Source organism: Homo sapiens, chromosome 1 (assembly GCF_000001405.40).
Source record: "Homo sapiens chromosome 1, GRCh38.p14 Primary Assembly".
Lineage (NCBI taxonomy): Eukaryota > Metazoa > Chordata > Mammalia > Primates > Hominidae > Homo > Homo sapiens.
In genome coordinates, this window is record NC_000001.11 from 25,523,194 (window position 1) to 26,072,408 (window position 549,215).

The 549,215-nt window shown below is 49.3% G+C and overlaps 11 protein-coding genes, 3 long non-coding RNA genes, 2 other non-coding genes and 3 pseudogenes across 56 annotated transcripts, besides 97 other annotated features; 11 read left to right on the forward strand and 8 right to left on the reverse strand.

The window, feature by feature from the left end:
- Positions 20,083-20,142: an enhancer, noted in NCBI's record as "active region_459". NCBI's record gives its function as "activates an Ori minimal core promoter by ATAC-STARR-seq in GM12878 lymphoblastoid cells {active_cell/tissue: GM12878}" and the evidence as "EXISTENCE:reporter gene assay evidence [ECO:0000049][PMID:35858748]".
- Positions 20,243-20,702: a silencer, noted in NCBI's record as "silent region_456". NCBI's record gives its function as "represses an Ori minimal core promoter by ATAC-STARR-seq in GM12878 lymphoblastoid cells {active_cell/tissue: GM12878}" and the evidence as "EXISTENCE:reporter gene assay evidence [ECO:0000049][PMID:35858748]".
- LDLRAP1 (low density lipoprotein receptor adaptor protein 1) lies at positions 20,413-67,207 on the forward strand. Of its 16 annotated transcripts, none has more exons than XR_946603.4 (10): positions 20,413-20,593; positions 30,729-30,871; positions 31,667-31,779; positions 33,960-34,074; positions 39,451-39,523; positions 39,877-39,960; positions 40,468-40,598; positions 41,980-42,014; positions 42,169-42,281; positions 42,370-45,693. XR_946603.4 is itself a non-coding variant. In XM_006710560.5 (10 exons), the coding sequence occupies exons 1-9, from the start codon at positions 20,506-20,508 to the stop codon at positions 62,070-62,072; spliced, it is 813 nt and encodes a 270-aa protein (XP_006710623.1). In that variant the 5' UTR covers positions 20,413-20,505; the 3' UTR covers positions 62,073-62,099; positions 66,976-67,207. The 16 variants fall into 16 exon arrangements, 14 of the variants coding, with proteins under 14 accessions (XP_006710623.1, XP_011539513.1, XP_006710624.1 ...); XM_006710560.5 differs by lacking the exons at positions 42,169-42,281; positions 42,370-45,693 and adding exons at positions 62,042-62,099; positions 66,976-67,207; XM_011541211.4 differs by lacking the exons at positions 42,169-42,281; positions 42,370-45,693 and adding exons at positions 62,042-62,099; positions 66,976-67,207 and having other exon boundaries at positions 41,983-42,014.
- Positions 20,733-20,912: a silencer, noted in NCBI's record as "silent region_457". NCBI's record gives its function as "represses an Ori minimal core promoter by ATAC-STARR-seq in GM12878 lymphoblastoid cells {active_cell/tissue: GM12878}" and the evidence as "EXISTENCE:reporter gene assay evidence [ECO:0000049][PMID:35858748]".
- Positions 26,306-26,919: an enhancer, noted in NCBI's record as "H3K4me1 hESC enhancer chr1:25875990-25876603 (GRCh37/hg19 assembly coordinates)". NCBI's record gives its function as "activates a minimal SCP1, AML or CMV promoter by ChIP-STARR-seq in naive H9 embryonic stem cells {active_cell/tissue: H9 hESC(naive)}" and the evidence as "EXISTENCE:reporter gene assay evidence [ECO:0000049][PMID:30033119]".
- Positions 40,051-40,678: an enhancer, noted in NCBI's record as "H3K4me1 hESC enhancer chr1:25889735-25890362 (GRCh37/hg19 assembly coordinates)". NCBI's record gives its function as "activates a minimal SCP1, AML or CMV promoter by ChIP-STARR-seq in naive H9 embryonic stem cells {active_cell/tissue: H9 hESC(naive)}" and the evidence as "EXISTENCE:reporter gene assay evidence [ECO:0000049][PMID:30033119]".
- Positions 43,598-44,321: an enhancer, noted in NCBI's record as "H3K27ac-H3K4me1 hESC enhancer chr1:25893282-25894005 (GRCh37/hg19 assembly coordinates)". NCBI's record gives its function as "activates a minimal SCP1, AML or CMV promoter by ChIP-STARR-seq in primed H9 embryonic stem cells {active_cell/tissue: H9 hESC(primed)}" and the evidence as "EXISTENCE:reporter gene assay evidence [ECO:0000049][PMID:30033119]".
- Positions 44,322-45,046: an enhancer, noted in NCBI's record as "H3K27ac-H3K4me1 hESC enhancer chr1:25894006-25894730 (GRCh37/hg19 assembly coordinates)". NCBI's record gives its function as "activates a minimal SCP1, AML or CMV promoter by ChIP-STARR-seq in primed H9 embryonic stem cells {active_cell/tissue: H9 hESC(primed)}" and the evidence as "EXISTENCE:reporter gene assay evidence [ECO:0000049][PMID:30033119]".
- Positions 45,047-45,770: an enhancer, noted in NCBI's record as "H3K27ac-H3K4me1 hESC enhancer chr1:25894731-25895454 (GRCh37/hg19 assembly coordinates)". NCBI's record gives its function as "activates a minimal SCP1, AML or CMV promoter by ChIP-STARR-seq in naive H9 embryonic stem cells {active_cell/tissue: H9 hESC(naive)}" and the evidence as "EXISTENCE:reporter gene assay evidence [ECO:0000049][PMID:30033119]".
- Positions 50,784-51,651: an enhancer, noted in NCBI's record as "H3K4me1 hESC enhancer chr1:25900468-25901335 (GRCh37/hg19 assembly coordinates)". NCBI's record gives its function as "activates a minimal SCP1, AML or CMV promoter by ChIP-STARR-seq in naive H9 embryonic stem cells {active_cell/tissue: H9 hESC(naive)}" and the evidence as "EXISTENCE:reporter gene assay evidence [ECO:0000049][PMID:30033119]".
- Positions 53,345-54,266: an enhancer, noted in NCBI's record as "H3K27ac-H3K4me1 hESC enhancer chr1:25903029-25903950 (GRCh37/hg19 assembly coordinates)". NCBI's record gives its function as "activates a minimal SCP1, AML or CMV promoter by ChIP-STARR-seq in naive and primed H9 embryonic stem cells {active_cell/tissue: H9 hESC(naive and primed)}" and the evidence as "EXISTENCE:reporter gene assay evidence [ECO:0000049][PMID:30033119]".
- Positions 54,267-55,188: an enhancer, noted in NCBI's record as "H3K27ac-H3K4me1 hESC enhancer chr1:25903951-25904872 (GRCh37/hg19 assembly coordinates)". NCBI's record gives its function as "activates a minimal SCP1, AML or CMV promoter by ChIP-STARR-seq in naive H9 embryonic stem cells {active_cell/tissue: H9 hESC(naive)}" and the evidence as "EXISTENCE:reporter gene assay evidence [ECO:0000049][PMID:30033119]".
- Positions 58,357-59,205: an enhancer, noted in NCBI's record as "H3K4me1 hESC enhancer chr1:25908041-25908889 (GRCh37/hg19 assembly coordinates)". NCBI's record gives its function as "activates a minimal SCP1, AML or CMV promoter by ChIP-STARR-seq in primed H9 embryonic stem cells {active_cell/tissue: H9 hESC(primed)}" and the evidence as "EXISTENCE:reporter gene assay evidence [ECO:0000049][PMID:30033119]".
- Positions 61,097-61,660: an enhancer, noted in NCBI's record as "H3K27ac-H3K4me1 hESC enhancer chr1:25910781-25911344 (GRCh37/hg19 assembly coordinates)". NCBI's record gives its function as "activates a minimal SCP1, AML or CMV promoter by ChIP-STARR-seq in naive H9 embryonic stem cells {active_cell/tissue: H9 hESC(naive)}" and the evidence as "EXISTENCE:reporter gene assay evidence [ECO:0000049][PMID:30033119]".
- Positions 77,925-78,219: a silencer, noted in NCBI's record as "tiled region #3419; K562 Repressive non-DNase unmatched - State 21:Repr". NCBI's record gives its function as "represses a minimal TATA promoter and a strong SV40 promoter by Sharpr-MPRA in K562 cells {active_cell/tissue: K562}" and the evidence as "EXISTENCE:reporter gene assay evidence [ECO:0000049][PMID:27701403]".
- Positions 92,864-93,033: an enhancer, noted in NCBI's record as "active region_460". NCBI's record gives its function as "activates an Ori minimal core promoter by ATAC-STARR-seq in GM12878 lymphoblastoid cells {active_cell/tissue: GM12878}" and the evidence as "EXISTENCE:reporter gene assay evidence [ECO:0000049][PMID:35858748]".
- Positions 93,224-93,513: a silencer, noted in NCBI's record as "silent region_458". NCBI's record gives its function as "represses an Ori minimal core promoter by ATAC-STARR-seq in GM12878 lymphoblastoid cells {active_cell/tissue: GM12878}" and the evidence as "EXISTENCE:reporter gene assay evidence [ECO:0000049][PMID:35858748]".
- Positions 93,534-93,823: a silencer, noted in NCBI's record as "silent region_459". NCBI's record gives its function as "represses an Ori minimal core promoter by ATAC-STARR-seq in GM12878 lymphoblastoid cells {active_cell/tissue: GM12878}" and the evidence as "EXISTENCE:reporter gene assay evidence [ECO:0000049][PMID:35858748]".
- On the forward strand, positions 93,598-261,257 carry MAN1C1 (mannosidase alpha class 1C member 1). 6 transcript variants are annotated; one of them, NM_001385182.1, is made up of 13 exons: positions 93,598-95,144; positions 163,247-163,343; positions 216,877-216,978; positions 223,475-223,590; positions 226,062-226,142; positions 230,291-230,385; positions 235,399-235,516; positions 240,681-240,774; positions 248,464-248,579; positions 254,912-255,131; positions 257,747-257,919; positions 259,392-259,507; positions 260,470-261,257. In NM_001385182.1, exons 1-13 carry the CDS (start codon positions 94,605-94,607, stop codon positions 260,594-260,596), a joined length of 1,995 nt encoding a protein of 664 aa, NP_001372111.1. In that variant the 5' UTR covers positions 93,598-94,604; the 3' UTR covers positions 260,597-261,257. The 6 variants fall into 6 exon arrangements, with proteins under 6 accessions (NP_001372111.1, NP_001372112.1, NP_065112.1 ...); NM_001385183.1 differs by lacking the exon at positions 216,877-216,978 and having other exon boundaries at positions 235,399-235,588; NM_020379.4 differs by lacking the exon at positions 216,877-216,978.
- Positions 97,240-97,289: an enhancer, noted in NCBI's record as "active region_461". NCBI's record gives its function as "activates an Ori minimal core promoter by ATAC-STARR-seq in GM12878 lymphoblastoid cells {active_cell/tissue: GM12878}" and the evidence as "EXISTENCE:reporter gene assay evidence [ECO:0000049][PMID:35858748]".
- Positions 98,158-98,658: an enhancer, noted in NCBI's record as "H3K4me1 hESC enhancer chr1:25947842-25948342 (GRCh37/hg19 assembly coordinates)". NCBI's record gives its function as "activates a minimal SCP1, AML or CMV promoter by ChIP-STARR-seq in naive H9 embryonic stem cells {active_cell/tissue: H9 hESC(naive)}" and the evidence as "EXISTENCE:reporter gene assay evidence [ECO:0000049][PMID:30033119]".
- Positions 113,011-113,211: a silencer, noted in NCBI's record as "peak129 fragment used in MPRA reporter construct". NCBI's record gives its function as "represses an SCP1 promoter by STARR-seq MPRAs in K562 erythroleukemia cells {active_cell/tissue: K562}" and the evidence as "EXISTENCE:reporter gene assay evidence [ECO:0000049][PMID:32103011]".
- Positions 119,767-119,816: an enhancer, noted in NCBI's record as "active region_462". NCBI's record gives its function as "activates an Ori minimal core promoter by ATAC-STARR-seq in GM12878 lymphoblastoid cells {active_cell/tissue: GM12878}" and the evidence as "EXISTENCE:reporter gene assay evidence [ECO:0000049][PMID:35858748]".
- Positions 122,311-122,511: a silencer, noted in NCBI's record as "peak130 fragment used in MPRA reporter construct". NCBI's record gives its function as "represses an SCP1 promoter by STARR-seq MPRAs in K562 erythroleukemia cells {active_cell/tissue: K562}" and the evidence as "EXISTENCE:reporter gene assay evidence [ECO:0000049][PMID:32103011]".
- Positions 153,051-153,120: a silencer, noted in NCBI's record as "silent region_460". NCBI's record gives its function as "represses an Ori minimal core promoter by ATAC-STARR-seq in GM12878 lymphoblastoid cells {active_cell/tissue: GM12878}" and the evidence as "EXISTENCE:reporter gene assay evidence [ECO:0000049][PMID:35858748]".
- Positions 153,201-153,250: an enhancer, noted in NCBI's record as "active region_463". NCBI's record gives its function as "activates an Ori minimal core promoter by ATAC-STARR-seq in GM12878 lymphoblastoid cells {active_cell/tissue: GM12878}" and the evidence as "EXISTENCE:reporter gene assay evidence [ECO:0000049][PMID:35858748]".
- Positions 169,324-169,572: a silencer, noted in NCBI's record as "fragment chr1:26019008-26019256 (GRCh37/hg19 assembly coordinates)". NCBI's record gives its function as "represses an EF-1alpha promoter that drives an FKBP-Casp9 reporter gene in an ReSE screen in HepG2 liver carcinoma cells {active_cell/tissue: HepG2}" and the evidence as "EXISTENCE:reporter gene assay evidence [ECO:0000049][PMID:32094911]".
- Positions 172,517-173,016: an enhancer, noted in NCBI's record as "H3K4me1 hESC enhancer chr1:26022201-26022700 (GRCh37/hg19 assembly coordinates)". NCBI's record gives its function as "activates a minimal SCP1, AML or CMV promoter by ChIP-STARR-seq in primed H9 embryonic stem cells {active_cell/tissue: H9 hESC(primed)}" and the evidence as "EXISTENCE:reporter gene assay evidence [ECO:0000049][PMID:30033119]".
- Positions 172,517-173,039: a biological region, named in NCBI's record as "Sharpr-MPRA regulatory region 1026".
- Positions 172,745-173,039: a silencer, noted in NCBI's record as "tiled region #1026; HepG2 Repressive non-DNase unmatched - State 10:DNaseD". NCBI's record gives its function as "represses a minimal TATA promoter and a strong SV40 promoter by Sharpr-MPRA in HepG2 cells {active_cell/tissue: HepG2}" and the evidence as "EXISTENCE:reporter gene assay evidence [ECO:0000049][PMID:27701403]".
- Positions 180,326-180,826: an enhancer, noted in NCBI's record as "H3K27ac hESC enhancer chr1:26030010-26030510 (GRCh37/hg19 assembly coordinates)". NCBI's record gives its function as "activates a minimal SCP1, AML or CMV promoter by ChIP-STARR-seq in naive H9 embryonic stem cells {active_cell/tissue: H9 hESC(naive)}" and the evidence as "EXISTENCE:reporter gene assay evidence [ECO:0000049][PMID:30033119]".
- Positions 180,827-181,327: an enhancer, noted in NCBI's record as "H3K27ac hESC enhancer chr1:26030511-26031011 (GRCh37/hg19 assembly coordinates)". NCBI's record gives its function as "activates a minimal SCP1, AML or CMV promoter by ChIP-STARR-seq in naive H9 embryonic stem cells {active_cell/tissue: H9 hESC(naive)}" and the evidence as "EXISTENCE:reporter gene assay evidence [ECO:0000049][PMID:30033119]".
- Positions 182,453-183,428: an enhancer, noted in NCBI's record as "H3K27ac-H3K4me1 hESC enhancer chr1:26032137-26033112 (GRCh37/hg19 assembly coordinates)". NCBI's record gives its function as "activates a minimal SCP1, AML or CMV promoter by ChIP-STARR-seq in naive H9 embryonic stem cells {active_cell/tissue: H9 hESC(naive)}" and the evidence as "EXISTENCE:reporter gene assay evidence [ECO:0000049][PMID:30033119]".
- Positions 183,429-184,404: an enhancer, noted in NCBI's record as "OCT4-NANOG-H3K27ac-H3K4me1 hESC enhancer chr1:26033113-26034088 (GRCh37/hg19 assembly coordinates)". NCBI's record gives its function as "activates a minimal SCP1, AML or CMV promoter by ChIP-STARR-seq in naive H9 embryonic stem cells {active_cell/tissue: H9 hESC(naive)}" and the evidence as "EXISTENCE:reporter gene assay evidence [ECO:0000049][PMID:30033119]".
- Positions 184,405-185,380: an enhancer, noted in NCBI's record as "OCT4-NANOG-H3K27ac-H3K4me1 hESC enhancer chr1:26034089-26035064 (GRCh37/hg19 assembly coordinates)". NCBI's record gives its function as "activates a minimal SCP1, AML or CMV promoter by ChIP-STARR-seq in naive H9 embryonic stem cells {active_cell/tissue: H9 hESC(naive)}" and the evidence as "EXISTENCE:reporter gene assay evidence [ECO:0000049][PMID:30033119]".
- Positions 185,381-186,356: an enhancer, noted in NCBI's record as "NANOG-H3K27ac-H3K4me1 hESC enhancer chr1:26035065-26036040 (GRCh37/hg19 assembly coordinates)". NCBI's record gives its function as "activates a minimal SCP1, AML or CMV promoter by ChIP-STARR-seq in naive H9 embryonic stem cells {active_cell/tissue: H9 hESC(naive)}" and the evidence as "EXISTENCE:reporter gene assay evidence [ECO:0000049][PMID:30033119]".
- Positions 200,171-200,371: a silencer, noted in NCBI's record as "peak132 fragment used in MPRA reporter construct". NCBI's record gives its function as "represses an SCP1 promoter by STARR-seq MPRAs in K562 erythroleukemia cells {active_cell/tissue: K562}" and the evidence as "EXISTENCE:reporter gene assay evidence [ECO:0000049][PMID:32103011]".
- Positions 201,003-201,503: an enhancer, noted in NCBI's record as "H3K4me1 hESC enhancer chr1:26050687-26051187 (GRCh37/hg19 assembly coordinates)". NCBI's record gives its function as "activates a minimal SCP1, AML or CMV promoter by ChIP-STARR-seq in primed H9 embryonic stem cells {active_cell/tissue: H9 hESC(primed)}" and the evidence as "EXISTENCE:reporter gene assay evidence [ECO:0000049][PMID:30033119]".
- Positions 201,589-202,232: an enhancer, noted in NCBI's record as "NANOG hESC enhancer chr1:26051273-26051916 (GRCh37/hg19 assembly coordinates)". NCBI's record gives its function as "activates a minimal SCP1, AML or CMV promoter by ChIP-STARR-seq in naive H9 embryonic stem cells {active_cell/tissue: H9 hESC(naive)}" and the evidence as "EXISTENCE:reporter gene assay evidence [ECO:0000049][PMID:30033119]".
- Positions 224,955-225,512: an enhancer, noted in NCBI's record as "H3K27ac-H3K4me1 hESC enhancer chr1:26074639-26075196 (GRCh37/hg19 assembly coordinates)". NCBI's record gives its function as "activates a minimal SCP1, AML or CMV promoter by ChIP-STARR-seq in naive H9 embryonic stem cells {active_cell/tissue: H9 hESC(naive)}" and the evidence as "EXISTENCE:reporter gene assay evidence [ECO:0000049][PMID:30033119]".
- Positions 225,513-226,070: an enhancer, noted in NCBI's record as "H3K27ac-H3K4me1 hESC enhancer chr1:26075197-26075754 (GRCh37/hg19 assembly coordinates)". NCBI's record gives its function as "activates a minimal SCP1, AML or CMV promoter by ChIP-STARR-seq in naive H9 embryonic stem cells {active_cell/tissue: H9 hESC(naive)}" and the evidence as "EXISTENCE:reporter gene assay evidence [ECO:0000049][PMID:30033119]".
- Positions 226,629-227,184: an enhancer, noted in NCBI's record as "H3K27ac hESC enhancer chr1:26076313-26076868 (GRCh37/hg19 assembly coordinates)". NCBI's record gives its function as "activates a minimal SCP1, AML or CMV promoter by ChIP-STARR-seq in naive and primed H9 embryonic stem cells {active_cell/tissue: H9 hESC(naive and primed)}" and the evidence as "EXISTENCE:reporter gene assay evidence [ECO:0000049][PMID:30033119]".
- Positions 228,527-229,026: an enhancer, noted in NCBI's record as "H3K4me1 hESC enhancer chr1:26078211-26078710 (GRCh37/hg19 assembly coordinates)". NCBI's record gives its function as "activates a minimal SCP1, AML or CMV promoter by ChIP-STARR-seq in primed H9 embryonic stem cells {active_cell/tissue: H9 hESC(primed)}" and the evidence as "EXISTENCE:reporter gene assay evidence [ECO:0000049][PMID:30033119]".
- Positions 234,235-234,734: an enhancer, noted in NCBI's record as "H3K4me1 hESC enhancer chr1:26083919-26084418 (GRCh37/hg19 assembly coordinates)". NCBI's record gives its function as "activates a minimal SCP1, AML or CMV promoter by ChIP-STARR-seq in primed H9 embryonic stem cells {active_cell/tissue: H9 hESC(primed)}" and the evidence as "EXISTENCE:reporter gene assay evidence [ECO:0000049][PMID:30033119]".
- Positions 248,643-249,615: an enhancer, noted in NCBI's record as "H3K27ac-H3K4me1 hESC enhancer chr1:26098327-26099299 (GRCh37/hg19 assembly coordinates)". NCBI's record gives its function as "activates a minimal SCP1, AML or CMV promoter by ChIP-STARR-seq in primed H9 embryonic stem cells {active_cell/tissue: H9 hESC(primed)}" and the evidence as "EXISTENCE:reporter gene assay evidence [ECO:0000049][PMID:30033119]".
- Positions 251,687-251,836: an enhancer, noted in NCBI's record as "active region_464". NCBI's record gives its function as "activates an Ori minimal core promoter by ATAC-STARR-seq in GM12878 lymphoblastoid cells {active_cell/tissue: GM12878}" and the evidence as "EXISTENCE:reporter gene assay evidence [ECO:0000049][PMID:35858748]".
- Positions 252,007-252,176: an enhancer, noted in NCBI's record as "active region_465". NCBI's record gives its function as "activates an Ori minimal core promoter by ATAC-STARR-seq in GM12878 lymphoblastoid cells {active_cell/tissue: GM12878}" and the evidence as "EXISTENCE:reporter gene assay evidence [ECO:0000049][PMID:35858748]".
- Positions 256,779-257,401: an enhancer, noted in NCBI's record as "OCT4-NANOG-H3K27ac-H3K4me1 hESC enhancer chr1:26106463-26107085 (GRCh37/hg19 assembly coordinates)". NCBI's record gives its function as "activates a minimal SCP1, AML or CMV promoter by ChIP-STARR-seq in naive H9 embryonic stem cells {active_cell/tissue: H9 hESC(naive)}" and the evidence as "EXISTENCE:reporter gene assay evidence [ECO:0000049][PMID:30033119]".
- Positions 257,402-258,024: an enhancer, noted in NCBI's record as "OCT4-NANOG-H3K27ac-H3K4me1 hESC enhancer chr1:26107086-26107708 (GRCh37/hg19 assembly coordinates)". NCBI's record gives its function as "activates a minimal SCP1, AML or CMV promoter by ChIP-STARR-seq in primed H9 embryonic stem cells {active_cell/tissue: H9 hESC(primed)}" and the evidence as "EXISTENCE:reporter gene assay evidence [ECO:0000049][PMID:30033119]".
- Positions 260,529-261,151: an enhancer, noted in NCBI's record as "H3K27ac-H3K4me1 hESC enhancer chr1:26110213-26110835 (GRCh37/hg19 assembly coordinates)". NCBI's record gives its function as "activates a minimal SCP1, AML or CMV promoter by ChIP-STARR-seq in naive H9 embryonic stem cells {active_cell/tissue: H9 hESC(naive)}" and the evidence as "EXISTENCE:reporter gene assay evidence [ECO:0000049][PMID:30033119]".
- Positions 276,194-276,915: an enhancer, noted in NCBI's record as "H3K27ac-H3K4me1 hESC enhancer chr1:26125878-26126599 (GRCh37/hg19 assembly coordinates)". NCBI's record gives its function as "activates a minimal SCP1, AML or CMV promoter by ChIP-STARR-seq in naive H9 embryonic stem cells {active_cell/tissue: H9 hESC(naive)}" and the evidence as "EXISTENCE:reporter gene assay evidence [ECO:0000049][PMID:30033119]".
- Positions 276,725-276,864: a silencer, noted in NCBI's record as "silent region_461". NCBI's record gives its function as "represses an Ori minimal core promoter by ATAC-STARR-seq in GM12878 lymphoblastoid cells {active_cell/tissue: GM12878}" and the evidence as "EXISTENCE:reporter gene assay evidence [ECO:0000049][PMID:35858748]".
- Positions 277,000-295,028, forward strand: SELENON (selenoprotein N). Of its 2 annotated transcripts, NM_020451.3 has the most exons (13): positions 277,000-277,220; positions 277,850-277,967; positions 278,823-278,924; positions 281,949-282,082; positions 285,387-285,596; positions 285,833-285,957; positions 286,490-286,627; positions 288,261-288,342; positions 288,498-288,686; positions 289,494-289,599; positions 290,688-290,800; positions 290,884-290,985; positions 292,355-295,028. In NM_020451.3, the coding sequence occupies exons 1-13, from the start codon at positions 277,038-277,040 to the stop codon at positions 292,523-292,525; spliced, it is 1,773 nt and encodes a 590-aa protein (NP_065184.2). In that variant the 5' UTR covers positions 277,000-277,037; the 3' UTR covers positions 292,526-295,028. The 2 variants fall into 2 exon arrangements, with proteins under 2 accessions (NP_065184.2, NP_996809.1); NM_206926.2 differs by lacking the exon at positions 278,823-278,924.
- Positions 287,434-288,308: an enhancer, noted in NCBI's record as "H3K4me1 hESC enhancer chr1:26137118-26137992 (GRCh37/hg19 assembly coordinates)". NCBI's record gives its function as "activates a minimal SCP1, AML or CMV promoter by ChIP-STARR-seq in primed H9 embryonic stem cells {active_cell/tissue: H9 hESC(primed)}" and the evidence as "EXISTENCE:reporter gene assay evidence [ECO:0000049][PMID:30033119]".
- Positions 294,804-295,304: an enhancer, noted in NCBI's record as "H3K4me1 hESC enhancer chr1:26144488-26144988 (GRCh37/hg19 assembly coordinates)". NCBI's record gives its function as "activates a minimal SCP1, AML or CMV promoter by ChIP-STARR-seq in naive H9 embryonic stem cells {active_cell/tissue: H9 hESC(naive)}" and the evidence as "EXISTENCE:reporter gene assay evidence [ECO:0000049][PMID:30033119]".
- Positions 296,547-296,736: a silencer, noted in NCBI's record as "silent region_462". NCBI's record gives its function as "represses an Ori minimal core promoter by ATAC-STARR-seq in GM12878 lymphoblastoid cells {active_cell/tissue: GM12878}" and the evidence as "EXISTENCE:reporter gene assay evidence [ECO:0000049][PMID:35858748]".
- On the reverse strand, positions 296,761-300,413 carry LOC646471 (uncharacterized). The gene has a single exon (NR_024498.1). It is a non-coding gene; the product is annotated as an uncharacterized LOC646471 (long non-coding RNA).
- MTFR1L (mitochondrial fission regulator 1 like) lies at positions 296,761-309,745 on the forward strand. 4 transcript variants are annotated; one of them, NM_001099625.2, is made up of 7 exons: positions 296,761-296,836; positions 299,826-299,935; positions 300,451-300,555; positions 303,109-303,218; positions 303,422-303,633; positions 306,316-306,637; positions 308,728-309,745. In NM_001099625.2, the coding sequence occupies exons 2-7, from the start codon at positions 299,912-299,914 to the stop codon at positions 308,831-308,833; spliced, it is 879 nt and encodes a 292-aa protein (NP_001093095.1). In that variant the 5' UTR covers positions 296,761-296,836; positions 299,826-299,911; the 3' UTR covers positions 308,834-309,745. The 4 variants fall into 4 exon arrangements, with proteins under 4 accessions (NP_001093095.1, NP_001093097.1, NP_062457.3 ...); NM_001099627.2 differs by having other exon boundaries at positions 306,425-306,637; NM_019557.6 differs by lacking the exon at positions 296,761-296,836 and adding an exon at positions 297,015-297,221.
- Positions 296,947-297,086: an enhancer, noted in NCBI's record as "active region_466". NCBI's record gives its function as "activates an Ori minimal core promoter by ATAC-STARR-seq in GM12878 lymphoblastoid cells {active_cell/tissue: GM12878}" and the evidence as "EXISTENCE:reporter gene assay evidence [ECO:0000049][PMID:35858748]".
- Positions 297,187-297,356: a silencer, noted in NCBI's record as "silent region_463". NCBI's record gives its function as "represses an Ori minimal core promoter by ATAC-STARR-seq in GM12878 lymphoblastoid cells {active_cell/tissue: GM12878}" and the evidence as "EXISTENCE:reporter gene assay evidence [ECO:0000049][PMID:35858748]".
- Positions 297,467-297,556: an enhancer, noted in NCBI's record as "active region_467". NCBI's record gives its function as "activates an Ori minimal core promoter by ATAC-STARR-seq in GM12878 lymphoblastoid cells {active_cell/tissue: GM12878}" and the evidence as "EXISTENCE:reporter gene assay evidence [ECO:0000049][PMID:35858748]".
- AUNIP (aurora kinase A and ninein interacting protein) lies at positions 308,713-336,264 on the reverse strand. 3 transcript variants are annotated; one of them, NM_001287490.2, is made up of 4 exons: positions 336,087-336,264; positions 314,220-314,361; positions 311,829-312,653; positions 308,713-308,965 (listed from the first exon to the last, which is right to left on the reverse strand). In NM_001287490.2, the coding sequence occupies exons 1-4, from the start codon at positions 336,162-336,164 to the stop codon at positions 308,895-308,897; spliced, it is 1,116 nt and encodes a 371-aa protein (NP_001274419.1). In that variant the 5' UTR covers positions 336,165-336,264; the 3' UTR covers positions 308,713-308,894. The 3 variants fall into 3 exon arrangements, with proteins under 3 accessions (NP_001274419.1, NP_076942.1, XP_047286072.1); NM_024037.3 differs by lacking the exon at positions 308,713-308,965 and having other exon boundaries at positions 310,813-312,653; XM_047430116.1 differs by lacking the exons at positions 308,713-308,965; positions 336,087-336,264 and adding an exon at positions 330,452-330,656 and having other exon boundaries at positions 310,813-312,653.
- Positions 335,919-336,544: an enhancer, noted in NCBI's record as "H3K27ac hESC enhancer chr1:26185603-26186228 (GRCh37/hg19 assembly coordinates)". NCBI's record gives its function as "activates a minimal SCP1, AML or CMV promoter by ChIP-STARR-seq in primed H9 embryonic stem cells {active_cell/tissue: H9 hESC(primed)}" and the evidence as "EXISTENCE:reporter gene assay evidence [ECO:0000049][PMID:30033119]".
- Positions 335,919-337,170: a biological region, named in NCBI's record as "hESC enhancers GRCh37_chr1:26185603-26186228 and GRCh37_chr1:26186229-26186854".
- Positions 336,162-336,421: a silencer, noted in NCBI's record as "silent region_464". NCBI's record gives its function as "represses an Ori minimal core promoter by ATAC-STARR-seq in GM12878 lymphoblastoid cells {active_cell/tissue: GM12878}" and the evidence as "EXISTENCE:reporter gene assay evidence [ECO:0000049][PMID:35858748]".
- Positions 336,442-336,671: an enhancer, noted in NCBI's record as "active region_468". NCBI's record gives its function as "activates an Ori minimal core promoter by ATAC-STARR-seq in GM12878 lymphoblastoid cells {active_cell/tissue: GM12878}" and the evidence as "EXISTENCE:reporter gene assay evidence [ECO:0000049][PMID:35858748]".
- Positions 336,545-337,170: an enhancer, noted in NCBI's record as "H3K27ac-H3K4me1 hESC enhancer chr1:26186229-26186854 (GRCh37/hg19 assembly coordinates)". NCBI's record gives its function as "activates a minimal SCP1, AML or CMV promoter by ChIP-STARR-seq in primed H9 embryonic stem cells {active_cell/tissue: H9 hESC(primed)}" and the evidence as "EXISTENCE:reporter gene assay evidence [ECO:0000049][PMID:30033119]".
- Positions 337,022-337,081: a silencer, noted in NCBI's record as "silent region_465". NCBI's record gives its function as "represses an Ori minimal core promoter by ATAC-STARR-seq in GM12878 lymphoblastoid cells {active_cell/tissue: GM12878}" and the evidence as "EXISTENCE:reporter gene assay evidence [ECO:0000049][PMID:35858748]".
- PAQR7 (progestin and adipoQ receptor family member 7) lies at positions 338,291-352,515 on the reverse strand. Of its 4 annotated transcripts, XM_011540862.3 has the most exons (4): positions 352,295-352,515; positions 347,416-347,501; positions 343,231-343,317; positions 338,291-340,668 (listed from the first exon to the last, which is right to left on the reverse strand). In XM_011540862.3, exon 4 carries the CDS (start codon positions 340,644-340,646, stop codon positions 339,606-339,608), a length of 1,041 nt encoding a protein of 346 aa, XP_011539164.1. In that variant the 5' UTR covers positions 340,647-340,668; positions 343,231-343,317; positions 347,416-347,501; positions 352,295-352,515; the 3' UTR covers positions 338,291-339,605. The 4 variants fall into 4 exon arrangements, with proteins under 4 accessions (XP_011539164.1, NP_848509.1, XP_047303920.1 ...); NM_178422.6 differs by lacking the exon at positions 343,231-343,317; XM_047447964.1 differs by lacking the exon at positions 343,231-343,317 and having other exon boundaries at positions 347,660-352,356.
- Positions 339,455-340,224: an enhancer, noted in NCBI's record as "H3K4me1 hESC enhancer chr1:26189139-26189908 (GRCh37/hg19 assembly coordinates)". NCBI's record gives its function as "activates a minimal SCP1, AML or CMV promoter by ChIP-STARR-seq in naive H9 embryonic stem cells {active_cell/tissue: H9 hESC(naive)}" and the evidence as "EXISTENCE:reporter gene assay evidence [ECO:0000049][PMID:30033119]".
- Positions 346,523-347,024: an enhancer, noted in NCBI's record as "H3K4me1 hESC enhancer chr1:26196207-26196708 (GRCh37/hg19 assembly coordinates)". NCBI's record gives its function as "activates a minimal SCP1, AML or CMV promoter by ChIP-STARR-seq in naive H9 embryonic stem cells {active_cell/tissue: H9 hESC(naive)}" and the evidence as "EXISTENCE:reporter gene assay evidence [ECO:0000049][PMID:30033119]".
- Positions 349,555-349,644: an enhancer, noted in NCBI's record as "active region_469". NCBI's record gives its function as "activates an Ori minimal core promoter by ATAC-STARR-seq in GM12878 lymphoblastoid cells {active_cell/tissue: GM12878}" and the evidence as "EXISTENCE:reporter gene assay evidence [ECO:0000049][PMID:35858748]".
- Positions 351,495-351,544: an enhancer, noted in NCBI's record as "active region_470". NCBI's record gives its function as "activates an Ori minimal core promoter by ATAC-STARR-seq in GM12878 lymphoblastoid cells {active_cell/tissue: GM12878}" and the evidence as "EXISTENCE:reporter gene assay evidence [ECO:0000049][PMID:35858748]".
- Positions 351,695-352,194: an enhancer, noted in NCBI's record as "H3K27ac-H3K4me1 hESC enhancer chr1:26201379-26201878 (GRCh37/hg19 assembly coordinates)". NCBI's record gives its function as "activates a minimal SCP1, AML or CMV promoter by ChIP-STARR-seq in primed H9 embryonic stem cells {active_cell/tissue: H9 hESC(primed)}" and the evidence as "EXISTENCE:reporter gene assay evidence [ECO:0000049][PMID:30033119]".
- Positions 351,695-352,474: a biological region, named in NCBI's record as "H3K27ac-H3K4me1 hESC enhancer GRCh37_chr1:26201379-26201878".
- Positions 352,095-352,474: a silencer, noted in NCBI's record as "silent region_466". NCBI's record gives its function as "represses an Ori minimal core promoter by ATAC-STARR-seq in GM12878 lymphoblastoid cells {active_cell/tissue: GM12878}" and the evidence as "EXISTENCE:reporter gene assay evidence [ECO:0000049][PMID:35858748]".
- Positions 360,986-383,687, reverse strand: STMN1 (stathmin 1). Of its 4 annotated transcripts, none has more exons than NM_001145454.3 (5): positions 383,196-383,226; positions 381,471-381,545; positions 380,448-380,620; positions 378,298-378,489; positions 360,986-362,676 (listed from the first exon to the last, which is right to left on the reverse strand). In NM_001145454.3, exons 2-5 carry the CDS (start codon positions 381,481-381,483, stop codon positions 362,530-362,532), a joined length of 525 nt encoding a protein of 174 aa, NP_001138926.1. In that variant the 5' UTR covers positions 381,484-381,545; positions 383,196-383,226; the 3' UTR covers positions 360,986-362,529. The 4 variants fall into 4 exon arrangements, with proteins under 4 accessions (NP_001138926.1, NP_981944.1, NP_005554.1 ...); NM_203399.2 differs by lacking the exons at positions 360,986-362,676; positions 383,196-383,226 and adding exons at positions 376,923-377,894; positions 383,595-383,687; NM_005563.4 differs by lacking the exon at positions 360,986-362,676 and adding an exon at positions 376,923-377,894.
- On the forward strand, positions 364,137-364,509 carry SNRPFP2 (small nuclear ribonucleoprotein polypeptide F pseudogene 2; annotated as a pseudogene).
- Positions 365,724-366,111, forward strand: RPL39P7 (ribosomal protein L39 pseudogene 7; annotated as a pseudogene).
- Positions 366,718-367,917: an enhancer, noted in NCBI's record as "P300/CBP strongly-dependent group 1 enhancer chr1:26216402-26217601 (GRCh37/hg19 assembly coordinates)". NCBI's record gives its function as "activates an origin of replication core promoter dependent on BRD2, BRD4, P300/CBP, MED14 and CDK7 cofactors, with strong dependence on P300/CBP, by STARR-seq in HCT116 cells {active_cell/tissue: HCT116}" and the evidence as "EXISTENCE:reporter gene assay evidence [ECO:0000049][PMID:35650434]".
- Positions 366,718-367,928: a biological region, named in NCBI's record as "P300/CBP strongly-dependent group 1 enhancer GRCh37_chr1:26216402-26217601".
- Positions 367,105-367,399: a silencer, noted in NCBI's record as "tiled region #12616; K562 Repressive DNase matched - State 5:Enh". NCBI's record gives its function as "represses a minimal TATA promoter and a strong SV40 promoter by Sharpr-MPRA in K562 cells {active_cell/tissue: K562}" and the evidence as "EXISTENCE:reporter gene assay evidence [ECO:0000049][PMID:27701403]".
- Positions 367,425-367,928: an enhancer, noted in NCBI's record as "H3K27ac hESC enhancer chr1:26217109-26217612 (GRCh37/hg19 assembly coordinates)". NCBI's record gives its function as "activates a minimal SCP1, AML or CMV promoter by ChIP-STARR-seq in naive H9 embryonic stem cells {active_cell/tissue: H9 hESC(naive)}" and the evidence as "EXISTENCE:reporter gene assay evidence [ECO:0000049][PMID:30033119]".
- Positions 367,929-368,432: an enhancer, noted in NCBI's record as "H3K27ac-H3K4me1 hESC enhancer chr1:26217613-26218116 (GRCh37/hg19 assembly coordinates)". NCBI's record gives its function as "activates a minimal SCP1, AML or CMV promoter by ChIP-STARR-seq in naive H9 embryonic stem cells {active_cell/tissue: H9 hESC(naive)}" and the evidence as "EXISTENCE:reporter gene assay evidence [ECO:0000049][PMID:30033119]".
- Positions 372,225-372,519: an enhancer, noted in NCBI's record as "tiled region #13744; K562 Activating DNase matched - State 25:Art, and HepG2 Activating DNase unmatched - State 12:CtcfO". NCBI's record gives its function as "activates a minimal TATA promoter and a strong SV40 promoter by Sharpr-MPRA in K562 cells, with weaker activation in HepG2 cells {active_cell/tissue: HepG2 | K562}" and the evidence as "EXISTENCE:reporter gene assay evidence [ECO:0000049][PMID:27701403]".
- Positions 372,438-372,487: an enhancer, noted in NCBI's record as "active region_471". NCBI's record gives its function as "activates an Ori minimal core promoter by ATAC-STARR-seq in GM12878 lymphoblastoid cells {active_cell/tissue: GM12878}" and the evidence as "EXISTENCE:reporter gene assay evidence [ECO:0000049][PMID:35858748]".
- Positions 382,165-382,459: a silencer, noted in NCBI's record as "tiled region #5934; HepG2 Repressive DNase unmatched - State 1:Tss, and K562 Repressive non-DNase unmatched - State 1:Tss". NCBI's record gives its function as "represses a minimal TATA promoter and a strong SV40 promoter by Sharpr-MPRA in HepG2 and K562 cells {active_cell/tissue: HepG2 | K562}" and the evidence as "EXISTENCE:reporter gene assay evidence [ECO:0000049][PMID:27701403]".
- Positions 382,165-382,658: a biological region, named in NCBI's record as "Sharpr-MPRA regulatory region 5934".
- Positions 382,239-382,658: a silencer, noted in NCBI's record as "silent region_467". NCBI's record gives its function as "represses an Ori minimal core promoter by ATAC-STARR-seq in GM12878 lymphoblastoid cells {active_cell/tissue: GM12878}" and the evidence as "EXISTENCE:reporter gene assay evidence [ECO:0000049][PMID:35858748]".
- Positions 383,049-383,138: a silencer, noted in NCBI's record as "silent region_468". NCBI's record gives its function as "represses an Ori minimal core promoter by ATAC-STARR-seq in GM12878 lymphoblastoid cells {active_cell/tissue: GM12878}" and the evidence as "EXISTENCE:reporter gene assay evidence [ECO:0000049][PMID:35858748]".
- Positions 383,159-383,468: a silencer, noted in NCBI's record as "silent region_469". NCBI's record gives its function as "represses an Ori minimal core promoter by ATAC-STARR-seq in GM12878 lymphoblastoid cells {active_cell/tissue: GM12878}" and the evidence as "EXISTENCE:reporter gene assay evidence [ECO:0000049][PMID:35858748]".
- MIR3917 (microRNA 3917) lies at positions 383,169-383,261 on the reverse strand. The gene has a single exon (NR_037481.1). It is a non-coding gene; the product is annotated as a microRNA 3917 (primary transcript).
- On the forward strand, positions 383,357-385,050 carry LOC105376885 (uncharacterized). The gene is made up of 2 exons (XR_947102.1): positions 383,357-383,453; positions 383,843-385,050. It is a non-coding gene; the product is annotated as an uncharacterized LOC105376885 (long non-coding RNA).
- Positions 410,163-410,820: a transcriptional cis regulatory region, noted in NCBI's record as "candidate enhancer chr1.3691 targeted for multiplex CRISPR interference". NCBI's record gives its function as "positively regulates CD52 gene expression in K562 cells {active_cell/tissue: K562}" and the evidence as "EXISTENCE:mutant phenotype evidence [ECO:0000015][PMID:30612741]".
- PAFAH2 (platelet activating factor acetylhydrolase 2) lies at positions 436,574-474,870 on the reverse strand. 6 transcript variants are annotated; one of them, XM_047421698.1, is made up of 12 exons: positions 474,832-474,870; positions 474,255-474,425; positions 467,534-467,670; positions 466,255-466,408; positions 465,038-465,134; positions 461,267-461,335; positions 460,753-460,894; positions 459,171-459,284; positions 453,489-453,580; positions 451,287-451,457; positions 449,365-449,519; positions 436,574-438,890 (listed from the first exon to the last, which is right to left on the reverse strand). In XM_047421698.1, exons 2-12 carry the CDS (start codon positions 474,277-474,279, stop codon positions 438,796-438,798), a joined length of 1,251 nt encoding a protein of 416 aa, XP_047277654.1. In that variant the 5' UTR covers positions 474,280-474,425; positions 474,832-474,870; the 3' UTR covers positions 436,574-438,795. The 6 variants fall into 6 exon arrangements, with proteins under 6 accessions (XP_047277654.1, XP_011539830.1, NP_000428.2 ...); XM_011541528.3 differs by having other exon boundaries at positions 474,255-474,428; NM_000437.4 differs by lacking the exon at positions 474,255-474,425.
- RNU6-110P (RNA, U6 small nuclear 110, pseudogene) lies at positions 441,004-441,107 on the forward strand (annotated as a pseudogene).
- Positions 470,378-470,889: an enhancer, noted in NCBI's record as "NANOG hESC enhancer chr1:26320062-26320573 (GRCh37/hg19 assembly coordinates)". NCBI's record gives its function as "activates a minimal SCP1, AML or CMV promoter by ChIP-STARR-seq in primed H9 embryonic stem cells {active_cell/tissue: H9 hESC(primed)}" and the evidence as "EXISTENCE:reporter gene assay evidence [ECO:0000049][PMID:30033119]".
- Positions 474,616-474,695: an enhancer, noted in NCBI's record as "active region_472". NCBI's record gives its function as "activates an Ori minimal core promoter by ATAC-STARR-seq in GM12878 lymphoblastoid cells {active_cell/tissue: GM12878}" and the evidence as "EXISTENCE:reporter gene assay evidence [ECO:0000049][PMID:35858748]".
- Positions 474,866-474,955: an enhancer, noted in NCBI's record as "active region_473". NCBI's record gives its function as "activates an Ori minimal core promoter by ATAC-STARR-seq in GM12878 lymphoblastoid cells {active_cell/tissue: GM12878}" and the evidence as "EXISTENCE:reporter gene assay evidence [ECO:0000049][PMID:35858748]".
- Positions 474,966-475,015: an enhancer, noted in NCBI's record as "active region_474". NCBI's record gives its function as "activates an Ori minimal core promoter by ATAC-STARR-seq in GM12878 lymphoblastoid cells {active_cell/tissue: GM12878}" and the evidence as "EXISTENCE:reporter gene assay evidence [ECO:0000049][PMID:35858748]".
- LOC124900433 (small Cajal body-specific RNA 18) lies at positions 483,023-483,106 on the forward strand. Its single transcript, XR_007067389.1, has one exon.
- Positions 483,107-498,581: 15,475 nt separating this feature from the next.
- EXTL1 (exostosin like glycosyltransferase 1) lies at positions 498,582-513,271 on the forward strand. 3 transcript variants are annotated; one of them, NM_004455.3, is made up of 11 exons: positions 498,582-500,232; positions 506,000-506,093; positions 506,407-506,514; positions 507,283-507,402; positions 507,939-508,071; positions 508,267-508,373; positions 509,203-509,292; positions 510,036-510,122; positions 510,503-510,663; positions 511,643-511,811; positions 511,972-513,271. In NM_004455.3, the coding sequence occupies exons 1-11, from the start codon at positions 499,454-499,456 to the stop codon at positions 512,152-512,154; spliced, it is 2,031 nt and encodes a 676-aa protein (NP_004446.2). In that variant the 5' UTR covers positions 498,582-499,453; the 3' UTR covers positions 512,155-513,271. The 3 variants fall into 3 exon arrangements, with proteins under 3 accessions (NP_004446.2, XP_005245836.1, XP_016856139.1); XM_005245779.5 differs by lacking the exon at positions 506,407-506,514; XM_017000650.3 differs by lacking the exons at positions 510,036-510,122; positions 510,503-510,663; positions 511,643-511,811; positions 511,972-513,271 and adding an exon at positions 509,484-510,021.
- Positions 505,853-506,718: an enhancer, noted in NCBI's record as "H3K4me1 hESC enhancer chr1:26355537-26356402 (GRCh37/hg19 assembly coordinates)". NCBI's record gives its function as "activates a minimal SCP1, AML or CMV promoter by ChIP-STARR-seq in primed H9 embryonic stem cells {active_cell/tissue: H9 hESC(primed)}" and the evidence as "EXISTENCE:reporter gene assay evidence [ECO:0000049][PMID:30033119]".
- Positions 511,192-511,922: an enhancer, noted in NCBI's record as "H3K4me1 hESC enhancer chr1:26360876-26361606 (GRCh37/hg19 assembly coordinates)". NCBI's record gives its function as "activates a minimal SCP1, AML or CMV promoter by ChIP-STARR-seq in naive H9 embryonic stem cells {active_cell/tissue: H9 hESC(naive)}" and the evidence as "EXISTENCE:reporter gene assay evidence [ECO:0000049][PMID:30033119]".
- Positions 511,981-512,280: a silencer, noted in NCBI's record as "silent region_470". NCBI's record gives its function as "represses an Ori minimal core promoter by ATAC-STARR-seq in GM12878 lymphoblastoid cells {active_cell/tissue: GM12878}" and the evidence as "EXISTENCE:reporter gene assay evidence [ECO:0000049][PMID:35858748]".
- Positions 511,981-512,388: a biological region, named in NCBI's record as "ReSE screen-validated silencer GRCh37_chr1:26361909-26362072".
- Positions 512,225-512,388: a silencer, noted in NCBI's record as "fragment chr1:26361909-26362072 (GRCh37/hg19 assembly coordinates)". NCBI's record gives its function as "represses an EF-1alpha promoter that drives an FKBP-Casp9 reporter gene in an ReSE screen in phorbol 12-myristate 13-acetate-treated (for megakaryocytic differentiation) K562 erythroleukemia cells {active_cell/tissue: K562(+PMA)}" and the evidence as "EXISTENCE:reporter gene assay evidence [ECO:0000049][PMID:32094911]".
- Positions 512,421-512,490: an enhancer, noted in NCBI's record as "active region_475". NCBI's record gives its function as "activates an Ori minimal core promoter by ATAC-STARR-seq in GM12878 lymphoblastoid cells {active_cell/tissue: GM12878}" and the evidence as "EXISTENCE:reporter gene assay evidence [ECO:0000049][PMID:35858748]".
- Positions 512,501-512,590: an enhancer, noted in NCBI's record as "active region_476". NCBI's record gives its function as "activates an Ori minimal core promoter by ATAC-STARR-seq in GM12878 lymphoblastoid cells {active_cell/tissue: GM12878}" and the evidence as "EXISTENCE:reporter gene assay evidence [ECO:0000049][PMID:35858748]".
- Positions 512,601-512,740: an enhancer, noted in NCBI's record as "active region_477". NCBI's record gives its function as "activates an Ori minimal core promoter by ATAC-STARR-seq in GM12878 lymphoblastoid cells {active_cell/tissue: GM12878}" and the evidence as "EXISTENCE:reporter gene assay evidence [ECO:0000049][PMID:35858748]".
- Positions 513,021-513,120: an enhancer, noted in NCBI's record as "active region_478". NCBI's record gives its function as "activates an Ori minimal core promoter by ATAC-STARR-seq in GM12878 lymphoblastoid cells {active_cell/tissue: GM12878}" and the evidence as "EXISTENCE:reporter gene assay evidence [ECO:0000049][PMID:35858748]".
- SLC30A2 (solute carrier family 30 member 2) lies at positions 514,059-522,925 on the reverse strand. Of its 2 annotated transcripts, NM_001004434.3 has the most exons (8): positions 522,654-522,925; positions 521,804-522,024; positions 521,105-521,251; positions 520,205-520,358; positions 519,356-519,515; positions 518,507-518,612; positions 516,584-516,718; positions 514,059-516,112 (listed from the first exon to the last, which is right to left on the reverse strand). In NM_001004434.3, the coding sequence occupies exons 1-8, from the start codon at positions 522,701-522,703 to the stop codon at positions 515,967-515,969; spliced, it is 1,119 nt and encodes a 372-aa protein (NP_001004434.1). In that variant the 5' UTR covers positions 522,704-522,925; the 3' UTR covers positions 514,059-515,966. The 2 variants fall into 2 exon arrangements, with proteins under 2 accessions (NP_001004434.1, NP_115902.1); NM_032513.5 differs by lacking the exon at positions 521,105-521,251.
- Positions 521,956-522,524: an enhancer, noted in NCBI's record as "H3K27ac-H3K4me1 hESC enhancer chr1:26371640-26372208 (GRCh37/hg19 assembly coordinates)". NCBI's record gives its function as "activates a minimal SCP1, AML or CMV promoter by ChIP-STARR-seq in naive H9 embryonic stem cells {active_cell/tissue: H9 hESC(naive)}" and the evidence as "EXISTENCE:reporter gene assay evidence [ECO:0000049][PMID:30033119]".
- On the forward strand, positions 525,065-527,461 carry LOC105376910 (uncharacterized). Its single transcript, XR_001737948.2, has 2 exons — positions 525,065-526,852; positions 527,164-527,461. It is a non-coding gene; the product is annotated as an uncharacterized LOC105376910 (long non-coding RNA).
- TRIM63 (tripartite motif containing 63) lies at positions 528,108-544,437 on the reverse strand. Its single transcript, NM_032588.4, has 9 exons — positions 544,143-544,437; positions 543,075-543,247; positions 537,973-538,141; positions 537,073-537,168; positions 535,197-535,430; positions 534,435-534,457; positions 534,010-534,134; positions 530,700-530,771; positions 528,108-528,690 (listed from the first exon to the last, which is right to left on the reverse strand). The coding sequence occupies exons 1-9, from the start codon at positions 544,299-544,301 to the stop codon at positions 528,680-528,682; spliced, it is 1,062 nt and encodes a 353-aa protein (NP_115977.2). The 5' UTR covers positions 544,302-544,437; the 3' UTR covers positions 528,108-528,679.
- Positions 530,765-531,059: a silencer, noted in NCBI's record as "tiled region #4919; K562 Repressive DNase matched - State 8:EnhW". NCBI's record gives its function as "represses a minimal TATA promoter and a strong SV40 promoter by Sharpr-MPRA in K562 cells {active_cell/tissue: K562}" and the evidence as "EXISTENCE:reporter gene assay evidence [ECO:0000049][PMID:27701403]".

Below are 549,215 nucleotides of genomic sequence, written 5' to 3' on the forward strand. Positions count from 1 at the left end.
CCTGGACAGAGTAGGGCCCCCTGTCATCATCTCTGCTGCCAATTAATAAGTGTCCCACGTGCCAGGCTCTAAGCTGAGCATGATGAACATGATCCATCACCAAATCCTCGCCACATCCTTCCCATGAGGCGGGTGCCATTGTTACTCCACTTTACAGGTGTGGAAATGGAAAGTAAAGCTAGCAGGGCGAGGCAACTCACCAAAGCACACAGATACCCATGGTGGGGGCCTGGATCCTGACCCAGGACCTTCTTCCTCCAGAACTCAGGCCCCTAACCATTCACCTGAGTGAAATGAGATGTGTATTGAGTGCCCAACACAAATGCGTGGCACATTGTTGGTACTCACTAATAGTGGCCACTCACTGGCACATTCAGGGTTCACGTCATAGCCACCGTTTTGCCCCGATCCCCGTCTTCTGGCACTTGGGAACCTGGATCTGGTGGATTCAGCACTTGCATGGCTCAGGCAGTGATGAGGGAATTAAAGGCAGGGACCCACCCCTTCTTCCTGAGCAAGGGTCCCCTCTTCAGGCCACGGCCCAAAGGTGCATCACACTAGCCTTGTCGCCTCCTCTCACTGTCCCTGGGGCACTGGCTACCCTCACACTGCGGAGACACAGATACCCAGCAGTTGTCTCTGACCTCATCCCACCCAAGCTACTCTCTGGCCTTGCGTAGCCCCCGCCCACCCTTTCCTCCTGGGTCAGCCCCACCCCTTCCACCCCACCGTAACCCCCTGGCCAGCCCAGGCAGGACTGGCTTTCCTGGGACAGAATGAGGTCAGGCCTTCTGAGTGATAGATGGTTTTAATAACCAGCCATTCTTACTACCAGCCCATTTGCTCTTCACTGTTCCAGGCCCCACGTAGGGGCTAGAGTCAGCCCAACCAGTCAGGGAGAGCATCAGAGGGGCAGGGACCACCTGCCCAGCCAGCTCAAGGTCCTCCGGGGACCCAGAGCCACTCAAAGCTGAGCCCATGGGAAATAGCCAGCCCAGTGCTAGCCCTTCTGCTTGACAGTGGGATGACCTCAGCAAATCACTGCTCTTCTCTGAGCCTCAGTTTCTCCATCTGTAAAGTGGAGTACATGGGTCCCGCTACCTGCGGGGTCACTGCAGGGACGGAGCACGTGTGGCCTCACTGTGTAAATTTCAGTAGCATTAAGAGGCAATTCTGGTTATTGATCATCTTGGCTGCTGCTGGGTTGGGGTCCTCCAAAAGCTGACCCGGAGACAAGGATGAGAGAGCAGGTAGTTCCCTTGGGCAGTGACCCCAAGAAGCAAGGTGGGAAGTGGGGAAATGAGGCAGGACCAGTTCAGGCTGTGCTGGCGAACTGGCTATGGCCAGGGACGCTGGGGCTCAACCCTGCTGGAGTCCACTGGGAACTGGACAGGATGTGCCTCGGATTGTCCTAATCAAGGGCTGAGAAAGCTGGGGCATTTATCCACCAATTCCCACCCACCTCTGGTTGAGGACTGCTCTGAAAGACAGCAGCTCCCCTGCCCTTCCGACATCCTCTGTAAGGAGGCTGGACCTGCCTCACGGCCAGAGAAGGTCCCCAGAGAGTCCCAGGGACTTGGAGTAGGAGGTGCCACGTGCACAGGAACAATGCTGAAGTGATTAAGGCAGCAATCCCCATACGTGATCCTACTTATCCTCGCATCAACCTTATGAGGGAGGTACTATTAGATCCACTTTGCAGATGAGGAACCTGAGGCGGAAAGAAGTGACATACACTTGCCCGAGGCCACACGGCTCAGAAGGAGCAGGATTAGACACGGCTCCTGGATCTTTGCTCTTTTCACTGCCTCCCACATAGGCAGGATCTCTCCTCGTGTGGGTTGCAGTCAGCAGTGTGCTGATAAATGGTTAACGAAGGGAGGAAAAAAGCCCTGACTTGGGTGTTTGCTAATCGCCGTGGTGTAAATACTCCCACCACGGCCAATTTTAAGCTACCAAAGCAATGTCACTGAACACAGAGCTGGGCAAAGATGCTCACAGTTGGCTCTCATGAGCCAGTATGAGCTGGCTCTAGCACCCCACTAGTTGGAACATATTTGATCTCAACTCCTACCCAGCATAGCCCTCTGTGCCAATCAGGCTGAATTTCTCTCTAGGGTGCAAACACATCACACCTGTTCCTACTCCCACCCCTTTGCTCCTGCTATTTCTTCCCTCTGGAATACGCTTTTCCTTCTCTCCATGTATCCAAATCTTACTCGCCTCTTTAGAGCCTGCTACGGTCCCACTTCTTCCAGACTGTATTAGTCAGGATGAGTACCACTAGCTGCTATAATGAACAGCCCCATAATCTCAGTGACTCAACATAATCTAAGTTTATTGTTCACTCATCCTGCAGTCCACTGCAAGTAGCAGGGGTGTTCTGCTCCTTGCAGCCACAGGAACCCCAATTCCTTCCCTTTGTAAATGCTACCATCATCAACACTTCACTTCCAAGCTGACCACAGAAGAGGAAGAGAGCACGGAGGATCCCACAGGAGTTTCATGGCCATGTCTGGAACTGATGCTCATCAGTTACCTACTTTATTGGTCATCAGTTACCTACTTTATGGGCCTCTCCTAACTGCAAAGGGGCCAGGAAGTGTGGTTTAGCTGGAAATGTGATTTTCTTGCAAGGGAGAGATGAAGTCATGAAAATAAACCAAAGCCAGCTTCAGTTTCTACTTCCCCAATGTCCATGGTCCAACCTGACATCTTTATCTTCTGGATTCTTTCAGAGACAATTTTCTTTGGTGTTTGACTCAGATTGCCTGGAATGGGTTACTGGGTTGGTCTCTTCTGCCTCCATAACCTCACAGAGGCTCAGCTGTTGAAGTGCCCCTAGAGGCAAGGTTCCTAATGCTTGCTTCAGGTGTGAATCTACCTGTGGATTCAAGGTTCCCAGGCCAGATTTTCAGGTCTGGGGAAGAGTCCAGTAATCATTATTGTTGTTGTTGTTGTTGTTGTTGTTTTTAGAGACAGTGTCTTGCTCTATTGTCCAGGCTGGAGTGCAGTGGCATGAACATAACTTACGGCAACCTTGAACTCCTAGGCTCAAGTGATCCTCCTGCCTCGGTGTCCCAAATTGCTGGATTACAGGCATGAGCCACCATGCTCAGCCAGGAATCATTATTATTATTATTATTATTATTATATATTTTTTGAGACAGAGTCTCGCTCTGTCACCCAGGCTGGAGGGCAGTGGCATGATCTCAGCTCACTGCAGCCTCTGCCTCCCAGGTTCAAGCAATTCTCCTGCTTCAGCCTCCAGAGTAGTTGGGATTACAGGCACGCACCACCAGGTCCAGCTAATTTTTGTATTTTTAGTAGAGAGAGGTTTTCACCATGTTGGCCAGGCTGGTCTTGAGTTTCTGACCTCAAGTGATCCACCCGCCTCTGCCTCCCAAAGTGCTGGGATTATAGACATGAGCCACTGCGCCTGGCCCAGAAATCATTATTTTTAACCAGCTCGTTAGGGAGTTCAGATGCACAGCCAACACTGGGAACCACTGATCTCGTCCAAATGTGCCATTCCATGGATGTGGGTACTGGGACCTTGAGGGTAGGGGAAGGAATTTGCCGTAAGCCATGGAGTAAATTAAAGCTGGATCTGAAACTTAAAGCCAGGACTCCCAACTTTTAATCCTGGGTTCTGTCTACCAAAGCATGATGTGTGTCACCCTAAAGGATCTGACTGCTGACTCCAGCACAAGACACAGGTGGATGCTGAGTCAGTTGCAGGTTATCAAGATGACCTCAGAGGCCAAATATGGTGAGTTGAGTGTGAGTTCAGAGGCAGGCCCACCTGGGTTCAAACTCTGCCTCTTCCACCTACTTGCTGTGGGAGCTTGGGAAAATCTCTTAACCTCTCTTGAGCCTTTGTTTCTTCATCTGAAAAATGGGAATGATGACAGTGCCTATCCCTTAGGATGGTTAGGAAGACAAAATATACGAGAAGCGCTCAACATGGTATCTAGTAAGTTCTCCATAGGTACTCATTGTTGGCTCTGATTATCTGCCGATTGAATGGATATTCTCAAAGATGAGGCTGATCCAGGAGAAAGCCTCGCCTAGGTAAAGTTTCAGCCACTATGCAGACAGATTTTTCTCATGAAAATCAGCTCCCAAAATGTACATGCCGATCACTTGGAAACTCGAGCCGCACAGCTTGATCTCGGTTTTTATCCAATTTGGCACATAACTAATTGTTTTAAAAATACACCCAAGCTGTGTTGTGCATATGCAAGCCTGGACTCACTCCTGTGCACGATGGCTGTGTGGGACCCTGCCCGCCGAGGGCCAGGCTGGTTAGAAGGGGGACCAGGCTCTGCTGCGGTAACCAAGAGCCCCCACATCTTGGTGGCCTAGAACAACACTGAGACATGCTACAACATGGATGAACCTTGAAAACATGCCAAGTAGAAAGCCAGTCACAACAGGCCACGTAGAATAGAATTCTATTCATATGAAATGTTCAGAATAGGTAACTCCATAGAGACCAAAAGTGGATTAGTGGTTGCCAGAGGCTGGAGGGAGGAGGGAATGGGAGTGACCGCTGCAAAATACAGGGTTTCCTTTTGGGGTGATGGAACTGTCCTGGCATTAGCTAGTGGGGACGGTTGCACCACACTGTAGATGTATGAAAAGCCACTGAACGGTACACTTTAAAATAGTAACATTATGTCATGTAAATTATATCTCAATAATATTAAAACCACAGAAAAGAAATAATAAATAAATGATGGGGAATATTCCCTTCCCCGCTACAGAGTTATTCGCCCCCACCCAAGCACTGCCAGCCGCCCACTAGAGTTTTTGTGTTGTCACTTCTTGTGGACTGGTCTGTCTCCCCGGCCTTGGAACCCTTTGAGGGCAGGGCGAAGCCGGGCTACCTCTGCTCCTCTCTGCAGCCCCAGGCCCTGGCGGGCAGGCAGCATCAGGTGTCCAGCCCGTGCGCTCTTGCCGTCACTCCCAAAGCTGTGCCCGTGCCCTCCGTGTGCAGCTTGGGCTTGGAGCCTACAGGGAACTGGTCTCACATCCGTTCCATGACAGGGGTGTCCTCCCCTCTCGGGTCTCCCCAGGCCCATCTACTGCTGCCCCCAAGACCCCATGAGATGCCCGGCGGGGAAGCCCTTGGCCGCCAAGCATCCACCCCCTTCCATTCAGTGATGAGGAAAGCCAGGGCCAGAGAGAGAGATGGCCAGTGTCACACAGCAAGAGTAGACCAAGAGCCCAGCCACCCAGTGCCCTCCTTGCTGCTGGCACGCCAGAGGACAGGCCCACAGGGCTGGGCAAGCACCAGGGGACCCCTGCACCAGGCAGATGGCCCGCCTGGTGTATGAGGATGTGGAAGGACAGAGGGCTGGTTGGATCGGGAAGCTGAAATCACGAGGGGAAGGTCCCAGTGCCATCCTTATTACACGCCATGTTTTGATCATGGAGACAGCCGTTACCACAAAACCGCAGCCATGCCAAATTCATGGGCTTCCCTTTGCAAACACCCCTCCTCCCGCTCCAGGCTCACAGAACTGGGGTTCCCGTGTCAGGGATGGGGCTGGACCCTGAGATGAACCAGCCCTCTGGGAGCCATTGCGGCAGCCAGGACCGCAGCTCCCTGAGGCCCAACCTTTCCCCTCTTCCAAGGGCTCTGTGTTCGTGCATTTATTGGGCACCCATTGTGTGCCAGCTCCTATACCACAGGCTGAGGTTAAGGGGACAGCAAAACTGGCACAGGCCTTTCCTTCATGGAGCTCACAGTTGAGGGGGAGACAGGCATCCAACAATCCCACAATCAAGCTTTCCATCGCCACCGCCCAGACTGGTCATTGTGGACACACAGGGAACCATGTGTGGGAGCCCTGCCCTGGCCTGGGGGCACAGAGAAGTTTCTCTGATGAAGTGGGGCCTGAAGCGGGGGTTGGGGGGTAGCGGATGGAGGGCAGCCCCTCCCTCTGCTCTCCCAGCCTGCTGCCTCCCTCCGTGGAGTAGCTCCTGGGCATGGACCAGATGGGGAGTCTGTGGGTTTTGTCTATAGTATGTGCATGTGTGTGTTGTGTTGTGTGTTGTGTGTGGTGTATTGTATGTGTGTGTGTTGTGTTGAGAATATGCGTTTGTGTGTATGTATGTGTTGTGCCTGTATATATGTGTTGTGTGTGTTGTATGTTGTGTTTAGTGTGTGCATGTGTTGTGTGTTTGTGTGCTTTGTGTATGTTTATGTTGTGTGTATGTGTTGTGTGTGTATTGTACGTTGTGTGTATAGTGCCTGTGTGTGTGGTGTGTATGTGTCATGTGTGTGTGTTGCATGCATGTTGTGTGTATTGTGGGTCATGTGTATACTGTGTGTGCTGTGGTGCGCTGTGTGTTACGCAGTGCAAGGGGACAGCAGAGACAGCTCCCCTCCTCTCCCTTCCCAGCAGGGGAAGTGGCTTGGCGGTCAGGGAGGGGCTGTGGAGAGCCGGCCCCCCTGCTGGCACACCTCACCCACTGGAGCAGAAGAAGGAAGGGGTGCCCAGTCCTGTCTGCAGTGGGATGGGGGCGCTGCCCATGCTCCTGCCACAGGACTCCTACCCTGGCTCCACCATGGGCCTCAGCAGGGGGGTCCCTTTCTTCATTTGTAGATGGAGGCGCCTACGGCATCTGCCCCAGGGAATAACTGAGAAGAGGGGCGTGCTCACGGCACGCTGCACTGCAGGTGCGGGGCATTCTTCTGAAAACACCGCCTTGGTTAGTTTTTCCTCTTCAGAATCCCTTGGTGCCCCCTGATGGAGTCAGTCCTATTTTTTCTCACTGGTGTGGGAGACCCTGGGGGCTTGGTCCCTCTGCTCTGTCTAGGGACCCTCAACACCCCCTCTGCCCACCCCCACACACCTGGCTCATTCCACTGCCCTCCCTCCCCGCCCAGCCGCACCAAGCCCACCCTCGAGCCCCCAGCGCCCTCCCACCCGCTCAGGGTCCTCCTGTTCCTTCCCTTAGCGATGCCATCTCCAGGGGCCTGCGCCATCCTGTAGCCCCAACTAGACCCAGAGGGCAGGGCCCGGGCCTCCTCCAGCCTCCCGTTCCTGCAGTGCCTGGTGGAGGCTGCACCCGTGATCAGGTTGGATCCCGGGACTGCAGGGTTCAGACGATCTCATGTGAAGCGCCTCTGAACACCTCTGTCACGAGAGCCGCTGCTCACTTGAGACGGGGGGACAAGGCTGAGGCTGGGGGAGTGCTCAGGTCCCAGCCATTCCCAGAGCCAGCGGTCTCCCCTCCCCAGCCGCAAAAGGTAGTTCTTCCAGCCACTGTCTGCGACTCCCCTGGGAACATTTTTCACAAGGAGGAGACACATTCATGAGGCATGTGGGCACAGCCTCCACAACAAGGGACAAAGTGATTCCATCCCTGGTGAGAGGGGAGAGCCTCTGCGGGGCTGCGGGGCTGCGGGTCTTTATCTTTCTGCCTTCTTCACCTCCTCTTTGAACAGAGACTGGCTCTGGGTTCACAGTCCTGGGGGCACCAGAATCCAGCCAGAAAGAACAACACCCGCATCTGTTTATGGCAACTGAGCTGTTTTCTATTTGCATAGTTTCCTTTGAAAATAATTATTTAAGTAAAGAGGAGTGGGTTTTCCAAAACACACTATATAGCTATCAGTGCAGGCAAAGATGAAAGTGATTTTGGATGTTAGCGGTTTGGGAAACACAGCCTAAAGGGTTTCTGGGATCTGGGAGGTGAGACAGTAGTCCTGGTATTCTCCGGGTGTTGACAATGGTAACTGACTCACAGGTGGCCTTGTATCTCAAAGCATCAGGGGGTCAGCCTCCACGTCTCCAAAGCAACTGGAGGGAAGGGTGCTGGGGGCCAAGAAGGCCACTCCTGAGTGAGGGCCGGGCCTTGCTCGGGCTGTCCCCCTGGACCCTGTGTCCTCCCCAGAGTGTGAGTACAGCCTGCAGAGCCCGGGTCTGCCGTGGCCTTCTCTGTTCCCGACCCCCTTCCCCACAACTTTTCCTATAAACCTCTCAATCACAAGCAAGGGGGCCGATTACCCAGCCCTCCCTTCACTCCTCGATCACAAGCAAGGGGGCTGATTATCCGGCCCTCCCTTCGCTCCCCTCCCAAGGGCGGCAGGTCACCCTCCTTCTAGGCGAGGCTGACTTCTTGGCACAGCGCCTCCCCTGGCACCCACTCCCTGGACTGTCTCCTGCCCTGGGTTCCTCTTGCAGAGTCAGCCTCCTCCGTGGTTCCCAGCTGCTGAAAGAAGCTGCCCTCTGTGAGTCTGAGGTGGTTTTCTGGCACTTTCCTTTAAAACACTGCCACCACCTCCTATAGCTGTTGGGAATCCATAGAACAGACCAGGGTGAAGGTGAGGCCAGCGAGGTGCCTTGTGTGCAAGGTTTACGGAGGCACTCTCATCCTCAGCGAGCCCTGAATGTGAGTCTTGACTTTCGTATCCCAGGCCTCACACTAGTCCCAGCCCTACTGCAGAACCCAAGAAAAAGAAAACCTGCTGGTTAGAAGGGTTGGCCGGGCACAGTGGCTCATGCCTGTAATCCCAGCACTTTGGGAGGCCAAGGCGGCCAGATCACTTGAGGTCAGGAGTTCAAGACAAGCCTGGCTAGCAAGGTGAAACCCTGTCCCTACTAAAAATACAAAAATTAGCCAGGCGTGGTGGCAGGCGCCTGTAATCCCAGCTACTTGGGAGGCTGAGGCAGGAGAATCACTGGGACCTGGGAGGTGGAGGTTGCAGTGAGCTGAGAGTGCACCATTGCACTCCAGCCTGGGTGACAAGAGCAAGACTCCATCTCAAAAAAAAGAAGGGTTTTCTGGGGGTCATTGATGCTTAGACCCATTCTCATAGCAGTTACGGCCTTGGGAAAATACATCTGAGGGAGGCTGATTGGCAAGACTGCTGCCTAAACACAGCTGTGTGGGTTGTGCACTGCACAAGGGCATAAAGTGAATGGGTAGGGTGGCTGAAAGACAGCCTGTCTCCATGCTGTATGTCTCAGCATAGGGGAAGGGACACCTGTTTGTGTTTTGTCCATTGGTGAGGGAACCTATCAGTAGTTCTGACATGGGTATCAAATATGCTAGTGATGACCCTGTAGACACCGTGAGGAAATTAGACAGGGGCAGGGACTTGCCCTGGATGGAATACACAGAGCAGAACCCAAGTTTCTTGATTTTTTTTTTTCAGACAGGGTCTCACTCTGTTGCCCAGGCTGGAGTGCAGTGGTGCGATCTCGGCTCACTGCAGCCTCCACCTCCTGGACTCAAGCGATCCTCCCACCTCAGCCTCCTCAGTAGCTGGAACCACAGGCATGTGGTTTTGAAGCCAAAAAGGACTTGAAGCTGGAAGCAGATGGGGAAACCAGCAAGGGAAGCTTTCCAACATGGAGAGATTAACTCAAGAAGTTGCAGCCAAAGACAATCGATGGAAGTGACCTAAGGAATCCCAGGAAGGAGGGAAGCCCGGAGGTCCAGGCTGAGCGCCTTGCAGCCTGCTGGGCAGTTGTCATTCACACCCACAGTCCTGGGGCTGGCAGGAAGCAGAAAGGCTGAATCACTCAGGTCTGGAAAAGAATGCTGGAACCACCAAGTTCTGACGTGAGATATCGGAACCAAAATGGGCGAAACGGACAAGGGAAGGGACTGAAGCCCAGACTGCTGGGGAGTGGAAAGACGAGGGACCAAAGTCAGGCTGGAGAGCATTCATCATGCCACACTCCCAGGATGTTTACTGAGCACCTACTGTGTACTGGACTCCTCCGTGCCCTGGGGCTATGCACTGAACCCAGCATTCATAACCCCATCCTCTAAGGGTCCACATTCTAGTGGCAGGAGCAGACCATAAACAACAACCTTAAAAAATAAATCAATTATATAGACTGTCAGGATGCAATACACGCTATTTAAAACAAAACAACCACAGGATAAGAGGGATCAGGAGTGACCAGATGAAGCCAGCTGCATAATTTATAAAGCCCAATCCCAAATGAAAATGTGTGTGAGCCTGTTGTTCAAAAAGCAGACAAAAGGGGTCATTAAAGGTACATGTGGGCAGGTAAAGGTGCAGTGGTTCACGCCTGTAATCCTTGCACTTTGGGAGGCCGAAGCAGAAGGATCACTTGAGCCCAGGAACTTGAGACCAGCCTGGGCAACAAAGCAAGATCCTGTCTCTATTTGGAAAAAAAAAAAAAAAAAGAAAACAGGCACGGTGGCTCACGCCTGTAATCCCAGCACTTTGGGAGGCCGAGGCAGGTGGATCACTTGAGGTCAGGAGTTTAAGACAAGCCTGGCCAACATAGTGAAACCTAGTCTCTACTACAAATACAAAAATTAGCCAGGTGTAGTGGCATGTGCCTGTAGTCCCAGCTACTTGGGAGGCTGAGACTGGACAAAAATTAGCAAGGTGTGGTGGTACGCACCTGTAGTCCCAGCTACTTGGGAGGCTAAGGCTGGAGAATCACTTTAACTGGGGAGGTGGAGGTGAGCTGAGATCATACCACTGCACCCAGCCTGGGCAACAGAGCAAGACCCTGTCTCAAAAAAAAAAAAAACAAAAAAACTAAACAAAAAAACAAAAGAAAAGAAAAAAGAAGGTACACGGATAATTTTTTTTCTTTCTTCTGAGGTTTTTCTCTTGTCACTGTGTTTTTTTTATTGGCTATTTATGTGGTTCTAAGTAAGGAAAAATTAAAAATTTAAATTATTAGCATGAATTTTACCATTCATCTTTGTATTATGCAATGTCAGTTTACAATGCAAATATCAGAGCCTTTAACTTGTGTGTGGAATCACAGAAATTACTCAATTTTTCTTTCATGGCTCATCCCTGAGGGTGCCTCAAGCCGGCCAGAAGAGACAGACATAAGTCAGATGCAGGAAGATTGGAAGGAGGAAGAGGCCATCCCCTCAGCACAGGTGAGAAAGTGCTTCTGGGCACAGGAAGACTCATAAAGACCCTCATAGGTGCCCAGGGGCGCCACCCCACAGTGGAGGACACGCCCACTCTCTGGAGCCTGACAGTGGTCAAATTGTCCACGTGAACCCTACTGTGAGCACTCAACTCTCCCAGGCTCCCCTCTAGACAGACACTGGACTGATGCAAGGTACGCCGGGTGTGAGTAGGGTGTGTTGAAGCCAAGCCGGGCCTCTCCTTCCCACGGGTCCACTTCCCCAACCCTTGGCAGATGGGCCACCCCCAAGGGTCTTTAAACCTCCATGCCAGGATGTGCTGAGTCCCTGGATCAGTGTCTTTCCCCCGCTGAGATGTGGCCTCTAGCCAGCTACCCACCAGATGTGCCATGGTGCTGCCAGCCCAGGGTGGGGAGAGCTGCTGCCATGCCCTGCCCCAGATGACGAAGGGTGTGTGCACCTGATTCCAAACCATCCCCCCTCCCCCATGCCTGGGCCCAGGGTCCTGCCTGGCACAGGAGACAGCACAGCTGCAGAGTGGAGCTAGGCATAGGAGGCGAACAGGTGCTAACAGAAGGGGAGCAGCAGCGGAGCTGGCACACACTTAAGCTGAGGCTCTAAAGACTCTAGGCATGCTCCACTGTCCCATCAGACTTCATGTACAAAACACAAATTCAAAGATGAAATTATGAAGAATTGGCTGGGTGCGATGGCTCACGCCTGTAATCTCAACACTTTGGGAGGCCGAGGCAGGCAGATCACCTGAGGCCAGGAGTTCATGACCAGCCTGTCCAACATGGTGAGACCCTGTCTCTACTAAAAACACAAAAATTACCTGGGTGTGATGGTGCGTGCCTGTAGTCCCAACTACTGGAGAGGCTGAGGCAAGAGAATTGCTTGAACCCAGGAGGTGGAGGTTGCAGTGAGCTGAGATCGCGCCACTGCACTCCAGCCTGGGCGACAGAGTGAGACTCTGTCTCAAAAAAAAAAAAAAAAAAAAAAAAGAAGTTATGAAGAATTGCAGGACAGTAATGGCAGATGCCAAGTGGGGACCCTTCTGAGCCTGGGAGATAAAGGGGTCATAGGAAAGGAGGCTAGAGGAGGTTGTGCACAAGCTTTCTTTGATCCCCATTGTGACCAGGTTTAACTTGATTCGCTTGCAACAGCTGTGGGGACAGGGCTATTGCAAGTTGGGCCCTGTGGCCTGCATGGCTAGCACCCTCTTGCCCAGGCCCCCAAGAACCACTGATGGATGGATCTGCCAGGCCCCTTAACCAGCCTCTGTTCTTCCTTCTGCGGGAGGAGACAGATGAACAATTTCACAGCTTTTATCTCAGAAAACAACGGGGCTGGAGGCCTAGGGGAGCGAGATGAGCGAAGGCCTCTGTGTGGGGCATGACTGACCCTATGGCCCTTCCCTGGGTGGCCCTCAATGTGCTGGCTGGGCAGAGGGCATGGGAGGCAGCCGGTCCCTCAACCAGGACCCAAGCCTGCTCTGGTTCGTCTTATGCTCGGCATAGCCACACCCGGAGGGGTGCGGGAGCCAGGTGGCTCAAATGAGCATGTTGTTCAATATTTAGCAGTTTTGCAAGATGGTTATTAAACTTCTGGTAACTTGAAATTGGCCGTGGTGGGTGTATTTGCATCATGGAAATTGGCAAACAGTACAAATCAGAAATTGGGTTAATCAGCACGCCACCGACAAGGTAGCAAGCTGCCAGCACCATGGGGCAGGGAGCACCCAGAGACCCACACTCAACGCATGGCTCTGTGCGAGCCCTGGGCTGGGCACAGGAAACATCTAGGCAAATCAGACACTCTCAAGTACGCCTCCTCTCAAGTAGCAACCAGCCTAGTAGGGAGACAGAAAAGCAATGTGGAAAGTTATGAACCAAAGGGATACCATTGACAGCAGCTGTCGTATCTGAGGTCTCTACCGTGTGCCATGGTGCTGGAAACTTTTCACGTATCACCTCTAGACTCCACTGCACAGACGGGAAAATGAGGCTCGGCAGTATTAAGTCACCTGCCCAGGATTGTGCAGCTGGCAAAGTCAGGTCTGAAGCCCACATTGTTCTGACTGCTGAGCCTGTAGCCTTAACCATAGCGATGTCCTGTCCCCACACATGCTCCATGTGAAGTATGGAGAAGGGAGCAACCCCACCTGGGGTGAGTGCTGGAGTGGCATTGGGAAAGGCTTCCCAGGATTGGTGACATTTAGTCTGGGCTTTGAAGGATGAATAGGAGTTTGCCAGTTGGAGGGCAAACTGGAGAAAGGCATTCCAGGTAGAAGGAACAGCAAAGGCATGGAGAAGTAGGAGGACACAGGAAGTTTAGGGGAAGGGGTTACAGGGTAGTATCACAAGGCTATGTGGCTGGGGAGGACGAGGGATGGGAAGGTGGGTGGGGACTTCAGTGAGAAGGGCCTCGAAAGCCAGGCTAAGGGGTTTGGTCTTTATCTCACAGGCTTTGGAGAAGTTGAAGGTTCCTGGAAATCAAACCCTGGAACTATATAGATATTATGGCAAGATTGCCACCAATGTCTGTTTTATGAAGTCCACTAAGTAATGCTTCTCGAAGCATCAGTGGAGCAGGACCATTTTTAAAAGAATTTCTCTTCTGTCACAGACCAATGCTTTTGTAAAATACAAGGAAAACGAATTACTAGAAAAATACAATAAAATGACGAAAAACACAAGCCTAATTTTAAAAATGAGATTCAACAGACATAAAATTACTCTATCAAATTGCTCTAAAAGTTCTCAACCCTTAATATCTACACTCTCTTTGATAGCATTGGGCTTGTCCAGAGGTCTCTTTATAGGCCCAGATTCAGAACACATGCAGGTTGTCCTAGTAAGAGCTAAGTGCTCTCAGGCGAGTCCCATTTTAGAGCTGAGGAACCTGCTGCATGGAGACGGTAGGTAGGTGGGCTGCCCACGATCACACAGCTGCTGAGTGGGGCTTGGGACTCAAACCTGAGGCTGTCTGCCTTGTACTCAACCAGTCTGGAAGGTGCAGCAGACCCCTTAGCAGAGTCCTCTTTGGCCTGGCCCCTTCACTTTGTCCCTCCTCCTACCTCCTTTCAGCACAAGGTCAAGATCCCTGTAGACAGAAAAAGGGAAATAGAGCCAACTTAAGAAGGGAACTTCCTTGCCCAAAGTGCCACTGCAAGAGGGCGGCAGAGGTGGCCAGCCCCCAGGTCTCCTGACACCAGCCTGTCCTCAGTCACACCACTCTGCCTGCCTCCATGTCTATGCAGTGACCTCCAGGCCAGACAGTGCCAAGGAGGACGAGGGAAGCGGGGGCAGGAGGCAGGGGACTCATCAATTGCTGGCAATTACACGGTGCTTTGTCATTCTTAATTAGCTCAGTGGCTCCACAGCCTAGAGATCTCCCTGTGGATGCTAGGCTGGGGGAGGAGACAGCTGCTGGTCCCACCACGGAGGGCTATTTGGAGGGGTAGGTACCGAGGAGCTCCCCTCAGCAGCACCTCCCCAGCCCCATTAGGGGCTGCTGTTTCTCATCCTTCCTCACCCACTTGCCAGACACTATAAGAACCAGAGACAGAAATTAAGCCATTGGATGTGTATGGGGCATCTCCTTTGTGCCAGGCACTGGTCAGCAGCTCTAGGAGCCCCTGGAATGAATGCTGATTTCCAGCCCCCATGCTTGAGGCACGCCCAGCTGCTGGAAGAGGCAAACAGGCTCACCATAATCATGATAATGATAACCAGAGTTACCCTTTAAAAAAAAAGTTTATCTTCATTTTTATTTCTTTGAGACAGTGTCTCTGTCGCCCAGGCTGGAGTTCAGTGGCGCAGTCTCAGCTCACTGCAACCTCTGCCTCCTGGGCTCAAGCGATCCTCCCACCTCAGCCTCCTGAGAAGCTGGGACCACAGATGTGTGCCACCATACCCGGCTAATTTTTTAAATTTTGTTTTATAGAGACAAGGTTTTGCTTTGTTGCCCAGATTGGTCTTGAACTCCTGAGCTCAAGCGATGATCCACCCACCTCAGCCTCCCAAAGTGCTGGGATTACAGGCATGAGCCACCGTGCCCAACCCTGTTACCATTTACTGAGCGCTCGCCACACGCCTGGCACTAGACTAAGCATTTTCCATATATTATCCCACAGAAGGCTTACAAAGCCCTCTAAGGTAGGTATTATGCCCACTATACAGATGAGGAAACTGAGGCTCAGAGATAGCTAAGGTTACATATACATACATGGAGGATTTGTTTTAGAGCCAAGGTATGTGGAGCTCCAAGGTCTAACAGTTGTTTAGGAGTGTGTGTGTGTTGGGGAGAGAATACTGGTGTGTGGGTGGCTGTGATCATGGGTGTTAGGGAGGAGGCCAAGTAGCTGTTCAGGGCAAAGGTAGAGAGGCCAGGAGAGTTGAAGCAGTCTGGCTGGATGTTCCTGGAAGAAGCAGCTGCATGGGAAGGGTCTGAGGGAGGACGGGTTCAGAGGCAACTGGTTGGGGTGGTCAGGTCAGCGGGCACAGCAGGCAGGAAAGGCCCTGCATTTGGGGTAAAAGGTCAGAGCCCTGGGGCTTGTGACTCACCGGTAAGTAACCCAGGCTCCCTCTGACTCCCTAGGAGAGTACTGTCTCCGACCTGGGCCCCAGCTAGGATGGGGCAACCCTACCCTGTCCATTGAAGGTGTGATGTTAGCCTGCCTGCCCCTCAGACTGGGCTATGCTGGTTCCAACCCGGAGAGAGAGCTCCCTTCCCTGGGGACCAGCCAAGAATTATGATATTCATAGGTACTCCAGCCATGTCATCTTCATTGTTCACCCAGTTAGGAAAGCAATTTTAGTTTTATTAAAATATGCGGCTGGGCATGGTGGCTCATGCTTGTAATCCCAGCACTTTTGCAAGGCCGAGGCAGGCGGATCACGAGGTCAGGAGTTCGAGACCAGCCTGATCAACATGGTCAAACCCCTGTCTCTACTGAAAATACAAAAATTAGCTGGACGTGGTGGTGGGTGCCTGTAATCCTAGCTACTCAGGAGGCTGAGGCAGGAGAATCACTTGAACCTGGGAGGCGGAGGTTGCAGTGAGCCGAGATGGCACCACTGCACTCCAGCCTGGGCAACAGAGCTAGACTCCAACTCAAAAAAAAAAAAAAGATGGAGCTAGACTCCATCTCAAAAAAAAAAAAGTGTATATATATATATATATATATATGCAACATATACATCACTTACTATATGCCAGGCAGAATTCTAAACATGTCACAAACATTAACTTTTGTTAATGTCCCAGCCTGTAGGTGGGACTACAGGCGCCTGCTACCACACCCAGCTAATTTTTGTATTTCAGTAGAGAAGGTGTTTCACTATGTTGGCCAGGCTGGTTTCAAACTCCTGGCCTCAGGTGATCCACCCACCTGGGCCTCCCAAAGTGTTGGGATTACAGGCGTGAGCCTCGGCACCCAGCCTACATTAACTTTTAATCCTCATGATGACTCCATGAGGTGTAATCCCCATTATTCTAGTCTATTCAGGCTGCTCTAATAAAAATACCAAAGGCCGGCTGCCTTATAAACAACAAAAATGTATTTCTCACAGTTGCAGATGCTGGGAAGTTCAAGTTCAAGGTGTTGGCATATTCGGTCTGGCGAGGGCCGGCTTCCTGGTTCATAGATGGCTGTCTTGTCACTGTAAGAGTGAACAGGGCCAGGAATCTCTCTGGGGTCTTCTTTATGCTCATCCCATTCATGAGGGCTCTGCTTTCATGAAAGGATTACCTCCCAATGGCCCCATCTGCTGATACCTTGAAGGTTAGGATTTTGACATACGAATTTTGATAGGACAGAAACATTCAGTCCATTGCACCAATTTTACATTTTAGAGGAAACTGAGGCCTGTGGAATTTAAATAATTTGCCTAAGGCCATGCAGTAAAGAAATAGGGAAGCCTGGATCCCGGGATGCAGCATCAGTGTGCTTCACTACTGCGCTCTGGTGTCTTCCACTAATAACTCCCATTTTACAGATGAAGAAACAGAGGAAGGGATTGGCTCAGGGAAGTAGGGAGGACAGACCACCTGAGGAAACCAGGGACTCTCATCCCAGCTTAGGCTTTTGTCTTGGTCCCACTGCAAGCCCAAATGATGGCTGGAGAGAGGCTGACAGCCCTGTCAACTCCTTGGCATCCACTATCTCGCTGGGGTCCTGTGGGTCCACTGAGGAAGAAATTAGTAAGATTGTAGCTGATGCCATTTGACTAAAGACAAAAGCCATTTATTCTTATAGGTAGCTCCCCGACCCCGTTTATTGTTCTTTTTCTGATTACTAAAGGAACATGATCACTGCAGAAATGTTTACAAAGTTAGAGCAGATAAACAGAAAACCAAACAAAAGAGAAAAGAAAAATCCCCTTTCAAGCCCCTCTTGAATCTCAGGACTTATTTTTTTCTTTTCTTTTCTTTTCTTTTTTTGAGACGGAGATTCGCTCTTGTCGCCCAGGCTGGAGTGCAGTGGCGTGATCTCGGCTCACTGCAACCTCTGCCTCCTGGGTTCAAGCGATTCTCCTGCCTCAGCCTCCCGAGTAGCTGGGATCACAGGCATGCGCCACCACGCCCGGCTAATTTTGTATTTTTAGTGGAGACGGGGTTTCTCCACGTTGGTCAGGCTGGTCTCAAATTCCCGACCTCAGGTGATCCGCCTCAGTCTCCCAAAGTGCTGGGATTACAGGCACGAGCCACTGCACGCGGCCCTACTTCTTTGCCTCCTCCTCGTTGTTATAAGCATCCAAGGTGGGAGGCAGGAGACCTGGCATCTGTTCCTGGCTTGCTGTGTAACCTTGCGTAAGTCCCTGTCCCTCTCTGGGCCTTAGGCTCCTCATCTGTGAAATGAGGGTTTGGCCACAGTGACCTCAGAGGAGGCCACTCGCAGCTCTGACCTTCTGTTTCTGCTTCTGTTTCTGGGATTGGCAGAAGGGGCACTAGCAGGCTGCCCCTCTGCAGGGGACACATGGCTGACAGCTCGCAGCAAGCCATCTCCGGGAAACTGCAAAGGCTGGTAAACAGTTCTCGTTGCACACGCAGCGTTCCCAGGCCTTCCTGCTTATCAGGCCCATATGGTGCCCCCTGCCAGCCGGACACCACCAGCTGCCCTTGGCCAGTCTGCCCTGGGTGATCACTTTTCCTCCCTGCTTCAGAATGCTCTCTCTACTATTCCAGAATCTAGCTGGCTTGGGATAAGTGAGCTGGGGGCACTCAGCCCTGTGGACCCATCTACCTATTGCCACAGCCCTTTTGCAGAAGGCAGCCTGGTTTGGTGAAAAGCTGGAGAAAGGGAGAAGGGGAGGAAAGGAGGGAGGAAGGACAGGAACACTGACTGTGTTCCAACTCCATTTGGACCCCTTACTAGGCATTTGGGATTCAGAAATGAATCAGAAAAACTTCCTGCTTTTGGAGGGTACAAAGTCTAATGGAGATGAGAGGAGTATAAACAGGCAGCAGTAGTGCTTGCAATCCTGAAAGTTCAGGACTGTGGGCGCCCACAAAGAGAAACTTAATCCATGGGTGGTAGTCAGGGAAGCCTTCCTGGAGGAGGCAACTTTAAAGGTGGGTTCTCAAGAACAGGATTCAGCCATTCCAACTCCTGTTATTTAGTCCTTAAGGACAGCCCTGTGAAATAGATATAGTTGTCCCTTTTACAGATGAGGCTCAGAAGGGTGAGTTCACAACCACCAGAAGGACAGCTGGGTTCTAACCCCTGGCATTATACTCTACCCCATTGCCTATGGGCCTGAGTCTGATCCCAGTCTCTGACTCTCGGAGACTATCAGTGAATGCTTCCCTCCCTGACCTAGGGCTGTCATCTGTAAAGTGGGTCCACCTAAGCAGTGTTGCTGGGGAAGCCAAGGACAGACTGGCTAACAAAGCACTTGGTTTATAAACAGGGGAATGTCAGTGAGGCCGCCCTATCCAGCTGGGGACAGCACAGCACTATCTTTCTCCCGACACAGAGAGGACTGCTGGCTTCTGAGCCAGGAGTAATTACAGAGGTTGAAGTTGGCCTTGCCTGAGGCACCCCCTTCTAAAAGAAGCCAGGCTGTGGCTTGGATGTGTGTGTCCTCCCTCTGGCTCCTTTTGGCACAGTTTGAAAGGAAGGCATGGCATCCTAGAGAGTTAGAACAAATCCTTCCAATCCTGGAGTTAGAACATCTGTGCCTGAGCAATTCTGGGGTTCAGACTGCCCTCCGAATGCTCCTAGGAAGCAGCTTGGGGTCAGGGTCAAGGTCATGCAGATTCTTGACCCTGGCAGGTTGGAAGGATCACTAGAGATAGCATTGACTCTCATTCACAGATAAACAAGACTCAGAGAGGGGAAGTACTTGCCTGAGGTCACACAGCAAGTCAGTGTCAGGGGCACGTTCCAGATCATACCATCTGTGAGGCTACCTGGGAAGTTGCGGGGGCATGGGGTGGCCCAGCATGCTCAGGTGGTGCCAGGGAGCAGCCTGGGAGCTACGAGGATGAGTAAAGTGCCTGGCTGGACTTGCTAAAGGCAAATTTTTATATACCGACCCTGCGCCTAACAAGGGTCTATACTGCAAGCTTGTCCAACCTGTGGCCCACTGGCCATGTGAGGTCCAGGACGGCTTTGAATGGAGCCCAACACAAATTGGTAAAGGTTCTTAAAACATTATGAGATTTTTTTGGGCAGGGTGTGGTGGCTCACAGCCATCCCAGCACTTTGGGAGGCTGAGGCGGGCAGATCACTTGAGGTCAGGAGTTCGAGACCAGCCTGGCCAACATGGTAAAACTCCATCTCTATTAATAATACAAAAATTAGCCAGGCATGGTGGTGCATGCCTGTAATCCCAGCTACTCGGGAGGCTGAGGCATGAGAATAGCTTGAACCCGGGAGGTAGAGGTTGCAGTGACCCGAGATCGCACCACTGCACTCCAACCTGGGCAACAGAGTGAAACTCTGTCTCAGGGGAAAAAAAACAATACAGAAAAACAAAAAACATGAGTGTGTGTGTATATATATATATTTCAGCTCATCAGCTGTCGTTAGTGTTAGTGTATTTCATGTGTGGCCCAAGACACTTCTTCTTCCAATGTGGCCTAAGGAAGCCAAAAGTTTGGATATCCCTGGCTTACAGCCTCCACTATTTCCTAAGTCTCCCACTGCCCTGGACATCGCATTGCTTTTGTCCCTGAACAAGATCTTTCACCACTGGAGGAGCCCTCAGTCTCCCCATCTGTAAAATGGTCACTGGAAATCCTAGGCCGCTGCTCTCAGGCCCTCAGGCCCCTACGGGGTGGGGATTGGGGAAAAGGAGGAAAGCGGGGGCGTCTAGGGCTTGCGATTTGCTATCTTCTGGCGCCTTCGGGCGGCCTCGGAAACTCTTGGTGCCTGGACCTGGAGCCTGGACAGGGACCGGGCGGGGCGAGACCGGCCGTCGGGGGCGCGGCCCGTCTGGGGGCGGGGCCTGTCCTCTCTCGCCCCGCCCCGTCGGACGCCGCGGCGGAGCTGGCGCTGGGAGGGGAGGAGCGCGCAGCCCGCGCGCCGCAGGGCCGGGCGGAAAGTTTTTCCTGACGGAGTTTTGGCTGCGGCAGCGGCGGCGGCGGCCGGAGCGGGCCATGGACGCGCTCAAGTCGGCGGGGCGGGCGCTGATCCGGAGCCCCAGCTTGGCCAAGCAGAGCTGGGGGGGCGGTGGCCGGCACCGCAGTGAGTGTGCGCGCGTCAGCCGGGCCGGGCCGGGATCGGGCAGAGGCGCGCGGGGCCTCCGCGGGCGCCCGGAGTGCGGCCAAGTTGGGCAGAGGCGGGGCCTCACCGGCGCTCCGGTCCCGGCGTGGCCCTTTCCCGGCCCTGCGGGGCAGGGGGTCGGCCGGGGTCAAGTTGTGCACCTACTCGCCGGCCGCTCGATGCCGCTGCGAGGAGGGGCAGCGCTGAGGAAGGAGCCCGAGCTCGGGGTCCTCAGGTGCAGCCGGCATGGGGTGGGGTGCAGGTTGGGAGAAGAGGCCCCCGCCACCCGCGGCACCTCCCGCCCTGCTGTCCTGGCCAGCTAGGGGGAGGCAGGCGCTCGTCGTCGGTGCCTAGGGGAGGAGGAGAGGGCGCAGGGGCTTGGGAAGACGCCCCCGTCCCGCACCCCTGCGCCCCAGCCAGCAGCTGCGGCGGTCAGGAGCCCACTGGCCCGTTCTCCCGCCCCCTGCCCGACCCACCGGGCCAACTTTTGACTCCGGGTGCCCAGACACCCATCCAGGTGTGAGCCCGGGGTCGCAGGTACGTACTTGAAATTGGGAACGAGGCCCCGCCTGGGGTGCCTCGGGAGAGCCCCACATCAGGCGATCTAGACCCTTACGTCCCTTCCTCTAGCCGGGTCCAGGTGGCAAGCCTGGCGTCCCGACTATTTTTGAAACCTGTTTTCTCTCGCACCTTTCCCCTCGGGCTTCCAGAGTCCCTTGGGTGCCCAGGCAAACGACAGACTCGCCGCCACCTCTCCCTGGGGCGTCTGGGAGGCTGGGAGGGGCCTCCCCCCCTTTCTCTCCCCCAGTCTCTGATTACGCTCAGGGAACTTGTCACCTGGCACCTTCCCCTGAAGCCAGAAGACCCAGCCTAGCGCAGGTCTCGTTGTTTGGGAGGGAGAAGAGAGTGGCTTGCCTGGGGTCACACACACCTTCCTGCTGGTTTTGGAGCCAGAGCCCAGGACTGCTGCACACTCCCACCTCCCTGCCACCTACTTCGGGCCACAGCTTCTCCCCTCATCAGGAAACAACTGACAGTACAGCACCCCCTCATCCCATCCCCTCTTGGCCTTACAGGGCTCTGCCAGGGGAGCCCGAGCTCCCTGGTCCAAGGAGTGCCAGCGTGTCTGGGCCTAGAGGGCCCGCCTCCCTCCTCCTCTGGCCCCACTCTGTTGTTCAGCTGTGGCCGCCTCCCAGCTGAGACTGGCATTGGCATTGGGAATGTGGGGTGGTGCCTGCTGGTGGGGGGTGGGGTCAGAGACCCATTAGGGCTGGGCCACTAGGCCAGGGGATGTACCGTTTATCACACTGATTGCATCCCAAAATAGACCCTTTAAAAACTGGCAAGATTTGACCAGGACTTCTGAGATGGCCATCTGTTCCAGTGGGAGAATCCTGCGGGTTTTCTCCAGGAATGAGGGAGGGAGGGTGGTGGGGCAGCCCCCAGGGAAGTGGTTTTGAAGGAAGGGGGGCTGGCAAGGGAAGGGAGGCTAGAAAGAAATATCTCTGAATCTGGGGACGTGGAAGAGGTAGCCGCTTTGGATGTGGAAGAGAATTTCTCTTGCCATCTTCAATCTTGAGCAAGTCACTTGTCCTTTCTGATCCTCGGTTTCCTCATCTGCAACATGGGGATAAAAACTCTTACCTGGCAGGAGTATCAAGGAGATTATTGGTAATAATGCTCCCTCCTAACTGGTGGCTTTCTTCTCCCCTGCTCCTCTTCCCCCTGCCTATCCTTGGGACGCTGCCAGCATGATTAGTACTGTGGTGAGATGGGTTTTGGGGGCCCCGAGCCTGTCTGCACCTTTGGAGGAAAGGAGAGGAGCACCTCTCCCCCTCCTCCAGGCCCTGGTAAGCCCAAAGTGCTGTCCTGGAGCCTCTGGATCTGAAGGAGGGCAGGCCGAGCCCCACCTGTCCCTCGTGATGAAGTCTCAATTTCCTCACCTGTAAATTGCAAATAACAGTAGTACCTGCCTCCAGCTGTTTGTGGGGATCAAGTGGAATTGCGTTTGCCTGGCATAGAGGAGGAGTTTGGTAAATGGTAACTGCTGCTTTTGTAACTGTTTTACAACCTGTTTTTGCTTCCATTCTCTCATTGACTCCTGTGAGGTGACAGAGCAGACCCATTTTAGAGACAAAGGAACTGAGACTCTGAGCATTGGAGTCATTGGCTCCAGACACAGAGCATCTAAGAGGCAGAGCTCCACATTCCTAGCGCAGGGGTCTTACCAGTGTGCTTGGTGAACTCTGCCATGGGAGGAGCTGGGAGCAGGCCCCACCTACCCCACGCTGGGCTGGCAGCCTCTGACAGCAGTGGCCACAGGTTAGAGCAGGGGCCATGGGGTATGTGGGGGTGGGGGTGCTAGGGTCACCTTGCTCAGGGTTGTGACCCAGCCTGGCCTTGGACCTGGTCCCTGTGGTTGAGTTTTGAGGCCAAACTGAAGCCAGTGGAGTTAAAGTTAGACTCGAACCCTGCTCTCAGTTGTGACCTGCTCCTCCTCCTCAAGGTCCTCACTAGGATTAGCATGAGCATTGCTTATTTGTGGAGAAAGAAGCCCAGAGAAGGGCAGCACCTTGCCTGAGGTCACACAGCAAAGCCAGCACCCCAGGCTTCTTTCCACCCAGCTTCATGCCTGCAGTGGATTCCTGGTTGTCCTGACCTTGAAAGAGGGCTCTCTTCCTCTCCCACACATGGCTTTTCCTATCCCCTGGGGAGACATCAATATTTTATCTCAGTCCCTGGCCAGGCATTTTCCTTCCAGCTGCCTGGAAGAGGGGCTCACCTTGGCCCCTCAGCACTCTTTCCAGAGGTACTGGGATCATTCAGGCCCTCCGGTTATTTTGTGGGTTGTGCTTACCCAGAGAGAAGGGGTGAAGAAATAGGAGGTGCAGGTTCCAGTAAAGCTAGTTCATGGTGGAAGGCAAGGGAGGGAGGATATAATCATATTTATAATATTTATAATAAAGGATATTGCAAATGAATGTGGCCCAACACAAATTCATAAACTTTCTTATGGGTTTTTTTGTGATTTTTTTTTAAGCTCATCAGCTATCATTAGTATTAGTATATTTTATGTGTGGCCCAAGACAATTCTTCCAGTGTGGCCCAGGGAAGCCAAAAGATTGGACATCTGTGGCTTACAGTCTGGTGCACCACAACAAGGGTGTAGATCAGTGGTGTGGTTGTGGACATTGGTAGCAGGACAAATAAAAATAAAGCAGGGTGAGGAAATGATGGGACAGCTTTGTAAGATAGGATGGTGTCTTCATTTGGGTTCCTCTAGAGACAAGGATTGGAGTGCAAGTCATTTATTTGGGACAAGATGGCAGGAAATATTGTTAGGACAAGTGAGAAGGGAGGGGAGTCCACAAAGTGGGCATTATAAAGCAAATTACCAGCAGGGCGCGGTGGCTCATGCCTGTAATCCCAGCACTTTGGGAGACCAAGGTGGGCAGATCACCTGAGGTCAAGAGTTCGAGACCAGCCTGGCCAACATGATGAAACCCCATCTCTACTTAAAATATAAAAATTAGCTGGGTGGGGTGGTGCAGGCCTGTAATCCCAGCTACTTGGGAGGCTGAGGCAGGAGAATCGCTTGAACTTGGGAGGCAGAGGTTGCAGTGAGCCGGGATCACGCCACTGCACTCCAGCCTGGGGGACACAGTGAGACTTTGTCTCAAATAATAAATAAATAAATAAATAAATAAATAAATAAATAAATAAAGCAAATTACCACCAGGGACTCCTGGAGCTTAACCCCGCTGTGGGAACTGTGGGAGGCAGTGTAGAACGTGCTCTTCAGAGCCGTTCCACTGGAGGGGCAGTTCCCGGAAGCCCGGTGGAGAGGACTCCTGGGGTCGGGAGATCTTCATTCCCCAGTCTGCGCCAGCCTCAGCATCTCCAGCAGGCAGAGTGGCAGGTACTGGCAGTCAGCACAACATGGAAATGGTGTGCAGGGAGGATAAGGGCGGCCACTGACAGCACCAGGGAAGGTCCCTCTGAGAAGGTGACTCGGTACACACCGGTGAATCCCAGGAGGGAGGAGTCTGGGAACAGTGTTCCAGCTAGAGGGAACAGCAAGTGCAGGGAATGTTGAACTGGAGGCTAGGACTCTGCTTCTCCCGGGTCTGGGGGCTGTGTGAGGGGCATGTGGCTTGAAGGAGTCAGAGGTCACCCACTGCCCACTGAGGGTCAGATACTCTTTTTGAGCAGCCCTGCAGGGCTCTGCCTGACCCCAGCAAGGGGCTTGGGCTGCAGGAGGCAGGTATGGACTGAAGTCCCAGTGCTGTCAATTATGAGCCATGGTCAAACTCCTCTGAGCTTCTTTATCTGTGAAATGGGAACACTGATCTATCCTGGACTCTTCTCTCAATATGAGAATGGTCATGGACACGTTAAATCTCTTTGCATTTGACCACTGTAATGACAGTAGCTCACACTTGTGATACTTGGTATGTACCAGACAAGCTTCTAAGCTCACCTCGGGTGTGAACTCAGTTCATCCTCAAGACAACCCCATGGATGGATACTCTTTTTTTTTTTTTTTTTTTTTTTTTTTTTTAAGAGGGAGTCTCCTTCTGTTGCCCAGGCTGGAGTGCAGCAGTGGGATCTTGGCTCAGTGCAACCTCCACCTCCTTGGTTTAAGTGATTCTCCTGCCTCAGCCTCCCAAGTAGCTGGGATTACAGGCGCCTGCCACCACACACAGCTAATTTTTTTGTATTTTTAGTAGAGACAGTGTTTCACCATGTTGGCCAGGCTGTTCTGAACTCCTGACCTCAAGTGATCCACCTGCTTTGGCCACCCAGAGTGCTGGGATTACAGACATGAGCTACCACGCCTGGCTGAGGTGGATACTCCTATTGTCCCTGTTATTTATTTATTTATTTGAGACAAGGTCTCACTCTATTGCCCAGGCTGGAATGCAGTGATATGATCATAGCTTACTGCAGCCTCGACCTCCTGGGCTCAAGGGATCCTCCTGGGTAGCTAGAACTACAGGTGCACACTGCCACGCCCAGCTAATTATTTTTTGTAGAGACGAGGTCTTACCATGTTGTCCAGGCTGGTCTTGAACTCCTGGCCTCAAGCAATCCTTCCTTCTCAGCCTCCTAGCACACTGGAATTACAGGCATGAGCCACTGTGCCTGTCTTGTCCCTGTTTTAAAGTTAGGACACTGAGATCCAGGGAGGTTCAGTGACTATGAACTCCACAGCCCATAGCATATTTTTCTCTTACTGTGTAAGTAGGTACTTAGGAAATGGTAGCTGCTGCAATTTGTCATTTTAAAAATTATTTTCTTTTGATAACAATCTCAACAGCTTTGACTTCTGAAATTTTCCTAGTACTTTTCACGTCCAGAAACTTCTGGTGACGCTCCTGAGGGGATGAACCCATTTGTCAGATAGAATTACAGCCCAGAGAAGCAGCTACACTCCAGGTCAGGGCAGAGCTTGAGCCCTCTTCTGAGATGTTGTCACTCTGGCCTCTGAGGCCATCTCCCCACCAGGCTGGGGGAGGCTGGAGGCCAGAGCCCCGGTTGGAGGCTCCCCTGGCCCCTGGGTTTGGCTGCAGCTCTGATGTTGCAGACACACCAGCCAGGCAGGGTCTCTGGGAGCAGCAGAACGGGCACAAGGGCATTCAGCCCAGCTCTGACTCCCGGGTGGTTGGGGGACCTTAACAAGGAAAGAACACGTGTTCACAGCTGTAATTTAGACCTTAGACCAGGCATATGGTCTGTCCCCAGCTAACTCCAGCAGCAGGTCATCTGTAAAATTGCAACGTTAAAATAGCGCAGTCATTACCCACTACAGGGCCAAAAATAACTAGGACCGGAACAGGGCTGTGCACTCAGGCCTGTATTTGCCCAGGGGCCTCTGGGAGCACCTCCTGAAGCCGTGGGCTCCTCCCGGCAATAAGGCCTCCGGCTGTGGCTGGCGAGTAGGGCGGGTGGCGGGTGTGGCCCTGAGCCCTACCAATGGGCCTTCACTGAGAGCTCCCAGGTGCTGGTTTCTGTGGGGAGGGTGTGGGCATGAGGGGCCTTACGCTCTAGTGAAGACATGAGTCATGTGCACAGACCACAGGAGGGAAGCAGCTTCCTAGAGAGAAAGGAGCATCTCAGTGGGGCCTGGGAACATGGGGTACAAGGGAGAAACAGGACCAGACTGGACGGCCACATTGGGCAGGCGCACGCTTCCATGCCAGGTCCTGGGGAAGCAGACATGAATGGCAGGTACTTTAAAGGGAAGAGACGTGTAGGCAGTGCTTGGCAGTGGGTGGTGTGGCTGCAGGAGGAAGAAGAGATTTACAGTCAAGAAAGGCACCAACAGCCCGCCCACAGGAGGGATGAGGCCCCACTGGAAGGTGTACTGAGCAACTGCGATGGGCCTGCCTCTCTGCTAAATTCTATAAACTTATCCAAGGGTCACAACAGCCCCCAGGAGTCAGAGCTGTTGTTTCCCCCATTTTAAAGATGAAAAACTGAGGTTCAGGGAGGGTAATGAGCTCACTCAAGATGACTCAGACATGAAGCATTGGAGCTGATATCTTAGGATTAAGGCCTTGCTGTTAACCACGAGGCTATATTGCCTCAAAGGAGGCTTCCTGGAAGAGGTTGGATGTGTGGGGTTTGATCAAGTGAAGAAAGGGCATTTAGGATAGAGGGAACTACTTGAGCAAAGGCAAAGAAGTTAGACAGTAAATATTACATTATTAGGAAGAAGCTCTGCATGGTTGGAGCTTCTTGGGGTAGGGGGTATGTAGGGATATTGTGGGAGAAGAGACGGGGAAACTTAAAATTCCCTCACAGTCACTGGTCATTGTGGGGATTGTCTATAGTGGACTGGGTGGGGTGAGGAGAGTCCCTCTGACTTGCCATGTTACCTTGCACAGGTCCCATCCCTGTCTGGGCTTCAGTTGTATCATCAAGTGAGGGGCTTGAGCTGAGGGCCTAAGGCTGATGAGTGGCAACCAGTCTGTAAGGACGTGGTTAGAGGAGGGGAAGGGTCAGGCCAGGGAAGGAGGAATGCAGAAAAATGCTGAACATTTCAGGGGTCAGGGAGGACTAGGGAATGTTTTGACAGCAGAGAGATCACCAGTGACCTTGGCAGGCTTTGGTTCTTTGGAATGGAGGGAGCGGAAGTGACTTTGGAAAGGGGCCAGGAAAGGGCTGAACCAGAGGAAATGGGAGAATGGGGACATGAAAATGGGGGCTGGAGAGGGAGAGTGGAGAATGTTTGCCAGGGGTAGGGATGGATAATGAGATGTTCAAACCTTGATCAATTAGTATTGCTTGCCTGGGGCCTTGTGCTGAGAAAGGATCAGAGGGAAGTAGAGCTGCAATTGATTATCAATGTCTGCCAAGGGTGCGGGTCATAGGCACAGTAGCACTTCTTTCCATTGCTGTCCTTGCTTAGATGGGTCTCAGGTTGAAATTGGTGGCCTGGGTATCCTAGCCTGCAGAGGGGAAGCCTTAGGTATTAGGAATACCTAATTCCAGGTGAGAAGAAATGCCTCCGCCTCCAAAAACCTGATCTTTTGCTAGAATTAAGGTAGTTTGCTGCATGATAAAGTAGTATGGTCTCATGGTCAGGAGCTTGGGCTTTAGAGTCAGTCCTTTGAGTCTCAGTTTCCTCTCTGTAAAATGGGAATGAGAGAATGCCTGCTTGCAAGGTGGCTGTGAGTGTTAGAGGTGATGGTAATAGCTATGGCTTTATTATTGTTGCATCTTTGTTATATGAAAGCGCTGTTTTTCCCTGATGATGGTGCTGTTATTCTGAACTTGAGAGCAGGGTCTGTGTCTGAGTTGCTCCAGGGCCCCATCACTCAACCCAGGACTGGGGACATCTCAGGGACTTTCACATTCTTTTGGAGGATCAAATGGAATAGGCTTGTGGTTGATGGGACAGAGGATAAGGTCATGTTGGGCTTTGGGGTCATCTCAGTGGAGACCTGGCCTCATGTTGGGGTGGAGGCCCAGGGATGAGATCTAGGGCTGGAGGGTCACTGGGCCTGGGGCCAGGGCTGGGGATGGGATGGGGTTGTCCTCGTCATTTCTTCCTTGAGCGAGTATTGAGCGCTACCTGCATGCCAGGTTCTAGATGACAGTCAGTAAGTCCCTGCTCACCTGATCTCAAGACATGAGGGGAACTGGGTACATCTGTAAGTTCCTGTATAACCCTCCCCAGCCCTGACACCCGCACCCTCTTTCAGATGAAGAAATGGCCTCAGAGAGGGACAGTGGCTTGCTCAAGGCAAATCCAGAGAAATGTGGGTGTACAAGGCTCCTTCTGGCTGTGGAGAGGGGGACCAGAGCCCCTGGAGGCCCAGGGCTCTAGGATAGGAGCTGAGAGGGGCAGCAGGGATCCAGACTGGGTAGGGGACCTGGTGATGCCACCTGGACCCAGACTTCTGCTCTTGACAGAGCCGGAACTCCAGAACCAAGCTGAGCCTTGTAGTAGGGGCCCACATCCCTGCCAGAGCCTCAGCTGCCCTGGAACTAGCAATACCCAAACTTTCTTCCTGTGGCTTTTCAATCAGAGCCAGTGAGGAAGGCCTCAGGAGGAGGTAGGGAGGGCCCAGGACATCTCCCAGCCCCTCCCTGGGGGATGGTCTAGGGAAGCTGGCCCTGGCTACCTCTCGTGGCCCCTGGAAGCTGATTCCTGGCTGGATCCTGCTCTGTCCTCAACAAGATTGTGTGTGAGGCTGAAGAGCAGTTTTCTTTCTCATCTGTAAAATGGTGCAGTCATAACAAACACCTCCTACAAGCACAGCATCTGTGAGGGTTTCCTCTCTGTAAAATGGGACAGAGAGGTAGGGGACAGGAAGGGGCTCTGGCAGGTGGAAGTGTGAGGTGTTCATTCATCTTTCTTCATGTCCTCCTTCCGAGGAGCCGGGGATGGTCAGAAACTGTCAGTGCAGCCTGCTTTTGCCCTCATGCCCATTTGCCTCCACGGGGCCCTCACCTACGTGGTGGGGCGCTCTTTCCACGTGTCCCTCCTGGTCCATTTGCCCACCCAGTGAGGCAGGCTCATCCCCTTATTTCCTGACATTTGTGTGGTTGGTGCTTTTAGAGAACTCTCCTTGTGGACTCTGTTCTGCACCATTGTCACAGCCCAGAGAGGGGGGAATGTTAGTCCCAAAGAGGAGAGGGGACTTCCCTAGGACCATCCAGGGGGTGGGAAGCAGAGTGGGTCTCGAACCTTCTCCGATTTGGGAAATCGCCTTCTCCTCTCCCCACCCACCCTTACCCTTCCCTGCTCTCCCTGGGCTACTGTCTCCTGCCCAGCCTCCCACATGCCCCTGTTGGTCTCTACGGATGCGCACAGGGAGGAAAGCAGTGCAGGCTGGGGCCATGGGAACCGCTCAGGGTTGAAGTCCGACTCATTGTATGTGGCCTTCATCTCATGACTTTGCCTCCCTGAGCCTCAGTCTCCTAATCTGTAGAATCATTGTCTCACAGGATTGCACTAAGGATTCAGTAAGAAATGGTATGATTTGCCCTCAGCAAGTGGTAGCATTGAAGTAAAGAGGGCTCAGGGCTTGAAAATAGGGCTCGAAACTTGGCTCTTGCACTTCCTGGCTCTCTGGACTTGGTTATGTGATTGAGCCTCCATGGCCTCCGTGTCTTTGTCTGTCAATGGGTTTGATTAAAGCGTTGACCTCATAGGTTCTTAGGAGGATTAATGAGAACATTTTATGTAAAGCTGCTTACATGGAGCCTTGGTATGTGCCGGAAAGCTTTAGCCCTTTATTAAAAGTGACAGCAGACCCAGCACGGTGGCTCATGCCTGTAATCCCAGCACTTTGGGAGGCTGAGGCGGGCAGATCACTTGGGGTCAGGAGTTCGAGACCAGCTACTCGGGAGGCAGAGGCAGGAGAATCGCTTGAACCTGGGGTGCAGAGGTTGCAGTAAGCTGAGCTCGCACCACTGCACTCCAGCCTGAGTGACAGAGTGAAACTCAGTCTCAAAAAAAAAAAAAAAAAAAGAGTGGCAGTAGTGGTGGGGGAGACCCCCATCCCCCTTGCTGGGGTTTCCTAGGAAAGAAGGCTGGTGAGAGCTGTTGCTGGTGGTGGGCCCTGAGCCGCAGGGTCTGAGGGCCTACCCTGTGCTACCCCAGAGCTGCCTGAGAACTGGACAGACACGCGGGAGACGCTGCTGGAGGGGATGCTGTTCAGCCTCAAGTACCTGGGCATGACGCTAGTGGAGCAGCCCAAGGGTGAGGAGCTGTCGGCCGCCGCCATCAAGAGGATCGTGGCTACAGTGAGCACCCCAGTCAGGAAGGGTGGGGGAACCAGGGACCAAGGACCAGCTTCTTCCCAGGGTGCCCTCGTCCCAGCTTGTTACTCCAGTTGGGTGTGTCTGAGCCTGGCCCTGCCCTTCATTCTCCTTCCATCCAGCTTTTGGGCCTTGGCAGAGGGGAACCATTGGACTTGCAAGGTCACGGTTAGTGGCTTCCCTCCAGCCATTATGGCCTCTTCCAGCCTCCCCACCCCCAGCTCAGGCTCCCTACCAATGCATTGGTGACTTATCAGCACCAGGAAGGGTGGGGAGTTTGCTTTCCCTTGACTACCTGCCCAATGGCCTGAGAGACAGCATAGCCCATCAGAGAGCAGATTGCCCCCTCCCTAACTTTGAGCAAGGGTGGGCCTTTTAAATCCACTTCCCTTGGTGGCCTCAGACCCCTCAGCTCAATGGATGGAGCAGAGTACTCAGGAGTCATCCTGCTGGGTTGTGCTAGCTCATTCAGTGCCGAGTCTGCAGGCCCTTCTAGCTGTGTGTCCTTGGGTAAGTCCCTTAGCCTCTCTGAGTCCATCTCTGGGGAGAGGGAGGATGACTCCAGGTCCACGGTGCCTGACAGATAGCTGGTGCTCAGCAGATGCTGCTCCTGTTTCTATTGCAAGAAGGTGCTGGCTGAGTGGTCTTGCCCACACTGCTGCCAGTCACCTGAGCTGAGATGGGCCCCGTGCCTGGGGCTTAGGAACAGTGAAGTGTAAGCCATGAGGGTGGGTCTCAAGTGAGGCTGGCAGACTCCTCTGACTCCTGTCTGCTCCCAAGGCTAAGGCCAGTGGGAAGAAGCTGCAGAAGGTGACTCTGAAGGTGTCGCCACGGGGAATTATCCTGACAGACAACCTCACCAACCAGCTCATTGAGAACGTGTCCATATACAGGTACGCTCAGCATGGGGTTGGCCCATCCACTCTGCCACTTGGGGCAGTGGGTGGAGTATCCCATCTGAATCCAGGCTCTACCACTTCCTACCTGGGTGACATTGGAGCCTCAGTTTCCTCATCTGTAAAATGGGGGTGGGAACAGATCCTGCTGCACAGCGCTGTTAGGAAACGTGGAGTGCACGGCACCTGGCTCATGATGAGCATTTGGTTAAGTGGCAGCTGCTGCTGTCATCATCACCAGTTGCAGAAGACAGCTGAGCCCACCCGTGCCCTTCCCCCCTACTCCCCACCAGCATGCCGCTGAGTCGGGCTTGGAGCAGAGAACTGCAGAGTCACTGCCTTTTCCTTCTGCTGTGAATGCAGCAGCTCAGCTCTGGGTATCTGGCCAGACATTCCAGGGAGGCCTCAGCCAAGGTCTGAAGTCAGAGTATAGATGGTCTCTCTAGTGGGTCCTCTGGTCAGCCCTTAGAGCCTCAGACTATCCCCACCTCTCTCGGCTGGTCAGTTGTAGTTTTTCAGAACTGGAAGGGACAGCTCAGGTCCATTTTACAGATGGAGAAGCTGAGGCCCAGAGAGGGAATTGCCTAAGGCTGCACAGTGAGGTAGTAGCTAAACTGGAACTAGGATATCCGGGCCAGAGCCCTGTCCAGCAGGCTCCCGTCTGCCTGGCATCCCTCCACCCTCTTGCTTTGTCTCTAAGCAGATGGCTCAGCCCGTTGGTGCACAGGCCAGTAGTAGGGTCAGTAGATGTGTGTTGTGGGGGTCTGGCTGATGTCTTCCTCTCACCGGCCTGATCATACCTGCCTTCCTTTAGTCAACAGTTTCAGATACCTATTCTGCCAACGTCTGTGCCAGATGAGGACTCCAATCCTGCTCATTGCCCTCAAGGAGCTTCCACTCTAGTTGGGTATAGTCGGGAGGAAACAGGAGATAGAGCATAGTGTTCCAAAAAGGCAAGGAGGAGATCTGCCTGGGGAAATCCCGGAAGGCCTCCCAGGGGAGGCGGCACCTTGCTGGGGCTTGAAGAATAATAGGATCTAGTTTGTTGTTACCAAGGACCCAGTAACATTTAGAGCAGGAAGCTGGACCCCCTGGGATGGAGAAGAGGTAGGCAGGGACCTAACACCTTCACGCTCTGCCCACCGGGGTGTTGATGCCTGTGATTGAAGCTGGGGCCACATGGTTGAGGGGTGAGTCTATGGCGCTCCTGTCCCACCTCTGGGTTGAGGGGTGAGTCTGTGGTGCTCCTGCCCCACCTCTGGGCTACCGGCCCCTCCCCGATTGAGACTCTGAGGCTGACTGGAGGCAACGAGGAGGGACCAGACAAGTGAGGGAGGGTGGGAGGCCGAGGGCTCGGGTGGCCCCTAGGTTACAGGTGCGACTGGGGGCAGAGAGGGTGCTCCATGCAGAGGGAGTTGCTGTGTGTCTCCTCCCGGGCCCACTGGGGCTCCTTGTTGGGTCCTCGTCACACACGCACCCCACCCCTACTCCCAGCTCTTCACCCCTGGCCACAGCTCCAGAACTTGCAAGTGTCCCAGTCACCCTGAGAGAGATGGACCTGAATCTCACCAGACCTCTGGGCAGGGGCATGGATCGGAGGGCAGGTGGGGTGGGGGAGGCCAGGTGAAGGGCATTGGTGAGCAGGGGAGTGTCCTGCTTTCTGCTTCCCCTTCTGGCCAGTTGGCACACAGCCTTAAGAGGCAGCATGGCAGTCATGGCCTCTGGAGTCCTACAAGTGAGTTCAGGTCTGGGCTCAGGTCTTTAGCCTCAGTTTACTTCATCTGAAAAACATGGATAGTGATAGAACCCGTCTCAGAGGGTAGCTTTGAGAATCACATGAGGTGAGGTCTAGAAAGCTCTTGGCACATTGCCTGGTATGTGGTAAGGGTTCAGCTATTACTGTTTTGGGGTGTGGCTCAGTGTGGGATGGGAGGGAGAGGGGGAAGTGCCCTGCTTCCAGTCTTTACCCCATTCCTTCCTTCCTGCCTGGCCTGGGCCCCTCCTGCACAGATGGCCTAGGTACCCAGCCTGGAGGCCAAGGCTGGATTCCCAGAGTCTGCCCTGGTGGAGTGGGAATAGCAGGTTCTCTGCAACTCAGGGGAGCTGCCCTGCAGGGCTTCCCACATGTGCTCAGGCCCCTGTGCCAGGTCTGGTGATGCTTCCTCCTTGCCTTTCAGGATCTCCTATTGCACAGCAGACAAGATGCACGACAAGGTGTTTGCATACATCGCCCAGAGCCAGCACAACCAGAGCCTCGAGTGCCACGCCTTCCTCTGCACCAAGCGGAAGATGGTCAGCGGGGAGGGCTGGGGCGGGGACAGGGTCCAGTGGCCTTGGCAGCCTTGCTCTGGGTGGGGGGCTGTCTGGTGTGGGAGGCAGGACCCAAAGGTGACCATTACTTAAGAAGAGGGTGAAATCTCTGGGAACCCCAAGTGGGTGCCGAGAGCTAAGGGGTACAGTGGTGGGGCTGCAGGCAGGCAGGTGAACCGCCGGTCAGCTTTGTGTGGGCAGTAGCTGGCCCATGTCCCCAGTGTGTGTCTGGGCCTGTTCTCTCTGTAACGGGATTTGCTGGGTTGAGATTGTTTTGGATCTCCTGTCTTTAATATGGTCTAGGGATGCAGGGCCTTCTGGTGATTGGTCCTCGGAAATGGGAGATCAGGGGGGCCTAGGGTGGAAGGCAAAGGCGAGAGCCGTCAGAGAACCAGGCTTGCTGTGACTGGAGTGTGGAGGGCAATGGCTGTTTCTTGGTGCCTCCTGTGAGTTCATTCCAGCTGTGACCAGAGTGTGGAGGACAGTGACCGTCTCTCGGTGCCTCCTGTGTGTGCATTCTAGTGCTAGGCTTCCAGGTCTTCACTCGTTTAATTCTCACGGCTCTGCAAGGTGGCAACTGTTACTCTCTCCATTTTTTTTTCTTCTTTTTTTTAAAGTTTTAATGAGGAAACAGACTCCCAGAGGCCAGCTATCTTGCTGTCAGGGTTAGAGTGGGGGTTTAAACCCACGTTTCTTCCCCTCCCTGCGTGACTGGGGAGTTCAGAGCTCCTTGTCTCATTTCCAGGACACCCCCTGACCACATCTTAGCTGGGATGAGTGGGAACCTTGGTGGTCACGGGGGATTTGTCCTGAATTTGGGGGCAAGAAGTGGAGTGGGTCAACCTTTGGCATTGCAGCTTTTGTTTCTGAGACCCCCAGGATCTGAGCATTCTCCCTATAAGGTGCTTCCTGACATCCATTGATGTAGCATTGACACCTGTTAACCTCTGTTGACAGCTCTGAGCCCCAGTCCCCATGCCCTATAGCCCTTGGAACCTAGGAGACAAGATCCCCTTCCCTCCCCTGTCATCAAAGGACATGTCAGGTACATCACAGTCTTTGTGGTCCCCAGGCTTCCTGCTGCCCATCAGGACACACTTTAGATATTGTGTAAGTTGTAACAAATGATCGCAAATTTAGTGGCTTAAAACACAAATGTATTCTCTTATGGAGAAGAAAAATGTATTCTGTGACAGAAGTAGATCAGGAGTCTAAACTAGGTCGGCAGGATTGTGTTTTTTTCTGGAGGTTCTGGGGGGAATCCATTTCCTTACCTTTTCTACCTCCCAGAGACTGATCACCTGCATTTCCAGGTTTGTGGGCCTGTCCTCATCTTCCGAGCCAGCAATGTAGCATCTTCTGGTCTCCTGATTTCATCGTCACATTGCTGCTTTTAGCTCTGACTCTCCTACCCCGCTCAGCACTCCTTCTGATGACATTTGGACACTCTGAGTAATCTGGGATAATCTCCATCGCCACATCCTTAACTCACTTCTGTAAAGCCCGTTTGCTGTGTAAGGCAGCATTCACGGGTCTCAGGGATTAGGATGTGGACATCTTGGGGGCGGACACACGATTCAGCCCACCACAGGTGTCATGGAAGAGGCACTGTAGGAGGAGACAGTCTAGCGGTCTCCTGGCTGATTTGCTGTGTTACCTTGGAGAAGATCCTGCCTTTCTCTGGGCTGCTTGCCTATCAGCAGAATGAGAAGGTTGCCTCAGTGACCTCCAGGGTTGTTCTGAAAGGCCCCGGGTTCTTTTGAACACCTTGTTTCTTTCCTGCAGACTCAGTGTCACTGGCCACTTGCCTCGTGAGGTCCCAGGGCTCCAAGTTGCTGTGGCATCTCCTGTGAGTTCCCACAGATGTGACTCGTGGCTTTGTCTTTTAGGAGGCCACACAGACTTAAAAATACAGCTCCTTATGTCCCCATTGTTCATCTCTTCCTGCCCGCTGACCAGGGCAGGCCCTGGGCAGGGACAGCTGGCCCTGGGTGGGAGGGGCCTTCGACGGTGCAGAGGCTTCCTCTGGGATGAGGGGTCTGGGAGTAAGAGAGAGGTGCAGGCCCAGCTCTTACAAGGGAGACCTGGCCTGTGGTCAGAGAACTTCACACAGACTTGAGTGAAATCAGCCTACCCTCAGGCCATGAGGTCAGTTACGAGGAAAACAGAGCCAGGCCGCTGCTCAGCCACTGACTGCAGAGCCCTGACCAGGCAGCAGAAGGGCCCCTGCCAGACACCCAAACTCTTCATCTTTCTTAGTGTATTCTTCTCAGGTTGGGTTGATGGCTGGAGTGGTTTATCCATCTCCCTACCCTTTGCTACCTGGCCTCCCTGCTTCAGGGGCCCTGCGGAGCCCTCTCCAAGACAGCGCAGCCCAGCATGGTGTAAATACATCACCTGCTACCTCAAGGTCTTAGCCCAACCCAGGCTGACAGTGTGTTGGTGGCCTAGACATGTTGGAAATCCTAGATTCTTGGGCTAAGTGGAAGTGTTCTTGGGGGAGGCAGGAGATGGAATAGCTGCGTCAGCCTCCGCACCTGCTGGCAGCTCCGCCACAGAGGTTTGGCACCGTCTGTCCTGGCCTGAGCCATGGAGAAAACATCCAAGGCGGTAGAGAACAGCCCAGCATCAGTACCTGGAACCCAGGGGGGCTTAGTTCTGGGGTGGTAGTAAATCTCACTAACTTCCCTGAAGTTAGAGTCAGTGAGACTTCCCTGAGACAGACACCTTGAATGGGGCTTTGAAGGCTGAGGAGCCAGGAGGAGTTTGCCAGGCCGAGAGAAGGGGGTGGGGTGGTGGGTGGGGAGTGCACACCAGCATGGGATTAACACACGTGCAAACGCAGAGGGGCGAAGTGAAATGGTTCCCCTGGGGTGGGTGGTGAGGCAGCTTCCGTTTGCAGTGGGCCTTGAATCAGGATGTTGAGGGCCTTGAATCAGGATGTTGAGGGCCTTGAATCGGGATGTTGACAAAACGTCAGTCATTGTGGCTGGGGGCCTCCACATCCCTACTCTTCCTGGCTGGGCTGCCGGAATGAGTTCATGACCCATTGAGGTTGGGGGAGAAAGGCTCCTTTCTACATCACCCACCAGTCCGTTCAACTCTGGGGCAGCACAGCCACCCCAGGTCTCCCCTCCCTGGTGCTGCTGGGCACAGCCAGCATAGGGTTCCTCCAGGGAATCCCTTCCATCTGCCCAACCGGGAGGCCTCTGGGCTCCAAAGTGAAGGTGTCATGCAGGTGCTGGGCCTGGGCTGATGGTAAGCAAAGTGCTACCCCCATTTCCACCCAGGCAGCACGGGGCCAGGCTGCTCCCTCCCCCATGACCATTGGCATCTTGGAGTGATCCTTGTGCAAGGTTTTTGCTTCTGGGGCAGCAGGGCTGCTGGGGGGCATGTGGCTGTCTTGGTTTGAGTTTCTGGCCCCTTTTGAGCCATGAGCAGCCTGGTTCCTGGGAACAAGGAATGTGAAAAACTGGGCAAGGTAGCATCCACTCAGGATAATAAGGCAGACCCGAAGGCCAGAGGCAGTCAGGAGGGGTGGGCATCCCGCCTGGGCAGGCCTGAGCAGTCCCTCCACCTAATGCTGGTCCTCGGATCCCTGCAGCCACCCCAGGAAGCAGGGCCCACCCCACTCCCAGTCCCTGCCCAGCCTGGGCTTGCAGCTACCTGCACACATCCACCTCTTGGGTTGTATTCAGTTTAACTTACAGCTTGGGACTTCAGGGCAAAAAGGTAGGAATGTATGCAAGTGAACAATCAGATTTATGCAACTACAGTCTAAGCTTGTGTCTCCAGATTTCCAGCAGGCTTAAATAATGGCGTTTTCATATCCCTGCCACATTGGGTGTCCAGCCCTTGCTTGGGTGGATAGTGATCTGACTTGGGCTGGTAATTAGCCCATATTTTTAGTTCATGGGCAATTCTCAATGGTAACTGGGTCTATTAAACTTGATTCAGATATGACAGCTTAAATTGTAAACAGCTGCGAAGAGTTTCATACTTAATTACCATATTTAAGTTTTGCCATAAAGTGCCTGTACTTCCATCAAAAATGTAAATGTTGGAGACATTCAAATGAGGTTTTATACTTTCGTGAAGTGTAATTGGCACGGATCAGTCAGTTTGTTTAGGAATTTTAAATATTTTTTTAAAAGGAGTTTTAAAGGCAGTGGCCACAGGTCCATTTCTCAATTAAATTGAGTTGTCTGGGGGAGGGCAGGGAGCGGGGCTGAGGCTGGTGAGGCCTGAACTTGTAGACTTGAAAGAGGCTGGTGCTTTCTTCTCTCAGCCAGGGCTTCAGAAGGAAGCTAGATGTTTCCGGCTATAGCTACGAACTCTGGGACTTCCACTCCCAGAAGCTGAGCTGATTAACCCTGGACTGGAATGGCTGAGAGAGGAAGGTGTTGAGATGAATATGGGCTGGGGATAGGTCCTGGGTGGAATGAGGCCTGCACCTCAGGTGAATGTAATTCACCCAGCATTGTTGCCACCTCTGGGAGGCTTTGGCCTGCTCCCGAGGGCAGGGGTGTTCAGATTGATTCTTGCTTTTAGGGTGCACAAAGCTGGGGGAAACACAGGCAGGGGAGCCAGTGACACTTTCACATGCATAGTGCCAGAGGGAGGTGGGTGGGGCTCGAGGAGTCTGGGACTGGTGACAGGAGAGGTGGTGACATCTGAGTTGGGTTTGGAGGGGTGAGGGAGAGTTCCCCTGGGGTGAAGGGCCGAGGTGTGGCCCTTCCTTACAGGTGGGTTATAGCACTGACCGGTTTTGGTCCCCGGGCCTTCATTGACATCTTGCTCCTATCAGGAAATTGACAAGCCTTCTACTCTCTTTGTGGGATCCAGTTATGGTCCCAACCGGAACCTAACTTTCACCTCTCTGGCTGTGGCTCATTTGGGGCAATGGCTGGGCCCTTCCAATTCTGGCTTTTCTGTTCTCCAATTCCAAGGGCTAAGTCCACAGGTAATTAGGGAGGGTTTCTTGGAGGAAGTAAGCCTCACAGTTCATTGAATTCAGGGAAGCCCAAAGGGGAAGGAAAAGACCTGGAGAAGAACAGCCTTTGCAGGCAGGGGCCCTAGAGTGAGAGTGAGAACTTTGGTGGGGCCAGAGATAGTAAAGATGGGGACTCTACTGCCTCTGCGAGGCTATGGCCTTATGACACCCCAGGCTGCTTTGGAGACCTGGGAAGGGCCAGGACCCTGCTCTGCCCAGCAGGCATTCCAGAGCCTGGGATGGAGCTGCAGAAGCTGCAGGGAGGGAGCCAGGGGGCCTGGCCTGGAGGCCCCAGCCCTCCAGTGCAGACTTGCTCTGCCCTGGCTGACACTGCACCCCTCCCCATCCCCACTTCCTGTTTTCAGGCACAGGCTGTTACCCTCACCGTAGCCCAGGCCTTCAAAGTCGCCTTTGAGTTTTGGCAGGTGTCCAAGGAAGGTGAGACTTTGCATCTACATTGTGGGTGTGGTGGGAGGTGGGGAGACACATAAAGGCCCTGGGGTCAGACCTGGACCGACTTCCTGCCTCATCACCCACCTGGCTTGTGACTGTGAGCAGGTCCCTTCACCGCTCAGAGTCTCGGTTTTCCCATCTGAAAAATGGGAACAGCCGTCTCCCTCCCCAAAGGTGCTTGTGAGGATTAACTGACATCCGAAAGGTTTCTTTCCTCCCGGCTGGAAACCTGAAACTGCCCCTTGAGGTTGGCCACCGCTAATCACCCCTGCCCGGTGATTGCTGGGGACAGAGTGCTGGGGTCTGAGGCTCCAACATGTTGTGCCTTGGTCCTGCAGAGAAAGAGAAGAGGGACAAAGCCAGCCAAGAGGGAGGGGACGTCCTGGGGGCCCGCCAAGACTGCACCCCCTCCTTGAAGAGCTGTGAGTCCTGACGGGGAAGGGGGATTGGCCATGCGGTGTTGGGGTTGCGCTTCACCCAGGGGGGTCCCACTCCTGCCTGGGCTGGGAGAGCCTCTTGGTTTTTCACTTGTGTTTTGTTAAATAAATAATACACGTTCATTACAGATCAATTAGAAAATGTAGATAAGGGGAAGAAATAACTCATTTTAGTACATTTTCTTCTAGATATGTCCCTATGCAAATATATAAATATGCGTCTATCTTTCTATATACTTAACATAGTATTGTGTGGTTGCTTAAGAAAACTTAACTATTGTGAATACAAAAGTTTCAGTCTAAGCCATTAGTCAGGTTCTCACTCTGTGGGCAGCTGCGCATCTGCTGTGGGGAGGTGCCAGGGCCGGGCTCTGCTGGGAGGCCTGGGCAAGGCCACATCAGAGGGGAGGGTCAGGGCCAGGACAGCCCAGGGAGGGGGCCAGGAAGGAAGAGGCTGATCTCCCACTGACAACCTGACCGGATCCCTCACAGTGGTCGCCACTGGGAACCTGCTGGACTTAGAGGAGACAGCTAAGGCCCCGCTGTCCACGGTCAGCGCCAACACCACCAACATGGACGAGGTGCCGCGGCCACAAGCCTTGAGTGGCAGCAGTGTTGTCTGGGTGAGTGGTTGTGTGGCCAGCAGATCGGTGATCCTCAGCCTGACCTCTGGGTGAGCCTGGGGCTGCTCCAGGGACCAGGCCCTGGGACCCGTGACTTGTGGGCCTCTGGGAGGACCAGACCCAGCCCGGTAGTGCCCAGGCGCAGGATAGGGGATGAACAATGTCCCTTTTGAACCTGAGGCTGCATCCCCAACAGGCTTGGCTCCCAGCACAGCTGTCTCCTCACAATGCTTGGCCTCTTGGCCTGAGCGTCCACGGCTCTGCCCACCACAAGACCAGCCAAAGGCGCCCTTGTTCTTGGTGTGGCAGAGCTCGCTCCTACCACCCCTCCCCCTCAGCCGCCTGAATGAGGACCCAGAGACTTGGGCAGTCACCAGCTTGGTCCCTGACTCCCTCAGGGACTCAGGGCAAGCCCCCTGACCTCTCTGTCTCAGCTTTTTCATCTCAGTAAGGGTGATGACCTCTGCCAACGGAATCTCCCCGAGGAACCTGAAATTTAATTTTAATTTTTCATTTGGAAATAATTTCAGACTGTGTTACAAAATTAGTACAGAGAATTCCTGTTCACCCGTCATCCAGATTCCCCAATTGTTAACATCTTGCATGACCACATTACACTGGTCAGAATCAGGAAACAAACACGATACTGTGCTGTTATATAATCTATAGAACTTACACATTTCTCCAGGTGCCCCTTCAGTGTCCTGTTTCTGGCCCAGGATCCATTGCAGAATCACATGTTAACTTGTCGTCTCTTTAATTTTTAAAAATCTGGGTACTGGGGGCTCCCCTGGTGTCCCTCGAGCCTGTTCTCTGCTGTTTGGGAACCACCCTTGCCACTTGCCCATCCTCACCAGAAGGCCATGGAGGGACCTCACCTGTCGCTTTTCTGCTGAGGCTGTGGGACTCCTGGCATCAGTTATCCCTCATGAACTTGGAATTTTGGCTTGGCTTTTGGAAGTAAATGAAGGCAAGAAAACTCCCTTCCCCACCCTCTTCCTTTTGGAATTTGAAAGCCATAGAAGTCATCAGGTCCAATGCCCTCCTCTTATTGAAGGAAAAGCTGAGTTTCAACGTGGAGCAGTGACTTGCCCAAGGTCTCACGGGCAGGTAGCATGGACCAGGGCACTGAACCCACCTGGGTCTCCAGACACCCTGGGACATGGCCTTTCTCCTCTCCCACGTCTCCAGCTTTGGGTCCTTGGGCTGAGATGCTGGCGATGCACCCAGGCAGGAGGCCTGCCTGAGGCCGTGCCTCCAGGCGCCCACCCTGAGCTTGTGTCCTGAGTCCCTGTAGCTTACCCAGGGCTGGGACAAGCCCCAGCTGTGAGCATGGGCTCCCCCAAACATAGTTCTTATCTCCTGCTTTGTTTTCCCCAAGGAGCTGGATGATGGCCTGGATGAAGCGTTTTCGAGGTAATGCTAGCTTCCTGTGCTGGGTAGGGGGCCTGGTGTGCGTGGGCTGGCCCTGCTGCCCTTTCTCCTGGGGACCTTTCCCCTGATTAAGAACACAAGCCACTCAGACCCCCTCCAGAGCAACAGTCCCATCCCTCCACTCAAATGCTTCCAGGGGCAGGGAGCTCACTGGGGAGGAAACCCCTTCCAGCGTTGTCCAGAGCTGTTAGAAAGTTCTTACTGTTGAGTCAAAAACTATTCCTGGTGGCTGCTCTGCCGCAGTCTGAGGTGAGCGAAACACACTGCAGCTCAAGTTGATTTCCTCCGACTTGAGGAGGCGTGGCCTTCAAAAATGGGCTTTTTTTTTTTTTTACAGGCTTTGCTCCCTCCACAGGTCTGTGTTTATGAACAGGGGAAGGGAGAAAGTGTTTAATGAAGCTCGTGAAGCGTTCCATAGCAGGGAAGGTCAGGCACAGTGAGGAGGTGTTTTGGTATAGCCTTTGGTGGCATTTCCCCGTTTTCCCAGGGGCCATCCTTGTGGCCCCCTGCAGCTTGGGGACATGCCACTGAGAAGGCTGTGGCTGAGGAGAGGCCTGGGCAGGTCAGGGTTCCGAGCCCTGGGTCCCCGTCTGTCAGGCCTCCCTTTCTCACTTGAGACCCTCAGCAGCCTCCTACAGCCCTCCCACATCAGGGGCTTTGTTTGGGGTTGGAGTCAGCGATTTTTGGTCCAGCGGGTGGGGACAGAGTCAGGGTCTTTGCCCTCCTGCCTCCTCCTTCCTCTTCCTTGCCTCCTTCTTGCCAGGGACTAGTGGAAACCCCTTGGTCCAGCCTGGGGCGAGGGCGACAGTGACACCTTCCCTGCCTCACTGGCTGACGACACCTGCCCTCTGAAGAAAATCTTTTGTTTGCTTTCTCCACATTATTTTGAGCATCATGTGCCCTTTATTAACAATTTTGAAAATCAGCAAAGCATTAAACAGAAAGTAACACCATCCTGTAATCCCACAGCCCAGAGTTTTGGGCTTAATTCATGCTAATCCTATACATATACATTATTTTGCATTGATCAGCTCATCGTATTTGCATTTTGGGATCCTGATTTTTCACTTAACAGCGATGTGTCAGAAGCATTGCTCCAGGCTGTTAAAAGCTCCTCGTAAACACCTCTTCCATTGACTGCCTAACATTCTCTTAAGGGAAGCTGCTATAATTTACTTGACTCTCCCCTATTCTTTTGGACATGTAGGTTGTCTCCCTTTGTAAATTTATTTTTCGAACAGCACGGTGTTGACACAGTTATAGCCAAAGAATCTTCCGTGTTCCCTCCCACAGCTTGTTCCCCACCCCACCCCCACCCCCGCTGCTCCCTTTACCAGCCCCTTCTCCTCTTTCCTGGGCATGTCCTGACTGAGCTGGGGCACAGAGTGGGTGCTCTGGCCTCTCCCGGGGGTGGGTGCACCGCTGGCTGCCCCTGACTTTTCTGAGCTGTTTGACTCTCAAGGGGAGGTGCTTTGATCTGAGGTTACTCCACCTCCCCTGCACCGGGGGCTTCCTTCTTGGGCCATGTGCCCTGCTGTTCCCCACTGGTGCCCCCTCGCGTCTGACCCTGGGGCGCGCCAGCCCTCACCCAGGCTCTCGGCTCACACAGCTCTGCCTTCCAGGCTTGCCCAGTCTCGGACAAACCCTCAGGTCCTGGACACTGGCCTGACAGCCCAGGACATGCATTACGCCCAGTGCCTCTCGCCTGTCGACTGGGACAAGCCTGACAGCAGCGGCACAGAGCAGGATGACCTCTTCAGCTTCTGAGGGCCCGGGGCCAGCCGGACACAAGCGGCCCTGACACGTGATGGACCAAAGCCACCTGCTGCGGGGGAGCCAGTTCTGGGGCCCGCCTGCCACCTCTCCCAGCCCTCAGCATTGTCAGCCTGAAGATCAGAGCTGCAGCCAGTCAGGCAGGGGAGAGATTTTTCTTTTAAGCCCTGCTCTTTCTCTGAGAACCAAAAGATGCCTTGAATATTTATTCAGTGACTTCTGGCTTATGCTCAGAAGCCAGTCTGCGTCAGGCACGTCTCCTGCTGCGTGACATGTGCAGTGCTGTAATCGGCTCCCGCTTGCTCTCCTGGAGCAAGCTCTGCCCTGGCTGTGGGTATCAGGACTGTGACCAAAGCATTTCTAGTCCCTTCTCTCTTTCTAAGGACCCAAATTTCCCTGGGGGCATCCTGCTTCCTGAAAGCTGTTGGATTTCAGTGATTTTTCCCCCCACCCCCCAGCACAGGAGAGCACCCACAGCCGCAGAAGGGGAATGTGTCCTCCTGCTCTGCTTCCTCAGGGCCCAGCAGGCGGGGGTTTGAGCCCTGGACCCCAGGCTCTTAGAGACTAAGGGGCAGCTCCTGACCAAAGACGATACAGCTTGGCACTTTAAAGCATTAACAGCAGGTGTGACCCTGAGGGCTCCTCCATGGTGCTGCATTGAGTCCAGCTTTCCTTCTGCCCTTCCTCCAGGAGAAGGGGCCCAAGGTCCCCGTGGATGGTCTCCACCTGTGCTTGGAACCAGTGTAACTGGCTGCTCCCTGCTCCCAGGGACTGACACGGGGATCATCTCTGTGACCGCCCTCCGTCGGGCCCCTGCCTGCCTTCTCCCCTCCACGCAAGGCTGTGCTCTTCCTCTGGTTTCTGTGTGTCCGTTTGAGTGTCTGCGCCCCGCCTCCCCATACTTCCTGGGATGATGTGTGAAACCTGACACCTAGATTTATTTGGAAATATTCTATGACCACTTTACAGATGAGGAAACAGGCCTCAAGCGTGGAGGGGTAGAGTGAAGAGTAGAACCCAGGTCTGATGCCAAAGCTGCTTTCTTCTCTGCCTCCTCCTCACGCAACTCACACCTCCTTTTCTTCTAGCTTTGTTGTCCTCCCAGGAACCAAAAAACCCCAGCTATTTTCTGACCAAAATGTGTTTCATAACAAACCATCTGGTGCCTTTCCACACAGAACTGGCAGGAGCCTCGTGTCCTGCTAGCTGTCTCTCTTGTTGATTTCCGTGAAAATGCAAGTGTTTGAAGTCTGCTCATTCCGAGGGTGAAACAAAATCCAACCCTGTCAGAATCATGCTGTTCTCTTTGCTGACACTGTGACCCTGGGTCGGGACAGACCAGCAGCAATCTGTCTTTAGAATCGCTTTCCTTCCTCCCCTTTTGCCCCCGTGGGGCTCCCGGCATCCTGAAAGCCAGCAAAGCCTCCAGCATCTTTTCCATCCTGAGGTGCCTCCCAGTGGCCTGGCTTGTCGGAGCAAGTTTCATCAGCCCTAGGGAAAACACGGCCCTCCTGGGAACCTCCTTACCTGGAGTAACCGGACACCTTAGACGGAGGTGCCTGAGGGTGGGGTGGGATTTGCAGGGTCATTATCAGAACATGAGGATAACTTCCTTGCCCCTGCTCTGTAGCCACCTCCTTGGCACCGGCCTCTATTTGTCATAAGGCGGCGTGGGCGAGGCCTGACACAGGCCAGCCTTGGCACGAGGGGGGCCAGGGGTTCTGAGAAGCGCTGCCCTGTGAGAGCCACGCTGGCCTTCGTCTCCATCTCTGGTTGACGGGCTGTCCGTGTGCCTCCTGTGTGTCTGCAGACAAGTCTTGCTGTGCTTTATTTGTGAAACTTTAATGAGGAAAAAACAAATAATAAATGTTCTCGTTTTGAAACTCAAGCAACGCTCATCAGGTGGAGTAGACTGGCGGCAGCGTCCGGCGGCTCCTGCCCTTTGGGGATGGCAGCAGCAGTGACCACAGGCTGGGTGGGGCCGCGTGCCCAGGGGCAGCACTGAGTGGGGGTGATGGTCTTAGGTTCCTGGGGTTGAAGGCCCAGTGGGGCCCCCTTTTCACCCAGCAGCTGGGTGTGTGTGTGATGAGGTCACCTCTGGATGACTCATGGAGGCTACACCAGGGATCTGGTGCATCGGCTGAAGCGTCTGAGAGCCCCGGCGGGGGACTGTGGCCAGGCTGTGAGTCCCCTGCAGTGTGCATGAGGTTGTGTACGTGTCCACGTGGGCGTTTTCCACAGAGAGGATGTCCATTATTTCCATCACTTTTTGGATCCGCAACACTTTATCATTCCACAGACTTGCTCCGGGCTGAACGTGGACTGGGCCTGGGTCTCAGTACTGGGGACAGGGGTCCAGGCGTGGCCCAGATGAACTCAGGATGTGTGGTTTGGGTGTGTTGGGGGATGGTGGGAAGTATTTCAGTGTCTTGAGAGACTCAGGGTCTAGCCCTAGCTCTGCCACTTGGAGGCTGTGACACTTGATCAGTCACCTCTTGAGCCTTGATTTTCCCGTCTGTGAAAATGGTGCAATGACCTCCCCGCTTTTTACCACCCTGGGTTTTGTGTGACTCAGTGGTGACCATCATCACATTGTTGGTAGAACACTTGTGCATTCAGGTTATCTCAGAACCAAAGGCAACTGGAACTCAATATGTCTAAAAATGGTAAAGTAAAATAGTTAGCAACCAGTGTTAACTGAGCTCTTACTATGTGCCGGGTGTTGTGCTGAGCTCTGCACCATATTGCAACGGTTGTGCTGAGCGCAGATGGCAGATGGCATTAGCTCCCGTTACTGCTGAGGACACTGGGCTGGGAGAGGAAGGCAGCTGTGCTTCAAGTGCTGGGCGGGGCCACAGCTGAGCCGCCAACCTGTGTGGCCCTTACCCCGCCATGTCCTGGCTTCCCAGGAGCCCAGTCTGGCCATATGCTGCCCGAGACCACCTGTTGACCTGTGCGGTGACCCTCACAGAAAGGCCACTCTCTTCAGGTTCTTTCAGCCACTCTCCGGAGATTCCCCAGGCCTCTGCCCCTCAGCTGTGGCTTGTGGGGGTCCACTTGGACATGTATCTCTTTATCCCTTTGAAACTGGTATTTTAAGCGTCCAGAACCCAGAGGCAGAGCCCTCATATCAGCATCAGGCTGACTCCCTGTGAATTCTCAGTGGTTCATGGATGACTAAGAAATCCTCCCCTTTCTTCTTTCCCTCATAATCTGAAAAGACACCCAACAAGTTTATCTTTCGGTTTAAATTTGGCCAATGTCTTTAGTCTCCGGATGTCTCGGATTATGAATCCTGAGCGCCAGCCGTCTGCTCTTTCATGCATAAGGGATGAAGCCAGGGAGAACAAAGTCGCCTTTCAGATTTGACGTGACTTTCAGCTTCACTGGGTGGATGTTGGGGTCTGCTCTCCCAGGAAGAGATCCCATCCCATGTACATCTGGGGACTTTTCAACAAGCCTGGCTAGGGAATAGGGGCAGATTCACATCTGGGGGGCTGGCTTGGGGCCTGGTCTTCCTCCGGCCATTCCCAGGTGCTCATCAGAGGAGGTGCCCGTTTGTATATTAAGAAGTAACCCGGCCGGGCGCAGTGGCTCACACCTGTAATCCCAGCACTTTGGGAGGCCGAGGCAGGCGGATCACGAGGTCAGGAGATCGAGACCATCCTGGCTAACACGGTGAAACCCCGTCTCTACTAAAAATACAAAAAATTAGCCAGGCGTGGTGGCGGGCGCCTGTAGTCCCAGCTACTTGGGAGGCTGAGGCAGGAGAATGGCATGAACCCAGGAGGTGGAGCTTGCAGTGAGCCGAGATCGGGCCACTACACTCCAGCCTGGGCGACAGAATGAGACTCCTTCTCAAAATAAAAATAAAAATAAAGTAACCCTTGGGCCTGTTAGGTCTTTTGCACCTAACACTGGTGATACTAGTCCTTGCAACCTCACATGCTACCAGGTAGGTGGTCCTAGTCCCATTTTCCTGATGAGGCAGCTGAGGGTGAAGGAGGATCAACAAGTTGACCAAAGTCTCACATCCACTCGGGGATCTGGGATTTGAACCCTGCTCTCTGACCCCAGCGCTCCGGATTTCCACTGCACAGTGCCTCTCCGTGCAGATCAAGGCAAACCCCAACCGACCTGGTGTGCCCTGCTCTGCCTCGCCAGCAGCCCCAGCTACCACGGAAGACACTGGAAGCTGCTGGCCAGTGGGTGTCTCCACAGGCAGAGGCTGACTTCCTAGCTAGACACCAGAGCAGATCCCACCTCTTCCCCAGTGGCTGCCCTTTGGGGCCACTTCTCTGGACATGCCTAGTTTAGAACTCCACAGGGGTATGTCTCATTGCATTGAGACCCTGCTTTGTCCCCAGTGGCACTGCTCAGCCTGCCAGTGGGGCCCACAGTGAGCATTGGTGCCCCTCAGAGAAGGAAGCCTTCCTCTGGGAGGTGAATGCCAGCCTCGGAAGGGCAGGAAGGAGGGTGCACATCTTGAACACCAGCAGCATCCACACGTACCAGCTAGTTTAAGCTGCTGCACGGCCCCTGTGCTTGCACGTATTGTTAGCCCATTTTAGAGATGATGATACCAAGGCCTGTGGCGGTTACATGATCAGCCAGCCTCACACAGCTATTAGGAGGCAGGCCTGGGACTCAGAGCCAGTGTGTTCCCCACTGTGCTGGGTGGCCCTGCCTCTGCAGGTCACTTGGGACATTGGCAAATCAGGATGACCTTGCTTGCTTAGGAACTTCTGAACCCAGCCCAGAGTAACCTTAGCCAAGTGTCCAGCACAGAGGTACTGGATCAGATGGTGCGTTTGTGGCCAGGACAGATGTGGGCTGTGTCATGAATCCTTGTTGCCAGACAGCAATTCTGACTGCACCTGCTGAGCCCCAGCACGGCCTGTCTCAGGGTGACTGAGGCACAGCTGCTCTTGACCCCCTCGCAGTCCAGGGGTTATAGTTCATGGTGCCCTGGAAAGTCCCCGGGCATGAGCTGGGCTTGCAGTAGGCCAGCGGGACATTGGAAGTCAGAGCTGAGGTATGGCAGCTGGGGAAGCCAGGTCAGGCTCTTAGAAGAGGGGCATATTCCTGCTGGGCATCAAAGGAAGGGTAGAATGGTTGGCGACTGCATGTGCTAGCCTGGGAGCTCCCTGAGGACATGCCTGTCTGATTTGCCCCATGGCCTCAGTGCCCAGCCTAGCACCTGGCACAGAGTGGCCATCAGTGAGTCAGTTCATCAGGAGGGGAGAACAGCCTGGCTCCCATGAGAGCTGTGAGAAAGGGCAGCCCTGGCTCAGCAGGCAGCGCTGGAGTCCCTGCAGCCTGGGAGTCCACTTTGCCGGCTGTCAGACCCTTCCTGTGACAGCTCCCCAGTGTGCACTGGGTGCACTGGGCTTAGGCACTCTGGGTCTCCGTCACACACAGCCGATGGCATGGCATGCCCAGCCTGGTTTGGTAAAATGTTGTGTGGTCCACCCTCTGCCCCAACCAAGATCTTGGTTTTCATGCTGTCTTCAAAGTGAGATTCTAGAATGTTAATGCTGGGAGAGCCCCTGATGGTTCCCCAGCCCACCCACTGAGCTTATAATGGGGAGTTGAGACCTGCAGAGGGCACAGGACTTGCCCGGGACTCACAGGCAGTTAAGAGAGCTGGGATCTGAGCTGTATTTTCCACCGACTCCATGCCCAGTCCTCCATCAACCTGGAGTAAAGGAGAGAGAAGTCCCTCCCACTCTTGCTAGAAGGGGCCCATGTGCTTGCAGGGAACTGGATGTGATGTTGGTAAGAAGAGGCTGGAGAAAGGACCTTGGTGGATTCTTGAGCATGTAATGAGCACCAGCTCATCATCCGTCTCTCCACTGTCCCCCTCAAGGACGCTGAAGTCTCATCTGCAGCTCAGGCTGCTGGCCAGACACCTAGAAGAGGGGGCATGGAGCTGCAGTTCCGAGTGCAGCCTCTGGGGCCACAGCCGTCAGGACTGGCTTTCAATCCCAGACGGCCGATTTTTAGCCGCAGAAACAACTTAGTAGCCTGTATCTCAGTCTCCTCACCTGTTAAATAGGATAAAGGTGCAGTCCAAACAGGGGCTGCTTTGCGGGGCGGGGGGAGGTCAGATGGGGGTGGGGAAGACCAGTTTCTCCCCAGGGGTAAGGCCCACCCAGGGTAGCCAAGGTGGGGAGGAGACAAGTTGTGTCTTACCAGCTCCCCTGATGCACCCAGGTGCACACTCAGGCCCCGCCACGTTGAGACCACCACATTATGCCCTCAGGAAAAACTCAACAAACTCTACTGTCTAGTGAGGAAAGCGTTGCAGTCTAGCTGTTTCCAGTAGGAAGGGATTTAGTGAAGAGCACCAGATCACAAAAGCCCTGGCAGGGCGAGGGTGCAGGTGGTCCCTGCAGGGGCTCAGGGATCTGGCGGCTGCTGCTCCTGTAGGTCCCGGTGGCTGCATCCCGGGGCAGAGCTGGCCGGAAGCTGCTGGCAAGGGAAGTTGGGAAGAGGTGGTTTGCAGGCATCAGCCCTTGCGGCTCAGGAGGGCACAGGGAAGGGAAGGGAAATGGTGCTGAGATGCAGCAGACCCCCTGGCACCCCACCACCCCAACACTGTTGGGGGGCAGGGAGGGTAAAAGGAGCTGAGGGAGGTTAGCCCGGAGAAAACCTGGCTGCCACACCTATGTCGGGAGCTATGCCGAGGCTTTGCACACGTTACGTAATCCTTAGGACAGCCATGTGAGGCCATGAACTGACCTGATCGAGATGTGAAAAGCTAGGACAGCACCCCGGGGCTATTTCACACAGGCGGGGCCTGCTCCTGCCTCTCCCTGAGCCAGGCTCATTCATCCAATGCCCAGTGATTGAGTGCCCACCACATGCCAGGATGCATGCCAGGCGTCTGGAACATGGCAGCAAACAAAACAGCAGAAATCCCCATCCTCATGGAGCTGACGCTCCCCCAAATATGTATAAATATTTGTAAATACGTAAAAATAGGTGTGGTGTAAGCACTCCAAAGGAAAAAGGGCGGTGGGGGGAAGGGGAGTGGCCTGGCCGGCAGCGCTGCTGCACCTGGGGTGGTCAGAGTTGGACAGAGTGCTGGAGGAGGTAGGGAGGCCCCAGAGAAAGGGCACCTGAGAGGGCAAAGAGCAAGCGCAAAGCCCCAGGATTGCAGTTTGGAATGTGCCAAGGGCAGGAGGAAGTCTGAGGCTGGAGAGGAGGGAGGAAGGAGGTGGACTGGGAAATGGGCTCAGAGCAGGTGCAGGCCTGGACCACAGGGCGGTGGCAAGGCTCAGACCTGCTGTGCAGGGCTCAGTGTGGGGTCTCGAGGACACGAAGGCTGCACAGCCAGGGGCAATGCAGAGACTGAGGCTCTAGGATACTGAGGCTGTCATCCAGGGTCAAGCCCAAGAGAGAGCAACCTCCGGGCTTGCAAGCGGGCAGATGGAAGGTTGAAAAGGCAACCCCATGTCCTCCTGCTCTGTTGTCTGAGCGGGGGGCTTCCAGATTTGTTGAAGAAAAGGATGTGTGCATGGCCAGCTGCCTGGGTTTGGTGGTGGTCCCAAATCTGTGTGTCGGGAGCCCTGTGGGTGTCTGTGGGCCTCTGGCAGTAGCCTGAGTCAGAGATTGGTGTATCCCCGTGTGATGTGGAGGGCTGGTGTCTCTTGGTCCCTGCCAGCCGAGCAAGAGGCTGATGCAGCGAGTGTTCTGGGCATGCTATATCATTTCTCTGGGTGTGCATGAGTGAGCCTGTGTTGGCTCCGTGGGCCTGTATGTGCCAGGAGCGTGTAGACCTGAAGGTCTGTACATGAGTCAAGGGTGAGAGGCCTGTGTGTTTCCTTGTGCGTCTGTGGGTTCCTGCTTGTCCGTAGTGGGCAGCAGTGAGGGGTGTCTTTGACTTTGGCCTGTCATTGTCTGTTTCATGCTCACTTGACATTCCACAGCTCAGCTGTAGTTCTTGGAACGAATGGAAACAGACAGCACCCAGGACCCAGTAGGACTGGCCTGTGCTTCTTGGATACTTGGGTTCAGGGTCTCCTCCCCAGCGGTCTCTAACAGCTGAGGTAGGGACGACTCACCGTCCCGGTCCCCAAATGCAGTGCTTTAAACTCAGAGACCCTTTCTTCGGGCCGCAAGGCTGGACCAGGGCTCTCACTACCCGGGTGGGAAGACTGTATGATGTTTGGGCCTTGCCAGCCCCAAGGAAGAGTCAGATCTCTAAACCTGGGGGCCTCCTGGGAAAGCCAGGACTCCAGCACTGTGGAAAGAGCATGGAGGTAGAAGTCAGAAGGACCTGGGTTCAAATCCCACTTTTGCCCAGGCATAGGGGCTCATGCCTGTAATCCAAGCACTTTGGAAGGCTGAGGCAGGTGAATCACTAGAGTCCGGAAATTTGAGACCAGCATGAGCAACCTGGAGAAACCCTGTCTCTACTAAAAAAAAAAAAAAAAAAAAAACCAGCTGTGCATGGTGGCATGCATCTGTAGTCCCAGCTACTCAGGAGACTGAGGTGGGAAGATCACTTGAGCCTGGAAAGTCAAGGCTGTAGTGAGCTGTGATTGCACCACTGTACTCCAGCCTCGGCCACAGAATGAGACCCTGTCTTACAAAAACAAACAAACAAACAAACAAAAATCTCACTTTGTCATTTCCTAGTTCAAAAACCTTAGTCAAATGGCTGCTCCGTTTCCTTATCTGTAGAGGCGGGACCGGCGTCTTGGGCCTACTGTGGAGATTAAATGAGCACTGAGTATGTGCCCAGCCCTGGGCTAAGAGCTTTACACAAACGACCCCATGGGCTTCTCACAATAACTCTCTGGAATGGGTACAGGCCCCATTTTGCAGAAGAGGAAACTGAGGCCCAGAGAGATGGCATGACTTGCCCATGGTCACTCAGCTGGGAACTAGTAGAGCCAGGATTTGAACCAGGCAGTCTGACTTCAAAAGCAGCAGCATGAGGCTGGGTGTGGTGGCTCACGCCTGTAATCCCAGCACTTCGGGAGGCCAAGGTGAGCGGATCAGTTGAGGTCAGGAGTTTGAGACCAGCCTGGCCAACATGGTGAAACCCCATCTCTATTAAAAAAAAAAAAAAAATTAGCCGGGCATGGTGGCATGTGCCTGTAATCCCAGCTACTCGGGAGGCCGAAGCAGGAAGATCACTTGAATTCGGGAGGCAGAGGTTGCAGTGAGCCAAGATCGTGCCACTGCACTCCAGCCTGGGCAACAGAGTGAGACTCCTCAAAAAAAACAAAAGTAGGCCAGACGTGGTGGCTCACGCCTGTAATTCCAGCACTTTGGGAGGTGAAAGCAGGTGGATCGCTTGAGGTCGGGAGTTCAAGACCAGCCTAACCAACATGGAGAAACCCCATTTCTACTAAAAATACAAAATAAGCCGGGTGTGGTGGCACATGCCTGTAATCGCAGCTACTGGGGAGGCTGGGGCAGGAGAATCACTTGAAACCAGAAGGCAGAGGTTGCAGTGAGCCGAGACCGTGCCACTGCGCTCTAGCCTGGTCAACAAGAGTGAAACTCCATCTCAAAAAAACAAAAAACAAAATAAAACAAAATAAAAACAAAAGTAGCAGTATGAGACGGTGAAAGGAAAGCAGAGCGCCTGGCTTTGGGTGCCCGGCCAGTGGTGGCTGTTACTACTGAGGCTCAGAGAGATGAAGCAACTTGCCACAGGCCACACAGCCAGAAAGGAACGGGGCCAAGATTCAAGGCCAATCCTAACCCAACACACCATCCACTTTATCTTTCACAGAGGCTCTCTCCCACCCCATCCGGCCTGCCCTTCAGTGGAAACTGAGATGGGGCCCAGATTTGGGGTGGGACTTGGCTAAGGTCACACAGAAGGAGGCTGCCCCTCCTGATGTGGAGGTGGCAGCGTGGTGCCATCAGGCAGAGGCACTAGGAGTGGCCTGAGACACAGACCCAAGGAGGAGCCAGCGGTGGGGTTCAGGCCTGTACCTGCTGTCTCTAAGAGCAGAGGAGCTTCTGCCCGGTGCAGGGAGCCTGGGGCGGCTCTCCATGGCGATGTTCCTGCGAGCGTGGCAGTCGGTCCTAGCCCCACTTAGTCACCCCAGGCAGCAGAGACCCTGTGCCATCCCCGCATTCACCTCCTGAGAAAGATCGGGAGGAAGCATGTCCTGAACGCTGCTTTATTGCAATAAATTTGTGGAATCAGCTCATTACATTTAATTAGAATTATTTAATTAGAATCTTAATAAAAGAGTAGAGCAGGAAGGAGGCTGATGAACGGAGCTGAGGAGAGCCTTGCTGAGTGTGAGGAGCAGACCCAGCTGGGAGGTGGAGTGGGGGAGGGGCTGCCAGGATGCGAGCCTGGATGGCTAGGCAGAGGGGACGTGCCAGGACCACCAGGACCTGGGCTGGGCTTTCCCTGACCTGTTCCTTACCAGGTGGCCCTGTGGGCAGGTCCTGGGCTGGTTTCCTGCCCTCAAGGAACTCGAGGTTCATGCAGGGAACAGACGAGGAGCCAGACAGTTACCACGCCCAGTGCAGGAGGCAGAGTCACATGCCAGCCAGAGATGAGCGTCGAGCCTGGTGTGCGGTTAGGAAGGCTTTCTACAGCAGGGAGGCCTGCGGTGAGACCTCACTGTGTTGAAGTTAGACGAGGAGGGGAAGGGCTCCAAGCAGGTGTGAGGGAAGGCGGAGCATTTGAGGCACCTGGCGGGGACAAGACAGGGTGCATAGCAGAGGCCTGGCGCCGGGTGGCAGGCTCAGGTCCCGGCATCACCGTGAGTTGGCTCTGGCAAGTGACCTGGGCAGGTTATGCCACCCTCGGAGCCTCATCTTCCCCATCTGTAAATGGGGGTGATAGTGGGGCTCTTGTGTGGATGAGAGGAGCTGCAGAGAGCACTTGGAACAGTGCCTGGCCCACGTCAGTGCGTGTGCACCAGCTATTGGGACTGTTGTTAGGATTGTCGCAGTGGAGGTCTCCAGCAGGTCATCAGTTACACAGGTCGGGAGCTCAGGGGGCATCTGGGCTGGGGACGTAGCTCTGTCATCAGTGAAGCGGCAGGTGTGGGTGAGCCCCCCACCTCCATTTGCTCTTTCCTCATTCCCTGAAAAAGACAGTTTTGTTCAGAGATCTCACCCCAACAGGGCTCTGGCTCTTCAGGGAACACTGGGAGAGTTATTTCCTCTCTCTCTCTCTCTGTCTCTCTCTCCTCAGCACACAAAGAAGCGGGTGACCGTTGACTAAAGACAAAAATCAAGCTTTTAAAGCATTAAAATTAGTTTTATACAGAAGTCTTGCTGATGACTATAGACAGAGGCCTACGGCCCTCAAGCAGCCCTCCAGAGAGGGTTTGTCAGACAACTCCGGCACGGCATTTGAGCCCACTGCTGATATGCAGCTGGTGGAGGTTCGGTAGTGCAAAATCACATTGAAATTTGGGTGCAGGAGTCCATCTGGTGATAGATTACAGAGGCATCATCACTAACCCCGTTAGACATCATTACCTTATGTGTAGGAAAAGGCAAGGACTAGGATCGTTTGTCTTTTTTTTTTTCCTTAAGACAAGGTCTCACTCTGTCGCCCAGGCTGGAGTGCAGTGCAGTGGTGTGATCATGGCTCACTGCAGCCTCAACCTCCCCGGCCCAAGCGACCCTTCCACCTCAGCCTGTTGAATAGCTGGGACGACAGGCACACATGCCACTGCACCTGGCTAATTTATATATTTTTTGTAGAGATGAGGTTTCACCATGTTGCCCAGGCTGGTCTCAGACTCCTGAGACTCAATCAATCCATCCACCTTGGCCTCCCAAAGTGCTGGGATTACAGGTGTGAGCCACTGTGCCTGGTGTGGGGCCATTTATCTTTTAAAGAATATAGTGACTCAGGTGAGAGACGTGAGGGTTTTGTCTTTAAAGCATCTTTCTGGAGAGCTGTACGTTGTCACAGAATCAGGGGCTTGTGAAATTATGCTGGCATGCAGAAATGAGAAACATGGCTTCTTAAATTTGTTACTTTGTCTTACGTGACCCATGCTACCCCTTCAGAGGACCAGATCTGGGATGAAGCTAACAGTATGCAGTATGCCACCTCTCCATGTGTTGTTTAAAGCCTTGACTTGTAGCGCTTGTCGATTTCCTAGTATAAATATGGCCACCATGGCCAATGTCAGGCTACCAACATGACATCACTTAACCTGGAGTTAAGATGCACACAGTCTGTTCTTGCAAGGCAGAAAGACCCAGCTCCAGCACCCCACTCGATGAGGCCAGCCCTGAGAACAGCAGAGCTGGGAGTGAAAAGCACCTGCACACAGATCTGCACCAGGATCCACCTCCACGTGCGCAGCTTTCTGTTACTTGAGGCCAAATGCGTCCCACACCCTGCAGGGCTGCAGGGCAAGAAGAGAAGAAAACCCAGGAGCAACCCAGAGGAACTGATAGGATTTAGGCAGCAGGCAGAGGAAGAGGAGGCGGCGAGCTCAGCTGCCGCTGTCACGTGGTGATGCTAAGGGTCAGATTTTACATTTGGTTTTTCACAGACTTAATCCTGCTGCCATCAAAGATAAGAGAATTGTTTTCAGCACAGTTATAGAAAGTTCCTAGGCTCCAGTCCATGCCTTGAGCCAAGAATGTAGGGATTTAAGCTTGTTATTCTTTTTTCCTTGAATCGCCCAGTGCCACAGAAGCAGCTACCCCATCTCTGAAATCTTCGTGCCATTCATGTGTTCAATAGCAGTGTCGACTCAGACCCTCGAAGCTCTGCCTTCAATGGCACTTTTTTCCCAGATGGCCACAGGCCATAATTTAATTAATTAATATAACTTAATTAGCTGTTTCACCACTACATTACCACAGCTGCTAGATTCTCATCCCTGAACGCTAACTGGATTTTCCCTTCCTTCAGCTCTGACTAGACCAGATCATCATTTCCCCAAGGGTATGGAGCTCGAAACCCACCCCCTCCAACCAATTTCCAAACCCGCCAGGTTTCTGAGTTGAAAACAATGGAAACTGACCCTCGCTAATTTAAGCAGAAAGGAACTTATTGGAAAGACACCAAGGAGCTCAGGCAATCGGCTGGAGAAGTGGGCTCAGAGAGAGAACAGCTGTCGAGGGAGGCTGGCAGTCAGGACACAGGCAGGGTGTCCCTACAGAAGATGTCTGCTTCTGTCTGTTCTGTCTGTTCTCCGCAGATTCAGGGTAGGCTCCTGGTGGATGGAGTCGGTGTCATGCCTGCTCCTAGCTGACTAGGGTGAACATCAGCTTCTGCATGGGAAGACAGAGCTGTCTCCTGTAAGGTTCACTAGGCTCGAGGCCGGGCACAGTGGCTCCTGCCTGTAATCCCAGCACTCTGGGAGGCTAAGGAGCACCACTGCACTCCAGCCTGGGTAACAGAATGTCTCTAAAACAAAAAAATTAAATTAAAAAGGGGGTTTGAATGCTGAGTGAGAAAAAAACAAAACAAAACCAAAAGCTAGAAATTATTCACCTTGGCTAGACACTGTGCTAACATTTTGGCTTCATTATCTCAATTTAATCTTCACAATTATTATTATTTTTGAGACAGGGTCTCACATTGCCCAGGCTGAAGTGCGGTGGCACAATCACAGCTCATTGCAGCCTTGACGTTTCTGGGATCAGGTGATCCTCCCTCCTCAGCCCCCCAAGTAGCTGGGACCACAAGTGTGAGCCACCATACCTGGCTAACTTTTTAATTTTTTTTTGTAGAGATGGAGCCTCACTACATTGCCCGGGCTGGTCTCGAACTCTTGGTCTCAAGCAGTCCTCCTGCCTTGGCCTTCCAAAGTGCTGGATTACAGGTGTGAGCCACTGCACCTGGCCCACAATTATCTTTCAAGAGGTGTTGCTTTTATCAACCCCATTTTATAGATGGGGACCAGGCTCTGAGTTTCTTCATCAGTAGTAACCCCAGGCTTTGGGGTACTGTGAGAACCCGGCAGGACACCATGAATCCCGGAAGGCTCAGAACCAGGCTCTGGAGGAGTTTCCCTAAATTGAGGCCAGCCTTAGTCTGTTGGCCTTAGCAAAAGCAGGAAGGGCCTGTCTAGACTGAGTACTTCCTAATTCTAGATGTTACTGCCATTGGCCTGCTTGGGGGCCGGTCCTGGACCAAGAGGGTGCCGTGCTGGGCTGGAGAGCTTCTCACCAAAAGCAAATGGGGTGTGAGGAACATGTGTTCTCTGCCGGGCCTCAGCACATGGGCATTCTGTCGTGATGCTTGCTGTAGCCAGCAGCCTGGGGCGGGGGCACTGCTGAGTAAACTAGGAGGGCAGCTGAATTCTGAGAAGCAGAGAGGTAGGTATGGGCCCCTGGCCTCTTGAGCCAGGGAGAGGAGAGGGTTTCTGAAAAAGAGAGATACCAAACAGGGCCCAAGCACTGACACAGGAGACTCCTGTGATGGTTCAGGTCTCCCCCATCAGACCAGGAGTTGCTGAATCCGGGGTGGTCTGTTTCCCTCTTCAGGCTGGAAGCTCTGAAGGGCAGAACTCTCGCTCCTCTGACACATCGGGAGCTCCTGTGTGCAGGGCCCTGTCTCCCACCTTGGGCTGAGGCTTCTAACGGCAGGGCGTCTCTTCCCTCCAACTAGGGCACCTGAAGGGCTAAGTGTTCCAAGACAGCAGTGTCAGCAAAGGCTGCGCAGATTTGAGGAGTGGGACCGGCAGAGCTGGATGAAACCTGACTATGCTGAAGGGGAAATGGAGACCCCGGGAGGGGCAGGGACCTGCTGAGTGCCTCCCCCAGGCAGTAGCTGACCTGGACCGCATCCCGGTACTCCTGCTGAGGTAGGAGGATTTGGGGTAAAGAGACAAAGTGTGGCCTTAGGAATACAGCCCCCAGAGCCAGGCAGGAGGGGGCAGCCCCGTAGGGCTCAGGTTCAAGCATGAGGCTGCCAATACTGCCCCTTGGAAGCGCCTCTGTTGTTCTGTCCTGGATGTTTGAGTCCTTGGCCAGCTTCCTGGGCAACGGCCTCATCCCGCTGAGATGGACAGATGTGCACAGCTGGGGGAGGGGCTTGGTGAAATCCAGCCCCACCCAGCGCAGGCCTGGGCTTCCCAGGGGTGGAACTTATCTGGGTTCTGGTCCTGATCTCTGCCTTGGCCCTGTTGTGCAGCCCTGGGCAGTGCCATGGCTTCCCCTTGGGCCTCAGTTTTCTTGTCTCTCAAATAAGGGAAGCTCTTCATTCTTTCATCAGACATTGACTGAGTTGGTACGTCCTTGGCCCACTGACTCCAATATTTGGGGATGCATTATCTGGTTCTAAGATACTTCCCCCGCTCTATTTTAAAATTTATTTCAAAAAATTATGGTAGAATGGTCTGGGCGTGGTGGCTCACGCCTGTAATCCCAGCACTTTGGGAGGCCAAGGCGGGCAGATCACTAGATATGGAGATCGAGACCATCCTGGCGAACACGGTGAAACCCCGTCTCTACTAAAAATACAAAACTTAGCTGGGCATGGTGGCATGCACCTGTAGTCCCAGCTACTCAGGAGGCTGAGGCAGGAGAATCGCTTGAACCTGGGAGGTGGAGGTTGCAGTGATCCGAGATCGTGCCACTGCACTCCAGCCTGGCGACAGAGCGAGACCCCATCTCAAAAAAAAAAAAAAAATTACCATTTTGACTTTTTAAAGTATACAGTTCAATGGCATTACATACACTGACATTGTTGTACAGCCTTCCCCACTGTCTATCTCCAGAACTTTTTCATCACCTTAGACTTGAATCCCCATCCTTTTAAAAATAACAGCTTTATTGTGATATAATTCACATATCATACAACTCATTTAAAGTATACAATGAGCCGGGTACGGTGGCTCACATCTGTAATCCCAGCACTTTGGGAGGCCGAGGTGGGCGGATTACCTGAGGTTAGAAGTTCGAGACCAGCCTGGGCAACATGGTGAAACCCCGTCTCTACTAAAAATACTAAAATTAGCTAGGCGTGGTGACGCAGGCCTGTAGTCCCAGCTACTTGGGATGCTGAGGCAGGAGAATCACTTGAACCCGGGAGGCAGAGCTTACAGTGAGCCGAGATCGTGCCACTGCACTCCAGCTTGGGGGACAGAGTGAGACTATCTCAAAAAAAAAAACAAAAATTCCATTCCACTCTCTTTTTGTTTGCATGGTTTCTGAGAAGTTGGATATAATTATCTTTGCTCCTCTGTAGGTGAGGTGTTTTTTTTCCTTTGGCTTTTTTGGGGATTTTTTTTTTTTTTTTTGGTGGAGTCTCACTCTGTTGCCCAGGCTGGAGTGCAGTGGAGCCATCTCAGCTCACTGTAACCTCCATCTCCCAGGTTCAAGTGATTCTCGTGCCTCAGCCTCCCGAATAGCTGGGATTACAGGAGCCTGCCACCATGCCTGGCTAATTTTTTATACTTTTTTAGTAGAGATGGGGTTTCGCCATGTTGGCCAGGCTGGTCTCGAACTTCTGACCTCAAGTGATCTGCCCACTTCAGCCTCCCAAAGTGCTGGGATTATAGTCGTGAGCCACTGAGCCCAGGTTTTTTTGGGATTAAAAAAAATCTTTGGTATTCTGTTGTTTGCAAATAATATGCTAGGTGTAGATTTGTTATTGTTGTTGTATTTATCCTGCTTGGTATTCTCTGAGCTTCCCGGATCTGTAGTTTGGTGCTTGACATAAATTTGGAAAACTTCTGTTATCATTGTTTCAAATATTGCTTCCATTCCTTTCTCTTTGTCATCTCTTTCTGGTATGCCCATTATATGTATGTTACACCTTTTGTAGTTTCCCATCCCTATCCATTAGAAACCCCTATGCCATCCTCCACCATGTCTCTGCACTCCCAACCCCCGAGCCTTAGGCAACCACTAATCTGCTTTCTGTCTCTGTGAATTTGCCTGTTCTGGACATTTCATATAAATGGATTCCTATGACATGTGTGGTCTTTTGTCTGGCTTCTCTCGCTCTGTGGGATGTTTTCAAGTTTCGTCACGTTGTAGCACATGCCAGTGCTTCGTGTCTCCCTCTCTATTTTTAACATCTGGCTTCTCCAGCACAGGGGCTGAGAGAACAGGGGCTTGACGGGCAATATCTCCTTCTTCATCCACCCAGACCGTGCTCCTGTCTGTGGGTTGAGCCTGTCAGCTGCCAAGGTCCTCCGCGTGGCAGGTGTCTGAACGCTGGCTCTGTGGGAACATGTGTGTGCTCTTTGGAGGTCCCGTGGGGGCCTCAGCCTCCACAGTCACCTGATGTGGTTATCTGGCTCCTAGATAACCTCTTCCAATGCCCCCCAACCCCCTGCGCTTGCCTGCAGCAGTCCGCCCCATGGTTCCTGTTGCTGGGGCCCCTTGTGTGGTGGGTGTCTTCTTGGTTGGGTCCCAAAAGATGGTACAAGTTCAGTTTTTTTTTTCTGTGTTCTCTGCTGGCCTCAGCAAATGGCAGGCATGTGGACTGCTTTATTGCCAGCACCTTCCACCCTGCCATTTCTCTCCACTACTCTCTTCCCCTGCTCAGACAGGCCCAGGGACAGAGCAAGTTGGCCACACCAGCAGAGGTCCCCAGGAGGGAGATGCCAGTCTTGCCTCTCAGCAGGGACCTTCCTACCTCCATAATAACATGTGATTTTCTTGGTGCCTCTCCCACTGGGCTTGGTTGAGAGGGGTCTTGGGTGGTGGGGAAGAGGAGAGAAAATCCACAGCTTCCATATGAAGCTGAAGCTTCATATCCCTGAAGAATCCCTTCCCCCACGTAAATCTAGAAGTAGAGGGATGGGAGGGCCAGTCTTGCCTTCTCGGCAAGCCCTAGAGGGAGCATCTGGCCCTATGTGTTGGGGCCTGTCTTCAGGATTTGGGGTGTTCTGCAATTCTTTACCCTGGCTCTGAACCCCAGCTGTCAATTCTGGGGCAAATGGAAAAGTTCCTGCTGCTATCCTGTTCCACCTATAACCCCAGCCTCATGTTACAGTCCTGGCAAGTGCTACAAAGGGCAGGGCAGAGAATGTTCTGATCTCATCTGGGGGTGCTCTGAGGAAGTGACTTTTGTAGGTCAGACCAGGTCAAAAGAATGGCATGTCCCAAGGTCCCAAAGCAAGAAGCAGTGTGGCACATGGGGAGATGGGAAGACCGGTGGGTGTGGGGTGTTGAGACTGAGGGCAGAGCGGTAAGAGTTGAGGCTGGCGGTGGCGACAGTGGCAACAGCAACATTTATAGATCATTTCTGTTTATGCATTTCTTATTTAATAATCGCAAAAGAGGAAGTAGCTCTGATTATCTCTCTTTTGTAGATGGAGGTTCACATCTTGCTCAGAGAGGTGAGGCGATTCACCTGAGAGCACGCAGCAGGTGTGTGGGGAAGCCGGGTTTTTTGTTTTTTATTTTTTGTTTTTTTTTTTTGAGACGGAGTCTCACTCTGTCGCCCAGGCTGGAGTGCAGTGGCACGACCTCGGCTCACTGCAAGCTCCACCTCCTGGGTTCACGTCATTCTCCTGCCTCAGCCTCCTGAGTAGCTGGGACTACAGGTGCCTGCCACCACGCCTGGCTAACTTTTTGTATTTTTAGTAGAGACAGGGTTTCACCGTGTTAGCCAGGATGGTCTCAATCTCCTGACCTTGTGATCCGCCCGCCTCGGCCTCCCAAAGTGCTGGGATTACAGGCGTGAGCCACTGTGCCTTACGGAAGCTGGGGTTTTAACCTGGGTCCAGAGTTGGAACTGGCCTCTGGGCCTATTTGACTCTCCTGTGCTCCGACATCCCAGCAGACCCAAGGAAGGGGCAGTCTGTCCTGCCCCTACCCACCCCTTCTCCCTTTCTACTGCCTACTCCTGGGAGCCTGTATGAGGGGCTGAGGTGGGCATGAACAGGTCAGCCTCTGAGACAAAGGAGGCCTGATTGGCAAGAGAAGTAAGGCCTTTGCTGTCAGCAGGCCTGGGTTTTAGTCCCCACACTGCCCCTCACTGGGCTGTGTGACTCTCGGTCAGATTCTTCCTTTTTCTCTGATTGTCAGTTTCTTCATTTGTCAAATAACCCACCCTCCTTGAGAGTGTCGTTTTATTCCCATTTTACAGATGGCCCAGAGAAGGGAAGCAAGACAGTGGCACCCAGGAGCCCAGCACCAAGCCCAGGGCTGTTTCCCCTACACCTGGCCATCATCTTTCCAGGGGTCTGGGCAGTGCCAGTCCAAGGGGACTAATTGTAGGCAATGTGGATGGTTTTTGTAGAGGCCCAGACTTCTAAAGACAGGCGGTCCAGGGGCTCTCATGATAGGAGAATGGGAATGGCCAATCCAAAGAAGAGAAAGCGCGACCAAGAACTGGTATTCAGATTGGGTGGCCCAGGGGCTCTCATGATAGGCTGGCTGGAGAGAGTTGCAGACTGAGCCCCTCCCTGTCCCTGCACTCATCTCTGGGCCTGCCTGAGAGCTGATTGTGCTGCGGCCGCATCTGATCTGGGCAGACTGGTCCCTGCAGACACCAGCGTCCATCAGGGCCACAGCATTTCCCAGGGCCACATACCTAGATCTCTGCTTCCCACGTGCGTGTGCGTGTGTGTGTGTGCATGCACATGTGTGTGTGCCTACATGTGTGTGCGTATGTGTGCATGTGTGTGTGTGTACGTGCGTGTGTGTGCGTGTGCGCGCGTGTGTGTGTGTGTATGTGTTTTGGGTCAGGGAGGGGGCTGAGTTAGGAAGTCTGGAGCACAGCACTGCAGCAGGGGTGGGGGCTCTGTTGAGGTGTGTCTTTGCCCTCACTGGGCTTCTCCTGCCTCACTCCCACTCTGGGCACAGCTCACACTCCAGGCCTGAGCAGATGGGGGCCCTGACCAGGGATGCCTGAGCCCTGATGGTCCTCAATCCACTCTCAGATGCAGATTCACATCTCTGAGCCCCAGCCTGAGCTGAACCCTGACTCTAGTTCTAAGCTGAGACCCAAAGCTGACCCTAGAGTGAGCATGACCCCAGCTCCATGCTTAGCCATGATCATAGTCCCAGACTGAGCCCTAATCCTGGTTCCAGGATGGATCCTCAATCTGGTTCCAGGCTGAGCCCTGAACTTGCTCTAAAACTGAGCCCTCGTCTTTTAGACAATTCTTTGAACCCTGTTCCAGGCTGGGCCCTTACTATACTCTAAACTCTAATCCTGGCCCCTAACTAAACCTTGACTCCGATCAGAAATTCTGTCATGATTCACTTCTATTTTGTTTATTTTATTTTATTTTATTTTTGAGACAGAGTCTCACTCTGTCGCCCAGCCTGGAGTGTAGTGGTGTGATCTTGGCTTGCTGCAGCTCCAGCCTCCTGGGCTCAAGCTATCCTCCTGCCTCATCCTTCCAAGTAGCTGGGACCACAGGCATGTACCACCATGCCCTGCTAATTTTATTTTTTATTTTGTAGAGACAGGGTCTTACCATGTTGCCCAGGGCTGGTTCTGAACTCTTGGCCTCAAGTGATCTTTCTGCCTCAGCCTCCCAAAGTGTTGGTATTACAGGTGTGAGCCACTGCATCCGGCCATGACTCACTTTTAATTTCAGTCCTGACCTCCGTCCTTAGCTGATCTGTGCCTGTGACCACAGTCTAACCCCTAATTTCCGAACAACAAACCAACCGTTAACCTCAAACCTAGCCCAAATGGGAGCGCAAGATCCCTTCCAATGGCAGGACTTGTGCTGGAACCAGAAGGAAAGTTAGTGTTTCACCGAGCGGAGCTGTGGAAACTGTGCACATAGGCGTGGAGTGGGAATGTGGAGAATGGAAATGGCCAACCCGAGAAGAGAAAGAGTTACTGAGAACTGCTATCCACGGTGGGAGTGGGCGTGGCGGGAGGACTCTGGGTGCAGTCACAGCTGGGGTTCAAATCTAGGGTCCACCGCATATCAGTAACCTTATTTTGGATGGGTCAGGTGTGTGTGGGGAAAAGAAAGAGAGATCAGATTGTTACTGTGTCTATGTAGAAAGAAGTAGACATAAGAGACTCCATTTTGTTCTGTACTAAGAAAAATTCTTCTGCCTTGAGATGCTGTTAATCTGTAACCCTACCCCCAACCCTGTGCTCCCTGAAACAAGTGCTGTGTCAACTCAGGGTTAAATGGATTAAGGGCTGTGCAGGATGTACTTTGTTAAACAAATGCTTGAAGACAGCATGCTCCTTAAGAGTCATCACCACTCCCTAATCTCAAGTACCCAGGGACACAAACACTGCGGAAGGCCGCAGGGACCTCTGCCTAGGAAAGCCAGGTATTGTCCAAGGTTTCTCCCCATGTGATAGTCTGAAATATGGCCTCGTGGGAAGGGAAAGACCTGACCGTCCCCCGGCCCGACACCTGTAAAGGGTCTGTGCTGAGGAGGATTAGTAAAAGAGGAAGGAATGCCTCTTTGCAGTTGAGACAAGAGGAAGGCATCTGTCTCCTGCTCGTCCCTGGGCAATGGAATGTCTCATGTAAAACCTGATTGTATATTCCATCTCCTGAGATAAGGGAAAACTGCCTTAGGGCTGGAGTTGGGACATGCGGGCGGCAATACTGCTCTTGAAGGCATTGAGATGTTTATGTGTATGCATATCTAAAGCACAGCACTTAATTCTTAACCTTGTTTATGATGCAGAGACCTTTGTTCACCTGTTTACCTGCTGACCCTCTCTCCACTATTATCCTATGATCCTGCCACATCCCCTTCTCTGAGAAACACCCAATAATGATCAGTAAATACTAAGGGAACCCAGAGGCCGGCGTGGATCCTCCATATGCTGAACGCCGGTCCCCTGGGCCCCCTTTTTTCTTTCTCTATACTTTGTCTCTGTGTCTCTTTCTTTTCCAAGTCTCTCGTTCCACCTAACAAGAAACACCCACAGGTGTGGAGGGGCAACCCACCCCTTCAAAGTGGCCTCACAGAGGTTCTGTTTTTCCGTCTTAAAGTGGGTCCGCCCTGCTTTTCTCTTGGGTCATGGAGCGCCTTGAGAGTGCCATTTCCATCTTGTCTTTAGGTCCTATGTGCTCTCCCCGCTGCCTGGACCACTCCTCTTTCCATGTCCACTTCTGCATCTGCAAGATGTAGTGTTCCTTCCTCTAAGAAGTCTTCCTGGGCCGGGCATGGTGGCTTACGCCTGTAATCACAACACTTTGGGAGGCCGAGGCGGGGGGATCACCTGAGGTCGGGAGTTCGAGACCAGCCTGACCAACATGACAAAACCCCGTCTCTACTAAAAATACCAAAATTAGCCAGGCGTGGTGGCGCACATCTGTAGTTTCAGCTACTCAGGAGGCTGAGGCAGGAGAATTGCTTGAACCTGGGAGGTGGAGGTTGCAGTGGGCCGAGATCACACCACTGCACTCCAGCCCAGGCAACACAGCAACACTCCATCTCAAAAGAAAGAAAGAAAGAAAGAAAGAAATATATCAAGGGCTGGGGGTGAGCAACACTAAGGAGTATGCTTGTTGAGTGTGATGGTTGACTTTATGCATCAACTTGACTGGGGTAAGGGATGCCCAGATAGCTGGTAAACCCATTATCATTATGGGTGTGTGAGACGTTTCTAGAAGAGATTCACATTTGAATCCATAGACTAAGTAAAGAAGATCCACTCACACCAATGTGGGTAGGCACCATCCAGTCTCTCACAGAATGAAAGAATGGAGTAATAATATAGAATATAGAATAAAATGCTGGAGGAGGGGTAAATTCTCCCTCTCTCTCTTCTTGAGCTGGGACCTCCATCTTCTCCCGCCCTCCAGCACTGAAGCTCTTGGTTTTTTGGGTCTTCAGATTTGGGCTGAATTACACCAAGGCTTTCCTGGCTGTCCAGTTTGCAAATGGCAGGTCATGGAACTTCTTGGCCTCCATAATTGTGTGGGCCAACTCCCATAATAAATACCCTCTTACGGGCCGGGCGCGGTGGCTCATGCCTGTAATCCCGGCACTTTGGGAGGCCGAGGCGAGCGGATCATGAGGTCAAGAGATCGAGGCCATCCTGGCCAACATGGTGAAACCCCGTCTCTACTAAAAATACAAAAAAATTAGCTGGGCATGGTGGCACGCGCCTGTAGTCCCAGCTACTTGGGAGGCTGAGGCAGGCGAATCACTTGAACCCAGGAGGTGGAGGTTGCAGTGAGCCAAGATTGTGCCACTGCACTCCAGCCTGGTGAAAGAGGGAGACTCCGTCTCTAAATAAATAAATAAATACCCTCTTATATGTATAGCTCTCTGTATCCTATTTGTTCTGTTTCTCCAGAGATCCTGACTAATACGCCAAGGCCCAGGGCTGCATGCCCAGGACTCAGGAAGAGTCTCGAAGAATCCTCTGCACACAAGAACACTGCTATCCGCCGAAGCTGATGTCAGCTATTCCCTGCAGACTGGCCTGGTCCAGCAGAGCCAGCTCTGCTAAACTACCACAGGCAGGAAGAAAATGAGCCACCAGGGGCCTCCACACTTGTCTCTCATAAAAGATATATGCTCCACAAGGACAGGGGTTGAGTCTGTCTTGTTCCCTGCTCAATAATTGTGTGCTATGGATAAGTAAATGAATGGATCAAGAGATAAGGATGGAAGAGCAATTTACAAACCCAAAGCATTGTGCAAGGCAGGGCATAATTGGGTAGGAATGCTTCTTCTAGAAGTTATTCCTTAGGAAAGGCCAAACAAAAAGTCTATTAATAGACCCGATTAATAAACATCAGCCAAGGTAAATGTTAACAGGAAGTATTTCTGCAAATGTTGGCGGTCTCTCAGGCTGGGCTCAGAGTAGGCTGGCATGCTGGTGAAGAAGACTTCCTGCCTCCTGTTTGCTCAGAACATGTTCTCAGGCCTAGGGGAGCCTCCTTCTTGAACCCCAGAATGGGTGCCACAGTCCCAGGCTTGCCGCATCCTGGAAGTTCACCCTACTTCAGTATGCAGTCAGATCCAGGTACGCAGGGACGCAGTGTGCGGTCAGACCCAGTTATGCAGGGATGCAGTGTGCGGTCAGACCCAGTTATGCAGGGATGCGGTGTGCGGTCAGACCCAGTTATGCAGGGATGCGGTGTGCGGTCAGACCCAGTTATGCAGGGATGCGGTGTGCGGTCAGACCCAGGTATGCAGGGATGCGGTGTGCGGTCAGACCCAGTTAGATGGTCCTTAAACATGCCATGCTGATTTGCCCCTGGGGGCTTCACTTGTGTTCTTCCATTGTTCCTCTTTTCCTCACTTCCTTCAGGTTTCTGTACAAATGTCGCCTCCTCAGAGAGGCCTCATCTGACCCCATTCAAAATTAGCAGCCACACAGAGGTATAATATGCTGAGAAAAATTTAAAAATAAAAATAAAATAAAACAGCAGCTGCTGTTGCCATAATTATCCATTAAAAATATCCCCTAACCCTGTTTTAATTTTTTTTTTTTTTTTAATTTTTGAGATGGAATCTCCGAGGCTGGAGTGCAGTGATGCGGTCTCAGCTCACTGCAATCTCAGCTTCCCGGGTTCTGGGCTCAAGCAATTCTCTTGCCTCAGCTTCCTGAGTTGCTGGGATTTACAGGCATGCACCACCATGCCCGGCTAATTTTTGAATTTTTAGTAGAGACAGTTTCGCCATGTTGGCCAGGCTGGTCTCGAACTCCTGACCTCAGGTGATCTGCCCACCTTGGCCTCCCAAAATGCTGGGATTACAGGCGTGAGCCACCGCACCCTGCCTTAATTTCTTGAAAGGACTTATTGCAAGTTGAAATTGTATATAAGATACATTTGTTTTTATTAATTTTATCTGATTCCCTCTTCATTCTAGAGGGGAAGTTGGACAAAATACATTATTTTTTCTTTTTTTCTTTTATTTCTTTTTTTTGAGACGGAGTCTCACTCTGTCACCCAGGCTGGAGTGCAGTGGTGCGATCTTGGCTCACTGCAACCTCCACCTCCCCGGTTCAACCAATTCCCCTGCCTCAGCCTCCTGAGTAGCTGGGATTACAGGAGCTCGCCACCACGCATGGCTATTTTTTTTTTTTTGTATTTTTAGTACAGATGGAGTTTCACCATGTTGGACAGACTGGTCTCAAACTCCTGACCTGAGGCAATCCACCAGCCTCGGCCTCCCAAAGTGCTGGGATTACAGGCATGAGCCACTGCTCCTGGCCTTTCCTTTTCTCCTTTTCTTTTCTTTTTCTTTTTCTTTTCTTTTTGCAGAGTCTTGCTCTGTTGCCCAGGCTGGAGTGCAGTGGCACGATCTTGGCTCCCGTAACCTCCACCTCTGGGACTCAAGCTGTCCTCCTACTGAGCTCAGCCTCCCAAATAGCTGGGACTACAGGCGCATGCCATCATGCCTGGTTAATTTTTGTATTTTTTGTAGAGATGGGGGTTTCGCCATGTTGCCCAGGCTGGTCTTGAACTTCTGGACTTAAGTAATCTGTCCACCTCGGCCTCCTCAGTGCTGGGATTACAGGCGGGAACCACCGCGCCTGGCCATTTTTCTTTTTTTTCTTGAGATGGAGTCTCGCTCTGTCACTCAGGCTGGAGTGCAATGGCGCCATCTCGGCTCACTGCAACCTCCACCTCCCGGGTTCAAGCGATTCTCCTACCTCAGCCTCTCAAGTAACTGGCACTACAGGCGTCCGCCGCAACGCCCAGCTAATTTTTTTTGTATTTTTAGTAGAGACGGGGTTTCACCGTGTTAGCCAGGATGGTCTCCATCTCCTGACCTCGTGATCCATCCGCCTTGGCCTCCCAAAGTGCTGGGATTACCGGCGTGAGCCACTGCGCCCGGCCCATTTTTCGTTTTTTAAAAATAAATAAATAAGTTTGTCCTGTTTACCGCTCTATATCCAGCACCTAGAACAGCGCCTGGCACCTAAGCAGGCATTTGGTAAAACTGTGCCAAATGAGTGAGTGCGGACAGCGTCCTAGTCCTTCACCAGCCCCCTCTCAGCAGCGCAGGCAACTGGCCCAGCTGTGTCTCCCGCACGGGCCGGCGGGCGCTGTGATGGAGGCAGTGCAGGATGCCGTGTGAGCCCGAGGAAGGACTTGCAGCCCTGCTGAGGGGACGAGGCGAGGCTTCTTGGATGACGCCACATCTAAACTGAGATCCGAGGGCTGAGTAGGAATTCTCTTAAAGAGGAGGAGAGAGGGCCGGGTGCGGTGGCTCACGCCTGTAATCCCAGCACTTTGGGAGGCCGAGGGGGGTGGATCACCTGAGGTCAGGAGTTCCAGACCAGCCTGGCCAACATGGCGAAATCCTGTCTCTACTAAAAATACAAAAATTAGCCAGGCATGATGGTGGGTGCCGTCATGCTACTTGGGAGGCTGAGGCAGGAGAATTGCTTGAACCCAGGGTGGAGGTTGCAGTGAGCCGAGATCGCACCATTGCAGGCCAGGCTGGGTGACAGAGCGAGACTCTGTCTCAAAGAAAAAAAAAAGAGAGAAGTAGAGAGTTCAGGATAGAGGGACATACAGGTGCAAAGTTCTGAAGGCAAGAGAGAGTCTGGCAAGTGGGTAGAAAATAAAGGAGATTCATGGGTGTGTATGAGAATGGGGAGAACAGGGTGGGCTCATGAAGGATCTGGAGTGGCTCTTAAGTCTGGACATGACATGCCCAGAACAAATATCTGCAAATAGCTCCAGGAACTTTGCCATATCCAGCATCTCTTGTCCTGGTAATAAATACTATTTGCTTAATATTTTACTTATAGCTGAATCAGTTTACTTAAATACATTCATATAAAAAGGAAACCCTCTGTAACACTATCCTAATTTGTATGATATACACAAAGTAACAGTAAAACTAAACCAAATGAAAACAAAATTCAGATGCTCCTTGACTTAACATGAGGTTACATTCTGATAAACCCATCGTAAATTGAAAATATCCTATGTCAAAAATGCATTTAATATTCCTAACCTACTGAACATCATAGCTTAGCTTCACCTCCCTTAAATGTGCTCAGAACACTTAAAATAGTCTACAGCTGGGCAAAGTCATCTGGCAACCCAGTCCATGGTGGAGTATCTGCTGTCTACCCTCATAGTCCTGTGGCTGACTGTGAGTTGCAGCTCCAAGTCAAAGCACATATTGCCAGCCCAGAAAAAGATCGAAAATCAAAATTCCAAGTACAGTTTCTACTCAATGCTCATTGCTTTTGCATCATCATAAAGTCAAAAAAATTGTAAGTTGAACCATCATTTAAGTCAGGGACTGTTTGCAGTGTTATATTTCATTGCCTAAGACTCTGATTTTACAGTCTACTTTCTCTTTTTAAAAAGGGAGAATCACAAGTGTCAACAAAGTGTTAAAGACATGGTAGCACCAGATGGAACTTTCTGTCTCGGTTCTTTCTAAGATTACTGTATTTCAGTAATTACATAAAATAATTTTTTTTTGAGAGGGAGTCTTGCTCTGTCACCCAGGCTAGAGTGCAGTGGCACAATCTCAGCTCACTGTAACCTCTGCCTCCTGCATTCAAGCAATTCTCCTGTCTCAGCCTCCTGAGTAGCTGGGATTACAGGCACGCGCCACCACACCCAGCTAATTTTTGTATTTTTAGTAGAGATGGGATTTCGCCACGTGAGCCAGGCTGGTCTCAAACTCCTAACCTCAAGTGATCCGCCCTCCTCGGCCTCCCAAAGTGCTGGGATTACAGGCATAAGCCACCGCACCAGGCCAAATAATCTTATAAATGGTACAATTTCCACACATAGAGAAACTTGCTGTAAACTTTTCAGGTGTCTGGCTGAATAGGAGTAGGATATGGAAGAGGAAATGAGGTAATAGCTAAGAAAACGAACAAGCCAATCAATCAATCAGTCAAGTTTTGTCCTCTCACTCCCTTACATTGTAAAACCTACTCATCCACTCATCCACCCATCCAATCACCTGGGCATACACCTGCCTGCCCATACACCCACTGACCTTTCTGTTTATCTGCCTGCCCATTCACAAACCCATCTACTTACCCACTTGTATCTGCCTGCCCCTCTATCTGAGCATCTTCCCACCTGCCAAATATATGTACCCACTCTCTCCACCAAACCACTTTCCTAAACATTCCCCATCCTTTCCTCCATCTACCTGCCTGTCCATCCATTCATTGTCCATTTATCTATCCATCCACCCATTCATTCAGCCATCTGTCCACCCAACCTTCCATTCACCTGTCCATTCATCTACTTATCCACCCAACCTTCCATTCATCTGTCTATCCATTCTTCTACCCAAACTTTCATTCAGCTGTCTATCCATCTATTCATCCACCCAAGCTTTCATCCATCTGTCCATCCATCCATCCATCCATCCATCCATCCATCCAATTCATCCATATGTCCACCCAAGCTTCTATCCACTTATCCATCTATCCATCTGTTCATCTGTTAATCCATTCATCTATCCATCTACCCATCTGTCCACCCGTCTGTCTATCTATCCATCTATCCCACGAAATACAGTCCCACATAATACAATTCCCTAGTTCTCCTCCTATTCTTTCTAACACAGAAACTGTGGCCATGACCTCTTTAATTGATTTGAATGTGGAGTCTTATTGCTTCATACAACCCTCAGTCCTACCTGAGTTGCTTCTTGGATTGTTCCTGGATAGAATCTCTGAAAATCACCTTATTCTTGCTGTCCCTGACCCCTTGCCCCCATATACGCCTCCCTGGGTCTTCTTTTCCCACAACCTTACCAGGGCAGAGGCCTAGAGTTTCAAAGCTAGAAGGACTTGGACAACCAAGTCCAGTGCTTCCAGTTTCTAGATGGGAAAACTGAGGTCTAGAGTGGGCAAGGTGCTTAAGCAAGGTGACAGGGTGAGCTAGTCACAGTGCAAGGAACCTTTACTTTCCCAAACTAAATCCTCCAGTTCCCGGAAGTATGTATTGATTTCTAAAATGACAGGGCTCAAAGCATCCTTAGACATCAGCTCATTCAGTGTTTTCTCACTCAAGGAGAAGGGCCTCACAGAGAAGGAGGTTGGGAATGGTCTAGTTGCTGAGTCCTACATTCCTATTCTTTTCTTTTTCTCTCTCTCTTTTGAGACAGAGTCTCACCGTGTCACCCAGGCTAGAGCGTAGTGATGCAATCTTGGCTCACTGCAGCCTCTGCTTCCCAGGTTCAAGTCATTCTTCTACCTCAGCCTCCATAATAGCTGGGGTTACAGGCATGCACCACCACTACTGGCTAATTTTTGTATTTTTAGTAGAGACGGGGTTTCACCATGTTGGCCAGGCTGGTCTCGAACTTCTGACCGCAAGTGATCCATTGGCCTCAGCCTCCCAAAGTGGTAGGATTATAAGCGTGAGCCACCTCTCCTGGCTCCTACATCCCTATTCAACCACAGGATAGGAGTATGTAAGATTTTTTTGAACAAGAGATTTTGCTGCTAAGAAAAAGATTTAAAATCTTTGTTCTTATCCAATGCCCTCACTTTATGAACAAGGCAGCAGGCTCAGGGAGGAAGAGGTTCTTACTTAAGATCTCATAGTAGGTAAGTGGAAGAGCTGGGTCACTAAATCAGGTCTCCTGGCCCTGTCATTTTTATTTGCTAAGCATCTGCTGGCTTTAGAGGGACCTGAATTGTGGTGGCCAGGGAAGAGGGAATGCTACTCTTCTATTTCAGGAATTCCCAGATCTGGCTTAGGGAAGGCAAATGCTGCAATTTTGCTGTTCATAAACTGATGAGATACTACACTTTAAGAAAAAATCAAATGTGGGCCGGTCATGGTGGCTCATGCCTGTAATCCTAGCATCTTGGGAGGCCGAGACGGGTGGATCACCTGAGGTCAGGGGTTCAAGACCATCCTGGCCAACATGGTGAAGCCCTATCTCTACTAAAAACACAAAAATTAGCTGAGCGTGGTGGCACACACCTGTAAACCCAGCTACTCAGGAGGCTGAGGCAGGAGAATTGCTGGAACCCGGGAGGCAGAGGTTGCAGTGAGCCAAGATTGCGCAACTGCACTCCAGCCTGGGTGACAGAGGGAGACTCTGGCTGCTGAGGGAAGGCAGGCAGGGTGAAAATTGTACCCTAAGTCCCTCCTGTATGATGGCTTCTTCCCTTCTCCTTTTTTCCTCTTTTTAAAAATATATATTTTAAGGCTGGGCCCAGTGGCTCATGCCTATAATCCCAGCACTTTGGGAGGCAGGCAGATCACCTGAGGTCAGGAGTTAAAGATCAGCCTGGCCAACATGGTGAAACCCCATCTCTACTAAAAATACAAAAATTAGCTGAGCATGGTGATGGGCACCTGTAATCCCAGCTACTTGGGAGGCTGAGGCAGGAGAATCGCTTGAACCCAGGAGGCAGAGGTTGCATTGAACTGAGACTGTGCCATTGCACTCCAGCCTCGAGACAGAGCGAGATTCTGTCTCAAAAAAAAAAATTATATATATATATATATATATATATATATATATATATATATGTACACACACACACATATTTTAGAACCAGGGTCTTGCTATGTTGCCCAGGCTGGAGTACAGTAGCTACTCACAGGCATGATCATAGCATGCTACAACTCCAAACTCTTGCCTCAGTCTCCTGAGTAGCTGGGACTACAGGCATGCACCACTGTGCCCAGCCCTCCCCTTCATAGCTGTCTCTTTGCCTTACAAATTCTGTTAAAGTTGTGAGAGCTGAGCACACTTTGCTCACTGTGATTGTGGGTTTTGCCACTGAAAATGGCAGTCCCACGCAGGAGAGACACAGGATGCTTTCCTCCCCCGATACATGGGGCAAATGGCTCTCTGCTCCCTGAGTGGAGGGCAGCAGTTTTGGGGATTTTTGTACTCCTCTAGCTCAGCTCCATTTGAAACTCAGCCTGTTGATGTTCTCTGGGATCTAGGGCCAAGCTCTCTAGCATCTGACCTTGTCCTGCGACCTTCCACCTGCACTTGCTGTCACTCTGAGTTTTTTGTTCTCACCAGCATTTGCTGAAGCATCATCCTTGTTTATCTGCCCTGCCTGGGCCTTTTAACACAGGTGAACTCACCTTTGTATAACATGCGATGGTTAAGAGCAGGCTCTGGAGTCAGGCTGTGTGGGTTCAAATCTCAGCTACACTGTTTACTGGTGTGCTCTTGGGCAAATTACTTAACCAGTTTTGGCCTGTTTCCTCGTCTGTAGAATGGATATATAAAATGATAGGAAGATCAGAGAAAATACTTGTGCTGGGATCCGAAGGAAGAGGGGAAGAAGAGAGAAGGAAGGGAATCACAGACAGAAGCAAATAGCGTGTGCAAAGCCCTGTAGCAGCAAGAAGAGGCAGGGAGACTTGAGAGAAGGCCCAGGACTGCAAAGAGGCGACAGCTTGGCTCGCTCAGCCTCTTTTGTTGTGTGTCTTCCTGTACTAGAGAGACTCAGAAGCTAGATGTCTCTGAAGCCAAGGGTGCAGGTCAGATGCGACTTAGGCTCTACCAATCAGATGTACCATGGATGTTAATGTTCTAAGTCAGGGGCCATGTTTCTCTGGTCTTTGGACAAGCAGAGTCAAGGAGGTATTTGTTTTTCCACAGCAGCTGTTGCAGAGGGCTCAGCGTCTAGATCCATGTGTTGTGATTGTAGGGGAAGAGCTTGGGTCACCCATTCTGCGGCATGGGTCAGGGTAGAGTACTGTCCTTCCTGGAGCCGGCAGGGGTGGTGGCCACCTGATTTCCCAGCTTCTTGATTATGGTGGTGGCTGCAGCTCCCCTGGCAGGCCAGTTCTGCAGTGTTCTTCTGGGGATCATTTCTGGAAGCTCAGCCTAGAGTCAGCCTCTCCAACCCTCCCAACACTGGTGTAAGTACCTTTCCCTTGTATTAAATTCCTTTCTTCCTAAACAAGCTGCTGCAGTTCCTGTGATCTGAAACGGAGACTGACTGTGGTGTATTAAAGCGAAACATAAAGTTTTCCCATTGAGAAATGAAGCTTATTTTGCCTCCCTTCAATTGGCACCAGCCCTGTGACTGCTTAACCAAAAAGAAAGTGGTGGAACTGATGCTCGTCAATTCTAGGCCTAGCCTGGAAATTAAGAGCTACTGGAATGCTCACTCTTGAGACACTCTGTCTCAGAACCCAGCTGGCATGCTGTGAGAAGCCCCAGCCACATGGAGGGCTGCATGTTGGCACTCCAGGCAACAGCCCCAGTTGAACTCCCAGGCAACAGCCATCATCAACCATCAGACATGTGAGTAAGCCACTTTGGAAAGCCAGCCGAGTCAAGCCTCCAGATGACTACAGCCCCAGAAGAACCATACAGCTGAGCCCAGTCAACCCAGAGAATCACAAGAGATATAAACAGTTGTTTTAGGGCACTAAATGTTGGGATGATATGCAGTAAAAGATAACAAAACACTGACTGCTACAGGCCAGGGAAGCAAGAGGCAGCTGGAGGAGTCAGCAAAGGTGGATTATTAGCCGGGCCATGGTTAGCAGCTTTATGGATATCCGAGGAGATAGAAAGGTAGAAAGGTGGAAAGGTGGCCAGGCATGGTGGCTCATGTCTGTAATCCCAGGGCTTTGGGAGGCTGAGGTGGGCAGATTACCTGAGGTCAGGAGTTCGAGACCAGCCTGACCAACATGGCAAAAACCTGTCTCTACTAAAAATATAAAATTAGCTGGATGTGGTGGTGAGCACCTGGAATCCCAGCTACTCGGGAGGCTGAGGCAGGAGAATTGCTTGAACTCAGAAGTTGGAGGTTGCAGTGAGCCGAGATTGTGCCACTGCACTCCAGCCTGGTCAACAGGAGCAAAACTCTGAAAAGAAAGGAAGAAATAAGAAAGAAAGAAAAGAAGAAGAAAAAGAAAGATAGAAAAAAAGAAAGATAGAAAAAGGAAGGAAGGAAGGGGAAAGAAAGAAAGAAAGAAAGGAAAAGAAAGAAAGGTGGGAAAATGACATAGTGGAAAGGTGACATGGTTGCATCTACCTTTCATATGGGCCATTCTGCCTGCTGTATGGAGAACAGATTGCAGGGAGCCAGAGAGGTGGACCAGCCTGGAAATTATTGCTGTTGTTGAGGCAAGAGCTGAGTGTGGCTTGGGACAGGGGGTAGTGGTTGAAGGGGAGCCAGGTAGATGCATCAGAGATAAAAGGATAATACTGGGTGTTGGCTGAGGGGCTGCAGGCTCTCTGTGTGAGTTCTACCTGCCTAGTTCCTTCTAAGGGCCTCGTACCTCTACAGAGTCACACAATGGAAAGAGCAAGGGCTCAGGTATCGGATATATTGGGTGTTAATCTTATATCCAACACCCACCTGCTGTGTTACCTCGGGCAAGTCACCTAACTTCTCTGGACTTCAGTTTTCCTCTTCAATCAAATGGGACCATAAGAAGGATGATAATAATAATTTCATTGATTTGTTGAGCAGTGCCTGGCACACGGTAGGCACTCAATAAATATTTGTTGAATAAATGAATTGAATAGGCTGGAATTGAGGGGGGACAAGGAGGAAATGGTCTCCTTTACCTGCAAACTTGCTCTATAAAGAACCGATTTCCCTTCTTGACTCCTGCTGATAATTCAGGCAGTTCTATGGCTTTCTGTTCCCTTTTGGTCAAAGTAAACAGTTTCATTTTGATAATTAAAACTCACGGCAGTAACTAGAAAGTCCACTCTGACCCAGTGAAATGTAAAATTTTGATTTCGCCTCCAGTTAGAAGGTGAAACAAATCCCTCCTTCAATCAGTACCTACTGTGTGCCAGCCCCTGTGTGTGGTATAGTCAGCTAAGGGCTTGAATCATCAGGAAAAATACAGGAAAGCCTGTTAAATTTGAATTTCAGATAAATAATCAGTGTCCTTTTGGTATATGTATGTCCCCAAATAATGCATGGAGCGTACTTAGTAAAAATTATTTGTAGCTTATCTGAAATTCAAATTTAACTGGATTTCCTGGCCAGTATTTTTTTTTTTTTTTTTTTGTGAGACAGAGTCTCACTCTGTCACCCAGGCTGGAGTACAGTGGCACAATCTCGGCTCACTACAACCTCTGCCTCCCAGGTTCAAGCACTTCTCCTGACTCAGCCTCCCAAGTAGTTGGGATTACAGGCGTATACCACCACGCTCGGCTAATTTTCATTTTTTTGTTCATTCGTTTGTTTGTTTTAAGTAGAGACAGGGTTTCCGCATGTTGGCAAGGCTGGTCTTGGACTTCTGACCTCAAGTGATCCACCTGCCTTGGCCTCCCAAAGTGCTGGGATTACAGGCGTGAACCACCACCCCAGCCCTGCCCAGTATTTTTATTTGCTAAATCTAGCAACCCCAGGGGCAGAGGACATGGCCCTGAAATGACTTGGCCCTTGTCCTGTGGGAGTGTTTGCCTTGGCTAAAGGCGCTTGACTCCATGTGGGTAAACAGGAGCTGGAATACCTTCCCCCTACTTTCCCTTAGTATAGTGGGCATTACCTCCATGGGAGAAGGCTGGCTGCCTGCCAGTGAGATTGGAGCAGCACTCCTTTGTCTAAATGACTGGTCCCATTGCCTAGGTATCCACCATTATAACTACAACCCTTTGACCTTTGGAGGCTTCCTTCCTTCCTTCCTTCCTTCCTTCCTTCCTTCCGTCCTTCCCTCCCTCCCTCCCTCTCTCTTTCTTTCTTTTTCTCTCTCTTTCTCTCTCTCTCTTTCTCTCTTTCTCTTTCTCTCTCTCTTTCCCTCCCTTCCTTCCTTCTTTCTTTCTTTTTCTTTCTTTTCTTTTCTTTCTTTCTTTCTCTCTCTCTTTCTTTCCTTCCTTCCTTCTTTCTTTCTTTCTTTCGTTTTCTTTCTCAGAGTCTTGCTCTGTCACCCAGGCTGGAGTGCAGTGGCACAATTTTGGCTCACTGCAACCTCCACCTCCCGGGTTCAAGCAATTCTCCCGCCTCAGCCTCCTGAGTAGCTGGGATTACAGGCACCTGCCACTATGCCCGGCTAATTTTTGTATTATTAGTAGAGATGGGGTTTCATGATATTGGCCAGGCTGGTCTCAAAGTCCTGAACTCAAGTGATTTGCCTGCCTCAGCCTCCCGAAGTTTTGGGATTACAGGCGTGACCCACTGTGTCCTGCTGGAGGCTTGTTTCTTTTCAGATGGTTAGGAGAGCACATGTGCCTCGGGAGGGTTAAAGGCAAGTTAGCGAGCACTTGATGTGACAACCAATGGGGAGCAGGAGTTTCTGAGAGCAGGATTCAGGGTTGATTTCCTAGAAGGGGTTATGGTGCTAACAGAGGGCAGGAATGGTCTCGTGCGGGAGTGGGAAGGCCCCACACGGGGGACTCTGTGCCTAGCTACTGGCAGGACGTCCCCTGCACCTCTCCAAGCGAGGGCTGAAGAGAAAGAACCTGGAGCAGAGGTCTGGAGGAAGCCATTGTCTGCCTGGGCGGAGGAAAAGGAGGCAGGGAGAGAGCCAGGGCTGGAGTGATGGGCAGGGCCAGGCTAAGTATGAGTTTGGGGCAAGGCCTTTGTCCCCTCAGGCCTCCAAGTCCCTGTCTTAATGTGGGTGGTTGGAGCAAATGCTCTGGGGTGAGGCAGCCCGCCAGACCTCCCTGCCTGCATCCCCTTTGTCTTGGTCTCTAACTTGCCTCTGCAGGCTTTCTTCTAGGCCCGGCAGAGTCCATCTCCTGGGCCAGACCCACTTCGGCTGTCCTTCTGTGTCTGCCACCCTCCCCCACCCCAGACACCTGGAGCCCATCAGAGTGCCTGGCACCACAGCAGCTGCATGTGCCCATAGAGGGGACAGCCTCTCTCACCCCTGCGCCTCAGACCTCACCAGTGTTTCCATCAGACACAGTAACTGGGCGCAGGGAAGGCAAAGAAGGGAAGGGAAGCACTCTGCTGTCATCAGCTCCGCCTCACCTCGGTATCTGCAGATAATCACTGAGCCATTGGGGGTTCTGCAGCATAAACTGGGTTACTTTCATCTTTCCCCATTGGTAATTTAGGGTTCAGCGTTCTTTATTTTTATTTATTTATTTTTTTGAGACAGAGTCTCACCCTGTGGTCCAGGCTGGAGTGCAGTGGCATGATTTTGGCTCACTGCAACCTCCGCCTCTCGGGTTCAAGCGATTCTCTTGCCTCAGCCTCCTGAGTAGCTGGGATTATAGGCACATGCCACCACGCCCAGCTAATTTTTATATTTTTAGTAGAGGCAGGGTTTCACTATGTTGGCCAGGCTGGTCTCAAACTCCTGGCCTCGAGTGATCCACCTGCCTCGGCCTCCCAAAGCGTTGGGATTACAGGTGTGAGCCACTGCACCCGGTGGGTTCAGGGTTCTTGCTTCTGCTAAGTTATAGGCCATCGATCTGCTTTTCTCTCTTCCAAATTTTTCTAATGTCATCTCCTCTTTTGTGATAATTATCCTCATGATTTTATGTCTTTAAAAAATAATCCCCTCTCCCTCTCCCTCTCCCTCTCCCTCTCCCCACGGTCTCCCTCTCCCTCTCTTTCCACGGTCTCCCTCTGATGCCGAGCCGAAGCTGGACTGTACTGCTGCCATCTCGGCTCACTGCAACCTCCCTGCCTGATTCTCCTGCCTCAGCCTGCCAAGTGCCTACGACTGCAGGTGCGCGCCGCCACGCCTGACTGGTTTTCGTATTTTTTTGGTGGAGACGGGGTTTCGCTGTGTTGGCTGGGCTGGTCTGCAGCTCCTAACCACGAGTGATCCGCCAGCCTCGGCCTCCCGAGGTGCCGGGATTGCAGACGGAGTCTCGTTCACTCAGTGCTCAATGGTGCCCAGGCTGGAGTGCAGTGGCGTGATCTTGGCTGGCTACAACCTCCACCTCCCAGCTGCCTGCCTTGGCCTCCCAAAGTGCCGAGATTGCAGCCTCTGCCTGGCCGCCACCCCGTCTGGGAAGTGAGGAGCGTCTCTGCCTGGCCGCCCATCGTCTGGGATGTGAGGAGCCCCTCTGCCTGGCTGCCCAGTCTGGAAAGTGAGGAGCGTCTCTGCCCGGCCGCCATCCCATCTAGGAAGTGAGGAGCGTCTCTGCCCGGCCGCCCATCGTCTGAGATGTGGGGAGTGCCTCTGCCCTGCCGCCCCGTTTGGGATGTGAGGAGCGTCTTTGCCCGGCCGCCCCGTCTGAGAACTGAGGAGCCCCTCCGCCCGGCAACCACCCCGTCTGGGAAGTGAGGAGTCCCTCTGCCCGGCAGCCGCCCCGTCTGGGAAGTGAGGAGCGTCTCCGCCCGGCAGCCACCCCGTCCGGGAGGGAGGTGGGGGGGGTCAGCCCCCGCCAGGCCAGCCGCCCCGTCCGGGAGGGAGGTGGGGGGGGTCAGCCCCCCGCCTGGCCAGCCGCCCCATCCGGGAGGTGAGGGGCGCCTCTGCCCGGCCACCCCTACTGGGAAGTGAGGAGCCCCTCTGCCCGGCCAGCCACCCCGTCCGGGAGGGAGGTGGGGGGGTCAGCCCCCCGCCCGGCCAGCCGCCCCGTCCGGGAGGGAGGTGGGGGGGTCAGCCCCCCGCCCGGACAGCCGCCCCGTCCGGGAGGGAGGTGGGGGGTTAGCCCCCTGCCCGGCCAGCCGCCCCGTCTGGGAGGTGAGGGGCACCTCTGCCCGGCCGCCCCTACTGGGAAGTGAGGAGCCCCTCTGCCCGGCCACCACCCCGTCTGGGAGGTGTACCCAACAGCTCATTGAGAACGGGCCATGATGACAATGGCGGTTTTGTGGAATAGAAAGGGGGGAAAGGTGGGGAAAAGATTGAGAAATCGGATGGTTGCCGTGTCTGTGTAGAAAGAGGTAGACATGGGAGACTTTTCATTTTGTTCTGTACTAAGAAAAATTCTTCTGTCTTGGGATCCTGTTGATCTGTGACTTTACCCCCAACCCTGTGCTCTCTGAAACATGTGCTGTGTCCACTCAGGTTTGAATGGATTAAGGGCGGTGCAAGATGTGCTTTGTTAAACAGGTGCTTGAAGGCAGCATGCTCCTTAAGAGTCATCACCACTCCCTAATCTCAAGTACCCAGGGACACAAGGCCGCAGGGTCCTCTGCCTAGGAAAACCAGAGACCTTTGTTCACTTGTTTATCTGCTGACCTTCCCTCCACTATTGTCCTGTGACCCTGCCAAAACCCCCTCTGCGAGAAACACCCAAGAATGATCAATTAAAAAATAATAATAAATAAATAATAAATAAATAAATAAATAAATAATCCTTTTTGCCTTCGAGTTTAGTGGAGCATCGGGAGAAGGCAGAGCTCTGTCTGTGTGCTCAGCCTAACTTCCTTAACAGAATTCACAGTCAGTCTAACTTAACCTCCACAACAACATCAAGGGGCCAAGAATGCACAATGGGGAAAAGATAGCCTCTCCAAGAAATGGTGTTGGGGAAACTGGATATCCACATGTGGAAGAATGAAATTGGACCCTTCTCTTACATCAAAATCAACTCAAAATTGATGAAAGACTTCAACACTAGAAGAAAACTACTAGAAGAAAACATAGGGGGAAAGCTCCGTGACAGTCTGGGTGATGGTTTTTTGGATATGATCCCAAAAGCATAGGCAACAAAAGCAAAAATAGACAAATGGGACTACATCAAACTAGATAGCTTTTGCACAGTAAAAGAAACAATCAACACAGTAAAGACAGAACCAATGGAATTGGAGAAATTATTCGCAAACTATGCATCTGATAAGGGGTTAACATCCAAAATATATAAGTGACTCAACTTAATAGCAAGGAAACAAATGACTCAATTAAAAAATGGGCAAAGGACTTGAATAGACATTTCTCAAAAAAAGACATATGAATGGACAACAGGTATATGAAAAAATGCATCACTGATCATCAGAGAAATGCAAATTAAAACCACAAGATATCACCTAATACCTGTTAGAATGGCTGTTATAAAAAAGACAGAAGATACCAAGTGTTGGCAAGGATGTGGAAAAAAGGAAACCTATACACTGTTGGTGGGAGTGTAAATTAGAATAGCCATTATGGGCTGGTCAGGAGTTTGAGACCAGCCTGGCCAATATGGTGAAACCCCCGTCTCTACTAAAAATACACAAATTAGGCAGGCATGGTAGTGCATGCCTGTAGTCCCAGCTACTCAGGAGGCTGAGGCAGGGGAATCGCTTGAACCTGGGAGGCAAAGGTTGTAGTGAGCTGAGATTGCACCTCTGCACTCCAGCCTGGGCAAGAGTGAGACTCTGACTTAAAAAAAAATAGCCATTAGGGAAAACAGTATGGAAGTTCCTCAAAAAACTAAAAATAGAACTACTATATGATCCCACAATCTCACTACTAGGTATGTATCCAAAGGAAATGAAATCAAGTCAGTCCAAGAGATATCTGTACTCCCATTTTGTTGCAGTATTATTCAAATAGCCAAGGATGCAGAATCAACCTAAGTGTCCATCAACAAATGAACGGATAAAGAAAATGAGCCTGGAGGACATTGTTAAGTGAAATAAGCCAGACACAGAAAGACAAATACTGTGTGATTTCACTGAAAACTGAAATCTAAAAAAGTCAAACTCATAGAAGCAGAAAGCAGCATGGTGGTTATCAGGGGCGAGGAGGGGAGAGGATTGGAAGATGTTGGTCAAAGAATACAAAATTTCACTTAGACAGGAAAAATAAGTTCAAGGATCGATTGTACAACCTGGTGTCTATAGTTAATAGCTATGTATTATATACTTGAAAACTGCTGAGAGGAGACTTTAAGTGTTCTCTCCATAAATAGGTGAGATAATGCATATATAAATTAGCTTGATTTAGCCATTCCACAATGTGCATAGATGTCAAAACATCGTGCTGTACACCATAAATGTATACAAGTTGTATTTGTCAATTTAAAAAATAAAAAAATGCCAAGGGGCCAGTATCATTATCCTCATTTTCCAAATAAGAAAACAGGCTCAGAGTGGATGTCTGAGGGCTTGAATGTGGCAGGACCCAGAACTGCTCACGGCCCCGTGACTCCAACACTCTTTGCACAGCTGTGCACAGCTCTCCTTGCAATGCCCAGAGAAGGTTATGCCCTCCACAGCTACAAAGATATTGGGTCTTCTGTGGCAAAACCCTGGTGACAGTGGATGCCCTGGGGTGACCACGCCGTCTTCCATCTGAATGTATCCTCCTACTGTCTGCTGTGTTAGAGATGAGGCATTATGAGAAGGAGAAACTATTTGTCAAATGTAATTAACAATTAGAAATGACCTAAATGTCTAACGGTAGCAGATTGGGTAAATAAATAATCATAGAGCCACATAAGAAGTACTATTTGGCTGTTCAGAACAATTAAGTAGAAGAGTATTTAATTTCATGGAAATGCTCCTGACATATTGGTACATTAGAAAAAGCAGACTGCCTAAGCAGTGAGCATGGTACAATTCCATTTTAACAACAACAACACACATATCATAACGAGTCAACATTTATATACCCATACTCATATTCATAGCAGCATATTCACAATAACGAAAACATAGAAGCAAACCAAGTGTGCATCGATGGATGAATGGACAGGGAAAATGTGGCAGATACACACGATGGAATATTATTCAGCCTTAAATGGGAAGAAAGTTCTGTCACATGCTACCAAATGGATGAACTGTGAGGACACTGCGCTAAGTGAAGTGAGACAGTCACAAAAAGACAAATACTGTATGATTCCACTTATATGAGGTGCTTAAAGTAGTCAAATTCATAGAAACAGAAAGTAGAATAGTGGTTACCAGGGGCTGGGCGATGGGAAGAATGCGGAGTTAGTGTTTAATGAGTACAGAGTTTCAGTTTTAGGGGATGATAAGTTGCTGGACAGCACAGCTGTCCATAGGAACCAGCCATAAGCCACTGGGGCTTGCAGTGCACTGGAAATGTGGCTCGCCTGAATTGCGATGGGCTATAAATGTAAAACCCACTGTAGATTGTAAGACTTGGTATGTAAAAAAGAATATAACTTTTCTCATGAAGGATTTTTTTTTTTTTGAGATGGAGTCTCGCTCTGTTGCCCAGGCTGGAGTGCAGTGGCATGATCTCAGCTCACTGCAACTTCCGCCTCCTGGGTTCAAGAGATTCTCCTGCCTCAGCCACCCGCATAGCTGGGACTACAGGTTTGTGCTACCAGGCCTGGCTAATTTTTGTATTTTTAGTAGAGATGGGGTTTCTCCATGTTGGCCAGGCTGGTCTCGAGCTCCTGACCTCAAGTGATCTACCTGCCTGGGCCTCCCAAAGTGCTGGGATTACAGGCATAAGCCACTGCGCCTGGCCTCACGAAGGATTTACCAAAAAAAAAAAAAAAAAAAGATTTGGCTGGACACAGTGGCACACGCCTGTAATCCCAGCACTTTGGGAGGCCGAGGCGGGTGGATTGTCTGAGCTCAGGAGTTTGAGACCAGCTTGGGCAATATGGTGAAACCCCATCTCTACTAAAATACAAAAAATTAGCCGGGCGTGGCAGCGTGCACCTGTAGTCCCAGCTACTCAGGAGGCTGAGGCAGGAGAATCGCTTGAACCCGGGAGGCGGAGGCTGCAGTGAGCCAAGATCGCACCACTGCACTCCAGCCTGGGTGAGAGTGAGACTCTGACTCCAAAAAAAAAAAAAAAAAAAAAAAAAAAAAAATGGAAATGATAATCTTTTGGATGTATGGGATTAAATAAAATATATTATTAAAATTAGTTTTACCTTAAAAAAAAACTTTTGAAAAGTTAAAAATTCAGTGGCTCCAAAACTCAGAAGTCTACACCACACACATTAATCTCTCATTTAAGCCCCATGCCGGTGCAGCCAGTGCGGATCCTCAGAAGGCTCTGCTGGTCACCGGGGCCCTGGCGGAGGGTGCAGCTGCCATCTCATCACTGTCAGTCGCCCTGCTAGTGGGACAGTCGCAGCTCTAGAGGATATGGCACCCTCAATTAAATGCTTGGGACTCGAAGTGACAGTTGTCATTTCTGCTCACAGCTTATTGGCCACAGCTAGTCACACGGCTCCACTCAACCACAAGGGGGCGGGGCAATCTCACCAAGTGCCCCAAAGGCAGCGATCTGGAACTATTTGGCGAACAGGGCAAAATGACTAGCTCCGTGCAGCTTTTTTATTTCTTTAAAATACATAGAATAGAATAATTTTTAAAACGTAGAACGGAATAAAATAAGAAATATAGTATGTTTAGAATTTTTAATTTAAAACTTTAAATATTAGGTTATGTTTAATTTTTTTTTATATCATGTGTGAGGTACAATAAATATTTGTGGAATGTTGACAGTTCTTTCTGAAAAGGGATCACAGCTATAATGAATATGACTTTTTGGCTTTATTACTAACAAAGTGCTTGCCCGGGGGTCATCTCATTTAAGGTATTATGGGCCTCTTTGCAGATGAAGAAACTGATCTAAGACAGATGAGTGACCTCCCCAGGTCACCCAATCAAGTGGCAGAAGTGGGACTTGGGAACAAGTAAGATAACCCATGAGACTTCTTCTTCAAACCCCAATATTTCTTCTCTTTCCTATATCAACCTCAAATCTTAAGCTTGCTATTCTTTACTTCGTTTAATAACACTAACATTTAACATACTGAGTACTATCATCACTGCTAAGGAAACTAATGCTCAGAGGAGGAGACTTGCCCAAGGTTACGTGTCCCTGAAGAGGCAAGACTTGGATTCGAATGTGGATTTATGAGAATCAAAGCTACAACCACAATGCCCTTCTGCCACTCTGGCTTATTGACCTGCTTCTAGAAAAAAACTTGAATGGCATAGGGGATAAGTTTTAAGGGGACTTCCCATGATTGTATGGTCCAGGTGGTGTTCACCCAGCAACACCTGCCTGATGCCTTCAGCCCTTCTTACCATCCTAACCCTAGAAGGGCAGATATTTTGACACCCTGCATAGAACCTGGAGCCTCAACTCATGGACATTTAAAAAACAGACACACACAAACAAAAACTCCTTGATATTAGCAAAGGTAACCAGGTGACGAAATTATGTCAGGGTTGCATTTTAAAGAGACTGTTTTATTTCTGGCTTTATGGTGCTTGATGTAAGCTTTTAGAAATGTATTTTTATGATAATCAAAGATATTTATTTTACATGCCCTTTAAAAAGTGCCAGGACTGTAAATAATAATAGCTAACATTTAGTTCCTACTATATGCCAGGCACACTGCTTAAACATTAAAATGGATTATTTCATTTTAGCCTCACAATGTCAGTGAGGTAAACATAACCCGGGACCATGGAAACAAGAAGAACCTTGATGCCTTCCTGTGCTTGTGGAAGCGGCATCAGCTGGGATTCTCAAGTACTGCTAGCCAGCGTCTGCTCTGCCTCCAGCTGCAAGTTACTTACAGGCTCTGATCCTTAAATTGCAACATTCCACCATTGGGCTGAATGATCTCGAAACTCCCGGAGAGGAGGGGCTTCTCTGAGCAGTGCTCAGCACAACAGGGCTTCCTAAACAGCCACTATTATCATCCAAACAGGGAACATGTCTTCTGAAATGAAAAGCGGTGTGTACAGTCTGACAAGTGAAAGTTCTCATAGGGCCATGGACAGAGTATTTGAGATTCTAGCATCTCTGGAAGCGTTGAGTTACAATATAGCAGTTTGGGTTGCTATCTTGCCTGCCACTAGGAAATGAGGCAGTGCTGATTCTTTTTGTCTTTTGTAACATTAGTTCATATTTATTGAGTGCTGCTGTGTGCCAGACACTATGCTATTTACAAAAATTAGCTCCTAAGTCCTCATATCCACCCTACTTCGTGGGTACTATGATCATCTTCATTTCACAGATGAGGAAACTCAGGCTTCAAAAAGTGGGCAATTTCCCAAGGTGTCACTGCTAGTAGGTGACTGAGTCCAGGCTTAGATCTGGCACTGTGGCTACAGGGTCCTCATTCTTACCACTCTGTGTTCCCTTCTCCAGCATACTAAGGACTTGGCTTTGGGAGTAGATCTGCTCACTCGAAGGAAGAGTAAACATTTGCCTCAAGCTCTTTACAGTCAGTGATCTTATCTAATCCTCACATCATCTTTCTGAGGTGAGTATCACTATTAATCCCTTTTGACAGATGGAGAAATTGAGGCTCAGAGAGGTCAGACAAGTTGCCCAAGATCAACCAGCCAAATGTGTGGTAAAACCAGGATTTCAGACCCGAACCTGTCTGACCTCAGCCTTGGCTCTGAGCCAGGGTTTCTTACCCTTTGCACCATTGATATTTGGGGCCCGATAATTCTTTGTTGTAGGGGACTGTGCTGTGCATTGCAGTATGTGCAGTAGCATCTCTGACCTCCACCCACTAGATGCCAGTAGCACTCTGCCCCCAGTTACAACAATCTAAATTATCTCCAGAAATCACCAAATATTCCCTAAGGGCAAAACTGCCCCCAGTGGACAACCCCTGCTCCCCTGCTCTAACCACTAAGCACCCAGTGCTAGGACCCATGGCAAAGCCCCAGCTGACTGCTGCTTCTGCTGCAGGACCGGGGTCTCGGGTAAGAAGAGTTAAAATAAAACCTTTACGCTGTCATTTTAAAAGCCTCATGCCAGGTGTTCCTGGCTCTATGACCCTGAAATTGACCACCACTGCACAGTGAGGTATTGACTGGGTCCCACAGCCTGCTGGGGTGAGCCCAGGATGGCTGGAGGGCCTTTTGTCTCTCAAGACTAACTTGGTGTGCTCTCGGGGGTGGAGCCCCTCCCACAGTCATCAGTGTCTCTTCTGCCCAGTGCCAAATTTGTCTGGTGGCTATTAAGGAAGCTGCCTGATGATTATCCGTTGGCTCAAGCTTGGCTTTATCTCTAGTCTTCGATTCTAAATGAGACTAATGACCATTTGAGATTCAGATTCTGCACCAACTGCCCAGCTGCCTCCTCAGTGAAGGAGCTGAAGGGGAATCCCTTACAGCCTGGTTCACTGCTCCCATCTCAGCAAATACCCCCACCAGGCAATAAGAGACCCTGGAGATACCTCCCTCTCCATCACTGCCCAAGTTCAAGCCATCACCTGATCCTGTCAATTTTGGCTTCTAAATATGGTTTGAATCCTGTGGTGCTATCCATCTCCCACTCCCCAAATAGTCTAGCACAGACTATTGCAATATCCTCTGAAAGGTACCCCCTTCATTCACCCCTGTCTTCCATTTTGTCTTCCACACTGTAGCTAGAGTAACCTTTAAAAGTGTTCATCTGAACCTACCCACCCACCTCCCCCTACACTTTCCCACTCCTACCCTAATTCATCCGGTGTCACTTCTTGTCTTTCTCCATCACTTTCTCTACTCCAGACCTACTGATTTCTATTCTCAAAAGCACCATGTTCCCTCCAACCCAGGCACTTTGCCTGTGCTGCCCCCTCAGCCTGGGCATTCTCACTCTCCTTCTGCTAGGTAACTGCACTCATCCTCAGGGGGAGCCTCCCCTGGCCCACCCAGTGAAGCCTGGGTCCAGGTCCACTGTTGCCTGCTCTTAGGGCAATGTTTCACTCTCCTTCCTCTCTCTGATCTTAGCTCATACTCCTTTGGAAGTTATTTGTTTAAACTCATCTTCCCCATGAGACTGTAGGCTTCATGATAGGAGAAATGTGTCTGTTTTTCCTCACCACTGTATCCCTAAAGCTTAGTGTATTGCCTTGGGTTGGGTATATACATCAGGCACCTTGTACCTGCTTGTTGAATGACTGAATGAACTTATATAATCCTCCCAATGAGCCTGTGATGATCTTGCCTGAGGCCAGTGCTCTTTCCTTGCTCTCACTACGTATAGAACCTGCTCTCACAGCATTACAAGACGGAGACAGTAGACTCTGACAGGCATAGAGGGCTCTGGATCCTGATTGTCTGGGCTCAAATCTCTCTTCTGCCACTTCCTAGCTGTGTGACTTTGGGTAAGTTCCTTAACATCTCTGTGCTTAATGGTACCCCTCACATGGGGTGTTGTAAGGATCAAATAAGTTAGTCTTTTTTTTTTTTTTTTTTTTTTAGACACAGCCTCACTGTATCACCAAGGCTAGAGAGCAGTGGCGTGATCTTGGCTCCCTGTAGCCTCTACCTCCCAGGTTCAAGTGATTCTCGTGCCTTAGCCTCCTGAGTAGCTGGGATTACAGGCACATGCCACCACGCCGAGCTAATTTCTGTATTTTTAGTAGAGACAGGGTTTCACCATGTGGGCCAGGCTGGTCTCGAACTTCTGACCTCAGGTGATCCGTCCACCTTGGCCTCCCAAAGTGCTGAGATTACAGGCATGAGCCACTGTGCCTGGCCAGTTTAGTCTTTAACTTGTTTTTAAAAGGGCTCAATCGCATAATAAGTTCTCCATCCATCTTAGTAGTTGCTAATAGCATTAACAGAAAACACATAGATTCTGTGATTAGATGGGCCTGATTTCTTCTCATATTCGCCCTGTGTGGCTTTGGACAAGTCATGTCACATCCTGAGTCTCAGTTTCCCCATCTGCTAAACTGGGGTCTTGAAACCTACCTCAGAGAGGGCTGTTGCGAGGGTGAGATAGGATGTGAGTGAAGCACTAGCACTGGTGCCTGGGGGTTCCCTTCCTGATGGGCCGGATTGGTCTGTGTTTGTTGCCTTTTAGACAAGAAGTTCCATGAAGGTGGGCTTCATGTCTGTGTCAGGGCTGTATCCCCTGCCTCTCTGTACCTGGCACATAGTAGATGTTCAATAAGTAGTTTTTCACTGGATGAATGAATCAATAGTAACAAGGGACCATGCTTTGCTCACCTTTGTGTCCAAAACTAGTGCAATACCTTGCATCTAATTTGAATAAATATTTGTTGACAGAATAAATAGATTTTTTAGAAATAGCTGTTTGTTTCTGTTCCCAGTTCCATTTGAATTTCTGAATTAAACTGAGAAAGATACTGTGAAGGTTAATTTTGTGTGTCAATTTGACTGGGCTACGGGATGCTTACATAGCTGGTAAAACATTACTTCTGGGTGTGTCTGTAAGGGAATTTCTGGAAGAGATTAGTAATTGAATCAGTAAATTGAGTAAAGAAGATCTGCCCTTACCAGTATGGGTGGGCAGCATCCAATCCACTGATGGCTGAAACAGAACTAAAAGGAAGAGGAATGGCAAATCCATGCTCTGTGCTTGAGCTGGAACATCCATCTTCTCCTGCCCTTGGACATCAGCTCTCCTGGTTCTCGGGTCTTCAGACTCAGACTGGGATTTACACTATCGGCTCTTGTGGTTCTCAGGCCTCCTGGCTTGGACTGGAACTACACCACCAGCTTTTTAGACCTCCAGATTGCAGATGGCAGATTGTGGAACTTCTCAGCCTTCCATAATCACAGAAGTCAATCCCTCATAATAAATCTCTTTTTATATATCTATATATAGCCTATTGGTTCTGTTCTGGAGAACTCTGATTAATATAGATACTTATAACTCATCCCAAGTCTCTCTAAGCCTTGGTATTCTTATCTGTAAAATGGGGCTATTAATAATTATCTACCACAAAGATTATTCTGAAAAGTAAATAAGACAATATGTATTTGGCACATAGAAAATGTTAGTTCACTGTTCTTCCATTCCCCGAGCTTCAGTTTCTACATCTGTGAAATGGGCATCTACTCACTCATTTCTTCATTCATTTACTGAGCAAACACAGTGCCCATGTGGAAGGCATTGTGGTTAAGACCCGGGGCAGTTAGAGAAGTTAGAGAGTTAGAGAAGTGAGGAAGCCGTGGTGAAGAACTGAGCATCTGCTTTGTGACAACACACCAATAGTCTTTAAAAGTCAGTGGGAGAAGAGCCACGGGATGTATGAGGTCTCTGGGGGCTAGAGGTGTGGGGCAAGGGGACACCCAGGGTTTCAGAGAGCTTTTTAGAGAGACTGGTATCTCCCTAGCAAGTGATGGTATCAACAACTTGGTGTGATCACCAACATCACATCACTTTGCAATGGAGTTACCTGCTGGGGCCTCTGGTTTTCATAGCCTGAGTGTGAAAGGCACGTCAGTCCTGCTGCAGCCCCACTTTCCACCCTGGCTCACAGAGCACACCAGAGTTTGGTCAGAGTGTCACATCACAGTGAGCATCTAGTTCAAACAGACATTTCCTTCTGAGATTCAGCTCTGCTCTTCTCCCTTTCTGGATCCTACCTTCACAGGGGACTGAACAGTGATTCCCCTACACTCTCAATGAGGAACAACACAGATGATGACTCTAATGAATGCTGGGTCCCTGCCTGGTTCTCCAAAGACAAGGTTGCCCTTTCCTGCAGTGGGACCCAGTGAGGCGATGCTTGGGTGTTGGAGACATGGGTGAGGCCAGGCCAGGTCTCTGGGCTCCTGCACCCAAATGGGTCACATGCTTATCTCTGATTTGCACAGCTGGCTCCACATCAACCTGCCAACGAAACTCACAAGAGATTGAAATATCTGAATTAGAATTTTATATTTAAGCTGCATATATTTGTGGGATTGGGAAGGATTAGTCATCTCCAGTGACCAAAATGTTTGCACCTGTTACCCACTTTCATTTTCAGTTGAGAGAAAGTTGCATGCCAGGGATATTTAAACATCGAGGGTGGGTCTGCTGTCAGTGGTCTGGCCAGAGGTAGAAGGATGACTGAGTCCCAGCCGCCCATCCCCAGCAGGCCTCAGGGAAGAAGCAAGATTTACGAGGCGAGAGCCTGCCTGGCCCGCTTCTTCTGTCGGGAAAGGCTTCCCTGCAGTATTTTCTGTCTCGTCAACACTGCATTTCATTTTAAATTGCAGCTGAAAGTAGATATTTTCCCTCTTGCCTATTACAAACCTCTTAATTTGTCTCTCCCTCTGCTGTTATTTGTCTCTATAAAGTGTTTTGCATGAAAGACCCACACAGCACAATGTTGCTTCACCCTGGGTTAGGTTTAACAGGAAGGGAAGATGCAGAGACTAAGTCCAAGGAGGAAGATGTGAGGGCCTTGGGGTTGAGGACACGCGTGTCTGGGAGTTGATGCCTGGCTGTTTTTGGAGGTTATCTGTTGCCTGAGTGTCTGTGGGTATGCGGGTGCACATGTCCATGTTTGTACTAATTTACATATATGTCTATGCATACTGTGGTATAATCACTTGGGTGTCCATACCCAAATTAAGTGTATGTTTGAGTGCATGTACACACCCACATGCCAGTCTCTGTGTGCATATAGATCTATGCCCAGACGCACACATGTGCATATAAACACACGTAGGCATCAAGGTAGACGTCCGTCACATTATGTGTGTGGTCTTCTGTAGACACGCCCGGGGCTCTCTTCCTTTCGCTGCTTCTCAAGGCTGCGGTCAGCCTCCCTCCGTGCTCCACCCAGGAGCCCTGGCCCCGTTTAGGGTTGTGGGAAAAGGAAGGCACGCCAGTGGTCTGCGAGGGGGCCAGTGGAAACATCACCTCCGCCGACCCGGCCGCGGTCACAGCTCTCTGGCTTGGCTCCAGCCACCAGCAGCACCCCTGCAGCCCGGCGTTAGCGCTGAGAAGCCCGGGGCAGCCGCCAGGGCGCGGGCTGCCAGCTCCCTGACAACCCCGGGCTGGCACTCGGGGGCGAGAGAGGTCACCCAGCGACGGGCACACCCCTCCAGAGCAACACCGTCTCCGGCCCGCTTCCGGGGGCCACCAACCCGAGCCTCGCGGGCGGGCTGGGGGGTGGTCTCTGTCGCTTGGGGTCCAGCGAAGGCTGGGCAGTAACCAATGGACGACTGTGGCCCAACGGGGATCCCTCGGATGCAGCCAATGCCCTCGTTGCGCTCTCCGCCCCCGCCCTCGCCTGCCCCGCGCCGCTGGACCATTGGCGCCCGCTGGATGGGGGGTGCGCGCGACGCCTGCCCTTCGGGGAGGGCGGGGCTTGGAGCGGGCTGCGCTCCCGCCCGCGCTCGGCCTCTGCCCCGCCCCCGGACGCGCGGCCCTCAGCCGGCTGCGGCGCGGCGGCGGCGGGAGGGGGCGCGGGGCGCGCGCGTGGGCGTGGCCGGCGGGCGTGGCCGGCGGGCGGCAGGAGGCGGGGCGGCGGGCGCTGTCGCAGTGAAAGCCCGAGCGGCGGCGGCGGCGGGGACGGCGGTGGAGGCGGCCGGGTGGCTGTGCGCGCGTGTGGGGCGCAGGCTCGGCGGCAGCGGCCGGTCTGGAGCGGCCGCTGCGAGGAAGACAGCTGCAGCGGGGGAGGCGCGGCCAGGGCTGCGCGCTCCGCGGAGCCGGCGGGGCCGGGAACAGGTGATCCCAGTGGGAGCCCCGCGCCCTGCCGAGTTCGAGGGGCGGGAGCCCGCGCTCCCGGGCGCATCTGCAGCCGCCCAGCCGCGGCTCCGGACCCAGGCATCCCTGCGCTGTCTGGGGCCCGGGGGAAGCCCCCTGCCCCCGCAGGCTCGGAAGTGCCTGCTCCTGCTCCCTGGCCACTCCGGCTCCCAGCTCCCGGCGCCCTCTCCGCGGCGGAGAAAGTTGTGGACGTGTCCCGATAGTCGAGCCCGGGCGCTGTCGCGACCGGGCCGGGTGTGCGCGCGCTCGGGGCGGCGCTGACACGCCAGCCCCCCATCGCCTCGGTCCCCTCCGGAAACTGCTTCTGAAGCTGAAACTTTGGGCGCCTACCAGCGCGGGCGGGAGCCTAGGGGGCGGAGGGCGGCTTGGTGCGGGCCTGCGGGCGCCCCTCGGCGCGGACAGCCGGGACGCCGCGGACGGCATGTGACGGTCCCGGCGGCCGCAGCGCGGGAAGGCGCGGGCCCCGGCGCGGCGGGGAGGGCTCGGCCGGAGGGGAGGCTGCGGCGCGCGGCCGGTCGCTGCGGGCCCGGGCCCCAAGCCGTGCCGCTCCGCTCGCCCGGGCCCCGCCGAGGCCGCTGCGCCCCCGCCTCCTCGCGGGAGGACTCGCTCCAAACTCCCTGAACTTCGGGGACAGTCCCCCGAAGCGGCGAAACTCTCAGGGTTGGCAACCCTGCCCAGGGACCCCCATCCCGGGCGGCGCTCCGGACGCCCTCCCCTCACCGCGCCCCCGCAGACACGTGCCTGGACTCCGAGGGCTTCTGGAGCCACCGGCCGGGCCACGATGCTCATGAGGAAAGTGCCCGGCTTCGTCCCGGCCTCCCCGTGGGGGCTGCGGCTGCCGCAGAAGTTCCTCTTCCTCCTCTTCCTCTCGGGCCTGGTCACCCTGTGCTTCGGGGCCCTCTTCCTGCTGCCCCACTCCTCTCGCCTCAAGCGCCTCTTCCTGGCCCCCCGGACCCAGCAGCCTGGTCTGGAAGTGGTGGCTGAAATCGCCGGCCATGCCCCGGCCCGCGAGCAGGAGCCGCCTCCCAACCCGGCCCCCGCCGCGCCGGCCCCGGGCGAGGATGACCCCAGCAGCTGGGCCAGTCCCCGCCGCAGGAAAGGGGGGCTGCGGCGCACCCGCCCCACTGGACCCCGCGAGGAGGCCACGGCGGCCCGGGGCAATAGCATCCCGGCCTCCAGGCCCGGGGACGAGGGCGTCCCTTTCCGCTTTGACTTCAACGCATTCCGGAGCCGTCTCCGCCACCCGGTCCTGGGAACGAGGGCCGATGAGAGTCAGGAGCCCCAGAGCCAAGTGCGAGCCCAGCGGGAGAAAATCAAGGAGGTATGGACTCAGCCCCCAAACTCCTCCCACCAACTGCCCCCTCTAAGGAGAGAAGACCCTCTGGCGCTCCCACCCCTTTCCCTTGCCTCAGTCACTCCTGGTCCCAGGTCTACTTCTGGCCCTGCAGACTGCACTTTGCACCTTCCCCTTTCCTCCCAAATGTCCCACCTTCTTTCCTCCCTACACAGTTTCCCACCACTCGGGTCAGTTAATCGTCCCCACCGTGACAGATGGCAGCTGAACCCCTAGACCAACTGCCCCCTCACTCCCAGACTCTGGTATGTCGTATCCAACCCCCAGGCCCAGTGAGCTCCACTCCTTCCCTTTGTGGAGTTGCTAATGAGAGTGGAGTTCAGGTTCCTTAGTGCACCCTCTTTTTGCATTTGTGGACACAGAGCCACTGGTCCCATTCTTTTTCACTGTGTGACCTTAAGTCCAAAACCCCTATAGGACCTGCTTACCTAAAAACCCAGGATTTAAGGGGGTATTTGGTGTCCTGCAAATATTTTGTAATCTAGTAAGCAACCTACAAACCAGAGGATGTTGTGCATTCTGTTTCTATTGAGCTTATTGAGCTTCAGAACAATTGTACACAATTGTACATAATTGCATATGATGCAGGAAGAGATGATAAAGCAGTGGTCATATTACAGAAGCTCCGAGGTTATTGGCATAATGAAGCAGATCTTGAGCTGGTTCCCTGTAGGGATTGTACCAGGAGGGATTTAGAAGGATCACTTTAAGTCTGAGTCTTAGTTTAAGAAATCAAAAGCAAACACAGCCTCACAAGGCTTGAAGACAGTTGCCAGCTTGCCACTGCCACTAAATATTCTGCTGGACCACTGTTAGAACTGCCTGCGTGCGGATGGTGCCCAGCAATGCAGAGGGGGCTGCAGTGACACCCCCAGGCCACGAGGGGGCCGTGGGCAAGCTGTGGGCCAGGGTCTCCTCCCTAGAAACGAGAGGATGCTCTCCCCTCCCCATGGACTCAAAGGAAAGAAAGGGCTGCTTCTGCCTGGACTTCTTGATTTGCTGCGAAGAAGTCAGCAGTTCGACCCTGATTTCCAGGAAGAGCAGGCAGCAAGGATCAGGACCTGCCCTGTCAAGACCTGCTCAGAGCCGATGGAGGGCTTAGCCAGATTATCCCCTTCTCCTTGTCTGAACCATCCTCCCTTCCAGCGCCCACCTCTCTTCCACTTCTTATCTTTTCTGTTACTCTGTTTGGAGACTTAACTAGCAATCACAGGACATTTTGTGAAGTTACAGTAGGAAGCCACAGGGAAACTGAGTGCTTGGTGTGTATGTGTGTGTGCATGTTTGTGTGCTCTCAGTTTCCAGATTCCTGTTGAAATCTCAGGTTGAGTGACAGCTGGAACTTGCAGTAGCTAAGTAAGGGGCATTCATTTCTCCCTTTCTTGTTAAGGAACTACGCTGTTGAATACTCACTTGGACCACCCATAGCTCTTTCTCAAAGCTGCTTCTGAGCACAGTGGCTCTTTTTGCCCCTCTCGACCTCCCAGTAGGGCAGTGACCCCCAGTGAAATTACATATAAATTGCATGCATGCAGTTTTTCATGGGGCATCCAGAGGTGCCATCAGATTTTCAAACTGATCCCCCAAAGGATTAAGAATTAACTATCATCTTCCTCAGAAGAGATACTCTCTGTGTTTGCATTTAGATGGTGGTCCATTTCCGAATGCCAGGGGCTGGAGAGTCATGGCAGGAAGGAAGGGCTGGCTAGTAGGGAACTTGATTCTCCCTCTCTGTGTAAGACAATTTATTTTGCCAGCAGAGTCTGGGATGATGCTTGCTGGAGTGGCTGGAGGGTGGGAAGAGGGGTGAGGATTCTGTGCTTTGCAGGTGGGTATAAAATAACATGATGGGAGAAGGTCTAAGTTGGTGACCAGATGTCTGGATCTTTCTAGCTGGTATCTCCTTGCACCCCTGGTACTAGCTGGAGGCATGCTGCATATACTTGGAGTTGGTGTTCAGCTAGCCCTCTCTTACTAATCTTGAAGAAGAGAGGGCTGGTTTCTGTTGTTTTGAAACCTATTGTCTCTTCAGGCTTCCTGCCACTGACCACGCTCTCACGACAACCTGAAAGATGTAGAGTGGGTTTTGGTTTAGTTGTTAACAGTTACCATTCCTGCTGTCCCACCCCAGGAAGAACGCATATGATGGTTGCTGGAGAATGTCTTTATTTCCTTCACATTTAAATTCTATCTGCGTCATGCCCAGGGGTAGATCATTTTAGAAAGGTGCCTGTTTTCACAAAAGGGACTGTTGCTTTCCTCCCTGGTTTGTTTATTTCCAGACATGGATTGATTAAATCCAAGGAACAGAGGGGGAGCTGGCATCAGATAAAAAAAGGCCCTGTTCTTATAAGATTTTAAAGTGAAAGTAAATATCAGGAGAGAGAGAAGGTGATAAATGAGCATGAATGAAAACTGGACACTTGGACTCTAGATCAATACTGTGCATTCATGAGCATCCCGAGAGATGGACATGGTCACCAGGTCTGTGTTGTTAAGATGGTTGAGGCTGCAGGTTCTGGGCATGCATATGTCAGGAAACACTCTGTCACTAGAACCAACTGTTTTTCCTCACTTTCCAATTTTGGAACCTTGGCAAAAGCAATGTGGTGGAGAGAGGAGACCCACAGAACATGGGTTGGAGTTTCAGCACACTCTCAACTGTCTGACTTTGGGCAACCCACCTCTCCTTCCTGGACCTTCCTGTAAAATGGGGTGAGGGAGAGGAGAATAAGCTGGTTATAGACCCTCTTGCTTCTGGCCCTGGCCCCTAAGTGAACTGGCAGTCTGGTCAGGGACTCCATAGCGGTTGGGCTTTCCGAACTCTGTTTTGAGATATCTTGTACTGGAAATCAGGGACAATGGTGTGGTGGTAGTGGTGGTGTTGATGGGGTCGTGATGTTCACTGCTGTATCTCTGTCTAGCACCTATCCAAGAATAGATATTCAGGCAGTTGGTTAAGTTAATTATTCCCATTACCCTCAGCTTGGAATCACGAAGAGTAAAGGTGTTGGCTGGAATGTAAAGGGGTGAAGGCTTGGTAGTAGCCTTGCCTTTCAGATCTGAGGATAATATAGGAAATGGGGGATGTCATTCATAGGCGGGTTTCTTATGGATTCAAGTTCAAACAGACTTGTCTCACACATGGGAATGTACAGCTTTTCAGGGTTATATCTCAGTGGAAGAATTCAGACTGCTCTGGGTCCTACCCATGATGCTTGGTTGTGTTTTTGTTGTTGTTGTTTTTTTTGTTTGTGTTTGTTTTTTTTTTAAGACGGAGTCTTGCTCTGTCGTCGAGGCTGCAGTGCAGTGGCGTGGTCTTGGCTCACTGCAGCCTCCGCCTCCCAGGTTCCAGGTTCAAGCGATTCTCATGACTCAGCCTCCCAAGTAACTGGGATTCCAGGCGCCCCACCACACCTGGCTAATTTTTGTATTTTTAGTAGAGACGGGGTTTTGCTGTGTTGGCCAGGCTGGTCTCGATCTCCTGACCTCAGGTGATCCACCTGCCTCAGCCTCCCAAAGTGCTGAGATTACAGGCACGAGCCACCGCGCCTGGCCAGTGCTTGGTTGTTGTTCTGGGGAACCTCAGTTCCTTCCAGTGAAGGGGGCTTTTTATAAAAGGGAATTAGGCTGGCTGGGGCACTGAGAACGCGGTACTGGAGTTGGGACTTGCCCTTGCCCATATGGTGTTTTCAAACAAACCACAGAAAGGGCTCCTTCCTCTGGTTAGGTGCAGCACCAGCATCACTCCAGAGTGCAGGGCTGGGTGAGGAGAATGTGGATTGAATTTCCCCACCTTCCCTGTGCTGTTGGCCCAGTGTTCTTACAAACCACTGTATGCTGCAGTTCTGTTAAGAATCCAAGCTGGGTCAAGTCCTAGCTGTTCCATCAACTCTGATTGGAAATTCCTGTTTATTACTGGGCCTCAGTCTTCATGGTAAACCAAGAGGCTGGCATTTAGGGGACCCTTCTCTCTTCTCTTCCACCTCTTTACTGTTTGTTTATGGATCTGCCCAAGCACCTAGAATAGGGTCTGACATTTAGTTGGAACTCACCTACTTTAATGAATGGCTACATTAAAGATCCATAAACTAACAGTTAAGATTGCTAGTGGCTAAGGCTGGGTCTTCTCCCTTAGGGTACCTGGAATTCAAAGGACCCTCACAGTAAGAGCTGTAGTCAGGTTTAGGGGCTTAGCGGCTCAGTGACCCAAGAGGCCTTTTAGAAGTTGCAGCAATTTTCTGAGGGTAAATCTGACTTGAGGGAGTGGAGGTGACACTCGTGAGTAAAATCTCTCATGCCTAGAGAGCAGGCATCGGAGGGTGCCTGTGACTTGGCAGGGAGGGAGCACCCCAGCTCTTGCCCTCTGTGCCTGCTGTGTTCAACCACCAGGGTATTGCTGGTTATGATATGTGACAGTGTCTGAATAAGTCATCTTGGCAAATGATCTTTGCTCCCCATTAACGGGCTGGTTCGTTAGTCATGTGTGATTTTTTTCTGTTTTCTCTGTATATCTGATTTATCGTCACTAGTGCCAGGGACAGGTAGGAAAATTAAAAGGCTTTGTAGCATGTGAATCTGAGCCTGTGAGATGTTCAGGATAATTAATATTAGGAACAGCTCAGATTTAAATAGCTTTCCTTCCAAGAGCTCTGTTTGAGTTGTAAATCCATTCAAGATCCTTTCCCTTCTCCCTGGCCCTTCAGTCTCTTCCGTTTCCCTCTTGTCCTGCTCTACCATGCATTTAACATAGGTGGAGACTGGCCTGTAATAACTGGACAGGCCCCTTGGAAAACCCTTACATCCTCAGCCCAGCCATACGCCTCCTCCTTCCGTAGGACCAAGTGTGCAGTTGAGTAAAGCTTAGCACTTGTCCCTACCAGGTATACAACTTAACTCCCACACGTTGGTTGTGTCTCTGCTTTCATTTCTAGTTGTACCATTTGAGGGAATTAGGCATTCCAGGAGCAATTGCTTCTTAGGCCCCATATTCTTAACTCTGTCTTTAGTGTCAGGGCTAGAAACAAATAGAAGGATGATTTTTAAAAGTCTGCTGCCTATTTCACAGTATAGTTAGTGGTGGTGGGGGGGGGTAAGAATATAGATTCCCCTGTGGTTTTCACAGTGACTGATTTACATCCGAGTTCAAGAAATGCTTTTTCTCTAGCTTTCCCAGAAGACAGATCCATTACTCCACCAAAAATAAATATTGTGATATATATCAGGCATACTTTGCTCAAAGGGACTTACATCTTTTCTCTTATTGAAAAAAATAAATCAGTCTTGCAGATTGTAAAGCCCCTGTGTAGGGAAGCTGCTTGGTAATCCAGGTGAGCACCCAGCCTTGTGGATACTGACGCTGGCTTGGAGAAGAAACCTCTTTTTGCATCCTAAGTTGAATCTGTGTTAGAGGAAGTGTTGGGAGCTTTAGGCTCTCCCTGCGTTGCTTTCAGTGGCAAAATTGGGAAGGATTTCCCAAGGGAATGATGGACGTAGGCTAGTTGCCTCAGGCGAGCTCATGGATTTATGATTACATTTCTTGAAAATAGGGGCCATGCATGGAGCAGGGACAAGTGTCATGAGTCAAGGATTGTTGTCTTTCCGGTTCTGTGCACCTGCAGTCCAAAAAGACCAGGATCATTCAAACAATAAGCCCTGGTTCTTGATTCTCTGCTATTCCTGGGCCAAGCAAGGCCTTTATGCATAAACATTTGCATAATTTGGGGAAAAGAAACAACAAATGTTCTTAGCTCTGTATTGCCATGCAGATGATGGTAAGAAGCCAAACGGGAGACTCCTCAAAGAATTCCAAGGACTCAAGGAACTTAGGCCCCTCCGTCTTCCTCCTCACTCCCCCTTCACTCTGGGGGCTGGTCAGTAGCTCAGACAGCAGGGTTTTGGATGTCCTAAATGTAGAGTTGATGCAACTGAGATTGCTGTTAAGTCAGACCTGCTTTGGTGTCTCCACCCTCAAAGAGAATAGAAGCCACAGAGACCACAGCCTCAGTGTGGGGACTCAGTTGCGGGTGTTTCCTCCCCTAGAAGGCTGTTGCCTAAGATTTGATTGAGAGCTCCCCACACTTGGCAGGCAGGTGGTCAAAACAGTTCTTACTCACAAGGGGGTCTGAATTTCTTAACTTGGAATCTTCTTTAATTAAAGGCTACAACCAGGGCAATTGTCCATCTGTTTTAGTGGTAACTTTTACAGAAGAAACTTTGCTATATTGATTAGTGCCCGCCTTGATAGATGATCAATAATTGTGCTTTTATCTGGCATCTTCTTGGGAGTCAGCTGCTGCCAAGGTGAACCTTCTGGGCAAACAATTGTCACTAAATAGCAACCATTTTCAATGGCCAAATAAAAGGAAGTTTTTCTCTCCTCCTTCCACCTCTGCCATCTTCTTAAGCATCATGCTAAACACAAATCATTCTTGCTGGCCTCGTGGTCGCCATAAAATCCACTGTGCAATGCAGCGATGTCCTGTTGGGGCTGATGGGTTGTATCACTAAGACTGTTTGCTTCCCAATGTTTGTTCTTTGTGATCTCATCTTATTTTTTATACAACAACCTTGTGTTGTAGCTACTATTTAAGTATAATTTATTAATACATATAGCGAAATGCACAGATTTTTTTTTTTTTTTTTTTTTTTTTGAGATGGAGTCTTGCTCTGTCTTCCAGGCTGGAGTGCCGTGGCACAATCTCTGCACACAGCAACCTCTGCCTCCTGGGTTCAAGCAATTCTCCTGCCTCAGCCTCCCGAGTAGCTGGGATTACAGGCACCTGCCACCATGCCCAGCTAATTTTGTATTTTTAGTAGAGATGGGGTTTTGCCATGTTGGCCAGACTGGTCATGAACTCCTAACCTCAGGTGATCCATCCGCCTCAGCCTCCCAAAGTGCTGGGATTACAGGTGTGAGCCGCACCCAGCCAAATGCACAGATCTTAAATATACAGTTTGCTGTATTTTCAGAAATGCAGAAAACCGTGTAGACCACAGTTGTATCATATACAGAACATTTCCATCATCTCAGAAAGTTCCTTTGCTCCTTGCCAGACGATTCCCCCATCATCAACCTCTCACCTAGCCCCTATCACAGTCTTGATTTCTATTAGCTGAGATTAGTTTTGCCTGTTCTAGAACTTCAGAAAAATGGAGTAGTAAGCCAGGTACAATGGCTCATGCTTGTAATTCTAGCACTTTGGGAGGCTGAGGTGGGAGGATCACATGAAGATAGAAGTTCAAGACCAGCTTGGGCAACATAGCAAGACCCTGTCGCTCTCTCTTTCTCTATATATAAAATAATCAGGCGTGGTAGTGTACACCTGTGTTCCCAGCTACTCAGGAGGCTGAGGTGGGTGGATTCATTGAGCCCAGGAGTCTGAAGCTGTAGTGAGTTTTGATCAGGCCACTGCACTCCAGACTGGGTGACAGAGGGAGACCCTGTCTCAAAGAAAAAAAAAGTACAAAATAAGTGGAATAGTACAGTCCATGCCCTGTGGACAAGGCTTCCTTCATTGAAGACAGTTTTTGAAATTGATCCATATTGTGCGTATCAGTACTTCATTCCTTTTTATTGTTGAGATGTATTCCATTGTATGATTATACCCCAATTTGTTTATTCGTTCACCTGTTGGCCTTTTGAGTTGTTCTGGCTATTGTGAATAAAGCTGCTATAAACATTTTATGTACAAGTCTGTGTGTGGGCATATGTTTTCATTTCTTCTGTATAACTAGGGGTGGAATTACTGGCCCATAGAGCAGATGTGTGATTGACTTTATAAGAAACTGGAAGCGCTTTCCCCAAGTAGTTAGACCATTTTATACTCCACCAGCAATATGTGAGAGTTCCGCATCCTTGCCAACACTTGTTATTGTCAGCCTTTTTAGGTTTATAGTGATATTTTGTTGTGGCTTTAATTTTTGTTTCCTTGTTAACTGTTGATATTGAATGTCCTTTTCATGTGTTTATTTGCTATTTCTTTCTTTCTTTCTTTTTTTTTTTTGAGATGGAGTCTTGCTCTGTTGCCCAGGCTGGAGTGCAGTGGCACGATCTCAGCTCACTGCAAGCTCTGCCTCCTGGGTTCACGCCATTCTCCTGCCTCAGCCTTCTGAGTAGCTGGGACTACAGGTGTCCGCCACCACGCCTGGCTCATTTTTTGTATTTTTAGTAGAGATGGGGTTTCACTGTGTTAGCCAGGCTGGTTTCAATCTCCTGACCTCATGATCCGCCTGCCTCGGCCTCCCAAAGTGCTGGGATTACAGGTGTGAGCCACTGCGCCCGGCCGTTTATTTGCTGTTTCTGTATCTCTCTTATAAATGTCTGTTTAAAACTTTTGTTCTTTTTTAATGTCAAAAACTGGTCTATTTACTGTCTTATTGAATTGCAAGAATGCTTCATATATTCTAGATACAAGTTCTTTAACAGATATATGTATTATAAATGTTTGTTCCCAGTCTATGGTTTGTCTTTTCATTTTCTTAATGGTGTCACTCAAAGAGCAGAAGTTTTAATTTTTATAAAGGCCAGTGTATCAGTATTTTCCTTTTGATGAGTGCTTTCTGTATCTAGTTTAAAAAAAACTTTGCCTACCCCAGGTTATGAATATTTTTTAATTCCAGAAGCTTGATCATTTCAGTATTTACATTTAGGTCTTTCATTGACTTCAAGTTAATTTTTGTATATAATGTAAGGTAGGAGTTAAAGTTCACTATTTGCTATTTAGATGTCCAGTTGTTTATCACTATTTGTTGAAAAAAACTTTCCTTTCCCTGCTGAATTGCTTTGATGCCTTCGCTGAACTAATTGACTATATACAATATGGTTTTGTTTCTGGATTTTTCCACTCTAGTGATTTATCTTTTATGTCATTCCATTCTTTTCTCTTCTCTTCTCTTCTCTTCTCTTGTCTTCTCTTCTTCTCTTCTCTTCTCTTTTTCTCGCTTTGTCGCCCAGGCTGGAGTGCGGTGGTGTGATCTCAGCTCACTCCACCTCCCAGATTCAAGCGATCTTCCTGCCTCAGCCTCCCAAGTAGCTGAGACTACAGGCATGAGCCACCACGCCCAACTAATTTTTGTATTTTTAGTAGAGACGGGGTTTTGCCATGTTAGCTAGGCTGGTCTCAAACTCCTGACCTCCAGTGATTTGCCCGCCTCAGCCTCCCAAAGTGCTGGGATTACAGGCGTGAGCCACTGTGCCCAGCCAATCCATGCTTTCTTGATGCTATAGCCTCATAGTAAGTCAGTCTTGAAAACAGGTAGTGTGATTCCTCCATCTTTGATCTTCTTTTTCAAAATTGCTTTGGCCATTGTAGTTCCTTTGCATGTCTGTATACATTTGAGAACAAATTTGTCACTTTCCATGAAAAATCTTGCTGGGAGGCCAGGCATGGTGGCCCACACCTACAATCCCAGCATTTTGGGAGGCCAAGATGGGTGAATCGATTGAGCCCAGGAGTTCCAGACCAGCCTGGGCAACATGGCAAAACCCAATCTCTAAAAAAAAAAAAAAAAAATACAAAAATTATCCAGGCATGATGATGGTGCACACCTATGGTTCCTGCTACTGGAAAAGCTGAGAGGTGGGAGGATCACTTGAGCCAGGAGGTTGAGTCTGCAGTGAGCCATGATTGCAACACTGTACTCCAGCCTGGGTGACAGAGTGAGGCACTGTCTAAAAAACTGAGATTTTGACTGAGTTTGACTTGAATCCATAGATCAAATTGTTATCTTAACAGTATTGGGTCTTTCATTCTATGAATGTGGTATCTGTCTCTATTTATTTAGATTTTCTTTAATTTCTCTCAACAGTGTTTTGAATAGTGTTTATGTTCAAGAGAGCTTTAATGTATTTTATTAACTATCTCTATTTTACTTTTTAAATATTGTAAATGATATTCTTTATTTTTATTTTTAAATATTTTTAAAATTTCATTTATTTTTATTTTTATTTTTGAGAAGGAGTTTCGCTCTTGTTGCCCAGGCTGGAGTTCAATGGCGTGATCTCAGCTCACTGCAAACTCCGCCTCCCGGGTTCAAGCAATTCTCCTGCCTCAGTCTCCCGAGTAGCTGAGATTACAGGTGCATGTCACCATGCCTGGCTAATTTTTGTATTTTTAATAGAGACGGGATTTCACCATGTTGGTCAGGCTGCTCTCGAACTCCTGACCTCAGGTGATCCATCTGCCCCTGCCTCCCAAAGTGCTGGGATTATAGGTGTGAGCCACCACACCCAGCCATTTTAAAAATTTTAATAGCTTTTGGAGTGCAAGTGGTCTTTGGTTACATGGATGAATTATATAGTGGTGAATTCTGAGATTTTAGTGCCCCCTTAATCCAAGTAGTATAGATTGTACTCAGTATATAGGATTTTTTTAATCCCTCCCCCTTCTGAGTCTCCAAAGTCCGTTATATCACTTTATATGCCTTTGTATAGTCATAACTTAGCTCCCATTTATAAGTGAGAACATATAATATTTGGTTTTCCATTCCTGAGTTACTTCACTTAGAATAATGGCCTCCTGCTACATCCAAGTTGCTGCAAAAGATGTTATTTCATTCCTTTTCACAGCTCCGTAGTATTCCATGGCATATATATACCACATTTTCTTTATCCACTCGTTGGCCAATGGACACTTAGGTTGGTCCCATATCTTTGCAATTGTGAATTGTGCTGCAGTAAACATGCGTGTACATGTGTCTTTTTCATGTAATGGCTTCTTTTTCTTTGAGTAGATACCCAGTAGTGGGACTGCAGGATCGAATGGTAGATCTACTTATAGTTCTTAAAGGAATCTCCATACTGTTTTCCATAGAGGCTGTACTAATTTACATTCCTACCAGCAGTGTATGAGTGTTCCCTTTTCACCACATCAATGCCAATGTCTATTGTTTTTTGACTTTTTAGTAATGTCATTCTTGCAGGAGTAAGGTTGTGGTTTTAATTTGCATTGTGGTTTTAATTTGCATTTCCCTGATGATTAGTGATGTAGAGCATTTTTCATATGTTTCTTGGCCATTTGTGTATCTTTTTTGAGAAATGTCTATTCATGTCATTTGCCTACTTAATTAATTAATTTATTTTGAGACAGGGTCTCCCTCCGTCACTCAGGCTGGAGTGCAGTGGTGCGATCTTGGCTCACTGCAGCCTCCGCCTCCCAGGTTCAAGTGATTCTCCTACCTCGGGATCACAGGCATGTGTCACCATGCCTGGCTGATTTCTTGTATTTTTAGTAGAGACAGGGTTTCACCATATTGGTCAGGCTGGTCTCGAACTCCCTACCTCAGGTGATCTGCCCACCTCGGCCTCCCAAAGTGCTGGGATTACAGGTGTGAGCCACTGCACCCAGCCATTTGCCCACTTTTTAATTGATTTTTTTTTTTTCTGATTTGAGTTTCTTGTGGTTTTTAGACACTAGTTCTTTGTTGGATATATAGTATGCAAATATTTTCTCCCATTATGTGCATTGTCTTTTTACTCTGATGATTATTACTTTTGCTGTGCAGAAACTTTTTAGTTTAACGAGATCCCATTTATTGATCTATTTTTGTTTTTATTGCATTCGCTTTTGGGGTCTTAGTCATGAAGTCTTTGCCTAGGCCAATGTCCAGAAGAGTTTTTCTGATGTTATCTTTAGAATTCTTATGGTTTCAGGTCTTAGATTTAAGTCGTTGACTCATCCTGAGTTTTTTTTGTATAAGATGAGAGATAGGGATCCAGTTTCATTCCTCTATGTGTGGCTAGCCAGTTTTCCCAGCACCATTTATTAAATAGGGTGCCCTTTACCCTATTTAAAAAATAAATATTTTTATATGCTTCATCAAAGATCCGTTGGTTGTAAATATTTGGCTTTATCTATGGGTTCTCTATTCTTTTCCATGGGTCTATGTGCCTACTTTTATATCAGTACCATTCTGTTTTGGTAACTATAGCCTTGTGGTACAATTTGAAGTCTGGTAATGTGATACCTCTAGATTTGTTGTTTTTGCTTAGGTTTGCTTTGGCCATTCAGGCTCTTTTTAAAAATTTCATATTAATTTTAGGATTATTTTTTCTAATTCTGTGAACAATGATGTTGTTATTTTGTTTGGGATTGCATTGAATCTGTAGATTGCTTTGGGCAGTATGGTCATTTTCACAATACTGATTCTTCTAATCCATGAGCATGGGATGTGTTTCCATTTGTTTGTGTTATCTGTGATTTCTTCCAGCAGTGTCTTGTTGTTCTCCTTGTAGAGAAATTTCACCTCCTTAGTTAAGTATATTCCTAAGTTTTTTATTTTATTTTATTTTTGCAGCTGTTGTAAAAGGGATTGAGTTATTGACTTGATTCTTAGCTTGGTTGTTGTTGGTGTATAGCAGTGCTACTGATTTGTATATACTGATTTTGTAACCTGAGACTTTAATGAATTTATTTATCAAATCTAAGAGTCTTTTGGAGGAATCTTTAGGATTTTCTAGGTATACAGTCATATCATCTGTGAACAGTGATAGTCTGACTTCCTCTTTCCCAATTTGGATGTCCTTTATTCCTTTCTCTTGCCAGATTGCTCTGGCTAGGACTTCCAGTACTATGTTTTTGTTTGTTTGTTTGTTTGTTTGTTTTTGTTTTTGAGACAGAGTCTCGCTCTGTCGCCCAGGCTGGAGTCCAGTGGCACGATCTTGGCTCACTGAAACCCCCGCCTCCCGCATTTAAGTGATTCTTGTGCCTCAGCCTCCTGAGCAGCTGGGATTACAGGCATGTACCACCACGCCTGGTTAATTTTTTTTGTATTTTTAGAAGAGACGGGGTTTTGCCATGTTGCCCAGGCTGGTCTCAAACTCCTGAGCTTAGGCAGTCCACCCGCCTCAGCCTCCCAAAGTGCTAGGATTACAGGCATGAGCCACCGCACCCAGCCCAGTGCTATGTTTAATAGAAGTAGTGAAAGTCGGCATCCTTGTCTTGTTCCAGTTCTTAGAAGGGAATGCCTTAAACTTTTCCCCATTCGGTATGATGTTGGTTATGGGTTTGTCATATATGGCTTTTATTATTTTGAGATAAGTCCTTTCTATGCCTGGTTTGTTGAGAGTTTTTTTTATCATAAAAGGATGCTGGATCTTATTGAATGCTTTTTCTGCAACTATTGAGATGATCGTATGGTTTTTGTTTTTAATTCTGTTTATGTGATATATGACATTTATTGACTTGTATATGTTAGACCATCCCTGCATCCCTGCTATGAAACCCACTTGATCATGGTGTATTACATTTTTGATGTGCTGTTGGATTTTGTTAGCTTGTATTTTGCTGAGGATTTTTGCATCTGTATTCATCAGGGACATTGGTCTGTAGTTTTCCTTATTTTTGTTATGTCCTTTCCTGGTTTTGTTATGAAAGTGATACTGGCTTCGTAGAATGATTTAGGGAGGATTTCCTCTTTCTTAATCTTTTGGAATAGTTTCAGTAGCTGGAGTGTAGTGGCGCGATCTCAGCTCACTGCAACCTCTGCCTGCTTAGGTTCAAGTGATTCTCCTGCCTCAGCTGCCTGAGTAGCTGGGACTACAGGTGCATGCCACTACGCACGGCTAATTTTTGTATTTTTTGTAGGATGGGGTTTCACCATGTTGGCTAGGCTGGTCTTGAATCCTGAACTCCTGACCTCAAGCGATCCGCCCACTTTGGCCTCCCAAAGTGTTGGGATTACAGATGCGGGCTGCCGTGTCCAGCCCCAATTCTTCTTTGAATGTCTGATAGAATTCAGCTGTGAATCCATCATGCCCTGGGCTTTTTTGTATGTGTGTGGCAATTTTAAATTTACTGATTGAATCTTGCTGCTTGTTATTGGTCTGTTAAGGGTTTCTGTTTCTTCCTGATTTAATCTAGGAGGGTTGTATGTTTCCAGGAATTTAGCAGTTTTCTTAGATTTTTCTAGTTTATGTGCGTAGAGATGTTTGTAGTAGTCACGAATAATCTTTTGTATTTCTGTGGTGTTGGTTGTAATACTTCCAGTTTCATTTCTAATTGAGCTTAGTTGAATCTTCTTTTTTTCTTGGTTAATCTAGCTAATGGTCTATCAATTTTGTTTATCTTTTCAAAGAACCAGCTTTTTATTTCATCTTTTGTATTTTTTTATGTTTCAATTTCATTTACTTCTTCTCTGATCTTTGTTATTTCTTTTCCTCTGCTAGCTTTGGGTTTGGTTTGTTATTGTTTCTGTAGTTCCTTGAGGTGTAACATTAGGTTGTCAATTTGTGATCCTTCAGACTTTTTGATGTAGGCTTTTAGTGCTATAAACTTTCCTGTTAGCACAGTATCCCAGAGTTTTGATAACTTGTGTCACTGTTATTCATTTCAAAAAATGTTTGAATTTCCATCTTGATTTTATTGTTAACCCAAAATCACTCAGGAGCAGATTGTTTAATTTTCATGTATTTGTACCATTTTGAGGGTTCCTTTTGGAGTTGATTTCTAGCTTTATTCCACTGCGGTCTGAGAAGATACTTGATACAATTTTGATTTTTTTTTTTTTTTTTTTTTGAGACGGAGTCTTGCTCTGTCACCAGTCTGGAGTGCAGTGGCACAATCTTGGCTCACTGCAACCTCTGCTTCCCAGGTTCAAGTGATTCTCCTGCCTCAGCCTCCCGAGTACCTGGGACTACAGGTGCGTGCCACCACACCCAACTAATTTTTGTATTTTTAGTAGAGACGGGGTTTCACCATGTTGGCCAGGATGGTCTTGATCTCTGACCTCATGATCCACCATCGTTGGTCTCCCAAAGTGCTGGAATTACAGGCATGAGCCACTGTGCCTGGCCACAATTTCGATATTTTAAAAATGTATTGAGACTTGTTTTGTGTCCTATCATATGGTCTATCTTGGAGAATGTTCTATGTGCTGATGAGAAGAATGTGTATTCTGCAGTTCTTGGGTAGAATGTTCTGTAAATATCTGTTAAGTCCATTTTTTCTAGAGTGTAGTTTAAGTCCATTATTTCTTTGTTGATGTTTTGTCTCAATGATCTGTCTAGCACTGTCAGTAGAGTATTAAAGTCCCTCACTCATTTCTTAGATCTAGTAGTAATTGTTTTATGAATCTGGGAGTAGTGTTAGGTACATATAAATTTAGGATTGTAATATGTTCTTGTTGGATTGATCCTTTTATCATTATGTAATGACCTTGTTTGTCTTTTTTTTTTTTTTCACTGTTGTTGCTGTACAGTCTGTCTTATCAGATATAAGAATAGTTATTCTTGTTTGCTTTTGTTTCCATTTGTGTGGAATATCTTTTTCCACCCCTTTACTTTGAGTTTATATGAATCCTTATACGTTAGGTGAGTCTCTTAAAGACAGCAGATATTTGGTTCGTATTCTGCCATTCTGCCAATCTGTATCTTTTAAGTGGAGCATTTAGGCCATTTATGTTCAACATTAATACTGAGATGTGAGGTGCTGTTCCATTTATCATGTTAATTGTTACCTAGATGCTTGGTTTTTTTCTATTGTGTTATTGTTTTATAGGCTCTGTTTTATGCTTTCAAGAGGTTCTGTTTTGGTGCATATCAAGCTTTGGTTTCAATATTTAGAACTCCTTTTAGCATTTCTTGTAGGGCTGGTCTGGTAGTGACAAGTTCCTTCACCATGTAAATGATATTCTTTAAATATTTGTTTTCCAATTGTTTGTTGCCAGTACATAGAAATATAATAGGGTTTTTTCTGTATATTGATTTTGTATCATATGACCTTATTGAACCAATTTATTATGTATATATATTTTTTGGTAGCTTTCTTAGGATCTGTTATGTATACAATCATGTTGTCTATGTCAAGACAGTCTTACTTCTTCCTTTACAGTTTATATGCTTCTTATTTCCTTTTCTTGCTTCATTGCGCTGACTGGGACTTCCAGTTCAATGTTAAAAAGAAGTAGTGAGAACTGACATCTTTGCCTTGTTCTTGATCTCGAGGGAAAAGCAGCCAGTCTTTCATCATTAAGTATGATGTTAGATGTAGGTTTTTGGTAGATGCCTTTTATCAAGTTGAAGTTCACTTTTATTCCTAGTTTGCTGAGGTTTTTATCTGTATTGGGATTAAATTTTGTCACATGCTTTTTCTGCATCTATGGAGATTATATTGTTTTCCTCTTTAATTCAGTCAATACAGTGAATTATATTTTTAAAAGAATGCTAGGCTGGACACATGGTGGCTCACACCTGTAATCCTAGCACTTTGAGAGGCTGAGGTGGGAGGATTGCCTGAGCTCAGCAGTTCGAGACCAGCCTGGGCAACATGGTAAAACCCCATCTCTGCTAAAATACAAAAAATCAGCCGGGCTTCTTGGCACACGCCTGTAGTCCCAGCTATTCAGGAGGCTGGGGCACGAGAATTGCTTGAACTAGGGAGGCGGAGGTTGCAGTAAGTCGAGATTGTGCCACTGCACTCCAGCCTGGGCAACAGAGCGAGACTCTGTCTCAAAAAAAAATAATAATAAAATAAAATAAAAGAATGCTAAATCAAACTTGCATTTGATCTTCTAATATTTTTGTTAAGGATTTTTGCATCTATGTTTATGAGGGATATTGGTCTATAGTTTTTTTTTTTGTAAATCCTTTGTCTGGTTTTTGGTGTCAACATTATGTTGACATCATAAAATAAACTGTATGTTGACTTGTATTCAATGTCCCTTTGTTTTCTTTCTTTCCTGATACAGTGTCTCACTGTGTTGCCTAGGCTGGCCTCGAACTCCTGGGGTCAAGTGATCTCCTGTCTCAGCCTCCAGAGTAACGAGGACTACAGATGTGTGCTACCATATACCATGCTCAGCTTCTCTGTTTTCTGAAAGAGTCTGTGGGACACTAATGTTTTCTCTTTATTAAATATTTCATAGACTTCATCAGTAGAGCATTATATAAAGCCAAGAAGTTTTTTTGGGGGGGGTTAATTATTAATTATATAACAGATATAGGGTAGTCAGAATTTTTTGCGGCATTTTTCTCAATATGTATTTCAAGAAATTTGTCTATTTCATCTAAGTTGTAAAATTTATTGGTCTAAAATTGTTCCTAAGATTCTCATTCTTTTTTCTTTCTTTCTTTTTTTTTTTTTTTTTATGTGTGTGTGTGAGACAGAGTCTCACTCTGTCTTCAAGGCTGGAGTGCAATGGTGCGATCTCAGCTCACTGCAATCTCTGCCTCCCGAGTTCAAGTGATTCTCCTGCCTCAGCCTCCCAAGTAGCTGGGATTACAGGCATGTGCCACCACGCCTGGCTAATTTTGTATTTTTTGTAGAGACAGGGTTTCACCATGTTGGTCAGGCTGGTCTCAAACTCCTGACCTCATGTGATCCACCCACCTCGGCCTCCCAAAGTGCCAGGATGATAGGTATGAGCCACTATACCCCACCTCATTTTCTTTTTAATGTTTGTGAGATCTCTGGTGGTATTCCTTCTTTAATTCCTGTTATGGCAATTGCTTTTTCTGTTTCCTCTTAAAAATAATTTAGCTCGGCTACTGGGGGAACCCACCCCCAATATTTCAATGTAGGTTCTTTCCATTTTCCGTAAGTGTCAGCTGGCTGAGAAATAAAAGAGTACCAAGAGAGGAATTTTACAGCCGGGCCTCCGGGGTGACATCACATATCGGTAGGACCGTGATGCCCACCTGAGCCACAAGACCAGCAAGTTGTTATTAAGGATTCTAAAAGGGTAGGGGGTGTACGAACAGGGAGTAGGTCACAAAGATCACATGCTTCAAAGGGCAAAAGGGAGAACAAAGATCACATGCTTCTGAGGAAACAGGACAAGGGCAAAATCAGAACTACTGATAAGGGTTTATGTTCAGCTGTGCACGTATTGTCTTGATAAACATCTTAAACAACAGAAAACAGGGTTCAAAAGCAGAGAACCGGTCTGACCACAAATTTACCAGGGCAGAGTTTTTTCCCCACCCTAATAAGCCTGAAGGTACTGCAGGAGACCAGGCCGTGTTTCAGTCCTTATCTCAGCCACATAAGATAGACACTCCCAGAGCGGCCGTTTATAGACCTCCCCCCAGGAATACATTCCTTCCCCAGGGTATTAATTATTAATATTCCTTGCTAGGAAAAGAATTTAGCGATATCTTCCCTACTTGCACGTCTGTTTATAGGCTCTCTGCAAGAAGAAAAATATGGCTCTATTTTGCCCAACCCTGCAGGCAGTCAGACCTTATGGTTGTCTTCCCTTGTTCCCTGAAAATTGCTGTTACTCTGTTCTTTTTCAAGGTACACTGATTTCATATTGTTCAAACACACATGTGTTACAATCAATTTGTACAGTTAAGACAATTATCACAGTGGTCCTGAGGTGACGTACATCCTCAGCCTATGAAGATAACGGGATTAAGAGATTAAAGTAAGACAGGCATAAGAAATTATAAAAGTATTATTTGGGAACTGATAAATGTCCATGAAATCTTCACAATTTATGTTCCTCTGCTGTGGCTCCAGCTGGTCCCTCCGTTCAGGATCCCTGACTTCCCACAACACTCGGCCAGGCATGGTGGCTCATGCCTGTAATCCCAGTACTTTGGGAGGCCGAGGCAGGTGGATCACTTGGGGTCAGGACTTTGAGACCAGCCTGGCCAGCATAGTGAAACCCCATCTCTACTAAAAATACAAAAATTTGCCGGGCATGGTGGCATGTGCCTGTAATCCCAGCTACTTGGCCGGCTGAGGCAGGAGAATCACCTGAACCAGGGAGATGAAGGTTGCAGTGAGCTGAGATCGCGCCACTGCACTCCAGCCTGGGCAACAGAGCAAACTCTGTCTCAAAAAAAAAAATTAAATTAAAAAATAATTTAGGTCATACTTTATCAGTTTTGTTAATCTTTTCTAAGAATCAACTTTTAGTCTTCTTAAAAATATCCATTTAAAAATTTTATTAATTTTCAGTCTTTATTTCCTTCCTTCTGCCTATGTTGAGCTTAATTCACTTTGTTTTTTCTAACTTAAGATAGGGACTCTTTGATTTGGGATTTAATTTTCCAGATATCTTTTAATTATTGATTTCTAATTTAAGTCCCTTATGTTCAAAGAACATACTCTAATTTGAAGCCTTTGAAACATGAGACCTGTTTTATGGCCAGCTATATGGTCTATATTGGCAAATGTTCCATGTACATTGAATTAAGAAATGTGTATTGTATGGTTGTTGGGTGGAATGTTCAATAACTGTCACTTAGGTCAGATAGGTTGATAGTGTTCAAAACTATGTATTTTTTTTTTTTGGTCTACTTTTAAAATCTTTTATGGAGAAAAAAATATTGCTTTCCAACTCTAATTATGGATTTGTTCCATGATTCCCTTTCATTCTGTCAGGTTTTGCTTCGTATTTTTTATATTTATGTTATTAGATATGTACACATTTAGGATTATTCTTAAAGAATTGGCCCTTTTTAACATTATACATGTATTTCTTCATTTCTGATAATTCTCTTTGTTTGCAGTATATTTTACCTGATTGATATAGCCTCTTCAGCTTTCATATGATTAGTGTTTGTATGGTAGAACTTTTTCCATCCTTTTTTTTTTTAACCCATTTGTATCTTTGTATTTAAAATGTACCTCTTATAAAGAACACATAATTGGGTCTGGCTTTTTGAATCTAGTCTGACAGTCTGCTTTTGAATTAGTGTTTATTCCATTTATATTTAATGTATTATTTATATAACTGGATCTAAATCTGTTGTATAGCATTTTTTATTAGTCTCATATCCTTTGTTTCGTTTTTCCTTTTCATGCCTTCTTTTGAATTAATCAAGTATTTCAGATTCTATTTTTATGTCATCCGTTATACGCATACACACACAGAGAAACATACTTTAAGTTATTGTTTTGATGATTAGAATTTTCATCCTTATCACAATCTACACTGAAATAATACATCATTTCATGTATAATGTAAGCCCTTTCAACAATATACTTCCATTTATCTTCTCCCAGTCTTCATTCTGTTGCTGTCATGTGTTTTACTGCTATGTATGTTATAAACCTCACAATACATTGGTATTATTTTTGCTTTAAACAGTCAGTTGTCTTAAATAAATTAATAACTTAGATTCCTTTTATTTACCCATATACTGACCATTTCCAATATTCTTCATTTCTTCTTATATGTCTGATATCCATCTGGTATTGTTTCCCTTCAGCATGAAAAATCCTTCTTAACATTTTTTTTGTAGTGTAGATCTGCTGGTGACAAATCCTTGCAGCTTTTGTTTTATCAGAAAGCATCTCTATTTTGCCTTTATTTCAAAAGGGTATTTTTGCTGGATATACAATATTAGGTTGACTCTTTCTTTACGCCAAAGATGTCATTCCATTGTCTTGTAGCCTGAATTCTTTCTGATGAGAAGTTACAGGATATTCCCCTGCATGTGCTGGTTTCTCCTTCCCTTTGGATGCTATAAGATTTTCAGTTTATCTTTGTTTTCAGCAATTTGACTATTGTAGTTAGGTGTGATTGTCGTTGTTGATCTTTCTTGGGGTTTCTTGAGCTTATTTTGTCTGTGGATTGATATTTTTTCATCAGTTTGGAAAAAGTTTGGCCCATATTTCTTCTCAGCCCATCTCCTTTTCTTTTATAACTCCAGTTACATATAAGTTAGATTGCTTGATATCATCCTAGAGGTCACTGAGGCTCTGCTCATTTTTTTTCTTTGGTCTTCCTTTCTCTCTGTACTTCTGTGAGGATAATTTATAGTAACCTATCTTTAAGTTCACTGAACGCTTCTGTAATGTACAATATGTTGTAAGCTCACCCAATGACTTTTTTATTTCAGGCAGTTTTTACTTTTAGAATTTCCATTTGGACTTTCTAATGGTTTTTGTTTCTCTGAGATTTCCCATCTGTTCACTGATTGTTTCCATATTTTCCTTAAATCCTAAAGCATATTTATAATAGCTTTTTAAAAAAGTTTTTGTTTGCTATTTCCAACATCTTTGTCATCATTTGGCCTGTTTATATTGACTGACTTATCTGCTGAGTATGGGTCACAGCTTCCTACATCTTAACGTGTTTAGACACTTTTTATTCTATGCTACACATTGTGGATGCTACTTTTTTGAGATTCTAGGTTCATCTGCTTTGAAACAGTTTTTCTCCCCTCTTTTTGTTGGGCTGTCAGCTGTTACTTCTTGTAGCTGTCAGAATACTTGCCTCTGGCTACTATATTCTCCACCCTTCCTTTGTTATTTTCTAACCTGCGGTTGGCTAGGAAACTATTTAATCTAGCTTGTTGGCCTTATATGTAAAGTACAAATAAACAGACATTGAGTAGATCTCTAAAGACTCCTGAATCAAATGCATGAACTTCAGTGTACAGGTTTTTGCATAATTTAGATATTTAAAGATTCTTACTTATTTTTTTGTAATTGGCATTGGATGAGTGAAATATAATTTTGTGTTGAAACTATGACCTGAAGAGAGACAACAGTTCTCCAAAGGGCTCCTAATTTCTGGCTGATGTCATCTCAAGTTATTTGTGTATTTTTTGCTCATCTGCTTTTAGCTGTTAGAAGAAAATGTTTGTTGATATTTGTCGTGTTCTAGTAGCCTCTATCAGTTTGAATTTCAGTATATTATAACCTGTCAAATATTTTCTCTGGGCTTTTTACCTTAAGCCTAATGACTGCTTTTTAAAACTTAGTTTGTAAATTCTCACATTAAAACAGTTTTTAAAAAGAGAATCGTTCACATAAGCCAAATTGCTGAATTACTAATCAGAGGGATGCTAAGTAGCTGAAGGAGTTTCCAAGGCACCATCTGTGAGGTCTGATCTCTTGTCTCTCCTCATTCAGAAAATTTCAATGTGAAGTAAATATCATATTTTATTGCAAAGGCTGCCTTTAATTTCATTTGTCTGATTTGGGATGGGTGAAGGTGTTGAATAAAAGTTTTAAGTCTCTTACTTAAGATCCCTCTCCCCCATCCTCATTCTTGGAATGAACTTTTGAGAGGTTAAACCTATACTTTGCCAAGTAAATGCTGATTTCCTGGGAAGACATTTCAGCACCTTTTCTGTTTTTCTGCACTTCCTTGACCTAAATTAGCAAATCTTCCTCCTTTCCAAGTCTCCCAGAAGCCATTCTCCATGTCTGTCACATACCTTACAGAGCTCTGGAGTAGTCTTGTTTTTTAATTATAAGAATCAATAAGAAAAAGAAGACTTTAGTTTCTTCCTTTCAGAACTGGACCTTAGAGAACAGCCTATAAAATAGAATCAATTTTGCTACTTCAGATTATAAGGAAACCCTTTGTAGAGAAAGGTTCATGTTTTGGCAGAATAATAGCTCAGTCTAGAGACTTCTCTAGCAGTTTCAGATACTGGCATTTTTGTGTGTATAATTAAGTGAGGGGTAGAGACCCCACACTAATGTACACTCAGAGGCGGTATTGTGTAATAACTTCCCTATAATCATGCTAGGATATCTATGCCTGATTGTTGATCCTTGAGTAACTAAAAATGGTGCCAGAAAGGTATCAATCCAGATCGAGCCAAGGGAGACCAACATTAGACATTTCTGTGATTAGGCACTGGAGTAGATTATAGCATGATAAGGTTCTCTGTGCTCTGAGTGAAGTGCTGTTCAACTTGGCGCTAATAGGAGCGGGATTCAGGTTTGTGAGCTCTGGAACTCGAAGTCGACTTGCCTGTTAGAGAAGGGGGTTTTGGATTCTGTATAGCCTGTAGTCTTTTAAATGTAAGAATCCTCAGGGAGTCTGCTTTGAAGGGTAGTCGGGGCTAGGCTGGAACAATGCTTCCTGGACAGATCAGGTCAAAAATTCCCAGTGCGCGGGGTATTCTTAGAGCCCACACATCCTCTTAAGAGTTTAGCTGATCCAGCCAACAGCCTTGCGGCATACAGAGCATGGGCTGTCATCCTGTTTTATGGCTGAGAGGCTGAAGACCCTGAAAAGGGATGTGACCAACCCCAGGTCCCACCAGTTTAAATTGTGATGCCTAGACTTAAACCTCCCCTCCCCACTCCAAGGGTGATGTTCTTTCTGTGACATCATTTGAAGGCTAGTGGGTGATAACTTAGAGGAAGAGTTTTCACTTTGGAATGGAAGAGCGTAGAAACTGTCATAGCCTGGATAGGCATGTAAAAGAACCGGTCTTGTGAATCTTTAGACCAGGGTATCTACCCTTTATTGCAGTCCGGAATTATCTGGGGCATTTTAGTAAATACTGATGCCTGAGTTCCTCCAATTAAATCACAGATGCAAATTTAATTGGTCTTGGGTGTAGCCTGAGCACAGGGATTGAAAAATCTTTAGAATGAACCTATGGCAATTTTGTCTTAGCCTCGACTTATCTCTTTTCTGGCTGTAGTTCCCTTTGACCCACTTATGGAAGAGGTTGGAAATTTTCTGTATTTATTAAGACCTGCACCGAAATTGAGTGAGAAAAAAGCTGGAGACAAGAGTCAAAACTGAGTTTTCCAGAGTTAAGAGCAGACACTGTTTACATGATACGGATAAGCCATGAATTTATTAAAACTTTAAGAGAAATATTGAAAACACCTACCATCTATTGAGTCTCAGTTGCAAGAGCTGAAGGAAAGACAAAGACGAGTCTCTGGCTTTAAGGAATTTTATTGTGTAATCTTGGCATGTACTGGAATCACTTCTAACCACATACAGATGCATGGATGTAGGGAAATATTACTTGGCTGCATCAATATTTGCCTGTCCCACCTAAATCTTTTTTGAGGAAGTAGCCAGGACATAAACAGCTGAAATGAAAATATTTGCTTGTCCCGAAGTCGATTTCCCCACAGGCCATCGCCCTCCCTCCTGTGGCTGCCTCTGCTATTCTCATTAGCTAAGCAGCCTTGCCCTTACAGAGATCCTGAGGGCCTTACAGAGATCCTGAGGGCAACAAAGCCGGTGGTCATCTGTAAAATCCAGTAACTGATTGATGCTCAGGAAATAGGAGATACTGAAGAAGTGAAAGAGCCTAACCCAGTCCCAGGTGGTTCCGACTCTGCAGCCGTGCTCTGCTGTTTCATCTCAGCCATGCCAGGTGCTAGACGTGACTTCACCTGAGAATTGCTGACCTGGGTTGATCAGATCAAATCTATCCAGGCCACCTCTGGCAGAGCAGCAGAAAGTGAGAATATGCTGTAGATTAGTGTGAGAATCCTCCCCAGGGCTTAATGATGGTCCCTTGGAGAGCTCTGTTTCTATGCAAGAAACCTGTGAATTCTCAACCTTTGCCAACTTGCAATCGTTCTTCAATCTGCCCCAACTATTTCTAGCAAATTCTTTGGCTAATACAGCATAGAAAACACATCCTATTTGTCCCAGACTTATTTCATTCCAGCTTCAAGGGGTGGACATTTAGCCTAAGAGCATTCATAGAGAGTCAGACTTCAGAGAATATATTTCCCTCTGTTAAATCGTATATGAAACCAAGCTTGCTCCGAGGCCGCTGGCTGCAGGAAGCAGTGACGAGGATGGAGCTTGGCAGATGGTTGTAGCTGTGGTTTCCTGGAGGCCTGTGTGGGGAGATGATTGTTTGTATATTGGTTTTCATTTATGTATTGGTCTTATTTTCATCTTCCTGAGGTACCCAGATGCTATGGTGATAGATTGATTGGAAATGACTCATTTGTCAGGGTTCTGTGGGGGACGTAGGTTCCCTTCTCATGCGCAGCAGAGTCTAAGATGTTTAATTAGACGCTGAGACATTTCTGCATGGGTCCATTTCTGCCCATTCTCCCAGGTGGACGCCATTTCTTAGATTGCAGAGGGACGGGGTTGGGGAGGGACCTTCTAGTTCTCCATCCTCTCCCTCTATCCTCTTATTTTGTCTGGCTGCAGTCCTTAGTCCTACCTCCCTTTTAATTAATTAATTAATTAATTAATTTATTTACTTACCTTTGAAACAGAGTTTCATTCTTGTCACCCAGGCTGGAGTTCAATAGCACGATCTCTGCTCACTGCAACCTCTGCCTCCTGGTTTTAAGCGATTCTCCAGCCTCAGCCTCCTGAGTAGCTGGGACTACAGGCACCCGCCACCACGCCTGGCTAATTTTTTTTTTTTTTTTTTTTTGTATTTTTAGTAGAGATGGGATTTCACTGTGTTGGCCAGGCTGGTCACGAACTCCTGATCTCAGATAATCCACCTGTCTCGGCCTCCCCAAGTGTTGGGATTACAGGCCTGACCCACCACGCCTGGCCTTTTATATATATATATTTATTATTATTATTATTATTATTATTATTTGCCTCAGCTTCCCGAGTAGCTGGGATTACAGACACCCGCCACCCCACCCAGCTAATTTTTTTGTATTTTTAGTAGATACGGGGTTTCTCCATGTTGGCCAGGCTGGTCTCGAACTCCTGAGCTCAAGTGATCCACCCGCCTCTGCCTCTCAGAGTGCTGGGATTACAGGCATAAGCCACCGTGCCCAGCCCTACCTCCTTTTATCTGCTGTTTTCTACCCCCTAACATTATTGTCCTAAAAATTGCCTTCATGTGGCTGCTAGAATTTGCAGAACTGATTCATGTTGGAAATCTAGTTGTCAAACAGGTCCAAACCAGACTTCATGAAATAATGTAGTTGAACTGATACGCAGTGAGAGGAATATTAAGTGCTGCTTAACTGTTTTGTTCCACTTCAGCTTTTTCAGGGCCTTACTTTGTTCTTACTGTGTGCCAGGCAATGCCTGACATGCTGAGGATGGAAAGGTCTTACGGGTGCACCATGGTAACACCATGGAGATGCTAGATAAAGGTGTGAGCAAAGGGCTGCGGAGTCACCTGAAGATGACGTGAGCCATGGGCGTGGGGGAAAGAATGGCATTTCAGGAGAATGTGGGCAATCCTGGGGGTAGTGGGTTTGCAAACTAGCAGAAAGCTCCGTGTACTGAGTCGTGGGAGGTGTTGTGCATGTGGATATAGGTGCAGCTTGGAAAGGTCAAGGCTTCTACCTGGGACACAAGGTGACATAAAGAAGTGGGAGACTGTGAGACATCTTGGAAGGGGGAGAGGAGTTTAATGCTAGGCGTGATAAAAATGAGATGCTTGTGAAATCTAGGTGGACACATCTAATGGGTTGTTGGAAATATGGGCTTAGGACTGATTGGGGTAATGGTACCAGAGACATATATATATATATATATATATTTTTTTTTTTTTTTTTTTTTTTTTGAGACAAGGTCTCACCCTGTCACCCAGGCTGGAGTACAGTGGTGCGATCTGGGCTCACTGTAGCGTCCGTCTCCCGGGTTCAAGCAATTCTCCAGCCTCAGCCTCTCTGGTACTACAGGAGCGTGCCACCAACACCCAGCTAATTGTTTTGCGTTTTTGTGGAGATGGGGTTTTGCCATGTGACCCAGCCTGGTTTTGAACTCTTGGGCTCAAAGCGATCCTCCTGCCTCAGCCTCCCAAAGTGCTGGGATTACAGGCATGCGCCACCACGCCCGGCCGAGAGATGTAGATTTAGAGGTCCTAGTTTAGCGAGTCAGGGCTTGAAGGCTTGAGCACAGAGCCATTTGAGGAAAACCTGGATGGAAAGGGAGAGGGCTCAGAGCCTTTGGGAACACCAGTGTTTTAAAGAACAACCAGAGGTTGGGGGAGAAGGTTGAGTCAGGTAGCAGAAAGACCAAGTGCCACATCCAGCCTGCTTTTCCCTTTACTAGCTGATTCTGCCAAACCTGACTGCCTGCTGACCCTGGTGAGCATGCCTCAGCCACTGGGGGGCTTTCCTGCAGTTTCCCCTTGTCCTCTCCCCTCGCCTGGTGTGCTGAGGGCGTCTTCACTGGCTGCAGGCTCCTGGGCTTTGTTCCCTTGCTGGCATCAAGGATTGGAAAGCCTCTTTCTCCCCCATCTTCTGACGTTGGTCAAGGCTCACCATTCCACCTCTGCCAAGGAGCTCCAGGCGCTCTGAGCTGTCTGCTTTCTGGCTTCCCACTGAGAGTGCAAGAGCTCACCTGAGGACTGTCCTGTGCCTCTTCTCTTGGGCTGTGCTGCAGGAACCCAGGCTTGTAGCTCATTCCTTATCCCAGCAGAATGCCCAGAGTGGTTCCTCCATCGCCTTTCTGGAAACAGGATGCATCTCTGGCCTGGCCACACACTGAAGATTCACAGGCTAGCTCCTTCATCAGGAAAGAAGTTCATCTTCATTGCTCTCGAGGAAAGGAAGAAATTGCAGAGTGGTGAAGATGTATTTTGTCTTTACTCAGTGACCACAAGCACACAGGGGCCAAATAGATAACACCATGTTCCTCTCAGTTTCTGCCTGGAATCCTCGACTTGAACGGTAGCATTCACTTGAAACCAAGCCCCGACCATTGAAGGGAGAGTCATTTGGCAAAGTTCCTGCTGAAACTGCCATCCACTTATGTCTAAGTGGCATTCTGGCTCCAGCCATCCTTCCAGATTTCCCCGATATCTGAGCCCTCACTGCTGCCACCAGAGCCGCCCTGCTTCTTGGCCCTGCCTGGGTTTGAAGACAGCTCCTCAGCTGGGCTGCATGTCTAAGGAGGTCTTGAAGGCTCGATGCCACAGCAGTCCCTGTCTCTGGCAACAAGTAGCCTTGGCTTTTGCTGTCTTGCCCAAATCACTCTGAGCTTTCTTCAGTGGTGTGAGCATCTTGAAGAATGAATGTTGAGGTCTGCCTATCCCCCAGGGTAGCAGGTGAGATGGGGCCGGTGCATGTCTATTCCAGTTCACTGTTGCAGAACTGAGAAATGTGCGGGGACTTTCTCCTCTGTGTTCGCTGCGTTTTCAGCAGCCAGTGCTGGGCACTTAGCCTTCTTGCATAGGTGCGGAAAGCTAACCGGAGTTCCTGTTCCTTCCTCCGTGCTGGTCCCCGCAGGGCTTGTGGTGGAGGACCCTGTGGCCATCTCACCAACTACACCGAAACGCATCTGACTTCTGACGCCACGCCCGTGTGCGGTGCAGCCTCCCTGCTGGGCCCAGGCCTGGCCGCTTGGAGATGGTGCCCTCATCGTCCTGGGCCTTCCAGGCTGCAGAGGGTGCGGGGAGCACTGAGGAACTGCATAGATGGCTGTGGGAGGTGGTGGCTTTTAAAAAATTGTGGTAAAATACATATAACATAAAAATATATGTTAGCCATTTTAAAATGTACAACTCAATGGCACTAGGTATAATACATTCACAGTGTTACGTGACCATCACCACTGCCTAGTTTCACAACTCTGTCTCCCCAAATGGAAAACCATACCCATTAGGCAGTCACTCCAGACCCACTACCCCCAGCCCAGTCCCTGGCAGCCACGAATCTGCTTTCTGCCTCTGAATTTTTCTATTCTGGATTCTTTATATAAATGGAACCATAGAATATGAGGTCTTATGACAGTTTTGAAGTTCACTGTGTTGTAGTGTGTGCGAGAGTTTCTTTTGATGGCCGGATAAAATCCCATTGTATGGGTAGACCGCATTTTCTTTCTCCATTCTTCTGTTGATGGACATTTGGATTGTTTCCACCTTTGGGCTGTGATAAATAATGCTGCTGTGGACATTTGTGTACATGGTTTTGGGTGGACATGTTTTCAGTTCTTTAGGGCATATACCTGGGAGTGGGATTGCTGGGTCATATGGTGACTCTGTTCAACTTGGTGGGGAACGGTCAGACTGTTTCTCCCAGTGGCTGCACCGCTTTACACTCTCAATAGCAGTGTATGAGGGGAGGTGGTGACTTTGGAAGCTGAGAGTGCCAGCCCCTCTCTAGCATAAACCAGAATTACCTGGAGTGACCCTCAGTGGAGGGTTGCTGGGACCAGTGGCATAAGGAGTGAGCAGGGAGGGCACGTGGGGCCTGGGGAAGTCAGGTGGCATTCACAAGTGCAGCTGGGTAGGCCAGGGTCTGGTCCTCAGGGGTGGCTGAGCCCTCTCCAGTTTTTTGGGAGCATGTGGTGGGAAGCCAGGGGACTAGGGTGGTGAAAGGCTGCATGGGAGCTTGGGAGGGCTGTTCCAGGTGGTGCCTGTGGTGCAAGGTGTTTGACCCTAGGGCTGGGATAATGGCAGAGTGTGGGCTCGCCCAGGGAAGACAGGTTACGAGTCCAAAGGAAGAGGTGGGTCCAAGCCCAGCCCACAGATTAGGCTGATATGTGATGGCGCTGGGGGTGCTTCACTGGGCTCCAGTATGGAGGTACCTCGTCTTAACTCCAAGCAATGCCCCTCTCCTGAGGCCAAGGCAACTGTGATTGATTCTTACCTGGGGGTTAGGTTCTGAATCAAGCACACATGGTCAAAACTACCCTCGAAAATCTCTGGCCAGGACCCAGTCCCTTGGAAGCTCAAGAGCCAAGATTTGGCTGCTTTTATTTGCTCCCAGTGGTAGCTTCTCTCTCTTCAGGGCAGAAAAGGCCAAGGTCTGGTTTGGGTGGGGAAGAGCGATGGGGGAATAGAAATTGGGATGAGGGGTACAGACAGATGGAATGGGATATGTGTGAGTTGAATGCATGTGGGTTGTGAGTCCCCAGGCTCTCTTGGCTGCTGGCTAATGGCTTAGGACCTAGGGTAGGATAGGGGTCTGAGAGGACCAGAAAGGCTGACGTTAAAGCCTCTGGGGTGCTGGGCAGGTGCTGCAGGGCTATCCTCCCACCCCTTGCTGGAAAGACCTGGAGCCAGGCCACCATGAGCCCACAGCAGCCCCAATCAGCACAAGTAGTGTCGGCTGGGCACTTGTCGCTGTGCCCAAGCTCTGGGAGCCCCGCCTGCATCTGGCAGAGGCTTCCTTTGGGGCATGTGGGCCAAGTCAGTGCCATCTTATAAGCAGCATTAGGGTTTAGCAGTGCTACCATCTCCTGGTGACGCTTCTACAGTCACTGCCTCCTGGAAGCATCTGCTCATCAGGGAGCATATTCCCAGTTGACAGATTGAGCTTTAGAAAAGGAGTGGCTTTAAGTTCCATGATTAGGAAGAGCCAGAACTAGAACACACATCTGAGGCTTCTGGCTCTAGATTCAGCATTCTTTTTGTTGTGTTGCACTTCTTGCAGAAGCCGTCTGATATTGGTGCTAATCTTTTCCCACCCTCTCTTTGTTAGAGCAGATGATGGTCTTGGGGTCATAAGTTGCCAAGAACCTGGAGGAGGAGGAGGAGGGTGACACCTGATTCTTATGTAGGGTGCTTTCTCCTCCCCAGGCTCTGGTCACATATGAAATGGATCTATTTTACCCAGCTCTGTCAAGGCCATCTTGACCTCTGGCTCTGCCCCATCTGTCCCTGCCCTTTACTGGGCAGCAGCCTCCCCAAGAGACAAGCCCTCACCTGGAGTTGGCAGAAATCTTTGAGTGGAGCCTCAATTCTGATGAGACACAATTAGCATCCTCTGCTCTGGCCCTGGCTTTCAGCAAATGGTAAACTCTACTTGAGGGCATAATTCAATTATGAAAATCTATTTCTCTTACACATTCAAAAAATCTCCTCATGTGCCTTTGTGCACACACAAATTTAGTGAGACATCACCAAATGTGTATGTGGTTGCCATGGAAATGTCTTCTAACGTGGCATTCCAAGAGCAAAGAGAAGGGAAGTTTTCTTTGAAAAGAAAAGCAGAGCAGAACTTGGCTAATAGTCATCACACTAATCCCCAAACTGTCATTCTTCCCTGACTACCTGTCTTCTACTTCCTGTCAGCAACTGAACAGGGGAAGGCAAATCAGTGTGCAGGACTGGGTCTCTCACATTTCCTTAGGAATTTCACAAGCATTGTTCTTAACACTTATGTCAAGCACGTACCAGGAAGGACACCAGGTCTTCTTGATTTGAGTTTGCACCTAGAAGCTTAGAAGGTACCTTCCTGGACTGTCTAGCACTTGCCACGCATGAGTACTCAGAAGAACTCCTGGCACCATTTCTCTGTGGCAAGTGCAGGCTGAATAGGGCTTCTGAAGAGGCTTTGTGTTTCCCACCAGAGCTTTTGTCTTTGTGACAAGGGCATGATGTGACAGCATATAGAGCATGCCAATACGAAGTCACTTTTTGAGTGTCGGAAATCCCAAATGTTTCTTAGTGGTGGTGTGAGTCCACAGTGTGGGACCTAAGGCTGGTTGGATGCCTCTGGTCTTCCCGGCTCAGGCTCAGGTTGATCCTCACCCTCACTCTTGTTTTCACTTGTCCTCTTGACTTTCTTAACTGAGCCTTTCTGTGGGCAATGAGGTCCTCATATTTCTGGACTTTACCAGCAGTCTCTGAGGGGATCCTTTGTCCATATTAGCGGACCCTTTGACTGGGTCACTGGGCTGCCTTTCCCCAGTTTTGGGGCTGGGTAGCAGTCCTTTTTCTTTTTTGGAGATAGGGTCTCACTCTGTCGCCCAGGCTGGAGTACAGTGGCGCAATCTCAGTTCCCTGCAACCTGCCCCTCCCGGGTTCAAGCAATTCCCCTGCCTCAGCTTCTCGAGTAGCTGGGATTACAGGTGTGTGCCACCATGCCTGGCTAATTTTTGTATTTTTAATAGAGACAGGGTTTCACCATGTTGGCTAGGCTGGTCTGGAACTCCTGGCCTCAAGTGATCCGTCTGTCTCAGCCTCCCAAAAGTGCTGGGATACAGGAGTGAGCCACCGTGCCCGGCCTGGCCTTGTTGCTTTTAGTATTGAAAACTCTAGGATGCTCCATCTTGTCTGTGGTTGTACTGGCTCCCGAGAAGACCTTTAGCCACTGGCCTGGCTGAGTTGCCAAAGTTGGGGGAGGGGGCAGTGCACAGACCCAGTTTCTGACACTCAAAGCAGGGGCTATAAATTCTGTACACTCCCATGTCCACAGCTCTGCACCACTGACTGGGGCGTGTGGGTCTCCACTTACTGTGGGTCAAGCAGCAGGTCATTTCTGCCAAAAGACAATGTCCTTCTTGCTTTTATAAATCAGGTCCTTAACATTGTTTCTTACCCAGTGTTTATTTCTCTGGCTCTAAAGGGATTAATCGAGGCATCTGGCTCATGGCTGGGCTGTGACCTTAATGAATGTGTGTAAATTTGACCAAGAGCTGAGGAAATCGTACCAGCAACTCCGTAGGGGTTCAGAGCCTTTTATTACCAAATACAGTGTCCAGTGTTTGCTCTTCTGAGGCTGCTGCAGGTGGCCACTGCTCCAGTCTACTTCCACGTAACTCTTGCTTCTGAGGTTGTTCTGAGGTTATTTGGGGTCCTGTTTGGGGAGCTCACGACCCCCCGCAGAGAGAGCAGGTCCAGGTATGGCCTGCTTGACTCTGTGGCCTCTCCATGGCCTAACCAAATCTCTCCAGCAAGGGACAGGGCTTTTAACAATAGTAAATTCTCTTTGGGATAATAGAGAACTTGCTTTGACATAGTGTGTTCTCATTCTTTCTTTCTGCTGTTTTAGACACCGATAAATCTACCAAACTTGGATGTATAAATGGCTATTAGGAGAGCTGGCTGCCCACTTTCACTCTTGGCTTGTGCAAGTAAATATCAATTTAGTCCTTACAGAAGGAGAATAAAGGAGACTTGGTTGTCTCCCTAATCCACAAACCCTGTAATTCTCACCTGGAAAATCTAGCTCTCCTATTTCAAATCAGTTTTAATAGCAAAGGCTAAAGGGAGGCTTTATTGCTCTTATCCAGGCTTATTTTTAAACTTTTTTTTTTACTTATTCATTCAGTAAGTAAGAACTCCTCCAAGGAGACCTGGAGGGGGTTGGCTTAGGAGAAGGGGAGAAGGTGAGTAAGTGGAAGCTTGGTAGGAGAGATTGCCACTGGGTGAACACTCACAATAGGGGCCGCTCACCAACTGAACAGGTGTTCTGGAAATCAGCAGATCCTGAGGACCCGGGACGGCTACTGCAATTCTAGAGCACCAGTGGGGAATCCTCTGCCACACTTTCTTCTGTCCCAGAGGAGAAGCGGGCAGACTGGCCCTGGTTGGAGACTCCTGACAGTGACCAGCCTCAGCTGGCCAGAAAGACAGACTTCCCTGAGTGACAGGCAGGAAGGCCCTGGTTGGTCCCGGCCTGCACTGGCCTTGCACGGCTCTTCAGCTGGCCTGTAAGCCTCTCCTGAGCTCACTGCCTTGTTGCTGGCGCCTGGGCTGCTCATTGCCCTGCAAGTGGTATGAGTGGGATGGACTCCTGTTTCCATTCTGCCCTGGTCATGTGTGACAGGCAGGAAGGAAGGGGCAGCCCAGCACTGTGGACCAAGTCTCCTCAAAGAAGTATCCAGCCTTTCCCTTGTTGGAGGGGCCGTGACCCAAGATGAAAATCCTTTTCTTAGAGGAAAATGCTGTCTGCAGGGAGAGACCAGTGCTGCCTTCCTCTGCCCTTGCACGGAGCAGGAGCTCAGAATTAACATGCTTATTCTGTAACCACACGCGGGTCTTTCTGGCCTGTTCAAAGGTGTTATAATCCCCACCCTGGCTATGACCTGAGGTTAAATGTCAGAAAGAAAATAAGATGTTCCCCATGGGAAAAATCTATGCATTGGGGGTTATATCAGGCTGATTTCAGGTGTTTCCTCAGACTGATAGGTTGTAAGGTTTAGAAAAGCAACTAAGTCCTGTTCCATGTAGGGTGTTAGCAACATGTTCCCACGTGACTATAATGGGTGCTTGTGAATGAGGAGAGAAGACCCTGCTGCCTGCCTGCCTGCCGGGGCCAGAGACTGGCCTGAGCAGGGATGGTGGAGTAGTTTGGGAACCCAAACTCTCCTGCTGCCCAGCAATGGCCACTCAAAGCCAAGTGCTTGATCTTTCTGATTGGCCTCTTCATAGCAGCTCTTGACTCCTAAAAGTCTGACCCCAAGGCCTCCAGGCACTTCCTGAGGACATGTGTGGACACTCTTGTCCTGGGGTCTAAGCTGAGGAGCCTTCCTGCTGCCGCATGTCAGGCCCTGAAGGCCTGTGTAGCTCCTGGAAGAGGCCTCCCTGACCAGAGGTCCAGGAAGCAGGAGGGACTCCTGTGCAGGACAGCTGCTGCCTTCTTGGTTGCTGTTGGGAAACAAATGGCTTCTCCAAGTAACGCTGGAACTCTTGTAAGGATCACTCACTGCCAAGGAGTCTGCTCAGTGTGGCAGTGGCGCTCTCCCGGGAAGTGAGACTCTGCAAATGTGTTCTCAAGTTCTGTTCCAGCTGGCACCAGCCCTTCCCACCCCACAGGCTGGAGGCCCCCAGCACCCGCTCAGGCATGGGGCCGAGTTGCTGGCAGCCCTTGGTGCATGGCTGGTTAGCAAAGACCAGAGCCTGCTGCCTACCTGAAGCCGTGTCATCTTTTCCCCTGCCTTGGTGGGTCTTGGCACTGGCATGAAGTTGCTTCCTCCTGAAGCAGAGCGTGGGTGCCCTCCCACCGACATGCAGGATCAGTGGTGGGCCCGGAGCAAAATTACTCAACCTCTGCCTCAATGTCCTTTTCTGCACAATGGGTGACAGTGGGATCACCCTCGGGGTTGCAGTGCTCAGCAGGGTGCCTGGCCCGTAGGAGGTGTTTAATCAATGTCGGCTTTATTGTGATCACAGCTCACTGTAGCCTCAACCTCCCAGGCTCAAGCGATCCTCCCACCTCAGCCTTCAAAGTAGCTGGGACTGCAGGCATGCACCGCCATGCCTGGCTAATTTTTTGGTATTTTTTGTAGAAATGAGGTCTCGCCATGTTGCCCAGGCTGGTCTTGAACTCCTGGCCTCTGGAGTTCAAGAGATCTGCCCATCTTGACCTCCCAAAGTGCTGGGATTATCAGTATGAGCCACCACATCCAGCCTGTTTTTTTGTTTTGTTTTGTTTTTGTTTTTTGAAACAAGGTCTCACTGTTTCCCAGGCTGCAGTGCAGTGGCACAATCTAAGCTCGCTGCGGTCTTGACCTCCTGGGCTCAAATCCATCCTCCCACCTCAGCTTCTCAAGTATTTAGGACTACAGGCACATGCCACCATGCCAGGCTAATTTATTAATTTTTTGTAGAGGTGGGGTTTCACTAAGTTGCCCAGGCTGGTTTCAAACTTCTGGGCTCAAGTGATCCTTCTGCCTCAGCCACCCAGAGTGCTGGGATTACAGGTGTGAGCCACCATGCACAGCTGTACCTCCTCTGTTGAAACCCCCAACCATTTCCCAATACTGCTGGTCCCTTATTAGGGGCCTTTATGGTAAACCATCTTTTTGTGTTGTGTTGTGACTACTCGTGTGGCCCTAAGCCAAATTAGGTGTCTTGTCATCCCACCCTGGAGGAGGACCTCTGGCTTCTCAAGTGGGGTGCTCCACGGATTCCCTGATTTTTCTGAATGTTCTCGGACCTAGTAGGTATCAGTGTCCAGGGCCAAGGGGTCACATCACAGAGGCCGTTGGTCTTAAGAGCTGCTTTCCCCAGAACGAGGCTGCTGTGGTTTGGCCTTGGCTCCCCACAAGTCTGGCTTCTGCAGGAAGTTTGCTGAGTAGCCCAGCTCTTCCCTAGAGGGCAGGGGATCAGGCATGTTTGGGAGGGCAGAGCAGGGCCAGGTCGGGGCGGGGAGCAGCACGCTTCAAAACTTGCCATCCATCTTCTCCAGTTCTCAACTGGGCTAGTTTTGCTCCCCCAGGGGAGTCAAAGGTCAGTTTTTCGAGACGTTTTTGGCTGCCACACTGGGGATGCTATGGGCATCTCGTGGATAGGGGCCAGGGAAGCTGATAACCAAAGGATAGCATCCAGGACAGACCCCACAGCAAATAATTATCTGGCCCAACATGTCAGCAGTGCCGGGACTGGGAAACCCTGATCTATTCCTGGTTGCACATTGAGACAAGTTTTGGAACTCCCAGGGTTATAGAAGGAGTATCACCTATATGGGTCAGCCTGGGCCCTTCATCCCTTCATCCCCCAACCCGAGTCACTTATCCTTGCTGATGTGCTGTGTAATTATGGACAAATTCCTTCCCCTCACCAGAGCCTTGGCTTTCATTTCTTAGACACAGCGGTCCTGGGGTTGCCTTCCAGATGAAGATCTATCAAAGATTTGAAGTCTTGTGTATGTGGTCCTAGAGGACCCCAGGCTGTTATACCGATCCATGAGGCATCTGACCCCTTCCAAAGGGTAAGGCTTTACAAAAGGAAAGCAGTTTTGACTTTGAGCTGCTGAGTGAGATCCAGGCCCCTAGTTGAGGAAACTGTCTCACGCCAAGTGGGTGCTCACCCCCAAGCCTGCCAGGTCCCAGGACTTAGCTGTTGCCGAAGCAGCTTTTCTCTTCTCCAAATAACTGTGCTTTCTTTATGCTTTGCTTTTACTTTAATCTGTGTGTGGCTGCACTGGAAAGGGTAACTTTATGGCAGATGCTGTGGAACGTAATCTGCTCATGTTTAGGCTGTAAATTTTCCTTTTTTCCTTTTTTTTTTGAGATGGAGTCTTGCACTGTCACCAGGCTGGAGTGCAGTGGTGCGATCTTGGCTCACTGCAACCTCCGCCTCCTGGGTTCAAGCCATTCTCCTGCCTCAGCCTCCCGAGTAGCTGGGACTACAGGCACACACCACCACGCCTAGCTAATTTTTGTATTTTTAGTAGAGACGGGGTTTCACCATGTTGGCCGGGATGGTCTCGATCTCCTGACCTCACGATCTGCCCACCTCGGCCTCCCAAAGTGTGGGGATTACAGGCGTGAGCCACCGTGTCGGGCCTAGGCTGTAAATTTTCCATGGTTCCAAAGTGCTGTAGAGTTCACTGGAACACATGCTGTCCTCTGATAATTGAAGTGGCTTAAAACAAAACAAGTCTTTATTGGTTTGAAACAAACCATCATGTGTGCTTGTGCTTTTTTAAAACAAAAGCAAAGCTGACACCATATCTCCAATTGAGAGCTTCAGCCTCCTTCACCCCCAGAGATCCGGACTAAGTAAGGAATTTATTTACCGTGTGATCTTGGGAAAGTCCTTTCAACTTCTCCAGGTCTGAGTTTCAACTACAAAATGTGGGGATAAAACTCGATCTCCAAGCTCCCTTGCTGCAGCCTCTCACTCAGCTCCTGGAGTCCGTGGATCTCAGGGAGGGAACCTGCTGTCCAACACTGCTCTTCCAGGGTTAAAGTTCCCCTTCTGCAAGGTGAGGGCGAGCTGAAGAAATGAGCCCCTCTTGCCTCTGTGATTGTGATTCTCAGATGCTCTCAAAATACCAAATAACTAGTTTAGTTACAGGGAACTGGTGGACACTTGTAGTTTAAATCTCTTTCCTTGGCTTCAAGGGAGTGAGCTGAGTTTGACAAGCACAAATGGAAAACTGTTCTCAGGTTCTTTCCTCTGGCCCTTGGGGATAGTGGATGACTGATGTCTGGGGCAGAGTCTAGCTTTTTAGAAGGCAGACTCTTCCTCCGACATCCTCTCCAACTCCTGCTTTCTCTCCTTGTGTCTCTTATCGGCCTCTAATTAGGGGTACTGACTTGCAAGTCTATTGGATGAAATTCTTCATTTTTTCCTCCGGAAAAAGATGCCAGTTTTTCCTCAGGGACTTGTTCTGGGGGTTAATAGGAGAGTTAATAGGAGAGTGAATAGGAGAAATTCACTTTTGCCCCCAAACCTCCATTTCTCTTGTTGCAGTTTGATTTAAAGAAGAAAAGTCTTGTCCTTGAGGCTGACAGTGTGGAATAACTCCCCCAGGGCTGTGGGTCGGGGAGAGAGTGCAGGCCCTGGACTGGGGGTGCTCAGGAGCTGTGAGTGAGGGAGTGAGTATAGGCCCTGGATTCAGGGTGCTCAGGAGCTGCCTCCTCTTTTTGGGAGGGCCCCAAATGGACTAGCAGTCCAAAGCTGATGTATGTCTTAGGTTGGGATTATCAGTCTTTTTTTTTTTTTTTTTTTTTTGAGACAGTCTCACTCTGTCGCCTAGGCTGGAGTGCAGTGGCATGATCTCGGCTCACTGCAACCTCTGCCTCCCAGGTTCAAGCCATTCTCCTGCCTCAGCCTCCCAAGTAGCTGGGACTACAGGCATGCACCACCATGCCCCGCTAATTTTTTTATTTTTAATAGAGACGGGGTTTTACCATGTTGGGCAGCCCGGTCTCGAACTCCTGACCTCAAGTGATCTGCCCACCTTGGCCTCCCAAACTGCTGAAATTACAGGCATCAGTCACTGCGCCGGGCCTATAATGTACTTTTAAAGACGTCGTTTCATAATAAGGCTACGGAGACATTTGGCGCCTGCACTGGGCGGCTGAGTTGCCTGCTTTGATAGTGCTTTGCCCAAGTGTTCACTGAAATACTTTCTTCAATGTTACAGGGTCAGCTTCATGTTTGGATAAATAAGCCTGAGTGTTGAATTCCTTCCGGGGTCTCTACCTTCTGTGGTTAATCTTCTGTGTGTGTCTTTCTGCTGTATGTCAGGCTGTGCTTAAGCCTGCTTAATTGCAGTGGTTCACTTGAAAGTGCTGTTAGAAGTAAAATTAAAGGAGAAGACACATGTTGGGTCCTGCCCAAGCTGGCATCTTGCTAGCTGTTCAGGTTTGCTATTCAGGGAGTAGCCAAGGAGGGGAGAGAGATGGAGAGAGAGATGGAAAGATAGACCAACCTTGCGTCTTTTTTTTTTTTTTTGAGATGGAATCTTGCTCTGTCACCCAGGCTGGAGTGCAGTGGCGCGATCTTGACTCACTTCAAGCTCCGCCTCCTGGGTTCACACCGTTCTCCCGCCTCAGCCTCCCGAGTAGCTGGGACTACAGGCACCCGCCACCATGTCCGGCTAATTTTTTGTATTTTTCGTAGAGACGGGGTTTCACCGTGTTAGCCAGGATGGTCTCGATCTCCTGACCTCATGATCCACCCTCCTTGGCCTCCCAAAGTGCTGGGATTACAGGCGTGAGCCACCGCGCCCAGCCCCAACCTTGGGTCTTAACCAAGCAGGGGAAAGGTCTCCTGCCTGGGGCCCTCAGCCTTCTAAGGAGAGCCTGCCACAGCCATGCTTACCATTACCCAGGGCACAGTTCTGGGTCCTGAAAACCCTTTTCTAGGAGTAAAGGAGCTTTCAGACTGAGCAGACTGCCCTTCCCCACGCCTTTCTCAGTGCCTCTTCCCCAGAGGCTGGGGAGAAGGAAGGGCAAGGGTTATCAGGCCAGCCTGGCCAGGATGCAGCTGGGTGGTGGTGCTTGATGTAGGGGGAAAGCCATGAAGCGTGGCCCTGAGGCTTGAAGTGGTGGTGCCTTCCTCTTGCAGCCGGAGGTGCCTACCTTCTAGTGAATCATCCGCACACAGAAGCAATTTATGCTCCTCATTATTCTTTAGCAAGAAATAATTTCCTACCCATTTGTCACTTTAAGACTAAGGGCTTCACACTCCCTGTGCTGAGAATATAGTAGCTTGTTGTACTTCAGTTCTATTTATGTCCCATTTGGGGGTTTGGGGGCTGCCCTTTGACAAACACACAAAAAGGAGATTGATACAGCCGGAGCCATAGACAAACAAGATGACAGGCCCTGGGAACATGGGAACCTTTTGTCATGCCCTGTTACCCATGGGGGCTTTGGCCTCAGTAAGTTATTACTGGCTACCAGCGCCTTGTATATATCATCCTCACTAGAATGAAAACACCCATGTAACTCTTAGTGAGTTGCTTGCTCTGCATTGAGGCCCCAGGGATATGAACCCCAGGCTGAGCCTGTGTGTGGATGGAAGGAAGTGGATGGACACACACACAGCGTGACCCACCAGCCGGACCACTGCTCACTTTCAGGGCTCACCAACCTCAGCATTTCCAGCCAAGGCCCTGTGGTGCTCTACACCATCTCCTTGCCTGCTGCCCTGCCCCCTGGCCTTGACCTGTCTGAAGATGAGACCACCTTTCCTGCTCTCTGGGAGCCCCTGGTCCTGTGCAGGGTGGCCTAGTAGATATTAGAAATTCAAAATCAAAACTCAGTGACTGCTGCAGAGGGTGGGCCTTTCCCATAAACTGTTCACCTTCACAGTGGTGAGCAAGCTGAGGCTCAGAGGTGTTAAACAGCGTGCCCAGAGTTACACAGCTTGAAAGTGGCAGTGTCAGGTTGTGAACCTGGAGCCAGGCTATGAATCTAGAGTGAAGCCCTTGGTTATCCCAAACCATAGACCCTAAGGGCTAGCATGAGTGGGAGGGGACTCGAGGCTTCATGGGGAGTGAAGGCAGGTGGCCCCAGGCTTGGAATGAGCCTAGTAAGGAGACACATCCAAACTTGCTGCTGCTTCTTTTTTTTTAAACGCGGTCTGGCTCTCTCGCCTAGGCTAGAATACAGTGGCACCATCTCAGCTCACTGCAACCTCTGCCTCCCAGGCTCAAACCATCCTGCCACCTCAGCCTCCCCTGTAGCTGGGACTACAGGCGCATGCCACCATACCTGACTAATTTTTTTTGTGTTTTATGTAGAGACAAGGGTTTCACCATGTTGCCCAGGCTCGTCTTGAATTCATGAGGTCAAGTGATCTGCCCTCCTCAGCCTCCCAAAGTGTTGGGATTATAGGCGTGAACCACTGCGCCCAGCCCCAAACTCACCTCTTAATATTCTGTCTCTTCTCTGAAGTTCCTCCCAGCTGCTCAGCCGATTGCCACTTATAGATACTTCCCCAGACGCCCCCAGCCCGTGCAGTTCCATCAAACTTTACACACACACACAATCTGAGCGGGGTTGTCCTGCTTGCTTATGTTGCCTGCAGTCTGCATTTTTCAGTCCTGGCCAGCAGCAGCATCAGTGGCCCTGGCCCTGCCAGACACCCCTGCGTCGTGCCTGAGCCTGCTGCCCAGAGGGGATGCACTGGGAAGAGCAGGAGGCTGTTGCAAGGCTGAGGAAGGACTGGAGCTGCGAAGGCACCCGCCTGCCTCGGATGTTCCCTGATCTAAGCCCAGCTGTACCCAGCTGGGACTTGGATGTGACTCGGGTTGGGGATTGGTTTGTCCTGTTGCTGAGCCAGCATCCTGGGAAGCCTTCAGAGTCAAGGCTGTTTGGTTCTAGGTGGCTTGTCTCCAGGGTTATCTCCCCACACTCCCTGGGGCTTACAGTTCTATTTCTGTAGCAGCCTTGGCTCTGCCCCCGACCCTTACGTCAGACCTAGAAATACGTCTCACCTGGATGACCTCCAGGGAGCTGCTGCTTTGGTCCTCAGACTGCAGTTTCCTACATTACATACTTCCTTATGTAAAAAGCACAGTGCTGGCTACCTCTTTCTCAAGCTCTTCCCTCCAGGAACTGAGCAGGCCTGGGATGTGGCCAGAACATGACTTTTAGAATCCCTAAACCTGGGGGAGATTATGGAGCCTAAAATATAATTCAAAAGAAATCTTTCTTTTTTAGTGATAAAAGTTACATGTTGTACAAACATTGATGTAGCTTCTTTCTAGCATTTCTAATTGTGCAGTCCCAGGTGAGTCCATTGAAGCAGAATCTCCTGGACTCCAGCTTTGCCAGTGCCCAAAGCAAGGCTTGGTCTGCCTGTAGGATGCACTCAGGGATGACTCCTGAGAGCCAGTTGTTAAATTTTCAGAAATGTTGTGTGCCAATGGTTAATAATAGCCATTCTTTAAAAACAAATTATATAAAATTATAGTTAAATAAATTAAAAACAAGGGTAGCCAATACTCAAAACTCATCCCTTCCTGATTGTTTTACTGTATTATTTATCTATTTCACCTGTTGTATCTATGTATAATGATATGTCGCAGCCCACACCAAATCCATGTTCAGTGACATCATGTTGGTAGCTCTAAATCAGCCCTGGTGGGAATATTTCTGTTTGCCACAGAAATTGGCAAACACTATAAACTTGGGTTTGATTTATTGTTTTGATAATTGCCTAGACTTAGGAAAGTGATAGAGAGAATGCTAATCAGATTAAACTTAAGTGTTTATATATGGCCCAGTGTGGTGGTTCACGCCTGTAGTCCCAGCACTTTGGGAGGCCAAGGTGGGCGGATCACCTGAGGTCAGGAGTTTGAGACCAGCCTGACCAACATGGAGAAACCCCGTCTCTACTAAAAATACAAAATTAGCTGGGCGTGGTGGCACATGCCTGTAATCTCAGCTACTCGTGAGGCTGAAGCAGGAGAATCACTTGAACTTGGGAGACAGAGGTTGCGGTGAGCTGAGATCGCGCCATTGCACTCTAGCTTGGGCAACAAGAGTGAAATTCCTTTTTTTTTTTTTTTTTTTTTTTTTTTTGAGTGTCGCCTAGGCTGGAGTGCAGTGGTGCCATCTCGGCTCACTGCAAGCTCCGCCTCCCAGGTTCACACCATTCTCCTGCCTCAGCCTCCCGAATAGCTGGGACTACAGGTGTCTGCCACCATGCCTGGCTAATTTTTTGTATTTTTAGTAGAGACGGGGTTTCACCGCATTAGCCCAGGATGGTCTTGATCTCCTGACCTCGTGATCCGCCCGCCTCGGCCTCCCAAAAGTGCTGGGATTACAGGTGTGAGTCACCATGCCCGGCCTGAAACTCCATTTTTGAGACAGACTCTTACTCTATCACCCAGGCTGGAGTGCTGTGGTGCAGTCATGGCTCACTGCAGATTCGAACTCCTGGGCTCAAGGGGTCCTCCCACCTCAGCCTCCCAAGTAGCTGGGACCACAGGTGCATGCAACCATGCCCAGCTAATTTTTTTATTTTTTGTAGAGATGGGGTTTCACCATGTTGCCCAGGCTGGTCTCAAACTTCTGGGCTCAAGTGATCCTCCTGCCTCAGCCTCCCAAAGTGCTGGCATTACAGGTGTGAGCCACCATGCCTGGCCAAAAGTGTGTCATTGTAAATGACAGTATTCAAAACTTACCATCCAATTCAGCAAAGAAGTGGCTCACATCATTGATAAACACATGAAATTCTGTTTTTTTTTTTAATTTCAGTTTTATTTGTTAAGGTACATGAAAATATCAACCATCGCCCATGTTGGAGCTACATGCAGAGGGTTAGTTGTTAAACCGCACACTGCTGGATGCAGCTGTGCTGCGTGGCCCATGTATTTCATCACCTCTATGCCTTTGCTCCTGGCTATTTCCTTTTACTGTCTTGCCCGAGTCCCATTTCATTCACTGACTCATTTATTTAACAAATAAGTATCCAGTGTGGACTATGTGCCAGGCACCAGGGACACAGCAATGAACAAGACAGACCCAAAATACAAATTCTGTTCTAGTGGAGTTAGAGGAACAATAAGCAAAATAAATATGTTAACGGCATGGTATGCAGTTTCAAACTCTTCCCTCTTTTCCCCAGAGCACAAATGTCCCCCTCTGTGTCTTGCTCTCCCCCACCGAGGGTGAGTTCTGCCTCCATTGTGGCAGGATCTTTCAACCTCACACCAAAGGAGACAAGGCTTAGCTTGAGCACAGGGTCTGAGCAGAGATGTGTGCATAGCTGGGAACTCGAGACTGAGGCCTGGCTTTGTGGAAGACAGGCAGGAAGCAGGAAGCAGAGCCACAGTTTTATTAGAGTTCGTGAAAATGGGATGTCTCCTCCCAATGTAATGATTTGCTAATTGTTCTCAGTGCTGTGTGTGGGGTTGAAGGGAGATCTAAGATGAAACCTTTGCACCTGCAAGGAGTTAAAAATATGTAATGAAAGAAATATCACAGGATAGCCTGCTCATTCCCTCATCTATTTGTTTTGCAAATACAAGTCCTACCCCACATCAGGTGCTATAAGCTCTATAAACTGTAAAGCCAAATGATCTACGGTCTCTCCCCTTGAGGAATTTTTTTAACTTGGGGGCAATTTATAATCCAGATTGCTGGCCAGCGAACAGTGGTCAGAATGCTCTGGAAACCTTCCCCATCTCTCTGGAGTCATCAGGCCCTTGCAGGTAGTCAGCCTCCTCTCTCTCTGTTGTCCCCTCACTTATAATTGACCTCAGTTTATAATTCTGCATCTGTTTTTGTGTTTGATTGATGTCTATCTCTCTCACAAGAATGTCAGCTCCAGGAGGCAGGGACCCATGTCTGTCCTGTTCACTGAGCCTGGCATGAGGAAATGCTCAGGAAAACCTTGTTGAATAAGCAAATGCAGGGAGGACTGAGAGTGGAGGAGGGAGATGGTGTGAGAAGCCTCAGGGGTGTTCTGGAGAACGAGCCTTCATTCTTTGACATCAGGCAAGTGAATCCAGACTCCTCAGCATTTGTCAAGGTGCGGCTAGACAACACCTCCATTGTGTAGTCATATTCCTCTGTGGAGAGACCTCTAGAACAGAGCACAGCAGTTTGTATTACAGCTTATACATGATTCTTAACATTTTCTCGTGTCACAGACTCCTTGCTAACCTGATAAAAACTATAAACGTTCCTCCCCAGAATAATGCTCATGGCGTGCACACATGCGCACACACACACAAACACGGTTCCCTAAAGCCCATCCGTAAACTCCAAATCAAGAACTCTGCTTTAAAAAATGTGATCCCATCTGGGCATGGTGGCTCACACCTGTAATCCTAGCACTTTGGGAGGCTGAGGCAGGAGGATTGCTTGAGCCCAAGTTCAAGACCAGCCTGGCCAACACAGTAAGATCCTCTCTATTAAAAAATATATTTAGGCCGGGCACGGTGGCTCACGCCTGTAATCCCAGCACTTTGGGAGGCCAAGGCGGGAGGATCACGAGGTTAGGAGTTCGAGATAAGCCTGACCAATATGGTGAAACCCCGTCTTACTAAAAATACAAAAATTAGCTGGGTGTGATGGCAGGCACCTGTAGTCCCAGCTCCTCAGGAGGCTGAGGCAGAAGAATTGCTTGAACCTGGGAGGCTGAGGCAGAAGAATTGCTTGAACCTGGGAGGCAGAGGTTGCAGTGAGCCGAGATCATGCCACTGCACTCCAGCCTGGTCAATAGAGTGAGACTCCATCTCAAAAAAAAAATTATACATATATATATTTTATTTATTTATTTATATTATTTATTTTAAATACATGTATATATATTTTATTTATATATTATTTTAAATATATATAAAATACGTATATTTAAAATAAATAAATAAATAATATGATCTCCATAGCAGACACACCTCCTATTCCTCTATAGCCCCAATATCTAGCACAGTTCTTAGCATATGGGAGCACTTATTGTGTAATACAGTAATTCCCCCTTACCTGCAGGAGATATGTTCCAAGACCCCCAGTGGATGCCTGAAACTTCGGATAGTACTGAACCTTATATATACTATGTTCTTCCTATACATATGTTGCCATAAGGTTTAATCTACAAATTAGGCACAGTAACAGATTAACAACATATTTAGAACAATTAATCTACTGTAATAAAAATTATGTGAATGTGGTCTCTCTTGCTCCCAAAATACTTCGTTGTACTGTACGTACCTATTTTTGGGCCTCAGTTGGCTGTGGGTAACTGAAACTGCGGAAAGTGAAACTGCAGATATGGGGGGATTACTGCATCGGGGATTACTGTGTCGAGGGCACAGTGGGACGAATGGGGAGATGGGTATGTAAAAAAGTGTCTGGGTTTGCCATGGCCTACATAGAGCTGAGCTGACAATTCCATTGAAGTCGCGAGGGAGAGGGCCACTTGAGCAGAGTGGTAGCACTCTATATCACTGCTCTGTCCTGGCCCTGCGGGTTCTCCCCATACCCAGGAGGCCCACCAAGTCCATAAGATCACTTTCCAAATAAAAAGTTAGAACATGGTGTCTGACACATTGTCTGATAATGGGACAGAATATTTGAAATTGGGCCTGTCTCACAAAACCAGGGGTTATATGAATTTAAAGAAACATGACTTAGTTCTTCCTGAGGCTGGTAGGGTTCTTCTTGTGGTAGGGTTCTTCTTGGTGCTTCTTTAAGCCTCCCCAGAAGGGGGATGATCAGGGACTAGGCTGCATTCCCCATAGAGACTAGGTTATTCTGGGTAGAGGGGCCCAGTATGGCAGCCCATCTGCCCTCCACACGCTCTGTGGTCGCCTGTGTTGGGGGACCTGAGCGTTAGTGGCACCCCATGCTGCTCATTACCACCCCAAAAAGTAGTCAATCCTGGCTTTTAAAATGTTCAACCCTACTAGTTTTTTTTTTTTTAATTTTAATCCCTATTTTTCATATGAGGCATTTGGCAATGCTGATTTTTAGACACCACAATAGTTCAAAACCATGGGGGAGAAAACCTTACAGTACTAGAATTTGCTTGGAAAACAGTTGTCAAGGAAATAGATTTTGCAAAACATTTCCTCCCAGGAGAGTGCTCACTTTCCATGTATCCCCACGTTGAACATTATTCTGCCATATAATAGTGGTAGGCAAAGGTACTGTAGACAGATAATTTGTCTAGCCAACATCTAATTATGAATTAAAGCCCTGGCTGGCACTTTTACAGCTCGGCAGCCAATGGTGGACAGAGTTCAAGTTGAGTTTACAGTGCATCTGAAATGTTCTCGGACATACAGGAATGACGGAAGATTTCTTGGCCTTGGCTACAGAGTGGGAAATAGGATTCTGTAAACTCTATTAGCAGACAATGGAAGCATCTGATAGATGGAGCTGAAATTGCAAAGCATTGTTCGATTAAAAGAAAAGGGGAAGACTCGCTGGGCGGGGGCTGTGACTCAAGGCACTCATATAAGGAGGCAATTATCTCACGATTGGACATGCTGGTGGCCCAGTCTCCAGCCATTGCTACTTGGAGGATCCGTCACTGTTAGACATGCCAACAAATATATATACTGCTCAGTTGAGAGCAGACCTCACAAGCAAGGCTGGCGGCTTTAATTATCACTTGTGAGAACTTAGTCAAGAAAGTGCTAGCCTGGTTAAGAGTTATGGCCACTGACGCTAGCAGGTGGTTAATTATAGGCCCCTCCATTCCCACAAAGGTGCACGGCCTGTGTAGAAACGGTTTCTGACAAAGAGGCAGAGAGATGGTTGTGTCTCTTCATTATTTCCATTTGTGTTACGATCTATTGTATTTGCAGTAATCTTTAATTATAGAGGCTATTACTATGGAATGGACTATCAATGTTACTCGTTTCTGCAATGTTGCCTGGTAACGTCCCTTTGTGCCTGAGACACACGTACACATGTCTCTGTAGTTACGGGCTGTTGAATTGATACCTTCCTCTCAGCCATTTGCCATCACAATATTATAAAAAGCTATTTTAAGAATTGAGAGTGCCCAATCTATGGGGTGAAAAATGGACTCGGTGTGATAACAGCCTACATCTTCAAAAAGACTTAATTTTAACCAGAATAGTTCTTACACGATGCAATATTCCCCAGTAGCAAGACGGAAAAACGCTTCCAAATAGTTAGCTGCATTCTGCCATCATCTTTGGATAACGCTGTGTCCCATTACAGACCAATCTCTGCCTCGAGACCCATTTTGCACACCGCTGTGGACCACACGAGACATGAGAAGTTGGGAGTCTTTAGGTTTTTGATGATTTCCCACCTAAGAAGATCACTGATGGAGAAAACAGGGCATTAGATATTGCAGGTGGAGTCTGTTTGGCCCCTCTGTGAAGTCAGGTTATTTCCATCATCCTGCTGATTTTGAAAATGGCCCATTAGTAGAAGAAATGGTGTCAGAGTTATCACCAGAAGTACTCAAAATCATTCTCTTGAAAGGTCACACTAGTGGAATTTTCAGGTAATACTTGGCATTGGCTTTTTTTTTTTTTTTTTTTTTTGCAGGAAAGCAGCTGCTCCAGCCATGGGGAGAGGTCATCTACTGGGTTTCAGATCTCAAGTTATGGCTGTAACTCCACAAAAGTGGCTATCGCTTAAAGATAATTACATTCCACATTGTTCATGCTAAACTCTTGAGATGGACTGATTGGCATATTTAAATCTCATCTCTCAGGCATTTGCTAATTATCATAGCCTAGTTGGAAGAAAAAAAAACCCTCTAATCAAATAGCTGTTTAGAGATGCTTTGCATTTTAAAATTTTACTGGGTTCATAGGAAGGAGGAATTATGCCTCTGATTTCTTCTGGCTCTTCCCCTGACCTCAGGAGGGTTTAGACTTTTAACGGTTTAAATAGCCATAGCTATCCACCCAGGAAACATTTTTGCATTTCGGTTCTCTGTCTTTTTGCGTCGTTTTCATCCCCAACCCCATTTTTCACTTAGTGACTTCACATCCAGGAGGGGGGCTGTTGAATTCCAGCTAATGAGCCTCATCTTTTTACTCCTCTTAAGTGGTCCCAGCTAGACCTGGAGTCAAATCTGAGAGCAAACGGTAGCACACATCTTTCTCAGGTTCACAAACGGAACACCAAGTCCATAGTGAAAGGGAGAGGAATTTCTTCCTCTTGCTTAGAAAGACAAAAAGAGCAGCTTCTCAGGGCAGCAGGTTGAGTAGAAGCCATCCTCCTTAGAAAAGGCAGACTTGGTGTTTAATTAACAGCAGCTGGAAAGGACCCCACTCCCCCCACCACTGGCAGCTGAGCCGACATCGTTTTATGTAATAGATTCTTTTCAGCTGCTGTGCTCAGAATTGAGAAAACCTGATGGTTTCCTCCTTTATACAAAACATACGGCTGTCAGCGACAGAAATCTCAGCCAGGCCTTTCTTTTATGGGGATATTCTAAAAGGGCCTGTCTCTGAGATTTTGAAAGAGTCCCGGTGAGCCACCATCACCCATAGTTGTGCCTCAAAAGCAAGTGCAGGGAAGAGGAATTCTGTGAAGGTTTTGAAACACCTGTCATGGGCCGTGGGTTCATTTGTGCCCTGCCTATGGCAGGGTCTGTTTTGCCCACTGGCAGGAGGCTGCTGTTTCCTATAGCTGGTTTACAGGCCCCAGCAGGAAGTCCCAGTTCTGGAGGCAGCATAGGAAAGAGAAAATCCTGGTCTCCTGTTAGAAGTCAGAGCAGCAGACCTAGAGAAGGTGTATTCAGTTCTTGGGGAGGAGGATGTGAGGATGGGAGGGAGGTAGGAGGAGAGAGCTCAAAATCCCACCAGTTGAAGGCCTGTGTGAGCTTTAATTTTGGCCATTTAAACAATTCAAAGAGGCTGGGAGTGGTGGCTCACACCTGTAATCCCAGCCCTTTGGGAGGCTGAGGCGGGCGGATCACTTGAGGTCAGGAGTTTGAGACCAGCCTGGCCAACATGGTGAAGCCCGGTCTCTACTAAAAATACAAAAATTAGCCAGGCGTGGTGGCAGGTGCCTGTAATCCCAGCTACTTGGGAGGCTGAGGCAGGATAATCGCTTGATCCCAGAAGGCTGGAAGTTACAGTGAACCAAGATGGGGCCACTGCACTCCACCCTGGGCGATGGAGTGAGACTCCATCTCAAAAAAAAAAAAAAAAAAAAGCAATTCAAAGAAAAAGAAACAATGAAACTTGAAGATCTGAGTTTTCTCTCTGTCCCCATTAGTTCATCACGATTACAGCCTTTTGATTTTCATAGTTAATTGTTCTTCGGCATTCTATTTCAGGGTTTTGAAATCAAATTGCTCGATCTTTTCTCTCTCCTGTGTGATTAGGTTATCTTTTATAATACAGCTGCAATAATCCTTTCAAGAACACAGCGCTTTAGCTCAGCAGTGTCAAAGACAATATCCTAAGTGGCCTCTGAAATTCAGTCTTGTAGGAGTGAGAAAACACCACCAGCCCCTATTATGAACCCAGAAGTGCCACCACACATCACCCATCATCACAGACCTGGAAAAATGAAAAGAAAACCCACACTGAGCTGCCTGATTAATGCAAACTCAAGGAGTGCTTATGGGGTGGCAGCTACTTGGCTTCATGGGAAGAATGACTCCAGGACCTCAGTTATTTTATGTGGCATTTGTAAGGCTAGGCCGGTCTGTTTACTGCTTTGGAATTCTCTCTCCTGGGGTGAACTGGTAACCTTATCAGTGGGTTTTACAAGCTTTTCTAGCCAAGAAAAGAAAATATGTACTTTGGAATCTCTTCTCATGGGGGCTTGGAGGAACAAAGAAAAGCCGAATGCATTTCTCAGGCTATAAATGGGAAACGAGGTGCATTTTTTTCAGATATTTATTAAGTTCTCAGCTCAGCTGTCATCTGGGAGGCCTTCCTTGGCCACCCCACCCACTCAGTTATCCCCCACCCCCTTACCTTGCTTGACTTTCCTTCACGGTGCTTGTCACCATTCAGAATTCTCCTGCTGGCTGCTGGCTGCCTCCCCACACTAGGATGTAGAGGCCATGAAGGCAGCCGCCATTCCTATCTTGTTTACTCCCATATGTACTAGAACATGGGGTACATAGTAGATGCTCAGTAAATATTTTCTGAATGGATGTCAGGTGGGGAGAGGTAGAGAAAAGAACGGTTAACATGCAGAGATTGGAATCGGACAGACCTGGGTTTGAATCCAAGCCTTCTACTTTTCTTTCTTTCTTTTTTTTTTTTTTGAGACGGAGTCTTGCTCAGTCACCCAGGCTGGAGTGCAGTGGCACGATCTCGGCTCACTGCAACCTCCGCCTCCTGGGTTCACGTCATTCTCCTGCCTCAGCCTCCCGAGTAGCTGGGACTACAGACGCCCGCCATGATGCCCAGCTAATTTTTTTTTGTATTTTTAGTAGAGACGGGGTTTCACCATGTTAGCCAGGATGGTCTCCATCTCCTGACCTCGTGATCCACCCGCCTCGGCCTCCCAAAGTGCTGGGATTACAGGCGTGAGCCACCGCACCCTGCCCAAGCCTTCTACTTTTCAGCTGCTGTGCTCAGAATTGAGAAAACCTGATGGTTTCCTCCTTTATACAAAGCATACAGCCATCAGCGACAGAAATCTCAGCTAGGCCTTTCTTTTATGGGGAGAAACTGAAAGGGCCTGTCTCTGAAATTTTGAAAGAGTCCGGGTGAGCCACCATCACCCATAGTTGTACCTCAAAAGCAAGTGCAGGGAAGAGAGGAATTTTGTGAAGATTTTGAAACACCTGTCATGGGCCGTGGGTTCATTTGTGCCCTGCGTATGGCAAGGTCTGTTTTGCCCACTGACGGGAGCTGCCGTTTCCTGTAGCTGGTTTACAGGCCCCAGCAGGAAGTCCCAGATCTGGAGGCAGCATAGGAATGAGAAAATTCTGGTCTCTTGTTAGAAATCAGAGCAGCAGACCTAGAGAAGGTGTATTCAGTTCTTGGGCACACAGTTAGCTGTGTGTCCTTGGAATTGTTACTGAACCGCTCTGAACCTCAGTTTTCTTATCTATAAAATGGGCTCAATACTTGCTTCTGGGAGTAGCAATGGAAGATTAAATGAGATAAAATATGTGATCACATCTGGCAAAAGGGCTGGTACATGGAGGTGCTCAATAAATACTGGCACCATCGGGCACACTGGCTTGTGCTTTTAACCATAGCACTTTGGGAGGTCGAGGCAGGAGGATCACTTGAAGCCAAGAGTTCAAGACCAGCTTGGGCAACGTATCGAGACCCTATCTTTTTTAAAAAAAAATTGTAAAAATCAGCCAAGTGTGGTGGCACACACCTGCTACTTGGAAGTCCCAGCTACTAGGGAGGCTGAGGTGAGAGGATCACTTAAGCCTAGGAGTTTGAGGCTGCAGTGAGCTACTATCATACCACTGTACTGCACTCCTGTCTGGATGACAGAGCAAGACTCTGTCTCTAAAAATACACAGATACAAATAAATACTGGCTTATTCTCCAGTTCTTAACTGAAATCCTTTCACAGGACAAGAAACAAGGCCCTTTACTACCCATGAATGTTGGTAGTTCTCAGGCCCCCTTCTTGAGTCCAGGAAAGGAATCTGTCAGGAGAATGTTGCTGATCCTCTTTCGGTTCCAAGAACTACCAGAAAATGTAGAACTACCAGAAAATGTAGATGGTTTCACATGATTCTAAATGGATTTCCAAAGCAGTCTATGCCCACAGCTGGTTTCTCCAGAAATGACAACACTGCCTGGAAAACAAGACTCCTGCCCTCCTGGAGCCTTTGTTCTTGTGCTTGGCCCAGGGCCTCCCTGTAAGCCCCAAAGGCTCTGAAACCCATCACCCAAATCCCCTTGTGGATGCAGAGACGCCACTAAGCAGTCTTTAGATGGAGATTATCAAGGCTGAACTTCCAGATTTCAAATAGTATCACCTCCCTGGGAAACCAGCACTTGGAGATTCCTGCGTTCCATGTGCCTTGCAGGATCTCTCTGCCACTTGCATTGGTATTTTCTTTGTTTTCACTTAAACCTGTTTCTTTAAAAAAAAATTGTTAAAGTTTGGGTAAAAGAACTGGTTCCGCCTCTTTCATGTTTCCAAAGGCTCCAGGCTCTGCTGGGGCAGCTTTAAAGCAGGTCATCCATTCCTTCTAGCAGACTGAGCCTTCAGGGGGTGGGAATTTGGACATTTCTCATTTTCAAAGAGAAGCAGACATAAGGATGGGCCACTTGAGCCAGGCACAGGGCAGCAGCCGGCCTTCGTTTGATGCTGTGTGTGCCACATGCTGTCCAGAGGTGCTGGGTCTATGTCGTGTTGGTTCATTCATTAGACAGTAGAGCAGCCTGGTGAGATGGAAGAGACAAAGCTTTCTGAATCAGCCAGACCCCAGCTTCAAACACTGGCTCTGCCACCTGCCAGCTACAGAGCCCAAATGTTGGCAAAAGGAGAGAGACTGGTCTTACCTCTGAGGGTGGTTGGGTAAGAAGTAATTTGTTGTCATGGTTAAGACTGCAGCTCTGATTTAGCCTCTTGCATCCATTGCCTGCCTCTGCCACTACTTTTTTTGAGATGGGGTCTTACTCTGTCACCCAGGCTGGAGTGCAGTGGCGTGATCTTGGCTCGCTGCAACCACCACTTCCTGGGCTCAAGCATTCCCCTCACCTAAACCTCCCAAGTAGCTGGGACCACAGGTGCGTGCCACCATGCCCAGTTAATTTTTTTGTATTTTCAGTAGAGATGGAGTTTCACCATGTTGCCCATGCTGGTCTCAAACTCCTGGGGTCAAGCGATCCACCTGCCTCGGCCTCCAGAAGTGCTGGGATTACAGGCTTGAGCCACAACACCTGGTCGCTGCTGCTGTTTGTTCCATGTCCTTGGGCAAGTTATTTCACCCTCCAGGACTCATTGCTTCATGTTGTAAAATAAGGATACGGGCTGGCATAGGATTAAATGCTCGTGAAGGGCCTAACCCAGTGGGTGGCACACAGTAAGTGCTCAGTGGATGTCCACTACTGGATAATAGAGGTAATGCATGAGCCATTGTTGTATTGATGTGCTATGTTGACTCCCTCTTTATGGCCAAGCTCTGTGCTAGGGGTTGGGGATACAGAGGGGAATAGGTTCCAGCATTCAAGGGCAAAGGAGACAGACATGAAATAAATGATTATCCCGTAGAGGTGTTAGGTATTGTCACTGATGGACAATAGGGGGCCGTAGGAGGATAGTGAATTCAGAATGCTGTTGCCTGTGCCCCAGAACATCAGAACGCCTCATGTAGGAATGTGCTGTGGTGGAATGGAAAATGCACTGGAGATTTGGTGGGTTGGTTTGTTCATTTGGTTATTCATTGGCATGTACGAAGGCCGTGAGGTAGTGTATTAGTTTTATCTTGCTCTAGTAACAAATCACAAAAACTCAGTGACTTAGAACACAAATTCGTTCTCTTACAGTTTAGTAGGTCAGGGGTCTGAAACAGGTCTCACTGGGCTAAAATGCAGGTGTTGGCCAGGCCATGCTGCATTCCTTTCTGGAGGTTCTAGGGGAGTGCATTAATTAGGATTCTCCAGAGAAAAAGAACCAGTAGGAGATGGTAGAGGTGGGACTTATTAGGGGAATTGGCTCACATGATTATGGAGGCTGGGAAGTTCCACAACAGGCCATCTGTAAACTGGAGAAGCAGAGAAGCCAGTAGCATGGCTCAGTCCAAGCCCAACGGCCTGGGAACCAGGGAAGCCAGCAGCCTAACTCTCAGCTCAAGGCTGAAAGCCTCAGAACCTGGGGGTGGAGGGGCAGTTGGTACAAGTCCCAGAGTCCAAAGGCCAGAGAACTTGTTGTTCTGATTCCAAGGGCAGGAGAGGAAGGTGCCCTAGCTCCAGAAGAGAGAGAGAGAGAGATAATTTGCCCTTTCCTCTACCTTTTCTATGCAGGCCTTCAGCTGATGGGATGGTGCTTACCTACATTGGGCGAGGGCGGGCCTTCCTAACTCAACCCACCAACTCAAATGTTAGTCTCTTCCAGAAACACCCTTGCAGACATACCCTTTCCAGTATCCTGAAAAGAATACTTTCCCAGCTATCTGGGCATCCCTTAGTGCAGTCAAGTTGACATCTACCATGAACCATCACAGGGAGAATCCCTTCGAGAGGCCACCTGCATCTCTGCATTCCTTGGCTCATGGCCACCTTCCTCCATCTTCAAAGCCAGCAGTGGTGGAGTCTTTTTCACATCTCATCACTTGGACACTGATTCTCCTGCCTCTCTGTCCTACTTATAAGGACCCTTCTGATTGTACTGGGCCCACCCCGATAATCAGGCTAATCTCCCTCTCCCCAAGTCAGCTGATTAGCAACTGTAATTCCATCTGAAACCTTAATTCCATCTTACCTTGTAACCCAACATTCACAGGCTCTGAGGATTAGAACATTTGGGGGCCATTGATCTTCCTGCCCTAGGCAAGGGGGGCTGTGTGTGTTTGAGGTGATGGGCAAAGGCCCTGTGGCTGAAGCGTGGTGGGGAAAGTCCAAGAGGCAGGTAGGTGTTTTGAGGCTCAGTGCCATGGGGCTGGCGGTTGGAGGCTCTTACACAGAGGAATGGCATTTAATGGTTTGCCTTTTCAAAGGGTGGCCCTGGTAGCTGTTTGGAGAAAGGATGGGGGTGACATGCGGGGAGAGAGGGCAGCTGGAGACCATTACAGACAGTCAGATGACAGCCAGAGGTGAACGGGGAGGGGGAAAGGAGGTGAGTCAGAGATGTCATCGCCAGAAATCCTGTTGAATAGATTTGGGTGGGGAGGAAAGGAGACTTGAGAGGACTTGGTTTCTGATATGAGCCAGCAGCAGGATGACAGCGCTGTCTCCCGATGCAGGGAAGACGATGAATGGGAAGCCCGGGGCAGGCGGAGCACCTGCGAACACTTAGTGGAGTATGCTGTGCCCAGGTGCTGTGCCGAGGGCCTTGGCATTGTAACTGATCCTTGCAGCACCCAGAGAAGGCAGGCACGGTTTCTGCTCCATTCTGTGAGGCAGTGGAGTATTGTGGCTGTGAGCACAGACCACCTGCATTCATATCCTGGCTCTGTTGCTTACTTGCTATGATACTTGGGCAAGTACCTCAGTTTCCTTACCTGAAAATGAGAGTAATGTTATACCAGTCCTATAAAATTAGTGTGAAGATTAAATGAGTTTATATGTAAAGCACTGATGACTCATGGAAAACACTAGGTAAATATAACAGTATCATTATTTTTACACAGATGAACAGATTGAGGCACAGAGAGGTTAAGTATCTTGTCCAAAGACACACAGCTGGGTAAAGCCAGGATCCAAAGCCAGGCTCTGAACTGCTATGCCTTACCTCCTCCCCAGGAGCACGTCACAGAGATGTGGTGAAAACGGCATGTGCACATGCATACAAAAGCACTTAGCAGTGTGCATGACACAATATGTCCCATAAATGTCTGTATGTGGAAGTGCGGTTTCTTTTGCTGTAAAATGGGGGTGATTACCCCTACCCTGCCTAACTCACAGGTGACGGTAAGGCTCAAATGAAAAAGGCAAAGCATTTTGGAAATGGTAGAGACACTTGCACATGGGCAGGTTTTGTTGAACCATTTCGCATTGGAATTTCACTTGTGGGTGACCTAAGATCTTTCCCACTGTCACTCATCTTTGTCCCCCACACGCTGTCTTCCTGCCCCCACCTAACACCCAATCTGTGATAGAACAGAGCGGTTGGGGACCTGTCCCAATGCAGTGGCTCCCAGGTTTGGTGGCCTTCTCTGTGCAGCTGCTCTTGTCTGTCTGCACGCTGCACCAAGACCAAAGCCTCGCTGGGAAGGGTCTCACCTGCTCTTGCTGTTGTGGCCTCACAATTGGAGCTGTCCCTTTATTGGGCCTTTGATAAATCCTTGTTGAGTCAAGGCCACTGGGCAGTGAGTGCTTCTGTCCCAGGCATCCTCCTTAATCCTTTGACATGAGCAGCCCTAGAGGTTGCCTCGTGTTGTCACCATCCTTAGTCATTTAATCAACATATTTTTATGGAAAGTCTCTATGTGCTGGGTACTCTCCTAGGTGCTAGGGAGCAGTAATGAGCAATGGAGCCAACAGAGCCTCGTGGAGCCTGCATAATCATGCAGGGAAATAGATACTAATTAATCACACAACTAATGTAAAATTTTGACTTTAATAATCCTCCATAATAGGGTGATTCAACCTGAAGGGAAGACCTCTCTTGGAAGTGGCAACCAAGCCTGGGCACTGAAAGATGAGTGGAATTCACCAGGCAAAAAGAGGAGGGAGGAGTTGTCCAAGGAGCGGGACTATTGTGTGCAAAGGCCCTGTGGCAGGGGGAGGCATGGTTCCTTGAGGAAAAGAGAGAGAAAGCTAGTGTGGCTGTGGCAGAGATGGGGAGGATAAGCTGACTGAAGGCGTGAGTGGGTGACTTCCTGGGCCTGATGGGCCTCAAGAAGGAGTTTATTTAAGTGTGTGTTTGGGATGAAGCAGAGCGATATGAATAAATTTGCACTTCAAATAACCACCCTGGCTGCAATGTGGAGAGCAGTGTAGGAAGCCAGGGAGGACCCATCTAGGCCAGTCAGGAGGCAGTCGCAGGAGTTCCATGGAGAGATGGGAGTGGTTTGGATTAGGGTGGTGCTCATGGTGGTGGTACAAAGAGAAGTGGATGGAGAGATACTTCTCTTTTAGTGGATACGTTAATAGGATAGCAGTATCCTGTGGCTGCTTTTTATTGATTGATTGATTCATTTTATTTCAGTAGTTTTTGGGGTACAGGTAGTTTTTGGTTACATAGATAAGTTCTTTAGTGGTGATTTCTGAGATTTTCGTGCACCTGTCACCTGAGCAGTTTATACTGTACCCAATATGTAGACTTTTATCCCTCAACCCCTGCAGTCTTTCCCCCAACTCTGAGTCCCCAAAGTCCATTATATCATTCTTATGCCTTTGTGTCCTCATAGCTTAGCTTCCACTTATAAGTGAGAATATACAATATTTAGTTTTCCAATCCTGAGTTACTTCACTTAGAATAAGAGCCTTCAGCTCCTTCTAAGTTGCTGCAAAGGACATTATTTCATTCCTTTCTATGGCTGAGTAGTATTCCATGGTGTATATATGCCACATTTTCTTTATCCACTCATTGGTCGATGGGCACTTGGGTTGGTTTCGTATCTTTGCAATTGCAAATTGTGCTGCTATAAATGTGTATGCAAGTGTCTTTTTCATATAATGACTTATTTTGCGGGGGGGGGGGGAGGTGGTTACCCAGTGTGGGATTGCTGGATCAAATGATAGTTCTACTTTTAGTTCTTTAAGGAATCTCCATACTGTTTTCCATAGTGGTTGTACTAACTTATATTCCCACCAGCAGTGTAAAAGTGTTCACTTTTCACCACATCCATGCCATGGCTGCTTTTTATTGAGCACATATTATATACGAGCCATTGTGCTCAACACTTTACATCTGTTATTTACTCTTAGGGTTATTCTAAGGATTAAGTATTTCTGTCCTTTTACAGATGAGGAAACTGAGACTTACAGGGGTTAAGTCACTCACTCAAGGCCACACAGCCAGTAAGGTGGCAGAGCCCTAGAGCAGCCTCTCAAGCTTCAATGTGCGTTTGAATCACCTGGGGCTCTTGTTAAACTGCTGCTACAGATTCAGCAGGTGGGAGAGTGGAACTGAGGTACTCTGTTTCTGACGTGCCCCCTGGGTGGCCCTACTCCTGGTCCCTGGAGCACTTTGAGCAGCGAGAGTTTCTCTGCCTGTATGGCCCACACTCTCGACCCTGATGCCTTAGAAACAGCTGCAGACAGGATGCGATTCCTGAGACTGCTCAAACCTGAAACCCCATGGGCAGGATGTGGGTGAGCTGTCTGGACCTCAGGTGGGTGGGAGTTGTATCATATGCTCATTTCCCACATTGGCCTTTCAATAGCTTGAGTAAACCCGAAACTGAGAGGGTTGGAGGCAGCATCTCCCCTTCTACTCCCCCGCTTCACCTCCCCGGGCAACCAAACCCCACCCGTGCCCAGCTTCTGAGCGATAGACCTGGGCTGTGTATTTGCAGGAGCCTCACTGGGGTCACCAACCAGGTCATGTTGTGTTGCCCCAATAAATGGAACTGGATCAGAAAATCCAACGTGGATAGTTTTTAGGTGCCAAGCTGTCAGCTCTTCCCTTGGACTGTGCTGAAAGTGGAAGAGGAGAAAAAAATCAACCCAATGTTCTAAGCTCTCTGTCTACATAGTCATTAGATCCCAGGATCGTTAGAGACCAAATCCCTTCCCACTTGGCCCCTGCAAATGGGGCCAGGTGTCACTGCTGGGAGACGCCAGTAAGGCTGCACGTCATGGTGTGAGCACTTGTCTTTAATGACTGGGAAAATCCATTTCCTTCCTTGGCAGCTTTGAATGTAGCAACTGTGGTTCTGGGTCACTGCCAGAGCCAGCCTTGTGTGTATGTGTGTGATTTTTTAAAGTGGGGGAGAATGTCTCAATATTCAATGCTCACCCCCTTCCTTCCAAGTTGTACCCCCAGAGAACTGTCCAACACAAACTTTGGAGTTTTCCACTCTGGGAGTGGTCTGCTGGCACCCACGTGTCCTCCCCTCCTCTAATGCATCCTTTCTCTCTTGATCTCATTGTTCTGGGGTCCTCAGCTGAGTGGGCATCTGTGCCTGGGTGATCGATTCTAGTCTCTTTTCTGCAGGAGAGAACTCTTGAGCTCTGAGACAGGTAGAAAGAAAATCTTAAACCAAATAATAATGTTCTGCCTCACACTAGTAAATATTTTGCACTAAAAAATTCCGTGTCATTTTGATTTGTTCAGGTAGACAAGAACATCTTTTGTTTGAGGAAGAACTGAAGAGATTTCTTGGGATTCAGCTCCGATGGCTCTGCCTGTATCTCTCTATCATTGGAGCTTTGTTTTCCACCTTTGCAAGACTTGAGTGAAGGGAAGGCTTTGTGGTCTATTGTTAGGTGCTCTTTGAATCTATAAATCACAGGCTACAGGAAGGGAGGGGCTTCCAGAGACCATCTAGAGCCACCCTCTATCTCTAGCAGGGACACACACACACACACACACGTACACACACACAATGACTGCCTGTTGCGCGTTTCTAGAACCTAGTGGGGACAGGGGTACAGTTTCTTTTGGTGCATAGTTCTCATGTTGATTGGTTCCGACTGTCATGTTCTTGCACCTGTCCTGAGTATCTCTTGCTGTAGCTCTGGCCCTTTCCCCAGTCAGCTACTGCACTGCCCTGGCCCATGTTTCTTAGAGACATGGTTATCTCTGTGCTATTAGTGTCTGTGTCCTGGCCGAGGCAAGTCCCTTCCCTTTCTGAGTCTATATTCTTATAAAATGTGGCTTTGAGAATAGATGATGTTTCTGGTCTTAAAATTCTCTTTGACTCTGGAGTTCTGGATCTGTGCTTCTGTTTGATGTTGTTTCTCTTGCTGGGTGACCTTCTCTCTGACTCCCTGCTGTAAAGACCTCCTTTTTTTTTTTTTTTTTTTTTTTTTTTAATCAAAACCTAACTTGGTCCGACCTACCCCATGGCTGACCACCCAGGCACTTGCTTTTGACTTAAGGGTAGCACCATACGATGTCTTCTTTTTGTTTTTCATTTTAACAACCTGTATTTTTCACATCACAAAACCTTTCTAGATATTCACTGTAGAAAATTCAGAAAATATAGGTCAATAAGAAGAAAAAGATAGAAATCACTAAACTTCTATCAGACATAACCGCTGTTAAGAATTTGGTATATTTTCTTTCAGTCTTTTTTGTAAACACTCATACATAGGCCAGTGAATTTCATACTATGTAATTTTGTGTTCTGCCTTTCCACCTAATAATATATACTGAGCATTTTTGCCTATCATGAAACATTTGTAAACACAATTTTTAATACCTATTTACTACTTTACATCTCCTACTTTAGCCCTTGCATAATTATTTCCAAATGGAACAAATATCTGTCTTGTCCAGCCCACTGAACTGGCCAAATCAAATGAGATAAAATATGCAAAGAGCTGCACAAATATAAGTGATGATTGTTCATTTTGTTAGTTTTATCTCCCCAAGTGAACTACTTTACCGTATTGTCTCAAAATCGTTAAACAGTTTCCTGTTCACCAAGTTTTGCACAGTGGTGGGCAAAACATGCTGTCTGGCTGTAATCTCTTAAAAGGGCGTTACATATTAATAACTTTAAAAGTTTTTTCTTAGCAACTTCTTAGAAACTCTGGTCTAAGGAAATTATTCAAAATGTTATGTGCACAGAGATGTTCACTATGGCATTATTTACAATAGCCCCAAACTAGAAATCACCAAAATGTCTAATTATATGGGAAGGAGGTGAAGTAAATGATGATGAACCCACTTTCTAAGCTATTATATAGCTATTAAAAGTGATGTTTACAAAGCCTTTGTAATAAAATTGGAATATGTCATAATTATGGGAAGAAACAAAGGTACAATATGAGAGGGAAAAACAAAGGTACCTGCAGAGAAAGACGCCAAAATGGGAATGGTGGTTGTTAAATAATGGGCAGTTGTTTTCCTTCTCTTTTTCTGCTTTTCTTCAGCGAGCTTGTGTGCCTTTGATACATTAAAAGGTAGAGAGACAGAGACAAGAAGAGAGAGAGAGGAGACGAGAGAGAGAGAGAGAAACAAGACGAGAGAGAGAGATGAGACAAGAGAGAGAGAGGTGAACCTTGTTTTTAAAATTACCTGAAAGGATTTATGCAGAAGAGAGAAGGAAGGGGCACAGAGCTGAGTTCAAGAGAAGGGAGTGACCCAGAAGTGGGAGAAGCGGGCATGAGGGCTGAAGCCTGAATTGAGCTGAGACTTGTAGAAAATTCTCAGAACCACCAAAGGAGCCTTTTAATTTTTTTGGAGTAGGAAGAAAACAGGCACCTCCTTTGAGCATGCTAATATAATTATAAAAGGAGAAACCAAAATAGCTAGTTCCTAATTTGTTCACCAGACTTCTTCCTTCTCTGACCAGCGTGGGGAACAGGCTTGGTGAGACGGACATGAAGACCCATCCAGGCCATTGAGGAACTGGGGGCTAAGAAGAACTTCAGGGAGACTGACAATGGCCACATTCTGTTGTAATTTATAAAAAGTGAAGGAAAATAGAATTGTGTAATGTATAAATTTGGGTGAAAATAACAGCCTCCAGTAAAATTTCCTAAATGAGTTAAAAAAAAAAAAAAAGGCATTTCAGACTTACGGAAAAGTTACAAAAATCTAGCAAGGATCTTACGTTTACCTTCACCCAGATTCCGCAAACGTTAACATTAATTTTACCCTGTTTGCTTTCTCTCTCTGTTTTTCACTCATTTGCTTTACATATATATCATATATATGCACACTGTATGTATAATATATGTATACACATGTACATACATATTGTCTTGTGAACCAATTTGAAAGTTGCAAATATAATGTCCTCTACCCTTAAATACTTCATTGTATATTTCCAAAAAGAATGACATTTTTCTTTTTCTTTTTTTTCTTTTTTTGAGATAGAGCCTACCTCTGGGTAGAGGCCTAGGTGACACAGCAAGACCTCTGTCTCAAAAAAAAAAAAAATATATATATATATATATATATATATATACACACACACACACACATATATATATTTCACATACCATAAAATTCATATACCATAATATCTGACTTTTAAAGTATAAATTTTAGTCATTTTATTTCATTTTTGAGACGGAGTCTTGCTCTGTGGCTCAGGCTGGAGTGCAGTGGCGCAATCTCGGCTCACTACAACCTCTGCCTCCCGGGTTCAAGAAATTCTCCTGCCTCAGCCTCCTAAGTACCTGGGATTACAGGCACCTGCCACCACACCTGGCTAATTTTTGTATGTTTAGTAGAGACAAGATTTCACCATGTTGGCCAGGCTGGTTTTGAACTCCTGGCCTCAGATGATCCGCCCACCTGGGCCTCCCAAAGTGCTGGGATTACACGTGTGAGCCACCATGCCCAGCCTCAGTCATTTTAATATATTCACAAATTGTGAATAATCACCACAATCAATTGTAGAAAAATTTCATTACTCTGAAAAGACCCCATGCCCATGAACAGTCACTCCCCATTTCTCCCTTCCCCTAGTCCCTGGCGACCACTAATCTGCTTTCTGCTCGGATGGATTTGCTTATGCTGGACATTTCCTATAAATGGAATCATACTCCAGGTAGCATTTGTGCATCTGGCATCTTTCACTAATCGTAGTATCTCAAGTTTCATCCATGCTGTAGCCTGCAACAGTGCTTCATTCCTTTTTCCATCTGAATAATATTCCATTGCATGGTATACCACATTCTGTTGATCCATTCAATCAATGGACATTTGGGCTGTTTCCACTTTTTGGTTATTACAGATAGTGCCACTGTGAACATCTGTATCCAAGTTTTTGTGTGGCTGTATGTTGTTATCTTTCTGGGGTATGTGTCAGGGGTTCCCAAGACACCACCCCTAGGTTCAGTGATGCACTAGGAAGACTCATAGGACTCAGCCCATAGTTCTTGTCATGGCGATGATTTATTACAGTGAAAGGTTTCAGAGCAGATGAGCACGGTGGCTCATGCCTGTAATCCCAGCACTTTGGGAAGCGAGGCGTGCAGATCACCTGAGGTCAGGAGTTTGAGACCAGCCTGACCAACATGGAGAAACCCCTTCTCTACTAAAAATAAAAAAAAAATCTACTAAAAAAGAAAAAAAGCATACCTGTAATCCCAGCTACTCAAGAGGCTGAGGCAGGAGAATCGCTTGAACCCGGCAGGTGGAGGTTGCGGTGAACTGAGATCGCACCATTGCACTCCAGCCTGGGCAACAAGAGCAATACTCCGTCTCAAAAAAAAAAAAAAGAAAAGAAAAGAAAAAGTAAAAAAGAAAGGTTACAGAGCAAAATTAGCAAAGGAAACAGTGGATGGGGACAACCCGGAGGAAACCAGGTGCAGGCTTCCAAGAGTTCTCTCCCAGTGAAGATGTGTAAGGTGTTATCGACCAGGGAAGCTCTTTAGAGACTCGGTGCCCAAGGTAGGCACCCCCTTCCTAACAAGTACCAGCATTCCACACTCCAGAAGGAAAGTAGCTGTTTAGCATAAGCCACATTGTACAAATGGTCCAGACACAGGACACCACCTTTATCAGTTAGAGACTGATAGGAGCACTCGCAAAACCCAGGTTCCTAGACACCAGCTGAGGACCCACCTCGCAAGCAGGCCTTTCTGAGGACAGACGTCTAAGACCTGCTGCATTAACTTTTCTGCACAGGTCCGTACCTAGAATTAGAATTGTTAGGTCATATGGTAACTCCATATTTAACTTTTTTTGCCAAACTGTTCTCCAAAGTGGCCGCACCGTTTTCATTCCAACCAGCCATGTATGAGGGTTCTGATTTCAGCATATCCTGGCCAACACTTTTCATTGTCCATCTTTTTTGGTATGGCCATCCTAGTGGGACTAATAGGTTTTTAAGTTAGTGATTTGCAAGCATTTAGGATTAAAAATGATGATCCGTAGGAGCCAAAATGGGTTCTCTAAGAACAATCATGCTAGTCTAACCCCCTATTTGCCTTAAAAAAAAAAAGCAATTTATTTTTCTGTACTAGCTGTACTAGGGCAGAGTGTCTTTATATTTCAGCCTGTCTTTCACAATATCTTGGTGTACAAAAATGGAGAATCGGGGGTTGTACGGATTGCTTGGCAGATTTCTTATTTGCTGATGAATGACATCAAAACAAACAAACAAAGAACAGAGCTGGGTCCAGGAGAGAGACTCCTGAGGCTGTTTTCCCAACTTAGTCCTTAGCTGGCTGTTTATGTTTCCGTTCAAAACCTGAGGGTAGATGCAGATAGCAGTCCCATCAAGTCTGCAGATTATGCAAAGCAGGCAGACACACGTGTTGAATAAGATCTTGTTCCAGAAAGGTTGGATCTGGAACCAGAGAGATCCTTACAGCATGGAATGATAGGCAGAGTCCAAAGAGATGGAAGTTATTAGGGACAAATGACAAGTCCACACCTACACAATCTGGCACAGAGGTGACCAGAGCGACTGTGCACTTTGGTTTCTGCCCATTTCCAAAAGAACAGCCAGCCACAACAAATGAGTGACAGAGGTGTGGGGCTCCTGGAAGAACACTATGTCATGTGGGTCTGCAGTTTCAGAGGGCTTAATAGGTGAGTGCACTTCAAGAGCTGGCTCCCCGTGGCTGAAGGTCTGTGGTATGGAAGCAGGAAGAATTGTCTCCCCTGTGGCCCATAAGGGAAAACAGATTTCAATTGATTAAAGAAGAACTTTGTGAAACTCCACAATCAAATGGGCCTGGGAAGGTGGAGAGCAGCCCATCACTGAGCGTGTTCAAAAAGATACCACTGGCTGGGCACGGTGGCTCACACCTGTAATCCCAGCACTTTGGGAGGCCGAGGCGGGCAAATCACTTGAGGTCAGGAGTTTGAGACCAACCTGGCCAACATGGTGAAACCTCATCTCTACTAAAAATATAAAAATTAGCTGAGCGTGGTGGCACGTGTCTGTAATCCCGGCTACTCGGGAGGCTGACGCAGGAGAATTGCTTGAGTCTGGGAGGCAGAGGTTGTGGTAAGCTGAGATTTCGCCACCGCACTCCAGCCTGGACAGCAGAGTGAGACTCCATCTCAAAAAAAAAAAAAAAAGAGACTACTATTAAGGAACTTCCCAGGAGACCTTTGAGGTCTTAGAACTGCCTAAGCATGACAGCAGGAACTGTCCATCTCTAAAGTCCAGGTATTACCCACGGCACACATCACCAGTTCCAGAGTGAAAACATTAGCCTTTCTGTAGGTCACCCTTTCTTGTGCCCCTCATAGTCCTACCTGTCCATCAGAACTCTTGTTCATCTGTCCACGAAGCTTCCCTTGAGACACACACTTGCCCCCTTCTGAACACCTGTTGCCCAGCAGCCCCTCCTCTGGCTTGTTTGCCTGTTATATGTCTTGCCTGTGAAGCGTGTGGTCCACGTTGAGTCTTCCAGCCACGTGTTAAGCTCCAGAGCCAATTCAGCAAATACTTAACAAGCACCTTCTTTGTGCCAGTCCTTGGATGCATTGTGGGGCATGTAGCAGTGAATGGGGGTGGAGGGTCTGACCAAATAGTTGCAGATATAAAAGCTTGACTGCAGGCCACCATGGGTCTGCATCAGGAATGTGGGAAGGATGACTTCAGACTGGGAGGAAGGTCTCCCTGCAAAAGTGCCCTTTCAGCTGGGACCTGAAGGAAGATGGGCAGTTGGCAGGGGGGTGGGGGGTAGGGGCTGGAAGTGCATTACCACCATGGCTATAGCCCAGACACAGGACAGGATACCTGGTAGGGGCTTGCTTAGGGTGTGTTAGGGAGAGAGAGAAGGACCACCTGGATAGGAGGCTGTCCCCTTCATCCCCTGTCCCCTGCTCACCCAGCACCTAGGCTGAGCCACCCATGGCCGGAGTCGGGAGGCACGTGTGCATTGAGGGAATGAAAGCAAGAAGAGGCAGCTCTGATTGCCTTGTGAATTCAGTCCCCAGCGATGCTGGGATGTTTTGTGCCTTCATTTCCTCCCTTGGTTTGGATAACTATGAAAACGGGCCACGTTCCAAACCTCACATTCCTGCAGTGACAGCTTCTTTGAGACCACGTAGATACCTATGATTCTCGTAGTTACTCTGGAACACCCACTTCTCTCTCTCTAGGTAGGGGGAATTTTCAGGGTAGGGTGTGGCCCCCCGCTTAGACCTCTCCTCCTTTTCTGCTGTCATTTATGCTTTAACAGCTTGCTGCTTGCCCCCGCCAGCCCCCCAGCCACCTGCCTCTCTCCCCCGATACTGACTTAATAGAGCCCTCAGATAAGAGAGACTGAAGGAGGAGGCCATTCTCTCTCAAGCACTCATGCCTGGCAATTATTTGTTGTTATTGCCAATTCAAGATAAGTAGAAAATAACAGAGGAATGGAACCAGGACTCAAAGCCCATGCCAAGCCCTTGGCTGTGTTACCATGACGTTTGCTTGTGTGTCACATGGGAAGCCACATGTCTGGCCAAGCCTGGGGGGGTGTCAGCTGCCCTGGGAGATGAGTGAACGGGGTTCTGGCCTGGCTGCTGTGCTGCCATGACCACTTCTCATCTCTGGGCCTCAGTTACATCATCTGTGAAATGGGGCAGTGGTGCTAGATTATTCTGCCATTTCACGGAGAGTCCAGGCCATGCACCTGTCAGGTCTTCCTGCCCACCTGGTCTGTGCGTTTGGGCTGCAGCAGTGAGAGTAGCTGTTTACTATCCCTGTGTGCCTGGAAGAGACGTCTCCTAAGCGCGGGCACCAGGAGTGGCCGAGCATGGAGAATACAGGTGGTGATATCCTAGAAAGTGGGCCGCTAAGGCGGGAAACACAGGCTGGGAGAGAGGAGGGGAAAGCCAGCGGACGCAGGACTGTCTGGGCGTGAGGTGAGTGATACAAACAATATAACAGATTGGTGCTTCTCACATGTGGCCCCTGGGCCAGCAGCAGCACAGGGGAACTGGTAGAAAAGCAGATTCTTGGGCCCCACCCCAGACCTGCTGAATCAAAAACTCAGGGTGGGGCCCAACAGTCTGTTTTAACAAGCCCCCCAGTGATTCTGATGCAAGCTAACATTTGAGAACTAAGAGACTGGATGAAAGGAGGGGTGGATAGATGAGGCTTGGAGAGCCAGTATTTTAAAGGTCAAGGAGGAAATCGAGCTAGTGCTTGTCAATCACTTGCTGTGTCTGGTCGGAAACTGGGCATTCCCACTACACTCTTTCATTTAAACCTATCAGGATGGTGGCAAGGCCTGCCTTGTCCCTTGCTAAAGCAGATCTCAGCTGATGCAACTGATTTCACGCCAAAGTCACAGAGATAGCGGCAGAGGTGGGATTAGAACCTCGGCATCTCTGATCTGGGAGCCTGAGTATTTCCCAGCACACTAGGCTGCCTCCCCATCCACCTGCGCCTCAGCTCTGCTGCCACCGCGGGCCCCGGCTCCTCCTCTGCTCCACGGGTCACCCCAGAACTCTGCTGTGTTGTGCTCCCTCTGCAGCCAGCCATGCCAAGGGAAAAGGGGCACACCATAAAGGCAAGTGAGGGAGACCTTGGGGGCTGCAGCGCAGGGTTGGGGGTGGACTGTGACCTTGCATCTGCTTCAGCCTGAAGGTCCTGGGGCAGCTGGGGAGCAAGGTGCTGGCGTGACGCTCCTGAGAGCTGATGCAGCTGCCTTGCATAGTAAGAACTCATGCATACTCTGGGTGACAGTCCACATAGGAAGAACTTGTGCATACTCTGGGTGACAGTCCATAGGCATCCATTGTGCCAAGCCCTGTGCTGGTTGCTGTGGGAGAAACTGAGGCAAGGCAAGTGTTGTTTCTAGCCTCAAGGAGTTTATGATCCAGAGCCAGAGGAACAACAAGTAACTGGGGTGAGCTGGAGTGCATGGGAGGCCAGGGCAGGTCAAAGGAGTTCAAAGAGACTCGTATGGTGATTTTAGGGGACAAAACCAAGGCTTTGGGGACAGACCTAAGGCTTTGGAGCCAGAGGGGATGGCTCAATTCCCAACATTCTCACTGACTCACTGAGCGATGTTGGATGAGTTACCTCATGTCTACAACCCGTCTCCTTAGCTATAAAATGGGTTAACAATACCTAGCTCGGAGTGTTCCATTATAGCAAGCACTCATTTTCCTTCCCTTCGGAGGATGACTTTAAGCCAGAGCAAAACAGGGAAGGCTTCCTGGAAGAGGTGACTTTTCACTTTGGCACTGAAGGATATCTAGAATTTAGTGCTTTTTCTGTCTTCTCTAAGAAATCTGTGGGTAGGCCCTAGACACATGGCGTTGTCTAAGAAGAATGACCTTCCCAGCAGCTATAACTGTACAAATAAAATCATGTTGCGAGGAAGTCACTTTCTCCAATTTGGAAAATTTGGAAGGTTATCTTTTAGTTTAAAAACACGTTGCAAGGGGCAAAGCCAGGCGGCCAGTGCGCACTGCCAGGAATCGTCACACTGAGGTTCTCTCTATGCTGCTTTTTCTTGCAGATGATGCAGTTTGCTTGGCAGAGCTATAAGCGTTATGCAATGGGGAAAAACGAACTCCGTCCACTAACAAAAGATGGCTACGAGGGTAACATGTTCGGTGAGTCGATTCAAACCACTTTGATATTGGGAGGGACCCACCGCCCCGCCAGTGGCCGAGTGGAATTTTACTTTTGGCTTTTCACCTCCTGAGCTGTGGGGGCTCCACAGTTCTCCAGATCTGGGGCCTTCCAAGTCTGTGTTTCCTCTGGGCTTTTCAGGCTTCTGAGTCCTCCTAGATTTAGGGGGAATCCTATATGCTTCTCTCTAGCCTTAGAGACTGCTTTGTATGAAATTATCGTTTATTTTTTAGAGTGAAGAAACTTGGAAATGGGAGTAGGGATAGTGAAGGATGGAGATTTGTTTCCGTGGAGGTTTGGAGACCTAAAGGACACAGAGGACCAGGTTTAAATCCACTCCTCTGGAGTGTGGCTGTGAAATGGTCTTGGATGTTTTCGTAGATTGCTGAACACATATCTGATGGGGCTGGGTACATGCTATTTAGAGTCGGGGCTGGGGGCCGGGCGTGGTGGCCTTCACCTGTAGTACCAGTCACTTGGGAGGATGAGGTGGGAGGATCCCTTGAGCCTGGGAGTTCAGGTCCGGCCTGGGCAGCATATTGAGACCCCATTTCAAAACGACAACAGCAGCAAAAACAAAAGGGTATAGAGTCATGGCTCACAAGCTACTCGGAAGCCAAGTGGAGCAGCCGCACATCAGGAGCGGGGGCATGGGGCATGGGGCCTGCTACTGCCTGGCAACTCGTATTTTATCTGCAGCCGCACTTGCTGGTGTCTTTGTCCTCCTCCAGCCACAGGATTCTCCTAACCTAGAGCCTTGGGAGTCTCTCTCTGTGGCTCAGAGGGACTGCAGGGTGCCTTCTTGTGGGCATGGGCTCAGATTCCAACAGTAACACCCATGCAAGTTGCCAGCCCCCTTGTCTGCAGCCTGGCCTCCATCTCCCCTGAGGGACAGGAGTGGTGTGGGGCTGGAGAGGGGCAGTCCCATACCTGGATTCCTCACCCCTTACAGATACAGGCTCCTGAAGTCAGGAACCAAATAACTGAGTCTGAGATGGAAATTCCCAGGAAAATCTTCAAGGCAAATTTACAAGGGATATCCCCCCATCACCCCCATCGTGTGCAGCCCTATCAGAGATGTCCATGTTATGGAAAGAGTGACAGGAATCTGCCCTCCTCCCCTTCACCAGTCAGATCGTCACCTGTCTGACTGTTCAGACATTTCACTCCCCTTGTGGGAAGTGGGGTGTGGACTGGGGCAGCTTTATGTATTTATTTTTCTCATTATCCTAGGAGTGTATGGGGGAAAAGGAAAGTATCAAAAAAGTGCAAATCAGGCAAAAAAAAAATCTGTTCTGCTCTGTAGATGCAGCCTCCATTGACATCTTTGCTTATTCTCAATCTTTTCTTCTTTCTGCTTTTTCTTCCTTTTATATACCATTTTATGTCCTTTCTGCTTTTTTTTTGACTTCATGTTATATCGTGTTTCCCGAAGTCATCTAAATGTTTTCATAAAGAATGTTTTAACGGTGTCTGTGATTGTATGGATATGCCATAATTCATTTAACTATCTTGCTAATGTTGGGTAAAGATTGTTTCCATTTTTTTGCTATTAAAAATAATGCAAGACTTATCTTTGTGCATAAAATTTTGTCTTGGGATGGATTTTTAGAGATGAATTCCTGAGTCAAATGGGAGGAAGAGAGATGTTTCTTTTACTTCAAATATGAATTAAAGAGATGTATTGATTCCCATTAGGAACCTGGCTGTCTTACCTGCCTAGAACACAGAACTTCCCCACATAACCTACATCAGCCCTGGGGAAAGATTGCTGGTGCAGATCCCATCAAAGTTGTGGAGCTTTTGCTGTTAGTATAAACAGGGACATTATCAAGAAAGCTTCCTCCTTCTCTCTAAACACAGTTTGCAAATATTCAGGGAATTGGTGGTGGGGTGGGAGGGGCTGATGATTCCTGAAACTGCACACAGCATGGGCGCAGCTATTGCTTATACCATCACAGGAAACACTTCTGGGAGGGATTCCATTTTGTAAAATTCCTCAGGGCCTGGGATTTAAATCTCAACCCTCTGGCCCCTTTCCAGTCATCAAGCCTGGTGGCGCATGCTTGAGCCGTCTGGAATGGTGGAAAGAACCCGGAATTAGAATCAGATGACCTGGGCGCAAGTCCTCACTCTGTCCTGAGCTATGTGGCCAAATCCAAGGCACTTAACCTCTCTTGGTCCCTGTTAGTTCATCATTCATATGGGACTGCTATAAGGATATAAATGAGTATGTACGAACAAGCAAAGGGCCATGTCTACATGAGTGATTTATGATTTCTGTTGTAATAAATGAGGTTGGCAGTTGTCCCAGTGAGCCTGTGGCAGGCTCTGAGGTCCCTTGGGTTGTCTGTCTCAGGAGTAGCCTTGGCAGGGCCCAGGGAGCCCTGTCATCCAGTACATGTAGCGTTCCTAGCAGTGAGGCAGAGCCTTCCCTCTGCAGCCAGCAGATCAGCCGCAGTGGGTGGCTGGCACCTGGGAAAGGGAGATGCATGAGGACCAGGCACTGGGTGGGGAAAGCCGGTCTTGATTGACTCCTTCACTCCATATGTAACTTGTTAGGTGCCAGTGCCTGGTGCTGACTGCTGGGGATACAGGGATAAATGGGACAGCGAAAGTTCTACCAACTCTGCCAAGACATGCACTGGCAACCCTTCCTGGAGCCTCTTGGGGGTCTGTCTAGGTGCTCTCAGAGAGAGGGACAAGTGGGGGTGACCACAAGTGCTGACATGGGCAGTCCTTACGGGCTGGAACTTCCGGCAGACCTGATTTAAATTCAGACTTTACTACGTCCTGGTTGTGTGACCTTGGACAAGTCATTTCTCTCCAAGGCTGAGTTTTTCTGTAAATTGGAACTAATGATATACTCAAATCCTGGCCTAGGGACTGCCTGACAAATAGAACCTGTTCGTAGGTAGTAGCTCAGATTACTGTCACCACAAATGGGTCATAGGACACGAAGGCTTATGGGTACACACCCAAAGGAGGAGGGCTGAGGGGCATTCTTGGAGCCTGAGAGGGGTTCTAGTTGGGGTGAACCCATGAGGGGCATTGAAGCTAGACTATTCCTGAAGGTAGGAGATAAACTGGCCTGAATGAAGCAGCTTGTCACCCACCTTCTTTTCTGGACTCATGGGGGCTGCTGGGTTGCATCATTCCTGGACATTTAATGTCCTCCCTATAGGCTGAGCCCTGCAGACATGGGACACTGGGTGCAGTCAGGTGGCAGGTTGTGCCCATTCTGCTGTGCTGGCTGAGTAGGGTATACGAGGAGACCCTGAGCAGCGCCCCGCCTCCTGGTGCTCGGCTTGGACACTGGCTCTTACGGCCTCGTCCCTGGCCTGCAGGGCTGGCAGGGCTGTGTGCGGGGAAGGGTAATGAGTTCACACAGGTGCCTAGTTTTGCTGAGATTTACAGGAGCTGCAGCGAGGGCAGTCGGATGCCCAAGCCTGGTCTCCTGGTGTGGCACTTCACCAAGTGAATCCCCCTCCCAGTCGCCCACTTGCCCTTCCTTGAATCTATTCTTACTTTAAGGACAAGATCTCTGGGTGAGGCGTCTCTGAAGCCAGTTTCTGTGTCCTAAGCAAGTCAGTGTCAAAGTGGCTTTCTTTTTACCCACATCCGGCTCAGCAGGCCCTGTCAGAAGATGTTCCCCAAACCCCAGTGGCCACCAACAACGAGGATGCAGCCCGTTCCTCGCCTTGTGGCTCAGGCTAAGGCTGATCTCTGCCTCTTTTTTTTTTTTTTTTTTTTTTGAGATGGAGTCTTGTTCTGTCGCCCAGGCTGGAGTGCAGTAGTGCGATCTCAGCTCACTTCAGCCGCTGCCTCCCAGGTTCAAGTGATTCTCCTGCCTCAGCCTCCTGAGTAGCTGGGATTAGAGGCGTGTGCCACCACGTCCGGCTAATTTTTGTATTTTCAGTAGAGACGGGGTTTCACCATGTTGGTCAGGCTTGTCTCAAACTCCTGACCTTGTGATCTTCCCTCCTCGGCTTCCCAAAGTGCTGGGATTACAGGCATGAGCCACTGCGCCCGGCGCATATCTGCCATTTTCTCCTCTGCTGAGAGGTGGCCAGACAGGGCAGTTATTGTCTGGCTGGGTGGCAGAAAGAGCATGGGCTTTGAATCCAGACAGGCCTGGGTGGAAACTCTGGGTTACTGCTTAGGGGCTGTGGAGTGGGGCAGGGGTCCCGCCTCCAGTCTGTGGTGAGGATTAGAGAGGAGACCTGCAAAGGCTTAGCCCCGTGCCAGGCACAGAGCAGGCACTTGATCGGGGGGTGCTATTATTGCCATTATGTCACAGAGGTGAATTTGCAGCTTGAAGAATGCATGGCAGAGTCAGGGGAGGCAGGGGAGGAACCAGCCGTAAAGTGGCTCAGTACCCTGAGGCCTGGCTTCCTCGCCTGTAAAAGGGTACAGATGTTACACCTGCCGCTAGGCTTTGGGGGAATATTAAATAAGCTAGCTAAAGAACATGGACTCAGCCGGGTGCAGTGGCTTACACCCGTAGTCCCAGCACTGTGGGAGGCCGAGGCGGGTGGATCACTTGAGGTCAGGAGTTCGAGACAAGCCTGGCCAACATGGTGAAAGCCCATTTCTACTAAAAATACAAAAATTAGCTGGACGTGGTGACATGTGTCTATAATCCCAGCTGCTCGGGAGGCTGAGGCAGGAGAATCGCATGAACCCATGAGGTGGAGGTTGCAATGAGCCAAGATCGCGCCACTGCCCTCCAGCCTGGGCAACAGAGACTCTGTCTCAAAAACAACAACAACAACAATTAAAAAGAACTTGGACTCTGGGGCCAGATGGTTTGCATGTGCATGCTGCTTTGCCACTGCATGACCTTGGGCGAGTTTCTTAACTTCTCTGGGCCTCAGTTTTCCCATCTATAAAGTGGGAACAATAATGGTACCGCCTTCACAAGATTGTTTTGAGAACAAAATGAGTTCACACACATGAAGTGCTTATATTCATGCACAGCACATAGGAAGCATTCATCAAGCGTCAGCTGCGATGAGGATGCTGCAAAACCCTTAGAACAGTGTGTGCTGCTCCCATTTTGATTGGGGTGGGCGTCCAAGTCCCCTGGACCCAGGAAGCCACATGAGGACTTCAGGGCTTTCCCAGCCCTGATTCCCCCTGTTTTTTCCCCCAGCCCTCAAATGCCCATGGCAGAAATCTTGGGTGAGCCAATCATTGGTAGGCTGTGTACCTCTCACAACTTCATTTAAGCAGCTTACACTGGAACTTTTAACAGGAGGAGGTGGGGAAGGTTAGGGTTCACAATCTTGGAATAAATCAGCCTCCTGCCAATGGCCAATGGGGGTCAGCTGGCCAGCCTTGAAAGTACTTAACAGATATCCATCTTTCCAATAAATCTGTGTAGTCCGTGAGAAATTCATCCTCCCTTGGCAGCAGGGGAAATTGTCAAGGGGCACAGAGTCCTGGAATGTCACCCCAGAAGGGTTCTTTGATGGCGAGTCCAACCCCCTCATTTAGAGTTGAGGAAACCAAGGCTCAGAGAGGGGAAAGGGCTTGCCTGGTGTGATCCAGAATGTTAACTGGGGGACCGGGACTGGAACTCTGGTGTCCTGAGTCTCAGTGCAGCGCTCTTTGCGCCGCACACTCTGAGATCAGCTAGATCGTTCAAGGCCATGCTGTCAAAACAGAGCTCTGCCCATCATGGCCAAGTCACCACTAGCAACTAGAAATCCTCAGAGCATTAGCAGGGGGAAACTGTCTCTTAGGAGGTGTATGATTTCGGGCCCAAGAACCCATTCCTTGCACATACATTATGCCAGGCACCATAGCTGTATTCACTCTCTTTCTAAAATATATATATTTCTTAATTAATTCAGACGGGGTCTTGCTGTGTTGCCTGGGCTGATCTTGAACTCCCATGCTCAAGTGATCCTCTCAAAGTGCTAGGATTACAGGCGGGAGCCACTGCGTCCAGCCCATAGCTGTATTCCCTTTGTCTGCCTCACAGCCCTTATAAAATCTAAATTACCCATCTTATCCCCATTGCACAGATGAGGAGATTGGGATTTGGCAAGTTTGAGGACTTGCAAAGTCTTAATCCCAGTTCCGCTGGACTTCAAAACCCAAGCCATAAACTACCATGCTGCCATGTCTCCCAGTGACCACATACAGTGGCCGCCAAGAACACAGTGGGGTAGGGGAATGGTCTCTGGGTTGGTGTGTGCCACGTCCTGTACACCACTGCCCCCAGTGGAAGGCCAGGGAAGGCATGTGATTCGTGGTCAGGGTCTGCAGCCTCCCATCTCTAGGCATCATCATTTATTAGACATCAGCTGAGTACTCAGGGGTCGAACAGAAGACTCAGATTTCCCTCTTTTCTTCCACCATAGGAACATCTTTTATGCGTGCCTAATAACCTAAAAACATCTACAGTTCACCCTTGAACAACACAGGGGTAAGAGGCACCAACCCCCTGCACAGTTGAAAATCTGAGTATAACTTTTGACTTCCCAGAAACTTAACTGCTTATTAGCCTACTGTTGACTGGAAGCTTTACCAATAATAAAAAGTTAATACATATTTTGTATGTTCTGTGTATTATATACTGTATTATAATAACATAAGCTAGAGAAAATTAAATCTTATTAAGAAAATAAAGGAAGAGAAAATATATTCACTGTCCATTAAGTGAAAGTGGATCATTATAAAGGTCTTCATCCTCATCATTTTCCTGCTGAGCAGGCTGAGGAGGAGGAAGTGGGGGTTGGTCTTCTGTCTCAGGAATGGCAGAGGCAGAAGAAAATCTGCGTTGGCTGGGTCCAGTGGTCCATGTCTGTAATCCCAGCACTTTAGGAGGCCAAGGTGGGCAGAGCCCCTGAGGTCAGGAGTTCGAAACCAGCCTGGCCAACATGGTGAAACCCGTCTCTACTAAAAATACAAAATAATTAGCTAGACGTGGTGCCGCCCACCTGTAGACCCAGCTACTTGGGAGGCTGAGGCAGGAGAATTGCTTGAACCTGGGAGGTGGAGATTACAGTAAGCCGAGATTGCCCCACTGCACTCCAGCTTGGGCGACAGAATGAGACTCCATCTCGGAAAAAAAGAGAAAATTTGCGATTAGGTGGACCCACGCATTACAAGTTCATGTTGATCAAGGCCAAATGTACTTGCAAAACATACCATTGGCTGTCAGTGTGATGGACAGAGAGGAGAATGGATTTGAGAACTAGACCAGCCTAAGTTTGAATCCTGTCTCTGCCACTTTGTAGTCTTGTCACTTTGGGCGAGTTTCTTAACTTCTCTGCACCTAATTTCCCCATCTGTACAATGGGGATAACAACTACTTCACTCAACAGCTGTAAGGATTAAAGAAAGTTGATGGGTGTAAAACACCTGGTGTATAGTACCTGCCCATATACATTCATAAAATGTAGGCTGCTGTGATTATTATGTTTGTAAAAAGTAATAATGAGAATAAGTATAGTCCAAGGAAAGAAACAGTGCCTGGTGCAGAGTAGGCTTTCAGTACATTTTGTAGAATAAATAAATTGCCTAGTGCAGTCTCTGAGTGCCCTATTTTCCCTCATGTCCTTCGGCCTGGGTTTGGCTGGGTAAGGGCTGGGTCTTGCTGTGTTCTCTATTCCTCTCATCCCCTGCAGCTGCCTTGACCTCTCGTCACAGAGTACACTCCGAATCAGCAGACAGACCCTGTAAAAAGTAGCAGTTCTGCTTAGTCAGCAGATCTGATGTTCAGGCCTCTTCTCTGTGCTTGTGTGGCCAAAAGTAACATCTCCCTGCTCTGAGCCAGCCCCAGGATGACCATGAGGAGCCCCAAATTGGATTCCGCCTCTGCCTCGCAAATCCCCAATAGAACTGCCAGCCAAATCCCCATTTTGAGGGATGATTTATGGCCTTGGGTGAGTTAAGAGGCAAAATGAACACAGCATGATTTTCAGATCACAGGCTGGGAATGTTCAGCCTTGGCAGAGAGAAAAATCATCTTTGCCTTGTAAACGGAGCAAATATGATGTTGAAGAGGGAATAAATCCAGGCCCCAAGATGTCATTTTTACAATTGCTTTTTGGCGTGTGACTTAGTAGTGCCTTCTGCAAACTGTTCATACTCTCCCCCTCCACACACACACACCAGCCTTGGTGGGTCTTTTTGTCGGGGTGAGAGTTACTCCACCAGTGTGGCTGCCTTGGGAACTGCAGATGTTGCCAGATAGATAGTTTGTGAAAACCAGCTGCTTCCCTAGTACGTGGATCTCCACGTATGTTTCTGGGAGGTAGCAGCTTTGACTTCAGAGATATGCCTGGGTTTAAATCCCATCCCTAGCACTTACCAGCTGAGTGAAATTGGGCAAGTCACAAACTTCTCTGAACCTCAGTCTACTCACCTGTGAAATGGGGGGTTAGCACATAGTAAGCCTTCACCAAACATTACATTTTTTTTCTTCCCTGCAGGTATACACACCCTTCCCGGTGTATACATTTGACTTATCTGGCTGAAAATACCATAACTACTTGATGAGTTTTGGTTTTTGGAGGTTTTTTTCTGGAGAAAAAAAATCCATAGCTCCTGGAAACTCAGTGTTGGGCTATGTTGCTCACTGATTCTGGCAGGCCGCGGTGCACATTCCTGACCCAGGCTTTGAGTTTGTTTTGAGAAAAAGCTGTCATCAGCTTTGTAAGTGGTGATGTTGCAATTCCTTGGATAGAATGGGTCAGGCTTAAGGGCAGCAAGCAAACCTTCCTGGTAGTCACATGCTTTGAGAGCCCTGAAAGCGCCATCCGGAGGCCAGAGGATATAAAAGTCGGAGGAAATGGCTTAGGAGCACTGGTCACTGATAGCCAGGCCCTTAGCCCAAGGAAGATAAGAGAACCTGCTGTTAGACAGATGCTACGGCCCCATGGTGGTCTCCTTGTGGCCTTGAGTGACATGTGCACAATTCCTCGGCCACCTTCTGATGATCAGAACATTCCTGGGGCCCAAGGGGTGATCATCAGAGCAAAGCACGCCTCGAAATTAGCTTGCTGCAGTGTCGTGCACTCACACCGCCGACCGACCACTCACCGCTCCACACTCTGCGCTTTCCTTCTTCAAAGAGTTTTTGCCAAGCAGTTTCTAATTAAGATGCATCTTGGCCATTTTCTTGTTCTTTAAAAGGCTTTCCACTAGCACAGAGCATAATTTATTTCTCTAGAAAATATAGTAGCAAGTTGTTGTCAAAAGAAAATTGGAGGTTAGGAGCCTTGGGTTCGTGTCCCCGCTCTGGCGCCAGCAGCCGAGTGAGCCGGCCTCCTCTGGGCCTCGTCTCTTCATCAGTACAAAGGGGTTTGCTTTGTCTCTGCCCAGGGTTCTGTGACTGCTGGTTGGTTACTAGGTTGATTTCTTTCTGTCTTTCTTTCTTTTTCATTTCGAAGGGGGTATTGGGCTGGTCTTCTTGGAATCTGAGATTTCAGCAACAAGTCTTGTTCCTGTCAGGAGAGGAGTGAGTCAGGGTGTCTATTCCCAGAGCAAGTTGCTGGGGATGTAGGAGATGATTCATATTGAAATTGACATTCTCTCCTGGTGGCAGCGTGTTCCGCCCACTTTGCGAAGACCTTTCCTTCCTTAGAAACAAGGCTGAGCCTACAGCAAGAGCCTCCTTTTCTTCTCACCGCATTGATGGCAGCACTTGCCAAGTTTCCCAGCAAACCCTGTGACAAATAGGTATGTGCATTCCCAGAATCTCAGACTACCAGGCCACTTGGATCCTTTGTAGCCTGTGGTCCAGTGTCTGAGGACCGGGAGGCAGGTCCTGAGAGGGCCGGGACTACCTGAGGTCAGACAGCCAGGATCGAACCCTGGTCTTCTAACTTGAGCCTCTATTTTTTTTTTGTTTTAAAATTACTTTTTAAAAATTGGGGTATAACTTATAACATGTCTACATTAAATTGCACAAATCTTAAGTGCACAGTCTAATGGATTTTACATATAGTTACCTCTGTGTAACTGCCATGCAGGTCAAGATTAAAAGCATTTCCATCACCCTAAAAGGTTCTCTCAGGTCCCTCCTAGTCTGTAGCTCCCCAAGGGTAGCTGCTGTTCTTTTTTTACTTTTCTTTTCCTTCTTTTTTTAAATATAGACAGGGTCTAGCTCTGTTGTCCAGACTGGAGTGCAGTGGTGTGACCATAGCTCACTGCAGCCTCTAACTCCTGGGCTCAAACAATCCTCCCACCTCAGCCTCTGGGTAGCTAGGACTACAAGCACGGGACACCACGCCTGGCTAATTTTTTAAATTTTTTGTAGAGATGAGGTCTTGCTATGTTACCCAGGCTGGTCTCAAACTCCTGGCCTCAAGGGGTCCTCCTGCCTCAGCCTCCCACAGTGTTGGGATTACAGGCGTGAGCCACCATGCCTGACTGAGTGGCCACTATTCTGACTTCTATCACCATAGATTAGTTTTGTCTGCTTTAAAATTCTGTATTATACTGCATGTACTCTTTTATGGCGTGCTTTTTTCCTTGTTATTGTATCATGAACACTAGTTTGTTTTTCCTGTTTTTCTTTCCGTTCTGTTCCTGGACATTTTTATTTTCAGGATTTGGTTGTATCATATCAGAAAGAAACCTGTACTCAATGGCAGTTACTCCTCATTTCTCATCCTCTTTCCCCCCTTCCCCAGCCCTAGGCAACCACTAATCTACTTTCTGTCTCTGTATAGATTTGCCTGTTCTGAACACTTCATATAAATGCTATCATACTGTATCTGGTCTTTTGTTACTGACTTCTTTCACTAAGCATAAGGTTTCAAGGTTCATCCACATTGTAGCATGTATTATCAGTACTTCATTCCTAGTGTTATTTGGAATTGCCTAGGAATATTCCTTTGTATGGATATCCCACATTTTATTTGTCCATTCAGCAGCTGATAGACGTTTGGATTGTTTCTACGTTTGTTTGCTGTTATGAATAATGCTGATACGAACATTCATGTATAAGCTTTTGTGTAGACATAGGTTTCCATTTCTCTTGGGTACATGCCTAGGCATGGAATTGCTGGCTCTTTTGGTAGCTCTACATGTAACTTTTTGAGGAACTGCCAGACTGTTCTATAGCGGCTGCACCATTTTAAATTCCCACCAGGGGTGTTTAAGAGTTACGAACACTTCAGTGCATGTTTTTTGGTGGAAATGAGGAGTCGTTTATGTTGGAATACACCTAGGATTTGAATTGCTGGGTCATACTGTATTGGTATGTTAAGTTTTAGTTGGAGGCTGCCAGATTTCCAAAGTAGTTAACCAATTCGTAGTTCTGCCAGCTGTGTGTGAGAATTCTAGTTGCCCCATTATCCTTGCCAGTGCTTGCTATTGTCAGTATGTTTAACTTTCGCCTCCTGCTGAATGCTGCCTCTCTCATCATCAAACCCCACAATGTTCAAAGCCCCAGCTTCCTGGCCCAGAGCTCCCCTGCACTGCCTGCTAAGCGCTGGTCTAGAGATGGTCCCTGCTCTTCCTGCCTTCACTTACGGGTGATTTGGGGCTCCCACACCAGCTGCCTCAAGTGCTTCTTGCAGCAGCAGGAGCAATCAGTGAAGTCTTCCTTCATCCTCTTCTCTTCACACTCCCTGGTGCCATGGGGTGGCCTCTGTTTCCCATTCCACTGCAGCTCTGGTGTGACAGGCTTAAGGTTCTATTGAAGTAGAGCTTCTCCAGTTTGGTACCAGGATAGGGGTATTAATGGAGAAAGTGTTGACCTAGGAGTCAGGAGGCTTGGGTTCTTCAAACCCTGGCCCCACCACTAACTCACTGGGCAGGGATCACGTTTCCTTTCTTAGCCTCAGTTTTCTGTCCTGTAGAATGGGGATGATAATGCCCTCTTACAGGATTGGTGTTGGGATCTCATGAGACCGTTCCTTCATGCGGGTGGTTGTTCAGTGCCTGCCATGCGCTACAGACTGTTTAGGCATAAGACAAGTAGCAGGGAGCAAGACAGACGCTCTGTGACCCTCCCCGGCCAGTGAGGAGACAGACGCATGAATCATACTTCCAGTGAAGACCGTCCGTGCGAGTGCTGTGAGGTACAGGCTTACACCAAGGGCTCCTCAACTCATTCTTGGAGGGGTGAGCTTCAAAAAAGCTTACTGGGGCCGGGTGCAGTGGTTCATGCCTGTAATCCCAGCACTTTGGGAGGTGGAGACAGGCAGATCACAAGGTCAGGAGTTTGAGACCAGCCTGGCCAGCATGGTAAAACCCCGTCTCTACTAAAAATACAAAATTAGCTGGGCATGGTGGCATGCATCTGTAACCCCAGCTACTTGGGAGGCTAGGCAGGAGAATTGCTTGAACCCTGGAGGCGGAAGTTGCAGTGAGTGGAGATCGCGCCACTGCACTCCAGCCTGGGAGACAGAGCAAGACTCTGTCTTGGAAAAAAAAAAAAAAAGCTTCTTGGGAAGGCTGACCTCCATACTGAGACTGGAAGCATGAATGAAGAAGCATGAAAGGCTGGGCGCAGTGCCTCACGCCTATAATCCCAGCACTTTGGGAGGCCAAGGCAGGCAGATCACCTGAGGTTAGGAGTTCGAGACCAGCCTGACCAACATGGAGAAACCCCATCTCTAATACAAAGTTAGTTGAGCTTGGTGGTACATGCCTGTAATCTCAGCTACTCAGGAGGCTGAGGCAGGAGAATCGCTTGAACCGGAGAGGTCGAGATTGCGGTGAGCTGAGATTGCGCCATTGCACTCCAGCCTGGGCAACAAGAGCGAAACTCCATCTTAAATTAAAAAAAAAAAAAAAAGAAGAAGAAGAAGAAGCATGAGAGAGGGATTATGGCACAGAAACACATGGGCAAAGTCCTAGATGGGAGATGTGGCAAGACCTCGGCCCCTTGGGGTCTAAAAGATGTTCAGTGTGGCTGTACTGGGTGGGGGCCATGGTAAGAGACCATCTGTGAGTGGTGCTGGCATATAAATGGGGTCATAAATGCAGCTCCTGGTATTTCCTCCCCACTCTAGGTCCCAAGAGCCAGGATACCTGCCTTCTAATTGCTTTTCAGCCGTCAGTCGACTCTGCCACCCAGATGAGGCCTGATCCCCATCACAGAGCGTGGGCGTCTGGCATATGGTCTCTTGAGTTACTTCTAGGTCCTAAAATAGCAGGTGATTGGGCCACTACTGGGTGTGTTTCATCCTGGCTGATGACAGCCTGGTGCAGCCAGGCAGACAGCAGGGTCAGCCCTGGAGACAGAGGTGCTTCATGGGTCACAGTGGCCCCATGCCGGCCCCACAGCCAGTGGAGACTGAGCCATGGCCACCTCTCTGGAAGGTGGGAGCCAGGGCTTCACTTCCCGCTGCCACTCGGGGCCTCTGAGGCAGGCAGATCTGTTTCCAAGCTCCACAGACAGCTGTTCTCCCAAGCATAAACGGTCAGCATGAGAACTATGCAGGGATCAATAGGAATTGTTGAAAAATTCTGAAAAGAGAGCCCGGAGGAAGACAAAGAGCCCCGGAAGTATGTTGTCAGCACAATTTGGTGCTAATACTCAAGTTTGTTTTTCTTTTCATCAAAGTCTGAAAGGCAGTTGGAAATCCACTGCCCTTGTTTTTTTGTTGTTGTTTTTGTTTTTAATGACTGGATAAAGCACAATTGCATTTTCTCCCCCAATAACTTTGAATTCTGGGAATAGACCATGTAGGGATAACTGCTGCTGTCTAATCCCTCCAATGGCTGCGCAAATATTTAGGACCCGGAGGAGAGGAGTCACCCTGGCTCCCTGCCTTCCTTCTAGCACGCAGGGCATGGCTCCCAGATAATGCTCCTCTTGAAATAGCACTTGCCCAGAAATGCATCTGGAGATTGTTTTGCAACAAGAAACTGACAGTGCTTGGGGACATGGAGAATTTATTTGAATAATTTCTTCAGTTTCTGCAAGTTTGTCCTGAGGACCTTCTCTCTACCAGGCTGGGAGCTGGGAGCAGAGTTGGGCAGAGGATGTGAAAATGAGCAGAACACAGTGGGCTCCTCGGAGAGAAGACACAGGCCATCCCCCTGTGCTACCAGACATGATGCCGGCCTAAGGAACACATCTATGAGAAAGCGGGCATTTAAGAAGAGAGGCTTGTCATACTCCTCGAACTCTTTAAGTGTCTTCATAAAGTTCCCCACAGTTCAGTGCCAGGGAATCACACAGATACTAGAATTTGAATGGAGGCTGGGAGGAGGTAGGCTGGGGTGGTAGATTTTGACAGACATCAGTAAATTTCTCTGTGACAGGTCGGGGGACAGGCCAGGCCAAGCGTAGGAGGCCCTGCTGGGCAGTGTTGGTGCTGCAGATGGGGTTGGGGTGGGAGGCGGGGAATGCAGGCTTGGAAGGAAGAGGCCTCTTGGGGCATTCGGCACCAGCCAGGCACCCCCCAGATGGCTGTCTGCACAGGGCTGACTTCGCCATTAGGCTTGGCGCCTAGGGCCCACAAAAATGTTTTCATTTTAATTTCTTTTAAAATCCGAGGAGAAAAAGCGAACATGATAATGAAGCCAGCCTGGATTATATCCATCTTTATGCCAATGCAGTTGTCAAGGATCATTTTAATATTCGTTTATGGAGGAAGGGGCGGCAAAGGCACCATTGCCGGGACCAGAGGAGTCATTGTGCAGCCCTGCCCTTGGTCCTTGGCTTCCTCCCCAGCCCAGGGGCCTGAAAGCCTGCACCTGCTCAGGCACCATGGGAAGGGTCCCTTTGCATTGTTGTCACAAAAGCTGGCAAATAAACCCACTGAGAACTCGAGTTCTAGTGCTGGGCAGGAAGGGCATAGCCATGGGTGCCCACCGGCTAGTGCAGACCCCTTCCTGTGAGTTTCATGTGTTGCTTACAGTAACTCTGAAGTGGGTGTCATTCTGATGAGGAAACTGAGGCTGAAAGGGAGGTGACTTGCTCAGGCCTGCACACCTGGCAAAGAGGTGTGCAGCAGGTCACAGCCAGGCTTGTCTGCCTCCAACGCCCACATTCCCTGTTTCCTCTGCCTCAGGGACTGGGAACTGCCCAACAGGCAGGACCTCCTATTCAACTTACCTTGTGCAGCAACACATGGTATTGGCCCAGGTGGCACTTTTTGGGGTATTTGGAGATGATAAACAGCAAAACAGGGTCTGTGTGTGTGCCATTGATTCAAAGGGCGTGCGATGTGCCTCTGTTGACCCTATTCATCTTCACCCTTGTGTCCCTCCTCCCTTGTTAGGCTTTAAAAATAAAGCCATGATTTGGAGCAGTGGCTCACGCCTGCAATCCCGGCACTTTGGGAGGCCCAGGCGGGTGGATCACTTGAGGTCAGGAGTTCAAGACCAGCCTGGCCAACATGGAGAAACCTTAACTCTGCTAAAAATACAAAAATCAGCCGGGCGTGGTGGTGCACACCTGTAATCCCAGCTACTTTGGAGGCTGAGGCAGGAGAATCGCTTGAACCTGAGAGGCAGAGGTTGCAGTGAGCCTAGATCTCACCGCGGCACTCCAGCCTGGGTGACAGAGCTAGATGCTGTCTCAAAAAATAAATAAGTAAATAAAAGTAAAGCCAAATTAGTTAGTTACATCCCCCAAACCAAGAAGGATAAAATCCCAAACACCCGAGAGGAGGCTAATGCATGACGATCGCCGGCCTAAGAGGATGTCCCCGTGGGGCTGCTTAGAAAGAACTTGAGCACCCAGATGGACCAGGGCAAGCCGCTTCTCATTCTTAGCCAGAGCTGACAGCAGGGCCCACATCGCCCCTGGCAGTGTGGCTTCATCCGAAGGGCCTTGAATTCCCAGGACATGAAACTCGCCCAGATCCAGATGTAAGTACAAAAGTGGGTCCCACAGTCAGTGGAGAGGCACGCTCCCTGGGCTCTCCCAGGCTCTGAGGGTCGGGGCTGCAGCTCTTCCTTCTCCTCCAAGGAGCAAAGCCAGGCAGCTCCTCAGGGCCCATCCCCCCAAAACATACCAGAGTCTACAGCTCAACTCACTGAAATGGGGAGGAAGCAAAACCCTGGAGGGAGGATCCCAGGGATTTGAAGCAGTTAAACAGAAGCACAGGCTTTGGCACCAGGGGGCCTGGTTCACCATTTTCTGGCTGTGTGACCTGGGGCAAGTGAATTCACCTTTCTGTGCCTCAATTTCTTCTGGAAAAATAGGAATTATAGTACCTACCTCATAGGGTAGTTGTGAAAATCCAATTAGTTAATACACTGTGAAGGGCTTAAAGTAGTACCAATAAATAGCAGTGGCTGTCATCATGATTACCATTATCTTTACCATTAGTATTGTCAAAGCTGCCCAGGGAAGCAGGAGAGTTGGGTGGCATCTTTGCGTGCCAGTGACTGCCTATGTAGCGTTGGACAAATCACTTTCCTCACCCTTCCCTGGGACTCAGACTCTGTGAATTGAACAGTTTGGATGAATTTGTGCTGCTCTTCGCCAGGAGGAAGCATCAGAATTGCCTGCAGGGCTTTTGCAAATGTAGACTTCCATGTTCCGTCTCCAGAAATTCTGGTTCATTGGGTCTGGAGCTGGCCCAGGGATCTGCATTAAAAATAGCATCTCTGTTGATGGTTCTGATGCACAACCCAGGTTGGGAGCCACAGTTAACCGGGTTAGGATCCTGAAGTGATTGGTCCCCTTCCCTCACTCCCATTAGCTCAGGTGGTGTTTTAGCAAAGGGGAAGCTCCTGCCCTCTCTGTGGGTGCTGAGGCTGTTGCCTGGGTGGGGGTCCCACTTTACTAGGTGTGGCAGGTCACCAGTTCCACAGGAAGCAGTGGTGGCTGGAGAACAGCCCTGAGGCGTGAGTGGAGCCGGCACATCTAGGAGTTTTCATTCAGCTGATGTTTGGTGAAAGTGGGATCTGTAGGCTGGGCGCGGTGGCTCACACCTGTAATCCCAGCATTTTGGGAGGCCAAGGCAGGCAGATCACCTGAGGTCGGGAGTTCGAGACCAGCCTGACCAACATGGAGAAACCCCATCTCTACTAAAAATACAAAATTAGCCAGGTGTGGTGGTGCATGTCCGTAATCCCAGCTACTCAGGAGGCTGAGGCAAGAGAATTGCTTGAACTTAGGAAGTGGAGGTTGCAGTGAGCCGAGATCGTGCCATTGCACTCCAGCCTGGGCAACAAGAGCGAAACTCTGTCTAAAAAAAAAGAAATGAAAGTGGGATCTGCAGATGGGAGGAGAACAACTGTGAAAATGAGGTGTCCTCTGGCCATGTGATGCCTGGGGGCTAATCCTACCTTCAAGGTATCACAGGAGATTCTCCTCACTGCTTCTGAAGTGTGATTGAAAGGGGCTGAGGTGTGGATGGATGTCAGCCCTGCTTTCCTTCATGGCCACCCAGAAGCTTTTGGATGCTTTGGGTAGGACAAACCTCCAAGGAGCTTTTGGGTCACAAAGGGCCCACCTTCTTGGGCACTGGCGGGATCTGTCTGCCCAGTTCCTGGTTGCCCAAGCCCATCCCATCATCCAGCCTGCCCACAGACGCCCCTGCCACATGCTTCTGGCTGCCTGTCCCTTCATCCCGGCTCCTGTCTCTCCTCGTCTCCCTGATCAATAGCAACCAGCCAGGAAAGCAGTCCCGCAGTGTTTCAGGCCCACTCCTTTAATCTCTCCCGAGGCTGAGAACAGCCTCTTTCTAGCCACCCAGCCCCTTTATTAAACTTCCTTCCTGCCCCCAGTCCTGCTGCTGCCTTTGTGAGGTAAGTTGGACTTGTGTTTCTGTCTTTGGAGAACAGCTCTGCAATAGAAATGGCTTCCTGAAGGCAGGAGCTGCCTCTGAGCTGCCTCCAAGCCAGCCTGGGGCCTGCAGTACAGATGCTGGGAATGGGCGGCCGACAGAACCAAGCCATATCCTATCCTTAGACCCAATCCCAGACAGCAGGACCATGTGGCTCCCAATGTGGAGATAAGAGGGAAGCAGTAGCGACATCTGGGCATCACTTGGCAGCGTGGCTTTGGCTGCTCAGCACGTGCTTGCTAGAGAATCCCTGATGGCTGTTATGGCTTACACATTTAACCACTTCCCTTTGGTACATGTGTAGAGGTGCTGGGTAAGCATCTTGTCAACTTTAACACAGCTGACAAAGTTATGACACCAAGAATGCTTAGACTTTGCAGTTTTCCCCGAACTCCGGCTGATCCTGTTAAAATGTCTCTCCTTACAGAGAGCTGATTTGTGCCCCCAAATTTTCTCATCTCAGCAGGCAGGGTCTCTTTGCCAGAAAAAAGAAAAATCTGTTGTCATCCAGATACTCTGATTTAGCATTATCTGAGAGGAAGGCATGTTTCCTATCTGGTTTGTTGCTGATTTTCCAGTTGGTTTCCGTGGGACGGAGCCATGGAGAAGGATGCAGGAGGATAGCTGGAGACACTTGCATTTTTAAGCTCCTCTCCTCCAATGCAAAGCCTTAAAATGCGTGGGATTTTCCCTCTTGTTAAGGCTGCAGTCTTCATGCCTCTTCTCAGTTGGAGAGTGATAAAGTTTGAACAAATCCCTTTATTTATGTTGGAAGTATCTGAGTGTGAAAATCCTTTTCTGCCCTTAAAATTACTCGATCCGTTTTTTTCTCTTTTTTAAATGATCAGTTTAATACATGCCCATTATAGTGAAATTAGAAATTACAAACAAGAACCAGAAGGAAAAGTTGCTGAAGTTCCACTACCGTGTATCCCTGCAGATGCGTTCCCATACAGATGAACAGATATAAATCTGTATTTTGAAAAAAAGGAAGAAAGGAAAGAGAAGATATGTATTTCTGCATACACAGAATCATTTGATAAATGCCGTCTTGTGACCTGCAGTTTCACTTTTCAGTATTTTGGGATCTTCTGAAGCTGTCAGATGGTAAACACCTGAAGTGTCATAGTCGATGGCTGTCCAGTATTCTATCACATGGATGGACTGTTGTTATATAGTCTATTATATTGCATTTACTGGACATTTAGGTTATTTCTGATTTTGGGCCAATCTAAGCACTGGTGAGATGAGTGTCTTAATTTGGGTCACTAATCTTTACACATTTGCCTTAGTGTTGTCTTAGGATAAGTTTTTAGAACAGGACTAGCTAACATTTTCAAGCATTTACCACGTGCCACTCTGCTAAGGGCTTTAAGTATATTATCAGTCAGGCATGGTGGCTCACGCCTGTAATACCAACACTTTAGGAGGCCAAGGCAGGAGGATCATTTGAGGCCAGGAGACCTGGAAAGTCTACGACTTAGGGAGACCCTGTCTCTACAAGAAATTTAAAAATTGGCTGGGTATGGTGGCACATGCCAGTAGTCCTAGGTATTCAAGAGGCTAAGGTGGAAGGATCACTTGAGCCCAGGAGTTTGAGGCTGCAGTGAACTATGATTGCATCACTGCACTCCAGCCTCGGTGACAGAGCAAGACCCTATGTCAGATAAATAAATAAATAAATAATCTATTGAATCTTACACATGATTCTATACAGAAATATCCACATTTTACAGATAAGGAAACTGAGTCATGGAGAGGTTGGGTACCTTGTTTGGGGTCACACAGCTGGCAAACTGCAGAGCCAGTATTGGAACCCAAGCTCTCTGACCCCAGAAGCTTCTGATGCAAAAGGTTAGGTCTGTTTAGCCTTGCTGCATGGTATAAGGATGCCTGTCCCTTGCTTCCTCTCTTCCAGCTCTTTACCCTGTGGTCTCCTGGAGTCCTCTCACACCCACACTTGCATAACAGGAACAGGGAAGGAAGAATCGGCAGTGTTTGTGCCATGCCTGAAGGATCACAAAGCATTGTCCCACATGACCCAGATGTGCATCTAGCACCCCTTCCTGGATTCTCAGTCCCTGGGAGGTACCTTCTAGGGAACCATCCAGAGACGGGAACATGTGGCCACTGGAGACCTGCCTTAGGGGAGTTGTGGGCGTGTTGGTCGGGGCTCAGCCAAGTTGTGCTGGGAGAGTCTGTGCTCTCCCTAGACCAGGTTCTTTACAGAGACTGGACTCTGGCGGGGGGGAATCCTTGCAGGCCATTCTAGGGAGAGTTGGACATGCGCAGGGCAGCCTGGGAGTCTGAGTCCTCAGCAGAGAGTGTTCTGGGAAAAGAAGAATGCTGAGTGAGATACAATGCTAGACAGGGGATGTGGGTGATTTACTTGGTGAGAATGCCCCTAGACTGGGCAAATCTAAGGCCAGGGCCCTGAAGCGGGCCACCTGTTTTGCACAGACTACTCACCTGCAAGCACTTAAGACAGGCTTGTGGCCCAGAGGTAAGAGCAGAGCCCTCCTCTCATGACCCTACTAGGCCTGGCTGTTTGTCAGTGGCTCTGTCCTTTGGGGATAATCAGAGTTCCAGCTGCCTGTGCCATGGGGAACAGGGTGTGGCTGGTTCCAGTACACAGGCAGAATAGGGCATACCATCTCCAAGCAGCAGGGGCTGTAGGATTCCCACCTTAGTTGCCTTGCAGGGAATGTCTTGGTCCAGCAGAAGAGACAGAATGGGGAGGGCTTGCCCTCCACTTGGCCCAGTTATCTCTTCCCGATTTATCCATAGATTGAGCTTGATGATCCAGACTCATATTCATTCAACTAATCACATGAGTTATTTCTGCAATTTGGGTCTTCAAATAAGTACACTTGGTTGCTGAATATGTGATCAGCCACAGATTTCTTATTCTTTAAAACTCAGGGAGCGGAAATGCCAACGTATAAAGCCATCAGCACGAGGCAGAGATTTCCAAAGCACTAAAATCACACCATTCAAAGTGCTGGCCCCTGGACTTACCGTCAAGCTGCCACTTGGCCCATCAGTGCTCTGTGCAGAGCCCAGGTAGGGGGGCTTTATCTGTAAAACCCAGGGAGGAAGGCAATCAATACGTAATCTTTTCACATTCTTTTTACTTAACAAGAGAATTGGTTTGCCTCTGAAGTAACTTGATCTGGAGGAGAAAATGCATTTGAGGGCTTTTAAAGGGTGCAGACCAACTGGGAAAGGCTACTTCAGGCCTTGAGGTTGGGAAGGTCAGCTTCTGTTCTGCTCTGAGCTTTGCTGTAACCTTGAACAACTTCGCCTCTTCCTCCTTATCATCAGGGTCCCTGGTACAATGAACCAGCCACTGGACAGGACTTACCATTCATTCATTTGTTCATTCAGTGAGCCACTGTTGAACCGCTACAGAAATCCAAGTAGTGGATTAGGCCCTGGAGATTTCAGAGATAAACCCGACCTGGATCTGCATTTACATTGCTTGTAATTGTCAAATGGAAGACAGCTGCAAACAGTTAAGATGCAGGCGTGGGAAACAAATATTGGGAGTAGAAAGGAAGGGCCTGTAGCCTCTGTTTAGTCACTCTATGAGGAACTGCCTGGGGCAAGGATTGTGGCTTCTGTTCCTATCTGGGGGAGGCTGGGATGGACCCCCAGGATGGACCCTGTCAGAAGTCATGAACTGGCTGTAGGAGAGCAGCTGTTTGCTCCTTTTGTTCCCAGAAAGGGGTCCCAATCCAGATCCCATGAGAAAGTTCATTGGACCTTACACAAGAAAGAATTTGGGGCGAGTCCATAAAGTGAAAGTAAGTTTATTGAGAAAGTAAAGGAATAAAGAATGGCTACTCCATAGGCAGAACAGCAGCCTGGGCTGCTTGACTGAATATACTTACAGTTATTTCTTGACCATATGCTAAACAAGGGATGGATTATTCATGAGTTTTCCAGGGAAGGGGTGGGCAATTCCCTGAACTGAGGGTTCCTCCCTTTTTTAGACCATATATGGTAACTTCCTGATGTTGCCATGGCATTTATAAATAGTCATGGCGCTGGTGGGAGTGCCTTTTAGCATGCTAATATATTATAATTAGTGCCTAATGAGCAATGAGGACAATGGGAGGTCACTTTCATCACCATCTTGGTTTTTGTGGGCTTTGGCCAGCTTCTTTACCATAGCCTGTTTTATCAGCAAGGTCTTTGTGACCTGTATCTTCAGCTACCCCCGCCCATCTCATCCTGTGACTAAGAATGCCTAACCTCCTGGGAATGCAGCCCAGTAGGTCTCAGCTTCATTTTACCCAGTCCCTATTCAAGATGGAGTTGCAGCCAGGCACAGTGGCTCATGCCTGTAATCCCAGCACTTTGGGAGGCCGAGGCAGGCGGATCACCTGAGGTCAGGAGTTTGAGACCAGCCTGGGCAACGTGGAGAAATCCTGTCTCTACTGAAAATACAAAAATTAGTTGGGCAGTTGCTGCGCTCCTGTAATCCCAGCTACTTGGGAGACTGAGGCAGGAGAATCACTTGAACCTGGGAGGTGGAGGTTGCAGTGAGCTGAGATTGCACCACTGCACTCCAGCCTGGGCAACAAGAGCGAAACGCTGTCAAAAGAAGAAAAAAAAAAGCCACTGGCTTGGAAAGTATCTGAGAAAGTCCCTGGTAAATTTCATTCCACTCCAACTGGGGTCTTGGCACTTGCATTTTCCTGAGCCCAGCCCCAGGGACCGCAGGAATCCATACATCTGCAGGGATGAGACACAGCCGATGCCCACCGCCATGCAGAAGCCTAACACCTACTAGGCTGAAAGTCACCCCAGGGCACTAAGCCAGGGAGGGTTGAAGGGGGTGGAAGATCATCAGGGAGAGAGTAGGTTTTCCTATTTGAGAAGTGAAAGGCGGTATAGACGGCTGTCCTCCATGCCTTGGATTGTAGGTGGCATTTACTGCTCAAGGAGAAGGGACACTCAGAGACCTGATGCAGAACACGGAGGAGGCAGTAAGACCGGCTAAGCTAGGTGAGTTTAGGAAAGTCCAGCAGGGCCACCTACTTATTTTGCAGTCATAAAAACAGCAGCTCCAGGCCCTCAATGCTGGCATGTAGTAGGTACTCAATAAATGTCTGCAGAAGCAATGAATGAGTCCTGTCAAAAGTAACAGTACTGAATCAAACCAGTGTTCTGGGAGGCAGGCACGCAGATGTTTCTTGTCCACCCTAACTCTCCAGCTCCAAAGCCCATGCTCTTACCCAGGGCTCTGTGAGCCCTATTCAGTTGTGTTAATCAGATGTGGCTGCATTGCCTCCCCGCCGTCTTGGTTACAGTAAATGTCCTTTAAGTTGCAAGGGCCTGGGGTGGCAGGGGTAGAGGAATGCATGAAGATTCCTCACCAATGCCTGATACTGTCAGTCTTCGTAACGTTAGCCTTTCTAGCAGAAGGAAACTCTATCTATCTATCTATCTATCTATATTTATTTATTTTATTTTTTTGAGATGGAGTCTCACTCTTGTCGCCCAGACTGGAGTGCAGTGGCATAGTCTCGGCTCACTGCAACTTCTGCCTCCCGGGTTCAAGCGATTCTCCTGCCTCAGCCTCCCGAGTAGCTAGGATTACAGGCGCCCGCAACCACGCCCAGCTAATTTTTGTATTTTTAGTAGAGACAGGGTTTCACTGTGTTGGCCAGGCTGGTCTCGAACTCCTGACCTCAGGCGATCTGCCTGCCTTGGCCTCCCAAAGTGCTGGGATTACAGGCATGAGCCACTGAGCCCAGCTGGAAACACTATATTCTTGTTGAGCCCCTGGAAGTTTATTTATATACTCATTCTGCATTTTTGTTCAATCCATACTCTGCTAAGCACTGGAGAAAACAGAGGTGAGTAATCATTGCTGTTCTCCCACTGGCATGGGTCAGACAGCTGGGGTGGGAATCCTGCTCTGCCACTTCCTAGATTTATTGACCTTGGGTAAATTAATCTCACTGAGCCTCTGTTTCCACATCTGTAAGATGGGGTTGGTACCTCAAACAAGTGTTGAGAAGATGAACTGCAATGTCATATGTAAAAGCCTGGCCTGCCCAGGCATTCAGTAAATGTTCACTGTGCTTGTTGTTGTTCATTCATCTTGCCTGCTGGCTGACAAATGGTAACAGGCACCAAAGGTTTAAGAAAGCTGTGTCAGAACAGACCTTAATAATAATAGTTGCTAACATTTATTGAACATGTACTGTGTGCCAAGTGCTATTCTAAGTACCTTTTATAGATTACTATTAATATTAAAAATCCTATTGATTTCTGTAATTTTTTACAGAGTGGGGAAAGGCTACTATGGTTTGATTTTCATGGAAACACTTGGTTGTAAATTGCGGGGACCCAGTGGCTTTCTGGAAGCATGATTCTAGAACCTCAGAGGTAGCAGGATAGGAAATAGCGAGATAGACTTTCCCTTGTCGTGGCTGCTCAGTGACCTTCAAGTACCTGCTGCTGCCCTTTGTTCAGAACCTGAAGGCTGATGACTTAGTAAAGATGAAAACAATGAATTCTTAAAGAAAGGTCAAGGTTGAGTATAGTTGATGGGACCCTGGGTGAGTGGTTTCTTACTTGGACTCTTGCGTTGGCAGCTGTGGTCTTAGGGAAGGTCTCTCCCCTCTCTAGGCCTCGGGGTCCTCACTTGTTTGGAAGGCTGAACTCATTGTATCAACTAACGGTTGCTGTGTAACAAACCACCCTGAAACTTAATGGCTTAAACAAAGACCATTTATTATTTCTTGAGTCTGTGGGTCTTAGCTAGGCCAGGATTGGTCTAGGATGGCTTTGGTTAGATGACTCAGCTCTGTTCCATGTGGACCTGGACTTCTCTCATGGCAGAGATAGGGTCCAAAAGAACAGACAGAAGCACACAGTCTCTTAAGACCTAGGCTCAGAACTGGCACACAGTCACTTCCTCTGCATCCTGTTGGTCAGAGTAAGTTAATTGGCCAGCCTGGACACAAGGAGTGAAGAGAGAGACTCCATCTCTTGATGGGAACAACCGCTAAGTCTCATGGCCAAAGTCAGGGCTACAGGGAGAAGTAGGACACCAGGAACATTTTTGCCTTCTATCACACCAGACTCCTTCCCACTCAGACATCTCTAAAGTCAAATCGCTCATGGATGGGTCAGTGTGGGAGAAAGAAGTTGAATTCTCATCTCCTCAGGCCAAAGCTGGACATGCCTTTCCTGGGTTTGAGATAAATGGACCAGATACCTGGTCCCTGTTGGTGCTGAGCTCAGCTCCGTTTGATCAAAAGGACAGAACTAAAGGACATATTTTTATTGAAGCACTCATTCTGCATGTATTGAGCACCACTGTGTGCCAGGCCCTGCTCCCTGCGGCCCCGCCCCTCCTCCCTGCGGCCCCGCCCCTCCCCTGCGTGCTGCAAGCCTGCCCCGGGCCCCACTTCCTCCCCTCCTCCGTGGGTGCGCAGCCCAGGCCACTGCTTGTCTTGGTGGGAGGAAGTGATCAGTCTTTGCAAGCCGTGCTGTCCTGTGTGTGAAAGAGGATACTTTCTTTATTTTACTAAAAGATTCCTTTCATTCAGATCATGAGACAGAATTGGGAAATTTAAAAATTTGGTCTTTAAGAAGAGATGTGTAAACAGCTTTCAGGAATGTTTGTTTAAATGGACTCACAGTGAGTGTGTCAGGGAGCGCCATCCCTCTGCCCAGGCCCTGCTCATCCTGATGCAGACCACAGAGGAGGCGACAAGACCAGCTAAGCTGGGTGAGTTTAGGAAAGTCCAGCAGGGCCACCTACTTATTTTGCAGTCATAACAACAGCAGCTCCAGGCCCTCAATGTTGGCATATAGTAGGTGCTAAATAAATGTCTGCAGAAGTAATGAATGAATCTTGTGGAAAGTAACAGTACTGGATCAAACCAGCGTTCTGCTATGCTCGGCCGGCGTCTTGGCAGGGGAGCTCTTTTGTCTGGCTCCCCACGTCTAACCTCCAGTTATAGAAGACATTTTTGGGTGGTTTGCACATACTAACGTGCCCGTTAGGCACCTTGTTGATTTCACTTGCTGTAAAGCCCCTGGGGAAGCCCCTGGGTGGGCTGCTCTCAGGGAGGGTCTGGAGAGGAGATGGGCCACTTATGGAGCTTTCCACAGCAGCCCCAGCCTAGCAGAAGAAGTGAGTGAGCACATAGGCTCATGCTGGTAATCTGGGGCGGCTTCCTGGGAGAAGGGGCCTTGGCCTGTTGGGAGGGTTTGTAAAGGTGGCAGAAAGGTGAGCTATCCTGATGGTTCTAGCATGTTTAGAGGTCTTTGTGAAACTGCTTACCTGTCTTGAGTCCCTTCTCCTTGAGCAGTAAATGCCACCTACAATCCAAGGCATGGAGGACAGCCATTCAAACCGCCTTTCACTTCTCGAATAGGAAAACCTACTCTCTCCCTGATGATCTTCCACCCGCTTCAACCCTCCCTGGCTTAGTGCCCTGGGGTGACTTTCAGCCTAGTAGGTCTTAGGCTCCTGCATGGCGGTGGGCATCGGCTGTGTCTCATCCCTGCAGATCTGTGGATTCCCACGGTCCCTGGGGCTGGGCTCAGGAAAATGCAAGTGCCAAGACCCCAGCTGGAATGGAATGAAATTTACCAGGGACTTTCTCAGATACTTTCCAAGCCAGTGGCCTTTTGATATTGACTTGGGATTAAACTCCCCACTGCCTCAGATACTAGGATCATCTATGCAGTTGTCCAATATTTTATATTTTAGAAATACTTTGATATGAATCTTCTTGCATAATCCTTCTAACCTTACCCCTTTGAGGCTGGCCAGAGTTAGGAACTAGTCTTCCCATTTTCCCATTACAGATGGGGAAACTGAGGTCATTACAGATGAGGTAAATAACTTGCCTGGGGTCACACAGGCCTCCTGCCTGCCTCTCAGTCCAGTGCTCTTTCTACTATATGTCATGTCCTCTCATAATGAGGTGGGGGTGGGGAACAAGGAGATGGAGGGATGTGTTGGGTGCTTTTGTGTTACCACATTGCACCCTCATCACAGTCAGGTGAGATGGTGCCATACCCACTTTATAGATGAGGAAACAGACCCAGGTAAGCTGAGTGATTTGCCCAGCATAAGCATACCAAATGGCAAAGCAAAATTCATACGCAGGTTTTGAGTCTCCACAGCAGCAGGCAGAGACCTACTTTCTAGAAAGAGTTTATTAGGGTCCAGTCTAGTGGGTGAAACAGATAAGCAGGACACGACAGTGCACAATCTAGGCACAGGCTCTTGAAAGCAGCTCTCTGGAGGCTGGAACTATTTTGCTAGAGGTGTTTGGATGCTGCTGTCTAACCCGAGACATGGAGTTTATATAGGACTGTTGGGCCCTAAGCCTTCCTGATTCATATGAGGTCTGAAAAGAGGCCCATGGATGTGCCTCATCTCCGGCCTCTGTTCAGACTAGGGTACACAGACACATAAATCGTTATAATGCAGCCTGCACAGGTGATCAGAGGGCCATGGAGAAGGCATTCCTTGGGCTCAGTTTAACACAGCACCAGAGTTTGGACTTCGCTGGGCCCAGTGTCTGCTCTTTGCTGCCGGGAACCAAGGCTCCAGGTTCCTCATGCACTTGCAAGTGACTGGAGCTTCCGAGGGAGTTAAATCAACCTTCGTGTTTCCTGTAGCCCCTCCTCAAATAGACACACCAGCTGGCATTTTTCCTTAAATACCACTCATTTTTAAAAGGGGAAAAAAATGTTGGTGGCTTTGAAATAGATCACACTTTAAAATGCAGCGTAGCAGAGAGTCAGTTCAAATTATTCTCTTAATAGAGTTCTTCAGAGTGAGGAAGTGATGAGGGAACATAATCACTTCTTTTGTCATATGGGCGAAATCTGAGGACTGCGATTCATTTGTCTGCAAATGTGTCTCTTCGGTACAAATTGCAGCAAGCAATCCATTCCCAGGGTAAATGGTCTTTAATTAAAGTCAGTCAGTTGTCTTGGATGGTTAGGGGAGGAGAGGGGTTTGAAGCACAAACTAATACACACTTTTATCCCTTCAAAAATAAAAAAGAATATATTTCTAAGTGACATTGACTCCTTGATTTGATAATTAGGGAAAAGCTTTGTTTATAAGTAAAACTATTCTGGCTCTTATTCATGAATAAAAATGTTTGCAGTAAGGCCTCTGAGAAGCAGTAGAAGAATTTCTTTACCAACCCTGGTAAAAATGCATCCTCAAGCATTGATTTTTGTAGCTGAAGTGCATTATGTGTTCTGCATGAGCTTTTGAAAGCTTAGATAAATGAGGTGGCTCAGAAAGCAGATAAAAAAAAATGGGAGGAAATTATACCGATCCAAAAGAAGATAAATGTCCACTAATTCTCAGATTAACATTTTAGACTCCTGTGTTTTTATAGGGGAATTTTTGCAATGCTGATAATGTGAGATTGGTTTACAATGTCACATACCAGGTAGAATCAATGAAGCTTTGTTCGAGCTCTCAGAGTCAGCTACACTCTAAAGGAAGTGGAGTTAATGCCACAAGCTGGTGGTACCCTGGCTCCCACCTGTATTAAGTGCTAGCACTACACCTAAGATGACATATTTTAAGGGTGACATTGACCCTCAAGGTCAACTATGTTAGTCTGCACTCTCCAGTTTGCAAGATGCAAAAAAACTCAAGCCCATTTAAGTTCAATTTACTAGATCACTTGATTGAAAGTCACTAGGATTAGACTTCAGGCACAGCTTGATCCACGTCTCAAATGAAGACGGACACTCTGTTTATTTCTCTTCCCTGTGGCCTGTTTTCACTGTCTTCATTCTCAGGTTGTTCTTCCTTGATGTGAACAAGCTGGTACAACAACTTTAGCCTGCCCAACCTGTGTCTGGTGCAGAAGAGCTAGTGCCACTCTGTTTCAGTTTAAGCCCAAAATTAGTGCTGGTGAGCTTTAATTGGGCCCATGGCTCTGCCTATCCCTAACTCATCCTCATGTCCAGAGGGATGAAAGGGCTGGACTGACCAAGGCCTAGGTCACATGATCATTCCCATTGCTGGGGTCAAGGCAGTTCTACCTCAAGCAGAACATGGACTAGGAGTTGGGAAGGAGGGGAGGTGTAGAAGGTGATTCAGGGACCCGTCAACTAGAGAAAGTATAGGTGGATGCTGGGCTGTGAAACCCTAGATTTCTGCCACATCAGCCTTTCACTCCTTCTCTCAACGAATACCTAAGCACTCACAACAGACTTTGTGGACCTAGGTGTGAAAGTTACTGTGGTGAACAGAAAGGTCCAGGCTCTGCCCTCAGAGAGCATCTAGCTGGTCTTGTGCCAGGGCTTGAACCATGCCATGGTCTTTCAGCTGACTAGATGTCTTTACTGAGCACCTACTATGTGCCAAGCCCTGGAAACAGAAAGATGAGGAAAGCCAGGGCCTCTCCCTTGAGCAGTATAGAGCAGAAGAACGATGGTGGTTTCAGGAGAGCCTGAGGCACTAAGGATGCTAGCACTTCACATCTTTCTCTGCTACTGTTCATTTTATCTGGTAGGATTGGATTCTGTTGGAACTCAGGAAACCCAAAATAGCAAGCCTTAACCAAATAGTTTATTTCTTTTTCATTTACAGGTCCAGGTAGTTAGTCTAGGACTGGAGTAGCGACCCCACCATCGTCAGGGACTTAGGTTCCACTGTTTACCCTCAGTACTGGCTTCCACCTTACGGTCCAAAATTGCTGCTGTGGCTCCAGTCATCGTGTCCACATTCCAGCCAGCAGGAAGGGAAAAAGAGGAAGAGTAGAGAATGTCACTTCCCTTTAAACATATTTTTCCAGAAGTCACATGCAGCACTTCAACTGAATCCCATTGGCCAGAACTCAGTCATATGCCTACACGTAGCTGGAAGGGAGGCTGGGAAATGTAGTTTTTATTCCCATGGCCATGTGCTCAGCTAAAATTGTTGCTTCTGTTTCTATGGAAATTGAAGGAGAATGGATATTAGGGGCAACTAGCAGACTTGGCCATACTCAGATCTGCCTGACAGGTCCCTGCTCTTTCTTCTGTGTGTCTCTCAAATTTAGTTTTGTTCTTTTTGAGACAGGGTCTCACTCTGTCACCCAGGTTGGAGTACAGTGGCATGATCTCGGCTCACTGCAACCTCCACCTCCCAGGCTTAAGCCATCCTCCCACCTCAGCCTTCTGAGCAGCTGGGACCACAGGCACAACCTGGCTAATTGTTTTTGTGTTTTTAGTAGACACAGGATTCTGCCGTGTTGCCCAAGCTGTTCTCGAATTCCTAAGCTTGAGCAATCCGCCCACCTTGGCCTCCCAAACAGGCATAAGCCACTGTGCCCGGCCCTCAAATTCAGTTTTAAAGACCAGGCTTACAGACTGCCTTCCTTTATGGAGCCTCCTGGGTTTTAATCCCAATTGGAATCAATAGCTTTACCCTTTCTAAATTTTTAAATCCACTGTATTAAAGTTTAATTTAATGCAATAAAATGTATTTCAACACCACTAAAATCAAGGTACTGAACATTTTTATATCTAAAAGTTTCCTCAGGCCCCTTTGCCATTCATCCTTCCTCAGCTTCTGGCCTAGGCAATCACCAATCTGCTGTCACTCTAAATTAGCCTGAGCCTTCTAGAGTTCCTTAGAATCACACAGTGTGTATTCTTGTGTCTGGTTCCTTCACTCATCAGGTTTTTGGGGTTCCTCCATGGTGTTTTGTCTGTCCATAGTTGCTCCTGTGTATTGTCGAGTAGTATTCCGTCATATGGATATGCTATGGTTTATTTTTTCCATTTGGCAATTGATTTGTTTCCAGTTTGAGGCTATTAAAAATAATGCCGCTTTGAACATTCACAAGCAGTTTTCATGTGGATGTATGTGTTCATTTTTCTTAGGTATATACCCAAAAGTGGAATTGTTGGGTCATATGTTAAATTTATTAACTTTGTAAGAATTTGCTGGTTGGGCACAGTGGCTCACACCTGTAATCCCAGCACTTTGGGAGGCTGAGGTGGGTGGATCACTTGAGCCCAGCAGTTCAAGAGCAGCTTGGTCAACATGGCGAAACCCTGTCTTTACAAAAAAAAGAAAAAATTATATATATATAGCTGGGCATGGTGGTGCATGCCTGTAGCCCCAGCTACTCAGTAAGCTGAGGCAGGAGGATTACCTGAGCCCAGGGAGGTCAAGGCTGCTGTGATCTGTGATCATACTACTGCGGTCCAACCTAGGCAACAGAGTGAGACCCTGTTTCAAAAACAGAGAATTTGCCAAATTGTCTTTTTCAAAGCAGATGTACCATTTTCCTTTTTTTTTTTTTTTTTGAGATGGAGTTTCTCTCTTGTTGCCCAGGCTGGAGTGCAGTGGCGCAATCTCGGCTCACTGCAGCCTCCGCCTCCCGGGTTCAAGCGATTCTCCTCCTGAGTAGCTGGGATTACAGGCATGTGCCACCACCCTGGCTAGTTTTGTATTTTTAGTAGAGATGGGGTTTCTCCATGTTGGTCAGGCTAGTCTTGAACTCCCAACCTCAGGTGATCTGCCCACCTTGGCCTCCCAAAGTGCTGGGATTACAGGCATGAGCCACCATGCTCGGCCCCATTTTCCGTTCTTACCAGCAGTGTGTGAGAGTTCTAGTTGTTCCATTTCCTCACCAACACTTGGTAAAATCAGTCTTTTTCTTTTTAAGGCTGTTCTAGTAGATGTGTGTTGATATCACACTATAGCTTTATTTACACACACACACACACACACACACACATAGCCATTCCCCCATTCTTTCCATTATAGTTACATCAAAATATTGGTTGTTCGGGGTGTAACTTCCTATGGCTGTGTACACACTCTTCATGGCTGATTCTCATATAGTATGATTTCCTTCCCTTTCCTAAGTAACTGTTTGTTTTCTGTAGAGTTAATAATCGTCGTGTTTGTTTGATGCTTAGTTTGTCACATGTTTATCACTTCTTAACTCCATGGTCCCCACTACCTGTGTAAACCTCCTCACAGTGTGTCCCAGCGCATTAGGTGGTACGTCAGCTTCATCCTCTTGAAGACGTCTCTCCTGGAGGCTTCTGACCTGTCTTGTTCTGGACAGTTGACTCTCTGCCTGCTGCACAGCTGCTGTCCCTGGGATATTTTTACCTCTCTCTTATTCATTTTGTTTTTAAATAATTTTGTTGACACATAATTTACATTGCCATAAAAGGTTGCCAATTGTAATGTACTATTCAGTAGGTTTCAGTATATTTACAGCATTGTATAAACATCATCAGAATGTTTCCATCACCTAAAAAGAAACTTTGTGCCCATCACAGTCGCTTCCCATTTCCACTGCCATCCCCAGGCAGCCAGTAATCCTCCCTCAGTCTCTATATATTTGCCTTTTTTGGATGTTTCATAAAAATGGAAGCAAAAACCTGTGGTCTTTTGTATCTGACTTCTTTCACTGAGCATAAGTTTTTTAAGGTTCATCCACATTGTAGCATGCATCAGTATTTCATTTCTTTACATTGATGAATAATTCATTATAAATCTACCACATCTTATTTATTCATTTATCAGTTGATGGACATTTGGGTTGTTTCCACTTTTTGGCTACTATGAATAATGCTGCTATGAACATTGTGTACAGACTTTTCTATGAACATATGTTTTTATTTCTCTTGGGACCTCTACATTGAATTTTCTGAAGAACTGCCAAATTGTTTTCTAAAGAGGCTGCACCATTTTACATTCCTATCAGTAATATATGAGGTTTCCATTTTCTCTATATCTTTCCAATGCTTATTATTATTATTATTATTATTATTATTATTATTATTGAGACGGAGTTTTGCTCTTGTCGCCCAGGCTGGACTGCAGTGGCGCGATCTTGGCTGTCTGCAACCTCCACCTCCTGGGTTCAAGTTATTCTCTTGCCTCAGCCTCCCGAGTAGCTGGGACTACAGGTGCACGCCCCCATGCCCGGCTTATTTTTGTGTTTTTAGTAGAGAGGGGGCTTCGCCATGTTGGCCAGGCTGGTCTCAAACTCCTGAACTCAGGTGATCCGCCCGCCTCAGCCTCCCAAAGTGCTGGGATTACAGGCATGAGCCACTGTGCCCAGCCCCAATACTTATTATTTTTTATCTTTTATTTATTTATTTATTTATTTATTTATTTATTTATTTATTTATTTATTGAGATAGGGTCTCTCTGTGCTCAGGCTGGAGTGCAGTAGCATCATTTTAGCTCACTGCAGCCTCGAACTCCTGGTTTCAAGCAATCCTCCCACCTCAGCCTCCTGAGTAGCTGGAACTACAGGCACATGCCACCTTTCCCGGTTAGTTATTTTTAAGTTTTTTATAGAGACAGGGTTTCACAATGTTACCCAGGCTGGTCTTGAACTCCTTGCCTCAAGTGATCCTCCTGCCTTGGCCTCCCAAAGTGCTGGGATTATAGGTGTCAGTCACTACACCTGACCTACATTTTTATTATTGCCATTCTAGTGGGTGGAAAGTGATATCTCATTGTTATTTTGTTTGTTTGTTTGTTTGTTTGAGACAGTTTCACTCTGTCACCTAGGCTGGAATAGAGTGGCGCAATCCTGGCTTAGTGCAACCTCCGCCTCCCAGGTTCAAGCGATTCTCCTGCCCCAGCCTCCTGAGTAGCTGGTATTACAGGCACCCACCACCATACCTGGCTAATTTTTGTGTTTTTAGTAGAGACAGAGTTTTGCCATGTTGGCCAGGCTGATCTCAAACTCCAGACCTCAAGTGATCCACCTGCCTCAGCCTCCCAGAGTGCTGGGATTACTGGCACGAGCCACAGTGCCTGGCCTCGTAGTGGTTTTGATTTGCATTTCCCTAATGTCTAATGATGTTAAACATCTTTTCATGTGCTTTTTCATCCTTTGTGTGTTGTCTTTAGAGAAATGTATATTCAAATATATATTCAAATCCTTTTTTTTTTTCTTAATTTTTTTCAAGACAAAGTCTCACTCTGTTGCCCAGGCTGGAGTGCAGTGGTGCAATCTCGGCTCACTGCAACCTCCACCTCCCGAGTTCAAGTGATTCTCCTGCCTCAGCCTCCAAGTAGCCAGGATTACAGGCACGCACCGCCATGCCCGGCTAATTTTTGTATTTTTAGTAGAGATGGGGTTTTGCCACGTTGGCCAGGCTGGTCTTGAACTTCGGACCTCTGGTGATCCACCCACCTCGGCCTCCCAAAGTGCTGAGATTACAGGTGTGAACCACCACACCCAGCTGCCCATATTTTAATTGGGTAGTTTATTGTTGAGCTGTAGAAGTTCTCCGTTTGTTCTGGATACCAGTTCTCTATGGGACATATGATTTGCAAGTATTCTCTTCCATTCTGTGGGTTATCTTTTCTCTTTCTTGATGGAATAGTTTTCAGCACCAAAGTTTTTAGTTTGATGTAGTCCAGTGTATCGATTTTTTTCTTTTGTTACTTGTACTTTTGACGTCTAAGAATCCATTGCCTTACCCAAGGTCATGAACATAATTCCTGTGTTTTCTTCTAGAAGTGTTATAGTTTTAGCTATTACTTTTAGGCCATGACTCATTTCGAGTTTATTTGGGGTTGTGGTGTGAGGTAGGACTCCAGCTTCATTCTTTTGCATGTGGATATCCAATTGTTCCAGCACAATTTTTTGAAAAGACTGTTCTTTTCCGATTGAGTTGTCTTAGCATCCTTGTCAAAACTTAGTTGAGCATAGTATCAGGTATTATTTCTGGACTCTCGATTTCATTGATCTATGTCTATTTTTATGCCAGTATCACACTGTCTTGATTATTGTAGCTTTGTAGTTTTTAAAACACGAAATGTGAGTACTCCATCTTTGTTCTTTTTCAAGGTTGTTTGGCCTATTCTGGGTCCCTTATATTTATTTCCATATGAATTTTTTTTACAAGGTTCTTGCTGTGCTGCCCAGGCTTGTCTCAAACTCCTAGCTTCAAGCAATCCTTCATTCTTAGCCCCCCAGAGTGCTGCGATTACAGGTGTAATCTCAGTTTCCATATTAATTTTGGGATCAGCTTGTCAACTTCTGCGAAAAAGCCAGTTGGGATTTTGATAGGGATTACACTGAATTTATAGATCAATTTGAGGAATATTGCCATTTTAATAATACTAAGTTTTCCGGTTCATGAATATGAAATGTCTTTCCATTTATTTAGATCTTCTTTAATTTCCCTCAACAATATTTTATAGTTTAGAGTATACAAATTTTGCAATTATTTTGTTAAATTTATACCTAAGTATTTTATTCCTTTTTGATGCTTTGTAAATGGAATTGTCTTCTTAATTTCCATTTTGGAATGTTCATTGCTAGTATATAAAATTACAATTGATGTATCCTACAACCTTGCTGAACTCATTCATCAGTTGTAATGGTGTTTTAGTAGATTCCGTAGGATTTTTCATTTACAAGATGTGTCATCTGCAAACAGATCGTTTTACTTCCTTCTTTCTAATATGGATGCCTTTTATTTCTCTCTCTTGCCCAGTTGCTCTGTTTAGAACCTCCATTACAAGGTTAAATAGAAGTGGATATCCTTGTTTATTCCTGATCCTGGGGGAAAGCTTTTGGCCTTTCCCCATAAGTGTGATGTGAGCTGTGAATCTCTCTCATTTTCCATCCCCTATTTGCTGGTTCCTTTGTCTCTTTCTTGGTCAGCACCATCCAGTAGCTTCCTGGAAAAGTGTGCATAGGGGAGGGGTAAAATATTTGAGATTTTTGAAAACTGAAACTCTATTCTACTCTCACGCTTAATCGATAATTAGGCTGAATAAAGAATTATAAGATGGAAGTCATTTTCCCTCTGAATTTTGAAACTGATCCATTGCTTCTAGCTTCCGACATTCCGGATGAGAAACCTGATGCCATTTTGATATCTCGTCATTTGTATGTGAACTGTCTTTTCCCTGGAAGCTTATAGGGCGTACTCTTTGTCCTCAATGTTCTGAAATTTCATGACGATATACCTCAGTGTAGGTCTCTTTTCATTCATTGTGCTGGGAAATTAATGGACCTTCTCAGTCTAGAAATCCATGCCTTCAGTTCTGGGACACCTTGAATGATTTCTTTGATTATTTCCTTCCACCGATTTTTCTGTTTCTGGAATTCCTACATTTTTTAGTTAGATCCCTGAGCTGGTCCTCCAATTTATCTTCTGTTTTCTATCTGTCTCTTCATTTTTGGTTCTACTCTACAAAATTTCCTCAAGTTTGTCTTCCAACTCTTTTATTGAGTTTGCATTTCTGCTGTCAGACTGTGTATTTATTTCCAAGAGCTCCATTTTATTTTGTGAATGTTCTTTTGTTGAGCATTCTGTTCTTGTCTCACAGACGCACCATTTTCTTTAGTCTCTGATGATATTTTGTTTTTGAAGTTTTCTTCTTCCTGCAGAGTCTCTGTGTCCTTCCAGTTACCTTTCCTGTTTGTGTATTTGTCCATCTCTCGTGTTAGGTTTCCCTTAAATGTTTGTGGCTCCTTGGCTGTGTCTTCAAGTTAAATGTGGGGCAGAAGAGAAGATGGTTGTGGATCTGTGTGGTGAGTGGGCTCTGCTGACTGATAATCCCAGTAGGATAATCCAATGGGAACTCAATATAGGTGTTTGTTCTCTAGAGCTAGTCTGGTTCTGCATAGAAAATGTTTTCATTCTCCTACCTAGCAAATGGACTCCTGATCACAGCCTTCTGATTGTGACCTGTCTTTTCTGTGGAAGCTTGTAGGGCGTACTCTTTGTCCTCAATGTTTCATGACATATATACCTCAGTGTAGTATTTCATGACAATATACCTCAGTGTAGGTCTCTTTTCATTCACTGTGCCGGGAAATTAATGGACCTTCTGAGATCCATGTGGGCAAGAGGGCAAAGGTGGGCAATCCAAAAATCTTCACTTACCGCCTCTGCTCCCAGGATGGCACCCTGTGCCTCAGCCAGGCATCAAGAGGCCCTCTGTCGTACTCCTTTCTGAGACTCTGCCTCTGGTTTTCTGCTGGGATGAGAGGAAACATTTTCTTGGCAGAAGTAGGAAGAGAATCTAGGGATCTTACTGCCTTTAGGCTGACTTGCAACAAGCCCTCCTCTTATTTCACTTCCAGAGATACCTGGTGTTGCCACCAATCCCAGAGCCTTTGGGGTTTTCTAGCACAAACCTGAGTGCCTGTTTGCTTGCATCATCATGGCTTAGGGTTCGGCTTTCTTGGCTTTGCTGAGTCAGCACTCCACATCTCTTTCCCAGCTGCCAAACTTTGTTACTATCATCTTCTTCCCTGGTTGTTCTATCTTTGTGGATTGATGCATTATTTAAAAAATTATACCGTTGTCTTAGTGGAGTTTCTGGGTGGAAATAGGGCTAGTGCATTCATTGAACTCACAATCTTTAACCACGATCTCTGGCTCTTCTGTTGGGTTCCCTGAGCCTCAACATCATCATCTGTAGAGTGGGACAAAAGATCCCTTTCCTGATGTCTGCCCAGGAGACTTTGTGAAGATTAGATGGGTTTTTGCATAAAGATTTACCATTCAAACAGCGGGATGTATGACTGTCTGTTCTAAGTGGTGCTTGGACTAAAGGATTGAGGGGTACCCTCTAGAGGCTGGGACTGGAGAAAAGGCCAGCCTGGGCTGCGGGATACTGTATCAGTTACAAACAACCACAGACCTCACTGGCATGCAGCAATAAGTGTTTAGGTAACTCAGGAGTCTTCAGAGTTCACCTGATCCAGGCTGGGCAGGCCAAACGACTGCCTACCTTTTTTTTTTTTTTTTTTTGAAACAGAGTTTTGCTCTTGTTGCCCAGGCTGGAGTGCAGTGGCACAATCTCGGCTCGCTGCAACCTCCGCCTCCCGGGTTCAAGCGATTCTCCTGCCTCAGCCTCCAGAGTAGCTGAGACTACAGGTGCACGCCACCACGCCCGGCTAATTTTTGTATTTTTAATAGAGATGGGGTTTCACCTTGTTGGCCAAGATGTTCTCGATCTCCTGATCTTGTGATCCGCCCACCTGGCCTCCCAAAGTCCTGGGATTACAGGCATGAGCCATCACGCCTAGCCTATGACTGCAGATCTTGACTGGGCTCACCCTTGTGCCTGGGGGCAGCTGACTGTCGGATGATCTAAGAGATCCTTGGCTTGGACAACTGGGCCAACTGAGCTCTGTTCCACGCATCTCTGCATCTCAGCTCTAGTTCATATGTATTCCCATGGAGGTGGCAAAAGGACAAGAAAGCAAGCAGAAACATGCAAGTGCTTTTTCAAGCCTCTGCGTGTGTCACATTTGCTCTCATTGGCTGAAGTTAGCCACACGTGTCTGAGCCCAGAGGAAGAGAGTGGGGAGAGGCATCCTACTCAGTGCAAAGGACATGAATGCAGGAAGGGGTAAGGAATTGGGACCATTGGTGCAAACTCTACCATGAGTGTCTAGGCATGGCTCCGGAACAGAGCACACCCCAGCCTCGATTATTTTCCTGCAAACACAGAATATTTTGCCTAAACAAGGAACCTGGGGTTCTGCCACCCTGATTTGCATTCAGTTAAAAGAGCTAATCCTTTACTTGCTACTGGAAGAAATGCTGCCCATCTCTAAAACAATCAGACATGATCTCTCTGATAGAGTAGTACACTCTCCAGGCCCAGGCTGGAGCTGTAGATCACAGGCAACCGATGAAATTTGCTTAATTATTTGATTCAATCAGAAGTTGGCTTAATTATTTTCTTGCTCTCACCTCTTTTGAATCCATTCTGGAAACTGATTATGTCTATAACACCAACCCAGAGATAAGCATTTCAATTGGGAAATGTAATTAGCCAAGGAAAATGAATGTGGGAGCTGCCTTTTGTCAAAGCACCATTAAAACCCAGCTCTGGTCAATACCAATGTGGTGTGAAGACAAAAGGCTCAGTTTGCTCCTCTTGTGACTGGAGAGGGAAGGCCCAGCAGGAGGTGGGAAAATAGGTATCTTGGGATCTTAGCAAAAGGAAGCTCATTAATTCATTCATTCAGAGGCTTTTCTAGGCCAGCTCTGGGATGGATGCTAGAGATGCAAAGGTGCACTGGCCACGTCCCTTGCCTCGAAAGAGTTCTCTTCTTAGAGGAGGGATTCACACGTAATTATGTGGTCAAAGTGCTACGGGAATACAGAGGAAGGAGCCACTGATTCTGCCTCTGGGAACTTCACAGAGCAGGTTACGTTGAGCTGGGCTTTGAAGAATAAGCTGGAGTCTCCCAGGTGAGGAGGGCATTCTAGGTAAAGGGCACAGCACGTGCAAGGGCATGGTGGCGTGAGAGTACAGGAGTACTTGTTAGGGGTCCACTAGAGCAAGCCTGCTGAGGGCTTCTTGGGTTATCCTAGCTCCTCCTAGAATAAAGTGTCCTTGGGCCATCCCACCTCAACTTTTCAGTGCCTGGGGATCCTGCCTCGCCTCCCACTTTGCCCTCTAGATGGCATTATTAAGGATTCTCTCCCAGTGTTTGTTTTAATGGAAGTCGAAGGCGTGTGGCATTTGAGGGAGACTGCGCCATCTGAAAGCCGGGGGCTGGGTTCAAGGCACCTGAGAACAACAGATGCACATGGTAGAGCTGAAGAATGAGAGGGTGCTCGGGGCAGAAGGTCCATCCTGGGCTGAGGCTCAGCGGTACGGCATGCTGAGCTGAGTGTGGCTGTGGCATGAAATGAAAGGTGAGGCTTTCATCTGAGTGAGCTGCCCAGCTGGGCATGGGCTGGATCACAAAGGGCCATTTACAGGCCATTGCAGACCAGCTCCTTGGCCTTGGCCTCTATGATGGGGGACTCTCTTAACACTGCTCCGACTGTAGCCCCTCTCCTGCAAGTCTTCACTTCTTCAAAAGAGGTCAGTGCTCAGAGCAGTGGTCTCTGGTTTGCTTGGATCTCTGCCTAAGGCAGAGCTTGTCTGGAATGCAGTGAGGTGGAGAGGTTATCTGACCAGGTGGCTCCTGCACCTGGGGAAAGGGAAAGGGAGGGAGGACCACCACGACCACGGTCTCCAGGGCCACGGCAAGGTAGACCCACCAAACCTCTGCCCAACTCGTTCCTATTTACCTTAACCCTTAGCCATCCTTACAAGGAAGAATTCAGCCAAGAGTGACCAGGCACTAATAGAAGCTGCCAGGCCCTGCCTCCCTCTGAGACACACAGCCACTGACTACCAGATCCCATCCAATGTCATCCATGTACACACACTTCGTAATGGGGTGTGGTGACCAGCATGTGTGCATTTTATACCCTGCTTTTTTGCTTGGTAGGATCTTGAAGCCTCATCATCTGCCTTCCCCAGGTGGGCCCCATCTCACCTGTGAGGCCGCTGGTGTGGGGAGAGAGCACAAGTACAGTAGGCATTCGGGCCATGGTTCCTGCTTATTTGCTGTGCAGCTTTGGACAAGCTTCTTAGCTTTCTGAGCCTCAGTTTTGTCATCTGGAAATGGAGATAATATAACCACCTACACTGCAGTATAATTATGAAGATTAAGAGTATAAAATTCTCAGCCAGGCATGATGGCTCACGTCTGTAATCCCATCACTGCGGGAGGCCAAGGTGGGAGGATCACTTAAGTTCAGGAGTGTGAGACCAACCTGGGCAATACAGTGAGACCTCATCTCTATTAAAAAAAAAAAAAAAAAGCCAACTGCGGTGGCATGTGTCTGTACTCCTAGCTATTCAGGAGGTTGAGGTGTGAGGATGGCTTGAACCTGGGAAGTGGAGGTTGCAGTGAGCTGAAAGTGCGCCACTGCATTCCAGCTTGGTTGACAGAGCAAGACCCTGTTTCCAAAAAAAAAAGTAAAATTCTTGGTTTAGGTTTTGGCATGAAGGCTGTATTAGACACATAACCATGATGATCATGGAGGCTGCTAGACCCAGCTCAGATTACTACCCAGTGGACTAGCTGGATGACCTTAGGCACTAGTCATTTAAATTCCTCCTCTGTGAACCGGGTTTAACAACACTGCTCAGGGTGGGGATAAGGAACAAACAGACTAAGTCCTGCCTGTGGATAGACTTTGGAAATGGATACTTCATGTCCTTGTCGTAGTCCAGGGCACTGGTGGTATTTCCTCTGCCAGGTGATTTGAGAACTCCTCACGGGTCCCCAGTGAGAGGCGGTGAGCGACTGTGTGAAGGAATGAGACAGCATGGGAGGTGGAGGAGGTTGGTGTCTGCACCCACCCTGCCCGAGAACGGGACAGTGGGGGATACGTGCAGGACAAAATGGCCTTGCCCCCGACTCCAGGCTCCAGAGGCTGGGGGTGAGCATTCTCTACCCCCATCCCAAAGCTATGGCAGAGGAACCCTGCAGCAAAAGGACACGGAGTGCCCATGGTATTCTGTGTGAAAGTCACTGAGGCCAGAGACAGCTCTTCACATCCTGTGTTGCTCAGGCCTTCCCCACCCTGTCCCCCTGTGGGGTCTCAGCCCCAGTTCTGGGCAGGGAGTGTGGGATGCTTAGGAGCGGGGTACAGGCTGAGCCTCAGCCACCCTCACGGGAATCCATCCTGGGCCCCTGGCCCTGGCCAGACAAGCTGGCAGATTGCCCAGCCACATCCAAAGGCAATGCATGCTCTGAGCACAGAGCCTGGCCGAGGACACCAGAGAGCAGGAGAGCGTGGGGGCCGTGCAGACACATGACAAGGCTTTGATAACACAGTCTACCTGCCATGTCTGAAAAATCAGGCGTGCGTCTTCCTGGCAGGGAATGCAGTTTCCTGTTAATGAGTTGTGAGAGGTTGGAACAAGTTATCAGAGAGAGGCTGGGAGGACTGCTTCCCGGGGCAGCTTCCAGGAGATGGAAGCCAGGCCCCAGCCTCCTCCCTTTGGGCGGCTCAGCTATTTGAGGAGCATCTCTCAAAGGGCTGAACTAAAGCCTGGAGTGAGAGTCCCCAGCCTAGGCCAGGACCTGCTGGTGGATCTTGAGCCCCTGCTGCGAGCTTCTCCGGGCCTTAGCTGCTGCACTCCCCTGCCTCAGCAGGGACTGGCCGGAGTCCCCTCCCCTCTGCAACCTCGGGTTCTCAGAGGGACCAAAGCCAGTAACCCCATGACAGACGGATCTCTGTGGTTCCTCGCTGCTTGCAAAGCACTCACACTTGTCATCGTATTAGGCACTCACAACAATCTGTTTGAGAGAAACAGGCTCAGGGAGGTGAAGTGCTCAAGGTCATTCTGCCTGGTGGGTCTGTTTAGGGTAATGCTGGCTGCTGTGACAGATAAACCCAGAGACTTCAGTGCTTGGAGACAACAGACATTTCTTTCTTGCTCATGTAAAGTCATATTGATGGTGGGGAGAGCTCTGTTCCCTCTGATGACTCAGGCACTCAGGGTGATGGAGGCGCCATCATCTTCAGGTTGTAACACCCAAGATTGCCTCGGCCTTGGAATATCCATGAATGGTTTTTATGGGCCAGGCCTCAAAGTGGTGTATGGAGCCTATGCCCACACCCCATTGGGTCCTGCGGCTCCACCTAGATGCAGAAAGGCTGGGAAACGCAGTGCCTGCCTGGGCGGCTATTTCCCTTCAACGGCTCTGTCTAAGGAAGGGGAACTGGTGCAGAATCGTTGCTGGCACAGTAGAGGATATTACCCTCAAATAAAGGCTGGGGACCCCTAGTGAGAGTTTGGTCACCTAGGCGTCAACAAGTGCCCAGTGTGGTCTGAGACCTGGAAGAAGACTCGCTGTGTGGCTCTGACCCCAGAAGGATTCTGGATCTCCAAATGCTGTTCCAGCCTTCTCGGCAGCCTCTTGCCCCTTCGTTAGCTTCTAATGTACATGGTTTGCTCATGGCCCAGCCCTGAGACACCCCTCTGTGGCTCCTCATGGCCCTCAACATAGAGACCAAACCCCTTGGCCTGCATTTGAAGTCTTTCCCAGGATGGCTCCAGCTGACTGGCCACATTGCTCCCCTTATTCCCTCCCCCGAAACCTATGCTCCTCCCTGACCAGCTTCCTACCTCAGGGCCTTTGCACATGCTGTGCTCTCTGCCTGGAATGTCCCCCCTGTTGCTCTCCACCCTGCGGGTTCCTGCTCATCCTTCCCGATCCATCACAGGTCCATGAGGCTTCCTGAGCAGAGTTAGCCACTCGGCCAGCATTTATTGAGAGCTTACTGTGTACCAGGCACTGCAATAAAAGCTTCCCAGGAATTAACTCATTGAGCTCCCAAGCCTACAAGGCAGGCGTCCCATTTTCTTTTTCTTCTTTTTTTTTTTTTTGAGATGGTGTCTCGCTCTGTTGCCCAGGCTGGAGTGCAATGATGTGATCTAGTTCTGTCACCCAGGCTGGAGTGCAATGGCATGATCTCGGCTCACTGCAACCTCTGCCTCCAGGGTTCAAGCAATTCTCCTGCCTCAGCCTCCCGAGTAGCTGGGACTACAGGCGCCCACCACCACGCCCAGCTAATTTTTATATTTTTAATAGAGACAGGGTGTCACCATGTTGGCCAGGATAGTCTCCATCTCTTGACCTCATGATCTGCCCACCTCGGTCTCCCAAAGTGTTGGGATTACAGGCATGAGCCCCCGTGCCTGGCCAGGCATCCCATTTTCTAGATGAGGAACCCAGGTCTGTGAGGAGTGTGTGTGAGGTCACACAGCTGCAGAGTGGCAAAGTCAAATTCCAAACCCAGGTCCCCGTGGCTCACAGCCAGGCCTTAACAGCTGCATAAACTTCCACCTATTCTTAGCACCTGTCACAAGGCTTCATAATCATTCATTTACTTGCTGTTTTGCTGGGAAATTGCTTACTGTCTTTCTGAGAAAGCAGCTGCAGCCTCCGTAAGGACAGAGGTCAGGCCTGATGCATCCTAGAATCTTCCTCACCACTGTCCCCACCAGCACCAAGGCCAAGGTCTGGGTGGTGATTTCCTCTCAGATAAATCCCTTACCCTTTGAGAACCAGAAAGAGAAATTCCTCAGATTATGGTCTGTCATAATCCCCTCCCTGCTTCCCTGTCAGTTTTTGACAGTTACCCTGAAACCGTTTTAAAATGATCTCAGAGGCAGAGACTGGCCTTCTCCACGCATGATTAAGCACGATGGCTTTTTAATGATTTGAGCTGTGCCTTCTGTGAATTGACAAAAATGGATTACCATATATTTCTGAAAGCCACACTGCCAAAATCAGATTTTTTTTTTTTTTTAGTTTTCTCAGCCATCCTCGAAAACCTTAGCTGAGAATGACAAATACTAGGGGCTTTAATTGTTCAGTCACATGAGGGTGGTGCCTCCTGAGTTCTGAGAACTGCTCTCGCCAGGAAAGCCTTGAAATGCTCCTGGGCTTCGATCTTTAGGAAATTGAACTGTGTGTTTTCTCTGAAGCGGAGAGCTGTCTCCTGGGCCGTGGCACGTTTGCTGCATTTGTGAATTGTTTGGGCACTGAGGTCTGAAACAGAGGCAGTTCTTGCCCCAGAAGCATGCTCAGGGCTGTCACGACTGGATGAGGCCTGGCTTGGCTGTGGGTGGGTGGACAGGGCAAGCGGGGAGGGGGTTCTCCCTGTGTGGGCACTTCCTCCTCCTTTTCACTCTCCTGCCAGACTCTGTTCATGGAGTCCTGCACCCTTCACCTGATTCAGGCCACCCACATCTGCGACAGGGTTATTGCTAGTACCTTGGACAGATGCAGACTCGCTGCTGGCTCAGAGAGGTTAAGTCATTTGGCTGTGGTCACAGGCTGGTAAGCCACAGAGCCAAGGCACATGGTTTGACCACAAGCCTGTGCTTCCCCCACAATCGCTGCTGCTTTAAAAAAATCAAATGAGGCCAGGCCTGGTGGCTCATGCCTGTAATCCCAGCACTTTGGGAGGTCGAGGTGGACAGACCGCCTGAGCCCAGGAGTTTGAGACCAGCCTGGGCAACATGGCGAAACCCCGTCTGTACAAAAAAATTAGCCAGGCGTGGTGGCATGCTCATGTAGTCCAGCTACTCAGGAGGCTGAGGTGGGAGGATCACGTGAGCCCAGGGAAGTCAAGGCTGCAGTGAGCTGTGATCGTGCCACTGCACTGCAGCTTGGACAACAGAGTGAGACCCTGACTCAAAAAATAACAATAATCATCATCATCGTCATCATCATCATCATCATCATCATCATCATCATCAAATGAGAGGCAACTCATAGGTATCCTCTGTAGTCCATTTACATTTAAGGAAAACAAACCTCATTGTGTATCCACTAGCATCAGTGGCTTCAGTCGTCTACATTATCTGCATTTCACAGAGGAGGATGTTGAGGCTCATGAGATAAGGTAGCTGACCAGAAGTCACACAGCTAGTAATAGGACAATTATGATTTTATTCTAAGTCTACCTGATTCCAAAGTTTCTGCCCTACTCTGTCCTTTGTAGGAATCTGTCTCAGGCTCCTTCCTCCCTCTCTAACACAGGTAAGTCTGGCAAGGGGAAGCCTGAGTGGCTTCTGTGAGGTTCTGGAAGGGGCCTGTGGACCAAAGAAAAGGGAGGCCCTTGGTCTATAGGAGTGTGGGCTGGTCTCCTCTTTACTGATGCTGGGAGTAAACCAGATGGATTCGTCATGGCCTGATGGAGAGAAGGCCACCTGTCTGGCCTGTGGTCATGTGTGCTCTCGGCTCCTGCTCTGTTCTATGTCAGGGTTAATTTACTATATATTTACTCCAAACCTACCATGCACCTGGCATCACACTAGGCTCTTTGGTGGCTCCAAAGATGCATCTGGCAGGATCTCTTCCTTCCAGGGCTACCATCTGTCAGAGAAAAAGACCAACTCAGACCCTCCTATGAGTGAGCCTGGGCCAGGGGATCAGTGGTGGGGCCCAGAATGGTGTAGGTAAGAAGAGCCATCCCTCGAGGGCATCTGGGGGGGCTCCTGCAGAGGGTGCCCAGGCTCCTAGGGAGAGGCGGCAGCTCTCTGCAAGGTAGTGCCTGCTGCAGGGGGGCCTTGCTCCAGCCCAGAGGTGGGAGATAGGGTCAGGCTAAGCCACAGGCCTTCAGGAGGTAGCCTGTGGTCTCAAAGCCAAGAGTACTTCCCTGGGACCTTCTTGGACCCTCCAAACCAGGCCCAGTCTCCCAAGTTGTGCAGGAATGGAATGGCACAGCAGTGAAGGGCAGAGCAACCAGGGAAGATGGCCAGAGTTGAGTCCTGGCTCCCTGTTCATCAGCCCTGGGAGGTTTAGATGATTCTCTAAGCCTCAGTTTCCCCATCTGTAAAACAGGGGCAGGAATTGCACCCTCCTCCTCAGGTGTTGTGAGACTTAAAAGAGGTGCTGTCTGTGGTGCGCTCAGCAACATGGTGTCGGCCTTCACGCAGGTTTGCGTCTGCGGCGTCCGGCATTTTGCATGATCTCTAGCCCTCAGGATGGTTTGCAAGGTGGAGGTCTTGCTCCCACTGTGGAGGATGAGGAAACTGAGGCAGCTAGTAAGTGGTGGATCCAAGCGTGGGTTTCCAGGACTCAACCCATTCTGCTGGCCCACTGCCTGCAGCTAAGCTATCCCAGCAACTACAAAGACCCTCCCTGGGGCTCAGCTCCCTACCAGGCTCTCCTGGCACTGCCTCTGCTATCTCTTAATGTTTTACAGGGGTGAATGGGACCTCTTTGATTTCCTTTCTTTTCTCCTTTCCAATAATCATCATTAATCTTGTTATCAGAGCCATGCATCTGCACCTCTTGGCTGTGGTCCACAGGCCGTGTTTGCCATGATCAATGCATAGCTCTGTGTGGCCACAATGTATACCCAAGACAGCACTGCAACCCTGTGTCCGTGGGCCTGGGAGGCTCTGGCACTGTCAAAGACAGCTGGAGGCTCCCCCAGGAGCTGAGGTGAGGCACCTGGCTCACATGCCCTGTGGTCTTGTTGAATTCTTGTTCCTGGACTGGTAAACAGCTACCCCCACAGCTGGGGAGCATCTCCAGCTGCCTTCACAGGGTCTCAAAGCACAGACCCAGGTGCTCCTGCCCCCGTCCTCCTCATCCGTAAGTGCCTAGAGGACAATTCACCAAACCAAGATGGGTAGCTCTGGAGTCCCGTTGGGCCCAGCCACTCATCATACAGCAGCCAGTCAGATCCAGTTCCTAAGCCATCCAGACCCCCTTTCTTGAAGCCCCAGGGCCATGTGTGATCTGGCCTCCACCCCCTCACTGCCCACTACTTTCCCCCTTTCCCGCTGCACACAACCTTTATCTTGGGATTTTCAATGTGCTGTGCATTCTGCCCGCCGTGCCCTTGGCCCCTTTCTCCTGGGCCTCCTTCAAGCCTCTGCCCGAACGCTGCCCATCTCCTGGCTGTGCTCCCCCGCCACACCTAAATGGAGCTCCTCCTTAGCCACTCTGTTTTTCTGCATCACACACGTTACATTTAGATGTGTCTCTGTGTGTCTTTCCCCTCATTCCACTAGGCTCCAGTGCCAGGCACACCCCGAGTACCCAAAAAATACATTTGGGATGAATGAATGAATGAATCTTGAACAAGTGACTTAATTCCTCTAAGCCTCAATCTTCGTCTGTAAGAGGGGGACAATGAGTTTTTATTTTGTTTATTTATTTATTTATTATTTTTATTTTTATTTTTTTTTGAGACGGAGTCTTTCTCTGTCGCCCAGGCTGGAGTGCAGTGGTGTGATCTTGGCTTGCTGCAAGCTCCGCCTCCCGTGCTCACGCCATTCTCCTGCCTCTGCCTCCTGAGTAGCTGGGACTACAGGCGCCCGCCACCACGCCCGGCTAATTTTTTATATTTTTAGTAGAGATGGGGTTTCACCGTGTTAGCCAGGATGGTCTTGATCTCCTGACCTCGTGATCCGCCCACCTCGGCCTCCCAAGGTGCTGGGATTACAGGCGTGAGCCACTGCGCCCAGCCGAGCTTTTATTTTTTTGATTTTTAATTTATTTTAATTTATTTATTTTTGAGACAGAGTCTCTCTCTGTCACCCAGGCTGGAGTGCAGTAGCGCAATCACGGCTCACTGCAACCTCCACCTCATGGGTTCAAGCGATTCTCATGCCACACCCTCCTAAGTAGCTAGGACTACAGGTGTGCACCACCATGCCCAGCTGACTTTTGTATTTTTAGTAGAGATGGGGTTTCACCATGTTGGCCAGGCTGGTCTCGAACTCCTGGCCTCAAATGATCCACCCACCTCAGCCTTTCAAAGTACTGGGATTACTGGCATGAGCCACTGCACCTGGCCCAATGATAGAGTTTTTAAAAGATGGATGTGAAACAAACAGCACAGTGCCAGGCAAAAAAGGATTGTTCTTAACTTCTGATAAGGAAGGGTTGGCTGGCATTTAGAATTCCACATTCCACAAGAAGCTTTTGTGGGGGTGTCCACCCTGGGCTAGGATCTCAGAGCCTCATGGAGTCAGTGTCTGGCTCCCAGCACCTCACACCACAGAGGAATTGCCTCTGGCCAGGGCACTGGCTGTCTAGGTGGCCTCCTCACATAGAGGCAGTGCAGGGAGGGTGTCCAATCCTTCACTCCGCAGATCCCAAAGGCACCTTGACCCTGCAGGGTCTGTGTAGGCTTAAATCAACCAGGCTTAGATCTAGCCATGAAGACACTCCCTGCCTGGAATGGACTTGAGAAAAGGACACAAATTACTGTAATAGAAGTTGAGAAACAATGCCTTTGATATAAACGTTCAGAGGAGAAAAACCTCAGATCCACGTGGGAGAGTCAGGGATGTCTTCACGGAGGAAGAAACATTTTATCTAGAAGTTAAAGTAGACATTGGATTGAGACGTGTGGGGACATTGTGTGTTAGAAGAGGGCATGCCAGGTAGAGAAAACAGCTTGAAGAAAGGGCTGGAGGCTGGAGAGAGTGGGCCACATGGAAGCAGTAGTTTGCCTAGAATGTGGAACACATGAAAAGACGATTAAGACATAGGCGGCCAGTCGCGGTGGCTCACGCCTGTTATCCCAGGCCTGTCTCGTGGGAGACCGAGACAGGTGGATCACTTGAGGCCAGGAGTTTGAGACAAGCCTGGCCAACATGGCGAATCCCCACCTCTGCCAAAAACACAAAAATTAGCCGGGCATGCTGACGCATGCCTGTAATCCCAGCTACTTGGGAGGCTGAGGCAATGAGAATCACTTGAACCCAGGAGGTGGAGATTGCAGTGAGCAGAGATCACACCACTGCACTCCATCCTGTGTGACAGAGCGAGACTGTGTCTCAAAATGTGTATGTATGTATGTGTATGTATATATATATGTGTGTATCTATATATGTGTATGTATATATGTGTGTATATGTGTGTATGTATGTGTGTGTATATATATGTGTATGTATATGTGTATGTATATATGTATATATATGACATAGGACTGTAAGAACATTGTATCAGTCATCTATTTCCATAATAGGGTTGTATTATAACAAAGTATTCCACAGTGAGAGGCAGACCACAGTGTTGTTTGTGACTGCAGATAGGCTGGAATTTGGTTTATCTAGGCTGCATCTAGCTAGATCCAAGTCTGCTCTGCACATATCTCATCCTTCCTGGACCAGTGGCCATTTGAGGTTCATTCTTCTCATGGTGAAGGGTGGGAGCCTAACGGAGCAAGCCCAGCCATGCAAGCATGTTTCAGATCATGTCCTCTAATCCCTGTGGCAAGTCTCATGGCCAAACGTAAGATCAAGGGCAGAGTTTAATTCCCCACCCACTATGAAGCCAAAGCAAGTTACATGGAAAAGCACAAGGTTAATGGGATAGGGATATTTACTCCTCCCAAGGAGGGAGAGGGAAGGAGTGAAGATTTGTTGAACAACCATCTAATTTCCCCAGGCAAGTAGAGGCCAGAGTGTGAAGGGTCTCTGTGTCTGCTGTTAGGAGCTGACCAGAGCAGTAGCTGGACTTTGATGTCTGGTGGGATGAGCGGCAAAGGGCTCTGATTTTTGCCCTTCTCCCCATTGAGGCAAAGAGAGTACTGCAGTCCTATTGGGTAGTTAAAATGCCCCAGTCCCTGCCCAGCTCTGTCCTGACTTCCCCATGGCTCACACTTTCTGCTTGCCTGGCACAAAGGTAGTACCTTCTCTGCTGGGCCAATCATCTGCCAGGGCTCTTAGCTTTGCCAAGCCTGAGGGTGACTTTCTCTGCTGGAACTGAACCTTGTGATAACAGCCCCATGCATTGAGTACCTACTGGTATGCTGGGTGTGTCATATTCTCCTGTAGTGAGTGCCTGCTGAGTGCTGGACAGTGTATGGGGGTTCTTTATATGTATTCTTCCAAACTCATCACCATACCACCCTAAAAGGGAGACCTCATTGTCCCATTTTACTTTGTTTAATTTTTGTTTTTGCAGCAGGGTCTTGCTCTGTCGCCCAGGCTGGAGTGCAGTGGCGCCATCACAGCTCACTGCAGCCTCTACCTCCTGGGCTCAAGCAATCTTCCCACCTCAGCCTCCCAAGTAGCTGGGGCCACAGGCACATGCCCCTATGTCTGGCAAATTTTTGCATTTTTTGTAGAGACAGGGTTTTGCCATGTCGCCTAAGCTGGTCTTGAACTCCCGGGCTCAAGCGATCCACCTACCTAAGCCTCCCAAAGTGTTGTAATTACATGCCTGAGCCACTGCACCCCGGCTCATTATCCCATTTCACTGAGGGTGCAAGAGGTCAAGTCAGTTGCCCAAGCTCACACAGCAAGGATGGATGAGGCTGAGATCAGAACCGGGTCTGTTTGGCTTCAAAGCCCACGCTGTCTTCCCTATCCAGGCCTCGCAGGAAACATAAAGTTCACGTGCTCTGGAAGGTGGCTTCTGGTCACAGCTCTGCCCTGAGTTTTGTGACTTTGGAGATATCACTCCAGAATTCTGGGCTTCAGTTTTGAGATGAAAGCAGTTCAGAGCTTGCTCTACAGCACGGTCAGAGGGAGTTTTTAAACACAGGTTTCCAGATCAGACAGCACCCTCAGCTCTTATTTAAAAACAAACATTAACATTTTACAAACACACCCTGTTTTCCAATGAGGAGCTGTGTCCAGCAGACTGCTTCAGTGAACTGTGTCCAGCCACTTGTCACAGGGAACCTTCTCCAGCCATTGGCTGCAGTAATCATTCTCCAGCCAGCTGTGGCAGCAAAGCGTGGCATCTGCTCAGGAAGGGTGGAGGAAGCCATTAGTTCCACCAGGGCCCTGACGTCTGTGGCTGCCCATTTCGCCCCCCCGACAGGGATTTCCTTGGTAGCTGGCCACTACTGTGTGTGCTGTGTCTTCTCCGAGTCCCAGGGGCCTGGTAAAGTGTTGGAGAGCCCCAAGAAAGAGCTGTTGGCATTTCCAATCGCCATTCATTCATTCATTCAACAACCACTCGTTTCTGCCTTCTCTGTGCCCAGCCTGAGGATGGATGCTGGGGCCACTGGGAAATGTTAGACCCAGCCACTGCACCCTGGGATTCACAGGCACCTATGCAGAGACATACAATATCGTGTACACAGTGCTGGGACAAAGTCACATGCAGCAGAGTTGGTGGGCATCAATGGGCATGGTCAGTTCTGCTTGGTGGCTCAGGAACGTCTTGGGAAAAGGCTGAATGTATGAGCCAAGGCCAGAAAGATGAGTAGGTGTTTACCGAGCCATCTCTGCAAAGGAAGGCATCCCAGGCAGAGGGACCCATATCAGCAGGCACGCCAGGGAGTCTGAGGAGCTGCTGGTGGTCTGATGTGGGTCAAGCATCACTTTGCAAAGAGAGCAGGACAAGAGGTGAGGCTGGAGAACTTGCCACGGCTGGGACCATGGGTTCTGCACGCTGTGTCCAGGAGTTTGAACTTGGAGAACTGAGGCAGGGGTGAGGTTGAGGGCTGTTAAACAGGGCGGTGATGTGATCATTATGCTCATCTTTCATGTATCAGCCTCCAGTAAGAGCATTCTATTGGGTTCCAGGAAGAATCCCTAAAAAATATCTTTCCTTCCAGAGGCTTCAAGAAACCTTTGCCTGGAAATATTCAGCCTCAGAGCACAGTGCTATGTCACCCAGGAAATAGCTATCATGGGAAAATTCAAGGAAAATATTCCTGCTCAAGGAAAAAAAATTAAAACACGACACACGAGAAACAGACCAGATAGAAATGGAGAGGTCCCAGTCCGTAAATGGGTTTTATGCCGCCAGAAGACCTCATCATATTAGACGATCTGGTTTTAAACAATAAACTTTGGGTAATGGGGATGTCACTTTAATTCATCTTCCTAAAAAACCCATGTGGCAAAAACATTCCAGTTGCTATTGCTACATTGCAAATTACTCCAAAACTTGGGGGCTTAAAACAATTATTTTATTATGCTCACAGATTGAGTGGGTCAGTAATTCAGAAAGGGCACAACAGGGGACAGCTTGTCTCTGTGCAGTCATGTATAGACCCTCAGCTGGGAAGGCTTGAAGGCTGAGGCTGACTCGACAGCTGGGTGGTAGTATTATCTGGAAGCTTTTTGAGTCATGCGTTGCAATTGATGCTGGCTGTTGGCTAGAACCTCAGATGGGACTGTCAGTCAGAAAACTGATACATGGCTCTCTACATGTTTTCTCCTTGAGAGCTAGCTATCTTGGGCTTCCTTACAGTATGGTGGCTGGTTCCAAGATCCAACATTCTGAGAGGCAGGAAGTGGAAGCTGCCAGTTTCTTAAGGTCTGGGCCTTAAGGTCAAGCCAGGCACAGTGGCTCACACCTGTAATCCCAGTGCTTTGGGAGACTGAGATGGGAGGATCGCTTGAGGCCAGGAGTTCAAGACCAGCCTGGACAACATAGTGAGACCCCCATCTCTACAAAAAAATTTTAAAAGTTATCCAGGCATGGTGGTGCACTCCTGTAGCCCCTGCTTCTCGGGAGTTCAAGGATGCAGTAAGCTATGATCACACCACTGCACTCCAGCCTGGATGACAGAGCAAGAGACCCTGTCTCAAAAAAATAAAGAAAATAGCACCTCATCCTTTCTGCTTCATTCCGTTGGTCCAGATGATCACAATGGTCTGCCCAGGTTCAAGGGGAGGAGCCATGGGAGGTGTGTCAGTGTCACAAGAAAAGCTTCGTTCTTCTTGTGGGATAAGATACACCACAGCAGCTGCCTTTGAAAAGATGGTCTGCCACACAGCCACATGGGTTTCTGTGGATGCTGAGAAAAACGTGTGTGTTGTTTCTTTACAGATTAAGAAAAGTCTGTGCATTGTCTCATTAAATTAAATGCAGCCATTAGTATGTGGCTCTGGGGATATTGTGGGAATAGGCTATGCCTTGGGTGATTTTTTTTCTTCTAAATGTTCTTCCTGGAGTTTGTGTTGCCAGCCTGACCATTTCTCTTTGCTAATATGATATCACATAAAAACATCATCATCATTAATATGGCAGAGTCAGCAGGGTGGGATACAGACCGTGATCCAGGGAGGCAGGCTGGTTCCTGGCTCAGCAGCTCCTGGGGAGGAGGTTCTGGGAGCTGGAGGTTCATTTCCTTGTAGAGATTGACACGCTCTTCACAGAAAGCTTTGTGCAGGGCGAGGCTTTGGGCACATGTTGTCACTCTGGGCAGCCTGGTGGGAGGGTCTTTGTCTAGTGGTGGCAGCCCCTGGAGTAGACACTTAACCCTGCTCTGGACGTAGTCACCACAGACGCCCATGCTGTGGGCTCGTTTTGTTCAGCCGAACCCCTTACCTTTAATGCCTCCTAGGGTCAGACTGTAGCCAGGCACTGGGAGTTGTGAATGCGCCACAGCCCCCCTTGAAGCCCTCCCCATCCAGTTGGAGGGGGCCTTTCTTTCATTCCTAAATACTTACGGGCCCCCGTGGGGGCTGGAAAGTGTTCTGGGCAGTGGAAGGTGGCGGTGAACCGAGTTCTCTCCCTAGGAGCCAACCCCTCAGGAGAAGACAGAGTGGCTGGGAAAGCAGATCCGTGCGTGATGCCCCTGGTGATGAAGGCTGGGGAAAACCAGAGAAGACAAGGAGACAGTGAGTGGCATGAACAGTTTCAGCAGAGTAGCCCGCAGCTACCAGGGCCTAGGCAAGGAGCAGGTTTGGAGGCCGAAGTGGAGGCTGAAGGGACAGCGTGCAGCCAAAGTGGAGGAGGAGAGGCAGTGAGGGAACCAGGACAGATCACAGGGCCCCAGGGACGGGAAGGACTAAGGCTTTCAACTCTCAGTCAGATGGGAGCCATGGGGGGTTTCGAGCAGAGGAGTGGCATGATATGACTTGAATTTTTGTTGTTGTTGTTGTTGTTGTTGTCGTTGTTGTTGTGACGGAGTCTCGCTCTGTCACCCAGGTTGAAGTGCAGTGGCGCTATCTCGGCTCACTGCAAGCTCCGCCTCCCGAGTTCATGCCATTCTCCTGTCTCAGCCTCCCAAGCAGCTGGGACTATAGGCGCCCGCCACCATGCCCGGCTAATTTTTTGTATTTTTAGTAGAGACGGGGTTTCACTGTGTTAGCCAGGATGGTCTCGATCTCCTGACCTCGTGATCCACCCGCCTTGGCCTCCCAAAGTGCTGGGATTACAGGCGTGAGCCACCGCGCCCGGCTGACTTGAATTTTTTAAAAAATCTCTCTGGCTGCAACGCTGAGGACAGATGGGTGGATCGGGGAAGAGGGAAGGGCAAGGGTAGATGCCAAGGGGGCGGGGAGGAAGCCAGTGGAATAAATGCAAGAGAGAGGAGGTAGCTGGGTCAGGGCAGTAGCACGGAGAAGGTGAGATGTGGGCAGTGTCTGGAAATCTCGCAGAGACGGCCAGCAGGATTTGCTGCAGGACTGGATGAGGGGGTGTGAGACAGGGTCAAGGGTTGGGGGCCACAGCTCTTGGGAGGAGGACATTGGTGTTAATCAAGATGGGGAAGACTGGAAGGAACAGGTCTGGAGGAAGGCATGGGATTGGCTTTCAGACAGTGAAACATGCGATGCCCAAAGACCTTCAAGTGGAGACATGCATGCAGAGTTGGATATGTGACTTTTAGTAGAGACAGGGTTTCACTATGTTGGCCAGGCTGGTCTCAAACTCCTGACCTCATGATCCGCCTGCCTCAGCCTCCCAGAGTGCTGGGATTACAGGCGTGAGCCACTGTGCCTGGCCGATGGATTTTAAGATTTGAAATCACTAAGAGAATGAGGGAGGACAGAAAGGAAGCCCAAAGGCAGAGCCCCAGGGCACCCCAGTCTTTAGAGGTCTGGAGATGGGGAGGAACCAGCACAGGAGACTGGGAAGAAGCCATCCCAGGGTAGAAGGAGAAGCAAGAGGAAGAATGGCAGCCTGAAGGCCAAGATCCAGTAAGGAGCCAGGATCCGTGACACCCGGAGACCAGCCTGGCTCCTGCCCTCCTGCCGTCCCACTGTGGGGAGGACACAGATGCAGACTACAGTCCCCACTATTATAAAGTGACAGGGACAGGGAAACGCATGAGTCCATTAGCATGAGATGAGAATGGGGGGAGGTGGAGGTGCACAGTGTAGGGGCCTAGAATGTGGACATTGGGGCTGGGGAAGACCCTCTCACAGAAGAAGGGCTCTAAGCCGGACATCAGAGGGTGAGATTGCATGCATGGCTTTGTGGGCAATGAGCCATTAGAGGTGGGCCCTAGATTTCCACAGGAGAAGGTGGGATGGGAAAAGGCAGTTCTGGCAGAGTCTGTAGAAGAGTCATAAAAGTATCGGTATGTAAGGAGGGAATGGCAAGTGGCCCATTTGGGTTGGGGGGTTCTGACCTTTGGGATGCTTGGAGACAAGGCTGGAAGGTTGGTGGGGAGGGGTATGAGAGAGGCAGTGGGGACCCTTGACCTCAAGGGGCTCACAGTCTAGTTAGGGAGGCAAAGCCCCACAGTGCAGGGAGGTAGTGGTGGGTGCCCAAGAAAGTGCTGTGGGCACTCTCAGGGCAAGAAGAGGTTAGCTAGTGGAACCAGTTCAGGCTGCCCCTGGGAGGTAGACCTTGAAGAACATGTTAGTGTTGAACATGCCAAGATGCACAGAGAAGATTTCTTGGCAGAGAAGACCACACTTGCCAAGGTATGGAAGCAGGAGCTTGCACCCCTTCCTACATGGGTACTGAGGAACCATTGGCAGTTCCTGAGCTTGGGGAGAGACCCAAGTTGGATCTGGCTTTAGAGTGAATAAGAGGTAAAGGGAAGGGGTCTTGGAGATAGGAGGACCCTTTTGGAGGCAACTACACAACCAGATCAGGTAGTGATGGCCTCGGCAGCAGATACAGATGGGACCTGTGGGGCGGTTTTCCTTTAAGTTGGGCCAAGGGTTTTTGCAAGCTGCAATCTCACGCTCACGTTGCCCTGCAGGGTGAGAGAGAGGGCCGGGAATGTAGTTGCACCCCAAGGCCTCACTGACCCAAGAAGATTTTTGTGGAGGGGCTGCCCAGTGCCAGTAGGGGCAAGGAGGGCCACATGTACTCACTATCATGCCAGCCCTTGTCCATCAACCTACCCCATTTAACCCTCCCAGGAGCCTTATGAGGCAGGTCCTAGTGTCACCGCCATTTTGCAGATGAGGGAAACGAGGCACAAAGAGGTAGAATGGCTTGCCCTATTGCACAGCTAGGGTATAAGAGGCCAGGATTTGAACATCTCCCTGACACCAAAGCCAGCCTCTTAGCTATGTGTGAGGTTGCCTTGCAAAGGCTTTATTCAGTAGCCAAAGGTCCGAACCCTCCCAAAGGAAAGGATCAAGAGGGTCTCCCTGACCTCGTTGCCCTTCCTCACTCCCTGGCCAGGCTGCTATTTCAAGGTGAACTAAGGGACCCCAGAACTGATGAACAATCGGTTCAATGAACTGATTTATCAAGCACTTAGTCTGTGCCAAGCATATAGGTTGTATTTATCAGATGTATCTAGGCCAGGTGTGTATGTGATGTATTTATCCTGGCTCAGGAACCTGCAGTGGCTCCCCAGTGCCCTGGTCCAGTGGTCTTAACCTCATTTTATAGATGAGAACTTTGATGCTTAGAGCAGATGTGTTGCTGGCTCATAGCGGCATTTGAACGCGGGGCTGCTGATTTCTGGGCCTGTATTATTTCTAAGACACCTCACTGCCTTCTGCACTAGCAGGAAGGGGTGAACCCCATGGCTTCAGAACTGGAACAGGAAAGTGGACCAACATGGAGCCCGCCCCAGCCACAGCCCTAGGGAAGCGTCCAAGCTGGCTCTTTGTGTATAAATCATGGTCTGTTTACTGAACAGGGAGTGTGTCTTTCCTCCTGGGGAGCTGCCCCAGGGTGGCTGCAGGTGCAAATAGGGTTGAATTCAGGATAGGGCCTTCTCTCCTGCCCAGCCTGACCGCTGAGTAGCCTCTGGACTGGAATGAAAGGCTTTCCAGTAAGTGCCTTGCTGGACTGCAGCTCAGCCATGTGCCAGGTGGGAATGGGGGTGGGAGACCAACCAAGAGAAGGATTCAGGAGCCTGAGAGCAGGGGCAGGAACTTGCCAACAAATCTCTTAGCAAGCTGCTTTCTCAGCTGGCCTCATAGAGCGTCCCCAGGGACGTCACGGGGCAGAGCTGGTCACGAGGAGTCCTGGCTGCCCTCCCAGCCTGATCTAGAGGAAGAAGGGCGCATGGGGTGAAAACACCAGGGAGCTCAAGGCAGGATTCAGAAATCAGACACTGCGGCTGCCTCTCCCCTGGCCTTGAAGGACATACGGCCTGGGCCTCTCTTGATCCGTAACTGATCAGAGTGGGTGGGGTGGGGTGAGCAATCAGATCTGCAACTGTTTTCACAGAGAATTGAGCGGCCCTGCAATGCCTGATGCGTGGAAAACACATTCCACTTGGCCTGGGGCTGGGCCAGTCCCCCCTTGGTCTAATCTTGAGTGTGTCCCATCCCCTCTCTGAGGTCTTCATCTATGACAATGAAGGGGTAGGGGCAGCAGGATCCCCCAGATTCTTCCAGGCCCTTCAAACGTCTGGTTTGAGGTCCTGTGATAGAACAGGAAGGGGCCTGAGCTACAGCCAGGAGCATGGACACCAGGCCTGTACCCTGTGTGCTGGGCACGATCTGCTTTGCTCAGTCTGCCTGGGCTCCTCAGTGCCTCCCTGCTTGAGCACCTCGAGAGGGTGAATACGGGCCAGGAACTCTGTTCAGCCCTGCCACCTACAGGGGAAGCAGCTGGGATGAACCGGCAAAGGATCAAGTCTGTTTGGCTTTGGGATGTGTTTTCCTACCACTTCTTAAGCATGGGAGGGGCTGACATTCTGGAAATTCACTTCAGCCCAAACAGGGAAGCCATCCCAGGACGCAGTGCTGGGTCCTTCCAGCCTTCTCCTCCCTCCTTGGCGAACTCCCTTCTGGTAATAGATTCTCCGACCTCCAGCCCATCCCAGGACACAGGGCTGGGTGCCTCCAGCCCTCTGCTCCCTCCTTGGCGGGCCCTCCCTTCTGGTAATAGATTCTTTGACCTCCAGCCTCATCTTCCTCCTAACTTCTCCCTCCCTCTCACCCTCACTTCCATTCTTTTTCCAGGCTGTATCCTTTTTCAGACCTTGCCCAGCCTAGAGAGGTGGTTAAGTGTGTGAATTTCAGAAGGATTCTCTGCCTTCAGTCAACACAAGTGAGCAGTTAGGAAGCACTCATTAAGGAGATTAGAGGCTAACTCTGAATTCAGGAGGTGCCGCAAAGCCCACGCTGCAGACTCAAGTGGGCTCAACAGGCTCCAGAGTTTCCACTGCGGAAGGTGGAGCCTGTGACTCTCAATGTTTTCAGCCTCTGCAGGGAGGACACTGAAGGAACAATTACTCCTCTTAGGGTTACACTCTGGTCCCTAAAGGAAACTACTGCTGCCTGCAATGACTCCATAGTTGTAAGGAGTTGATGGGAGGCGCCACCTCTTTCAGGAAGCCTTTCAGATAGTAGCAGGCATGTCCCTTTCTCCCTCCCCTCCACCTTCACAGTTTTCTGCACTGAGTGCAAAAGGCTCTGGTTGTGCCAGAGGGTGTCTTCCTCATTACTCTTCTGTCTGGTTCATGGGATGGAAAACTATCATTTTGCACTTATCTCAGCCTTTACTCCCAGGACAGGTGCCTGATGCCCAGTGGTAGGGGCCAGGCCTCGTAGCTGGTTCGTGCACTAGAATGAGAATGGCCGCAAATTTTTACTTTGTGTATTTGTTTGGTTTCTTTGCCCAAATTTTCTTTCCTTTTTTTTTTTTAATGGAAATAAGTTTCTGGTTATAAGAAAGTAACCCATGAGCTGAAGAAATCAAAAGGCACCTGTAATCCCGGCACTCAGAGGTAGTCAGTGGGTCATACCAGACTTAGTTCTGTACACTTACACTTTGATGTACAATAAGAATTATACTGTGTTTTTTTCTTATTTGCAATTTACTTAAAAAGAAAGAAAGAAAGAAAGAAAAAGATCCCGTGGATGTCTCCCCAGGTAAATAGGCACAGGTCGACCTCACCTGCGTGGATGACTGCATGGTATCCTATTTTATATTTGAGCCATAGTTCACCCTCTATTAGCTACAACTAATCTTGAAGAGACAGAGGATTGGCACGGTTGATTTTTGGGCCAGGTGCAGTGGCTCACGCCTGTAATTCCAGCACTTTGGGAGACCAAAGCAGGCAGATCACTTGAGGCCAGGCATTCGAGACCAGCCTTGGCCAACATGGTGAAACCCACTCTCTACTAAAAATACAAAAATTAGCTGAGTGTGGTAGCATGCATCTGTAATCCCAGCTACTTGGGAGGCTGAGGCACGAGAATCGCTTGAACCCAGGAGATGAAGGTCTCAGTGAGCTGAGATAGCACCATTATACTCCAGTCTGAGCGACAGAACAAGATTCTGTCTCCAAAAAAAAAAGATTTTTGTATGCCAGGCTGGATGAGGTGGCTCACGGCTCACGCCTGTAATCCAGCACTTTGGGAGGCCGAAGTGGGTGGATCACTTGAGGCCAGGAGTTCAAGACCAGCCTGGCCAACATGGTGAAACCCCATCTCTACTAAAAATACAAAAATTATCTGGGCGTGGTGGTGGACACCTGTGGTCCCAGCTACTTGGGAGGCTGAGGTGGGAGAATCGCTTGAACCTGGGAGGCAGAGGTTGGAGTGAGCCGAGATCGCACCATTGCACTCCAGACTGGGTGACAGAGTAAGACCCTGTCTCAAAAACAAACAAACAAAGATTTTTATATGCCAAAGCAGAGAAAAGTGGGTGGCTGATTGGCACTGATAGTTGACCCGCTGACCAACAGAAGAGTGGACCGAGTCTGGGAAGTGGCTCAGCCTGGGCCCTCGGTCTCTCTGGCCGCTGTTTGCTGCCTTGAGGAGGAAGCAGCCCATGGCGGGGACTCTGGGTCTCGGCGTCACCTTCGATGGTGGCACTGGAGTCCCCCGGATGGTGCCTGAGGCCAGCCTTTGCCACCAAGCCTGCGCTGGCATTGGAGGGGCCCTGAGAACGGTGGCTTGTCCAGTTGGGGAAAAGAGAAAGATGGCCCTGGGTCACACCCTCAATGCTCTGTGCCTGCAGGAGGCCTCAGCGGGGCAACAGTCATTGACTCCCTCGATACCCTCTACCTCATGGAGCTGAAGGAGGAGTTCCAGGAGGCCAAGGCCTGGGTGGGAGAGAGCTTCCACCTGAACGTGGTGAGTCAGAGGCCCTCGGCGGGGGAGGGGGGCGGGGGCCAGAAGAGGCCCAACAGCCAGCTTCACCCTGTCATCTCTGAGACCCAGAGATGTTGAGGGTCTCTCCCACGGCTGCACAGCCCAGCAGTCTCGGAACCGGAGCTGCCGTGCAGTCTGTGCTGAGTCCCTTCCTTAAGACAGCCTTGAGGTGGGGACATCCTCCCCAGTCTAGCATCTTCCCTGGGGAGGGGACACAGCCACGACCATCCATCCCCTCCCTGCAAGGTCAGTCATTGCTCATCTGGGGCACATTGCTTCCACCCTGGACGGCCCCTGGGGCTGGATCTATCACACACAGCAGCTGCAGCAAGTGGGGAATGGCTTTGTGGAGGGGGGACGTGGCTCATCTGCTGAGAGCTGCTCCAGCCTTGAGCCCGCCCTGCACTGGCCTGTTGAGATGGCCGGGTGGGGTGGGCGTGGAGTGGGTGGTGCATATCCCTTTGCAGACCCATGGCCAGGCCTGGGACCTCTTGGTCTCCAGCCTTGCAGGCACACTTGGTCAGGGACCAGAGCCTTTCAGAGGGAATGGTCGTGTGTCTGGATGGCACAACAGCCTTGAACACCACAGCCCACCATGTTGATCTCTCAGCCCAGACTAAAGCAAGGCATGCATCCCAGAGGGGAGCTCCCCACGGAGAGAGGCTATTTACATAGACTTGGGGAGTAAGCAGTGGAGACCGGGAGGGGCCGCATCCAAGCACACACCAGGCTCCATGTGGGCTCCGGGAGTGCCAGGTCCTGCTGCAGACAGGTCTGGGGCTGGTTCCTGCAGCTCCTGGCAGCAGCGAGGACCCTGCCTCCTTGAGAGACAGCTTGCCAGCACAGAGCAGGGTGGAGAGAGAGTCTGGGAGAGCCTGGGAACGCAACACTTTAGGGGAGCTTCCCTGGAGACAGAGACCTCTGGAGTCCTGGCTGCCCTGCGTCTCTTGGAAAAGTCATTGACCCTCCCTGAGCCTTAGATTCCTCAACTATACAATGAGAATGATGACAACAGCAACAATATTAATAATGCCTAACTCATAGGCTTATCATGAGGATTAAATACAGTGGAGAGTTGTAACCGCATTTTATAACACTATGAAGTCTGATACTGATGTAAAGTGAGGTCACCCTTGTCATTGTTAGGATGATTTTGAGGCTTGTTGACATTTCTGGTTGTTTGTGTGAGGCCAAGGAAGCTGAGAATCCCCCCATTACCCCTCTTTGGGTTGGAGAAAGGTGGAGGAAGGAGAAGGAAGGAGTGTCCCCATAGGCCTGCCTCGTTCCCTGTGTAGACAGTGGCTCTTTGGGATACAGAACGGGCTCAGGCAGCTGCCCACAGTGCCTTAGGAGCTGGGGGACACTCAGGCAGGTGGGGCAGGTGAGGAAATGTCCCTGGAAGAAAGCAAGGTGGGGTCACTCGACCTCGAACCTTGACTTTCTCATCTGAGAAATGGGAATGATGACCCTCGCCACACTGACCTCACCGAGCCCTGGGAAGCTGAAGGGGAGCGGTTTTGCAGGTGCTCTGTGGATGAAGAGCTCCCCCAGGTTAACAGATGAGCACTGCTGTTCTCAGTAATAAAGACGATGGTGTGCAAAGCATGCTGAGGGAACCCTCTGGGGCAAGGAGGGTGACAACAGGCATGTCTGGCTGTGGGCAGGCCTCTCTCTGCAGCTCCCCTGTGTCCTGTGTTCACCCTGCACGGGAGGGGTTGGCAGCCCCCTTCTGCAGCTGAGGAAATGGGGCAGGGAAAGGCTGCACATCTTTTCTGAGGTGCCAAAGCCAGGTCAGTGGCTCAGGTGGGGTTTACCCCAGATCTGGTCCTGGCATGATGCTCCAGCACCCCTGATTTGCAATCCCAACTTAAGAAAGAAAATAGAAATGATTAAGGCAAGTGTGGGCATGCCCTGTGCGCTCCGAGCTGAGGGCCCAAGAAACTGCTGTTCACTGAATACGTAGCTGCCTGGCTGCCTGGCTCCCTCCTTCTTAGCCCCAGCCTTTCCCTGTCTGCCCCACAGCCTCCTCAGAGAACCAGGAAAGGGCCTTGCTGTCTTCCTGCTGAGCCTTGGGGTCTCCTCCAAGAAGGTGAAGTAGCCTGGCCAGAGTGGGATTTACCTCCCCTCAGTCTAAGCTCCAGCCAGCAGCTCTCCCGGCAGGTTCTGGCGCTCCTTGGAGCACAACCAGGCATCGCTTTGCTGCCATCATCTCAGCAAGGGCTGGGGAAGGAAGCCAAGCCCAGCATTTATTTGGAATGCTAGAAATTGCAGGAGTTCTGCCAGGCAGGTGCAGATTCCTCTTGACTTTTGTTATGAAAACCATCGTCACCTTGCCTGGCTTACCAGAGCCGGGGACAGGTATGGGAGGAATATCAGTGGCCAGGGTGACCTGTCTCAAGGGCCTGCATCTTACAAGTGTCCCCACTGTCCCCCTCCTTCTTTCTGTCCTGCAGAGCGGAGAAGCATCCTTGTTTGAGGTGAACATCCGCTACATCGGGGGACTCCTCTCAGCCTTCTACCTGACAGGAGAAGAGGTGGGTTGGCCTTTCATGACCCCTGAACTGTCCAGGCTGGAAAGGGCTTTGGAGAATATCCAGTCCTTCCCCCTCATGCCATCCATGGGAAAAGGGACTTAAGGGGGCAGGGATGGGCCTGGGGCCACCCAAGTCCACCCCTGAGGGCCTGTTTTCCCTCCGACCATCCCTCCGCTCCCTGTTTAATCAGTCATTGCTCATCATGGGCATGTTGCTCCCACCCCAGACGGCCCCCCAGGGCTGAATCTATCACACAAAGCAGCGGCAGCAAGAGGAGAATGGCTCTTCCTCCTTTACTCTCTGATCCCTCCATTCTGCTGCCCAGGTGAGCCCAACTGGCTCCCACAGGTGCTTGTATGTTCTCTGAGAGCAGCAGCTGGGTCCATACATCATCCACTCAGATCCCACTCAGCATCCAGCAGGCACCTGGGCTGCTTTTCACAAGTGTTGGTTCTTAGGACTGATAAAGCCAAGACCAAGACCCCCAGGCCTTGTCCTCCACAGCCACCCCTTGCCCTCCCCTCCTGGGCCAACCACCAGCCAGACACCTGCTCCAGGTCTCACGGGGGCAGCAGGTGAGGTGGGGCAGCCACTGCTGTATCTGCCAGTGCCAGGCCTTGCCCCCAGGTGAGCTGTGTTGGTTTCCACAAGGAGGGCTGGGAAGTGCACGCTACAGGAAGGCAGAGCTGGTGCGGTCAGGAAACCTGGCCCTCACTCCACACCACCCTCACCTACTCATGGCCTTAGCGAGCTCCTTGTCCCACCCTGGGCCTCGCTTCCTTCCCCAGCATGGATGGTTCTGATACCCCTTCGCTCAAAGACCTCTTAGGACATGGGATAGGAAGGAAAGGGTGGGGCCCCAAGGCTGATGGCTCCAAAGCCCATCTTCTCCTCCCTGCGAGAGAATTTTGAAAACCACAGAGCTCTTAGAAATGGGAGGCTTCTTCATCCCCGCTCCCGAGCTCCGGTAAAAGCACAGCCCAGATATCTGGTGGCGAGGTTGGCTGAGTCCCCAAAACATCAGTCATTGGTCAGTTCTGTTCCCCATTACTCAGAGAGGCTGCTGTGAGGCTGGACGCCCCCCTGCTCTGACCACCCAGAGACAAATAATGATGCCTGCCCCCCGCCACCCAAGGAGCCATGGAGGTGAGGCGGGCAAGCCACAGAATAATCCCTCTTCACCTCCACTGCTGCTGTCTGGAAAGTCATTTCCGCTTCCCTTCATCTGTGAAGGTGCCAGGGGCTGAAGTCAAGGGTTTCGAAGCAACAGGCGGGCACCTTATCTCTCCAATTGCTCCAGGCCTCTCTCCATCGAGCATAATCTCCTCAGCAGAGATTAGCGCTTGTACCAATTTGTCCCCAAATAATTGTAGATGGAAGCCCTCGGCTTTGAGCCACCCGGAGCCTGAATTTCATTTGAAAACTCCAGAACAGGAAAATGACAGAAGGAGCAGAAAAAGCATCTGTGTTCTTCAGGGCATATGCCCAGCCTTCCTACTTGGCCGTGGTCAGTGGAGATGGCCTGCAGGAAGGAAGAGGGGAGGACACAGCTCAGGGCTCTCGGGGCGGTTTGGGGGTGAGCAATTCAGGAAAGAGTTGGTGGCTGTTGAGACACATTGCTTCTTCCTTCCCTCTCTTCCATCCATCTTTCCTCCCTTCCGTCCATCTTTCCTTCTGTCCTTCCATCCATCTTTCCTTCCGTTCTTCCTTCCTTCTATCCATCTTTCCACCCTTCCCTCCCCCGTTTCCATCCATCTTTCCTTCCTTCCTTCCATCCATCTTTCCTTCCATCCTTCCTTCCCTTCGTTCATCTTTCCTTCCATCCTTCCTTCCATTTATCTTTCCTTCTGTCTTATCTTCCTTCCATTCGTCTTTCCTTCCTTCCTTCCTTCCTTCTCCTTCCATCCATCTTTTCTTCTGTCCTTTTCTCCTTCCATCCATCCTTCCATCATTCTCCTTCCATCCACCTTTTCTTCTGTCTTTTTCTCCTTCCATCCATCCTTCCATCATTCTCCTTCCATGCATCTTCCCTGCATTTTTCTTCCCTTCCTCCCTTCTCTCTTCAAGGGCATCTGTGGTTCTGAGAACTTGCTTTGAGGCCTCAACTTCCTAGAAGGCACCAGCAACCCAGCTTTCCAGAACATAGACCAGATAGTGGGGTGTGGACAGGAGCACCTGTGACTTGAAAAACAGCTCAAAAGACTCAAGGAGGGGCCAACGTGGCCAGAACCCCTGGGCAGGCAGGCAGGCTCCTGTGTCAGTCAGTGCAGCCCCTGCCCTCTGGCCACACCTTCCTGATCTATCCCCCGAGCACCTCCCTGAGCCAGATGCCATGCTGCATACCTCGTGTACTTTCTCACTGGAGCCTCGGATGGCCCCATCAGGTGCATGTTATCACCGATTTGCAGATGAGGAAACTGAGACTTAGAAGCAGTAACTGGCTCCGGGTCGCACAGTGTCTGAGGGTTGTGTTGGGCCTGACTCCTGACCCTGTGGCCTTTGTGCTATGGGCCTGGGTCACAGCTTGGCATGGCGTCACTGCTTGTCACCAGGGCTCAGCCACACCAGACTGAGGCCTCTCTCTTCCCTTAGTCCTTGAGCTCACATGCAGTGGGTGCCTGTTGGGTGGGTCTTTCCATTCTTAAAATTTCCCACAAAGGTTTGTGGAATGAAGGGTGAAGGAGACCCCACACTTTTCCTGGGCTGAGGCCTTTCTTTGCTTAAGATGAAGCTTCAGAGGGAGACCCCCTGCTGGGTAGGCCAGTCCTACCGAGAGCCAGTGCCCATGGGAGTAACTCGTATAACCACAGCTGCACACGTGAGGTTGGCACGGCACTTCACAGTTTATAAAGTACATTCATTTCTCTACATCCTCTCATTTGATTTCCACAAAGACCCCTGCAGCAGCCAGGCTCGTGCCACCATTGTGTTGTGCAGATGAGGAAACCAAGGTGCAGCGAGGTTTCCTCCCACTGTCCCCGCTCCTCCACCTGGCTATTTTTTGTATTTTTGGTAGAGACGGGGTTTCACCATGTTGGCCAGGATGGTCTCGAACTCCTGACCTCAGGTGATCCACCTGCTTCGGCCTCCCAAAATGCTGGGATTACAGGCATGAGCCACCGTGCCTGGCCCACAGCATCATTTCAATAGCTGCATGGTATTTTGTTGCATGGAGCCATTATCTAACCACTTTCCTATTGTTTGATATTTAGAACACTTCCAGTTTTTCCCACTATTCTAAACAATGCTGGAATAAATAAGTCTTTACAACATTCTCGATTATTTATTTCCTCAGAATAAATTCCCAGGCAGGAAACGGCTGGGTCAGAAGGTCACAGGTCCTTTTGAATTAATCAGACATCTCAGAACAGTTTGAAGGGGTCTGAGCCTCAGGCAGGGGCCGTGAGGCCTGGGACCTCGCTGTGGCTCCCTTGCTGTCCTGTGGGTGGTTGAGGATAAGCCACTCACCCTCTCCCTTCATTCCCCATTTGTGAAATGGGAACAGTGGGCAGGATCAGGATGTCAAAGCGGGACAGGCCTGTCCACTGCTCTTACGCAGGAAGAGGGAAACTGTCGCCCAGGAGGAAGGGTCTCTGGAACCTGAGGGTGGTCTTGGCTCCCAGTTCAGTGCTCTTGACAGTCTGTCCGAACGGCACCACCTGTTCCCATGCCCTCTGCCTGTGGTATCGTAGTCCTGCAGTGTGGGCAGGCATTGACCTTTGGAGACCGGCCCGTCTCTGCCAGGTCTTCATCTGGACTTGGAGGTGCCCCCCACCCCCCGCACCTCACTGCTTTCTCCCTCATCTTCCCAGTGGCTGCCCCATCCCAATAAGCAGCATCCAGCCTTTGCCACCAGAGTCCTGACACTGTGGTAGATGCTTTGCCACAATTATCTAATTTTCATTTCTCCCAACAACTCTCTAAGAAGGCCAGTATTATCCTATTTTATGGACAAAAGCTGAGGCTCAGAAGTACCTTGCCAAAGTCCACGTGGCCAGCAGTTGGAAGAACCGGGCTGGTGGACTGCAGCACTGCCCCCTACTCTAGACCTGCAGCCCTGGGGGGTTCATCCTGCCTGCAGCAGTTCTGGGGTTGACCTTCCCTCACCCAGCCTGGAGTCAAAAGCCCTTTGATCCCCTCCTTTACAGGTGTTCCGAATAAAGGCCATCAGGCTGGGAGAGAAGCTCCTGCCGGCGTTCAACACCCCCACGGGAATCCCAAAGGGCGTGGTGAGCTTCAAAAGGTAGGGCGCCATCGCGTTCCCCACTGGGGCTTTACTGCGACCATGCCCACCATTTGTGTTTTGTCTGGGTGGTGCTGGTGAGGAGGCTCCAGGGGCAGTAGGCAGGCAAGCAGGAGGGGGGACCCTTGGGACCACCTCTGTTGAACCCGTTCTTTTATGATGTAGAAACTGAGGCACAGGGAGAGGACCATACCTACCTTGGGAGCCACAGTGAGTCGGTGGCACGGTGAAAGTGCCAGCGACTTCCCTGGACAGGTGTTTGTCACCAAACCTGGGTGTCAGGGTTTAGTCCACATAAGCCTGAGCCTCCTGGGGTGGGCGGGGGCAGTTCCTCTGGACATCCCACAGTGCTGTCTTGACTTGAGAGTCTTCCACAATGGCCCCAAACACTCTCTTCCCCCGCTGGGGTTCCGGAGCCAGCAGGCACATCACACCATCCTCCTCCCACGAGGAGGTCCCTGAAGCTGCTAGGAGATCTCAGGATCCCAGCCCTCCCAAACAGGAGCCTAGCTCTCAAGGAGCCCTAGCCACTGTCCCTGTGCTTCATGGAGCTACTTAGTAGAAGCCACATCCCCGGGCACCCTGCAGCTCTCTGGGGCCATCCTCGAGGCCCTCCAACAATCCCGACGCTAGGAAGGCTGTGACGTTCCACTGCACCAGACTTCCCATCCCATCTCCTGAAGTGATTTCTCATCTCAGGGCTCTCAAACCAACAGAAGCTTCAGCCAGCTGTCTGGGAGGGGAGGCAGGGGCCCTGGGCTCTGGTTGGAGGACCCATGGCTCCGATCACTGTCCTGGGGAGGTTGCACCTTCGTGTTGGCCTCAAGGGCTTCACCACCTTTCTCTGGTCTTGCAAAAAGAGGGCTTGGCATGTTCAGCATCTTCGTCAACTGTCCTCCCCTGTAGTTGGGAAGAATTCTCAGGGTGTGAACTCATTGGAATCTCACCATAGGCCAGGGAGGGGGGTGCTCTCGGGGGCCGGAGAAATCCCAGTCTCGATGCCAGGGTTGACTCCTCAGAGCTGGACTCCTGGATCTCTGCTCAGATCCCTCTTCCATAAACACTGATCCTGGAGAGACACAGCCAGCTGTCATGAAGCCCAGACACACACACACTGTCCTCTGGCTCCCCCTCCCCGGGTCTGGGGTAGGACATCATTGGGGGCATCCCTTCCTCTTCTGTCCCCAGCCCTTCCCTAGGTCTCTCAGAGCAGGGACCTGATCTGACACGAATCCTGACATTTGTGATTAAGGAAGCGCGTTTGCTTTTAGGCTGTTTGCCTGCTGTCCGTGCCGTGTGCGCATGTACATTCATGTATATTTCCTGGCAACATCCGCCTTTTTGTTCTTGGTAAGAAAGTCTGTTGCTAAAAATGCCTGGCTCAGAGAGTGGCAGGGCTGTATGGGCCCATGTGGCACTGAGTTTGCTCTTCGGAGGGGGCCTCCTGGCAGGAGCTGGGCTACTGTTGTTGCACCTGCCCCCGGCAGGGCTCGCTGTGGGCAGCCCCAACAGGAGGGGGAAGAACGTGGGCCCTTCAGGAGAGTAGGTAACCAGCCCTGCCCTACTCGTCAGGGTGGGAAGGACCCTGAGGAGAGGCCGTTCCCTGGCAGGTGTGAGCTGCACCTCCTCACTGGTGTCTGCACAGACCGGCCTGGGAGACTGAGGCAGGGCCAGCCTGACCTGGGACCTTCAGGGACACTGGACTGCCTGGGAGAGTGACGGTGGCCTGTGCAAGGACCTCTGCAGCCAAGCTGGTCTTTTTCACTCATGCTCTCTCACACACATGCAGACACTCTCCTGCCACCCTTATAGATCATAAAGGCCTGGATACACAAGCTGGCCTTTGTCACAGACATGCTGGCATCCATACATGGGCACACACATTCACAAACGAATATCCATTTACACATGCATGCTCCCGCCACACACAAATAGACATGTCTTCACAATTGCAAACGTCTGGTGAGAAGTCACTGTGTGTCAGGCATCACGTGAGCACGTGACATGGATTGTCTTTTCAACCTCACAGCAACCACAGGGACTCCATTTTACCGGTAAAGAAACTGAGGCTCAGAGAGGTGAGGTAACTTGCCTGAGGTCACACAGCAGCAAAGCAAACTTAATTAGAATCCAGGTCTGTCTACCTCCAAAGTTGATGATTACACCATACTCATGAGTGTACCTGCCTAGAAGCTACAGCCAGGGTGGGAAGGGGCATTGTGGAGCAGCCCCTCCTGCCAGGAGAGAGAACACAGGCTATGGGCCCACTTGCACTTGAAAGGCTGGGAGAGGAGATCAGAGCTTCCTGCTGGCCCATTGGCTCACAGGGCTGAGCAGAGGCCCTCCTGGTCTCTGGGATGCTGCCCAGAGCAGATGCATTTGGGGCACAGAACACCTAGGATTTGGAATTGGATTCAGTTCTACCACTTACTCTGTGGCCTCGCCCTCATTCTATGAAATAAAGACAATGGTATCTACCTCCGAAGTTGGTTGTGAAGGTAAAATAAGAACCACCAGAACCACCTGGCACAGATCAGAAACTTAGTAACAACAACATTTACATGTGCATAATTACATAATGATAAAAATGACAATACTTACATGCATAATTTATACCTCACAATAACTATGAAGTGTGGGTGCTGTCACTTAAGGGATGAGGAAACTGAGTTCTAGGGAAGTTAACCAACCTGCCCGAGGTCACTTTGTTGGGACCCGGAGAAGCCACCATTGGAAGCTGGGCAGGAGAGGAAAGGCGCCCAGCCACCTGCCTGCCTCTGCCCAGGCCAGCTCACTTGTCTGCCAGGGCATCTCCACCACAGGAAGCCCACTTGGGAGGGTGAGCATGTGGGGGTGGGAGAGAGGAAGGAGAGGCCCATGTGGGGGAAAAGGAGAACAAAAGACTGTTGGAGGGCTGGTGGCTTTTTCCTACCTTAAACTTCCCTGAGAATGCAGGAAGAATCAATTATTCAGGAAGCTCTCTGAGACTCACTGAGATCACAAGCTGGAGAGAGAAGTCTCAGTTAGCCTTGGGGGAAGAGGGACAGAGATGGGGCAGGGTGGCACCTCTCTCTTTCCCTCTGGGTGAGTGCGGGGCTGTCTTAGGGTGGGAGGCCCAGCAGACCTGTTTGAATCCTGTCTCCGTCGTCTTCCGCCTCTGACCTCGAACACTTCACTTCCCTGTATGAGCCTCAGTTTCCTCCTTTGCATAGGGGTATGAATGATGCTTTACGTTATGGGCTTTCAATGAAAGTAGTGATGCAAACTGCTTGTCCCCGTGCCTGGCACACTATACCGGCTCAATAAATGGAAGTTGTTTTGTTTATTCAGATCAGGAGCCAAGTTTCCCCTCCTGTGCAACCCATCCCTCCCCCACTGTCCCCTGCCCCAAGCCAGGATGAAGGTGGCTGTCTCTATATGTGTTGAGGTCACTTGACCCCAAAGATCTCAAAACCCGAGCCCTTCGTCTGTTCCCACAAGCTGGGAGGCTGGTAAGTGTCCCTACTTTCCCAGAAACCACATCCAGCCCCAAGAATGGAGTTTAGAGAGAACAGCAGTATCAGGGGATCCCCAGCCCTATCCCAGGAAAAGCAGCACCCCTCAAGTGGCAAACAGTGACCTCCACACCCCCACGCCTGCCTTCCTAAGTCCTGTCCGTGGAGATGGAGGGGCAGACAGGGGCCAGTTCCTGGGAGGGCAGTGTGACCAGGAGCAAGGAAGCAGAGTGCCCCTGGCAGAGCCAGTCGCTCAACCTGCTCCACACTAACTACACCTCAGAGCGTCTACAAATGGGAGGAGGTCACACCACCCTGCTCTGCCCCACCTCTGTCCACCACAGCCTTCCTGCAGACCCTGTGCCCTTGGTTGTCCTAAATATCCCACAGGAAAGATAATCATGATACATATGAGGAAACTGAGGCACGGGGGGGGGGGGCAGCTTGCCCAGAACCACCCCCATTCTGCACCTTCTTTTCCTCTTTATTCCCACAAAAGCCCAGGAAGGAGGAGGCATGAACCTAGGAGATGGAGGCTTCGCCTTCACTGTGTCTTACGGATGCAGGCACGGAGGCATGCGAGGATTAAGTGGTTTGCCCGAGGGCTCCAGCTGAGCGACACTTGAACCTGCACCTTCTGGCTCCAGATCTCAGGGAGACTTTCAGTGAATGCTCCCGGAAAGGCAGTGTCCTTGTTCCCTATCCTATGATCAAAAGAGAAGCAAACTGCACAGCAGTTAGCACAGGCTCTGGCATCAGAGCCAGCTCTGGGTCCCAGCTCTTCAAATTACTGTGTGATCTCAGGCAGGGGACATCACTGTCCTGTGCCTTGTTTACCGCGTTTGCAAAAGGGGCAGCTGTGAGGATTAACCAGGATCCTGCCTCTGCATTCTTTGTCTTTGAAAGCACACAGCTCCAGATGTGTGGTCACACCAGAGCTCCCTGCCTGTCCTATGTAGGTTCCATGAAATTCCAGGCCGGGGCCATTTCATGTCCTTGGGCAGCACTGACAGTGTGCTGGGAGAGGGAAAGAGCTAGGCGGGGACTCTGCTTTTCATTGGTCCCATTTGCACCCGAATCACAGCACTGTTTATCCTCCACATGCAGAACCACCAATGGTTGTGAGCCATCCGGTGCCTTCAGCCAGAGGACAGCAACCGGGTGTTCTGTGGGGTCTTTGTGGCCCCTGATAGCATTATCCACATCATCTGTAAATTCAGCATAACTCTTGTACCAGGTCTCGAGCTCCCAAGTCTTACAGGGGTTGCTTGATGATGGAGACAAAGAATATTCCAAGTCAGACAGGCCTGGGTTCAAATGAACTTCAGTGAGTCACTTTATCTCAGTGTCCTCATCAGGACATGGGGCCAGGGAGGATTCACTGAAATTGTACGGCGAAAGCTCCTGGTTCCATGCCTGTCACATAGTAGGTGCCCCCACCGAGCAGCTGCTGTTACTGTCAGCAGAGGAGCCAGCCTGGCCAAAGGGGGGATGACGGGGGCTGCTTCTGTCTTTTCAGTGGGAACTGGGGCTGGGCCACAGCCGGCAGCAGCAGCATCTTGGCGGAGTTTGGATCCCTGCACTTGGAATTCTTACACCTCACTGAACTCTCTGGCAACCAGGTCTTCGCTGAAAAGGCAAGTCTCCTCCCCACCCTTCTTCCTGCGGAGCAGAGGGATGAGCGTGCGGCTGCCACAGGGTTTTCAGAGGCGAGTGGGTCCTCCCTCATGGATCAGCAGGAGGGCAGTGGGGAGCCCGGGAGCCCAAGCTACCACTAAGGTAGCAAATAGTAGCTACCTATACCCCAACGCCAGGTGGCAGGGAAGGTGAGCACGCAGAGTCAATAAGATTCTACAGAGGGAAAAGGAGAGACAAGATTCTGCCGGGGAAAAGGTTCTCACTGGTCTGCGTGAGCTCAGTGGCAACCACCCATATGTGAAATCTGGAGAAAGTGCAACTGAAATCTAGGCACCACCTTGCATTGGCAGGAATTGGCCACCCACTGCAGAAGTCCCCTTTCCAGAGACATTTAGCTTTTCCATGTGAGATCTGCCTGCCTTCTTCCCTGTGCCTGTTTAGCTCATGCCATCAGCAGGCTGGCATGGCAATACCCTGCCATGGCAGATGCCCTGACTGTTCATTCCTGCTGTTTAAGGCCACATGGGGAGCTTAGAACACCAATCAGCCCTGACAGCTGCTCATACCTGGCCTTGGGCAGTCCCCACTAGCTAGAAGTGTCGCTGTAGGTCTGACCTCAAATCCAAAGAAGGGAAGTGCTCACACCTCCCTCATATGGCACTCAGGCTCCAGCAGCTACAGTCCCTCCCTGAGGGCTGCCTGGGGAGATGGAAGCCCTGCCCATCCTCTGGAGCCCTCCAAGGAGAACTCTGTGGCAGTGCCACTCCCAAAGCCTTGTCTTCCCCCTGGAATGCCCGCCTCTTAGACCAGTATGGGAGCTGGGAGATGACTGATAGATTCCCACCTCTATGCCACGGCTCCCAGCAGGCAACTGGGAGATGATAGATTCCCACAGCTACCCCATGGCTCCCAGTATCATGTCGCCATCCAGCCTCAAAGCATTACCTGGCACAGCTGTGAGGAAACAGATTTCTGGGCTTCACTCCAGGGCCAGGCATCTACATTTTTAATATGCATTCATGTGCTTTTTGACGCATGGTTTGGGACCACTACTTACTCAATGTAGGAGTCCACCTGAGTGTCCTTAAGAAGCTCAAGAAGAGCTGTTCAGCCTCTTCTTGATTACTTTCTCTGACAAGGAGCTCACTGCCGCCACCCTTAAACAGTCCGTCCTCCTGGCAGCCCTTCCTTCAAAAGTGTTTTCCTTACATTGAGAGGGACTCTGCCTCCCTGAAACTCCCCCATTTGAAAGTTCGTGGAATGAGTTCAACCTCACTTCCTGGTAGCTCTTATTTTCTGATCCTTTCCCACCTCCAAGTCCCATCCCCCAACCTCCCTGTTGCCATTGCTCTTAAATCAGACTCCTCTAGGAAGGTTCTGACCAGCTCCGAATGGAGTGGGACAGGGAGCTCACTCCAGTCCCTGGTTATTCTGGAGTAATAGCTACCCCTGCCTGAGCACCCGCTATGTGCTGGGCACTTTATAATGGCTCTACTCTTCCCAACAACCCTATGAGGTGGGTCTTCCTGGAGTTCCCATATTTACAGAGGAGGAAACTAAGACTCAGAGAGGTCAAGTCACTTGCCCTGGGCCTTCCAGCTGGTCAGTGATAAAGCCGTGATTCAAGCCCAGGATGTGCTGGCTCCTTCCAGACCAGATTGATAGAGCAGGCTGCAGGCTTTTGCTCTGGAGTCCATCCGTCTATCTCTGTCTCCTCTACATTTACATACTCTGGCTATTTTCATCCCCCAATCATGCCTCCCACAGAGGCAATTATTGGCAGTCAACAAATTGGCCCAAATTCTAGAAGCGCCCGCACCCTCCAGGGGAGCTAATTTGGCCTGCTTCACTGCTCACCACCAGGACAGTCGAGAGTAACGCAGGTACAAGCACATTCCTGTCCCCGTAATGGACTTCGTTAACATAAATGGATATGAAATCTGACGTGGCAAAGCCAAGTGCTGTCACCTGGAAAGGAAGGTCTGCCTGCAGAAAGGTGGCTCTCCCGCACTCCCGGCCCCGTACACACATAACTCTATCAACATGAGACAGTGTGGTCCCAAGGGCCTTTCTCTCCCAAGGGGTCTTGTGCTGGCTAGGACGTGCTGAGTAGGATTTAACCACTGTCGGAGAGCAGGCACTATAGATAAAGCCCTCTTGAATTCCACTTCTCACCTTCATAGCCCCAAAGGTTGCAAACCCAGCCTCTTTCTGCTCCAGCTGGGGCAGGCTGTGCTCCATGGTCACGGCCCTGATCTGTGTTGGCCCAGTGCTGCCCTGTGTTGGGCAGGAATATGTATGGTTTATGTTGTCAGAATTCATTCACGTCCTGGCTCTGCCACTTAAGGACCAGGTGGCCATCAGCAAGTCACCAGACCTCTCTGAGATTCAGGTTTCTTGTCTGTTACACTGAGATAATCCCTTGTCGGTTATGAGGGTTGGAGATAATGTATATAACGGATCTGGCTCAAAGGAACTGAAAAAGGATAACAACTGTTATTGCTTTTTATAATTATTATTATTTTTATTAAAACACTGAAACGCCTGTTAGGACATGGGGTTATTCAGGAGCCCAAGCCTCTCCCCCGAAATAATTCCAGGGCATCAGATAAAATAGCATATTACTAGATTGGGCCATATGAAACTGCCAATATTGGACCTTTTTTTGATTGCCTTATATACTTAACTGTTTTTTAAATGGCCAGAATACTTAAGCATTCTGAATACTTAAGTTAGCAACACTTAGCACTAAGCAGTTTTTAAGAATACAATACATTGTTATGAACTACAGTCATCATGTCTTATACCATAGATCTCTTGAACTTATTCCTCCTAACTGAAATTTTATATCCTTTGATCAGCATCTCCCCAACCCTTGGTAACCACCATTCTACTCTCTACCTCTACTTCTTTTTTTTTTTTTTTTTTTTTGAGACGGAGTCTCTCTCTGTCGCCCAGCCTGGAGTGCAGTGGCACTATCTCGGCTCACTGCAACCTCCACCTCCCGGTTCAAGCGATTCTCCTGTCTCAGCCTCCCGAGTAGCTGGGATTACAGGTGCCCACCACCATGCCTGGGTAATTTTTGTATTTTTAGTAGAGACGGGATTTCACCATGTTGGCCAGGCTGGTCTCGAACTCCTGACCTCAGGTGATCTGCCCGCCTCGGCCTCCCAAAGTGCTGGGACTACAGGGGTGAGCCACTGCACCCAGCCTCTACTCTCCACTTCCATGAGTTCAACTTTATTACATTGCACTTATAAGTGAGATCAAGTATTTGTCTTTCTGGACTGGCCTATTTCACTTAACACAATATCCTCTGGGTTCATACATGTTGCAAATGACAGAATTTCTTTCTTTTTTAAGGTTGAATTATATTCCATTGTGTATACCACATTTTCTTTCTTTTCTTTTCTTTTCTTTTTTTTTTTTTTTTTGAGGCAGAGTCTCACTCTGTTGCCCAGGCTAAAGTGGAGTGGCACGATTATAGCTCACTCCAGCCTCAATCTCCTGGACTTAAACAATCCTCCCACCTCAGCCTCCTGAGTAGCTGGGACTATGAGAATGTGCCATCACACCCAGCTAATTTGTTTGTTTTGTAGAGACAGTTTCGCCATGTTACCCAGGCTTGTCTCAAACTCCTGGGCTCAAACAATCTGCCCAACTCAGCCTCCCAAAGTGCTGGGATTACAGGAGTGAGCCACCACCCCTAACCTATACTATACCACATTTTCTTTTCTTTTTTTTTTTTGAGACAGAGTCCAGGCTGGAGTGCAAAGGCGCCATGTCTGCTAACTGCAACCTCTACCTTCAGGTTCAAGCAGTGCTTGTGTCTCCACCTCCAGAGTAGCTAAGATTACAGGCCTGTGCCACCACGCCTGGCCAATTTTTGTATTTTTAGTAGAGATGGGGGTTTCACCATGTTGCCACGGCTGGTCTCAAACTCCTGGCCTCAAGTGATCCACCTCCCTTGGCCTCCCAAAGTGCTGGGATTATAGGCGTGAGCCACCATGCCTGGCTATACCACATTTTTTTTATTCATTCATCTGTTGATGGACATTTAGGTTGATTCCACATCTTGCCTATTTGAATAATGCTGCAGTGAACACAGGAATATAGATAATCTCTTCAACATACTGATGTCATTTCCTTTGTATATATACCCAATAGTGGGATTGCTGGATTTGACCATTTTTGACCTATTAACAAGGCAATTTTACCTAAAGCTAACAAACGAGCTACTGTCAATTAACCCCACCTTTAAAAGAACCCTCCCTAGGCCAGGCACAGTGACTCACGCCTATAATCCCAGCACTTTGGGAGGCCGAGGCTGGTGGATCACTTGAGGTCAAGAGTTCGAGACCAGCCTGGCCAACATGGCGAAACCCCATCTCTACTAAAAATACAAAAATTAGCCAGGTGTGGTGGTGCATGCCTGTAGTCTTAACTACTGAGGAGGCTGAGACGGGAGAACCACTTGAACCCGGGAGGTGGAGGTTGCCGTGAGCTGAGATTGCGCTACCGCACTCCAGCCTGGGTGATGGATTGAGACTGTCTCAAAAAAAAAGGTCAGGAGTTTGAGACCAGCTTGGCTGACATGGTGAAACCCTGTCTCTACTAAAAATACAAAAATTAGCCAGGAGTGGTGGCACAGGCCTGTAATCTCAGCTACTCAGGAGGCTGAGGCACGAACATTGCTTGAACCTGGGAGGCAGAGGTTGCAGTGAGCCAAGATCGTGCCACTGCACTCCAGCCTGAGTGACAGAGTGAGACTGTCTCAAAAAAAAAAAAAAAAAAAAAACCCTCCCCAAAAGAATCCCTCAAAGTACCCCTAAAGCAGCAAGCAATGAGGAAGTGTTGAGAGTTGGGTGGGATAGGAGTCGGCCAGGCAGTGGTTCTGGGGTTGAGACTGTCCAGGTGCCAGGCAGAGCAGTCAGTGGAGAGGCTATGGATCAGGCCCTGTCACACCCTTCACGTGGCACCAGGGCAAGGCCACGTCACCATCCCCGGGTTGGAGCCTGCAGTCCGTTGGGCAGCTCTCCCTTCCTGCCTCCTCATAAGGTTTCCTCCATGCATCTGAACCAGCTGCCTCCCATCCTCAGCAGGCTGGGTGCAGTCGGCTTCTTCGGAAGCATGAAGGCTCACCTGGTGTCCGTCTCTCGGCAGGTCAGGAACATCCGCAAGGTCCTCAGGAAGATCGAAAAGCCCTTTGGCCTCTACCCCAACTTCCTCAGCCCAGTGAGTGGGAACTGGGTGCAACGTGAGTACAGAGACGCCACTGCCCCTTATTCAGCGGGTTCCTGCCCAGGCTTCCTAGGAAGACCCTGCCAGGCCCCTGGGCTGAGTGAGGATGTGTCTGTCAGAGCCATGCAGCCAGCAAGGCATTCGCTCGGTGCTCCTGGACACCACCTGCCTTCCCATGCATCCTGGGGGCTTGCCTGTGGTTGTCTGCTGCTGCAGTGCCGGATGTGATGGCTGCTGTTTACTGAAGGCCTGCCCTGTGCGTTCCAAACCCTACCTTCTCTGGCCCCATCAATGGCGCAGCCTTCCATCTCTTATGCTGCTGCGGGAGCCTCCTGCATTATACCCCAGGTTCTCGGGAGGGTCCCAGGTGGAGTCATCCATTCTAGAAGTGGCTCCAAGAGAGGCCAGGCATCCTTTCCAAGCCTCTTTGATCAGGCTCCCCACTTCCAACTTCAATTTTTTTTTGTTTTTTTGTTTTTGAGACAGAGTCTCACTCTGTCACCCAGGCCGGAGTGCAGTGGCACGATCTCGGCTCACTGCAACCTCTGCCTCCCAGGTTCAAGTGATTCTCCTGACTCAGCCACCCGAGTAGCTGGGACTACAAGCATGTGCCACCATGTCTGGCTACTTTTTTTGTATTTTTAGTAGAGATGGGGTTTAGTAGAGATGTTGGCCAAGCTGGTCTCGAACTCCTGACCTCAAATGATCCAACCGCCTCGGCCTCCCAAAGTGCTGGGATTACAGGCGTGAGCCACCACGCCTGGCTCCAACTTTAATTTAAAAAACAAACAAACAAACAAACAAACAAAAACCATACAACAGTGTAGAAATCATGAATTCAGGCCAAGCACCTGACGGGAGGCCGAGGCAGGCGGATCACGAGGTCAGGAGTTCTAGACCAGCCTGGCCAACATGGCGAAACCCTGTCTCTACTAAAAATACAAAAAGTAGCTGGGTGTGGTGGCACGTGTCTCTAGTCCCAGCTACTCAGGAGGCTGAGGCAGGAGAATCGCTTGAACCCGGGAGGCGGAGGTTGCAGTGAGCCAAGACCGCACCACTGCACTTCAACCTGGGCGACAGAGCAAGACTCCGTCCCAAAAAAAAACAAAAGACGTCATGAATTCATCTATACATCTTAGACCTACAAGAATCAGTCCCAGAGTTTTCAGAAGGTCTCTGTTCAGAGACTTGTTTCTCAGCCAGATAACAGCCAGTCACCCATGGAACATCATTCACAAGCCCCCAGCCCTACCCATTGCAACAGAATGGGGTTTGGGGTCGCTTAGGTGTGAGAGTGTGGACAAGTCCCCCAGGCCTCTGGAATGTGCATGCCTGTTGAGAAGCCCAGCTCTGGGAAGCAGAGGCAGGCCCTGGTCACATGGTCATGGTCAGCTGGAACTGGCAGTGACAGGTTCCGTGGGCACTGCCTCTAGGGCCTCCCAAGACCTGGCAGAGCCCCCACCCCCACTGTCTGTGTGCAAACAAGGACCCCCTTCCCTTTCCCCTGCCTCCAACCCAGTTTTTGTGACATCAGCAAGGGCTCAGGGGCAAAGTGGGTATGAGTCTAATGACTGTGTGGCTTAGGGGGGAATTCACTGTATCTCTTTGAACCTTGGTTTCCTGTCCTGCAAAATGAAAGAAGAGAATGAGATGCATTCTTTGTGTGCCATGGAGGGGCGTAGGAAGAATGGTCAAAGGCTGCAGGAAACAGATTTCACTTCCATCTGCCAAAGATGGTCCAAGTTGTCCCAAAAGGGAACAATGCAAGTGGGGCCTAGAGAGGCAGCATTGGGGACACTGTGGCGAAGCAGCTGAGGCCTTTCCTTCCAACCTGAACCTCCCCCAGAAAACTCAACCCAGGAATTTCCCCCAGGGACGACCTCACCCCAAGTGGCCTCCCGTAAAAACCACTTAGAGAAATGCAGAGTATTTTTAACCAAAACACACTGCCGAATCCAAAAGTACGGGGAGAAAATGAAGCTTGAATTGCAGATTATAGCCACGGGAAGAGGCAGTTCGATAACAGTTGCTGGTTTTAATTGCGAGACCTGACTGGATAAGGAGATAAACCCCTCTGAGCTGCTCCAGGGCAAGGCAGCAGAACCCATGAAAAGGGCTGAAAGGGGTGTGGGCTTCCTAGCTCAACAGTTACCTTGGCAAATTATAAGGGAGCCCCTGCCGGGAAGCATAATTTTCTTCTCAGGCAGAGTCAGGGCCTGCAGGTCTGGGCAAAGTCAGTCGCATATGGGAAATTGTTTCCTATTAATAAAATCTGAGCCCTCGGCCTGCTAAAGAGCAGAGGGGGTTATAATGCCCAGCTCGCCCAAACGTCTGCCTTCCTCCTCCCCTGGCCTTGGTGCCCGGGGTCATCTCAGGTTTCCTGTGGTTTTTTGTTGGTTTTTTTTTTGGTGCATACGTATTCTTTTAGCACTTGATAGCATTACCACCTTGCATAAGCTTAAGTGCACGCACATCATTTTCTCTTCTTGAATCTTCAGAACAAGCCTGAAGGCAGGACAGGCAGGTTCTGCGTAGCCCATTTGCAACCACAGAAATTGCAGCCTAGAGAAACGAAGGAGGAGTTAGGACTGCATCTCAGTTACCTAGGCCTCTGCTCTTGTTGGCTTCCCACTCCTCCTGGAAACCGAGCTTCAGGGGTAACAGGGGAGCCCCAAGACCCGTCCTATTGCTAAGAGTTCACATCCAGGATAAATCCACCAGGCTCCCGATGGTGCCCAACACAAATGAGACCACCCTGAGGCCAACCCCCTGAGAGCTGCCGAGGAGGGGTCACCAGCCCCTCGGTGCGGCACCTGAGTAACTTGTCCACTGCCTGAATCCCACACTTTCTTCTGTGGGAGGGAAGTGGCAAGTCCAGACCTCCTTGGTAGGTACAGGAGTGTGAGCTGCAGCCTGGCAGCTTCCCTGGCATCAGATCGGCTGATTTCCAGGCTTGTGGCCCAGCCTCCTGCTGCCAGGTGTGACGAGCGCATTGGCACGGTCAGGAAGCAGCAGAGCCTGCCTCTGCTCTGGGGCTCACGGACACCAGCTCGTGCCCCCTTCACACATCTGCAGATGGGGAGACCAAGGCCCAGAGTGGGCAGGGGTGCACCCTGAGCTAATGCAGAACAATGTCTTCTCATTCCTATGCCTGTGCTTCTCCCAGCCCGCCTCGCAGTGTTGGGGAAGACCACACTCGTACACACACACACACACCCCTACCACCCCACCCACCCTCCCAGACACACACACATTACACACTCCCCCATACACACACACCCACACTCCCCTCACATCCACACTCCCCTCACACACACACATTACACACTACATACACTCCTACTCTCCCCTCACACACCCACACTCCCCTCACACACTCCCCCCACACACAGACCCACACACCACTACCCTCACATACGTCCACACTCCACACACACACACACACACCCCTACCACCCCACCCACCCTCCCAGACACACACACATTACACACTCCACCATACACACAGACCCACACACCCACACTCCCCTCACATACATCCACACTTCCCTCACACACACATTACATACTACATACACTCCTACACACACTCCCCTCACACACACTCCCCTCACACACACCCACACACACAGACCCACATACCACACTACCCTCACATACATCCACACTCCCCTCACACACACACATTACACACTCCCCCCACACACAGACCCACACAGCCACACTCTCCTTACATACATCCACACTCCCCTCACACATACATTACACACTCCCCTCACACACACAGACCCACACACCCACACTCCCCTCACATAATCCACACTCCCCTAACACACACGCATTACACACTCCCCTCACGTACATCCACACTCCCCTCACACACACTACACACACATTACATACACTCCCCCCACACACTCCCCTCACATACATTCACACTCCCCTCATACACACACATTACACACTCCCCCACACAGACCCACACACCCACACTCCCCTCACATACATCCACACTCCCCTCACACACACCACACACACATTACATACACTCCCCCACACACACAGACCCACACACCCACACTCCCCTCACATACATCCACACTCCCCTCACACACACACACACTCCCCCCCACACACAGACCCACACACCCCTCACATACATCCACGCTCCCTTAACACACACACACTACATACACTCCCCCTACATACACTCCCCTCACACACCCACAGTCCCCTCACATACATCCACACTCCCCTCACACATACACACATTACACACACTCCCCTCACACACATCCACACTCCCCTCACACACATCACATACATCCACACTCCCCTCACACACACGCATTACACACTCCCTTCACGTACATCCACACTCCCCTCACACACACCACACACACACATTACATACACTCCCCCCACACACACTCCCCTCACATACATCCACACTCCCCTCAAACACACCACACACAATTACACACTCCCCTCACACACATCCACACTCCCCTCACACACACACATTACACACTCCCCCACACAGACCCACACACCCACACTCCCCTCACATACATCCACACTCCCCTCACACACACCACACACACATTACATACACTCCCCCCACACACAGACCCACACACCCACACTCCCCTCACATACATCCACACTCCCCTCACACACACAATTACACACTCCCCCACACACACAGACCCACACACCCCTCACATACATCCACGCTCCCTTAACACACACACACTACATACACTCCCCCTACATACACTCCCCTCACACACCCACAGTCCCCTCACATACATCCACACTCCCCTCACACATACACACATTACACACACTGCGCTCACACATATCCACACTCCCCTCACACACACCACACACATTACATACACTCTCCCTACACACACTCCCCTCACACACACCACACACATATTACACACACTTTCCTCACATACACACTCCCCTTACACACTACACACACACACTTCCCCTACACACACCCCCACACTACACACACTCCCCTCACATATACATACACTACACACTCCCCTCAGGCACACACACTACACACCACCCACACTCCCACACACACTACACACCACCCACACTCCCACACACACACCTATCACCCACACTCCCTCCCACACACACACCACACACTCCCTTCACACACTACACACTCCCCTCACACATTCCACACACACACCCCACACATTACACACACTCGCCTCATGCACACACCCCACACACTACACATAGTCCCCTCATACACTACACACCACACTCCTTGACACACACACACTCTCCCTACACACACATCCACACACCCATACCCCTCAGCACACACACACGCCCCCATACACCTACATACACCACACACATTCATTCACCACACATACACACTCACCCCACACCCCATACATACATACACACACACACACACACAAGCTGTAAAGCAGTGGGACTTTCACATGTGAGATGCCCACATAAGTGCCCCTGAGAGGCAGCTGCATCTCAACACCGCGGACCCTAATGACCTGGCTCCCTCCCCTGCGTGCCCCTCCAGAGGAAGCCTGGACCTTGTCACGCACACACTCCACCACCGCGTGATTGTGGCTAAACTCCTTGGCTTGGCATTCCAGGCCCTTCCTGGCACAGCCCAAGCCTCCCATCCCGGCAGAGCCCAGGCCTCCCTTCCATTCACCTGCTCAGCACTCCATGGGCATCTCTGTGCGCCGTGTAGTTACTGGGCACAGAGCGGGAGTCGCATGCAATCCCTCCCCACAAAGAGCCCACGAGCTAGTGAGGGAGGCAGACCCGTACGCAGGCACTCATCGCACACCCGGCGGGCACCCGATGGCAAGGGGGGCCCACCACCCAAGGGGAGTGCTGCCGCCGAGGGCTTCAGATGGTGCCTGGCCTTGTTTCACTTAATCCCCGTGGCCACCCTATGGGGAGGGACCGGGAGCAGGCTTGTGAGAATGCCTGAGCCCCCGCGTGGGGAATGAGGTGGGGAGGGTGCGCCACACCGAGAGGTGACAGTGCTCGTAGCTGCCGTGCCCATGACGGGGCTGGAGAAGGGCTCTGAGCAGAGGACAACCCATGACTTCCAGCCTCCCCGGCCCCTCCTCTGCAACAGACCTGCCCCTCCTCAACATGCCAGGCCTGGCCCAGCCCTTCTCTTCTGTGGGGCACCTAGGAAGGAGAGAGGTGCCACTTCTCTCTTCCCTCCACACCAGAGCATAGTCCAGCCCACCCCAGCCCTTTCCAGCTCCTCCCCAAAGCACATGCTTCATCTTGTCTGTTCCAATTTTTGCAGATGCTGGTCCGCTCTGGAACACTTGCTGGGCCAGGACTTATTTCTGGATCAGGGCTGGAGGGGGCCGGAAGGGCGAGTGTACCATGTGGCTGGCCTCCTCTCGACCCCCATTCCTGGGTCCCATCTGTCTTTGCCCTGTCTTTTGGTCCCTTGGTCCTCACATTTGTCTTTCTTTCTCTACGTATCTCTGTCTTCACTCTCTGGTTGACTTTGTGCAGCTGTGGAAGGTGAGGCTCTGCCTTTCACCAGCTTGATGGTCTTGGATGAGCCATTTAGGCCCAGTTGCCGTTCTCCCACCTGGGAAATGGGGCCGATAGCACCTGCCTTGCAGGGTGCCCAGGAAGATTAAGTTATAAATAATACATTGAGGCTCCTGGCCCACAATAAATGGTAGCTGTTGACGTGTTCTCTCTTTCTGTCCCTCTTCCCCCCGCCCACTTTCCTTCTCCCCTCTCTGTCTGCCCCCTTCTTCTGCTGAGGAGTTGAAAACACTCTGCCCATTCCCCCCGCCCCGCCTTCAGTCCACCCCCATTTTCTTTCTTCTCTCTGTCTCTCTGCTTAAGTGAATCAGAACACAGAACTGGTTTGTTCTTTGTTAAATCTATCAAATGCCTTTACGTTTCCCTGTTGTTAATTTTCAAAGCCTGGGAGCGAAGTGTTTTCTGTCTTGCGTCTGCGGTGAAGTGTTCCTCGGGCAACCCGTCTTCCTCCTGGGACGGCCCTGGGTGGAGAGACCTCTGGTTCAGCCACAGCCTGTGAGGCCCTGCTCCTTGGCTGGCCCACTGTCCAGCAGGCAGAGGCCACCAGGGCAGAGAGGGGGTGTTCCAACTCAATTCTTCTCTTTCCCGCTCCTTTGAACTCCATTTATCTCAATTTGCTAAATTTAAACTCTGTTTTTCCAGAGTGGCTCTACTTGAGGGCTTGGCCAGCTAAATTAAGGTTTTTCTTCCTCTTTCCCGTGGCCTTTTATGAAGCTACCCAGCATTAATTATCATGTTTGTCACTGGGTAATAAAAATCTCTGAACTCCCTGCCACCAGATTATCTTTGTAAAGAAATGCAACTCACTTACAGTTAATAACCAGAGGCCCTGCCGTCCCCAGCCTGCTAAGGCGAGGTGATTTATAGCACCCGCCGGATGAGCCCGTGCACTTTTGTGCAGGATGAGCGCTCTCTAGACAGCCCTGGTTTCCTCCAAGTCGCAGGCTGTGTCTGCCTCGCAGTACCCATTCCAGGTTCGGTGGCTGCTGGCGAGATGCCCGCTTCCTACCCGTACAGGCACCGGGCCCCTGAGGTCAGGCGGGTGTGCGAGGCCCTGCCCCGTGAGAGCCGGCGGCAGATGGAGATAATGTTCTTGTCCTCTTTCCCTTCACAGACCATGTCTCAGTTGGAGGACTCGGGGACAGTTTTTATGAATATTTGATCAAATCCTGGTTGATGTCGGGCAAGACAGATATGGAGGCTAAAAATATGTACTACGAAGCCTTGGAGGTAAGACAAGCCCTGGATTATTCACAGGCCGCTGGTCACCAGCCCCCGGCTCTCTCACGGCCGAGCGAGGGTGCTGCGGGCAGCGGGGCCAGATGGGCCGAGACTTGCTCCCACCCCCTGCAATGAACCGGTGAGAAGATTGACAGGACAGTCCCCTCCCAGCCAGGCATTTTACACCCTGCGACCCTCCCACATGCTCTAAGACTGGGGCTTTGTTAGATGTGAAACCTAAGCTCTGGGAGGTGAAGTCATTTATCCAAGGTCTCACGGGAAGTGACCGTCAGTCTGATTCAGAAACCACCACCTGCTTGGTGTCTATGCTTTGGCTGATGTATCAGAGCCCAGAGTGCAGCTAGACTGTGGGCTGGCACCCCCAAGGGTGGCTGCCAGAGTGAGACCCTCAGCTGTGTCTTCCTTGGACAGTAGAGGTGACATGAGAAGTATGTCCAAGCTGGAAGAGGCCTCCTTCAGTGGAGCATCCAGTTTTGCTCCTTCTCTTTGTGTGGATGGAAACCAAGGCCTAGAGAGGGGAAGGCACTTGCCCAAGGCCACACAGCACAGAGCTGGCCAAGCTGGCACCACTGCTGGTCTGTCCGCGGGGTGTGGAATGAACGAGGGCTGGAAGGCTGAGGTGAGTCCTTCCAAAGAGGAGAGACGAGGACGAAAGAGGGAATCAGTTAGCCTGAGCCATTGGGAAGAGGGCTAAGGAATCCCACCACTCAACAGATACTTTGGAGCCCAACTAAGGAAAAGGCACTGGGCCTGTTCTGGGCCTCAGTTTCCCCATAAAGCAAGTTGAGCAAGTCGGATCTACTCTGCCACCACCTTGGTCTACACTACCTCCTTATTTTCTCTAAACTGGCTTCCCCTCTGCCCTGCCCTCTGAATGCTGTGTGGGGAACAGAAGCCAGAAGAGCTGGACACGCACATCCCTCTCCTCTCTGGCTTCCCTTAGCACCTGGAATAAATCCAACTCCTCTCCTTTACCCATCGGGTCCGCCTTCCCTGGGCCCTGCTGATCACCCTGACTTCACGCCTGCCTCTCTGCTCTGTGCTCTCTGGGCCCTGGGCACCAGTCTTCCTGCTCTTCCTCAGACACCCCAGGCGACTCCCACCTCAGGGCCTTTGCACTTGCTGTCCCCTCTGCCTGGAATATCATTCCAATGGCTGGGTCCCTTTCACTAGTCAACTCTCAATTCAAATGCCACTGAAACTACCATTCCCAGCCTGTCACATACTCAGGCTTATTCTCTTCACCTTCATCAGCCTCTAAAATTATCACAGGCACATATTTGTTTACTTGCTCATTCTCTATCTTCCCCAAATAGAATATCAGTTATCTGGGATCAGAGATCTTGTCTGCTCCTAAAACAGTGCCTGGCACATAGCAGGCCCATGGTAACTGTTTTGTGAATGAATGAATGCATGGGTGCATGAATGCTGAAAGGATGAATGGAGGGAAGGATGGATGGAGGGAAGGATGGATGGGTGAGTAGATAGATGGGTGGGTGGGTGTGGGCAGTTGGATGGATGGATAGATGGTCTGTGACTACCCTCTGATCACAGGAATCTGGCCAGGAATGGTGGTGCTTAAAAGACACACATTGAAACGGACTGCTAGAGCCATGGACCCTTTAAACTGTAGGCTCAGTAATGATTTTTCCCTGCTCAGCTCCCTGGCACAAGACCTCAGTCATGAAGCAGCTTCTGGGACTGCAGTCCCATCTCAGTCTGGGTCCCAGTCTTGTTCACTCCTGTCTTTGGCTGAGCTCAGACCAGAGCCCCGGTCAGAGAATTAGTGTGCAGCTGGTGGTGGCCGGAGTGTGCTGCCCAGAGGCCCTTTCTGCCTTCCCTTGCAGAGTAAACATAAAGTTAATGAGCAGCCAGGCTCCCTGCCCTCAGGGCACACAGTAGTTGAGCCATCAAGGGAAGAAATGGCCATGAATTATTTAAGGAAACTCAGAGCACTTGATTTTGTAGGAGAGAACTTTGAATAGAAGAGGCTTTGCTCTCTGCATTTGATCTTCCCAGTGAAGAGCCTGGAGCATCTTTGACCCTGGGTGAAGGCTGGGCCTCTGGCAAGTTTGGGGTTTTGAAGAATTTTCTGGTGGTTCTCAACCTTGTTGCCATGTTAAAATCACCTAGGGAGCTGCAAAGTCCTGATGTTCAGACTGCACCCCTGACTCAGAACCTCTGGGCACTGGGCCCGGGCCACACATAAACCTCCTTGGGATTTCGTGTATAGTCAGGGTTGGGAACCACCCACCAAAGACCTTCACCCCTGCCTGCACCTTAGGATCACCTGGAGAGCTTTAAAAATCCCATGTCTAGCCTCACCCCAGGCCAATAAATCCCAATCTGAGATTTTTAAAAAGTTCCTTCCACAATTCTGTTGTGCACCTGGGGTCAGAAAACCACCAGGTTAGACCAGTGTCCAGCTGGGATGGACCGGGGAGGGTCAGACAGATCGGACTGGGCACACCCCTGAGTGTCACGGCAGGAGACAAAGAAGAAGAACAGGAAGAGCTTTGGTCACTTTGGCCTCCTCTGAGCTAGTGCTCTAAGTACCTCATCTTATTTAGCCCCCATCTTACAGATGACGAAACTGAGGGTCAGAAAGGCCCAAGGTCCATATAGCAACAAGTGTCAGAGCCAGGACACAAACACGGGTCTGACTCCAGATCCATTGGGCTGGCCTCTACTTACCAGCAGCCAAATCACAGAGGGGCCTGGCTTGCCTGAAACCCCTCCCGCGAGTGCTCAGATGGGGCTCCTGCAGGCGGCAAAGGAAGGAACAGCCAGCGCCAGGCACTGAGCCAGGCTTCGAATATCCTCTCCTTTAATCCTCACAACCAACCCAGGAATCATTACTCCCATTTTATAGATGAGCAAAGTGAGTCTTCATTAAAGTGAAATAACTTGCCCAAGGTCATCTAGCTCCTAAATCGCAGAGCTGAGATTCAAACCCAGGCCTCTCGCCACGCTGGGCTCACTGCCTATGGGTTAGCCCTGCTCCACAAGGAACAGCACAAATATTTTTGTTAATACATTAAAAAAAAAAAACCCTGGTCTTGTGCCCCACTTAGCTCCTTGCACCGCTGCTTGCTGTGATTTAAACCTTTTACCAGTCGTCTGCCAGCCTGCACTGTCTTGTGTTTTGTTTTAGAAAGCCTTGTTTTTTATCTTTGCATCTGCGTGTCTCAGTTGTGTCTTCAAAGAGGCAGTGGTTTATAATTTCCTCTTGACTGCAATTACTTAGCTTGGGGCCAACCCCCAGTGGAAATAATGTGTGGGAGGCGGTCTGGAAGGTGCAGGTGCCAGGTCTGGTGCGCAGCATCCTGAGGTCTCCCTCAGATGTCTGTGTTCTCTCCAAAGTGTTGACAACTGGTGACTCGGACCCAGGTTTCTGAGCCCTGACACTCCTCCCCTGCACCGCAGGCTTAGTGACGCCGAGCAGCTGCCAGGGACATGGCTCTGCCCGGGAGCCAGGCCGGGCCCAGAGCAGACCCCTGCCTGCAGCCCGGCTGCTCTGCAGGTGTCCTCAGCACTCCCCCATGTGGAGCAGGTGCCCTGGCATGTCACATTGTCAGCGCTTTTCCATCTGCCACTCAGTGTGGGTCCTGCAGCCAGCCCACCAGCCCTGGGCCCTGACAGGAGAGAAAAAAGGAAAAAACAGACCCAGGAGTGAGCGAGTGTTCCTTGAGCATCTTCTGTGTGTCGGGCACTGGCTGGAGGCTGCTGCTGGTGGCTTCTGCTGTCACACGGCACTCAGAGTCTGAGAGAGAGACAGATATACAACAGAAACAGATGCCAAGTAGGAATGGCACCATGTAGAAGGGTGACAGGGGCCCATAGGTAATGGCAGTGGCAGTGCTGGTTTAAATTGGGGCATTCTCTCCAAGGAAGTGACATTCTGGAGGAGGTGGGGTTAGCAGAGTCAGGGCTGGAGCATGCAGGAAGGAGGCGCAGCACCAGCTAAGCCCCGAAGCAGGAAGAAAAATGCAGCTTTCAAGAATGTCACCTTTGCAGAGAGATTTTCCCTGACCTCCCTCTGCAAAGTACAGCACTGCCCCCACCCCAGTTTTTTTTGTTTTGTTTTGTTTTCTTGGGTTTTTTGTTTGTTTGTTTTTTTATGACAGAGTCTCACTCTATTGCCCAGAGTGGAGTGCAGTGGTGCAATCTTGGCTCACCGCAACTTCTGCCTCCTGGATTCAAGTGATTCTCCCACCTCAGCCTCCCAAGTAGCTGGGACTACAGGTATGCACTACCGTGCCTGGCTAATTCTTATATTTTTAGTAGAGATGGGTTTTTGCCATGTTGCCCAGGCTGGTTTCAAACTACTGGGCTCAAATGATCCATCTGCCTCAGCCTCCCAAAGTGCTGGGATTACAGGCGTGAGCCACTGCGTCCAGCCCCTCCCCGCATACCCCTGCATTTTTTAATCTCATCCTCTCACTTTGTTTTATTCAAAATGCTGATCACAAATTGTACCTCTCAGCCAGTTGTGGTGGCTCACGCCTGTAATCCCAACATTTTGGGAGGCCGAGGTGGGTGGATCCCCTGAGGTCAGGAGTTCAAGACCAGCCTGGCCAACATGGTGAAACCCCATCTCTACTAAAAATACAAAAATTAGCCGGGGGTGGTGGCACACGCCTATAATTACCCAGCTACTTGGGAGGCTGAGGCACGAGAATGGTTTAAACTTGGGAGGCGGAGGTTGCAGTGAGCCAAGATCATGCCACTGCACTTCAGCCTGGGTGACAGAGTAAGACTGTGTCTCAAAACAAAACGAATTGCACCTCTCATATATATTTGGTTTTGTTGGGAATTCTCTGCACTAATGGGTGAGCTCCCTGAGGCAGAGTCCAGGCTCCTCTCCAGCACACCTGTAGCCCCAGTACCTAGCACAGCGCTGACACCAAGGAAATATTACATGGCTGCCGAGATATTGTAAGCCAGGAGGGTACCTGAGTGAAAAAAGGCCAGTGTAGGTGAGGTAGGGTGTGAGGAGGGAGGGGCAGGAGACAGACTAGAGTGGAATCATAGGGGTCAGTAATTAGTGGGGACTCGCTCTGTGCTGGGAAATAGGCCAAGTCCTGCAGGCATATCTCATTTAATTCTCACAACCCTATGAGGCAGTTAATGCTCTTATCCCCAGTTTACACGTTAGGAAACTGAGGCACAGAGAGAACATACAACCTGCCCAGTGTCACACAGCGTGGAACTGGTGGAGATGAAATTTGAACCTGATGAGTCTGTGCCCCAGAGCCATGTCCATAGAATCAGGTCCACCCTCAAGGTCCAGATCGTGGAGTCTTGGAGGCCCCTCTGGTGTTTTCACATAAGGGCACTTGGAAACCACTGAAGGTTCTAAGCAGGCAGATGATATGATCCGGTTTGTTAATTGCAGAGTACAGAGACCCCCTGGAGAGTAGATTGGAGGGGTGAAAGTGGAGGCAGAGGCCTGGAAGGGCCCCAGAGGACCCCAGCCATGGGCCAGGCCCCACCAGCCCATGGAGTCTGGCCTCGAGACTGTGTGAGCAGCTTCCTCCCTCCCCTTGGTCCCCAGGGCTCCTGGGGTGAGAGCAGTCTGACCCCCTCACGCCCCCGACATCCCAGAGTCTTTACAACAGCATCACCTCCCTTCCCACCAAAAGGCATGGCCATCAGGTAGTGGAAGAAGCAGAGCTCTGGACATTGTGGGGTCTTGTTTCTAGGCTGGTGTGGCTGGGTGGCCTGGGACAAGCTGCCACACCTCCCATTTGTCTGTGTAGGGCGCGGCAGCCCAGGTGCCTGGCTTGCTGTAGGCATTAAATGAGGAAACGTGTGACAAGATACTCCTAGAGAACAGCTCTTAATTTTCTGCAGGTTCTTTTTGAGAAACTGGTAAGAATAGATGGACACTCTTCCCATAAAGATGCACATCCACCAGAAAGTGTTGGGTACAGTTTTAAGGGCCTGGACCCCTGAAGCCCATCCACAGGCCAGCTGGGCTTCTGGTTAAGATCAAACAGAGGACATAATGGAGGAGGAGGATCACCTTAAAATATTTTTTAACGTTTTTTAAAACATGGAAGATTTTAAAGGCTGTGTAAGAGACTTGCCCTGGGGAGCTGCCCTGTGTCTGAGCCTCCCAGCGAATAGCAGCCCCTCCTGTGCCCTGGCAGGCATCTTGACCAGCAGAGATCAATGGGCCTCCTTTGCCTGGGATGGAGGGCTTGGCAGAGCTGCCCTTGCTACTGTCTCCAAAATGTTCATTTTCCATCCTTTCCCCCCCTTCTCTGTGCCCTCCCACGCCCCTTCTCCCTGCCCAATCCCCACCTTGCTCCCAGGCGATAGAGACCTACTTGCTGAATGTCTCTCCCGGGGGGCTGACCTACATTGCCGAGTGGCGAGGGGGGATTCTGGACCACAAGATGGGGCACCTGGCCTGTTTCTCCGGGGGCATGATCGCCCTTGGCGCCGAGGATGCCAAGGAAGAAAAGAGGGCCCACTACCGAGAGCTCGCAGCCCAGATCACCAAGACGTGTCACGAGTCATACGCCCGCTCAGGTAACCCTGCAAGGGGAAGGGGCAGCAGGAGAGACTGAGGCTAGACACCAGGAAGAACTGGAAAGACCGGCAGCAGTGAGCGAAGGGAGCACATGGCCTTAGGGAAGCCTCCCCTTGGAAGTTAAGTAGAATTTGAGAGAGGTACTCTCCAGGCTCCGAGACCATACCCTGAATGAAAGGGAAACTAGTACAGACACAGGAAGCGCTTTGCATGTACCTGGTACTCTTCCGCACTTGACACAACATCACTGAACCTCACCACACAGATGAGGAAACTGAGGCTCAGAGATTACTTGGCCAAGGTCCCTTGAGAGGGGCACAGAGTAAAGGATCCTCCAGCCCCGGAGGCAGAAACGGCGGCTTCCTGAGCCCGGCACATGTCCCACCCTGAGTCTCCTACTTTCAAATGTGCCTCTGCCTTTCCCCCGGCACCCTCCTTAGAGGGGGTTTCACCGCCTCCTGCTCCCACCTGTTTAGTCGCCCTCTTTGACCCATGATCACCGGAAAGCCTGAGAGCTTGGTCCTCCCCACCCACCACTCACCACTGAATTGTCCGATGCTAGAATCAGAGGTCACATTTGAGAGCCTGAGCCTGGCTCCTCATTCTACACAGAGAAGTGGAGTCAGCCCAGAGAGGGGAAGTGACTTAGCCAAAGTCACACTGCACATGAGGAATTGATCCTGGGCTGGAACCCAGGCCTTCTGATGCCTGGTTCCACCCCGTGCGCAAACTGCACCCCTCAGAAAAATCCCCAGCCCCCGTGTGGTCCCAGGAGACGCCCACCGCTCTGAGTGGTAATCCCAGTGTTGGTTGGAGGGGACGACCCAAGATTTGCAGTAAAAATCCCAGGCTCAAGCAGCGCTTGACAAAATGACTGTTTTCTGATGGCCAGGAGCCGCTACACCATTTGAAAAGATTAGAGAGGCCAGATGGGCAGCCTCTGTTTTCTTATCTGTTCGATGGGAATCATGACACAGGTCTCAGAGTGAGGCACAGGGTCCCATGAGAAAGTACCTTGGCAGCCACCTTTGGCCAGCAGCACTGCAGGCACTTGCTGACCGCCCATCATGATGTGTCTGTGCCCGCCCCAGCTGAATGGGGTCTCCTGGAGCTGTTTCCAGGAAGTCAGAGATTCGCAATGGGTCTTTAAAACTGGTTGTCCATTCTCTTCAAAGAGCTTGCTCTGCCAGGGCCATAAACAAATAAGAAATCTCAGGACTAATAAAAGGCTCGCTATTTGTCTGAGACAATCAGCCCAGACCATAAAAGACAGCCGCTTAATAAAGCATATTGTTCTAGCCAGCCTCGGCTTGTCCTGTGGACGCCTGTAGCAGTGGCTCCTGCCTTCACCCCACTAGCGACTTGGCAAAATGACTGTTTTCTGATGGCCAGGAGCCGCTACACCATTTGAAAAGGTTAGAGAGGCTAGGGTCTAGCTAATTCCTCTTCCCTGAAGCCCTCCATGGAAGAGCAGGAAGTCCTGCAAACCTCTAACCCCTGCCTCTAAAGTAAAAGCAACCTAGGGCCTCTCAGGGTTTTGAACCCTGGTAGTAGGGAAGAGGGCTCACATTAGGAATGGAGCTGGGGACTTGGGTGACCTGGACAGGAGGGACAGGCATTAAAGGGAGAAGGATCTGGCCCTCATACCCTACATGTTGGGCCTATGAGGGTTAGACCCAGGAGGGAAAGAGCACCGCCCTAGGAGAGGCATCAGACACATCCAGGGTCAAGTCCCAACTCAGCCACAACTCGCTGTGTTACCTTGGGCAAATTACTTAGCCTCTCTGATCCTCAGTTTCCACATGCGTGAGAGGGATAGTAGCAATTACCTTACTAAAGAAACATTTTTTAAGGATAGAAATAGTGTATTAAAGCACCCAGCACGGCCTTTGAAATCATAAATAGTGGCTACAGAGGTGGTTATAATTATGGCCATATGACAAGAATGACAGCAAATTGCCTCAAAACCAAACAGTGACAATGACAGAACCCAGGCTCCCTCAGGCCCTCCTTCCTCAGCTCCCTCTGTGGGAGTAGGTGCATTCCTGGGCAATCTTCCCTCCATCTCTACCTCAGCTGTTCCCAAACTCTCGAAGTTTGTTCTGGGAGGTGTTAAAAGCAGTTTTCTAAGACAAAGGGTCCCAAGGAGAAGCCTCATTTCACATTAGCATATTAAAGGATCTGATAAATCCTGCAGATGGGAGACTTATTTTGTTTAACCCTCGGTTCCCCAGATGTGTTGAAACCCGAAACCCTCTTGGCTGAGGTCTGGCTAACCTCTTGCAGAGCTATTGCCTCAAAGTACACAGTTGTGGAACCCCGCCCAAACCTTCACCTACCCAGACTGCTGAGTAGCTCATTTGGACTCTCAGAGTCCAAAGCTGCTCACATTTCCAGTCCCCGAGGGTCTTGTTCTGTCCAGCCCAGGCCAAGAGGGAAGCTGTGCATCTGCCCGGTGCAGCCTTACACAGCAGTCCAGGCAGGGGCACCCCACACCCACACACACCTGACATCACCCTGGCCGCGGGTTCAAGGCAACTGACATCTCTCCTGGATCCCGAAAAGCAGGAGGTGGGAGGTCTGACCTGGGCCCTCTGCTTGGCTGTTTCCCCAGACACCAAACTTGGGCCTGAGGCCTTCTGGTTTAACTCCGGCAGAGAGGCCGTGGCCACCCAGCTGAGCGAGAGCTACTACATCCTCCGGCCAGAGGTGGTGGAGAGCTACATGTACCTGTGGCGACAGACCCACAACCCCATCTACAGGGAGTGGGGCTGGGAGGTGGTGCTGGTGAGTGGGCCCCAGGGATGGGCAGCAAGGTGCTAGATGCCCCTGAGAATTTACAGGCTGGGTGCTAGGTGCCCTGGCTTGGGCCTGGAGTGGAAGGCCAAGCCACGTTGACCTCTGACCACAGTTCAGAGTGCAAAGGGTCAAGGTGGTGGTTACAGAGCCAAGAGTCCCCAGCTGGGCAAAGTTGTCCTGAGACAGGACAGGCCAGACTTGTGAAGAGGGTTCTGAGTGCCCATATCCTTGGGGCCTGGGACCAGGCCTCAGCAAACTTAGAGGGTCAGAGGCTAGGCAGCTGCCTAGAGCACCACGCAGGCACCACGCGGCCACCGCTGTCCCAACAGACGCTTTCCTGATCTCGAAGCTGGGCAGCTCACCTCCACCTCCCTCCTCTTCCCACAGGCAGCCCAGCCTGAGGGACCCCCCCACCCTAGTCTCTACTGGCCCTTGAGGCCTACCCTGCCCTCAGCCTCCGGCCCCACACCTAGGTGGAAATTTAATGGCTGTCTTGGGGGAGGTGTCAAAGGCAGGTGTGGGGATTCCAGCAGGTTCCCTGGTGGATGCTGAGCCTTCTCTGCCCCTATCTCCCCCACCACCCCCGTGCCCATTCCGAGCATTGCACTCAGACGGGGTCCAGGGCATGCTCAGGTTTACTGGCCCTGTTAAGTCCACCTGCTTCCCCAGGACCATTGTTCTTGGCCTTCAAAGGCCAAGCGTCTTGTGCTCCTATGCCCAGTCCATAGACCCCCTCCGTGGGTAGAAATTGTATTTATCAGCCTATAGGCAACACGGCAAAACCCCATCTATACAGAAAAATACAAAAATTATCCAGGCATGGTGACGCACGCCTATAGTCCCAGCTGCTTGAGGGGCTGAGGCAAGAGGATTGCTCGAACTGCAGAGGTTGAAGCTGCAGAGTGAGCTCTGATCGCCCCACTGCCCTCCAGCCTGGGCGACAAAATGAGACCTTGTCTCAAGAAAAAAAAATGCATTTATATAGAAAGATGAATGGCTTGGCTCACTTGCCTCCAGCCCAGGGGCCATCTCTCCTGAGAATCCCTGGAGTACCAAGTCCGTCCCCAAATCCCAGCCCATGGCCATCACCCGTGGCTTCTCTTCACCTCTGCCTACCACTGTGGGTGAATCTGTAAGACCAGCCTAGTCCCCTGAAACACAAAGAGAAGCTTCCTCTAAGTTCAAACCAGGTGAAGAGCTCAGGACAGGCAGCCCATCGGGCCAGAGCTCTCAGAGGTGTGGGTGGAAGGAGTGTGGCCCCTCCAGCCTGGGGACAGGTGGCTAAACCCCGAAAGAATAATTTGACCTTCTGTTCCCACAAATGCCAGGAGTCCCCAGCCAAGGGGTGGGGGTGCTGTCTGCTTTCTTCTAGCTCCAGCCTGCCAGGCATGCACAAGTCTTGAGGGGCCTTTCCTGTCCCGTGTTAAGGCTGTTTTCCTCCTCCTCTTCCCCTTCCTCAGGCCTTGGAGAAATACTGTCGGACAGAAGCCGGTTTCTCTGGGATCCAAGACGTGTACAGTAGCACCCCCAACCACGACAACAAGCAGCAGAGCTTCTTTCTAGCGGAGACACTAAAGTGAGCAGTGTGGGCTCTTCCTAGGGATGGACAGGTGGGAGGTTGAGGGTAGGGGTCCGCAGTCCCTCCCCTCCACAGTCAGGTTCTGTGGTCACAGGACGGGAGCCCAAAAGGGGTGAAGGGCTTGGGATCCAGAGGGCTGCACCCCAGGTGTGAGCCTTGGGCCAGGCCGCTTTCTCGGAGAGTGAGACTGGGCTAGAATCCAAGTTCCCTAGGGACGCACCGTGTGATACCGCAGGTTCCTTCAGTTTCTCGCTTATCTCCCCAGGTTGCTTCCGTTCTGGGAACCGCGTCCTCGTGTGTAAAATGGGATAGGGTTAACGATGATGATGTCAGTGCTGGTTGCTGGCATTGACTTTCCCTCCTGTGGCCTCTGCAGTGTGGCTGCTGTGCCCTCCTCGATTTCATGCCATGGAAGTTGGCCATCCCACTTCCTCACTGTTCCCCAAAGCAAGCCCCTTGTGCTTTAACCCTTTAGGGTGGGTCAGAATGATCAGTTCCTTCCAGTGAGGAAAAAACCCACAACCTGGAAGCTGGAGTTCTAGAGTCACAACCCCATGTTCTTCTCAGTGCCCCAATGTGTACTCTGAATATAGAGTCTTAGTGGGCAGCAGCGGGGCACGTGAGAGTCAACTGGACTGCAGCAGCCCTCAGGCACCCCTGCAGAGAATCTGGACCATAAGGGCTCACATACAGGGCCGGGCAGGTGAAGCTGGCTGATGGCAGAGCCAGGGTAAACTAAGTCCTTCTGACCCCAAAGCTCAAGGCTTTTCTCTGCAGCCACAGCCTCCTTCCCCAGGACTAGCACCCCCACCCTGCTGCCCACAGTTTTGGGGTTGCAAGGCTCCAGACCTTGACCATAGGCCTATCACAAAGGCCCTGAGACTTGTTCCCAGGCCCACCCTTCTTCCCCAGGCCACTGACAGACTGTGTCTTGCTTCCCTGCCCTGCGTGGGGCACAGGTATCTCTATCTTCTGTTCTCTGAAGATGACTTGCTCTCCCTGGAAGACTGGGTGTTCAACACCGAGGCCCACCCACTCCCGGTGAACCACTCAGACAGCTCCGGCAGAGCCTGGGGCAGACACTGACCCCATCTCCTGCCGCCGCCCTGGGGCCGCCGCAGGGATGCCTTGCCTTTTCAGGATTTGAGACTGTTCTCAAAGGGATTGGGAACGAAGGCCCCATCTCGGGCAGACCCCCAGCAGATGTGTCGGACAAGCAACTTCTTTTCCTCTGTGAGGAGACAAGACTTGGAGACTCAGCGATGTCAGGCCAGGGCCATGGCCACACTGGCCCACACATTCCTTTCTACAGAGAATTTCTATGAAGCCCACTCACTTGCCATTCCAGGGCCAAAGGACCGGAGGTTTGCATATCCGCCCCTTGTATTTGATTTGCTTCCTTTTGGTTTCTTGGTTTTTGTTTTTGCTTGATTTTGTCTTTTCTCTACAGTTTAGTTTTGTCACAATTACACATATAGTTTTCAAAATCATGCACTTTCTAAAATGGTGTCATCCTGAAAAACAAAACCCAGTGTTTGCACACACACAAAATCTTGACCCCGTTATCTATATTTTAAATGCTTTTTGCCCAACACTGACCCTATGTTCAACTTTGTGTCATTTACCTTATAATTTGAGGAGGGGTTTCCCTTTGGGCCTCAGTGTTACAAATTACTAGTGCTATTTTCATTATTATTGTAATGGAAAAATCTGTGGACTAGAATAAAAGAGTTTATTGAATAAGAAATATGATTGGGCTCATTGCACATCAGTGACTCCTAGAAAAACCATTGCAATGTTACCATCAGAAATAATAATCAGCCAGCAGTTGATTTAAGGTATAATTTAGTAAACGATTCCAACTTCTATTACCTCCCCTGAAATCGGTCCTGATATATTCGAGAAGCATGAGGCCAGCCCTTCAGATGCAGTTGTTTATTTATACTCAGGTTTAGATTGGGAAGAGGCCCAGGGAGGAGCAGCAACTTGCCTGAGGTCACACAGCCCAAAAAAGGCAAAGGAGAGTCTCGCCCCTGCCGTCTCCTGGCCACCCCAGTTGAGTGTCCGTCTGTTCCATCATTCAGCAGATGCTTGGTGAGTGCCTGCAACGGACCAGACACTGGGCTAGAGGCCAGGGACACCGCTGAGAGTGAGACAGTCATAAGCCCTGCAGTCAAGGGGTCAAGAGGGGAGAAAGCGATGGTAAGGGAAACTGACAAGTAAGTGAAGTGACTGCAGGTCATAGGAAATGCTACAAAGGAGATAGATAGACAGCTGAGGACCTACCCTACGGGGTCAGGGAGGGCCTCTCTGGGCAGGTGACCTTCAAGCCAAGACCCAGAAGATAAAAAGGAGCAGCCGAAAGACTATCTGGCAGAAGAATGAACTTCCCATAACCCAGCCCCCTTTCCCACCCTCCCTGATGCCCTCCCTGGGAGGGGGCCTGAAACACTGGGGCTGTTGTGCAGAGCAAGGAGCTCAGGTCCTAACACTGAAGTGACAGCTCTTCCTCCCCTGACCCTTTTTTTTTTTTGAGACCCAGAGTCTCGTTCAGTCGCCCAGGCTGGAGTGCAGTGGTGCAATCTTGGCTCACTGCAACCTCCACCTCCTGGGTTCAAGCAGTTCTCCTGCCTCAGCTTCCCCAGTAGCAGGGTGCGTCACCACACCCGGCTAATTTTTTGTATTTTTAGTAAAGACGAGGTTTTGCCATGTTGCCTAGGCTGGTCTTGAACTCCTGAGCTCAGGTGATCCGCCCACCTCAGCCTCCCAAAGTGCGGGGATTACAGGCATGAGCCACCACACCCAGTCCTTTCCTGGCACATTTGCAGCTTGTCAACACAGCGGAAATCACGGGAGAATGTTGAGCCCTTCCCTGGGCTCAGCTGCTTGCTCTGTTCATAAGCTTTAATAGCCCCCGGGGCTCTGGGCCAGGTGACCCGGCTTTAAATCCCTGCTGTGTGAACTTAGGCAGGTACCTCCCCTCTCTGGGCTCTTCTTTTCCATCAAGCAGACAGAAAACCTCAACCCCACAAGGTTGCTGTGAGAAGAAGTGGGAAGCTGCTGGTTCCCTGGGCACAGGAAGTGCTTGTTCCTTGTTCTGGAGACTCAAGACATTCCCAGAATCTTCTTAAGCAGAGCTGCTGGGGAGTAGCCCCTGTAGCAAGTACCATGCTCTTGACAGGCAGCATGAGAGCGTGACTCCCATGACCCACCTGTGCTCAAAAAAAAAAAAAAAAAAAAGCAAACCAGGAAAACTGACTACACAAACATTGTAGAAAGATTAGAAAATAGAAGCAGAAAGAAGACTCATTGGCCATCCCACTCTCTGGGGTGAATACTGTTATATTTTCTTCTAGGCCTTTTTCTATGAATATATAGAATATAGATTTTGCCACCGTGGTATCCTACTATGCACACTGTTTTCTTATAATCTGCTTTTGCACTTAACTGTACATTGTGAACCTCTTTCCATGTCAACAAATACATGTTTATCTCATCGCTGTACGTGCTTGTGGAGTATTCCATTGTGTGCTGTAGCCTACTTTGCTGATCTAAGCCCCTGTTGCCAGGCATTTGGGTTTGTGTCCATCTGGGATTTTAGTTACAAATCACAGAAACCAACTCTGTCAACTTAAGCACAGAAAGGGATTTACTGAAATGCCATGGGGTGGCTTATGGAATCTCAGGAAGGAGTAAACAGCCAAACCTCAATAAGGGCTAGAAAGAGGACTTGGCCAGGGACCCCTTCAAGAACCAGGGAAGCCTCTCTAGGCACCACCATCAGGAGGGCTGAATCCAAATGTTTCCAGATCCTGCTGTGGCTCCTTTCCATGTGGCCTGGCCTGGGTCACATGCCCGCCCCAGCCAAGGGCAGAGCCAGGCATCTTGGCTTGGCAGACCCCCTAAGATTACCCTGTGCAATGGGTGTTGGGCTGTTCCCTAGAGAAAAACATGAGATTCATCACCAAAATAAGGGATCTGCAGGCTGCACAGGCAAAAACAGCAGGACTGTTTACAGTTAGCTTTGATTTCTTCAGTATTATACAGAGAGTTATGAAGAGCATACTTAACCATCCTCCTTTTCACTTTTGTCCAATTATGTCCTCAGAATAACTTCTAGAATGTCTCTCTGTCTCAAAGCCACTTTGCAGTTCCCCAAGCCCCAGGCTCCCCCGCCAGGCCCGTGCGGCTGTCTACCTCTCCTCTCCTGTCCTCTGCTGTATTGCTGGGAGGAAATTGTAAAAATGAATATTTTAAAATGTATCCTCCAGGAGGGCCCTTGCAGGTGGAGAAATATCATCCTTTTGGCAACTTAACTCCATTCCACGGATAAAAATAAGTACGACTCAAGACAGGCCGAGAGGAGAGAGGAATTAAGGGATGACTCATCCTCACTGAAGGTAGGAGAGAGCTTTGCAAGCCACAGAATCTGAACACCCAAACCTCTCACTGAAGGTAGGAGAGAGCTTTGCAAGCCACAGAATCTGAACACCCAAACCTCTCCCTGAAGCAGCCCTCTCCTTCCCCAGCTGGGGGTCAGCCTGTGGCTGCCAAGCTCATTTTAAGCCTCATCTGCGCCCTCGCTGAGGATGGAAGCACCATTTGCACCTGCTTCCCTCATAGAAGGGTGTGATGTCAGCTCCTTCCCAGAAAGCTTCATCAACACCCAGCTCCTGGCACTGAGGTCTGCAGAGCCTCAAGGCCCCGGGAAGGGGGACGAGCAGGGCACAGTCCTTTTCTAGGTGCCTCCCTTTAAATGACTGGCTATTTGGTCAGACCAGCCAAATGCATTGGGAAGAAAAGCAAAAATGGAAAATCTGATTTAAAGGCAGCATCCAAGATGGATGCTCAGTTCCGTTCCCTCTGCTTTGAGGAGGTGACCCCACTGTGGTTTGAGAAAGTGCTAGAGATGAATGGGCCAGCTTCCCCCAGCGTTTCCCCTGGGGGCCTGTCCTTGGAAGTATGGTCATTGGTCATGTGGCACAAAGATGCTCGGCCCTCTGTGACTAATGCTTAATTACACCCTACTGGAGGAAGGGGGCTGATTCTATTTTTTGTATCTGAAAATATCAGTTTGGTTTCCTATATTTGGAGCACTGTTTTGTTCCTGCTCAGCCTGTCTCTTAAGTCAGAGCTTCTCAAACGTGCACAGGAATCACCTGGGAGCTTGTTAAAATCCAGGTTCATGTTCAGCGGCTCTGGCATGGAGCCTGAGATTCTGCCTTTTTTTTTTTTTTTCCTGACACAGGGTCTTATTCTGTCACCCAGGCTGGAGTTCAGTGGGGCCATCATAGCTCACTGCAACCTCCATCTGCAGGGCTCAAGCAGTCCTTCCACCTAGCCTCCTGAATAGCTGAAACTACAGGTGTGCCGCCACATCCAGCTAATTTTTTTTTTGTCGCTACATTTCTCAGGTTGGTCTCAGAATCCTGGGCTCAGGCTATCCTTCCGCCTCAGCTTTCCAAAGTGCTAGGATGGCAGGCATGAGCCACTGTGCCCAGCCAGATTCTGCTTTTCTCTAACAAGCTCCCGGGAGATGCTGATGCTGCCAGTCCTTGGACCACACTTTGAGTAGCAAGACCCCAGTTGGTGGCCACTGCCTTGGTTTCTGCCTTTTATTTGCATCCCTGGAGCTGTAACTGCTCCAGAGTGGAGTAGAGGGGCTCAGGTATTAGGATAGCATCTATAGATACCTTGACTGCAAAGCGACCTACCTTAAAACAGGTGTGTGCCTGCCACCTATGTCAACAGCTCTCCATTCTTCAGGACAGCCAGGATAAGACAGGAGCAGGCTGCTGGTGGCTTAGAACAGTGGCGTCCAATAGGGTCACCCCATGTGGATCTGGAATACTTAAAATGTGGCAAGTGCAATGGAGGAACTAAACTTTTAATTTTATTTCCTTTTTTTTTTTTTTAATTGACCAGAGTCTCGTTCTGTCACCAGGCTGGAGTGCAGTGGCGCGATCTCGGCTCACTGCAACCTCTGCCTCCTGAGTTCAAGCAATTCTCCTGCCTCAGCCTCCCGAGTAGCTGGGACTATAGGCGTGCGCCACCACACCCAGCTAATTTTTTTTTTTTTTTTTGAGACGAAGTCTTGCTCTGTCGCCCAGGCTGGAGTGCAGTGGCTTGATCTCGGCTCACTGCAACCTCTGGCACCCGGGTTCAAGCAATTCTCCTGCCTCAGCCTTCCAAGTAGCTGGGATTACAGGTGCATGCCACCACTCCAGGCTAATTTTTGTATTTTTAGTAGAGACAGGGTTTCAGCATCTTGGCCAGGCTGGTCTTGAACTCCTGACCTTGTGATTTACCCGTCTCAGCCTCCCAAAGTGCTGGGATTACAGGCGTGAGCCACCGCGCCTGGCCAATTTCATTTCATTTTAATTAAATTTAAAGAGCTATGCATTGCTGCTGGCTGCTGTTTTGGACAGTGCAGAATTAGAACTCAGAAAGCAACTACCCTGTTGGTGCTGCAAAGACCTCCATCACCTGCACCACTACATAAATCATGTTAGCAGAAAATACATTGTTTAGGGACTCAAGGATTCCCTTGAACATACCTGGTTATTTTTATACTCATCCCAGCCTGTTTTCTGCACAAGCCTCTGAGTTTGGTTTTGTTTTGTTTTGTGTTTTCTTACTCACTGTCTGCAGCAGGGCATGCAGTGGGTAGGCTGAAGGCAAGAGAGGCAGAGGGGTGCGACAGGAGAGGACAACCCATGTCGGTTTCATACAAGCACAACATTTGAAACTGGTGGACCTGTGTTCAGCTCTGCCCTGCCCTTTTCCAGGACTGTGTGGCCTTGGGCAAGCCCCTTAGTTAAGCTCCTCTGAGCCTCTGCTTTTCCATCCATGGAAAAGGAAAGTGCTTTCAAGGGTTAATCGAGCCTCCCCACCCCACCCCTTGTAAGAACTCAGTGCATCCTAGCAGTGATTGTTATGATGTGAACCTCTTTGTAAACTATAAAACCTTGTGTAAATGTGAGGCAAAACACTGCTGTCAAAAATTCTTCTTTTTAAACAAAATGCTCTGAAACTTGGGGGAAACCGCATCAACCAGGCCCAGGAGACAGACCAAAATCTCAAAGCAATAAATCTGAACGTTTTCTGCTTTTCCCATTGAGGAAGCATTTTGCCATTAGCTAGCCCTGAATCTACAGAAATTGGGAAACTGGGATGAAGATTTGTTGACTGTCCAAGGTCTTCCAGGGACCCGTCTGGTGGTGGGGGATGCTCGGGCAGGGGCCCAGGGCTGAGGAAGATGCCGAGAGCTTGCCCAGGAATGTTTGAGGTCCAATTAGTGTTTCCTCTTCATGGAGTACCTGATAAATCCTGTCTACAAAACTTTGGAAGGGAGATGGGCAGGAAAAGATGGCACCCCCATTTATAGAGGAGGGAACTGAGGCCCTAACAGGCTTGCTCCAGGGTCAGGCTCTGCAGCCCTAGCCACCTCCTGGGTCAACTCCTACATTGCTGATGTCGTACTTTCACCTTCTCCACTGTTGAATTAACCCTAGCCCAAATTTCTGGAGCATCTGCTCTTCCAAAGTCTGACTCAATAGAGATGAGATTCCCAGCAGCTGCCCGAGGTTAGAAAATACCAGCACACTCCTTTTCCTCTGGCAGTTATCCTAGCAAAATCATGCTCCCAGAACCCAGATAACCCAGATCCACGATGTCCTCGCCATCCAGGGACCAGAGCAAGGACAGAGTGTAAACAGCAGAGAACGGAGAAGATGTGGGCCAGCGCCATACCCCTCTGGGCCACTTCTCAAAGAGAGAGACCTTCAGGGATAATTCCATCGTCTTGCACAAGTTACAAAATTTCAACTGTGGCTTTCCCAGGTCTTAGGACCTGCATGGACCACCTTCTCCAGGAATTGAGTTCGCACGGAGATCACTAGAGATGGAGAGGTCAGGGATGGCCCCTGGGGAGCTGACATTTGTGACAGGCTGTGCAAAGAGCATTCCAGGCAGAGGGAACAGTGAATGCAAAGGCTCAGAGGCAGGAAGTGTTGTTGCATCTGAGACACAGAAAGGCAGTAAGCGAGTGGGAGGGTCTGGGGGGTCAAAGGAAGTCGGCAGAAGGGGTTCCATCCCTCAGTGCCTGGTGGGCAGGTAAGTACTTGCTGTGGTTTGAATGTCCCCTCCAAAACTCATGTCGAAATGCAATTGCCTTTGGATGGTGTTAAGAAGTGGAACCTGGCTTGTTAAGAGGTAATTAGACCATGAGGGCTCTGCCCTTGTGAATGCATTAACGTGGGTTGTTCTGAAAGCCGATTCAGCCCTCGCTTGCTTGCTTGCTTGCTTGCTTGCTCTCTGGCACTCTTCTGCCCTTCTGCCTCTGGCCACAAGTGGACGCAGCACGAAGGCCCTTGCCAGATGCAGGCCCCCAACCTTGGATTTCCCAGCCTCTAGAAATACATTCCTTTCTTTATAAATTATCCAGTATGTGGTTTTCTGTTATAGCGACATAAAATGGACTAAGACAGAGTTTAATTTTAATCTGAGAGCAGCAAGAAGCTAGGAAGAGTTTAAAGCAGCACATGAGATGACCCACTTTACATTTCTGAAAGTTTCCTCCGACTTCTGAGTGGAGAGACCTAGGAATTCTTTTTCCTCTCACATCTGTCTCAGTGGAAAACCATTCTCAGATTCCTAAGCGGAAGCTTCTGAAGCCTGTGCCCCAGGAGTGCCGCGAGGCCCGAGTGCCCTCTGCCCTGTGTGCATGACCTCTCCTCTGCTTTTTTACTCCCTGGGTTTTGAGGAGCCTGGGAGACTTCAAGGGCACCAGAAACCTTTCCTCTGACCCTTCTTCCCTGTAGCCGTGGATCAAGCCTCCAGGCTGCTGCCCCCTCTGTTTCTACCACTCCTTTCAAGCGGGCCCAGCTGCGCTTTTAAAAAATGGAAGCTGCTTCCCAAGGTGGCCCGGCTCCTTCTCTCGCACATGCGCCAACGGAGGCTGTTTGTGGGGCCTGGGGCCTTCTTTTCATTCTTCTTTGAAACCTTCAGGATTTGTGGCAGGTATGAAGTCAGGGAGTTCTGGGTCTCTCAAAAGCACATATTGCTGAAACATAACATTGTCTACCTTCACCCCTCCTCCATGGGTAATTCCAAGCAGGACACTGAGTGCTCCGCACCTGCCCAGGTTCTAACTAAGTCTGCCTGGCTGGGTCACCTTCTGCTGTGTCATTCTCCGTGTGCTTCCTGAAGGGTCCTGACTCCACACGGTTCCCCACCTATGATCACCATGTGGTCTGGACACCTTCCCTGTCCACAGCTCACCTGATCACCAAGGGACCACCCCACAGCCTTGACTGGTGCCACCAACTATAGCTCTCAAGGTCCTCCCAGGGGTCATGGAGCCATTTGGATCCCTAATATCTCCCGATCCCCTTAGCCTATCTTTGGAGCAGTCAGGAACTATCTGCCTCCTCTTCCCTTTCATCTGTGTCCACGTGTCCCAGCTGTCTCCTGAGAAATCACTCCTTTCCTCCAGCCCAGTCAGCATGTCTGCCTTCATCATGCTGTAATTTTCCAAAGCTCCAGTGTTTCAAACCGGTGTTTCAAGGCAGTTCACTTGAGGCCAGGAGTCCAAGGCTGCAGTGAGCTATGACTGTGCCCTAGCAAGCCCAGCCTGGGCAACAGAGTGAGACCCTGTCTCAAATAAAATAAAATATAAAATAAAATAATAAAATAAAATACTACTGTTTTCCATGGCTCCGGTGTTAAGCCTTTGTTGTGCTTTAATTTTCCGTGGCTCTAGTGTTTTAAACCAGTCCTATTTCTCCTTGAGTTTTTAAGTGAAACTTTAAAAAAAAATTTTTTTTGAGATATAATGTAGATACAGTAATGTGTAAAATGCACTATTCTTTTTTTTTTTTTTTTTTTTTTGAGACACGATGTCACTCTGTCGCCCAGGCTGGCGTGCAATGGCGCAATCTCAGCTCACTGCAAATTCCGCCTCCCAGGTTTAAGCGATTCTCATGCTTCAGCCTCCCGAGTAGCTGGGACTACAGGACCACACCCGGCTAATTTTTGTATTTTTGGTAGAAACGGGGTTTCACCATGTTAGCCAGGTTGTTCTTGAACTCCTGACCTCAGGTGATCCACCCGCCTCAGCCTCCCAAAGTGTCGGGATTACAGGCGTGAGCCATTGCACCCAGCCTAAAACGCACTATTCTTAAATGACCAGCTCAAGGAATGTTGACCTATATGCACGCTCATATGACCACCTCCCCAGTCAAGATCAAGACTATTCCAGCACCCAGAAGGCTTGCATGTGCTGCTTCTAGTCAATACCTGCCATCCCCAGAGCAAACCCTATGTGGACCTCTTTCACCATCACCTAATTTCAGGCACAGACATTTCATTCTTTTCATGGTTTTTTGCATTATAAACATTCCACTGAGGCTGGGTATAGTGGCTCACACCTGTAATCCCAGCACTTTGGGAGGTCAAGGCGGGAGGCTGGCTTGAGGCCAGGAGTTCAAGGCTGCAGTGAGCTATGATCATGCCATAGCACTGCAGCCAGGGCAACAGAGTGAGACCCCATCTCAAAATAAAATAGGCTGGGTATAGTGGCTCACAACCATAATCCCAGCACTTTCGGAGGCCGAGGTGGGCGGATCACCTGAGGTCAGGAGTTAGAGACCAGCCTGGCCAACATGGTGAAACCCCATCTCTACTAAACATACAAAAATTAGCCGGGTGTGGTGGCAGGCGCCTGTAATCCCAGCTACTCGGGAGGCTGAGGTGGGAGGCTCTCTTGAGCCCAGGAGGCAGAGGTAAGAGGATCAGTTGAGCCTGGGAGGCAGAGATTGCAGTGAGCTGAAGTTGCACCACTGTACTCCAGCCAGGGTGACAGTGAGACCTTGTCTCAAAAAAAAAAAAAAATCCTCTGCATTTTCTGTCTTAATTTATATGATACAACTTATAACCACTTAGCTCCTGTCTAATAAGGATGCTCACACTTTCTTGTCTGGTCATTATGAAGCCCTCTTGTACCCATTTGTGGTAAAAAAAAAAAAAACCTCTGAAGTGCACAACCAAGATCAGAGATGATGAAATAAAGCCTCTCAGATGCAAGCTGAGCTATGCCTCTCCCTTGTTTGGGTGACTAGCTCATCCCAGTTAGGGCTTTCTTGCTTGTAGGACCGAATATCCCACATCCTCGGTGCTCCATCAGTGTCAGTCCTGAGCAGACCAGGGTGGCTGACCCCCCAGCACGGTTCCCTCCTTGGCCCTGGACCCAGTTCAAAACACACAAGACAAGTGGAACAGAATTCAGGCCAGATCATCCGGTACCATCTGCCTGTGCCTGACACTCACCGTTGGAAAGGCCCCGAATGTCAAACTCTTTTTTGTGGCTTGTGTGTGGAACTTGGCCGTCTTTACATTTTCTCCCTCAAAATCACTGGAGAGCTGGTAAAAATGTCCCTCTTTCCCCCAACCAACTGGGGGTTGGCCCCAAGCATTGGTCTCCTTCAAAGGCCCCAGGTGACTAGTGGGCAGCCAGGCTGGGTAACCAGGACCTCTGCACTCGTGATGCTGAGACTAAATCTGTCCATCTGGCAAAGTCCCGGGGGCATTTACTGACCCCGGGAAACAAATCTCTCTCCCAGCCTGGACAGTACGAGAGCCAAGCCAAGCCTGTCATGACCTCTAACGTTAATCTATTTTTTGGCTAATCACAGCCACAGCTCCATGCCTGTAAATCCAGCCAAAGCCACTCAACATTCCAAGACACGGCGGCATCTGTGGCCACATAGGCCAAAGGCGGCTTCTCTTCTCTCTCTTCAATGATCTCATTGAATCTTGTGGCTTTAAGTGCCATTTTTAGACTGGCAACTCCCAGATTTATAATCCACGCCCCCCTTCCCTACCGTTCATAGCCCCATAGTCATACACACACAACTGCCTCCTTGACACCTCCGTGAGGGTGACTCTCAGGCATCTTTTTTTTTTTTTTTGAGCTGGAGTCTCCCTCTATCACCAGGCTGGAGTGCAGTGGTGTGATCTTGGCTCACTGCAACCTCAGCCTTCCAGGTTCAAGCGATTCTCCTGCCTCAGCCTCCCGAGTAGCTGGGACTACAGGCGTGCGCCACCACGCCCAGCTAATTTTTTGTATTTTTAGTAAAGATGGGGTTTCACCATGTTGGCCAGGATGGTCTCGACCTCCTGACCTCATGATCCGCCCACCCCAGCATCCCAAAGTGCTGGGATTATAGGCGTGAGCCACCACGCCCAGCCAGCTCTCAGGCATCTTAACCTGGCAGACTGGACCAAGCCTTCTCCCCAGCCGGGGTCCCTCCAGGGTGCCTCATCTCAGGATGGTGCCACCAGCTACCCAAGCTCAACCCATGGCTGATGCTGGTCTTTCCTCTTGCCGTCCACTTCTGACCCATCCGCAAATCCTGTCTGTGGCTCTGCTACACTCATATATCTTGTCCACGCCTGCCCAATCCCTGCCATCTTATGTCTGGGCGACTGCATTAGCCTCCTGTCTCCCTCCTTCCTCTGTCCATCCCCTAACTCTATTCTCTACCCAGAAACCAGAAAGATCTTTAAACAAACATCAAAACCAAGAGGCTTTACTGGGATATCATTTACATGCCATAAAATCCACCCACTTCAAAGATGGACAATTCATGTTTTTTTAGTATATCACAGAATTGTGCAAGCATCATTATAATCTAATTTTAGAACATTTTATCACCCCAGAAGAAACTTTGTACCCATTAGCAGTTACTCCCCAGCCCCCTCCTCCCGGTCTCCCACTATAGCCCCAGGCAACTGCTAATTTAGTTTCTGTCTCTCTGGATCTGTGGATTCTGGACATTTCACTGAATGAATCACACAAGCCGTGGTCTTTGTGTTTGGCTTTTTCCACCCAGCTTAAAGTTGCTAAGGTTTATTATTGCCCACTAATACTTATCAAATGGATACACCGCATTGTTTATCCATTCATTGCTGGAAATTTGGGTTGTTTCTGCATCTGGGCTATGAGAAAGGTCTTTTAAAAAACAAGTCACCAGCCGAGTGCGGTGGCTCACTCCTGTAATCCCAGCACTTTGGGAGGCCGAGGTAGGCGGATCACTTGAGGTCAGGAGTTTGAGCCCAGCTTGGCCAATATGGTGAAACCCTGTCTCTACTAAAAATACAAAAAGTAGCCAGGCTCGGTGGCCGGCACCTGTAATCCCAGCTACTCTGGAGGCTGAGGCAGGAGAATTGCTTGAATCCGGGAGGCGGAGGTTTCAGTGAGCCTAGATCGCGCCACTACACTCCAGCCTGAGCGACAAGAGCAAGATTCCATCTCAAAAACAAACAAACTAACAAAAAACCAAGTCACACATTGTCACCACCCTGCTTAACACCTTATAATGGTTTCACATCATATCTAGAATGAAGTTTGACCAAGTGCCGTGACTCACACCTGTGGTCCCAGCTACTTGATAGTCTGGGGTGGAAGGATGCTTTGAGCCCAGGAGTTCAACGTTGCAGTGAACTGAGATCGTGCCACTGCACTGCAGCCTGGGGGACAGAGTGAGACCCTGTCTCAATAAATAAATTGAATGAAGTTTGTTGCCGAGGCCTGCAAGATTCCGACGTCCTGTCCCAGCCTCTGTCACCAAGCTTTTCTCTTCCCATAACTCACTCTGCCTTCTGTGTGTCTCCTGGACATACCAAGCTTGTTTCCACCCCAGGCCTTTGCACCGGCTCTCCCCTCTTCTCCGTGCCTGGGACGCTCCTTCCTCGATTCTTCTCATAGCTGGCTGCTTCTTCCCGTTCCAGGCGCAGTGTATGTGTCACCTCCCAGCTACGGTGCTGATGCCTGCCTGTGGCACTGTGCCACAGTGCCCTGTCTCACTCCTTCACACTTACCTTTCTCTGAAATTACCTTGTGTGTCTGTCATTTCCTTCCTCCGAGTAGAATATTCAGCCCCCACAGAGGAAGTGCCTTGCCCGTCTTCTATAATACTGTGTTCCCAGGGCTGAGAACAGTCCCTGGCACACAGCAGGTATTTAGTTTGCGGAGAGGCCCACGTGGTCCGGGCATGCTTAAGCAACTCCTGCAGTGGCACCTGTTTCCCCCAAGTGATCCTTTGTTCTCAAATGTTGGTCCTATTATTGGCTGCCAAGATGTTAGGGTTGGGTTTGGGGAAAATCACTTGCCTCTCTAGGGTCCCAGATGAAGAGAAGAAACACAAAAAACAAAGCCAAATGGCCCTCTTCCTGGCTCACTGTCGCCGGTGAAACTGGAATGGAAAATCCTAATTTGATTTGATTCCCTGGAGGGCAGCAGCGCCCCCTGCGGGAAGAAGGCCTTTCCTGGTGAGTTTACCCCAAAGAGACAGGAAGCAGAAGAGAGGATGCTACTAGGAGGCAGGCAGGGATGTGTGTGTGTGTGTGTGTGCGCGCGCGCGCGTGTGCGTGTGTGTGTGCGCGCGTGTGTGTGCGCGCGTGTGTGTGTGTGTGTAGGAGAGAGAAAGAGAGAGAGACACACACACATCAGGGGTGTGTGTGTGTGTAGGAGAGAGAGAGAGACACCAGGATTCGAGGCAGTGACCCTGCCCCTACTTAAATGTGGCTGCAGGCAGGTCAGGCTCCCTCCTCTTCTCATGGGTGGATGGAGTGGCCTGGAGTGCTTACACCAACACCCTCTGCGCAGGGAGGTGGGTGTGGGTGCCCCCAGGCAGAAGCTGGGACCCAGTAGGGAGTCTGAAGGGTGCTGCAGTGGCTGAATGTCCCTCTCTTCTGATGCCTCCACATTGTCTCAGTGGTAAAGTCCAGGCTTTTCACAAGCTGGCCAGCGTGCCAGCCCAACCTTCCTGCCTCCTCCTCCTCCCTCTTCACACTTCCCCCCCGGGTCCCTCTGCTCAAATCCACTGGACTATATTCTCGAGACGCTACGGATACTCCATCGAGTTTCACATCACTGGGCCTTCACCTCTGCTGTTCCCACCCTCTGGAATGATCTTCCTGGGTGCTATGCCTGGTGAGCTCCTGAAGTCAAGGTCTGGCCAGACCTCTGCTCTGGGAAGCCTCTTCTGAGCCCTCCTGATAGTCAGGGGGACCCTCCTCTGTGCACACCCCTCTCAGAGCACTTACCCCTCGAGAGGAGGGTTGCAGTATCCATTGACTCATCTGGAAGAGCAGAGACTGTTTTGTTTTCTGATGGACACCCAATCGCCAGGACACGGCATAGTAGCCCTTCAATACATGTGTTGGAAGGATGAATGAGCGAGTGCCCACTAACCTCCGAGACCCTCATGGACGTGGCCAGTGCGTCACTCACCTTGCTGTGGTTCCCATTGGCTGCCAGTTCCCAAGTGTCACCCTTGCCCACTGGGAGGCAATAGCAAGGTGCCAAAGAGATCCTGCAGGGCTGCCCCAGCCAGAACCACCCACTAGGCCCTATCTCTCACGGCCTTGCCCTGCCGGGGATCTTGGTTTGGGACAAGCCCTTCTGGGAAGGGCGCCCTCCAGTGGGAAACCAGCCCTGCTCCACTGCCAGTCCCAGAGCTGACACCTCCCAGAGCTGACATCTCCCAGAGCTGGGCCCAAGATTGATCCTTTTCACAGAGGCACACTGATCTGACCTGATTGTCATTAACCCACCCCCACTGTGCGCCTTCCCGAGCTTCTAGAATCATCCCCCAAGTCCCGCAAGCCCCAGAAACCCATTTCTTCAGCACTGGGCAGCAGAGACCAGTGGGGTATCTGTATCTTTAAGAAAAAGCAAGTGTAATAAATAAAAGTTATCTGGGAAAGAAAACTTCCTTTGTTTATTTTCCAGAAGCCTTAGCTCATCAATCTTCCCCTCCTAACCTGCTTTGTGCTCTACTAGTTTTGCTTCCAATAGAATAGAATTTGGTTTTCTAGTATCATGTATCGTACACAGGGTGTCCCCAAACAGTAGCAATAATGAGTTGAAAGTGGCACAGTTGGAAGCCTTCAGAAGCCAACGCCAGATGTCAGGCTCTCAGTGGGTCCCTCTAAGGACACTGGGGCCAGAGCACAGGGCAAGGGTTGGGTGGGCCCACAACTCTGGAAGGTCCCTGGGAGTCATTCATCTGACAGACACTGAGGAGTGCCCACGATGTGCCACGCCCTGTGTGGGCTCTGGGAAGGCCTCACCTGGTGCTGCCATGGCTGGCCACCAAAGAAGAACAGGATGGGCAGTGGAGGCAGGACCCCACCCCCAACTCAGTCGACCGGGTCATCCCGTGGGAAGCCTGGGAGGCAGGATGGCAGGAGATTTGGACCCATAGACCTGGGTGCCAGAGGTCAGGCTTCTTCATTTGAAAACCAGGGAAGCAGTCTCTACCTCACAAGGTGGCTTGAGAACAGAGTGAGAGAATGTGTAAATCACCCCACCTGAAGTCCAGCACATGGGCAGAGCTCAGCATCCTTTGGATCCCTCAGGCCTGACAGGTGCCCCTGCGCTGGGGGGGTTGGTGGGGCTCTGCAAAGGCAGGCACTGCTCACCTCTGGGCTCAGAATTCTTGTCTAGAGGCTTCTGCAGCTGCCACCCTCGCCTGAGAAAATGCAGGTAGAGACATCTAGAGCCACCCCATGGTAACTGGGGGCTTTGAAAGAATGGAAGAGAGCCCCAAGGAACCAAGGTCCTGGGGATTGACAGGCATGAAAATATGTCCTCAACACCACCCACCCCTATTTCCAAGGCCCTCCTCCAAGCATGCCGCATGCTGTTCTCCAGAAAAGCCAGGGCCTCTGGTAGCTCCAGCTGCTGAGGGGCTGGAGCCTCGCCTTCCCCTCACCAGACCAGAGCCCGGAGGGTGGGGGTTGGGGGGCTCTTTTAACTCCTTGGTGGAGATGAGGAAATTTGGGCCCAGGGAAGTGCAGGTTCAGAGCTGCACCTGCTGTGCCTGGAACAAGGCCAATCCCCATAACCCATGCATCTGCGGAGGTGGCCCCCCAACTGCACATGAGGGGAACAGGGGCTGGGCTTTCTTTTTAATTTGTCTTGCTCTAGATGACAGAGGAACTTTTAGAAAACTGGTGGGATAAGGATGGACGGATGCCCCTCAGCAGTCTCTGGCCTCGTGCCCGGCTGCCAGCAGAGGAGGACACGAGGCCTCAGAGGCCCCCGACGCCCCTTCTCCAGGAAAGCACAGGGTGTGTGGCTTCTCCCCAGCCCCTTCTTTGTCCCAGTCCCCAGTCTGGAATCGCTCTCTGGGCTGGGCCAGGCAAGTGGGCCGCAGAGGCCTGGCTTAGCTTTGGGAACGGAAGCACGGGAAGGGGCGCGGAGAGGCAGGAAGCGGCCTGGGGAGGCTGGGGTGGCCGGGACTACGGACCCGACCGCATAGACGCGATCAGCCCCTCTTGGCGTTCCGGTGTAGCTGACCCCGCCCCGGGCTCTGGCCGGGCTGCGAAGCCGGGAACCAGCGACCCCCCGCCCAGCCCCTGCGGCCGCCCCGCCCCTCCCCGCCCCGGCCGCCCCGCCCCCGGCCCCGCCCCGCTCTTTCGCTTCCCGGGCCGCCGGCAGCCGCCGCCAGCCGCAGCCATGGGCCGGGCCCGGCCGGGCCAACGCGGGCCGCCCAGCCCCGGCCCCGCCGCGCAGCCTCCCGCGCCACCGCGCCGCCGCGCCCGTTCCCTGGCGCTGCTCGGAGCCCTGCTGGCCGCCGCCGCTGCCGCCGCCGTCCGGGTCTGCGCCCGCCACGCCGAGGCCCAGGCGGCCGCGCGGCAGGTCCGGGCCCGAGCTGGCTGGGGCGGGAGCGCGGGAGCGGGGACTGAAGGACCCAGCCTCGGCAGCAGGGGGGACATGGGCATGGACGAGTCGGGGGAGGCGGAGGGCGGAGGGGGACTGGACGGGAGGGAGCACGGGAAGGAGGGGACACGGGAGGCGGGTGGGGGGTGCCTGGGGCCGGGCTGATGGGGGGAAGGCGAACGGAGGCCAGTGTGGGGCTGGGACAGACTGGAGGGGTCTCTATCCAGAGGGGTGACCTGGACACAGTGAAGCTGGTTCCCGCAGAGTCTTAAAGGGTTACTGGGGAGCCCTGGGACAGTGAGGAGGGGACACAGGAGAGGACAGAAGGTGCAGGAGGAACAGGGCCAAGCAGCCAGGGCCAGGCGGAAGGCGGAGTGGGGACAAACTGGGAGGGGGCAGTCGGACCAGACAGTGGATGAGCAGGGACCAGGAGGGACTGGAGGCTCTGGGGCAGTTCAGAGGCAACATTTGCACAGATGGACCGGGAGGCACTGGGAGAGCTCAGGAAGATGGTGGGAGAAGGGGCTCCATGCGGAAGCAACTGCCTGTTGGGGACCAGGAGACCAGGCCGCCAAATGGTGCCCAGCCCAGTCTCTCCTCCCAAGCAGGAACTGGCGCTGAAGACCCTGGGGACAGATGGCCTTTTTCTCTTTTCCTCCTTGGACACTGACGGGGATATGTACATCAGCCCTGAGGAGTTCAAACCCATTGCTGAGAAGCTAACAGGTACCAGGAGAGACTGGCGGCTGGGGAGGAGGGCGCCTTGGCCAACGGTGTCTTCACTGAGCAGGAGCGGCCGTCTGGAGTGGAGGGAAGCTCGTGGGATCTCAGAGGCCCTGGACTCCTCCCAGCTCTGACACTTTGTAGCTGGTGGCTTGGGCGAGCTGCTCCAGCAACCCCTGAGCCTGTTTTTCTCAGACTTGTGAGCAATAATACCAGCTAACATTCTTTGGTCTGCGAGGTAGCTCACGCCTGTAATCCCAACACTTTGGGAGATGGAAGGATCGCTTGAGCCCAGGAGTTCAAGACCAGCCTGGTCAACATGGCAAAACCCCATCCCTACAAAAATACAAAAATTAGCCGGGTGTGGTGGTGCACACCTGTAGTCCCAGCTACTTGGGAGGCTGAGGTGGGAGGATCACTAGAGGCCATGAGGCAGAGGTTGCAGTGAGTTGACATCACACCACTGCACTCCAGCCTGGGCGACAGAGTGAGACCCTGTCTCAAAACAAACAAACAAAGCAAAACCAAAAAAACAAAAAAACCATTCCTTGGCCACCTCCTCCGTGCCAGGTATTTAAGTATTTCATGTGGGTTCTCTCTTTAAACCTCACAGTAGCCCTGGGAGATGGACACTGTCATGATCCCCATGTTTAATAGTCTGAGAGACTAAGGCACAGGCAGGCTCCCCAGTTTCCCAAGCTAGAAAGGTGCGGAGCCAGGGCTAGAACTGGGGCCATCTGGCTTCAGGGTCCTGCACCAGCTCACAGGTTTCAGTAGAGAAAAGAAATGCACAGTGACGAATATGCAGTAGATTTCCAATAGACAGCAGCTATAACTTTTTTTTTTTTTTTGAGACAGGGTCTTGTTCTGTCACCCAGACTGGAGTGCAGTGGTGCAGTCACAGCTCACTGCAGCCTCAACTTCCCTGGCTCAATTGATCCTCCTGCCTCAGCCTCCTGAGTAAGTGGGACCACAGGCATGTGCTACCACGCCCAGCTGATTTTTCTATTTTTGTAGAGATGCAGTCTCACTACGTTGCCTAGGCTGGTCTCAAATTCCTGGGCTCAAACGATCCTCTTACCTTGGCCTCCCAAAGTGCTGGAATTACAGGTGTGAACCACCGCACCCAGCCAGGAGCTATAACTATCATTACTAAATCTGAAACTTTGCTTAGGTGCTTTCAGATTTCTATTCCATTCTTTGTTGTTGTTGTTGTTGAGATGGAGTCTTCCTCTGTCACCTAGACTGGAGTGCAGTGACATAATCTCAGCTCACTGCAGCTTCTGCCTCCCTGGTTCAAGCAATTCCCCTGCCTCAGCCTTCCCAGGAGCTGGGATTACAGGCACCTACCACCATGCCGGGCTGATTTTGTATTTTTAGTAGAGACGGGGTTTTGCCTTGTTAGCTAGGCTGGTCTCGAACTCCTGACCTCAAGAGATCTGCCCGCCTCAGCCTCCCAAAGTGCTGGGATTACAGGCGTGAGCCACTGTGCCCGGCCTCCTATTCCATTCTTGCTATCATTTTTGCCTAGTGCAGTCAGTGATTATTTATTTATTTATTTGGTTAAAGATGAGGGGCTGAAACATTCTAATGAATTATAAAACGCTTCTCTCGCTGCCCCACCACCACCCTAACCTCTGTGCCCATTTTCTTCCAACTTCTTGTGACGTTTCTTGAACTTAGGATCTTGGACACCTACTTATTACCCAGATTGCCTGGTGTAAGTCAGTCATTGATGGGAAAGGCAAGAGAGACATGCTGGCTGTTTCGGGTGCATAAGCTTCAAAGCGCTGTCACTAGCCTGCTGTTTTTCAGGGGTGTATTGTGTAGGTTGGTTCCGTGCTGGCCCGGTGACCTGTGATCACTGCTAGAGGAGGAAGGTTGGATGAAAAATGCTAATGAGCTGGAGTGGATGTGTATCAATGTCTCTCAGTGGCAGGCAGTTCTGTCATGAAAGCAGATGGGCAGATAAACAGGTCGTCCCCTTGTGGCCTTGCCTGTACTTCTTGTTTTGCATACACTTCTGCGCATTTGCACAGCTACCTCTTTGTCCTTTTTTGTGGCCAGAGTGAGAGTTCTCTCATAATGACATGTTAGCAAAGCTTGAGGTGCACTTTTAATTTTTTGCACAGAAATCTTTTTCTCCATCAGGGTAAAAGAATTCCCCCATTACCTCTAGGCTGTGAATGCAAAAATGGACCAAGTATTGAGAAATCAAAGGGCAGGGGGAATCAAATCCAAGCAGGAAATAGAGCCAACTAGTTCTATTTGGTAGAGTTATGAGAGTGTTTAATTTTCTGCCTTATCCCTTAAAATTTTTACAAATTACCTATAATGGGCAAATGTTACTCATAAGTCAGGAAATAAAACTTTTTATTAAAAAGCCAAAGGGCTGTAAAATGCTGAGTAGTAGTATTATAATTAATAACATTATTACCAACTCCATTTGACAAATGAGAAAGCAAAGGCTCAGAGAGGTGAAGTCCCTTCCCCAGATCATACAGCTAGGTGGTGGGGGCATCATCATTATTATTGGTTTTTGTTTTTTTTGTTTTTTTGTTTTTTTTTTTGAGATGGAGTCTTGCTCTGTCACCCAGGCTGGAGTGCTCGGCTCACTGCAACCTCTGCCTCCCAGGTTCAAGCAATTCTCCTGTCTCAGCCTCCAGAGTAGCTGGGCTGGGATTACAGGGGTGCACCACCATGCCCAGCTAATTTTGGCATTTTTAGTAGAGACGGGGTTTCATCATGTTGGCCAAGCTGGTCTCAAACTCCTAACCTCAGGTGATCCGCCTGCTTCGGCTTCCCAAAGTGCTGGGATTACAGGCATGAGCTGCCTTGGGAATCATTATTATTAATATTTATCTGTGATATCAGTAAAATAATTGAATAAGCAAGGCTTACTAATAACCCTGCATATTCCTGTTGCTCCCTTCTTCTTGGGTTTCTAGATTGCGTTTTGGAAAGTTTTACCTCATTGACTTACAAATACAGAAATAAGTGATTCTTCAGAATAGGGATTTGGATCAGGAGCAGCAGGGAGTGCTCATTAAAAGGGCAGATTCCAGACTCTCACCCCTGCAGATTCTCATTCAGTAGGTCTGAGGTGGGTTGTGAGCATCTGTAGTTTAAAGGCATCCTGGGTGATTTTGAGGACTTCTGGTTGAGAACTGCTTTAATGCATCATTCAGCCTGCTAGCCAGTCAGTCAGCAAATGCCAGGCATCATCTCTGTACCACTACCCTGCCCTGAGAGGGCAGACAGGGCAAGACCCACCCCCGCCCTCCGCTGGCTACACTTTGTTACTGGTGACTATTACTCACCCCTTTTGAAATAGGCGTCATTTGTCCCTTAGCCTTTCAAAATGAATCCTTCTATACTGGGAAGGTTATAGACTTGCCAGATCTCTGAGCAGGAAAAGATCCAAGAAATCAAATCCAGCCACACTGCCAGTCCAGCCCCTCCTACAGCTGGGGCAATGCCCCCCCCGCCCCCCCCCCCCCGCCGCAAAAAAAAAAAAAGCAGGGGAAAGTGGGTCTCCTCACTCTCAAACCAGTGCTCTCCCTATGACACCAAAGAGCCTGTTTCTGTTTCTTGCTTCATTCATTACTCCGGTTCCCTTGACTGAGTTCCTCTCAGTCCCAGAAGACCTAGAAAAGGGTCGTGGTTGGTCATGGGTTTCGAGTAAACAGGCCTGGGTTTCAATCCCGATTCCCCCACCATCTAGCTATGTGACCTGGGGAAGTGACTTTACCTCTCTGAACACTTTCTCATTTGTCAAATGGAGTTGGTAATGTTATTATCTGCCTCCCTGGGCTATCCTGAAACTAAAATGCGATACACTGGTTGTTACTTTGGTGACTGTTAACACCCCAGCTACCCCCACCCCCTGCCTGGCTCCGTTAATCACCAGCTAGTGTGGATGATGAGGGAGAGGTGAGCCCTGTAGCATAAGGGCAGTGCCTCTCCGATGTCTGTGTCTCATAGGGTCAACTCCCGCGGCCAGCTGCGAGGAGGAGGAGTTGCCCCCTGACCCTAGCGAGGAGACGCTCACCATAGAAGCCCGATTCCAGCCTCTGCTCCCGGAGACCATGACCAAGAGCAAAGATGGCTTCCTAGGGGTGAGTTGGGGACCACAGGCAGTGGGGTCATCTGTGTGTATCCCGAAGATGAGTTTCTGCTCCATTCATCCATCTTTCCTCTGCCCTCTGTGTGCCCACTAGAGCCAGGCCCTGGAGGTCCATGTGCGGTGATGTTGTCCCTGCTGTCCAGGCATACAGCCTGCTGGGGGAGCAGGAGAGAGAAGCATTAGCTTCTGCCCCAGACTGGGGAATCTGGGATAGCTTCCTAGAGGAAGTGACATCTGGTAGACTGCAGGATGAGGAGGGCTCAGCAGGGTGACTGAGCACAGGTTGGGGGGGTCTCGGAGGAAGCAGCAGTGCAGTAGAGACCCTGTTAGTGCAGCCGCCCCACATACTATGATGATTATTTCCCACACACTATGATGATTACTTCCCACACATCCATCTCTTCCCCACGGGGCATAGCATGATGCCTGGCTCCTGATAGGTACTCTGTTGAACTCTGATGATCTAGACCTGAGGTTTGGTCCCCAGCAGAGGGCTGTGGGGTGGGGAGGGCACCTGAGAAGGTGGAGGTAGGAGGTGGACAGATGCTCTCCTTGCCAGCCCCTCCCCAACCCAAGGCCCTTTGGACAGGGTCCTGAGCGCATTGCAGGATGAAGCTGCCTCAGCCCCTGCCTGCCCTTTTGCACTCTCTCCCACTCTCTCCTCCCCTCTGTGGGCTTCCTCTGTTCCAACCACACCAGACTTCCTTCCTTCCAAATCCCCAGGCTTTCTTCCAACTGGGAGCCTTCTCACATGTGGTTCCCTCTGCCAGGAACACTGCCTCTCTGTGCCCAGCCCACACAGCCCGACCCAGCCTTTTCATCTCAGCCAATGCCACTTCAGCACGAACAGAGGCCTGAAGGCAGGAGTGCCAGGCTGGTCACTGAGGCCAGGCAGTGGGTGTGTCTGGGCCCAGGGGGCATGCAGGACCCACACAGGGGCATCCCAATCAGTGGGGCCAGGAGAGAAGGTGCCAGACCCCACCAAGGGCTTTGTTGCCTGCCTTTGGCCTTCATTCTATGGTGGCTGAATATCGTGCAGATTTTAAATAAGACAGCTTTCTCATCAGACCTGGGCTCTCCAGGCCAGGGACGGGGCATGTGTAGAATGGGGAGAAGTGGGAGGCAAGAAGACCAGTTCTGGAGGGGAGACGGAGGAGATGGAGAGTAAGGGCAGCCTGGAGGATGCTGGGGAAGGAAGGGCAGGGAGCGGCTCCTCATGGACAGTGGGTGGGCAGGAGTTGGATGACTCAGGCTTCTGGCTGTGACCAGGGGCATGGTGGGCTGCTTGCCCAGATGGGGACTGTAGGCGGGGAGGGAGTAGGGGATAGAGAATGAGGTCAGTCTGCACATGTTGAAGTTGAGGTCCCCAGGGGATGTTGGATGTCTGCTGCCCAGCAGCAGCCCCTTGGCAGTGCCCAACTCTAGAGCCTGGCAGCCACATGGCAAAAGAAACTTGGGAATGACCTTGAGGCTGGCACCTGTGGCGGAATTGCCACCTGGCCCAGCCCAGGGAAGCAGTGCTGGGGAGCCCCTTTCTTTTTTTTTTTTTTTTTTTTGGGACGGAGTCTCGCTCTGTCGCCCAGGCTGGAGTGCAGTGGCGCGATCTCTGCTCACTGCAAGCTCCGCCTCCCGGGTTCAAGCTATTCTCCTGCTTCAGCCTCCCGAGTAGCTGGGACTACAGGTGCCCACCACCACACCCGGCTAATTTCTTTGTATTTTTAGTAGAGACGGGGTTTCACCATGTTGACCAGGATGGTTTCAATCTCCTGACCTCGTGATCCACCTGCCTCGGCCTCCCGAATTATAGGCGTACAGGGATTATAGGGATTACAGGTGTGAGCCACCATGCCCGGCCGGGAGCCCCTTTCTTAACCTCATCGCTGCAGGTTCAGGGAGGGACAGAAATTCCAAGGAGGAGCTCACAGGGAAGGGCATTGCCCGTTTTGGGTCCTGTTTACTTGCCGTCTCCCACTATAAGCTCCAAGAAGACAGGGTGCACAGTGTACCCTGATAGAAACTTCCTATACAGTAGGTGCATAAAACATTTTGTGGAATGAACAAATGAATAAACGTGTTCTTCTCAGCCAAGGAGACAGTGCAGCAGATAGGCAGGAGTCCAGGAAGTGGTCAAAACCGGTCTGACCTTCCACAAAAGGAGATGGGGAACCCATCTCCATGGATTTGGCAGTGATGGGCTGGTCTGAGCAGATAAGTCCGCACAGACAACAAGAACTGGGGTGAGGCAGGAGCAGCACCCCTAGCCCTGGCCCCCGAGCAGAGCCCCAGCAAGCCCAGCACCCATCGCTGGCAGGTCCCCTGCAGGGGGTGGCAAGCCTACAAGCAGGACCCAGGAAGGCGGGCTCGGCCTGGCCCGGCACAGCCAGCTCTGCCTTGAGAACCGCCTGTTAAATCTGTCTCTGTGGGAGCTCCCTGCCTGCTTTCCTCCTACCTCCCACCAAGCCTGAGCTCCTGCTGCCAGGGAGGTGGCGACAGAAGAGGGAATCTGCTGTTCCCCAAATGCTGGCCGACGTGTAGACAGCTCTGTGGTCTCTGAGCGTCCTCTCCGAGCCATCAGCTTGTCAGACAGAGGCGAGGCAGGTCACCGATGAGGACTCGGGCTTAGGGAAGGCCTTTTGCCCAGGGTGGGGCAGGCTGTACTTAAGGCAGGGCCCTTCTGGGGGTGGCCTTCCTTCCCCTTCCCTGTGGTCTCATCCTGCTCTTGACCCTAGAGATTTCACCTCAAACATGATTGGCCACCACCCTCATCGGACTTAGCTCCAAACCGAAACCCTGAGCTGGCCAGTGGGACATTAGTCCCTGGGAGGAGACTTGGAGAGGAGACTGGGGAGGGAGAGTAGGGCTGCTGGAGGGCCAGGGAAGCCAGGCAGGGTGGTGGCACCCAAGGCTGGCCCATGGGCTTATGCATAGGATGGAGGTGGGACTATGTGAGGCACAGAGCCCCACCATCCCCATTCCAACCTTGCCCTCGAGCGAGCTGCTCTGGCCTGGGCTGCGCCTGGGTGGGCTGTGCCTGGGTGGGCTGTGCCTGGGTGGGCTGTGCCTGGGTGGGCTGTGCCTGGGTGGGCTGCAGAGGCACTGCAGCAGGGAGAGGAGCCTCTCTCTGGCGGGATATTGCTAAGCTTGTGGCCATCATAAGGGCAGGAACCTCCCTGGGGTCCATCTGCTCCCTTGGTGTGGGCTGGCTCGGGGCTTGAGGGAGACCTCCACCCACATGGTACAGGAGACCCCGGAGTCAGGTTCTCAGATTCCTGGAGCTTTGCTTTCCCCCGCCCCAGGTCTCCCGCCTCGCCCTGTCCGGCCTCCGAAACTGGACAGCCGCCGCCTCACCAAGTGCAGTGTTTGCCACCCGCCACTTCCAGCCCTTCCTTCCCCCGCCAGGCCAGGAGCTGGGTGAGCCCTGGTGGATCATCCCCAGTGAGCTGAGCATGTTCACTGGCTACCTGTCCAACAACCGCTTCTATCCACCGCCGCCCAAGGGCAAGGAGGTGAGGACAGCTGGGGTGCGACGTGGGGCCCCTCCGCCCGAGCCCAGGAGTGGCCACCCCTCTGTCTGCGCCTGGACCCCAGTGCCAGGCCTGCTCCACCTGCTCTCCTGCCTTCCTCTGGACCTGCCCCCTCCCCATGGGGCCCCTGGGCCGTCGGGTCTGGGCTGACCCCCACCCCAGCGGATCCAGGCCCAGCGGGACCCAGCAAGCCAGTACGTGCCTCCCGCCGCCCCCAGGTCATCATCCACCGGCTCCTGAGCATGTTCCACCCTCGGCCCTTTGTGAAGACCCGCTTTGCCCCTCAGGGAGCTGTGGCCTGCCTGACTGCCATCAGCGACTTCTACTACACTGTGATGTTCCGGTGAGTGGGCCACACTGGCTGGCCTGGAGCACCGGGGAGGCATGACGGTACAGCGCCCAGAGGGGAGGGCCCAGCTTGAGCCCCCCAGCTCCACCTCTCCTCCCACTGCCGTCTTGGGCAAGCAGCTTTGGCTCTCTGAGCCTCAGTTTTCTCACCTGTGGATCCGGGTGCTGATGACTTCCTCGTAAGGCACGTGAGGGTTCAGAAAGAAAAGTTGTGGAACTTGCTTGGCACGGGGCTGGTAGCCATGGTTGTGCCATCCACACAGAAGTGGGAAGGACACCCAGTCACACATGCCCTCCAGAAGCTGTGAAGGCTGGGGGAGGGGGTCCAGGCAGGGCTTCCAGAGGAGGGGCATGTGACCCGGGCCTCGAAGGATGAGCAGCATTTGGAGAGCCTCGCTGCTGCCCACTGGCCCATCCACCTCCACCCCCACACTCAGCCTCCTCTCCCTGATGATTCTGGCCAAGGCTTCCCGGGCTCCTGGGGAGAAGGTGGGCAGCTCTGGTGCAGCAGATCCCCTTCCCCACAGGATCCATGCCGAGTTCCAGCTCAGTGAGCCGCCCGACTTCCCCTTTTGGTTCTCCCCTGCTCAGTTCACCGGCCACATCATCCTCTCCAAAGACGCCACCCACGTCCGCGACTTCCGGCTCTTCGTGCCCAACCACAGGTGGGAGCTTGACCCTGGCCCAGCCTTGGCTCCCTCCTACAGCTTGTCCTGCTCCCCAGCTCCAGGAGCCTAGGGGCCTCTTCTGTCTCTGCCCCTTCCTTTGCTCCCCAGAGCCCATCTCATGGGGCTGACGTGGCAGGAGGCGGCATGAGGCAGGCAAGAGAATGAGCTGATCACCCACCAGCTCTTCCCAGGCACCCGTGGCCTGGCCCTCCACCTCTGTGCCTGGGACCCAGTGCAGCAGTCCGCAGACCCTTCCTGAAGCTGGGCCTCCCCGCCCTCATACTGCTGACAGGCCCCAGGCAGAGCTGTAACCGCAGCCTGTGCACGCCACCAAGAGGAAGGCCAGCAGCTAGGCAGGGACCCAGCTGTGGGGTCCAGGAAGGCTTCCCAGAAGAAAAAGGTCATCTCAGCAGAGATCAGGGCTCTGAGGGTTTTGCTGGGCAGAGGAACAGCACATCCAAAGGCCAAGGGCAGGCCCTCCACTGCTGCAGAGCCCCAGAGGGGCTTCCGGGACGGTGCTACACCAGCCACCTGCTTGCCTCACCTCCTCAGGGCTGGCCACCTGTCAGCAGAGTAGAGGACCCCGGAGGCCCTGGCTTCAAGTTTGTCCAGATTCCTAACTGATAGCAAGTGGCCACCGAGTGGGCCTGAGTGACCGCTCTACAGGGATGAGACCTGGCTGGGAGCCAGGAGGTCTGCAGTTAAGTCTCTGCTGTGGAACCCATTGGCTGTGTGGCTGTGGGCAAGGCCCTGGCCCTCTGTAGGCCTGTTTCCTCATCTGCCGGATGGGAGACTGACTCCTGGCCTACTTCACCCACAGGGCAGGCGTGAGAGGATGGTCGGGATAACATGGGAAGAGAAAATTGCCCCTAGGAGTGGGGGTGGCTTCCCTCCCTCCCCAGAGTGGGAAGGGCAGGGGCTTCCCGGTCAAAGGGAAAAGGAAGAGGAGGGCACAAGCCCTCCATCTGCTCACCTAGGGCTGGGCACACCTGCCTCCATCGCAGGGTTGTTGAGGAGGGGGCCTGGACTGTATGGGACAGGAGGAGAGAGGCAGTGGCCAGCTCCAGGACCAGCTGTTCCTGGGCTCATGTCTGAGGACCAGGCACCAGGGACTGCTGACCCCCGGGGGTTACCTAGCTCTGCCCTCTGTGCCCCCTGCTGCGGAGGTGGTGGTTTGCCAGTGCTGGGGCTCCCTCGTGCGGCGGATCTGCAGATTGCACTGCTCGGCTCAGATTTCCTGCTGCCCGCCAGAGGCCTGTGCAGGGACCACGGTGCTCGTTTTCATTCCTGCCCCACCCTGTGACCCGCCTTGAGGCACTGGCCATCTCTCTGCTTCAAAGGGTCCTGGAGAGTACACGGGCCATGGCTGTGCAGGCCCTTTGTGAATTGCGAGGGGCAGGGCTGGCGGATGGTGAAGTGGCTCCAGTGCCTTAGGAAGGGGCAGCCTGGTGGGGAAGAGGGCCAGGGCTCTGCAGCCAGAATCCCAGTGGCTCTGAGAGCAGGTGTTCACCTTGAGAAACCTCAGTGTCCTCATCTGGAAAGTGGAGACAGTTGCAGGTATTATGTGAGATAAAGTGTGACACAGATAATGGGCTTTGATGATGGTGTCACTCTGCCCTGGCCATCCCAGGTCTCTGAATGTGGACATGGAGTGGCTTTACGGGGCCAGTGAAAGCAGCAACATGGAGGTGGACATCGGCTACATACCCCAGGTGAGCGCACAGGAGGCTCCCATCCAGGTGGGCTCGGCTGCAGGGCCCCGCCCTCCCTCTGCAATGAGTGGAGCATTTTGGAGGGTCTCTAGGGGAGCCCCTGAGGATTCTTGCCCATCTCTGAGCCTTCCCCCTACCACTGACCTCTGGCCCAGATGGAGCTGGAGGCCACGGGCCCCTCTGTGCCCTCCGTGATCCTGGATGAGGATGGCAGCATGATCGACAGCCACCTGCCTTCAGGGGAGCCCCTGCAGTTTGTGTTTGAGGAGATCAAGTGGCAGCAGGAGCTGAGCTGGGAGGAGGCTGCCCGGCGCCTGGAGGTGGCCATGTACCCCTTCAAGAAGGTGAGGCTGGGCAGGGGTGAAGGCCAGGGTCAGGCTGCATGGGCAGAGGCTGGGAGCTGTGGAGCAGCAGCTGGGCACAGACGCTGGTATGTGTGCAGGGCTTGCTACTGAGGCTGTCTCACTGTTGGGCCCAGCTGTGCCAGCGGGGCCTCCCCGCTGCCATTCAGAACTTGGAGGAAGAGGCCAGGTGCAATGGCTCATGCCTATAATCCAAAACTTTGGGAGGCTGAGGCAGAGAATCACTTGTGGCCAGGAGTTCAAGAGCAATCTGGGCAACATAGCGAGACCCCATATCTACAAAAGAATTTTTTTAATTACCTGGGGGTGGTGGTAGCACGCACCTGTAGTACCAAAGCTTTGGGGAGGCTGAGGCAGGAGGACTGTTTGAGCCCAGGAGTTCAAGGCTGCAATGAGCTATGATTGCGCCACTGCACTCCAGCCTGGGCAACAGAGTGAGACTCCATCTCAAAATAAAAAATAAATGAAAATAATAATAATAAATAGAACTTGGAGGAGACATCCATCCCCTGGCTTAGTAGCACCCACTTCACACACATACAAACACACACACTAACATATATATACACACACACATACACACATATACAAACATACACAAACATATATACACATACAAATGTACATATACACAGACATACACACAAATATATATGCCTACACACAAACACACACACACACACACACACACACACACACACACACACACTTGCACACACTACAGACTCAGCCCGAGTGGGACCCTGGCCGCTTTGATGATGGCTTCGCTCTGTCTCGGTGTGGCCCCAGGTCTCCTACTTGCCGTTCACTGAGGCCTTCGACCGAGCCAAGGCTGAGAACAAGCTGGTGCACTCAATCCTGCTGTGGGGGGCCCTGGATGACCAGTCCTGCTGAGGTGAGGGGCCCGGCTGGATCTAAGGGGAGCAGTGGGAAAGTCCACACCTTGTGGGGTACCAGAGGCTCTGAGACCAATGGGACTCTTCTGTTGAGTTGTGAGGGCCTCAGGGACTGCCCATGGTAGGGGCGTGGGGTGAGGGCTTGGGGGTTTCTGTGCTGAGCCCAGAGGGAGCTACCAGATGCTGAAGAAAGGGCCCTGGCAGACTGGGTTCAAACTCAGCCATTGTCAGCTTGGTAACCTTGACCAAGTGTCTTCCCCTCTGTGAGCCTCAGTTTTCTCAATAGTAAGAGGGGATAACACACTTACCTCTCATAGCTGTGGACATGGAGGTGAAAGTGCCGCATACACTGTAAAGTGTTATATACGTGTAAGAGAAAAAATCGGGCCAGAGGCTGGGCTTGTGTTAATTGATTCAGGAAATTCACCAGAGGCCCCCTAGATGCAACGTCCTTTGGGTGTCTGGCAGTGGGCACAAAGATGAACAAAACAGTGCCCCACCCTCACCCCGTCAACCGTCAGTGCAGCAGTGGGCTGGGTGCTTGCGTCCCACAGTGAGGAAGGCAGAAGGGGTCCCTGCCCTCAAAGGGGGAGACACAGTGCAAAGGCAGACACCAAATGAGTCAGTACAAGCACGGTGAGTGTTCTACAGGGGACAGTCCAGAGTGGCACCAGAGTGTATAACTGGGGGTCAGGGAAGGCTTTGTGAAGACAGTGATATTTACGCTGAGACTTTGAAGGATGAGTAGGAGTTTCTCAAGTGACCGGATGGAGTGTTCCAGGTAGAGGAACAGCCTGTGTGAAGGCCCTGGGACACAGAGCGTTCATTGGATTTAAGAAGCTGTCACTGTCTGCAAGTCCCCAGGGCCAGGTAGAACCCCTAACCCTAATCTCAGCCCAGGATGCTGGTATATTATTGATGTTAATTCCAACTATCATTTATTCAGCACCTACTCTACCTCAGGCTCTTTGAATCTGTTATTTCACTTGGGTGCAGAGACTGTCCTGCAGCCCGTGAGGTCTCCCCAAAGCAAGATTGCACCCCAGCAAGATGTGGGGGCGCCTCACCCTTCTGTCTTCCTGAACAGGTTCAGGGCGGACTCTCCGGGAGACTGTCCTGGAAAGTTCGCCCATCCTCACCCTGCTCAACGAGAGCTTCATCAGCACCTGGTCCCTGGTGAAGGAGCTGGAGGAACTGCAGGTGAGCGGGCAGGTGGCAGGAACAGGAGCGTCCGGAACAGTGGTGGGGGCCGCGGCATCAGGAGTGTGCAACTGTCCCCACAGAACAACCAGGAGAACTCGTCCCACCAGAAGCTGGCTGGCCTGCACCTGGAGAAGTACAGCTTCCCCGTGGAGATGATGATCTGCCTGCCCAATGGCACCGTGGTAGGCACCCCCACTCAGACCCCACAGGGCCCAGGCACCTCGGGGCCCCGGGAGCAACCAGCAGGAGGCGTGGATGTGCAGACTTCATCAGGCTTCGGGACTGTCCCTGCCACTTCCTGGCTGCAAAGCCTCAAGCTGGTCTCTTACCCAGTCTAAGCCTCCGTTGTCCCCGTGTAGAAACAGGAATCGTGATGCAGGTGTTGGTCATCGGGGGCTGCGCAGCAGTGAGCATAGTCCTGAGGCAGAGTCAGCGCCTCCCTAGAAACACAGCCTGGAAGGGAAGGCTCACCTTGGACCATGGCGGCCAGTCCTGGGATGGAAGGGGAGGGAGGAGCCAGGCCTTGTGACAGAGACCAGGAGAGGGCCCTGAGCCAAGATTCAAGACCCCACCTCTCCCTAAGGGCCCCTTACCTAGCACTCAGCAAGTCTTCTCACTGGGGCCTCACAGCAGCTTTGGGAGATGGATGGTCATGAATACCCATTTTATAAACAAGGAGGCCCAGAAAGTTGAGAGACTGGACAAATGTTGCAGTCAATTAAGTGCAGCTGGCTTTGAACCGAGGCCTGCCCTTGAGCCTCAGATCTCCAGCTCTTCTGATCAAAGCGACCCCTCATCCTTTAAGTCCCAAGGCATGGTTAGTGTGGGACCCAGGGCTGTAGGAGGGGGCCGGCTTCCTCAGGATCTTAGGATGGGAGCAGTTCAGGAGCAGGGGCTGTCACGGGAGAGGTGTCCAGTGAGGGTTTGGTGTAAAGGAAAGGGCACCAGGCGGAAGGCATCTGCTGTCCCAGGCGCAAGGGTGATGAGATGGTGTCGGGGAACTGGATGAGGCTGGGCCTGGTTGGGAGAACCAGGCCTCCCATTCATATGAATGTTGATTGAATGCTGATTCATTCATTTGTTCATCTACTGGGCACCTACTGTGTGCCAGGCACAAAGATAAAGACACAGCCCCGTGCTGAAGGAGCTCAGTCTCTGGAGCGAGAGGCCAAAGGAGAGGCCCATTGAATGTGAGGCTGCAGTGAGAGAAGGGAGCACGGAGTTCAGGATGGGAGTCCGGGGTCACAGGAACAGAGGAGAGGGGTCATTTCGGGGGGCGGGGGCAGAGGGCTAGTAGAAGAGGTGATGTTGGAAGGTGTTGGGTTTTCACTTGGTAGGCAAGGCAGGGAGGAGCCCCCTCGTCAGACACAGGGTGATGAGATGGTGTCGGGTGCTGGCGAGGGCTTACGGCAGCACTGCCTGCCCACCATCCACCTCAGACAAGGACAGTCAAGGCCTGATAGCATCCCTGCTTCTCCCCATAGAAGAGAGGGCACAGGGAGCCTGGGGGCCCCCCTCCGCCCCACTTGCCTCACCCGGCCCTTCTCCCAGGTCCATCACATCAATGCCAACTACTTCTTGGACATCACCTCCGTGAAGCCCGAGGAAATCGAGAGCAATCTCTTCAGCTTCTCATCCACCTTTGAAGACCCGTCCACGGCCACCTACATGCAGTTCCTGAAGGAGGGACTCCGGCGTGGCCTGCCCCTCCTCCAGCCCTAGAGTGCCTGGACGGGATCTGATGCACAGGCCCCCACGCCTCAGAGCCAGAGTGGTCCTCAGCCCATTTCAGACTGCAGATGCCGCCCACTCCCACCCCACTCCTAGGCTGCCTTGGAGGGTACAAGATCCACTGAGGGTGGCCACCACAGCCTTGGCTCCATGGTGGCGGGTAGACAAGGGATGCCTGGGCTGACTGGGCAGAGGAACCTCTAGCTCTGACTGTCACTCGGCTCTCCCTACCCATTTGGCTCTGGAAGCTGCTTGGCCCCCCCAGATCAGGGCCTGGGTGAACTCCCTGGACCTTTCCTAGCCAGCCGCACAGTCTAGGCCCTTGTGGGGTGAAGAATGGAGGGAGGAGCAGGCTAGGAAGACGGGGCCACCACCCTCTCCTTGCTTTCAGCCCTTCCCACAGGAAACATCAAGAAGCCCCAGCCAGGAGGGGCCAGGCTGCCAAGGCGGCTCCCCTGTTTATCTAGAGCCTTCGTTCCTGGCCATACCCCGGACTGCCCTCCTGTGCCTGATGTCCCCAGCTGGGGTCAGTCTCAACAGGAGCCAGTCTTCTGGAGCCTCTGGGCAGAACCCTCCATCAGAGTGGAAATCAGACGGGACCCCCTGCAGCTTCCCTGACCACGCCACTGACCAGCTATCTGGGGAAGTTTACTGTGAAGGGGTTTCTGCCTTTAGCAATGGGGTTCACTAAGGGGGTTCCCGAGGCCCAGGGCCAAGGCACTCCCACCGCCTACCTTAGCACAGGGTCTCTGCAGGACTGCGGGAGCCAGCGCTCCTGCCGCCCCTCTTGCCCCTCAGACCTTGCATCCACAGAAGCACAACCCAGCCAAACACCACAGCCTTCTCCAGAGCCGGCACTGTCCCGGCAACCAGGGGTGCCCCAGGCTAGCTCTTCTACCTCTGGGGCACCACGGACTCCCCTTGGCCACTCTTGGGACTTTGGTCCACGTCCTGAGCCACTGACCACGGCCAGTCTCTCTTTTTATATGTGCAGAAAAGTGTTTTTACACAAACTTTCTCATGGTTTGTAGGTATTTTTTTATAACCCCAGTGCTGAGGAGAAAGGAGGGGCAGTGGCTTCCCCGGCAGCAGCCCCATGATGGCTGAATCCGAAATCCTCGATGGGTCCAGCTTGATGTCTTTGCAGCTGCACCTATGGGAAGAAGTAGTCCTCTCTTCCTTCTCCTCTTCAGCTTTTTAAAAACAGTCCTCAGAGGATCCATGATCCCCAGCACTGTCCCATCCTCCACAAAGGCCCACAGGCATGCCTGTACTCTCTTTCATTAAGGTCTTGAAGTCAGGCTGCCCCCTCCCCAGCCCCCAGTTCTCTCCCCACCCCCTCACCCCACCCGGGGCTCACTCAGCCTGGCAGAGGAAGAAGGAAGGCAGACATCTCCGCAGCCACTCCTGGGCCTTTTATGTGCCGAGTTACCCCACTTGCCTTGGGCGTGTCCACTGAGCCTTCCCCAGCCAGTCTTGTTCTCAATTTTGTTTTGTTTTGTTTTGAGACGGAGTCTTGCTCTGTCACCCAGGCTGGAGTGCTATGGCTCGATCTTGGCTCACTGCAACCTCCACCTCCCAGGTTCAAGCAATTCTCTTGCCTCAGCCTCCCGAGTAGCTGGGATTACAGGTGCATGCCACCATGGCTGGCTAATTTTTGTATTTTTAGTAGAGATGGGGTTTCACCATATTGGTCAGGCTGATCTGGAACTTCTGACCTCAGGTGATCCACCTGCCTCAGCCTCCCAAAGTGCTGGGATTACAGGCGTGAGCAATCGTGCCCAGCCTTGTTCTTAATTTTGTATCATCCAGTCATCGCTAATATTACACGCACCTTCTCACTTAATCCTCACGACAAGCCTGTGAGGCAGATGCTCATTGTTCCCATCTTGATGAAACTTGAGTCTCAGGGAAGTGAAGTGACTTGCCCAGGGTCACTCAGGTAGAGTTGAGATTCAAACCCACATGTGGCTCCAAAGTCTGCATCTGGATTTGGGGGTGTTTTTTGGCATGGCACCCTCACCTCTCTCCCTGCCTGTTTTCCCCAAAGTGGAAAGGAAGGCCTTTCAAACCAGAGTGTCTCACTCCCCTCTGACCTCCAGACCAGATGGGGCATGAGCCAGCCAGCTCAGCCAGGCTCCCTGTGTCCTGGGAGGAAGTGTCCCCATCCCCCATGCCCCTTATGGGGAGGGAGGGCGTCTGATGCTCTCTCTCTGCCTCCCCCCCCATCCTGTCAGGCACAGGTGACGGGGGCAGCCCATGCGAGCCCTTCTCCTGCTGCTCTGGGAGGGCCAGTTCCACATTGAGCCAGCCTGGTCCCATGGAAAATGATGGCCTGGGCTTTCTGAGGCCTTATCTGATGCCTCTGCAGTTCATGTCCCCCACCAGGCCTCGAGGCTCAGGGTGGGAGAGGGCCCCGGGCTGCCCTGTCACTCCTCTAACACTTCCCTCCCCTGTCCCCAACATGCCCTGTAATAAAATTAGAGAAGACTAACTAGAGTGGTTCTAAGTGCTTTTCCTTTGAGTGGCATGTTGCTCAGCTCCGTCCTTCCATGGGGTGGCTCCCTCTTGGGGCAGAGTTGAGCTGGAATGCTTTCAGGTACTATCTTACCTATCGAAGGCTTGAGTGACTTGCCCAAAATAAGTTTTACGATAGAACAAGTGGTAGGACTTACTGTTTTGAGAATCTGGTGCTCTCTGTTGAGAGAGATCTGGGAGTTAAAATCATTGTCTTAAAAGCAGAGCCTGAGACAGGCATGAAGTGTTTTTTTGTTTGTTTGTTTTGTTTGTTTGGTGGGGCTGGGGGGGAGTGTACTTCCAGAAAAACCAGTAAAAGAAGGAAGGAAGCAGAAGAGGGAAAGGAAAAATGCTGAGCAGGAACAGTCTCAGCCCAGCCTTGGCCTGACCCACAGTGGAAGAGCTGTGGGGCATAAACCACACTGCAGAGCTGAACTGGCCTTTTGGACCTTTTATCAGTCATTGGCTTGGGAGGTGAAGGAAATTCCCAGGTAGGGAGCTCCGTTCTTCCTGCAAGGGGATCTGAGTGGGACACCAAATCAGCATCTACACCCAGGACAGACAGCCAGCGTGGACTTGCATGATCCGCCATCGCACAGGAGGGAAAGGTAATGATTAAAACACAATGTGCCATCCTGGGAAGAGGGCCAGACCTGGAAGTCAATCTTCAGCGTTTGAGATATGGTGGAGATCAGGGTGGACGACCTCTGAGGTCTCTAGCCAGGACCAGTCACATAATTTGCACAGCCCCGTGCAAAATGAAAACACAAGAACCCCTATTAGAAAATCATTTCAAGACGGCAACAGCAAAGTACTAAACCAAGTACAGGATTCTGAGCATGCGGCCCGTTGTGACTGCATGGGCTGTTCACCCATGAAACCAGCTCTGTCTCTGGCAGAGGGGACTGCAGGCTTTGGAACCAAGGAACTCCAGCCTGGGAGCCAGGCACAGCCCGAGGCTGTGCTGAAGGCAGAGAAGGAAATGTGACCCAGGAACTGCATGCCACAGACCAAGACAGTGAGGGCTGGAGCACAAAGAGGGAGTGGGTTAGTGAGCCTGGAAGGAATGTGGCTCTTCCCACAGAGCCTCTGGAGTCTTGTACATCAAGTACCCATCTAATAAGCAAACTCATTGAATATACCGTGTGTGTGTGTGTGTGTGTGTGTGTGTGTGTGTGTGTGTGTGAGAGAGAGAGAGAGAGGCTAAAATAGAAGAAAGCTGCAAAGTGCTGGAGGGCAGGAGTCAAGAGGAGAAAGAGGCCCATTCTGCGCATTCTTGCTGGAGAGAGGCTTTGCAAAGGGACCTGCCTGGGAACCAAGAACTGGGAAGGGGGCCAGGGTGAGGATTCTGAAGTTTGCCCTAGGGGTAGGAGCATATTTTAGGGGTCGAGCGACACACCCCTGGGCTTCCAGAAGTCGGATGGGGCTAAACGTGGAGAGCAACAAGCAGGGAGACGCGACGAATACCAGGCCGAGGGATCTCCAAACGCAGCCAACTCCTCCCGGGGACACAGACCCCGCGGGGGCACGGTCTCGATGGAGGGGAGTGTGCTCCGCGGTATCGGAGCCTACAGCCGCCAGCGCCTCGCCCACTCGGGGGCCGCGCTCCCCTCGCCACCGAGCTGGACCCGCCTCCTGAGGGTGCGCGGAGGTGCGCCTCGGTGCGCAGCTGCGGAGGATCGCTTCCGGGGGGCGGGTCAGCGGAAGTGAGGGCGGTTGAGGCTGGGCGGCCCAAGGTGGAAGGAGGGGCCGTGAGGTGAGAGAGTCCGGGAGCCCGAGCTTGAGGTGAGAAAGGTTCTAGGGAGGCGCGGAGGCGGGAGCGCGACCTTCCAGCCCGTTAGTAGACTGGGTCTACGTGCCGGGCGCTGTGCGGAGCCCGCAGCTCCTGTTCCCGCGCGAGTTCTCGCGGGAGCCGCAGCTGTCCGTCTCACTTGGCCCGGGGGAAACTGAGTCCCCGAAGGGTAGTTGCTCGTCGGAGTTCCCCAGCAAACAGTGACCAAGCCAGACCTCAGGCTTCTAGTTTCGGCTTCGCTGCTTGACGGGCCGGGCTGCCCCGCCGCGCATTCTGAGACCTGGCCGCGGCTCGGAGGCTTCCGCGCACTCGGGTCCGGGTCCTGTGGGTCCAAGGGCCGCTGGGCAGGCGGCGAGCACTTGGCCGACCTTGGCCCAGGTCGGGTCGTCTGCCGCGGGGGAGGGGCGACTCGCCCTGGCGGGTCCCCGCGGGGAGAGGGTCCGCGCGGGTCTCCGGCCACTGCTGCGCGCGGCAAAGTTTCACTGAGCGCGGCGGCCTCCGTGGGGGCCCCCGGGACCAGGGGTGCTGAGCAGGGCCCTGCGCTGGAGGAGCTCCCGTTCTCCTGAGGGGACGCCTGTCAGCAGACAGCAACTGCAGCCTCCGGAGGGCTGCGGGGCGCAGAGGTGACAAGACCCACCGGTGCTGCCGGCGAACCGGGGGAAGATCTTCTAGCCAGTGACACTTGGGGGCGGGGGTGACAGCTGAGTTGGTGTTCCCCTTCATTCGTTTAGTTCAGCGCGTTGAAGCGCTCACTGTGTCCTAGGCAGACACCGTGCTGTGCGCGGGGATCACAGTTATCTAGTTCCTCTCGCGAGGACTCCGAGGGACAGGCAGGGTGCTGCGGAGCGCACAGGAAAGGACCTGACCCTGTCGCAGGGAAGGAAGGTGATGCTTAAGCTGAGCTCTGAGGAATGATGAAGAATGAGCTCGGCGAAGGGGGTGCTGGTGTTTGATGCAGGGCTCAGAGGTGGGCCCAGTGTTGGGGGTTGAGGGCCAGTGTGGCTGGAGGGCAAGGGGGAGAGCAGGAGGGCTGGCTGCGAAGCGTGCAGGCCTTGGTGCTCAGTGAATGTGGTCTAGAGACGGCAGAGAAAGATGGGTTTGGGACTGATTGTGGATTTTATCCTGTGTTGGCTCTAGTAAGCCAGTTTTAAACGGATGAGCGATGTGATTAACTGTGTTTGGGAAGGATTCCTCTGGCTGTGTGTGAGGGTTAGGCCCGGCTGGGTCTTTGGAGGTAAGGTCGGAGAGGAAGTGGCAGTAAGCACCGTTAGTGCAATTTGTGGCCGACACGGACATTCAGCACAGAGCCTGGCACACAGAGGGACTCTGATAATAAAGGCTTGAACTGAGCCGAGAAGATGGAGCCCACGCAGGAGGTGGCAGGACCTGGACCAGGCTTTGGGTGCTTTGCACTGGCATGACCACTGAGTGACCTTAGACAAGTGCCTTCCCCTGTCCAACTTCCTTTCCCCATGTGTATCGTGAAGTGAATGACACCTCGTCTCCCAAGGGTAGAAGAGGGGACCCTCCACAGGAGGTCTCCAGAAAGAGCTGCTTTGTCAGTCTAGTCTATCTCCCATTCAGAGCCTGTCCAGGGCTCCCCAGTGACCCGGACCTCATGACTTGCCCCCTACTTTTGTAGCTTTATCATGCTCTGCTCCTCTTTCCATGTCCTTCACCTTCTTGTGCTGGACCTGTGCTCTTGCTGTTTTGTCTTCATTTCCTACTCCCTCGCAACTTACTACAGGGCACTAGGGCCAGAGCTCTGACCTCATCTGGCCACCTGCCTAATGCTACTCAGCCTTTGCTAGAAGTATGTATTCATGTCCTATCACTCTGCTGGACAGCGAGTTCCTTGAGAGCATGACTGTGTCTTACTCCTTCCATAGCCCCTACGGTGCCCAGCACAAGGCCTGGCACAAGTGGGTACTGTTGGTGTTTGATGAACAAGTGAATGAACGAGCACACTGATTGCATCTGCTCACCATGCAAGGACTGCTGTGAAGAGCAGTCAGATGTCACCTCACCCATCTGTGTCATGTTTTAACAGTTCATTAAGCACTCAACCCCATTTCACTCATTGACCCTTAAGGTAGCCTCCAGTGGCAGCTTTTCCTGTCTCCTTTTTCCAGATGGAAAAACCAACATTCAGAAAAGTTAAATAACTTGCCTGTAGCTACAAAGCCAGAAGGTGGCTGAGCCAGGATAAACTTTTTTGGCTCTTTTTCTCTGTAGCTCATGAGACTGAGATTGGCATGAGCTGGTGTTCGTTCTCCTATTTTCTCTGATCTCTCCCTTTGCAAGGGCCCAGCAGTGCTTTTACATCTCATCTTCAAGAATGAATCCTGGGCTTGGATAGTACTTATAATTTGGCTAGATGAGCTTTGTAGCTACCAAGGATTCTATTTGCATCTTTAGAAGTTTTGCCTCAAGAAACCTGAGAGCCCAGGAAGGCTCTTGGGTTGGCCAAGCTCACTAGGCAAATCTTTTTTTTTTTTTTTTTTTTTTGAGACGGAGTCTCGCTCTGTCACCCAGGTTGGAGTGCAGTGGCGTGATCTCGGCTCACTGCAAGCTCTGCCTCCTGGGTTCACGCCATTCTCCTGCCTCAGCCTCCCAAGTAGCTGGTACTACAGGTGCCCGCCACCACACCTGGCTAATTTTTTGTATTTTTAGTAGAGACAGGGCTTCACTGTGTTAGCCAGGATGGTCTCGCTCTCCTGACCTCGTGATCCGCCCACCTCGGCCTCCCAAAGTGCTGGGATTACAGATGTGAGCCACTGCGCCTGGCCGCAGATCTTTAACAGAACCTTTAAGAGTCTGGACTTAGAGCTAAGTGTTGGGTGAGGGCAGCCTCTTGGGCTGGTTTTCTCCCCTGTGAAGTCATGGCTCTGCAGGGCCTGGTTTTTTGGGGCTTGTGTGGTGACCATTAAATCCCCACTGTGGGGGGTTGTTTCACAAGAGGGAAATCTGGTGCTCCTCCAGATGGCCTGATATGAAGGAGTCACGCCTCCCGCCTCCCGGAGCTGCCCAGTGGCTGCCTTGTCCTTCAAGTGCAGGAGCTGGTTCAAATGTCAGGAATGGAAGCCACTGTGGTAAGGGGCATTCCCAGGGCAGGGGTATGGTGGGGAAGGTTGGGTGCTGGGCCTGCTGAAGTACTGTAAAAGGTTCTGAGACTCTCCAGTTGAGCACTCCTTTCTCCAGAGGCCTGGAATTGGAGCAAGGCCACCGTTTCACTCCCTCCCCCTAAGAAGAACCAACTATGATCCTGGGGCACTTCAGGAGTCAGTGTATGTCTGCCTTTCTGTACAGAGGACGGGAAGGAAAGCCTGGATAATCTCTACACTCAGCTACTTCCTCTCCCCTTCCCTGACCCTCCCAACATTGACTGCCTTAGCAGCAGCAGGTATTCCCTTGGGTGGCTGGCCAGGGTGTAGGCTGGCAACTGGGGAACCTGCCCTCACTATAATTGAGAGTTGACTTGCCCCTAGAGAGTGCCCTGTCCCTAGGTTTGTGGAATTCAGTCTCCACAAACCTAGAGAGGAGAGGACAAGGACAGTAGTTGGATTCATTCTCTGGGGTTGTAGCTGTCTCCGTCTCTTTGCTCCAGACCATCCCAATCTGGCAAAACAAGCCACATGGGGCTGCTCGAAGTGTAGTAAGAAGAATTGGGACCAACCTACCCTTGAAGCCGTGTGCCCGGGCGTCCTTTGAGGTGAGTATGTTGGAAGGGCAGGAGAGTAGAGGCTCAGACAGTGCTGCTTCTGTGCCCCAAACCCCTTGGTACTGCCCAAGTAGGTTGTTTCCTGGTCACTTTTCATTCTGTTATGAAATATTTGTTAAATGCTTATAAGATATCCTGGTCACTGTGTCCTCCTGAGTGCATACAAACCTGTGACCACAAGGAACCTGACAGGTCCCCCACATGGGACACTGACTATTGTGATTTTTGAGTTGAACTCTGCTTTTCTTCACCAGCCCTAAGAATTGACCATGTAGCCAGTATTTTTATTTTATTATTTTTTGAGATGAGGTCTCCCTATGTTGCCCAGGCTAGGTCTTAAACTCCTGGGCTCAAGCAGTCCTCCTGCCTCAGCCTCCTATGTAGCTGGGATTACAGGCACAAGCCACCATGCCCAGCTCCACTATTTTTAGTGTTTCTCTGAGGCCATAATTCCTCAGCCTTCTCTTTTTGGCCAATCTGGGCATCCTTTACTGGGGTGCTTTGGTCTTACCTCTGTGTCTAGGGATCCTTTAGCACCCACTCAGCAGCAGAGATTCCTACCTGGCCCAGGTCTCTTGAGACCCCTTCTGTGGTAGAAAGCTAAGTAGCATTTATTAGTCCCAGCTGCCTCCCTCTAGGAACTAAATGGTTAAGCACCAGCCCCAAACTATATGGTTCAGATGTGTGCATTTGGAGAGCTGGGATACAAAAGAAATACTTGTGCTTTCTACCCACACAGAGGAGATAGAAATATGTGCATGAAAGGATGTGGGCCCAGGTAGAAACAGAAATGAAGGAGCCAAATCTGTATAAAAGATGCTAAGAAGCAGAGTCTGTAGGAACTGGATCTGGAATTAGAAGAGGTGTCAGGGTTGGTATTAGGGTCAGGAATGGAGTTGGAAGTGTCGCAGGGGTAGGGGGCAGGAAAAGCTGTCCCAGTATTCAGATTGCCAGCTATCCAGAATTGTCTAAAGATCCTGGGCAGGAACTGGTCCTAACTTGCCTCAGAAGCATCAGAAAAAAAAAAGGGAGACAGCTAGGGAGTGTGGCTCACTGCATAGAGGCCGTCCCCACACTTGGCTATACCCTCTTCAGTTCTTTGGCCAGATGCTGGGCAGAGACAATCAAGGGCACAGGCTCTCACAGAGCAGGAATGTATGTGAGCAGTATTGGTAATACTAGATAACATTTACTGAGCACATACTATGTGTCAGGCACTGTGCTGTACTTTATATTTGTTTACTCATTTAATTGCCAAGAGCAAAGGAGCATTCAGGGCTAATCAGGAAAACAAATGGAGGCTTCCCCCAAATGCCCTATTTTAGCACTAGTTCCTGGGTCACTGGAAGTTCTTCTCTGTGTGACCTTGGAGTATCACTTAACTCCTGTGAGTCCCAGGTTTCCTATCTAAATGCAGGAGCGATCAATCCTGGATCCATCTACCATACCAAATAATTTGTAGCAGAAACAGTTGAATCTTACTTGTGTGTAAATATGCATTTATTATTATTATTAAATTACCTTAAATATTATTTAAGGGACTCTTACCAATTTATTTTGAAAATTTAAGCATATGAAAATATTAAAATTATGAAAAGTAAAAGGAAAATAAATTACCTATAATTACATAGTAATAATACAATAACTATTAATGTCTTAGTGTAGTCCTCTTTTTCTAGATGGATGTTTTTTACTTTGTTGTAATCACAGTCAACATGACTGAATCCTAATTTTTCACTTTACTCAACATCTCTAGGTTGAGGAGCTATTTTAAGAAATCCTATTATGGTTCCTTTTGTATAATCATTTATTTTTATTTAAATCTAAATATATTCAAATTTTCAGGTTTGTTTAAAACAGCATTGCTGTAACAATGTAGATCTCAATTAGCTATACAGGATTATAAAAAGCTAGTCAGGAAAAATTTCCTATTGCTGTAACAGGTTGTGGATGACCTTGTACTTGTATTTTCACCAGAGGGCACAGTGGTTTTAGACAGTTGCCATCTCTACTAAAAGGTGACTCAGGCCTTTTCCACTGAAGACACAGAACTGTTTGTAATCCCATAGACTCTCATGTGTCTTGCCTGTTTTTGTTTTTGAATGTGGCTCTGTTGTCCACGCTAGAGTACAGTGGTGCAATCTCAGCTCACTGCAACCTCTGCCTCCCAGGTTCAAGCCATCTTCCCACCTCAGTCTCCTGAATAGCTGGGACTACAGGCGTATACCACCATACCCAGATAATTTTTGTATTTTTTGGTAGAGGCAGGGTTTTGCCATGTTGCCCAGGCTGATCTCAAACTCTTGGTCTCAAGCATTCTGCCTGCCTCGGCCTCCCAAATGCTGGGATTACAGGTGTGAGCCACCATGCCTGACTGTCATCTGGCCTCTGTTCAATGTTTTCGACCAGGAACCTTCTTCTGCCCCCTCTAGGAAGCCTTCCTGACACCCAGTGCCGGATTAGGTACCCCTCCTGTGTATTCTGCAGTTTCTGATTGGCTCATCATGGCATCTGTAAATGTTGATGACTTTTGCTTCTCCATAGACCCTGCCCAACATCTCTGACCTGTGTTTGAGAGATGTGCCCCCAGTCCCTACCCTGGCTGACATCGCCTGGATTGCTGCGGATGAAGAGGAGACATATGCCCGGGTCAGGTAGTTGAGGCAGTAGCTGGTCTGCTAAGGAATGGAGAACTTCCCAGAAGAGGTGGCAGGCAGCAAGGAGAGAGGAATGAGAACTGTGGGCTCAGAGAGGAGCAGAACCTTACTATACTACTCTCACAGAAGTGGGGGAAGGAACCTTAGGAGCACAGTGGCCTGCTGTCTCTAACTGATCTACTTGGTTTTCCCTGGTCCAGGAGTGATACGCGCCCCCTGAGGCACACCTGGAAACCCAGCCCTCTGATTGTCATGCAGCGCAATGCCTCTGTTCCCAACCTGCGTGGGTCCGAGGAGAGGCTTCTGGCCCTGAAGAAGCCAGCTCTGCCAGCCCTAAGCCGCACTACTGAGCTGCAGGACGAGCTGAGCCACTTGCGCAGCCAGATTGCAAAGATAGTGGCAGCTGATGCAGGTAGGAGCCCCTGTGCCAGGGCCAGAACGTAACAGGCTGTTCCTTTCCCCTGGCTCTTGGGCAGGATAGGGGTAAAGAAAGTGGTAATCCTTGGTTTGCAGGTACTTAGGTTCCGGGCCCTGGGGTTGTCCTGAAGCCTGGCTAGCCAGTAGTGCCTCTTAGATGGTTTCTACCAGCCATTTTGGGCTGAATGGTTTGGTTAAGAACAAAATATTAACCTGTGACCCCAGGCAGAGTCCCTCCCTTAGCCCCCAAACTGATACCCTCTTCTAAGTGTCTTTAAGATCACATCTTACATAAGCCCACAGTAGCTTTTTTTTTTTCTCCTCTGAGTGAGTCTTGCTCTGTCGCCCAGGCTGGAAGTGCAGTGGCACGATCTTAGTTCACTGCACTCTGCCTCCCAGGTGCAAGCGATTCTCCTGCCTCAGCCTCCTGAGTAGCTGGGACTACAGGGGTGTGCCACCAGGCCTGGCTAATTTTTATATTTTTAGTAGAGACAGAGTTCCACCATGTTGGCCAGGCTGGTCTTGTATTCCTGACCTCAGATGACCCACCCACCTCAGCCTCTCAAAGTGCTGGGATTATAGGTGTGAGCCACCGAGCCCAGCCAGTTTTCCTTTTTTTGGAGACAGGGTCCTGGTTCTTGCTCTGTTGCCCAGGCTGGAGTGCAGTGGCGCAATCTTGGCTCACTGCAACCTCTGCCTCCCAGGCTCAAGCGATTCTCGTGCCTCAGCCTCCTGAGTAGCTGGAATTACGGGTGTGCACCACCACACCTGGCTAATTTTTTTATTTTTAGTAGAGACGGGGTTTTGCCACATTAATCAGGCTGGTCTCAAACTCCTGGCCTCAAGCAATCCACCCAGCTCGGCCTTCCAAAGTGCTAAGATTATAGGCATGAGCCACTGTGCCCGCGGTTGAAACAAGAGTCTCATTCTGTCACCCAGGTTGGAGTGCGGTGGCACGATCTTGGCTCACTGCAACCTCCACCTCCTGGGTTCAAGCAGTTCTCGTGCCTCTGCCTCCCGAGTAGCTGGGATTATAGGCGCATGCCACCATGCCCAGCTAATTTTTTGTATTTTTAGTAGAGATAGGGTTTCGCCATTGCCCAGGCTGGTCTCAAACTCCTGAGCTCAAGCAATCCACTTGCCTCAGCCTCCCAAAATGCTAGGATTACAACCATGAGCCACCGCGCCCTGCTTTCCTTTTCAATACAAGAAGTAAACATTCCCCCCACCACCACTGAGACTTACCCTTTTTAAGCACCTATCTTCCCTTGCCTTGTTGTTTCTACCAGGAATCACAAGTGGCTTTACCACTTCAGTTCTTATACTGCTAGTGACATTGTCCCCATGCCCCACCCTTCAAAGTGGGGAGTTTCATGACATTATGTTATGTTTTCTTATCTCAAATTGGTGGACTTTTTTGGTGGAAGGAGAATTTCATAAAGTTGGAGATCTTGGCCTTAAAATACAGTGGTCGGGCACTGTGGCTTACGCCTGTAATCCCAACACTTTGGAAGGCTGAGGTGGGTGGATCACCTGAGGTCAGGAGTTCGAGACCAGCCTGGCCAACATGGTGAAACCCTGTCTCTATAAAAAATACAAAAATTAGCTGGGCATCGCAGCATGTGCCTTGAACCTGGAAGGTGGAGGTGGAGGCAGAGGTGGAGGTTGCAATGAGCTGAAGTTGCACCACTGCACTCCAGCATGGGCGACAGAGTGAGACTCCGTCTCAAAAAAAGAAAAAAAAAAAACAGTGGTCTATTATGCAAACAAGCCCTGTAACCCACCCCTCCAGCTTTCTGTCTACAGTTAAGGCAGAACCACTGGAAATGGATGGGAAGCCTGCCTTAACCAGAGGCATGGACAGCCAACAGGTGGATCGCTCCCAAGATGCTCAGGGCTTATCTTCATATTCCTCCCATCCTCATTTTTTCACTCTGCATTGACTCAGAGTCATAGCTCTGAAATTTATCATTTGGTAGGACACATGAAAATCATGGTGTTCTTTGAAATCTTCATGTATTTAATTTCTTCACATGGAAGTTTTATGAAGAATTGTACTGAAACTTTGTTATTTCTTGGCTACTTTTTTGTCATCCAAGAGACAAGCAGAAGTAACATCTTTTTTAGAAACATAGTTTTTAGTGTATTTAGTGTTTTTAAAGTATTTTTAGAAATGTAAAAACTGAGGAAATTCTCTCCACTGAAATTTGGGGAGGTTGGGAGGTCTGTTACCATTCTGGTTTTGCTCAGAACATGTCTTCTAGTTCACAGATAGCAAGATTTCAAAGGAGCATAGTCAAAAGCACTAGTCTAGTTAGAGAAAAGGACAAATTCAGGCCTTAGCTCTTATCTCTGCTGCTTTGGCCTATGACAGGGCTGTCACTCCACAGCCTATTGTGGAATGGGAGCTTTTAAATGCCAAGGCCATTATGGGGCTGGGTTTTCCTGCCTTCCTGGAACACTGGAAAAGCCCAGTGCTTCTACAGCTTTCTGAGCCCCCGAGTGAGAAGCATAGTGGAATGACCCTCCACTGGCTACAGATACCATCCTGGCTCTCCCAGATTGTCATGGTGTCAGCCCAGGAAATGAATGTTCAGTAGGCAGGGCTGTGGGGAGAAGATATTGCTACTGTGTTCTAGCCCCAATGTCCACCCATGCCTATTGTTTTCTCTTTCAGCTTCGGCTTCATTAACGCCAGATTTCTTATCTCCAGGAAGTTCAAATGTCTCTTCTCCCTTACCTTGTTTTGGATCCTCATTCCACTCTACAACTTCCTTTGTCATTAGTGACATCACCGAGGAGACAGAGGTGGAGGTCCCTGAGCTTCCATCAGTCCCCCTGCTTTGTTCTGCCAGCCCTGAATGTTGCAAACCAGAACACAAAGCTGCCTGCAGTTCGTCTGAAGAGGATGACTGCGTCTCTTTGTCCAAGGCCAGCAGCTTTGCAGACATGATGGGTATCCTGAAGGACTTTCACCGAATGAAACAGAGTCAAGATCTGTAAGTATCTGATGAGGAGCTCTGGTATCTATTTACTCAGAGTTGCCCATGGCCAATTATGTAATGCAACATACTTACATAGTAAGTTCTTAGTAGTACCATATGTTATGTCATTCATAAAGCTTGCTGACTACCTGCTTGCCAGTGCCTGGGGCCCCAGTTTGAGGAAAGAGCAACACTACATTTATTGGGTTTGGTCACCCCAACCAAATATGAGGCTAGTAGGGATTTTACAAGAAGGCTCATCTAATCCAACTTCTGTCCTCAGGTGGCTTTACCACTTCAGTCCTCATACTGCTAGTGACAGTGTCTTCATGGCCCACCCTTCAAAGTGAGGGGTTGCATGACATTATGTTTTGTTATGTTTTCTTATCTCAAATTGGTAGACTTTTTTGGTGGGAGGAGAATTTCATAAAGTTGGAGATTTCTGCTTTAAAATACAGTGGTCCATTGTGCAAACAAACCCTGCACATTCAGTGATTTGAGAATAAGGCTTTTGAGACTCACCAGTAGTTCCGAAACCTAGCTGCCCATCAGAATTGCTCAGATTTGTTAAAAATACACCTTTAACTTACTAAAGTAGAACCCCAAGGAGTGGAGCTCTAGGTTTTTCCGATGGAGTATGAGGGTCTTTGGGGAATACCTACCTTGAAAAACTTCATCTGGCAAAGAAGCCTCAGGGAGTCACCCCATTGCATAGTGTTTCTCCAGTTGTGGGTTGCGGTTTCAACAGCTGCACAGGACTCACCAGAGGAGCTTGGTTTGAATGCAGGTTCCTGGGCATTTGAGAGCCAGACCTTGATGGCCAGCACCCAGCTTGTGCAGCTCTGTTTGTTAATGCAGATGAAAAACTGTTTTGGGGACAGGGAAGCGAGGTCCTCTCCTGAGTTGATAAAGTTCTTGTTAAAGGGAAAGTTACTTGCCCTGGATCCCTTTTTGTCTCCTGGGATCCATTTCCCTCTGAAAAGTAGACCAGGCTAAGTGACTCCCTCATTGCTTCCTGGCAGTTGACCCATTTAGGGAAGTCACTCTTAACCTTCCTTCACTGGCCCTAGTCAGGTTGGTCATACTCACCCATATCTCTTTGGTCTTCCACATTCCCAAATTCAGTTGCTGCTGTTTTTGGTCTTCTCTGAGCTGTCTTCTTCTGAACAAAATGTTTTATAGGTTGACTCTCAAACTTTCTCTTACTTGCCTTTTGGACCAAATTAGATTCAAGACCCTTATTGCTAGCCCCCTCCTCCCACTTGTGTCCTCAGATCAGAAGGAGCTGGGTCAGTGAATAAGAATGGGAAAGTACCCCAGTCAGCAAAGGTTCAGATATGTCACCAACCAAACGCAGTCCCTCTTGTTTTTGCTTTGAAGGTTGAATAGTCAGTCTTGGCTCTTATATTTAGCTTAATCACCAGTAAAACACCTTCATGATGAATGTATATAAGTTCACTAGGATTTCAAGCAACTATTTTCCAGGTATCTAGGACCCTCTTATATGATGTATCAGATAACTTGGGCCTACTTCAGTCTGGAGTTGGTTTTGTTCCCATGAGTTTCTTATGTGAATGTTTTGCTCTAATTCTGGCTCTCATAAAAAATCATCTCCCCTGAAGGGGAGACCCGGTGGTAGGAAATCCCAAGCACACCTTTTCTCCAGAACTATCAAGGGTCAGAATAGCCAAGAGTCATCAGTCACTTCCCCTGCTGACCCTCTGGGGAAATGCTACTAAGAAAACAGGGCCAGAAGGCAGAAGCTTAGCCACCAGAGGCCAACTCTAACAGACTGATGGTCCTTTACTTTGCCCATACTTTATAGCTATTTCAGGAAATAGTAAAGCATTCTAGTTAATAGATGAGATCTGGAACCAGCTAGTTTGGTTCTGAACTCTGGATTCACCGCTTACTTGCTGAGTGACTAGTGACCTTGGGCAACTTGTATAACCTTTCTGTGCTTCAATTTCCTTATCTGTGAAAGGGAATTGTAATGGCACCTACCTCGTAAGATTGTTGTGAGGATTCAACGAGATAATGTATTCAAAAGATATACAGCACTACACAGGAAAGAGTAAGTACTCAAGCTATTATTGTGTCTCTAGGAACCGGAGTTTATTGAAGGAGGAAGACCCTGCTGTGCTTATCTCTGAGGTCCTAAGGAGGAAGTTTGCTCTAAAGGAAGAAGATATCAGTAGAAAAGGAAATTGACAACCCTCAGCTCTGCAAACTCAGTCTCATGCTCCTGGAATACCTTCAATAGCTGCCTTCCTCACCGCAGATGTTTCTGCCTCTTAAGGATAGATCTTCTGCAACAGTCTTGCTGACAAGCTAGAGCTTGGACTGAAAGAGAAGAGCTGGATTATATATTTCCCAGACTTCAAACCCTAGCAGAAGCTAAGGCTTGTGATTTGACCTGAGACATTTGTTTCAGGTAATCGTGTAGAATGAAGTATCTTAGTTTAAAGGGTAAGAGAGAAGTTGTTTCTGGTTTTTCCTTGCCCCTGTGTGAAAATAGGTCCTAAATGACTGACTTCACTGCATTAGACCCTATAGCTGGTCTCACAAGACACTTTGTGCCCAGCTGTCACTCACTCAGCAGCTTCCTTGCAGCAGAGCAGGGCTGAGGGGAAGGGGCTATGAATGTTTGTATACATGTTCACAGGGCACGGAAAATCTTATGCTGCTCCGTCATAAACCTACACCAATGCCCAGCAATCACCCTCCTCACTTCCTTGTCTAGATGTAGAGGTCAGGCTGCTGAACCAGCCAACACATGGGCTACTGCTGGGAAGCCTGGGCTGTTTTTTTTCTTAAACACATTTTATATTACTGAACAACCAAATCTACCCTCCACGGCCCTGAGGCCTTATCAGTTCCACTGATTAAAAACTTTCTCTTCCACGGACTTTAAGCCCGGTAGGAAAGAGAGAGGAGGAGGGGGAAAGAGCAAACCATCTTTCTTCCAGGCCCTTGACTGCTCCTTTGGGCTGGGCCAAGGTTTGTATGTACCACACCATGCATGACTCAGATGCCCTCAGGTCCCTTTCTCTATGGTATGTATACTGCTTGTGTTTGGGTTGAAGCACTACCTGACATTAAAGGAAGGACTTGGAGAGAGAATGCATTTGCTGTGTCCATCTCTTGAGTTGCGATTACCCAGTATCCTTCAGGGGCATAGGATTATTGTTAATTTTAAGGTGTATGAACTTAAACAGGCTACTGGCTTCTCCTCTTTCCTTATAAGGTCCTGCCCTTCTAGGGGGTTTCTTCCCCCTTTCTGTAGAGATTTTGCCCTATACTCTTTTTCTTTTTTTTAGAAACAGTATCTAGCTCTGTCATGCCGGAGTGCAGTGGTGGGATCATTAGCTAACTGCAGCCTCCAAACTCCTGGGCTCAAGTGAGCCTCCCACCTTAGCCTCCTGAGTAGCTGGGACTACAGGTATGCACCACCACACCCAGGAAATTTTTAAATTTTTTTGTAGCGATGGGGTCTTGCTATGTTGCCCAGGCTGGTCTTAAACTCCTGGTCTCAAGCAAACCTCCCACCTCAGCCTCCCAGAGCGTTGAGATTACAGACATGAGCCACCGCACTAAGCCCCATACATTCTTAAAAGCAGGTCTTCCAGGAAAATGACTGGAGAGATGACATACACGATAAAAGTAGAATTTAACATTTAAATTAGGCCAGGCACAGTGGCTCACACCTCTAATCACAGCACTTTGGGAGTTCAAGATCAGCCTGGGCAACAAAGCAAGACCTCATCTCTACAAAATATTTTAAAAATAATTAGCTGGGCATGGTGGCATGTGCCTATAGTTCAGCTACTCGGGAGGCTGAGGTGGGAGAATCACTTGCGCCCAGGAGGTCCAGGCTGCAGTGAACCGTGTTCATGCCACCACACTCCAGCCTGGGCAAGAGAGCGAGACCGTGTCTCAAAAAAATAAAATTTAAGTTAAAAAAAAAAAAAGAAGCAGTTCTCTTATAACCTTGCAAGTTTGTCCCTTAGAGGTTGTTTAAGCCTCTTAGATACCACATCAACAACAAGGAATAATGCCTTGGGTAGAAGACAGGTCAAACTAGACTCTGGTTCAGATCAGGCTCAGGGCAATGACAGCATATACTATTACAGTGTTGCCTTTTCAAAAATAAAATTGGTAATGGTTTAATTACCAATTATCACAAGAGCCACTTTGTAAACATTTATTTGGATTCATAGTTTTACAAAGGGGATTCCCTCCTATCTTGTGGGAAAAGGGTAACAGAGTCACATCCAGATTGTTGTACAGCTCAGGCTTTTTAAGGGAGATATTTAAACATAGAGTATATAACTTTAAAGTGCTGTACAGTTACCACAAAAATAAAATAGGAAACTAGCACCATTCTACCTCTCTTCTCTCCACACCTGGGTTGTGGGGAGATTTGCTAATCACTGAAAAAAAAGGGTCAAGAGTAATCATCCCAAGCTTAGGCTGATGTGGGTTAAGATCAGCCAGAGATTAAAAGCTCACACATCTGGCTGGGCGCGGTGGCTTATGCCTGTAATCTCAGCACTTTGGGAGGCTGAGGTGGGCGGATCAGGAGGTCAGGAGATGGAGACCATCCTGGCTAATATGGTGAAACCTCGTCTCTACTAAAAATCCAAAAAAAATTAGCTGGGCGTGGTGGCGCATGCCTGTAGTCCCTGCTATTCGGGAGGCTGAGGCAGGAGAATCGCTTGAATCCGGGAGACAGAGGGTGCAGTGAGCTGAGGTCGCACCACTGCACTCCAGCCTGGCAACAGAGCGAGACTCCATCTCAAAAAAAAAAAAAAAAAAACACATCCATAAGCAAGGTCCCAGTCAGACATCTGGAAGGGCAAAGAGATGGCTCTGTGCAGGCTGAGTAAAAGGCACTTTCATAGAGATAAATACCCACTGTGCTGCCTCAGTGTTCATCATAGACTCATTCAGGGAATTTACCAGCCACCACCTTCCTGAGGGAAAGCCATGATGCCAATCCCACTGTCTTAACAATGGTACTGCCCTTTATTTACACAGAGAAGATGCTCAGTAATGACAACTTCATCCCATGCCACCTTCCCACCTAAACAAACTCACTCCTCTCTCCACCCACAACTATATTTTCCTACATCTCTATCATTTCAAGGTACTTTTAGAAACAAAGCTTCAAACATTTAGAATTGGTGTCTGATAACTTGATTACCTTCAGAGTCCTGGGTAAAGAGCAAATCAGGCTTCAGATTTTGAGTTGGCCCATCCTCCTGGCACTGAGCCCAAGGACTGTTAGGAAACGGCCCTAAGTCCCAATTCCAGTTATTGGTTACATCTTGAAAAGGAGCTCTAGTGTTGTGGGCAATGACCCGCTGGCCTTGAGAATCTTCAGTGAAAAGTTGACTCCAGGAGTCCTTGTCATTCTTTTCATTGTCCCAGGAAAACACAGAAACTGGACTACGGCTTTGTTTCACTGATTCTATGTTTTCTCCATTCCAGGATTCCCTGTATGTTTGAAGGAGGACAGGGGCCTGCCTGTTTTCTTTGGCAGACACCTTTCTTTCCAATTTAGTCTTGCCTAAGGGCTGACAGCATTTGTCCCCAGGTAGTTTGGTGTGTTTCTCCATACTCTGATAGTTCTTCTTAGACTCATGAAGCCATTCCCATTTCCTGGCAGAATCCCCTTTTTCTTCCTTTCGGTCTAGCAAACAAGAACTTTCCAAGTCCTCGGTGAAGGAAAAAGCCAGTGGGGTATGACTATCTCCAGCACAGTCTGGAGTATCAGGCTGGAGCAAAGATAGCTCAGTTGAAAATGGGGTTTTCATTCTGTGGTGGCCAGAAGTCTGGAGGGACTGAGGAGAGAGTCCAGCTTCCTGGATGTCTGCAGTGGTTGAAGTGGCTAAAGGGGATGCCATGCAATCGTGTGCTAAGCCTGGGATCAAATGGTCTAGCTGGGTCGCATTTTTCTTGGACTCTTTGTTGATCTGACTTTCTGTATGAGATGAAACACTCTTCTGGTCACTGCCATTTGTCTTTCCTAATAAAACAGGAATGAACAAATATTATTCTGCAGAAAAACTGCCCTAAGCAGGATTCAGTTGGCTTTTTCTGAAATCAGTATCAGCTACTATTACTACCTAGTGCAGGAGTCTTAAGACTCTTCACATAACTTTGTAGCCAATCTTCCTGTTTTCAATCTTGCCAGTCTATCATGAATAAACTCTAAAACATCAGATCTTATATTCCCTACTCAAATACATGGATACTTCCCATCACCTACCTAATAAAGTCAAACATCGCATACGATCAGACCATAGCCTACTTTACCAGCTGAGTTTTCATTTGTAGGTTTGTTTAACATACGGCACATCAGTTTTGCTTTTGTTTTTTATTTAATGTGGTTTTTTACTAAATGGTGATCCTGGTCAAATATACATTCCTAGACATTATCCTTAAAGAAACATGCTAAACACATACTAGTTTTGTAAGGTCTTAAAGATGACATTAACTATCCAACTCTGAGAAACCTTCTGGTGACAGTGTGAAAAACGTGGGTCCTCCACTCCCCAGGCATTTCATTGGAAAGGGAGTGAAGACACAATTAGGATGCTAAGTCAATCAGTAGGTAGAATAGTGAAACAACTACTAGTGTCCAGCCTGTTAATTTTATCAGGCATAGAGTGGATTCTGTTCTGCCTTAAGATAAGGATGGAGGACATGGAATTCCCAACTTGGCTCAAATTGTTCCAAGATCTAATTATAAAAACAAAGCAGAATAACTGATTTCCTCTTTCCTTCTACAATAAGAATTATACTGCAGAAACTAGGTTTTGTGAGAATTCTCAACTTTTCCTTAGCATTCAATATAGACTATAAAATACACCAGAATTTGTAAGTGGAAAAAGTGGGTTTTTTGTTTGTTTTTTTTAAATCTGCCCTTACATAAAGCAAAAGAGTGTACGTTTTTGTTTGGAGGAGGGAGAGGGCATTTTGAAGGTTTAGGCAAAGCAATCCTGAGAATCACACCCGGCATTAGAGCACTCTTCCCAACACCCTCCAAGTGGCAGGAACCCTGCTGTTTAAGGCCCAGCCTGCTCTGAGTCAGCTGCTCCCCTGAACAGGGACCTGGAAGCAAAGAACAGCCAAAGGAAGAGACATAAGCCAACTTTATGTGAGGCTAAGAAAAAGCATCTTTGAACCTTTCACTAATTTGAGAAGCGTCACACAAAAGTATCAATTATTAATTAACCTTAGACAGAGTACCCACTGTGGCCAACCCAAGATATATACCACCTAACTAATGGCAGGGCAACTCCCCAGTGCACCTCCAACTCCCAAGTACACCCTTCCTGACTGCTCTGTCAGCAAATACAAATATTTAATATTAAGCTGAGCAAAACAGAACCAGAAAAGTATGTTTGTAAAAGTACACATATATTGCTTTTCAAAAGGCAACAACTTATGTTTTATAACCTCTTCTAACAGGCTAAGTTTAACACAATGCACTGGTTTCACCATTTCTCATAAATGGTCTAACATGGACAAATGAACACACTCCTTTTTTGCTCTGGATAATGAAGTATTCCCATATGGGTCACCATACCTGGCTGCAAGGTGAAGAAGGAAGCAATGCTTCTCTGGTGAATGCCTGTAGATGGAGCTCTTCTTTGAGTAAAATAAATATTAGCCTTTCTTTCTCCAGGAAGGAGTGTTAGCATTTTGGTGCCTGGTTTGATTAAATGTGTCTGAGAAAGGAGAGAAAAAAGAATAATGAGCCTATTAATATTAAAAGACATACAGTAGAGATTCAGTACACACCAGTGATCCTCTGAGAACCACACTAGATCCTCTGTACTCCACTTATAGCCTATTCTCAAGGTAGTTGGTGCTGGACATCATCTTCCATTTCCAGCCATTGTAACGGTGTTTTTCTCAGGAATCACATATTCCAATGATAGCCCAATCTTTCTGCTTCCCCATGGAAATCAGGCTGACTAAACAAACAGGATTTGTTAACAGGATGGCAGAGATGATGCTCTTTTATATTTAAGGATAATTAATGATTCTACAGCAGCAGTTGATGCATTTTCAGTAGTTTTAAAGTAGTCACATAGTGGTGGTTAAGAGCATGGCTCAAGAATCAGTCCTTGGCCGGGCGCGGTGGCTCACGCCTGTAATCCCAGCACTTTGGGAGGCTGAGGCGGGCAGATAAGGAGGTCAGGAGTTCGAGACTAGCCTGACCAACATGGCGAAACCCCGTCTCTACTAAAAATACAAAAAAAAAAAAAAATCAGTCCTAGTTCTGCCACTGCCACTTTGCTATGTGACCTTCTCCAAGTTGCTTAATCTCATTCTTAGGTGTCAAATGACAATAATAGTACCTATCCATATGGCAGTTATGAAAATTTAGTAAGGCCAGGCGTGGTGGCTCACACCTGTAATCCCAACACTTTGGGAGGCCGAGGCGGGTGGATCACGAGGTCAGGAGTTCAAGACCAGCCTGGCCAATATGGTGAAACCCTGTCTCTACTAAAAATACAAAAATTAGCCAGGCGTGGTGGCAAGCGCCTGTAGCCCCAGCTACTTGGGAGGCTGAGGCAGAAGAATCGCTTTAACCAGGGAGGCGGAGGTTGCAATGAGCCGAGATTGTGCCACTGCACTCCAGCCTGGGCGACAGAGCAAGACTCCGTTTCAAAAAAAAAAAAGGAAAAAAGAAAATTTAGTAAATTTATTCACATAAAAGGCTTACACAGTTCCCGGCACATAGAAAACATTCAGTAGCAGTTGGCTAATATTAAGAGGAGGAGCAGTGGAACAGCACCAGTCTCACTACACTTTTAACTCAGGCGCTTTTATTCTTTAGAGAATGGAACTGGAAGATAGGCAAGAGAGGTTTGAAAAGTGAGTTGTCAACTAACTATAAATATAACCTCATCCTTATTTAATGTGATTTGTTTTTATTTCCATTTGCTTGTTAAAGAATGCCTGAGAAGTAGGGCAAATAGGATTATATTCAATTCAATTTTGCTGTGTCTGCCAAAAAACAAGTAAGATTTGCCACTATTCATGCAGCAAGTTAGAGGTAGGCCTGAATCTTGAAGCCGAGTTATTTATTCTAACTCAAAGTTGACTTCATTTTTACATTTGGAAACTAAGTTGTACTTTAAGTGGTTAAAAAAAGAAAGAAATCATGGGGGTAAATTCATACTTCAACATGTTGTGTTGCTGGTACAGAATCTTCTCTTCCACCACATACAACTAGAAAACTGGATCAAAGATACATGAAAAAATTGATATAAACAGCAGACAACAGGCAGTAAAGAATTGTGATCCTTGAGAAAAGGGAAACAAATAAGGTGAGCCCTGTGATCATTCCAGCTTTCTGCCCAGAAGTGCTTTGCAGACCACAATGTATCTTTCTTCAGGAATTGAGTAGACTGAGATTGGAATTTGTGGAAACTGAGGTGGCTGAGATTTGCAGTGCAGAGAAAGACCTCCAGAAGGGAGACCTCTGCATAGGGATCCCTTTAGTCCATTACTGAATACTAACCTACACATGTATTAGGTGAAACCCCACAAAGCCAGGCAATGAAACTGCAAACTGGAATTGCAAGCTGAGCAATTCCCAGAGCTCACACAGGCTGGGGGACATCTGCGTTCCCACTATCTGGATAGGATGATCTTGAATACCAGGGACATTCATTAGAGCTCTAAGGAGAATCATCCTTTAGTAGTAGAGCTAAACTAGCCCTAGAGCAAAAACTATTCCAAACACTTGCCTTAACAAAGCTTAAAAGCAAGCTTTGAAAGTATCAAGCTGACTAGCAAGTAACTACCTGCCAAAACAATTTTCAATATTCTTTTTTTTTTTGAGACGAAGTCTCACTCTTGTTGCCCAGGCTGGAGTACAATGGCACAATCTCAGCTCACTGCAACCTCTGCCTCCCGGGTTCAAGCGATTCTCCTACCTCAGCCTCCTGAGCAGCTGGGATTACAACAGGTGCCTGCCACCATGCCTGGCTAATTTTTGTATTTTTAGTAGAGATGAGGTTTCACCATGTTGGCCAAGCTGGTCTCGAACTCCTGACCTCAGGTGATCTGCCCACCTGGCCTCCCGAAGTGTTGGGATTACAGGTGTGACCCACCACGCCTGGCCAATATTCTTTAAAGACAACAATATCCAGATACTTAATGTAGCACTTGTAATGTCTAGCATGCAATAAAAAATTACTAGATATGTGAAGCAGAAAAATACTGTAATTGGGGTGGGGGTGAATCTGTTAATAGAAACAGACCCAGAAATGTGATAGATAAGAGAATTAGCAGACAAGTTAACAGTTAACTTAAAATAGTTGGAATAAATATGCGCAAGGATTTGAAGGAAAATATGAACATAATAAGGTGAGAAAATAGAAGATATAAAAAAAAATTCAACAGATGAGCTTAACGACAGATTGGAGACTACAGAAGAAAATAACAGTGAACCTGAAGACAATAGTAACACAAACTATACAAAATGAAGCAGAGAGAAAAAAATAACTGAAAAGGAAGAAGCAAAGTCTTAGTGAGATATAAAGCATACATATAATTAGTCTCAAAAAAACAATGTGGAGGGGGACAGAAAATATGTTTGAAGAAATAAGGGCCAAAAAGTTTTCCAAATTTTGTGAAAATTATAAACAACTGTAACATTCTTTTTCAAAGATAGCCAATACGAGATCTCCCATTTCACATGTTCTTCTTATGTGACTATGACACTCTTCCCATCAAGTGTTATGAAGTCCTTATTCCCTCACCTTGAACTTGGAAAGTACTTTATGACTACTTTGAACAATAAGGTATGACAGAAGTAACAAACACCATACATGATTTCCAAAACTAAGTCATAAAAATGCCATGCACTTCTGCCTTGCCCTCTTGAGGTGCTCACTCTTGGGACCAACTCAATACATTTGAGGATACCCAAGCTGACACATGGCTCTCTAAATTTTATAGGAGCCACATCCTAGATATGTAAAATAATGCGGTTAGTATGCCAACAAATATTTGAGTACCTATATGCTAGGACTGGGAAGATAGCGATGAACAAAATAGACTTTCTGCTCCAGTAAAGTTTATAGCTTAAGAGAGAATAATAGACTAATAAATAGTTATTTAAATTACTACAAGTATGCTAAGTCCTATAAAGAAGTTTTACAGAAAACTACAGATTATCAGAAAACACTAAGACCTCAATTAGCAAAACATCTGGGAATAAAGCTTTTTGCCAAGTTGGCAGGAGCTGAAGGATGTACCTTCCGTAGGTCAGAGTGCGGTCAGAACTGATACTGTCCCAGTTATAGCTCTCTTAGAAGACCCATGGCTTCAAGGATCTACCTCTATCTCAGTGGACTGTTATGACTGTGTGAGAAAAGGTTATTTGGAACTGAGAAAGATCCCAGGTACAAAGTCCTTCAGCTGATTATCCCTACCTCAAAATAAAGGCGGCTGTTTGTATTTTATACAGTATAGACATACCTTATTTTATTGCACCTTGCTTTACACTTTGAAGATGTGTTTTTGTTTTTGTTTTTACAAATTGAAGGTTTGTGGCAAGCCTGTGTTGAGCAAGTCCGTCAGTGCCATTTTCCAACAGCATGTGCTCAGTTCATGTCTGTGTCCCATTTTGGTACTTCTTGCAGTATTCCAAACTTTTTCATTATTGTATCTGTGATCAGTGATTTTTTTTTTTTTTTAGATGGAGTCTCGCTGTCACCCAGGCTGGAGTGCAGTGGCACGATCTCGGCTCACTGCAACCTCTGCCTCCTGGGTTCACGCCATTCTCCTGCCTCAGCCTCCCGAGTAGCTGGGACTACAGGTGCTGGCCACCACGCCCGGCTAATTTTTTTGTATTTTTAGTAGAGACGGGGTTTCACTGTGTTGGCCAGGATGGTCTCGATCTCCTGACCTCGTGATCCGCCCGCCTCGGCCTCCCAAAGTGCTGAGATTACAGGCGTGAGCCACTGCGCCTGGCCAATCAGTGATCTTTAATGTTACTATTGTAATTGTTTTGGGGCACCATGAACCACATCTCTATATGATGGCAAACTTCATCAATAAATGTTGTGCATGTTTTGACTGTTCCACTCACTGGCCACTGCCTCAACTCTCTCCCTCTCCTTGGGCTGCCCTATTTAATACTGAAATTAGGCCAATGAAGAACTCTATAATGGCCTCTAAGTGTTCAAGTGAAAGGAGAAGTCATAGGTCTCTCACTTTAAATCAAAAGCTAGAAATGATCATGCTTAAGTGAGGAAGACATGCCCCAAGAGGCCAAAAGCTGAGCCTTTTGCATCAAACAGCCAAGTTGTAAATGCAAAGGAAAAGTTCTTGAAGGAAATTATAAGTGCCACTCCAGTGAAAACACAAATAAGAAAGCAAAACAGCCTTATTGCTGATATGAAGAAAGTTTGAGTGGTCTGGATAAATGATCAAAGTAGCCACAACATTCGCTTAAGTCAAAGCCTAATTCAGAGAGCAAGGCTTTAACTTGAATTCAATTCTATGCAAGCTGAGAGAGGTGAGGAACGCCACAGAAGAAAAGTTTGAAGCTAGCAGAGGCTGGTTCATGAGGTTGAAGGAAAAAAACTGTCCCTATAACATAAAAAGTACAGGTGAAGCAGCGAGTGCTGATGCAGAAGCTGCAATAAGTTATCCAGAAGATCTAGCTAAGATCACTGATGAAGGTGGCTACACAAAACAACAGATTGTCACTGTAGACGAAATAGTCTTACATAGGAAGAAGATGCCATCTCGGACTTCCGTAGCTACAGAGAAGTCAATGCCTGGCTCCAAAGCATCAAAGGACAGGATGACTCTCTTGTTAGGGGCTAATGCAGCTAGTGATTTAAAGCCAAGGCTCACCTAATATTCTGAAAATCCTTAGGCCTTAAGAATTATGCTATATCTACTCTGCCTGTGGTCTATAAATGGAACAACAAAGCCTGGATGACAGCACATCTATTTATAGCATGGTTTACTGAATATTTCAAGCCCACTCTTGACTTTCTACTGCTTAGAAAGATTATTTTCAAAATATTACTGTTCATTAGCTGGGCACAGTGGCTCACACCTGTAATCCCAGAATTTTGGGAGGCTGAGGCAGGCAGATTGCTTGAGCCTAGGAGTTTGAGACCAGCCTGGGCAACATGGTGAGACTCCGTCTCTACAAAAAATTTAAAAATTAGCAAGGTGTGGTGACATGCACCTGTAGTCCCAGCTACTTGGGAGGCCAAAGTGGGAGGATCTCTTGAGCCCAGGCTGGAGTGTAGTGAGCCATGATCATGCCACAGCACTCCAGCCAGGGTGACAGAGACCCCATCTCAAAAAAAAAAAAAATATATATATATATATATTTTACTGCTCATTGATAATGTTCCTAGCCACTCAAGAGCTTGATGGAGATGTACAAGAAGATTAATGTTTTCATGCCTGTTAACACAATATTCATTCTGTAGCCCATGGATCAAAGAGTAATTTCAATTTCTATGTCTTACTATTTAAGAACTACATTTCATAAGGCCACAGGTGCCACAGATAAATCCTGTGATGGATCTGGGCAAAGTAAATTGAAAATCTTCTGAAAAGGATTCACCATTCTAGATGTCAGTAAGAACATTCGTGATTATCTGGCCATGGTGGTGCTGCCTTATAATCTCAGTTACTCAGGAGACTGAGACTAAAGGATCACTTAAGCTCAGGAGTTTGAGATCAGCCTGGGCAAAATAGTGAGCTCCTGTCTGTTTGAAAAAAAAAAAAAAAAAAAAAAAAAAAAAGGGATTCATGATTCATGGGAGGAGGTCAAAATAACACGAATAGAAATTTAGAAGAATTTGATTCCAGCTCTCGTGGATGACTTTGCAGTATTTAAGAGTTCAGTGAAGGAAGTAATTGTAAATGTGATGGAAATAGCAAGAGAACTAGAATTAAAAGTGGACCCTGAAGATGTGACTGAATTGATACACTCTCCCAATAAAAATTTTAATGGATGAGAAATTGCGTCTAATAGATAAGCAAAAAAAAAAGTGGCTTCTTGCAATGGAGTCTACTCCTGGTGAGGATGCCGTGAACATTGTTGAAAAGACAACAAAAAATTTAGAATATTACATAAACTTAATTGAGAAAGCAAAGGCAGGGTTTGAGAGGATTAACTCCAATTTTGAAAGGAGTTTTGTGGGTAAAATGCTATCAAACAGCAACATATGCTGCAGAGAAATCTTCCATGAAAGGAAGAGTCATCGAGGCAGCAAGTTTCATTGTTTTATTTATTTATTTATGTAGACAGTTGCGCTCTTGTTGCCCAGGCTGGAGTGCAGTGGCGCAATCTCGGCTCACTGCAACCTCCACCTCCCGGGTTCAAGCGATTCTCCTGCCTCAGCCTCCTGAGTAGCTGGGATTATAGGTGTGCACCACCATGCCCGGCTAATTTTTGTGTTTTTAGTAGAGACGAGGTTTCACCATGTTGGCCAGAATGGTCTCTTGACCTCATGATCCACCTGCCTCGGCCTCCCAAAGTGCTGGGATTACAGGTGTGAGCCATTGTGCCCGGCCAAGTGTGACCCTTTCTTATGCTCAACAAATCTATTATCAAAAAAGAGCTGGGATCATATACATAACTCCTCTCACTATTAGAAAATGTTCTCATGGTTCCACAGCACTTAAATTAAGTTTAGCTCTTATTTTATCTTTTAACTCTTCCGATAATTTATCTATAAGTTTATCTTAAAGTTTTGCTTCAAACAAATATAATTCCTTTTTTTTTTTCATGATTCACTATGACCTTCAACTCTAGTACATAATTTGATGTAACTTCCTTTTTTCATAATGGTCACTCTGGTCTTAAATTTGTATATGAAGTCTCATGTTCCACCATTGACACACATGAAAGTATTATTCCTTTTGCCACACTCCTTCTTCCTTTATGCTTCCCAGGGCCCCTACTCATTCTCCTCCACTTTTAGAGTCACTGAGAGCATCATCACCAAGTCCCTCTTTCCTTTTAGTCTTTCCCAGCATTAATTTGATGACATTTAGGATGAAAACCTTTCTAGTCAGCACTGTCATGCCTCACTGAGTCAGGTTGAAAGGATGACGCTACCTCATAAGCATGCCCTAAGGAGGATTGTTTAAGAAGTGTTACCAAGAAAAGCTATCAGGGTCTCATCATTATACATCTCCAACAACTTAAGTTAGCTCTGTTGAATTAGTAACCAAGTATTCATTCAAAACTTGCTTCAACTTCAAACCTCTCTTAGTTCTCTGCAGAACTGAAAACACACTACCTTAGTTTAGGATCTCATAAACTCTTGCCTAGCCCTAAACTATGACAATAGTCTCTTAGCTGGTCAGGCCTCCATTCACCACCTATTTCAATTCATCCCCCACATAACTTCTAGATTAATCTCAAAGTACAGCTGTGATCACGTCATCTTGCTCAAAATCTGTCAACAGTTTCTCTATTACCTGTAGCATAAAGTGTAGACTCACACTGCACACATTGATGATTCCAGTTTACCTTTTTCTCTACTACCAAAAGCCCTCCATGCATCCCATAACATAATACTGAACTACATGTCAGTCCCTGCTGATGGCCTCCAATCTCCTCATTTGTATGCCTCACAGAGAAAGGCATTTTTTACACCCAGCTCCAAAACATACTCTTCAGCTTACCACCAAGCATTCCTGATTCCCCCAGCCATGTGTGGTCTCTTCCTCTTCTGAACTGGCCATTTATCACTTGGTGTCTGAAAACTTATCATCCTACAAAATCCCAACATCAGCATGTGATTCACATACCTTTTTCCTATCCTGCACAGAACTTAATATAGCTTAATACACATAATAGGTACTCAATTCAATAAATACTTTAGGAAGGTAGATATGCAGGAAGGATTTCCCGTTTTCATTTTATTTATAGCTACTCATTACATTTTCAGCACAACAGCAATAGTGCTGTCAGAAAACACTAAGGCTTTTCTAATGCTGTGATCCAAGCTAAGATGAGCTCCTGTCACTATAATTGATGTCACAGATAAGGTCCAGAACACAGATGGGATGGAAGCGTACACCCACAGAGAACTATGAAGTTTTCCGTCCCAAAGTAATCTAACAACACAAATTTATTGCAGGAATCTTCTCGAGCACCACTCTGTATTGGTTTTTCATCTAAACCTCATGAAAATTCAACGGGGAAAGGAGAAAAGCAAATTTCTTCTATCACAATTCCTAATTGGAGACCTGATATGTCTACATCCACTGGCATTACTAAGTCTCATAAAAGGGTGCTCCCAGGCCGGGTGCGGCGGCTCACGCCTGTAATCCCAGCACTTTGGGAGGTCAAGGCAGGCAGATCACTTGAGGTAGGAGTTCGAGATCAGCCTGGCCAACATAGTGAAACCTCATCTCTACTAAAAACACAAAAATTAGCCAGGCATGGTGGCGTGCACCTGTAGTCCCAGCTACTTGGGAGGCTGAGGCAGGAGAATCACTTGAACTCAGGAGGTGGAGGCTTCAGTGAGCAGAGATTGGGCCACTGCACTCCAGCGGGCAACAGAGTGAGACTCCATCTCAAAAAAAAAAAAAAAAAAAAAAAAAAGCCAGGTGTGGTGGCTCACACCTGTAATCCTAGCACTTTGGGAAGCCAAGGCGAGCAGATCACCTGTGGTCAGGAGTTCAAGACCAGCCTGGCCAATGTGGTGAAACCCTGTCTCTACTAAAATACAAAAATTAACCAGGCATGATGGCAGATGCCTCTAATCCAAGCTACTCAGGAGGCTGAGACGGGAGAATTGCTTGAACCTGGGAGACAGTGGTTGCGGTGAGATCGCACCACTGCACTCCAGCCTGGGCAGCTAAGCGAGACTCCGTCTCAAAAAAGGGTACTCCCTGCTAATGAGATTTTTTTCACTTAAAGGCCATAATGCATGCATATCAGAGGTCATTGTACATTTACTCTCAGTTTTGCTCTAATAAGGACTACTTATTGAAGATCTGTTTAAATCTTCTCTTATTTTAACTACTTCCATTATAGCAGTGGCTGCATATGGCTCTCTCGGTCACAGAGATGACAGTCCTATAAAAGAAAGACGACCATTGTGCCTCAACTGAAATGCAGTGGAGGAAGAATCCTCACCCTGGAGCAAATCCTGAATCCCCCTGGAAAGTGTTAACTTCAACAGAAGTATTGTAGTATATGGATACAATCAGCAGCTATATACCTATTCTCCCAATTTCCAAATACTATTTCAAGTCACATTTTCTATTTTTATTTTTCTCTGTCCTTTACCTACTCAGCTACCAATTTCCAGCTGCTAAATGTAATCATATGTGAAGATGCAAAAGGGCTTTAAAAGACACTGAGAGCTGGTCCAAATAACTGGACCAAAATTACAGCTTAAAAAACAGTTGTGTTTTTTTTGTTTTGTTTTTTTTTGAGACGGAGTCTCACTCTGTCACCGAGGCTGGACTGCAGTAGCGCGATATTGGCTCACCACAACCTCTGCTTCCTAGGTTCAAGTGATTCTGCTGCCTCAGCCTCCCGTGTAGCTGGGATTACAGGCATGCGCCACGATGCCAGCTAAATTTTTTTTGTATTTTTAGTAGAGATGAGGTTTTACCATGTTGGCCAGGCTGGTCTTAAACTCCTGACCTCAAGTGATCTGCCCACCTCAGCCTCCAAAAGTGCTGGGATTACAGGCATAAACCACCACACCCGACCTTAAAAAACATTTAAGCAATCCCCTACTAAGCCTATTTAGGTCCTTCTTGAGCGTACCTATACTTTTATATAGAGAGAGACTAATAAACCAAAATAAAAATAAACAACTGGCCAGACACAGTGGCTCACACCTGTAATCCCAGCACTTTGGGAGGCACATCACTTGAGCTCAGGAGTTCAAAACCAGCCTGGCCACATGGTGAAACCCAGTCTACCAAAAATACAAAAAAATTAGCCAGGTACAGTGGCGCATGCCTGTGGTCCCTGCTACTTGGGAGGCTGAGGTGAGAGAATCGATTGAGCCCGGGAGGCAGAGGTTGCAGTGAGCCAAGATCACGCCACCGCACTCTAGCCTGGGTGACAGAGTGAGACCCTGTCTCAAAAATAAAATAAAATAAACAACTAAAAATAAACAACTTTCAACTTCTGCCATCCTGGACTAAGCCCTTGTTATTTCTTACCTAAACTTCAGCAGTATCCTCCAAATTCCTCTAGCCTACCTGTCAGGATACTACACACTCTCAAATAACCACTAATGGGTTAATCTTCTTAAGAGATAGCTCCCATGACAACAAACGCCTTCCATCAATTTCCAACAACATAGCACTAGTTTACCCTCCTAAGCTCACCTTCAACTCCAGGGAATAGTCTACACTTTAGCCAAATTGAATTATTCCCTATGTAGTAAAGAATCTTGGCCAGGTGCGGTGGCTCGTGCCTGTAATCCCAACACAGTAAGACCCCGTCTCTACAAAAATTACAAAAATAATTAGCCTGGGTTGGTGGTGCACGCCTGTAATCCAGCTACATGAAAGGCTGAGGCAGGAGAATCGCTTGAACCCAGGAGGCGGAGGTCGCAGTGAGTTGAGATCGTGCCATTGCACTCCAGCCCGGGCAAAAATTTTTGAAACTCCGTCTCAAAAAAAAAAAAAAAAAAAAAAAGAATCTTATGCAAGGAGAGGCCTGGCAGCTCCTGAGAGATAATCTCTAAATCCTTGGAATGTCCCACCTGATAGGAGTGTTTTGTTTTGTTTTTTAACCTGGGAGCTTTGGGCCACACCAAATAATCTGTGCTAACAATGTGATTTATGGAGGGGTCTTCAGGCCATGCATTAACAGCATGACCTCTATAAGGGCTGAAAACTAAAGTCAGCAGGAAGGTGAGTCAACCACATGCATGTGACTAAGCCCCCAAAACAACTCTGGATATCAAGGCTCAGTTAAGCTTCCATGATTGGCAGTACTCTGTGTGTACTGTTACATATCACTGCTGAGAGCAGTTGGCATTGTCTGTTTCTTCACTAGGAGGACACCGGAAGATTTAGGCTTGGGATTCTCCCAGACTTGGCTCTCTATACCCCTGCCATTGGCTGATTTTCATTTGTGTCTCCTCACTGCAATAAACTGTAACCATAACAGCTTTCAGTGACTTCTGTGAGTACTTCTAGCAAATTATGAAACCTGAGAATGGTTCTGGGGACCCCCAAACTTGAAGTTGCTGTCAAAAATTATGGTGGTCTTCAAGACTCCTTAACTTTTATTTCGTGTTTCACAAACATCCCTTATACTTCCTGCTTCTGTGGCACTATTCATAATGTCCCACTGCACTCCCATTTCCAACCAAATCTGGCCCTTCATTTAAGGTCTAACTCTTCCACAAAGCGTCTTTCTTTTCATTTTAACAGCTTTATTAATAGAGATACAATTCACATACCATAAAATTTGCCCATTTAAGTATACAGTTAAGTTTTAGTATACTTATGAAGTTGTGTAATTATCACCGAATCTAACTTTAGAACAGTTCTCATTTCCCCCAAAAGAAACCCTCTAGCCTTAGCAGTCATTCCTCATTCCCATCCCACCCCAGGCCCAGAAAATCACTTACTTTCTTTTCTACAGATTTGCCTATTCTGGGCCTTTTATGTGTCATACAATATCTGGTCTTTTGTGACTGGCTTCTTTCACTGAGCCTAATGCTTGGAGGTCCATCCATGTTGTAGCATGTATCAATACTTCACTCTTTTTTATTGCCAAATAATATTCCATTATATAGATATACCATTTTGTGTTATTTTGTTTGTTTGTTTGAGACAGGGTCTTATTCTGTCACCTAGGCTGGAGTGCAGCTACGCAATCTTGGCTCACTGCAACCTCTGCCTCCTGGGTTCAAGCAATTCTTCTGCCTCAGTCTCCTGAGCAGCTGGAATTACAGGTGCCTGCCACCATGCCTGGCTAAGTTTTGTATTTTTTTAGTAGAGACGGGGTTTCATCATATTGGCCAGGCTGGTCTTGAACTCCTGACCTCAAGTGATCTGCCCCATCTCAGCCTCCCAAAGTGCTGGGATTACAGGCGTGAGCCACTGCACTCAACCCTAGATATACCATTTTGTTTACCAGTTGATGTTCATCAGTTGATGACTACTTGGATTGTTTCCACTTTTTGGCTATTATGAGAAACGCTGCTAAGAACATTTGTGTGCAAGTTTTTGTGCAGACATACGTTTTCCTATCTCTCGGGGGTACATACTTAAATGGGCAAATTTTATGGTATATGAATCATATCTCAATAAAGCTATGATCACATCAGCACTCTGGGTGTGATCATAGCACTCCAGTCTGGGTAACAAATTGAGACCCTGATTCTAAAAACAACAACAACAACAACAACAAAACAACTGACCATAAATACAAGGGTTTACTTCTGGACTTTCAATTCCTTTGATCTATAATGTGTCTACCTTTATGACAGTATCAAACCATCTTAAGTACTGTAACTGTATAGTAATTTTGAAATCAGTACATGTGATTCCTCCAACTTTGTTACTCTTCAAGCTTGTTTTGGCTTTTCTAGATCCCTCGGATGTCATGAATTTCTGGATCAGACTGTCAGTATCTGCAAAAAGGACAACTGAGATGTTGATAAGGACTGCACTGATTCTGTAGATCAATTGGGGCATATTCCTATCTTAAGTCTTCTGATCAATGAACATGTAATGTCTTTCCATTATTTACATTTTTAATTTCTTTCAATGAGTTTTATAGTTTCCAGTGTATGTCTTGCACTGTTTTGTTAAATTTATGCCTAAGTATTTTATTCTATTTGATTCTATTGTAAATGAAATTATTTCCTTAGTTTCATTTTTTGGATAAAATCCTACCATACGGAAGTACAATTGATTTTTGTATCCTGTCACACTGCTGAACTCATTTTTTCTAATTTTTTTAAGTGGATTCCTTAGGATTTTCTACACATAAGATCATATTTTCTGCAAACAGATAATTTTACTTCTTCCTTTTTAATCTGGGTATCTTTTATTTCTTTTTCTTGCTAAATTTCCCTGCATAAAATCTCTAGTGCAATGGTAAACAGAGTGGCAAGATCTTTGTCTTGTTGCTGATTTAGGAGTGGAAACATTCAGTCTTCTTCCATTAAGTATGATGTTAACTGGGTTTTCATAGATGCCCTTTGTGAGGCTGAGAAAATTCCCTTTTATTCCTGGTCTGTTGAGTGTTTTAATCACAAAATGATGTCAGTCAAAATGCTTTTTCTGTGTCTATTGACATGATTATGTGGTTTTTGTCTTTTATGCTATTAGTATGGTATATTAATTGGTTTTCAAATTTAAACCAACCTTGCATTCCTAAGATAAATTCCTCTTGGTCATGATTTATAATCCTTTTTATGTGTTGCTAAATTTGTTTTGCTTGTATTTTGTTGAGTATTTTTGTATCTGTATTCATAAAGGATACCAGACCATAATTTCCTTTTCTTGTGATATCTTGGTCTAGTTTTAGTATCAGAGTAATACTGGCCTCAAAATGAGTTGGAAAGTGTTCCCTCCTCTTCTATTCTATTTTTTTGAGAGAGTCTGAAGGATTGGTATAATTCTTTAAATGTTTGGTAGAATTCACCAGAGAAACTATCTGGACCTGGACTTTTCTTTGCAGGAAGTTTTAAAATTACTAATTCAATCTCTTCGTTATAGGTCTATAGACCAAAGGAATTGAACTGAAAGTCCAGAAGTAAACCCTTACATTTACAGTCAGTTGATTTTTATCTATTTCTTCTTGAGGCAAGTTTGGTAGTCTGTGACTTCCTAGGAATTTGTCCATTTCATCTAAGTTATCTAAATGTGTTAGCATACAGTTGTTTATAGTATTCTAATTATTTTTATCTCTTTATTTTCTTTTTTAGACAGTCTCACTCTGTCGCCCAGGCTGGAATGCAGTGGCACAATCTCGGCTCACTGCAACCTGTCTCCCGGGTTCAAGTGATTCTCCTGCCTCAGCCTCCCGAGTAGCTGGGACTACAGGCACACACCAACATAACTGGCTAATTTCTGTATTTTTAGTAGAGATAGGGTTTTTTCAGCCACCTCACCTGGCCTCTTGCTGACTGACTGATTGAGACAGGGTGTCACTCTCTTACCCAGGCTGGAGTGCAGTGGCTCAATCACCGCTCAGTGCAGCCTCAACCTCCCTGGGTTCAGTGATCCTTACACCTCAGCCTCCTGAGTAGCTGGAACTACAGGCATGTACCACCACATCAGGCTAATTTTTGTATTTTTTGGTAGAGATAGGGTCTCCCTATGTTGCCCAGGCTGGTCTTGAACTCCTGGGTTCAGGGGATCCTCCCACCTCAGCCTCCTAAAATGCTGGGATTATAGGTGTGAGCCACTGTGCTCTCTTTTATTCTTGATCAGTCTAGCTAAAGGTGTGTTGAGTTTGTTGATCTTTGCAAAGAACCAACTTTTGATGTTGATTGTTTTTCTTTACTATTTATTTTCACTCTAAATTGTATTATTTCCTTCCTTCTGGTCACTATGGGTTTAGATTGCTCTTCTTTTTCTAGTTTCTTAAGGTAGAAGATTAGATTATTTAAGGTTTTTTTTTTTGTTGTTTTTTTTTTTGAGACAGGAGTTTCACTCTTGTTGCCCAGGCTGGAGTTCACTGCAACCTCCGCCTCCTGGGTTCAAGCAGTTCTCCTGCCTCAGCCTCCTGAGTAGCTGGGATTACAGGCGCCTGCCACCACGCACAGCTAATTTTGGTATTTTTAGTAGAGACAGGGTTTCGCCGTGTTGGCCAGGTTGGTCTTAAACTCCTGACCTCGGGTGATCCACCCACCTCAGCCTCCCAAACTGTTGGGATTACAGGTGTGAGCCACTGCGCCTGGCCGAGATTCTTTTTAATAAAAGCATTTACAGCTATACATATCCCTCTAAGCATAGTGTTAGTTGCATCCCATAAATCTTGGTGCATTATATTTTTGTTTTCATTTATCTCAAAGTACTTTCTATTATAATTTTCCTTTTGATTTCTTCTTTGACTCTTGGTTATTTAGAAATGTGCTGTTTAATTTCAACCTATTTGTGGATTTTCTACTTTTTCTTCTGTTACTGATTTCTACTTTCATTCCATTATGGAGAATATACTTTGTATGATTTCCATCTTTCTAAATTTATTGAGATTTGTTTTGTGACCTAGTATTTGTGGAGAATGTTCCATGTGTCATGGAGAAGACTATGTATTCTGCTGTTGTTGGGTAGACTGTTCTATATTTTTGTCTGTTAGGTCTACCTGGTTTATAGTATTGTTCAAATCTTTTTTCCTTGTTGATATCCATGATTGAAAGTGGGTATTAAAGTTTCCAAATATTGTTCACAAAATCTTTCTTAATATTAGCTGTATTAGTGTTGTATTGCTTTGTAACGAATTACCACAAAACTTAGAAGCTTAAAACAATAAACATTCGGCCGGCGTGGTGGCTCATGCCTGTAATCCCAGCACTTTGGGTGGCGGAGGCAGGTGGATCACCTGAGGTCAGGAGTTTGAGAACAGCCTGACCAACATGGTGAAATCTCATCTCTACTAAAAATACCAAAATTAGCCAGGTGTGGTGGTGGGCGCCTGTAATTCCAGCTACTAAGGAGGGTGAGGCAGGAGAATCGTCTGAACCCATGAGTCAAAGTTTGCAGCGAGCTGAGATCGTGCCACTGCACCCCAGCCTGTGTGACAGAGCAACTCTGTCTCAAAAAACAAACAAACAAACAAAAACAAAACAAAAAACATTAATCTCACACAGCTTCTCAGGGTGGTTAGCTTGGTGGTTCTGGCTCAGGGTCTCTCATGAGGTTGCATTCATGATGTTGGCTCAGGCTACAATCATCTGAAGCCTTAACTGGGGCTGAAAGGATCCACTTCCAAGATAGCTCACTAACATGGCTGTTAACAGGCTTCATGTAGCAACATGGAAGCTAGCTTTTCCCAGAGTGAGCAATCAAAAGAGGTCACAAAGCCATTTATGACCCAATCTGAAAAAGTCACACACCATCAGTTCCCGCAATATTCTATTCATTAGAAGCAAGTTACGGCCCGGCGCAGTGGCTCACGCCTGTAATCCCTTTGGGAGGCCAAGGCAGGTAGATCACCTGAGGTCAGGAGTTTGAGACCAGTCTAGCCAACATGGTAAAACCCCGTCTGTACTAAAAATACAAAAATTAGCCGGGCATAGTGGTGCACGCCTGTAATCCCAGTTACTCATAAGGTGAGGCAGGAGAACTGCTTCAACCCAGCAGGTGGAGGTTGCAGTGAGCCAAGATCATGCCACTGCACTCCAGTCTAGGCAACAGAGTAAGACTCCATCTCAAAAAAATAAACAAACAAATAAATAAATAAATAGCAAGTTACCAAGTCCAATCCAAACATAAAGGCAGGAGAATGAAGCTCCACCTCTTGAAGGGAAGAGTGTGGACATATTTTGAAACCATCACAGTCCACCTTCTGGCCCAAATTACTTACATTCTTCCCATATGCAAAATATACTCCCTCCCTCCCAAAACTCTACAAAAATCTCATCTCTTTATAGCATTAGCTTAATATCAAGGATACTAGCATCTAAAACAGGTACATGTGAAGTCCAAAAATGTAGTTTAAATACAGTTCCTTTAGATCTGCAGGCCTGTGAACTAAAGACAAATTATCTTCCCTCATACATCTAACATACAATTTGGAACGGGCATAACTGTTACAGACATTATGTTCAAAAAGGGGGAGATAAGAGGTATAAGTGGGTCACCAGTCTGAAATCCAGCCAGGCATTTATTATCTCACAACTTCTGTGCATGAAGAATTTGGGTTAAGCCTAGATGGGTGGGTCTGTCTCACAGTCTAGTGAGGTTGCATTCAAAATATCAACTAGAGGTGCGGTATCCAATTTCAAGATGACTCCCTCACTCACACAACTGTTGGCAAAAGGCCTCAGCTCCTCACTGCATGAACCTCTCCACAGAGCTGCTTGAGTGTCCTCACAACATGACAGCTGGCTTCTCCCAAAGAGACAATGAAGCTAAAGCTGCAATGTCATTTATGACCTAGATTCAGAATTCTTTCTTTTTTTTTTTTTTTTTTTTTGAGATGGGGTCTCACTCTATCACCCAGTCTGGAGTGCAGTGGCGCAACCTTGGCTCACTGCAACCTCCACCTTCTGGCTTCAAGCAATTCTCCTGCCTCAGCCTCCTGAGTAGCTGGGATTATAGGCACCCGTCACCAAGCCTGGCTAATTTTAGTATTTTCAGTAGAGATGGGGTTTCACCATGTTGGCCAGGCTTAGACTCAGAATTCTAACACTATAACCTACCACATTCTATTCATTGGAGTCACTAAATACTGTCTGTGCTCAAGGAAAGGGGAATTAAGTTCTTTTAGAAGGAAAAGTACTGAAGAATTTGTGGACGTACATTAAAACTGCCACACTCCTCCGCCCATGATAAACTTTTTTTATTTTTTGTGGAGTTGGGGTCTCATTATATTGCCCAGGCTGGTCCCAAATTCCTGGCTTCCCAAAGTGCTGAGCTTCCCAAAGTGCTGAGATTACAGGCACGAGCCACAGTCCTGTTTAATTTTTTTTAAACAAACATATATTATTTTCATAATATAAAAACAAAATGAAAGCAAATCTAGTATACATACAAGGCCTAAGTAACGAGGCCAAATGGGTAGTTCAAATTAGGAGAGAAGCAAACTCACTCCAAACATAGACTACTATTGTCTACTGGCCAGACTACAAACTACTCATTCTCTCAAAAATAGCAAACCATTCTGTTTAGAGATCAAGGGGGAAGAGGCATGTTTTCAAAAACACAGACACTAGGTACTGCCCATCCATCCCTGACATTAAAACTCAAAGGACTGTATGCCTATTTGATAGCCACTCTAGGAAGAGGCACCTTGTGAAAGGGAATCTTTAGTACTCTTCTCTGGGTTGGAAGTCAGAGTAATAGTTAATAGTCAGGAACCAAAGATTTTAACAAGTATCTTTGGGAATCAAGTAACAAGAAGGAGAAATGGTGTTAGTGAGTATGGTCATAAGGTCCAGGCCTCTAGAAATCAGAATAAGTTAAGGGCCTAGAGATCCTGGAGGATTCTATAACTGTCATGTACTACATCAACAAGACAAATGTTTTCACCATAACATTGCCAGGGAAAAAGGCAGGATTTGGGGGTATAAGAATTATAGACAGACCAGGCACGGTGGCTCATGCCTGTAATCCCAGCACTTTGGGAGGCTGAGGCAGGTGGATCACTTGAGGCCAGGAGTTCGAGACCAGCCTGGTCAACATGGTGAAACCCTGTCTCTACTAAAAATACAAAAATTAGCCAGGTATGGTGGCACACGCCTGTAATCCCAGCTACTCATGAGGCTGAGGCAGAGAATCGCTTGAATCTGGGAGGCAGAGGCTGCAGTGACCCGAGATCATGCCACTACACTCCAGCCTGGGTGACAGAGCAAGACTCCATCTCAAAAAAAAAAAAACAAAACAAACAATAAAACAAGATTAGGCTGGGCGTAGTGGCTCACGCCTGTAATCCCAGGAGGCCGAGGCAGGTGGATCACCTCAGGTTGGGAGTTCAAGACCAGCCTAACCAACATGGAGAAACCCCGTCTCTACTAAAAATACAAATTCACCTGGGCAAGGTGGTGCATGCCTGTAATCCCAGCTACTCTGGAGACTGAGGCAGGGGAACTGCTTGAACCCAGGAGGTGGAGGTTGCAGTGAGCTGAGATCGCACCACTGCACTCCAGCCCGGGCAACAAGAGCAAGACTCCATTTCGGAAAACAACAACAACAACAACAACAACAAAACAGAATTATAGACAGAGAGACAAATATTGGCTCTCCTCTTCCCTGTGGAATATTCCCTTTCTCGCTCTCCTGAACTCTTCCTAATTCTATTTCTGTTCTCTTTCTAAATTAAACTGGTGGCTGGGTGCAGTGGCTCACACCTGTAATCCCAGCACTTTGAGAAGCCACGGTGGGCAGATCACTTGAGCTCAGGAGTTCAAGACCAGCCTAGGTAACACAGCGAAACCCCGTCTCTACAAAAAAAAAAAATACAAAAAATGAGCTGGGCTTTGTGGCACTATGCCTGTAGTCCCAGCTACTCGGGAGGATGAGGCAAGAGGATCACCTGGAGCCCGGGGGCGTTGAGGCTGTAGGTAGTCGTGATTACGCCACCGCACTCTAGCCTGGGTGACGGACTGAGGCCTGTCTCCAAAATTAACTAACAAATCAAAGTGGTATACAAGTTTCCCACGCATCCCATGTCATTCAAGAATGTATTCAAAGGGTACAAATGGCTTATTCCTAATTCAAGGAGTAATAAATAGCTATTGCACATTTTGATTTTTTTTTTTTTTTTTTTGAGACTGAGTCTTCTGTCACCCAGGCTGGAGTGCAGTGGCACGATCTCGGCTCACTGCAACCTCCACCTCCTGGGTTCAAGCAATTCTCCTGTCTCAGCCTCCCGAGTAGCTGGGATTACAGGTACCTGCCACCACGCCCAGCAAATTTTTGTATTTTTTATAGGAGAGACGGGGTTTCACCATGTTGGCCAGGCCGGTCTCGAACTCCTGACCTCAGGTGATCCGCCCGCCTCGGCCTCCCAAAGTACTAGGATTACAGGCGTGAGCCACCGCACCCGGCCATTTTGATAATTTTTGAAAAAATAAAACAATCGGCCAGGCACGGTAGCTCAAGCCTGTAATCTCAGCACTTTGGGAGGCCGAGACGGGCGGATCACTTGAGGTCAGGAGTTCAAGACCAGCCTGGCCAACATAGTGAAACCCTGTCTCTACTAAAAATACAAAAATCAGCCGAGCGTAGTGGCGGGCGCCTGTAGTCCCAGCTACTCGGGAGGCTGAGGCGGAAGAATCGCTTGAACCCGGGAGGCAGAGGTTGCAGTGAGCTTAGATCGCGCCACTGCACTCCAGCACGAGCAACAAGAGTGAAACTCCATCTCAAAAATAACAATAATAATAATATGCCGGGCGCAGTGGCTCACGCCTGTAATCCCAGCACTCTGGGAGGCTGAGGCGGGCAGATCACGAGGTCAGGAGAGCGAGACCATCCTGGCTAACACGGTGAAAACCTGTCTCTACTAAAAATACAAAAAATTAGCCGGGCGTGGTGGTGGCCGCCTGTAGTCCCAGCTACTCAGGAGGCTGAGGCAGGAGAATGGCGTGAACCCCGGAGGTGGGGCTTGCAGGGAACTGAGATTGTGTCACTGCACTCCAGCCTGGGCGACAGAGCAAGACTCCATCTCAAAAAATAATAATAATAAATAATAATAATAAAATGATCAAATTTCTTATCTATAAAACCAGGATAATGACAAAATCTACTTTACTGAATTTTGGTGAGTACCTGCCATTGATAAAGTGTATAAAGTCTCGGCAAAATGCCTGACACATAGAAAGCACTCAATAAAGGTTAGGTATTGTTGTTATTATTTATACACCTCTTTTCTTCCCTATAAGACTGTGAGCAACCTGAGAGCAAGAATCTTGCCCCTAGTGTCTGTTTTGAGCCTGTTTTCCGTATGTAAAATGGGTATCATTACACTATCTACCATATAGAATTGTACCAAACAAGGTAACATACCTAAAACACTTAGCACCAGCATAAAATGCTCAATAAACATGAATGATTATTATGTCGCACTTTTGTTTCTTTACAGTGACTGAAGAGCATCTTGCCTAGGTGACAGACCTGAATGTGATTTCCAGCTCCTTCTAGTTAGGCGGGCCTAGGTTAGTTACTGAACCTCAGTTTCCTCATTCCCAGCAAGAATGACGACACATATAACGCATATTCAGTATCTAATGCAGTATCCGGCACCCAGTGACTGCTCAGTACATAGGAGGCCAGCTCCCCTTCCCATAGCTTCTACTTTTCCCCTCAAAGTTACCGGTTCTGGGCAGGTAGTTGGCCTGCAACTTGGCAAATTGGGTGGAAACAGACCCCGGGGTGAGAATTTCCCCAATTTGCATTCGCATCCATCTCCCAATGCTCCAGCCTCTACTAGGACGTCTCGCAGGGACTGTGGCCTCCTAGGGAGCCTGGTCAGTTCAACTGCTCCGAGCGAACTTTCCCTCCGCCTCTCCCACACCTGAACCTTCGCCGCCCCTCCCTGCGCACCGCTCCTCCAGACCCCCCAACAGCACGCTCTTTCCTTCCGTCCCTCCCATCCTCCCCAAGCCCCGTTTTTCAACCTTCTTCAGACCACAATCCCTCTCGCCTGTGAATCCCCAACGCTGTTCCCTTCTCTGTCCCCGACTTCGCTTTCATCATCTCCAGGTGTCCCCCAAACTCCTCCCGTCTTACGCCTCCAGGCCCTACCTGGTTCCCAACGCCCTCTCATCCCCCAGCGTCCCACCTGCACTTTCCGCCTCTTCAGCGCCGCCGCGTCCAGCCACACGCCGCAGGCCTCCTCCTCGGGGCCTGTCCGCCTCATGGCCGCTGAGGAGACGAAGCCGGCAGGACGCCGGCGCAGGCTCCCGGCGCCTCAGGGAACGCCAGAACCGCGGCCGCCGACGTTCGGATCTCGCGCCAACGCTGGGGGCGGGGCTACGTCGCGACCGCCCCGGGCGCCAGCCCCGCCCCGGCAAGGCCCTGGCCCCCTTCGCTGTGCCCCGCCCACGCACTAACTTTCGCGGCCGGTCCCTTGAGTGCGTGCGGCATATTTCCCTGCGCGGAGGAGTGCGTGTTCTTTCTGATCCGCTCTTTCAAGAGCGGATTCGGAAGCTGCTGTGTGAACGGTTCTCGACAGCCTCAGAAATGTACATTTTCTTTTTGCTGTATTGAAAATTTCTTACAGTATTTCCCGGGCTTAGGAATTTGTTCGTGTCATCGCTGAATCTTCGCGATCACCCCCAGAAGGAAGTGGCTGAGCCGAGATCAGGCCCGTCGACTCCAGACCAGGGGTCCTCGACCTAAGTGGTTACCAGACACTCGAGTGTGCGAACAACTTTGGTAATTTTTTTTTTTTAATGTAAGCGTAACTACGAAGCCACATGGGAGAGGATTTTGAAGAGGTTAAAATTTGGGGTCAGGAACTAGATTTCAGTCCTGCTTTCACCGTTTACTGTGCCTTGGATTTTAAAGAGGATCAAATGAGGTTGTGAAAGTACTTTGTGAATTCAGAAAACCCCTTGGAAATGCAAAAATGTTGGCACCCCCACCCATCCTTCCGTCCCTAACCACAATCTCCATAGATGGAATATATGTACATTATACGTAATGTTTACATATTGTATATGTAAAAAAAATTTTTTTTTGAGACGGAGTCTCACTGTCGCCCAGGCTGGAGTGCAGTGGCGCTATCTCGGCTCACTGCAGCCCCGCCTCCTGGGTTCAAGCGGTTCTTCTGTCTCAGCCTCCCTAGTAGCTGGAAGTACAGGCGCACGCCACCACACCCAGCTAATTTTTGTATTTTTAGTAGAGACGGGGTTTCACCATTGGCCAGGCTGGTCTCGAACTCCTGACCTCGTGATACGCCTGCCTCAGCCTCCCAAAGTGCTGGGATTACAGGCATGAGCCACCGCGCCCGGCCAAAAATTTTGTAATTTTTTTTTTTTGGTGGAGGGAGGATAGAAGCTCAGCCACCTCTTGCCCAGTCTGCAGCAGGTCAGCCAGGAACCTCAACCATCTCTGCAGCCAGAGCCTGTCTTCATGGTGGACAGAGCCATCTCGCTTTGTCACCCAGGCTCGGGTACAGTGGCACAGTCTCAGCTCACTGCAGCCTCAACCTCTTGGGCTCAAGCGATCCTGCCACCTCAGCCTCCCAAGTAGCTGGGACTACAGGTGTGTGCCACCACGCCTGGCTAATTTTTGTATTTTTAGTAGAGATGGGTTTTCGCCATGTTGGCCAGACTGGTCTCAACTTCCTGCCCTCAGGTGATATGCCTGCCTCAGCCTCCCAAAGTGCTGGGATTACAAGCGTGAGTCACCATGCCTGGCCTATATCAAAATATTTATTTATATACACATATTTTATGTGTGTGTGTGTGTGTGTGTGTGTGTGTGTGTGTGTGTGTATTTCATAAGGTCCCCCATGATATTTCAGCAGTGAAGTGATATTTCTAATTAATTTGGGTTTTCTTATCTTCCCAATTTTCCTTCATTGTATATATATTGCTGTGTACTATGGAAAAAGCAATATTATAAAAGTTAACATACTTCTTCGGTGCGCATGCGACGAGGCTCAATATGTGTGGTGGAGTGTGCACGCCCCTGCCCCCTCCACTAAAAACAAAACAAAAAAACCCTCCTTAATTGAAGGAAAAACCAAACAAAAAAAGTCTTTGTCAGATCATAAAGTGGGATTATCATATTTTAAACACATTATTTTAACTACTTATAAAACTTTAGTAATAAAACTGCCGCCCACTCCCTTGCCAAACAAATTTTGTATATATAGATATGGTATATAAGGCCCCAACCCCATCCCCCAGCAAAGATAAAACAAGAACTGCTCCCTGCACCCTGTGTCCACTCCCAGGGGCCCCAGCTTCCTCCGGAAAACCTCCAGTAATGTGAGCAGGGGCCCCTCCCGGAAACAGGAGACAAAAAACAAAGAGGTGGCTACTGTCACAGTACTTTATTGCATCCAGGCCATAATCCAGACCACCCAGCCCCAACCCCACTTTTCCTTCCACACCTCTTGGTCTCTGCACAGGTTTCCCTCTGCCTGGAATGCCCTTCCTATTCTCCATCTGCAAACTCCTATTCACACTCCCCAACCTAAGACCCTGAGGGTCCCAGGCAGCACAGGTTAATCCCTCTCCAGCACCTCCCTTGACAGTTCATTCTGATATCAAAGCCTTTGTCGGCCAGGCGCAGTGGCTCATGCCGGTAATCCCAGCACTTTGGGAGGCCGAGACGGGCAGATCACCTGAGGTCAGGAGTTCAAGACCAGCCTGACCAACATGGAGAAACCCCGTCTCTACTAAAAATACAGAAAATTAGCCAGGCATGGTGGTGCATGCCTGTAACCCCAGCTACTCGGGAGGCTGAGGCAGGAAAATCGCTTGAACCTGGGAGGCGGAGGTGCAGTGAGCCGAGATCGCACCATTTTACTCCAGCCTAGCCAACAAGAGCGAAACTCCTCAAAAAAAAAAAAAAAAAAAAAAAAAAAAAAAGCCTTTGTCATCTTGCATTGATCCACAGGGCCCAGTGGTGACCTGCCTCTGAGCAGAGGCCCAGGAAACACTGAATGGATAAATGAATCCGTAACAAGGGAACCAGGAGAGAAGCTGGGAACAGGCCGTGTGGGACACAGAAGCCAGAGCTAGGAGATCTGGGGCTCACTGTCTGGGATAGTGACTGAAGGAGTATGAAGCACTGGATGGGACCCATTTGTATCTGGCACAATCTACTACCTTTGGGGTCTCTCTGCAGCTCCAACACTTGTGGCTGGGCTTCAAGGGACAGTAAGATCCTGTATATATTTTGGGCCTACCCCTTCCGCATCCAGCAATGAAATCTGAGTAGAAGTAGGTTGCCAAGGCCTCCCCTGGCTCAGCTCAAATCTGACTCTGGCCTAAGTTTCACCTCCTGCCTAGACAATCTAGAAGCCCCAATCCTCACCAAGCTGACCCCCAGCCTCACCCCAGTGAGTGGCAGTGGAAGGGCAAGCTGGAGTGGCCCACACCGTTAACTCTTTCCCTCTCCCTGGGCAAGGAGCTGGGGCAGGCCCAGGAGTGGACCCCAGCAACTCCTAGCCAATCCCTAAATCCAAGAATTGGCCAGTGATGCCCTTGGCAGTTGAGTCGTGCACAGAGAGTCACTGTGGGCCAGACACAAACAACTTTACCAGGCCTTGTTCCCACCTGGAGCCAAACCCAGACCCCTGTCCCCCAACTATACCTCCCTCCCTACCAGATGCCATCCCCCTTCACTTGGTCTTCTGATCAAGTTTGCGCTGTACCAGCTGGCTCAGGAGGAATGCAGTGAGGATGCTGCTGCCCACCGTGAGCAGGAAGAGGCCAGAAAAGTTGTGAGGCCAGTGCGTGTGCAGAGGCTCATAGATGGGCCGTCGGGCCTCATAGTCCAGTGCCACAGCCTCCAGCTGAGCCAGCGTGCACAGCACCAAGAAGATGTGGAAAAGTTGGTGGCCCTGCCCGAAGACATGGCAGCTGCCAGGGAACCAGCGCTCGGGCATGAAGGTAGAGAAGAAGGCAGCAGCCAGCAGAAAGAAGACCACCTGGCACTTGTGGTAGAGAAGAGCTGGATCATCCGTGGTGGGGTCGGAGGACACGAAGATACGATGCACCACAGGACTAATGTCCAGTGCGTAGGCCAGGACGGAGGGCACCTCCTGGCATGTGCGGCCCAGCAGGCCTGGTTTCTGGATGTACTTGTTATAGCAGGAGCCAATGCAGGAAAGCCAGGCGAGAAAGGCAGCCATGGGCAGAAAAACAGCCTGCACCTGGGCATGCCAGGCGGGCTCGATAGCATAGTAGAAGTGTGCCAAGGCACTGCCAAACTGGTACACGGCCACCCCCACATAGTCCAGGAAGAAGAAGCTGTAATGCCAGAACTCAGACTTGGCCTGCAGGAGGTGAGCCAAGGCACTGAAGGAGAGGTAGGTGAAAGAGGCAAGGACAATGATGAAGAGGGGCAGGGCGTGTGGGTCTCCCCAGAAGTCCACGGTCTCCACAAAGAGGGCCAGCCGCAGCAGCAGTACCAGGGCCGCCAGCAGGTGGGTCCAGACATTCACGGCCTCGTTGTGCTGCTGGAACAGCGTGCGGAAATAGAAGCGCCAGGTCTGATGCAGCGGCCGGTAGCCCGCATAGATGTACGGCTTCCAGAAGAGCGGCGGCACCTCAGCTCGATCCACCGTGAAGACAGGCTCTGGCTGCAGAGATAGCTGAGGCTCCTGGATGACCTGCCGCAGACTCGGCAGGAGGTGGCTGAGTTTCTGGGCCATGGCCATGGCTGTGGGCCTGGGCAGGGAGCTGGGAGAGAGACCAGAGCAAAGTCAGGGGCCTGGTGTCCTCACCCCCACGAGCAGCAGCTGGGGGGCTCTGATGCCCAAATCCTACTCCCTCCTCTCCGACAGCCTTATCCTTACACTCGGTTTAAGAACAGAAGACTCATCCTATGGAATTCCTCATCTCTGACCTCATGAGAGCAAGGATCCCTGATGTATTCCAGGTACCTAGAACAGTGCCTGACACATAGTAGGTGCTCAATAAATGTTTGAGGAATGTATTAACTAATAAGGCTCCCTGTCTTGTTAATTTCCTTTCCGGTCCCAGGCTCCACACAGCAGCACCAGCTGTTTTCTCTCCTAAAGAACAGATCTGGCCATGTGAAACACATGAGAGGGGTGAGGCGCTCTCAGCCCGTGTTCATGCCACCATTAGTGTTCAACTGGTGGCAATAATGACCTTGCTAATAGACCCACTGCCTCTACCTATCTAGCTCCTCAAGAGTGGCCAGGGTCCCCTACTGACCCTCCATTACCCTGCATGACCTGGTCCCTGCTACCCTCTCCAGTCTTGTTGCACAACCACAGTGCACTTCAAATCCAGACACAGCCCCACCAACCCCTGGACTGCTCTTTCACATGTCTGTAGCTTTACACGAGCCGTTCCCTCTGCCTGAGACATTTTCCTCATCTTGCCTACTAGGCAAACCCCTATTCATTCCTCAAAAACCCATTTCTTGGCTAGGCATGCGGCCTCACTCCTGTAATCCCAGCACTTTGAGAGGTCAGAGCAGGAGGATTGCTTGGGGCCAGGAGTTCAAGACCAGCCTGGGCAATGTAGTGAGATCCTATCTCTACAAAAAAGTTAGCCAGGTGTGGTGGCATGTGCCTGTAGTCCCAGCTACTGGAGAGGCTGGGGCAGGAGGATCCCTTGAGCCCAGGAATTTGATGTACAGTGAGCTCTGATCACACTACTACTCTCAAGCTTGATCAAGCTTGATCTCAAGCGAGATCCTGTCTCTTAAAAAAACAAACAGCGGCCAGGTGCGGTGGCTCACATCTGTAATCCCAGCACTTTGGGAGGCTGAGACGGGCGGATCACAAGGTCAGGAGATGGAGACCATCCTGGCTAACACGGTGAAACCCCGTCTCTACTAAAAATACAAAAATTTAGCCAGGTGAGGTGGGGGGCACCTGTAGTCCCAGCTGCTCGGGAGGCTGAGGCAGGAGAATGGCGTGAACCCAGGGGGCGGAGCCTGCAGTGCGCGCCACTGCACTCCAGCCTGGGTGACAGCGAGACTCCGTCTCAAAAAAAAAAAAAAAACCACAAACAAAAAAACATTTCTTCTGGGATGCTTTCCCTGGCCTCCTGAACCTCCTACGATGACCCCTCCACTTGAGTGCTTATCATCAGACCATCCTTTGACGATTTTCACATTTCTCATGATTGTTCATGTGAGCTCATCAAGGGGAGGCAGTTTGTCTCATTATTTTGTGAATCCCTGGTGCTTAGCAAATAGCTGGCACTCAATGTTTGCTGAATGAAAGAACAACATGACCGGGCGCAGTGGCTCACGCCTGTAATCCCAGCACTTTGGGAGGCTGAGGCAGGCGGATCACCTGAGGTCGGGAGGTCGAGACCAGCCTGACCAACATGGAGAAATCCTGTCTCTACTAAAAATACAAAACTAGGCCGGGCATGGTGGCTCACGCCTGTAATCCCAGCACTTTGGGAGGCCGAGGCGGGCGGATCATGAGGTCAGGAGATCGAGACCATCCTGGCTAACACGGTGAAACCTCATCTCTACTAAAATACAAAAAATTAGCCAGGCGTGGTGGCAGACACCTGCAGTCCCAGCTACTCGGGAGCTGAGGCAGGAGAATGGCATGAACCCGAGAGGTGGAGCTTGCAGTGAGCCAAGATCACGCCACTGCACTCCAGCCTGGGCGACAGAGTGAGACTCCATCTCAAAAATAAATAAATAAATAAAAATACAAAACTAGCCAGTTGTGGTGGCACCTGCCTATAAGCCCAGCTACTCCAGAGGCTGAGGCAGGAGAATTACTTGAACCAAGGAGGCGTAGGTTGCGGTGAGCCGAGATCGCACCATTGCACTCCAGCCTGGGCAACAAGAGGGAAACTCCGTCTCAAAAAAAAAAAAAAAGAAAAAGAAAGAACAACATGACACCATTCTGATAACACTTCATATCTTTCCAGGCCCAACTCAAAAGACCACTTTTTTCCTGAAAGTCCCCATTTAACAACTGATGAACCACACCCCCACTCTCAAAATCCCCTCTCCAGGCCCTCCCCCAACTGCCCATGGTTGCTAGTTCCAAATAAATCCAATATAACCCCTTACCCTGGCATTCAAGGCCCACATGACCTGCTCCTACTACCCTTATTCCCCACCTAACCCCAATGTCACACCCTGTGCCACCTTCCTTTCCCTGCACTGAAATCCTTTAAGACCACTACAAGCTGCCACCTCTGGGGCCTCCTTACTGCTCCCCCAATCCCACTTTCCCCTGACCTATAATGGGTTACACAGTTTAACCTTGATTCATTCATTTAACAAACACTTACTGAGCCCTTCTTTGCCTCAGACCCTGTGCTGGATGGGACAAAGAACAGAGTGAAAGATTTGATCCCTGCCCTCAGGAATGTCATGATCTGGCAAAAGATATAGAAACAAAAACAAATCATAGCAAATGCTCACACAGCACCTGCTAGACGCTTCCCAGCAACCCTGAGAGGCAGACACTATCATTATTCCCATTTTCCAGGTAAGGAAACTGAAGTACAGAGAAGTTAAGTGCCTTGCCCACCCACCTAGCCAGGAAGTAGCAGATGGCAGAGGCATGCTCTGAACTCAAGTCTGTTTTTTTGTGTGTTTTGTTTGTTTGTTTGTTTGAGACAGAGTCTTGCTCTGTCACCCAGGCTGGAGTGCAATGGCTCAATCTCGGCTCACTGCAACCTCCGCCTCCTGGGTTCAAGCAATTCTCCTGCCTCAGCCTCCCGAGTACCTAGGATTACAGGTGCCCGCCACCACGCCCAGCTAATTTTTGTATTTTTAGTAGACAGGGTTTCACCACATTGGCCAGGCTGGTCTCGAACTCCTGACCTCAGGTGATCCACCTACCTTGGCCTCCCAAAGTGTTGGGATTACAGGCGTGAGCCACGGCACCCAGCCTTGTTTTGTTTTTAAGATAGCGTCTTGCTCTGTCCCCCAGGTTGGAGCACAGTGGTATAATCACAGCTCACTGCAGCCTTGACCTCATGGACTCAAGCAATCCTCCTATCAGCCTCCCAAGTGGCTGGGGCTACAGGTACATGTTACCATGCTCAGCTGATTTTTTAAATTTATTTTTACTTTATTATAGAGTCAGGGTCTCACTTTGTTGCCCAGGCTGGTCTCGAACTCCTGGCCTCAAGCGACCCTCCCACTCGGCCTCCCAAAGTGCTGGGATTACAAATGTGAGCCACTGTGCTCTTAACCACTACCCTAAAATGCACTTTGCAACACAAGGTGGCAAGGGCTATTTATCGTTTCCTAATTTTATACTGTTTTACCTGGCTTCAATTACATAATTCAGGCTTACCGTCATTCATTGTGTTATTCATTAACTCAAATAGTTATTGAAAAACCTGCCAGACAATCCCTCCCTGCCTGCCAAATAAATTCCCTCCAAGCTTACTTATTGGACTCAGTGTTCAGGTTCATCAGATATTTATTGTGACTACCTCTGCACCAGTCACCAGACAAGGAAAAGAGATTCAGGCAGGATAAAGCATTCATGTTCTCTGCCCCCAGTGGCACTGTGATCACCCCCAAAACCAATCAAATAAGTCACACACAGTCCAAGTAAATGCAGAGTGCTTGCTATGCAAGGGCAGCATCAAGACGACCCCACCCCCACAAGCCCACATCTCCAGAGCCTGATTTGCATTCCTAAGCTCCTCCTGCATTAGGATTCTGGCATCAGCCCTGCTCCCCAGTCTTTCCTAGTCCAGTGGGGAAGCAGGAGTCGTTACACTGCTGCACAGGGGCTGCTACTTAGGACAACAGGCATGTGCAGGACTCTTCTATTCCCCAGCGAGCCTGGCACAGGGCAGATTTAGGAAGCAGACATTGCTGCTGCACTAATTGACGGGGCCACTTCCATCCAGAGCACAAGACCTCCCTTGGCCAGCCTTGCTGGTTGGGGAGCCAGTTCTGGATTTCTCCATCTCCCCAAGAGATGGTTTCAACCTCAACAATCTGGCCCCCACTCTTGTCCACAACTTTGTCTTCCCAACTGAGAACCTTGGGGGGACCAGAAAAGACCTCTGAAAGCATCTTGGGCAACTCTCTTGTTTTACACTTAGGAAAGCAGAGCCCAGAAACTGGAAGGCCTTCCCCAGAGTCCTCCCACCCAGCAAGGTTTCTATTCCACTACTGCGGCAAAGACCAGCGAATGATGGCGATGGCTGTGCCCTGTGGACACCTAGCTCCTGGGTGCCTGTGATCTGATAAGTCCAGTCCTGTGCTCCATATCCCACTCTTGGAACTTCCCAAGATATAACAGCACATTAAAGACTCTCAGAAGGGCTGGACACGATGGCTCATGCCTGTAATCCCAGCACTTTGGGAGGCCGAGGCAGGTGGATCACTTGCAATCAGGAGTTCGAAACCAGCTTGGGCAACATGGTAAAACCCTGTCTCTATGAAAAAATACAAAAATTCGCCAGGTGTGGTGGTGTGCACCTGTAGTCCCAGCTACTTGGGAAGCTGAGGCAGGAAGATCCCTTGAGCCTCAGAGGCAGAGGTTGCCGGGAGCCAAGATTGTGCCACTGCACTCCAGCCTGGGTGACAGAGTGAGACCCTTTCTCAAAAAAAAAAAAAAAAAAAAAGCTCTAAGAAGTCCTGCAGCAAAGAAGTTGGCTTAGCTTTGTTGAATCAACATTTGCCAAGCTTATGTGACCACGGATTCCTTCCGTAGTAATAATTATATTATAAAGCCACTTGAGGCCGGGCGCAGTGGCTCACGCCTGTAATCCCAGCACTTTGGGAGGCCGAGGTGGGTGGATCACGAGGTCAAGAGATCGAGACCATTCTGGCCAACATGGTGAAACCCCGTCTCTACTAAAAATACAAAAATTAGCTGGGCGTGGTGGCACGTGCCTGTAGTCCCAGCTACTCGGGAAGCTAAGGCAGGAGAAGGCCTTGAACCCGGGAGGCGGAGGTTGCAGTGAGCCAAGATCGCACTACTGCACTCAAGCCTGGGCAACAGAGTGAGACTCCATCTCAAGAAGAAAAAAAAAAGCCAGTTTAAATGTAGAAAGTGTTTACTATATGCCCACTCTTTACAGTCCTGTTGCAATTAACTCTCATAACTTGCCTGGGAGGTAAGTACTATTCTGCCCATTTTGTTGTTGCGGATAATGAAATTCAGAGAAGTCAAAAGCTCCCAGCTGGGCGCAGTGGCTCACACCTGTAATCCCAGCTCACTGGGAGGCCGAGGTGGGCGGATCACCTGAGGTCAGGAGTTCGAGACCAGCCTGGCCAATATTGGGAAACCCCATGTCTACTAAAAATACAAAAATTAGCCGGGCATGGTGGTGCATGCTTGTAATCCCAGCTACTCAGGAGGCTGAGGCAGGAGAATCGCTTGAGCTCGGGGAGCTGAGATTGCAGTGAGCCGAGATCGTGCCACTGTACTCCAGTCTGGGTGACAAAGTGAGACTCTCTAAAAAAAAAAAAAAAGAAAAAAGAAAGGAAAAAAAAAAGCTCCTTACCCAAGGTTGGAGGATGGGGGAGGGAGGTGGAGCCAGGACTGGGCTGTAGATGCTTGCAGACACTACTGCTGCCCTGCTCCAGGCACACTTGTCTGCATCCTACAGAACAACTTTGCAAAATCCTGGTCTAAAGCAGGCAACCAGGCTCTTTCTTATAAATTACTTTCTTAGGCTTCTAGCAATTCAGTCTCCCTCAGTTGCTGGCTACCTGCTTGCACCTGATCTTCTCCAGGGAGGCCCTGGCTCAAGCCACCTCCTTAGGTGAGTGACAGCGCTCGCTTATACCTCCCTCCCCCAGATATAATGGGCCCTATGGACAAAACCTGAGGCACCATGCTAGGATGACAGAGACCCCGCTGCCCTATTTTCTTTAGACCTCAGCTAGAGGCCTCACTCCACCTAAGTAGGTCTGTTTTCAGAATTAGTTTCCACCTCCTGACTCCATGGAAAGGGACTCTGATCCAGGGGAAAGGAAAAAGCAGGGGCAGGGGTCAAGCCTGAGCCAGCAGGATGAGGATGGATATCCGGAGGGCACCATCAGGGCATCCTCTGAGTGGTCAGCCTCTGAGTCGTGTGCCCACCAGGCTGCTGGGCCCTGTCTATTCAGGCAGCTCAGCCCAGCCCACCTCCATGGGCCCCTCCAAGTCTGGCAAATTGCACTGGGTACCTGGGGGTTTCTCTCAAGCCTGGGGGCTGGTGACCTCTACTATGGGACTGGGCAAATTCACCAGATGCTGAGCACTTCCACAGATGAGGGGCACTAGGGGCGGGGCTTCCAGGGACTGGGGGTGTCTTGTGTGATGTCACCAGAGGGTGGGGCTAAAGACAACCTCCCACACCTCTCCTCCCCAACTTCACCACTCCCATAGTGGTGAAATCCATGCTAAACTGTGTGCCTTCCTAGCCAGGCCTCTGCTGCAGCAAGCAGCTCACCATTCACCTCTGCATGAGACTTACGGGGAAACCGAGGGCCAGCTGAAAAGTTTGACTTACCTAAGATCACACAGCAGGGCAAAGGCAAAGCCAGGTGACTAGGGCCTGGTTGATGGTGTCAGGCAAACTTCAGTGGTTCCTGTCCACTACTCAGTGGGAATCAGAATGGAAGAAGGTTAGGAATAAAGGAAAAAGCAGACGGTATAAAAGTGCACAGAGCAGATGGACTTCAGATTCAGACAAACCAGGTTTGACTCCTGATTGCATAACATGCTAGCTATGTGACCTTAGACAAGTGACTTACCTTCTCTGATCCTTAGCTCCCTCATGGGAATGACAATATTATCTACCTCATAGGTTGCTGTAAAGATTAAATTTATTAGAACAAAGTTTTAGCTTCATTTAGGGACTCAACAAATATTGCAATTGTTATTAATAATAATAGTAGTAGTCTTTGAAATATCCCCAGCCTGAGAGATTTGCTTCGAGTTTTCTAAAAAAACCATCCTCTTTTAGCCCTCAATAGCTAGTTCCATTAGATTTGGGGGCCTCAGGAAGTTCACTGTGTGCTTAAACATTTACCTTATCCCTAGGGGTGTAGACCAGGGAAATCTGGCTAGAGTTTGGACTTCCAAGGACACTGACCTTACTTAATCATTAAATTGTTCTTAGCAAAGACCATTCAGAGTAACTGTTTTGAATTCACAGAGCCCTGTAAATTGGTGCTTACCCACAGGCCCAAGAGATGTGGCTAAGCAGTGACAGTCCCAGGGGAAGGGGCCTCAACTCCAGCAGCTCAGAAGCCCTGGAGAGCACGAGGGCACAAGAGGGTGAACCAAATTAGCAGGTGATCCAAATGGCATATGGTCTGGCCTGGACATGTCTTGCAGAAGGTTTGGGAGTCTTCTGGGTTGGCTGAACCTCTGAAGTGCGATCTCCAGGGCTCCAGTGGGAGTGCCTCTGTCAGCCTGAGCCGCTCCTTCCTCCCTTCCCCTCCCCTCCACTTCCTCACCCCTCCCAATTCATATTCCTCAACTCAAGGTCAGCCCTCCTCACCTCTCTCCTTAACGAAGGCTTGCAAGCCCCAGCCTGCTCTCCAAGGATACACACTGTCAAAGGTTCCCATAACACCCGTGGGGCAAAACAGACCAGGCTGCAGGGAGGTGGTGGAAAATGGGCTTATGGAGAGGGAGAGCCCTGGGTTACCCCCATCTCACAGATTTCACTCAGTGCTTATACTATATGCCAGCCTCAACGCTACCCAGGCATTCTGTGTGCTGGGGCACACAGAAAATGAAGCAGACAGGCTCCCTGCCCCAACGGGCTCACCCACACAAATGCCCACAGGGCCTAGGAAGATCCAGCCTGGAGGGAAGCCAGCCAGGTAGTGAGCCTGGAGAACTGGAGAAGACTGCTGCCCTGGTGGTGGACATCCTCCACTAATCTCTGCAGGCTCTCCGGCAGGCTGTTTCAAGAGACGCCACAGGCCTCATTTTTATGTGAGGATGAAATTTCGGGTCTGGAATTCACCTGCTGTGTGACTCTGCAACAGTCCCTCAACCTCTCTGAGCTTGTTTCCTTTTGGAATCAGAGGATTAAAATAGCTGCCTCTTGGGCTCTTGTGGAAGCAAAACAAAGCCATGGATGCCAGGTGTTGGCTCTGGCACAGTGCTGGCTCTGCCGTTTCTGTGGGATTCTCGTCCTGACTCAGCCACTCAATCCCTGTGTGACCTTGGACAAGTCCCCTCCCCTCTTGGCCCTGTTTCTCCAAATGTCAAAGGAGAGAGTAAATTCACCAGTGACTTCCAAGGGCCCTTAGGCCCTGGGACAGTCCAAGAATATTTACTTTAGGCCTCCTATGTGCCAGGCGCTGCAGCTTCCTCAGTGACAGAGCCATTTAAACCACTGCCCTCGCAGAACTAACAGCCCAGGGAATTCATACCAATGGTAACACCACAGGATTTTTTTTTTTTTTTTTTTTTTTTGAGACAGGGTCATGCTCTGTCCCCCAGGCTGGAGTGCAGTGGTGCAAACACAGCTCACTGCAGCCTTGACCTCCCAGTCTCCGGTGATCCTTCTTCAGCCTCTTGAGTAGTTGGGAATCACAGGCGCACGCTACCATGCCTATTTTTTTAAATTATGTGTAGAGACGAGGTCTTGCTATGTTGCCCAGGCTGGTCTCGAACTCCTGGTCTCAAGTCATCCTCCCACCTTGGCCTCCCAAAGTGTTGAGATTATAGGAGTGAGCCACAGTGCTCAGCCAACACCTCAATATATTAATACCCTGCCCTCCTGGAGCTTACAGCTCAGCTAAATAACACCTATTATAAGCATTATTTGGGTACAATTCCACTTCCTCTTTTGCCTCCTTCTTGGCATGCAAAATATTCGTTGTTGCCTTTCTGGGCCCTGATTGTTCAGCACATTCTCTTAAAGACAACTTTTTCTCAGCATGGAAGGGAAAGTCTAACCCCATTAGATACAAATAATAAGGCCAGACCAATGTTAATACTGGGGCTATTGGAGGAAAACCCTCTTGAAGGGTCTTTAGTGAGGATGACCCAATATGGCACCTGAAATATCATTAAGGAGATTAGGTGCTACCACTCATAATATATAGTGGCTGGGTGTTTACCAAGAACTTTCACACACATTTTACCTCTCCCTCACAACTCTCTGGATCCACAGCCAACCTGGGAGCCCAGCCCTGGAGGCGGGAGGGCAGAGCACATCTATCTGACTCCAAAACCAGCGCTCTTGCCCTTTGTCCACCGTGGGTAACTCCCAGGCACCCAGTGGTGACCACAGATTATACAGGCAAAGTTTTCATCCCTGGCTGGCCTCCCAGTCTCTTAGCAACTGGGTCACCTCCCTCAATGCAGGCTAACTCCCCAACTTGGTCCAAAGTGTTTAAAGAAAAAGTCCCTACATGTCTTCCAAAACTGAACAGAAACTGTTTTTTTTTTTTGTAACTTTGGCACTTGGGACCTCCATGTATTTGTACTGGAAAATGTGATCAGAATGAAATAAGTAACTATTTCTTTTCTTGAGATAGGGTATCACTCTGTCCCCAGGTTGAAGTGCAGTGCAGCCATCACTGCAGCCTCAACTGCCCAGGCTCAAGCCATCCTCCCACCTCAGCCTCCTGAGTAGCCCTGACCACAGGCACACAACACCACGCCTGGCTAATTTTTTTATTATGTGTAGAGACAAGGTCTCACTATGTTGCCCAGGCTGGTCTTGAATTCCTGGGCTTGAGCAATCCTCCTGCGTTGGCCTCTCAAAGTGCTGGGGTTACAATCATGAGCCACTGTGCCCAGCCTAATTCTTTTCTTTTCTTTTTTTATTTTTTGAGACAAAGTTTCACTCTTGTTGCCCAGGCTGAAGTACAATGGCAAGATCTCGGCTCACTGCAACCTCCGCCTCCCGGCTTCAAGCGATTCTCCTGCCTCAGTCTCCTGAGTAACTGGGATTACAGGCATGCACCACCACACCCGGCTAATTTTGTATTTTTAGTAGAGATGGGGTTTCTCCATGTTGGTCAGGCTGGTCTCAAACTCCCAACCTCAGGTGATCCGCCTGCCTCGGCCTCCCAAAGTACTGGGATTACAGGTGTGAGCCACCATGCCCAGACTTTTTTTTTTTTTTTTAAACAGGGTCTATGCTCTGTCCCCCAGGCTGGAGTACAGTGGCACCATCTCAGCTCACTGCAACCTTGAACTCACGGCTTAAGCCATCCTCTCACCTCAGCCTCCCAAAGCGCTGGGATTATAAGTGTGAGCTCCCACAGATGGCCTGAAAAAGCAATTCTTAAAGAAAGTATTCTGTGGAGCTGAGACTTACAGCTGCTCTGAGGAGGGGGAATCTCTTAGGCCCAGAGAGGTTGGGTGAACGAGCTATAGTCACCCAGCATGGGGCACAGAAAAAGGACCTGAGCTGCACTGCTGACCAGCAAGGAACCCTCTGGACAGAGAAACTAAGGCTGGAGAGGGGCAGCCTCTCAACAAAAGGACCCAGAGGTAGCACAGGCCTCATGACTAGAGGCTGGGTCCCTCTCTCCGATAGGAGCTCAGACTTGGGGTCCTGGGCTGTCCACCCAGGAGCAGCCAGACTCCGAATCCATCGAACTGTTCAGACTCCGAGGCCTTGGCTTGACCTAGCCCCACAGGCCTCCTCCAGGGGCTGCTACAGGGAAATTTCTGAAGGTCTTCAAAACCTGCAGCCTTGAGGCAAGTGCTGTGGGTTTTCCCCTTCCCTCACTGTGTGTGGGGGACCCCCAGGCTCTCCTGACACCAGGGGAGGCTCCCTCATCCCCCAAGGTGTCTAGACTGCTTGGGCCCATGGAGCAAGTGCCCCTCTTGGCCCCCAGCAGTGCTATTCCCACTGTTCCTGGATCCCTAAGTGGGACTCCTTCACATCAGCCGGTTCTGGGCACCCATACCCCTTCCTGTCCCGGTCTCACCTACATTCCTCCTCCAGAAAGCAGTGAGCTCCCTGACTGTCCTGCTCCAGGAAGGCAGCGGCCTTGCCCGGGCCAGACGCCCCTACCCACTCCCTGCCCTCCATCCTTCATTTTCTCCAAGCAGCCCTCCCCTCCCCTGCTCACTGGACAAACAGGCTCTCAGGCCCCCATCCGCATCCTCCTCAGCCGTGCTCCTTCTGCTCCTCCCACCCTTCCCAAGACGCCCCCATCCAGCGAGCTCCTCCTTCCTGCGCCCTCCGCTGGCTGCTTCCCCGGGCGGGCGTCCTCTCACTTAGCCCAGGTGCTCCCCTCCGGCTCCGCGTCCTGCCTGTCTTCCCCGGGTCCCAAGTCCGCCCCTGCCCCGCGGAGCCTTGCTCTTTCCACGTCCAGCCCCGCAGCCCCGCAGCCCCGCCGCGCCCCGTGGAGAGCACCCTCGTCTGCGGCCAGCCAGGCCTCCCCGTCTTGGCAGCCCCGTACCTGAGCCGGAGCCGAGCTGGGAGGGCCGCGGGGGCCGGGTCGGCGGAGCTGGCAGATAAAAGAGCAGCCGGGCAGCGGCCCCGCCCCAAGCCGGGGGAGGGCGGGCGGCCTCGGGCGCTCTGGCTACAGCCGCCTCCGCGGGCCCAGGCGACGCCGAGCGCCCCGCACCCCGCCCGCCGCGCACAAGCAGCTCTGCCCCGCCAGGCCCACGTGTTGCACGCGCGGGAGAGGGGTCGGCCGCGCAGAGGTGGCGTCTCAGGACTTCCTGTGGCGTCACACAGATGGGAAGACCGAGGCCCGGGAGTGGACTCCCGGGGCTCCTCGGCGCAGAGCTGCAGCCGCGCTTCTCGCACTTCGGGACGACGGGAAGCGCAGGCTCCGGCTTCTGGGCCCGGCTGACCCTGGGAGGGTCGGGGAGGGCGGCCGCAGGAGAGTGGCTGCGTTTCCCAGCTAGAGCTCGGCCGGCCCCTACGCTTACTCAGCCCACCCCGCCCCCTGCTCCCGAGGCCACTCTGCTCGAGATACGCCCCAGCGTTCGCACCTTCATTTCTCTGCTGGGGCAGCTCCACCCCCTCTTTGGGCACCCCTGGCTTCTTCAAGTTCCCACCCGAAACCCGCCCCTCGGGCAGCTTCCCCGGCTCTGCCCAGCCGAGTGCACCCAGCCTGGACCTGTATTCAAACACCCACTCTCTACCCTCTGGTGTTACACATTCCCAGCCCTGGGAGCACCTGAAGGGTGAGGAATCCCTTCACATAGCAGGCCCTCGGTAAATACTGGATCAACAATGCCACAGATTGCCCGTTCCTCTAGTATGCAAAGACCTGGAACAGGCAGAGTTGGGAGACCCCCACTCCCGCGGCTCTTGGGAGCACACAGTCTGCCGGATGGGAGGCCAAGAGGAGACAGCCTAGGAGAAGACGCCGCTCTGCCCTTAGGGAGTTCTGAGACCACTGGGAGAGGCGGTTGTGCCTAAGCACGATGCGAAGATCCCAGCCCCAGAGCTCCCGTAACTCACCATGGAATCTTGGGACAGTCTCCTTGTTCTCTCTGGGCCACAGGTTTATTATCTGTAAAATAGAAATAATACCACCAATCTGCCAGCACTGTTAGAAGAATTAAAAAAAGCAATGAGCATGAAGGGTCTTTGTCCACTGCAAAGTCCTAGAAGAAGATGTATTTCTCTATTATATTTGAAATTCATATAGTCAGGCCAGGCAAGGTGGCCCATGCCTGTAATGCCAGCACTTTGGAAGGCCAAGGTGGGAGAACTGGTTGAGCCCAGGAGTTCCAGGTTACAGAGAGCTATGATTGTAGCACTGCATTCCAGCCTGGGTGACAGAGTGAGACCCTGTGGAAAGGAAAGGAAAGGGAAAGGGAAAAGAAAGGAGGGGAGGGAAGGGAGAGAGAAAGAAGGAAGCAAGGAAAGGAAGGAAGGAAGGTTAGTTATATAATCGTAATGTAATAGCATGAAACCGGTCTCTCCTTCAACAGGTTCAGACAAACCCATAAGAATTAGTTAAATCTGTTACCTGCATGAATGGGAAGAGTAGCATAGAAAACCTTCATTTACAGCTGATAGAGAACAGGCAATGAAAACAAGTAAGGACATTATGGAGAAGATATTCTGCATAATAGAATATATTCTGTTATTGTGAATAAAAATTAAAAACTTGGAAGGTGACTTGGACTCAGCCTTCATTTTTGGAACACCTGCTCCATGCTGGGCTCCTTTAGAAAGCTACAGTTTGTTAAGCTCTTGCCATGTGCCAAGCGGTGCACTAAATGGTTGCAGTGACTACCTCCTTTGATCCAGACAACTCTACGAAGCACATACTATAATTAACCCATTTTACAAATTGGGAAGCTGAGGCTCAGAGAGGTGACAAGAGATTTTTCTGTTCTCATTTAACCCTCATTCATTCCTTTGAGGTGAGTGTGATGATCCTGTGGGGGCTCAGAAAATAATACACCAAAGTCCCCAAAGTGAAGGTCTAAGAAGCAGCCTCAGTCTGGTCCAAAAGTAGTGAATTATCTCAGTTTGATTGTTCAGTCAGTTACAGATCAAACTCCTTGTTCGACTCTTTACCCCTCCTCACTACTGCACTTGATGGATGGATGGAAAGAAGGAAAGAATGAAAAAAAAAAAAGGAAAAAGAAGAAAAGACAAAGCAAATTCCTGTAATCCCAACACTTTGGGAGGCTGAAGCGGGTGGATCACTTGAGGCCGGGAGTTCGAGACCAGCCTGGCCAACATGGTGAAACCCCATTTCTACTAAAAATACAAAAATTAGGTGGGCATGGTGACGCACACCTGTAATCCCAGCTACTCAGGAGGCTGAAGCAGGAGAATCGCTTGAACCTGGGAGGCGGAGGTTGCAGTGAGCCGAGATAGCGCCACTGCACTCCAGCCTGGGCAAGAAAGCGAGACTCTGTCTCCAAAAAAAAAAGAAAAAAGCAGACTCAAAAGCAGTCTCTGTCCTGCCCTCCTGTCTCTGACCCCTAAACCATAGAAACTAGAATATTTCTTTCCCAATGCAGGTCATAGAAACTAGAACCCTTTTCCCCCAAAACCAGGCATAACACCTAAAAATATTGCTCCAGGCCGGGCGCGGTGGCTCACGCCTGTAATCCCAGCACTTTAGGAGGCCGAGGCGAACGGATGACGAGGTCGAGAGATGGAGACCATCCTGGCCAACATGGTAAAACTCCGTCTCTACTAAAAATACAAAAATTAGCTGGGTGTGGTGGTGTGCACCTGTAGTCCCAGCTACTCAGGAGGCTGAGGCAGGATAATCACTGGAACCCAGGAGGCAGAGGTTGCAGTGAGCCAAGATTGCACCACTACACTGCAGCCTGGTGACAGAGTGAGACTCCATCTCAAAAAAAAAAAAAAAAAAATATATATATATATATAAATATAACTTTCCTGCCTCCCACCCCCACCCCACCCCACCCCAGTCTTTTTGTGTAACATGTGGCCATAAAGAAATTAAGACCCTTGGCTGGGTATGGTGGCTCACGCTAGTAATCCCAGCACTTTGGGAGGCTGAGGCAGGTGGATCACAAGGTTGGGAGTTCGAGATCAGCCTGGCCAACATGGTGAAACCCTGTCTCTACTAAAAATAAAAAATTAGCTGGGCATGGTGGCAGGTGCCTGTAATCCCAGCTACTCGGGAGGCTGAGGCAGGAGAATTGCTTGAATCCAGGAGGTGGAAGTTGCTGTGAGCCAAGATTGTACCACTGTACTCCAGCCTGGGCGACAGAGCTAGACTCCCTCAAAAAAAAAAAAAAGAAAAAAAGAAAGAAATTAAGACCCTTATTCCAGAAGGGTCCTACCCCATACCCAGGAGGGAGGAACGCTGCACAGAAAGGCCAAGAAGAATCTGGACAGACAGGTCTTGCTGGGCTTCCTCACTCTGTCTCTTATTAGCAGTCATATTTCTCCACAGCTGTCCATACGCAATTAGAATAGCTTGGAATCGCTTGAACCTGGGAGGCGGAGGTTGCAGACCTAGTTCTAGGAGGTTCTAGTTTCTATGGTTTAGGGGTCAGAGACAGGAGGGCAGGACAGAGACTGCTTTTGAGTCTCCTTTTTTCTTTTTTTGGAGACAGAGTCTCGCTTTCTTGCCCAGGCTGGAGTGCAGTGGCACTATCTCGGCTCACTGCAACCTCTGCCTCCCAGGTTCAAGCGATTTTAAGCGATTCTAATGGCATATGGACAGCTGTGGAGAAATATGACTGGACAAAAAGGGCATGTTCTAATGCTAAGCATAAAAATGGACAGTTTCCCCCATGTCTTTGGGTCCTCATTCTGAAGGCTCTGTGCCACATAAAACTATAATCAAATAAATTTGTCATGCTTCTTTCTTGTTAACTTGTCTTTGTTACAGGCTTGTTAGCCATGACCCTTATGACAGAGAGGAAAGAGATTACCCTTTCTGCCCCTACAATCCCTATTTTATGGATAGGAAAACTGAGGCCCAGAGAGGAGAAATTTCGTGTCCCAGGTCACACAGCTCCAGAGGTATTCAGGTTCTGGAAAGTGGATCTGGAGGTGTGCTTGTGGGAGAGAATTCACTGCATGAAACTAGGCTGTGGCTATTTGAGAGCTGAAGGATAAAACAGTAGAAGTAAAGACAGTGGACAGTTATGGCCAGATGCAAAGCCCCTTTTATGTGCTGTAGGTCCATGAGGCTGTTCTGCCAATATGTTCGTCTGTGGATGAGGAAACAGGCCTGGGAGAATGCTACTTGCCCAAGGCCACCCAGTTGGCTAGTGGTGGACCTGGATCCAAGCCTGCTCTTATCTGCTCCACAGTGCTGATATCAAGCAGGGAAGCTGGGGGCCCAGACACTTCTTTCTCTGTCCTGCTCTGCTCAACTCCTTTCCCCAGTCCAAGTGCTTCCCTGCCCCCCATCCTCAGTCCAGTCTGGGCAGTCTGACAGCATTCTGGCCACCTGGGTAAGGCCCAGTGATGCATGGTTCCAGGAGCCCGGACCCCTATAACCCTGTGAGCTCTGAACCCTGGAAGGGAGCCTTGTGGGTAGCCTGTGCATCATCAGGCTGCCCTTCCAGCTACCAGGTTCAGCCCCAAGTAGATCAAGGTCTCCAGCAAGCCTGGATTCCTGGGCAGACCTAAGTCCAGTACCTGAAAGGACTCAAAAGGCTCTGAGCTGGGAGACCATCAGCTCAGAGACCAAAAGGAGTCAGGCTCTGAGCTGGGAGAGCATCAGTAAGGGTTTCAGTGGACCTAAAGCAAGAGAAACAATGTGTAGGGCCTGAGCTGTCTCCAACACCTTCTTTTCTTTTCCCCCCAAACAAGGCCATCATTCACTAGAGGCAGCAAAGCAGCGAAGCACATGGGCGTATTCTGCCTGGGTTCACACTTTAACTCTACTGTGTACCAGGTCTTTGTGACCCTGGCAAATTTTGTAACCTCGCCTGACGCTAGTCTCCTCAACTCAAAAGCAGGGTCATGATATTCACCTCATAGAGTTGGCAGGAGGAGCGAATGGAATCGTACAAGGAAAGGGCTTACAGTGCCTGGCGTATAGTAACTGCTCAAGAAATGCCAAGTATTACTCTATTTCAATTCTTTACTCCACAGCAGGAGTACAGGACATCGGGAGCACGGTGCAGCAGGAGCACAGGGCAATGGGAGCACAATGCAGCAGGAGCACAAGGTGATGGGAGCACGGTGCAGTAGGAGCACAGAGCAGTGTGAGCACAGAGCAGTGTGAGCACGGTGCAGTGGGAGCACAATGAAGCAGGACTGATTTCCAAGACAGATTCACTGCTTTATGGCCTCCTTGGATGAGTCTCACAGAATGAGGAGGAGTTCACCAAGCCTTGAGGAGGGGAAATGACTTTCCAGGCAAAGGGAACAGTATGTCCAGGGCACAGAGGTGGGAGGGGAGGGGTAAGCTTAGGGAATGGGGCCTCGTCATGCTCTGGGGCTGGTGCACAGGGGACCTGGTGGTGGCAGATGACATTAGGAAAGCAGAGGTAGAAAGTTGGGTGGGAGGGGGTAGTTTCCCTCTCACTTCAAGCCCAGGGAGGGGGCTTCCAAAAGACTAGTCAGAGAGTATGTGCTGGGTGTGCCCCAGGACCTATGACCTGGTGTCTGACTCTTGCCTGAGAAGCCAAAGAGAAAGGACTGGCTGAAGCCCCCTAAGGCGGTGGAGTAGAGGGCTGCGGCCAGAGGGCACCGCACACACAGGTGGCCACAGGAGAGAGAGTCCACCTGGGGCGGCCTCGGATCCAGATCCCAGGAAGTTCTCCTCTGGTGGCGTGAGGCCTCAGCAGGAAGAAGCTGGAGGCATCTGTGATGTCCTGGGATTGAGGGAGTCATCATGAGCACCTGGCTGGTGGAGACCCATCCACCTTCCACAAGGGTGCAGCTGGGAGACCCTGCAGGGACCACCCCCAGGGCCGCAGGCATAAGAATGTGCCAGGTCACACCTTCTCGGTCTAGCTCAGGTCGGCCTCTACAGTGGGGACAGTGCCGCGCATGCTGACACCAGCCCCACCCCACTCGCCCACCTGGTGTTCCTCCGCTTTCTGCCTCAGGGCTCCCTCTGAAGCTGGGAGGGCTGCCTAGCCCACTAGCTCAGATGCAGACTGGAGGCACACGCAGCTGACACCCAGTGGGATGCGGGAGCAGTTGAGGAAACCCCGGACTCTGGTCCAAAAGAAAACAACCCGTTCTGTCTGCCCATTGGGTTTCCTGGAATCTGGACTCCATTACCTAAAGCAGCAACCTCCTTCCTGTCTCACTCGACCTCCTGGGATCACCTCCCATACAAACTCTGGCACATAGGTCTCTGTCCCAGGCTTTGCGGTGGGGAGCCGGACCAGGACTTCCATGAAAGTGCTCCTCTCACCCCCCAAACGAGAAAGAGCGTCAGCTTTTTGTTTGTTTGTTTGAAACAGAGTCTCACTTTGTCGCGTAGGCTGGAGTGCAGTGGTGCAATCTTGGCTATTCTCCCACCTCAGCCTCCCAAGTAGCTGGGATTACAGCCGCGCACCACCACACCCGGCTAATTTTTCGTACTTATAGTAGAGACGGGGTTTCACCATGTTAGTCAGGTTGGTCTCGAGCTCCTAACCTTAGGTGATCCACCCACCTCAGCCTCCCAAAGTGCTGGAATTACAGGCTTGAACCACTGCACCGGGCCAAGCATCAGCTTTAAACCCCTGCCAAGCCCAGAGAGCATCAATGCTTGCTCAAGACAGTACCCAGGAGTCAGGCCCTTCTTGACTCCGGAACCTCTTTCCTCTCCCTCCTGCATCAGCCCTGGAGGTGCCAGAACCACAGTGGGCAGCTGGGGAGGAGATGAAAGGGCAAAGGGCAGAAAGAGAGGAGAGACCAACCATGGCCTCCTTTCCTACTCCAGACTCAAAGATGTTAACACCTGCCCACTCCGTGAGCTTTGCACTTGGTGTTCCTTCTGCCTGGAATTCATTTGGCCTCAGCAGGACTGGCTACATACCCTGTACACAATGAAAATGTACACAAAAATTAAGAACTTCAGGCCGGGTGCGGTGGCTCATGCCTGTAATCCCAGAACTTTGGGAGGCTGAGATGGGCTGATCACCTGAGGTCGGGAGTTTGAGATCAGCCTGACCAACATGGAGAAACCTCGTCTCTACTAAAAATACAAAATTAGCCAGGCATGGTGGCACATGCCTGTAATCCCAGCTACTCAGGAGACTGAGGCAGGAGAATCACTTGAACCCAGGAGACGGAGGTTGCCGTGAGCCGAGATCGCGCCATTGCACTCCAGCCTGGGCAACAAGAGCGAAACTGTCTACATAAATAAATAAATAAATAAAAATTAAGAACTTCAAGATAGGTGTCAGGCCCTGTGCCTGGCTCAGGTCACACAACAAACAGCGGCAGGGCTGGTCTCCTCACTTCCCTCAGGTCTATTTAATGTCACCTTAATTAGCTGGGCATGGTAGTGCATGCCTGAGGTGGAGGACTTGAGGCGGGAGGATTGCTTAAGCCAGGAGTTCAAGGCTGCAGTGAGCTATGATTGCACCACTGTGCTCCAGCCTGGGTGACAAAGCCACACTCTGTCTCTAAGAAAAAAATAATAATAATAGGGCCGGGCGCAGTGGCTCACACCTGTAATTCCAACACTTTGGGAGGCTGAGGCGAGTGGATCAACTGAGGTCAAGAGTTCGAGACCAGCTTGGCCAACATGGCAAAACCCCATCTCTACTGAAAATACAAAAAAAAAAAAAGTAGCTGGGCATGGTGGCAGGCGCCTGTAATCCCTGCTACTCAGGAGGCTGAAGCAGGAGAATTGCTTGAACCCAGGAGGCAGAGGTTGCAGGGAGCCGAGATCGCGCCATTGCACTCCAGCCTGGACAACGAGAGTGAAACTCCATCTCAATAAATAAATAAATAAAATTAGATCGAGGTAATGGTTGCAAAACCCTGTACATTTACTAAAAGTCATTGCAATGTACACTTTTTTTATGAGACGGAGTCTCACTCTGTCACCCAGGCTGGAGTGCAGTGGTACCATCTCAGCTCACTGCAAGCTCTGCCTCCCAGGTTCACGCCATTCTCCGGCCTCAGCCTCCCAAGTAGCTGGGACTACAGATGCGTGCCACCACGCCTGGCTAATTTTTCATATTTTTAGTAGAGACGGGGTTTCACCCTGTTAGCCAAGACGGCAAGATGGTCTCGATCTCCTGACCTCGTGATCCACCCTCCTTGGCCTCCCAAAGTGCTGGGATTACAGGTGTGAGCCACCGCGCCCGGCGCAATGTACACTTTTAAAAGAGGTCAACTTTATGGTATGTAAATTGTGCTCTAAAGAAGCTGTTTAAAAAAGAATATGGGAGGCTGAGGCCAGAGGATTGCTTCAGCCAGGAGTTGGAGAATAGCCTGGGCAACATGGTGAGACACAGTCTCTACAAAACATTTAAATATTAGCTGGGTGTGGTATTATGTGCCTTTAGTCCCAGCTGCTGAGGCTGAGGTGGGAGGTTCACTTGAACCCAGGAATTCCAGACAGCAGTGAGCTTATAGTTGCGCCACTACCCTGCAGCCTGGGCGACGAAGCGAGACCCCGTCTCTAACAAATAAATAAATAAATAAATAAAGATAACATAGCATCTCATTACCAGGAAATGGAAAAAATAATAATATAAAAATTGACATGGCAACTGACATCTTCAAACTACAAATTTTTAAACTTTTATTTTCTCCCTATACAGAAGAGATCATTTTTCCGACTTCACTGCCTGACTTCCTGAGGCTGCCCAGAGTTTGTTGCAGGCTCTGGGCTCAGGGTATGTTCAATTTTCCTGCTTGGAACTGAGAGAAGAACTCAGGTCTTCTTACAGACTGCCAAAGTCCGGCAGGGCTCTTTTAGAACAGTCATTTCACAGCTAGAGAAACGGAGACCCAGGCCGGGCGCAGTGGCTCATGCCTGTAATCCCAGCACTTTGGGAGGCTGAGGTGGGTGAATCACGAGGTCAGGAGATCGAGACCATCTTGGCTAATGCGGTGAAACCCCGTCTCTACTAAAAATACAAAAAATAAGCCGGGCGTGGTGGTGGGCGCCTGTAGTCCCAGCTACTCGGGAGGCTGAGGCAGTAGAATGGCGTGAACTCAGAAGGTGGGGCTTGCAGTGAGCCGAGATCACGCCACTGCCCTCCAGCCTGGGCGACAGAGTGAGACTCTGCCTCAAAAAAAAAAAAAAAAAAAAAAGAGAGAGAGAAATGGAGACCCAGAGAAATAAAGGGCCTTGCCAAGGCTGCACAGGCATTTGGCAGCAATTTCATCAGCATCCAGCACACATGGGCTTCGTAATACAATCACCAAGGGAGCCAGTTCTTGAACACAGCCCCTTGATTTTTCTTGCCAGAGCCCCTTGAACTCCTCTGGAGACTCCTGCCCTCTGCTTGAGATGCTCCTGTAGCTTTTCTTGCTCAGGTGAGAAATAAAATGTGATCCTAAAATCCCTTTGGTATCTACAGGAGGAGGTTGTGAAGTCTGTAAGTGGTTGTATTCCAGCTTCATTATTTCCCCACCATGCTGGTTCCCCAGGGCTGGTGCCATGAAGGAGGAAGAGATCAGAGAATCTATGCGGAGAAGGTCTTCTTCTTCCAGTGTGGTTGTAGTTGGCATTGCTGCCTCTGGGTACCAAAGGTACCCAAATGTTGATTCTGTCTTTGTTGGGCGCTTCTTTGGCTTCCCAGGAAAACTCCCACCAGGGACCTTGCCCTGCATTCCCCAGGAAGGGTGGTGGCACTCTCTAGCTGATCCCTGTGACCCCTTCCCGTAGGCTTCTGCCACCCTCTCCATTCACCTGCCCTGGGAGGAAACTCCCTTGTGTAGGGTCCTTCTCAGAAGCCTCACAGTTGCCTTCCTTCCTAAGGTCCCACTTGCCACGCACAAAAATAGTTCCCTACCATCAAGGCAAGAGTGGTCTGCTCTCAGAGCAACTGGTCTGTGAGCTGCTGGGCCCTCTACGTTGGCAGTGTCTGTCCTTACAACAAACCACAAGGCAGGCATTTTCATTCTTGCTACCTCCTCTTCACAGATGAGTAAACTGAGGCTCAGACACAGCAAGCAGAACTGGCTGGTATTAGAATCCAAGTCTGCCTGACCCCAAAGGCTTTTTCTATCTTCCACATCAAGGATCCTCTTGGCCAGACTGTTCATCAGTCTCAAGGTCATTGCTATCATCAACAGCAAATATTTATTAAGTACCTAGTGATGGTGAGAGAGATCAGACCAGGTAATCAATGCAGATTGGAGGCCCAGGGCTGGGCAAAGGGCAGGAACAGAGTGGAGACAAGATTGCTCAGCAGAGATCTGTGCTGGGTGGGCCCCAGGCCCGTGAGTCCAGAAGTACATCTGGAAGAAAAAGAAAAATCACCAGGTCATCTGCAACCCAGAGGCCAAGGGACAGGAGGTGGAGGGGCCCTTCATCAGGGCTAAAACAGTGGTTCTCAAACTTTGCTACAAATGGAATCATCCAGGGATCTTTAAAAAATACTGACACCTGGCCCCCACCCCCAGACATTCTGATCTTGTTGGTATGGGAAGCAACCTAGGCATCTGGATTTTTAACGAGTAGGAAAGGTCAGGCAGGAACGGGGTGTGGGGAGGAGGTTTGATAGGAAGAGGTGGTGATGACCTAGGCTCTGGAAGCCTAAGGTTCTAAGGCAAGGAGGTCAGGGTACTGGGCTGGTGCAAAGTAGGCATGTGACAAATATGAATTGGAGGACAGTGGGAGGGAAGGGCAGAGGGAAGGAATGGAAGGAAAAAAAGAAAATCCAAAACTCAGGCAGTGCAGCAAGTTTGAGTCTATTCTCCATCATTAGCTTTCTATGTGACCTTGGAAAAATGGCTTCCCCTCTCTGGGCTTCATTTGGAAAAGGAGGAGGTTGGATTTGTTGATGATTAAGATCCTTCTGGCCCCAGATTTCTAGGATGCTTAGGCGGGACTCCTTAGTGGGAGACGAGTGCACCTGCATCCACAGTCCAGCCATGCTCACATGCTGCCATCTCGCCTCTCTCCACCCTCCATGTGCTGCTCCCTTTGTCTGGAACACCCCCACCACTTTTTTTTTTTTTTTTTTTTTTGGTGGGGGATGGAGTCTCACTCTGTTGCCCAGGCTGGAATGCAGTCGTGTGATCTCAGCTCACTGCAACCTCCGCCTCCCAGGTTCAAGAGATTCTCCTGCCTCAGCCTCCTGAGTAGCTGGGACTACAGATGCCTGCCACCACACCTAGCTAATATTTTTGTATTTTGAGGAGAGATGGGGTTTCACCATGGACAGGATCGTTTCGATCTCTTGAACTCGTGATCTGCCTGCCTCGGTCTCCCAAAGTGCTGGGATTACAGGCATGAGCCACCGTGCCTGGCCCCACTGCTTTTATTTATCTGCTCAACTCCTGCTTCTCATCTGGGACTCAGCTCAGGTGTCAACTCCTCCAGGCAGCCCTCGTTGACCGGTCCCCACCACCCTGTTCTGACTTGGATGCCCTTTCCTGTACCAAGGAAAGGTAGGTCCCTCTGATTATCCTACCAGACCCATTATACTGTGACACCTGTTAATTACCTGTTTCCCTCCTGGGTTGTGTGTCTTGTTCTGTGACTTGTCTATATTCCCAGCACTCAGCATAGAGAAAGCTTCTTAAAAAGTGGGATGGAGGAATGAAGGTTGCCAGGCCTTCGTTCAGGTGCCTGGACCACAGGAATGAACAAGAGACATTGTCCCTTTCCAAAGCAAGGAGAAAGGGGAAATCAGGAAGTGGTTTGTTAAACAATGACAAAAAGGGGTACAGGAAAAGGGGCCAAGAGGTTGTCCAGGAGCCTGCAGCATTTGCCCATAGTTACGGTAAGTCTACCCCTCAATCCCGAAGCTTTCCTCAGTGGGTTAACAGGAAAGCCGGTGATGCTGAAACAAAGTGGGGAATGGAGTACAAGGGCTATCTGGCATCTTAGATGGCTACATGAACATGCAGCTTGCAAATAAGAGAAATACATAGGTGGGGAGCTGTCTGGACATCTGGGTGAAGTTTTAATATGGTATAAAAATGTCCTTTATAGTAGAGGTATGGAAGAAAAGGAAGAAAATGGGGGAAGTGAGAGAACAGCATCTTTTCTGGGGGATTTTGAAAATATAGATTTCTAGACAATAAAGATGTGTTTTTTGGGGTTTTTTTGTTTTGTTTTGTTTTTTTGAGATGGAGTCTCGCTCTGTCGCCAGGCTGGACTGTAATGGCGCAATCTTGGCTCACTGTAACCTCCGCCTCCCGAGTTCAAGTGGTTCTCCTGCGTCAGCCTCCTGAGTAGCTGGGACTACAGGCATGTGCCATCATGCCTGGCTAATTTTTGTATTTTTAATAGAGACGGGGTTTCGCCATTTTGGCCAGGATGGTCTCGATCTCTTGACTTCGTGATCCACCCACCTCGGCCTCCCAAAGTGCTGGGATTACAGGCGTGAGCCACCGTGCCCGGCCCTTGTTGTTGTTGTTGTTGTTGTTTTTTAAAGAGGTTGCCCAGGGGTGGGAGGGGGGTCAGTGAATTTCTGGAGTCAGAAAGCCCTGGGTTTAAATCTAGCACAACCGCTGGTTAGCTGTGTGACTAGAGCTGCTTTCTTAACCTTCCTATAACATGGGGATAATCAGAACACCTCCGTCAGAGGTAGAACACAGCACAGTGCTTGGCTCCTAGAAAACACTGAAGAAACATGTTGACTATTTTGATTTGCTAACATCACGAGTGGGTGAGGAGGGCTGTGGGAATAGACATGCCATGCCCGACCACCATCACCTGTTCACACCTCATACCCCACCACCCTTGGGATTAAATGAAATGCAATTGCCCATAAGTCAGGCTGGCTTCTTGATTACAGCAGAATGCAAACTCCTCAAGGGTGAGAATCCTTGCTTTATTTGCTGCTAAATTCTCGGCACCTGGGATAGTGCTGGTGCATAGTAGGTCCTCAATAAATATTTCTTGAATGAATAAACGACTGAACTCTGGGTTGACTAGCTCAGTGTATGGGGTAACCTCATCCTCCTTCCCTAGACCCACGTCCCTCCTCCAAAAATCTTGAACTCAACATGACTCCATCAGCTATGACTTCATTCAGCAGCAAGCAATGAAAAGCCACAATGGGCCAGGTGTGGTGGCTCAAAAACAGTGGCTTAAACAAGTAAAATGATCAACTTGCCTAGACTGGTATGTCAGCTCAATGATATTATCAAGGACCCACGATCTATCCATCTCCCTGTCCCAGCCATCATGTGACTTTTACCCTGATGATCACAAGATGGCTGCTGTACTTCTAGGTATCACGTCTCTGTTCCAGGAAAAAGGAGGATGGGAAAAGGGCAAAAGGTACAAGGAGCCAGACAGGTGACTACTTAACAACAACAAAAACAATGGCCCCTCTCTCCCTTTCTCTGCCATCGTGGTGTGTGCTTGACTCCGCTTCTTGCCATGTCTTCTCACAAGACTTCCTGGTCAAGAAACAAAAGCAAAATCGTTCCATTCTCCAGTGGATTAGGATGAAAACTGGCAATAAAATCAGGTACAACTCCAAAAGGAGACATCGGAGGAGAACCAAGCTGGGTCTATAAGGAATTCCACATGAGATGGCACACACATTTATGCTGTCTGAAGGTCACAATCACATTACCATATCAAGCTGAAAATGTCACCGTTATCTGCAGTTAGACATGTTTTATTGGGAATACATTTTTCCTCTCTGAATCTGTTATGAATGCGTTGGTTGGCTGGGTTCAGTAATAAATATGTGAGACCTTTCATTTCAAACAACAAAAACAACAAAATAAAACACTTTTCAGGTTTCTGTTATAAGGGAGGAGAGACTCAGTCCTGGGAGAGCAGCCAGCAAGGTCTGCCATGATGGCCAAATGAAACCATTGTTCCCCTCCATCCATCCCCCCACACCTACTCCTTCTCCAGGCTTGTTTGAGTAGATGGCACCCCCCTTCACTCAGCTCCCCAAGGGAAAAGCCCAAGAGTCAGCCCTCACTGCATGCCCACATCCAGTCCAACAGCTCCTGTTATCTTCACCATGACCTAGATCCTGAATCTAACCATGACCCTCCACCTCACTGTCCAAGCCACTCTCATCTCTCTCCCTTGTGCACTCCGGCTCTCCTTACCGTCCATTCTCCTCCTGGTGGCTGAAGAATTCTTTACACATGTAATCTGATCACATCACTCCCCCCTTAAAGCCCTTCAAAACTGCATCATGCAGACTATAACCAAACCCTCGCCCTGGCCCCAGGCTACACAGCTGGACCCTGAGCACCTCCTTGTATGGGGTCCCCTTGCCCACCTCATCCAGCCAAGAGGGCCTCACTTAGGCTCCTTCCTCACACCTGCTAGTTCCTGCCATCAGGCCTTGGCACTAGCAGTTCCCTTTGCCAGGAACACACTGCACCTGCCCACAGTCATTGTCTGTTATATCACCCTTTTCATCCTCACAGCACTCATCCTAATCTCTTTTATAGTCTGTCTTCTCCCCCCAGGATGTAAACAAGGGCAGAGACCTTGTCTGCCTTGTCCATCGCTGTATCCTCAGGACCTAACACTGCCTGGTAAGTAGGAGGACTGGAGGTGTATTCATTCAATGAATACGTGGATGGAGAGGCTTGTTTCGGGTGGTCTCTTAGGGAACCTTCTAGCTCTTGAAGATCTAAAGAGAAAGCAGAAGAAGGAGCTTGGGGAAGGGGACGCAACACATGAGGTATGTCCGAAACTGGACTAACATCCCAGCCCTCTTCCCTGATTGCCCAGTGTAGGAGATCAGTCAGAGTGGTGGGAGAAACTACAGGGAAAAGGAGCAGGCCTTCTGAAAGGTCAGAGGGCTCTGCAAAGCTCCAGGAGAGAACAGCTGAAGGCAGCTGTTCCATAACCCTGAGGCAGAGGGCAAGGAGTAGGTACAAGGGAGTGTGGGGGAATTTATCTTAAACAGGCTTGTTTACTTATGTTGACCAGAAACTGACCTTTGATTATCTGCACATGAAGTTCCCTGAAAGGGGAAGAATAAATGTTAATTACCTACAGGTTGTGTTGGCTCCAGGTTTCCGGCATTGTGCCTGCACGGAATAAAAGCAAGCAGCCCCAGCTTCTCGGGGCTGCTCTCTGGCCACTAGAGCCAGGTAGTCATCTAGCTGCTGTTACACTGCATACCTGTCTGACTACTCATTTCATCCGTAGGTCGGCCAGGGTCTACGGGACACACCCAGCAGCCCAGGAGATCCTGCTAGGCGAGCGTATCCAGGGACTGAGTCAGAGACCATTTGGAAAAAACTGGAAAGAAGAGGTGAGCACAGGCACTGCCATATTGAGCCCCATGAATTCAAGCCAGAATGGGACCCCCGCCATCTGGAAAATGGCATTGAGAGAGCAAGCAGCCTGCTGGCTCTGCCTCTAATTAGCAGTGGATGAGTGACCTGACCCTCTCTGAACCTCAGTTTCCTCATCTATAAAATGGGATAAAAAAGAATAGTATTTACTTCACAAGGTTGTTTTAAGGATTCAATCGGGGCCGGGCACAGCAGCTCATGTCTGTAATCCCAGCACTTTGGGAGGCCGAGGTGGCTGGATCACCTGAGGTCAGGAGTTCAAGACCAGCCTGACCAACATGGTGAAACCCCATCTCTACTAAAAATACAAAAATTTGCCGGGCATGGTGGCAGGCACCTGTAATCCCAGCTGCAGGAGGCTAAGGCAGGATAATTGCTTGAACCCAGGAGGCAGAGGTTGCAGTGAGCCGAGATCATGCCATTGCACTCCAGCTTGGGCAACAAGAGCAAAACTCCATCTTAAAAAAAAAAAAAAAATTCAGATGGATTATGTAAAATGCCTATACAATGCACGGCAAATTGTTTAAGAGCTCAAACAACTTCAGTCATGTAAGAGAAAGAAAAGAGAGGAGGGAGAAATGATGGAGCCAGGTGACACAAAAGCAGATGTCCCAGTCCCCTGGGGGCAGCCCAGTCAGATATGCTGGGAGTTTGGACCTCCTAGAAAAGACACAGAACTTTAAGGCATCTGAACTTTAGCTTCCCCTTCTCAAAATGGACTTCTGAGTTCTTCTGGTCCAACCCCTTCGTTTTACAAACGTTCTGCATCTTGGAAAGAAAGGCCAAAGACCCAGAGAGTTGGCAGAGGCAAGTACAGAGAGGCGGCCAGTGGGGACAGGGCTGTGGAGGTGGGCCAGTGCAGCAGGCTGTGAGCCCCCTGCTCTCCTCATTCTGGGGAAGAGGATCTGCCTTCATCTGCACCCCGCCACCCCCCACCACCAACACACACAATGAGGGGGAAATGGCAGGCTGGGGAGACCCATGAAGCTGGCAGGAGGAACACTGGGCAGGGAGGGGCCAGCCCTGTGCTGGGCATTTCAGCACTGGGCTCAATACTCATGCAGCCTGCGAGGGGGTCTCTGCAGTTTACAGATGAGGGTATGGGTGCCCAAGCCCCCTGAAAAGCTCTTAGAGCCAGAACCGGAATACTATTCTGTGTGACTCTAAAAATCTCTGCCCATTCTTATGCTCACTAAAGTCTGAGAAAAATTTAAAAATTAAAATTAAAAATAAATTAGGCCAGGTGCTGTGGCTCACGCCTGTAATCCCAGCACTTCGGGAGGCCGAGGTGGGCGAATCACCTGAGGTCGAGTTCGAGACTAGCCTGGCCAACATGGCAAAACCTCGTCTCTACTAAAAATACAAAAATTAGCTGGGCATGGTGGTGGGGTGCCTGCAATCCCAGCTACTTGGGAGGCTGAGGCAGAAGAATTGCTTAAACCCAGGAGGCGGAGGTTGCAGTGAGCCGAGATTGCGCCACTGCATTCCAGCCTGGGAGACAGAGCAAGACTTTTTTTTTTTTTTTTTTTTTTAAATAAAATCTCTGCCCTGCCTCTGCCTAGGAATTAAAAGGCCTGTATTTGAGACCATCACTACTACATCACTAACTGGTTGCAAGCTTGAACCAGTTCTTTCTCTCTTACCTCAGATTCCTTCTTTAAACAGGGAGGGTAGATGCCACCACGGCTGAGCCGCTGAGCCGCTGAGGGTCCCCTCCCAGCTGGAGCTGAGATTCTTGAGATTCTAAACAACCGCCTCCCTACACTGAGTCAGAAGGAAAGCCTGCTGGGCCTCTAAACCAAACGCCCCCGGGCCTCTCATCTAGCCTTCCTGGCCCGGGCACACGGGACAGCACTACCCCAGGCTTTGCAGTGCCTGGCTGGCCTCCCTTCAAGGGTGGTGCCCATCTGCCCAGTTTTCTAGCCCGGGTGGGAGCCTGGGCCTCAGCCAACACCATTCTCTGGGACCTAACTCCACTCCGTGATTTGGGGAAAAAAGCCAAGCAATGGACTCAATTAGGAGCCTCCAAACCATCAAGGCTTCCCCACAGGTTACCATTTAGGCCAGCGCTTCTCAAGCTCAATTTAAGAAAAAAATGTTTAATCTGCTGCTAACTTAATACTTCTGTAAAATTTTAAAAATATATACTATATAATACTAGTGGTTACACAATATTGTGAAAGCACTTACTGCTACTAAATTGTACGCTCAAAAATGGCTAAAATGGTACATTTATATTATCTATATTTTACTACAATTTGTTTAAATTGAAAAAAACGAAATGAAAAAGGTGAAATTCCAGCCTCAGCTTTGTTTTAATAACATTTGACAAGACCTTGTAAAATTGTTATAAAAGTTTCTAAATGCTTACTTTCAATTTCTGTACTTATCTCGCTGCAGACCAGTAAAAGTTTGTATGCTGGCAGCAATCCCCGAGCTATACTTTGATAGCACTGATCTGAGCTGCTAAGAGGGACTCTGGCTTTACAGGGCCTCTCAGGAGACCTTCTAAGAGCACAAGGTTCCTGTACCACGACTCCCTCCAGCAGGCATTTCTGGACACCAGGCTGGTCAACCCCAAGCAGCTCAGGGCAGGCACACTGCTCTGATGTATGGCTGACACCTACTTATGCCCCAGCTGTCCCCAAGGGCCTTGTTGATGTACAGTGGTTTTTATTTATTTTTTTGAGACACAGTCTTGTTCTTGTTGACCAGGCTGGACTGCGATGGTGTGAACTCGGCTCACTGCAACCTCCGCCTCCTAGGTTCAAGCCATTCTCTTGCCTCAGCCTCCCAAGCAGCTGGGATTACAGGCACCCGCCATCACGCCTGGCTAATTTTTGTATTTTTAGCAGAGACGGGGTTTCACCATGTTGGCCAAGCCGGTCTCAAACTCCTGACCTCAGGTGATCCGCCCACCTTGGCCTCCCAAAGTGCTGGGATGACAGGTGTGAGCCACTGCGCCTGGCCAATGTGTACTGTTATTAAAGTGTCCCTGTCAGTGGCCAGGAGAATGGTGATGTCCCTGATAACCACAGGGAGTCATGGGGTGGGGTAGCCTGGATTGGGGAGGTAAAAAGTAGAGAGGTGACTTCTTTGCTTCTATTCCCTAAACCAAACTTGACCCAAGCATTATCTCCTACAGGAATTCATCCTGGGCCTGCATCCTGAGGAGCCCCTATCTGTGTCCCACAGCAGAGGAGAGCACAGGTCTCCCTGTATTTGTATTGAATGGGTAACATGGTAAATTAGGAAGTGGTGCCTGTTCCTGGGAAGATGAGGGAATGTACTGTGTGCCTTGGTTGTAGGGTATGACTGGATTTCAGGCCCCACATCTCCTCAGTGGGATCTCCTGTGCAGGGTACAGTCTGCACACTGTGAGCAGGGGCTGTGATGGGTGCAGCTGCAGGCCCATCTCCACCAGGCTGTTGGGGACTGGAGAGATGGCAATGGTGTTTAGATGTTGCATCCTGAGGGGTCTCTGCCTAGGTGAGCAACAGAAACGCTGGCTTAAAAAAAAAAATCTAGGCCAGACACGATGGCCCATGCCTGTAATCGCAGCACTCTGGGAAGTTGAGGCTGGTGGATTGCTTGAGCTCAGGAGTTCGAGACCGGCCTGGGCAACATGGTGAAATCTTGTCTCTACAAAAAATACGAAAATTAGCCGGCCATTGTGGCATGCACCTATAGTCCAAGCTACTCTGGAAATTGAGGTTGGAGGATTGCTTGAGCCAAGGATGTTGAGGCTGCAGTGAGCTGTGTTTGCACCACTGCACTCCGGCCTGGGTGACAAAGAGAGAGACCCTGTCTGAAAAAAATTCTAGACACTGGGGCTCCAATTTTATTTTTTTATTTACTTTCATTTTTTAATTATTTAGAGACAGAATCTTGCTATGTCTCTAAATAAATAAGGCTGGTCTCTAACTCCTGGCCTCAAGTGATCCTCCCTCCTCGGCCTCCCAAAGTGCTGGGATTACAGGTGTGTACCACCACACCCAGCAACAGGCTGGCTCCAATTTTAGAAATTCTACCTCCAAAGGTCTGAGGGTCCTGAGTCTCATATTTTGAAAAAGTACCATGTGATCCTGATACCCAGCTGGTGTCTGGCCCATAGAGGTGCCAGCAAGTGTTTGGTGACTGGGCTTAGAGGTACAGTACATCTCTGGAAGGAGACACGGGAGACAGCTAGGTGACCTGGGAGGGAGGGAGATTCACTTTTATTATACGTCTTTTTTTTTTTTTTTTTTTTTGAGACACAGTATCGCTCTGTTGCCCAGACTGGAGTGCGGTGGCGTGATCTATGCTCACTGCAACCTCTACCTCCCGGGTTCATACCATTCTCCTGCCTCAGCCTCCCGAGTAGCTGGGACTACAGGCACCCGCCACCACGCCCGGCTAATCTTGTTTTTGTATTTTTAGTAGAGACGGGGTTTCACCGTGTTAGCCAGGATGGTCTCAATTTCCTGACCTCGTGATCTGCCCGCCTCGGTCTCCCAAAGTGCTGGGATTACAGGCTATTACACGTCCTTTTATACTGACTGGACTTTTGATCTAAAAAACAGTTTGGCTGACTTGGAGTGATGGAGTTACTAGTCTCTGTGTCAGGGACTGCAAATGCTGGGCCTCCAGCAGGGGCAGGGCGGATCCAGCGAAAGACAGAAGTGGGTGGGCCCAAGGGGATGGAGAGCTGCAGAACACAAGTCCCGCCTCAAGGGGGCAGCAACTGCCCAGAGTCCGCTGACGGCCGCTGGGTGGGACTGCAAGCCCAGGGTTGCCAGATCTGTCAGCTTTTTTCAAGATAAGCTTGAAATCAGATTTTCACATGGAATTGTCAGCTAATTCAACAATTTAAAACACAGCATGGGCTGAATGCAACATGCCTATGGTTCAACATTGGCTGCAGGCCACCAGTTTGTGCGTTCGGATCCAGGAGGATTCCATTAAGGATTGTGCACCTCAGAGCCATCTGCAAAGCTGGTGCAGACCCTTCATTTGCTTCTAGAAAATCGGGTTTACTCCACATGGGGTCCGCAAAGGATGAGGACAAAGCCAGTGCCCTGAGGTAGACCGTGGGAGTCACCCACCCACTCATCATTATTTAATCCAGCACATTAACCTCCCACCACGAGCCAGGAGATCCAGTGGTGAATGTGACAGGAGGAGTCCCTGTTTTCAGGGACCCTGTGTTCTAGCTGGGGAGACACTTGAATTAATGAGTAACACTTGTGATACATGAGGAGTTGCAGTACAGCATGGGGGTTAAAAGTCTGGGTTTGAGTCCTGACTCTACTGCTTGCTAGTTGTCATTTTAGGTAAATCCCCTAATCTAGGTCCAGTTGCCTTACTTCTCGCCTATGGAATGGCCATGATAACCTCATAGGGCTGTTCTGGGGATTCACTGAGACAATGCAAATAATTATTAGTTGCTGCTATTAAATAGAGAGCTGTGAGAGCAGGGAAGAGGGGAGGCTAGGCTTAGCATGGGGACTTCCCCATCCCAGTGAATACTGGGGCTTTCTGCCAGTGAGGGGAGCAGGAGGCCACAGGGATTGGAAGCTCCAGGCCCAGGAGAGGCTCAGTCCTTTTCTGCTGAGATGGCTGCTATGAGGTAGCTGGCTCATTTCCTGTCTGTTTTTTCTTCCTATGGATCCAATTTCAGCAGCCTACTTGTCTCAGTAGGATATGGTGCCCAAGGACTGGGCAGGTACTGCTCTGCTCTTGGCCACGATGGAAGCAGGCCAGGCCTTTCTAACTATGAACCAGAGCCCTTCCATGAAGCTGCTGCATTTTGGAGCTCATCAAACCCTACAACTAAGTTTTAAAAATCTAAGTGCATGTACGAAACAAGTCAGAAACCCTTTCCTACGCCCTTAAGTACAGAATACCAGCTTCTGCTGGCAGAGGCCTCAGCCACAGGGACATTTTGGACCTTCGTTTCACCTGGGCAAAAAGGGAGGAGGCAAGTGTCAAGAGACTTGGCTCACCAGCAATGTGTCTGGGTCCTTGGAGTTCAGCTCTGTGTCTATGACATGGTCTCTGATCTCAGGTGGTCTGCAATCCAACCCTGTAGAGAATCAGTCTTGGATTTGGAAGGGAACTTCTAGGGCATCTAAGTCCAACCTCCATCCAAAGGGGGAAGCTTTTCTATAAGAAACTTGGCCTTGCCAGGCGCGGTGGCTCATGCCTGTAATGCCAGCACTTTGGGAGGCTGAGGCAGGCAGATCATGAGGTCAAGAGTTCAAGACCAGCCTGGCCAACGTGGTGAAACCCTGTCTCTACTAAGAATACAAAAATTAGCCAGGCACGGTGGTGCACGCCTGTAATCCCAGCTACTTGGGAGGCTGAGGCAGGAGAATCGCTTGAACTGGGGAGGCGGAGGTTGCAGTGAGCCAAGATCGTGCCACTGCACTCCAGCCTGGGCAACAGAGCAAGACTGTCTCGAAAAAAAAAAAAAAAGAAAAGAAAAAATTTGGCCTTTATCTTCTGTATTCCTAAATGAACCACATTTAACAGTGATTCAAACAAATGAATTCGCAGTAAGGTAGCCAAACTGTCATCTGGGTGCACAGGTTTACCGGGACAGCTAAAACATCACTGAAAATCAGAATTCTCCACTGGGAGAATGATACAGAGTAGACAGGAGCACCTTTATAAAGGTGCTGGGGGTGGGGGATGAGACCTCACTCCAAGGCATGCAAGGATAAGAGGCCCTGCCTTTTTAAGGAGGTGGGAACGGCTGAATAGTAGGGCTTTCATTTGCTGAGACTTGTGAGCAGGTCTGAGGCAGAGGGGAATTGTTCCGGGCAACGAGGGGATGCTGAGCTGTCAGAGCAGCCCCCCTTCCTGTGCAGGGCTTAGAGCAGATCTGCCTGGGTAAGCTTCTCCTACTAGCTTAGGACCTTGGGTACGTTACTCTGCCTGTTCACTTCTCTATGGTGGAGAAAATGAACACGATGCCTGGACGTTAAGTGCTCAGTAAATAGTAGCACTGCCATTTTCCCAAGTGGAGTGATTTCTTTCTCCTCCAGCTTCCCAAGTTTAGAGCACATGTCCCAGTTCCTCAGTGCAGTGTCAGTCACATGGATTGCTCCAGAGCCCAGCAGGCCCTCCCACCTCATCCCTGTGCTGCCCCAACAGCCACCATGGCCACCGTAGCCTGAACGGCAGCCACTCTCCAGTCAACTCACCCTGCCTCCACTTTCTCTTCCTTAAAATGGTTTTGTTACTGACCACTGCAGCCCCCCACATTCAAAAGCCTTCAAAGAGCCTCCACTGCTTAGAATAAAAAAATGGGGAGGGGGCCTGCCTGGAGGGCCTGCCAAAGGCCATTAACTATGGCAGGTTCTCTGTGCACGTGGCAATCACAGGCTTACTAAGTGTTTAACAATTAAGTGCTTTATTGGGGTTTGGCTTGGAAGGTTCATCTGACTTCCAAAAGGACAAGCTCATGTCCTTTCTCCTCTCAAAGCTTCCCAGACCACAAAGCCCTCTGTGGTCACTCCTTTCACCAAAGCACTAAAGCACCCTGGTGAGTACAAGTATGTGGTCGAGAGCCTCACCCTCAGGTAAGTAAGCATTCTACAGCTCTCCTTCCCCTCACATGGGCACGTGATATGCTGGTCCCACCCCATCTTTTCTCCATCCCTAGCGCAAAGGCCAGTGTGGAGCACAATCTAGGTGCTTGTCAAATGTTAATTTAAGGGCCTCCTTCACGTCCTTCAAACCTCTCTCCACTGAGCCCAGTCAACCATAAGGCCCAAGTACAAAATCCTCAGGAAGGGACAAGCCTCATTTTCCATTCAAGACAAAAGGAATGGAGTCTGCTCCTTGGTGACAGCCCCAACTGCTTGTCAAACCACTCTGGCCTTATTAGGCCAATCTATTGGAAGTACTGCTGGGAGAGGCTGGCCCCACTGGGACAGACGCAGACTCCCGTGATGGCAGAGAATGCCGGGCCCGGGAATGCATACCCAGAGACACTTCCCCAGAAGCTCGTAGGTGCCACCGCTCCTCCTCTTCACTCCAAGCCAGATGCAAAGAATGGGGGAGTGAAAGTTACTTAACTGATCTCCCCCAACCATCTCATTTTATCCAGGAGAAAATGGGGGCCCAGGACTAAGTGCTTCTCCAAAGGTCAAGGTGAAATAGAAAAGCCAGAGCTTCTATTTCTGTGGTAAGATGCATCCCCTTCAGTTTCCTGTGACTTAAGCCTGTCACAAGGCAGGGGCTCAGGATCGCCCTCTGATAGGAAGTCAGGGCCACCATGGGATGGGTGGTAACTGATGAGGCATCCTTTCAGGCCTGTTGATCCTTCCCTTGCTTTCTCCTGAGGCCAGTTTCCCTCCCTAAATGTCTTAGATGAACAAAAGCTCACTGCCACTTGTAGGACACCTCGTATCATTATGCCAAGTTTCTACCCTCAGGCCCTCTTTATATTCCCATCTATTCAGAACTGGTATTTTAAAGATCCCAGAGCACCTGCTATGTGCCAGAGACAGGAGCCAAGATGAACTGTGCTGCACCACTGCACACAAGCCTCATCCTGTCCTCTTGGTTTAGATATTGCTCAGAACCTATTGTTGTATTCAACTATACTTGCACTTGCTCCTATTTGCCCTACATGGGCGTAACTCCTTAAACCAAGCTTTGTTCAGAATTCCTCTGATTGATCATTTAAGTAAATTTAAAAGTCAATTTAAGGAATATAAAAACTGCATAATTTCCAACTCAAGAGTATAAACTTAGATCACTCATTAGCCTCTGGTTGAAAACAGTAATCGTGATTTATACGGAATGCTAAATATCTATGTTCTAAGTGTGCTCTCTTGCCACAAACCCATTTAATCCTAACAATCTTAGGAGGTAAGTTGAGGTAGGCTGTTATTGTTCTCATGAATAAGTTTGGTAAAACCCCAATCTCAAGATACAGCCCAAGCAGCAGAGGCACATGCGTTAGCAACACATGGACCCCACCGCAGTATTAGCAATCATCTTTTGCTATAAGTGCTTGGCTTCCAAGAGCTTTTATACAGATGTCTGAGAGGCACAAAATATGTATAATTAGGCTATTTCTCAAATAGCACAGGAAAGCTGCCAAAGGCGTTCCCTGAATTGAGAGGCAAAGCACTGACAATGGGGACTATTACAGCCTCTGGATACAAGATGACGTATCTGCCAACCTTAACCACCCGAGTCAAATGCTACTTTAGAAATAATTAAGGTTCCCTTTAGTCATTTCACAGGAGTTGCTACAGCAGTACATAAAGTTTTATTAATATTCTGATTCTCGTGTCATAGCTTTTATGGCAGGAAAGGATGAGGACATGCCCCACCTGTAACGTAGAGCAAGCAAACCACCAAGTAGAATCTTGAGATTCTCTCTCAACTGTTCTCTAGAAACACGCTTGTGCTTTTAATCTGCCTTTTAAAAGGGACACAGAACAAAAAATGGTTGTTTGCAAATAAACATCTGAAAGAAAGTAACAGCTGACCTGGGCTGAGGCATCCAAACAAAGCAGTCATTGTGGAAGGAGACAATGCAAACCACACTGGGGCAAGAAACGGGGCAGAGAACGTGCGGTCATTTGTGCGTTGGGTATTTCTACCAGCCCCAAAGGCCCCATCTGGAACAAGTATCAACCAGGAGGGGCTCTATGGCTTGATTTATTAACCTAACTCAAAAGAAGTCACTGCCACCAACAGCACTGTGCAGTTTTATTAACCATTCAAGTCCAGTAGCATCTGGTAAGATTGGGACAGAATTGGGATTGAAAAGTGAACAGATATTCAGCATCTAACAGTTCAAAAGAAGCCACTACATACTCTTTTCACAAATATGTTTTCACAGAGCCAATACAGTACTAGCCATTAACCCAGTACACCAAGTGTACTGAAGTAGAAAAGATGCAACAAGAAAAATAGCTACATTAGAAAGACCAACACTTTAGAAAAAGAGTAAAACACTTTCAGTTTCTCCCCTTTAGCCCCTAAAACAACATCTTACAGTCTGGATCTGGATCTACCTATACAGTCCTACATTAGCTTCTAAAATATTTGTCAGGAGGGAAAAAATAAAATGACACTGGCCAGTACAGTCTTTGGATATTTAGGAAGGGGATGGGGAGAAAGTCAGTTCTCAGAACAAATTAGTCAGCTTCAGTCTCGTCAGCAGGGTCTTTGGATTCTTTGTTCTTCCGCACTTCTTCAATGTGCTTATCCTGTAAAGGAAGGGTAAGGTGTCATCAGTCAAAAAAAAAAAAAAAAAAAAAAGCCTGTCAAGTCACGACCCCCAGCCCCCACCTCAAAGAGGCCCAACACAACCTCAGTGCATATATTACAGCCTGTGGGAACCACACAATTTAAGTTCTGAGACATCATCATCAAATCTCCTGGGTCCCTTGTAGAACCTAACAAGCTGCCTACTGGACTTCCAAGGACTGTGCAATTATGCTGGGAATTACTGAATATTCCATCTTAAAATATACCTTTCATTTAATATGTTAAGCCCCAAAATGGATGACAAAAAGACACCAAACACCTTTTATCAAAGCACTTAGTTCAAGCCAACTCATTGGTGCATCAAACTCCAAGCTCAACCCTTTTACAAAGTAAGAAACCAACCTTCTCTCGCAAACGTTCCAGTTTGGCAGCCATTTGTGCCTCTCGGTTCTCTTTATTAGCTTCCATTTTGTGGGTCAGTTTCTCTTCTGCCATTTTACTGAAGTTGTTGTTCTCTTCTATTGCCTTCTGAAGCACTTCTTTCTCGTGCTCTCGTTTCTCAGCCAGCTGCTTCAAGACCTCAGCTTCATGGGACTGGAAAAAAAAGTTTAATAGGCTAGGCACTCTAAAATGTATTCAGGCTGGGTGTGGTGGCTCACGCCTGTAATCCCAGCACTTTGGGAGGCCAAGGTGGGTGGATCATTTGAGGTCAGGAGTTCAAGACCAGCCTGGCCAACATGGTGAAATCCTACCTATACTAAAAATACAAAAATTAGCCGGGCGTGGTGGCGGGTGCCTGTAGTCTAAGTTACTTGGGAGGCTGAGGCAGAAGAATTGCTTGAACCCGGGAGGTGGAGGTTGCAGTGAACTGAGATCGTGCCACTGCACTCCACCCTGGGTGACAGAGACTCTGCCTCAAAAAATAAAATGTATTCAGCATAAGTTAAAATTACAATAAAAATAATTTACTAAGGGGATTGAAAAGGGGCAGAAAATAAGGTCCCTTTAAATAACACCAAAATTAGGACCTGAATTATCCCTATCATAAAATACTGTGAAAATGATATTCTTTTTCTAGTATTTGTATTTAACTTTGGAAAAGTGCTTATCTGTTCAGAAATCTTACCCAATTAGTCCTTAAGGAAATCCTTGTAAGATTTACTGCTTAATGGTATCTGGATGACTTGAGGAATATGTACTTGCGAGTGGCACTTTTATTGTAAAGAATTTCACTATTTAACTTCAAAAGCTACCCAAAGAAAACTAGCTCATTGTAAAAATTTTAACCATAACTGATAAAACAATGATAGGAAATTCAAGACTAAGTCTGTAGATTACTATTTAAGACAGAAAAATTTGTTTCAAGGAAAAGGCTTATTAGCTTTTGTCTCAGGAAACTGCATTAATTACCAGACCATACCTTGGTATGACCCCTTCAACAGAACAGCTTGTTCTCAAAACACATTGGAACCACTGACTTGCAGGATAACCACAGAGCATCTGACACTGGTTCTATTGATTCTCTTCTGCCAAATCCTAGTCATGATGGGAGTTTCATTATATTTAGCCAGTTACTATGTAAAGCACAGGCTAATGACTACAGGGCCAGGGTTGATGTCTAAAAAGCTTTCCACTGTCCAACCTTTGGTTGTATTGCTTCCTCCTACTCCATGAACTCACACTATTGCATAGAAGACGACTCCTTAGTGTAAGCACTGAGGCTCTTCGGGCGGGTGTGTGTGTATACTACAAATCACTATGCTGGTCTGGGGAAGGTTATTACCTTACCTTTTGTGCCTCACTTGCCCCAGCTTTAAAATCAATCCTATCAGGGTTGTTGAGAAAGGGAGTTAAATGAAAAGTTATGTACAGTTGTTAATGAGTAACATTGAATGGAAAGAAACACACCAAAATGTTAACACTGGTTGCTTCTCGGAAGCGGGATAATGAATACTTTTAATTTCCATTTATAAATTTCTGTATTTCCCAAATTTTCTACAACTAGCATATTAATATTTATTGATTCTTCTGATTAGCTTTTAAAGATAGTTACTTTATAATAGAATTGTTTAGATAAGAGAAAAGCTACCATGATACCAGCTGAGCAACACAATCACACTAGCAATTTAAAATGTTATTGTACAGCTCTCAAAAAACAAAACCAAAGTGCCAAAGAATCATCTGGCAACAAATCTTTTCAAAGAGGAAGCATGAGAGAAGCATGAGCTTTGGTTTAAGATAGACCAGGGCTTGAATTCTGACCCCAACACTTACTAGTTGTATGACTGCAGAAAAACGACTTAACATTCCTGAAACTGTTTCTAATTTCCATTATTTGAGGCAACACCATGTATTAAAGGAGAAAAATATAAACAAAGGAGCGGGCATGTAACAGGAGTTCAATAAATGAGGACTGGTATTTCCTTCCAGTCACTGGCATATGTAATAATCACAGTGTAGCTACAATTCTGTTTTCTTCCTGTTATAGAAATAAAATTGATCTGCCCATTACATAAATTAATATCCTGCTTTCTGTGAATTGCTTCGTTTACCTTGCGTCTTTCTTCTGCAGCTTCTAATTTCTTCTGAATTTCCTCCAGGGAAAGATCCTTCTTCTTTGGAGGGGAAAGGGGGAATTCTGGAACAGATTCTTTTGACCGAGGGCTGAGAATCAGCTCAAAAGCCTGGCCTGAGGCACGCTTCTCCAGTTCTTTCACCTGGATATCTAGAATTGATTATATTTATAATTCAGAAAACCAGGATTCTCCTGTTCTAATAAACTGTACTATAATTTTCTAAAACCCAAATCAATTTAATGTATTAAACTAGGGCTGATGAGGAAAGTTGTGTTTTTTTTCCCCTTTTTATTCCTATCAGTCTACTGACACTAGGGGAAGATGTATTTGCAGGCAAGATATTATTATCTAAATACCATTTCCCAAGGCCAGGTACCATGGCTCATGCCTATAATCCCAGCACCGTGGGAGGCCAACATGGGAAGATCCCTTGAGCCCTGAAGTTTGAGACCAGCCTGGGCAACAAAGGGAAAGCCCATCTCTACAAAAAAAATTTTTTTTGATTAGGTGGGTGTGGTGGCCCATGTCGATAGTCCCAGATGCTATGGAGGCTGAGGTGGGAGAATCGCTTGAGCCCACTTGAGCTCCAGAAGTCAAGGCTGCAATGAGCTATAATTAAGCCACTGCACTCCAGCCTGGGCAACAAGGTGAGACCCTGTCTCAAAAAAAATAAAAACCATCTCCCAGAAAAACAAAGCTCAACATTTTTGGATTAATAAATACTGTTTTGAGACATCAGTATCTGACAATCGCTTTCATAAACAAAAGACTTGTGCAAACTCCACAATTTTGCTTCAGACTAAGCCAAACTGTCCAATAAACAATTACGAGCTCTCGGCACATTCAAGTGATAATCATTTTTAAATTCTTCTCCTATTCATAAAATAGGTTTTGGTAAGACCAAAACATAAGTGCCAAATCAAAGGCGAAGACCTGAGCCATCTCAATCTAAAATCATAAGCCCATTACAATTTCAGATTTTCCAAATAGATTACCTACCAGAAGAAGCCATGGTGAATAGAAGACAAGCGACAGGCAGTGTATTCTGCACAATCAACTGGGATAAGGAAAGTCCTGAAAATGATTTTCAAAAACATGCAATCACTTTCTTTGCCTTTCTATATGTCATCAACCCAAAAAAATCTCACATCACATCTACATACATCGTCAGAAAAATACGTGGAATAAAGACGTCTAAATTAACCACGAAAAAAATTATCAAAATCTACTAAATAAACATTGGGAAATATGACCTGAATATGATATTGGTTCCAGAAAATCAAGTTAACTGAGCTTTCTCGGTCATAAAACTCTTGGATTTTTAAAATCAGACAAAGTCACAAGGGTGAAGAATTTTTCCCCCATAAACTCTTTAACATTTCACCGAAACTGTAAGAAGATATTCCAGATTCAACTCAACAGTGCCCCCGGAGCCATCTTAATACTGCCTACAACTCATTGTGCAAATGAAATACCCACCCCTGCTTTGTCTGTGTCTGACGTGGTGGATAAGAAAACGCCCAAGCTAATAGTAACCAATAATGTTGAACTCCTATTGTCCCTCAGGTTTAAGCTTCCTTGCCCAACAGCAAGCAAAATGTTTATGAACCTCTAGATTTTGACTTATATTTGCTGCCGTTATGTCATGAAAAATGCTGTATCTCTTGTTGATCTTTTTAACATTATGACTTTTGTAGACGCCAGCTAGTACCAAAAACGTAGGATGACAGGTTCCCAAAAGCTAGGAATTAAAATCAGAGGCAGCGACAAGATTTAAGAAAAGCAGAGAATTAGACGCAGCACCGGACCCAGGATGGGCGTGGCCCTGGTCCGGGCGAGGAAAAGAGGACCGGTCGCCCCCGGCCAATCAGAGCACGCCTTGCGCTCCGGCCCCTGGCCCCGCCCCCTTCCTCCCCGCGCCTTTTCGAATCTCCCCGAACTCAACACCCCGGAGCCCGCGCGCGTGGGAAGGGGAGGGGTGGGCGGGGCTAACGGTCCAATCCGGGTAACTCCGCCCCTGCCTGACTCCCCCTGCGCGGACGCCCCCCCCAACTCCCGCCAAAAACACCTCCAGGCCGCCGCCACCACCCCCTTCACAGTTCAGCGGGTGGGGCAGGCCCCGGGAACAGGCCCCCGGGTGGTCCCGCGGTGAGCTCGCCACCGCCTCCCGCCGTCCCCATGCCCAACCTGCCGCCACCCACGCTGTCCGCGCGTCCGGCCGCGAAGACAGAAGAACCCTCGTGGGGCCCGGGAGCGCCGCCCCTCAATCACCAGCTGCGGTCGCCAGGGGACGGTCGCAGGGAGGGTCGCGGCCCTGGCTGCCCGCAGTTTGGTCCTAAAGCCGCTGGTCCCTGGGGCACCGCCCCGTCCCTTCAGACAATGGGGAACCCGGCGGGGCCCGCAGGGAAGGGAGGGAGGGAGGGAGGTAAACGAGGGCCCACGCCCCCTATTGTCTCCTCGACGGCACCCCGGAGCGGACGCCCGGTGATCGCCCAGCCCCCTGCCCACGAACAGCCGCGCCCCCGGAGAGCGGGGACAAAGGCGAGGCTCCGCCCGAGCCACACACAAAGCGGAGCGACCCCCGCCCACCAACCCCTCCGAGGCCCGCAGCCCCGCCCGCCGCCCTGCAGCAGGGGGTCGCTGCCACGGCCCAGCCCCTCCCGCCGACCGCGTCCCTCTTGCTGGCCTCAGCCAGCCGCCGCCTCCTCCGAGCCCCGCACCCACCTGCTCAGTCCGAGCCGCCTGACCACACTCTGAGCACCAACAGACCCGGGCGCGCACAAAAGCGCCAAACAGAGGCACGTGACCTCCGCGCGGGGCTCCGCATTGGCCGAGAGCGGCGGCACGTGCCGCCCCCGCCCCCCACAACCCGCGTGGAGCGCCGCCCCCCGGGACCCCGAAGCACCTCGGGAAGTGTAGTCCTGTCCCGGAGGGCAGGAGGACAATGCCGGGGGTTGCAGGGCGCCTGGGGAGCATCCCCAGGTGTGGGCCTGGGACTAGGGGGGTGGTCTCGCCGTGGAAGAGGGCGTGGCAGTGGACCCCGGACTAGGTCCGAACCAGCTCCCCATTCTCGAGAACAAGGGCAGGGCGGAGCAGGCGGAGGGCGGGGGGGTCCTTCCCTACCTTTCCAAACTTTGGCCGCCTGGACTCCACCTTGTAGAGCCACATGCCCGCCTCGCCCCAAGGGCAGCACTCGGACAGAGCAGTGCCCCTTCTAGTGCGCCACCCACATGGGTGCCTAAGACGCCCGAGCCCCTGTGACAGCACAATGCCACTCCACGCCCCTGCAGGGCCCCCTGCCCCCGGCACCCTACACCGACACCGGCGTGTCACCCATATTGTGACATCATCGTAATTTCTAATCCACTCAGCCCACAGGTCGCGGGCGTGGCCCTTCCCTCACTGTGTGCGTTCTTGCCAGCATCCTCAGGTTCCCGAGCCGGTGACCAGGGACCTGTGCGGGAAAGCGTGGGGCTCTGGAATTTGATCGCCTTTGGTCTAACAAAGCCACTCAGCTTAAATGCAGACTCCATCTGTTCTTCCAAGCCTTCTGCGGATGATAGGGGAGGAAGAGCAATAGCCGTTCTAGACTACACAGATTGCAGTTAAGTGTTGCTTTTGTTCTCAGAGCACGTGCTCCCCAGAGCAGCACTGGGTTCTTTTTAAAAATCGAAAAAGGAGCCACAAGGTCACTGTTCTCCCTGACCTGGATAGCTCAGAACCTCAGCAAAGGCACAAAGGAAATTGGTCTGACCGTGCCTTAGAATAACTGGCCCTTTCTCTCACAAAAAGGGGAAAAAAATAAATGAAATGAACATGGTCCCCGCCTCCTCCCATTCTCTGACCAAGACCGTGTCCTCGGTTGGTGGTCAATACACCAAGACACCTGCTTTGAGATCTTGACTAAGCAGAAGAGATATCTTTATTTTATTAATGAGCTGCATCTCCCCAAATCAAGAAACAAATGTGACCAACCTTCCTGAAACAACAGTCCTAATTTAGAAAGACTCTCATGCCTAGTTAGTCACCAGGGATGTGCCAGAGATAAAATACAACTAAGGGGTGCCCAAGACAATAAAAACTGGATCATACAAGCAGCAGCACACTACACAAAGCAAACAATTAGCAATGCGCTGTTGCCTGAAATATGCTTGTTGCGGCATTTTTTCCAACAATCGCCCTTGTGTGGGGTCGGCCTCCCCCCCAAGCCAATCGAAGTGGTTTTCACTTAGCCTGTGAGCAGGACCAGGAATAATTCAGATACTGAGCCTTGAAAGGCTTCTTCTCAGACCAAACTTAGCTTCAAAATGGCTAGGTGCTTCCGTCTGTCATTTTTCTGAACAGAATCTCAGACATCATTAGAAAAGTTGGAGAAGGATGGGCATGAGACCCCTCAGGAAAGCGACAGATAGGCAGGCAACACAAATGAGCAAGGAACCCAAGCCCAAGAGGTCCTTACCCACTGAACAGGCTTTTTATCTTGAAGTCTTTGTATTTGATCTGGAGGTTCACAGAGGAAGGTCCCACTCATTTAATGCATTTTTTTAAGTACAATAAATTGCCACACAAAAGTCTCACATTCCTGACTATTAATGTTGTGACAGAAAAAAGAAATAAATCTTTCAAAACACTGATAATTTGAAAGCACTTACACTGCTTCCCCCCACATTTTCTTTCTCCCTAGAGCAGATGTCTATTTCCATGGAAACCATAGCAAGGAACGTAGATGTTAGAACTCATGTTCATTTTTAATCTTTTTTAGCAATGCCACTTGGCTTCTGGGTTTGTTGGGAGATGCCTGGTTCTGCCAGTCTGTGACAATGTTCCAAGCTCCTCACAGCTGCTTGAGGACTGAGAGGGCTGGGTTAAAGTTTCCCCTAGAATGAGCCTTTGAATAAAAAGGTGCTTTTGAGGTGGGATTCCTGTCCTTTTATTATTATTATTATTATTATTATTATTATTATTATTATTATTATTATTTGACTTAAAAAAAATTGAGACAGGGTCTCACTATGTTGCCCAGGTTGGCCTCGAACTCCTGGGTTCAAGCAATCCTCTTGTCTCAGCCTCCCAAAGTGCTGGGATTACAGGCATGAGCCACCACACCCAGTCTGATCCTTGTTCTTTAGGGTGGGGCTGCCTTCCCAAGAGCCAGATCACAGCTCATTATTGTCAGCTTTTGTGGGTGTCCTATATAAGCCTTGGAATAGGAAGGGCTTTCAACTGTAAGGAGAGACAACAGTTTTGCCACTTCACCTTGGAGAGGGGCAGAATCGCCCTTCTCGAAAGCTTCCTAAAACGAACTTCAAGATCCACTCTCTTCTGAAGTGGCAGCAAGGAGTTAATGTTCACATCTTGGAACTGTCTATCTTTGCCCATAAGAATTATTTTTGCTTCTGCTCAGATGGTTTGGTTGGATTGTTATGGAGCTGGCTGTGACTATGGAGCCACACAACGAAGTGGAGATAGGGCAGTCATCCAGCTTATTTGATCTGTGTAGACAGCTAAAGGAGAGCACTTCAGGCTTCAAAGTCTAGAAGGAATGTCTACACTGATCAAACGGCGGGCCAGGCCGTTGTCAGATCTCCTCTCCTGCCAGAGAGCCCGGCAGCCTTTGTTCATTGTTGGGCTTGAGGCTGCAGGGTTTGTCTCCCACATGGCGCCTCCAAGTTCCACAGCTGCTTTCGAGGCCTGTCCTCGGCCAAAGGGTGTCGTGGGAGAGGTTTGCTTGTTGTCCCCGGTCTCTCTGTTCCCTTTGTCTCCTAATCCTCAAGCACTATGCTCTAACACTCCCTTCTCTATTCAAAACCTGTCTATGAGTCTGCTGTTTTACACATCGATCTCCCTCACTAGACCATTAGGTCCTAGAGGGCAGGGTGCTGTCTTTGTCTTGGTATCCCTAGTGCAGTGCCCATCCTCAGGCCTGGCCCAGGATGATGGCGCCTGAATGTTTGCAGAGAACTTTGGGAAAGAACAACCTCTTGGCCGGGCACGCTGGCTCACACCTCTAATCCCAGCACTTTGGGAGGCTGAGGCAGGCGGATCACAAGGTCAGGAGATCGAGACCATCCTGGCTAACACGATGAAACCCCGTCTCTACTAAAAATACAAAAAATTAGCCAGGCATGGTGGCGGGCGCCTGTAGTCCCAGCTACGCACGAGGCTGAGGCAGGAGAATGGCATGAACCTGGGAGGTGGAGGTTGCAGTGAGCCGAGTTCACGCCACTGCCTTCCAGCCTGGGCGACACAGCAAGACTCCGTCTCACAAAAAAAAAAAAAAAGAACAACCTCTCTCATCCTTCTGTGATCTTCTGTCTCTTCTGTGATATTAGACACTTGCACTCTGGGAGTGGTGAGGATTAAATGAAATAATGTAAATGAAAACAGCACAATGCCTGGCACATTTAAAGTGCTGTGCACTTGTTAGGTATCATTGCTAGAGATGTTTCCTGATTGCTATAGATTATTTTATTTTTATTTTTTGAGACGGAGTTTTGCTTTTGTTGCCCAGGCTGCAGTGCAGTGGTGCAATCTCAGCTCACTGCAACCTCCGCCTCCCAGGTTCAAGCGATTCTCCCGCCTCAGCCTCCTGAGTAGCTGGGATTACAGGTGTGCGCCACCATGCCCAGCTAATTTTTTGTATTTTTAGTAGAGATGGGGTTTCATCACGTTGATCAGGCTGGTCTCAAACTCCTGACCTCAGGTGATCCACCTGCCTCGGCCTCCCAAAGTGCAGGGATTACAGGCGTGAGCCGCGGTGCCTGGCCTGCTATAGGTTATTGAATGAGTGAATGACTATTAGACTTTCACCCTTTGATGGAAATTGTAGTTACTGGGTTAACTCTTCCCATGGGGTTAAATTCAATTCATTTAACACTTTATTTTTTATTTTTATTTTTATTTTTATTTTTTTGAGCAACAAGGCTGTTTATTTCACCTGGATGCAGGCGGGCTGAGTCCGAAAAGAGAGTCAGCAAAGGGTGGTGGGATTATCATTGGTTCTTATAGGTTTTGGGATAGGCAGTAGAGTTAAGAGCAATGTTTTGGGGGCAGGGGATGGATCTCACAAAGTACATTCTCAAGGGTGGGGAGAATTACAAAGAAACTTCTTAAGGGTGGGTGACATTATAAAGAACCTTCTTAAGGGTGGGGGAGATTACAAAGTACATTGATCAGTTAAGGTGGGGCAGAAACAAATCACAATGGTGGAATGTCATCAGTTAAGGCTATTTTCACTTCTGTGGATCTTCAGTTGCTTCAGGCCATCTTGATATATACGTGCAGGTCACTGGGGATATGATGGCTTAGCTTGGGCTCAGAGGCCTGACATTCCTGTCCTCCACTGTAAGAGTTACCCGAAGCTCGGCGTCCATGATGGCCCAGGGGGCTTCCGAGGCGATCGGGCTGTGTCAGTCTTCAGTCGCTAAGCCGAGAAGATCCAATTTAAAATCAGTGAGATGTTCCTTGGGCTGGTTGGTCTGTTCATAAATTTGGAAAGGAGAGCTTTATTTCTCATAAAGATTTGCAGCCTATAGGGTGGCCATTCTTACAGGCTGGGAAATGTAGCCTCTGGTCAGAAGCTCTCATGTAACACTTTAAATAGGTAACACATTCACATGGTTTAAAAATAAAGTATAAGAAGCCCTCCTTATCTTCCAAGTTCTCTACCAACCACTCCCCCACCATAATCTCTGTTAATCAGTTTCCTGTGTATCCAGGAGTTTCTTCATGTGTACACAAGCAAACTTGTAGGTATGCATTCATATCCCCTCTCTTTTTACACACATGATAGCCTCCTGTAACTGTTCTTTGCTTAGCAGTTTTCACTTAACAATACATGTCAGGGTCTGGGTGTGGTAGCTCACACCTGTAATCCCAGCACTTTGGGAAGCCAGGGCAGAATAATCACCTGAGGCTTAGAGTTTGAGACCACCCTGGGCTACATAGCAAGAACCTGTCTCTACAAATAAATGAAAAAATACAAATAAATAAATAAAATTAGCTGGGCATGGTGGCACGGGCCTGTAGTCCTAGCTAAGGTGGGAGGACCACCTGCAGTGAGCCATGATCACGCCGCTGTTCCCCAGCCTGGGTGACAGAACGAGACCCTGTCTCTTTGTTTTTTGAGTCAGAATCTTACTCTGTAACCCAAGCTGAAGGAGACAGGATCTCGCTCTGTCACCCAGGCTGGAGTGCAGCGGCACAATCTCAACTCATTACAACCTCCGCCTCCTGGGTTCAAGGGATTCTCCTGCCTTAGCCTCCTGAGTAACTGGGATTACAGGCACATGTCACCACGCCTGGCTAATTTTTTGTATTTTTAGTAGAGATGGGTTTTCACCATGTTGGCCAGGCTGGCTTTGAACTACTGACCTCAAGTGATCCACCCGCCTTGACTTCCCAAAGTGCTGGGATTACAGATGTGAGCCACCACACCTGGCCAGAGACGCTGTCTCTTAAACAAACAAACAAAAACCACGTCAGGGGTCTTTTCCCTGTTCATACATCAAGGATTTCTTTGATCTGGTGTCCATGGTATGAATATTCCAAGATGCAGTTAACCAGTGGGATATCTGTGGCTCTTTAGGTTATTCCCAGTTATTCAGAATAGCTCACCATGCTGTAATGAATGACCTAGTTCATATGGCATTTCCTATGGGTGTGAGTATATCTGCAAGACATATTCCTAGAAATGGTATTTCAGGGCTAAAAGGCAAGCACATTTGTAATTTGGATGGTGCCAAATTGCCTTCCACGTTGTACCAATTCAACACTCACCATGTGGCACTTTAATTCATTATCTCAACTCATTCAAAAATGATTTGCAAGGCTTTGTCCCTAGAAATTTCAGGCATTAGAGAAAAGGAGGGGGAGGAGCCAAAATCCCAAGAAAGACATGGCTGTCAATTCTGTCTATATTAATAACTCCTATAAATATTTGACTAGCAACAGGCTGATCTCAGAACAGCTCTAGTGCCTGCACTGTGGCACCCGTCTCAGTCCTGTGACTCACATGGCTGCAATGAGATTGGAAGTGCACTTCCATTGGAAGAGACTGGACTGCACTGAGATTGGAAGTGCGCTGTGAGACTGGAAGCTTTCTGAAGGCAGGGTCTTTCTCATTGCTGTATCTCACTCCCCTCCCAATGTGCCTGGCACAGATCTTATTTATTTAATTAATTCTAAGATGTATTTTTTCCCCCACATTTTTTATCTTTGAAATCAGTTGGTCCTCATAGTCAATAAATAGCATGTTATAATTATTGGCAGCATTTTATCTTTTTTGTTGTTCTTGTTGTTTTGAGACAGGTTCTCACTTTGTCACCCTGGTTGGAGTGCAGTGGTGTGAACATGGCTCACTGCAGCTTCAACCTCTCAGGCTCAAGTGATCCTCCTGCCTCAGCCTTCTGAGTAGCTGGGACAACAGGTATGTGTCACCATGCCTGGCTAATTTTAAATTATTTTTTAGAGATGGGGTCTCACCACTTTGCCCAGGCTGGTCTTGAACTCCTGGTCTTAAGTGATCCTCCTGCCTTGGCCTCCCAAGGTGGTGGGGTTACAGGCATGAGCCAGTCCAGGCACACCTGGCCTAGACTGGAATCTTTTAAATGTTAATAGCTCACATAGAATGCTTACCACACAGCAGCCACTGGTCTAAACACTCCACATGTACTAACTCACTTAATTCTCATGACAGTCTTATGAGGTATTATTAGCTTAATTGCAAAGATGAGGCAATGAAGGTGACCAACTCTCCTGGTTTACCAGGGACTGAAGGGTTTTTCCAGGACTTGAGACTTTTAGTGCTAAAACAGGGAAAGTTCCAGGCAAGCCCAGATGAGTTGGTCATTCTAAATAAAGGAACTGATTCAGAATGCCTTTTTTAGAGGGAAAAATAATAATAAAATAAAGGAAACTGAGGCATGGAAAGATAGTAGCTTTTTAAAGTTTGTTTTTGTTTTTGTTTTTGTTTTTGTTTTAGACAGAGTTTCGCTCTTGTTGGTCAGGCTGGAGTGCAATGGCGCAATCTCGGCTCACCGCAACCTCCACCTTCCGGGTTCAAGCGATTCTCCTGCCTCAGCCTCCCGAGTAGCTGGGATTACAGGCATGCACCACCATGCCCGGCTAATTTTGTATTTTTAATAGAGACGTTTCTCCATGTTGGTTTCTCTATGTTGGTCAGGCTGGTCTCGAACTCCTGACCTTAGGTGATCCACCTGCCTCGGCCTCCCAAAGTGCTGGGATTACAGGCATAAGCCACCGTACCCGGCCCCTTTTTTAGATATGTCAGATGGGGTCCTTGTCCTAGGCCCTACTCTTTAGAGGGCTGCACCCTAATCCTCCTCCAGCTGTGTCCCTCCTCACAGTTCCCTGGGTCCAAAGAGATATGCCCGCCTGGAGCCTGTGCACCCCTTCTAGACCACCCTCTCAATACCCAGGACTCCAGAATTCCCTGCCAAAATGGCCCAAGTCCATTTTCAGCATCTGTGCCAACCCTTTCCCTGGTTCCATCCTCCCAAGGGCAAACTTCCTGCCAGTGAGTGCACCCCTGTGCTTAGAGCTGGCTGTTTGCAAGGGGTGTGAACAGAGGCTGAGCATGTGGGCTGGGGAATGCACACAGGAATGAGAAGAGAAGGGAGCTGGCTCTGCTACATTCTCACATGGAACTCCAGGGAATCCAAGAATTCTCAACTCAAAACCTGGCTTTCTAGGTTGTTATGGAGGTATATTTGTCAAGGTAGGAGGATAGAACATATATTTTTAAAAAATAGTTTGTTAGCTTGATTTATAACTCTTAAATACTTAGCCATATGGTATGTGGGCTTCCCTTCTATACTCCTGCCCTGGGTCTGGCAAACATTAGCAGCAGGTTTGCAGCAAGCTTAGATCACTTGTTCAACTAGGCCACACAGAAGCGGCAGAGCTTTTGTAGTCTGGCCCTGACTCTATGCTTTCAGCTATCACTCTAAACTGTTTTATCAGGCTACCCCTGTTATTTTACAAATAGGGGAGAAAAGACCAGAGAACTCTAGACATTTGCCCAATGTCACATGGCTAGTTCGTGTCATGTCAGGGGGAATTTGAATCCTGTCCTTTATATGATGCAGCAGGTACTGCTCAGTTACTATTTGTATGAGTGTGGGCACGTGACTTCCCCTTTTGGGGCCTGTGTTCCATCATCTGTGAAATGGGAAGAACACCCCTACCTCATAGAGCTGCCAGGACTAAATAAAATAATATATGTAAAGTCCCTAGCATTGTGTCTATACACAATAAACCCTCAGTAAGTGACAGCTAAGGTATTAGCTATCAAGGACAGCTCTGATCATGCCATTTTCTGCTTGAAAACATTCGACAAATTCAACTTTGGGACACATGATATGAGAAAAGCAAAAATTTCTGAAACCTAAAAAAAAAAAAAAAAAGACTCCCTTTCTTGGCTTAGAGGCCAAGGATTCCTGGCACAGCAGCTATAACCCTCCGTGAAGTCATTGCAGGTCTTTATCTCCATGAGGACCTCCAGGTCAGTCTTCCTCAAGGACCTCCCCCTCCTTTTCCCTGAGATTCTTTAATTCTTGATGCATGTGAAAATCTGTCTTCTTGGGCCGGTGGCAGTGGCTCACGCCTGTAATCTCAGCACTTTGGGAGGCCGAGGCGGGCGGATCACGAGGTCAGGAGATCGAGACCATCCTGGCTAACACGGTGAAACCCCATCTCTACTAAAAATACAAAAAATTAGCCAGGTGTGGGGGCGGGCGCCCATAGTCCCAGCTACTCAGGAGGCTGAGGCAGGAGAATGGCATGAACCCGGGAGGCAGAGCTTGCAGTGAGCCGAGATCACGCCACTGCACTCCAGCCTGGGTGACAGAGCAAGACTCTGTCTAAAAAAAAAAAAAGAAAATCTGTCTTCTCGGATGGATCGTTATAGAGAAGCACAACTAAGATGAACGGAAGAGCTCTGTGATCACTGGACTTAGCCAACAATAGAATGGACTGGGACCTATTCATGAATGAGATTCTTGTTATGGGACATGTGCCGACAAAGTCAAACATCAGAAATGTTGAATCGGGATTCTTGCATTAGAAGAGAGGTGGACTAAATGACCTCTCTTCCTGCTTTAAGGTCCTTTTTTAATGAGATGGGGAAAGGCTCATTATATTGCGCTAAATAGAACAAACAAAGCCTACCCAATTGCACAATATGAGTTCGACTAGGAACAAAATACATTGAAGAAAATGCACCAAAATAATAGTTCTGGAAAGAAAATAACAATTGAGTTTGCTTTCCTTCTTTATACTATTCTGGATTTTCCAAACTTCTTAAAATGAACTTGTATTACTTGTATTAATGACAAAAATTATATATATATTTTTTCTTTCTGAGGCAGAGTTTTGCTCTTGTTGCCCAAGCTAGAGTGCAATGGCATGATCTCGGCTCACTGCAACTTCTGCCTCCCAGGTTCAAGCCATTCTCCTGCCTCAGCCTCCGAAGTAGCTGGGATCACAGGTGCACGCCATTACGCCCAGCTAATTTTTTGTATTTTTAGTAGAAACGGGGTCTCACCATGTTGAACAGGCTGGTCTCAAACTCCTGACCTCAGGTGATCTGCTGGCCTCGGCCTCCCAAAGTGCTGGGATTACAGGCGTGAGCCGCTGTGCCTTGCCCCAACAATTATATTTAAAAAATAGAAGAGACTTTTGTCCTCCTTGCCCATCTTATGTCCTGTGTCTCTGAAACCTCTATATTCACTCTCACTCCTTCCACTCCCCCACCAAGTTTCAGCTTTATTGGACTGTTGGCAGCTCTCTGAAAGGTTACATGCCTATATGTCCCATTGTTTTGCTGACACCAACTGCCTTAGTTCAGGCTGTTGTAACAGAACAACATTGACTGGGTGGCTTAACCAACAAACATTTATAACTCACAGTCCTGGAGGCTGGGAAGTCCAAGTTCAAGGTGCCAGCAGATCTGATGGCTGGTGAGGGCTCTTTTCCTGGTTTGCAGAAAGACATCTTCTTGTTGAGATGGCTGAGAGCACAAAGAGATTCCGTGTCTCCTCTTTTTATACGGGCACTAATCCCATTCATGAGGGCTCTAGCCTCATGACCTAATTACCTCCCAAAGGCTCTACCTCCAAATACCATTACAGTGGGCCATAGGCTTCAACATATGAATGTGGGAGAGAACACAACATTCAGTCTACAGTACCAGCCCTCATAAGGCCTTGAGTCCCTTGGCTTCTGTCTATATTGAAATTCTCTCCACCTTCAAGGTCTTGACTAACCTCTCTCTCCCTCACCACTATGCTGCTGTTGCAGCTATCCATATACATGTCTGTCCCTCTCACTAGTGAGTAAACTCCTTCAGGGCAGGATCCTATGTGATTCTGTCTTGCCATCCCTGAAGTGCCACAGACACTCTGTGAGTGTTGAATCATTTGGCCAGTGTCTTTTTGGCCACCAAACAACACTTAGGGCTTAAGGTCAGATGGCATATCTGAGTGTATAATCTGCAGTCTAGTCCCTTGCAAATTCAAAAAGACTATTCCAGTGACATCTCTTTCTTTCTTTTTTTTTTTTTTTTGAGATGGAGTCTCGCTTTGTCACCCAAGCTGGAGTGCAGTGGCACCATCTCAGCTCACTGCAAACTCTGCCTCCTGGGTTCAAGTGATTTTCCTGCCTCAGCCTCCTGAGTAGCTGGGATTACAGTTGCGCACCACCACACCTGGCTAATTTTTGTATTTTTAGTAGAGACGGAGTTTCAGCATGTTGGTCAGGCTGGTCTCAAACTCCTGACCTCGTGATCCGCCTGCCTCGGCCTCCCAAAGTGCTGAGATTACAGGTGTGAGCCACCGCGCCTGGTCTCTTTTTTTTTTTTTTAAATTATTTTATTTGTTTTTAAACTTCAATTGAAATCAACCATTTTCGATTTCCAGAGAGTTGCAAAGATGGTACACGGAGTTCCCGTATGCCCTTCAGCCAGCTTCATTTGGTGTTAACATCTTACATAATCATGGTACATTTATCCAAACTAACAGATTAACATTGGTACAATACTATTAACTGAATGGCTGAATTTAATCGGATTCTCCATTTTTCCACTGGGGTCCCTTTTTGTGTTACAGGATCTAATCCAGGATACCACCTTGCACGTTGCATCTTGCCTCCTTAGCCAGTGACATTTATTTTAATGAGGAGGCCAGGGCTCGGCTCTTGTCCTCTGCTGGGCTTCTGGTGCTTCCTATGGGAAGATTGACGCTTCCTCCCACATGAAGCTAAAATGATTTTCATTTTAGATCTACTCTGTTTCTTGAATGGGCTCTTGTGGGCCTAGAAACAAGGGGGAATTACTAGTTTAATTCACTAAATTTCTGGGCCATTCCGTAGCCCATTTTTCCATGCCTTGGCACGGAGCTTGATCCTAGTCACTTAAAAAGCTTCCAAGCAGTTGGCTTCTATCAGCAATCTTAGCAATTCAGTGAGAACAGAGGTTACAGCTGTCACAGGAAGTGGAAACGAAGGCTGCTGATATCACACCCATTCTGAGACGGATGAAAGTCTACACGTTGTAGAAGTCAAGCTGGGAAGCTGGGGGTGGCTGGGGTGTCAGGTGGCAAAGGGTGGGATGCTGTGCAAGAGAAAATACAGGAGGGGAAGAAAAGCAGATGTGTCATTCATTGGAACTCCATTGATTTTTTTTTTTTTTTTTTGAGATGGAGTCTCACTCTCTCACCCAGGCTGGAATGCAGTGGTGCGATCTTGGTTCACTGCAACCTCAGCCTCTTGGGTTCAAGCGATTTCCCTGCCTCAGCTATCAGAGTGGCTGGGATTAAAGGCACACGCCACCATAGCCAGCTAATTTTTCTATTTTTATTAGAGACAGGGTTTCACCACGTTGGCTAGGGTGGTCTCAAACTCCTGATCTTAAGTGATTCGCCTGCCTCAGCTTCCCAAACTGCTGGAATTACAGGCGTGAACCACCACCCCAGCCTGGAACCCCTTCGATTGTAGACCTTGGGGGCTTATTGCTCTTAGATACCAAGACCTCTTTCAACTAAGCCCGTGCATGAATGAGAAAGCAGTACTGCCCTGGGGTGGATGCAGGCCCCATCACTCTACTGGATTACCAGGCAGCCTCCCAATTGGTCCTCAGTCTGCCCCTCCCACATAGGCGCTCATAACCCAAATCCCTACGGAGGGGTCAGGAGAAGAGGCGGCACCAGAGGGGACAGAGCAGGCAGCACACTGGAGAGTGCAGGCCCCACCCGGGCAGGAGGACGAGCATGTTCTGCTGATACCTTAAAAAAAAAAAAAAAATTGGCTTGGCGCGGTGGCTCACGCCAGTAATCCCAGCACTTTGGGAGGCCAAGGCGGGAGGATCATGAGGTCAGGAGATCGAGACCATCCTGGCTAACGCGGTGAAACCCCGTCTCTACTAAAAATACAAAAAAAATTAGCCAGGCATGGTGGCCAGGTGCCTGTAGTCCCAGCTACTCGGGAGCCTGAGGCAGGAGAATGGCGTGAACCCGGGAGGTGGAGCTTGCAGTGAGCCGAGGTTGCGCCACTGCCCTCCAGCCTGGGCGACACAGCAAGACTCGGTCTTGAAAAAAAAAAAAAGAAAAAAAAATTTTTCCAGCTGGGCATGGTGGCTCACGCCTGTAATCCCAACACTTTGGGAGGCCAAGATGGGCAGATCACTTGAGCCCAGGAGTTCCAGATCAGCCTGGCCAATATGGCGAAACCCCATCTCTACTAAAAATACTGGCCGTGGTGGCTCACACCTGTAGTCCCAGCAACTCGGGAGGATGAAGCAGGAGAATGCTTGAACCTGGGAGGCTGAGGCTGCAGTGATCCAAGATTGAGCCACTTTACTCTAGCCTGGGCGACAGAGAGAGACTCTGTCTAAAAAAAAAAAAAAAAAAAAAAAAAAAAAAAATCCTACTTTTATTTCAGGAGGTACATGTGCAGATTTCTTAAATGGGTATAATGTGTGATGCTGAGGTTTGGGATACCAATGATCTTGCCACCCAGATGGTAGCATAGATTACCCAACAGTTGGTTTTTCAAGTCTGTTTTCTTCATTACCATAGAACAGTGCCTGACAAATACTAGGTTCTCAATACATAGTTGGTATATGAACCAGCCAAGTTCATTAGGGGCTCAGAGCACAGTGGTTAAGAGTGTGGGCTCTGGAGTCAGGGTCTCTGAGTTCACATCCTGATTCTGCCTCTTACCTTCCGCAGAGTTTTTAGGATGAGTACCAGAAAACTCAGCCCAGGGAAGAATTTGTTGTTTTGATGCTGATTGTCCATTCATTCAACAGAAGGTTACTGATGAACCATGAGGTGTCATGTCTTGTACTAGGCCCTGGGAGCACAGGAAGAAAGAAGGCATGTCCCTGGCCTCAAGAGCTCATAGTAAGTAGACAAGCAGCTCAGAGCACTGATGGGGCGCAGGGGAGCAGAGGCTAACCCAGGCAGCGGAGGGGAAACAAGGAAGGCCTCCTAGAGAAAGGGGTGGCTGAGCTGATGAGGCCTGAAGGAAGCTTGTAGGCAAAGAGGAATGGGGAGAGGGTGCCAGGAAGAGGAAATAGCACAGCCAAATGCCTAGAAGAAGCCAGCCTAGAGCAGTAGCTGAACTGCAAGTAGTTTGCCCTGTCCCTCCAGCAGGTTTCAAGTTGAGGGATGTTAACCCTGGATTTGAGACAGGGGAGGGGATCTGGGGCAGCAGCACCAAGGCCATTCCTTGTGAGGTAGGAGGCAGGACTCGACACTGAATGAGATTTAAGACTGGCTGACGTGCCTACCAGTGCCATGACAGTTTACCCATTCCCTAGCAACAACCTGGAAGTTACCACCTTTTTCTAGAAATTTCTGGATAACCGGCCAGGCGCGGTGACTCACACCTGTAATCCCAGCACTTTGGGAGGCTGAGGCAGGCGGATCACGAGGTCAGGAGTTCGAGACCAGCGTGGCCAGCATGATGAAACCCCATCTCTACTAAAAATACACAAATTAGCCAGGCATGATGGCACACACCTGTAATCCCAGCACCTCTGGAGGTTGAGGCAGGAGAATCACTTAAACCCGGGAGGTGGAGGTTGCAGTGAGCCGAGATTGTACCACTGTACTCCAGCCTGGGCGACAGAGTGAGACTGTGTCTCAAATAAAAACAAATTTCTGAATAACCTGCCCCTTAATTTGCATGTAATTAAAAGTGGATATAAATGAAACTGCAGAACTGCCCCTGAGCTGCTAGACTCCACTCTCTCCTCAGTGGGAACAGTCACGGAGCTGTAACACTGCTGCCTCAATAAAGCTGTTTTCTTCTACCACTAGTTCACCCTTGAATTCTTTCCTGGTGGAAGCCAAGAACTTTCCCCAGTGGAGCGCCAGTGTTGAGGCTCCCCTGCCCTGCAAAATGTGTAAGCCCTTTGGGGTTGGGCGGGGAGCTAGGACTTTAAGGATGACCATCTAGAATCACAACATTGCAGGTTCTTTGAGCTGAGGGACCTGATGGGTCACACAGTCACTCTTGAATCCCTTCCCTGCATGTTGAAAAACTAAAAACCCAAAAAGTACAAAGAAGAAAATAACAATTATTCATATTTCCTATCACCTGGAATTAAACCACTGTTTACATTTTGACATACTTGTCTCCAGTATTTCATGAACATGCAGCTTAAAATTCCTTAAGTAATATATTAATGTACTGCCATTTTTATTTTATTTATTTATTTATTTATTTATTTATTGAGACAGAGTCTCGCTGCGTCACCCAGGCTGGATGGCAGTGGCGCGATCTCAGCTCACTGCAACCCCCGCCTCCTGGGTTCAAGCGATTATCTTGCCTCAGCCTCCCGAGTGACTGGGACTACAGGCGCCACCACGCCCGGCTAATTTTTGTATTTTTAGTAGAGATGGGGTTTCACTATGTTAGCCAGGTTGGTCTTGAACGCCTGACCTCGTGATCTGCCTGCCTTGGCCTCCCAAAGTGCTGGGATTACAGGGGTGAGTCACTGCACCCGGCTCTCATTTTAAAAAATAAAATTAGAATATTACAAAGAAAGCTGAAGTTGCCTCTCATCTCCACTTGCTATCCCAACTCCCCGCCCCTCTCTCCAGAGACAGCCACTCAGATGAATTAGGAGTGAACTGGAACTGAACTGAAAAGAACTGAATTGAAAATAATTTTTCAGTTATTTTTTAAAAAATGCTTTTATGTTCTGTTTGAATGTAATCACAGAAAATCCACAGTTCTGCTTAACATGTTACAAAAATTGTATTATATTGTATGCATTATTGTGCAACTTTCTACTTTTACTTAATATATTTTAGAGCTCTATCCATTTCTCTGCATGCATAGATCTGGCTTATTCCTTCTGTGATGCAGTGACCCGTTATGTAGATAGACCCCATTGTATTCATTCATTCCCTATGGACAGCCCTTGAGCTCTTTTCAGTGGTTTGTTATTAGATATGGTCCCGCAAGAGACAGCCTTCCTGAGTACATGTGCAAATATTTTTCTAGGGTAGAGACCAAGACATAGGATTATCTGGCACATGTCATGAATATTTCCAGTTTAAAGACAAATCCAGAGAATGCATTTCCCCATAACCTCACCAATATTTGCCATTGTCTAATTTTATTCCTTCCTTGCATTTTTGTAGCTGAAAAGACCGAGGCCTGAGGCTGGGTCACAGAGTGGGTTAGGTTCAGGGTCAAGACTAGACCCCACATCGCTTGGGGAAAGGAAAGGCCACGGTGTGAGAGGGAGTTGGCGGGGAGGGAATGGCTGAAATTAAACATGGTGATTATCCCACCATCAGTGGAAGTTATCCAGCAGCAGTGGACATGACTGCGAATCCTCCAGAAAATGGCTTCGCTGCGCTCCACGGATCTGCTCTCCCACCCCACCTGCGGCTTGCACAGCGACACACAAGCGTTGTGATTGGCTCTTCCTTGGCTGAGACAAGGGTGGGGACCGAAATGGCGTCTCTAACAGCTGATTTTTCAGGGCAGCAGCTCTGTGCTAGGAGAAGAGAAGGCCGGGCTCACTGGCGGTGCGGAGCCCGCCAGGGCCAATCCGCATCCGGGCGGAGGTGCAAGCCCGACCGCAGTACTGACACGTGCCGCGACGTCCCCTCCCGGCAGCTCGCGGGGACCTGGGAGCGGGTGGGGTCTCTGGCTGGCGGGGAGCCAGGGCTGCGGGAAACCGCACGAGGTCGCGTTCGCGAGTGGCGGAGAAGCCCAGACCCCCGGGCGCACGCGGCCGCGCCCACCCAGGTCGCTGGGAGGTGCCCGCCCGGGAGGCGCCGCGGCCAGTGCCTGCCGTTAGCTTCAGGAAGAACTAGGATTGAGTAAGAAACGACTAGGGATGGAAGCACTTGGCACTCCGGGTCTCGGAGCAGGCTGGGGACGCCCGCGGCAGGAACCTGGTCCTCCACTCCGGGTGCGGACCAAAGTCTGCTAGGGCTTCCCCGAAGTGGATTCAGTGACTCGGGAGAGGACCCAGCCCCTAGGCCCCATCCCCGGTTAAGGGCCAGTCTTGGTCTGGGTGTTTCTCTCCGGGAGCTGGTCGCAGGTTTCCGTTTTCCTCTTCAAGGAAGGAAAGACCAGCGAGAGAATTCGAGGGAAAGAACAAAAGCCGCCGGCACCGCCCAGCCCAATTTTTGGAGCCTGGGAGGCTGGCTCCCTTCCTCTGACCGCTGGGACGACTCGGAGGGCTGGCGCTTTTTCCTTCACCACCATTTCTTCCCAGCGACCAACTTTTGAGTCCTTGCTGTGTGCCAAGCACTTCACTGAGTGTCATATCTCACTTCCTCCCCACGACAATTGTAAGACATGACAGGCTTGGAAAGGAGAAGTCATTTGCCAAGGTCACGCGTGGAAAAAACGAGGGCTAGGAAATTCAGATCCTGGGTTTTAAATATTTTTGTATTAGAAAGGGTCTAAAAGTTAAATATTTGCAAACCTTTGCTAATCTTTCACAGATCCTTTTGAAATAATGACTATTGAGAATAAACCCTGCAGACATCTCCATACCGTTTTGTGTGTGTGTGTGTGTGTGTGTGTGTGTGTGTGTGTTTTAACTTGTCAGCCAGGCAGGTCCGTGGGAGGAGGGAGCAGCGCGCGAATGAGAGTGTAAACAGGTAACGAACACTTTTCTGGAAAGCAGTAGTGCCATTTCTATCGAGAGCTTTAAAAACTGTGCGTATCCTCTACTCGGGAAATGGCCACCCTCTGTGGAGATAGCAATAGTTTTCCACATGTAAAATCCCTGGGACCCAGCAATTCCTTTTAAGGGAATCCATTGTAGAGATGGGTGTGCTTGCACATATACAAAATGGCATACACACGTAAGGACGTTCATGACTGCACTGTTTCAGGAGCGAAGGATGAAAAACAACCCAGAAATGTATCAATAGAATTGATTAATTTAATCTGGCACTTCCATTTAAAGGAATTCTATGCAATATTTTAAGAAAATAAGGCAGTTCTCTATTTTATGTATAGAGCAATCATCAAGAAATATTAAGCAAAAAGAGGAAAGTGCAAAAGTATCTGATGTGCTACTGTTTCTATATGAAAAAGGGATCTATATTTTAAAATATATATATTTAAATATATAGATTCCCCCATAAGAAATATACACATGAAGAAAACAGGCAACCACATTGCCTTTAAGAAGAAAAACCTAACTATCACACTAGCCTTTAAGTGAAAAAAAAAAAAAAGAAAGAAAAAAGCAAAAAAAAAAGAAGGAATCACTGCTAAACGACCAAGCAGGAGAATTATTATTCTTATTGTGTAACCTTTAGTACCTTTGGAATTGTGTGCCATGTTTACATAACAACAATTCGAAATTCAACTTAAAAAAATAAATTCCCTGCCTCTAGACCCAGTACTTCTCCTTTTTGGAATCTAGCTTAAGGAAGTTAATGGATTTCAGACAAAGATTTATGCAAGAAGATATTCACTGAGGTGTTATCGTACAGGAAAAAGATGTAGGCAACTTAAAAGCCCAACAACAGAGGAACAGATAAGAAAATTATGGTATGTACATGTACTGCCTACCATGAAATCATAAAAAGAATGTTTATAAAAAATTTTATTGACATGGGAAAATGCTTATAACATTAAGTAATGAAGTCCTAGATAGAAAATTGTGTATGCAAGCTGGGCATGGTGGCTCACGCCTACAGTCTCAGTACTTGGGAGGCTGAGGCAGGGGGATCACTTGAGGCCAGGAGTTTTGAGACCAGCCTGGGTGATATAGGGAGACCCAGTCTCTGACCACTGTAACAGGAGCAGGCATAAAAAAATAATGGAAGAAAACATGCCAAAAAGTAAACAATTGTGGTTGCTGGACAGAGACACTGTGAGTGATATTTTTCCCCCCTCTGTAGCTTTCTTTCTTTTCTTTTTTTTTTTCTTCTTTTTTGAGACAGAGTCTTGCTCTGTCGCCAGGCTGGAGTGCAGTGGCACGATCTCGGCTCACTGCAACCTCCACCTCCCGGGTTCAAGCAATTCTCCTGCCTCAGCCTCCCGAGTAGCTGGGATTACAGGGCATGCCACTACGCTCAGCTAATTTTTGTATTTTTAGCAGAGACGTGGTTTCACCATGTTGGCCAGGATGGTCTCGATTTCTTGACCTTGTGATCTGCCTGCCTCGGCCTCCCAAAGTGCTGGGATTATAGGTGTGAGCCGCTGCGCCTGGCCCCTCTGTAGCTTTCTGTAGTTTTCAATTTTTTTTTGTAATGGGCCTCTGTGGCTAAGATTTTTTTTAACTTAAAAATAAATCCCCACAGTATTTAGGAAAATTAAAGATAATTTTCCTTATTAATTAAATATGGGGTTTCACCATGTTGCCCAGACTGGCGTACAGCTCTTTATGCAGGGTTTATTTCTAGAAGTAGAATTGATGGGTTAACATCAATTCTACAAAAAATACAAAAATTACAACCCCATCTCTACAAAAAATACAAAAATTACCCAGATGTAGTGGCGCGTGCTTGTAGTCCCAGCTATTCAAGGGGCTGAGGCAGGAGATCGCTTGAGCCCAGGAGGTTGAGGCTGCAGTGAGCCGAGATTGCACCACTGCACTCCAGCCTGAGTGACAGTGCCAAACCCTACCTCTTAAGAAAAAAAAAAAAAAAGCTGTACAAATGTTCAAAGTGTAACTATTAACAAAAGATTGTAAAAAACTTGTGTCTATTGGAGGAGATTACTTAAATAAGTTACAGAACATCCAAAATGTAGAATATTAAGCAGCAGTTAGAGAGAATGGGGTAGGTCTATTACTGTGGAAAAATCTAAGAATTATTATGGTAGGAAAAGCAACTTGCAGAGCCATATGGATGTTATGATTGCATTTATGCTAAAGAAAGAAAACCTGAAAGTGTGTGTTTGTGTTTGTACATAAACGTATGAAGGACATTAAACTGTTAATAATAGCTATCCAGGCTGGGTGCAGTGGCTCACACCTGTAATCCCAGCACTTTGGGAGGCTGAGGTGGGTGGATCACTTGAGCCAGGAGTTCAAGACCAGCCTGGGTAACATGGTGAAACCCCATCTCTAAAAAAAAAATACAAAAAATTAGCTGGGTATTGTGATTCATGCCTATAGTCCCAGCAGCTTGGAAGATTGAGGTGGGAGAATCACTTGAATCCAGGAGGTCAAGGCTGCAGTGAGCCATGATCGCCCCACTGCACTCCAGCCTGGGTGACACAGGGAGACCCCAGCTCAAAAACAAACAAACAAACAAACAAACAAACAAACAAACAAAATAGCTGTCTGATGAAGGGAATAGACTAAAAGGAGACTTTTACTATTTGCTCTATATTTATCTGTAGTGTTTGCATCTTTGTAGAAATGTGTTCATATCATTTGTGTAATTTTAAAGTAATAGTAATATAGGGGGGAAAGTGTAAGAATAGAGGAAGATCTGAAAAGATACACAACAAAATTATAAGTGGTTTCCACCAGGGGAGAGGGATTGGGGCTTGAGGTGATGGGTCATTTTCTCCATTTCCTTTATATTCTTTGGCATTGACTTTTTTCTTTCATAATGCCCACACATGAACTACCTTCATAATTAAAACAGCAACATCAAAAGCCCAGGCTGGTTGGTAGTAGCCTCTGCTTTTCACCAGTCCTCTCCTGTCTCTCCACACTAGCTCTCTGTTCTCTTATGTAAGGATCCTACTCACATCGAAAGCCCAGAAACTCAAAGCCCTAGATAATACCAGCCTCGTTTCTCCTTTTACCAAAGAGGATGAAACTGAGATGCTGAGACACAACCTCCGGGCTGCGAAAGTGGACTCAGGTGACCTGGATCCTAAGCCCCTCCTCTCCCACCTTCAATTTCCAGAGATAACCCCTAAGAGAGGGAGAGCCAAGGGCTGTTTCCACCAGGCTAGGGAGGTCAGGACTTGGAGGGCGGCCAGCCAGGCAGCATGGCCGGTGAAGCCGCAAATTAATGTTATCAATGTAGCATCAAATGAGGGAACAACAAACCCCATCATTTGCTGAGTTCCCTCTGGGCTCCGCTTCAAGCTCCCTTCCTAGACAATGGCTGGTCACAGACCCACGCAGACGCTGCCAGGTTTTCCAGAGAGACAGCGACAGAGCACTGGGCCAAATTGGCCTCTGGTGGCCAGCACACTGGGATTCACCTCTAATGACTTATCCCCTCCAAGGAGGCAGCCTGGGAACCCTCCCAGGGCGCAGGAGCAGTGCACTGGAAGATCTTTCGCTCTGAAGCAGGAGGCAACTGTGGTGTAGTAGGGGTAGGGCACTGGCTTGGAAGCAGGAAACTGGGGTTTCAGGATCCAGTACTGCCACGGTCTTGTTTTGTTACCCTGGCAACTCACCAGATCCTGTGAGTCTGGGAGTCAGGGGGTCAGGGGGGTGGGGGGCAAACAGGGACCTCAGTTTCTGGGGGAGAAAGGGTGGTGTCAAGCCCCCTCCCCCATCATGGCTGTTTCAGAATCCTAGATGTTGGTGGAGCTGCTGTTTCCTCTTCCCCAGCAGCTGCTGCCTGCCTGTCTCCATGGCAACCAGGCCAAAAGACTAATTTGCCAGGGTCCAGGCTCTGGAGCTTACCTTGTAGCTGAGTTTTCAACTAGTCTTTCAGGAAGTCAGGCCATTCCCACTCCCTAGAGCCTCTGACAGCATCCCCTAGCCATTGCATGGGAGCAGCAGGTCCTGGGCCAGCCAGAAAGAACACTCCATTTATCCCTTAGAAACCTTATCCACTCAGGAAGAGAACAAACAGCCTCATACCCTGTGGCCTTGTCATCACTGGTGATTTGTGTTTCAAAGACCCCTGTCCCTCTCTGTAGCTGCTCTGGGCTGCTAAGTAGGGATTTGTAAGAGCAGATGGCTTAGGGAATCAGTCACATGCAACGAAGTCCCCAGTCTTACCCCTTTCCATTTCCTCAGGCTTCTCCCTGCTGTCCGCTGGCCTATGGCTGGGTCCAGAAGTCCTGCTGTGGCTTGTCTGGTTCTAACCAGACCAAAACAAAAAATCTTAGGTGAGTGCAGAGACAAATGCATGTAGTCCCAGCGACTCGGGAAGCTGAGTTGGGAGGATCGCGTGAGCCCAGGAGTTCCAGGCTGTCATGCATCACCATCACACCTGTGAATAGCCACTACGCTCCAGCCTAGGCAACATAGGCAAAAAAAAAAATCACAAAAATCACCTTTCTTAGAAGGTCATCGAGGGTCTGGCAGGCAGAGTCTCACAGATTTTTTCCCTGGACCTGGTATAATTTGCCTAACTGTATTGGCTTCCCCCAGGGCCACTGCAAATTGAACAGCTATCTTTTTCTATGTGTGCTCTGATACCCCCGTTATAACATTCTGGAGGACAGGGATTATGTGGCCTGTCCATTCTCAGGACATGGCCCACTGCCTTGTACACAGTACATGGGTTCATGAACATGTCAACAGCACAGAAGCACATTTATGCACCAACCAAAAAATTTGACTGGAGTCAGGAGACCTGTTCTAGGCCTGGCCCTGCAGTGAACTTGCCGTACAGGTTTGAGCAAGTCTACTGCCTTTTCTGGGCCTTCCTATCCCACTCTGTGAAGTGAGTAAATGGGACTGTGATCTCTAAAGGGTTCTCCTCAGCCATCTCTCCAAGAGAGAAATCTACAGAGCTCTCCGTAGGAGGAACCAGGTCAAGATCCAGAGTTCTCTTCATATAAGGTTGTAGTGCATTATGATTAAAACTAGTCCTGCTTGGACCTGGGACAGGTGGCCTGGTATATGCTGGACCCAGTGGAAACCAACTCCTGCCATGGTGGCTAGGCTGAAGCCCTGCCTGATGGGGAGAGTTACACCAGTCAGCAGCAAACCAATGCAACTGGACCCTTCTGCTCTCAGGAACCACCAATAACCAACACCAGGTGCTCACAGAGAAGGTGGGACCCTGGAACTCGGGTCAAAACCTGGACTGCACTGCACTGAGTTGGAAGCCTAAGGTCCCAGCACACGTCCAGCTAGCAGCTGAGATCATTTCCTAAAAATCTTGCTTCCCGTGGGGCCTCACAGCAAAGCTCTATTGCTGAGATCATTTACGTGGGCTTCTTCCTTGCAGCCCAGAGAGGCAAACCAGTACACACAGATGTACACACCTAAACATGTCCCAAAAAGAACTCCAGGATGACCAGCAGCCTCCGTTCCCACAATAAGAAATAGCCATCATGGCCGGGCACAGTGGCTCACGCTTGTAATCCCAGCACTTTGGGAGTCCGAGGCGGGCAGATCACTTGAGATCGGGAGTTCAAGACCAGCCTGGCCAACTAAAAATACAAAAATTAGCCAGGCGTGGTGGTGGGCACCTGTAATCCCAGCTACTTGGAAGGCTGAGGCAGGATAATTGCTTGAACCCAGGAGGCAGAGGTTGCAGTGAGCTAAGATTGTGCCACTGCACCCCATCCTGGGTGACAGAGCGACTCTCTCAAAAAAAAAAGAAGAAAGGAAAGAAGGAAGGAAGGAAGGAAAGGCTATCAAACTTCCTTCAAGTAGCCTGTGCCCCAGCTGTGCTAAATGACTCACAAGGCCATTGTGCCTGATGTTTCCTCTGCCCTTTCCCTTCTCCCTCCCCTTTCCATCAGCCCCCTACTCATCCTCCTCTTGTGGGGTCTTCTCTGGCTCCAACTGTTGCTCACTGCCCCCCAACCCCACATTCCACAGCATCTGTGGGCACCTCAATGCAGGGCTCCCTGGCTGTGGTCACCTCTTTAAAAGGCCTCACACCAGCTGGGTGCAGTGGCTTATGCCTGCAGTCCCAACACTTCGGGAGGCCAAGGTGGGAAGATCGCTGAGGCCAGGAGCTCAGGACAAGCCTGGGCAACAGAGTGAGACCCTGTTTCTATAAGATATTTAAAAATTAGTTGGATGCAGTGGTGCAAGCCTGCATTCTTCCTAGCTACTCAGAGGCTGAGGCGGGAGGATTGCTTGAGCCCTGAGCCCAGGAGTTTGAGACCAATCTCAGCAACACAGGGAGACCCCATCTCTACAAAAAACTAAAAAAAAAAAAAAAAAAAAATTAGCCAAGTGTGGTGGTAGACACCCATGGTCCCAGCTGATTGGGAGACTGGGGTGAGAGGATCACTTAAGCCTGGAAGGTCAAGGCTGCAGTGAGTTATGATTGCGCCACTGCGATCGAGCCTGGGTGACAGAGGGAGACCCTGTCTCAAAACAAAACAAAAATAAAAGGCCTCCCATCTATGTGTCATAATTATTGGTTTGAATCTGTCTCTCCTCCCTTTGAATTCCTCAAAGCTTGGGGACTCCCTTGTGTCCCCACTACCTAATGCAGAGTCTGGCGCAGGGAATGTATTCAACATTTTTTTAGCATTGCGTGAATGAATGAAAGAAATGAAAGAAGCAACCTGAGGGCCACCAGCTCTCATTTTTGTATGAAGATGTTCAGAATCATGCTTTGGGTTTGTATTGTACTTTTGACATTCTCAAGCTGTTTCTGATATTGCTTGTTTCATTTGATTCACATCATCACCAGAAGGTAGGCAGGGAAGGGAACATGACTCCCTATAGCTGACAAGGACCCCAGACACAGGTACAGTGACCTGCTCAAGGTCACAGGAGAGATGGCAGCAGTTGGTGGAGCATTCCTACCTCTTTATCTGACGCTGGGGCCCCCTTCACTGCTGATATGGTTGGCTGTGTCCCCACCCAAATCTCATCTTGAATTGTAGTTCCCATAATTCTCACGTGTTTTGGGAGGGCCTGGGTGGAGATAATTGAACCATGGGGGCAGTTCCCCCATACTGTTCTCATGGTAGTGAATAAGTCTCATGAGATCTGATGGTTTTATAAGGGGAGACCCCTCTCACTTGGCTCTCATTTTCTTTCTTGTTCTCTGCCACGTAAGATACGTCTTTCACCTTCCACCATGATTGTGAGGCCTCCCCAGCCACATGGAACTGAGTCCATTAAACCTCTTTTACTTTATAAATTACCCAGTCTTGGGTATGTCTTTATAAGCAGCTTGAGAATGGACTAATTCAACTGCCTTCCTGATGTTCCTGTAAACCTCCCATATAAAAGTTGTATCAGGAAAAGGAGAGAAGCTTTGTCTCCAAGGATCCATTGACCCACTTGGGGGAACCACTCCTTCTTAGCAAAAATCCAAACCCACACCCCCAAGGAAGGAAGGAAGCATCTGTAACAGTAGATGCACTGGTCTCAGAGCCAGCAAACTGAGCTCTGGTCTTAAGATTTCTACTCTCTAATCATTTGATCTTGGATAGTTTGCTTACTTTCTCTGAGTCTCAGTTTCCTGAGAAGTGACAAGTGCCTGCTTCTCAGGGCTGACGGGACTCTATGCCCTGTAAAGTATCATATGCATGTGAGGGGAAAGACAAAAATGACATGGCACACACAAAGCAGGGTATCCGATCCAGGCTAGGTTGTGCCCTAGATGGAGCCCAGTGTGCAGAGATCACTGGCACAGCCACGGGGCAGGCTGCCCTCTGTCACACTCTTCCACTTCTCCTTCCATTGCCCTATGTCCTACTAAGGGAGAGCAGGGTAGACAGTTTCACTTCCACCTGCAAGAAGGCATTTTCCTAAATTATTTGACAGCATAAAAATGATCTGGGCCGGGCACCAGCCTGGCCAACATGGTGAAACCCCATCTCTACTAAAAATACAAAAATTAGCTGGGCATGATGGCGGGCGCCTATAATCCCAGCTACTCAGGAGGTTGAGGCAGAATTGCTTGAACACAGGAGGTGGAGGTTGCAGTGAGCCGAGATCACGCTACTGCACTCCAGCCTGGGCAATAGAGCAAGACTCCGTCTCTGGGGAAAAAAAAAAATGATCTGCTTACTGGTAGCTTATAGATCCCTCAGGCTCTGACCAGCCTCCCCACATTACCCTGTGGCCATTTTGCTACTTAGTTTTCCCTCCATGGGACAGGTAGGGGGCACATAACCCATAGCACTGACCCTGCCTATCTTTATCTTTATCCCTCAGGGCCTGAGGGACAATTACTTGTCTGAAGGCCCCAGAAAAAGCCACACTCCCCTCTTCAGTTACTCATCATCAAATCTTATAAGGCTTTGAGGAGGATAAAATGAAATCACTGGCTGCGGTGACAATTTACGCCCTCTCTCTGGAAATGGCCAGCTGCTATACCACAATTATTTTTTATTATGTTCCCATTATTTAAGGTCATGAGTTCAGTCTCTGTTCTTACACAGTTAACTTTATCCAGAGTTGGGAAGATCTATTCCAAAACTGTAGACAGACGGTGCCACTCCTTCTAGCCAGCACCACTCCCAAAGTACTGTGTAGTAAATGTTTGCTCGCCTGTCCTATCCATAAGCCAATAAACTCCTCGAAGGTGAGGAATCTGCCTTATTCATATAAGCACTTCCTGTAACGGGCATAATGCTGGCATACTGTGGACATTCAATAATTAGAGCTACTGTGTACTGCACAGTGTGCTAAGCATGTTTTATATATCATCTTGTTTATATATCATCCTTACAATAATGCTGCCGAGTGGAAATACTATTATTATTCCTGTTTTACACATAAGGAAACTGAGACTCAGAAAGTCGAAGTAACTTGTCCAGGGTAACATGGCTAGGAAGTAGCAGAATCAGGATTGGATAGAGACTGACTAGCTTCAGAATCTTTTTTCTTACCGTTTCTTATAGCTGGCTCAGTGCCATCCACCTCCACTGCTGGAAACCAAAAATCCTTTGCTTTGGCTGGGCACGGTGGCTCATGCCTATAATCCCAGCACTTTGGGAGGCCGAGGCGGGTAGATTGCCTGAGGTCAGGAGTTCAAGACCAGCATGGCCAACATGGTGAAACCCTGTTTCTACTAAAAAATACAAAAATTAGCCAGGCATGGTGGCGGGCACCTGTAATCCCAGCTACTTGGAAGGCTGAGGCAGGAGAACCGCTTGAAACCGGGAGGCAGAGGTTGCAGTGAGCTGAGATCGTGCTACTGCACTGTAGCCTGGGCAACGGAGTGAGACTTCGTCTCAAAAAAGAAAAAAAAATCCTTTGCTTCCCAGTGCCATTTCCGAATGGCTCCAGCTGAGAGGCAGAGCCAGCTCTGATTCTCTGTCCTGTATTCCTGACCTTCTCTGAGGCTCATACCCTTTCTGTTTTCCCAGTTAACCTCAGTTATTCTCCTGTTTTCCCAACGGCAGAATAAAGGATTTACTTTTTTCCCTAGTGCCTTTCCTTACACTTGATGTCTGCAATAGTGGGTGGCAAGGATTTCTTATCACGTGCACAGAGGCTAACTGAAAAGGAGAAATTCATAATGATTAAAATAATGAAGCAGTTGAGGGACACCTCAGGCTCCAGCCTGTCCTCAGGGGAGCCTCACATCCTAATCTGGACTGCGCCACTGGCTCCCTCCCCAGCGGGGCTCATTTGCCTGTCTGTAAAATGATGATAATAATGCTGACCTTTCTCATGGGAAGAAGAAGGAGAGGAGATATGTGGGAGGAGTTAAGGCTTTGGACAGGAGAAGATTAGAGATGAAAAGCACGAGTTTCAGGCTGGTTTCTGAGCATGACATCATTCCTTTCAGGAGTCGAGTCTCTTTTAATTCATGTTTATGAAGCTGCTTTTTGGAGTTCCTTGAATTCCCCATTTTGCTAATTTTCCACATCCTATAATAAGAGTCAAAGAAGGGGAGACTGAAGTCCAGAGGTTGCTGAGATTCAAGGATTCAAGCCTTTGCCAGGAGACATGAGGGACCCAAAGGCTCACAAAGCCTCCCTAGCCCTCACCAAGCAATGAAGAGTGGGGAAAATAAAAGCGGAAATTGTGGTGACAGCCTGGAAGGTGGCTTCGGCTAGCTCGTGGGTAGGAGAATGCCCTGTTGGAAGACAAACAGGTCACAGGGAGGGAGGCTCACTAGGAGCTTGGGAGGGGTCTTTTGTCACCTGACTATCCCTCCAGGTCCAGGCATGGACTGCTAAAGCAAGCACTGTCGACTGAGGACGTGTGGGCTCGGCAAAGATAAAAATGGTATTTATCAGAAGAGAGAAAAATGTATTCAGCTCTCAGTTATGATTTAGACGCAGCCGTGGGCAGCATAGCAATGAGCTCCTTATTTTAAGCAAGCGGCAGAGAGATGAAAATAGATCAAGTGTGTTGAATCAAGCCAGGTTTTTGCAATCAGTGAACTAGATTTAAGACCACACCTTCATCAGGCAGGGAGTAGAGAGAACTATGAGGAGTCTTTCTTAAAAATGAAAACCCTCTGTTTTCAGAGAGGGGTGTTCACACTGCCGCAGAGTGAATTCCATCTAAATCATGGCTACAGAAGTTCAGATTTTATCTTGGGGCTGGACTCAGGAAGGGAAGGAGAGCTCCAGTCCCTCCCCTTGGGCCTGTGGACCCAAGTAAGACCCTTCAAGAACACAGGAACCCTGGACTGGTTGGGCCCTCATGATTATCTAGCAAAAGCTATGACAATGGTTCCCATTTATATATTTCACACACGCACACACATATATAATTTCATTCGGACCTTACAATACCATTTTTTTTTTTAATACAGAGTTGCTCTGTCACCCAGGCTGGAGTGCAGTGGTGCGATCTCGGCCCACTGCAACCTCTGCCTCCCGGGTTCAAGCGATCCTCCTGTCTCAGCCTCCCGAGTAGCTGGGATTACAGGCGCATGCCACCACGCCCGGCTAATTTTTGTATTTTTAGTAGAGACGGGGTTTCGCCATGGCCAGGCTGGTCTCAAACTCCTGACCTCGTGATCCGCCTGCCTCCCAAAGTGCTAGGATTACAGGCGTGAGCCACCATGCCTGGCAGAACCTGCGGATTTTCTAAGGGATCATTGCGTTGCTTTTTGTCGAAGGCGGCATGCATTTCTGTCAGCTTTCCAACAGAAAATCAGGAGAGAGGTTCTTCAACATTCACTTATTCACTGAATATTCATTTATTCGTTTATTTGCTTATTGTCTGTTTTCATCCCCTAGAACCCAGGCTCCATGAGGGTAAATATTTTTTTACCGGTATCCCTGGTACCTAGAAGAATGTCTGGAAAATTAATGAGTATTCAGTGAATAAGTGAATGTTGAATAGCCTCTCGCCTGATTTTCTGTTGGAAAGCTGACGGAAATGCACGCCGCTTTTGATAAACAGCAACACAATGATCTTTTAGAAAACCTGCAGGTTCTAGATTCTGATACAGTGAGAGAGTAAACAGGCAGCAGGGCTGCTTTTTGGAAGAAAGGGCATTTATAGGAGAAGATGGCATCCAAGCTGCCAAAGTCAGTGAGATGCAGGCACAAGGTGCCAGTTCACAGGTTAGTCTGAGTGCATACACAGACCTGTGAGCAAGAAGAGAAAGCAGGTAACTAGAGATGCTGGCACAGACAGCGGAGTTTAGCCTCTGGGAGGCAGCAACAAAGCCATTCCACAGTTCTCTTTGGCATGGGTTCTGTGCTTGCCACCAATAATTTTTTTTCTTCATGTAGGAAGATAAAAGGGAAATAAGACTCTCCTTAGTACAAACATCGACTACACCAGAGAACAGACTTACAAGTCACTTTATTTATTCATTCATTTATTTTTGAGGCAGGGTCTCACTCTGTTGCCCAGGCTGGAGTGCAGTGGCATGATTACAGTGCACTACAGCCTCGACCTCCCAGGCTCAAGCTATCCTCCCACCTCAGCCTCCCAAGTAGCTGGGACTACAGGCATGGCACCACCCCCGGCTTTTTAAAATTTTTTGTAGAGACAGGTTTTACCATGTTGCCCAGGCTTGTCTCAAACTCCTGAGCTCAAGCGATCCTCCTGCCTCACCCTCTTAAAGTTCTGGGATTATAGACGTGAGCCACCATGCCAGGCCCAAAGCCACTTTAAAGCAGTATTCTTTAACTTGTCCAAACTGGTAACTTGGGGCAAGATTCTTGACCTCAGTGGGGATTAAATGAGGTAATTAATGCATGCAGTATAATGCCTGTAACTTGGGGCTCACACGATGTTCACTATTAAATTCTGAAAATATAGTAAACAGTATGAACTGTCTCTCCAGAAAATACACATTTGATCACACATTCAAAATTTTGCATACAATATCAGAAGAAAAGAGCACTGCAGAGGTCTGTTGAACTAAGGGTTAAGAACAAGTGCTGGGCTGGACACGGTGGCTCCTGCCTATAATCCCAGCACTTTGGGAGGCCAAGGCGTCGTGTGGATCACTTGAGGTCAGGAGGTCAAGACCAGCCTAGCCAACATGGAGAGACCCCCGTCTCTATAAAAATACAAAAATTAGGCAGGCGTGGTGGCACGTACCTGTAATCCCAGCTACTCAGGAGGCTGAGGCAGGAGAATCGCTTGAACCTGGGAGGCAGAGGTTGCAGTGAGCCAAGATCATGCTACCGCACTCCAGCCTGGGCGACAGAGCGAGACTCCATCTCAAAAACAAGAAAAACAAGTGTCGTGAGACAGACCAGCTTCCAGGCCAACAAGATTGATCTGTAACTCATTGGAGCATCTTCACACACCTAAAGTAGCAATGCACTGATGGAACAGGGGTTAGCAAACCTTGGAAGCCCAGAAATAGTGTTACAGAGGCAAATATAGGCTGTCCCCTTTCAAGCAGCGCTAAGGAGGGGTGCCCTGCCCGAGAACCCGTGTGCCTGTCTCTGGTAGCAGTGGTTTAAGTCCTGCTATGGAGATGTGCACAGCAGGGCTTACCCTGGTATCTTTAACATTGGGATCATGTCTCTTAATTTCCCTTGCTTCACATCACAAGTCAATCTTCCAATTAGAATGTGGCTTTGCCTGTGAAGGGCTGTAGGGAGAGGAAACTCAGGCTAGGGGCAGGGGTCTTGGATCCTCTGGTTACATTTCTCATTGTACATTAGTTGGCCGGCACTCCAGGTTTGTGGAAAGCTCTGTGAGTATGGCTAAGCCCTGTTCCTCAGCAGCACGCATATCAGTTTTCTATGCCCGCAGAGCTCCTTGGGTGATGGCCAGGAAACCCTAATGTGCTGAGATTGAGAGCTCTTACTTCTTATTGAATTTTCTTATGAGTAATTTCTCTCATAGGAATCTACTCAAAGGAAAAACTAAAAGTTCAGAAGTACACGTGTACTTACAAAAGATGTCCAGTGTAGTGGTTTTTAAACACCTATTATTATTATATTTATTTATTTATTTTTGAGACAGGGCCTCTCTCTGTTGCCCAGGCTGGAGTGCAATGGCGTGATCTAAGCTCACTGCAACCTCTGCCTCCTGGGTTCAAGCAATTCTCCTGCCTCAGCCTACTGAGTAGCTGGGATTACAGGTGTGTGCCACCACACCTGGCTAATTTTTGTATTTTTAGTAGAGGCAGGGTTTCGCCATGTTGGCCAGGCTGGTCTCGAACTCCTGACCTCAAGTGATCTGCCTGTCTCGGCCTCCCAAAGTGCTGGGATTACAGGCGTGAGCCACCGTGCCCGGCCTATTATTATTTTTGAGACAGGGTCTTGATTTGTTGTCTAGGCTGGAGCTCAGTGGCATGATCACAGCTCACTGCAGCCTCGACCTCCTGGGCTCAAGCAATCATTCCATTTCAGCCCTCTGAGTAGATGGGACCTGGCTGGGACCACAGGCCCATGCCACCATGCCCAGCTAATTTTTAAATTTTTTGTAGAGATGGGGTCTTACTGTGTTGCCCAGGCTGGTCTCAAACTCCTGGGCTTAAGCAATCCTCCTGCCTTGGTATCCCAAAGTGCTGAAATTATAGGTATGAGCCACAGCACATGGCCAAAACTTTTTATTTTGAATTAATTTGTAGATTAACACGCAGTTGTAAGAAATAATATTGGGAGGCCGGGCGCAGTGGCTCACACCTGTAATCCCAGCACTTTGAGAGGCCAAGGCAGGTGGATCACCTGAAGTCGGGAGTTTGAGACCAGCCTGACCAACATGGAGAAACCCCGTCTCTACTAAAAATACAAAATTAGGCTGGGCGCAGTGGCTCACGCCTGTAATCCCAGCACTTTGGGAGGCCGAGACAGGTGGATCATGAGGTCAGGAGATCGAGACCATCCTGGCTAACACAGTGAAACCTCGTCTCTACTAAAAATACAAAAAAATTAGCCAGGCATGGTGGCGGGTGCCTGTAGTCCCAACTGTTCGGGAGGCTGAGGCAGGAGAATGGCGTGAACCTGGGAGGCGGAGCTTGCAGTGAGCCGAGATAGCACCACTGCACTCCAGCCTGGGCGACAGAGCAAGACTCCGTCTTAAAAAAAAAAAAAAAATTAATCAGGCGCAGTAGTGCATGCCCATAATCCCAGCTACTTGGGAGGATGAGGCAGGAGAATCACTTGAACCCAGGAGTCAGAGGTTGCAGTGAGCCGAGATCGTGCCGTTGTACTCCAGCCTGGGCAACAAGAGAGAGACTCTGTCTCAAAAAAAAAAAAAAAAAAAAAGAGAAAAGAAATAATATTGGGAGATCCCATATACCCTTCACCCAGTTTTCCCCAAATATAACATCTTGCATAATAACAATCAGATAATTGACATTCATATAATCCACCCACCTTATTCAGATTTCACTACTGTTCAAGTACGCATTTGTCTGTGTGTGTGTGTGTGTGTGTGTGTGTGTGTATTTAGTTCAACCAAATTTTGTCACATGTAGATTTGTGGAACCACCCTACCATAGTCATGACACAGAACAGTTCCATTACAAATAATAATGTTAACTTTTACAGGAAAAAAATAAAAATAACCTCAGCATCCAATACTGGGAAGTTGGTTACATAAATTGTGTTACAGTTATAAAGTAAGATATTTAGTCATATAAATGTTATGTACATGAACATTAAAAATGTTTATAAAGATTGTTTAATATGGAAAAGTGCTTATGAGGTACATACACACACACACACACATATATATCTATATATCTATATATCTATATATCTATATATCTATATATCTATATATATTTTTTTTTTGACATGGAGTCTCTTGTTGCCCAGCTGGAGTGCAGTGGCACCATCTTGGCTCACTGCAACTTCTGCTTCCCAGGTTCAAGCAATCCTCCTGCTTCAGCCTCCAGAGTAGCTGGGATTACAGGTGCCCGCCACAATGCCCAGCTAATTTTTGCATTTTTGTAGAGACGGGATTTCACCATGTTGGCCAGGCTGGTCTTGAACTCCTGACCTCAGGTGATCCTCCTACCTCAGCCTCCCGAAGCGCTGGGATTACAGGCATGAGCCACTGCGCCCAGCCTATATATGATGTATATTTTTAAAAGTAGGTGCTTAAAAAGATTTGAAAATATGCTAGAAGTTTCTTTGAATGACAGGATGGCATTTGTGCTTTTCTTTGGTTGTCAGGATAGTTTGTGGTTTTCTTTTGTTTTATATTTTTGTATTTTTCAAAAATTTCTACAATAAGCATCTATTATGACTGAATGTGTTCCCCTAAAATGTATATGTTGAAGCCGTTAACGCCTAACGTGATGGTATTCAGAGGTGAGGCCTTTGGGGGGTGATTAGGTTTGGATGAGGTCATCAGGCTGGGGGCTCTATGATGGGATTAATGTCCTTATAAGAAGAGGAAGAAAGACCAGAGCTCATTCACTCTCTGCTGTGTGAGGACATAGCAAGAAGGCAGCCATATGCAAGCCAGGAAGAGGGCAACTCACCAGAAGCTTCATCAGCTGGCACCTTGATCATGAACTTCCCAGTCTCCAGAATTAGGAGAAATAAAAGTCTGTTGTTTAAGCCACCCAGTCCATGGTATTATGCTACGGCAGCCCAAACAGACTAAGACAGCCTGTTTCCCAAAGAGCAAGGAAATAGGGCGTGTGAGAGTAAACAGAACTAGGGGAAAGCCCAAGATAAATCAAAATAAAAACAAAATAAAAGTAGCTACTCAAGGCTGAGACCCTAAAGTGCCAAGGGACAGCTCCCTGGGGGAGGTAATCTCCTTGTTTACATGAAGGGTCCAGGGATCCAGGGGCTGTGCCCTAGCTCTCTTCCCAGCCACCTAAAAGAAGAGCTCAGAAAACGTCTTACAGGCTCTGCAGCTCCTGAGTTTTGAACTGCGGGGAGCAAGAAGGTGAGGGTATCTCTTGGGCCTCACTTTTATTTATCGAAGACAAGGAGGCAAGACAGTGGCAAGGCCTGGGACTGGGGACTGGGGACACAGACAGTCAGGTCACCCTTGCCACTTCCAGCCTCACCTTCCAGATCTGCAGTGCAGAAGGGAGAGGAAGGGGGTGTGAAGAGTGAGACAAAGGCTGGGTGGAGCATCTCCTCCATCTAACAACTGCTTAGGCAGCCACCCATGGGAGACAAATAACAGCAGAGTCTGGGCCTGGAATCTGTCCTGCCTGCGCCAGGGACCCCTCTGCCAGGAGACTGTGCCCTATCTGATAAAAGTAGTGGTCTAGGAGTTAGCTATTTGAGTCTTAGTCCAACTATGCCTCAAAGAAGCTTAGTTAGGGAAACCCAATTTGATAAAAGGAACATTTTGATATGGGAGATATTTTGTTAGAATTGAGTCAAAATATAAAATCGCTGTTTAAAAAAAAATTACCAGGCAGGTTATGAAAGACATACTCAATGCTTACTTTCTCTGATGTTCACCCTACCCCTGAGTTTCACTGGACTGTTGACCTTGACTCCATTCTTGGTTTGAACCATGCCTCTGATTCCCTCTCCACTGCCAATCATCCCTGATTTCCAGCGTTGAGAGCTGGCATTGGGGTGGAGCTCAGAAGGGAAGGGAAGGTGTCTGCTTAGCATATGCCACTTGATGACTAAAAAATGTTATCAATTTAATCATTTGATTTTTAGGGCAAATGTCCTTCTGAATAGTGTTGTGTCAATGCATTCATAATTGAATGGCTTTTTAAAATCTGCTAAAGGTATTCGAAATGCTTTCTAAACAAAGTGAGAGATCTTAGGGAGGGATCCCAGTTTAAAAAAAAGAAAAAAAGAGGTCCCAGAGGGGAAAGAAAAAGGCAACTCCATCCCAGAAGAAATACTCTAAAGTCCTTATGAGGATATGGGTAGTCTGTCTGCCTGGAATTCTGCCCTTTGCAGGGCTTCTGCCATCCCACATGGTTGTGGTAAACAGTCACAGCACCTTGCCTGCCTTGGCTGCATGAGGTAGGTCATGGCACAGGTATCTCAGTAGCTCTCCTGTCCACATGACTGGTCCAAGAGGTTTCCACATAATTCCACAAGAGATTGGGCCTGTGTTAGTCTGTTTTCTTTTGCTCTAACTGAATACCTGAGACTGGGTAATTTATAAATATTGGGAAGTCCCATGTTTAGGGGCTGCATCCAGTGAGGACCTTCTTGCTAGTGGGGACCCTCTGCAGAGTCCCAAGGTGGTGCAGGGTATCATATGGTAAGGGGGCTCACTAGAAATGGCCACAATGGCTTTTATAACAGACTCACTCTTTTTTTTTGTTTTTGTTTTTGTTTTTGTTTTTTTGAGACGAAGTTTCGTTCTCGTTGCCCAGGCTGGAATGCAATGGCACAATCTCGGCTTACTGCAAGCTCCACCTCCCAGGTTCAAGCGATTCTCCTACCTCAGCCTCCCAAATAGCTGGGTTTACAGGCACGTGCCATGCTCAGCTAACTTTTGTATTTTTAGTAGAGGGGGTTTCACCGTGTTGGCCAGGATGGTCTCGATCTCTTGATTTCGTAATCCACTTCGGCCACCCAAAGTGCTGGGATTATGGTGTGAGCAACCATGCCCGGCCCAAATCTTCTACTTCTGAAAGTCTTCCAATGAAAAAGAGAAGCATATCTATGTACCCATATTGGTAAAGTATCTGACCTTTAGGGATAAAGGGGCTGGGCTAGGTGGCTCACACCTGTAATCCCAGCACTTTGGGAGGGTGAGACAGGCAGATCACCTGAGGTCAAGAGTTCGAGACCAGCCTGGCCGACATGGTGAAACACCATCTCTACTAAAAATACAAAAATCAGCTAGGCATGGTGGCAGGTGCCTGTAATCCCAGCTACTCGGGAGGCTGAGGCAGGAGAATCGCTTGAACCCAGACAGCGGAGGTTGCAGTGAGCCGAGACTGTGCCACTGCACTCTAGCCTAGGGGATCGAGTGAGACTCTGCCTCCAAAAAAAAAAAAAAAAAGGATAATAGTCAGCAATCAAAGTTTCCAGAAATAAAGGACTGAGACACAGACTGCATCAGATCTTCAACTGACAGAACTGCATGCTAGAAGACAAAGGAGTGAGGTCTTCAATATTCTGAGGGAAAAAATAGGAATTTGTACCTAGAATCCTCTACTCAGCCAAATTAGCATGTGCAAACCATGTTGACTGAATTGAATTGGCCAGGGAGATGTGTTCCTTAGGAAGTCTTCTGTGTTAAGAGGGAACCAGGGTGCACAATGAGGCCTGATAGGTGATACATAGAAGAGAAGTAAAACTAACAAACCTGAGAAATAGATCCAGCTGCTTTTAGCAGGCAGGAGGGAGAGGACGCTGGAGGAGCTTGCACAGGCGTGCAGGGAAGGTTCCTTAGAGGAATGTCAGCAGCAACGCTGGAACAGAGGGGAAGAACAGACTTGGTGGAGAGAAGGGGTGAGAAGGTATTTAACAGACTGCAGGCAGGACATGGAGGCTCATGCCTGTCATCCCAGCACTTGTGGAGGCTGAGGCTGGAGGACTGCTTGAGGCCAGGAGTTCCAGGCCAGCCTGGGCAACATAGCTGGGTGTGGTGGTGCATGACTATAGTCTTAGCTACTCAAGAGGCTGAGGTGGGAGGATCACCTGAGCCCAGAAGTTCAAGGCTTCAGTGATTAGAAAAGAGACTATATGGCAAAAAAAAAAAAAGTACATTTATCATGAATTAAGACTGTGTGAAAATAAATGTAGATACTGGTCTTGTGTCATTTAGGCTACTTGAATTAAAAAAAAAATGAAAAAATCCTGTCCACCTTCAGCAAAGGAAAAGTGGCCCTTCCTATACCAGTGGTCAGTGTAACCCCTTAGAACTAGTAATAACCAACCCCCTTAATCCTTGCTAGAAAAAAGAGAATGTATAACCCTAAAAATTGATGGAGCTGGACTGGATCTTCAAGTAAATATCGTGGTTTCAGAAAAAGTTTATAAATGCTCTCCTGAGCCAGTATTTCAAAACTTCTATGATGAACTGAATGTGCCAGTACCAGAAATTCCAGGAAAAACAAGAAATTTGTTTTTGTAATTAGCCGAGCATATAGCCCAGTCTCTCAATGTCACTTCATGTTATGTATCAGCACAAGTGTACTACATGAATCATTATCAGTCTATTGCACAGGAAGACATAAGTAGCAAAAATAAGAGTGAGAACTCCCACTAATAAAAAGTGAGAGTCTCAAAGGGGGGAAATGAGAGAAGAGAGACAGACCCTCTCATATTGTTTTATATTGCTTTATGCTCAGAAAAGAAAACAGAAGCGAAACTAAAGGCTTGTAGCCCGGTGCCTAGGAACCAGACCCGAAACCAAGGAACCAGACCTGCAACCAGGCCTGAGCCTGCCTGACCTAAGCCTGGTAGTTAAAGATTGACCCCTGACCTAACCAGTTATGTTATCTATAGATTTCAGACATTGTATAGAAAAGACATTGTGAAACTTCCTGGTCTGTTCTGTTTCACTCCGACCACCGGTGCATGCAGCCTCTGTCATGTACCCCCTGCTTGCTCAATCAATCACAACCCTCTCATGCAGACCCCCTTAGAGTTGTGAGCCCTTAAAAGGGACAGGAATTGCTCACTCGGGGAGCTCAGCGCTTGAGAGACAGGAGTCTTGCTGATGTTCCCGGCCGAATAAACCCCTTCCTTCTTTAACTTGGTGTCTGAGGAGTTTTGTCTGCGGCTCGTCCTGCTACACTATGTTTGCACCACTGCACTCCAGCCTGGGTGACAGAGCAAGACCCTGTCTCTGAAAAAAAGAGAATAAGTGAAAAATGAGCCAGGTGAGGTGGCTTATACCTGTAATCCCAGCACTTTGGGAGGCTGAGGTGGGATCACTTGAGCCCAGGAGTTCGAGACCAGCCTGAGAAAGATGGCAAAAATCTTCTCTCTACCAAAAAAAAAAAATTGGCCTGGTGTGGTGGCACACCCATGTAGTCCCAGCTACTCAGGGGGCTGAGGTGGGAGGATTGCCTGAGCCCAAGAGGTTGAGGCTGCAGTGAGCTGTGATCTTGCCACTGCACTGCAGCCTGGGTGACAGAGTGAGACCCTGTTTCAAAAAGAGAGAGAGAGACAGAGAGAGACACTATGGCCTATTCCAAAGCTCAAAAGCAGGAGAGAATCCTCAAGCCCTGGGGGGAGAAGATATGTGTGCATGGCAGAAAAGAATGGAAGCTAGAGGATAATCAGAGAAAAATAGGCTGCTGGCTGGGTGTGGTGGCTCATGCCTGTAATCCCAGCACTTTGGGAGGCCAAGGCGGGCAGATCACGAGGTCAGGAGGTCGAGACCAGCCTGGCCAACATGGCAAAACCTCATCTCTACTAAAAATACAAAAATTAGCTGGGTGTGGTGGCATGTGCCTATAGTCCCAGCTACTCAGGAAGCTGATGCAGGAGAATCGCTTGAACCTGGGAGGTGGAGGTTGCAGTGAGCCAAGACCGCGCCATTGCACTCCAGCCTGGGCGACAAAGCGAGACTCTGTCTCAAAAAAAAAAAAAAAAAAAAAGGCTGCTGAAGTGAAATTGACTCATGCCTCAGTATCTTCAATCCTAAAATCAGGATACTGGTAGTACCTACGTCAGAAAACTGTTAGTAAAATTACATGAAATAATATCTCTAAGGCACTTAGCTTAATGCTGGGAACAAGTAAAATTCAATAAGTATTAGCTCTTGTTAGATAAGTTGTCCCAAATCACACAGCTAGTAAGTGGTTAACTAGGATTTGAATAGAATAGCTTTTCTGACTCCAAAGCCCAGCTGGCCTCTTTATGACTGTGCTCTATTGAGTAATAACTATTGTTTACTGAGCACAGCACTCCATGCTCTATAATAGTTATCTCATTTAATGCTTATCACCTCCCTGAGCTGAGCACAGCTATCTGACACAACAGGAAATCGAGTGTTGTTTCACTCCCTTGCCCAGGTTCACCTGCCCGGCTCCAGTGCTTTCTTCCCAACAGCACACTGGAGTCAGGAGGTTTGGGTCCCAGCCCCACATCTGCCACAGATCAACCTGCATCGCTGAAGCTCAGTTTCCTCATGTTTTAAATAACAGGGGCCGGGGCTGGGGGCTCTCTCTGTTTTCTTTTTTTTCTTTTTTCTTTTTTTTTAGATGGAGTCTCACTCTATTGCCCAGGCTGGAGTGTAGTGGCAAGATTTCAGCTCACTGCAACCTCTCCCTCCCGAGTTCAAGCGATTCTCCTGCCTCAGCCTCCCGAGTAGTTGGGGTTACAGGTGTGCGCCACCACACCTTGCTAATTTTTGTATTTTTAGTAGAAAGACGGGGTTTCACCATGTTGGGCAGGCGGGTCTTGACCTGACCTCAAGTGGTCCGCCTGCCTTGGCCTTCCAAAATTCTGGGATTACAGGCATGAGCCACTGCACCCAGCCAATCTCTAGGTTTTCTTTAAGCTCTACTGTTCTACGAGGGTGTATTCAGTGAAATCAGACAGTGCTCCAGGTAGGAGAGAGGGATCCTGAGTCAGACAGGATCCCCATCCCCATCTGACTGCACAACATCAACCAACAGAGATCCAGAGGCGCCGAGGGTGGAGTCCAGGTCTCTAAAGCATTAGTCATTGTCTGCTCCCACTTCCCAGGGACCAGCAGGGATGCTGATCCAATTATACTCAATTGATGAGGGACCTCCAGGGTGATGAAAGAGAGAGGAGATGTCAGAGGACACAATGGGAGATCCGAATCATTCAGCCTGGTGAATAGAAGCCAGGAAGGACCTGCCTTCAAGTCTCCAGTGAGTCTGGGGGCTGGCAGGGTGATAACACGAGGCCAAGGCTCAGAGAACTGGGCCCTGGTTCCTAGGCCTGGCTCTGACATTAAAAGCAGTATGATCTTTGTTTGACAAGTTATTTCACTTCTCCAGTCTTCAGTTTCCACATCTAAAAAATCAGGGAAGGCCAGGCACGGTGGCTCACCCCTGCAATCCCAGCACTTTGGGAGACCGAGAAGGGCAGATCACTAGAGGTCAGGAGTTCGAGACCAGCCTGGCCAACATGGTAAAACCCCGTCTCTACTAAAAATACAAAAATTAGCCAGGTGTGATGTTGGGGGCCTGTAATTCCAGCTACTCGGGAGGCTGAGGTAGGAGAATTGGTTGAACCCGGGAGGCGGAGGTTGCAGTGAGCCGAGATGGTGCCACTGCACTCCAGCCTGGGCAACAGAGCCAGACTCCGTCTCAAAAAAAAAAAACAACAACCAAAAAAAACAGGGAAATTTTTAAAAACCCCACCAATTTACATAAAGACATGTAATATTATAGCTAAAAACTGGAAATGGGAAGAACTGCTAAGTGGACTTGGGAGCACGGAGTTGATGCAACAGAATCTTGAAATGCTATTTAGAAAGTGGAATAACTAACATTTACTGAGCACTAACTACATGTCAGACACTTGGCAGAGAGAGAGGTCTTTACATGCATAATCTCATTTAATATCCTCAAGGGTCTTCTGAGGTAGGTATTATTATCACCATTCTTCCTTTTTTTTCTTTTCAAGACTTGCTCTGTCACCGAGGCTGTAGTACAGTGGTGAGATCTCGGCTCACTGCAACCTCCGCCTCCTGGGTTCAAGCTATTCTCCTGTCTCAACTTCCCGAGTAGCTGGGACTACAGGTGCACGCCACCACGCCCAGCTAATTTTTGTATTTTTAGTAGAGACAGGGTTTCACCATGTTGGCCAGGCTGGTCTTAAACTCCTGGCCTCAGGTGATCTGCCTGCCTTGGCCTCCCAAATTGTTGGGATTACAGGCCTGAGCCACCATGCCCAGCTATCATCATTTTTTCAGATGAGTTCACGGAGGCCATGAGAAGTTAAGTCACCTAACTAGTTTATACTTGATGACGTCAGGACTCAAGTTCAAAGGTCCATCTGACTCCAAAGCCCATGCTGCAAACCTTTACTTATACACTACTGTTGAAGACTGTTGGATGTAAGGACTGTAAGAAATAGAGATGTAGGCCAGGCATAGTGGCTCATCTCTGTAACCCTAGCACTATGGGAGGCCAAGGCTAGTGAATTGCTTGAGTCCAGGAGTTCTAGACCAGCCTGCACAACATGGCAAAAACCCATCTCTTACAAAAAATACAAAAATTGGCTGTGCGCGGTGGCTCACACCTGTAATCCCAGCACTTTGGGAGGCTGAGGCAGGAGGAATGCCTGAGCCCAGGAGTTTAAGACCAGCTTCGGCAACATGGCAAGACCCTGTCTTTAAAAAAAACCCACAAAACAAAAAATACAAAAATTAGCTGGTCATGGTGGCACGTGCTTGTAGTCCCAGCTACTAGGGAGGCAGAGGCGGAAGGATAAATTAAGCCCATGAATTTGAGGCTGCAGTGAGCTGAGATCGTGCACCAGTGCACTGCACTCCAGCCTGGGCCACAGAGCAAGACCCTGTCTCAGAAAAAAAAAAAAAGGACGGAAATAGAGAAGTGCACATATGTAACATGTTAAGTGGGAAATAAACCTCTAGAGTGATTATGGGCCAGGTGTAGTGGCTCATGCCTGTAATCCCAGCAGTTTGGGAGGCTGAGGCAGGCAAATCACTTGAGGCCAAGAGTTCCAGACCAGCCTGGCCAACATGGCAAAACCCCGTCTCTACCAAAAATATAAAAATTAGCCAGGTGTGGTGGCGGGCGCCTGCAATCCCAGCTACTTGGGAGGCTGAGGCAGGAGAATCACTTGAACCCAGGCAGTGGAGGTTGGAGTGAGCCGAGATAGTGCCACTGCACTCCAGCCTGGATGACAGAGTGAGGCCCTGTCTCAAAAAAAGGACCAAAAACAACAACAACAACAACAAAACAACAAAAATAAGACTGACTGTGATAACATAAGAATGTTGGTGTCAACATTAGATTTGGAAATTGGGAATTTATAGCTCAGATATTTATGCTTAACTTTTTTTTTTTTTTTTTTTTTTGAGATGGAGTTCTGCTCTTGTTGCCCAGGCTGGATTGCAATGGCACGATCTCCGCTCACTGCAACCTCCGCCTCCTGGGTTCTAGTGATTCTCCTGCCTCAGCCTTCTGAGTAGCTGGGATTACAGGCATGCACCACCATGCCCCGCTAATTTTGTATTTTTAGTAGAGACAGGGTTTCACCATGTTGGTCAGGCTGGTGTCGAACTCCTGACCTCAGGTGATCTGCCTGCCTCAGTCTCTCAAAGTACTAGGATTACAGGCATGAGCCACCCTATGCACCACCCACAGTGCCTGGCCCTACGCTTGACTTTTTGCTAGTAGAGATTATGATAATATCTGGGTAAGCACAGATGATAGGGCCTTTCTAGTCCTAATACAGAACTTTCTAGATAAGCAGACAAGGGAGGCACAGCTGCCCTTCGTCACCACTGGGAAGACTGGAAATCTGACCACACGGCTCCTGCCTCAAGCTTTTCAGTCACTTCATATTGCCTACAGCACCGGTTCTCAACCTTGACTGTAGAATGGAATCACTTGAGAAACTTTACAAATAGCTGATGTCTGAGTTTATTCCCAGAAATTCTTATTTAATTGCCATGGCCGTAACTTTGGCATGGGGAGTTTTGAAATGTCTTCAAGAGATTCCAATGTGTAGCAACATTTGAAAGCCACTGGCCTAGAGGATAAAGGCATAACTCCTTCACTTAGCATAGAAAGGCCCCTTCTGATTTCTTTAGTATGCTCTCCTATATGTTTTATTCTCCAATCCAGGTACAATGTCCTGAACATGTTGCACCTTGCTTTTTACATGCCTTTACCTTATTTCTTCTGCCTGGAATGCTTTTCTTCCCCCTCATCCATCTGGAAAGCTCCACTCATCTTCAATACTGTGGCAAGCCAGCCTCCAAGATGGCCCCAGTCATCCTTACCTCCTGGTTTTCATGTTCCTATATAGTGCTCTACTGCACTGAATAGGGCTGACTTGTGTAATAATATAATATTGTAGAAACGATGATGGAGTGTGACTTCTGAGGATGGGTTATTTTTATTTATTTTATTTATTTATTTTTTTGAGACAGTGTCTCACTCTGTTGCTTAGGCTGAAGTGCAGTGGCGCGATCTTGGCTCACTACAACCTCTGCCTCCCAGGTTCAAGCGATTCTCCTGCCTCAGCCTCCTAAATAGCTGGGACTACAGATGCGTGCCACCATGCCTGGCTAATTTTTTTTTTTTGTATTTTTTGGTAGAGACGGGGTTTCACATTATTGGCCAGGCTGGTCTCGAACTCCTGACCTTGTGATCCACCTGCCTCAGTCTCCCAAAGTGTTGGGATTACAGGCGTGAGCCACTGCGCCCAGCATGAGGATGGGTTATAAAAGAAACTGTAGCTTCCATCTAACTCTTGGATCCTCTACTTTGGGAGAAGCTATCTGCCAAGTCTTGAGCATCGCCCTGTGGAGAGCTCCACATGGTGAGGAACTGAGGCCTTTTGCCAACAGCCACGTGAGTGCACCATCTTGGAAATGGATCTTCCAGCCCCACTCAAGCCTTCAGATGATAATCATCCCAGCTGATGTCTTGACTGCAGTCTCACAAGAGACCTTCAGTTGGAACCACCCAACTATACCACTCCAGTATTCCTGAGCTATAGAAAATGTGAGATGTTTGTTGTTCGTATTGCCTACACCACTGGTTCTCAACCTTGACTGTAGATTGGAATCACTTGAGAAACTTTACAAATAGCTGATGACTGAGTTTATTCCCAGAAATTCTTATTTAATTGCTATGGCCGTAGCTTTGGCATGGGGAGTTTTGAAATCTCTGTTAAAATTTTGGAATAATTTCTTAGGCAGTAATAGATAGCAAATAAACAAACCACACTCAAGTATATGACACTCTGTGAAGTCTTCTTAGCCCTCTCCCCTGCTGAATTGAACTGACCACCCTGTGCCACTTCTGAGCCATATATATCCCCTATTACAGCACTCATCACATGACCCCTAACTGTTGACTTGCCCTTCTTGCCCTTAGGTTCAATTCCACAAGAACAGGGCTGGCCATAGTGCAGGAATCAGTGTGCTTGTAGAATATAGGAATATGCATGAGAACTGCCATCTGAGTCATTTCCTATAGGCCTTCTAGCCCAGGCTTCTTCTTATACAAAAACTTCAAAAGCTTCACGTGGTAGCACACACCTGTAGTCCCAGCTACTTGGAAGGCTGAGGCAGGAGGATCACTTGAGCACAGGAGTTTGAGGCTGTAGTGAGCTATGATTGTGCTCCTGCACTCCAGTCTGGGCAACAGAATAAGACCCCATCTCTTAAAAAAAAAAAAAAAAGACCCAAAACTCCATGGTACAGTTGCCAGAAATCACGGATGTCATGGTGAAAGGGTGGGTCCTGAGGATTTTCTTAATAATCCAACAAAATCCTGGCATCCACGGATGTATCTAGAACACTAGACTACAAGTCAGAAGATCTGGATTTTAATTCAAGTCTGCCAACCACCTGCTGAATTTCTTTGAGCTCTGGTTTCCTCATGGACCAAATAACTTAAGGCCTCTTCCAATTCTAAAATTTAATGATTCTGTGTTTTCAGCTAGCAATTACTCTTATTTCATAAAAGAAAATAGGCTAGTAGGCCAGGTGCAGTGGCTCACGCCTGTAATCCCAGCACTTTGGGAGGCCGAGGCGGGCAGATCACGAGGTCAGCAGTTCATGACCAGCCTGGCCAACATGGTGAAACCCTGTCTCTATTAAAAATACAAAAATTAGCCAGGCATGGTGGCAGGCACCTGTAATCCCAGCTACTTGGGAGGCTGAGGCGGGAGAATTGCTTGAACCCGGGGGGCGGAGGTTGCAGTGAGCCAAGACCATGCCATTGAACTCCAGCCTGGGTGACACAGCGAGACTCTGTGTCAAAAAAAAAAAAAGAAAAAAAAATAGACTAGAAGGCTTATACCACAGCAAGGATTCTCAAACTTCACTGTGTATCAGGAAGTAATATTCCTGGAACTTACACACATGTACACACCTGGGCCCCCCTCCAGACCTTCTGAATCAGCATCTCTGGATCTCTGGAGTCATGGCCAGGGTATCTGTATCTTTATTTTTATTTATTTATTTATTTATTTGAGATGGAGTCTTGCTCTGTTGCCCAGGCTGAAGTGTAGTGGCATGATCTTGGCTCACTGTAACCTCTATCTCCCGGGGTCAAGTGATTCTACTGCCTCAGCCTCCTGAGTAGCTGGGATTACAGGCATGCACCACCACACCCGGCTAATTTTTATATTTTTAGTAGTATTTTTAGGGGTTTTACCATGTTGGCCAGGCTGGTTTCAAACTCCTAACCTCAAATGATCCACTCGTCTCGGCCTCCTAAAATGCTGGGATTACAGGCATGAGCCACTGTGCCTGGCCTGGATTTTTATGCAGTTCCCAGGTGATTTGGATGTGCATCTAGAGCTGAGAATCGCTAATCTACAATATTTAGGCTAGAGATTAAAAAAATTTTTTCTGCCAGCTGGTTGGCTCTGTGGTTTACAGGGTATGGTACTAATGGGTTTGTCCCCTGAATTGTTCACTTTATACAAGGTGTATGAATGAATGGAGCCCGTTTACTGCTAGAAAAACAATTCAAGGTGTACATTTTACTGTCAGAACTCAGTCTGGTCTTCAATTAAAACGGCTCTTGGACCTAACTGCTTAGTGCATTTAGCTGGATATCAAGTTGTGGGCTACTTTAGCCTACCTAGGGTCAAGAATCTCTTTCCTATTGTGAGATAGTAATGACCAGGAGTTAAGAGCACTGACTCTGGGCCCGGTGCAGTGGCTCACACCTGTAATCCCAGCACTTTGGGAGGCCAAGGTGGACAGATCACTTGAGGCCAGGAGTTTGAGACCAGCCTGCCCAATATGGTGAAACCCCATCTCTACTAAAAATACAAAAATTAGCTGGGTGTGGTGGAGTGCACCTGTAGTCCCAGCTACTTGGGAGGCTGAGGCATGAGAATTGCTTGAACCCAGGAGGTGGAGTTTGCAGTGAGCCGAGATTGCACCACTGCACTCCAGCCTGGGCGACAGGGTGAGACTGTCTCAAAAAAATAAACCCCCCAAAACCCCACTGACTTTGGAGCCCAACCATTTAGGTTCAAATACTGGTTCTAGCACTTACATGCTGGGTGACTTGGCTGGGCTAGCAAATCTTTCTGAGTCTCGCCTTCCTGATCTACAAAATGAGGCTAACACGCACTACCTTACTGGAATGTTGTTAGGATTAAATGATACAATGCAGAGTATCTGGCCAGAATAAGTGCTCATTAAGAAGTAGCACATTAGGACAAAACCAAAATATGGCACTTTTTATAATTAACAGCAACGTATATGTGTCCGGTGCTTTGACATCTTACATTAAGCCCATCCCTAATCCTACCCAAAAAATTCTGAGGTGGGCAAGGTAGATGCCAGTGTCCCCATTTTGCAGAAAAAGAAACAAAGGCTCGGAAAGATTCACTGGCTCCAGATCAAACAAAAGAAAAATGTCAGAGTCTGGATTCAAACCTGGGTGTGATTCCATGAAGATGAATAATTATATATACACACTTGGCAGGCTGAGCATCTCGGGGCCATCTGGCTTAACAGGCTGAAAAGAACTGTATTTCTGAGCAGCTTCTTTTTTTAGATGAAAGCAAGATGGGAAAAATAAGCTGGCAAACTGCTTTCCCTCATTTTCAACACTGGTGTGATTTGTGCTCAGTTCTGCACTCCTTCTAACTCCCAAATGCTACTTGTCCGTGCAACTTAGAAGTTCGCTCCAGCTGCTTTGGCTGTGCTGCTGCTGGCTCTGCCCTGGCCCCACAGCTGGGACCTGGGAAAACCAAAAGAAAAGGAAGCAGAGGCAGCTGGAGATGTCAGAAGGCTGGGTGAGCTCCAGCTGTTCCCAAGTCTGTCTGGGGAACGAGGGCTGATGGGGGGCTGGGGCCAAGGATCCCTGTCCCCCATGTCAGTCAACAGGAGGATGCTCTTTCCTGTACAACAGATGGGCCCTGCTCCTGGAATAATGTGATAAAGGGCAATACTAAATCTGGCACAGACTGGATTTCTCTTGGGGAACAGGAGGCCAAGAGATCAAATGTTAGTCAAATTTAATCAAGAAGGCTTTCATGGAAGAGGTGGGATTAGAAATAAGCCTAAAGCATTAGCAAGATTTGGATGTGCAGAAAGGAGGTGGGGATGAGGTGGGGAAGCCCTGCAGGCAAGAAAATCCTCAGGAGAGCTGGACGCGGTGGCTCACGCCTGTAATCCCAGCACTTTGGGAGGCCGAGGTAGGCGGATCACTTGAGGTCAGGAGTTTGAGATCAGCCTCGCCAACATGGTGAAACCCCATCTCTACTAAAATACAAAAATTGGCCAGGCGTGTTGGTGCGTGCCTGTAATTCCAGCTACTTGGGAGGCTGAGGCAGGAGAATCACTTGAACCTGAGAGGTGGAGGTTGCAGTGAGCTGAGATTGCGCCACCGCACTCCAGCCTGGGTGACGTTTTGTTTGGGGAATGTGTGGGCAAATGAAGGGGACTGTGGGAAGAGTGCACATTAAGAAGTAGAAGGCAGGAGAGGAGAGGCGAGGTCAGAAAGAATGAAGAAGTGTAGTGCGATTCTACAGGAAAGGGGAAGCCAGGCGCGGTGGCTCATGCCTGTAATCCCAGCACTTTGGGAGGCCAAGGTGGGTGGATCACGTGAGGTCAGATGCTTGAGACCATCCTGGCCAACATGATGAAATTCCATCTCTACTAAAAATGCAAAAATTAGCCAGGTGTGGTGGCACATGCCTGTAATCTCAGCTACTTGGGAGGCTGAGGCAGGAGCACTGCTTGAACCTGGAAGGCGGAGGTTGCAGTGAGCCGAGATCGTGCTATTGCACTCCAGCCTGGGCGACAGAGGAAGACTCCATCACAAAAAAAAAAAAAAAAAAAAAAAAAAAAAAAAAGAAAGAAAAAAGAAAAAAAAGAAACAGAAAAAAAGGAAAGGGGATTCCTGGAAATCCATGACACCTCAATAACAGAGATACTGAATGCCAGAACTGAAGGGGCCTTAGAGACCGGCCAATTCAACAACCACCAACCCATGTCCCAATTTACAGATAAGGAAACTAAAGCTGAAGTTGAGAGAGGAAAACCACACACACACGCACACACACATGCACATGCACACGTACACATCACAGAGCAAACAGGTGATAGAGGCAAGAACCCAGGGCTCCAGACAACGAGTCCGTCCTGTTACCATTAGACCATCTTACCAGGCTGGTATTTTCATGCAAAAGCAGCATTTCAGGCAGATCTGGCAGCAGAACGCCGGGGGGAAAGAGAGATTACAGTCCAGAAGACTGCGAAATGAGCCCAGGGGTGAGCTGGCAGGACAGCAGGCTCAAACAAGATGGAAAGGATGGGCTGAGTGGGAGAACCACCAAGAGTGAAGAAACAGGAGGACTTGGCAGGAAACCGTGAGGGAGGGAGCTGTGCAGAGCCAATTCACCGGCCATCTGCAGGCCTGGGGGTTTCCCCTGAGGAGGTCACCATGCATTCTGACCCCCTCACCTGGTGTCAAAGGCAGCAGACAAAAATTAAGACAACTAGCCTCTGCTACAAAGCCCCTGCCCCCAGCTCCTCCCTTTGGCCAACCTCTCCACAGATCTGTTTCTCCCTTTTGACATTTTAGGATCTTCAATTTGCAGCTGAGGCATAGATGTGTTTGGATGATCTGGTGTGAAATTAAAACCCAAACCAGAACCTAAGAGTGTGGACTCTTCCAGGTGGAAAAGCAAGCAAGGCTAGAACTAGGGTGGGGATTTTGATTTTTCATGTGAGGAGCAGGGATAGCAGAGCAAAGAGAATGGGAAACTGTCTCTCCACCTAGCTCCACCCTGACATGAGGACACAATGGTAGTAGGTGGCTGGCAGTTAGGAGGGTCCACTCGAGGAAGGTAACCGTGAGACTGTAGAAGCTGGAATAACAATTTAGACCAATGGTCAGGCATGGTGGCTCACGCCTATAATCCTAGCACTTTGGGAGGCTGCAGTGGGAGGATCACTTATCCCAAGAGTTTGAGACCAGCTTGGGCAACATAGGGAGACCCTGTTTTTACAAAAAAAAAATGTTTTTTAATTAGCCAAGCATGGTGGTGCATGCCTGTAATCCCAGCTACTCAGGAGACTGAGGCAGGAGGATAGCTTGAGCCTGGGAATTCAAGGCTTCAGTGAGCTGTGAACCCACTACTGCACTCCAGCCTGGGTGACAGCAAGACTCAGACAAGAAGGAAGGAAGGAAGAAAGGAAGGAAGGAAGGAAGGAAAGAAGGAAGGAAGGAAGAGAGGGAGGGAGGGAGGGAGGAAGGGAAGAGGGAGGGAAAGAAAGAGAAAGAAAGGAGAAAAAGAGAAAGAGAAAAAGGAAGGAAGGAGGGAAGGAAGAAGGAGGAAGGAAGGAAGGAAAAGAGTGAAAGGAAAGGAAAGGAAAGAAGGAAGGAAGGAAGGAAGGAAAGAAAGAAAGAAAGAAAAAAGAAAGAAAAAGAAAAAAAGCACTTAGACCAAGATCATTGGGGCCATTTAGTTCAAGGGCCCATTGTACCTAACCTTACAGCTATGTAAGGAGGCCCAAATGAAACAAGACTGGTAATAGCTAATGTTTATTAAGTCCTTAATCTAGCCACCATGTTAAGTGCTTTACATGCATTATTTCATTTAATTATCACAACCACCTTATGAGTTAAATACTATTAGAATCCCCATTTCACAAATAAGAACATTAAAGGCCATAGAAGTGAATGAGTTAGCATAAAGTCACAGGGCTAATAGTGTTGGAGCTGTCTGATTTCAAAGACTGTGTTCTTAGTCCCTGAACTGCTCACACCTGTAACCCCAGCCCTTTGGGAGGCTGAGGCAGGAGGATCATTGGAGCCCAGGAGTTTGAGACCAGCCCTGGCAACACAGACAGACCACTGTCTTTACAAAAAATAAACAAAAAATTAGCCAGGTGTGGTGATATGTACCTGTAGTCCCAGCTACTTGGAAGGCTGAGGTGGGAGGATTGCTTAAGGCTGGGAGGTTGAGGGTACAGTGAGCAGTGATCATGCCACTGCACTCCAGCCTGGGCAACAGAGTGACACTGTCTCAAAAACAAACAAAAAACAAACAACACCCCACACCCCACCCATCAACCAAGTACCTGACCCAGTTTCCGGTGAAGCCATTTTTCTCCCTCAACCCATTTCTCAATAATGCTGAGGATATCACTGAAACTCAACACAGGTCATGTAGAAGTTGCTGAAGATTTTGGTATTTTTTAGTTAATTGATCATGAGATTAATACATTCCCTATATCCTGAGAGTTTGAAGAAATGGGAGAAACTGCAAAGCCAAGTATGTATATTAGGGTTAACAGCACAGTAATTAAGAGCTCAGATTTTATTAGCCGGGCATGGTGGTGTGCGCTTGCGGTCCCAGCTACTCAGGAGGCTGAGGCAGGCAGATGGATTAAGGCTGGGAGGTCGAGGCTGCAGTGAGCTGTGATTGCGCCACTGCGCTCCAGCCTGGGTGACAGGAGACCATCTCAAGAAAACGAAACAAAACAAAAACCCTTGGCTGGGCATGGTGGCTCATGGCTGTAATCCCAGCACTTTGGGAGGCCGAGGCGGGTGGATCCCCTGAGGTCAGGAGTTCAAGACCAGCCTGACCAACATGGTGAAACCCCATCTCTAGTAAAAATACAAGAATTAGCTGGGCGTGGTGGCACATGCCTATAATCCCAGCAACTCTGGAGGCTGAGGCAGGAGAATCGCTTGAACCCTGAAGGCAGAGGTTGCAGTGAGCCGAGATCATGCCATTGCACTCCAGCCTGGGCAACAAGAGCAAAACTCCATCTCAAAAAAAAAAAAAAACCCTCAAACTTTGATGCCTATGTCCCAGCTTTGCCAAATTCTTGCTGAGAGCCTGATGAAATCGCTTCTTGAAGCCTGTTTCCTCCTACATAAAATGAGGCCAATGCCACCTGAGCTGGTGGGGTTACCATGAGAAGTAAGTGAAATGATGCATGTCAGCCCAGAGCACAGTCCTGACACACAGCGACAATCATCCTCAGCACCCTCATTGTCACTGTGCCCTGCAGCTATGGCCAGGGACAGCTGCCCTCTGCACCTGGCTATGATGGGATAGAAAGTGAGCTTCCTAATGAGGATGAGTCCCAAACATACAGTATGGCCTCTCCTGTCCCTCTGTCACTTTGTGAGCCTAGGGATAAGTGGTGCTCCAGAAAAAAAGGGGGTAGATGAAGGTCCCCACAAGGTCAAGACACGGAGTTGGAATCCATCATTTGACATTTCAAGAGCCCAATAGAATTTTTGAGGAAGGACAAGAGGGGCAGCTGTGTCAGAATGCACAGTGGAAGGGGCTCGGGGATTGCATTAGGGACACAGCAAGAATCCAACCAGCCTTAGTCTGAAGTCCAGGAAGTGGAAGGGATATTTACTTACCTTCCTTCCTAACTGGCTTGCCATCCCATGCACAGAAACTTCACATTATACCACTAGGAGGCCTCCATAGGCACAGAGTCTTGCAGCGGGATGGGGAATGAGAAGATGCCAAAGAAACCCAAGACAGGCCGGGCGCGGTGGCTCATGCCTGTAATCCCAGCACTTTGGGAGGCCGAGGCGGGTGGATCACGAGGTCAGGAGATCAAGACCATCCTGGCTAACACAGTGAAACCCCGCCTCTACTAAAAAAAAAAAAAAAAAGAAAAGAAACCCAAGACATCCTCTTTCTGGAAAAGATTCACTAGGATGCAATTTATCAGCACATGTCAGTTATCATCAGGATTTCCTTGCTTATCTAAAGGCCATTTATGAAGTATCCTTCAGGCCCCTGGAAGCTAACCAAAAACCAGAATGAGAGACCAAAGGCCTTGTGATACCCCTTCTGGAGCAGTCAGAGGATTACGAAGCCCATGCGCTAAAGGTGACATACTTTAGCTGCAAGGGAGTCCCTAAAACCCTTGCTCACTGACTGCCTTGTTTTCCCTTAGACAGAGTTTTAAATAATGTGGCTGATTTATCAGTCCATTGCGCATCGAAAGTCATAAACTTGAAGTGGCCAGGGAGGGCTGCTAGGGGCTGGTGCGTTGAAGAGCGATGGTTGCAGCCTGACCACAAATGAGACAACACCAACTCTGAACAGCAACGCAGCACAGGGGGCAACCCCATGCAAGCCAAACAGCTTTCTGCACCTTCCTAGATCAGAGGACACCACTTCTCTGACATGAGACCTGGTCACAAATATTTTGGCTTTCTTGGGATGTTAGGAATGGCCACAGGACGTGCTTTGGCTTATGACACATGAATAGAAATAACGAGAGTCACTCCCGGGCAGAAGCTCTCAGAGCTAGCGGGTGATTCATCAGGCTTTCTTCCTGTTCCACCATGGTGAACAGCAACACTTTCTGATAATGGCAGCTCTACCAGCCTGGATCCTAGAGTGAGGATAAAAATGATGCAGAGCAGAGCCTGCAGCCGATCAAAGAGCACAAGTGGCATGGGCAAGAAATAAACTTTTGTTGCTTTTGGGATTGCCTGTTACCACCATACAACCTAGTCTATCCTGACTGGAACATCCTAAAAGGTTGAACGAGGTCAGCTCACTTTGATTAAAAAGTGTGTGTATTATCTTTTTGGTAGATTACCATTCAAAATAATCAATATTATATTTTGCTGCCTCTAGGATAATTTTCAATTATATGGAAAATTCACATACTCTAGTGTTTGCTGGATAAATGAGTGATTACCAGAACATGAATTGAATGAAGGAAAGGGATCTAGTTTCTGGAACACTCCCTTCACTAGGGAGGCTCCAGGTCTCTTGTTCATGGTTTTGTAAAATTTACCTGTGTTATTTATGGAGCTAAGGTAGAACCTGGGTCTCACATGCTGCTACTGCCAGAACCGGCCTCTCAGCATTTGTGGAATCAGCACAAGGGTGGCGTATGCTCAGGATTGGCCTACGGCTGGTTCTGCAAGTGCTGAGGGTCTCTGGTGCCCATGTGGTAGTTGGAAGGCCCCATTATATATCTGTCTGTGCTCTCATAGAAGGAAATCTATGGGCTCGGCACGGTGGCTCATGCCTGTAATCCCAGCCCTTTGGGAGGCCGAGGCAGGTGGATCATCTGAGGTCAGGAGTTTGCGACCAGCCTGACCAATATGGTGAAACCCCATCTCTACTAAAAAAATACAAAAATTAGCTGGGTGTGGTGGCGTGCACTTGTAGTCCCAGCTTCTCAGAAGGCTGAGACAGGAGAATTGCTTGAATCTGGGAGGCGAAGGTTGCAGTAAGCCGAGATCATGCTACTGCACTCCAGTCTGGGTGACAGAGTGAGACTGCATCTCAAAAAAAAAAGACAGAAATCTATGATGTGTTCTTGAGTAAAAGAGCAAGCCAACAACTTCTTCAGAATATATAGTCTTTTTAAACATACATGGCACATTTACAACATTGATCTCATACTAGGCCAACAACCAAGTTTCAACAAATTTTGAAGGATGGAAACCATATGGGTCATTTTCTCTGACCACAAAGCAATCAAGCTAGAAAAGAAACTATAACTAGAAAAATCTCATGTTTGGAAGGTAGGAAATATACTTTTAAGTAACCCATGGGTTATACATCCTCTCACTTAATCCTCCTAACTATTCATAACGCAGACCCTCATTTTAGAAACGCAGGAGCTGAGATAAGAAAGAGAATACCATTTGCTCAAATTTACCCAGTTGGCAGTGGTGGAGCCAGGACTCAAAACCAGGCTCTGTAACTTTAGAGCCCAGGGCTTTAATGATACCCTTCTTATGCTATGTCTCATGGGAATTCAAAGATCCTCCCTCACAGCCTCAACGATCTGCTGTTTCACCTCTTAGAATGGCCAGTCACTGACAGGTGGAGATCTAGGCCCAGCTTGCTCTGGTGGCCCTGACCATGGGCCATTGTGTAGAGATGCATTTCCCTTTTGCTCTTACCTACTTGGACTGAGGCACGAAGTCTTGAGTAGTGGAGAAGAGAGTTTCAGTTTGATGCCCCCAAATAGCTTTGAACTGGATCCCTAAGAAGACTTCCTTCCTTTTAAAGTTTTTTTCCCACATGGGCCCAAGTAGTAAGCGAACACAGAAGAAAGACAGAAGGAAGTCAATTCCAGATGGCTCTCCATCTTGCTCTACTGCAGATTAAACAGAAAATTCCAACATAACATTAAGCAAACAAGAGTATTAATATCATTCATATTATAAACAGAACAGAATGGAAATTCAGTCTGTATCTGACTTAAATTTGGGGCAAGGGCCTCAGAGCCAGAAAACAGACAATAAAAGCACCCTGATTCTGAGCAAGTTGGAGGTTTATAATATTTGAGGCAAGAAAAAATGACCAAGGTACTCCTAGGCCTCTCTGGGAGTGGCCTTCTGCGTTTTTAAATTTTATTTATTTTAAATTTTTCTTTTTCTTTTTTTTTTTTTTAAGACAGAGTCTTGCTCTGTCACCCAGGCTGGAGTGCAGTGGCGCGATCTTGACTCACTGCAACCTCCGCCTCCTAGGTTCAAGTGATTCTTCTGCTTCAGCCTCCTGAGTAGCTGGGATTATAGGCGCCTGCCATTACGCCAGGCTAATTTTTTGTATTTTTAGTAGAGACGGGGTTTCACCATGTTGGCCAGGTGGTCTTGAACTCCTGGCCTTAAGTGATCTGCCTGCCTTGGCCTCCCAAAGTGTTGGGATTACAGGCATGAGCCACCACGCCCAGCCTTCTTTATTTTTAAGATGGGGTCTCGCTCTACTGTCCAGGCTGCAGCTGAGTTTTAGCTGACCAAACTACTTCTCTGTTGTGGCAAAGGCCTGTGCAAATGGCCATTTAACACTGTTGTTCTGTCATCTTCCCCATCTCAACCTGCTTTTGTTGTTTCCTATCAAGATACACTTAGCAAAACCCCCAAAGACATCCAGAGCTTCTGAGGTACCTCTGTGTACCTCAGTTTTTCTCCCTGTGCTGTGAGAGCCATGCTGTCTGCCACTCTGTGGGCTCACAAGTATAACTTACTACTGTAAGTATAAGTAGTACTATGTTCCATACAATGAGAAGACTTGGAAATAAATAGAAAATGTGATCACGGCTCACACCTAGAAATTTACATAAAGTGCTCAGACTTCAACAAGTGGCCCTGGGGAGGGAGAAGGCTGAGAGGTAGGAAGAGATGGTGTTGGGCTGGGCTAGAGTCTCTGAAGGTAGGGATTTTCATTCTGTCCTTTGGCTTCATCTCTTCCACTGAAGCAGCAGCACTGGCCGGGGGTAAGGGAATGAGCTTCGCTGGGCTGAGTCTTCACATCCAGGCCTCACAGTGCTCAGCCCGGGGCCTGGGTCTCCCCCAGTCCCACTCTACTGCTTGTTCCCCACTCCATCAAGGTCCCAGAAAGTCTGTTTGTCAATCAGCAAGGGATCCCAGTCCCAAAGTGATTTTAAGATCAAATCTAAGATCAAAGTACCCAGTTATCCAAGCAGCAGTGTGATTACACCTTTCAATCTGTGAAAAGGGGTCACGTTGATCACTTCTTGATAGGAGCTCATGGGTGCCCTTGGGTAGCTCCCAAATGAAAACTTGGCTGAAGTGACTTTACAAATGGCCAGTTGTGCCTACAGGCTGGACAGATGGTGGGGGGCCCCTGGGGTGAGCGACGGTCCAATGCCTTCAATAAGGTTGTTCCATTGATTATAGTCTTCTTTCAGGTCTGAAAAGGAAAAAAACAGGAACATTAGGCAAATCATTGTGAGGTTTGGTCAAAGAGTAGCTGACATGCATTGAAGGGGTCATCCTAGAGAGAGGAGCGCCTGGGATACCAAAAGGACTGGTTTTGGTGGGGTTGTGTGGTGGTGGCGGTAACGATAACTATCATTTATTCAGTGCCTTTATAAATGACTTACATAATCCATAACAATTCAATAACGATAATAATAACAGAGGGTAACATTTATTGATGGAGAATTCATTCTAAGGATTGTACTAAATGCTTTACATTCATGGTTTCATTTAATTTTCACCATATCCCTATGAACTAAGTATTAATACTAATCTTATTATGTAATTCAGGAAACTGAGGATCAGGGAAGCTACCTGAGTTGCCCAAGGTCATTAGAGCTATTAAGTGGTAGAGACAGAATTCAAATCCAAGTCAGAAAGGCAGAGAGGGCTGGGCATGGTGGCTTATGCCTGTAACCCTAGTGCTTTGGGAGGCTGAGGCAAGAGGATCACTTGAGGCTAGGAGTTCCTAGACCAGCCTGGGCAACGTAGCAAGACCTCAACTCTACAAAAAAATTAAGAAATTAGCTAGGTATGGTGGTGTGTGCCTGAAGTCCTACCTACTCAGGAGGCCAAGACTGGAGGATTGCTTGAGGCAAGGAGTTGGCGGCAGTGAGCTGTGATAATGCCACTGCACTCCAACCTGGGCAACAGCAAGACCATGTCTCAGAAAAAAAAAAAAAAAGGCTGAGAAAATGAAAAGTCTAGTTCCAGGCTCAAGGAGGTTACTAGGCAAAAAGCAGTATCTGACAGCTCAGCCTGTGGGTGCAAATCCAGGACCACTTCAGTGAAGGGCAGGAGCAAGAGGACAGCAACATCATGGAGCAGCGAAACTCCAGGAATGACTCAAGAAGGGGCCCTGAGCTCACAGCCAATAGGGGTAACTACACGGCAAGAACAGGCACAAAGGGTCCAAGCCCTCAGGCTGAGGGAGCAGGGCAAGCTAAGCAGATGAATGGTGTCCTTCCTCAAAACAAACAGACTCTGGGACAGAAGGCAGGGACCACTCTCATGCATTTTTGGATTCCCAGTGCCCTGCCAGGAACCTGGCACGGAATAGGTCCTCAATGTATAAGTACTACATAGTCATTAATTCAAAAAACAATAAGCACATCCACTATGTGCCACACTCTGTTCTTTGAGCTAAAAATATATCCACAAACAAAACAGATGGAAACTGCTGTCCTCACAGAGCTCATCATCTAGTGGCAGAGACAAACAATAAACATAATAACTATATAGGATGTGAAAAGGGGAGAGGTGCCATGGAAAAAAAATAGAGCCCGTTAAGGGAAGCACTGGTGGTGGCCAGGGGTTGGAGTGAAGGGAGAAAGGAAGGACCCAATGTTTTTTGTTTGTTTGTTTTTTCTTTGAGATGGAGTCTTGCTCTGTCACCAGGCTGGAGTGCAGTGGTCAATCTCGGCTCAACGCAACCTCTGCCTCCCAGGTTCAAGTGATTCTCCTGCCTCAGCCTCCTAAGTAGCTGGGACTACAGGCATGCACCACCACACCCAGCTAATTTTGTATTTTTAGTAGAGACGAGGTTTCACCATGTCGGCCAGGACGGTCTCGATCTCTTGACCTTGTGATCCGCCCGCCTCGGCCTCCCAAAGTGTTGGGATTACAGGCGTGAGCCACGGTGCCTGGCCAGGCCAATGTTTTAAAAAGGGTGGTCAGGGTGGGCCTCACTGAGAAGGTGAGATTTGAGGCCAGGCTTGAAGGAAGTGGGAGTGTGCCACGAGACTATCTGAGAGGAATGTTCTAGACAGAGGGAGGAGCAGTGCAAAGGCCCTAAGGCTGCAGCGTGCCTGGCGCGTTCGAGGCTCATGTGGTGAGAGTGAAGTGAGCCAAGGGAAGAACAGCAGGGGAGGAGGCCAGGAGGGACTGGAGGGCCACATGACATATACCTGGCAGGATAATCGAGTCTGGCTTTGGCTCTTAGGGAGACTGGGAGCCACTGGAGAATTCGGAGCAGAAGAGTGAGAAGATCTCACTAAATTCCTAAAAGGATCACTCTGGCTGCTCTATGAAGAAAAGACTCTTCAGTGCTCGCTTTGGCAGCACATATACTAAAACTGGAACAATACAGAGATGAGCACGGCGCTTGCACAAGGATGACATGCAAATTCGTTAAGCTTTCCATATTTTTAAAGAGAAATAAATAATAATACCATGATTGAGGAAGCCAAAATAATAAATAAATAAATAAAATGACTCTTCAGTAAAGTTTCAGGATACAAAGTTGGTGTACAAAAATCAGTGGTGGTGATTTTTCTGGGTGCACTGGCTCATGCCTATAACACCAGCACTTTGGGAGGCTGAGGCAGGAGGATCGCCTGAGCCCAGGAGTTTGAGACCAGCCCAGGCAATAAAGTGAGACACTGTCTCTATAAAAAACAAATGAAGAAACAAACAAAAATATCAGTAGCATTTCTATACACCAATAACAATCAAGCTGAGAACCCAATCATAAACTCAATCCCATTTGTAATGGCCACCAAAACAAAAACAAAAACAAGAACAAAACAAAACAAAACCTAGGAATACATTTAACCAAGGAGGTGAAAGATCTCTACAAAGAGAGCTACAAAATACTGATGAAAGAAATTGTAGATGACACAAACAAATGGAAAAAACATCCCACACTCATGGAATGGAAGAATCAATGTTGTTAAAAATGACCATAATGCTCAAAGCAATTTACAGATTCAACGCAATTCCTATTAAACTACCAACGCCATTTTTTACAGAATTAGAAAAAAAGTCCTCAAATTCATATGGAACCAAAAAAGAGCCTGTCAAAGCAACCTTAAGCAAAAAGAACAAAGCTGGAGGCATCACATGACCCAACTTCAAATTATACTACAAGGTTATAGTAACCAAAAGAGCATGTTACTTGTATAAACACAGAAAAATAGATAAATGAAACAGAATAGAGAACCCAGAAATAAAGCCCCCATACCTACAACCAACTGATCTTTGTCAAAGTCAACAAAAATATATACATGGGGAAAAGATACCCTATTCAACAAATGGTGCTGGAAAAATTGGATAGCCATATGAAGAAGAATGAAACAGGACCCATATCTCTCAGCATATATAAAAATTAACTCAAGATGGATTAAAGACTTAAACATAAGACTTGAAACTATAAAAATCCTAGAAGAAAAACTCTTCTGGACATTGGCTCACGCAAAGAATTCGTCCTTAAAAGCAAATGCAACAAAACCAAAAACAGACAAATGAGACTGAATTAAACTAAAAAGCTTATGTACCACAAAAGAAACAATCAACAGAGTAAATAGACAACCTACAGAATGGAAGAAAATATTTCTGAACTATATATCCAACAAAGGGCTAATATCCAGAATCTATAAGGAAAGGCTGGGCATGGTGGCTCACGCCTGTAACGCCAGCACTTTGGGAGGCCAAGGCTGGTGGATCACTTGAGGTCAGGAGTTTGAGACCAGTCTGGCTAACATGGTGAAACCCTGTCTCTATTAAAAATACGAAAAAATCAGCCAGGCATGGTGGCGGGCACCTGTAATCCCAGCTACTCAGGAGGCTGAGGTAGGAGAATCACTTGAACCTGGGGGGCAGAGGTCACAGTAAGCCGAGATCACACCACTGCACTCCAGCCTGGGTGACAGAGCAAGACTTTGTCTCAAAAAAAAAAAAAAAAAAAAAAAAAAAGAATCTACAAGGAACTCAAACAACTCAACAAGAAAAAAAAAAACACATAATCCCATTAAAAAGTAGGCATTCTGCAGAAACTGGACTCAAAAAAAGAAAAAAGTGGACAAAGGACATGAATAGACATTTTTTTCAAAAGAAGACATACAAGTGTCCCACAAACATATTTAAAAAAAAAAGTTCAACATCACTAACCGTCAGAGAAATGCAAATTAAAACCACAATGAGATACTACACCAGTCAGAATGGCCATTATTAAAAAGTCCAGAAACAATAAATGCTGGTGAGGATGCAGAGAAAGGGAACACTTATGCACCGTTGGTAGGAATGTAAATTAGTACAACTTCCATGGAAAACGGTATGGAGATCCCTCAGAGAACTAAAAATAGAACTACCATTTGATCCAGCAATCCCACTACTGGCTATCTACCCAAAGGGAAAGAAATCATTACACCAGAAAGACACCTGCACACATATGTTTATCACAGCACTAGCCACAATAGCAAAGATATGGAATCACCCTAAGTGCCCATCAACAGAAGATCTGATAAAGAAAATGTGGTGTACAGATATACCATGGGATACTACTCAGTTATAAAAAAAGAACGAAATCACGTTTTGCAGAACCGCAGGCCATTATCCCAGGTGAAATAACTCAGAAACAGAAAGTCAAATACCGAATGCTGTACCGAATGCTGTCACTTATAAGTGGGAGCTAAATGATGGGTACACATGGACATACAGAGTAGAAAAATAAGACACTGGAGACTCCAAAAGGTGGGCAGGTAGGAGAGGGGTGAGGGCTGAAAAATTACCTACTGGATACAATGTTCACTATTCGGGTGATGGGTACACTAAAAGCCCAGACTTTACCACGTGCAATATAGCTGTGTAAGAAAATTGCACTTGTACCCCCTACATCTATACAAATAAACCCAGCACTTTGGGAGGCCAACACAGGCAGATCACAAGGTCAGGAGATCAAGACCATCCTGGCTAACATGGCGAAACTCCATCTCTACTAAAAATACAAAAAAATTAGTCGGGCCTGGTGGTGGGCGCCTGTAGTCCCAGCTACTCGGGAGGCTGAGGCAGGAGAATGGCGTGAACCTGGGAGGCGGAGCTTGCAGTGAGCCGAGATCGCGCCACTGCACTCCAGTCTGGGCGACAGAGTGAGACGCCTTCTCAAAAAAAAAAAAAAAAAAAGACTGTGAAGAGAGGGACTGGCAAGGGTGGTAGTGAGGAGACCAGTTAGGAAACCACTGCACTAATTTGGATGAGAGATGATTTGGACAGGATGGTAGCTGTGGGGTGGTGACAAGTGATTCAATTCCATGTGTATTTTGAAGGTAGAGCCAATAGGATTGTTTGAGGGACTGGGTAGGAGGCATGAGAGAAGAGACAAGGATGAAGACTTTGACCTGAGTAACTAGAAGGATGGAGCTACGATTAACGAAGAAGGAAAAGAGTGCAGTTGAAATTGGTTTTGTTTGTTACTTCTATTAGATGACTAAGTAGAGTTGGGGAGCAGTGGCAGAGGGAGTCCCCAGCATGGAGTTGGCACGGAAAGCCATTAGAAGAGGTCCAGGCACTGGGCCCCGCAAGCAGCACAGCAGATGGAAGAGGCCCAAACATGGAGATAGGGGGAAGTCCACAGTGTGGATCTCTGAAGTGAAGATGGGGGTTTCCCAGAGGAGGGGGCCATCAACTTTATCAGAAGCTGCAGAGAGTTCCAGAAGTTGGGGAATGAGAACTACTGGAGCTAGCATTGTGAAGGTCACTGGGCACCCTGACAATAGCGGTTTTGATGGAGTACTGTGATGCAAAAGCCTGGAGTGGGTTAAGAGGGAATGGGAAGAGAGGAATTAGAAAAAGCGAAAGCAGACATTCTTTTGAGTTTTGCTGTGATGGGGAACAGGGAGATGGGTGGCAACTGCAGGGGATATTGAGGTCAAGAGAAAGTTATTTTTTTCTAGGAGAAACTTCAGCATGAAATGAACCAGCAGAGAGGGAAAAATTGATGATCTAAAGTAAAGAGGGGCTGGGCATGGTAGCTCACGCCTGTAATCCCAGCACTTTGGGTGGCCGAGGTGGGCGGATGACTTGAGGTCAAGAGTTTGAGTCCAGCCTGGCCAACATGGCAAAACTCCATCTCTACTAAAAATGCAAAAATTAGCTGGGCATGGTGGTGGGTGCCTGTAATCCCAGCTACTCGGGAGGCTGAGGCAGGAGAATTGCTTGAACCTGGGAGCAGAGGTTGCAGTGAGCTGAGATGGCAGCTACTGCCTTCCAGCCTGGGTGACAGAGTGAGACTCTGTCCTAAATAAATAAATAAATAAATAAATAAAATAAAGAGGGAAAAATCACTGGCGCAATCATGTTGAGCAGACAGAAGAGGATGGAATCTTGTGTTGGGGGGTTGGCCTTAATGAGGCAACTGAGGTGGGAACTCTAGTAACCGAAAGGAAAGCTGATTATACACAGGAAGGTGGGGAGAGGTGGTGTTGGGAGTCTGAGGAAGTGCTGGTTGCTTCCATTTTCTTGGTGAAGTGGGAGGCAAAGTTAACTGAGAGACAGGATAAGGGAAGAGGTGTGAGAGGTTCGAGGAGAAAAAAGGTGTGAAATAGTCTTCCAGGAGAGTGGGAGAGGAGAGTAGGTGGAGACAGGAGCTGCATGGAGTTAATATGAAGGAAGCACCAGTCTTCATAGAAGATCATATCCCCAGAACAGCCAAACAAGTGCTCTCAGAAGGAATTTTTTTCAGAGTGAGAGGTTCAGCTGAGCCACTTACAGCCTATTTTAGTTTCCCATGTGACAATGTACTGTGTGCCTACTAAAAGCTTTTCTCTCTTTGTAAAGCTAATTTGCCCAAGCCCACAGCCTTGGCCTTTTTCTTTTCTTTTGAGACAGGGTCTCACTGTGTTACCCAGGGTGGAGTGCAGTGGCACAATCACAGCTCACTGCAGCTTCAACCTCCTAGGCTCAAGCAATCCTCCTGCCTCAGCCTCCTAAAATGCTGGGATTATAGACGTGAGCCACTGTGCCCAACTTTTTCAGACTGTCTTATCTCTTATCACTCGGATTACTGCAAAAGCCTCCTACCTAAGAGCTCCCTGCCTCTCACCTTGCCCCATCCTCCACAATGCACCAGACTGTGAACACAAGTCTAATCACAACATTCACCTGCTTAGAACTCACCAGGGGCTCCTGACAGCCTGTGGAATAACATTCAAACTCACTTCAGCAAATCCATAGGCTTCTTCCTCTGGCTTCTGCCCACTTCTCTATCTTTGCCTTTCAACAATTCACTCTCCTGAGCTCCAGATACACTAAACACAGTTTCCCAATCCTGACCAGGCCCACTCAAGCATTTATGCCTTCTGTCCAGAAGACCCTCGCCCTTTCCTGCCTGTGAACCCTCCACTAAGATTAAAGGCAAACATTGTGTTGTCAAGGAAGCCCCCTTTCCTAGCTGTTCTTCCTCTCCTGTCAAAGTTAGGAGACTGTCCTCCGTGTGGACAGTCTAAAGACTGAGTGCCTACTGTGGCCATGGAACTTATCACTCTGAATTGTCACCAGAGTCACCGCCAGCATAGTGAAGTGACTAAGGGCATGGGCCTTGGAATTGGCCAGTCTAGGTTACATATTGGCTTTGCCACTTGATAACCAGATAACCTTAAAGAAATTACTTAAATTTCCTACGCTTTGGTATCCTCCCCTGTAAAATGCAGTTAATAATAAAGGTATCTACTGGAAAGGGCTGTCTCTAGAATTACACGCGATAAAGCAGGAGCAGAAGGCCTGGCATAAAGTAAGTCCTCAAAAATCTTCTTTCAGTCTAAGTGCCTCCTACCTCCCATTTCCATGTCTGCTAGCAGGTTTCTAACAGTGAGTATCTTAGCTCAACGGGTATTGCTTTTAAAGGGAGCCCAATCGTGCCATGGTGGGCTTCCCATCATCTTTCATCTTAAGCTTTTATAATGACATGGTGCCTATGAGGGGACAGGGGAAGGGGGCTGAGGACCAGGCAGTCAGGCGCCATTAAAGTCTTGAGACATGGGTCCATTCCCTGCTTGCCAGGTGATAAGAATGATGCCCTAAAATCTCTTATTGACCCTAAGGTCTCCAAACACAGGCTGGAATCAAGGCTCACGATGTGTAAGATGAAACGAACAGGCAGAAATATAAAAATGAAAATTTACTTCCAAAAAGTCAATAAATGCGTAAGACAGATGTGTTTTAAATGCAAACTCAATCCAGGCTGTTTGTTGTGCACTTGTGAGGAATGTGAATGCACTCAGGTCATCCAACTAAAAGGCTAGTGTCCAGAGCACAGAGACGGCCAGGCGCGATGGCTCACACCTGTAATCCCAGCACTTTGGGAGGCCGAGGCAGGTGGATCACTGGAGGTTAGGAGTTCGAGACCAGCCAGGCCAACATGGTGAAACCCTGTCTCTACTAAAAATACAAAAAGTAGCTGGGTGTGGTGGCACATGCCTGTAGTCCCAGCTACTTGGGAGGCTGTGGCAGGAGAACTGCCGGAGAATCGCTTGAACCCAGGAGGTTGAGGTTGCAGTGAGCTGAGATCACACCACTGCACTCCAGCCTGAGAGACAGAGTGAGACTCCGTCTCAAACAAAACAAAACAAAACAAAAAACAGAGCACAGAAGAGACTGTCCAGGATGGCACCGGTCAGACCACATCTAATACATTATAGTCAAGTCAGGGCACCACAGTTTATCTATTTATTTTATTTTTTGGAGACGGTATCACTCTGTTGCCCAGGCTGGAGTGCAATGGCATGATCTTGGCTCACTGCAGTCTTGACCTCCCAGGCTCAAGTGATCCTTCCACCCCAGCCTCCCGAGTAGCTGGGACTATAGGCACATGCCACCATACCTGGCTAATTTTATTTATTTTTTTGCTGAGATGGGGTCTCACTATGTTGCACAGGCTGGTCTCAAACCCGTGGCCTCAAGCAATCCTCCCATCTCAGCCTCCCAAAGTAGCTGGGATTACAGATGTTGAGCTACCACACCCGGCCAGGGCACTACACTTTAGAAGGGGCACCAAAAAACAGCGACTCCAAAGGAAGGGGATAACAAATAGCAACATGGGGAATTGAACCGGGACAGGTGGAGGTACCACGAACATTTAGTTTAATAAACAGAACACTCAGAGAAGACTAGCATAGGTGACTTCAAATATCTAGGGAACTGCCAGGTGCCGTCTGAGGCTTCTATGGGTAGCTCTTGAGGGGTTAACCTGGGCAAGTAGAGGAGGGTTACAAACTAGGAGATCTTGCTCTTAGGTTAGAGTTAAGTCAAACCTTTGAAATTCAGACAAGCCTGGCTCCTTTCTCATGGAAACTGCCCTGCACACAGCACCTGCTGAGGGATCAGAAAGGGACCTCTGATGCAGAGAGCTCAGAGCCTAGCTGGGACGGGGCTACAGTGTGTTCTGGTGGGCAAAGAGGAGCTGATACAATCAAATTGCCTCTCTTGGAAATCTGTTCAAAGAAATCCAAAAAAATATGGCAGTGAGCAGTGGGAGCTGAAGATGAAAGGATGCCGCAAGCTAAAGGGAACACACTCTGAGTGGTTCAAGCCGAGTGAAGTTATGAGGAAGCAGAAATGGAATAAACAGCTGCTATCAGTGAGAGAAAAACCACAGAGCAGAAAAAAAAATGCATAACGGAACAAAGAAAAAGAGATGTCGTGAGAGGAAGACACAGAGAGACTGAACCCATGAGACAGACGGAAAGAAAAGTCAGTCCTGCCAGCCACCCTGATTTCTATAACTGCACTCCCACCCAGTCCAGGTGCACTCTCATAAACAAACTCCCCTTTTTTTCTCAAGCTAAGTTTGTGAACCTCTAGTCTTTGTAACCAATAAAGCTTAATAAGAGGATGCCTCCTCTGGGTGGAAGCTGGACCATGGACCTCTGCAGGCCTCGCCCTTTAGCTGCTCTATGACTGATGACATTATTCATAGTCCTTCCATGCTTTGTTTCTTTAAAACACTTCCATAAATTTAGCCCGTTATCCTCATAAACTCCCCTACAATGCAGATAAGGTGGGCAATAATGAGTCTGGGTAAGGAGAGAGGTGGTGGAGTAGAGAGAGGTGAATACTCCATTTACAGGGAGGAAACCAAGGTTCAGAGAGGTTAAATGACTAGGCCAGGTCATTCTGCAAGTAAGATAGTCAGGATCTCCAAACTTTCAGTTAAGTATTTTTTCTTATTTATTTGTTTAATTATTTATTTAGAAACAAGGTCTTGCTCTGTTGCTCAGACTGGAGTTCAGTGGTGCAATCATGGCTCACTGCAGCCTAGACCTCCTAGGCTTAACTGATCCTCCCACCGTAGCCTCTCGAGTAGCTGGGACTATAGGTGTGTGCCACCACACCCAGCTAATTTTTTTTTTTTTTTGGTAAAGATAGAGTCTCACTATGTTGCTCAGACTGGTCTCGAACTCCTGGCCCCAAGCCATCCTCCCACCTCAACCCACCAAAGTGCTAGGATTACAGGCGTGAGCCACTGCACCTGGACTTGTTTTTTCTGTAATTCTATGTAAGTCTCTCCTTCACTCAGGTTTTCCATTTGCCATAAATCTCCTTCCCAGATCCCAGACATGTCAGAGTTCTCACTCTGCTGCAAGGAAATCTAAGGGACCCCACAGCTGCCCCAAGAGCCCCAGTTTTCTCCTTACCGAGGTGCTTCTGCAGGAAGGCCAACATGGCCCGTACCATAACCTCCTGCCCTTCATAGGGGTCCAGGCTCCCACGGGTTTCAGTGGAGAAGAATTTACCAATCAAGTTGCCAGTCACAAAAGCAAAGTCAGTTTGACTCCGATGAACAGAACCACTAGGGGAAAAGAAAAACAACTGGCAGGGGTCTGGCGGCTAGGGCATACAGATGTGTGTTAGGCACCTACTATGTGCAAGGTGCTTTTCATGTATTATCACACTTTATTTTCACAGCAACCTTGTAAGGGAAGTATTTTCCCCCTTGACAGAATCCAAGGAGAGAAACTATCTGCTTAGGGTCAGGTCATACAAGTAGTTGGGGATGGAGTTAGGATTTGAAGCCAGATGTGCTTGGCTTCAAAGCTGGCTTGACCCGTAGACTACAATGCCTGGCAGTGCAGGGAAAAGGTTGAGCTAGCAGGAGCAGGGACAGGAGCAAGGAGGTGGGATCTGTGGCACGTGGCATTTCTATGTTACTACAATCTATTAGCTGTGGCTTTTGCCTGGTGAATTTCAAACATTCACAAAACAAATGAAGTTATTCTTCAGAACTGTACCACAGAGTGAAGAGGGAAAAGGAATTACTTGCCTTTATTTAAACAATCAGAAAAGTAAGAGTGAGTGCTTTGTAAAAGGGGGTTTCTGGGTTGGAACTTAAGTCCTTTGGCAGAAAATAAATTTAATTTGCAGGTGAAATCCTTGCTAGGTTAATTTTGGGCTAAATTATTCATAACTGAATTTACTAGTCAATTCAGTGAGAGAAAGAGAATCTAAATGCTAAAGTATTTGTCTGATATCACAGAAAAACTGACTTTAAAAAATGCATTAGTTAAGGCACACAAAAAGGTGTATAGAATAATATATGGGATACTTGAGTATCCAGCACTCAGTTGAATAAACGATACATTGCCAGGCGTTAAGTCCCCTGAGTGTACCCCTTCCCAACTGGCCTCACCTCCTTTCCCTCCTGAATCTGACCTGGGGAAGCATTCAGGCAGTGTCTACTGCCATGAAACCTAACTGAACGAGGAGGGGTGGCCCTAGGAAAGAGGGCCAGGACCAAGATGAGCAAGGGAAGAAGCCACTGGCCATACTGCCGGCCCCAGTGCTCGAGGGCTCTGGATTTGGCACTTCAACTACCCAGTGACTCCAAAGGTCCATGGTATGCAGTCACTTGTCATTCTGCTGAAATAGGAACCAGATGGATCCCTGGATCCTGTGTGCCGCTGGGCTCAACTGCAGGGCAGGAGCAGTCCGTGAGATCTCAGCCCGACATCTGTGGCTCAATATCACCTCCCACATGTGGAACATTTCTTAAAGTCACTAAAAATGTTTTTTTCCCTGTGAAAAATGGCTCCCAAAAGAAAACTAACTGATAGTGCTGATGATGGAAGTGAAAAAATGTGGCTTCTCTTGACCAGAATATAGAAGGTTTATGGAAGACAACATATGTTAACAGTGATCTGTGATTCTGGTATTCATGAAGGTCTCTAGAAATGTGTCTGGTGAATATCAAAGGTCTACCATATTCACACTCTTCCAAAGACCCAATAAAATTCCCAAATGAGGCTAGCAATCTCTGGAACTCATCCAAACCCACACCACTTCCTTTCCAACACCCAACCCCATAATGCCCTTTTTCAGAAAGTACTAGGTAAATCCTGTCATAAAGTCAGATAAACTATGGAATAAATCACTGTAGATGGAGCTCAGTGGAGAAGAAGGACAGACAGAAAATTCTAAAAGAATTTAGACTTTGCAATTCAGGAAGTATTCAGGTATCCTACTAATGGGTAGAAAGTTTTGGGTAATCCAGAAGTTAAGGGCACCACAGCAAGTGGCAAATGGAGAGGGCCCTGGGATCACGACCTTGTGGTTTACTCACAGAACGGTTATGATCCTAGACTGTTCATGCTGGGCACATATCTTCTTCATCAAATTGACACTCTCCATTGTCTGGAATTTCTCAGTATTGATAAAGAACACAGGTCCTCGGGCCTTGGGGTAAAAGTCACGTTCCAGAGGAAACATCCAAGCATCCAGAGCCACCGCACACCTGGAATAGGACCAGACATTTGGAATTGCCATGCGGATCCCAGGCAAGAATAGTTAGGGTGGTGGAGGGAAGGGCGGAGTTCCTCCCTCTGGTGGGGTAAAGGCTCAGAAAGCCAGGAGGGGGGTACCAGGGCCCACGGCCTTCAGTCAGGATCTTAGGTAGGGATCACTTTTACTTTTCACCAAAGATCCTTCTAGATTTCAAACTCTCTGAGAACAAGGATCAGATATCCCTCTTCTCCTGGATCTACTCTCAGGTGACTGACCTGAGTTCCACAGAATGGCACTTCATTCATTTAATTATTCATTCATTCAACATTCATTGAGTGTCTACTATGTGCTTTGGATATAGACATAAATGAGTGTTCCTGCTTTCAAGGAGCTCCCAGTCCAGCAGGGAAGACAGAATAGACAAAGTGGCAAAACAATATAACTTAGTGCCCTGATTGCACAAGGTTCTATGTGAGGTCAGGAAAAGCCTCCTTGGTGCCAACAGCAAAACCATGTCACCAAGAGCAATATTATGGGCCTTAAGATTTTGCCATTTCCTTCCTCAGACCCCTGAAATGCTCCTCTATTCTTCTCCATCTCAATAAAGGACAATCATCTTCCACTCAAATAATAGATACACAAATGAAAAACCTTGGGCTGGGCATGGTGGTTCATCCCTGTAATCCCAGCACTTTGGGAGGCTGAGGCAGGAGGATCACTTGAGCCCAAGAGTTCAAGACCAGCCTGGGCAACATAGCAAGACACCATCTCTTAAAAAAAAAAATTAAAAAATTAGCAGGGCATGGTAGCATGTACCTGTAGTCCCAGCTATTTGAGAGGTTGAGGCATCACTTGAGCCCAGGAGGTTGAGGCTGCAGTGAGCTGATTGTACCACTGCACTCCAGCATAGGGCAACAGAGCAAGACCCTGTCTCAGAGGGAAAAAAATAAGAAGAAAAACCTGGATTTCCTCTCTTTCCTTCACCTCCCACATGACCAAATCCTGAAAACTCTAAGACATATCCTGACTCCAATCACTTCTCTCCATCCCACTATCTCAATCCTGATGTAAATTTATCATCTTTCACATTGACTCTGAAACAGAATCTCTCTAATGAGCCTCTAGGCTTTCAGTCTTGTCCTGCTACAATCCATTCTTCACATAGTAGCCAGAAGGATCTTTTAAAATGTAAGACTGATATTTCTCTGTTGAAAATCTTCAACAGTTTCCCATCATACGTAGAATAAAATATACACCTCCTTACCCTGGCCAGATGACCCTGTGATCTGGCCCCTGCTTCTCTCTCTGATCACAGCTTAAATTGCCTCCCCCTCACTCACTACGCTCCTCCCACCCTAACACAGCAAGCTTCTTTCCACTGCAGGGCCTTTGCATTAGCTATTCCTGCTGGCTGGAAAGATCTTCCTCTAGATCTTCACACGACTGGCTTCTTTGCCTTCCCAGTCTTGATTTCACTTTCTCAGAGACATATCAGCCTGTTTTCTTTTTTCTGTTTTTTTTGAGACAGGATCTTGCTCTATTGCCCAGGCTGAAGTGGTGCGGTCAGAGCTCACTGTAACCTGGAACTCCTGGGCTCAAGTGATCCTCCTGCCTCAGGCTTCAAAGTAGCCGGGACTACAGGCATGCACTATCACACTTGGCTGTTTTGTTTTTTTCAATTTTTTGTAGAGATGGGGTCTTGTGATGTTTCCTAGGCTGATCTCAAACTCCTGGCTTCAAGCAATCCTCCTGCCTCAGCCTCCCAAATCGCTGGGGTTACAGGAGTAAGCCAACATGCTCAGCTTTATTTTTCTTCATTGCACTTGGTCATGGGGATTTTATTATCGGTTGGCTTTTTCACTAGTCTGTCTCCTCCCACAATAATATAATCCCATGAAATCAGAGATCTTGTTTTCTTGTTTAACCGCTGAATCCTCAGTCCCTAAACAGTGCCAAGAATATAGTACTTGTGTAACAAATACTTTCTAAATGAATAAACGGTGTATGGAGCTAAGCACAGCAACACTACTAGGAAACTCACCGAAATTGGGTCTCCTTGGCCAAAGCCAGAATAGCTGTGGCCCCTCCAAATGAATGTCCCATCACAGCCACACGGCTCATGTCAATGTTGCCCTGAGGAAAGTGGAGAACTTAGCCAAGTCAGAAACTCAGGACTGCTTCTTTAGGAATTCATCAGGAGCAAGAGGAAGAAATAGTGAGGCAATGAGGCCAAAGGCACAATACAGCAAGTGAGTCCACCAACACCACACTGTCAAGAATCTCTTACCTATGGAAGGGGCAACAGTCAAGCAATCCTTAGACTGAACAGCCTTGTGTAGGCAGGAATTGTGAGAATCACACTTTTCATGTTTACTTTTTTTTTTTTTTTTTTTTTTTTTTGAGACGGAGTCTCGCTCTGTCGCCCAGGCTGGAGTGCAGTGGCGCGATCTCGGCTCACTGCAAGCTCCGCCTCCCGGGTTCACGCCATTCTCCTGCCTCAGCCTCCCGAGTAGCTGGGACTACAGGCGCCCGCTACCACGCCCGGCTAATTTTTTGTATTTTTAGTAGAGACGGGGTCTCGATCTCCTGACCTCGTGATCCGCCCGCCTCGGCCTCCCAAAGTGCTGGGATTACAGGCGTGAGCCACCGCGCCCGGCTCATGTTTACTTTTGTAATCTCACCACCTAACAATAGTGGACCAGGGCAGACATTCAAATATCTATGAATAGGCCGGGTGTGGTGGCTCACACCTGTAATCCCAACACTCTGGGAAGCCAAGGCGGGCGGATTGCTTGAGCTTAGGAGTTTGAGACCAGCCAGGGCTCAAACACAGCAAAACCTTCTCTTTACAAAAAAGTACAAAAATTAGCTGGGCATGGTGGCGTGCAAGTATGGTCCCAGCTACTCAGGAGGCTGAGGTGAGAGGATCGCTTGAGCTCAGGAGGTTGAGGCTGCAGTGAGCCATGATTGCACCACTGCATTCCAGCCTGGGTGAGAGTGAGACCCTGTCTCCAAAAAAAAAAAAAAAAAAAATCTATGAAGAAATGAATGGCTCGAAATGGTCAGATTCCACACTGACCCATCAGTTTATGAGCATGTTAAGAATAAGGGCCACCTCCATCCTCTAGAATCTCTGCCTTATAAACTGGTCCGAGGGTCCATGACACATGGACTGAGCTGAGGGTGAAACGGGGATGCTCCTTGCTGCCCATCCATTGTACTCTGGAGCAAAGACTGCCAGTGCAGGTTCTACTTCCTCTTTGGATATATGTCGTGATTTTTATCCAAAGCCAAGGGGAAGAGTGAGTCTGTGCACTCTAACATGCTTCACACGTATCTATTTCTAGTCGTCCCCAGAAGCCTTCAGGGTATGGTTATATAAAAAGCCACTGCAGCTGCTTGCTAAGGGGCTCTGGAGGCCTCTCCAGGCTCTACAGCCCAGCCTCTGCTCTGAACTTTTGCTCTGCTCTCCCCAGTGTCTATTCCAAGGCTTTGTACCTAAATCCTCCCCCTTCACTCAGTACCCTCGGATCAGCATCTTGGTTGGATGGCCTCTTCAACATTAAAAAAAAATAGGTTAATATATTCATATACCTCTAAAATCAGAGGTATACAAAGAAATCTCCTACCTACCCCTGTCTTTTTCTATATAGTTGCCCGCCACCTACCTCCAAACAGGTAACAGTTTCTTATGTGCCCCTAAGGAGATTGCTTATATTCATAAGTCAACATGAATATATACACTTTCCCTCTTTTCATACACCTGGCGCTGTATATTTTTGTACATAACCACATTAGTATATAAAGTGTTTCCACATCCTTTTTCACAGTGACTTGGCCATGGTACAGACAGCTAGCCGATCACCAAATCTTTTCCTCTTCTTCCTGGTCTCACAGCTAAACTGTTTCCCAGCAGTTAGATAAGGACTTGTGATTGTTCTAGCCAACAGAATGTGAGCAAAAGTGATATCTCTACTTCCAGACCTGGTCCATAAATTGTCTCATACAAATCTCTATGCCCTTTCCCATTCTGTTGGCTTAATGCAAACAACAAATTTGGGATTCACAAATTTTGTGAGAGGGTAGAGCCATATGAGATTATAAAAGGAGCAGGGATCCCTGAGTTGCCTCTTACACAGGAGCACCCATATTGAACTTTATGTAGGAGAGAAATACATTTATACTGTGTTAAGCCACTGAAATGTGGCGTTTACACACTCTAGCAATTAGCATTAACCAAGCAAATACATCCACTGTCCCATAATTAAACCAGTTCCCTCACTGGTGAATGTTTAGGTTACTATCAAACTTTTGCCATAACAAACAACGCTGGAATGAATAACACTGTCCATCTATCATGCTGCATGTGTGCAGGTATTTATTTGTAGGATAAATTCCCCAAACTGGAAATTACTGGGTCAAAGAAACATATGCATTTGTACTGTTGATGATATCAATTGCCACATGTCCTCCATGGGACAATTTGTATTCTCACCAGCAATGTAGGAGAATATCTACTTCCCCACAACTTTGTTAACAGAGTGAGTAATCAATTTTTGGATCTTACTCAATTTGATAGATGAAAATGTACTTAGCTTTTTTAATATGCTGTATTTTCCCCTAAAAGGCTGCCCTCTTAACTAATCTAACTGGACTGTAGCCTGCCATTTACCAATGCCTTTTTTTTTTTTTTTTGAGATAGTCTTGCTTTGTCACCGAGGCTGGAGTGCAGTGGCACAATCTTGGCTCACTGCAACCTCCACCTCCTAGGCTCAAGGTCAAGCAATTCTCGTGCTTCAGCATCCCGAGTACCTGGAACTATAGGCACATGTCACCACGCCCAGCTAAATTTTGTATTTTTTTTGAGATGGAGTTTTGCTCTTGTTGCCCAGACTGGAGTGCAATGGTGTGGTCTCGGCTCACTACAATCTCTGCCTCCCGGGTACAAGCGATTCTCCTGCCTCAGCCTCCCAAGTAGCTGGGATCACAGGTGTCTGCCACCATGCCCAGCTAATTTTTTTGTATTTTTAGTAGAGACGGGATTTCACCATGCTGGCCAGGCTGGTCTCGAACTCCTGACCTAAGGTGGTCCGCCCGCCTCAGCCTCCCAAAGTGCTGGGATTACAGGCGTGAGCCACCACGCCTGGCCTGAATTTTGTATTTTTAGTAGAAATGGGGTTTCGCCACGTTGGCCAGGCTGGTATCGAACTCCTGGGCTCAAGTGATCCACCCGACTCAGCCTCCCAAACTGTTGGGATTACAGGCATGAGCCTGGTTTCCCAGTGCCTTTCTCAGGCATTCAGGCCTGGACCTCAGTGCCCAGGGCACCTCCAAGTCTCGTGGGGGTTGATGATACAAACACTGTAGTTGGTAAAGCACTCTAGATTCCAGGGTCTGCCTTACCTACTGGGCATGCAGGCAGACTGCTTCTCCCTGGAGGATATTACCAAAGCCTTTAAAATATATGTTCTGAAGAAGGTTTGGGGCACACAGCTTAGGCTGTAGAATCAAAAAGCCCCAATTTCATGTTTGACTCTACCACTTACTTAGCTGGGTAATCTTGGGTACTTAGCCTTTTTGATCCTTAGTTTCTTTCTATGTAAAGAGGTATGAATGCTTACTGCATAAGTTTGTGGGAGGAGCTCTTGAAATAGCAAGTCTCATAAAGCAGTAATCGTAAATATATAAGTTTTTTTTTTTTGAGACGGAGTCTCGCCCTGTCACCAGGCTGGAGTACAATGGCGCGATCTTGGCTCACTGCAACCTCCGCCTCTTGGGTTCAAGTGATTCTCCTGCCTCAGCCTCCCAAGTAGCCAGGACTATATGCCCAGCTAATTTTTGTATTTTTAGTAGAGACGGGGTTTCGCCATGTTGGCCAGGATGGTCTCAATCTCTTGACCTTGTGATCCACCCACCTCAGCCTCCCAAAATGCTGGGGTTACAGGCGTGAGCCACCGCACTGGGCCATATTTATATATATATATATATATATTTTATATATATTTATTTATATATTCATATATATACACATATGCACATACACACACCATTCTTATTCATACAATACAATATGATATGGCTATTAAAAATCATGCAGTTGGGTGCAGTGGCTCACACCTGTAATCCCAACACTTTGTGAGGCCAAGGCAGGTGGACTGCCTGGGCCCAAGAGTTTGAGATCAGCCTGGGAAACATGGTGAAACCCCATCTCTACAAAATACAAAAAATTAGCTGGGCATGGTGGCGCACACCTGGAGTCCCAGCTACTTGGGAGGCTGAGGTAGCTACAGTGAGTGGTGATCACATCACTGTACCTCAGCCTGGGTGACAGAGTGAGGCCCTGTCTCAAAAAAATAAATAAATAAAAACAAATAATAAAGGTCAAGCTATACAGGAGGATTGCTTGAGCCTAAGAGTTTGAGTCCAGCCTGGGCAGATAGCAAGACCCTGTCTCTAAAAAAATTTTTTTTAAATCATGCCATACAAAAATATTAATTGGCATAAGAAGATACTCATACTGTCTTGCTAAATGAAAATAAGGCCACAAAACAGCTTGTATTAAATGATAACATAATTGTGTAAAAAAAATATACACATATTAATACATGTAAAAATAACTGGAAGGACAAATATCAAAATATTGAAAAAGGTTTTTCATTTTTCTTCATGCTTTTGTGAAATTTCTTGGTTCTCTGAATACAGCCGGAATGACTTTTGAAATTATGGAGAAAAAAAGATTGGGTGGGGGTGGGGTATGAAGAATGTATCTTCATAAGCACCAAATTCCATGGCCAGGATGGTTTTATACCCTCCCGGGAGGGTTCTTGGGATTCCCTCAAAGGAAGGACTGAGCCTGCAGTGGACACAGGTTGTTTGCTGCTCAGTAGCCTGAATCTTCTCCCCGCCATCCATCTGGTCCTGTGGGTGGTCAATCACCTGACCCAGAAGTGAGAATGTAACCTAGGCAGGCCAATCGGAATACCCTCTCCCTCTGACAAAGGGACTGGCCCAGAGGGGCATGAGACCCACGTAGGGTCACAGCTTTCCCAGATTAGTGGAAGCTAAGACAGTCTCTTTTCTTTTTAAACCTGGAGCTGATGCCTGGCGTGGTGGTTCACGCCTGTAATCCCAGCACTTAGGGAGGCCGAGGCGGGCGGATCACTTGAGATCAGGAGTTCGAGACCAGCCTGGCCAACATGGTGAAACCCCGTCTCTAGTAAAAATACAAAAATTAGCCAGGCACAGTGGCAGGCGCCTATAATCCCAGAAACTCAGGAGGCTGAGGCAGGAGAATCGCTTGAACCCGGGAGGCGGAGGTTGCAGTAAGCCAAGATTGTGCCATTGCACTCTAGCCTGGGGACAAGAGCGAGACTTTGTCTCCAAAAAAAAAAAAAAGCAAAAAAACTGGAGCTGTAAGTTGGTGTGCAGGCTTGAACTGCTAGCGACCACCTTTCTTGCCTAAAGGAGAGAGTCTGGTGAGAAAACCACAGATATACAGAGAAACCAAGCCAGGAGAGGGGAGAGAAGAGTGCCAGGGCTTTGATGACAATGTCTGAGACCCTGGGTCTAACTACACTGGCCTAAAGTTGGCCTTTGATCTTCTTGATAGTTATATGAGCCAATCAATTCTCTTTTGGTTCATACCAGTTAGTTAGGTTTCTGTTACTTGTAACCGAGAAAACCCTGAATACTGGGCTCTAGGTCATACCAATTGCTTCCATACCTTCAAAGTCATCAGATCCAAGCCACCAGGCAAGATGTTGAAGACAGTCTGCCCAGCAGTGACCTCTTGCAGGATCTTCAACACCCGTAAACACTCGCTTACCCGCTGATGCACCTGCAACAGAGACAGTCCCAGTGGGACTGGAACACTCCACAACTGTCCAGCGAGAATCTCCCTCACGTACAGAGCCAAGGAAGAATGCACAGATAGTCTACCCACCCACGCCTCAGCAAGCACCTTGGGTGCCATGTCCTGAGAAGGCTCAGCTACCTTGCAGCTCACATAAGCACTGCCTAACATTAGAACAGACTCAGCCCTGTTGTTCTGACTCTAACTACATAACCACAGGGCTGTCAGAAGGATCCAATGAGATGATGTACATGAAAGCATTTTAAAAACAAAAGGAATTAAGAGTGCTGTTATTAGCAAACCAGTACTGGATTCCACTGCCCATTTACATCAGACATCTATTGTTTTTGTCTCCCAAGCACTTACCCCCTTTCCTTCTCTTGTTAACCCTGGCTTTTGAGGATGGCCTTCCCACTCCCATTCTAACAATGTATTTCTGGTGGGAACTTCCCATTTTGTTACTTCTCCCCAGGCCTGGAATCCCTCTCCAGGATTTTTCAAACTGCAGTTTGGCACCAGGGTAAGGGACTGAGGGAGCAACTCAAACACAGTCCTATTCTCATAGGTGACAAGGCTGAACACACACAAGGTCAGAGCTGTCAAGAGCTGTGGTTCTGACTGGGTGCCGTGGCTCACACCTATATCTCCAGCACTTTGGAAGGCCACAGTGGGAGGATCGCTTGAGTTCAGGAGTTTGAGACCAGCCTGGGCAACATAGCAAGACCCCGTCTCTACTAAAAAAACAAAATTGTGTGGTGGTGTGTGCCTGTAGTCCCAGCTACTCAGGAGGCTGAGGTAGGAGGGTCACTCGAGCCTAGGAGATTGAGGTTGCCATTGAGCCGTGTTGGTGCCACTGCACTCTAGCCTGGGTGACAGAGTGAGACTCTGTCCCAAAAAAATAAAAATAAAAAAAAATTAGCTGCGCATAGTGGTGCATGTGTGTAGTCCCAGCTACTCAGGACACTGAGGTAGGAAGATCTCTTGAGCCCAGAAGATTGAGACTGCAGTGAGCCATGATCATGCCACTGCACTCCAATCTGGGCGACAGAGCAAGATCCTGTCTCAAAAACAAAAAAAAAAACAACTTATGGTTCTAACCTTGGAAAGTAGGCCAGTTTGAAGATGAGACCCACCAACCAAGAGAGAGACAGAAATGAGGATGAAGAACAAATCCTGACGGCATTTAAGTCTGGTTCCAATTGTCCTTCTCTTCCTACAGTCTACTTATATGAGCCCATCATTCCCTTTTTTGCCTAGGTAAGCCTAAGTTGGGGTTCTGTCACAGCAATTGCAAGAGTCCTGATTAATATCCTATGTATTTCCACTGATGTGGCAAACTCAGACCCACTATGACTGACATTTCAAGAGAGGGTTAACTAAAAGTCTTGCTATCAAATATAGTAGGGAGAGAACAGGCTCATTAACTCTCCCTCCCCAACTGGCACAAACTTACCTGGGGATTCCGAACATGAAATTCCTTCTCCCCTTCCTCAACTCGACGGAAAGGGATCCATTCCTCCTGCAGCGATTCATTGGTGGGCTGGTTCTCTTCTGGGGCCTGCTTGCAGAAATAGGTGGTTGCCGCTGACCGGTCCCTGAAATACACACATCATCAGAGAGAAACCAGAAAACATTCTTGAGTTTATTTTTCCCCTTTACCAAAGCCTCCCTTTCATCCAGGAGGCTCTAGATCACCCTTTGGCTAGTAGGGAAGGAGATCTGGGGCATGCATAGGGAAGTGGAAAAAATACAGATTTTAGAGACAGACCTGGGTTTGAATTCCAACTCAGCTATGTCACTTTTGGGAAATTATTTAACATCTTTAAACCTTGGTTTTCTCTCCTTTAAAAGTGGTATAATGCTGGCTTGCACGGTTGTCGAGAGGGTTAGAAATAGTACATTGATAGGGGACTAGCCTATATCCTAGCTCACTGCAGGCACCCAATCCATGGCGGCTCATCCCTCACCTGTGCTCTGGCACAGCAACCACAAAGCCACGTGAGGCCAGCTCCATGCAGAAGGCTGAATACAAAGTCCTGGAGATTCAAAAAGGAACAAGGAAAAGGGATCAAAAGAACAGCCCAGCCTTCACCCTCATTCCAACAATGCTCTGCTAGCAGCCATCTTGTGGAATTACCACATCAACCTTAACTGTCTACCTCTGGCTTCCTTTCACTTGAGAGAGAAATAAACATTACCATATTTAAGTCACTATTATTTGGGAGTTTTCTGTTAAATACAACTTGCCCAATTTCCAATTGATACAGGGAGATCAGGTTCTTAAGTTCCTTTTCACCTTCTCCCACTTTTCTAGGGAAGGCAGTGAACTGGACTTCAGAGCCAGAGAGATTTCTTTTTTTTTTTTTTTTTTTTTGAGACAGAGTCTCGCTCTGTTGCCCAGGCTGGAGTACAATGGGACTATCTTGGCCTCGGCTCACTGCAACCTCTGCCTCCCGGGGTCAAGTGATTCTCCTGCCTCAGCCTCCTGAGTAGCTGGGATTACAGGCGTGCACCACCATGCCCGGCTAATTTTTTTTTGTATTTTTAGTAGAGGTGGGGTTTTACCATGTTGGTCAGGCTGGTCTCAAACTCCTGACCTCGTGATCCGCCCACCTCGGCCTCCCAAAGTGCTGGGATTACAGGCATGAGCCACCGCACCCAGCCAGCCAGAGAGATTTCTGATCCCTTCCCAGTTCAAACTGTGTCACCTTGGGCAAGTCTGCCTTCCAGAGCCTGTTTGCCCAGCTGAAAAATAGGCATTCCTGCCTGTGCACCTCAGAGGGCTATGTGGGAATCAAATGAGACAATGGCACACTGAGAATGGTTAGGTATTTAACTGCACATATTCCAACTTAGGATAGGAAACCATAGGTCCATGACCCATGGGAAGGATTTCAGAGCCTGAATTAACCACAGATGCAATGAGAGGAAACAATGTTCCTTATCCTCCCTTCCTTTTCCCTTGGAATTTCACTCTGGTTAATGAGAGTATTTTTAACTGCCTCGCCCAGGTCTAATGAAGTGTGAAGTCTCAATACAGATTCTTAGACCAAAAGGACCACCTCAAAGTGCTCACCTACTCTCTCCATAAATACCTGTTGGCCTAGGAGGAAAAGGTTTCTTTGCTTCTTTTCCCTGCTAGACTATAATCTTCCTGAAGGTAGGAATTCTCTCGTCTTCACTACTGAATGCCCAGCCCCGGCACACAGCAGGTACTCAATTTATTGAACAAGAAAGCAGCATCAAAAACCACCTACTTGCCTTTCTAACTTCATCTCCATATTTACTCTCCACTTCCTGCCATGGGCTACAGTTACAGGAGTCTATGTTCCTGCTCCTCTAGCAGATGCGATTTCCTCGATTTGTTAATCTTGGTATGTCCCACCTTCCTCTCATGCCAAGGGGCTGGCACAGAGCAGGTGCTCCACAGATGTCTGCTGAATGAATGAGAACCTAGCACAGCACAGCCCTTGTATTCATTCAATAAATACTTATGGCTAAACAACTACTTTCCAGGCACTGTCCTAGAAGCCAGAGCAATAGAAGACAGATGTGGTCTCTGCCTTCAGAAGGCTTACAATCTAGTGAAGAAGACAGGCATTAAAGAATAATTACACAAGTAATTAATTCATTACAATTATGTTAAATGCTGAGAAGTATAGATTGTCTTATGAAAGCACATTCTGGAAAAATTAACCTAATATAATATAGGTGTCAAGATGGGTGTCCCTAGGACAATGACATCCAAACTAAGATCTTAAAGGTAATCTGGAATTAGCAGGAAAAGACGGAGAGGGGCAAGAGGAAGAGAAGAGCAGAACGGTGAATAGTCCAGGCAAAAAGATCAGCCACAAAGCATAGCACAGATGAAGACAGCGAGGGAGGAAATAACCCAGTGCCTTTCAGTAAGTGAAAGAAGGCCATTTTGTCTGGAGAGCTACACTGGGGCAAATAGCAAGGAACAGGCCTAGAAACTTTGTCTTGGACCTGCATTGAGGTAAGACCATGAAAAGAACTGAATTAGGTTCAAAGAGCTATTAAATTTTTTTTTTCTGAGATGCAGTTTTGTTCTTGTTGCCAAGGCTGGAGTGCAATGGCACAATCTTGGCTCACTGCAACCTCCACCTCCCAGGTTCAAGCAATTCTCCTACCTCAGCCTCCCAAGTAGCTGGGATTACAGGCATGCACCACCACACCTGGCTAATTTCTTGTATTTTTAGTAGAGACAGGGTTTCTCCATGTTGGTCAGGCTAGTCTCGAACTCCCAACCTCAGGTGATCCACCCACCTCGGCCTCCCAAAATGCTGGGATTACAGGCGTGAGCCACCGCGCTCGGCCAAAAATTTTTAAGTGGGAAAAAACATTCATTCATTCACTCAACAAATATTTATTGAGTACCTATTATATGCTGGGCACTGCTTTGAGTGCTGGAATGACAAGATCATATTTCGTTTTAAAATAGATCTCCCTGACAGGCGCGGTGGCTCATGCCTGTAATCCTAGCACTTTGGGAGGCTGAGGCAGGTGGATTGCCTGAGGTCAAGAGTTTAAGACCAGGCTGGCTAACATGGTGAAGCCCTGTCTCTACAAAAATTAGCTGGACATGGTGTTGGGTGCCTGTAATCCCAGCTACTTGGAGGCTGAGGCAGAAGAATCGCTTGAACCCGGAAGGCAAAGGTTGCAGTGAGCCGAGATCACGCCACTGCACTCCAGCCTGGGCGACTGATCGAGACTCTGTCTCAGAAAAAATAAAATAAAATAAAATAAAATAAAATAAAATAAAATAAAATAAAATAAAATAAAAAGATCTCCATGGCTACAATGTGGACAATGGTTTGGGGGCTGAGAGGCAAAAACAGATGCCTTTGAGATGTGCAACATTCTGGGACCTAAACTAGACATATATGTTGATGAACAGACAGAGAGAACATTCACAAGCTTAAATAAGAACACATGGGGCCGGGCGCAGTGGCTCACGCCTGTAATCCCAGCACTTTGGGAGGCCGAGGCTGCTGGCTCCACAAGTGCAGGGAGCAAGTCTCTTATTCGCTACTACGCCAATGCCACACACAGAGTGAACCCTCATGTTAAATAAATGACTCTTGGTGGGGCACAATGGCTCATGCCTATAATCTCAGCACTTTTGGAAGGCTAGAACGGGAGGATGGCTTGAGCTCAGGAATTCAAGATCAGCATGGGCAACACAGTGAGATCTCGTCCCTGAAAAAAAAAAAAAAAATTTAAAAATAGCCAGGCGTGGTGGTACGTGCCAGCTACTTGGTGGCTGAGGCAGGAGCACTGCTTGAGCCCAAGAGGTTGAGGCTGCAGTGAGCTGTGATCACACCACTGCACTCCAGCCTGGGCAACAGAATGAGACCCTGTCTGAAAAAAATAAAAATAAAATAGATAAATAAATGATGCTCTGATCACAAAGCTCATGCTCCTTCTAGCATTTCTGGGCTATCACATAGGAGGAAAGCTAAAAGTGTTTATTTATATAAATGCTGGACCATGAGAAGTAAAGCATATAAAGGCTGCTGAAAGGCTCCACAAGGTGAAAAGGACTTGAAAAAGGCCTTCTGGGGAAGGTGAACCCAATGCTATGGGACGAAGCAGATGGGAGATAAGACAGCTAGCAGATGGAAATGTCTTTTTTTTGCCCTTTGAGAATAAGCTAAGACTCAGCAGCTGTCACCAGGCAAGGAGTATGGCAAGGTCTGGGGGAAAGAAGCTCTTACCTGAAGGCTCCTAGGCCATGGGAGAAGATGATCAAGGGGTATCCAGAGTCCTTTGTCTTAAAGGGGCCATTCCAGCTAACAGGCAGGCGACAAGATCCTAGCAGAGACATGGGCTATAGAATATCTGGCTGCCCCAAAGCTGTTATCCCAAGGGCAGCCTGAGTATAGGTATGGGTGGGGACATGTGTTTCTCCCCTCTGGAGAACCACCATCGGCCCCTGAGCAGCTCAGGGCAGTTAATCACCTATTTCTTCTCCCTTTCTTCCCTAGGAAGAGTGAACACAACAGAAAATGGGAAGCTAAGCCAGGCGCAGTGGCTCACGCCTGTATTCCCAGCACTTTGGCAGGCCAAGGAGGGCGGATCACGAGGTCAAGAGACCAGCCTGGCCAAGTGAAACCCCGTCTCTACTAAAAATACAAAAATTAGCTGGGCGTGGTGGCGGGCTCCTATAATCCCAGCTACTCAGGAGGCTGAGGCAGGAGAATCACTTGCACCCTGGAGGCGAAGGTTGCAGTGAGCTGAGATTGTGCCATTGCACTCCAGCCTGGGCAACAAGAGCAAGACTCCATCTCACCAAAAAAAAAAAAAAAAAAAAAAAAAAAGGAAAAGAAAATGGGAAGCTAAGTCCAAAGTGGCAGTACTGAACCCGGGGTAAACTGCTGAGATGCCAAGGCACTGGGTGGAATTCCTAGGTGTGGGACCTTTGGGGGAAGTGGATGACTCAATGTTACCCTACTCAGAAGAGGGGTGACTGGAGGGAAAACTGCAGGAAACTGTACGCTCCTTGACAGTTAAGAATCTTTCTTTGATACACACAATAGCTGGCACAGAGTAGGAATTAATACATGCTAAACAAAGGAGCAATCAGTGCCATTTATGGAACACATTATATGTCCCAAGCACCGCATTAGAGGCTTTACGTACATCCCGTACTACAAACCCCCAAAGACATGTATTTAGACAGGTTCAGTAACTTGCCCAAACCCCATGGCTAGTAACTTATAAAGTCTGGATTTGAATCCAGGAAAGTCTAACTCAGTCACCAAAGCTCTTTCATATGTAATTCTCTCCCAACTCTCCATACCACACTGGCTAATGGATGCCCCTTACAAAAGCCTGGACACTGCAGGCTATAAGGTACTGCGTCCACCTGGGGATCTCCCAGGAACATAACCAAGCAACTGGGAAAGCATGCAGAGGTCAGGCCAGCCCTTACCCACCGCCAGGTTGAACAGCAAGCCCCCGCAGCGCTTATTAAACTGCAGGTACTCGGCCAGGCCAGTGCAGTACTCATAGCGGGGAATCCACAGGGGCTGCTCCATGGTCTCCTCTGCCTTTTGGCAGGGGTAGAAGAGTCGAAAGAAGCTCCCCTGTAGGAAAGAAGAGAGCAGCTGCTCAGAGCAAGGAGCCCAGGCTAGATTTCCCAACAGCCACACTCAGCAGGTGTTTGGGGCACCAGCAAAACAGGGCACCAAAACAGGGAAACTGAAGTTTCAATTAGCATGCCTGAATTTCACATTCAGAAATCTGGAAAGAAGCAATTTGATTTTTAGCATATATGTAAAGCTTACGTTATTTCAAATAGCCAACTGTATTTTGAATTACATTGTGGGAGGGGGCACCAAAAATATTTGAGTGCTTGGGACAATGAAAGATTTAAATCTGGCCCTGAACCTAGGCCTAGAGGAGCCCCAGGAGTTAGAGATTAGTTCTCGTGCTGAACAGGGTGGCCTTGGTAGCTCATCCAGGCCACTCTGCTCTAGGACAGCCCCTGGGAAGCAACAGCACACTCATTTTACATGGGAGTAGGTGAGGGGTTACTAGGAAGTGTGTGCCTCTCAAGGGAGACAGGAAGTCCAAGGGCTAGCAGAGAAAGACCTAGGAACTAAGCCAGGCACAGTGGCTCATGCCTGTAATCCCAGCACTTTGGGAAGCCGAGGTAGGAGAGTCGCTTGAGGCCAGGAGTTAGACATCAGCCTGGGCAACATAGCAAGGCCTCGTCTCTACTATATATACATATATATAAGATAGAGGACCAGTCCAGAAGTCAAAGCAGGAGGGGAAAACAGATCAAGGCAGGAGAGAGAAAAGGAAGCTGTCCCCCTACCCAGGTCAGGGAGTCCAAGGCCAAAGGCACACGCCCATGGCTCTTTCTCTCACACACTCAGATTATGATACGATTAAAACCCTTCCAAGATCAGGCATCTGCCCTCAAGAAAGGTGAGAGGATCTGCGAGCTGCCTCTAAAGCTAGAGTCCCCCCTTTCCTCCTAGGTGGAAAATGAACGCATTATCTCTGTCTATTGGGATGTTTCTAATGTTTGGAAAGAGGAAGAAAAAGCTCAGGAAGACAGACCTGGGGGCTTGATAACCAAATCCAGACCCGCTCTAATTCATTTTCCCCACCGTGGGAATACAGGATCAGACTTGTGATCAGTAAGTCACGGTGCCGGCAGAAGCAGTGCAAACAGAAGAAAGGGAGCTGGGGACACTTACCTGGAGATTCTGACCCTCCATCACATCCCCACAGCCTACGAGGTGGGGTCCTGTGACAGGTGGAAAGCCCACAGACTGGTTGACCCCCATTTCATCACCGGGTGAATCAAATGACTTGCCGGAGCTGAACTTGCTGGCTGGATGGGGGAACACAGAACAGCAGCCGCTTGCTGGTTTCCTCTCGGCTTCCTGTTGCTGAAATGTGTTATCTGTTACCCTGTCCACCCCTCCTTAGCACCTCATCCTCCCTGCCGTCGCTCATTAAATCTTGCACCTACTACTTTGCTACATTGCCTTTGCCAAGGTTGGGGGTTGTTTTTTATTTTGCTAGGGTGAGGAGATGGCTGGAAGACGAAAGAGAGCCATCCATACTCCTTACAGCCCATTAACGTATGTTTATCCAGCAGCTACTGCTGCAGAGACTGTCACACAGACCTTGCTCTCCTGAGGCTAATAGTAACCACTAAGATCCATTATTTACGGTTAGCACTGTACTGACCTCTTTATAGACACTATACACATTGCATCATTTCATTGTCTCAACCACTCTCTGAGGTAGGTACTTTTTTTTTTGAGACGGAGTCTCGCTCTGTTGCTAGGCTGGAGTGCAGTGGCATGATCTTGCTCGCTGCAACCTCCGACTCCCTGGTTCAAGCGATTCTCCTGCCTCAGCCTCCTGAGTAGCTGGGATTACAGGCACGTGCCACCATGCCCAGCTAATTTTTTGTTTAATTTTTAGTAGAGACGGGGTTTCGCCATGTTGGCCAGGATGGTCTTGATCTCCTGACCTCGTGATCTACCCACTTTGGCCTCCCAAAGTGCTGGGATTACAGGCGTGAGCCACCGCGCCTGGCCTGAGGTAGGTACTATTAAGACCTTGTTTTGGCCAGGCACGGTGGCTCACGCCTGTAATCCAAGCACTTTGGGAGGTCGAGGCGGGCAGATCACCTGAGGTCAGGAGTTCAAGACCAGCCTGGCCAACATGGCGAAACCCCGTCTCTACTAAAAATACAAAAATTAGCCGGGTGCAGTGGCAGGCACCTATAGTCCCAGCTACTCAGGAAGCTGAGGCAAGAGAATCGCTTGAACCTGGGAGGCAGAGGTTGCAGTGAGCCGAGATTGCACCACTGCACTCCAGCCTGGGTGACAGAGTGAGACCCTGTCTCAAAAAACAAACAAACAAACAAAAGACCCTGTTTTACAGATGAGGAAACTAAGGCATAAAGAGGTTGAATAACCTTCCCAAGTTACCCAGTGGCAAACCCATCTCTGCCTAATCCGGAAGCTAAGTTCTTAACCATTACTGATCCTGCTCAGGGGGAGATTCAGTTATACAGATGCAAAGTTACTGAACTAAGCTTTTTCTTAAAACCGTTTGATTTTTTTGAGAGACAGGGTCTTGCTATGTTGTCCAGGCTGGTCTCAAACTCCTGGGCTCAAACAATACACCTGCCTAGGCCTCCCAAGTAGCTGGGATTACAGGTAAGAGCCACCACACCCAGCTTTTAAACTACTGAATATGGGGTAGCACTTATGCTGGGCCTTTAAAGATGAGGAAGTTGAGAGGCAGGGGAGGAGGAAGAAAGCACTTATAGAAAAAATCCTAAGAGGAAAAAAAGCAGAGGTAGGGAAAAGTATGATGTGGGCAGTAGATCAAACAGATGCTTTCAGCATGACAGGCATGCACACTCCTGACTAGATAACATTCCTACGGCTCAGCTGCTTCCTAAACTGGTGCCAGTGCTCCCCTAACCCTCTTCAGTTTCATCATCTCCAACACCACCATCATCATCATACTTACTCTGTGCCAGGAACTATGTTTAGTGCTTTTCACATATTATTTTATTTAATTCTTTCAACAGTCCTCTGAGATACGTATTATTATCTCATTTTACAGATGAGGAAACAGATGCTTGACAAAGGCAATTTACCCAATAACATATGGCGAGCAGAGCCAGAATTCGATCATGGACAATGTGGTTGTAACATGAGAATGTCAAACTTCCCAGTGTCCCTTGCCTTGTGATTTGGGTGGGGCTGACCCCTCCTTAACCTCCGGAGTTGAGCCTTAATTAACCGGAGCCAATCAGTCCTTCTTATTCTCCGGTCAGTATTTGGATGAAAAGTGCGCGTATGGCATTAGGTTGGTCCAATAGGCGTAAAACCCGGGACTTTGGTATGACGGTTGAGGGGAGAAAAGTTATTTCCTGTGTTGGACTAGTGTGATGTGCAGATGTCACCTGTCAAGTGGCCTTGAACCACAGCAGCCACTTTTGCCACCTTGAGGATGAAGATACCCATGGTGGATGGGAAAACCAGAAGAATCACAGAGAAATAGAGGCCCATTTGTGAAGACATTAAGAATCCACAGATTAGACCATACCTGAAACCTGACCCACTCCTAGACTTTCTAGTTACATGAGTCAGTAAGTTCCCTTTCTTGGTTAAACCAACTGAAGTTAGATTTCTTTTGGTTGTAACCAAAAGCATCTAAATGGATACACACTGAGTCTGGGGTCCACATGTTAATGATTAAATTATTCTGCTTCCTTTAAGATGCTCTGGGAGGGATTCAGGAGTTCCAGTCAAAGCATGTCTGGGTAAGAAGAGACCTAAGGGAGCATTTCCGTCAATCCCCTCCACAATCGTTTTCCCCTTCTCCGCGTACATACACGTGCTTTACCAGGGAAGACACCAAGGTCCGGAGAGATTAAGTGAGCTGCTCAGAGTCACAAGCAGAACGATGATAACAACACACAGTCTCCTGGTTGTCAGCTGCCACTTGTCTGGTCTCAACAATCCTAACATCATTCTATTTAACTTTGAAAGATAAGAAATTATTTTCTTTCTACTACAGATAGCATCTTCATTTTGTTTCTTTTTAGCAAATTTAAAAACAAACCCAATTCTTTTGAAAAAGAAGCTAAGCTCCTGATGTCAGTGGGTTGTTCAGCCAGAGTGAAGGGGGATGAGCTCTGCTTAGCCTGAGACCCTGACCTTTCCCCATCGCTTGTTGTTGAGGTCTGCAAATGGAAGACCTACTGCTGGGGCCACAAGACACCTGTCACTCACATGACAATGAAGCAGCTGCAAGTTCAACTGTCATAAAAGAAAAGCAGATAAAAGACCACAGGAGTTCTGAGAAGAAACAGTGCTCCTTTAGCTTGGAAGTAGAGAGCAGGGGAAGATGGGAAAGGCTCTTTCAAGCAGGAGAGAGCAAGCAAAGGCACGGTAAGAAGGAAGCTTGTGTGAGAAACAACGCAAGGTGAGAAGAGAAAGTTGTGACCAGATTTGGGGAGGAGCAGTCCCTCAAGTGCTAAGCTAAAAAGTTGGAATCTACTCTGGAAATGAGGTCATGTCCATGAGAGATAGTCTGAAAGAACCACATTGGAGGCCCAGCTCATTTGGTGCCTAGCTTTTTTTTTTTTTTTTTGAGACAGGGTCTTGCTCTGTCTCCCAGGCTGGAGTGCAGTGGCTCACTGTGGCCTCACCCTCCCAGCTCAAGTGATGCTCCCACCTCAGCCTCCTGGGTGGCTGGGACTATAGGCACTTGCCATCACACCCGGCTAATTTTTGTATTTATTTGTAGAGATGGAGTTTCATCATGTTGCCCAGGCTGGTCTCAACCTCTTGGGCTCAAGCGATAATCCTGCCTTAGCCTCCCAAGGTGCTTGGGATTACTGGAGTGAGCCACCGTGCCAGCCCTGCCTAGCTTTCTTATCTTATGCAAGTTATCTGATCTCTCTAAGCTTGATTCCCCATCTGTACAATGGGAACACTATCCATCCTCACAGGGTTGCTGTGGAAATAAAATGAAATAATGCATTCAAAGCATCTGGTGTGGTACCTGACTCTTAGGAAGCATCCAAGAAATGTGCTGATTGAGTGAAAAGTAGAAACACTAGGGTTTGGCCACTGAGTGAATCTGGGGAGTCAAGAGCCAATAAGTCAGGTTTTAAGATTGGGGAACCAGGACAATAGTCCTTAAGCTTCTTATGGGAACAGATTTTTGTCTCACTCTGCATAGAGAACAGCACTTGGGATAGGAATCAGGATAAGCGGACTTGGAAATGGCCAAACAGAAGACAGCAGAACTCTCTGGTGCTCCTGGAAAGTTTCTGGGAAGATCATCAACTAAATTGTTTGGAAATAAAAATTACAGAAGCTAATTGGCCAGAGTGAAGCTAACACGCAAATGAATCTTTATTTCCTGGACTCACATTGACTGATGTCCAAATAGGATGGAGAGATGGAAAAATCCAATCTGAGTTGCAAATTTTGCCAAAGAGACATTTACACAAAGCATCCAGAGTCATTTCTAATAAAAGTCATGGAATTTTCCAAGGAAATCAGTCTATGTGTCTCTACCTTCTTTTGCTCACTTTGTCTAAATAGTTCATGGTAGTACCTGTCCAGAAGCCTCTCCATCCACTGAGGCCCAGTGAAATCTCTAGTCCTCTGTGAAGCTTTCCCAGGTCCTTCCAACCTTTCCTCCTATCATCTCTGATCACTGTCCACATCCATTATCTGGTAACCAATCTTAGACTACTTTAGGGCAGCTCTTGGATTAACACCTATTCTAGCAGTTTTCAACCAGTGACTTGCCTGCAACAGTGGTCCATAGAGAATCTAGATCTTAGGTTCCTGAACCTATTGTCACAATCACCTGGGAAGCTTTTCAAAAATGTATATTCTGGGGGCCCCTATTTCTAGTGATCAATTCGTTTGTAAAAGCTTCCCAGGTGTTTCTGATCAGCAAAGTTTGAGAACCTCTGGTCTAGACTTTGATTAGAAATGTCTCTGGATGAACTTTTCTTTCATTCAGACACGTATGCATGCAGCAGACGCTTACTGAGTATATACTGTGTTCTGGTCCACATTTTCACGACTACGATTTCACTTGCTATAATCCCCATGGCCACCCAGAAGCATGTTCCTATCACTAGACTTAATGTAGTGCCCTGCATATAGCTGGTCTCAATAATTAATTTATCCAATGAATACTATTTAATTTTTGGCACACTTATGCCTCATCTCTTCAGATCTACTCCGGGGGTAAAGATTGGGTTTTATATTTTTTTGTAGACCAAACTGTCTATCTGCATGCTTTCCCCATATAGTTGGGACTCAATAAATGTTCCTTCATTTGGCTATGATTTAAACCCATCTCAAGTCTTCTTTAATCTTTGTTTTTGATCTAAAAATAAGGCTATATGAAATAATGGGGGACAAAGGTTTTGATGACTCTGAATTCTACCCCTGTCACTTATTAGCTGTGTGATCTTGAACAAGTTCCTCAAACTCTAAGCTTCTGATAATTTATTCTCACAACAGAAATAATAACTATGGCCAGACGCAGTGGCTCATGCCTATAATCCCAGAACTTTGGGAGATCAAATGGGAAGGATTGCTTCAGCCCAGGAGTTCAAGACCAGCCTGGGCAACATGGCAAAATCCTGTCTCTATAAAAAAATTAAAAAAAAAAAAAATTAGCTGGATGTGGTGGTATGCAACTGCAGTCCCAGTTACTCAGGAGGCTGAGGTAGGAGGATTGCTGGGGCTTGGGAGCCGGAGGCCACAGTGAACCAAGATTGTGCCACTGCACTTCGGCCTGGGTGACAGAGCGAGGTCTTGTCTCAAAAAGAAATAGTAACTATGGGCCGGGCGCGGTGGGAGGCCGAGGCGGGCGGATCAGGAGGTCAGGAGATCGAGACCATCCTGGCTAACACGGTGAAACCCTGTCTGTACTAAAAAAAATACAAAATATTAGCTGGGCCTGGTGGCGGGCGCCTGTAGTCCCAGCTACTTGGGAGGCTGAAGCAGGAGAATGGCGTGAACCCGGGAGGCGGAGCTTGCAGTGAGCCGAGATCGCGCTACTGCACTCTAGCCTGGGCGACAGAGCGAGACTCCATCTCAAAAAAAAAGAAATAGTAACTACTCACGAGATTGTTGATGAGGATTAAATAATGCATGTAAAGCACTCGATGGATAGAAGGTACTATAACCATAGGAGGCAACTATAATTATTTTAACTACATGCCTCTCAAGTTCCTTATACGTAAAATGGATACTTCGTAAGTGAAAATATTGCCTAGGGCCTGGTGCATTTTCAGTGCTTATAAAATGTTAGGAACTAATTAACAATGCTATGTCTCTCTTTCCTAGCCAAGGTCTCTCATTTTTCCTGGATTAAGCCCTTTGGCAAAACAGATTCTTTCCCAGCAGCCTTTTCAGGCCTCAGACACCCCTACCAAAGCCAGTGTCTACTGAACAGGCCCAGAGGAGCCCAGAGGGAATGGATGGGGCTTAGGTTGCAGCTGTCCTCTCCTGCTGGGACCCTGTTTCTGGTGAGCAGAGGACTGCTGCTCTGCCAGCTGTGTGACACTTTCATCACTGGCTATTTCAAGATACAGTCCAAGATAAGCACTTCTCTTGTGCTTCCTTTCAGACAAAGCTCTCTGAAGACTAAAAGCTCATTGGCCTGACCTTTGGTCTCTGGAGGAAGTGAGGAAATATCATCCAGCTCGTAGACAATGAAGACACCAAGCACTCGAGGGATGAGATTGAGCAACAAGGTGGCAGAGCTAGAGAAGAGGCCTGATAAGAGTGTTCCAGAGCATTAATAATTGTGATAAAAATAATCTCTGTCTCTTGTGAAGGTCTTACAGTTTACAAGGCATCTTCACACATACTAGCTTGTTGGCTCCTCAACACTCCTCACCTGAGACTGATGGAGCAACAGTCATCTCCGTTTTAGAGAGGAAGAAACTGAGTCCCAGAGTTGTATGATTTGCCCAAGGTCACAGAGGGTGAGAGGCAGAGCTGGCCTAGAACCGGGTCTGCTGACTTCGAGTCCAGGGTAATCGCGGATCGGAAAGAAGGAATGGGGACCCTTCTTCCACCGCCATGAAAAACAGAAAACTGAGAGTAAGAGTAAAGTACACAAAGGGTGGAGGAGCATAAAGAAGCCCGGGGTTCAGGGATGTGAGGCTGCAGGGTGAAGGTAGGGCCGAGGAATCAGGGTAGGGCTGTGGGGTCCAAGGTGGGGCTGCGGGGGCTGGGTCCTGGGACGGGAGCTCAGTGGGGATTCCAGGGGCACTGGCCGTTAAAAGTGCGAGGCGACCGTGGGAGGGTCAAGGGAGCGGGTGGCTACAGGTGTCTGAATAGGAAACGTAAAGGACGAAGATTAATGTGCAATTCCTATGACTGAGAGACGCCGAGGCCCCAAACCGGGCCAGAATACAAAAGTCTGCAGGAAGCTCAATTGAGATATAGGTGTTTTCTCCAATCAAACTTACCCAGTCAAGCTGATTCCTCAGAAGCAGCCCCAGACGTTTAACTCGACGGAAATGAGAAACGACCCATGAACCCGTGGCCCTTTGGTCGTCGTAGTTTCCAAGGCTCAAAATGGACGCTTGGAAGCACTTCTCGTTCCTCAATCTAGAACTACAATTCCCGATGTACAGTGCGCGAGATTGCGCATTACAACTCTAAAACTACACCTCCCAGAGTTCTACGCGACCGTCCAGCCCCGCGTGGTCGTGCGAAACCGCCCAAGGCCTGGGATGCGGTGTGATTCCTCCCCCTGGTGGCCTGAAGAGGTGCCGCCGCGATTTCTGCTCTCGAGCGGAGGGTTTTGCCTTAGTCCCGTGCGTAACCCTCCGCCTCACCCTCCTCAAATAGTCCTCAGGCGTGCCTAGAAATGGTCCCCGCTTCGCTTTATTCTCAAGGAGGTGGGAGGAGGTTGGAGTTTGTTTTGTGTCTTCTGCACACTTTGCTTCCTGTAAGAATAATAGACTGATCATTCAAATTAAGGGGACATTCCCTACCAGCCTGCATCTGTTGACACCTGTGATTTTCCATTGTCCTCAAAAGACTCCCTGGCAGAGAAAGGGGAGGAACCCGAGTAATCTGCTGGGCCGCATCCATCCCACATTACTGTCTAATGCTGGTTCTTAGCGACACTGATGGACAAGATACCGCTCCTAGCCTCAACAGAATCACAGTCTAGCAGAGAATTCAGACAAATGAATAATGACAGCACAGAGCCGTGATCTCATGGGGAGACACAGCAAGCGTGGGAGCCTTGAAAAGGGGCCTCTGGCCAGGCTTGGGGGAAAAGGGCGGTGTCCGCAAGGCTTTTTAGAGGGAGTGATGTTTGTTAACATTGAGACCCGATATAAGGAAAGAACGTAGCCAGGAGTACAGAGACTGTGAAGGACGTTTCAGAGTATGGCATTAAGTTCAGTGCTGGCTGCAGCTAAGTGTGAGGGATGGAAGGAGAGTATTCTCGGGGGAGTGGGCGTTAGGCAGAGCCCATCCTCAGGAGTTCTGTAAACTTCTATAGGAAATTTGGATCGTTCAGGCAGCTCAAAAACGTTCAACGGCCCTCTACTACCTATGAAGTGAAGTCCCAACTGCTTAGCCTGACATTCAAGGTCTTCTCCAACCTGCACTCCCCCACGCCCCACCCCCCACCCTTCAGCGCCCCTCCTCTGGGAGCTTTGTTCATGCCTCCAAAGTTTCCGCCGACATCTGTGTGTGCCTCGCACATGTGAGTCGACTCACACTGCCTTGGGTATCTCCTGTATTAGAGGTCTTAACTCTTGACACATTGTGAGCTCTTTGAGGTCAGGTACTGAGTCCTGCAGTCGCCCCCTCCACCCTACTCTTGCAGCCCACATCCCCCCGAAACACCAGGGTCCAGAGTCCCTGCTTTAGGCTCTCCTCTCCTGCCGACACACTGTTGTCACCCCCATCCTTCCAGGAGCCAAGATAAAGTCATCAGGAGAGAGTGCTGGCAGCCCTGCACTGTGGTAATTAAGCCTCGGATCTCATTAAATCTGTGGCTGATGGCGGTGGCCACAGAACCTGAAAAGCTTAGCGCAGATCAGAGAGCGGCTCCCTTTGGCCCATTAATCCGTGCTGTGCAGCTGGCCAGAACACTCACGACAAGCCAGAGGTCCTTGGTCATGAGAGGGACAGCTGGAGGTCATTTCTTTCAGTCTCCTACTCCCAGACCAGGCCATGCTGGAGCCATTTGCTGGCCAGCTGAGTTTAAAATTTCCCAGGGATGGGCATGTCACCACCTCCTTTACCTCCTTTGTCACAGTTAGGAAGCTCTTCCTTGGGCACAATCAGATTCTTCCCTGTTGCAAAATAAAACAGTTGAGTTTAACTATACTTCCTTCCAATCCGGTCTTTTCTAGGATAAACAACCCAAATGCCTTTACCTTTTTAAGCAAATGGTTGATTTTCCAGCATTTTCATCATAGATCTCATCCTCCAGTAGCCCAAAGTTCCCTTCAAATCTATCAGCTACCATCCCAACTCTGGCCTTTACTTTGTTGCTAAATTGCTTCAAGTTGGTATTTGGGTGACCAGCTTTGGATTTCCTTTTTTTTAGGGGGGCGGGGGGGACAGAGTCTCGCTCTGTGGCCCAGTGGCGGGATCTCAGCTCACCGCAGCCTCCGCCTCCTGGGTTCAAGCAGTTCTCCCATCTCAGCCTCCATAGTAGCTGGGATTACAGGCACATTACCACACCTGGCTAATTTTTGTATTTTTAGTAGAGATGGGTTTTCATCATGTTGGCCAGGCTGATCTTGGACTCCTGGCCTCAAGTAATCTGCCCACCTTGGCCTTCCAAAGTGCTGGGATTACAGGTGTGAGCCACCACGCACCACCAGTGGACAAAACTTTTAAAATAAAGGTAGAATAGGTATACAATAAAGTATGTAATGGGCACTAAAGTATACAGCTTAACTTCTTAAAAACATTTGCTATAACTACCATTTACTTCAAAATGTAGGACGTTTCCAATATCCTGAAAGGTTGGCTTCTCAGTTGTAATCAATCACCCCCACCCATCCTCCAGAAGGAACAACTACTTTCCGTCTCTTATCATCAACTAGTTTTGAGAAGCAACATTTTTTAACTTTGATAATAACATTTTATGCTCACTGATAGCTGATACTTGTGTCGATGCCATTCCAGTCAAAGACCACCGGAAACACACCTGTATTAAAGAAGTTGTATTAATTATTCATTGCAGCAAGAGAGAAGGCAGGCAATGGGGAAATAAGGGCAAAGGGGGTGCATTTCTGTAGGAAGGTGGAAGAAAGAATTTACAGAATTTGGGCTTTTGTTAGACAATCTGGGGAGAGTTTAAGGAAGCAGGGCTTGGCTTTGGATTGGATGCTGTCAAGAGCAAGGGTAATTCTATGACTGGGGGTCTTGATAAAATGTATCTAGAAGGAGGGGAGGCTAGACCAAGGCTAAAGCTGTCATAGGTAAGAAGCAGCAGTCTCTCATTTTAGCACGGACGGGGGGTTGGTCTTTTTCATGGTTTGGACAATATCCATTTTTTGTTTGTGTTCAGACATGATGACAGAGTGGTCCTATTTGTGTTTTGATCCATTACAGTCACAGAGTGGCCTTGTCTGCTGTTGATGTTCTATGAAGTTGTTTATGTTCAACAGGACAAGGCCAAGTCCTGGCTGTGAGTGTCAGGCTGGCCTCTGGACTTTGGGGGCTACTTTCCTCTTTCTTACATCCCAACATATGGTGACGTCTCTTCTGGGCTGTATGCTTGGCATGTAGAAATGATTTGTCTTGGCCGGGCGCGGTGGCTCACGCCTGTAACCCCAGCACTTTGGGAGGCCGAGGTGGGCAGATCACGAGGTCAGGAAATCAAGACCATCCTGGACAACATGGTGAAATCCCATCTCTACCAAAAATACAAAAATTAGCTAGGTATGGTGGCGTGCGCCTGTAATCTCAGGAGGCCAAGGCAAGAGAATCACTTGAACCTGTGAGGCAGAGATTGCAATGAGCTGAAATCTTGCCACTGCACTCCAGCTTGGCAACAGAGTGAGACTCCATCTCAAAAAAAAAAAGAAAAGAAAAGAAAAAAGAAAAAGAAATGATTTGTCTTTGTGTCCTTGGGGACTTCCTAGTTAGTGGGGAAAAATGGACAAGAAAACAAATAGACACCATTATCAAGCACTCTAGTGAAGGGAGTGAAGGGTCTGGTCTCTGGAGACAGGCTACTGAATTTAAATCCCAGCTCTACCACTTACTAACTGTGAGAACTTGGGCAATGACTATTCCCTAAGCCTCAGTTTCCTCATCTGTAAATTGGAATGACAATAGTATTTATATTATAGAATTGTTTCAAGGGTTCAATGAACTAAACATGGATCACTGGTTACTTAAGCAGCTTGGACTTGGGAGGGGGCCGGGATGGATCCAAGTTTTGGGGCTTGAAACTTACACAGTTTTGGGGGGCTCTCTTTAAGAAAAAGAATTTTAGGCCGGGCACCGTGGCTCATGCCTGTAATCCCAGCACTTTGGGAGGCCGAGGCGGGTGGATCACCCAAGGTTAGGGGTTCGAGACCAACCTGACCAACATGATGAAACCCCCATCTCTACTAAATATACAAAGATTAGCTGGGTGTGGAGGCATGTGCCTGCATTCCCAGCTACTAGGGAGGTGGGGGCTGCAGTGAGCTGAGATCGTGCCACTGCACTCCAGCCTGGGCGACAGAGTAAGATCCACCAAAAAAAAAAGAAAGAAAAAGAATTTAAAAATATCTTTTTCAAAATTTGCAAAACGTATGACCTGGGAACACATTGCTAGGTCTCCTTCCAGGGCCTGAGAAGAGGTTCTGGAGCTAAAACTTCATTACTTTCTCAATAATTCTGACTGTGGGAAGAGACAAAGAGGCAAAATTATACAATAGCTTTATTCTTTTCAAATCACTGTCTTCAAACAAGCGCTGCCAAAATGTCCTTGCCCTTAGCTGAAAACTGCTCCAGTACTCTTAGCTCTTTCTTGTATTATAGCTTACAAGTCAGTGGGCAATGCACTAGTGATGGAGAAACTGACTTAGGTCTGGTTCTGCATATAGCTACACCTAGTCTTTATCAGCATTGGGACCCAAGTGGAGTTCAAATGAATCCTTTTTAACATCTTGTTAACAAGATGTGCTTAACAAAGGTCAAGAACAGGAATTGTCCTTCCTTACTTTGCTACTGTAATCATTCTTCCATTCAAAAAATATGTATTGAGGCCAGGTGCGGTGGTTCATGCCTGTAATCCCAGCACTTTGGGAGGCCGAGGCGGGCAGATCACTTGAAGTCAGGATTTCAAGGCCAGCCTGGCCAACATGACGAAACCCCGTCTCTACTAAAAACACAAAAATTAGCCAGGCACGGTGGTGGGCACCTGTAATCCCAGCTACTAGGGAGGTTAAGGCAGGAGAATTGCTTGAACCTGGGAGGCGGAGGTTGCAGTAAGCCAAGGTCGCGTCACTGCACTCCAGCCTGGGCGACAGAGTGAGACCCTGTCTCAAAAAAAAAAAAAAAAGTATTGAGCACTTAGTATGTCCCAGGCATTATGCTTGGCACTGCATATAAAGCAGTGAATAAGAGGGACCAATTCCCTGCTCACACGGTGCTTTCATTCTAGTGAGGAGAGACAGAGTTAAACAAACAAACAGGTGGAGCGTGGTGGCTCACGCCTGTAATCCCAGCACTTTGAGAAGCTGAGGCAGGTGGATCACTTGAGGCCTGGAGTTTGAGACTGGCCTGGGCAACATAGTGAGACCCTGCCTTATAAAAAATTAAAAAAGAAAATAGCTGGGCGTGGTAGTGCATGCCTGTAGTCCTAATTACTACAAGGCTGAAGTGGGAGGACAATTTGAGCCTAGGAGTTTGAAGCTGCAGTGAGCTACGATTGCGACACCGCATTGCAGCCTGGGTGACAGAGTGAGACCTTGTCTCTAAAGCAAAAACAAAAACAAAACTCCAAACAAACACATAACCAAGATAATTATATACTATGTTAAATGCTTCACAGGAAGTAGGATACTGCTTTGGTGGAGAATGAAGGGAGTGAGCTACTCTCAATAGGGTGGGAGGGAAGGATTCTCTGAGGAGCTGGCATCTGAGCTGAGCCCAAGCATACCTACCATTTATTGATTATCTCCTATGTGTCAGCCATGTCATTAGGTAACTTTCAAATACTTTACATTTAATCTTCCTGTGAAGTATGTCATGTCTTTTCCATTTTTCAGATGAGAAAACAGAGGCTCAAAGAGGTAACAGCGGACAGTGTTGACACCTGCCTCATAGCCCCTCATCCCTTCTCTGAGTTCCCTTGCCAGTGTGGTAGTTTTCAGCATGCTCAGGGCTCCACCACACAAGAGCCTGCTTCTCTTGGCTTCCTTGCCTGAGAGCTTTCTTAAGTATCTATGAACCAGGAGGAACAGGCGTGTTATGTATCCCAAGGGCAACCTTCAACCATCAAGAGAGTTGGTGCCTAAATGCCCAACCTCCTCATCTTCACATAGGAGAGTCTTTTCTTTTTCTTTCTTTCTTTCCTCTCCTTCCTTTCTTTCTCTTTCTTTCTTCTTTCTTTCTCTCTCTCTTTTTTTTCCACTTCCCCTTCTTCTTCCCCTTCCTTCCCCTCCCCTCCGCTTCCCTCCCCTCCCCTTCCCTCCCCTCCCTTCCCCACCCTTCCTTTCCCTTTAAATTAAGAAACAGGGTCTGGCTCTGTCGCCCAGGCTGGAGTGCAGTGGCACAAATATTGCTCACTGCAGCCTCAAACTCCTGGGCTCAAGCGATCTCCCCATCAAATAGGATGATTTCACACTGTCTCTCAGAAGGTCTCCAGCAGAACTGCGCCCAGGTGCTCCTGGCAGCAACCCGCACATTCACGCACCCTTTATTACCTTTTCTCTTCCCGGTCTTACTTTCTCCATGCCCTTCTTCTGCTTCCTGAAATTACCTCCACAATTTAGTTCCAGCACCTGAGTCTCAGGATCTGCTGATGGGAGAACTCAAGCTAAGACTAAGTGACTTGCCCAAGGCCACCCAACCTAGTGGCAGAACTGAAATGTGCAGCCAGGTCTGCCTGGATCACATTTCACAATCCTCACTGCTGCACCCCATGACAGTAAGCCTGAGATGGAGCTAAGCCTTTTATTTTATTTTATATATATATACATATATATATATATATATATATATATATATATATATATATATATATGGAATAGTTTTTTCTTTCCAACTTTTAAGTTTAAGGGGTACATTTGGAGCCTAAGCTTTTTAGTCTGGCTCAAGGCCCTTCACATCCTGACCCTAGCTGATCTTTTTTGACTTATCTCCCACCTCCTCATTCTTGGTCACCCCTTGCTCCAGGGACAGCAAACTGCTTGGGAACATAACGTTCTCCAACCCTGCCATGCCCTGTCACCCCTGCATATCTTTGCAAATGCTGTCTTTTCTGCCAAAATATGGGTTGAATCTGTGTGGTCCAGACAATAACCACCCTGGCCCCACTCCACCCAAAGAATGCCAAATGCCAGTGTCCAGCCCTGGGAAGGAACATGTTTGTGCCAAGTGCTCGGCACATCTGAGCTCATTCAGTTTGCACAATGATTCTGAGAGGTCAGTAGCTCCACCCTCAGTTTGCAGGTTCGGAAACCAAGGTACGCAAAGGCCAGGTGACTTACCCAAGGTCTTACAGTTAATGGCTGGCAAAACCAGGATTAAACTCAGATTTCCCTGTTCTGCCACCATACCTTGATGCCTGGCTGGAGGGAAGGGATGGGAACTGGGTTTTCTGAGGCTGCTCTCACATTCCCTGTCTGCCAAGCCTAAGTGTAGAGATGGGGGGCATCTGCCAAGGCAGCTGCCAGAGCCCTAGCTAGGTGGAGAAGGGACTACGGAGCCCAGAAGGAGGCCAGGCTGAGGGGGCTTCCTGCAAGGAAAAGAGCTGGTCATCCTGCTCACTCCTACCTGGGAGGGGGAAGCATTACCCTTTCTGCTTTCTGGCTCCTTCCAGGCCTTTGGGAGTTTACTTGGCCTCAACAATGTCCTGCTTCCCAGAATCTCTCATCAAAAATGATTCTTGGAAACTGGGCCAGTTCGGGGATGCCTAGAGGCCAAGGCAGGGCTGAATTCCTGCTCTTAATGTTCTCTTCCTGGCTCCCAGCATTGTTATCATCAAGTCTATCAAATGCCTGGTAAAGGGTTGCCAGCCTGCAGAACATGAGATGATTTGGTGAGCACCAAGTTCTCAGTAGTTTTGGAGAAATTGGATGGGGTTGCAATGGGAGTGGGGGTGGAAACCTTGCCAGCAATATCGTGCCAATCTCTGCTTAAAATTTCTAGGGATACTGCTTAGCCTGACATAGCACTGGTTTTGGGTACAGGGGCAGGGCAGAGAGGTTGGCAGCAGATGGGGTGCAGCATGTGTAGTAGGGTAGGGTGTTCTTAGGTCCCCAGGGGAGTGTTTTCCTTCCATGATCAGATCCCATTGTAGGCGGCAATGCCTGCTGTGAGCCTAAGAAAATTATACAAACATGGCAGGTAAGGTGGGGTCAGGGGACCCAGGGTGGGGGCAGGAGTGGTGAGGGGCAGTGGGCAAGGCTGGAGGGGAGGGAGGTATAGAGAGGCCTCTGCTGCAATAACTGTGAGCCCTGGCCAGTGATGAAGTCACCATTAGTGCAGTCTGAGTTCTGGGAACCAGGTGATGGAGTGTGTTCCAAGAATGGACTGAGGGCCGGGTGCAGTGGCTCATGCCTGTAATCCCAGCACTTTGGGAGGCTGAGGCGGGTGGATCACCTGAGATCAGGAGTTGGAGACCAGCCTGGCCAACGTGCTGAAACCCCATCTCTACTAAAAATACAAAAAAATTAGTCCGGCATGTTGGCACCTACCTGTAATCCCAGCTACTCGGGAGGCTGAGGCAGGAGAAATCGCTTGAACCCGGGAGGCGGAGCTTGCAGTGAGCCGAGATTGCGCCATTGCACTCTAGCCTGGGCGACAGAGTGAGATTCTGTCTCAAAAATAAATAAATAAATAAATAAATAATAAAAAGAATGAACTGAGGCCAGGCAAAATAAGATAAGAAAAAATAAAATAAAATAAAATCCCTCTGGGATTGCTTGCGCCTCCACAACAGAAGTTGCAGGCCTTACAGAAGCCCTTCAAGATCTGGATCAATTTCCCTCAGCCAGGCAGATTCACACCCCCTTCACATCCAACGTGACCAGCCGGTCCCTCGACACACATGCGCTCAGCCACCTCCACGCATTTCATACCCAACGTGACCAGCTGGTCCCTTGACACGTGCGCTCAGCCACCTCCATGCATTTCACACCCAACGTGACCAGCCGGTCCCTAAACACATTTCACACCTAACGTGATCAGCCGGTCCCTAGACACATTTCACACCTAACGTGATCAGCCGGTCCCTAGACACCCATGCGCTCAGCCCCTTTCGTGCATTTGTTTGTGCTGCCCTTCTCCCTGTCTGCTTCCTGTCTCCTCCTTCAAACCCAGTGAGATGTCACTTTCTCTGGGATGTCCTCCTTGGCTGATTGCTCTGTACTCCCAGGTGCTTCTCTAACACTTGTTGGCATCCCCAGGACAGTACACATAACCCTGCAATGAAGTGACCAGAGTGCAGGTCTGCCTCCGCATGTGACCGTGGGCTCCTGGAGGGTGAGAGTACCTTCTTATTCATTTCTGAATAAGGCCTAGCACAGCACCTGACACGGTGGGTATTGGTTAAAAGATGAGGGGCCAGCCCAGGTAACATGGCGACACCATGTCTCTACAGAAAATTTTTTTTGAAACAGAGTCTCACTCTGTTGTCCAGACTGGAATGCAATGGCCTCCTGGGTTCAAGTGATTCTCCTGCCTCAGCCTCTTGAGTAGCTGGGACTACAGGCATGCACCACCACACCACAGCGGGATAATTTTTGTATTTTTAGTGGAGACAGGGTTTCACCATGTTGGCCAGGCTGGTCTCAAACTTCTGACCTCAAGTGATCCGCCCACCTCAGCCTCCCAAGCACTGGGATTACAGGCATGAGCCACAAAGCCCGGCTCTACAAAACTGAAAAAAAAAAAAAAAAAAAAAAAATTAGCCAGGTGTGGTGGTGCGTGCCTACAGTCCCAGCTACTCAGGAAGCTGAGGGGGGAGGATCGCTTGAGCCCAGAAGGTGGAGGCTGCAGTGAGCCATGATTGCTCCATTGCACTCCAGCCTTGGTGACAGAGCAAAAGTCTGCCTCAAAAACAACAACAACAACGACAACAACAAAAGAATGAGGGGCTGAGTAAGAGGTATAAATGCCTTCAAGGTTCAACCAAGTCAGTTAAATTGGCCTAAGACAATAGGGAGCAGGAGGGACAAACTAGACAGTGAATGACTTGTGTGAAGGGATTCAAACTCAATGAAAGAAAATTGGGGAGAGGGTGGCAGCCCGTGCCTCTAATCCTGGCTACTCAAGAGGCTGAGGTGGGAGGATCGCTTCAGCCCAGGAGGTCAAGGATGAGTGAGCTATGATCACATCTATGAATAGCTATGGTACTCCAGCCTGGGCAACAGAGTGAGACCCAGCCTCTACATTAAAAAATAATGGGGCTGAGAGCGGTGGCTCACGCCTGTAATCCCAGCATTTTGGGAGGCGAGGCGAGCAGATCACCTGAGGTCAGGAGTTCAAGACTACTCTGACCAACATTGCAAAACCCCATCTCTACTAAAAATACAAAAATTAGCTGGGTATGGTGGTGAGCGCCTGTAGTCCCAGTTACTCGGGAGGTGGAGGTTGCAGTGAGCCAAGATTGCGCCACTGCACTCCAGCCTGGGCAACAGAGTGAGATTCTGTCTCAAAATAATACTAATACTAATACTAATACTAATAATAATATAAAAAATAATGTTGGCCACATGTGGTGGCTTATACCTGTAATCTCAGCACTTTGGGAGGCCAAGGAGACTTGATCACCTGAGGTCAGGAGTTCGAGAGCAGCCTGGCCAACACGGTGAAACCCCATCTCTACTAAAAATACAAAATTATCTGAGTGTCGTGGTGCATGCCTATAATCCCAGCTACTTGGGAGGCTGAGGCAGGAGAATCGCTTGAACCCAGGAGGTAGAGGTTGCAGTGAGCCAAGATTGTGCCTCTGCACCCCAGCCTGGGCGACAAGAGTGAAACTCCGTCTCAAAATTAATAAATAAATAAAAAGTCATCAGGCTCCTGCTTTTAGGGTCCTACAGTCAAGATACTATTTTTAAAAAAAAAGAGAAAGAAAATTGGTGGGTGAAACATAGTCTCTGATAAAACAACAATATGCTAGTATTTATTGTATGCTTACTCTTTGTTAAGAAATACAGCTCCGTGGTTCCAAGCGTGGACTCTGGAAACAGGCTGCCGGATTTGAGTCCTGGCTTTCCTGCCTGTTAGCTGTTGACACTTTGGTCATGTCATTTAACCTCTCTAAGCCTCAGTTTCCTCATCTGCAAAATAGAAAGTATAACAATATCTACCTTAGAGGGTTGTGAGGATTCAAAGAGTGAATAGTAAACAGAAAGCACATAAAATAGTGTCTGGCCCATGGAAAACATCCAGGAAGTGTTGGCTGTTATTGTTCCTTGATGGTGAGTGTTCATGGAAGGCCTGGCTGAGAAGGTGACCATAAACTGAGCCCTGGACATGGGAAAGGGGCCACCCCTGCTGAGCTCTGGGCGAAGACATTCCAGGCAGAGGGAACAGCAGAGGAAGGCCCCTGAGGCTCTGCTGGGTGTGAGGGCAGGAAGAAGGCAGTGGGGCTGGAGCCCCGAGCAAGAGAGGGCAGAGGCGAGGGCCTGGAGGAGAGGGAGGGGCCAGCGCTTGGCGGGCCTTCTAGGCCGCGGAAAGAAGTCTGGATTTTATTCTAAGTATGATGGAAGGCATGAATATTATTATTATTATTATTATTATTATTATTATTGCTTATTATTGTTTAGGTATGGTGAGGCCAGGAGATCAGGAGATGACTACTATTGAAAAGAAGTTTGTGGCAGGGCGCAGTGGCTCGCACCTATAATCCAAGCACTTTGGGAGGCCGAGGTGGGTGGATCACGAGGTCAAGAGATTGAGACCATCCTGGCCAACATGGTGAAACTCCGTCTCTACTAAAAATACAAAAATTTGCTGGGCATGGTGGTGGGCGCCTGTAATCCTAGCTATTCAGGAGGCTGAGGTAGGAGAATCACTTGAACCCGGGAGGCGGAGGTTGCAGTGAGCCGAGATCACACCACTGCACTCCAGCCTGGGTGAGACAGAGCCAGACTCTGTCTCAAAAAAAAAAAAAGAAAGAAAGAAAGAAAAAAAGAAGTGTGTTACACTCACAGATCCCAAAGGGGGCATGCTATGCATGGGAGACACATGAGGAAACACCAGGGTCTGTCAGGTGGCAGAGGGGAGAAAGGGTGGGCAAGAGCCTTTAGTGTGATTTTGATACCAACCACAGGTTGTTGGGCTGCCAATGCAATAGAAATTGACATGAGGCCAAAAGAGTTTAACCAGACAAGACTTCATTGGAGCTTATGCTTCAGCATAAGGGAGGCAGCACAAGAGAGCGAGAGAATTCCCTGGCTGACTCTCTGAAAAGAGCTGGCTGGGATTTTTTATTAGGCAAAGCATGGGAAATGATGGTGGGTAGGTTATGCAGGCTGGGCTGGGCAAAGCATGTGAGAGGTAGGAGATGCAGGTCAGCACATCCGGTTGGATGGTTTTCTTGAGTAATGGGCCATCTGGTGGTGGTCTGACCAGCAGCAACAAACCTGTAAATCAGTTACTCTACAATATAGAATGGTGACTTTCTTTTTTTATTTTTATTTTTTGAGTCGGAGTCTCGTTCTGTTGCCCCAGGCTGGAGTGCAGTGGCGTGATCTCGGCTCACTGCAAGCTCCGCCTCCCAGGTTCACGCCATTCTCCTGCCTCAGCCTCCCACGTAGCTGGGACTATAGGTGCCCGCCACCACGCCCGGCTAATTTTTTGAATTTTTTTAGTAGAGACGGGGTTTCACCATGTTAGCCAGGATGGTCTCGATCCCCTGACCTCGTGATCCTCCCACCTCGGCCTCCCAAAGTGCTGGGATTACAGGCGTGAGCCACCGTGCCCGGCAGTGGCGACTTTCTTTGTTTGGCTAAAGCCTTGGCGTTAGCGGGGATGGTGTCAGCGAGGTAATGGTATGGGTTTTATGATCAGTGAGAATGTGTGAAAGAATGCTCTAGTGGGGGTGAGCTGAAGCCAAACCCCATTCCCACTCTGTCTAGCTTCCTTGGAAAGGAACGGGCAAGGCAGGGTAAGCAGGCTTAGCATTTTCTAGTTTGAACACTGTCAGCTCAGGGGATAGGGGCTTTCCCTAGTAGTCTGGTACCTGGCTCTGGGGTGATGAGGGCCGGAGAATCGTGGCCCTGAGTGTGAGAGCCCAGTAGAGGAGGTGGCATGGGGTGTGAGCTCTTGATTGGTTGCTTTGCACTTGAAAGGCATATTCAAGGGCCCTTGGCTTGCTCTCTCTAGGAACTGGCTAGCTCTGGGAGGGGCAGTCTTTCCAGGGCAGGCCCCAGTGAGACAGAGCATTAAAATACAGGCAATAAAAAGACAATGGTTAATACAGTGTCAAAGCCAAGGAGAGAGTGGGCTTATATTTTACCAAGATCCTCTGGCTGCTGGGAGGAGAAAGTACTTTAGTGAGGCGAGAGGAAAGCAGGGACCAGAAGCCAATGCAATGATCCCGGGTGAGCAAGGCGGCTTAGCTTAGGGTGAGGGCAGGGGAGGTGGGAGCGAGGCTGGTTTCAGGGTTTCTTTGAAGATGAGGCTGATGACCATCCAACAAGGAGCCTTTCAGATTACAAGAAGCAACTTGAGGCTCATTCTATTCTTATTTCTGAGATGCACATTTATGCTTCCTCCCCTACTTATGAATTGTACTATCTCACTCTTCTTTTTTTTTTTTTTAGCTCTGTCACTCATGCTGGAGTGCAAGGGTACAATCACAGCTGACTGCAGCCTCAACTTCCCGGGCTCAAGTGATCCTGCCACCTCAGCCTCAAGCAGCTGGGACCACAGGCACGTGCCACCATGCCAGGCTAGGTTTTTGTTTTTTTTTTAAGAAATGAGGGGGCGTCTTGTGGCCGGGCGTGGTGGCTCACGCCTGTAATCCCAGCACTTTGGGAGGCCAAGGCGGGTGGATCACTTAGGGTCAGGAGTTCGAGACCAGCCTCAACATGGAGAAACCCCATCTCTACTAAAAATACAAAATTAGCTGAGCGTGGTGGTGCATGCCTGTAATCCCAGCTACTCGAGAGGCTGAGGCAGGAGAATTGCTTGAACCTGGGAGGCAGAGGTTGCAGTGAGCCGAGATCACACCATTGCACTCTAGCCTGGGCAACAAGAGAGAAACTCCGTCTAAAAAAAAAAAGGAGAGAAAAAGAAATGGGCGGGGGGGGGTCTCACTATGTTGCCCAGGTTGGTCTTGAACTCCTGGGCTCAAGTGACTATCTCACTCTTCTGATGCTAATGGCTTATTAAAGCAATTTAAGGAAATGACACCTCCAGGATTAGAGGTAAACATAAAGTGTCCAACATAGCGTCCAGTATATAGTAGGTACTGAACAAATCCACTGCTTTTTCTTCCATAAGGGAAAGTAGACTGTGGTTCAAGTATGGGCTTTACCCCACACTGGTTGGGTGACCCTAGACAAGTGACTTCTTTCTTTCTTTCTTTCTTTCTTTTTTTTTTGAGATGGAGTCTCACTCTTGTCACCCAGGCTGGAATGCAGTGGCGTGATCTTTGCTCACTGCAACCTCCGCCTCCTGGGTTCAAGCGATTCTCCTGCCTCAGCCTCCTGAGTAGCTGGGATTACAGGCGCCTGCCACCACGCCCGGTTAATTATTTTTTGTATTTTTAGTAGAGACAGGGTTTCACCATGTTAGCCAGGCTGGTCTCGAACTCCTGACCTCGTGATTCACCCGCCTTGGCCTCCCAAAGGGCCAGGATTACAGGCGTGAGCCACTGCCCCCAGCCTGGACAAGTGATTTCATCACCCTGCATCTCCCTTCCTTAATCTGAAAGCAGAGATAAGAGGGCCTCGCTCTTCTAGTAGTTGTGAAAGTTAAGTGAGGCAAAGTATGTAAGCCCCTTGCAGGGGCTCCACCAATTATAGCAGTAATTATCACATATTCAAGAATGGCAGTCTGGGGCCAGGTTTCCAAGATGGGGCCAAGACTCAGAGAGAAATGGGACAAAGCTCCCTCCATCTCCTCCTTGGTGCCCACCTCTGGGCCTGCTTCCCTCCAGGCCTGATCCCTGCCCTCAGCTCCCACCTCTGCTGGGCATCTTCTCAAAGAGCCAACAGACAGCTGTGTTCACTCTGCCAAGAGGCATCCCTGGGAAAGGAGGAGAGGAGAAAGAAATCTTCGTGTCTGGGCTTTGGAAAGCAGACTGTTAATTACCTGGGGTTGGCAGCAGCCTGCCTGTTAGGTAAACATTTGCCAAGCTGGCTCCATGCATTAACCCCTTGGTACCCAGAGCTGAGGTGTTCAGACGTGGGCTGCTCTAGAAGGGTCCAGAAACTAACTTGAGGGAGGCTGGGCACGGCTTCTGTAGCCTTCAAACAGGTCCAATTCAGGTGAGACATTCAGGAGGATGGCACAGAATGGCTTCAGAATCAGGGTTTGAAATTTACTTCACTTGGCTTGTCCCCAGACCCCTGTCCCAGGAATATGGGATGTTCCCCAGACCCCTGTCCCAGGAATACAGCCCCCAAAGAGGTGGCCAGGACTAAAAGCTCAACCTGCAGCTTGAGGTATGAACAAGGTCCTGTGTGTGAGGGGATGGACCAGGGATGCCTGGTCACCTTAATCCCCCCTGGCTTTCTCTGGATAACAGAAACTCACTCTAGAGGAAGCAGAGACCCACCTCCCAGAGGGAGAGGCCCTGGGTGGTGTTTAGGGGTGGCTGGTGTATGGTAGATGCACCTGACAGCAATAACTGAAGAAACAAGAGCTGCCACATGAAGGATGCTGAGGGAGGGTGCTATGTGGGGATGCCATATATATATATATATATATGTTTGTTTTGAGACAGAGTCTTGCCCTGTCACCCAGGCTGGAGTATAATGGCACCATCTCGGCTCACTGCAACCTCTGCCTCCCAGGTTCAAATGATTCTCCTGCCTCAGCCTCCAGAGTAGCTGGGATTACAGGCGCCTGCCACCCACCCAGCTAATTTTTGTATTTTTAGTAGAGATGAGGTTTCACCATGTTGGCCAGGCTGGTCTCAAACTCCTGACCTCATGATCCACCCACCTCGGCCTCCCAAAATGCTGGCACAGGCATGAGCCACTGTGCCTGGCCGAGGGTACTGTATAAACTGCATTTTTTTTGCAAGCGGTTGTGGTTCTCCCATCCAGCTTGCCACCATGGGACCATCCTGTATGTAAGCCTCCTCAAATAAATCCTATGTCTCATTTTCTGGCTTCATTTCTCTTCTGTAGCCTCTTGAAACTGGTGCCATCCCAGTGGAAGTCCATATGGGTCTGGGACAACATTAATTAGAGGTAGACTTGGTCTTAGGCAAGGTGGCATGAGGAGAAAGGTAAGGCAAGGTGGGCTCGGATTGACTATAATGATCAGTTGTGTATCTACCTGTACAGTTTGCTAAGCACTTTTCCACCCTTATCTCATCCAATGAGTCCCACCGTAAGCCTGTGAGGAGGGAATTAGCCTCCTGTGATGCAGTGGCTCAAATCCAGCCTGTTACTCACTGGCTGTGTGGCCTTGGGGCAATCACTTCACCTCTCTGAACCTCATCTGTAAAATCAGGGGAATAGCCATCTGCCCTGGCAGTTTTCTTGTGAGGCTTAAATGAAATTCTGGATCTAAAGAGCTCAGTAGTGCCTGACACACATTCAACTTCTCCCTTGAATTCCCTATTTTACAGAAGAGGAAAATGAGCCTCAGTGAGCTCCCAAATTATAATCCTCTAAATGTAAAAAAAAAAAAAAAATCATACAAATACACAGTAAGCACATGTCTCTGTTGTTTCACTTATTCATGAGGCAACTCTCAGGATGACAGAGCTGGTTCAGAGAACCCACTGATGGGAGTTGAGGAAGCACAGGGAATGCCAGAACAAGATTGCTAGTTAGATTCCAAATTGGGGAATGCTCTATAGTGCATGAACTAGAACCTTTAGGGGTGATCCCTATTGGTCAGAAGTCATTTGTATCACTATTGGACAAAAATCTGTTTTCTATACATTAGCACCATAGTTCTCAGACTTATTAAATGTTTGGGCCAGGCTGGGCGCGGTGGCTGACGCCTGTATTCCCAGCATTTGGGAGGCCGAGGTGGGTGGATCACTTGGGGTCAGGAGTTGAAGACCAGCCTGGCCAATGTGTTGAAACCCCGTCTCTACTAAAAATACAAAAATTAGCCGGGTGTAATGGTGGGCACCTGTAATCTCAGCTACTTGGGAGGCTGAGGCAGGAGAATTGCTTGAATCTGGGAGGCAGAGGTTGCAGTGAGCCGAGATCGCGCCATTGCACTCCAGCCTGTGCGACAAGAGCAAAACTCCATCTAAAACAAAAACAAAACAAAACAAAACAAAATGAAAAAAGTTTGTACATAGGGAGTAAAAAGTCAAACAAGGCCAGGCACAGTGGCTCATGCCTGTAATCCCAACACTTTGGGAGGGTGAGGCAGGAGTATGGCTTGGGCCCAGGTGTTAGAGACCAGCCTGGGCAACAAAGAATTCATCTCTAAAAAAGAAAAAAAAATTAGCCAGGTGTGGTGGTGTGGGCCTGTAGTCCTGGCTACTCAGGAAGTTGAGTTGGGAGGATCACTTGAGCCTGGGAGGTCAAGGCTGCAGTGAGCCATGATCACACAACTGCACTCCAGCCTGGGTGACAGAGCGAGACCCTGTCTCCAAAAAAAAAAAGGTCAAACAAAGTTACTTCCCTTTAGGGAGTCCTACAACACTTGAGGGCTTGTTACGCAATGCCCCAGTGGGAGGATTAAGGCCACACAGGCTCCTCATTGCTTCACTTCCAAGCTTTACAAAATTTTCCTTAACAAAGTGGTGTTGACAGGATGGGAAATGGAAGGATTGACCTTCCAAGCTCTGTCAGGATTACTTCTGAGTAAGAATTTCAAATCTTTTTGCTCTGAAAAGCCTAGTTCTGCTACCACTTCAGGTTGATGATAAGAAAATGAAAGCCCAAGGCTGGGTGCGGTGGCTCATGCCTGTAATCCCAGCACTTTGGGAGGCTGAGGTGGGTAGATCACCTGAGGTTGAGAGTTCAAGACCAGCCGGGTCAACATGGCAAAACCCTGTCTCTATTAAAAATACAAAAATTAGCCAGGCATGGTGGTGGTTGCCTGTAATCCCAGCCACTCAGGAGGCTGAGGTGGGAGAATCATTTGAACCTGGGAGGCAGAGGTTGCAGTGAGTGGAGATCGCGCCACTGCACCCCAGCCTGGGCGACACAGTGAGACTTTGTCTCAAAAAAAAAAAAAAAAAAAGAAAGAAAAGAAAAACCCGGGACCAGTTCTGGTGGCTCACATCCATAGTCCCGGTATAAGAGGCCGAGGTGAGAGGATCACTTGAGCCCAGGAGTTTGAGGCTGCTGTGAGCTGTGATTGTACCTCTGCGCTCCAGCCTGGGTGACAGAGTAGGACCCAGTTTCTAAAACAAATTTTAAAATGAAAAATAAATTTAAAAAATAAATAAAAAAGAAAATGAAGGCCCAGGAAAAGGGTGTGACTTGTCCAAGATCACATAGCCACGCCTAGAAGAGGAGCAGAGGCTAGAACCTACTTTCTCCAACCCCCGTCCCCAGGTCCCCTGGATGGCTTGCCTGGCCCTGCACCCTGTGGGGTCCAGGAACTGCTCTGCATCCTGGCGGGGGTTAGGGGGTTGTCTACAGGGCCAGACTGAAGTGTCTGCTGGAGTTGACTGATATTGCAGAGTCTTGGGACTCACCATGGCTTATAGTTATGTGCACTCAAGCGAGAGCTGTGACCTCAGAGCCTCTAGAAACCTTCAGCCTCCGCACTTGCTAATTCTGCTGTGAGACACTCAGGCAGCCCAGAGCTGGAGGAACAAACAGCCGTAGACAAGAAGCAGCAGATGGGTTTCCACGGTGATCATTTCCTGGAGTCCAAGTATCTTCTTTCTTCCTGAATGGAGGTGGAGATGCAGCAAGAGAAACAGGGAGGGGGAAGCCCAAGTCTTGGTCCCAATCCACCCAGATGGATACCTTGGCGCTCCTTGGGCAAGTCACCTCAACTCCCTGGGTCTGAGGAGGGACAGAAGGATGCCATTTGCTAGGCGCCTGCTCCACACCAGGCGTGGTATGCTGAATGCTGCACACTCACTACCTCATTTCTTTAATCTCCTTCCCAGTAAGCCTTTAGGGAAGGAGCTATTATTAGCATCCCCATTTTACTGATAGGAAACAGAAGCACAGAGAGGTGAAGTAACTTCACAGGAACACACGGCTTGTTAAGAGCACTTGAGCTGTGCTCTTAACCACAGCATTCTATAGTGCTGGGTCCCTTCCTCTGAGGGCCAGGGCCATTCCTTCTGCAGATTTCAGGCCCAGCCTGAAGCGGGAGGGAGGGAAGGAAGGCCAAGCAGGGTGCAGAGAGGAAACACTTCAGGTGAAACACGGTATTGTTAGCCCCCATTTTCTGCCTGGGCATCCTAGCCAATATGACACCTGGTGCTTCAGGCAGGAAGCACCCCCATGCCCAGGCAGCCCCCAGGCAGCTGTGACACCACCGCAGCTATGACACACGCTGCAGTGCTCAGAGCTCTGCGATGCCTCCAGAGGCATCTGTGTCCTCAAATTCACACAAAGGCCTGCTTCAATCCTGTCCTGTAAGAAACAAGTCCTCTGCCTCCTCCAGGAAGCCTCCTTCATTGCACCTGAGGCCAGGGCCTCTCCTCCCACTCAGTGCTGTCCTCTCCTTCCTGCTCTGGCTCATTCCCGTCGCCCAAAGTGATCATTTCTGTCCCACTGATCAGAGCCCAGGTATAGGATGGAGGCTCCTGGTGGCTTTGTTGAGCACTGAAAAGCCCGACGGAGGCCCCTGGCAGATCCCTGACCTCAGTCCTGCCTGCCAGGATGCCCTGGCCTTCTCTTCCTCCATCCAAGCCCCAGGGCAACCACGTGAATCGCAGGCTAGACAAGCCCAGATTCCAGCTGGCCTGAGAGCCTCCTCCACAGGGATGAAGGTAGGAGAAGGCTTATGTGTGTGCACAAATATGGGCATGGGCAGGAGCCAGCCAGCATCCCCAGGGCTGGGGTGGGAGACACATAGAGCTATTAATAGAACGGGATTAGGTATTCCTCCAAACCCCAAACCAGCTGGGCTTGGCTTCCTAGCTATCTCAACTTTGTCCGTCCCTCCATTCCTTCACTCATTCAACAAGTATTTGTTGGATACATATATCTTTAAAAAAATAAATAAATAAAGACAGACTTGCTATGTTGCCTAGGCTGATCTCAAACTCCTGGGCTCAAGAGATCCTCCCGCTGACCTTCCAACCTTAGCTACCTGAGTAGCTGGGACTACAGGTGCATGCCATCATGCCTGGCTTATTTATTTATTTATATTTGTTTTATATTTTTAAAGATGGGGTCTTCCTCTTGTGCCCAGGCTAGAATGCAGTGGCACCCATAGCTCATTACAGCCTAAAATTCCTGGGATCAAGCAATCCTCCTACCTCATCCTCCCGAGCAGCTGGGATTACAGGCATGAGCCACCAGCTCCAGTTAAAAAAAATTTTTTTTTTGTAGAGACAAAGACTCGCTATGTTGCCCAGGCTGGTCTCAAACTCTTGGGCTCAAGGGATCCTCCTGCCTAAGCCTCCCAAAATGCTAGGATCACAGGTGTGAACCACTGTGCCCAACCTGGACATTTATTTTATTATTGCTGGGGATAAGAAGGATATATGAGAACCAGACTTCTGATCTTCTTCCCTAAAACTGTTCCCCTCAGTTTTCCCCATCTCAGTTAATGACAACTCCACCCTGTCTGTGGTGCAGGCCGGACCTCACATCTAATCTATCAGCAAATCTGTCAATTTGCCCTGGCTTAAAATATACCCAGAATCCAACTACTTCTATTCATCCCACCCCTGCCATCCTGGTCCCAGCCACCGCAGTGGCTCACTTGCACTACAGCCTGGCCCAGCAGGGCTCCCTGCTGCTGTCCCTGACCCTACAGCCGGCCTCTTCCCTGCAGCCTGAGTCGTGCTGTGAAAACAAGGTCAGAGCGTACCAATCACGTGGCAGGCACACTCCTGCCTCAGAACCTGTGGCCCGGCTGTTCCTCTTGCCTGGAGCGATTTTCCCCTAGAAATATACTTCTTCACTCACTCCCTCACTTTCTCAGAAATTTACACAAATGCCAGAGTTTTTTTTGTTTTGTTTTGTTTTGTTTTTTGAGGCAGACTCGCTCTGTCACCCAGGCTGGAGTGTAGTGGCGTAATCTCGGCTCACTGCAATCTCCACCTCCCAGCTTCAAGCAATTCTCATGTCTCAACCTCCCAAGTAGCTGGGATTACAGGCGTGCGCCACCACGCCGGGCTAGTTTTTGTATTTTTAGTAGAGATGGGGTCTTGCTTTGTTGGCCAGGCTGGTCTCGAACTCTTGGCCTCAAGTGATCTGCACACTTTGGCCTCCCAAATTGCTGAGATGACAGATGTGAGCCACTGCACCAGGCCACAAATGCCAGCTTTTTTTTTTTTTTGAGATGGAGTTTCGCTCTGTCCCCCAGGCTGGAGTGCAGTGGCACGATCTCGGCTCACTGCAAGCTCTGCCTCCCGGGTTCAGGCCATTCTCCTGCCTCAGCCTCCCGAGTAGCTGGGACTACAGGCGCCTGCAACCACGCCCGGCTAATTTTTTGTATTTTTAGTAGAGACGGGGTTTCACCGTGTTAGCCAGGACGGTCTCAATCTCCTGACCTTGTAATCCGCCTGCCTCAGCCTCCCAAATGCCAGCTTTTTTATGAGGCCTCCCGTATTTCTGTCTAACATTGCAACCCATCCCATCTCCCCAGCAGTTATTGTCAAATAGTATGAGATATTTATTCATTTTGTTTCTTGCCTATTTCCCCTCCCTGGAGGGTAAGTTCCAGGAGGGCAAGATTTTTTCTGCTTTGCTCACTGCCCTTAAGACCTGCCTGGCCCCACAATAGGGGTTCAGTAAATAGCTGTTGAATGAATGAGAGACTTGTGGGGTGACAGACCAGTCAAAAAGCTGTCCCTGCCTCCAGTCCTGCCATTTCCTGTCTGATCCCACACAGACAGCCACAGCGATTTTTCTAAAAACCACATTGCTGTCTTTCAGGTCTTAGGGTAGGTATCACTTCCTCGGAAGCCTTCTCTGGCCCCCTGGGCTAGGCAGCCCCTCTGTGTACTCTCAGGGTCCCCTCCCCTCATTCTGTAATTGCCTGCAATTGCCTAGTTCTATAATTGTCTTCTCCAGGACAGCGAGCTCTGGAGGGTGGGGACGCGTCTGTCTCCCTCCCTGTTGGGAGCTGGAATGGTGCAGCGGATATAGGAGCACACTACCTGGGTCCAAGTCCTGGCTAAGCCGTGAGAATTCAGGCAAATTACTTAAGCTCCCTCGGCCTCAGTTTTCCCAACTGTAAAATGTGGATCATCACAGTTTCTCCCTCCTAGGGTTGGGGAAAGGATGAAACAAGCTGATACAAAAGAGGGATGCTTGGCACGCTGTAAGTGCAATACGAGTGTCAGCTATGATTACTCTTACTCAGGGTTGTGTTCCTGGCCTAGCTCAGAACCTGGCCCATATTCAACACTCATAAGTGTTTGTTAGATGAATGGATGACTGTGTATGGGGATAGAGGGATGAAGGAATGACATGAGGACCTAGACGGGGGCTCTAACCCAGCCTGCGGAGCATTGGAGAAGCTTCTTGTGGGGAGGGAGCTTTCAGCTGACTCCTGCAGGATGAGGAGTTGGCTGGGCACAGTGAAAGGGGGGGCGTGCGAAGCAGCCAGTGGCCTTTGTGGATGCCTCTCAGTGTGGGAGGACTGAGTTATGCAGGAACTGCAGTTCATCACCGAGTGGCTGAGCCATTAGTGCCAAGAGGCAAGTGTCCCCTTTGTGGGCCATTTTTAGGACTCTCACACTGGCTGCTCACTGAGGGCAAAACATCCCACGGTGGCTCCCTGGTCTGATCAGCAGCCCTCCAAGATCAAGGGGAGGCACGCAGGGGAAAGGAGGCCACCACTTGTTGAGGGACCTCAGGGGACAGGCCTGCGTCAACCTGGCAACCCATTCCTGGCTGACATTATGCCCATCCCAGAGATAAGGGGACAGAGGCCCAACACCCCCGAGGCAGTCAGGGGAAGAGGCAGAACCCACTCAAGTCTGTCCACTCCCTGTGCCTTCCCTCATCAGCCCAGAACTCCTCATGGCCAGAGTGTGTCTCCCCCGTCACCCCAGAGATTCCTCAGTGGCTGACATCACCCACTCCTGACTCCCCTCACAGGGCACTGACCGGGGAAATCCCTCCATGGGGCCTGGACTATGGAAGAGTCAAGTGCAGGAAGAACTTTCCATAAGGACTGGAGCAAAAGGCTGGGAATTGGAGGAGATTGGGGGTGGGGCTGCTGAAGGAGGAGAGACCAATCCTGGGGACAGTTGGGGGCACCTTACCCAATTCCTCCACCCCCGCCCCTTAACTCCTCACTTGTCTCACCTGTTGACCTTCTCATGTGCCGATTCAGAGATTCCTCACACTCAGGCTCTGACCTCCACTGACTCTGATGGCCCACAGCAGGTGCAGGGTCTAGTTTTTCTCCAGCCACAGGGCCCACAGCTGGGGTGACCAACGACCAGGAGCTCAGGATTGAAATCCCCACCCTGCCACTTCTTAGCTGGGTCACCTTAGGAAGAGTTCATCCCCTCTCTGAGCTTTCCTCATCTGTAAGAAATGACAGGTAAATCTCTGCCTTGGAGGGTGGCTGGAGGACTGAGAGACAGAGGCTGTGATAACTCATGGCCAGCTGTGAGTTGCAGTACTTGCTGGTTGGATTAGCAATTGAGGAAACTGGTTTGGAAGGGGTTAAATGGAGACCCTGCCTCCCAGCCAGGAGCGAATCAGGGCTGGGAGGGGAGGAGCCAGGCTGCTGCTAAGGAAAGAGATCAGGATGGGCCAGTTGCCGACTGGAGAGGGATGGGAGGAGATACCATAGGGTTTGGGGGGCTTGGCACAGCGGCCCTGGCCTCTGCACTGTGATAGCTCCAAGCCAGATGGTGCAAGGCAGCTGCTGGGCTGCGGGGAAGAGGGGCTGCACTTCCTGAGCTGGTGCAGCGGCAGAGTGGATAAGGATCAGGACCCCGAGCCCTCCTGGCCCTCCAAGGCAGGGGGACACCGGCTGCACCCAGGCTGTGACCTCAGCTGACGCCGATGATCCACATGGGATGCAGGGTCTAATTTTAGCTCCAGCCACAGGGGCCACAGCCCAGAAGCGTCTGCCAGCGGGCACAGGGGCAGCCAGGGCTGCTCAGGCAAGGGGAGGAGTGGGAAGACCAGCCCAGCTCCCTCCAGCCTGTCCCTGGCCAAGCCGCCTCCTGTGGGAGCTCTGACTGGTCCCCATGGCCTGGCAGACAGCCCTCCTCTCAGTTGAGGGCAAGGTCAAGGGGTGCAGCCAGGAGGGCAGGGGGACACGGCCCTGCATTCTGGACAGGGGTTGCGTCAGCCAGAGCAGTGCCCAGGGGCAGGGGTCCCTGCTGGGAGGGAAAAGGCTGGCTTGGTTGTCCAAAGGCCGAGAAGGCAGAGTCCTGAGAGCAGGGGGGCCAGGCCAGCAAGCTGGGTCCCACCTGGCCTCCTCCTGCCTGGCTGGTGACTCACTATCTGACCTTAGACAGGCGGCCTGGTCTCGATGGGCCTCAGTCTTCCCATCTGTACAATGACAGCACAGGACTAGCAGGTCGGTCCCAGCTCTGGTCTCCCGCCCCAGGCCCTGCTCTTCCTGCTTGCTGGCAGAGGCCTCCCAGCTTCCCTAGCCCTGACTGTGGGTGGCCACATGCAGTCGTGGAGGAGAAGAAAGTCCCTGTGGCTGGCACTGTCAGCCTCCTGGCTCCTGCTTGTCCTGCTGGGAGGCTTCTCCCTTCTCCGCCTGGCATTGCCTCCCAGACCTCGGCCCGGGGCTTCCCAAGGCTGGCCCCGCTGGCTGGATGCAGAGCTCCTGCAGAGCTTCTCCCAGCCTGGAGAGCTCCCAGAAGATGCCGTTTCACCTCCTCAAGCCCCTCATGGTGGCAGCTGCAACTGGGAATCTTGCTTTGATACCTCAAAGTGCAGGGGCGATGGCCTTAAGGTATTCGTGTACCCAGCGGTTGGAACCATCTCTGAGACTCATCGCAGGATCCTGGCTTCCATTGAGGGCTCTCGCTTCTACACATTCAGCCCTGCTGGGGCCTGCCTCCTCCTCCTCCTCAGCCTGGACGCCCAGACTGGAGAGTGCAGCTCAATGCCTCTGCAATGGAACAGGGGCAGGAACCATCTGGTCCTCCGTCTCCACCCGGCTCCCTGCCCCAGGACCTTCCAGCTGGGACAGGCTATGGTGGCTGAGGCCAGCCCCACGGTGGACTCCTTCCGGCCCGGCTTTGATGTGGCCCTCCCTTTTCTCCCTGAAGCCCACCCGTTGCGAGGTGGGGCTCCTGGCCAGCTGCGGCAACACAGCCCCCAGCCCGGGGTAGCCCTGCTAGCCCTGGAAGAGGAGAGGGGTGGGTGGCGCACAGCAGACACTGGCTCCTCTGCCTGCCCCTGGGATGGGCGCTGTGAGCAAGACCCTGGACCTGGGCAGTAAGTGAACCTTTTGCCTTGGGGGCTGGATGGGAGGGGGCTGGAATAGACGCAAGCCCAAAAACGAGGGTAGAAGGCAGGACTGAGATGGGAGAACCAGGTAGTCCTGGTAGACTTAGGCCTCAGCTGCAGCAGCAGGAGGGAGCCAGGTTAGATGGCAGAGAGCACTTCCATTAAGATGGGGACTTGAAGCAAGGGTTGTCTAAGGTAGGTTTTGGAATTCTCCCCTGGGGATCTTTCAAAACATAAAACACGACTCATTCCAAACCTCCTACCCTAATATTTTTTTTCCCCACATACAGTTGTATAGTGCTTACTCTGTGCTAAGCACTTATATAAATAATGATTATAATAAAATATGCTAGTTGTTAGCATTTAAGTGTTTGTGTACCAGGCACGAAAGCTCAGACAGGTTAAGTAATTTTTCTCAGGCCACCCAGCCGGAAAGAGCCAGTATTTTGATCCAGAATTGCCTATCTCCAAAGCCTTCAGTATGAGAATTCTGAGTTTTAAGTAAAAGTTTATGATCAACCTCATCAAATGCCTCAGAAGGGCCTCACAGTCACAGCTGGAAGCTGCTCCCGTGTCTAATTTTGGGGATTAACCTCTCAAAGAAACAGCCTTTGGTTATAGCAAATATGACGCAGGTCAGATCTAAAGAATTTCCTGCCAGTGAGAGGCCCTTGACATATATAAGGGACTGGGGGCCTGTGGGATGTGGTGAGCTTGTACAGAAACTCTTTCCGCCTGGGCTAGTTGGGGGTGATGCGCCTCAGGTGATAGTTATCCCCTAAGCACTCTAACCCTCTGTGTCCCCAGCAGGCCAGCAGCCTCTAAAGGCTAGCTGGGCAGGCAAGAATGGGAGTCCCTCTGAGGTTGTCCAGGGCCCCGGTGGCAGAGGGTTCCTTCTGTATCCCACCATCTCCCAGGGCCTACCTGAGTCGGGAACTGTCACTCTGGTATCCTCCTTTTGCTCCTCCCTCAGGTCTCTCTCCCTATTCTCTGCTCCAACAACATCAACTATTCTGAGCTCCACTCCCTCCCAGGAATTCTTGCCTCTGCTTGGGGCTCCCGGGACTTCTCTCGGCCAAAGGGCTCTCGTGGGAATGGGATCCTTCCACTTCCTGAAGGTACATGGAGGCCTCCAGGGAGCCCTCACAGCCAGGAGTAAGAATGGACTTGTCCCGGTCAGCCCCAGGGTCCTTTTGCTGGGACCTATCCCTAGTGGTCTCCAAGGTGGGAGCCTGAAAAGTCAGGGATCTCCCCCAAGCCCCTGCAGCTCAGCGCTCAGGCAGAAGCTCACTTTGAGCGACAAGGCTCTCCCTTTGCCATGCCCTCCCTCACTTTTCTGATGAGGCACTCAGGTACTCTTGCTTGCAGGAAGTTCTTTTTTCAGCTGACTTTAGTTACCGCTAAGCACAGTTCATTATTGATGAACCTGAAAGTGATTTCAGTCTGAACTTCTTTGAGAAACTGGAAGTTAGGGAGCTGCACACAGCAGGTAGGTGCTCATTAAATGTTTACTAATGGATCTGAAATTGGCCAGAGCCGGCCACGGTTTTCTAATTAGCGTGGGTCACCCTCTGAGTAGCATTTTTGATAAGTTTTATTTCCCAGGGGCGAAGCTTGGCAGCCTTGGACTCTGACCTTCAAGTTTTGTCTTTGGCCTCCGCCTCCCTGAAGGTGACAGGACTTGTCATCTCTGGAGTGGTTTGAGCCTCAGTTTCTCCGAAGTGCCGGGCAGCTGCCTGGGCCAGACAGCCTAGGGACAGAGTGAGAGAGATAGCCTGAATAAACAAGTCCTGGCCAGAGAAAGAGGCCATTCACAGTCCCTGCCACCTCCCCACATTCACTCAGCCGGGCGAGAGTGGGGAGAGGAGGAGGCTACATTTGAGGAGTGCCTGGCTTGGGCCAGGTGCTGTGCCAGGCACTTTACTTAAGTCACTGCTGATCCTGTCATGCACCCTTCAAGGGAGGTATTATTATCTCCATTTCAGGGTATGGAAAACTGAGGCCCAGAGAGGTGGAATAGCCCAGGGTGACAAGGTTCCCTCTTCTCCATGAGCCCCTCACTTTTCTAATCAGGCGCTTGGAAGCAGTGGAGTTGGGATTCAACCCTGTACTTCTGGCTCCAAAGCCCATGTTTTTCCACCTTGGTTGAACGGTCTCTTGTTGCTTTGGAATAAATCTCCACCCATTCAAATTGTTATTTATTCATTTTTATGAATAGGTAATTCATTCACATGGTACAGAATTCCAAAGGCACAAAAGGGCATAGAGTGAAAAGCCTCCCTTCTATCCCTGTCTCTCGGCCACCCGGTTTTCCTGCCTGGAGCCAAACACTGCTTCCAGTTTCTTACGTGTCTTTTCTGAGAAACTCTGCGTGTGTACAAGCAATATGTATATTCTCCCCCATTTTTTAACATAAATTTGAGGCATGCTTCAAAGTCCCCCAGGCTGTATCCATTGGGAACAAGGGGCACAGTCAGTACCTAGGGCCCATGATACTTTTATAGGCTCATGAAAATATTTTCATTTTTTGAAAATCAGGGCTGGGCATAGTGGCTTACACCTGTGATCCCAGCACTTTGGGAGGCTGAGGCGGGTGGATCGCCTGAGCTTAGGCAACATGGTGAGACCCTGTCTCTACAAGAATTACAAACATTAGCTGGGTGTGGTGGTGCAAGCCTGTAGTCCCAGCTACTTGGGAGGCTGAAGTGAGAGGATCGCTTGAGCCCAGGGTGTCAAGGCTAGAGTGAGCTGGGATCATGCCACTGCACTCCAGCCTGGGCAGCAGAGTGAGAGAGACTCTGTTTCAAAAAAAAAAAAAAAAGGCAGAATTAAAAATGAACTTTCAGGTAGAAGAAAAAAATTTTTTTTTTTTTTGAGACAAAGTCTTTCTCTGTCACCCAGGCTGGAGTGCAATGGCACAATCTTGGCTCACTGCGACCTCCACTTCCTGGGTTCAAGCGATTCCCCTGCCTCAGCCTCCCAAGTAGCTGGGATTACAGGCACGCACCACTACACCCAGCTAATTTTTGTATTTTTAGTAGAGATGGGGTTTCACCATGTTGGTCAGGCTGGTCTCAAACTCCTGACTTCAAATGATCTGCCTGCCTCGGCCTCCCAAAGTGCTGAGATTACAGGCATGAGCCACGGCGCCCAGCAGAAAATGTTTTAATATATAATATTGCTTGTTTTTATACCAACACAGTTATCAACTATATTCTTTTTTTATGGCAGGAGAGACTGTGAAGGCCAAAGTGCCTAGTAGGGCACATGGAAGTCACAATGCAGCCCTACCTATGGCCAGGCCCCAGCAGAGCACTGAGGCCATGGGCACAGCCACGCTGACCACCCTTGGGCACTGAGGCCCTGAGTCTATGGCAGGTACCTTACATGGTCACAGAAGCCTAAGACTTCTTCAGTGGTCACCACATAGATGCACAAGTTTCCTCTGTAACACATTCCCTGTTCCCCGCCAAAGGTGCTCATCCAGTCTCTACTTATTTCCCTTTACTGATGGGGAACTCACCACCTCCAAAGACCACCCACTGGCTGCACGCTCAACCAGCTCCATCACTAGAATTTCTGCTGAAATTGACCTCCCAGATACCTGGTCTCTTGGTCCCAGATCTATTCCCTAGTGTCTCACTGAGCATTCGGCAGCACCCACTGAGCTCCCATTCTCCACCAAGCACTCTGCTAGGCCCTAGGGATACTGAGATGAGGGAGGTACAGCCCCATCCTCAAGGAGCTCAGCCTTGTAAGAGAGACAGGCAAGTCAATTGTTTGACACACATTGTTAAGCAGAGAGAGGCTGCACCGGCTGCCTCCCTGGCTCCTCTACTCAAGAGCTGTGTGACCTCTTTGGGCTTCAGTTTTCTCATCTGTAAAATGAGATAATAACAGTGCATACCTCCCCTCCTATCTCATAGAGGTGCTGTGAGAATGAACTGAGTTAATACCTGTAAAGCACTTAGAACAGTACCTGGATCAAAGTACATACTCAATATAGGTTAGCTTGGATCATTACTACTGCAGTCCACTGGGAGGTGGGAGTAGAGAAAGCCATCTCTGGAGAGATCAAGGAGGGTTTCCCAGAGGAGGTGATGTTTCAGCTTAGACATTAAGACAGCGTAGAAGAAGGCCAGGTGTGGTGGCTCATGTCTGTAATCTCAACACTTTGGGAGACTGAGGCAGGAGGATCACTTGAGGCCAGGAGTTTGAGACAGCCTGGGCAACACAGAGAGACCCCATCTCTAAAAAAAAAAAAAAAAAAAGCCAGCACGTGCCTGTAGTCCCAGCTACTCCAGAGGCTGAGGCAGGAGAATTGCTTGATCCTGGGAAGTTGAGGCTGCAGTGAGCTGTGATGGCACCACTGCACTCCAGGCTGGGTGACAGAGCAAGAGCTTGTCTCAGAAGAAAAAGATGAGTAGGAGGACTTCCTCAGGCTGACAAGGCAGGGAGGGGCCCTCCAACGTGAGGGAGAAGGGATCTTAAAGGCACAGAGGATCAAGGGAGGTTAAGGCTCAGTGGTGCAGTTGATTCAGCCTTAACCTAGAGGTTTTCAATTCATTAGAGGTTGACTTAAGGGTGAAGGGGGCTGTACCTGGTTGGCTTCTGCTGTGGCTTTTCATGAGGTGAAGGGTGTCCTGATGCTTACTTGTGGCTTCTTCCAAGGAGGGCCTGGTGGACACTTAAGCATGGAGGGAGGACAAAGAAGGCTGGGGTCCCCTGGAAGACCCCTAAAGCAGCAGCTCTGGGGTGGTTCAGATAACTCAGGGTCAGGAGCTGGCAAATCTCTGCTCTAGTCCCAGCTCCACTCAACCCTATCTGTGACCCTGAGCCAGTCCTTGGGTCTCTCTGGGCCTCAGTTTCCCCATCTGTTCAATGGGGCATGGCCCCGAGGCTGCCTAAGTACTCCCAGGTCTGCTTCTTGGAGGTTCAGGCTCAGAGCCAAACAGGCTGTAACTGAGGAGGGTCCTAGTACCCTCTGGGCCCTAGTCATGAGTCCCACACTGAGCAGGCCTGTGTCCTGGTCCCTCCCTTTATCCCTCCCCTGGCTGGGTTGCAGGCAATGGTCCCCTGGGTGGACAATTGCCAGGCTGGCTCTGAGGAGGCTGGGACTCCTGCCCTCCCCCACAGGCACACACAGCCTGAGTGTGGCCCTGGGCTAGGGTGGTGGAGGGGGTAGGTGGGAGGAACAGAGGGAGCCTGTCCTCTGGGCCAGGGGACCTCTGGGCAGCAGTTTCCTGTGTGGTTCCAGGCTGGGGGCCCAGCCCACCTCATGACAGAGGAGCCTTTCACGGGCCTGGCTTTTAGCATCGGGGAGGGCTGGGCTCAGAGGCCACGCAGGCAAGGGGTGCTGAAAGTCTGCCTGTGGCCGAGTGGGGGAGGGCAGACGTGCATGTCTAAGTCAGGCAGGGCCTCGGAAACATCAGCGTCCGCTGCCTCCCATTTTACAGATGAGGAAACTGAGGCCAGAGAAAGGCAAGGGAGGTGTCTAAGGCCACTGAGGGCAGAGGCAGAGCTAGAATGCAGGGCTCCTGCCTCCTAGTCCAACCACAGATGCGTGGCTGGTGTGATGCTTGTGTTTGTGTTAGTGCGTCAGTGTGCGGCTGTGCATATGCATGAGTGGGTTTACACATTTGGGAGTGTGGGTGTGGGGTGCAGGGGTGTGGGGTTCTCCCATTGAGGGAGCCCAGGGGGCGAAGGTCACTGTCCAGGCTCATGTGTGGTGGGACCTCCCCATGTGCCTCTTTAGGACCCAGCGCCAGGAGACGCTGCCCAATGCCACCTTCTGCCTCATCTCTGGCCACCGTCCCGAGGCTGCCTCGCGCTTCCTCCAAGCCCTGCAGGTACAACCCCAATTTGAGCATCACCCATCCTCTGTCCCCCAGCACTCATGAGCTGGCAGGGTACTCTGGGTCCAGGCCAATGAGAAGGGGCAGTAAGCTGCCTGCTCCTTTACTCCTGGACTCAGGCATGCCTGTGTCCCCATTCACTGCACCCTCTGCAGAACAACCATAACCTCCCCTCCCTGAAAAATCCCATGTTCCTGTCCTCTTTGCCCCTTGCCCCCAACAGCAGCAGCTACTGACTTGGAACTGGGCGGGGGGTGAGTATGTGCAGGGTGGGGCTGGGCTCCCCAGTGACCTCCCCGCCCCCCAGGCCGGCTGCATCCCAGTGCTTCTCAGCCCCCGCTGGGAGCTGCCCTTCTCCGAGGTCATCGACTGGACCAAGGCAGCCATCGTAGCTGATGAGAGGCTCCCACTTCAGGTAGCTCAGAGCCCTGCCCACAGGGTGGGAACTGGACCCAGGACAGGGGAGGGACCTAGAATCCTGGATCGAGGCTGGCCTCAGTCCTCATTCCTATCTGCCTTCTATGGATACTGGTGAATTTCTCCTAGCACCAAGTCTCCCCTCTGGGGCTCCCAGAGGATCTGATGGAGCTAGAGATTCCTAAGGGTTCTGAGAGCAAGTCCTGATCCTCTTCCAGCCTCAGTTTTATCATCTCTACAATAGGATGAGCTAGACCAGACAATCCCCATGGGCCCAGCTCCAATGGCCTGTGACTGCTTAAATACCAATTTAGGGGAAGGCTACAAAAAAATTCAAACTCAGAGCGCCTCCATGGGGACTGGAGTGGGAAAGCAAAACGCATGGCGACTTTTCCATCTGATGAAACTAATTTTGTCCAGCTCTGAAAAATATATGTGTGACCTGCCTTGAATCCCCTGAGAATGGCAGAGGGGGTTAATAGTAATTACCATTTTTTTAATTGAGCCTCTACAATGTACTAAGCAATTAATGAGCAAATACTCAGGTTAAATAGCTCAACCACAGTCACGTGGTTACCAAGTGGCATTCAGACCCAACTCTGTGTGACCCCTGAATGCTTCTTTTTTTTTTTTTTTTTTTTGAGATAGGATCTTGCTCTGTTGCTCAGGCTGGAGTGCAGTGGCACGAATATGGCTCACTGCAGCGTCGACCTCCTGGGCTCAAAATTGCTCTATTACCTGGCACTTTTCTCCCTCTCTGCTCCAGGTCCTGGCTGCCCTCCAGGAGATGTCCCCTGCACGGGTCCTCGCCCTGCGTCAGCAGACCCAGTTTCTATGGGATGCCTACTTCTCCTCAGTGGAGAAGGTCATCCATACCACTCTGGAGGTGAGGGGTCTCACCTGATGGGGGTCCTGGCTCTTGACTCCTGCTTCATCCCTGTCACCTCTCCATACTTCTCTGCCACAGTGTTTGGGGAACCCCCCCCCCTTCCTTGAAGATGGTCCTGGGATGAATCTGAGACTTGGCTGTGAGATTTGGGGCAAGTTTCTTCTCCAATCTTGGCCTCAGTTTCCCCATCTTTAGAGAAGACCGCTGTGGCAAATAGATGTCAAAGCATGCACCAATGCCAGTTGACCGCCGATGGCTGCCTGGGATGCTATGTTGGGAGGGATTCTGAGTCCTGAAAGAATGTCATGACCCATTAGTGACATCTGTCATGAGTGAGGAAGGAAGGGGAAGCAGTGACCCTGCCACCATCTCCCACCTCTGGAGCAACATCATGGAGTGCCCCCTACTCTAGACTCAGCTTCTGACCCCAGGGGTCTGGTGATGCAGCTGCCACCCTCCCCAGAGCCTGGAAGGGGAGGTGTGGCCATGGTCACACAGGCCACTCGCTCTGCTCAGCTTCTCTCTCATTTTAGGTTATTCAGGACCGGATTTTTGGAACATCAGCTCACCCCTCACTGCTGTGGAACAGCCCCCCAGGGGCACTCCTGGCCCTGTCTACTTTTTCCACAAGCCCCCAGGACTTCCCCTTCTACTACCTGCAACAGGGTATGCCCTGGGGATGGGACAACCTGAAGTCCCCTCAGCTCTACCCAGGGCTGCCCCAGCCTCATCTGGAGAGCCCCACCAAGACCCTTTCCAAGCCCTAACATTTTTCCTGGCCCCCGGGGATTCCCTACTCAGGTCATTCTTCATGGGGTTCTGTTCCCTCCCACTCTAATAGCCTGTGTCTCATTCCCCCAGGCTCCCGCCCTGAGGGCAGATTCAGCGCCCTGATCTGGGTGGGGCCCCCAGGCCAGCCCCCTCTGAAGCTCATCCAGGCGGTGGCAGGCTCCCAGCACTGTGCCCAGGTCTGCCCCCTTCCCAGCTGGAGTCCTGGGATCCAGGGTGGGGGTAAGGGACAGGGCAGGGCCCTGATGACTTCCAGACCCCAAAGATGACCACTATTTGAGGGGAGGCACGGGGAAGATTTCCAAGTGTTCTTGCTGCCTCCTGTAAGTCCCAAGATTCTGTTGCCTTTTCCCCATGGAAATTGATGAAGCCACGTGAAAAGCAGATGTCTCTTGGGGAGGCTGGAGAAGGAAACATTCATTCCTTTACTCAGCAGTCATTTTCTGAGCACTAGGCCCTGGGCTTAAGGCTGAGCAGATAAAAAGTAAGGAAGGATTCTGCCCAGAGAGTCAGACTGGGTTAGCATTTTCCAGCACACAGACTGTCAAATCTTACTTCTAGAGAAGCCAGATAGATTAATAAGAGTCCTTGTAGAGGAAGTGAAGCAGTTAGCTCAGCCAGGGTGCACACAGGAAGGCTCCAAACAGGCCATTGAGCTGGGCTGGGAGTCATAAAAGAGCCTGAGGAAGAGAATGAAGGCTTCGAGAAAAGATGAGGATGGAGCATGGAGTCAGGGCCCAGGCTAGGGACTACCACAGACAACTCTCTTGAGTTCTGAAGCCACAGGTCACTACCCTCATGTCACCAGAATCCCTGCCTTCTACAAGCCCAGAGGCAAGGACAGAGCAGCGGTGAAAGGACCATGGATCCAACTAACCCTTCTCCCATGTGCAGTTTACAAAGCTGACTTCTCAAACTTCTTCCACCTTGAGAAAGATCACTCCTGCCCCTCGCAACCCGCCTTCTGCCCCAGATCCCAGACTTCAAGAACAACCCCCTATCCTCTAGATCTTGGTTCTCTGGAGCAATGAGAGGCCACTCCCATCCAGGTGGCCGGAGACAGCTGTGCCCTTGACAGTCATTGATGGGCACAGGAAGGTAAGGGATGAGGAGAGCCATGAAAGGGGTGGGCCCATGCTGGGAGCTGGGGGAGGGCACCCATGGGGTGTTTTATGAATACTTGGGCCTGAGCCGCAGTTGGGCCTGAAGAATGACACAGTAGGTTTCAGCCACAGGGCTAATAGTAATGATTCTTTTCCCTCCCTGGTCCCTGTGAGCTGTGCTTCCAGAGCACTGGGGCTTACATGATGGGGAAAGACAGAGGAGAGCGCTGACATCTCAGAAGAGGAACAGAGGAGAAACCCAGGTTCTTGAGAAAATACGGACCAAGGGCAGCACACGGGGCCAGGAAGGGGAGGCTTCTGGGAACCGTGGTTGGTGTGAACCACCTGCCTGCCGCATGGTTGTGGGCAAGTCCCTTCGTCTCTCTAGATCTGTTTCTTTCAAATGAGGGAAGTTTGACAACTCCTCCCAGAGTTGATGTGACAATATGACAATGGAGGAATTCCAAGATGTCAAAAGTGGAAGGGCCCCTAGAGACCAACTGCCCCATTTGACCAAAGGGGAAACTGAGATCCAAAGAGGTCAAATGAGTTGCCCAGGTCCCAAAACGAGCTCTGCACAGGCTTGCCATATTTGAGGCCCAGGCGTCTACACTGTGCCTGAAGGGAGGCTTTATTCATGGCTCAGGCGTCTACACTGTGCCTGAATGGCTCCTACTTATTGGATGGGGGTGGGGGGAATGTTCCAATGGCTGAGTTCCCCTCCCCCACTCCCTGCAGGTTAGTGATCGCTTCTACCCATATAGCACCATCAGAACAGATGCCATCCTCAGCCTCGATGCCCGCAGCAGTCTTTCCACAAGTGAGGTGAGGGCTGGGCCCAAGAGAAGCCCAGTGTGGGTAGACACAGAGCCAGAGGGCCCTGGCAGCCCCTCAGGTTCCCAGGGTTGAGGGGACCCCAGGTCATGAGGTCCAGCCTCTTGCATTTGAAACCACCCCAGCAAGCCAGGCAGCCTCCTCTTTAGGAGTCTCGTTGAGGCTTTCCATGGACTCTTTTGAGAAATTGTTTTTGTGGCCCCTGGAAGCTTTCATGCCACACTTCCAGCCAATTCCAAGTCTTGGCTCCCGCGCCCTCTCCCCTGAGTCCTGCCCGGGCCCCTCAGCCAGGCTGCCCCTGCCTCCATTTCCCTGGATGTTCTAGGCATTTAGGAGGTCCTTCCTCACAGCTCACTTGAGTCCCTCCCCAGGTGGACTTTGCCTTTCTGGTGTGGCAGAGCTTCCCAGAGCGGATGGTGGGCTTCCTGACGTCGAGCCATTTCTGGGACGAGGCCCATGGTGGCTGGGGCTACACTGCTGAGAGGACCAACGAATTCTCCATGGTTCTCACCACAGCCGCCTTCTACCATAGGTACAGACCCCTACCCTGCACAGGGATCAGAGTATCAGAGGACCAGAGACCCCACCCCCACCCCGAACGGAGCAGAGTGGCCTAGACCCCAGGGATCCAGGTTCAAGGCCGAGATCTGCCACTTCCCAGCTGTGGGATCCTGGGCAAATCTCCTCACTTCTCTAGAGTTTGTTTTCTCATCTGTAAAATGGGATGGATTCACCTCCCAGGGCTGGTGTGAACATTAAATGAAGTCCCTGGCACAGAGGTTCCACAAATGGTAGCTATTGTTATTTGAAGTAGAGCCATGCAGTGAGTAAGGGCAGTGTGTGGGTTTGCTGGTGGTGGGGTGACAAGAAAATAGTCCTGATGCTTTATGAATGTGGATGTTATGAGTTGGGGAACATCCCAGACCTTCCAGAAGCTGCCTGAAGTGCTCCGGTCTTAGGGCAGAGACTGAATTCTGTAAGACCTCTTTAGAGGGGTTCCTTAAACATGTTTAAATCAAATATGCATAACGTGGAACCTCTTATAGATTACTCAGGAGCTCTGCAGGGAATTCTCAGTAGAGTGAAGAATTACCTAATGTCTGCGAGATGAGGCTGGCCTGTCTGAGGGCCGTGTGAAGTGAGCTCACCCGGAGCGGTATCAGCCTGGTTCATCCACAACTGTTCTTTGGGCTTCCATGTTTGATGGCTTTGAAACCAGCTGATCCAAACCCATCTAATTCTGGCTCTGAGTTCAGCGCTCAGAGCCCAAGGATGGGGGGCCCAAGGAGCTGTGAGGGAGAGGGCAGGGAACACACCACTAACTGCAGATAAGCCACGGGGCACAGCACAATGGAGAGCTGTTCACGCCAGGGATGGGAGCTCTCTGAGGCAGCCAGGGCTCAGAGGCTTGGGGATGGGGGTCAAAGGGAGAGGTGAGGTCAGGAGGGAGGAGAATGGGGCCTGGGGATGGATTTGGCTGCAGCCTCTCCCTGTCTTTTCCTCTTGCCCAGGTATTACCACACTCTCTTCACCCACTCCCTGCCCAAGGCTCTGAGGACCCTGGCAGATGAGGCACCCACCTGTGTGGACGTCCTGATGAATTTCATAGTAGCAGCAGTCACCAAGCTGCCCCCTATCAAGGTGCCCTATGGCAAGCAGCGCCAGGAGGCTGCTCCACTGGTGAGGGCTGAGGGGGATTGGTCGGAACTGGCAGGGATTGGGCGGGGATGCCGGAGAGGATTCCCTCTCACTGTCTAATTCCAGTCTTTCTTGCTGCACGGGCGTGGGGAGTTCGGAAGGGCAGAGAAGCCCGTTAATGCATTGCTTCTTTCCCTCTTAGGCGCCTGGGGGCCCGGGGCCCAGGCCAAAGCCGCCTGCCCCAGCCCCCGACTGCATCAACCAGATAGCGGCAGCGTTCGGCCACATGCCCTTGCTGTCCTCTCGTCTGCGTCTGGACCCGGTGCTGTTTAAGGACCCGGTGTCCGTGCAGCGCAAGAAGTACCGCAGCCTGGAGAAGCCCTAGGGGGGCGACCCGCGGAGACCCCAGCAGAGGTCGCAGCCCAGCTCCCAGGGGGCCCGGCGCCTGCCGGCGGGCTCCGCTCTTGGGACACCGGAGAACCTATCATGTCAGCCAGCGGGCCCACACGTCGGACCCCGGTTGGCCAATCACAACAGGGGGGCGTGGCCTTACCTTCTCCTGCTCGCCCTCAGCCGCGGAGCCTCTGCGGAGGCTGAGCCCCGCGACCGGAGCGCCGCTCTCCGCTTCTCCACCCAGCTAACTTCTGCTCGTCTTTCAGAGCATTGTCTCCTCCAGGGACTTGCCTGGCCCTCCTCCCCCTCCGCCCCCAATGGGTTCGGTCTCCTTTGCGCTTTCGCAGTCCAGTGTTTGCCGCGGTTCCCGCACGGTCAGGCCCCAGGACTGGCTTGCGAGCCCCGGGGGGCGGGTCGTGTCGTGTCCTTTTCTCTCTGGCTAGGCAGGTGTGCCGCAAATATTTGACGAATAGATGGATGGCAGACATTAACTGCGTGCCTGGCCCTATGAGGGCGGCGGCGGGACAGGGTGAGCGGAGAGACAGAACTGTCCCCGCCCCACCCCGCCACCCATTCCTAGGGTTCCTAGTCCCGGGAAGGCAACTACCCAAAGACGCCTGGGTTGTCAGGCTCAATCCTTGAGCCTCAACCAAGGAGCAGAGGGGTGCGGGTAAACGAGGAGTGGGGCGAGGAAAGCGGGATGGGAACAAGTGGCCTGTCCCCGCACGGCCCGCGGCTCAGCCTCGGCCGTCTGCCCTGCACTACCAAGGCCGACCACTAGAGGTCAGCGTCGCGCCGCACTCTTCACCCGCATGTCCAGAGGGCGGCCGGGATGTGGAGGGTGAGCGCTGTGGGCAGCTCGGGGGCTGAAAGCTGGGAAGAGAAATCTGAAGAACAGCCCCATCTCTTTCGCCTGCACACTTGGAACTCAGCAAGAAGGGACTGTTTCTAGGTGGGCTGGGCGCGAGCAGGGACTGTCCCGAGCGGTATAGGTGAGAATGGAGTTGGGGGGGGACACTAGGTCCTCCGGGGTTCACCCACCTGGAGCTGGAATTATCACTTCCGAAATAAAGCGCGTGTCCTTGCCCCCTCACGCTCCAGGCTATAAATACCCTTACAGCAGCTGCTCGAGGGAGGGGCTCAGGGCTCAGGGCTCGCCTGGGAGCGCGTGCGACTCCAGAGGGTGAGGGTGGTGGGTCCAGCCCAGGTCCAGGGTGTCAGGTGTTTTCCTGCTTTGATGGCCTGGCAGCTCTGGAAACTCCCGTGACTGTCTCACTGGCAGGAACATACTGTCCCCTTAGGCCTCTCCAAGGCCTTCCACCCCCACCCCCCAGCTTGACCTCGGCGGGCCCCTGGATGACTCAGGTCCTCCCTAGAGCCAGTCACAGCTGAGTGGCAGAGTGGGTTACCCTTGGGAGGCGTGGTGCTGTGAGATGCTTGAGGTACAGGGCGGACTGGAAATTAAAGAGGTGGGGGAGAGGCAGTCCGGCCCGGAGTCAAGAACTGAGGGTGGGTGGGAAAGCATACAGCTGGGGCCCAGGCAGCCTTCCCAGGGTGGGGAGGGCGCTGGATGCCAGGCCCAGCCAGGTGAAAGAGGCACCTTTCCAATCACAGCTGTGACACCCAGGACACTGAACTGCCTTGGCATGTCCTCACCCATGGGCCGGGCACTGCTGGTCCCAGGGGTTTGTATTGTACCAACAGGCAGCGCAGACCGACAGGCCCCCAGACCCTGCTGTAGAGGAAGGTCTACCGAAATGAGGCAGAAATCCCAGACCTGCCTGCACTGGCTGTCTGACTTCAGGAAAACGATTCAACCTCTGAGCCTGTTTTTTCATCTGTAAGAATGCAGGACAGCAGTGATGGTCTCCTTTTTTTTTTTTTTTTTTTTTTTTTAAGCTGGAGTCTCGCTCTGTCACCCAGGCTGGAGTGCAGTGGTGTGATCTCAGCTCACTGCAACCTCTGCCTCCCCGGTTCAAGCGATTCTCCTGCCTCAGCCTCCCGAGTAGCTGGGATTACAGGCACAAGCCACCACGCCTGGCTAGTTTTTGTATTTTTAGTAGAAATGAGGTTTCGCCATATTGGCCAGGCTGGTCTCGAACTCCTGGCCTCAAGTCATCTGCCTGCCTCAGCCTCCCAAGGTGCTGGGATTGCAGGCATGAGCCACCGTGCCCAGCCAATGACTGTCTCTTGAGAGGGGTGTAAGGACTTGGCATACGGCAAAGCCCAGGATCAAGTTCCTGGGGCCTGCCATGGCTTGGGTGGGGGTGGGGAGTTGGGTAGGGGAGGTTGAGTCCCCTGAGATTGTGGTGGAATGGAGCACCCACCAGCAACCCCCCACCCCTCTCCAGGCCAGTGCTTTCCACAGACTTTTCACAGACCTGGAGGGGCTGAAGGACCCACCTACCTAGAACACAGGCGATCAGGATGACAGTGCTGGGAAGGCACAAAGAGGTCATTTCACAGATGGAAAGACAGAGATTTAAAGTGGGAGGCAAGTGACCAAACCCACCTCCTCCCACCTTGGGCCAGAACAGTCAAGACAAACTCAGCACTGCCCCTGGGGAGGCTGGGAAGCCCACCTGACTCCTCAGTGAGGCAGCCTCGGGCCACAGAGTTCCCTGTCCCCAGGATGGTAAAAGTAACCAATCTTCAACAACCACAGGTACTTGGCCAACTGGCTCTTGTTCTCAACCCTGTGAGGGAGGCATCAACCCTGTCGGTGTACAGATGAGACTGTGGGGCAGAGGCCAGCTCGCCCAAGGCACTTGCTTACAATGGCAGAGACAGACCTTGTGACACAGGACTCCCTGATAACTGGGCATGTTGTCTCGATGAGTCGGGGACAGGTTTCCCCTCTTGCATCTTGTAAACAAAAGCCACCCCTAAGTCAGGAATCTTCACACACAAGCCCCAGGAAGCTGCGGTTTCCCTCCTAGCTGGCCTCTGGACCGAGTGCAGCCCCACTTGTCTCCCTTTCCCTCCACCATGTCAGGCTCCGACTGGGTCAGGCCAGGTAGGCAACAGAGTTGGCCCAGCCATATCTTTCTGGAGACTCTGAATCCCCTGGGACACTCTCAGGGCAACAGAAGTGCCAGGGGGCTTGGAGGCTGTTAGTGCAGAACCCAAGCTGAAATCTCTCTACCCCCTGCCCACCACCTGTGCCAAAGTTGTTTTTTGTGTTGGCACAGCTGAGGAAATAAGGAAAGAGGAAACCTGTCTCTTACCTAGTAAGAAGCCTCTCCCCTCCAGGAAAGGGAACATTTGGCTCATAGCTGAAGTGACTAAGGCACAGATAGGCCTCAGGTGCCTCCTGGCTCCCTGCCTCAGGGAGGCTCAAATGAGAGTGTGAGGGTCCTCACCCCCGTGCCTATTGCTATAGGCAGATGGAGGGGCTCAGATTCATAAAGGCAAAGGCCAGCCAGGCTGAGAATGGGGCATGAGGCAGGCAGTATGGGCGCGCTGGGGCCAGCCTCCCCTTGGACGTCCCGTGGCTCACCACCTTTGCCCCTGCGAGTGGTAGAACATTTGCTGAGGATTAGGCCCAAATACAGCCCTTCCAGAGCTGGCCCAGGAGCTGGAAGAGCAGGGTCACACTAGCTTTATACCCGCTGAGTCCCCACCCTGGCTGTAGTCAGATGGGAGGCTGGGAAGAGCTCCATTCCTGGAGTGGGGCAGAGGTCAGGAGGGGGACCTGGTTTACAACACAGCTGGGGTAGGCAAAGTCCTGGCTGGGCCTGGGGGACACTCAGTCCAGCCACCTGCAGGTCCTGTTCATGCCCCAGTTGGTGCCTGGCTGAGCAGTCAGTCTGAGGGGCCCTGGCATGCCTGACAGTCCTTCATGTCCTCCGAGTAGTCCTCGATCTGGATGGTCACGGTGTGGAAGTGGAACTTCCCTTGGAGGCGGCTGCTGGCTGTCTTCAGCACAGCCTGGGCGTCTGTATTCTGAGCTGGGGGCCGAGAGGACACAGCGGGGGAAGCCATTTACTCTGGCCCTTTGGAACCATCAGGAGCCCAAATCTCATACCCCATCCCCAGCAGAACAGGATGGGGGACCATGAACATGGAGAAGCCCCCAGATTCCATTCCTCTGCCAGGTAGCCTCCCAGCCCAGACCTGGCTCATGCCTGAAAGAGCTGGTAAAGCACTGGCCTTAAGGCCAGGAATCTGCCACCTACTGCCATATACTAGCTGTAAAAGCCTGGGCAAGTAACTTTACCACCCAACCCCAGCCTCAGTTTCTTCATGGATAAATGAGATTGTGCTGATCAGATGGAATAATGCGTATCAAGTACTCAGCATGAGGCTGGGCTTGATGCATGGGCACTGTGAGCATCTGGGGTCACCTGGACCCGTTGGGGATGGCACTAGGCCTTTGGCTGCCTGTCTCCCACCCCACCCTGAGTGTCCCAAGCACTCACCAATGGCGATGTGGACAGACAGAACAGGCTGGGCCACCGTCAGTGCCCAGATATGCAGGCTGTGCAGGGCTTCTACCCCCTCCACCGACAGCAGCAGATCACGAACAGCTGTGAAGTCAACGCCCTTGGGGGTCCCTGAGGACGGCAAGGACAGGGGAAACTAAAGGAAACTACCCCTCCCACGCCTGCCCATTGGTGCAGGGCTGGCTCCTGATCCTCAGGTGTCATCCCCTCAAAGAAGACCTCTTTGGCCTGCAGGTCTGAGGCTGCCTTCACCTCCCAAGGTCTCTGCCCTATCACTCTGTTGTATTTCCTCTCCACTCTTAACACTGAAATTATTTATGAATGTACTTATTGTCAGTTTCTCCCTCTAAAATGGACACTCCATGAGGGCAGGACAGTCTCCTTTGATTACCACAGTATCCTTGGTGCCTAAAACAGCACCTACTCCATAGTAGGTGCTCAATAAATATATTTTTTGGTTTTTTTTGAGACGGAATCTTGCTCTGTCACCCAGGCTGGAGTGCAGTGGCGTGATCTTGGCTCACTGCAACCTCTGCCTCCCTGGTTCAAGCAATTATCCTGCCTCAGCCTCCTGAGTAGCTGGGACTACAGGCGCATGCCACCACGCCCGGCTAATTTTTGTATTTTTGGTAGAGACAGGGTTTCACTGTGTTAGCCAGGCTGGTCTTGAACTCCTGACCTCAGGTAATCTGCCTGCCTCGGCCTCCCACAGTGCTGGGATTACAGGTGTGAGCCACCGCACCTGGCCAATAAATATATTTTTGAATGGAAAGAAGGAAAGAACAGATCCTGAGAATCCTTGGACCCACCCAGGGCACGATCATCATCTTCATCATTATCGCTTTCATCTGGGTTAGCATATTCTTGGAGAAAAAGCTCTGACCTGCAGCCAAATACTGCTAAGCCCAGGCCAGCATCCTACTCCATTCCAGACTGACCCTGACCACGCAGAGGCCTATGACCCTGGCCCAAGACCCCAGGCCTAGAGCATAAGAAAGCCAAGGTGCAGGGCCAGGTGTGGTGGCTCACATCTGTAACTCCAGCACTTTGAGAGGCCGAAGTGAGATGATTGCTTGAGCCCAAAAGTTCGAGACCAGCCAGGGCAACATAGTGAGACCCCCCCCCCATCTCTACAAACATTTAAAAGTTAGCCAGACATGGTGGCATGCGCCTGTGGTCCCAGCTACTTGGGAGGCTGAGGCAGGAGGATTACTTGAGCCTAGGAGGTCAAGGCTGCGGTGAGCCTTGGTGGCACCACTGCACTCTAGCTTGGATGACAGAGCAAGACCCTGTTTCAAAAAAAAGAAAAAAGAAAAAAAAAAGGTAATTCAGGGCAGACCAGATCATTCTCCACCACTGACCGTTCTCCAACCCCACAAAGCACAGCCATGTCCCCACAGGGTGTGGCATTGTTTGGTCCCTGAGATGTAGGAAAGGCCTGCGCTGCAGTGGATTCAGTAGCTTTGTCCAAGGCTGACTGTCCTTCTCTGAGCCTCAGTCTGCCCCTCTGTGCAATGAGAAGCATAATCCTCACCCCCTCTCTCTTCCTGAGAGAAGGCAGCCAGAGCCTGGGGAAGTGTATAGGGGAGGGCTGGAGAGCTCCAGATGCTACAGATGTCCCCCAGAAGCCACCTGACTAGGCAGAGGAGGCACCCTTAGGGGTAGGGGGAAGGGAAGACTCGGGCTGGGGGACGGTTCCAGGAACTGCCACACCTGAAAGCCCAGGCTCTATGTCAAGATCAGCCCAGGGGCCCCAGGAGGTTTTCCAGCCTATGCCGGGGCTCCGGATCCTGGCTCCCCGCCCATGTGCTAGGATGCCCCAGACACACACATACCCTATTTGAGCTGATTAGCGCTTGAGAGCCAAGAGCAAAAAGGGAGCCACAAAGCCCAGGTTACCTTCCATCAACACCAGGATCACATCTCTCAGGATGGTCAAGGTTGTCCCCAGGACCAGGATGGAGAAGACGAAGGTGCAGATGGGGTCTACATACTTGTATTCTGGCTGCAGGAAGACAGGAAGGCAGACCTGGAGTTCACCATCTAACACCTCAGCTTCCCTTCTCCCCTCCCACCCAGCACTGCTGGGGAGAGGTGCTCTCTCTGCTGGGTGGGCATGAGCCTCGCCCTGGCCCTGCCTCCCAGTTTTCTGCTCTTTATTTCACATCTGCAAGAGCAGAAAGGACAGACCACAGTTCAGAATAAGGCAGTCCCTTCCCACCCCTCCTTCTCAAGGAGCTGAGACATGGACAGAGCAAAAAGGCATCTTAGATACCATCTGATCCGCCATCCGTCCCCATTTGACAGATGGGGAAATTGAGGCTCCATTAGAGCAAGCAAACTCATCCAATGTCACATGGCTAGCAAGGAGGAGAGCCAAGCTTCAGAGCAAATGCCTGCCTCTTTCCACTACAGCTCCCTGCCTCTATGTGATGGGCATTGCCCAGGGTTTGACAACACACAGTCGTAGGCTTGAATCTGGCTCTATGCTTTACCGGCTGTGTGACACTGTGCAAGTCACTGAACCTTTCTGAGCTACAGAAAACACTACCACCTACCCTTCAGGTTGTTGTGAGGATCAGAAGTGCTGACACTTGGTAGGTATTGGATAAATGTTCCTTTCCTCTCCCCACCCTTTTCCCTAGAACTGGGAGGGAGCTAGAATCTGAAAAGAAACCCCGGTAGAGAGTATACTCAGGTGGTCTACACTCCCCTGCCACCCCCACCACCCTGTGTCCCAGCTCTGACCTTGAAGTATAAAATATAGGCTGCCACTAGGACACCCATGCTCTGCATAAAGTCGCCGATCACATGGATGAAGGCAGCTCGGACGCTGGGGTTCTCCTCCTGCTGGTTGGTGGTGCCGTGGCTGTGCCCATGGCCAGACTGGTGAAGGGTCAACCCCATTCTATGGAAGTGGAGACAAAGCCAAGGGCTCACTGAGGTCGCAGATGGAGGTCACCTATTAGGACTAGCCAACTTGTAGGGCAAAAATCTCAAGCCCCTAAACCTTGTGATCTCTTTGGCCATGTGAGAAGTCCAACCCACGTGGCCTTGGTTCAGACAGCCATGAGAGATAGGGCCCAGCGCCAATGCCAGGCTGAGCCTGGGCACAACAATGCCACAGTGTCAAATCTCAGAGCAGGAGGGCATTAGGGAGGTCACTGTCAGTTCACTCCATCATGTCACAGATGGGGAAACTGAGGCCTCTGAACAAAGACCCCGAAAGAGACACCCATTGTCTCTAACTGAGACCAATTTCAGACTTGGGTTCTGCCCCTAGGGACAGCTACTCCTGCAACAACTGGCCTCTTCCCGCCCCACTTCAGGTATGAAGCCACCAAGGCTAGTCCCTGACATGTATCAGGGAGTGGGTAGAGTGGATGAAGACTCCGATTTACAGCTCCCAGTGTTCTTGGCCTAGGCCTAAGGTAGGACCCAGGTGTTCCAGGTGCCAGAGCTCAGACCATTAGGGAAGTTCTGTCCCTGTAGCGTATGCTGGAAAGTGGCACAGTCTCTTTCCGCAAAGCAGACATAGGTGTGGGTGTGAGAGGCGGGAGGAGGAGGGGAGACGAGGGAAACTGGGGCCCCACTCACATGATGTTCACAGCCACAGCGCAGCCCGACGTGATCAGCATGGTCCCCCCGTCAATTTCATAGTCCCCAGAGATCAGCCGCTCCACAGCCAGGTACACCAGTACCCCCGTCACGACCCAGATGGACAGTACAGAGACCAGGGCTCCCAAGATCTCTGAGGAAGAACCCAACCCCAACACCCACCTTGGCATGGGCCTGGAGCTAAGGAGTCTTCCCCCTTCCTTCAGGATCCTCCCCACCCACCTCCCACACAAAGTCAGGGCCTGGGTCCCACTGGGCTCTGCTGAAGGTATGGCCGGTATGGCTGCCCCTTACCCCACCCCTCATATATCTAGGAATGTAAGAGCTAGAAGGAACTAATAAGTCATCATCTGAGTCCACCTTTTTGGTTGTACATGTAAAGAAGCTGACTTATTAAAGTATGTGCCTTTTGTTCAGCTAGTAAACTGAGGCTTCTGGGGAAGACAGGCTGGGCCATCTCCCACAAAGAGGAAGGTGACGATGCAGTCCAGGGTGAACGGAAGAGAGGTTAAAGCCTATATCTTCCAGCAGCCTTTGCTGGCCTTCCCCTCCCCCCAGAGCTGATCCACAGAGTTATGTGCAGTGTTAATGCCATTGTCATTTGTTCTTGAAGCTTGGCTACTGCACTTCTTAGGAAGGTCAACTTTGCTTCCCTGCAGACTGAGAGCTCCTGGATGACTGGGACCAGGGCTCCCCCATCAGACTAGGATTTCCCAGAGGACAGAGGCCATGGTTGACATCCTCTTCCCCCATCCAGATCACCCTCCTGGCCTCACTCAGGGGAGGAAGGGGGGATCCACCCATTACAGCCACCTAAGAACCCCTGTTCTAACCCACCCTCTCTCTCAACCCCATCTCCAGCCAAACCGCGATCCTCACCAGCTCTCTGCCAGCCAAAGTTCATGGTCTTGGTGGCTGGCCGGGAGGACATCCAGAGGGAGAAGAGGCTGATGAGCATGCTGGCAAAGTCAGTGAGCAGGTGTGCTGCGTCAGTCATGACAGCCAAGCTGTGTGCCAGGTACCCACCTGCAGGGTGGAGGGTCCTTATCAGCTCCCCCAGAGAGCTGGCTCCCAAGACTGTGTGTGCAGCAGGGAGACCACAGGCTCTGGAAGAGGACATTCTGGGCTCAAGATCTCTCTACCCATGAGCTGTACCACCGTGACAAGTGACCTACTCTCTCTGAGCCTCAACTTCCACTCTCTGTGAAATGGGCCACCAATATCTACTTAGAGGGTGAATGTGCACATCAAGTTCAAATAGGGACTGGAAAACATAGCAGATACTCAGTAAATGCTCTTCCCTTCTAGGAATTCAGGCCTTCCCTTAGCTACGAGTTGTGCGTGATCTTTGGCAAGTTACTTCACCTGAACATGCCTCAGTTTCATCATCTGTAAAGTAAGGAGAATAACGTCACCCATGTGAGAACACAGGTTGTTGTTAGACCTGCATCAGATAATGTGTATATAAAGGCTTACTGTAGTGTGTGTTCAGTAATTGGGGCTTTTAGTGTCAGTATTGCTGGGAACATCCAGTCTATCCATGCACCAACTTCATTTAATTAGCCCAAAAGTGCTTACCAACGACTTCTCCGATCATGAACAACAGGCAGATGGCAGAGGCTACATACAGCTGGCGCTGGGCCTTCCCCTTCTTGGGGTCACAGTGACTGTCAGGACCCTTCTGAGCATGGCAGTGATGGTTGCTCTGGGCAGCCAGCTCAATGGCCTGCAAGTCCAGGCCAGGTCGGGGCAGAGGAATCCAGCCAGCCCCTTCCTGCCACAGAGATCCCGTGTATGACCTGGCCAGAGGGGAAGAGAGGGAACGCTCAGCTCTGAGATGAGGTAAGGAGGGCCGACTCTAGTCCCATTTCTCTGTGAGGCCTTGTGTCCACTGGGAAAAATAGCTAAGGACGCTCCGAGCTCGACAAACCAGAGGTGAGAAGCCTGTATTCAGACGGGGATGATAGGGGAATGGGAGTCCTGGGGCCCGGGGCCCTTCAGAGGCCAGAGGAGGTGAAGACCCTGGGAACCGGCCAAGGGGCGTGCTGTCCAGTGGAGCGCGGGGAAGGAACAGAGCGCAGGCTCTGGGAGAACAGCAGGCCCCCTCCAGCGCACTTGGGACACAGGGCCTCCCCGGGGCGGGGCTGCCTGGGGCAAAGTGCTGGGCGGGGCGGGACTCCAGGCATGGGAACCGCCAATCCCCCGGCCCCAGGCCCCCCGCGGGCAGGGGTCAGAATCTGGGCTGCGCCCCAAGGGAGAGACGGTCCTTGGGCCACAGCCCATTATCTTCGTTCCCTCACCTCACCCCACCCCTCCTGCATGGTCCCAGCTCAAGCCGCAGCCAAAACCAACCACTGCTAGGATGGCAAATGCGGAGGTGCGTCGGCTGCCGCCAAAATTCCCGCCCGTCCCCAGGCTCTCGCCTTACCGGATTGCCGGCCTGGCGTCCAACAGATGCTGCTTCTCCTTGGCCTCCATGCAGTCCCGCGCCGAGTCCCGGCAGCCGCGCAGCCGCCCCGCCGAGTGCGCCCTGAAAGTTGCGCGCGGGACTCCGGGTGGCGCTCACCCACCTGCCCCGAGGGCCCCGCGAGGTGCGCTCACTCCGGCCCGGCTCCTGCGGCCCCTGAGCTCCCCCGGCTCCCGCTGCGGCTGCAGCTCCGGCTCTGGCTCCGCGTGCCAAGCGCTCCCGTGTCTCGGGTCAGCCGCTGCGCCCCGCGGCCGCCGGCTTTATCCGGCCCTCGCCAACCCGTGTGAAGCTGCCGTCGGCGCGTCGTGTGCAAAAGCCCGCGGGGAAGGGGGGGCGGTCGCCGGCTGCAAAAGGCCCGGCTGTGGCCCCGCACACCTGTGCCTGCGCCCATGGGGCCCGCGGAGCCCACCTGCCGGCCGCGAGAAGTTTGCCAGCCTTCGCCCGGCGCGGCGCCGGGTGTTGCTGAGTGAGGACGGGGTGACGCCTGCGCCCCCTCTCCCGCGCGGGGTGCGCCGCCTCGCCGCCGAAAAGTTCTCGACTTTAGTTTGTAGAAATCCGCTTTGGTGGTCCCGACGGCAGGAATGTGGCTCCTTGCCTCGGAAGAGGGTCTCCAGAGGCTACTGGGGCCGCGTCTGCCCCCTCCGACTGGCGGCTGCCCTGGGCTTGATCATGTTCCCCTCTCAGGCCGGAGACCCCCCGAGGTCGGCTTGCGTTCCTGTCCTCCTGCTAGGAGGGTCCTGGGGTGGGGTGGGCTGCGCCGCCCTCAGGCTGGGGCAGTGTCTCTCCCTAGGACCGGCTGGGACTGATCGACCCATCCTCGCCACTGAAGCAGCGCCAGCTCCTCCTCTCCTGCGCGCAGGAGAATCTGGAGTGGCCGGCTTTGTCTCCACCCGCACAGAGAACAGTGTCATCGGCAGTCACCATCGGAGCAGAGACGACCACTGCCACTGCTGCCACCCCTTCTCCCCTCCCCCGCAGCGGCTCCTGGGAGCCCCAGGAAGCCTGACAAGCAAGCCTGGGAGATGCAGGCCGGAGGTGCCACCGTGTTGGTACCGCTGGGAGAAGCCCTGTCCTTCCTGGCCAGCTTGGTGCCCCACCCACTTGAAGCAGCCTCCTTCCCTGGCGGTTCTTGGGGATTGGGGAGCCTGTGGCCCCCACGCTGGCCTCTGACAGGTGCCCTCTGTGTAGAAAGAAGCTGCTGGAGACCTCCCTGTCTGGTCAATTCGTCTCCCCAGCACCCTTTGTCGCTAGGACCATAGGCTTGGTGGGTATGGCCTTTCACAGAGCCAAGAGTCAGAGGTGCAGGCCTCTTGCCCACACCACTGGGGACAGGAAGGGGCTCTTTCAGTCTCTCATCTTGTAGGAGACGGGGTGCCAGGAGTGAGGATGTGAGGTGCACCCGCTCTGCTTGGGTCCTCACTGAGTGCCTCTCTGCTTCTCTGGACTCTGGTTTTCTTCTGGAAAACCTCAGACACCCTGGTTTTCTCCAGGTCTGTCTACTCTGAGCACCAGCAGGCTCAGCATTACCTGGAGAAGGTGTTACAACGCAGGTTACAGGTCCCTGCATCAGACCAACCGAACCAGAATCTCTGGGTGTGGAGCCTGAATATTTCCAGGATTCAGTAGGTCTGGGGCAGGGCCTGGGAATCTGTATTTATAAAATTCTCTGGTGCTATTGTGGCATCATTGTTCATTTTTATGTATAGTGGTTTTTTTGTTTGTTTGTTTTTGAGACAGAGTTTCATTTCTGTCTCTGTCGCCCAGGCTCGACTGCAATCTCAGCTCACTGCAATCTCTGCTTCCCGGATTCAAGTGATTCTCCTGCCTCAGCTTCCTGAGTAGCTGGGATTACAGGTGCCCACGACCATGCCAAGCTAATTTTTGTATTTTTAGTACAGACAGGGTTTCACCATGTTGGCCAGGCTGGTCCTGAGGTTATGATTTTTTTCAAAGAACACCTTTATCTAAAGTATTTAGGGATAAAATGTCATCTGGGTTTTGCCTTAAAATAATCCCAGTGGGGAGAGTACGGTACTGGTATAGAAGAAATAAATATGTCACCAGCTGTTGAAACTGAGTGATGGGTAAATGGGGTACACTATAACTATTCCCTCTACTTTTCAGTATTTAAAAAATGTTGGCTGGGTGCGGCGGCTCACGCCTATAATCCCAGCACTTTGGGAGGCTGAGGCAGGCGGATCACCTGAGGTCAAGAGTTCGAGACCAGCCTGGTCAACATGGCAAAACCTCGTCTCTACTAAAAATAAGAAAATTAGCCAGGCATGGTGGCAGGCGCCTGTAATCCCAGCTACTCAGAATTCTGAGGCAGGAGAATCACTTGAACCCGGGAGGTAGAGGTTGCAGTGAGCCGAGATCATGCCATTGCACTCCAGCGTGGGCAATCAAGAGTGAAACTCTGTCTAAAAAAAAAAAAAAAAAAAGTTTCAGAATTAAAGACTTGGGGAAAAATAAACCTTTCCTGGCAATTCTGATGTAGCAGCCCATGGAGCTGTATTCAAGATTCATTGAAAGAACCCCCTTGAAGCCAGCTGTCCTCTCTTGCAGCATGATTTTAAAGGAAGCATGTTGATCAAGAACCCTTCATACCATCTTAAGGGTTCTAGTTTGCAAGTACAGGAAGAGCCCTTCCTATGGCAAAGGAAAGATCCCCTTAGTTGCAATTAACAGGTATCTTCCTGGAATTTAATCTTTAACTGATTACCCAAAGTCTCAACTGCTCTCTCTTCTCTTCCATAAGTGACAAGATACGGGGCTGAAATGCTTGCTGCTTACATGATCAGTAGCCTGGAGAAGTAACAGAACATACACACGTTATAATACTGATTCTTGTGATTTCAAGGTGATGAAAACCTCTCTCTTTCTGGCCTCAAATTTCTCCTTCTGGACTCAAATCCCTTCAGTTTTCTATGGGAGGATACTTTAGGAGACCAAACCATAAAGAAAAACAAGTATGTGATTGTCAAAAAAACAAAAAAATTGACCGCTCCTCTTTCCGCTGCCCCAATCAGAAAGAGGAGCTGTGATGTGGTAGAGGGGCACATGGAGGGCTTCTGAGGGCTGGCAATGTTCTTTTTTTTTTTTCACCTGAGTGGTAGTAACATAAGGTTTCATTTTACAATAGGTTATTAAACTCTACGATGAGTTTTGTGCACTTTTAAGGGTGTGTGTGTGTGTATTACACCGTGTTTTAAAAACTAAAACAAAATGCTTCAGAACTTGAGAAAGGACTGGAAATGAGAGCAAAATCTGATTCTTTGAAATTCAAAGTTAGGAACTGAGTTAGCCTTAGAAAACCTACCAAACTCCCAGAAGTGAAAATGGGCAGAGGTTGTGAGGGTTTTTGAGCACTGTCCTAAAGCAAGTTCCACATAACTCTAGTTCCGGAGGATGTCATATGAATAAGTTGGGAAATTCAGTCCACACACACAAAATGAAAGACTTAGGGTCAGGCAGCATTCCAAGCACCATGAACTTGATGGTCCTCATCTAAAGTTAATTCGCTTTCTTTACGGTGGGACGACTCGGACCCCTTAATTTGCTACTGTGATCTGAATGTCTAAAAGGGGGAACAGGCTCTGCAATGCTCCTCAAAGTTGTAAGTCTCTGGTGTATCAGCCCCGGTGAATGCGCTGCCTCGGATTCGCTCAGCCTTGCCTCTCTCCAGGCCCTTGGCTTCTTGCTCATGGAGATCCTGGATGCTACTGGGCCACAGTCATGAATTCATCCCCTACTGCCGGTGGCTGACTTGGCCTTTCCTGGCGTGAGTCTGGGCACCAGCCTGGCCCCATTGTGTTCACTGAGGTGGAGACAGCAGCTGCCCCACCCTTGTCCAACCCAACTGGACCATGGAGGCCCTGGCACCTCCCACCATCTCCAGACTCAGCTGAAGTACCACCCAATGGGGCAGGTGACCTTGCTGCCCCTGCACCTGCACCACCTGAAGTCAAGGTGGAATGAACAGTATGGGAGGCGGGAGACAGGAAGGAGCCAGCAGACACATTTCTTTTTTTTTTTCTTCTCTAGATGAAGGACTTTGAATCATGTTCTGTTCTTTATGGCCTGCTGGAAACATCTCACATGACTAAGCAGCCAGCCCAGTCTTTGGTGAAGCTGTGGCCAGCTCAGCCACGTGACACCTTGTACTTGCTTCCCTCCTTGCCTGCCTCGCTTCCATTTTCCTTCCCTCTGTTGGCCTTGGGAGTGTGCCTCATAGGGTCTCAGAAAACAATACCCCGAAATGAAGGCCTCCCTCGGAAGCAAACATTTCTCTCTGACCTTCTCCTGCCCTCCTGTCTCTGGTCCCTTATTCTCCCCCAAGGCTAGCTATAAAAACTACAATCCCTCTTCACCAAAAGCCTGCCCTAAAACCTAAAAATATTACTCTAACTTTCCTCTTTCTTTCTGTGTAAAATTGGCCATAGGAAATTATTTGACCTTTGTCTGATTGTAGGTCAGAAGACCCCCATCCAGAGAGAGTCCTGCGCCATATGAGGAAGGAAGGAATGCTGCGCAGAGAGGCCGAAAAGAATCTTGACAGACAGGCCTCGCTGGGTTCCCCACTCAGTCTATCAGCATTAGATCAGGCTCTTTTGTCCAACCGTATTTCTACACGGCCATCCATACTTTGTTGAACTGAAGCCTAAAAATGGACAGTTTCTCCTGTATCTTTGGGTGTTCATTCTGAAGGTTCTTGTATCTCATAAAACCATGGTCAAATAAATTTGTGTATTTGTTTGCCTTTTCTCCTATTAATCTGCCTCTTTTTTTTTTTTTTTTTTTTTTGAGACGGAGTTTCACTCTTGTTGCCCAGGCTGGAGTGCAGTGGTGCGATCTTGGCTCACTACAACCTCCGCCTCCTGGGTTCAAGCAATTCTCATGCCTCAGCCTCCCAAGTAGCTAGGATTGCAGGCATGCGCCACCACGCCCAACTAATTTTGTATTTTTAGTAGAGACGGGGCTTCACCATGTTGGTCGGGCTGGTCTGGAACTCCTGACCTCAGATGATCTGCCCTCCTTGTCCTCCCAAAGTGCTGGGATTACAGGCATGAACCACTGCACCTGCCCAGCCTTAATCTGCCTCTTCTTGATGATTTTCAGTGAGCCTTCAGTGAGCCTTCAGTGAGCACGGGGAAGTCCCTATAACCTGCAACTAAAGCATTTAAATTTTGCCTCAGGCTCTGTTTTCTGGAGAACCAGAGCAACAACACATTGAACCTGTTCTTGAAGGACCAGCTCAGGGCTGGCTTTCCATGGAGTCCACATTGGGAAATGGTGGTGTCGAGAACTCCTTTACTGGGACCTAAGCCTAGCCCTGCCATTGCCTCCTACCAGGGGTCCTGTTCATTCACACTCAACCCTCATCTCCAGGAAAAAAAGGCTGAATGAAACCCCGGCTCCTTTGAAGAACAGGAAGAGAGCATTGTGCATTTATTAAAACAACATATAACACAAACTCAGTTACCACCCCGTATGTCTGGGATAGGCACTGAAATACAGCACATCGTCCCTGTGAGTGCTACCCCATCCTCCTGCTCAGGAAAGGAAGTGGGCAGCTGTATCAACCTGGCTTCCTTCCCCTCTTTCTGACAATCGCAGGTCACCCAACGACCAGGCATTATTATACAAAAGTTCCTTTACAAAAAGCACCAAATTGGCATACATATACAAGTATATACAAAAATCACATTTTAAAAATGTACAAAATATTCCATTTTGCACCAATGTAGAAAAGTGTCCTGTGTGATTGTTTCAAGCACGTTTCCAATTCTGGTTCAGTGTCTGCTGGACGCAGCGGTGAGGGTCCTACCCTAGTCCCTGCTCTCTGAGCAGAGAGAAGACATCACCTCCCCATTGCCCCTCCAGGGGCCCCGACCCCTCCCACCCTGGGCCTGTCACCAAGGCCGCTGGGCCCCTCCCCACCCTCTCCAGTCTCTCTGCATCTGGGGGCCTCTCATTCATCCAGCTCCTTACTGGTGTCCTGAAATGAAGAAAAAGATACAGAGGCAAGGGGTGAGACAGGGACTCAGGAGGATCCAAGGCTTACCAAGCTACTGTTTATTCAAACAGGAGTTTGAATAAAACATCAAACTCCAATTCCTCCCGGTCTCTTCCTTTTAAAACCAAAATAGAATTTAGCTGCCCAAATATTATGGATTGTACATCAGTACAAAACTCCAAAAGACTACCTATAGTTTTCAACTGGATTGGAATTTAGTTTCAGTACCTGTGGTTTGAAAAATAACATTTGCAAGCATGTGCTAATTAGCAAACGTCCTTCCTATGCATCAGACACCGTGCTAAACGATTATCTTATTCACTTCCCACTACAACCTTTTGACGTCAGTACTGTTAGACCCCCATACACAGATGAGTAGCCCAAGACTCAGAGAAATTGTGAGCTGCTGTGATTCAGAACCCAGGCTCCTAATCAAACTCTGCCAGGCTGGCAAACTCAGATGCCTACAAGGAGCCAGCAGATAACATGAATGAGTGAAGCAAGCGGGACTGGTGGTGGTGGGGCTGGGCAAACTGGCAAGGGCATGTCCCATTTTTCTTTTCTTTTCTTTGTTTTTTTTTGAGATGGAGTTTCACTCTTTTGCCCAGGCTGGAGTGAAGTGGCGTGATCTCGGCTCACTGCAAGCTCCGCCCCCCTGGGGTTCTAGCGATTCTCCTGCCTCAGCCTCCCAAGTAGCTGGGATTACAGGTGCCCGTCACCACGCCTGGCTAATTTTTGTATTTTTAGTAGAGACGGGGTTTCACCATGTTGGCCAGGATGGTGTCAAACTCCTGACCTCAGGTGATCCGCCTGCCTCGGCCTCCCAAAGTGCTAGGATTACAGGCGTGAGCCACCATGCCAGCGTGTCCCCTTTAAAGGGGAGAGCCACTGCCCAGAGCCAGCACTCTGGGACTACAAGGAAGTTCAAGTCCAGCATTGTTTGCTTTTTCTAAACTTTCACAAGGTGAAAATGCAGATTCTTAGTTCAAATCTCCTTTTTCTTAACCCTTAAAAAAAACCTAATTTTAAAAATGTTAGCAATTAATTTTTTCTTTTAAGAGACAGTGTAGTGTCCTCTGTTGCCAAGGCAAGAGTGCAGTGGCGCAATCATAGCTCACTGCAGCCTCTACCTCTTGGGCTCAAGCAATCCTCCAGCCTCAGCCTTCCGAGTAGCTAGGACTACAGATATGTACCACCATGCCTGGCTAATTTTTAAATTATTTTTGTAAAGACGAGGACTTGCTGTTGACCAGGCTGGTCCCAAACTCCAGGTCTCAAGCAATCCTCCCGCCTCAGCCTCCCAAAGTGCTGGGATTATAGGCACGTACCACCACACCCAGCCAGCAAGTATTTATTTATTTATTTTTTGAGATGGAGTCTCACTCTTGTCACCCAGGCTGGAGTGCAGTGGCACGATCTCGGCTCACTGCAACCTCCACCTCCCAGGTTCAAGCGATTCTCCTGCCTCAGCCTCCTAAGTAGCTGGTACTACAGGCGCCTGCCACCAAATTCAGCTAATTTTTTGTATGTTTAGTAGAGACAGGGTTTCACCATGTTGGCCAGGCTGGCCTTGGCCTCCCCAAGTGCTGGGATTACAGGCTCGAGCCACCGTGCCTGTCCAGCAAGTAGTTTTGTTTGTTTGTTTGTTTGTTTTAATTTAAACACAGTGCTGGCCAAACAAAACACCTCAATGGGCCCAGCCTAGCTCATGAGCCCCTGTCTTTTCCCTCTGCTGTGCCATATTGCTTTCCATTTAAGAAGATCATTTAGATGTGAAATGGGAGCATTTTATTATGAATAGTTTGGGGTTTTTTTCTTTTCTAAGGGTAAAGAGAACAGGACTTTACCCTCAGTAGGGTTAAAGCACGTGCTGGGGACAGTTCTGAGCGTCATTGCCAATGTCTAACACAGTGCTTCACATACAGTAGGCACCTCAGATTGTTGTGGAATGAATGAAGGAACGAAGGAATGGAGGTAGATGAATTTCTTACCTTCTTCCTTCCCTTCTGTGGACTCTTCCTCTTCCTGATCTTCTTCTTCAATGAATTCTTCCTCTTCCTCATCTGTGACAAAAAAACATTTGTGTTAGGATGGGGCCGGTTCCTTGAGGAGCTACTTGAAGAGGAACCAGGCAAGAGAGAGCACGGTCTAAACCCCTTCCTGTGCCCAGTCGGGTCAAACGGCCACACAGCGGCGGCAGTGGTCTGGGAGGGGATGGGCTTGCCAGACCCACGCTGCACAGAGGCCCTGCTCCTGCAATCCCCCGCACTCCGTCCCAGGGAGCTGGGCTCAAGTCACTTCCTTGCTCCAGCAACAGCAGCTTCTATCACCTGCTCGCCTGTGACCAGAGAGGGGACTCTGAGGAAGCGCACTCTGTGCTTCTGCACATCTCTCGGGTAGGCAGATAAACATTGCCTGAGGAGGAAAAACCTCCTCGATCCTCAGGGATCAGAGTCCTTGTCTTGAAGGAAGCTACTTAGCCTATGAGATCTGCTTGTTCAGCAGCCACTGTCCCATTTTCCTCATTCCTTAGCCTGTGGAGGGGAGGGGTGGACATGATGGGGAAGCACTTCTGGAGCCACCTCTGCTCCCTGAAGCTGAGCACCAGAGGGACAGTGACTGAGCTGCAACTCATGTCCCCACTTTTTTATCCTGAGATGTCACCGTCAAGCTTTAACAGGGAACATCTCCCTTCCCCGCTCCTCTCCCAAGCTACCTCCTTAACCTTTTGGGGCCCTGAAGGGGTCACCACAGAATCAGAACATTTGTCAAGAGTATCTTCAGGCCAGGCTTGGTCGCTCACACCTGTAATCCCAGCACTTTGGGAGGCTGAGGCGGTCAGATCACCTGAGGTCAGGAGTTCAAGACCTGCCTGGCCAACATGGTAAAACCCTGTCTCTACTAAAAATACAAAAAATTAGCTGGGTGTGGTGGCATGCACCTGTAATCCCAGCTACTTGGGAGGCTGAGGCAGGAGAATCTCTTGAACCCAGGAGGCAAACGTTGCAGTGAGCTGAGATCACACCATTGCACTCCAACCTGGGCGACAAGAGCAAAACTCCGTCTCAAAAAAAAAAAAAAAAAATAGTATCTCCAAAATGACAACCAAAATTCCAGCCAAGTAACTGATATCAGAGTATAACCCAGGGAGTTCTGTTGTTTAATCATTGTCACAATGACTACATTTAATAGCAGTTGCTGAGTACTTACTATGTGCCAAGTAGTGTGCTCAGTGTTGAATCTGCATCGTCTTATAAAATCCTCACAAGAGTTTTGCAAGCCAAATGGCCCTCAGTAGAATCTGCACAGGCTACTTGCCAGCTGTGTGGCCTTGAACAAGTGGCTTACCCTCTCTGAGCTTTAAGTTCCCTCAACTACAAAATAGAGATGGTAACAGAACCTATCCCATGAAGTTGTGTTAAATGATAAAACTTATGTTAAGGGCTTAGCGCCTAGGACATACAGAATATTCAGTAACTGGTGACTGTTGGTACTCTCCTCATTTTACTTGTGGAGAAACTGAGGCTCAGGGAGATTAGGAAGGCCAGTGCAGGACTTCACAATGTTATGTTCACACCGTATGACCCACTCTTGAATATCTATTTCTTTCTTTTTTTTTTTTTTTTGAGATGGAGTTTCACTCCTGTTGCCCAGGCTGGAGTGCAATGGCGTGATCACAGCTCACTGCAACCTCCTCCTCCCGGATTCAAGCAATTCTGCTGCTTCAGCCTCCCGAGTTAGCTGGGATTACAGGCATGCACCACCATGCCCAGCTAATTTTGTATTTTTAGTAGAGACGGGGTTTCTCCGTGTTGGTCAGGCTGGTCTGGAACTCCTGACCTCAGGTGATCCACCTGCCTTGGACCCCCAAAGTGCTGAGATTACAGACGTGAGTCACTGTGCCTGGCTGACCCACTCTTGAATATCTTAGCTTAGGGAAGCTGACAGTGGAGCAGCTCACTACAGCAGTGGATGTCCCCAAGGCCATTGGTGTCTCTGCTTTGGGATGTATTTTGTCCTTACCTATGAATGGGGTATATCTGGGGCTCTGAAAACAGACTTAGCACCAGCTACTGAAGGTTTGTAGGAGAGCGACACAGGAGGTGCCAAGAAGCTCTTCTCTTTCTCACGCCAGCCATTTACAGTTCTTCCTTGTTCCTTCATCATCCCCTTGTCCCCCAACCTCAGCTGGTCATTGGAGCACCACCTCTCAGACCAACGCAACAGTCAGCAATGTGGGATCTGCCCTCTCTTTCTCTGTTGCCTTTTAGCTGTGTTTCCCTTTTAGCTGTGTGACCTTTAGCAAATTAACATATTTGCTTCCATTCAGTTTCTTCATTTCCTTTGTTATTTTCACCCTTATTATTGTTACGGTTGCATTGTTACAATTATTATAGGCACTCTATGGAAGAGTAATTATAAACAGAAATGAGGACATGATGTTGATCAATTAAGGTGCCTGGGTATCATAGGTGATAGCATTAAGAAACTGAAGCTAAGACTACCTTTAGGCAATAACTAGTACATCTTTAGGGCTCTACAGGACCTTTCTGCATTGATATCTGATTTTTTGCAACAGCACCATGAGTTGGTCATTATTAGAGGGCTCACTTCTAACCTGACTTTTTAAATTAGAAAATAAAACTCAGGCAGAAGGGGGCTTGCCAAAGGTCACACAGATAAACAAATGACAGAACCAGGATTTAAACTCAGGACTGTCTGATTCCAGAGGGCATATTATTTCTACTGCCCCAAGAGGCCTCCCTGCCATGGATCCATATGTAATTTATGAAGCAGGAATTCTGCACCAGGCACTGTGCTAGGCTCTGGGCTCATCTAGAAATCGACTATATGAATTTTTTTTTTTTTTTTTTTGAGATGGAGTTTGGCTGGCTCTTTTGCCCAGGCTGGAGTGCAGTGGCACAATCTCGGCTCACTGCAACCTCTACCTCCTGGATTCAAGTGATTCTCCTGCCTCAGCTTCCCAAGTAGCTGGAATTACAGGCACATGCCATCACGCCTGGCTAATTTTTGTATTTTTAGTAGAGATGAGGTTTCACCACGTTGGTCAGGCTGGTCTCAAACTCCTGACCTCAAGTGATCCGCCCACCTTGGCCTCCCAAAGTGCTGGGATTACAGGCATGAGCCACCACAGCCGGCCAGAAGTTGGCTATATGAGTTTGATTGATATTTGGGGATCTTTATTAGTGTATCTGCCTCCCCATCGGGCTCAGTTGGAGGGATGCTGGTTTCCAGGGGTCAGGCAGGCAAATAGACAAGTGGCATCACCACCTCCTTTACCTGTCCCAAAGTCAATGGCTCTCAGGGCGTCTGCTATGTGCTCTAAATCCAAAGTAAAGAAGTCCATGTTCTCAAAGCCCTGCTCTGTCTTCCCCAGCTGGCAGCCCTTGGAAGCTTCCACAATGCTGCAGGGGAGACAGAAAGAGAGGCAGGATGAGGTCTCTGGGGCTCAGTGCAGGGAAGAGAGGGCACATGCTTTGCCACGCCCAGGCCTTCTACCCAGAGGCTCCCCTGGAGGGATGGAGTATTTCCTCTCCAACCTCAAGCACAAGGAGTGGTCCAAAAAGTCAGGGATGCAAAGGGTCAGGGAAGCCAGCCTAGAGTGAGACCCTCCCAGCAGGCCTAATGCCCAGGATGAGGCTTCCTGGACAGAGGTCCTGGTGGGAACTAGGTGCTTGGATCATAGCCTCTAGGAAGACACTGACCTTTTGATGAGTTGCTTGGCAGTCTGCAGGGGGAGAGAGAACAAAGGATTAGGACCGCAGAAGAGGTAACCGCAGGAAATCAGCAAAACTAGTGAACTAGGTGTTGTAGGTAGATATTTGGTGCCATTCCCTAGCCCAGTTGTGACCTGCTCCCCACCCCAAACTGAGCAGAATCTGGAACTTTTCCCTCTGTCTGTGGTCTGTACAGGTCTTGGTCATCACCCTAGGACCCACTGTCTTGACAGGAAGCTTGGATTCTAGGGGTATCAATCCCAAAACTCCTAAACCCTGAACTCCCCAATCCTAACCACCTTTTCATACCTAATGTCTAGCAAAAAGCCTGGCCCACAGTAGAAGCCTAGAACATTTTTATTGAACTGAACTATGAAGTCTTATAACTGAGCCTTTTCTGTCCTCCCCAACAAGCTCTTTGAGGGCAGGGCTGTGTCTGGTTTATCTCCTTGTCTTCCACCTCAGTGCCTGGCCTACAGTAGGGGCTCAATTAATAGTCTGTAGATGGGACACTGTATTTTGCAGCTTACAAAGTCATTTCATAAACATCCTCTTATCTTATCATCATAAAATCAGTAAGAGGAAGGTGGGGGGTGTTACATGCCCATTTGACAGATGAGGAAACTGAGGCTCACAGAGGTTTAAATGGCTTTTCCAAGGGCCCATGGGTGGTCAGTGGGGAAGCATAACTTGAACCTTAGAGCTGTAGAGTTGAACTGACCCCACCCAGACCCTTCTAGTCCTGCTCACCAAGAGGAAGGTGGCTCCCCCAGGCTCGTCCAGGGACTGGATGGCAGTTTCCACCAGCTTTGTGGACTTGTCCAGCTGCTCCTGGTACTGCTGGATGAGGGCCTCGATGAAGCTAAGCTTTTTCTCCTGCTCCTGCGTGATCCGCTGCAGCAACTCACTTTTCTTCTCATCCAGGATGGCATACAACGTGTCAAACTTCTGGCTCAGCTCTTCCTTTACCTGGTGACTGTTCTCCTGAGGACGGAAGTCTTGTGGTCACGTTCTGTAGGGTCTTTATTCCCTGCCCACTACACTGCCTTCCTAGGACAGTAGCAAGGAATCTAAAGCTAGAAGAGATCTCACTACATACATCCCCACACTACAGAAGAAGAAACAAAGACTTAACAAGAAGAAAACACTCATCTGGCCTCACAGCTATTTAGTACGCCAGTGATATTTGGAGGATGATGCCTTGAAAAACAGCTAGCCCCTTCTTCCAAAATAGAGGCTCTAGGGTCACATGACACAACATGTTCTTCCTTGTTCCTGCACCCTCCCCCTGTCCCCCAACCTCAGCTGGTCATTGGAGCATCACCTCTTAGACCAATGCAACAGTCACCCAATGTGGGATCTGCCCTGTCTTTCTCTGTTGCCCTTTTTTTTTTTTTTTTTTTGAGATGGAGTCTCGCTCTGTTGCCCCCGCTGGAGTGCAGTGGTGCGATCTTGGCTCACTGCAACCTCCACCTCCCAGGTTCAAGCGATTCTCCTGCCTCAGCCTCCCGAGTAGCTGGGATTATAGATACGCTACCACGCCTGGCTATTTTTTTGTATTTTTAGTAGAGATGGGGTTTCACCATGTTGGCCAGGATGGTCTCGATCTCCTGACCTCATGATCCACCCAGCTTGACCTCCCAAAGTGCTGGGATTATAGGCATGAGCCACTGTGCCCAGCTCTCTGTTGCCTTTTAGCTGTGTTTCCCTTTTAGCTGTGTGACCTTCAACAAATTAACGTTTCCTGGGCCTCCCATATGTCCCAGTTCACACTCTTCCCTCCCTTTCAGGACCAAGACTGGATTCGGGAAGCTCTGCATCATTTGGTCCTAGGAGAGGTGGAAAAACAGCTCCTTTCCTAGCACCCTCCTCAACCGAAGCTCCCTTCTCTCTATGTTCTTTTCTATAAAATGGGTGTGACAATAGCATCTCATCAGACCGGGAGCCTCTCGTGGGTGATCACAATGTTCCCCTCCTTCCTACCCTTCGCCCAACTCTTCATCCACTAGCAATTATGATGACCCCTTCCCCTCATCTCATCTCCAGATCCCTACCCCAAGTGAACATGGAAAATCGTGGAAGCTTTTTTCAGGGATAGAAAAGTTCCCTTCTGCCCTCAACAGTCTCACTACTCAACATGTGGTCTGTGGACCCAGCAGCTTGGGCAAATCCTGGGAACTGGCTAGAAATGCAGCTCTTATGCCTCATTCCAAACCAACTGAATCAAAACCTGAATTTCAACATGATCCCAGCGTAATTTTCACGCACTTCAAAGTTTGGGAAGTGTTGGTCTACAGCACACTGAAGAACTGTGCTCTGAAAACAATTTGTGCTGAATAAATACTGAGAATTATTGATGGGACACTCCCTGAGCTCAGGGACCACGTCTGTCTGGTTCACTCCTCCATCCCCCACATCTTGGGTGGGGCCGGACACACAGCTGTGCTTAAGAAGCATTTGTTGAGAGACTGGATGAATGGATTAGTCCCTCCCCTGCCATCCCTGCTTGACCGCCCCAGGCTCCGGGCCCCAACCTTTAGCCACAACCTATGGGTGAGCCTTCCCCAGAGACCAGGCTGCCCTGGAAAGCTCCAAATCCCCAGGCAGGACTATTCTGTCCGCTCACCTTGGTCACTCGACGGGAATCCTCCAGCTGAGTGATGATGGTCTGCACACGGTCATTCCCCGCCACCAGCATGGAGATACAGTTATTCAGTTCAGTCTAGATGGGGGTGTGGGGGTCAGGAGAGGAGAGACACAAATAGCCTCAGGGCCTACCCACTGGGGCATGGCAGCAACATGGCTTCCTCCCTCCCCTCTCTGCTAGAAAGAGCCTCCAGTAGGGATCTGGCCCCTCTTTCGGGTATAGCTCAGCTCCAGAGTAGAGGATATTAGAAAGATACTGCATCCCTTATTTTACAGGTGAGGCCAACAGCAGGCAAGTGAGCTGCCCAAAACACACAGCAAGGAACTGACAGAGGAGGGGCTTGTTTCTAAGAAAGAAGGGACAAAAAAAGAAATAGAGTTGGAGACGTCTAGAAGAGAGAGACCTAGAGAAGAGTGGGGAGTAGGGAAGAGAGAGTATGGAAAGGGGGTGGCTACGGCTTACTGCACGGACAGGGTGGTGGGCCCTCACAGGCCCAGGGACCCAGGGAGAAGGCTCTAAGCTGCCTCCTGCTGTGGGGGAATGTGAAGTCTTGGAGAAGAGGTGAGAGGCACAGGAAGAGGTGTCTGGGGGATGGAGAAGCCGTGGCCTGAGAGGACCCCAGTGGCCTGGCTGGGGCGTCTGACCGCTCCCCTGTGGCCACACCCAGGTGCTCTCGAGTGGCTCTAAGTATAACCATGAGCTCAGCTGCCTCCCCTAGGAAGGCCAGGGCTGCTGTCCCTGTGGCCTGGGAAGTCCCTCCAGAGAGACTATTCCTGAAAGGCCAGATCAGCAGATCTACAGGGATCAAATCTGCCTCCTGAATCATCAGGCCGTGCCCAGCAGGCCCAGGCTGGGGGTAAAAGTGGCTGGAGACAGTACCTTTTGTCCCTGGAAGACACTCTGCAATGGGGCCACCTCGCAGGCCTTGTGGATCCCAAACACCTTGCACATGGAGCAGGTGGGCACCTCACACGTGAGACAGTAGATGTTGATTTTCTCATCTTCGTGCTCCTTGCACATGGGGTGACTGCCCTTCTGCAGCGGCCGACTGCAGTGGAGAACAGTCACAAGTCATGGGGGTCCTGTGTCCCTGCATCCCCCTCCCCAGCTCCAATGCACCAGTCGCAGCTACTGGGGAGGCTGAGGCAGGAGGATTGCTCAGCCCAGGAATTCGAGGCTGCAGTGTGTCTGTGAATCTCCAGATTTATGCCCTGGGCCCTCAGTGTTTGGCTGCCCTAAAATCTTTCATCTTCTGGGGACCAAGGACTTGGGAAGCCAATGACACCAAATCTGTCCCCACATCCTAAGAGGGAGTTAGCCTGAGGCTCTGCCAGTGCCAAGGACACAGAAAGGGCCATAGAATTCCAGAGTCAGACCTGGAGATGTTTTAGAGAAGAGGAAACTGGGCTCCAGAAAAGTGAATTGACTCGTCCAAGGTCATACAGCAAGTAAGGGCAGAGGAGCCTAGAGTTCAGTTGCTCTAATTATAGTCACCTTAGCTTTGGTTACTGCAGGCTGGGCTCTGAGCTGAGAAATTTATACTGATGGCCTCATTTAATTCTATATTTAATCTACCAGACTGTAACCTCCATCAAGGTAGGGAAACTTGCCTGTTTTCTTCACCCCTGTGCCTACACTGTACAGTGCCTGGCATAGAGGAGGTGGTAATTAAACAAAGGTAGAAAGAATAAATCAATAAGGCTGGGCGCAGTGGCTCACGCCTGTAATCCCAGCACTTTGGGAGGCCGAGGTGGGAGAGTCACCTGAGGTCAGGAGTTCAAGACCAGCTTGACCAATATGATGAAACCCCGTCTCTACTAAAAACTCAAAAAAATTAACCAGGCATGGTGGCATGCACCTGTAATCCCAGCTACTCGGGAGGCTGAGGCAGGAGAATCACTTGAAACCAGGAGGCAGAGGTTGCGGTGAGCCGAGATCGCACCATTGCACTCCAGCCTGGGCAACAAGAGCAAAACTCCGTCTCAAAAAAAAAAAAAAAGAAAGAAAGAAAGAAAGAATAAATTAATAACTAGCATAGGAATCAATAATATTCACCATCTTGAATTTATTAACATTCTCCATAAGAAAACAATTTTTTTAAAAAAGAATATTCACCACAGAGTCAGTCATACCCTCTCTCTTTCTCTTAGCTTCACCACTTTCTAGCTGTATGGCCTTGGATAAACCTCTGACCCTCTCTGAGCCATGAGGTTGCCCCTGAGGCTCAGAGAAGGAGCAGTGTGTATGCCCCATGTCATGGTGACTGGTGAGTGGGTAGCCCAGGGCTGTCCAACAGCCCAGCACAAGCCTGACTTCTAGTCCAGAGATTCTTTCAAAGGCCCAAGTCTCTTCCTCTACTTTCTCCCCTAACACATATGCTTAGAACTACCTTTCTTCCTTGAGACCTCCAACCTGTTATTTGTGCTTCTCTTGGGACATCAGTCATTTCCTAACCTAGATTCATTGGGGCCTGGGGGGGATTTTTTTGTTGTTGTGTTGTTCTGTTTTGATTTTTTGCCCAGGCTGGAGTGCAGTGGTGTGATCTTAGCTCACTGCAAACTCCACCTCCTGAGTTTCTGATGCCTCAGCCTCCTGAGTAGCTGAGATTACAGACGTGCACCACCATGCCCAGCTAATTTTTGTATTTTTTAGTAGAGATGGGGTTTCACCATGTTGGGCAGGCTGGTCTCAAACTCCTGGCCTCATGTGATCCACCCACCTCAGCCTCCCAAAGTGCTGGGATTACAGGCGTGATCCACAGCACCCAGCCTTTGTTTGTTTGTTTGTTTGTTTGTTTGTTTTGAGACAGGGTCTCACCATATTGTCCAGGCTGGAGTGCAGCAGCGATTCACAGATACACTGCAGCCTCGAACTCCTGGGCTGAGCAATCCTCCTACCTCAGTCTCCCCAGTAGCTGCAACTGGTGCATACCACCATGCCTGGTGTAGATTCGATTTTTTGAGTCTTCTGTCTCCGGCTAGACTATACACTCATTGAAAGCCAACACTACCTTCGATTCCCAGCCCCAAACAGAACAGGCATCTTGCAAATGTCAAATGGTGACTGTTCCCATCAGTGTCAATGCCTCACCTCCAAACAGCCTTACATGACTGATCACACCCTGGGCTCTATTGTCCTCTGAAGTTCTTAAATATGCCCCTTTCCAGGCTTGTCTTTTTGCATAGTTTACCCCAGGGTCCCTATGCTGGCAGGGGTCTGCCATTGCCACCTGCCTCCATCCCCTGATAAAGGGATGGCAGGGAGTGCAGAGGTGAGGCAAGAGCCTGAGGGTCTGGTTCATGCGCCCGCAGCCCTCCCAGATGCCCACCCTCCCAAGCTCAGACTTTGGCATCGGGGTTCATATCCAGATTGTTCTCTTACATTCATTTTTGTGATTTTGGACTAGTGATTTCACCTCTCTTGCCTGTGGGATTCCTCCCAGAACTACTGCAATCTGTCTGTAGAAATTGTCTATAATGAATGTAGAGTGCCCGGCACAGAGCAGACCCTCAATAGAGGGCAGCTGTCATTGTCATTCAACTATGCGGAAAGGCCTCAAAGGTTCACATATAACATGCTCTTCATAGGTCGGCACTGGGTAGGCTAACATTGGTGTGGAATTGATTTTATTATTCCTTATGATCAACAATATGTTTGCATTTTGTAGTGTTGTGCTCTAGCAACATGAGAGGCAATCTAGCTCAGCAATTAAGAATATTCACCGGCCGGCCAGGCGCGGTGGCCCACGCCTGTAATGCCAGAACTTTGGGAGGCCAAGGCGGGCGCATTACCTGAGGTCAGAAGTTCAAGACCAGCCCGGCCAACGTGGTGAAACCCTGTCTCTACAAAAAATACAAAAATTAGCTGGGTGTGGTGGTGCACGTCTGTAATCCCAGCACTTTGGGAGGCTGAGGCGGGCAGATCACCTGAGGTCAGGAGTTTGAGACCAGCCTGGCCAACATGGTGAAACCCTGTCTCTACTAAAAATATAATAATTAGCTGGGCACGTTGGCACGCATCTGTAGTCCCTGCTACTCGGGAAGCTGAGGCTGGGGAATCACTTGAACCGAGGAGGTGGAGGTTGCAGTGAGCCAAGATCGTACCACTGCCCTCTAGCCTGGGCAACAGACCAAGACTCTGCCTCAAAAAAAAAAATTAAAAAAATAAAAAATATTCTCACACCCTCTCTCTCTTAGCTCTACCACTTGCTAGCTGTGTGGGCTTGGACAAATCTCTGATCCTCTCTGAGCTTCCATTTCCTCATGGTAAAATGGAGACAGGAATGCCTTCCCGGGTTACTATGAGAAGCAGATAGGAAAAATGCCTGAAAGTACTTAGAACAGCGCCTGCACACAATAGGTACCCAATAAATGGTTGATACATTAACCATTTTCCATTAATATCTTATTTGACAGCCACAATAACAGATCTTACTGTTTCTGTTTGCAGACAGAGGAAATGAAGCTCTAAAGGCTTACCCAGCATGGTACAGTACATTAGTCACAGAGGCTGACTAGCAAGCACAGTTCCCCGGGTCAGGGTTTTTTCACCTGAGATCTGGTCTGTCACCTTCCCCTGGGCTGGGCACTGCCTGCAGGCAGATGCCTTGGTGAAGGCTTTGGACCTTAAAGGCTGTGAGGTCAGCACTCCTGGAGTCTTACCAGGATGTCCTGATTTGTAAAGATCTTTCCTGGAGCTGTGTCTCTCCCAAATTTTTGTGTTGTGTTGTGTTGTGTGTGTGTGTGTGTGTGTGTTTAGATGGAGTCTCACTCTGTCACCCAGGCTGGAGTGCAGTGGCACGATCTCTGCTCACTACAACCTCCGCCTCCCTTGTTCAAGCAATTCTCCTGCCTCAGCCTCCTAAGTAGCTGGGATGACAGGCACGCGCCACCACGCCTGGCTAATTTTTGTATTTTTAGTAGAGACGGGGTTTCACCATGTTGGCCAGTCTGGTCTCCAACTCCTGACCTCGAATGATCCACACACCTTGGCCTCCCAAAGTGCTGGGATTACAGGTGTGGGCCACCGCACCCGGCCTCTCAGTGTTTTTGTCTGTTTGAGGCATGGTCTCACTGTCACCCAGGCTGGAGTGCAGTAGCACAATCATGGCTCTGCAGCCTTGACCTCCCTGGCTCAACAATTCTCCTGAAGAGCTGGGACTACAGGCATGCCCCACCACGCCCAGCTAGTTTTTAAACTTTGTAGAAACAGGGTCTCACTATGTTGCCCTGACTTGTCTTGAACTCCTGGCCTCAAACAATCATCCCACCTTGGCCTCCCAGAGTGTTGGGATTATGGGCATGAGCCACCATGCCTGGCCCTCTCTCCCCAGTTTGAGGCCAACCCTTCACAACCTCCACCACTCACACATTCTGCCTATGAATGAGCTGCTATTTTATTAGCAGGAAGACTCAGAGCTAGATTGACTGGGTCAACTCCCAGCTCTTTCACTTCCCAGCTGGGAAACCTTAGCTAATTGATTTCACTTCTTGAGCCTCAGTTTCCTCATCTGTGAAATGAGGATAATAAAGTCATGCCTGATTCACAGAGTTATTGGGAGGTACTTAGATGAAGCATTCCCAGTGCCTGACGCTGTTCCTCATGGCACACGGGAGAGTAGCTGTTGCTATCCTTATAGACAACCTGGCTGTTTCTCACCGGGCATTTTCTCTGCTGACCAGAGCCACTTAGCTGGCCCCAGGGCCTTTCTCTCCCTCTCACATCTCATCTTTCCCCCAGTCTCTGTCTTGGTATTGCCTGGAAGGGCAGCCTAATGTCTGGGCCCCTTCCCATCCGCTGAGCAATCCTGAGAGCTGGGTTGGGGTGTATGGGTCTCCAGTCCTGTCTCTGAATGGCTTGTGTAGCTAGTCCAGCTAGAGGCCTGGATCCTGAGCAGATGAAGGAGGGGGAAGGAGCGTGGGGGATCTAGGCACAGCATGGCTGGGAAGGAGGGCGGGCCCCCAGCAGGCACGAGAACCGACCTGGAGCACTCCTGTTTGTAGATGTCGATGATGTTCTCCACCAGCAGGTTCCTCTGCAGGCCGTACACTCCGTGACGATCCATGATCACCTCGTGGCGGCAGGTGGGGCAGCGGAAACGGCCTCCAGACATGGACACTGAGCTGCCCCGGCTGGTCCAGTAGGGATTTGCAGCCTGCAGGTGGCAAAGGTCAAGGTGAGGCCTGGGCTCCCTACTTAGCCCTTCTCTTTTCTAATCTCCTCTTATCCTTTCCTCTGCCTATCCGAACCACCCCCGTCAAACCTAACAACCTGGAGCTCTGCAGACTGTGATGAGAACCAGTCCTCACACACAGAGCACCTGAGAAGCAGCTAAGCAATCGTCAGGATGGGGAGGCAGGAGACCTGGGTTCAAGTCATGTTTATTCTCTGAGTGATTTTGGGCAAGCAACCTTATCTGTGTAGGCCTCAGTTTGCCCACTTATGAAATAGGTATTACAATGAGAGCAAGCTCCTAAGGCTGCTACTTTAAAGATAATATCGTGAAAGAACATTTTGTAAAGTGTCCATGGGGAACCTCGCATCCTGCCTCCCAGCCAGGACATCTACCCCCTTCCTTTCTCGGGGAGTTGGAGCCCCTTCTGCCCCCATATCATAGGGAACAGCCTCAAAAGGGAAGATGCCTCTACTGCCCACTGCCTCCCTGACACCCTCCTCCCAAAGCTCTGGGCCTCTTGCCACCAGGACCTGGCTCCAGCCCCAGGGGTCTGGTTTCTCTCTCCTGTCCCTGCCTACCCCGCTTATCACTTGAGGCATTTGACTCTTGATTGGAGAGTCAACAGCAGTGCTCAGGGCAGGGGTGGGGGAGCTGTGGGCAGGGCAGGGAGGGGAAACTTGTGTTATGGAGAAGAACCGCAGCAGCCAGAGCCGCCTCCCAGCCCCCTCTCAGCCCTGTCCAGAGGCCTCTGCAGGGGTTCACTTCCAAGGGGAAAGAGGCTGTCCAGGTTGGAAGTCTAAGGGAGAAGGGTTTCATCACAGGGAAGCCAAGTAGCCACCTGGGGACCCCAAATGAAGCTGCACCCGGCACTTACCTGGAAGATGTCATTGGCACACTTCCGGCACAGGTTGTGCTGGCACGGCAAGATGACCACTGGCTTGGTAAACATCTCCAGGCAGATAGGGCAGATCAGCTGCTTCTCCAAGTTCTCCATGGGATTCCCATCCTGGATCAGGCTCGACTTATAATCCATTCTGTGGGAAGGAATGAGAGCCACGCCTAGCTGCCTCCTCTACTAACTTTGCTCTAAGTAGACCTGGGGGTCTTGCCTTTGTCACAAAACACCGGGTCGGATCCTGTTGGCTTCCTTCTCCTGGTGCCCGAATTCTGTCTTGGTCTGAGGCCCCTCTGATATTTATAGCTAGATCTTGGTCACATGAGCCCCAGGAGGGGACCAGCTGAGCATTCCGATGCCAAGCGGCTGGTGGGGCTTGAGTTTCCTCCAGGCCTGAAAGACTGGCCCTCTCAAATCACATGCAGGGATGAGCAATCACTATTCTGCTGGGACGGGGGTCATAAACAAGAACAGCCTGTTCAGAGGCAGGCTTAGGGCAAGACTGGGTACCCAGAGCTTCCTCCAGAAATTGGTCTCCCCCCGGCACCAGGCTAGTGGGTCAGGGATGGGACCCAGCAAGTGAGCCACGGGGATTCAAGGGGTTAATAGCCAATGCTATGATGAAAATGTTCGATGAATGAATTTTATTCATTCATCAGACATTTTTCTGAGTACTAGTATATACATCAGGCAACTAGTATACATCACAACGTGACAGATGGATGAGTGATCTGTTTCCCTGCCCCGAGAAACTCACAGCCCAGGAAGGGAGATAGAAAGGATTGTGCAGTGGCACGATCTCTGCTCACTGCAACCTCCACCTCCCAGGTTGAAGGGAGTCTCCTCCTTCAGCCTCCCAACCTCAACCCCCTCCCAGCCCCACGCAACCCCTCACTGACCTAAATCAATTCCATCCCCTCCTCTGGAGTCCTGGGCAGCTCCTAGATGGAAGGGTCGGGCAGCCCCTCTCTCTGAGCCCATCCCTCTGCCTCAGACTTCAGCACAGCATTTTGCTGGAGATGATGGAGACCCCCACTCCAACCAGCCCATCCTCCATCCCTCGGCCACTTATTTCACTTAGTGCTGAAAAGCCTCCTTTGAAACACAGTCCAGTCCCCTCATCTTACAGATTTTGAAATGGGACTAGAGAAGAAAAGGATTATATTCAAAGTCAGTTGGAAAGTAAGTGGCAGCCGGGCGTGGTGTCTCACACCTGTAATCCCAGCACTTTGGAAGGCTGAGGCAGGTGGATCACTTGAGGTCAGGAGTTCGAGACTAGCCTGGCCAACATGGTAAAACCCTGTCTCTACTAAAAACACAAAACTTAGCTGGGTGTGGTGGTACGCGCCTGTAATCCCAGCTACTCAGGAGGCTGAAGCAGGAGAATCACTTGAACCCAGGAGGTGGAGGTTGCAGTGAGCTGAGATCGCGCCACTGCACTCCAGCCTGGGTGACAAGAGTGAAACGCCATCTCCAAACAAAACAAAACAAAACAAAAAAGAAAGAAAATAAGTGGCAAAGACAGAAATTTTATTCATTCATCAGACATTTTTCTGAGTACTAGTATACATCAGGTAACTAGTATACATCACAACGTGACAGATGGATGAGTGATCTGTTTCCCTGCCCCAAGAAACTCACAGCCCAGGAAGGGAGATAGAAAGGAAAAACCCAGAGGGCACAGTGACTCACGCCTGTAAACCCAGCACTTTAGGAGGTCGAGGTGGGCAGACCACGAGGTCAGGAGATGGAGACCATCCTGGCCAACATGGTGAAACCCTGTCTCTACTAAAAATACAAAAATTAGCTGGGTATGATGGCAGGTGCCTATAATCCCAGCTACTCAGTAGGCTGAGGCAGGAGAATCGTTTGAACCCAGGAAGAGGAGGTTGCGGTGAGTCGAGATTGCACCACCGCACTCCAGCCCGGTGATAGAGTGAGACTCTGTCTCCAAAAAAAAAAAAAAAAGAAAAAGAAAAAAGAAAGAAAGAAAGGGAAACCCCTCATGCGGTGCCACAAAGCCCTGCCTGGACACTTAGAAGGCGTCCCTCAGCTCGCTGCACACATTTTAACTTTTCTCCATGTATTTTAGGACATCTTCCACGTTGGCAAGTAGAAGTCATTAGAGCAGTTCCAGTGGCTGGTTTTTTTTTTTTTTTTTCCCGAGATGTAGTTTCACTGTGTTGCCCAGAGGCTGGAGTGCAGTGGCGCCATCTCAGCTCACTGCAACCTCCGCCTCCCAGGTTGAAGTGAATCTCCTGCCTCAGCCTCCTGAGTAGCTGGGACTACAGGCATGTGTCATGACACCCGACTAATTTTTGTATTTTTAATAGAGACAGGTTTTCACCATGTTAGCCAGGCTGGTCTCGAACTCCTGACCTCAGGCAATCCACCTGCCTCGACCTCCCAAAGTGCTGGGATTACAGGCGTGAGCCACTGTACCTGGCCTCCAGTAGCTGTTTTTAAGGTAGCATCTAATGAAAGGACTGTGGGGTCATCTGGTCCAAGGCGATGGGGCAGAGATATGGAGCAGTGGTATCAGGGCCCAAGATGAGCCTAAGAGGCTGTGGAATACTCAGGAGGAGTATGAAGGATTTCAGGAAAGAGGAATGATGGGAGCAATGAGACAAGACATAGAGCAGAGAAGCAAACCTTGGAAGAGAGGAAATGGGAGAAGAAGAGGGACAAGTTACAGAAAAAAGAAGAGGCCTTAAAAACAAAGGGCTGGAGGATTTCGAGGAGAGAGTTGTCCCCCCAAAATTTTGCTGAGCACTTAGGTTTTGCTGAGCACTTACTATGTGCTATGCATTGTGCTAAATGCTTTGTATGCATTATTTCATTTTACCATCTCAATAGCCAATAACAAAAGACCCATAATATCCCCATTCCACAAGTGAGGAAACTCAGGCACACAGGTAAAATAACTTGTATGAGGTCCCACCGATAGCACGAGGTGGCTCTAGGACATGAACCCAAATATGCTTGACTTAGGAACCCAAGCTCCTCATGTAGACTCTATTGAACTGTGTTTAGGTCAAGTCAACACTGACTGAAAAAAGGCCACTTCTTCTTCCTTGCTCATGGGACCTCAGTTTAGTTCAGGCATTGGCAGCATTGTGCTCCAGGAAGATGGCCCTCTCCACTGCCTCAGGAGATGAGTCACACACAGTTTAAGCCTATCATACAACCCCATTCTCTTTTGCCTAATGATGCAGTTATGGTCAATGAGACCCAAGGATATGTCTGTTGGCTAAAGATAAAGGATTTCCTCCACAATAAAAATGAATGTGCAAGAAGAAAGCTTTGTCCATACCTTTGAATGGGGCTGTGAGAGGGTAGAGCAGCTATCTTGCAACCACAAGGGGACAAGGCTGAGGATGATGTCAACACCCTGAGGATAGCATAGAGGAACCATAGGAGGCACCTGGGTTAGAGATGCCATCATTTTGTTGCCAATTTATCCAACCCTAGAGCTGCCTGTCTCTTGACTACTTAAGACGTGAGATTACAAATGCCATTATAGTGTAATTACTCTGTTACTTGAAGCAGTAAGCACCTCATAAACCTGCATGATTCCGACTCCCATATGCTGATGATTCTCAACTCTCTAATTCCAGTTCCGACTTCTCCTCTCTCCCCTAAGCTAAAGATTTGTTGGAGATTTCTACTGGGATGTTCTAATAGTATCTCAAATTCATCATACTCCAGCCAGAATACACCATCTTCCCCGATACCTAGCTCCTCCCTCCATTTTTCTTGTCTCGCATCTTAGTGAACAGCACTACTGTCCACCCATTTGCACCAACCAGGAAGCTGAGAGTCATCTTAGGGCTCCCTCTTCTTCTCATCACATGCCTACTTAATCTCTGTGTCAGGCATGGCCCATCTTTGCATCTCACTTGCCGTATTACCATCGTCTGCTTGTGAGTCCGACTCTCTCTCTGGACTTTGAAGACATTGAGGGCAAAGATGGTCTCTATTCATCTCTGTACCCCCAATGCCTGGTACCTAGTAGGCACTCAACAAATGTTTCTTGGCTGGGCGCGGTAGCTCACACCTATAATCCCAGCACTTTGGGAGGTCAAGGTGGAAGGATCACTTGAGCCCAGGAGTTAGTGTGAGACCAGCCTGGGCAACATAGTGAGATACTATCTCTACAAAAAATTAAAAATTAGCTGGTCGTAGTGTTGCCCATCTGTAGTCCCAACTACTCAGTAGACTGAGGTGGGAGGATTGCTTGAGCCTGGGAGGTTGAGGCTGCAGCATGCTGTGATCACACCACTGCACTCCAGCCTGGGTGACAGAGTGAGACCCTGTCTCAAAAAAAACAAAGATTCTGAAATGAGTGGACAAGTGAATGAGTGGGTTAAATATAAAGGAGCAGCTGCATCACTGTCAGACTTGGAGAAGGTTCAGATACTTGAGCAAGTTTTTTTTTTTTTTTTGAGACAGAGTCTCGCTCTTCACCAGGCTGGAGTGCAGTGGTGTGAACTTGGCTCACTGCAACCTCTGCCTCCCGGGTTCGAGCCATTCTCCTGCCTCAGCTTCCCGAGTAGCTGGGATTACAGGCACCCACCACCATGCCCAGCTAATTTTTGTATTTTTAGTAGAGACGGGGTTTCATCATGTGGGCCAGGATGGTCTCGATCTCCTAACCTCGTGATCTGCCCGCCTCGGCCTCCCAAAGTGCTGGGATTACAGGCGTGAGCCACTGCGCCCAGCAGTTTTTTTTTTTTTGTTGTTGTTTTTTTTTTTGGCTGAGTTGGTGCAGCCAATGGAAAAAAAGTACTGGAGATGGGGTTTTGGGGATGATGGAGTAAATTCTAAAGCCTTGGGAAAGAGAGGGACGCTCCAACCTTTGAGTTGGAAGGATGGAAGGAGAGGAATGGATGGAGGTGTTGGGAGGTGGAGAGAAAGGTGTTCATATTTGATGACCTTGATCAAGAGAGCATTGAGGTCAACTTCTGAGGCTTAGGAATCAGTGGTGAAAAAGATTTGGACTGGCCAGTGTGGAACACAACAGGAAGTGCCCTGGAGAGAAATGGAAGGATT

Bases quoted from the DNA above. Each gene is read 5' to 3' on its own strand.
- MAN1C1 (NM_001385182.1), top strand. From the start codon at position 94,605: ATGCTCATGAGGAAAGTGCCCGGCTTCGTCCCGGCCTCCCCGTGGGGG. The intron at 95,145-163,246 runs GTATGGACTCAG...TTTTTCTTGCAG, and splicing joins AGCGGGAGAAAATCAAGGAG to ATGATGCAGTTTGCTTGGCA. The intron at 235,517-240,680 runs GCAAGTCTCCTC...GTCTCTCGGCAG, and splicing joins ACCAGGTCTTCGCTGAAAAG to GTCAGGAACATCCGCAAGGT.
- AUNIP (NM_001287490.2), bottom strand. From the start codon at position 336,164: ATGAGGCGGACAGGCCCCGAGGAGGAGGCCTGCGGCGTGTGGCTGGAC. The intron at 314,362-336,086 runs GTGGGACGCTGG...CTCCTTTCTCAG, and splicing joins TGAAGAGGCGGAAAGTGCAG to ACACATTTAATCAAACCAGG. The intron at 312,654-314,219 runs GTATGGTGACCC...CTGTTTTATTAG, and splicing joins CTTCTTCACCTTGCAGCCAG to GAAAGACAAATGGCAGTGAC.
- LDLRAP1 (NM_015627.3), top strand. From the start codon at position 20,506: ATGGACGCGCTCAAGTCGGCGGGGCGGGCGCTGATCCGGAGCCCCAGC. The intron at 31,780-33,959 runs GTACGCTCAGCA...CTTGCCTTTCAG, and splicing joins GAGAACGTGTCCATATACAG to GATCTCCTATTGCACAGCAG. The intron at 40,599-41,979 runs GTGAGTGGTTGT...GTTTTCCCCAAG, and splicing joins GTGGCAGCAGTGTTGTCTGG to GAGCTGGATGATGGCCTGGA.
- PAQR7 (XM_005245746.4), bottom strand. From the start codon at position 340,646: ATGGCCATGGCCCAGAAACTCAGCCACCTCCTGCCGAGTCTGCGGCAG.
- STMN1 (NM_001145454.3), bottom strand. The intron at 378,490-380,447 runs GTAAACGAAGCA...TTTTTTTTCCAG, and splicing joins CTGCAGAAGAAAGACGCAAG to TCCCATGAAGCTGAGGTCTT. The intron at 362,677-378,297 runs GTTGGTTTCTTA...TTTTTCTTCCAG, and splicing joins TGGAACGTTTGCGAGAGAAG to ATGTACTTCTGGACTCACGG.
- MTFR1L (NM_001099625.2), top strand. From the start codon at position 299,912: ATGTCAGGAATGGAAGCCACTGTG. The intron at 300,556-303,108 runs GTGAGTATGTTG...GCTTCTCCATAG, and splicing joins GTGCCCGGGCGTCCTTTGAG to ACCCTGCCCAACATCTCTGA. The intron at 303,219-303,421 runs GTAGTTGAGGCA...TCCCTGGTCCAG, and splicing joins GAGACATATGCCCGGGTCAG to GAGTGATACGCGCCCCCTGA.
- TRIM63 (NM_032588.4), bottom strand. From the start codon at position 544,301: ATGGATTATAAGTCGAGCCTGATCCAGGATGGGAATCCCATGGAGAAC. The intron at 543,248-544,142 runs GTAAGTGCCGGG...TGCCACCTGCAG, and splicing joins GTGCCAATGACATCTTCCAG to GCTGCAAATCCCTACTGGAC. The intron at 534,135-534,434 runs GTCAGTGTCTTC...TCTCCCCTGCAG, and splicing joins GCCAAGCAACTCATCAAAAG to CATTGTGGAAGCTTCCAAGG.
- SLC30A2 (NM_001004434.3), bottom strand. From the start codon at position 522,703: ATGGAGGCCAAGGAGAAGCAGCATCTGTTGGACGCCAGGCCGGCAATC. The intron at 520,359-521,104 runs GTGAGGATCGCG...GTTCTTCCTCAG, and splicing joins CTTTGGCTGGCAGAGAGCTG to AGATCTTGGGAGCCCTGGTC. The intron at 519,516-520,204 runs GTGAGTGGGGCC...CCACTTCCATAG, and splicing joins GCTGTGGCTGTGAACATCAT to AATGGGGTTGACCCTTCACC.
- EXTL1 (NM_004455.3), top strand. From the start codon at position 499,454: ATGCAGTCGTGGAGGAGAAGAAAGTCCCTGTGGCTGGCACTGTCAGCC. The intron at 507,403-507,938 runs GTGAGGGGTCTC...CTCTCATTTTAG, and splicing joins TCATCCATACCACTCTGGAG to GTTATTCAGGACCGGATTTT. The intron at 510,664-511,642 runs GTACAGACCCCT...CCTCTTGCCCAG, and splicing joins ACAGCCGCCTTCTACCATAG to GTATTACCACACTCTCTTCA.
- PAFAH2 (XM_047421698.1), bottom strand. From the start codon at position 474,279: ATGACTGTTGCTCCATCAGTCTCAG. The intron at 461,336-465,037 runs GTAAGAGCTTCT...TTGAATCTCCAG, and splicing joins CATGGCCTAGGAGCCTTCAG to GACTTTGTATTCAGCCTTCT. The intron at 451,458-453,488 runs GTGAGTTTCCTA...GTCCTATTCCAG, and splicing joins GCCAAGGAGACCCAATTTCG to GTGTGCGGTGGCTCTGGATG.